Consider the following 576,716-nt stretch of genomic DNA (forward strand, 5'->3'; position numbering starts at 1 on the left):
GTGGTATCACAGGAAGCTAAGCCTTCCTAATGTTTGCTTGACACACATTTTCTATTACAGGTAGACAAAACTGAACATGGATCTCTAATACAGAAAAGAGATATAATGAGCAGAGACCTAGTTGAAAAGGGAAGCATATGAAATCATTGTCTTCCCCTTCTCCTGGGGTGAGGGGTAACTAAAAACTTACTAAAGCCTCCAAATTTAGTGGGTGGGAGGAAGTGTGAGGTCAACACACAATCCTCGTTTTAAAGGGAAATTAAATTACTGAATATTTTCAGGTTATTTGCATGACCCGATAACTTATAGTATTTCAGGATTAATCTATTACAATTAAAATTAATTAACTTTATAGCTAAGTATTTATACTTCATTTATGGCTTAATAAGAGTCATTGAGACCTCAGTTCTGTGGGATTTTGTTTTTGTTTTGTTGTTTATCTTGAGCAAATACCTTTAGGGTTTGAAAACATAAAATATATATATATATATATATATATATATATATATATATATATATATATATAACTCAAGGCTCTTGAAATCCTTGCGATCTGATGGCCCTAAAAATAAATCAAGTAAAATATGATGTGACTCAATTTAATGCCATTTGATACAAAGAGATCCATGTACTACAAGATCTGAAAGAAAACTTTGTGAAATCTGAACATTTTGGGGAAACAGGTATTTAAGCTGGATTTTTCTGTGGTAAAAGTACCCAGAATTTTTGTTTCACTTAAAGAGTGAATTGGGATTAGAACCTGCTAGTTCTGAGAGAGTGTTAGAGGACAGTTTTGTTGAAAGGGAAGGGCATGCTAAGGCAAGGAGACCTGGGCAGAGGGACATTTGGAAGCAGCAGGTCAGCCACCAGACTCTGAAGGAAGACAGTGTTACTTGGACATGATGCAAGGGTAAGTCAGAGCCTGAATAGAAACCCAAGAATTTCTTCTAAGATTTAGGACTTTGCCTGGTGGGAATTGAGTAACTGCAAGTTTCTGTGAATAAATATTTGTGAACACTGATTATTTCTATTCTGAATTCAGCATCTCTGTCCAGCTCCCTTTGGAAATTTTGGATCTTTACATATACTTTTTATTTTTAATGAAAAACTACTGATGTTTGCTCTTTGGTGACTCCAAGTAAGTGTCCTTGAAGGCAATTCTAAAGAACCAAGATATTGTGTAGGTTGAACTATTCACTTTTCCAGGTTTACTTCTGAAATCCTCCTTTTCTGTATATAAATTAGATTTTTCTTTTCATATATTAACATGTCAGGAACATAATCGTGGGAATTTTTCATTTGGACAGAAACCACATTGTTCACAATGTACTGTAATTTTGTAGGAGGAATAACAAAACCTGAACTTGGCCATAACACATTCTACCCTAAATTTTGGGAGGATGAGAACATTCAAAGTACACAAGATGGCCTGTGTAGAATTTTGTTGACTTTCTTGAATTTTTTTTTTATTTTTTTGGGGGGGGATTTTGATATTTCCTTTTGTACTTTATTTATCTTTAGCCATGATTTATATTTTTATGCTTTTAGTAAGTATATTTGCCCCAAATGTTTGTTTTTATGCTTACTTTGCCTACTGTAAAAATTATATAATAGCTACATTATTTGATAACCAAGCAAAGCTTTTCCCACTAGCTAGTTAAAATGTATGAAAACAATAAATTCATTAGTTACACGTAGAAATGGGAATCTATGGAATCTATGTCCTTTTATCATAGTGGAAAATGAAATCTGTATAAGCCTCATCACAGAAAGCCTTTTTTGTCCCTCCTGCTGGTTTCCATGCTCACGATCTCCCTGTCTTCTGGGACTCACGCTTCTCCATCCTAGGAACAACTGCTTTCTCAGAGCTGATCTCTAGCAGATGGCATATTCCTTTTCTCTGGAGGAAAGAAAGGAGTAAATGAGGGCTGGAGAGATTGTTCAGTGGTTAACGTGCCTGCCTGGAAAGCCTAGCCACTTGGGTTTGATTTCCCAGTACCCAAGTAATGCCTGGTGTACAAAGTGGTGCATGCATATGGAGTCTGTTTACAGTGGCGGGAGGCCTTGGCATGCCTATATTCTCTCTCTCTCTTATTTATCTATCATCTATCTATTATCTATATACCTATCATCAAACATCTAATCTGTCTATCATCTATTTCTCTCAAATTAATAAATAAATAACAATATTACAAAAGAAAGTGAATTAAAATTCTGTTCTTTTCATGGCACTAGCCATTTCCAAGTAAGAACATTACCTGATGTGTAAGTGCATATGAATTTCAGAATTTGGTTTGTGTATAAATTAGAGTCTCACTCTCATGTACTAAAGTTGTTCGTTGTACATGGTCTTGGCACCTGCCTCTTAGAGTTACTTTGGAGATGACAGAGGAAGCAAGGTGATAGCATATAACACAATTATAGCTAGAAGGAAAGTAGATGCACTGTGGGCCCACCCACAGCCACATTATGCCTACCTGATTTCTGAACTCTGTCCATGACTGAGGTCATAACCCTAAAACCTGCCTAGAAATGATTATAAACAAAAATCCACTGGATGCTTTGTGATAGTTAATGAGTTAATGTTAGTGTCACCGAGGAGCCTTTTAAGAGAAAAAGCACTCCTGTAGTTTTTGAAGTTGAGATAACGCTACCCACTCCACTTGAGCATGAAAGGATGCTCATAAATCCCATGTCCAGCCATAGCCAATCAGGTCTGGTTAACCAGTCAAAAGATTGTTTAAGACATAGTGTCATGTCTACGCAGTTAGAAAACTATTCCTTAGCGAAGCTATTTCTTCCCATGGGTTCATAATTCAGCAGGATATGGAGCTGTCATGCCTACTACATAACAAAGAACTGTATAAATAAGGGAGGAAGGAGAGATGCCTTGGTTAAAGTCCTAGACACAGATATTCCAACAGCCACCTTTATCCCATAGATTTCTATACTTCATTCTTCATTTATTTTGACACGGGTTTCTTCTGTTACTTATTGTCAAAGAAGGCATTCTGGAGATAGACATACTTGCTTCCTGAAAAAGTAACTCTGGCTAAAAAAGTAATCTTTTAATAAGGCAAATCTTAAAAGACTTAAAAAACTATGAATTGACCCTTTATATATTTGTGTCTAAATACAACAGTATGTTGGAAAGGATATATTACAAATATTTAATATTTTAGGTCTTTAGTATTAATAGCTACACCGAGGTTTACAAAGTGGGATCAGAATTGCTTGAGTTAGGGGAAAAATTAATATTTGAATGACTGGCTAATTTGTATGCTCACAAGCACCTCAGGAAGCAGGAGAGGTCACTTGGCTTAAAAGTTCCCACCAAAAGTGAACGAGACCAAAACCAAAACATAGACATATTGAGAATATTCTAAGGTGTTAATCAGGGCAAGTGCTTGACTAAGCCACTGGATTTCAGCCCTGACAGCCCCTTACAGCTCCTGAAGTATCTGTAATGTGGCACTCCACACCTCACCACCTCCTGGTGACAAGGGATTTAGTACACTTCAGGTAAAGATATCAAAAGGGGAAAAATTCTTTTTTTTTTAAAACACAAGGCAAGGAAAATAAGAGTCCAATGACATACAAGACTAAGTCTAAACATTTATTTCCCAAAACGCATTAGATGCAGGAGCACAGCCTTCTTGTTCACTGTCACTTAAATGCATACTAGGAAGCATCCAGATATTTACTGAGCTCTCATTCAGTGTTACTATTCTGAATGTAGGGGGATAGCATTGTGCAAATGCAGACACCTCTGCCCTTAGACGTTTTATACTAGAGAGGCAACTGAAAATAGAAACAAATAGTGTATTTGATGGCTTACATATTACGGGACAGTCTCACTAAGGATGGGAGAAGGAATGCTTTGGGTGGAAGCAGAGCTTGGGGGAGAGACTTGCAAAGAATAAGTAGTGAGGAAAACATTGAGCTTCCTGGGGACAAGTTTTTCCAAGAGATGGAAGAAACAAATATGAATGTCCTCAGACAGGTTTATCGCTTGAGTGATTAAAAACAGCAGGGTGGGGTTAGGATGAGCACTGGAATCAACAAAAAATCCCATATCGTATATGAAATTTTCATAAACAAATAAAAATGTTGAAACATCCCAGGATGTCCACAGGGCTGGCACAGAATGAACATACGAAAGGTAACTGAAAGTGAGGTCAGAAAAGGATCAGGATCCACAAATTACAGAACCTTGAGCCATTTGAGGCCATTTAAGAAGGGTCTGCCAGTGTCCTTACCTACAGGGAAGTAAAAATAATATGCTTGCCTTATATTTTGAATCTTATTAACTTCAACACATGGTCCATCCAAGGGATTTCTGTGATCACCTCAGGATGCTAAAATCACTGCCTGCAAATGGGGCAGTGACACTGGCAGGTGTTCATGTTCCATATATATTCAATTTGTTTCAAATAATTATGAATTCCAGATATTGGACTGGAGAGATAGAGAGATAGCATAATACCCACAGGAAGCCAGTTGCACAATGTGGCACATACATCTGGAGTCATTTGCAGCTGGAGGAGATCCTGGTGAGTCCATACTCACTTTCTCTCTCTCTTCACTTTGCCTCAGCCTAAATTCTTTTTTATAAAGATTTTTGATTGTAACAGTTAAGCATTAAGTGAAGTAACGAAGTGTCTGAGTGACCATACAGGAGGCTTGAGCAAATCCTCATCCCCATTAAATTCCTGCATATTTTATGTTGAAAGTTTCTTTCACTCCAATTTACTACAATCCATTTGACATTAAAGATTGTACAACTTTAAGGAGTTATAACATACAGCAATGTGAGTATAGTGAACAATACCATGTGCATTTAGGTTGGTAAGAAGGATCTTATGTCCACATTACATACCCAAACACAGTGAAGTTATGTGAGGTTATGGGTACGCTGATAAGCTTGAATTCACAAAATTTGTATTTCCTGAGCAGTCTACTTTAATTTTTCTATGCACTTTTAATTTTTGCTCTCCAAACTTAAGAATTTGTCCTGTGAATCCTAAATCTTATAATATCTTTCTAAATTATATAAAGCTAACCTCATTCTGATTTCTTGCCTCAGATGCCAAGCCAGAACCCAAGCACTAGAGGATAGCATACCTTCTCAACAATGTGAGTTGTTAATGTGTTATGACCAGTATCACAACATTTCCACATTATTAAAGGTTTTTCCTAGGTAGAAATGGATTGCCATTGGTAAGTTAAGTTTTGTCACCTTATTTTCTCTAAAATTCTATACAAATATGTATATTTTCCCCATTTAAATATTTGAGAAAATGTGATTTGACTTCAAGATCACTGTACACATTTAACTTAATAGTGGTTTAAAGATAAATATTGGAGGAAAAATTTGTAATCTAACATAGTAAGTAGTTGAGAATATTCTCTAGCCTTTTAAAGAAATAATTAAAGGGAAACATTCGGCATCTATTCCATGTTCCCAATTAATATATGCTACATATCTTTATGATGGCATGCATCACTCAAAATTCCAAGCATTAACACTTTATCTGTCTGTTATGACACTGTGAACAGCTGAGGGCTTAGACTATATTCTAGTCAAATGTAGAGCACCAATAACACCTTAAGAGCTAATTTTAGGTTCCAAATAGAAGGCATTGAGTACTTGTATCCTGAAAGAATGAAGCACTGTTTCTTGTTTCTGGGGCTATAATTTTAGTTGAGCGTTCAAAAATATACTTTAATATTTACAAGTCATTCTTTACATGTTGCTCCAATGTTTTTGGTTGATTTATGTGGAAAACCACATCTAGGAGTACATAGGGCTTAAGAATACACATATACATCTTCTAAAGAATTTTGTGTTTTGTTTTTACAGTCACTTTTAGTCCTTCAAATCTCTGAAGACACTTGTTTTCCAACACTAACATTAAGGTAAGGGCTTGGGAGTTGCATAGCAAAATTGTTTTTAACACATAACCCTATTCTTTCTTTCTGGACTGTATCCCCATTAGAATTTCTCATCATACCAAGGACACTGCCAAAGAACCAAGACAAAACAGTAAATGGAGGTAGAAGAAAAGAACTACATAATTTTACCATCACCCACCACCCATTTTATGTTATTAAATGTTGAGATCCTTGCATTGAAGATCATCTAGTCTGACATTTTTCTTACTACAAGCACCTCCTTGAATATCAGCTCTGACAAGTTTATTAAATTCAACCTTGGGTTCCAGGCTCTGAACCAAGATTCAAAAGTGTGTGCCATGGAGTGAGAAAAAAATGTGTTCCTGTATTATACTCAGAAAATCTCTCTCAGGGTGGCAGCTCTCAGTCATCACTATAAGCTACATGACTTTTGATTTCATAAGACCTCAGCTTTCAGAATATATTACTTTTTAAGCCATACTTTTCTTTCAGGAATTTGGAGAGCTTTCTCTTTTGCAATTTTTCTATCTCCAAATGTTACATCTCGACATCTACTTGTGAATTATTTTGCTTATAAATATACACATTTACCTAAGTAATATGTATATGAGATGTAAATCCCAATTTCCTTGTTACTTAAAAGGAATATAAGGACACTCTACAAATCAGGCACATTGTCTAGGCCCTAGGTGGTCTCTAAAAAAGAGACTCTCCCTTTGTAAAGTTATAACAGCTTAAGGTATCAAAGGATAACCAAACCAACAACTCTATTAAGGTTTTTTCTCATTGTGAGAAAGTCCATAGCCATGTGTATTAGAAACACACACAATGTCCAGGGCTAACCTGGGGCTGAGTGACTTAGGTGAGATGTGAAGTAGAATTTATCATGAGGAAGAGAACAGGAAGCAGCATATACTATTCTGATGTGCCTATAACTAGCGATACCATGGTAAGTTAAAGGAGATAGAAAACAAACAACACAAAACCAGTAGGGTTGGAGTGTGATTAAAGTGTAGTGTAGCAGATGATTGGAGAGCTGAGTGTGGGTCAGATGTACAGAGATGCACAAACTCAGTGAGGGATTTCTGCAATGCTAAGAAAAATGGAAGCTATATTAAAGTTATTTTTTTAAGTAAGGAAGTGACAAATACGGGTATTGAACTCTGCTCACAATGATCATCACCAGTTGTTACATATTTGAGAATTTGAAGAAATGATCATGAAACTATTGATGGCTGAAAATTGGCCATAGTAAGAATATTTTTAAATTTATTTATTTATTTATTTATTTATTTATTTATTTATTTATTTGAGAGCAACAGACACAGAGAGAAAGACAGAGAGAGGGAGAGAGAGAGAATGGGCGCTCCAGGGCTTCCAGCCTCTGCAAATGAACTCCAGACGCGTGCGCCCTGTTGTGCATCTGGCTAACGTGAGACCTGGGGAACCGAGCCTCGAACTGGGGTCTTTAGGCTTCACAGGCAAGTGCTTAACCGCTAAGCCATCTCTCCAGCCCAAGAATATTTTTATATGGGAAACTGGAAAATACCACAGATACACGTTTTGCTATTTGGGTTTTATTAGTTTTGGAATGCTGTTTTATCAACCTACCACTGTATAGTTGTCACAAATGGAAAATAAGCAGAAAAATATTCGCCCACCCTGCAATGATCACAGTAGAGTTTAAGTATGATGTATCGTTGTGGAGGTCAACATGGAGCTGGACAAAAGGCACAGTGCACACCAAATTCATTTCAAACCCACTAGTGCCCTTCTCCCTTGACACCCTCCATGACATGACGGCTGGTAAGCAAAGGTCAATCTCTTCTGACATTCCGCTGCTCATGTACCCAGACCACTTGTTTCTTTAGGAAAGTGTGCATGATAAATCTCGCCATAGGTTCTGTTGAGTAAGTTAAGAACATTATACTTCAATTTTGGTAATGCTATCAGTAACATAAAACAAACGCCTTTTTATGTCTCGAGGCTCCATGTTCCTCATCTGGTATTTATTGCTGATGCTCTCCAACCCTCTCAAAGGCAACATGAGTACCAAATGTGAAAGGCAAGTTGGACATTAAACTATATGTCCTCATGTGATTTCTTTCAAAGATGACTTTCCTCCAGGGTAATGCTGAAGCAGATGTTACGATTCTGTGAAAGTTTTATATGTAATTTTATGTGATTAGAAAAAAATCCATATGGTATGTTCTGTTTGGTTTTCAGCAAGAATTATACGTAGTATTGAGAGGTAAGAAGCAGAAGGGGAAATATTATTTATTTTGGCTAATTCAGTGGCTAAGCAGACATACTATTGTGACTTGGCTCCAAAATAGCACATTCTGAAAATTCATTGGGTTTTTTTCTTTGTTGTGTTAGATGAGGGTCGAGAAACTTCACCAATCGTTAGACTTTCTGTGACTGAAAAGCTATATTCTGTCATTTTTACACCCCAAAGATGATTCTGTTGATAGAGCAAAGTGTCAGGAATGGAACCCCGTGACAGGAGGGAAAAACACTCTCACATTTAAGGAATTCGCACCAGAGGTGTTTGTAATCTCCCTCCTGATTTTCCCTTCTTCAGAAACCCTGTTTGAAGATAAAGAAGACTGTAACCTGTGCCCTGTCAGCATCCTACAGAGTGTTAACTCAAAAGCTTCCATCAGTCACAGGAGACATCATTTAACAGGTTCCTGGTGAACAGGAATGAGTTCCAGATCACTCTCCACATGGCCTGGGTGTCTTCTGCCCTAATTTTCCATGGCTGTTCATTATGTCTGAGGAAGGCAATATCTAATAACTTCAAGATTAAAGACCCTTCCCTCCCCAATAAGGCCCAGTGTGATTTCTGGCACATAGTTTATCTCAGCTCCCCTAACTAGAATGATGACAAATGGCTTAGGAGAATTTGATATATTCAGTAAAACAAGGAATGTATCAAATCACCTTCATATCTAGTGTTTGTGGCTGCTGTGATTGTTGTCATTGTTTTCTCCTCTTAAGATAGGATCTGTCAAAGTTATAAAGTGGTGTGTTGTTTTCATTTTTAATTCAAAACTTTAAAAACTCTTCTCATTGTCCATGATGCCTGGGTCATTGGTGTCAGGATGATGAACAGAACATGGAGGCTCCTTCCTCTTAGGGAGTTTGCATTCTCCAAACTAGTGATGAAGTGAATAATTTACATCCTGCTAAAAGGCAGGGTGTTTCCTTTAAGATTCCTTCCAGAATTTTTAAGGACTTTTTATTTTGAAATAATTTTAGTTTTTCAAAAAGGTACAAAGATAGTACAGATAGTTCTCTTCTTCCCCTAAGTAAAGTAGTAAAATAGTCATCACTAAGACATCAACTTGGTTCACAGTATTTATCAAGCTATTGATTTTAGTCATTGTTCCCTAATGCCTTTTTGCTGTTCTAGAGTCCAAGCCTAGATATTGCCTTGCACTTGGTTGTCATGTCTGCCTCATCTTTTTCTTGTCTTTCTTAACTTTGACACTTTGGAAGATTATTGGTCATATCCTTGAGAATAGCTTTCACTTATGATGTTGTGTGGTGTTTTCTTATGATCGAATTGAGGCTATAGATTTGAGCAGAAAACACAGTGTTATTATGTGCCCTTCAGATCACCATGCTAAAGGAAGCTTGTCAATATTTTATCACAAGTCATATTAATCTTTCACTTAGGTACAATGGCACTTACCAAGTTATTCCTGTATGAAGTCACTATTTTTTTTCCAATTTTGACATGATATTCTTCGAAAATGAATCACAAAACCTAGCCCAGGCCACACTCAAGGGAAGAGGATTGACCTTCACCTCCAAGAAGCAAGAAAGAAATAATTATAAGATATGTTAAGATGCCAGAACTGCCACAGTAAGTAATGAAGTCCTCCTTGGGGCATTTCTTTTGACATTCTTCATTTGACATTCTTCTGTAAATGTTTCTTACAACACATCACTGTGGAATATCTAATAATGGTTTTTCTATTACTCTTACTCATGTAATGTATATTAATTAGAATTCTTCTATAAAGATGAGCTATCCTTCCCCAGTTTGGTGTTTATTTGTTGAATCAGACATTTTTTTAACCAGTATAACTTCATGCACATTATTTTATTCTTTGGTTTCACATAACATATTAGCATTATGTGTTTTATTGCTAGAATCACCCAAGCTTTGGCTAATTCATCTTTTGCCAAATGCTGTGCTGCTGACAGCTGAATCATTGGTGGCTGCTATATAGTGTTTACTTTGTTTGACATTTGGATTTCCTTTTATGAGAGGCAATCCTGTGTGTAGGTCTATGTGAATTGTGAGCTTTATGAAGAAAATTGGAGGATAGAAACTGTCTTCATAAGAACAACCAATTCCACCAACAAGAGAAAAATAGCTGACTCCCTGGCAGGAGAACAACTCCTTACACCTCATCTAGGGGCCCTGAGACCACAGAGGAACTTGCAAGATGAGCAAGAGCGCTGCTTCCGTGGCGAGCCTGACAACCCGTGCCCCAGTGATGGAGGCCGACACTCAGGATACTCAAAACTCACCAAAGCAGAAATTCAGAACCTGCTGAGAGCTCAACACGAGAGTGCACTTGAAACACACACTATGGCTCAGGGAATTTTGCAAAAGAGGAGGGTGGAAAGACTGTAAGAGCTACAAGGTGTGAAAGAGTATCCAGAGGCATTGACCCCCCACCCCCCACCCCCCCACCCTCCCCCCAACCCTCCCCACCCCCCCACCCTCCCCCCACCCTCCCCACCCCCCCACCCTCCCCCCCCCACCCATGACTGCTGCTTTCACAACTCATAGCACACAATGCCGTGGTGAATACCCACAATCCCATTGAGGAGGGCCTTCAGTGGAGTGGGGACAGGGAGGAGGGAAATGGTATTACCAGCACATGATGTGTCCATACAAAGTTTCTACTTAATAAAGAAACAACAGTCAGAGCACAAAATAAATGAATAATAAGTTAAAGAAATTTTCTCGTAAATTTTTAAATTATTGACATATATTTGTGACACTTAACAGCATTTTGGTGAGCAGAAATGATGACTGAGACAGCGAATGATGACAGTACTCAGGTTTGGGGTTTGGTATGCATTAAGAATCATTGTGCATTGTCTTAGGTGAGAAGCTACATTTACTTAGCAATGTCCTTCGTTGAAAGTTCCGTATTTATTTATTTATTTACTTACAAGGAGAGAGAGACAGGAAGAGAGAGAGGGGAAAAAAATTAAAGAATAGGCACACCAAGGCCCTTAGCCACCACAAACGAACTCCAGATGCATGTGGCACTTTGTGCATCCAGCTTTACATGGGTACTGGGAAATTGAGCCTAGTTCATTAGGCTTTGCAGGCAAGTGCCTTCAATTTTGAACCATCTCTCTGGCCCAAATGTTAATTTTAAGGCTAGGAAAACAGCCTGCATGTGATCCTGATTGACACTTCTATGTTTAGCTGCACCATTCATTTTAGCATAGGCAAAGATAAAAAAAAAATGTATCTTTTCCTTGCATGAATGAAGACATAATTTCTACAAGAAAAGAATTATAAGTTTTGGCAGATGCCATGTATGAAAATTTCAAGATGTAAATAAGAATCAACAAGGAAACATTAGAGTTAAATGACACTATAAATAAAATGGAATAAACAGACAAATGCAGAATAATCTCTGAAATGCTCAATAACCATGGAATTTTCTGTAAAACTGAATATATTTTAGGACATAAAACAAATTTTATTTTGTGGGTATTTTGATGGTTGTCGTCTGTCTGTGGTACATGTACATATGTGTGCAGATGTGTATGCTCAAAGCACACACGTGCAGAGACAAGCAGAGGTCAGTGGGTGTCTTCTATTGCTCTGCTACCTTCTTTCTTTGAGAGAGGTTCTCTCATACAACCTGGAGCTTAGACTCTCACTCTCTCTCTCCCTTTTTCATTAGAGTTGCCCCAGGGATCCTCTCAGTGTTAGGGAGGCAGGCATGTATGGCTGTACCTGCCTTTTATATGAGGGCTTGGGATTAAGCTCAGTTCCTTATGGGTATATAACAGGCACTCTTATTATCGGTCCACCTTACCAGTCCCATGAAGGAAACTTTAACAAATATAAGTAAACTGAGGGCTGGGGTTATAGGTAAATTGCTTGATTCAAATGCATAATTGCCTAAGCTAAATCTCTACTACCCAAATAAAAATGTCAGATGTGGAGTTGTGCACCTGTAACAAAAAGTATGGAACTGGCACAAATAGGCAAGTAGATAATAGAAAAGAGGATTCAGAAGTGAACCTACACCTGATTTTTGAGAAAAATGTGCAAAAAAAAATTGAAAAAAGAGACATATCTTTCAACAAAAGATTCTGGAGAAACTGGTGATGTCCACATGTACAAGAAGAAAATTGGATTTCTATCTTTGACTTTGTAAAAATCAATTCAAGATGAATATATTGAACTTTGAACTTGTTAGGACAAAAATCACAATATACAATCTAGACAAAAACTTTCTGAAAAGTATTCTATGAGCTCTAGAAATAACAGCAAGGACTTAAAAATTGGACTTTTTGAAATTAAATGCTTCTGCAAAACAATGGAAACAAATATGGAAAGAGACAAAGTACCCCATGGGAGAAAATCTTTTTGCTAGCTATATATTCTATCCAATAGAGGACTCATATCTAAAATTTGTAAAGAACGTAGAAAACATCGCCAAAACCCAAACAGCTCATTCAGTCAATAAGGTAATGAATGAAAAGGTAGAGAAAAAGATTCCATGAGCAGAGGATGGACATAATTCTGCCATAGTAGGTGGAAAACAGCAGCAGGGGTGTGAGCTAAACTCTAGCAAGGGGGAGCTGGCAATAACACCCCTAATACCCATCCATCCCCAATAACACAGCCCCTCCAGCAAGACTCCACCTCCTCAAATTGCCACCAGCTAGGAACCAATCACTCAAAACACATGATCTTATGTGGAACACCTAACACAAACTACTATACCTCTATATGTCTCTCATGTAAATGTACATATAATATAAATGTATGACATTAAACAAAGAAGACTGAGAGAAGGAGATGAGAAAAAGATGAAAGGGTCTAAGGACAGGAAGAAGGAATATGGTTAATCTGGTTGAAGTATGGGATTTATTGGAAATTAATTGTGCTTTATGAAACGCAACACAATACAATGAACATATGCCAGTTAAAACTGTATGTTTGCTTATAGGATAAGGTTAGAAAATGTGAAATAATTCCAAGACAATATAGATGTGGCTAAAATGTCACCTTATAGAACACAGATGGTAGGAGGGAATCCTAATTAGAGACTTTACTATTTGATTTTGATTGTCGTAACTAGCCTTTTGTGGATTAAACTGTGATACATATTGAAAATTGTGTAGGCTGATTCATCACCTATTATAGAAAGGACCTTAATAATTTACATCATAATGAGTTCCTCTATCATATGTCATACTAATTTAAAACTATAGTGAGTGGGATTTCTAGAGCCAGTGTAGCTAAATATAACATATATATGTTATCTAGTATAATATACATATATTTAAATAAAATAAATATGTTAGTTTTTTATATTTTTTTGAGATAGGATCTCTCTCTAGCTCAATATAACCTGGAACTCACTCTGTAGTCCTAGGCTAACCTCAAACTAACAGTGATTCTCCTACCTCTGCCTCCTACGTGTGGGAATTACTGGTGTGGGCCACAACATCCAGGGTTATTTGTGTATTTTAAGCCAGAATGTTATGAATCCCAGACTTGCATAGAATTTTTTTGTATAGCCTAAAATGACCTTAAACTTCTGATCCTTCTGCCTTTACCTTCTTATTGCTAAGATTTCATTGATGTGCCAACACACTTGTGTTTATGTAGTACCAGAGGATCAAATCCAAGTCTTTCCACATGGTAAGAAAGCATTCTACCAATGGATCTATATCTCTATTCTAGATTTTAAATAGTTTTGATCAAGGAGACTAAATCATATCTCTCATTTCTCAATATTTTAAATTCATTTTATCTCTACTTCAATACTAAAAAATATCTCCTGGCCTTGCTAGTTATACAGTAGTTTCTCCAAACAGGAAACAAGTGAACAAAAATAGAATATTCTACCAACAACAGTGAGCGAAATACTATTATCACCCCTCCCAACACACATACATTATAACAATTGCTTATTTGGATGTTTGGCTTGTAAGAAGTCTGCTTATCTAATGAAGTAGCTCTACATAAATTGTGAAAACATTACCCAGAAATCTGGCTGAGTTTCACAACTGACATACATCTTATTACTCTGACATGGAATTTCAAGGAAACAGACATTTGCCTGTTTTGGATCACATAGGCTCAATTTCACATAGTCACATTTAGATTAGGGAGGTTCAAATTACAACTCTTACTTAATATATGAATGCCATAATGATAAGAAGCTCATAACTATAAACATGAGCTATATTAGAATAAGATCACAAGCTCACACTATAGAGCCAGGACCAGCTTCTCTTTACAGCCAGTTATTTATGGGGGGGGGGGTGGTTTCTGATAATGAGAATTATCACTTTTAACATTTAACATGAAAATTTTCCAACAGAGCAACACAGATGAAGTATTTGAGAAATAAAAGCAATGGAAAGCTAGGTGTGGTTGAGCAGGCCTACAAAGGGAAAGGCAGGAAGATCATGAGTTGGAGGGATCCTAGGCTATACAGCAAGACCATGTGTCAAACAAGAAAACACAAGATCAGTGTTTGTGGAATCATTTGTCTTTGTTCATTTGACCCTTTCTAGTTTATGGAGTGGTGACAGAGAGCCTAAATTTCATGAACTGATTGCTTACAACAAAGCCTACTTGGATATAATTATATATTTATACATTCAAAAGGGTAAAGCTTTCATTGATATTTAGTCTCATATTCATATATGTGTAAATACTGTAATATATATACATGGTCATGTGTATATAAAGGTATGTAATTAAAGATATTGAAATTGATGCTGGAGAAGATGGCTTAGTTTTTAAGGCCTTTGCCTACAAAGCCAAAGCACTCCAGTTCAATTCCCCAGGACCCACATATACCAGATGCACAAGGAGGCTCATGCATCTGGAGTTCGTTTGCAGTGGCTCGAGGCCCTGACACACCTATTCTCTTCCTCTACTTCTCTCTTTCTCTCAAATAAATAAATAAAAAGATACTAAATTTATTAACCAATAACATTTTCATATACGTAATTTCCTTTTCAGTTCTTAAATCATCAAGTGATAGAAGGAATGCAAGAATACAGTATGGCTAGATATATGATTGTATTAAAATTTCTATTTTGAACAAGGGTGTTTCATTCTAGAGAATATAACCCAGTACTTAAAAAAAAAAAAATAAGGCAAGCCAGACATGATAGCACATGCCCTTAATCCCAGCACTTGGGTGACAGAGGATTGAAATGAGTTCAAGGCCACCCCAAGACTACATAATGAATTCCAAGTCAGCCTGGGCTAGAGTAAAACCCTACCTCAGAAAAACAACAACAAAAAAGTATATGGATATGAATTTCTGGAGTGTTTATGTCAATTTGTCTTTTATTGCTTTTCTTTCTTTAAGAAAATCTAGCTGAGTGTGGTGGTTCATTCCTTAATCCCAGCACTGAGGAAGCAGAGGTAGGAGGATCAACATTACTTTGAAGCCAGCTTGGGTTACACAGTGAATTCCAGGTCAGTCTGAGCTAGAATAAACCTGCCTCACAAAAGAAAAACATTAAAAAAATAAAACATTGGATTGTTTCTAATATATTTTTAAAATATTTATATATCAAGAATAGCTAGCAGCTGGGAGATAAATCCGTGGACAAAGCACTAACCACTTACCAAGAGTTTCCAAATTTAATCCCCAGAACTGGGAACTGTGTCAGGCTTCTGTAAATCCAGAATGCATAAGATGAGATGTGAGACAGACACAGAAAAACTTCTTCCCCAATAACAATAGCAGACACAGAATCCAGAGAGACAAAAGAGAAGGGGGGAGAGAGAGAGAGAGAGAGAGAGAGAGAGACAGGAGAGAGGAACCCTCCCTCAAATGAGGTGGAATGTCAAGCACAACACTGAATGTTGACCTCTGACCTCCACAAATACACAGTGGCCCATGCTCCCTAACTCACACACATGAATGTGCACACACACGAACACCTACACACACACATAATAAAGTTTTATAAAGAATGTTTGCTTTTGCAGTAACAGGCTTCCTGAAGTTCAACACCTTGAGTAAATTTTGGGATTTTCTTTTTCAGCTCACTTTGCTTTTCTTGGACCTCCTAAGAACACACCTCCAAGAGCGTGTGATGGGCCAGCTATTGCTTCTGCTCAAACAAGGGTGATTCCATGAATGCTGGTTTCTGTTTTCTCCCTAAAACACAGAGGTTTTCAGATGTTGCTTTGGGTCCAGAAGTCAATAATAGAGCAGCTAAATGGCTTGGCCAATTCACTATGTAGGAATCAATGAAATCTGTTTTATGTGGTCCTGAAATCATAGCCGGCTCATGTCTGTGTGAGTCACCTTTCAATTGATGGCCCAGACCTCACTGAAGCTGTATGAGCAAAGCTGCTATAAACATCTGTGTGTAATTTTTACTTTTACTCTTTTATGGAGGTAGGTTTTCAACTCCTTTAAGGTCCATAAATACTAAAGAAGACAATTAGAAGATGAGACATAAAGCAATACACTTAGTCTTGTAAGAAGCCACCAGAATGTTTCCAAAGTGACTGAACCTCCTCTTTTCTCTTCTGCTGGACATGAATGACATTTCCACAGTTCTGCCAGTATTTGTTGTTGTTGTTAACTTTCTAAATTTTGGCTGTCAAAGCAGGTGTGTCATGATACCTCAGTGCGACTTTATCCAGGCCATTCACATTGCTACTGCAGCCAGTTGGTCAGAGTGGCTGTTTCTCAGAGCATGAGACAGTCGTGGGTATTTTGTACATCCTTTACTTTTGTCTTGTTCATTCTTATCACTGGATTTATGTGCATGAGGATTCTGAGATCTTTTCACAAATAATTCTTTTTAATAGGTGACTTTGTGGCTTTTGTGTTTGCTGCATTATCTTATAGATTCATGATATAATTCATGATATAAAGCCAACCGTCATAAATGGTCACAGTGAATATCAAATACACAGGGGCAAGAAAGATTTTTGCTCTATTTAGTCAAGTCTGTCTGAAAGAGATTTTGTGCCCAAGAAATTCTGTTTACATTGACAGCTAGTTAACTGGGGGATCACTGTGAAATGAGGTCTGTTGTTAACAGTATGCTGCTTTTACTTGCAGTCTATTGTTTTCATCTTTAAAAAGTACTTGTGTTTGTATCAACTAACAAAGTGCAAATTAAAGGCATGTCTTAAAGACATTTTATAAACTAGGATACCCATGAGAGCAATAACAGTCTTCTCATTGATTAAGGCCATGCCTAGGGAAATAAAGTTGGGGCTTTCTGAGGATGGGGATACTTATACTCTCCTTTTTATGTTAGGATTGATTTTCAAGATCTAAATATGCCACATGACTCTAGATCCTTGGAAGAAGAAAGAGGAAGGAAGAAATGAAGGAAGAGAGGCAAGGAGAGGAGAAACAATAAAGAAAGCAATAAAAATTTATTCTCCTATATTAGGTTGTTTATTTAAATCTTATAATGATAACATAATTTTGTTTTTATTTCCCCTGCTCCTCTCAAGTATTCGCAGAACCCTATCTGGTGCCTGGATCTTCACTCTGTAGGGAACTTCCTATTTCCATTCAATTTGGAGGAAGCTGAGTCAGTGAGGTCCCTGTTACCTTTCTGTACTTCTGAGGGTATTGCTTTACCCTGCTTCAAAAGAAAAAACATGAGCAGTGGCTATAAAGTTTGATAGATCTAAGGGGATTAGGCTTGGGGACAGACCCCTGGAAATGTGGCCTTACAGCACAATTGGACCCTGGGGCTCACTGGTCAGCCAGTCTGACCAGAGAAATGAAAGTTTCAGGTTCAATGGGAGACTCTGTCTCAAGGAAACATGGGATGAACAGTAGAGGAGGACAGCTGAAATTCTTCTCTGGTCTCTGCATGTATGCACACATCTGTACACACACATGAATATACAATACGTACATCATATATGTATTCATTGGTTCTCTGGATGCCTCTGTTGTGGATGTGGCACCATGAAGGCATACTTGACTGTTGCTGAGGATCATGCACTACTTATTTGAGACCACCTCTCTGCACAAAGTAGACCTTGCATCTTTTTACAAGAATTGACTTCTTTCTGGTTTTAAAGGACATCTCTTTCAAAGAAATTCTTTAGCAGAGCATAAAGGTAGAGAAAAGAAACATGAATTATCTAGAGGTTTTCAAAACCTCAGGCCACATTAGTGCTTTTAGTCTCAGCACTCCGGAAGAGTAGATACAGATGTTGATAAATGAACAGGGACAATTACCATAAAGAGCTTCATTGTGAGTATGGGAACAACATATTCCTCTGTGTTACCTTAAATATGGTCATGACTATACTTTGTTGGGTTGCAGACTTTTGTATGAAAGTCTCAACAGTATTTTAATACTTAAGTATATATTACATTGACTAAATATCTTTATTAAATACCACTACTTACATTTCTCCAAGGACAAGAATTCATGAAGTAATAATCATTCATTAGTTAATAGAACACAGTGTTATAGTCTCTAGCAATGTGAAGTCTGACTTGGCTGGACAAAACTCCAAGATCCTTTGGTAGACACAGAATTACCTAATGCAGGCTAACCAATGATAAACACATAATTGTGATGTGAATCCCATTGCTATAGTTTAGATCTCGAATATAGCCAAATGACCCATGCATTGGGAATTTGGTCCCCAATCTGTGGTGCTGTTGGGAGACAGTGGAATCTCTAAGAAATATTGCCTACTAGGAGACTTTAGGTTTGGGAAGCATGCCTACAAAGAGAATTGTGGGACTCTGATATCTTTTACTTTTGTTCATGAGCTGAATATCTTTAGTCTTATACTCCTCCCAACTGTCATATTGCATATTATGCAGGCCCAATTGCTCATGTATTAAAGCCAACAAATCCACAAGTCAAAACAGACCTTTTATTTTTGTAAGTAGGTTATCTTAGGTACTTGTTACAGTATCAAAAAGTTCAGTATTTATTTTCCAGATTGGAAAACACTGCTTGATAAATTGGGACACCATCTAAGACTAGGGATAGAAGGGATCTGCAATTCCAATTGACCAGACATAATTGTTACAAATGAAGTCTGTGAGAAAGTATAGAAAATGAAGACAATGGAGACAGGCTTCACTTCATACAGACTGTGGTGTGTGTGTGTGTGTGTGTGTGTGTGTATCCTGGACAAAGCAACCCTTTCTGGCATGCATAGGCCTCCATTAGCAATGCCATGCAAAGTGAGGACTGTTTGTGTTTACTTCAGAGATTACGGGTAGGTGACAATTCAATTGTCCAAACTGAGCACATGTTTGAGAGGAAAAGTGGCTTCATTTGTTGGCAATTTGAGACCAGCACATAAAAATCAGATTTCCCGAGGTAAACATGGAGTGACTTTGATGTCCACTTTCTAGACTAGGTGAGACATAAGGCAAATGAAAGACTGAGGCGATAGGCAAGGTGACAAGACCAGTGGTAACACATGCTCTGCCCCATCCCATAGCATGGTCTTGATTGGCAGCCCCTCAAATTGCCAATTCCTGACATCCATCATATTGTGGCTTTAAAGAGAGCCTTAATCTGCCCCGTGTTATATTGGCAGCCCAACACTTATAGGATTAGATTGAATTTTTGGGGGTACTGGTGGTAAAATTAAGCTCAGGCTTGACCACTTTTTGCAGTACTGACAGACTATGGCACTTATCAGAGACAGACATGATGCAAAATAGACTTTTTTTTTTTCTAGTAGCACTTGGTTGTAATAATTCAGAATGCTTGGTCTATAACAGACACTCAAATGTGAAAAAATGATATACAAGATGCTATCATACAGTTTCCTTAAAAATTAGTCATCCAGGCTTTTCTAAAACTCTTTGGAATATCTGTAACAAGGAATATACAACTCCATAAATTGTCAATTTCACTATTTTCCAAATGCAGTTGTTATATTAGTCATCAGATTATGATGGTCTGAAGTATGTCTTTCCATATTTTCTACCTGTTGTTTTTTTGTCTTCTGAGTTAACAACAGGTTTTATTTTTCCTTTCTTGTTACTTTTATGCTATTTTGACACACTTATTTTGGTCCAGGCAAAACATCTCTATTAATTCAGATTTGTTCTTAGCTAGTTGGAAGAAAAGTGCATTACAAATGTCTCAGGACAATGCATGAGATTCTCTTGCACTGTGTCAGACAGAATTAATAGATAGGTTACACTATTTGTGTTCTGTTTAAGACAGAGCACTAATGCTTTGATTCATGAGCTGTACTTATTACTGATAATAAATTGTCATGCCCTGTTCTGTTCACTGTTATCTTTGCCTTTTCTCATTTATCACTTCTTAATCTTCTTGGCGAACAGTAATATCTGACACTAAAATTTCAAGAAACTATTAAATAAACTGTTTTCTAAGAAAATATACTCACTCTTTCAAAGCAGAGCCATATAGGTTTATGAAAATGGCTTATAAAATCCCTGGACCATTCTCCTGTCCCTAGACCATAATTCCTTAGATTATTAATCTAAAATGCAGTGGATATGGTCTTTTAGTTAGTCATTATTTCCATGGGCATTTCAAGAGTGGTTTGCATATATTCATGCTAGGCATGTATAGTATTATAATTTCAGCATCCAAATGCAGTTGTGAATTTTAAGTCTGAATAACACTAAAACCATTTTTTCCCATAAGCGCTCACAAAGTAAGTAGAAAGTAAGAAATAATCTAGATCTTCTAGGTAATATATACCTTATACATGTATAAAGTGTCTCAGAGATTAAAGAGGGATTTCTATTCACTATATTTCATTTTACCTTATGGAGTCCTTACAAAATTGCAGAGGATAAGGATTGGAAACATTCAAGGTGCTTTGCGCTATGAAGATACAAACTGAAATGGAAAGGAGTGTGACAAAATGAAGGTGAAAATGTTAGCTTAGGATGCACTGATGGCCCAACAGTTAAGGTACTTGTCTGTAAAGACAAATGACCTGGGTTTGATTCCTTAGCTCCCATGTAAAGTCAGATGCACAAGGTGATATAAGCATCTGGAATTCATGGGCAGTGGCTAGAGGCCCTGGTTTCCCATTCTCTCTCTATCTCTATCTGCCTCTTTCTCTCTCAAAAATAAATAAATAAGTGCAACTATAGTATGCACGTAGCCTATGCCAATCCATGATATTAGCTGTGTTTCATGACTACTGTTTTTTTTCATTAGCATATTTCTTTCTTCCAGTTTTGGAAAACTTTTTTGAATACCTTGTCCCTTTTAACCATTTCAATATGCATTTGATATCTGTTCATACTTGATTTTAGTAGGTATTTCAACACAGGTCAAAATGAAGTGAATACTGACAGAATTCAGATTATTTACATGTTGGGATAACATCAAACTAGGGATCTGAAAAAATAAAATTGGAGGAAAACATTACAGAGGCTGAACTTCTTGAGTATTTTTCCTTGAACTCTTCAAATGCAAAGCTATCAATTTTTAAATTACTCTGTTTTTTTTTTAAGATACACATATTTATCTCTAAAACAATAAAGAACTTACTGACCTATAGGCAGCATTTGGGCTATAATTAGTGACATTGGGTGAATACCAACCAGCTAAATCACAGTTGCTCTAGAATGTCTTAAGGAGCCATGTCTGCAAGTCTTCTGTGAAAAGTTGAAGGTCTCTTATACAAATAGAAGTGGGCATGGGCAAATTCCTTTAGGTATTGTGAACTGCATATTTTGTGTAATCACTAGAAGGTATTCCCAGCAAATATATTTCACTGTCTTAAAATGAAATGTAAGCTTGATTATGAAAATTGATTCTTTGAAGAGATGCAAGTCTCTGAAGAATTCTTTTACCTAAGTACACTTTTATGGATTTGGGCTACAAGTCAAGCTGTGCAAGTTGGCTAGCCTGGTAGATTCTATAGCTTTTGGTCTGGTGACTTTTAACAGTACCATTTTCTGTTAAAATGTTCTATCTATAGGAAGGACCCATAGGCAGGATCTGAGTTGATGGTGACATTTTAGCTCTCCCATAGGTCGGATCTTTGTTTTGGGTCATTTTCCTGGATTTGGATATTCATTTGGTAATAACAGGAGCGGTTAGGAAATTAGAAAGCATAGTTTGGTCTGTCATTATGAGATTTGTCATGAGATAGTTCTAACTGTCCCAATCACACTGTCTACCATTAATGAGTCATTCCATTCGTCACCTGTATGAGATTCCCAGTGTACTGGGAAGGAATGGCTTAATAAAGTCTGAGGCTTCTACTTCCTTTATATGTCCCTTTAGAGGGAGAAAATGGATGACAAAATATATATTATGTAAAACTCAAAGGTGCTGAACTTGTAGATGCAGAGAATATTTACAGGGACAGGAAAATTTGCAAAGTTGACTTCTGGCATATTAGCTTGGAGCATTGCCAGGTGTGCTGATACATCTTTTAATCCTAGCACTCAGAAGGCTGAAGGAGAAGGATCATGAACTGTGGGCCAGCCTGGGGCTATTGTGTGACCTTATCTAAACAAACAAAACAATCAGTTCAGTGTTAATTTGGCGGGTGATAACACACACACACACATTCCCTCTTTCTCTCTCTCTCTCCTGTCTGTTCTCCTCATGTTTAAATCAGCTGTGTTTTACTTCAGGAATAGAGTCCTTGAACCCCAAACTCTAAGTTCATGTCTACTTCTAACCAAAGAATTTATAAAATAAGACTGAGAGGATAATTACTAAATTATGATACTTATTGAGGGAAGTGCAGAACAAAGGGAAGGAAAATGAATACACCCACATGGTCTGACAGCCCGTGTTGGGGGGCTGGAAGAAGCATATAAAGAGGGTCAGAGAGGAAAGAAAAGAAAATACAAAGAGCTCCTTCCATGTGGAGGGCAGGAGAGGGTAAAGATCCCTCGTGGGAGTAAGGGTGTAGGGGTTTTCCTCCTTGTCCCATTCCAGCCGGACTGCGACGAGGGGAAGACTCACCAGAACATGAAGGTTCACCAGTGGCGAGTGTGCTGTCAAGAGAACTTGCCCTCCTCTTGTAAATGTCTTTATAACTTCACTGTAGTGACTTTATTTTCTGGCTCAGGTGAGCCAGAGTGAGGTGATTGGTCTGGGCTAGGGGCTGGCTCAGGAAGAAGCTATCCATAATGTCAAGTCCTTGGGGGCTAAATTTGACCAACCACAGTGTTAGGATTACATTTAAATACTAAGAAAGAGGACCTCCTTCCCAGGGTGGGTTTCAGATCTAGGGATCTCTTTTAGGCAAGAGATAAAAAGTCAGACCATCCTTTGATCTCTAGTATGCAGACATTCCTACCTTTACTTCCAAGGGCCCAATGTCTCTAACTGAGTAACAAAGTTACCAGGCTTCAGTTCAATGCGGTTTTAGTTCAAACACAATTCCTGAAAGTGATAGTACTAACCTGGTTAAAAAGGGGGAGTAGATGTCCATATGACCACAATGCAAGATAGACATGAATATCAGTTTATGGTTTGACCCCAATGTCAAGGCTGTTTCTATTAGCTACCTTGTAACAGTGCCTCAAACCCTCAAACATTTCCTTGAAGAGAACTTTCCTTATTGCCACACAGCAAGCCTTTCTGTCTGCTGTGGTATGGTCTGGAAGCCAGGGTCTGTGCCATGTGGGTGAAGGTGGGTCACACTGTGGTTTTAAAATATTAGCTTTAATATACTTTGTGTATGAACTGGTGCAACCCATCTAGAGAGAAATTCAGCAGTATACATAAAAGACTTAAAATCCTCTTGACCAATGACTCAGCAACTTGACGTCCTGGAATGTTTTAGAAAAACAAACCGGTAATTTTAAGTGTCCCAGAGGTCTTTACTACAGGTCCCCTCTTCTCCTCCCACTTGGTCAGACTGAAGCTGGGTCTGGGATTGTGGACTACCTCCTGAAATGGTAGTGGAAGCTACCTCTGGGCTGAGAAGGAGAATACCACCTCCTCCTAGGTCCTTACTTCAACACCTCACCCAAGATCCCTCTGTCACTAAAGCAGTTTTGTTCCTTTTCTCATAAAACCCTCTCTGGCTTTTCTAGTGCTCATTTAATTTTCCAGCTCCCTGGTGTGTATGCCTTCTTTTCTTCTCTCTCGTCTTTCTTCTCTCTCTTTCTCTTTTCTGCTCCCTTTTCCTCTTCCCCCTTATTTCTCTCACTAGTTAAAATGAAGTCTGAAACTCAAGAAACCATTTGTCTTTGTGCCTCTATCCCAACCCCCAAATTTACCAGTAATATATACTAAGATTTATGCATTTCATTGATCTTCAAAGTGTTTTGTATAATTAAAATTTGAAAAGCATTACTCTTCATTACAAAAGTAGCTCACACAATTTCCATCCAACAAAAGATAATAAGCTATTAAGAATTATGTGACAGAAGGGAATGGATCATCAGTGAATGTTTATAATTGTTTAAGGATGGGAACAAGGGAGATTGATTTCAAAACTACTTTTTGTAAAAAATAAAGGTAAATAGCAATATTATTGTAGGAGTTGAGAGGAAAAAAAAAAAAGTTGTGCTCTGAATGGGCTTAAAACTTATCAAACAAAGGGCTTTTGATTTCTTGCCTTACAACTAGGAAAGAATTGTCAAGCGTAGAGACAAGAAGGATAGGTTATGAAAGATTTACCTCAAAAGAGCGTAGAAATGGGGCTGGAGAGATGGCTTAATGGTTAAGGTTTTTGTGCGAAGCCAAAAGACCCAGGTTCAATTCCCTAGCACCCATGTAAGCCAGATGCATGAGGGAAAAATGTGTCTGGAGTTTGTTTGCAGGGGCTGGAGGCCCTGACATACCCATTCTCTGTCTGTCCATCTCCCCCCCCCCCGCTTGCAAATAAAGAAATTAAAATTATATTTTAAAAAGAGTAGAAGTAAAGCAGAAAAGCTTCAAAGCTTCAAAGCTATGTGAGGTTCTAAATGGGTAGCCATATGATGGCTTGTATTGAGTTTCCTGTAAATTAGACATCTAGTTAGAATAATGATCCTCAATGCCAAGTTCAAATGTGTAGAGGACCTTGATGGGTTGGTGTGCCAGCAAGGACTCGGAGAAGCCCATAAAAACATCCTAGCATAAAGAACCGGGAAGCAGTTTTTGATGGCCATATTGAGTCAGACTAAGTTCCTTTCTAGTCTTGCCAGGATAGATTGTCATCTATATTCTTTTGGCCCTGTGTCCTTCACTACCTGTAAAAGGAGACTCCCTTCCTAGTAATCTCTATTAATACCAGTTGCTTATATAATTTGTGTGTACAATGTTACATGGGAGAAAGTCATAGAAAGAGTTACACAATGAGCAAATCTTAAATCTTAAATAATTATTTCTGGAGAAATCTAGTGACAGTACTTATTCCCCTTCATTCTCTCTTTCTATGTGCAACAAAATGGCTACAATGTGATATCTGTACATTCCTTTCCAAACATTACTGAATTATGATGCTTTGCTACAATCCACTGCAGAGCTTGAGTAAATAATGCCTTTACTCTCACGGAAAACTTAACGAGTCAAACTGTATGGGACTATGTTTTACGAAGGTATTTCTATCCTACTAGAGGTTGTAATCCAAGTGGGCTTCCCTCGCTTTGCATCCTCCCTTTCCTGTTACTCTTACTGCTTCTCACACCTTTAGGCGCCCTCCCTCTTTGCTCCAGAGTGAAATAAGAGTTACCATCTCAGACATGCTGACCTAGCTGATGTGTAAATTTACAAATATTTTAAAGCATAAAGTTCAAAAAGTTTAACAAAACACAGTTGGGAAATTAAGGTTGGAAACATTTAAATGAGTTTACCAACCAATAATATATAAGGTAATGCTTCAGTTAAATATGTTAAAAACACTTCTAAAATTACTATAAAATAGCATGGGCAATTCTTAAAAATCATATTTAATTATTCTTAAACAGTGATTAAAACAAACTGTCATTTGTCAAGATATACTTTCCTTTAATGTTGAGGACTGAGATAAATCTTTGTGAGCAAAATAACTCTTGTAGTTACTTAGGATCTGAATCAACTCTCAGTTTCTTAAGTTGCACAAATTTAAAATGTAGGTTAGTTTTAGCCTTTTCATTAACATAGGTTTCTTTCTATTTTTATTGTATTGTATTTATATATTTGCAAAGAGACAGAGAAAAAGAGAAAGAGAGAGAGAAAGAATGCACACACCAGGGCCTGTAGCCACTATACATGAACTCCAGATACATGCACCACTTTGTGCATCTGGCTTGACATGGGTACTGGGGAACTGAACTCAGGTCATAAACTTTGCAGGCAGGGCCATCTCTCCAGTCCTCTTTCTCTTTTTTAATGTTTATTTATTCAGAGAGAGAGAGTGAGGAGAGAGAGAGAGAGAGAGAGAGAGAGAGAGAGAGAGAGAGAGAGAGAGAGAAAGGTTTCAGGACCTCATGCCACTGTAAAAAATACTCCAGGTGGATATGTTATTGTGCATCTGGCTTTATAGGGATACTGGGGAATAAAAGCTGCACCATCAGGCTTTGCAAGTATGCACGTTTAACCACTGAGCCATTTCTACAGCCCATAACATGCAGTTCTTGATATGTATTCTGACACTGAATCTAGTACACACACCATAAAAATAATATAGTGTTTACTTGCATTAACATAGCAAGTAACTGAAAGAAACAATTGATTAATATTTCCTTTGGTTTCTTTGCACTTACAAATTTAATAACTGGCTTCTTAAATGATTCAAATGTTTGAGAGTTGGGGCTCAACATCACTTCCCAATCTTTTGGCTAAGATCCAAGTGGAGAATTAAGATTTAGAATAGCAAGTTGAAGAACTTTTCTAAAACCTCAGAATTATCAGTTATAAGTTTACTTAGTGCTTACTGTCTCTATATATTGTTTAAAGATTTTATCTACATGAATTTTCTTTGTCCCCAAGCAATCCCAGGAGGCAGTTAATTATTCTGATTTCTATGTTGTTTGTAAGGAAATTGAGACATTGAGGTATTGAGTGATTTCTTCAAGGTCGCATAGCTAGAAAGTGGGATAACTTATATTTTAACAAATTATACTTACTTAAATTCTTTTATTTTTTTATTTTTATTTTTATTTTCTTTTGGTTTTTAGAGGTAGGGTCTTGCTATAGCTCAGGCTGCCCTGGAATTCACTATGTAATCTCAGGGTGGCCTCGAACTCATGGAGATCCTCCTCTCTCTGCCTCTCAAGTGCTGGGATTAAAGGTGTGTGCCACCATGCCCGGCTTACTTAAATTCTTAATGAAATTTCTTATGAGTTATAAACTAGTAAGTCAGATCTCTAAAACACTAAAAATCTCTAAACTAAATAGTGACAACAGCAAACACAGAGATATTCTGAATTCATTACAACCTAATAATATTAAAATTTAACTTGAGAGCTGGGCATGGTGGCACACGCCTTTAATCCCAGCACTTGGTAGACAGAAGTAGGAGGATCATCATGAATTCGAGGCCACCATGAGACTACATAGTAAATTCCAGGTCAGTCTGGACTAGAGTGAGACCCTACCTTGAAAAACAAAACAAAAAAAAGAAAAGAATTAACTTGAATTTGTGTTTCTATATTTCTAAAGTTTACCCTTTTAAGGAGAGTTGCCTGCTCTTAGATCCCTAACTTAGGAGCATATTACAACCTGAACCTTGGATGAGAAGAAAAAGCTTCTAAATGAATAAATTTAGTTACTTATCTTACTTTACATTTAAATTCTGAATTGATTTTGTAAGTTTTTCCCCGCCCACAAAAATAATGGTCTAGCTATGCATATATAGTATGGCTGTGAGGTAAGCCCAGGTCTCCTCAGGCCTCAGTCCTCATAGAGTATCTGTTTAGTCCTTAACTATTGATTTTTAGTCCATTCATGGTTGTTCAGAAGGATGAACTTCCCAACTGCCAGTCAAGAGTTTGGTGTCCCATGTTGAAAATTTATTCCCACATTTCTTTCGTCAGTGTGTCTGTGTCACAGTTCCTATTATTTTACCCACTTATTTTTAGCCACACACCTAGTCTTGGGTGTTTCTCACTTCTTGGATGTTGTTCTTGAACTTGAGGTATTGAACAAGATATTAATTTACATTCAGAAAAGGTTTTGATGCGTGTTTAAAGAGACTGCTGTTCTTGCATGTATTTGTGGAGGAACCAACTTGAACTACAAATTTAAAGCAAGTAGAGGTTGACTTATGAAAACCCACTAGACAAGGAGCCTAACCCTCAGTTGTGACTGCACCAGACACCCTAAGGATAGCGTGAAGTCCACCTCTGCTGCTCTTACAAATGGTTTCCACCTGCCTCCATCTCCATTTCTCAGTTTGAGTTTGGGTCCGAGTCTTCTCTGGTGATGATGATTTCTTCCATGTGGCAAATTAAAATGACTGCAAATATTTTCATCTGAATTTTTTTTCTCATCTGTGATTCCACAGGAAACAGGAACATCTCTCACTTATTTTGGAGAAGAAATCTGGCAAAGAACCAGAACTGGCCAAGTTAGAGCTGCTTCCTCATCTCTGAATAAATCATGGGGACCAGGTATGAACATGAGGGTACACTTCTGTCACATGCCTTTGGTTGGAATCACCCTAGTTAAGCTATTTGGAGTATTTACAAGAAAAATAGTTGGCAGACAGCACCTCCCCTTTCTCTCTGTCTGTCTGACACACACCTCTCTCTCATGTACTCTCTTTTCTCTTTATCCATTGTCCTTCATTATCCTTCCCTTGTAGAATCGGGAATAGCAATAATTTAGCCTTTGTTCTGAAATGCTTAGGATTCATTCTAATGAGGAAGGAAGACATCAAGTGAATCATTATACAGTTTATTATTTTAATTGTGATGAATGTTCAGAAGCAGAAGGGTGGAGGGGTAGGATGTTAGTATTATTTAGAATGAGAACATACCTCACCTAGAGAGTCATGGTGGAATTTACTATGGAAAACAATGATGGTGTAATTTATTAATATCTTCATTAAAAGTAGAAACTAGCTATTAAAAGAAGGGAATGAATATGAACACACAAGATAGAAGGAAAAGTATCTGTGAAAAATTTGAGGTGGGCAGGAACATGGGACAACAGATGAATATGGTATCTGGATCAAGTATGTAGGCTACAATGAAGATGGAAGAGAGAAATAGATGGAACTAGGGGATTAGGCATAGTCAAGTGCCAGACCACTTGAGGTCTTTAACAGTTATGACCAGATGCTTTTGGGATTGTATAATCAAGCAAATGAAACTGATGAAGAATTTCTGGCTGTCAACATTCTGTTGTAGGTGGTAGAGTGACGACACATGAGGTTCCAACCCCTTCCTGAAGAGTTATTGGAAGCTAGTAGTTGCTTCGTGGATGAAACATTTTCTTTAATGATATAGCCATTGATAAGTTGCCCATGCTCTGTTAAGTCCCCACTTTCAGGATCATGCAAGTAGTCCCAAGTAAACAGTGAATCACAACTAACAAACAACAAAAGAGACATCATAGTGGGTGTTGGACTAGTTTGAAATAAGGAGATCAGTGGGAGGGAGTGAGGGCAAAAAGAAGGTATGGGAGTGAATATGATCAAAATAACATCACATCCATATATTGAAAATTTGTCAAAATATAATATTCCACTAAAACTGTGGAAGGATAAAATATAAGTGTGTCGCCATTTTGAAGGCATTTGGATCTTAGAAAGTTTCACACATCCCTCCATGTTGCTGGTACCTGACTTTGCCTAGGGGTCTGATTAAACCAGATTCTGAGCCAGTGCTTAGAGATTCTGCAATCAGCTTTCTCACTCAAGAGTGTGTTCAATTCATTTTAAGTGGATGGGTGGCTCTAGTAAATGCATTTTAAAACTCCTCTGAAATACAGTGTTTTCTTCTTTTGAATTTTGAAAGCATTAAAATTCTCAGAACAGTCTTCTTATGACCCTTTAGTTTTAATCCCTGCCAAGTTAATTTCTCTGCTACTCTGATATCTACTTCAAGTTCTTATTGGATACTCTTTACTGTACTTCTCTGTTTTAAGCACTTATGATTATTGAATATTCATTTGTGTGATGACATAATAATGTCATTCTACAAGGTTGTAAGTTCTCTGTGGGCCATGATTCTATCTTCCCAGTGTTTGGTATAGCACTGAGCATATGGGAGATATGAGTATATATCTCTTTTCTGATCCATATCTAATTTTTCAGACATTTAAACTTGTATTTGTATCCTACTGAACAGTTGCACATGATGGGCCATCTCTGGTGTTTGTTGAAATGAACTAAGAAAAATAAATCAAGGTTGCTTTTACAATGCCCCAAACCATGTTACTTTTTACATATAATTCGATTAAGAGATCAAAAGAACAGAAGAACTATTGGAGTAATCTTCTTTTAAATTCCTCTCTTTGTAGACTCACACATCCATGACCTTTGTCCCTTCCTTGGAATCTCCACTGGTGCAGACCTAGAGGAGGACAAGGCATGAGGAAATGAGGGAAAAAGACTCTGGGCCAAATAATAGCCTCATCTCTTCTGGTAAGGACAAAAATACCCTTCTACTCGGCTCTTGTCAGTAAAAATCTTTTTATGCATTTTTATGTGCTAACTATTCAACAGTGAAATGCTTCTTGGTGGTGAAGTGTTAAATCCATGGACACATGTATTTCTCATTTGCTAAATCTGTCTCTTGTGTTTCGTTCCTGGGACTAACACTGATTCCTAAAATTTTATGCTATCCTTTAACTTTCAGTTTTCTCCTGAATAAGCATGTCCAGGCCTACAGCAGTAGCTATTTGGAATTGCTCTGTTGCTCTAAAGAGAAGAGATCTCAGTGATAGAAAACTATTCCTGGCATTTGCACTTTTAGCTGTTGTGCTGTTCTCCAAGAGAAATCTTAGAGAACAGTTGACTTAGCACCATCAGCAAACATCCCACCGGATGTTTTCCCAAGCCTTCTGAACAAAGTTCAACTGCCTTTTGGGAGACAAGACATATTTCTTCCTCATTTATAATTTTCGGAATGATACCAGTCAAAACATTTGAAGGGTTCGTTAGTAGGAAAATAAATGACCAAATGTAACAAGACCTTACTTCTTTTTTCTTCCACAGAAGCATCTAGTTTGTTAGGTATTTTAGCAATCACTTAATTCCATCTATTGAGAAAGGCAGGAAGGACTAGTCTCATCTTATAGCTATTGTAGAAGAGACAGAAAGGCCTTACCACCCTGAGGTTAAAGGCCTTCCTGGAAGAAGGATGGCTTCTGGGAGAATGTGTTAGTAATTTCAAAACACATTCACTGCTAAGTTTAGCAGTATACAAGGACATCAGAATTGCAAGTGACCTACATAGACTTGCATTGTTTCTCAAATCAAGTTGCTTCATGGACTTTGCTTCTAAACAGTGAAGGATTCAGTATATCAGGAAATGTGGGCTAGTTAATATGGCTCAATGTATTTTTTGTACATTTTTTCATGTTTTTTTTTTTTTTAGGTCATTGTAGCCAGCAATATACTGAATCACAGATAGGTAATAAGAGCTCTTGGCTGTAGTACATTTCCACCAATATCACTGAAACCTGAAAGATCTGAAACTTTCCTGCAGTGTAAGCTGTGTTTGCATACTACTGTATTCAGGAGTAGGGAGGGATTCATCTTTGTCGGTCTCATGCCATTAATCCTACCTTTGCTAGTTCCTGGTCCCTGAACCAATATCATCGTTTTAAAAATTTGAAGGGATTGGACACTGAGGACACTCAACACCTACCAAACCAGAGATCTAGAGGCTCCTAAAATCCCATCACCGAAGTAGACTTAAAACACACACCCAACAAGGATCAGAAAATTTTGCAGAAGAGGCGGTGGGAAGATCATTAGATTCACAAGGTGGGACATTCTGCACAAAGACTGCTGCCCCCACAATGCACAACCCACAATCTCCACAGGGATGAGCTGCATCCCCAAAGAGGAGGGCCACTTCGGGAAAGGGCAGGGATAAGGGAAAGGATTGTACCAACATGTGTTGTTTACATACTTAAATACGTCCATAGCTAATAAAAGTAAATTTTAAAAATGTGAGCTGCTCCCCTTGTCACTGTGGGACTGCTTGTCCTAGAACAGAGCTTGACGACTAGTGATTACCCTCTCAGCCCACTTCTTACAAACTTCAAAACGATGTTTCATCCATGGACTACAATTACTTACTGTACTCATGAGCTCACGACAGTGATTGAAGCTGCCAATACTTCCCATAGGTGAGGGAGGGGTACCTCAAGCCCACATCTGTCAGGATGACTAGTGGCAGCTGATGGTTGCTAGGAGACGAGTCAGGTCCATCAGTGGTGTGTCAGGTAGACAGTACCTCATTCAACACCAAATAATCTACAAACAGCAAACAGCCACGATCATGCAAGAAACCCTAATTTAATTCCGCTCATTAAAACAGACAGTAAGGAACTATAATGGGGATTCCTGGGAAAGAAGAGTTACTGGGGGAGGAAAGGGCAATAAGAGAGGGTAAGTGGAAGAAATAAGATAAACACGCATTATGCACATGTATGAAAATGTAACAAGTAAACAATAGAAAATGAAAATATACAGTCTATCTGTATATATTCAAATATATATACATAAAATGAATAAATAAGAAAATGAATATTTATGAAGCCACTAACCATTTTAAAAAATAAATTCTTCTTGGGGCTGGAGAGATGGCTTAGCGGTTAACCGCTTGCCTGTGAAGCCTAAGGACCCCGGTTCAAGGCTCGGTTCCCCAGGTCCCACGTTAGCCAGACGCACAAGGGGGCGCACGCGTCTGGAGTTCGTTTGCAGAGGCTGGAAGCCCTGGCACGCCCATTCTCTCTCTCTCTCCCTCTGTCTTTCTCTCTGTGTCTGTCGCTCTCAAATAAGTAAATAAATAAAATTAAAAAAAAATAAATATATAAATTCTTCTTTTTTTTTTTTTGACTTACGGTCTCATGGTAGCCTCCCAAACTCAGAAATTCCTCCTACCTCAACATCCCTAGTGCTGGACTGAAGGTGTGCACCACCATGCCTAGCGGGAAATAGATTCTTATTAACATTGATGAATCCCTCTGTGCTTCAATTCCCATTAGAAGTAATAGCCACTATCCTAAATCACATTCATTATTCCCTTGCCTGCTTTATCCTATTCCTTTCCTTTGACAGTATGTAAAATGCAACACATTTCATTGTCTGGATTGCCTCTCTAAGTCACTACTCTACTTGATGGACATTTGGGATGGCATTGGTCTTAAATGACAAGAATAATAGTATTGTGAGCAGAACATTCATGTTTTGTGTACTCTGTAGATACATGTTAGGAGTGAGAATAGTTGTTGGTGTAGTCAGAACAATTTCAACACCTACTAAGTGTAGCTCATTGTTTTCCAAAGAAACTGACTTTATTTATACACCCACCAAAGTGAATAAGATTTCCTTTTGGATTATTATATTATTAGCATTTGGACTAACATCTAAAAATTTTGCAAGCAAGCTTAGTGAGAAATGTTATTTCATTATAGCAAAGTTTAGGATTTTTTTCTCACATTTATATCAGTCACTTAAATTTCCTTTCCAGGAAATATCTGTCATTGTTTTGCTTATTTTTCCTCTGAATTGACTTTTAAATTTGTGGAAATATTTTTTGTTTGCACATTTAGTCTTAAGAAAGTCTTCCTAACTGCAATCTTATAAAATTACATATTTTTCTAAAACGTTCAAGTTATTAATCCACTTGGCATTGCTTTTGTATTGTGGGAGAGAAATCATCTCCATTTTCCACACACAGAGCCTCTGTTTTATGAACCATTTGCTTAGTTGCTGAGGTTAATTCTTCATTTCTCTGCATTGATTTTTTTTTCTTGTGGCTTTTGTGTTCTGTGACTTCCCCGTTGGGTTTAATTATTAAAGTTGTCCCAGCATCACACTGAGATTTTCAAAAGTTTTTGTATCTAATGCAACATTTACCCTAGACAGTCATGTAGGAATGCGTTATCTGTGCTTGGCCTGTCATCAGTGATGCTGCTGCGGTTACGGTGCCTGGGGGACTGAACCGGGGTCTCATCCATGCTCGGCAAGCACTTTATCACTAAGATATGCCACAATCCTCTTTTTAGTGAATGATTTTGAGACAATGCTTCCCAGGCTAGACCTCAAGTCACTCTTAAGTCCAGATAGGCCTTGAGCTTGTAAACTTCTATCTTAATCTTTTTATAAGCTGGAATTACAGGCCTAGGATACCAGAAAAAGATTGCATTTAATTATTTTTTATATTTATTTGTTTGCAAGCAGAGAGAGAGAAGAGAGACACACAGAGAGAATGGATAAGTTTGGGCCTCCAAACACTATGAATGGGCTCCAGATGCATGCACCACTTTGTCCATCTAGTACCATGTGGGCACTGGGGGACTCAAACTCAAGTTCTTAGTCTCTGCACGGAAGTGCCTTAACCACTGTGCTATCTCCCCAGCTCAAGTTTGAATTTTGAAGTAAACTTCATATTCATAAAAAATACCCAGTTGGTATATTAATGAATTCATAGATTATTTTAAATAGAGGATTATGATTGAAGCCTTCAGTTGTAAGCTTTCTCTAAAACTCATTAAAACTTAATAGATTTCTCCAAAGTACTCTTAACACTTCATTTGATAGTAATATTTCTAGTACTTTTCATTTTTAATTGCTTTTGAAATAGTTTTAAGAACATTTCTTTGGCTAGGGAAGATGGCTTAGGGGGCAAAGTGTAGACTTGAGTTGAATCCCCAGGACACACATAAAGCGGGAAGCAGTAGTATAACAAGCAAATTAATTAATACAGAAACTTGGTCCTGGGAAGTAGGGCTGTTACTGTAATAAGCCTGACTTGTAGTTCATAGGCTCATGGAACAACTTTCTTAGAACATGGGAGAGTTGGGAACTTTGGGTCAGAGAAGACCTAGAATATCATAAGCAGATTTTTAAAAATATTTTATTTGTTTAGAAAGAGCGCGAGAAAGAAAGAGAGAGAGAGAGGAAATAGCAGATAGACAGAATGGGAGTGCTAGGGCCTCCAGTCACTGCAAATAAGACCTAGACCCATGTGCCACCTTGTGCATCTGGCTTATGTGGCTTCTGGGGAATTGAACCTGGATCTTTAAGCTTTGCAGACCAACACCTTAACCACTAAGCCATTCATCCAGCCCACATAAACAGATCTTAAAGGTCCATTCTGGTGGGATCTGTGAGAAGTGCAGTCAGTGGAGGTTCAGCTCATTAACTTTTAGGGTGTATGTGCTGTAGGTGACAAATTTTGAGGTGTGTGGATAACCAAGTCCTTTGGAGCTCAGATGACTCATTTATGAGCTCAAGATGCCAACAATGGAACTACGAGATTTAAAATGTTTGTCCTGTTGGGTTGAGATCTTGCTTTTGTCCAAGCTTTCTTTGTCATACCCACATTTATGTCATTTGGGAATGAGATTATTTCCTCCATGTCATTACATAGGGGTTTATATATAAAAGATTACATGCATGAGTCTCAGAACAGACTTTACTAATATTTCTGAATACTGTTGGGACTGACAAAAGCTGTGGGAGCTTTGAATTTGGACTAAATTCATTTTGCCTTATGATATGATCATGTGCCATTATGGATAAGCAGTGGAAGGTTCTGCTTAAAAGTGATATGTTTATTTGACAAGGGATGAACTTATAATGGTTAATATTGATTGTTAACTTTATAGGATCTAAAATTATTTAGAGCACAAACTCCTGGGCATGTGGCTGAAGAAGTTTCTAGAGGTAGGAAAATCCATTCTTAACTGTGGACTATATCATTCCATGGGCTGGTATCCAGGTCTGAAGAAAAAGGAGAAAAAAGAGAGCTGAGCACCAGCACTCATCACTTTCTGTTTCTGACCCATGGGTACAATGTGACCAGCTGCCTCTTGTGCCCGCTGCCTTGCTTTCCCTGTTATGACGGACTACCCTCTCAAACTGTGAGCCAAAATAAACCCATCCTTAAATGGGCTTTGTTAGGTATTTTGACATAGCTAAGAAAAGAAATGCATATGCTCTCACCAATGCCTTTTGGCATCATTGCCAGAGACCAATACCTTGGAGGATCCCCAGTCTTAGTACTCCAGAACCACAATTTCAGTGAAACAACCTTTTCCATTTGCATTAGTCAAGGTTCTCGAGAGTAACAGAACTTCTAGAATGAATTATTTTAAAAAGGGAATTTATTGGATTAGCTTCCAGTAGTTCAATAGCAGTTGCAAGCTCGAGAATCAAGGAACATGGTAGCTGCTCAGTCCATGTGGCCAGATGCCTCAGTAGTCTCAATCCAGCACTGAAGGCCTGGAGGCTTCCTGAGGAGCCCCTTGGTTTTGATCCACACAGGTCTTCAGTTGATGCTGGTTTTCAGTCCTTGCTGGTCTTCAATCCATGCTGGAAGGCAGCAAACAGCTCTAGCAGCCAAGTGGGAAGAAGGAAATGGCTCTTTTCACCCAGAACTTCCTTATGGTCAGAGTTGAAAGACCTGAACGCAGTAAGAACTATGGATTGTGAGATTTGGCTTGTGAGAGTGAGAACGAGCTTTGCCTGGACTGGGCTGGCATTTTGTGTGGGAAGCTTGCTGTTATGCCTGTTTCCTGAGATGTTGTGCAGGGTTGCTTTGTGTAGAAATGAACTGTTGTGAGCAGAGGGATATGGCACAGGGAAAAAAAAAAATCTTTGGTTGAATTGCTGTCCATTTAGCTGCAATTGAGAAATTATAACCTTTGAGATTGGGCCAGCTGATCTGCACTGGGGCAACATGAAGAATGTATATTCTTTTGAAGGGGTCTGGGTGCTCAAGGAGAGTCCTGTTCTTCAAAGTCTGCCTTATTCTCCCCTGGATTAACAAATTACAAACTAGCACCCTACCTGGTATTGTGGAGTATAAGAAATTTAGGAGGGAGTCATTGAGTTTGCAACACAGTCTTGTGTTTTGGAAATGGTCTTGGGCAGTGTATAGCAGGTTTGCTGGATGCCTGCATGGAGTCCTGATGGAGCCATGAGGATGAACCATGGATTGCAGTAGTGATCCAGTGGAGATGCAGGACCATGAGATGGCTGCTAAGGAAAACTGCCGGCCCTGGATGAAGTTTTCCAGGACTGTGAGTAGCTTAGCTGGAGGGGTGGAATTGGAATGCCAGAGACTTGTTGCTGGTTGGAATTATGAGACTTGGAGATTTGTCACTAACTAGAGTTTTTGGACTTGAAACTACAGAGTTTGATGTTTTCCCTGGCTGTTTTAAATCTTGTTTTGGTTGAATATTTCATTGCTATGCTCAATGTAATAATTCGCCGTGTGAATGTTTATTCTGTTCCATTATAGGTTTTTTGAGGCTATTTTTTTTTTTTTTTCGTATTATGGCTCAGTTAAAGTTGGGGGCTGGAGGGCTTAGCACTTAAGGTGTTTGCCTGCAAAGCCAATGGACCCAGGTTCAATTCCCCAGAACCCAAGTTAGCCAGATGCCCAAGGGGGCTCACACATCTGGAGTTTGTTTGCAGTGGTTGGAGGCCCTGACACACCCATTCTCTCTCTCTCTCTCTCTGCCTCTTTCTTTGTCAAATAAATAAATAAATAAATAAATAAAAGTATTTAAAAACAAATAAACAAACAAAAAGACCTTAGATTATGGAGCTGTATGAACATCACTGGGATTGATAAAAAAAAATTCTGGGACTTTTAAAGGTGGACTGAATGCATTGCATTTTGCATCATGGATGTCTGCCAGAGGTGTAATGTGGTGGTTTGACTCATGTATCCCCCATAAACTTAGGTATTCTGAATGCTAGGTTCTCAGCTGATGGATATTTGAGAACTGATGCCTCCTTGAAGGAGTATATTGTTGGGGGTGGGTTTATGGGTGTAATAGCCAGTTTCCCCTTGCCAGTGTTTGGCACACTCACCTTATGTTCACCAGGGGGTGATGTCCATCCTCTGCTCATGCCATAGTTTTCCCCCTCCCATTGTGGAGCTTCCTCTCAAGCCTGTAAACCAAAATAATCCTGTTTTTCCCACAAGCTGCTCTTGGTTGGGTGATTTCTACCAGCAATGCGAACCTGACTGCAACACCATATATAAGTTAATTTCCTTAGGGGTTTTGTGAGTGAAGTACAGCTCTCTGATCCTTTCCTCTTCCTAAATCTGGGAGTTAGCCTCTTATGTTTACCCTGTGAAACATTTAGCCAAACATAGTTTCAAGTGTTGAATATTCTCCACTTTCTCTGTTTTCTCCCTTTATAGCTCACTTAATCTATACATTCTATCTTCTGTGTCACTTGACTCTGATTTTTTAAAAAAAATTTTTCAACAAAATTTTCATCTTTCTGTCTCCTTGCATAGAACACTAACTAATTTCTTTAAGTCTATCTTGCAACGGACTTTCTGCACTCTTGAAGGTCATGCTAACAATCAATGCTTATGGCTTTTTCACACATTTGATGATTTCATCCTAAACTCATATCTTCTATGTATTATATATGTGAATGTCTGTGAAGTTTGCCTTTAAATGCATTCCTAGAGATATCATTTATATTTTGTTTTTTTTAAGACATGTTTGTTTTTCCTTGCATATGGTTCATATGAATTCCCACACCAGATCCATCTGAGAAAGGCATGGGAGACAGAGTTTCTCCAGGCTTACTTTATCTGCTTGCTGAGTTTTCTATCGGTCGACCTAAAACTGAAGTAAGAGCTGATGTGATGATATGATTTTCTACTGCTTTTTTTTGGCATGTGTTTGTTAGTTTTCAAATGTACTCATTTGTTGAAGATGTCACCCCTTTGGAAGGATTCCATAGTTCCAGCCTTCTCAAGTTTGCTCTCCCAGTAATAGTTTATCATTTTATATACCGTTCAATATTACTGTAAATGCATATCTCAACTGAATTATTCTTAACTTCCTATACTAAGTCTAAAAATGAAGAGAAAGAACTTTGTCCTTTCAAATTTATTCTGGCAAGCTAGCTCACTAGTTCTCATTTTAAGTTTTGTCTCTCTCCTGAGAGCTGAATGACAAGGAGCTTAAGTCAGAAGACATAAGAGTGACTCAGCCCCTTCTCAGGCTCAGACTCTCTCACACCTCCAGCGGGTGACTGCACCATTTTGTTACTCTGCTGCTGAAGTGCAATGCCATAGACTTCTCTTATTATGTAACAATTTCCTATTCCTCAGATATTCCCACATTTTCTTTTCATTTATTTTTTAAAGATATATTTTATTTATTCATTAGAAACAGAGAGAGAGAGAGAGAGAGAAAGATAGAGAGAGGAGAGAGGGAGGGAGAGAATGGGATGGACATGCCAGGGCCTCTAGCCACTGCAAGCAAACTCCAGATGCATGAGCCATCATGTGCATCTGGCTCATGTGGGACCTGGAGAATCAAATCTGGGTCCTTGGGCTTCACAGGAATGCACCTTAACTGCTAAGCCATCTCTCCATCCCCATTTCCTCATTTTCACTGAGACAATAATTTTCTAATTCCATACTTTCAATTTAGCTCTTATTGCATGAAACAACAACAAAAATCAAACAATCAAAAAAGTCTGTTAGGTGTTTTTGTAATACTTACCAGGAGCTGATTGGCTTTTGTCCACATCTCTAATCTCATCTTTTGCTATTCTTTCTAGTCAGCCATGTTGAGCTTCTTGCTCATTTTGAAATAAGTTCAACTTGTTCTTGGCTCAGCACATTTTCCCTTATGTTGCCTCTGCCTGGCGTAGTCTTTCTTATTACCTCAGCTTTTCCCTTCTTACTGTGCCTTCATTTTATCACTTCCTCAAGTACTCTTTTCTGACTCTCACACTTATTTAACAACATCTCGTCTCTTCCTACCTTTTCCCACCTTTTTTTTTGTTCATTATTTATTTATTTATTTATTTGAGAGCGACAGACATAGAGAGAAAGACAGATAGAGGAGAGAGAGAGAATGGGCGTGCCAGGGCTTCCAGCCTCTTCACACGAACTCCAGACTCTTCACACGAACTCCAGACGCGTGCGCCCCCTTGTGCATCTGGCTAACGTGGGACCTGGGGAACCGAGCCTTGAACTGGGGTCCTTAGGCTTCACAGGCAAGCGCTTAACCACTAAGCCATCTCTCCAGCCCCTTTTCCCACCTTTTAAAACATAATATTATGTCTTTATACCTTTGTTGATGGGCTGAATCCCATGTTATAAGGGCAAATTTTTGTTCTATTTCATCACCAACTTCAAAGTTTAAAAATAAAGGCTGGCAAAAATTAGGTTCTCTCTCTCTCCGTGTGTGTGTGTGTATACATATACATATACATATACATATACATATACATATACATATACATATACATGTATATGTATATGTGTGTATATTTATAGAATTAATGGTGATATAATAACCTTAGACTTAGTTAAACCTCTCAATTTCCATCATAGTTTCATAGTACTATGTATTTGGACAAGCTATATTACTTTTCACATGGGTAGCTAGTTTATTTGGGTCTGCAATTTTCATAATGATATCTAATCTAGATTATTTTACCTAAGTCAAACTTTATATCATTATAGAAAATAAGTTTTATAATGAGTTCAGACCTTGCATTCAATATAAATGAATACATGGTATTTGGAGCACTTAAAGTAGTTAAGTATGATGTGTTCACAGAAGTACCTTTTAGTCACCAATGAGAGCAGCTCTTCTTCTAATGGGCTAAGCTACTTGTATGTCACTGGCTTCTAGAAGGTTTTCAAGGACAGATGGCAGAATGACAAAGGACATAGGAAACAGATTAGAGTGATTCTTATTGAATTAGTAACATTTTCTTTGGTTATAGGCCCTAATTGTAGAACTAAGTAGGAAATCTAGTCCTAGGTAGTAGCTTAATTAAGCAGTTAAGTGTATCCAAGTAATTTTACAACCATATCAGCTCCGATTTGCAGACTGTTCCAAGGTCAAACTGAGGCTGGGCAATGATTTAATGAAAAACATCGTTTCTCTGGCTCTCCTTTCTACCAGAAAGCCGGGCTTTCCCTTTAGCTTTTATGCTATTCTTGGCCACCCCCTAGGGACTTCTCCAATGTGCTCACAAATGGGTCACTTTTGATATCATGTGGAAACTGTCATGTTCTTTCCCAGGTGTTTGTTTTTCTGGCCTTGCATGCCTACAGAGCCTCATGAGAGCAGCCCATGGCACTGCTCTTGGCTGAGCCCATGGCTCTGGTGCAGATGGTGTTGGCTCACTGGGCGACTGTGTTTCCAAGCCCCTGAACATTTCTGTTTTGGCCAAGGACAGGAAGTGCCCTCCAGAGCCTGTCAATGGGGAGACATCTATGTTCTTCGTCTTTTATATATCACTGGTAGCAAAGCTAATGTATCTTACAAGGATGTGGACATTCAACCTTTTCATTTTATTTAATTTTTTTAAAATTAGTTTTGTACTCAGTGAATACAGTTAAGTTGGTACAATTGTTAGCCTCCTCCCTGTCCTTCCCTCTCCCCCTGGTCCCTCCTTGTTGGGGTATATGGGTCATGAATTGTGGGGTTACCCCTCAGTTATGGGTAGGAGGAAATCTTCCTGCCTGTGTATCATGACCCAACATGTGGCTTTGAAATTCTTTCCACCCCCTCTTCCACAAATGTCCCTGATCCATGTTGGGTTCATTTTTGGTCTGCTTCAGTTATGAGGTCTTGGGAGCCTCTGTGTCTCTGGATATATGGTTTGGTAAGAACTGATGGTTCTCTGTGTTGATCTCCTTCACACTGGTGCTGGTACCAGGTTCACCAAGAAAATGCACACTTGCTTGTTCCACCAATTATTCTTAGTTTCAGCTGGGGCCCTTTTGAGGTATGATGGGATATTTCTCTCCTTTGGATCTGTATCAGTCTGAAAAAAGAGAAGCAGATTCTATAATGGAGGGTAAAGTTAACACCAGATAAATGGGATAACCATTATTTTTTTTTAGAGAGAGAGAATTTAATAGGTGTAGGTCTTCTTGAATCCCAGGATTGGTAGTAGCTTGATAATGGAGAGAAGGCTCATTTCTGGATCTGGTCCTGATTAAGGTCAGTCTTCATCATACCCACTCAAGGGCCTTGTGACTCAGGTGTTCCCTCCAAGGGCCTGGTGAAGGTTCAACCTATGCTATGTCTTTTAGAATATAGAATTTTATGGTAACCATTGCCATTTGGGTCCAGATTTGTGTCCCCTGTCCCCTCCTTTGCCCTCCCCTCCCTCTCCACCCACCCTATTTTCCAGTCCTCAAGATGCTTGCTGGTTATGTCAGCATCTTGGGTAGATTCAGGTTAGGTGCTGTAGATGAGCAAGACTATGCAGTGATTATCTTTCTGTGATTGGGTGAGTTCACTGAGAATGATCTGTTCCAGGTTCTACCATTTTTCTTCAAATTCCATTGTGTTATTTTTTTTCTTATTGCTGTGTAGAATTATATCATGTAGATATACCACATCTTAGTTATCCATTCTTCTAGTGATGGACATCTGGGTTGATTCCAGCCCTTGGCTATTATGAATTGAGCAGCTGTAAACATGGTTGAACAAATCTCTCTGGACTGAGGCTTTGAGGTTTTAGGGTACATGCCCAGTAAAAGAATAACTGGGTCTGCTGGTAACTCTATAGTCAGCTTTTTTAGGAGTCTCCATATTGCTTTCCAAAGTGATTGTACCATTTTACATTTCCACCAACAGTGGATGAAGCTTCCTTTTTGTCCACATCATTGCCAGCATTTATTTTCATTTGACTTTTTAAATTTTTTTGTTTATTTTATTTATGTATTTGAGAGTGACAGACAGAGAGTGAGAGAGGCAGAGAGAGAGAGAGAGAGAGAGAGAGAGAATGGGCATGCCAGGGCTTCCAGCCACTGCAAAGAACTCCAGACATGTGTACACCCTTGTGCATCTGGCTAAAGTGGGTCCTGGGGAATCAAGCCTTGAACCAGGGTCCTTAGGCTTCATAGGCAAGTGCTTAACCACTAAGCCATCTTTCCAGCCCTCATTTGATTTTTTAATGTTTTCTATCCTTAGAACCTTTTCTGATAGCTTCCTTTGGTGAATATTTTTAATAGGACCAAGTTCCATTCTCGAGGTCTGGGATGTATGTGTGGAGAGGGTAGGAAGGGGTACAGGCAGGAGAGTGACTAGAGTGGCAGCTTCAAGGGTATTTGTGGAATACTTACTATAAGGCAGATGTTAAATGAGTGATACCATGCTATTGTCAAAGAGGTCTGTTCTCCAGGAGACAGATGTGTTGTCACTGATTAGTCTCAAGTGCCTGTCTTCTTTAAAATGAGATTCCTGCCTGGTAGTTGTCTTGTTACTGTTGGGTGAACAAGTTCCCAGTGGGAAGATCATTCAAGTCCAGCCACCTTACCCAGGAATCTAGAATCTCAAGCTAGTGGTATGGCTATTAATTTCAGCTGGTTTGCATGGACAGCCTAAACTGAATACTTTACATTTAAAACTTAATAAACACATCGAAGGTATCTGATTCACTGATGCATCTCTTTTATTAATCTGCTTTACATTAAACACAAAGACTTCTGAGATTTCTCTACTTAAGCACATGCCTTTTATTAAGCTAGCCTAAACCTCCACTTTTAAAATTTAAATATAATTAGGTTCCTCTTTATTTTACTTATTATTGGTTTCTTCTCACATAAAAATATTTTTCATTCTTTCATTTTCTTAATTTCCTGCTTTATATTTGTATATTTTCTAACTGACTGTGGTTTCATGTTTTGAAAGTTGAATTTGAAAGTTGAATTTCTCAATGTCTATTTTTTCTTCTTTGTTTCCTCTACTTTAAAAAATGTGTGTGCTTACTTGCATTTCTTGTCTTTTTTAATGCTGTTAAGACTGTCTTTGATGATTTTGCTTCTTCATACTTTTAGCATATTTAAAAATTAATTGAATAAAGATTTTGCCTAAAAAAGTAATCTGCTTGGGATCGGACATATTTTTATTTCTACATTTTGTTAAGCCTATTGTGATGCATTGTAAGTCCTAATTAATCCACTCTACATCCTCAAATGAAAGAAAAGACCCATGGTGACTGTATCACAGTTAAAGCATGGTAAAATGATACTCAACTTGTGGCTTAAGCAATGTTGGCTGACACTGGTGAGACTGTCATGACCCCAGAGAAGAGAAGTGAGGTCGTTCATAACCCCCAAAACCCGGCTTGAACGTGTAGAAATAAAGCTTGTTACTCTTTGTTCTTTCTTTAGTATTGCAGTTAAATAATAAATCCTGCTTCAGACTGTCTTCTTGGTTATAAGGGTCAAAAATCATGAGACATTGGTAAGCCTTACTTATCAATGGAGTCAACATTATTAGAATGCACTAACAGCCTCTTTCTTTCTCTCTCTCTGTCTCTCTCTCTCTCTCTCTCTCTCTCTCTCTCTCTCTCTCTGTGTGTGTCGAGATTATATATGCCTGGAATTGTACTTATATCTTGGTATCTTTGTATTTGATGTTCTGTAGTGATTTTAGAATTTTGGCCCCAAATAGACACTTTACCAGTGACAGAATATATTTATTCCTGGATCTTCTGGGATTTATGAAGTATTTTCCTATTATAATTGCTATCTCAATGTATTGTATATATGGAAGAATTTCACTGTTGCATATCCATCCATGCATGTATCATGCTTTGTTTAAATCTGCTCTCTTTAACACCCTCTCCTACCCTTCCCTTTCCTCTGTCTTGCCCGAACTCTTTTTTCTTTCCACATTATCTCCTATTTTCCAATAGTGGTATTTCTTTGTTCCATTCCTCTTTCTTTCTTTGCTCCTTTTTTCTTTCTACATTTGAGAGGAAGCATGCTACCTTGTTTTTTTTTTTTATGTCTATCTTATATTGCTTAGCATAATATTCTTTAGTTCTATCCATTTCCCTCAAATAATATTTCATTCTTCATTATGTCTATATAACCCCCCATTATATGTATATACTGTGTTTTCTTCACTCATGCGTGTGTTGATATGTTAGTGCAAAGTTAACTCTGAGCCAGTGAGGTGGTATAGTCAGTCCTCCTGCTAATATTGGCTGATCCACAGGCATGTGCAGTACAAGCCCTCAAGGCATCTTCCTTTGGCACCCCCGTTTCCTACAACCATGTTCTCCTCCTCTCCTGCTCCCTTCAGAGCCTGCAGACAACCCCCGTTTACCTACCTCCGCTTTGGTTTTCCACGTTCTTTGCATTACACACCATCTTAGTCCTCCTTGCACTGTCCTATCCCCTTTCTCTTTTAGTTGGGATTTCATCTTTTCTCCTTTCTTTTTCTTGCACATGAGATGAGAGAGTCTTCAAATCCAAACATGAAACATGGTTAGAAAATGTTTAAGATATGTAACCAGTATTAGTATGATCTCCGTGGCAACTTTCTACTGGCAGAGTAGATTATGGCAAAATGAGGAAAGTGTGCCTTATTTTATACCTAAGAATCATTTCATTCAGAGACCCTATACCCCTTTCTTGCTCTCAGATGTAGTTCAAGGTCTTCCTTTTGTTGTCCCACTTTAGTGTGTTTTTATGTCCCAAGGTGGGGATAAGAAGAAAAACCCTAATTTTCCATAGCTATTGAAAAAGAATTTGGACATATTGAAGAAACCATCACAGATGGTGTTGGGCAAATAACAAAATAGAAAACTGTATCATTTCTTGCTCAGTTTTTAGTTTGAAATCCACTGGCTCCAAGTGAAGTTGAGAAAGTGAATCTAAACTGGTAGAAAAGGAAAGAGTATCAAGTTTAGCCTACGATATTTACCCAACCCTTCCTTAAGCAAGCCATTCCTCTGTGTGGTTACTGAAGGACTTGTGGCTTTTGAAAGAATTCAGCATCTGGGGAAGTCGTCCAGTCAGTGGAGTAAATAATGGCTCTCTGTACACCTGCTCAGCATAATAGCCACTTCCATTGCTTTCTGTACACTGTTTTACTCTGGAGAGAGAAGCCAGGGCTTTAGGTTCTGATCCTTGGTGTATGTGGGCATTTGAAATGTTCCTGGACTCACTGTTTATTTGGCAGAACTCATTAAGAAAGTTAAGCTCAAAAGTATGAAGGGAAAGTATTGTATTGGCCAAGTTTAAGTTCTTTGGAGACTCTTTTAAAAAGATATTTATATGGAATTTTGTGTATTGATAAAACATGGTTTCAGATGTAAATGGAGATATGACTTAAATTATCACTAGTTAGTGAACTTTAGACTTTTTCTTCTGTGAACTTAAGAACTTGCCCAAGGGTGATATCTCATTCTCATAACAATGCATTTGACATTCATTATTTATTTTGAGGAGCACTATAAATTAAAATCTGGACTATTACTTAATGAATAATGAGTAATTCCTTTATTGAAAGGAATTTGTTCTAGCTTTTTTATGTTTCATTATTATTATTACTATTAACAACATATTTAATATGGATATACCATGTGTTACTCTCTTTTCCCTCCTCCCTACCCCCATTCCTTTGGGGATGCTTCTAGGTGGGGTTACAAGTATTATTTTGGGGGGTGGAGGGAATGCCTCTTACAATTTTTCTGTCCCCTTCTTTCATAAAATTTCCTGGGCCTTGATGGGTGAGATTTAAGTCTACTTCAGTGATGAGCTCTTAGGAGCAGAGCAGAACACTCCTTAAGCATTCAGGCCCCTTCAAAGGAGTCTACATACTTCCTGTTGCCCCAATGCTGGTCAGCTGGCCCAATCTCAAAGATTATAATCTCTCAATTGCAGCTGAATGGGCAGCACTTGACCCAAAGATTTTTCTTTCTGCACCATATCCCTCTGCTCACACCAGTTAATTTTGACACAAAGCAACCCTGCATCATTTCTCAGGACATGAGCACAATAGCAAGCTTCTCACAAACTGCTAACCCAGTCCAAGCGAAGTTCTTTCTCACCCTCATAAGGCAACCCTCACAGTCCATAGTTCTTACTGCATTCAGGTCTTTCAACTCTGACCAGAATCGTCAATCAAGCTGTGCTTACAGCACTTCAAGGCATATTTTAGGCCAAGGTTTCAAATGCTTCCACATTCCTCTGAAAATCAGCTCCAAAAGGCCAAAGCCACACTTAGGTGTCTAGCAGCAATCCCACTCCTCAGTACCACTTTAATGTTGCAGTCAGGGTCACATTGCTGTTAAAATCAACCAACCACACTGGGCGTGGTGGCGCACACCTTTAATCCCAGCACGCGGGAGGCAGAGGTACAACCACTGTGGAAAACAACATGGAGGCTCCTAAAAAGGATGAATATAGAGTTACCAACAGACCCTGTTATTCCCTTACTGGGCATTTACCCTAAAAGCTCCACATCTCAGTTCAGAGATATTTGCTCAACCATGTTTATAGCTGATCAATTCATAACAGCTAAGAACTGGAATCAACCCAGGTACCCATTACTAGATGAATGGATAACCAAGATGCGGCATATCTTAACTATGGAATTCTCAGCAGTAAGACAAAATGACACATTGAAATTTGTAGAAAAAAATGGTCAAACTTGGAACAGATCATTCTATGTGAACTCACACAATCACAGAAAGACAACCATCACATGATCTCACTCATCTATATTTCCTAACCTGGATCAGCCCAAGTTGCTGACATAACTGAATAGCAGCTTAGGCTTGGACAATAGGGAGGGTAGGGCTTGAGGGAAGGTTAAGGGAGGGGTGGACACAAGACTAGAAAAAAAAGAATGAACTGGTACCATAGAATCCTATATCCCAGAAGTCTGACTAAAAGGTGGAAACCTGAAGAGGACCTTAGGAGGAGCACCTGAATAGAAGGGTCTGGAAAGGGTGAGACTAAACCTAACATCATATATCTCCTGTTTCACTTTCTCCTTTGTCTTTTTTCTCTTTTCTTTTCCCTTAGCACTGACCTGTAATTCCCTGTACCAGGATGTGGTCTACCTCCACACTAAGCTCTTGATTAGAGAGGCCTACTAAATCTCCCCAAATGAACAAGACAGATTTCTGTCAGAGCACTTAATTACCCACCAGAAGTTAATGGTAAGACCCTACTGCTGAAAACACCATATGATGTTGGAATAGACCATGGAGAAACCTGGTTGGAATCCAGAGGACAGCCAGTCCCCAGACAATTAGCCCATCTAGTGCTGGATGGTACTACATGAGCAACTGGGGGGAAAGTGGCCAACATCTGTCCAAGCAATTCAAAGTCTAAGCAAGTCACTTAGAAGCAAACAACCTGATGTGATGCTCATACAAGTGCAATAATGGCACACAGCCATGGTGGGTAAGCAGTTGTTCTTGGATTGGCTAACAGATCCACTCAGTGGAAAATCTATATACATACATATATATATCTGACATATATATATATATATATATATATATGGAACTGGGAAATAAGTCACAATAATATCCAGATAATGATTCTGCTTTCCATTGTCAATCGCCCACTCATCTTAGCCTATAAGATGGTCTCCATCCTTTTAATTCTCTCTAATAATGGTTATCCCATTTAACCAGTACTGACTTCATTATCTGTTGGAGAGTCTGCTTCTCTTTATCAGATGGGAGCTGGCCCTGAGGAGGTAAATGACCCAGTACAATTCACCCCGGCCTGGCCCCAGCTGAAACCACAGAGAAACTAGGGAAATGAGCAAGAATTCTGCTTTCTAGTTGAATCTGATATCAACACAAGGGTGATGGAGATAGACACTGAGGACACTTAACACCTACCATCAGAGATCCAGAGGGTCCTAATTGTACATCACTGAAGTAGACTTAAAATGGTCCCAGCTCAGCTCAGGGAATTTTGTGGAAGAGGGGGGAGAAAGATTATTAGAGCCACAAGTTGGGACATTTTGCACAGAAACATTGCCTTTCCCCCTACCCTCCATAATGCATGACCCACAATCCCCATGAAATTGATCTGCATCTCCAAGGAGGGAGGTCTCTTCAGAAAAGGGCAGGGGGAGGGAAAAGATGGTACCAACATATGTCATTAACATACAAAATATGTCCATATCAAATAAAAAATTATTGCCTAAAATATTTTATTTATTTACTAGAGAGAGAGAAGGAGGGAGAATATGGTGTGCCAGGGCCTCTAGCCACTGCAAATGAACTCCAGACACAGGTATCTTCTTGTGCATCTGGCTTACATTGGTTCTAGGGAACCAAACTTGGGTTCTATGGTTTTGCAGGGAAGTGCCTTAACCACTAAGCCATCTTTACAGTCCAAAAGTTTCTCTTTGAAGTGGGGAATCTTAGTTTCAATAAAATTTATTTGAGAAAAAGAGGCACAGAGCAGAGAGATAAAGAGAGAGAGTGAATATGAATGGCTACACCAGGGCCTCTAGCCAATGCAAACAAACTCCAGACACATGCACCACCTTGTTCATCTGGCTTTCCATGGGTACTGAGGAATCGAACCCAGGTCCATAGACTTTTCAAGAAAGTGCCTTAAACAGTGAGCCCTCTCTCCAGCTTGGTTTTAACAAATTTAACAGGATTCTTTACTCACATACTAAGAAGTTTCATAGCTCCAGATAGCTTCCAGACAATAAATATTTATGTAGCACCTACTGTGTGCCAGGAAGAACACTGTGCTTTGTTTAAAAAAATATATCAAGAGAGTAAACATGGTTTCTGATCTCATAGGGTTTGCAAAGTAATGGGAAGACAGAGATTAGACAAATAGAAATGTAAATACTTAGATAACGAACTGTAGTCCACTATGAATGAAAAGAACCAGATGCCTTGAGAATGAGCAACAGAAGGTATCAATTTCATTGGAAGACGAATTTAGGGACTCCTCCCATAAGCACTGAGATCTAAACTGAAACAAGGCATGAGAGTTAGCCAAACAGGGTCCTCCAAAGTGGTTGTAGTAGATTTGGCAGGCAGAGGCAAGAGGACGAGTGGGCTTGAGGATGACATGGACTATTTGAGAACCTGTGTCAAAAATATTAATAAAAATAAAATTTAAATTTGTAAAGAGGAACTTTCAAGCAGAATGCAAAGCAAATACAAAACCTCAGGACAGTAAACTTTTTAATGTTGGAGGGCAGAGTAAGCCAACATGACCAGGTGACACTAAACAAAAGGTATGGTATGAAGTAAGAAAAGCAGTCAAAGGTTAAATTAATGCTATCTTCTAACTTCTCATGGCATATAAATGATGCTTTTTTTTCTCTCTAAGTGAAAATAGCTTTAAAGACGAGAGTGCTGCTTATGATCACATTTTCCTAAACAAAATAAATCTCTACATTTAGAATTCTCCAGGTATATTTGATCATGAAAACTGACATCATTTCTCCACCACTGAGATACACTTCCAGACACTAAACTGATTTTGATGAGAGTATTCAGGAAATGACATATTTGGAACATTTTTCAGCCGATATTTTCATAAATTATTCTCTGAGTATTGTATTATAGTTAACTCCTAAGACTGTGACAGAAAATATGTAAAGAGACTTTATTAGTTTGAATAACCTTATCATTAATAACTGAGTCAGAAGTAGAACTAATGGCTACCAACATATATGAACTTTCAATTCAAACATTTTAAGTCTCCTTCCCTTTGTCTGTTATTGCTTTTGTCTTTGGTATTGGTTTTATCCTAAGGCTCAACAACATGACCACTGGGGGCTCTAGGATTTCCCACTGTGATGGCAAGGTGGTTGAGTCATCTCCTCACACTGTCTATGGATACTTGTGGGAAAAGGAAGCTTCTCCTGTAACATTGTCAGAAAAATTCCATTGCCTCTTGGTAACTTTCATTGATGTACTTGTGTAGGACCTAGTCATCTAGACTAAAGAAATGAAATATGTCGGACAGTTTAGACCCAAGTAACTATAGCCTGGCCTCTTTGGATTCCTGAATAGAAACTGAAGATCAGTGCAATAAGAAGAAGCAAAGGTGGAGGAACAGCAAACCTGCATTTCAAATTATGCAGATCATGTTGTAGATGCCAATGAATGCGAAAGGGATCTGTAACAAAACTTCTAAAATAGCACAACTTGAAGGACCAAGCACACAAAAATAGAATGTGTTTTTGTTGCTTCTGAGTGGCCACATACTAAAAATAGAAAATTTGTAGAACAATGAAGTTGGAAACTTATGCTATTACAACTAAAACTCATTCACTTCCCTCTGATTGCTATATGAAAACTATACTAGTTTCATTTTTTCTTAGAGAGAGAGAGAGAGAGAGAGAGATCAGGCATGCCAGGGCCTTTCAGCCACTGCGAACGAACTCCAGATGTGTGCACCCCCTTCTGTGAATGTGTGCATTGCACACTTATGTCACTGTGCAGCTGGCTATATGGGATGTGGAGTGTCAAGCATGTGTTCTTAGGCTTCTCAGGCAAGCGGCTTGGACACTAAGCCATCTCTCCAGCCCTACTTAGATTTTTTTCTGTTTTTGTTTTCTGAGGTAGGGTCCGTCTCTCTGGTCCAGGCTGACCTGAAATGAACTATGTAGTCTCAGGGTAGCCTCCAACTCATGGTGATCCTCTTACCTCTGCCTCCTTGAGAGCTGGGATTAAAGGCATGCACCACCATGCCAGGCCTTACTTAGGCTTTTGAATCACAAAATAAATTGCATTGTTCATTTAAATTATTGGCTTCAATCCTTCTGTTGTGTGTTTTCAAATAACATGCCTGGTGGTATATCCAACATGTGGCTAAATTTGCTTATTTGCTTAGACTTTAAGTATTCCTAAAGAAAATGGAAATATGTATATTTAATATATGTATATATAAATATATTTCTTAATAAAAAGAAATGCATTTGCCTCATATATATGCCTTTATAAACATCATGACTATTATACAATATAATTCCATAGTTATATTTTTTTCAATCAAAATGTTTTCTAGTAGATTTAGGATAGTAATAAATATTGGAATTTACAAGAGACAGTGAGTCAAACTTCACAGCATCTGAAATAAATTTTCAAAGTATAAAATGGAAATACGCTCTTCTATGAGATGATAATGTGGTCTCAATGATCAAAACAGATTTAAACTGTGGAGCCTGGATAAAGCTACAGCTCAAGGAAAAGCTGTGACCCTTACAACATCAACTAGCAAGATACTTTTAGTCTTAAGATGGTGGTTAGCACTTCTGGTCATTTATTCTTTGAAGGTTCCTCATTTTATGACTCTCGTTTAAAAATAGTTGGGGCTGCAGCAGGCCAGGAATTGTTCGGGAGTGCTTTGTGGATGAAATGAGGCTTTGGGGAATGCTTTTAAAGGGTGTGCAAGGCAGAAAATTATAACAGGAAGTCAAATGCAAGGAAGAAACTTTGGAATTGTAATTCAGTTGTTTCTGTCTCAAAATGGGTTGAATTTTTCTCAAAACTCAAAAAAGGTCATATGAATATCTCTTATCCATGACCAAACTAGTAGATAACCAAATACAGCCTATGTTCACTAAATCTAACTGTAATATTTGTGTCCTTTCTAATTCCACTGTTCAGCAAAGCAAGAACAGCAGGAGAATTCCCTTTAGAAGTGGAGAGAAAACCTCTCCAACTCTTCCCTTCCCTCCCCTTCTCCTTTCCCTTCATCACTTCACCTGTTCCATCCCTTTCACATTCCCCTTTTCCTTCTTCTTTGTTTTCCCCTTTTCCCTTCCTGTTTCCTCCCCTTCTTTCCTTTCTTTTCTCCCTCTTCCCTCCCTCCCTCCCTCCTTCCTTCCCTTCTTTCCTTCCTTCCATCCATCCATCCATCCATCCATCCATCCATCCATCCATCCATTCATCCTTTTTGCTTTAATGTTGTTTTTGTCCTTTAAGCACATAACTACAAAAGATTACATGAAGGTGAATTTAAATATAGATGTTGAACAAATGTGCTTTTTATCTTAGTTAAAATATTAAAATCTGGTTGGAAAGGTGGCTTAGGTGTTAAGGTACTTGCTTGCAAAGCCTAAAGAGCCAGGTTCGATTCCCCAGTGCCTATGTAAGCCAGATGCACAATTTTGCATCTGAGTTTGCAGCTCATTTGCAGTGGCTAGAAGCCCTGGCACACCCATTCTCTGTCTCCCTCTATGTCTCTTTCTCTCACTCTCAAATAAATAAATAATACTGAAACATGTTAGTAGTCCAATACCATTTTAGGGAGATTGATATGCTCTTGCGAAAATCCATATTTGTATACTCCGAAGCACCTGTCTCTTTAGTTTTATTACAGAGATTACTAAACTATTGATCACATAGCTATATGAAGTAAAGGAAGCAACTATGAAAAGTAATACAAACTTTGTAACTATTTGCTGAAGAATAAATCATCCCGGTGCAACATTCTGATAATTAAATGGGGTAGTATAAGTTACCACTATTAACTCATATCATACATAAGTGAAGAATAATCTTTTGAATAAATACTGGAAAAATGAATCATTATACCATTTATTTTTATTGTTCCAAGTGAGAGACAAATTTCTACATAAAACAATATTAACATATATACAGTGTGATGGTGTTGCAGTCCGGTTCATATTGCTGTTAGAAATCACCCAACCAAGAGTAGCTTCTGGGAAAAAGAGATTTATTTTGGCTTACAGGCTTGAGGGGAAGCTCCACGATGGCAGGGAAAAACGATGGCATGAGCAGAGGGTGGACATCACCCCCTGGCCAACATAAGGTGGAACACAGCAACAGGAGGGTGTGCCAAACACTGGCATGGGGAAACTGGCTATAAAGCCCATAAGCCCGCCCCCAACAATACACTCCCTCCAGGAGGCATTAATTCCCAAATCTCCATCAGCTGGGGAGCTAGCATTCAGAACACCTAAGTTTATGGGGGACACCTGAATCAAACCACCACATTCCGCCCCTGGCCCCCATAAACTGATATCCATACATGATGTAAAATACAATGCTTTCAGTTTGACTTTAAAAGTCCCCATAGTTTTTATCAATCTCAATGATGTTCATATATCCCCATAGTTCAAGATCTTTTAACTGAGCCATAATACCAAAATATAACCTCAAAAAACCCATAATGGCACAGAATAAATATTCACACTGCAAAAGATGGCATTGGGCATAGCAAAGAAACATTCAACCAATACAAGATTTAAAACAACCAGGGCAGACACCAAACTCTCTAGCTTCAAGTCCAGCAACTCAAACCAGTGACAAATCTTCAAGTCTGATAATTCTAACCAGCAACAAGTCTCTGGCATTCCAATTCCGCCCCTCCAGCTAGGCTACTCACAGTCCTGGAAAACTTCATCGGGGCCGGCAGCTCCTCGGCAGCCATCTCATGGTCCCGGCATCTCCACTGGGTCTCCACTGCAAGCCACGGTTCATCTTCATGGCCCCATGGGGTCTCTATGCAGGCAACCAGCAAACCTGCTTCACACTGCCCATGGCCATTTCCAAAACACAAGACCGTGTTGCAAACTCAATGACCCTCTTTCCAGCATTTCTTATACTCCACAATACCAGGTAGGATGCCAATTTGTTAATCCAGGGGGGATTAAAGCAGACTTTGAAGAACAGGACACTCCTTGAGCACTCAGACCCCTTCAAAAGAGTTGACATTCTTCTTGTTGCCCTAGCGCAGGTCAGCTAGCCCAGTCTCAAAAGTTGTAATCTCTCAGTTGCAGCTAAACGGGCAGCAGTTCACCCAAAGATTTTCCTTTCTGTGCCATATCCCTCTGCACACACCAGTTCATTTCTACGCAAAGCAACCCTGCACAACTTCTCAGAACATGGGCACAAGAGCAAGCTTCTCACACAAACTGCTAGCCCAGTCCAGGCACAGCTCTTTCTCACCCTCATAAACCAAACCTCACAGTCCATAGTTCTTACTGCCTTCAGGTCTTTCAGCTCAGACCAGGATAGACCATCAAGCTGTACTTACAGCACTGCAAGGCATCTCTTAGGCCAAGGTTTCAACTCCTTCCACAGTCCTCTTGAAAATCAGCTTCAAAAGGCCGAAGCCACACAGTCAGGTGTCTATCAGCAACCCCACTCCTCGGTACCACTTTACTGTTGCAGCCCGGTTCGCATTGCTGTTAGAAATCACCCAACCAAGAGTAGCTTCTGGGAAAAAGAGATTTATTTTGGCTTACAGGCTTGAGGGGAAGCTCCACGATGGCAGGGAAAAACGATGGCATGAGCAGAGGGTGGACATCACCCCCTGGCCAACATAAGGTGGAACACAGTAACAGGAGGGTGTGCCAAACACTGGCATGGGGAAACTGGCTATAAAGCCCATAAGCCCGCCCCCAACAATACACTCCCTCCAGGAGGCATTAATTCCCAAATCTCCATCAGCTGGGGAGCTAGCATTCAGAACACCTAAGTTTATGGGGACACCTGAATCAAACCACCACAGATGGTTTGAATGTAAATGTCCTCCATAGCCTCATTTTTTTTTTTTTTTTTTTTTTTTGAGATAGGTTCTCACTCTAGCTCAGGCTGACCTGGAATTCTTGAATTCACTATGTAGCCTCAGGGTGGCCTCGAACTCACAGCAGCAATCCTCCTATCTCTGCTTCCTGAGTGCTGGGATTAAAGACATGCTCCACCACACCTGGCAGCCTCAGGTGTTTTTGACTAAGCTTTCTACTTAGTCTCTAGCAGGTGGAACCCCCCCCTGCAGGAGTTTGTTTCACTGAGAGAAGAACTTGAGTCTAGCTTACTATACGTTCAGAGCCACCTCAAACTCTTGCTGTTTTCTCTCTCTGCTACTGATGTGTGATAAAGTAAGCCAGCTATCTCTGTCATGGTTAAGCTTCCTCTCAAAATTGTAAGCCTGAAATAAACCTTTTCCTCCCCTAAGCTGCTTCTGGTTGGGTCTTTTGCCCAGTAATGAGAAGTTAACTAGTATGTGACATTGTGTGACATTTTTTATTGAACTCACATCAGGCAATTCTCTGTTATCTTTTTTGTTTTTAATAAGACAAAATTGGAATGTACTTTGCAAAAAACTTAACTTATATTCTAGCTGAAGTCATATTGAAATAGAATCCAAGAAGTCTATTTTTTCTTTCTCTTTATTTATGTCATAATATGGGTGGTCTCTATGTAGGCTATTAGCTAGAATAATACTTTCAGATGATTTTCCCTGCTATCTTCCAGAAAACAGGCAGATCCTTCTTTAGTTTACCTCCATCTTCTTAGGAGTCTATAAGGCAGGGTGTGTAGTCCTCTTCTCCTGTCTAATAACTCCCTGCATTCTAGCTGAAGTCTGGACTGTTGCCCCTATAAGCCACCATGTAACAATTCCCCTTCAGCATGAGTCTCCCATCCAGGCACCTTCATTACATGCAGCCCATGCAAGTGGACTTTGAGGCCTGTGAGCCAGGCCTCAGAGCTCTTAAGCTAGCTTTCTGATGGAAAATTCAAAGGAATCTGAGTGAGGAAAGGAAAGGATTTTTCCTTAGGAGTCCTAATGCCTCCACATTCTCCTAAAGCATGGTGCCTGTGACCCAAAGAATTAAACATTGAGGATAGATATCACTACTATGAAACGTGATATTTTCCTCCATAATATTAATACAGGTATTCCTCTTTCTTTCCATGATTTAAGATGTCACTATCTTCCATCTCTATTACATCTACTTAAAGAATTGAACTCTAGAATCTATGTATTGTTATTGTCAATCTTTTTGCTTTATTTTTGGAAGCATAGTTTCCTCCATTTGAGTATCTTACATTGCTTCCAAATTCACTTTTCAATGAGTTCAATGAGTTCTAACCATAAGTTGCCAAGGAGTCCCTCTATGAACAGATTTATAAGAGAATTATTTATAGAAAATTGGTCAAGATCCCTAAACAACAAGCAATAGATAAGAATGGTTAAAGCTTTCTTAATATTCAGGAAAACGCATGCATAGATTGACCTAGGTATACAAAATAATGTCATTTAAATGTGTCACTCAATTGGTCTTTTAGTTTGGGTTCCTTCTTTGATGGCTTAATTGACTCAATTATTGGAGGTTTTATAACTGGGGTTCTTTTGGAACAGCCCTCTACCCCCTTCCTTAATTCTTTTTTTCTAAAGACAAACTCTTCTTTAGGTCTAGTTCACCAGCTGTAGATGAGCCAAGGTCTTTGGTGAACTTCCCTTGTGATGAGGAAAGAAACCACACCTGAAAGACAGGCTCTACCCAGTGATGGATTAAAATCCCTGCCCATTGTCTATCTGCACTCACCTTTCCTTCGCTCATACAGCTTTTGGTACCCAAAGCTCCTGAGATAAAGATTTGAACTAGATCTCTTCTGTTATCTTCAATCAACTTTAAATAATCCTCTTCCCTTCTACCCAATTCTGTCTCCTTAATTTGGGTTGAGTGGTGACTTGTTCAGACTGCAGATTCCTGTCACAGTTGTCAAATCAACTTTGAATCATTATTTAATTTTTCACATTCAAGTTGATTTCAACAGATGTCTGAAAACTAAACAATGGTCTACTGTAACATGTCCTTATTCTTGAGTATGGCTGGGGGTTGGTGGTGCTCTAATTGTCCTTACCTTAGTGACATATCACCCAGAGAGAGAGTCAATTATCTAGTACCACATGGGTTATGGTAGATAAAGGTGGCTTTTACAAATTAGAGTACTGAGACTTCAAAGCTAACTAATGTGGATTGCATAACATATGAGGAAAAACACGCAGATATTATATCAATAAGGACACTATATTAATATTAAAACGGACCACAGAGTTCAGTGCCATAATATTCGTGAAAACATTTTAAATTAGATAGTAGTTATTGAATATTCATTATTTACTATTTTTCCAATGTATAATATTTAAAGTTATTTGGAAACTCCCCAAAAAGAGGATGAAAGAAATTTCCATCTATTCTGTTATTTGATTTATTTTTCAAAAACAGAGTGATGAAGCCAGGTGTGGCACATGCCTTTAATCCTAGTACTTGGTAGGCAGAGGTAGGAAGATCACTGTGAGCTCGAGACCACCTTGAGATTACATAGTGGATTCTAGGCCATCTTGGGCTACAGAGAGACCGTACCTCAAAACAATAACAACAAAAATAGTGATTATTTTCCTTCTATAAATGAAGGAGTAATTCAAGTCACCTAAGAGGCAGAGACACATTTATTTTTCAGGATATAGTCTAGACTCCTTATTATTTTACATTTTTTTGCTGCCTGGCCTATAAATATCTTTGAAAAGTATTATTATTGAGAAACATTGCTATTTAATATACAAGACCAATTTCAATAGACTTACAAAGGAAAATAATTATGATAATGATTATAGCCCACAATATAATCCCTTTTAGGTGTATTTTGCATCTCCTCAAATGAGAAAGCAAATAAAGTTCACAACATGTGCTTAGCACTGCTCTTGCTGAGGTTGGATATGATAGATAGTATTATAATTAGGGGGAGTTGAAGAAGACAGATACTCTCGTAGACCCAGAAGCCACCTACATGTTGGGCAATAACTGGTTCATGGGTGGTAGCTGCCGATGGAGAGACATTCAAAGAAAAGTAGTCTACAAGTCCAGACATTCGTGTTCTGATTCTGATTTATTAATCTGTTATGTCATTTTCTAAGGACCACACCTCTCTGGAATTTATTTTTCTCTTTTTCTAAGTGTGTGGTGTGTGTGTGTGTGTGTGTGTGTGTGTGTGTGTGTGTATGTGTGTGTTCACATGTGCACATATGCATGTACATGCAGTTGGCAAGGAGGTATGGGTGGGATTCCTCTCTTGTAAATTCACTTGAGAGACTGAGATCCTAAAGTACATCAGAAGAGAAGACAAAAGGACATTGGTTCAAGTATGAACGAGGAGAAGCCATGCCAGTTTCACCAGTCACCGGAACTATACTCACAAAACTAACCCTGCAGAGGGCCTCAACCATGGGAGCCAACAGGCATGGTCAGCAGCAGCCAGAATGTCCCAGAAATGACTCATGCAGAAGGTGCTTATGTGTCACCGTGAGAGGAGAACTGACAGCAGAATTGAAGAAGGCTGCTTATTTTCATCATCACCCCTAAAATCTCTTCCCAAGAAACTGACGGTCCTCATTATTACTAATCCCTTCCATTGGCTCAGTTGTAGTAAGGGTATTCCTGGCCTCTGTGACTTGCCCAGAGTGGATTTTGGAGCTAGAGGGCTAGTCAAACTCTTTTTTAAAATCAGGGATTGGAATTTGCCTCATAAATAGGCAATTTTCTTTTTTGAGGGGATGGTCTTGAAACGTCTGGGCCAGATTAATGATCACATTTTCTACCATGTAGTTGAGAAGGGGAAGAAAGCAGAGGGAAGAAGTGAGGGACCACTGGTTATTCAGCACAGATATGAACAGAGAAGACACACAATCCTGCTGGCTTTGAAATTCCTCTTCCAGTGCTTTCTGAGACCAGTACCACCCCTGACTTGAGTTCTGTAAGACATCTTAGTATGATTTTGAATCATTATTAATGCTGAATTTTTTTGTCTTGATGTAAACTGAACTTGTCGTAAGTGATACAAACTAGTGGGCGTTAGAGCCAACTATTTATTTAATGATAAATCAAGCCTTGGATATTTCCTCTATTTTTCAGTATTCTGATGAAATATTAGATATTCCATTTTAAGGCCCCCAACATTCTGTGAAATAGACAGTTTTATCCTCTTTATTTAGAAGAATAAATTGAGGCTTAGAAATACTTTCCAAGTCTCCTTGAGTTCATTGGTCAGGCTCCTTTGTAATAGGCTTATGTTACTTACTCTAATCTAATCACTTAAACCTCAGGACTAGGCCTCAACCACTATTTCGTATGATTAAGTCCAATGTAAGTTGCTAATGGGAAATATGAAGTAGAGAAAGTACATACAATGCTGACTTTTCTAATTCTTTCCAACTTTCAGAAAAGAAACTCAATGTGGCTCTGGGTCAGGAATGCTGAGGAGAGAGTGATTGTTTTTTAGGAACATCTCATATCAAAGCGCCTTTTCTTATGTAAGGCTCTGTGACTCTAACTACTGCAGTCTGGGTATGGTTGTAAAGGAAAGGAAATTATGTAACGGTTAGTTCACTCAGAAGTGCAATCTGTTCATCATTTGGCTGGTATTTACCAGTACCAGAGGTCAAAAGCTACCAATTCGAGAGATAGTGGAATCTCCCTCAATGAATTTCTCCCAGCCTGCAGGGCCTTGTAACTCCTTTCAAGTCTATCTGTGTTGCCTTCACAAGTATTTTTAATCACAAACATTCAGTTGGCCACAAACACATTCCTGTACTATTCCTTCATTGGTGTCTTAAGGGTGAACTAAACTTTTAACTTGCTTTTAAACAAAACTGAATAGTTGAAATGTCTGGCTTCTTCCTATCAGTTCAAAAATATGAATTTATAAAACAGCTGCAAACTGTTCCAATAAGGGTTAAGTTGTACCCAAAGAAGGGGGGTGGGGAAATGCTGTCTATATCAAGAAAAGAACAATGTTCTCAATGGAAAGTAATGGATGTACACACAGCATTTCAATGCTGGTTAACATAAAAATGGCTTTGAACATCCAATGAACATACTTTTATACTATAAATCACCATATTCCAGATGATGAGTAGTGTATGATCATAAATATTGTAAAATTAATAAAGAAACCAAGAAGCAGGATTCGCAGCATGTTGCAAACATTTAAAGGCAGCAACTATAAAACGGTTGGTCAAACATTAAAAATGTCAAAGCTGCTTTGTGAAAAATGGGGAAAATATGCCTTTAAGGTCTTTTCTTGTTGAGAGCCCTTGCAGTCTTTCCCCATGAATGAATTAATTGGTATCTTTTCAACTGACCATGGTTATGTAACATTATGAAACAGTTGTAAAATATTTTACAAGTATTCCTAAACCACCCCTGCAACCTAACAATCCCTCAACTGTGCATAGTGCTATAGTCACTGGTGAGAGCAATGCTCCCCAGCCACTGGCAGGCCCTTGACATCCAGGCAAAGTTGTGAATTCTAGGGTCTGTCTTTTCTCTCTGCATTCAGAACGGAGCGTACCCAGCCGACTAGAGAGAATCAACTTCTTGATAGCCTACTTGTTTATTACATCACTCAATTAGTCATTCTGTAAGCAAGGCCTGGAAGATGAGAGAAGTGATTTTGGAGCCAACTGCCAGATGTGACTCTTAGCTCTCACACTAGGGCAAATAGTTTAATCCAACTAATGCCTCAGCTCAAGAAGTGGTAGTGAGTGTTGATCCCAACTTCACAGGTCATTAAGAGAATTAGAATTTCTTTAACACTGTAGAATTTTATAATTGCCAAATATAAAACATGATGTTTATTCATTTGTTAGAGCAGAATAAGTAGTTATATTCATTAGGTGCCTTTAGGGTCAGTCACTACAGGTTACTTTTGACAGACAAGATGTAAGGTACCCGTCCTCAAGGAGCTTCCATTTGGGTTGGAAAAAATGGGTAGTTATAAAATAAATTATTAAATTGACAATATTAATCCAGATGTTACTGATTTTTACAAAGAAAATAAACTGGAATTTAGAGAGGGAAGGTAGGAGTAGCTCCTAATTAATATTTATACCAGGGCCAGAGCAATGAGGACGATCTAACCATTAGCATCACAGAGAGGAGAACTAGAAGAATACAGGGGAAGATATGACCAAGTTTAGCTGGCACAATGTGAGGGAGAAAGGGTGCCGCAAGAAGTGTGTGAATCAGTCAAGGGGCAGATAGTACACTGCCTGATAAGTCATGCTAATAAGTTTAGGTTTCATTTTTAATTTCAACATAGATTTATTTCAGTTATGGATTTTTTAGGTTGCAAGCAAACAAATTTTACTTAAGTAGGCATAAAAAGTATGTTGGTTGCCTAACAGTGACAATAAAATTAACTAAGGGAAATTTCTAATGCATAGATTACTGGCTTGAGACCCTTGATAATAATTGCATGTCATGTTTTAAAATAATTTCAGTTATTATTTATCCGCAAGCAGAGGGAAGGGTGTAGAGTGAAAGGATGAGAATGAGAGAGAGGGACTGGGCATTCTAGGGCATCTTGCCACTGTAAACAAACTCCAGATACGTACATCACTTTGTGCATCTGGCTTTACATCGGTGCTGGGGAATTGAACCTCATACCATTAGGCTCTGTAAATAAATGCCTTTAACTGGCAATCCTTCATTTCAGGATTTTTTTTTCACATTGTTTTATTAACAACATATTTTGTATGGATACTCATGTCAGGATTTTTTGTTCTCCTATCTATTTACTCTTTTTTTTTTTTTCCTATTCTAAGGCAAACTTTTGCCTTAGCATGGTCAAAATAAGTACTAAGACTAATGTGTCTCCACACCAACACTTGTTTTGTGTGTACTGAAACATTCCTGATACACTCTTTTTATCTGAGCAGTCAGAGACTTACTTTGTAACTCATGCTACTCCATTATGCCTGGATGACTTGCTCACCCTGGATTAAGAGGGTAGAGTACCATCATATGGGTGGAGATGGATGATTCCCCAAAGGGACGTTAAAGTGCAGAACAAGAAATAATGGATTCTTGGCAGGCAATTGTGGAAGGTTTCTACAAGATATTTAGATATTTGAACTGTTTGTACAAAATAAGTGATATAGTTTTGGTTATATTAGACACAATGTTTTTAATCTACAAATATATATATATATACATATTTTTTCTATAATTTAAAGTAGGTTCCCTTTTATGCCTATACTGTCCCTGGTAGTAGAAAACATAATCATGTCAATACCAAGTAAACACATATTAGGAATTTTCCCCTTCATTTCAGTCCTCTATTTTCAGCAAAAGTTATCTGCATTCCAGTGGGCTTATGCAGTATAATGGCTCTAGATGATTGGGTTTGGGGCATGAAGATAAGGTCCAAGTTCCTTATGTGTGCACCCAGATCATCTGAGTCAATATCACTCTCAATTTTACGTTTTTAAGTCTGTGGAGAAAATAGGTTCCCAATCTACATGACCCGCACAACCTGTATCTTCTTGGCTCTTCCAATAAGTCAATCATTCCTGAAATGCTGTTGCTCTCTCCTGAGATCCAGAAGAATTTTCTGATTGTCTCTAATGTCACCAAAACATGAGGGACTACATCTAGCTTTTCTGCGTAGGCACTGTGGAACTAGTGATTACACCGCTGTTCCAAGCATCCTTGCAGGGCTCCAAGCATGGCGCATTGTTGGCTCACTCTGAGGTTTTGCACATACTGTATCTTCTCCCTACATATCTTTCAGATATGAACAATGTGGAGACATTGTAACCAAGTCTTCCTTCAGAGACCTATGGTAACCTTATCCCCCCTCGTCTCTTCTCAAGCTCTCCTTCTTCCTCCTCAGTCCTGCATTGTTTTAATTAACTTTAGAAAGGAACAAATCCTTGCTTTTTGTTTTAAAGTACATTCTTTGAAGTTCTACTACTTATGATTTGTTTGCACAATTAAGAGCCAGGCTTCATCACCTCACACAATTCTTTATTGTATCCTTCATCTTTGTGTTTATCATTTTAAGTCTATCCTTTCTGTTTATTTTTTTTTATTTTTTGTTTTTGATTGAGGTAGGGTCTCACTGTAGCCCAGGCTGATCTGGAATTCATTATGGAGTTTTTATTATTTTTTAAATATATTTATGTGAGAGAGAAGAAGAGAGGGAGAGAGAATGAGTGTGCCCAGGCCTGTAGCCACTGTAAATGAACTCCAGATGTATGTGCCACCTTGTACATATGGCTTTATATGGGTCCTGGGGAATTGAACCTGGGTCCTTAGGCTTCACAGGCAAGCACCTTAATGAGATAATGCATCTCTCCAGCCCTGATTATTTTTTTCCTAATATTTTTTTAAAAAACATTTTTTTTGTTTTTTTAATTAATTAATTTATTTGAGAGCAACAGACAGAGAGAGAAAGAGGCAGACAGAGAGAGAGAGAATGGGCATGCCAGGGCCTCCAGCCACTACAAATGAACTCCAGATGCTTGCATCCCCTTGTGAATCTGGCTAACTTGGGTCCTGGGAAATTGAGCCTCAAACCGGGGTCCTTAGGCTTCACAGGCAAGCGCTTAACCACTAAGCCATCTCTCCAGCCCTTTTTTCCTAATATTAACTCTTCTTTTCTTTGTGTGGCTTCTTGTCTCTAAAAATGGCTCCATTATCATGGACTATGGTCCACAGACCTCACTGATGAAGCTGCAATGTGCTCCAGTCCAGGTCTTGATGGATTCACTTACACAGGGTCGGTTTTTATGAACATTTTTTCTAGGTGAAAATGCTCATCTTTTCTTAAGGAAGAACATCCAAGATCTTTCCAACCCACAATACAAAATTCAGTTAGGGATGGCAAAATTATATACATGTATGTGTGTGTGTGTGTGTGTGTGTGTGTGTGTATGTGAATGTGTATGTATATGTATATGCCATAGATTTCTGTGATCAACAGCTCAATGTGGGTAGCCACCAATCTCTGAGGTCCCCTAATCAAGACAGCTTTCTGTCAAAGCACTTAATTATCTGCCTGAAGCAAAAGCTAAGACCCTATTGCTGAAGACACCATATGCTGCTGACACAGAGCATGGAGAGACCTGGCCCCAGGCAGCTTGTCTAGTGCTGAAAAGTGCTACATGAGCTACTGGAGGGAAAGTGGCCAACAACAGCCTGAACAACCAGAGATCTAAGTTACTGAGAAGCAAACACCCTGACCCAATATACATGCCTGTGGCACACAGACTCAATGGGTAACCAATAGCTTTCTGACTGGCTAAGAGATCCACTCAGTATAAAGGACCCCATATCTGGAATTGGGAACCAGATCAGGATACTATGGAGACAAATATGTTCTCCAGTGTCAAGCTCTCACTAGTCTTTGGCTAGTTCTTCCCAAATTAATAATGCTATGCTTTCACTCTCTGTTGGAGAATCTGTTTTTCTTTTTTACAAAGTAGTGAGACCAGAGGAGATATTCTTTTTTTTTTTCAGAACATTTTTTTTTGTTGTTGTTAATTAGTTTTGTATTCAGCAAATACAGTCAGTTTGGTACCATTATTAGGCTCATCCGTGACCTACCCCCTTCCCATAGCCCCTCATTGTTGAGGTATATGGGTCATGCATTGTGGAGTTAGCCCACAGTTATGGGTAAGATAAATGTCTCTGCTTATCATGACCCAACATGTGGCTCTGACATTCTTTCCATCCCCTCTTCCATACAATTTCCCTGAGCCATGTTGGGTTCATTTTTGTTCTGCTTCAGTGATGAGGTGTTGGGGGACTCTGGGGCTCTGGTTCTCTAATATGGTAGGAGTTGATTTTTCTCTGTGTTGGTCTCCTTCCCCCTTGTGCTGGTATCTGGTTCATCAGGAAAACAGCACCCTTGCTTTTTTTTGCCAATTTTTCTTAGTTTCAGCCGGGGCCCTTTTGAGGTATGATAGAGTGGCTCTCTCCTTAGGATCTACATCTATCTGAAAAAGAGAAGCAGATTCTCCAAAGGAGAGTAAGTTAGCACCAGGACAAATGAGATAACTCTTACTTTTTTATAGAGAATTTAATAGATGTAGGCCCTCTTGTAGCCCATGATTAATGGTAGCTTGATAATGGAGACTGGGCTTATGTTTGGATATGGTTCTGACTTGTTTCCTAGCTCCAGCTATGGGTCCCATACCACTGAGGAGATCAGTTAGCCAAATCAAGAGCAGTTGGTTCCCCTCCATGGCTGTGTGCCACTATTGCACTTGTGTGGGCATCACAATAGGTTATTTGCTACTAAGTAGTTTAGACCATGAGTTGCTTGGACAGATATTGGTCATTTTCCCCCAGTCGCCCATGTAGCACCTTCTGGCATTAGATATACTGACTATCTGGGGACTGACTCTGAGAGGAGATATTCTATCCCTCACACTTCAGCCAAGCCACAACTGAATCCATAGAGAAATTGGGGAGATGAACAAGACTGCTGTTTCCATACTGTTCCTGGTAATTAGTGCCAGGGTGTAGGAAACAAACCCTGAGGATATTCAACAACTACCAAAGCAGACATCTGAAGGCTCGTAAGAGCTCATCACTGAGGTAGACTTAAAACTCACCCCACCACAGCTCAGGGAATTTTGCAGAAGATGGGGGGGTGGAAAAATTATAAGGGCCACAGGTTGAGACATCATGGCCAAAGGCATTACCTTCCCCCCAAAATCAAGATGGGGCTATAGATATGGTTTAGTGGTAAAGGCATTTGCCTATTAAGCCTAAGGACCCACCTAAGCCAGATGTGCAAGGGGCCGCATGCATCTGGAGTTTGTTTTCAGTGGCAAGAGGCCCTGGCCTGCCCATTCTCTCTTTCTATCTGCTTCTTCCTTCCCCCTCTCAAATAAATAAATAAATAAAATAAATAAATAAATAAATAAATAAATAAATAAATAAATAAATAACAAAAAAAATTTAAAAATCAAGATGGGATCAAGTTCTCCTACACAGGTGAAAAATGACTTATTGCCAGTTGTGGTGGCACACACCGTTATTCCCAGTACTTTGGAGGCAGAGTTAGGAGGATCACTGTGAGTTCAAGGCCACACTGAGACTACATAGTGAGTTCCAGGTCAGCCTGGGCTAGAGTGAGACTCTACCTCAAAAAACAAAAACAAAACAAAACAAAAAGCCTTATTCCTGTGTTGATATTATGGCTGTATAGTTTGTATGTAATGTGCCCTAAGGCTTGAAAAATCACTAAGATGTTATTGGGTAATATTCCCATGTCCTCTGTAAATACTAAAAACAGAAAACTTATCCTATCCTATGCATCCTGTTTCTCCCAGCAGGAATAACATTTTTGATAACCTATTTGATTAATTTCTCTATGTACCTCATTAGTTGGGTTGCATATATAAGGTTATCATCCAGTTCCTCCATGTTTTTCACTGATCTTTTTTTTTTTTTTTTTTTTTTTTATCTTTCTCACACACTAACAAATAGAAAGTGAGTAAAGTGTCGGGGCCAACATCAGAAATCTAGACTGGAGAATGGTCAAGGGACCTAGGCAAAGTAGGGAAAGAGAACAGGAATGAGAGAAAAGAAATGTATTAACAATATCATGTCAACAACAGCGTTAGACCAAAGACACTGGCTGAGTCTTTATTGTGAGCTGAAAAGAACTTGCTTTCTTTGATCTTTCCTTTTTTCTTTCTAATCTGGTTTGGACACCTGAATCCCTGAAGCTGGTACTGGCAAACCAAAAATAATAATAACAATAACCTTATGAGTTCACATCATCAATCTTCACCTAATCAGTACAAAAGACCAATTCTTATAATTCAGCAAAACATAAAAATACCACACAGAGGATTCTAAGGGAAGTTTTTCTTTTAAAACTTCTATAACAGCTACTAGTTTTTTCTTTTATTTTAGTCTGCAAGCATTTCATAAACTAAGCTAACTTCCAGCTTTGGATTGTTGTCACAGTAATGTGGGAAACAATCAAAACATGTCTTGAAAATGTGTGTTTGTCTAAATCTAAATGATAGGAACATGTAGGCATGCCCACAAACGTGTTTCCACTAAATGTGGACTGCCTATACCTAATGGTGAGAAACATACTGAGCCCTGTTTCCCTGGCCTTAATAACTTCTTTCACATCAATGCCTTTTAGATTTTAGTTGGATGTATACCCGGTAACTATCAGAAGTGTACTATTATGGTGGATGTATGTTTTTGAAAGGATATTTTCATATCAACCAAGATGGTTTTAAATAAAAATGAAGATGTTTATTTTTATAAAAATAAAATTATCATCGTAAATATTTATTGACTACTATCTGCTAAGTAACTATTGTAAGTACTTTAATGTTAGTATCCAATTCAATCCTGATAATCACCATAAGATTTTTTTTAATTATTTTTATTTTCCCCAAATTTTAGAATAGATTACTGGAAATTTCCTAAGGTGAAATTTCAGTCAAATTTCTGACCTGACATCACAATCACTCCTCTACTCTTCTAAGAGGGCTGACTTTCAGCAAGAGAGACCATGGGAAGGTCCTCCAGAAACATAATACAAGCTCAAGGTTCAACATTATAAGTTCAGATGCTTTTCATAGGTGTATATTCCTTAGTATTTTTCTTATATCTCACCAGTCAGTCTCTCTCTCTAATGCTGTAGCTTAAAGAACACTTCAAATTTTCTATATTTAAAGTACTGCATGGTTTCCTTTTCAGGCTACATCTGGAATGATATACCAGGTTAGATAAGTTTTCTTCTTTTGCTAATTTTTAATATAAATATTATTAAAAATGAACACTGAATTAAAATTTATTCTATCTTCTTGATGCAATGATGTGTTTTATGAAATTTGTTAATGTGGCAATGCAGATTAAGTTTTTTAAAAAAATATTTAATTAATTTATTTATTTTAGAGAGAGAAAGAGGGAGAGAGAGAGAGAGAAAGAAAGAGAGTAGGCATGCCAGGGCCTCCACTCACTGCAAATTAACTCCAGCCCTGGCTTACGTGGGTCCTAGAAAATTTCACCAGGATCCTTTAGCTTGGCAGGCAAATGCCTTAACTGCTAAGTCATTTCTCAAGCCCCACAGAAAAACTTTTTAAAAATATACATATATTTTTAATTTTTGTTGTTTATTTATTTGAGAATGACAGACACAGAGAGAAAGAGGCAGAGAGAGAGAGAGAGAGAATGGGCCCTCCAGGGCCTCTAGCCACTGCAAATGAACTCCAGACACGTTCGTCCCCTTGTACATCTGGCTAACGTGGGTCCTGGGGAATCAAGCCTTGAACCAGGGTCCTTAGGCTTCACAGGCAAGTGCTTAGCTGCTAAGACATCTCTCCAGCCCCACAGATTAACTTTTTGATGTGATAATTTCATTCAGTGTGGCCATGATATTTTCTGTACTGCTTTTTGGTTTTTCAATATTTTTCTTAAGACTTTATGTCTATGTACAAACAACTTGAGCTGTAATTTTACTGTTTTGTTTCACTTTATCTGATCTGGGCTTTCTGCTCTTATAAACATAATAAAGAAAATACAATCTACCATCCCAAAATTCTTTTCCTTTCTGTTCTTCCTTCACTTTCTTGCGCAGCTCCAATGAAACATCTTTTCATATGGTCTGCTTTTGCCTTAGGGCTTTGGTATCATTATTTGGGATTATAACAAAGGTTTTATCTCTTCCCTACATCCAACCTAACTTTCTAAAGTATCAGCTTCAGAGAGCTGCCTGTTTTCCTATATAACAACATTCCAGAAAACCTATCTAATGAGAAATTATACATTATCAGGAAAACTCTATTGCTGAAAGATTTAAAATTAATTCAACATTCACCTATTTTAAAAAAAGTTTACCTTTTAAACAGTCTTAAACATTTGTTTTACTTCTTAATTTTGTTCTTTCCCTTCCTAATCAGTCATGCAGTCAAAATTCTTAGGTTCAGTGAGTGTCCAGTTGAGACTTAATAATCTCTGTTTATCCTAATGATTTCCATCTTCATCTCATTCATTTAGCACATGAGATCTTTGTGTATTACTAAAGTCAGTACTTTAAGAAATGATTTCTGTGCAAGAAATAAGAATAAAATGCAAACACATTTCAAAAGTTTTTGCACATACCTATAAAATTACACAGCAAGCACCTCCACCAAAGTGATTAACTGATTGTGTGAATTAAAACAGGAACATTTAGAACCATCAGGCAATGGTGAGGTTCTCACGCATAAGGTATGAAAGTTTTCAATTGCTTTAAAACCTCAAAATTGTTGCGGGTTCCATTTACAAGGACCTTTGTCATTTCCTTATTGCTGAGAAACAAAAATTAAGCACGCTAAGTACCACATTCAATGCCGTAAGGAATTCCAGTTTGTCTTTCCAAGCTTGGCTTCCACTGTTCCACTCCATCGCCCACACCCAAGCCACCGTCTTCAAGCGGGCCTGTCCTTACAGTCTCTCAACTCTTCACTCTGCCCTTCACTCAAAATCCCTCCCATTTTTTCTTGGTTTCTAGGAACACTATCTCCAACATAAACCCTTTCTCATCTCTCTTATGCATAACTCAGAACAATTAACCTTTCCTCTATATTTCCAGAATAACTTACTTTTGAAAATATGTCTCATGATTAAAATTTATTGTATTACTTGTGATATATTTAATATTTCAATGTAATAGTTTGAACCATCATGTGACCTTTTCCAGTAATTTTCTTGTATCTAGCATTCAATATCTAACAACTCTGAGGTTGCATGTTCTACTAATCGCAATATAGTGCTTAAAATGTGCATTTTACATATCTTTCATTCTGGCACTAATCCTGTATATTACACATCATTATCATATCTATATTACATAGCAGTGTGCTTTGGTACAGAAAGGTTAGGGAACTTGTTCAAGGTAATCCAACTGTTCACTGTGGACTGAGTGCATTATTCTCAGTTTTCTGGCAGAAACCATTTTGGAGAAGAAGAGAAGGAACTGGTTTGGGCTTAGGTGACTTCATGCAACTGAATATGAGACAAAGAGGTTCTCTTCTGACATCTGAGTAAGTCTCATACTGAGAGGATTCAGGGGAAGGCAGTGTCCAGATGCCCTGGGGGTGTTGCACTTGGCAGCACTGAAAGCCCATGTGGACATATGTCCCATGTTTTCAGCTGCATTATCCCAGAAACACTTTGTGCTGAGAGAATGCCTCTGGGAAGGCAACAGGGTAGTAAATGCTGGATCTCTTGCCACTGTTCACAGAATGCTAGATGCTTTCACCACTTCATTTACTATTTATTTATTTGAAAGCAGAAAGAGAGACAGAAAAGATGAGAGAGAGAAGAGGGAATGGATGCTCCAGGGCCTCGAGCTGCTGCAAACAAACTCCACATGCATGTGCCATGTTGTGTGCATCTGGCTTTATATGGATACTGGGGAATCAAAACTGGATTGGTAGGCCTTGCAAGAAAGTGCCATAACCACTGAGAAATCTCTCCAGTCTGTTTTCACCACTTTTTGCAACAGGCTTTATGTGAATGGCTGGGAACTGAATCTGGATTGACAGACTTTTCAGTCAAGCATTCCCATAGAGACACTCACAACCATATATATATATATATATATATATATATATATATATATATATATATATATATGTATGTATGTATATGAAACCATGAAGGCATTCTTTAGGGATGTTTGTAAATACTTGGGTGGGAGGGACCTGGAAAAGCCTTAAGTCATCTATTATGACACACTGGAATCTACATTACTATCATCAATGAGATTTCAACAGTGCCATGTGATATGTAGAATCAATTTGATTATGCAGATTATCTTACTGATTATTCCACAATAACTTTCAAGATATTCATTGTGCTTTATAAAAAATTGTAACTCAGCAAGGTAATGAATTTATTGAAGACCAAATTTTTTATAAGGAGCTGAGCTGGATTCCAAATTCAGCTATTTTTAACTCTAATGTTCTTTTCACTCTGCAGCACTGCCTTCCTGTGGACACACACACACACACACACACACACACACACACACTCACACTCACACTCAAAACAAACAAACAAAAAAAAACCTGTGTCTTCTGTTTGACCCAGGCAGTTTGCAAAGCATTTCTTTCTCAATATTTTATATTTCTCATGACCTAGAAATTAGAATTTGTTGAACTTTTCATAAAATTAATTCCCTAGTGAAAAGATTTTTCCTCATACACCTTTGATAAGCCTCAGTATGCTCTATAATCTGATGACTCTCAGTGTGTCTTTTCAGAAAATGTAGGGCCCGAAGTAGTTATCAGTTTTAATGTGTGGATGAGTGCATGTGCATGCCACAGCTGCTCAACCATCATATGGCGCACAGATGACAGGGCCTCTCTTTCCCACAGTGTGCAGTCTACCTCACGGAAGTGTTGCTTTCAAATGTTCACAACAAAAAAGAGTTTCCCAAGACATTATGTCCTCCATAAATTTGGGCATTTTCTTACTTACAGAATTCTCCAAGCTTCTTCTTTATGTAACGGTTAAAAAGGGAAATGTAAACTGTATCTCAAAAGAGAAATGAGAGTGGAGTTCTGAAACATCTCTAGTAAAAGTGCATTGCCATTAGGGTTTTCCACACTGAACTGGGTTCAGCTCTTATCAGTTTTGTTAACATCACCAATTTGACTTTCAGAAACTTGAATTTTCAAAGGAACTTCATGTCATTTTATTCCAAAGGAAAGAGAATTCTTTTGGACAAAGTCAGCAATCTTACCACGAGCCTGTGGGGTGTGTTTTGCTGCCATTTACAGGCAAGGAAGCATATTTGATTCCTCTGGACACCTCAGCTGAGGAGAATGGTACCAGGGTGGGGTAGTTTAGTCTATACCTCCGTCTGTTCTCCTCTCAACTGGACTGAATGGATGGGTTCAAGTCAGTGTGGTGGCAGTATCCTTGCTTGTTTGCACCAAATTCAGCAAATTTTAAGCAGATAAGGCTTCTATGGCAGAGGTGAGGTTTTATACCCCCATGTCATCATACCATTAGAGATTTTTACTGAAATGTACCAAGATAACAGGTTTATATTTATGTATATTGTATGTTTACAACTGTATTTATAAACCAGAAGAGGTTCATGGGGATAAAGTTGCTTAGGGAGGAAGGATGAGAAAGTTGTTTTTTTGGTTTTTTTTTTTCCCCCCAAAGTAATTGCCTATGGTCATGCAAAATTTTCCAAACTCCCCTAGGAAACATTCAGAATATATTTTGAAAAGAATGCTTTGCCCTAGTGTTTTAATCTCAATAAACACCATTTGCCTCAGAAAATAAATCCATTCATTTCTAACATCTTTAACTTATTGATGTTCATGGTTTTCTATATTTTAATTTGAAACAAAGTGCAAAATGGACCATTTGTGTTTTGTGCTCAGAGTCTAAATAGGTTGTTTTAAATAGATTTTCATCTTATTTTGACAACAATACATAAATTACTACTCTTGTCTAATGTGTATAATTAAGTGGTAAGATATGAAAGCTTAGAATGGGACCACTATGAAAACCTGTAAGGTCTATTACAATGCTAGGCTGTGGCATTTCATCAAGATGGTTGTTGCTTCTGAAAGAATGTGTCATGACTTTGAGGCTGATTGTGGGAGGTCAACTGACTATTGAAAGTGTAGCCAAATGTTAGAACATGTTATGAGGGAAAAATTGAGGAAGCATGCTTCATGTCAGCACCAGAATCTAAAAACATTACAATGGAATGCTTGTCCCATTCTCTTACCTAGCAATGCATTGACCTTAGTTTTCACCCTAGGCTACCCCTTTGTCCAGATAGCCAAATTTGTTTCATGTCTAAACCCAGTTCAAACACTACCTTCATCAGTTACTTTTCTCATTACTGTGATCAAATGCCTAACAGGAAGCAGCTTAAAGAAGATTTATTCTGGTTTATAGTCCTAGGAGACAAAGTCGATCCTGGTGGAAAGGGGTCTGCAGGGGCAGGAGGTAGCTAATCATATTGCATTCACAGTCAGGAAGCAGAAAGAGAGAAGAGGAATTAGGGGTGGGCTAGAAAACCTCAAAGCCTATTCATACTGACTCATATCCTCCAGAAGTGCTCTGGCTCCTAGAGGCTCTACAGCCTTCCCTATTAGGACCACCAGCTGGAATCAAAAAGCTCAAACATAAGAGCCTATGGGGGGCATTGAACATTCAAATCACATTACCTCTTCTCCATATTTCTCACATGACTGTCTTGGAATGTCAGTTCTTATTCTCATCCTCTTCTTTAAAATACCCGTATTATTTTACCTTTTCTTCTCTTGAATCAGGTTTACTATTCTTTTTTTTTTTTAATTTTTATTTATTTATTTATTTGAGAGCGACAGACACAGAGAGAAAGACAGATAGAGGGAGAGAGAGAGAATGGGCGCGCCAGGGCTTCCAGCCTCTGCAAACGAACTCCAGACGCGTGCGCCCCCTTGTGCATCTGGCTAACGTGGGACCTGGGGAACCGAGCCTCGAACCGGGGTCCTTAGGCTTCACAGGCAAGCGCTTAACCGCTAAGCCATCTCTCCAGCCCAGGTTTACTATTCTTTACTATGGACATTGGAAGCCATGTATTTTGTCTCATACATGACTAAAATCCCTTATACTTATCTTGTTTGTTACATTGTGCATTATCTAGTCTGTGTTTGTTTTTCATGTGTGTGTGTGTGTGTGTGTGTGTGTGTGTGGCTACTGATGGGTCATGCTAAGCCAGAGCTCTACTATTCAGACACATCTTTAAAGTTTTCACAGACACTATTTCTTATCCACAATGGAAGAATAACATAGAGCTGGCACTTACTTAGTGTTTATTATGCCCCCATCAATCTAGTAGGAATGATTTCAATCTCTGAAAACTGGACAGTGTAAGTACTATTGTTTTTATATTACAAGTGCAAGTCACAAGACTTTAAGAAAGGTACTGATTAGTTAATATTAAAATCCAGACATTGCTGCTTCAGAGCTGACCTCTTAAAGGAAAGGTTCTAATTCGGGGGGTGGTGGTGGGGAATGGGTTTGCCAAGAAGTTGACGGTATCACAAAGCTGAGAATGAAGTGTTTCTGTTTCATAATATAAAAGTGTTCAATAAGCCCCATATTTGTGTCCATCCCTCTTTAAACCATTAATCAAAAACAATCCGGGCTGAAGAGATGGCTTAGCAGTTAAGCACTTGCCTGTGAAGCCTAAGGACACCAGTTCAAGGCTCGATTCCCCAGGAGACATGTTAGCCAGATGCACAAGGGGGCACATGCATCTGGAGTTCATTTGCAGTAGCTGGAGGCCCTAGCACGCCCATTCTCTCTCTCTCTCTCTCTCTCTCTCTCTCTCTCTCTCTCTCTCTCTCTCTCTCTCAATCTCTCTCTATGCCTTTCTCTGTCTGTTGCTCTCAAACAAATAAAAAATCAACAAAAAATGTTTTAAAACATCCATAGTTTCTCCTGATAGTTTTCTGGTCCTAATCTAGCAGAATCAGGATTAAAATTCAGGAATATTGACTCAAAGGCAGGGGCTATCAGTTGCTAGAGTAAGGCTCTTTAGTACTTTTAAGTTTTATCCTGAACATCCCCTATTGTGCTCAGATCTTATTTTCGTCATGTTCCTTTCTTGCCTTGTTGGCCAGTTGCTGCTATTTACTCCTTTAAAGCCCACCTTGCAGATTTCAGACTTCTAATTTCCTCTGGACTCCTGTTTCCAAGTTGAGCAAACTACCCTTAGCATCCTTTCTCTTTTCCTTAGGTCAGATTTTTGTAAATTAAAACATTCTCGTTCCTCCTTTTTATGCCCTGTTTACATGATAAACATGTGACATTAATTAACTAGTGTTCTATTGACCTAATTCTTCCACTTTAATAATTTAACAATTGCAGCTCACACAGGAAGAAGCCGTAACTTCATTGTCATGTGTACAAATATAAACTCAACTCAAGGGAGCAGATGAGACTGGAGGGCAGCTCCTGGCAGCTGGACTTTAGAAATGAAGGATTTCTGTAACCCTCTGGAGCCACTGAACACAGTAGAACTTGCCTGACTTTTGCAATGTGTTAAGTACACATGCATTGTGGTGGCTTCCTGTGCTTTGGAGTGTATGGAATTGACATAGGATGTAGGGAGTGGTAACCTTTTGAGAGGCTGCATGGTATGTTAGGTTAGAGTGCAGCTCAGAGCTACTTTGCCATTGCCCTCTTATCAAGTAGTATCTTGACGTAACAATACTAACATTTTCTATATTCCAATATTCCTTTGCTTGTTCTGTAGAAAGAATAAACACATTTTTTCTTGTATATGGAGCATACAGAATTTATGATCTTCTATAGGCCTTTGGCACTAATCTCAGGTTTTCTTTTACAATAAGCTTTAGTTGAAATGCTTGGAAGTAATTTTAAAAATTCATCACTTCCTTACATGTGCTATAAAATATACAACTTTCTTCCCTTTCTAAAGGGTTTTTGGTAGATGACACTTTTTTTTTAATTTTTATTAACATTTTCCATGATTATAAAAAAATATCCAATGGTAATTCCCTTCTCTCCCCCCCCCGCCCAACATTTTCCCCTTTGAAATTCCATTCTCCATCATATTACCTCCCCATCTCAATCATTGTACTTACATATATACAATATCAACATATTAAGTACCCTCCTCCCTTCCTTTCTCTTCCCTTTATAACTACTTTTTAACTTACTGGCCTCTGCTACTAAGTATTTTCCTTCTCACGCAGAAGCCCAATCAACTCTAGCTAGGGTCCACATATGAGAGAAAACATGTGGCGCTTGGCTTTCTGGGCCTGGGTTACCTCACTTAGTATAATTTGTTCCAGGTCCATTCATTTTTCTGCAAATTTCATAACTTCATTTTTCTTTACTGCTGAGTAGAACTCCATTGTATAAATGTGCCACATCTTCATTATCCACTCATCAGTTGAGGGACAGCTAGGCTGGTTCCATTTCCCAGCTATTATAAATTGAGCAGCAATAAACATGGTTGAGCACGTACTTCTAAGGAAATGAGATGAGTCCTTCAGATATATGCCTAGGAATGCTATAGCTGGGTCATATGGTAGATCAATCTTTAGCTATTTTAGGAACCTCAACACTGATTTCCACAATGGATGGACCAGATTGCATTCCCACCAGCAGTGTAGAAGGGTTCCTCTTTTGCCACATCCCCGCCAACATTTATGATCATTTGTTTTCATGATGGTGGCCAATCTGACAGGAGTGAGATGGAATCTCAATGTAGTTTTAATCTGCATTTCCCTGATGACTAATGATGTAGAACATTTTTTTAGATGCTTATATGCCATTCGTATTTCTTCCTTTGAGAATGCTCTATGTAGCTCCATAGCCCATTTTTTGATTGGATTGTTTGATTCCTTATTATTTAACTTTTTGAGTTCTTTGTATATCCTAGATATTAATCCTCTATCAGATATATAGCTGGAAAAGATTTTTTCCCATTCTGTAGGTTACCTCTTTGCTTTATTCACTGTGTCCTTTGCAGTGCAAAATCTTTGTAATTTCATGAGGTCCCAGTGATTAATCTGTGGTTTTATTGCCTGAGCAATTGGGGTTGTATTCAGAGTCTTTTCTAAGACCAATATGTTGAAGGGTTTACCCTACTTTTTCCTCTAGCAGTTTTAGAGTTTCAGGTCTGATGTTAAGGTCTTTAATCCATTCGGACTTAATTCTTGTGCATGGCGAGAGAGAAGAATCTATTTTCATCCTTCTGAAGATATATATCCAGTTTTCCAAACACCATTTGCTGAAGAGGCTGTCTTTTCTCCAATGAGTATTTTTGGCATTTTTATTGAATATCAGGTGGCTATAGCTACCTGGACTTACATCTTTGTCCTCTATTCTGTTCCACACTGATCTACATGTCTGGTTTGTGCCAATACCACGCTGTTTTTGTTACTATGGCTCTGTAGTATAGGTTACAATCAGGTATGGTGATACCACCAGCCTCATTTTTGTTGCTCAGTATTATTTTAGATATTCGAGGTTTTTTGTGATTCCAAATGAATTTTTGGATTGTTTTTTTCTATTTCCATGAAGAATGCCTTTGGAATTTTGATAGGGATTGCATTAAATGTGTAGATTGCTTTAGGTAAGATTGCCATTTTCACAATATTGATTCTTCCAATCCAGGAACAAGGGATGTTTCTCCACTTTCTAGTGTCTTCTGCAATTTCTTGCTTGAGTGTTTTAAAGTTCTCATTGTAGAGATTCTTTACTTTCTTCGTTAGGTTTATTCCAAGGTACTTTTTTTTTTTTGATGCAATTGTGAATGGGAGTAATTCTCTGATTTCATCCTCTGTGTGTTTGTTGCTAGCATATATGAAGGCTACTGATTTCTGTGTATTTATTTTGTATCCTGCTACAAGCCTGTAGATTTTGATCAGCTCTAACAGTTTGCTAGTAGAGTCTTTAGGGTCCTTTATGTATAGAATTATGTCATCTGCAAATAATGATAATTTGATCTCTTCCTTTCCAATTTGTATCCCTTTTATGTGTGTCTCTTGCCTTATTGCTGTAGCTAAGACTTCCAAAACTATATTAAATAAATGTGGGGACAGTGGACACCTTTATCTTGTTCCTGATATAAGTGGAAAAGCTTCTAGTTTTTCCCCATTTAGTAATATGTTGGCTGTAGGCTTGTCATAAATAGCTTTTATTATATTGAGATATGTTCTTTTTGTTCCAGTCTTTGTAGGACTTTTATCATGAAGGGATGTTGGATTTTGTCAAATGCTTTCTCTGCGTCTAATGAGATGATCATGTGATTTTTGTCCTTCAACCCGTTTATATAATGTATTATATTTATAGATTTTTAATCCGGGTGTAGTGGCATACACCTTTAATCCCAGCACTCAGGAGGCAGAGGTAGGAGGATTGCAGTGAGCTCGAGGCCAGCCACCCTGAGACTCCATAGTGAATTCCAGGTCAGCCTGGGCTAGAGTGAGACCCTTCCTCGAAAAAAAAAAAAAAGAAAATAAAAGGGAAAAAATCAAAAAAATATTTATAGATTTGCGTATGTTGATCCATCCCTGCATCTCTGGGATAAAGTCTATTTGGTCAGGGTGAATGATCTTTTTGATATACTCTTGTATTCTGTTTGCCAATATTTTGTTGAGAATTTTTGTATCTATGTTCATGAGGGAGATTGGTCTGTAATTTTCTTTTTTGGTTCTATCTTTGCCTGGTTTTGGTATCAGGGGGATGCTGGCCTCATAGAAGGAGTTTGGTAGAATTCCTTCTTTTTTTATTTCCTGGAAAAGCTTAAGAAGCAATGGTGTTAGCTCTTCCTTAAAGGTCTGGTAAAATTCAGCAGTGAATCCATCTGGGCCTGGGCTTTTTTTAGTTGGGAGATTATTAATAACTGTTAGGATCTCCATGTTTGTTATAGGTCTATTTAAGTGATTAATCTCATTTTGATTTAATTTAAGTAGGTCATATAAATCAAGGAAATCATCCATTTCTTTCAGATTTTCATACTTTGTGGAGTATATGCTTTTATAGTATGTCCCTATGACTTTTTGAATTTCTCTGGAATCTGTTGTGATGCTACCTTTTTTCATCTCTGATTTTATTAATTTGTTTCTCTTCTCTCTTTCTTTTGGTCAAATTTGCTAAGGGTTTATCAATCTTGTTTATCCTTTCAAAGAACCAACTCTTTGTTTCATTAATTCTTTGGATTTTTTTTTTGTTTCTATTTCATTAATTTATGCCCTAATCATTATTATTTCTTCCCATCTACTGATTTTTGGTTTGCCTTGTTCTTCTTTTTCCACGGCTTTAAAATGAAGCATTAGTTTGTTTACTTGCGACCTTTCTAATTTCTTAATATAGGCACTTAAGGCTATAAATTTACCTCTTAGAACTGCCTTCATTGTGTCCCAGAGATTTTGATATGTTGTGTTCTCATTATTGTTTGACTCTATAAATTTTTTGATTTCTTTCTTGATTTCTTCATTGACCCATTCATCATTTAGTAGTGTATTGTTTAGTTTCCATGATTTTGTGTATGCTCTATAGCCTTTCTTGCTACTGATTAGTAGTTTAATCCCATTGTGCTCAGATAGAATGCAAGGGATTATTTCAATTTTCCTGAATTTGTTAAGATTTTCTTTGTATCCTAATATATGGTCTATTTTAGAGAATGTTCCATGTGCTGCTGAAAAGAATATATTCTGCAGCCTTTGGATGAAATGTCCTGTATATATCTGTTTAGGTCCATTCCTTCTATGACCTCATTTAGTCCAGATGCCTCTCTGTTTATTTTTTCCTGGGATGACCTGTCAATTGATGAGAGTGGGGTGTTAAGGTCACCCACCACCACTGTGTTTGGTGTTATCTGTGACCTTAGTTCTAATAGTGTTTGTTTGATGAATTTGGGAGCCCCCATGTTAGGTGCATATATGTTTAGGATTGTAATGTCCTCCTGTTGGAGTGTGCCCTTAATCAATATAAAGTGACCTTCCTTATCTTTCTTGATTAACATTGGACTAAAGTCTACCTTGTCAAATGTTAGGATCACAACCCCTGCTTGTTTTCTAGGCCCATTTGCTTGAAACATCGTTTTCCAACCTTTCACCCTAAGATAATGTCTATCCTTTGTAGAAAGGTGTTTGTTGGAGACAATAAAGTGTAGGATCCTGCTTTTTAACCTAGTCTGCAAACCTATGTCTTTTCATTGGGGCATTGAGGCCGTTGATATTAAGAGATATTATTGAAAGGTGTGCATTTATGTTTGCCACTTTTTGTGTGTGTGGTTCTGGTTCTACCTGTGCTCTCTTGTGTTAACTAGTATTTGAGTATTGCTTGTTTTTTCTAGGTTCCTTATATGTGTGCTTTTCCTTTTCTTCAGCATGAAGGATTCTATCAAATATTTTCTGTAGAGCTGGTTTTGAGATGTGACATTTTCTAGCAGAACAAATATATACAACTGAGTAACTCTAAAATGCTAAATAACTTGTTACCTACAATTATTATTAATAGTACAAGTATTATTATCACTAAGCATGGAAACAGTTTTATCTCAGCATTGCTTTATCACTTTCATAATTTTGGAATTTTACTTTAGTTATTCTTATAAAGCATTCACATAGGAAGTATCTCCTAATTATGTATTCAAGACCATCTTCAATAATCTTATCAATTATCTGCATTACTTCATTTTTTTGTTTGTTTTGTCTTTAGTCTAGCATGCTGTCTTAACATCATATGTTTCTGGGTCTCAATTATGCACTATTCTAGACATTTTTCTTCAAAGTCAGTGTGCCTAGAAATTACGGAAGTTACCTGAGATCTGAGATTAATGTCACTTCTTCAGATGGCACGCATTTGGATTTCTACATTATCAGGAGATCCAGTGACAAGAGTTTTAGTGCTTCTACGAGGAGTACATGTCTAAATCATCACCAGTAAAAATCCAGCCCTATCTGGAATCTCCACATTGAACTGGACTCAATTCATACCTGTTGTGTAACATCACAAATTTGATTTTTAGAAGCTTAAATTTCCAAAGAAACTCCTTTTCATTGTATTCTGAAGGAGAGGGGATGCTTAGGGACATAATCATATGAAATTGCAAATTATTCTGCTTCTGCTGATGATCAGCTGTGTGAGTATATGCATCATATCTCTTTATCTATGCAAACATAGTGCCAGCACAGTGCCTGGCAGAGAGCAGGTGGCAACAAATAATAAGTTAATGGTTTTCAAAACTAGAAAGGAAATGGAATATTATAATTCACTATATACTTCTGTTAAAATAAGTACTTTACCAATTTTTATTTTTTTTGAGGTAGGTTCTCACTCTGGTTCAGCTGACCTGGAATTCACTATGGAGTCTCAGGGTGGCTTTGAACTCATGACAACCCTCCTACCTCTGCCTCCTGAGTTCTGGGCTTAAAGGCGTGAGCCACCACGCCTGGCTAGTTTACCAATTTTTAGCTATCTAAAGCTAACTAAGGTCATAAACAGTACCCCTTAAAGTATTATCTACTTTCTTAGACTTACTTAAAGGTGTGCCTATATCTCCAGTGTTTCCATGCTATTTCTGTTATCCCTTTTCTTTTGAAGTTCACGGGATTGCTAATAGAAAACTTAAATTATTTATATACATACACTCCAGCTCCCAGTATATTTGAGAACTGTTTAATGTACTGCTGCATATAATCTCCTACTGCTTCATAAATTGTTTCTGATGACACATCGTCTTTGTACAGGGTGAATTATTGTATTTATGTAAGAATACTGTGTCAAAAAGAAAGATGGGTCTTTGGGAGCAGACCAGAAAACCTTTGTCATTATTTGACTTGGGTATCCTAAGAAGCCACACTTCTTTCTTCAGTTGATATGTTTCATGTCTATGCACTTGTGAAAATATCTGTTGAAACTGTTTGCTGTAGCTTTGCCATACCCTTTGGGTACAAGGGCAACAAAGTTCAGTGGGCCTGGTGACCATCCTCTGGCTGTTGCTCCCTAGACCGTTTGGACCACATGCTCTTTACTCTGGGAGGGCTCTATAATCTCTTTTTAGAAAGCCTAATTTTAGAAATATTTCTTTTAAACACAATCAGTGTGTGTGTGTGTGTGTGTGTGTTTGTATGTGGTGTGTCTGGCTCTATATGGATGCTGGGGAGTTGAGCCTAGGCCAGCAGCCTTTGTAAGCAAGCACTGAGCCATTTCCCCAGACCAGCAGCCTTTGTAAGCAAGCACTGAGCCATCTCCCCAGACCCCTAGAAGTATTTCTTAAGGCCTAGAAAGTCATCCTCAAATTTCTGAAATAAGTGTAGAAGAAAACAGATTGAAAATTGTTTATGCATCTGTCATTGGTGTAGTCAAAAGGGAAATTATTCAAATTGTGCACTGAAATGATTCTGGTTGTGGCATTGTGAACATACATACCTACTCTAAGACTGATTTCCTTGTGATATAAAAAGATGAGAGACCATGACCTAGGTCTTCCCAGGCTGACACATTCTGTGTCTCCAAAGTGGTGACTCGTCTTTATCTTAAGGTCTGGATGCGTGTGGAGCCGTGTTCTCCTCGGGTCCTCAGTGGGCTGGGGGCCAGTGGCAGCTGTCAGCTCAGCAGGGTTTCAGCCTGCTGCTTACTGCAGACAGACTCAATCGTCCTTGCCAGCGATGAATGTGAGCCCTGTGCTTATGGGAAAACACTTGGTTTTCTAGTGCCTTTTGTTGTCTGTTGTTACACAGTCCAAATACTTGGTAGACATCAGGGAAAAGCTGCTCCATCCTCAGCAGTAGTGGAAACATTCACTGCAATAGTATAGCTTAACTGAAGGTCACTGAACTGCTGAATTCTGTCACTAAGAGGACCTGAGTGCACATTACTGTAGGGTGGCCCCCAGCCACATTTTGCTCTGACTCTCACGTTTACTCACCTTCCCACATGTGAGGGTCTCATGCTGTTTTGAAGGTTTCATGCTATGGCTATACGAGCAATTCTTCTGTTTTCCTTTTTCTTTCTAACAAATCTTGGTCTAACTTTTGCCTTTCATGTTTACTTATCATTTAAGGCAACACTATCCAGATGTTTAAACAAGTCTTCTAGCAGTGTTGAAGTTTTCAGTTCACAGATAGGGTAACTGACTAAGGTAATTAGTCTATGAGTACCATGGCTTGGATGTAAAATGGTACTGAAGGCTCATATATTGAAAGCTTGGTCCTCGGCTAGTGAAAATACTGGCAGGTGACTGGATCATGAGAATGATAACCAGATTGATGGGTTAATCCATTGATAAGAAAGTAGATGGAGGGCTACTAGGAGGTGAGCCTTAATTGGAGTCAGGAGGTCACTCAGTGAAAGTTCTTGTGGTTCTTTTGCCCTGGTCCCTGGTTGTCTGTCTTTCTGCTTCCCACCTACCATGAAGACAGCAGTCTTCTCTGCCACATGCTTTCATCACCAGGTCCAAGTGAAGCATCTGAAACCATGAGCCAAAAGAAATATTTCCTCATCCAAGTTAGTTTTGTGAAACATTTTGTCACAATAATGAAAAGTGATGAACACAGTGAGAGGTCAAGAGTCTAAGTCCCTGTAGAGACAGGAGATGTTAACTTTTGTGATATTTTTAGCCAGCGTTCTCTAGAGGAACAGAATTGTACAATGACTTGGTGTTAAGAAGAGAATTTACTGGATTATTTTACTGAAGACCAATAATAACTGTCTGCAGGCTTCAGAGTCAAGGAACCCAGGAGCCTCTCAGTCCACACAGATACCTCAGCAGTCCCAAACCAGCACTGAAGGCCTGCAGGATTCCTGGAGAGCTGCTGGTCTTCAGTCCATGTTGGAAGGCTGAGGAAACTTGGTTCCAGTACTGACAAAGGATAGCTCAATAGGATAGGTGCATTTGCAAAGCAGGTAAAAGCACAGAGGAACAAAAGCAAAGGCAGCCAGGGGAAATAAAGGGACTGTTTCCCCTCAGAGCTTCCTTACATATAGTCCACCATGGGGAGGGCCCCTACTCTGGAGGAAGAACCAACTCTGGAAGAAAAACTGCCTTCTTCAGTTAATCCTTTCTAGAAGCATCTCATAGACTTGCCCAGGAGCTATATCTGTAGATTCCTAACCTGATCAATTTGACAACAAAATTTAACCATCACAACATCCATGAAGGATATAGTTTGCTTAAGTTTTTGGAGAACAAAAAAGGTTAGGCATAATTCACAGAAAGAAAAAATTTCACTGCTTAATTTTCACTTTTTCCTTGCATGCATGGTCTCTTCTTTAATTCTGTCTCTATATAAGATATTTCATGTTTGTCTTCATTAACTTACTGGACTATTCTTAGCCCTATTACATGACTTAAATGGGACACTGTTTGTGTTTATAATGAAAAACTAGACAACCTACAATCCTTCTGGGTTGAACTCCAGTGAGAAGAACCAGAACAAGTCCACAGAATTAATAAGCAGGAAAGTAAGGGTTGGTTCTCATAGATACTACTACAATACTATTTTTCCATCTAAAATGGCAACATTATACTATTCAGGAGAATCATCTTCAAAGACATGTGTAAGCTGAAATCTGAATAACAAATCCAATTGACCGAAGGAGAACCTTTGAAAAGTCATTTCAGGATGAGGAAAAAAGGGGGGGGGGGTGAGCTTGTTATACTTTGGAAAGTGACAGGAGTCCAAGTTTATCTGAAGGATATCATAGCATGTCCCCAGATTAAGCTTACTGAGGTGAAGCTTTTCTCAAACCACATGAGAGCCTCATAGACCAGAGAAAACTGAAGAGCCATCCTAGATTTCTTGTGAAAAATAACTTGGGTCATCTCTGGTGATTGACTAATTATCTTATGCAAAAGTTTGAGGAACTAACCTGTTAGCTCATCCAAGCTAGGTAAAGTTGGCAGAGGAACTCAGGAAGCCTATTATCATGATTTTTTTTTTTTCCCCACAGAGATACGTCAAAGAATGTATCTTATAAGAAGTTTTATACAGTGTTATATAAATTATTTTTTAGATTTCCATTGTTCTTTTCTTCCGTTCATGGATGCCTATTGGGTTGGGCTTTGTGTAGTGTTATACATCTGTTAGTATTTTACTTTCTTTTTTCATTCTTAATAAGCTTTCATCACCTTCCCTCATTACATGCTAAATTGTGATCATTCGAATACTAAATCTACCCTCTACTTGGTTCATATATGAAGCTCGCCATTAAGCTGTAAACTTCTAATGCTTTGGTAATCATTTTAGGAATTGAAAATACCAATGCACTTTCTGAAATATTCTAACAAAGTATTTTCAAACCCATTTTAAAGGAACAGTTTAATTTGTTTCCTTAGGCACTTTGCATAGCAGGTTGAGCCAAAGGTGAAATATCATTGTATTATGATTTGCATGTTGAATTTCAGAGCTCATGACTAATTGGGGCAGAAGTGGGAAGAGTTACATAGGGGTGGAACACCACATGTTCTCTGTGTGTTGGCATGAACAACAGGTCAACTATTCCCAGACATGTATTACCTAGTCTAGGCCTGGAAAAATTATTGTGCTTTTGGCAGGGTACAAAGGCAAAAAAGGCATTTAATAGTTAACATTAAAGGAATTATTGCATTATTTTGGGAACATAATCACTCATAATAAAAAAACTAATGGATCACATTCTATATTCTTTTTTGATTTCTGCTAAATATTTGTGGGTTTTTTTTTTTTTTTTCTGTTCTGCTGTAGGTGTGGGAGGTTGCTAAGGAGGATATCCTTGAGAAATTGCTAAAATCATACTTGGTTTGCAAGATCTCTATTGAATAGAGTAGCATGTTTTGAATATACAAAACCTGATATCACAGAAACATGTAACATAAATAAATAATAAAAATGTCAAATTTATTAATACTTAAAAAGATTTTATATGTTATTTGTCTCCCTGAATGTACCTAGATTACTCATGTATATTTTGTGTTCCAGAAATGATGATTAAGATGACAGTGTTTTGATTAATAATGGCGTTAGCTTTTTAGAAAATTCAAAAATTAATTAATGGACAAAACCTTGTTTCATCAAATACATTATTTCAACTGGAGACAACAACTAAGTGCATTCTATTTCCCTTAGCATGAAAAATAGTTATCTGATAGAGGCAGATATTCAGAAATTGAAACATAAAATCATACACGAATAACCCAGTGCATAAGTTACAACTCTCAGCATTGATAAGACAATGAATCTAATGAAACAAAAACATTTTTTCTTTTATTTCAGAATTTCACCTTAAAGTATCAAAATGGCTTGTTAGAAAAGTTTTCATTAGTTGAATAATTCAAGCATATAAATTCAAGAAATATAGTTGAAAACTACTACAAAATATTCTTGAAGAAATATGTAAAGATAGTAACTTAGGCCAAAGTATTCAATGTTATATATGCACAGTTAATAATAACCCCAAAATCCCATATAACAGAATTTCAAGCACTCTTTCCAGGTCTTCTACAATTGTATATAAAAATTCTAGCCAGAGAAATAAAGGGTCAATATCAAGCAAGTTTGTTATAACCCATGTGAAATTTACAAGTTAAGTCTCCTTAATCCTGATTGCTTTGCTTGTTTAATTCTGAGATAGTAAACTAGTTTTTTTGTGCTCTTTCTATGCCCCTAGAGCTAAAAGTTCTCTTCAGAGTCTACCAGGGAGCAAGAGAAGAGAGTAATAAAATGGCTACGGCCTTTATTTTAGTTTTGCTGAGGAAAAAGCTTTGAGGATGAATTAAAGTGAGGATCGACTCTGAGCCCTTTCCCCAGACTCTTCAGAGAAATGTTACAGAAATCTGTTTTTACTCTGACCAATGGTCGGACTGAGAACTGTCCAGTCAGGGGAAGCAGAACTTTGGGTTTCCACTCTGAGTGGTTCCACAGGAGGATGGAGTCTCTGATAGAGTCTTCCCAGGCTTTGCCTTCCTCTCCGTGGCTCAATCTCAGAGAAGAGGAAAACAAACAGCAGAGGCCTTCTTTGTGCATTGGCTCTCACACTGCCAAGGCAGCTGGCTGGATGCAGAGGCAGTTTCCTCAGTATTTGCAGTCTTACTCCGACTTCTGCACAGGGAAGTTGGGAAATATTTATTGTTGAATGAGGCCCTGGGAGATTATTCTTGGAAGGAACAACTTCTGTGAACTTTTGTGTGCTAACTGAAAAACCCTCTTATAGCCAGGATTTCACAAACTAGATGTCATGGGCTTTTCCAAACACAAAATTTACAGAAAAAAAAAAAAAAAAAAAAAAAAAACAGAAAGAAAATCTTAATGTTTTGAAATGCAGTCATATGGATGTGGTTTCTTGCTCAAAAGTAATTTATATCTCTGAATATAACTGCACTGAATTAGACAAGTGTGGAAATAAGTGGAAAGACTTTAAGATGCTATATTCTGCTCTCTAGGATGGTGTGAACTATTGAAAATATAAGGTAGTTTGCTCATTGAACAGGGTATTTTTGAGCCATGGACATGGAACTAATAAAGATGCAAAACAACAAAAGAAAATCACTCAATATAAGGGCTCATAAATTTCACTGTCATAAAAAAAAACTTTTTTTTTTTTTATTTTTCAAGGTAGGGTTTCACTCTGGCCCAAGATGACTTGGAATTCACTATGTAGTCTCAGGGTGTCCTCAAAATCATGGCAATCCTCCTACCTCTGCTTCACAAGTGCTGGGATTAAAGGCATGTGCCACCACACCCAGTTAAGAGTAAACTTTTGATATAAATAGTTATTAGATTCAAATGTAATTCATTTTTTTCTATGCTTTTAATCTATATATTATATATTTCAAAATATATTATTTTATGAAGCAACATAATTGGCCATTTAAGCATCCTTTGTGAATTGTTCTCTCCATTAGTGTCCTGAGGTAGTGTTTGCACATATTGCTAAAGATGTGGGGCATACATGACCTTCTACTAATGACAAGGCTAATGACTTTAGGCACAATACTATCAGTCATGCTAGGTCCCAGGACAATGTCCCTCTTCTAGCTGGTGCTGCTATTCATCTTGCCTTTGAAGTCTAGAGCTGACAGAATACCTGACTATGTGTTTCTCAGCATAGTAGGATCTGAAAAATCTCCCGGGCAAATGAGCTCCACACTGGCTATGGTTCTATAGAGACCTGCAGGTTTCTAAGTCAGTCACCTTCTGCCTTGCAGTCTGTTCAGTAACCTTGGTCCAAAGCTATCTTATCAAAGCAGTGTGACACACTTCCCTGCCAGAGACTCAGTTACTTTTATAAACCAGGGTACCTCTAAAAAGTTCACCTTGGAGGCTCACTTCTGCCTGACCACAGAGTGATGCATCCTCCCCCCACCCACCCCCACATACACCATGACTATGTTCCAGCTTTGCGCCTCATGAGCTTTTCTAAAGTGATTCCTTCCTACAGCCCCTTAATGTGCTAGAATGGACATTTCTTTTCTGCCTTCAGTTTTGTTTTTTCCACCTTCTGAAAGGTTCTCTCATTTTTACTCAGAGAGGACATCAGAATGTACCTATTTGCCACACATTTTTATCCTTCTCACCAATTTTCTAGAATGACAGTTTTTAAGGATTTATTTTATTTTCCTCAGATCCCATCTCATTATTTACATTTGTTACTCCAGATGGACTATGTCCTCCACACCACAGTGAATCCCAGAGTTTACTTTTTATTACCTGAGAGAGGAGCAAGTTCTTTATGGAATCTGTACATTCTTGTTGTCGTAAAGTTAGTTGATTTTCATCTTGGAGGCCATATCTTACTATGATCTTCTCTTCTTAATATTTAAAAGTCTTTCAATGCTAATGTATACTTTGGATAAATGTTGAGGGGGAACTTAAATTTATAAAGTCAGAAGAAAAGTGTGTTCTAATGTTGAAGGCATCATCTTATTTTTATTGTTGATGCATATCAACTGGACTGGGTTTTTTTTTCCCCTTAGACTCAAAGAATTCATGATTAATTCTTCATGCCAGGAGTGCTAAAGAAGTGTTTGGAAAAAAAAATTCTGGCTTATTTTTCAGTAAAACTTCTATGAAGTAGTGAGACCATGAACACCTCTGGACATGCATAAGACAGTTGCTCCTTGTGGTTGACCACATGGACCCACAGTCCTTTTGTGCCTTGCCCAGAGCCCATATTCCTAATACTTACGTTCACATTTCATTCTTCTTCAGTACTCTTTGCTTTTATTCCAGTGTGTTTGCTTGGGTTGATTCATGGCCATAGAGGATTAGGGTGAAGAAGCTCTTCCATTTTAAACCTGATTGAGTCAAGAGCAATGAGGAAGGTGTTACATGCCAGTAAAAAGATAAGAGAAAATGTGTTGTGGATTTTTCTTTAAATTCATGGTCACCAGGTTAATAAACTAGTAGAAAAAAATAACACTAATAGAAACACTGATAGAAAAACAACAGCCAGTGAGCTTGAAAGCATGTTCAATGTTTATGGAGGATTTGAAATTGAACCCAGCCACTCTGACTCCAAGGTTATGAGCTTCCTATTGCACCCAGGTGCCTGGGGTTCACAGCTTAGCATCTGGATTAACCTAAACATAGTTCCATTTCTGACACTAAGCTCAGGAACCATACATACTGCACTTCGTAGTTCTTTTATCACTGAGACCTTGATTCATGATTTTCAATACTCCACCTCTTTTACTTGCTTAAACACATCTGTGCAACAAGGTGTTTCTCAGGGGTTACTGAAGTGGTGTGCCGGATGCATGAGAATACAGTAGTGACATCATTTGAGAATATCAAGTTGCTACATGTATTGCTAAGGGAGAAGTGTCCCCTTCTCATTAATGACAATCTTTCAAGGAGTTCTGCTTGTACAAGTAGAGTTCCCTGTGCTTGAATTCATGTTTGTGAGCCTTGTCTTACTTCCACTTAACAGAACCTCAGGCCTTTGAATAGTTCCCTTGCTACACTCTGGAGTTTGAGTCTCTGGCTTTCTTATCATCCATATGTTGCTCAATGCTTATCTCTGGGTCCTGCCCAAACCCCAGTACTGCCCATGTCACTTTCCTCACTAACTGAAATGCATGCCAGTTGTTTACCATGAATCTTTGCCACATCTGCATAGATCTCCATCTCTTTATTTCCACCCAAATAAGTCTCCAGAGGACATCTTCATGGTCTGTCTCATCTCTCGCTCTCTATCATTTTAACCCTGTCCATTTGTCTGAGTCTTCTCACCACGTATAATTACACAATTATCCCTTGGGGATTTTTATTGTTAACTTTAATCTGCTTTTTATAGCTTCATCATGAATGAATGAGCTTATAAAAAGGGAACTGTGTCTTCCTTACATACATTTTATATGAATTCTTTATAGTCCTTGAATAGGTTGATTCGTCTAGAAAAATACAATAGACCACAGATGTGTGGACTCTTGCTCAATAGTAGTCTGTGTAAAATGCTTTCAGCTGTGAGTATCCATAACAAAATGTGGACATAGTTCCTTTTTGATGACTTCACTATTTTTTCTAAGACTTATCAAATGTTGGAATTATAAATTAAATGTGTGGCATATTTACCTCAAAATGCCACTAGTAAAATGTGTGAGTGTATTTTAAAGCTTATGAAAACATGTTAATAAATTATTAAATCTCTAAAGCTTGTTAACTTTCTCTACTAGTAAGTGAAGAACTCTTAGTTGATAATCTTGCTCAGAAAATTTTCTATCACACTTTTACTGAGCCATTGGGAAACACACTGTTGTTAGAATGAGCCTGCATATCAATGTAATAGTATTCCTGGGCAGAATGGTTATCAAATATATACTTTAGTAGGATTCACTGAAGGACAGAATATTATTTAGCTGTGTTACAAGTTTGTTAGTGAATAATTTTTTGGGGTGCCACCCCTTATAACTGTGGCCATAGTGATTACCTGAAGCAAAATTGGAAATTATATTTTTCTCTATATACCAAAAGTGTATATGGATGATAAAAATTACACTTAGTAAAACATTAGTTACTATGGGAAAGCCTACATAGGAAGAGAATATAGCAAGAACTATGACAATACATTTTTAACATTTTATTATTTTTTTAATTATAATAATAATAATAATAATTATTATTATTATTATTAACAACTTCCATGATTGTAAACAATATCCCATGGTAATGCCCTCTCTCCCCCCACTTTCCCCTTTGAAACTTCATTCTCCATCATATCCCTTCCCACTCTCAATCAGTCTGTTGTATTTCGATTTCCTGATCTTTTCCTCCTATTATGAGGGTCTTGTGTAGGTAGTTTCAGGCGCTGTGAGGTTATGGATATCCGGGCCATTTTGTTTCTGGAGGAGCACATTTTCAGGAGTCCTACCCTTCCTTTGGCTCTTACATTTTTTCTGCCACCTCTTCCACAATGGACTCAACCTTGGAAGTTGTGATGGAGACATTGCAGTGCTGAGGACTCCTGTCACATCTTCCCAGCACAATGATGTCTTCTGAGTCATCCCAATGTCACTGCCATCTAAAAAGAAAAGGATCTCTACCAAAACTGAGAGTAGCACTAATATATGGGTATGGACATTAAAAGAAGTGCTTACTGGGCAGTTTGATGAGCAAAACATATACATTTAGCCAGATAGCAGCAGACATTACATTCCTAGGGCTCATGACTACCCCTGTTTTAGGTTTTCAGTATCAGGAATGTATTCCCTCCCATGGAGCTGGCTTGCAGTCCAATTAGAGGGCAGATGATTTCTACCATGACAGATGTGCCACTATTGTATCAGTTGGCTCATTTGGCCTGGCTGGCAAAATATAAGGCTTGCAGAGTCCAGTGTTGAGTATCCTCATTGGTGATTTCTCACTCTTCCATTGAGCTGCATGCAGAATAGCTTCTTCCAGCTTTCTGTTAGCTGGTCTACACAGAGGAGGTTATCAGCTCAGTTCCAGCAGGATTTCTCAGCAGCGTTGAAGCCCAAGTATGTGGAATCTTCAGTAATATGGTCTTACCATCTATTCCTGGCCAACAACTCACTGGAAGGTATCCCATCCCTGGCACTGACAATTTTCTAGTAACAATCTGTGGCTCAAGAGTGTCCCATTGTCCAAAAAGTTAGGTATCCATATGATTTATTTATATCCTTTTAGATTTTTTTTTTTCCTTTTAGATTTTGATAGGCCGTCCCTCCAACTTTCTTTACTTAATCTCTTAACATGACCTCGCTTAGGCCTTTTTACCCTCATTAATCTATTCTTCTACTTACATATATACAATACCATCCTATTAATTAATTAATTAATACACATCCTATTGGGGATAGTGTTGGTGCATACCTTTAATCCCAGCATTTAGGAGACAGAGGTAGGAGGATTGCCAGGAGTTTGAGGCCACCCTGAGACTACATATTGAATTCCAGGTCAGCCTGGGCCAGAATAAGACCCTACCTCAAAAAAAAAAAAAAAAAATGCGTGTGGTGGTGGATGACAATATTTTAGCTAGTTAACAATTATTTATGCATTCATCATTCATGCTTTTGTGCACCATTCCAGTAGTGTACTTGTCCATGTTCATATATGTGAATAGATATTAGCAGTATAAATATATTTTTATATATTGTGGATATCATACTGTTACAATTATTACAACATATAAAATGTGAATATTATACTATACACAATATACAACACATATATATGTGTATAATATGCACATTACACACAATAACATACGCAATAAATAACATACACAATATATACAATATATAAAGTATACATAAGGATTGTGTATAATACATAAAATATATAAACTATATTTTTGTTTCAAATCCCAGTTAACTGATAGCATACACAAACATATTCAGTAGCTTATGCTATTTCAGATATTTCAGAGAAGTTCATGAAAAGTTCACATCTGAGAAAAGTGAGTCCTCTTTGCATTTTGGAGAAAATGCCAGTTTGGAATTTTTATTTTTAAGACACCCCCCCAATAAAATATAGGTTATATGATTCCAGAGCTCTCAGTTAGAAAGGTTTTCTTTCAATCAGAAGAAAATTGAAAATCATTACAATCCATGATGTATATTTAACATAATGGTGAGTAACTCATAATTTTAACTTATTTCTGGACTTAATTAATATGATTATATATTATTCCACAGCATAACAGTAAAATTATTCTCTTGTAGTTGATTTTTTTACTCATATGAACTGGACTATTGGTCTAACAGATGCATATTTTCTACTAAAACCACTATAATCTATCAAGCCATTTTTAGGGAAAAATTAAAATTACATTTGTAACTTTCCTTTCTCAAACTAATAATGTGAGTTTGGTAACTTGCAGGGCATTTACTTGTATTTTCTTCTGTCCACAGATGGATTGGGTGTATGTGTTAAAGCAGAGGGATCATTAGTACTTGGGTGTTCACAGTGAAGGGTATTATTGATGACACTATTTAAAGTGGTATACAATATGCAGATTGTGGTTTTAGTTCTCAGCCAACTTGACATGGGGCATGATTTGTATTTTTATTTGCCTTTCAAATTATGCCATCTATAATTACTTATAGCCCAGAGGCTAGGAACTTCAGCAAGTTTAGATATATATGTTGTTTTGAAAAGCAGACAAGTAGTCATCTTGAGGAGGCATTGAGGAATGATGTCTGAGAAAGACAAGGATTAAGATTTTGAATTTATGGGGAAATTTATATTTAAAAGACATGTGTATGTGTTCTTCTACTAAAAATCTCCTTGAGATTAGGCAACACACATGTAAATAAGATGAGTGAATGTGTTCTCACTCCACTAGATAAAGAAAGAATTAGAATGGAAAAATGTGCTTTTGTTTATATTTCCTGGTTGTGTTATTCCACTTACCATCATTAAATGATTATAAATCTAAAATATTGAGTATCACAAATCTTATTTTTTATATTTCAGAAAGTGTCAGTGAGACAGAGGCAGAGAGAGAATTGATGCACCAGGGTCTCAACCACTGAAATCAAACTCCAGAAGCTTGTGCAAGTGGGCACGTGTGTCCTTATGCTTGCCTCACCTTTGTGAGGGACCTGAAGAGTTGAACATGAGTCCATCGGCTTTGCAGGCAAGCGCCTTAACTTCTAAGCCATCTCTCCAGCCCTTAAGTATTATTTTTTAAACAGGGAGATACGATTTACTGCCAAGAGTAATGGAACTGTAATTTTAAGAGTAACACCTTGGGATTCAGTTTATTAAACAAAGAATGAATTGAAGAAGTATCCACGATTGGATTTTACCAACCCTGTAAGAAGAGCTAGACCTCTTAGGAAGACAATACTGTTGTGACCACTGTGAAGAAGGCCAGTTTGGAGAAGGACCCTGGGGACCAATAGGGAATGGTAGTATCCAGAATTGAAGCCTGGATAAACAACAAGAGTCTTATTTTATTTAAAAGTTTTCATTAGTCTCCTAATTAATTACTTAACTGTTACTTAGATAATACAAAAGTGTCAGTCAATATAGAACAGTCAAAAATTAGCTAAATGAATGTGTTTATAGCAGATAATGATCACTTTTATCTTTTGTTAATGGTGTAAATATCTTATGAAGAGTGTACACCTCAAGAGCCCCAGGAGACATGTGCAAAAGGAATAATAAAACCGATCTTTATTGTGGAGATGGAAACTTTGCAAAATAAGTAATAAAATCATACAAATTAAAATCAATGCAAATCTTTTGCAAAAGAATATAAAACATTATAACCTTGTTGTAAATCTTTACAGTGCATTATTAATTAAATGAAACGCCAAGATGCATGATATGAGAAAATATTACATTGAAAAGTTATTTGCATTTTGAAATAAAATAAATAAAAAGAACTCTTACAAAACATAGCAAAAGGCCACATGGAACACTCTTTATTATAGATTATAAGGTAAAATGCAAAACAAGCCGGGCGTGGTGGCGCATGCCTTTAATCCCAGCACTTGGGAGTCAGAGGAGGAGGATCTCCGAGAGTTCGAGGCCACCCTGAGACTACATAGTGAATTCCAGGTCAGCCTGAGCCAGAGTGAGACCCTACCTCGAAAAAACAAAAAAAAACAAAAAAAAAAAAATGCAAAACAAGTCTCAACAGACTTTTAAAACTTGAAATTATAGCAAGTTTCACTTCTGATTACAAGGCAATAAACTATCACCAAAAAAAAAAAGCTGTAGGAATTATGAAAAGGCATGTGAATTAAACAACAAACTTTAGAACGATCATTTTTTCATGAAGAACCACAAACTAATGTTAAAGTGGAAGCTTGTATACGGGAAGTGTGACATAGAAACCCAAAGGAGCACAATAGGAGTACTAAGAGAAAAGCTCATAGTAACTAACATGAACAGGAAGAAAAAGAAAGATTATGAGTAGAAAGCCAAGCAATAGCACTCAAAGAACTATAAAAGAACAGACCAACCATCAGATTAGTAGAAGAATAAATATCAGAGTAAAAATAATTTGAAGCCTAAGTTAAAAAAATGTGAAAGCACAATAAGTACATTTTCAAAAATATAAGAGTGGCAAATTCTTATTATAGATTTCATAAGAAATAGTAAATTCAAGCAGATTAAATCAGAGAAAAGAGATTAGAACTGACATCAGAGAATACAAAGAATCAGAAGTGATTATTATGAACAAGTATGCACTAATAAATTTGATGACTTGGAAAAAATTCATAGTCACATATAGCTTACTGAGAATGAAGTATAATAAAAAAGAAAACTTGAAAATACAAATGATAAGTAACAGCAATGAATCAACCCAAGAAATTTTCCAACAACAACAAAAAAATTTGGGACCTGATAGCTTGATTGCCAAATTGTACCAAATATTAAAAAAAAACAAAAAACTAAACCTGATTATTTCCAAATTATTCCAAAAAAGATGGATTTCTTACAAACTCATCCATTGAGACTAGCAATACCCTGCTTCCATAACCAGTCAAGAAATAAGAACACAAATGTATAAGCCAATATCTCTCATATAAACAAGATGGAAAAGTCCTCAAAAAAATACTACTAAACTGAAATCCATCAACACATTTCAAGGGTGTTCAATGATGAAGTAAGACTCATTCTAAGGATGCAGCAATAGTTCAACATATGCCAAACACTAAATGTGACATAGTGTATCAATCTAATGGAAAGCAAAATCCATATAATCTTCTCAGTAAACAAAAAAAGGCGCTTGTTAAAATTCAGCATCCCTTCCTCATGGAATCTCTGAACAAATTAGGCATAGAATGAAAGTATGTCAACATAATTAAGGCCATATGGCATATTGAATGAGAAAATGATGAAGGTTTTCTTTCTAATATCTGGGCAGTTATTCAGAATAGAAGTAGAAGTTCTAGACAGTGGAAACAAGAGGAAAATATGACTTTCAAACTGGAAGGGAAGAAGTCAAAGTTTCACCTTTATGGAAAACTTTTGGTATGTAGAGAACCTGCAAAACTCAACCCAAAACAATTCAGGCTAATAAATATAGCAAAAAAATGTATGATACAAATCAATATACAGAAACCAATTACATTCTGTATTCCAACAGTGAGTTATTCATAAAAGACATCACAGAAACAACTCCACTATGTTAGCTACAGAATAAAATTAGATGTAATACTTTGTACTAAATGTGACCAAGAAATGTAAGTTCCTTATGGAAGAGAAGGCTTTGAAAGTCATATGTGTTCATAGATTGAACATATTAATTTTTCATGTCTAAACACCAAAGGCAATCTGTGGATTCAATATAATCCCAATCAAAATACCAATGGCATTTTTCATAGTACTAGAAAATTTCTAAAAAATTTCTGAAGTTTCCTTGGAACCACCAAAACAAACAAAGAACAAAACAAAGTAATTTCAAGACCGAAAGAAATCCTTCACCAAAAAGAACAAAACATGAGATATTACAATGGTAGATTTTACAATTGCCTATAATGCTTTAGCAATCAAAACCTTTTTGTTTTTAATAAGAAATGGACATAAGGTCTGGTATAGAAAAGAGAGACTGGAAAATAAGCTATAGTTTAGGAGTCCATGACAAAATATTAAGAACATATACTGTTCAAGGGACATTTTCTCTATGTATGTTACTAGAAAGATTAGATGTCCACATAGGAAATGTAAACTACACCACTTTCACTGTATACAAAAATTCCACTCAAAATGGGTTAGTGATTTAGATAGGTAAGCTGGAGGACTTCTGGTCAAGATGGCACCTGCCTAAGCATGCTGCACCTCTTCGGGAAGAGAAGGCGAGAACTTTAGGCTTCATTGGGTATTCTAGAGGTGAGCAGACTCTAATACACCTCCAGTGGGAGGGTGCAGAGGAGTAAAGTAGGAATATGCTGATTCCCACACTCTTGGGTAGTCCACCAGTCCCCCAACCCCCTCAAGCACCCACCTACCCGTAGTCACCAGCCTCAGGCTTCTCCTGCACTAAACACGGGTTAACGGGCCACAGTCCAGCAGCCAGCATACCTCCACATGAGCCTCCACGCTCCCAAATGCCATCCCACTCAATGCCACCCCCCACTCCCATGCGTAAACACAGGCCAGCAGGCTAACATTCCCCCAGGGGACCTCCACATGTCAACACAGTCCCACTTGCCACCGCCCCCCACCACCATCTGTGAAGCCAGGCCAGCAGGCTAGCTTTCCCCCAGGAGAAATGTGAATGCCCTGCCACACACTTTTGCCCCCACCTCAGTGCACCAACTCAGCTCAGCAGGCTAGCACTCCTTGCCACCACCAGGGATCTCCGCATGGCATGGCCCCTCTGTGCACTGACCCAGGCAAGCAGGATAGGGTTCCCCTTTCCTAAGCTCTCCCACCACAAGGGACTTCCATGTACCTCCCCTGGGCCCTGCCTGTCACCTGACACTCAGCAGTCCCACGTCCCTGCCCTGCCCTGTCACAGTTCCTGTTGGTCCCACACACCCCCAGCTACAGTATTCTAAGGTGCCTGCTGCCACATCCACTCACCCTTCACCATCCCAGAACCACCATGCATTCCCACCCCCATCCACAGCCCAGCCAGTCTTCATTGTCTCATTCCCCTCTTCCAACTGTCCCCTTGGGCCATCTGACTGTGCAGTCCCATACCCTGACTCATGGAACAAGAAACCCTTCATCAGGTCCCCAGGCCCCCACAAGAGCCTCATGGGTTCCTTCCCTATGAGCAGGCAGGCCCTAATGTCATCAAAAGCCTAGTCAAAGTAAACATAAAAGGGAATAATCACTGAAGATACTTCAAGGGTAGACTACAGCTTCCTCCTAAATTAAATAAGATTCTTATACTGTGATGGGCAGACCACAGCACAAAATGAGTAACATGAAAAATTCAAATCAAGTAAATACAATAAGATTGCCCAGTCCCACAATGTATGTCTTTAATCAAAACATAGAAGAGACATTAGGATCAGAACCCCAAAATGAAGATATGGGCTATGGAACCCTGACCAAGTGAATAGCAGAAATTGAAAAAAAAGCAACTAAGGGCGAATAATTGTACGAATGCCATCCTTGCTAGATTAGACCTAATAGAAAAGAACTAGGAAGGGTTCCTAAGACAGTTTAAATGATCTGGAGGAAAGGAAAAAAAAAAAAAAAGAGGACCTTAATAACCAGCTGGCTAAGCTCAATGCAGACATAAAGAAATGCAAGGATGAATTCCAAAAAGCATTAAGGAAATCAGTAAATGATGTAAAAAGGGAACTCAGAACTCAGTAGAGGGATGAAAATTATACATTAAAAAGCAGTAGAGCTGTGGGCATAGTGGCACACACCTTTAATCCCAGCACTCTGGAAGCAGAGGTAAGTGAATCACCATGAGTTCAAGGCCTCTGAGACTACATAATGAATTCCAGGTCAGCCTGGGCCAGAGAGAGACTCTACCTTGAAAAATAAAAATAAAATAAAATAAAATAAAATAAAATAAAATAAAATAAAATAAAATAAAATAAAATAAAATATCAGTAGAAAATACAAACCAAATGAAACAAGTCCAAAACTCTATAGAAGCTCGTAAGGATAGAGTCAGCCATGTGGAGGATGGAAACCCAGTACTGGAAGAGAAAACAGAAAAACAGTTTGTGAGTCCAAAAGTTTCTATAAGTTCAAAAATTTTTTGTAAATAGAACATAAGGGAACTGTGGGATACCCTTAAACATCCCAACATTTGGATCATGGTAATACCAGAAGGGGAAGAAATTCAGGCCAAAGGCATGGAGAACTTATTCAACAAATTGTTTAAGAAAACCTTCCCACTCTCTCAACAGAAAGGCCCATCAAGTTACAAGAACCTAACAGGACTCAAACAGACTGGACCAAAGGAGAAATTCCCCAAGACTTATTATAATTAAGACTCTAAATATTGATACCAAAGAGGAAGTTCTAAAAGCAGCTAAGGAGAAACAACACATTACATATAAAGGTAACTCCAACAGAATTACTTCAGATTTCTCAATGGAAACACTGAAAGCCAGAAGGGCCTGGAACGGAACACTACAAAGTCCAATAATATATGGCTTCCAACCCAAAATACACTACCCAGCAAAAATATCCCTCACAATAGATGGTAAAGAAAAACTTTCCATAATAAAACTCAGCTTTTAGACTATATTAACACAAAGCCAAACCTGCAGAGTACTTCAGGGAATTCCCTACACAGAAGGATCAAATAACCAACAAGTACCTACAAGAAGCAGATCACAATAACCAAACTCAGAGACAAAAAATCCTACAAAGTCCAAGCAAATGTTAAATCACATAAGCCACCACAATATGGCAGGGATTAAATCAAACCATACACTTGTTACCCTAAATATTAATACCTTAATTCATCCATCAAGAGACATAAGCTAACAGGGTGGATCAGAAAATTAGAGCCCTGAATCTGCTGTCTTCAAGAAACCCACCACAACACTAAAGACAGACACTTCCTTGAGGTAAAAGGGTGGACAATGATATTCCAAGCAAATGGAAATAAGAAACAAGCTGGCATAGCTATACAAATATTGGATAAAATAGATTTCAAACCAAAAGGAATCAAAAAAGACAAAGAAGGCCATTTGTTACTTATAAAGGGAATGATCCTACAAGAGGATATCACAATCATCAATCTTTATGCACCAAACACAGGGAAACCACAATTAATAAAACAAAACCCACTTGACAACATAACCTCCAAAACCATCATACTTGGGGACTTCAATACTCCAATCTCAGTGATAGATAGATCATCCACACAGAAAATTAACAGGGAAGTGAGAGAGCTCAATAAAATCAAAGATCAATTAGACCTAATGAACATCTATAGAACATTCTACACAAAATCCATAGACTACACATTCTTCTCAGCAGGAACCTTCTTTAAAATAGATCATATACTGGGTCCTAAAATCCTTCCTCCATATATTTGCAAAGATCAACATAATTCCCTGCATGATATCAGACTACAATGCTTTATTGCTAGAAATTAACAACAAAAGATATGCCAGGAATCCTATCAGCTCCTAGAAACTGAACAGCACACTTTTAAACAATAAATGGATTGTGGATGAAATAAAAAATGAAATCAAAAATTTTCTAGAAATGAATGACAAGGAGAACATATCCTACCAAACTTACAGGATACAATGAAGGTAGTCCTCAGAGGAAAATAAATATCACCAAATGCCTTCATAACAAAGACAGAGAGATCCCAGGTCAATAAACTAACCATACACCTAAAGGCACTGGAAAAGCAAAAAAAATACAACCCAAAAAGGTCCACACAGAAGGAAATAATTAAGATCAGCACAGAAATTAATGAATGAGAAAGTAAGAAAACAATTTTTAAAAATCAATGAAACAAAGATCAGGTTCTTTGAAAAATAAACAAGATGGATAACTCCCTGGCCAATTTGATCAACCAAAAAAAGAGATTTGAAATGAAACAAAATTAGAAATGAAAAAGGAGAGATCATAACAGACATAAGTAAAATTGGGAAATCATCAGGACTTATTGCAAAAACCTCTACTCCACAAAACTGGATAATATGGAGGAAATGGATGAATTCCTGGATACATACCATCTACCAAAGCTAAACTCAGAACCAATTAATCTCCTAAACAAACACATCATACCCATCAAGATTGAAAAGATAATTACAAACCTCCCTCAAAAAGAAGACTCCAGGACCAGATGGCTTCTCACCTGAATTCTATCAAACCTTCATGGAAGAACTGAAACCAGCTTTCTCAAACTGTGCCATACTATCAGAGAACATGGAAAGTTCCCCAATACCTTCTATGAAGCTAGAATTACCCTAATATGAAAACCAGATAGAGATGCCACAAGAAAAGAAAAGTATAGGCCTATTTCCCTGATGAACTTATACACAAAGATCCTGAACAAAATCCTCACAAACTGAATTCAACAATGCATCAAAAGCTTTATACACCTTGATAAAGTAGGCTTCATCCCAGGAACACAGGGGTGGTTCAACATATGGAAATCTGTCAATGTAATACACCAAATAAATAAGCTTAAACACAAAAACCTCATGATCATTTTGATAGATGCAGAAAAGGCCTTTGACAAAATACAAAATTTCATGATCAAAACATTGGAGAGAATAGGCATGGCCAGTTTATTTCTCAACATAAAAAAGGCTATATGTAAAGCTCCTAAAGCCCAAATAATACTTAATGGAGAGAGACTGAAGGAATGCCCATTAAGATCAGGAATAAGGCAGGGGTGTCCACTCTCACCTCCACGCTTCAATATAGCACTGGAAAGTCCTAGCTCAAGCAATAAGACAGGAGGAAGAAATAAAAAAGATATAAATTGGAAAGGAAGAAGTTAAGTTAGCCCCATTAGCAGATGACATGTTTCTATACATAAGAGACCCAATTACCTCCATCTTAAATCTCTTAAAGGTGATAAACTCCTTCAGCAAAATAGCACAATACAAAATCAATGCACAAAAATCAGTATCCTTTCTATATGCAAAAGAAAAAGATATAGCGAAAGAACTTAGCAACATTGTCACATTTTCAATAGCAACAACAACAACAAAATACCCTGGAATAACATTAACCAAGGATGTTATAGGCTTATACAATGGAAACAGAAAAACACTCAAAAAAAAAAAAAAAAAAGCTGAGGAAGACTTGAGTAAATGGAAATATCTCCCATGCTCCAGAATAGGTAGAATTAACATTGTGAAAATGGAAATTTTACCAAAGGCAATATACAGATTTAATGTAATACCAATGAAAGTCCCAACATTTTACTCACAGAGACAGGAAAAAATGATCTCAAGATTTACATGGAATGGGAGGAGGCCTCAGATACCCAAGCATATCCTCAGCAAAAGAAACACCTCTGGAGATATCACCATACCTGATCTAAAGCTATACTGAAAAACTATAGTAATAAAAATAACATGGTACTGGCATAAAAACAGGATTACAAACCTATGGAACAGAATAAGGACCTGGACTTTGAGTCCATTAATTTTAGCTACTTGATACTTGAAAAAAGCTCTAACAATGTGACCTGGAAAGAAGACAGCATCTTTAACACATGGTGCTGTACAAACTGGATGACCATATGTGGGAAAATGAAACTTAATCCACACATCTCACCATGTCCAAAAATCAGTAAGATCAGAAACTTGGCTACTACTGGAAGAAAAAAAAATAGAAGGAACTTTCCACAATATAGGATTTGGAAAAGACTTCCTGAACAAAACCCCAGTAGCTCAGGAAATTAAATAATCACTCAACTATTGGGATCTCATGAAGCTAAAATTTTCTTCACATACAAACATACAATAAGCAGATCCAATAGATTACCCACAGAATGGAGAAATTTTTTTGCTGGTTATACAACTGACAGAGGCTTAATTTCTAAAATCTACAAAGAAATCAAAAACCTAAGCAATAAAAAGTCAAACAAACAACTCATAAAATAGGGCAAAGAAGTGGTCAGGCAGTTCACAGAGGAAGAAGTACAAATGGCAAGGACACACTTAAGAAAATGTTCATCATCCCTAATCATCAGGGAAGTGCAAATTAAAACAACTATGCTGGTGAGGATGTGGAGAGATAGGAACCCTCATTCACTGTTGGTGGGAATGTAAGATGGTACAACCACTATGGAAAGCAATATGGAAACTCCGAAAAAGGTTGACTGTAGAGTTACCAACAGACCCGGTTATTCTGTTATTGGGTATTTACCCTAAAAGCCCTGCTTAATTCATAATTGCTAAGAGATGGAATCAACCCAGATATCTATCATTAGACAATGGGTAGCGAAGATGTGATATATCTACGTGATGGAATTCTACACAGCAATAAGGAAAAACGATACAATGCCATTCGAAGAAAAATGATCAAAACTTGAACAGATCATTCTCAGTGAACTCACTCAATCACTGAAAGATCATCATTGCATAGTCTCACTCATCTGTGGCTCCTAACCTGAATCTGCCCAAGATGCTGACATACCTAATAAAACACCACATGCTGTTGGTACAGAACAAGGAGTGACCTCTCTGGAATCTGGAAGAAAGTCAGTTCCCAGAGAGTTAGATCATCTAGTGCCAGAAGGTGTTACATGAGCACCTTGGGGAACATCTGTCCAAACAACTCATGGTCTAAACTACTCAGCAGCAAACATCCTGACATGATGCTCATACAAGTGCAATAGTGGCACAGAGCCATGGTGGGTAACCAATTGCTCTTGATTTTGCTAACTGATCCACTCAGTGGAGCAGAACCCATAGTTGGACCTGTGAAACAAGTCAGAACCATATCCAGAAAATGACCCCACTCTCCATTATCAATCTCCCACCAATTGTGAGCTACGAGAGGGCCTACACCTATTAAATTCTCTCTAAAATGACAATGGTTATCCCATTTATTTGGTACTGACTTCATTCTCTGTTGGGGAATTTGCTTCTCTTTTTAAAGATGGATAAAGATGGAGAGAATCAGCCCATCATAATGCTAAAGGGCCTCAGCTGAAATCAAGAGTAACTGGGGAAATAAGCAACAGTGCTACTTTCCTGGTGAACCTCATGCCAGCACAAGGGTGAAGGAGATAGACACTCAGCTCCTACCTAACTAGATATCCAGAGACACAGAGGATGTCAAGACCTCATCACTGAAGTAGACCTAAAATGAACCCAACAAGGCTCAGGGAAATTTGCAGGAGAGAGGGTGGAAAGATTGTCAGAGCCACATGTTGGAATATTATGCACAGAGGCATTGCCTCTTACCCATAACTGATGGCTAGCCCCACAATGCATGACCCACATTCCCCAATGAGATGGAGAGGATAGGGAGGAGGGTGACAATGTATCAACATGGCTATATACACACTGTGTAAATAACTAATAAAAAAGATATGTAAGCTGAAATTATAAAACTATGAGAAAAATGTGAAATATCACAAGACTTCAAAATGCACACATTTCATTTCCTTTTTTGAGTGTGTATTTGTAATAAGTATAGTGTTGCATGTGTATGTAGTATGATATGTATGTATAATGAATGTATGTGTGTGTATACCATGTGAAGGCCAGAGTAAAATTCTGTGTTACCTTGAGATGGAGTCTCTCACCAAATACGGAGCTGCTATTTGTTTGTTCAGATTGGCTGACAGCAAGCTTCAGAAACTCTTCTGTCCCCACAGTACTTGGTTCAGGCATGTGCAGCTACATTGCCTCCTTCTGTAGTTGCTGGAGATCAAGTGCAGGCCATCTCAGGTTCTCATACTTGCATGGCAAGTTCTCTTACCTGTTGAGTCATCTACTCAATGGTCTCTAATTTTATTTTGCATAAAACTCCAAAAGCATTGTTTATAAAAGCAAAAGTAGACAAATAGAATTACATTGAATTCCAAAATTTCCACATAACAAATGAGATCACCTACATAGCAAAGAGACAGTCTGCAAGACAGAGAAAATATTCAAAACTATAACTGACAAGGGGCTAATATCTAGAATTTATAAGGCACTAAATCCAATAACTAAAATAATGTCCAGGTAGAAGGGTAACTCAACTTTATGAGATTATGTAGAAGCAACCAACAACGGATATATGGTGAAACTGATAAAATCACTATTCTTCAAGATAGTCAGATATCACGTCATTCCATTTAAAATATCCATTATAAGAAAAACAACTGACATCAAGTGAGAATAAGGATGACATGGACAAAGAGCACCCCATGTAAACTGCTGGTAAGAAGGAAAATTAGTATAGCTATTATAGAAAATATTGTGAATGTTGCTTAGAAAATGATAAATAGAGCTACTATGAGGCCCAGCAATTCCATAAGTAGACATATGTTTGTATTAGTCATTTTTCTCATTGTTATAATATGAGAGAAAAGCAACATAGGGAAAGAAGGATTTATTTTTGATTCATTTTTTGAAGACACATAAGTCCATAATAGCACAAGGGGTGGATTTCTGTTTTGTTGGCAAGAGCATAAGGTGAAGGCTCACATCTCTGTTGGCCAGGTTATAGGAACTGGAAACTAAAGTAGAGCCAGGTTCAAACCTCAAGACTTTCTCCTGGTGACTCACTTCCTCAAACTGTGTCCCACCTCCTACAGGTACCTCCACTTGTCAAAACATCACAACTGGGTAAGGGCTGAGTGCTTCAACAGAGCCCATGGAAGGAAGATATTTCATATTCAATCCATAACCATATCCACTGAAAATGGAACCAGTATACTTTAGAAACATCTGCATAACCAGGCTAACCACAATCCTGCTTACAATAGTCCAAAAAGGAAAACATGTTCACCAACTGATGAAATAGACATGGTGCAGAAAGACAATTATCACATAGTATTACTCATGACACATAAGAATGTCAATCTCATGGAAACTTATAGTACAATAGTGGTAGTTAAAAGTGGGAATGGAGAGATTGGGAATGTTAAATCAAGTACTAAGCCATTGTTAAAAGATATAATTGAGGTTCTATTTTACAGTCAGATGGCCATAAAGATAATATGCTTTCTATTTTTTTTCTTTTCACAATTTTTATTAACATTTTCCATGATTATAAAAAATATCCCATGGTAATTCCTTCCCTCCTCCCTCCACCGCTGCACTTTCCCCTTTGAGCATTCTATTTTTAAGAGATTAAGAAAGGACTTTGATATTGTTTAACTGCAAACCATACTGATTATATAAATATGCTTACTTTAATTTGAACATTACAAGCTGTACACAAAATGTCACATGGTAATCTGTAAATATGTACAACTATAGATCACTTTTAAAATTAAAAAAAAACATAACAATTAAAGAAAAACAGGAATAGGGAGATTGGTTAGCAGTTCAAGGTGCTTGTATGAAAAGCCTCTTGGCTTGGGTTCAATTCTCTAGCATGTACATTAAGGCAGATGTAAAAAGTGGCACAAATACCTGGTGTTGGTTTGCAGTAGCAAGAGGCCCTGGAAAGCTCACACATGCATACACACAACTATGTATGTAAATATAAATATATATGTAAATAACATTTTTAAAATAATTGCAGAAAATTTTATGCAAACCCAACCAAAAATGTTGACAAATAAATTGAGTAGAGAATTTTCCAAAAAATACAATAATAAACAGGCATGTAACCATCAAAAAATATAGCATGCACTAAAAATCACAAGTAAACAGTATTTTATACCCAGTATGATGGATTTAGTTTTAAGTCAGATAATAATAAGTGATGATAAACTTCAGAAAAATTAGAATAGATTATAGATTTCTAGTAGAATACCAAAATAACATAAAGAGAAATGGCCATTCACCAATTCTATTCCTTGCAATATACCTAAGAGGAAAGAAAATCCTTACAAAATTTTCTTCAGGAATATTCATAGAAGCCTTACTCACAATAGTCCAAAAATGGAAACACTCCAAATGGCCACTAGTGTCAACTAATAAATTGATAAAACAGAATGTTAGACCTGCACATATGTATGATTCCACTTATATGTATGCATGTCTAACAAGAAATATCAAGAATAGGCAAATTCTTTCTCATTAAAATAGAATGTAGATTAATGGTTTCTTAGCAATAGACATGTTGCAAAATAAAAAAGTGTTTGTTAATGACTGGTAGTAAAAATTTTCTAAATTTTACAACTCTAAATATATTAATAGCCATTGGATTTCAAATGGGTTAACTACATAATATATAGTTTATACAACAGTAAATGTTGTATGTTTAAATTAACAAACTAATTAAACATATCTTATATGTAAATGTGAAAAAATGTACAAATATAAAATATACATGTATCTTTATACATAGTCTATTTCATAAGTTTCTTCTAATGATGCTATGAGACTATTCCTTAAAAGGGGAGAAAGGAAGCTAGTGGTAAATGTAATGCGATTAAGTAGTAAACTTTGAGAGATATTAAGCATGCATAGGAAGGACTGTGGAGATTGCTCAGTGGTTAAAGGTACTTGCTTGCAAAGCCTGACAGCTTGGGTTCATGTAAAGCTAGATACACAAAGTTTCACATGTATCTGGAATTTGTTTGCAGTGGTAAGAGGCCCTCATATGCCTTTCCCCTCTTTCTCCCTTATTCTCTCTGTTTCTCACTCACCCTTGCTCTCTGCTTACAAATAAGTGGAAAAAAATATTGAAAAAAGAAGTTATAAGACATGGCCAGATAAGAATATTAAAAGTTTCAGAGAATGTTGTTTAGTGGTTAATCTTGGTTGTCATCTAAATAGTTTTAAAGGTTACTCAGAAGAGATACCTCTGGGTGTATCTATGAGAGTGCTTCCAGAAAAATTTAACTTAGGCAGTAAGATTCACATGAATATGGGCAGTGCCCTCCCAAAGGCTGTGGTCCCAGACTTAATAAGCAGGAGTAAGCAAGTGGAGTGCCGGCATTCACCTCTTTTTCCCTCCTGACTATATATTCAATCAACCAGCTCCTCATACTCTTGCTGCCACCACTAGAGCGGCTCTGGCCTTTCCCCCAGGATGATAGGCTGTACCTCAAACTGTGAGACAAAACAAACCCTTCCTTAAGATGATTTTGTCAGGTATCTTATCAAAGAACCAAGAAAAGAAACACATGCAGTTGTTTTGGAGAAAATAAAATTTATAGAATCCTTAATGGACAGTGATCAGTGGAAAGTAACAACTTCCCAATGGGTAAACACATCTTATTTTAAAAGGGCTCTCTCCTTTTAAATAGCTTCTATTTTTTCAGGCACTTTTTCTTATGAATTTTGTAAATTAGAATACTTAAGCTTTATGTAACTTTGGCAGTTTCCACACCACTACTATGTGGTGGAGTGAATAGAATCCACAAATACTTATTCCACTGTAAAGACTATTATTTCAAACCTTGAATGGGTCACTAAGGAATTGTAACAAAACATTTTGTTTTATACCACTTGAGTCACAATGAGGAAGAGACAATTAGTGGTCAAAATCATTAATTACTTGATAAATATTGAGATCCCTAAGGTACTTTTTGAGTGGCAGAAATCTATTATTTTATTCTTCCTGCATAAGTGAACAAACCTGGATGATAATAACATAAAGAATGTTGATTCCTAATCCTAATTCAGTTCTTCACAAGTGACCACATTAACTTTGTTAGTAGAGAAGTTTAGGTTACATAACGAAAAATAATGATTGCTTCTCTCTCATATTAGAATATGTAATATATTGTTGTGGTTTCAATGTAAAATGTTCCCCATAGATTCATGTGCTTGAATATGCAACCTTCCGGTGACCTGAGTCTTGCTGGAGGAGGTGTCACTGGGTTGGGCCTTGAGATTTAATAGTCCCTCTTTGCTCGGTGTTCTCTTGTTCCTGTTGCTTTCTTCCCTCTGATGTGATGATAGCTTTCTGTTGCTGCCGTGCTGTCTCCACAGTTAAGAACACTCCTTCGCAAACCTGTAACCAGAAATAAAGCTTTTGCTCCTTTCTTTCCTTAAGCTTCTTCTGATTATGCATTTTGTCCCAGAAGCAAGAAAGTAGTTGATACATGTATCCATTGAAATACTTTTCAGCTTTAAATATGTGATGATTTAAATGCATGCTTCCCCAACCCAAAGGCTTATGTATTTGCACACGTGGCCTCCAGAAAACTGACACTATTTAGGAAAGCTGTTGAACCTTTAGAAGGTGCCTTGGTGGAGGTAGTATGTGACTGGGGTGGGGGAAGGGGACTTGAAGTGTCACAGCCTGAACCTGCTTGCTCTTCTCATCTCTCTACTGCTTCCCTGCCAATGTGATGCTGACTTTCTGCTCCGGACACACCTTCCCCATCATGACGGAGTCTACTGTCTAGCACTGTAAGCCATAACAAACTCTTCCCTTCCTTAAGTTCCTCTGAGCAGGTATTTGTTCACAACTAGAAAGCAACTGATATGACATGTTAAAGCAATGTCTCTTTTTTAACTAAAATGTCTTAAAAAGAAAAAAAAAACCTACAATTTACTCAAATATTGCCTTCATTTTTGTGTCTTAAATTAGGTTTTAAAGGAAGAGAAACATTGAGTTATTGCTAACCATCCTGCTTGTATGAGCCTCTCAAAAGCCCTTCTTATTGAGTTAAATCTTTGAGGAGGTCTTGCCTTTTCAGGCTCATTTCTCCAGCATGGAACATCGAGATACCTTGTGTTTCATTCAGAATGGCTGACCCAGAGAGGTTATTCTGATTAGAAGAGAATAAAAGAATGGCCTCCAATTAGCATAGCCAAAGCTTAGATTGAAGCATTACTGCTAAGGGTTGATTAACTTGATATAGTACAAACTTATAGAATTGATTTCATTCACCCAAAAAGAACCCCAAGGGATTGTCAGACAAGCAAACCATCTTTCAGAACAGTCATGTATATTACATGACAGCTGCTTATGCCTTTTGATATAAAAGAGAGATCTATTTTGCCATTGCATTTGGCAATGACATATTCTCTTTGGCTCCCAGAGCAGAGATATCATGCTTGAATCAAGGATGAAAGGTAGAAAGTGAAAGGTAGATCACAGGAAGCAATCACAGGATGATAAAGCAGAGCAGGAAATGCTGATTTAGATAAATGAGGCATAAGAAAGGCTAAAGGGCCATTCATAGAGATCACTATCTGAAAAAGAATTTTAAACTCTAGAATAAAAAATGAGATAAAAATGGCTTTAAGATATGTCTCAACACATATGTATAATCACAAACCTCTTCTTTTTTAAAAAGCTTGTATAAGAAACATGGCATCCATTGAAATTCCTCCCACATAAGAACCAAAAAAAAAAAAAAAAAAAAAAAAAGCTTAGAGAAAGCCCATCATGGGAGAAAGACATCCTGAGATTTTTCCCTTATCTATAAAAATCACAATAAAAATACTTGCCAGTTTGAACTTGTGACCTCTGAGATTCTTTCCAAATTAGCCCTTTTTTTTTTTCTGATTGTAGGTTAGATATCATCATTGTAAGTTCAAGGTGTCACATATACTAGGGGTATAAGAATTTTAATAAGTAATGAAGAACCTTGAAAACATTGTGGCATGAATCTCTAAGGATGAACTGTCATAGGGCTTGATGGGTTTGTGGTGGACATGCATGTGGGGGAGGAAGTCTTCCCACAACTCTTAAATCATGCTGTCGCTTTCCAAAGCAAACCCTAATAAAGCCTTCTCAAGCTCAGCTGCACAGGAGAATCTGGGGAGCTCTAAATAATCCTAATGCCTAGGCCTACCACAGACCAATTAAATCAGGTTCTCTGGAGATGGGACCTGCACATCAATATTTTTTAAAGCTCCCTGGAGGATTCAGATGGACAGCCAGTGATAAGCAGGATTGCCTCAATTCCTCCAGTTCTTAGAGGCCAGAACTGTGGCTCTCACAGTACACGATGAACTCAGGTCAAGGAGTCAGTGCTGGAGCCAGACAAGACTCCAGGTGTCTGACTGTCTTGTCTTATATTGTTGCCTCAAAATTGGCCTGCTGTGAGCTTCATTTCAGATCTCTTACATGCTATACACACCACAGAGCAGTGATGTGGGCATGCTCACTTAGTGTGAGGGAGGGGAAGGGAGAGGGTGAGATAAAGAAAATGGTGGAACCAGGGCCTCCAAACATTTGAAACAAACACTAGATGCAAGCTGAACTTTGTGCATGTTGTTTACACAGGTACTGGGGCATTGAACCTGGGCCCTTAGGCTTTGCAGGTAAACTCCTTAACTAATAAGTCATCTATCCAGCCTGAATGCTATTTTTTAATGCAAACACTTGCTGATCTAGAGTTAGTCCTAATTCTTTCATCCTGCAAATAAGAGACTTAGAAAAATAATTAAACAAGTAGCCTAGAAATATTTAGTAAAGCAAAGTGTAAGGTCCAGAACTAAACTGTGCAATACCTCTCGTCCAAGTTCCTTCCACTCTCCAAAGTCTCCAACACTGATGACTAGAGTACTCTACAGGATACTTTGGTGCCCTTCATGGAGTGCCAAACACAGTTCTGTACCTATCACAGTGAAAGTGCCAGGGACAGAAAAATGCAAAAGAATGAGGCAAGAGTTGCATCTGCAGCAGCCATCTTACTTCTCATGTCTGGAAGTCAGAAGAGAGCCCTGCACACTGCTGCTTATTCACGTTCATGCCAATACGATGGCTGGACTCATGACAGGGACGGAAGCCTTGCTCACAGATGCTGTTGTTTACAAGATGCCAAGTCAAACATTATACATTGAAGACTGATACAAGAGGTCAGAGTAGAAACATCCCCGAGGTTTTCACAATGTTGTTTAGTTCAAAGTGATGCTTGGAGGGCAATGGATATCATAACCCTGTTATGATAAAGAGGAAGACAGATTTACAGACTACTCAATGTATTCCGCTGTTGTGTGAGAATAACTTTACAAGCGTTGCGGTCAATCTGGCTGAGCAATATTAGTTTTGATATAGTACAAACTTACAGAATTGATTTCATTCACACTATGGAGCTCAGCTCCTATTCACAGCCCCGTGCTCATCAGAATTCTTCAAGGGAATCATCACAGAAGGTGCTAGATGATTATTAGAGGAGAAAATATGCAGTTTGGACTGATAATGCTCTGGATGGAACTTGGTTTGATCATGTGCAGGTTTGAAGGTGGTGGTAGCTGCAGAGAGGGGCTGACTGTACACACACCGTGACTGACTCTGGACCTTCTCAAATGCTTCTAGTGGGGAACTGATTTTCTTAGCTTATTTTTTTGCAGGTGCATGTGGTGTGTCTGTGTGTATGCATGTGGGCATATGTGTAGTGTGGGCACACACATGAGGAGTCCAAAGGTTAATGTCAGGTGTCTTTCTTAGTTACTTTCTCTATTTGACTGAGGCACAATCTCTTGTTGAAGTTAGAGCTCACTCATTCAGCTATACCACTTAGCCTGGTTTGCCCTGGGAATCTCCATCTGTCTCGTGCATGTGGGGTTCCAGACAGCAATCTGGGTCACCTGGTATGTACAACACATGCTGGGGATCCAAACTGCAGCCCTCAATTTGTGGCCAGCTACTGACTGAGATATCTCTTCAGCCCTTGGGATTTAGTTTTGACACTCCAAACTTCAGGTAAAAAAAAAGAAAAATACTTCCTCCAACCAGTGGTGAAGATTTGAAGACCAGGAGGTTCTGAGATAGGGGGTTAAGTCTGCAAAAATGAAGAAATGTGGAGTAAGTGAGCTTCATTCCTCTCTTGCATCTCTTTGGACTTTAAAGGGTCACATTAGCTAGAGGACTCAATTATAGCCCAATATTTAAATAAAGGGGAGAAAACACAACACATGGATGGTCTGAAGCATGGAAGAGAAATGGCATATAACCAGTAGCTAACAGGGACAGGGGTCTTCTAATGACAGTTCTCTCACACCCATTCTTTACTCTTAGCTTCTGCCTCTCATATTAAAGGGGAACTGGCCCACAAAGCTGAGGAGAAATTGCCCAAGCTAATGAATTTCTTGTTATTCATCTTTTGAACTACAAGGAATTAGCCAGAGAAAACAGCCTATAGTTTTCTTCCCACTTTAGACCTAACCTGGGGAAGAAAGGATGATATCACATGCAATTAACTCACACAGTTAAGTGTACAGGTGAAGATTTACTGTGCAAATACAAGGAAATGCTGGACATCTGCCTGAAGTTGTGGGTATACATTCTTATTTCATGCAGCTAGACTTAGCCACCTAGACGTTACCATGCAAAAAGCTAAATCAAATGAGAAGTGCAGGGGCATAGAGGGGGAAATCTTTAAGATTTGAGTCACTGTCCTTGTCCAAAAATCTTTCTTATTTGTTTCAATCATGGATTTTTTTTTTTTATCTAGTAGTTTAAATATTACTTCTATAATTCAGACCACTGGTTTTGAAATTAAACAACCACAGAACAAGTTCCTTGAGCAACATCTGTCAGGGTAAGTGTTTCCCTGCCTTTGGCTGCCTTTATGCAGTGTTTATAATGGCATCCTTGGACAGAGCACAATACTCTGATTGATGAGTACAGAGCATATACGAACTTGGTGGCCTCTGCATGACCAAATGGCTCACAACATGTATTTACTTTCAGAACTCAGCGACACTATGATTGCTTTTGTTGACATGCAATGCTAGTCTTGGAGGTCATTGAGCTCTTGACAGAGTATGTCTTTTCCATCCTAGTTTAGAGGGTTTCCAAGACATATACTTAGTACAAATAACATTATTTGGTCATGACTTCCCATTACCTTTTTTTTTTTTTTATATGCCATGTACTGTTGAATGCCTGAGGGAGGTTCAATATTCAATAATGGATAAAAAGAATTATGGCCACTATAATAACCTGATTTTTTGGGCCACTTCAGTAACATGATTCTTTTGATACCAACCTCTTTTGGTGGGAGGGCCATGGTGGTCAAGAGGTAAGAAAAACAGGATTTCTTGGAATTGCTTATGTTTTCCATTTGACATCAATAATTTAAAAAATCACAGTAGGGTCATTATAAAAGCAGAGTACAGTGAGTGAGAATTCTTCTATAATTAGACTAAGCAAGTAACTGCAAATGTTTAATTATGATAAATTTTCTTAACCACCTTGGCATGAAGAAATGGTTTTCCAAACTTCATGCTTTCTTTTTTATTTATTTATTTATTTATTTATTTATTTATTTATTTATTTATTTATTTATTTGAGAGAGACAGACACACAGAGAGAAAGACAGATAGAGGGAGAGAGAGAGAATGGGCGCGCCAGGGCTTCCAGCCTCTGCAAACGAACTCCAGATGCGTGCGCCCCCTTGTGCATCTGGCTAACGTGGGACCTGGGGAACCGAGCCTCAAACCAGGGTCCTTAGGCTTCACAGGCAAGCGCTTAATCGCTAAGCCATCTCTCCAGCCCCATGATTTCTCATAACATTTCTGCTATACTGTCTTAAACCAACCACTTTTTCATCAAATTATTATATTTCTACACCACTACTGAACTATAAGTTCTGTGAGGACAAATGCATATTCTCACAGAACCCACCACTTACCATTTGAATACACATATACAAACCATATATATATACACACACACATATATATATATCATCACAGGCATTTTATCAACATAAAGATTTCATCATGTTCCAGCACAAATTCAAATGTTTTCCATCCTAAACACTGGTTATACATTTTGATTTTCTTACAAGAGGCTTTATTTCTTTTTCTTTTTCATTTATTTATTTGCAAGAAGAGAGAGGAGAGAAGGGGGAGGGTATGTGCAGGCAAAGGCCTCTTGCCACTGTAAAGGAGCCCCAGATGATGTGAAATTTTGTGCATCTGGTTTTACATGAACACTAGGGAACCAAACCCAGGCTAACAGGCCTTGCCAGCAAGTGTCTTTAACCACTGAGCCATCTTGCCAGCCCATGCTGTATTTCTTTAAGTTTTAAAATTTCTTGGCCTTTGCTATGTCTATTGAAAAAAAAATCCTGGGAAGTATAAGTCTTTGGCTTCATTTTATGGCAATGTGGACCTTCTCATGCAAAAGTTGGTTGTATTTTGGAGGTCCTTGCTTGCTAATATCTTCTTTTTATTCTAGAGAAGAGATGCAGATATTATTTTATTTATTTTGATCTCCCTTGCAAGGAGCCCAAAGGAATTGCTACTTTCTGTTAGTGCACAAATGAAAGAAGCTATTCTTACTCTGTGAATATTTTGACTTGCTTCTTTGATGCAGGCAAACTTTTGTGGCTTAAAAACAAAATTAGACTTGTCCTTTTGAAAGTCCAGAGCAATTCCACCTAGGCCTAGCACTTTTCATTGCATAGTTAGCTTAAACAGTGAGTAACTGAGATTTTTTCCTAAAGTCCAAACACTTGAACTGCCATGGAGTTCTTTGTTAGTATTTAGGAAGGAAGAATACATAAATTTTCATTAAATATAAAACACAAGATTAGTCAGAACAGTTATGGCTACATTCCTCTATTATACGTAGGCACTCAGTGTTGGAAAGAAAATGGAAAATTTCACAATTTTAAAAAATTTACAGCCCCCTCCCCCACTGCCTTAATGCACAAGGGAGATGTCAGGACCTCAATAGAGGAGAGGGCTGTTTTTAATTGAGAAAGCCCTGTTCTGCTCACCAGTCCTGCTGTCTGTAAGTTTCTAAACCTTTTCAAGTTTGCAGGGCAAATGCATTCCCCTCCTCTTTGTGCATTATGAAGTCTTTGAATGCTGTCCACTCCTCTTTGGCTCTTTCAAGAATAATTAGCACCCTCATCAATTTCCCTGCCTTGCTCATTTGACAAACAAGTGTCACAGGAGTGAAATGTTTGCATTCTCTGCCCAACAGAATTTGGGAGCAGTTTCTCTGTCTATAGGTTTCACAACAGTGATACTCCCAGGAGAGTCATAAGTGAATTTGTGGTAATGAAAGCAGTGTTGGGCTGCCAACAGTGTTATGTTACATCTTCGAACCGGTCTTTCATTGTAGTGATTAACAGGTGGGATGCAGGAGGCCTTTGGTTTTAACTTCATTAAATCAGTGCTTGTTTCTGCTTTGTTCTTCAGTCTAAGGATCAATATCAAGTTCCTAGAAAATTAAGCAGATACCTATACATTTAGAAACTACATATCTAGAAAATCCCACTGGAAGTCTTACTATCAGGCACAAGTTCCTATCCTTGCCATTTTGCATATAGAAATATTTATTTCAAGCTCTGCGACAAAGATAAAATAATTGTATGGTTTAATACATTAAAAATTATGATTATTAATCAGACCAGTTCTGTATAATTAATTGGCTGAGGATGAGACGTTTACATATGTTTCTTCCTTTTCTCTACAGTGCCTGTACTCGGGTAATATACTTCTATATTGTTCCTTCTGCAAAAGATCAGAGGGGAGGATGGGGGGATGTCGTAATAATAACGGATTCCCAGTACTGTTTTGGAGGAACAAGACAACTCTATTGAGAAATCTTCCCAGACTCTCCCGCTGTCCCTTTATTCAGCAGGGACATGTGAAACACCTACTACATGCCGAGCATTACATTTAGTTGTGAGTACTAAGAAAAATACATTGTTTCTACCTTTCTGAGAATGAGAGACAGGCCAATGACACATGAAATTAAGAGTAATACAAATAGCCAAGAGGGTCAAGGGATTCAGAGCAAAGGCAATAGCCCCCTGGAGTTGAATCTGACAAAAGAAAAGTTTTCATGACTTTTAAGAAAGGAAAAGACATCTGAAGGTAGAAAAGAAAAAAAGAAAAAAAAAAACAATCAAGAATATGAACCAAAAGTGGAAGGCTGAGTCAGCTCTACAGGCTAGGAGAAAAAGGGTGTCATATAAATGGGCTATAAAAAAACAGTAATTGAAAGGTTATGGTGAGTGAAATTAATGGTAACATAGAAATTCTAGTTTCTTGATCAGTGAAGTGGTATAGTGAAATCTGTGTGTATTTCCATAGAGAAATCTAAAATAGACTTGAGGTTCAGTGTGTTAAAGCTCACATATTAAATAACAATTTTGGGGAGAACAATCATTATAAAATAATTTTGGTTGCTTACCTACGGTTTATAAAGATAGATAAAATTTAGTTCAAAATTAGTAAATTTGCTGAAAGGTGTTAAGTCATATTAAATATTAAGAATCACTGTCCCCCAAATTACAAAGTATTAATTAAGACATCAAAATTTAAATTTACAAAGTAATAACTTTTCATGTATTTAAATTATCTGTCTTAAATAATCAAGAGGTAAAATTATTACCTGAGAAGTGATCAAATCCAGACATCTAAGGCAGGAAACCTACAGAGCAAGTTATTGACATATTCCATTCCTTTTCATGACACTTAGAACTCTGGAAGAGGAAGGGTTTCTTATTTACAAGTTTATGGGAGTCATTGGAACCAAGGATGACCTTGTAATCCTGCAGTAAGCCATCCAAGAGCTTTTGCCAACAAAATAACTATTTGAAAGCAAGGCTGTCATTATAAAATCTGGATTTAAAGTTTGGATTTATGATTGGTACAATGTTCATGACATGCACCACTATGAGAATTAGGCTTTTATATAGTTTGACATTCACTGGAGATATTGTAAAGTCAAAACTTGGCTTAAGTTTTAGTCAATGGTTTCTTCTTTATCTAAAACAGAAGACATCATTTATCAATTCATCAATCAAGGCTTTAGAGATTTCAGAACATAAAATTATTAAAAGGACTCAGGGGAGCCATTGCCAATTGTCTACCTAAAATGACTGCAATGTTATTTTTTTGCTGTGAATGCTAACGATACTTGGTTTTGTCAGCTTTACCTTACACTTAAGAACAAACTCATGACCCTTCTTTTACATTGAATTTAAAAATGCAAGATTCCAAAGTATAAGTAAAACATTGTAATCAATCCCACCCCTTAAGCAAAGATTCTGAGAAATAAATTAGAAATTCCATTCTACAATGCAACACAAATTAACAAGATGTTCACAATGTCACTTTCATAATGTATTTTGACCACATCCTTGGCAATGTTTTCACAACATAGAAATGAAATTATGTATATTGACTCAAGAACATGGAAACATGGAAATCAATAGGAACACTTTCATATGGTACAGCCTTTTGTGTATTATTTTGATGAAAATGTGTTCATTTTATAAATATTCAGTTAGTCTTTGCTACACATAACAAGACACAAAAGATAAATAGGAAACAAATTCATGTTTGCCTTTATCCATTAATTCTCCCATTACCTCCAGGTCTTACTTCTAAGCTCATATATTGTTCAGCCTGTCTGCCTGTTCTCCCTCCATCCCCAGATTCTAAAAGAACAGAATTCTAAAAAAGGTTAAGGTTAATGAATGAATGGATTCATTTACACAGATGATTAATAGAAAGTTGGAAATGGATAAAATGCTCCATTTCATTTTAAGGTTGAGTCACAAGTGGGCTGTTTTGGCCAATTCTTGATCTTCATTGAGGACAAGGGGTCCTAAAATAGTTTCCACATCAAGAAACAGACTGTACCAGATGTCAGAAAACCATAAAGGTAAAGAAAAGTAAGTGGAATGAAATGGTTGAAGGCAAGCCAGCCTGCAGCTTGATTCCAGGGAGAAGCTGGGATAGAGGAAGGAAGAAGATAAAGTATAAATTAGGACACACATGTGGTCAGCTTTAGAGACACCATCTTTTAAGAGTTTCCAGTTCTTCAGAGGAAATGGGTGTGTGGGTGTAGGTGGGTGTGTATGAATCCAGTTACGTTAGATTCTTTGACAACCACATTAGGTGTAGACAGAAAGACCAGATTAAATGACGTGAACAAAAGGAAAGGAATAGCAGTGTTACTACAATTCTTCCATAGGCTGAGCCAGGCATTGATTTCTCCATTTGTGATAAACAAGGACAGAAATTATGCACCGAGAATGGGCACAGAGATGAACGAAGAGAGATAGTGAAAAAGATTCCCACACTGGCTGCTTGTGAGAGCTGCAGTGATTTGATGCTCATACTTACCCATGATACCACACTAGGAGTATGGGCCAGAGGAGGAGAGGCAGTTTTCCATTTGTCTATATGATGATAAGTTTCTAGACTACGAAGCAGTTGAGCCAAAATATCTTCAAGCTTAATGTCTCATTGTAGACAGAGGGAGTGGTAGCGCTGGCTTAGTCAGGAAATGATCTATAAAATAAAGCTGTTGGAGATGGGAGCTTGTCCAGCTGTGAGGAAAGGGAGCCGTGGACATCATGGAGTCAAGCAGTCAAGCCACACTGAAGTCAGTCCTAGGTCAGGAAGGCTGAGGTGGGTGTGCTCAGGGTGCTTCCCTGGAGTCTGAAGCATCAAGATTCCATTACTAAACTATTCTTGCCACTCCCTGTTGGTCACCATTCACCAGCTTAAAACTAGCAAAAGAAGATAAAAGCATTTAAAACAGAAGAGAGCCAGGTGTGGTGGCACACACCCTTAATCCCACCAGAAACAGAGGTAGGAGGATCACCGTGAGTTCAAGGCTATCCTGAGACTACATAGTGAATTCCCGGTCATTCTGGGCTAGAGTGACACCCTACCTCAAAAAACAAAATCAATCATACAAACAAAAAACAGAAGAGAAATGTATCCAACAGTGGTAACAAGGAATCAGTAAATTGGAATCTTACCTTAGTCCACATTCAGGGAAGATGGAAAATGGAATGTTCATCTCACACACACACACACACACACACACACACACACACACACACATGGCATTTTACACTGTTTCTTTTTTCCTTTCTATGTGTTCAACTTATATGGGTGTTGTGTACACATGTGTATTGCTGACTTGACTTGGGACTTCCATGTGCACTCCTCGCCTGTGGTGCCCATGGGATCACCTCTGGTGGCCAGAGGCCAGAGGAAAGAGCAGATGTTTTCCTCTATCATTCACCCACCTGTTTGTTTTCACAACACAGTCTCTTACTGATTCTATTCATCCCTGGGATTCTGCAGTCCCTGCTTTCCTTAGAACTGGGGTTACAAACGTTGTTAGCCACACCATTTCCTTATGTGGATGGATTCTGGAGATCTGAGCTCTGGTGGCCTAAGGCCCCTTCAGACCCTCATCCATGTTCAGGAATTGAACTTAACCACTGAGAAATCCCTCCAGTCATTCATTTCTTTTCTCTTTAGGTAACTTGTCACTTGTTACTGAGCTGCTGGACATCTATAGCTGACTCTGACTTTTCCACTTCCTTTCACTGGCATTAAAGATTGACATGAACGGTGGGTATTTGCGAATCTAGTGTTCTGGTCTGCACAGAGCACCTTTATATGTTTCTGCCTCGGAAGAAGCTTCAAGGAGTCAGCCTATCTGAGAGATTTAAGACCATTGGAGAAAAGAACTGAGGACAGAAGCATGCCTATTTGAATGTTAAATTATGAGTTATAAGTCAATTGTGGTGGTAGAATTTGAAAGCTTACAGGATCCTTACAGGCTAGAAAAAATAAAGGATGAGTTTAAAAAGAGGACTGAGAGCTAGGCTTTGAAAGATGATGAGGAAGTGATTGGACCTGGAAAGAGAATGGCATTCGTGGTATGAGAAATGGCAGGAAGGTGTGGCTGCAATAGCATATTTGAGGTCTGGTGAAACAACCAAGTTCTCAAGAGTAAACACATACTTGAAGTGGTGGGACTTAACATGCTCTAGGTGGACAGAACCTGGAAAGCTAGCAGGAGAGGTCAATGTGACTGTCCTAATGTTCCATATGTTAGGACAGGATCAGCTGCCACTGCCTTCATATCCACGTTAGAGGACAGATGTGGCATCCATGAGGCAGTGGTGGCTGGGTCATTCTTCCCACCCAGCTGGTGACGAGCTGGCTGTGTTGCAGAGTCATTCACCCCTGTAGGAATATCCCCTTGCCTTCATAGTATGGAGTCCCCAACTGTTCTGCCAGGGCCAGGAAGAACCCCATTTGGCACCCCATCTCCTCAGGAGATGGCTACCTATGATTGGAACACTTAATTCAATCGATGCCTGCCAGTCAATTATGTAGTTTATGTGAAATGAGAAATTAAAAGCAAACAGATCTTAACACAGAAGGCTGCTTGTCATAACTGGCCACAAAGGATTCTTCCTCTCTTGTAATTTCTCCATGTCACCTTCTATAGTTTAAAGTCTAGCATCTTCTTCATGTTTAAAAGAATGTTTCTGCCTGCAACAGCAGTGTGTTTTATAAGGTGTGATCTTCTATCCAGCAGCATTAACATCACCTGTAATCTTGTTAAAAATGCATTGCTTTCTTGCTTTCCTTTTTCTTTTTTTCTTTTTTGATGTGTGGTGTGTATTTTAAAGGGTGTGATGTGCTGTGTGTGGTGACGGTGTTTACGGTGTATGCACGTGCATGTGCTGATGCAACACTCTGTGAGCTCACCTGAAGAAGCTGGAGAACATCAGGTGTCCTTCCCCATCACTGACTCATCCGGTTTATCTTACTAATCTTGGAGCTTTTGCCACTTGAAGCCCCAGTGATTCGCTTTCTGTTCCTCACAGTACCCGGGGTTTCCTATGACCACACCAAGCTGTTTACATGAATTCTCAAGGTTCAAACTTGAGTGGTCTCAGGCCCCCTCAGTCCATCATGCTTATGCAGGAAGCACTCTTAACCACTGAGCTGTCTCTCTAGCCCCTGCAAATGCTTTCTCAAACCCTATACCAGATGTGCTTAATCAGAAACTGCAGGTGTCACTCAGCAATCTGTTTTGCAAAGACTCAACCAGGTGGCTCTTGGAAGTGCTAAAGGAGACATCTACTGACCTAAGGGATGAGGTTATGACTCCCTAGAACATCTTACAAGACTCTTGGTGGTTTTCCAAACCTTTTAAAATTTACTCAGTTTCTTCTCCAGCCTGACACACAACCCAATGAGGGCTCAGACGATATAGATACATTCACGATATTCTGTGACTCCCGACTGCACAGGATGCTAGTTAACACATTGTATAAATTACCTTTTCTGATTATTGCTGCAACAAGATATCTGACTAAAGCAATTTAAGGAAGGGTTTATTTTAGCTCACAGTTCCAGGATACAGTCCATCATGATGGGGAAGTCATGGCAAGAGGAACTTCAGGTGGTGAGTCACAGAACACCCTCAGTCAGGGAACACGGAGAGAAGAATGTTGATTTCCTAACTGGTAATAATTATGCCTAATGGCGGGATCTCAGATTCGACTTTGAATAGTTTGGGCCATTTAGTGCTGGGTAAGTGTCCAAGATGCAACAAGGCTTGTTTAACTAAAGGAATTGAAGAGATCACTTAAAAAAGTCCATAACTATCAATGATAGCAAGTGATCTAGTTTCTAGTTGAAGATAAAAACGGCATAGCCTCTTCATCCTGAATTTCTCCTGAGCTAGATGAATTTGAGAAGTGGCTAGCATTGCAGATGCAAGGTGTGTACCAACTGTGCTTTCCTCTCCTTATCAGTGATGGCTGACTCCGGGCCATAGACAGGCCACCCACGGGTACATTGAAACAGCAGTTTGCTACCAGCAATGATTTGGTTAACCTTTGATTAAACATAGGAATTTAAAGCATGAGAAGGTCTAGAACTTGACACAACCCTTTGACACCACGCTGTCTGTCATTAATGATAATCCCCTATTAGATGTTCAACTTTGAAAATGGAATTAGATGACTTGGGTTTTCAACCCTAACCCTGCTATACTGTAAACTGAACCCTGCTGTGTTTGGAGACTTCCTGATTTACTGCTTTGCCTTTTAACTGTTTTCAGGAAAGTGGGGGTTGGGGAGGAGGGAATAGGAGTCCAGGGATCAAGTGAGTACAAACAAGGCCTCTTGAGCACCGCCAAGGGAAGTGACTTTTGCTTAGGTAAGTCAGGAGGTCAGAAGAGCTTTATTCCCATAGTAGATTTCATCTACCCCCTCCCCAAGTAGGTGTAAGAATTTCCTTGCTGAATGCAAGAAATATTTTGTATCCCTTTTCACTTCCTTTTGAAAACAATGGCAATAATGCGAAATTCCCCTGGGCGCCTCCCCAGTCACTGTGGTTTCTTGGTTTCTTTTCCTTGTCAGCCATGGTGTGTTGGTAAGTTTAAGAGGTCCTCTTCTTATTTCAGGTACAGAACAGTGTTCAGCTACGTTTAGACTCTGGGCAAATGCTTGTTAAATGACTGAGTTTGTCTCCTGATTCTAAAGGTGAATTTTACACATAACATAAAATTTGAGACAACAATAAAATTCTAGTTAATTGACCCAGATCTCTTCCTTTTAACAGTTGACTTGTTATTCATAGACTGAACGTGGAGGGATGAGTCGCTCTTAAGGATACCTTTTAAGTCCAGCATTCTAGGCCTTTTGGCTAATTGACCTGAAGAATTCCCCCCTCAGGTCTGGGCTGAGCTGATTCCTGGGATTTCAGTGCCAGTGCCATGCAAAGAAATTTCTAATGGTGGTGACCTCCGGGAAAGATTTTGTGCCAAGCAAAGCAATAGACATTGCTACTCTAGAAAGTGTGGCACCACACTTCCAAAGTCTGGCAGCTATTCCCGAATTAAATTAAAGGACCAACAGGAGCATGACAGCTTTTTGTACAAGGCCCAGGGAGAACCAAGAGATGCCGCCTCACCTGCTCCGCAAAACTAGAACTTGTGTCTAATCTACTTTCACCCAAGATGACTACAAGCACCAGCGCCCCGTACCTGGGCTGCGGAGTCAGCCCCTTAAGTGCACCAACCAATCAGGTCTCTCCCTCAAGCGCCTGAGTCTGACGGCAAGGTCCATCCTAATTGGATGCCTGAATCGTGACAGGGTTTGCGGCGTGTGTATGATCCTCCATCTCCCAACTTTGCCTGCTCTGTCCTGCGGTTTTTGCCTGTACACCATTGTGCCCTCGCATAAGTTTCTCTCCTTGGCAAAGGGGATGGGTGCTTCTTATTTACCTGTGTATTTTCCTGCTTGTTCTCTATGTGTATTTTGTTTCCAGCCGCGTTCTCACTTTGCTGCATGTGTGATTTCCCTCTAAGCTCTGGGTCCTTTATTCTCCATTCTTCTTAGCTTTTTCCTGTGTGAAGGTGAAGGGCTTGCGCTTGTGCCCACGTATGAAAATTTTGAATTGAGAAATAATATTTCCTCAATCTCCTGGCCTGGGCTCTCACATGCACCATTTCCATGGGCTTCTCTCCTGGACAGTTCTCTGTCTCTCCATTCTCCTATGTCCTGTTCCGACTAGGGAAGGACAGGAATTCCCTTCTGGCCTGAGTCTTAAACCAGACACTGCTTATGTAATTTATATGTATCCACTTAATTTTCAAACCAAGTAAGAGACAGGTACTATTGTTTACCCCATTTTAGAAAGAAATCAGATAGGGTTAAGCAAATTCCTGAAGGTCACACAGATAATAAATGGAAGAGCTGATATTCAAATATGAGTACCACTGATATAATCTGTGCTGGTCACCACTTTATGTTGATTATCTACCAGAACTCATGTATTATTAATTAAAGTTATCCAATGAAACAGAACGCATACAGATCACACACACACACACACACACACACACACACACACACACACACACACGGTTAAAAAATGTCAATGTTGACACCCACCATTGCAGTCAACTTCACATTGTTGGGATGGATTTATTAAAGCTTACGGATTGAAGCAAAGTTTTGTAATGGCAGAAGAAGCTGCCTACTTCCACAATTCAACACAAAGAATGAAGTACAATATTCCTTGAAGGGGTGGTGGGTGGAGTGGTAAAGATTAAGACAGTTCTTGCTTCCCATTTTCCATTTCTTATTCCCCAGCCATAATCCTTGAGCTTGTGGCAGTATGGATCAACAGAAGTAAACAAAAGGAAATCATAGAGATTTCAATCATAGCAAACATGAAATATGCACATTTAATATTCAGTGGATCATGAGAGTATTCCATCCTCTTTAGCTTTATGGCACTAAATGGTCTCATACAACAGCTCCTCCTAAATCTTTCTACTACATTGATCTGAACCATATTCTAGTTGCTTCTGAACTAAAAATGATTGTGCTATTATTTTTCAGAGTTCATTAATATGTAGTTCATACCCTAGACAAATTTCATTCAAAATTCAGCTTTTTTGTTGAGTTTTATGAAAGTCGTTGAATTATCACCATAATCTATGTTTAAAATGTTAAATAAAGCTTGGTAACTTTCCAATAATACATAACTTTGTATTCACAAAGATTACACTGAATCTGTAGATCAGTTTTCAATTATCATTGTCCTGAAGTATAAATTGTCATTTCATGGACATGGCTCTCTTTCCATTTACCTGTTTTATTTATCCTTTTAATATCATTTTTATTTATTTGAGAGAGAAAAAAATAGGCATGGAGAGATGGGAGAAAGAGAGAAAGAGAGAGAGAGAGAGAGAGCGGGAATGGGGATGTCATGGCTTCAACTGCTGCAAACAAACTCCAGATGCATGTGCCCCCTTGTGCATCTGACTTATGTGGGTCATGCAGAATTGAACCTACATCCTTTTGACAGCAGGGAAGCACCTTAACCACTAAGCCATCTCTCTAGTCCACCTGTTTTCTTTGATTTTTGAACAATGTGTAATAGTTTTTAGTTTATATGTCTATCATATTATTTATGAAATTATTCTTAGGTATTCTGTGCTATTATAAGTGGAGTTAGTTTAATTTCATTTTTAGATACACCATTTCATTGTACAGAAATACAATTGATATACTGAGTCTATCTTCCAATGTTGCTATACTTGCTTTTAAGGTATTTTTGAGTATGTATATTGTCTATGATGGTTTTAGATGAGATCATGCTTTTCAAAAAGAAGATAGTTTTATTTCTTCCTGTTCAGTGTAGGCATTTTTCTTTCCTTCTGCTATGTAGTCTTCTAAAAATATATTTTAAATCAGGCCTGGTGGCACATGCCTTTAATCCCAGCATTCAGGAGGCAGAGATAGGAGGATCAGTTCAAGGCCACCCTAAGACTACATAGTGTATTCCAGATCAGCCTGGCCTAGAGTGAGACCCTACCTCAAAATATATATATATATATATATATATATATATATATATATATATATATATGTATATATATAATTTTTTTTTGAGAGAGAGAGAAAGAGAGAGAGGCAGATAGACAGAGAGAATGAGCAAACCAGGGCCCCCAGCCTCTGCAAACAAACTCCAGATGCATGTACCACCTTGTGAGTCTGGCTGCATGGGTCCTAGGGAATGGAGCCTGGGTCCTTTGGCTTTGCAGGAAATCACTTTAACCACTATGCACTCTCTCCAGCCCTGTAGTCTTTTATTTATTACAAATAATATCTGTAGGACTACAGTATGTGTGTTCAGAGACTTCTTAGTATATTGTGGAATGGGGTTGGTGAGATGGCTCAAAAACCAATATATGGTACAACCATCAACTTCCACTGATCATGTGTTTTTAACTATGTCCCACCTTCCTGGAGAAGTGCTTTTGTTATACTGAACAAGAAAGGATTTAGAAAGAGTTGGAAGATACATAGGCTCTTTCTTTTCTGCTTCATTATTATCAGTATTAATATTATTTGCATTCATGTATTGTGTATTATGGTATGGTGTGGTGGGAAATCTCACATGCTCACTTGGGGTGGGGGGCAATCACCTGCCATGGCCCAAATGGGAAAGTCAGGTGTCCAAGCTCCATTGCTTCCCCGTGTTAAGCTAGAGTCTCTTTCTACAGCTTCCAGAGCTTGCAGAGCTCATGTCTCTATTCTGCTAAAGGACTGAGGTTACAGGATCAAGTATCTGCATTGTTTACATGGGATGTGGAGATTTGAATTATGGGAGTCTCAGGAACCCTCAGACCATCATGCTTCTGCAGACTTAATCACTGAGCCAGCTGTACTACAACCCTAGTTAATTTTCCTGAACAGTTATTTCTCAATTCAAAATTTTCAATGACTTCAAATGCTTCTAGCTACATGTGACTTATGCAGTCATTGTTTTTTTTGTTAAGTTCTTACTTCATTGTGACATGTCCCTTGAGTTCATATCTGTACTCTGGATGTCTTGCTTTTGGTCATATCATTTTTTTATATACTTTATTTATTGATTGGTAAAGAGAGAGAGAGAGAATGGGTATGCCAAGGCCTCTAGCCATTGCAAAATGGACTCCAGATGCATGCACATTTTGTGTATCTGGCTTTATGTGGGTTCTGGGGAATCTAACCCAGATTGTTTGGCTTTGCAGATAAATGCCTTAACCACTGAGCAATCTCTCCAACCATGGTCATATTTTATACTCAAAATCATTGAAGGCACTTCATTTCTTTAGCATAAAACATGTAATTCTCACTTTGATTTTCAAAGCTCAGTATAATTTGGCTTTATATAGTATTACCATGGTCATGACAAACTGCTCCTTTTCTCAATCTGCCTGTCTCATTTTGCATCATAACAGAGCCAGGTCCTTTCTTTCTTCAGTATATAAAACTCCCCATTGTCTTCTGTGCTCATTTATCAGTTCACCACTCTCTCTCTCCATCTCATAAAATATTCTAAAATTTAATGATAACAATTCCTTTCTCTTATTCTAAGCTTGTGAGAATGTGTAGATGTAACCCTTCACAGCAGTGAACAAAATTCCTGATGGAGGAGACAGTGTAGAAATGATTCTTAAACTGTGAACAAATGGTTGCATGAGAGTAAGTTATTTTGGGAAAGAGTGTTGAAAGTAATGGCTTTGCTGGTTAATGAACACTTTCTCGCCTATGTGTTCTGTTAAGTTGTTCCAGCAATAACATTCGTCAAGGTTCTCATTATCAAACTATAAGAAAACTTGGAGCTTTCCAGCTGAAACTTCCTAACCAAGAGTTTCTGCAGATACAGAATAGCTGTTGCAGATATTATGAGTTCAAAGTCCATGCTCAACTTAGAACCATACTCTCTATACTGAAAGCAGACCATAAATGCAAGGACTTTTTTCTATTTGAAGACTTTTCATTTTTCAGTTAGAAATGGCTAAGTACAATTGAAAGAAAAAAATAAAGGACAAAATAGATAAAGGAAGCCCTTACTGAATTTTTTTTGCTTAGATGTCTAAAGCTTAAACGTCAGGGTTTGGCCATGGATGTTGACTACACAATAGAGAAAAACAAAGTAGGCCTATTCTTCATTAAAAAAATCCTCGGTGACAACCTAACCCCGTGGCCATCGTATTACAGTAACTATGTTGTCTTGAAAAATAACTCATTCTACTGGAGATGAAAGATAAAGAACTGCTGGGGTGTTGAGTAAAAAGTGGTGCTTTTGTTGTATGTAGGAGCGCTAAAAAAAAAAATGCTGGGTGAATGGCTGATAAAAAGGATTTTGAAAAAAAATTAAGTTGTGGGTGGTGGGGTGTGTAGAAAATATTACTGAACCTCTTTCTTTTAGCCACTTCATTACCTGTTGGGGTATTTTATGGTCCCCTTCTCGCAAAATAGTTGTTTGACTTTCCTAGTCTGGGCTCATTGCCTCCCTTGGCATTGAGTCTGACTCTTCCATGTTGACAGAAGTTATCAGCAAAGAGAGCTTTCTGGTAGGTTTGGTTTAAGATATTAAAAACTTCTATCTAGTGTGTTGGAAAGATAGAGTAAATTATCCAGTGCTGCATGCCCCACCCTACTCTCTGTGTCTTGATCATCAATTTCCCAATCGGGAAAGTAGGCAAAGTTTATGTTGCCTTAATGATTTTCTTTAAATGTAAATATTTCAAACAAAATTATTAACGTGTTATGTGCTCTGGAAGATTCTATTTTCATGCTCTCTCTTTCCATCCTTCTGTGCTCTGCACATGAGCTTAGTTCCACCGGTGCTTTTCACTAAGTTGCATAAAAACACATGAGAACAAGTGTTGAGAGTTCGAGATGATGAATTACATTTAAGGGGATAGGATTTCCCCATTATTCACTTTAATCACACCATTTAGTGGTGATCAGATGATGAAGTGTGGTGCAAAATTATTCATTCACAAAGCCTCATAATATAACAGATGATTTGTCCATTGTACTTCACATATTAAAAATGTTTCCGTGTACATAGTTTCATTTTGAATCTTCCTGTATCATCATGAGGTAGACTTTTTTGTTTGTTTGTTTGCAAATGAAGACAGGAAAACTCAGAGAGAATGTGTAACATACCAAAAGTAATAGCAGGAAACAGTTGTGTGGATAACCAAGTTTTCTATGATGAAATAGATCTACCATGATATAATACTGTGAAGAAAGAAATATTTTAAGAGTCAGTGATTATACGAATGAGTTGTCATGAGCACAATTATTCTTGAAGGCAAAGAAGAGAATTTAGTCTGGAACTGTATTTATAAATACATGACCTCATAACTCTGATATCACATATGGTTTTCAAAGTAATATTCATTGACCTCTTCTGATTGTTCCCGATTTTCATGTGTGTGGTGCATATGCATGCTTGCATATACATGTGTGTGTGGGCATGTATTCATGTGAAGTGTTCACATGTGAGTGGCCACATGTTTACATGTGTGTTCATCTGGAGGCTAAAGTTGAGTTTGAGCATCTTCTTTGATTGCTTTCTACTTTATCCATTGAGACAGGGTCCCTCACTTGAACCCCAAACTCTTTGATTAGGCTAGTCTATCTAGTTATCTCTGGGGTTCTCTATCTCTACCTGTAGAGAGTTGTGATTACAGATGGGTCACCATCCCTATCCAGTATTTACACAGGTACTGTGGGGTCTGAAGTCAGCTCTCCCTGCTTTCTTGGCAAGCAATTTACCTATTGAGCTATCGCCTCAACAATCCTGTAATATTTTGATCAATACACACCACCTTTTATAGTGAAACTATATAGTTTATCATAGATTCTTTCACATCAAAAACATATATTGGATAAAAACAAGAGACCACATGGCATAAAGGACCTATGTTTACTCAGTAATTTCTTCACCTTAAGTTTGTTTTTAATGGATAATCAAAAATTCTGTATAATGAATTCCAGGTCAGCCTAGTCTAGAGTGAGACTCAACCTCAAAAAAAAAAACATACAAACAAATATACAGACAAACAAATAAACAAAAGTCCAGTGAATGAGTTGAAAAGCTCTATTTTATCAACATATGATTAATCACTCTTTTGAGCTTTCTGAACTTGTGATATTTTTGTGTTTGCTTGTTTTGAAACAGAATTTCACCAGCCATGGCTGGCCTTGGACTCACTGTGTAGCTGATGATGGCCTTGAACTCCTGATTCCTCTGTTTCCACCTCCCAGGTACTAAGATTACAGGTGTGAACTACTAAGTCAGACCCTGGTATATTATTTTTTAAATATTTTGTTTATTTTTATCTACTTATTTGAGAGCAACAGACAGAGAGCAACAGGCAGATAGAGAGCAAGAATGGATGCTCCAAGGCCTACAGCCACTGCAAATGAACTCCAGACGCATATGCCCCCTTGTGCATCTGGCTAATGTGGGTCCTGGGGAATCAAGTCTTGAACTGGGGTCCTTAGGCTTCACAGGCAAGTGCTTAACCACTAAGCTATTTCTCCAGCCCCTTGTTATATTATTTTCAAATCATTTTCTTGAAATATCAAATGCCTTTCATCCTTTGCTCTTATATAATATCTGGTCATAACTGATATTTAGGTACAATATTTCCATGACAAAAGAGATGTATAATAATGAATGTGTTATCACATTCACAGATATGACAAAGCTTCATTAAGAAAATACTAAGAGTCTCAGAGGCATAAATTCAAAACTAAAATGTCTGAAAATAACTCAAAAAACCTTAAGTTTTGGGGGCTAGAGAGATGGTTAAGGCACTTGCCTATGAAACCTAAGGATACAAGTTTAATTCCCCAGTATCCATGTAAGCCAGATGTTCAAGGTGGCACATGCATCTGGAGTTCATTTATAGTGGCTAGGAGTCCTGAAATTCCCATTTTCTCTCTGTGTCTACCTCCTTCTCTCTCTCCAGTAAATCAGTAAATATTTTTTAAAAGAACTTAAGTTTAGAAATGGACTTATATCAATATATTTACTTGCAGTCTTCTATACTAATAAATCCATTATTTAGAAATTTATTCTTTTCATTATATATATTAATGAGTTAAAGTTTAAAATATGCATATGGAATGCATAACTATAGATAGAGGAAAATTTAAAATTAACCCAAACTTAGTAGATCATCATTTTTCTTTTTAAAAGTAAAGGTGAAACACCCTCTAACCCTCCAAACCTTGGGAACCTTGTGGAAGAGAAACCATAATGAATAAAAGAGCCAGGACTGGAGAGATGGTTCAGCACAACACTTGCCTGCAAAGACTAACAATCTGGGATTGATTTCCCAGTACTTATGTAAAGCCAGATGCAAAAAGTAGCTTCTAACAGTGGCTAGAGGACCTTGGTGTAAGCATTCTCGTTGTCTGTCTGTCTGTCTCTCTCATTCTCCTTGTAAATAAATAAATAAATAGATAGATAAATAAATAATGTTTTAATAAAAGAATACCAGAACAACAGAGTGGGATGGGTACTCTGAGACACTATCTTCCTCACAGAAACCAGCTGGTGTATTCATGACCCACAGTGATTACCAATAACTCCCCTGGGCAGAGCCCTCAGTGTAATGGAGGCAGAGTAGAGAGGACAAATGAGGATAACATGATAAGAATAAGAACAGTTTGCCAGATTTAAGTATATTAAAATTCCTAGTAAAAATTGTTTTAAAAAAACACAGTGCCAATGTGCATGCTATTCCTGATCTTTATACTTAAATAAATAGATAACAAATCTTATTTTAGCTCATATTAGGGAATGTTTAAGTCTTTGTTTCTTAGTCTGATTTTTGCTAAAGGATTGAAATCCCTATTATTTAAATTATCATCTTTGACAACACTGCCCAGAACACTCATTGAAGATAAACATAATGGAATCAACACAGCAATATGATACTTCCTGATGGAATACCATGCTTACCCCTCATGAGAGACAATCCCATAGCTGACTGGCAGGGTTATGAAGGTCTTTCTTACATGCTAGATTGATGTGATAATCCATACTATGTTTTGACATATTTTGTGTATTACAACTTAGATGCTTTTGCTTCTATGGCAACTGACTGATAACTTTGTAAACTGGTTTGGGAGCAGGGGTGGGGATAGGGGAATCCATTGGCACAATGCTTATATTTTCATTCTTTCCATAAGATAGAAAAAGCAAGATACTTAAGCACTGGCTCTGATGATGTGACAAGAGATTATTTAATTATTCTTGACATGCTTCAACACAGCCAAGAAAAAAACTTGACTTTTCAAAAAGTCTACATTGATTTGAACAAGAAATTCAACTGTAAAATATTCTTTACTATTTTAATAAAGTAGATTTTTAAAAACACTTGAAATATTTGAATACCAATGCAAGAAAGAAGCATTACATTTTTCAGTTTCTGAAGGATTTTTAGTTTTAATGCTATAAAATTAATTAGATTTAAAGGAAGTATTTTTAATTTCTGTGAGAGAAAAGCAAATAGTTATATTCATTTATAGTAAATAGTTTCATATTTTGGCTAAAGCCTCTTGGCTTTCTTAATTGGCTAAGGATTTTCATTAAAATAGGTAAAGTGTTAGTAAACTATGACCTGTGATTTAAATTCGGCTGTGATGCTTTTGTACATATGAGGTGAGAATTTTATTTATTTTTAAACAATTAGAAGAAATTTAAGTGTCTTTCACCATGCATGAAAATTACCTGGTATTCAAACTCAGTCGCTATAAGCAGCTTTACTGAAAGAATGTCCATGCATGTACTTATTATTGATAGCTGTTGGATTGGTTAGTTAGGATATAGACCACATTGCCTTGAAGCTGAACATATTTACTCTCATTTTATTTTCTCCATTACACAAAAAGCTTATCAATCCTTTTTTTTTCTATAAATTTCAGCTAACTGATAAAATCAGGACATACATTCATAGATAACGCAAACTTGATCTGTGTTCTAGAAAATGTTTACCTTCTAAACACTTAGATTTTTAAGAAAAATTCACTTCATATTGTGATTATTCTTGTGAAACATAAATTATTGGAAAACAATTTCCTACCTTTAGAATTAAGAGATTAAATTAAAATTCTGAAGACAGTAGTTTGTGCATATAAAAATATAATGTATAAAATATGCTCAGTTGATTGTAAGAACATGTTTTTATAGTGTGCTTGTTCTCCTTCCATATTACTCACAACTGGATGCATACATTAATGTAGTCATTATTAAGATATTTGCCATGGTTGATACTAATGTCCAGTATGATATGCTAGATCATTGCTGAGAAGTATGGAGTCTGGAGTTAACTTAGTAGCAATGATTTGCATTATCTTGGTTGCAAATCTAATTATGTGTTATTTCACAGTCAGATACTTAATTGACACATCTGTGTGATATGATCAGACACATATTTACATTTACATATTTGATTAGCATTTTTCAGAGAAAGGCTCAACTAGAAATAATTTCCAAATTATGCAGAATTCTAGGGTGGGAGTTACTTGAGAGAGATTGAGAAAAACATAAAGAAAATCTCAAAGGAAATAGGCTTCTTAACTTCTCCTTTTCCCAACACAATAGTTTTTGTTCGTTATCTAATATGACAGGTCTTCCACGAGGAGTTTTGATAGCTGTACAGTTGCAAAATTCAATGCTATTGGACTGTACCAGCTTAGCCACACTGGAATAACATTTTATACATTTCCCTTCCCTGCAATGTTTTACATTAAGGTTAGCCACAAAGGGTATTTGCTCTAGATTTGGTAGACAAGTGGAATAGTATTTCTGAAGCTCTGAAATTCAGGTAGGTTCTTCATGTCACAGATGGGCTAGATGTCCCAGTTGGCCTGACATGGGAACTGTTCTTGCACGTCTGTAAGCTTCTCTTTGTCCTAAGCAAGACAGCAGAACTCTACTAAGGTGAAGAGCACTCGCTTCTTCTGAGGGTCATCTTAGTCCTCGCAGTTGGAGCAGAGGCAAGTTCTCATTTGACCTCTTGCATTTCTGCTGTTGAGATTTCCCGTTCCTCCACATGTCCTACTTGCCGTTTGTTTTTCATTTCTTCTCGGGTGATATGTGGATCTTCAGGCCTAGGGTAAGTTCAGGCCCCACCCTCCATGATGGCTTCACATATCCCTGTTTTCATCGTGTAAGACATGACATTCCAAAGGGGCTATAGTTGAAACCATCACAACACAAGAAACACTAAGCTCAGTAGAAGCCACACATTACCTGGACATTTAGTTATTATTTATTTTGTAAATGAGGACATTGCAGTTCAGAGAAAATAGTATTAGTATTAGTTGCAAATATTTAATGTTTGCTCTGTGAGTGCTTTAAGCATAGGAAGCCGCCTAATCCTCATTGTAACCCATGAATGAGTGTTAGTGGTTTATTTTCTCCCATTTTAAAGGAAAAGAAGACTGGAGCAGAGAGAGTTCAAGTTTAAAGTTCTCAGGGCACAGTTATCTAAATAATGGAATAGGAATTTGAATCAAAGTCTTTTGATTCCACTCCCATGTTATTAATCATAGCTTATTTTTGGTAGTTTTTAATAGAGTTGTAATGAAAAAGCTCTGTTTTTTTCAGTTCTCTACTTTCCCAGGAACTTGTTTAGACAACTTGCAAATATTTATCCAGTACCTACTGTATGGTTTGTTCTAAGCAAGTATGACAAATCAAAGTGGAGTTAGTATGCATTTCCCAATACTCACATATGTGAAATGACAATTGTGTTCATCTGTAAGACCTTTACTTGTCTCTGGGACTCTACCTAGGTATATTTCATTGCATCAAGAATATAGTATGTTAGAGGTGAATGAAGAAAAATATATTTAGAACAAATGTATAGAAAGGTGAAAAACAATAAAAATTTTATAGTTTGCAAAATATTTAAAATAAAATTAGTATTTTGAAAGTCTGCTCACAGGACATGAAGATTATGGCCCACATAATAAAATGAACAACATTTCACACATGTTCCAATGCTCACCACAAATCCTTATGTAGGAAGGGCAGTCTTAGAATTCCCTTAGGGACATGTACCATTTGAGGAACCCTAGCAGCATGCATTCTGAAGATTCTTGACACCAAGAAATATAAGTAGCGCCAATAGTAACCTATTTATCAGGGAATTTCTCTAATCCATAAAGTGTCTTTACAGAACCTTTATGTTTCAACAGTAAAGTTCCAAACTTTTAGTCAATTAAAAAAATATGCCTTTCTTTTATTGTGAAGAAAATCCTTTAAATATCAATGAAAACTTGAGGTACCTGAGAAATGACATTTATTTTCCCAAATATTACTATTAAATACAATTGTTCAGCACATTAGCTAGAAGGCTTATAAAAGTGGTAAAAGTCCATGAGGAGAAAGACATCTGGACAAGGCAGTAATCCACTTAGGTATCATAGACATTGTTGCAGTTATACCTGACATCAAGAGAAGCACAACTGATTCTGAGCAAGAATCGGGACAGGTGGACCATGGGCAGAAGATACTTGAATAGTCATTAAAGCTATACATAAAGGTTAACTGTGTATACTGTTGCATGACAAAATCTCTTTTCTCCCTGGTTTTATTTCTACCAGGGTAACATAATCTGTACTTGCCAATGGGTTCCTTGACTCATTGTTCCACTTTTGAAGTATTAATGACTTTTCTGTAGAACAGGTAAGAATTGGTTCTTTGTAGAGTTGCCCTTTCTGCTTTCTGTTCACAGTAAGAACATCCTGGCTACAGAAAGTGTTTTCTTTCATTGCTGACAACGGGATAGATTCATAGGAGAAGACCCCGCCCATGTCACATAAAGTTCTGTTGATACAAGGTAGCAAGGTGTGCTAAAAGTAGCATTAAGATTGACATACAAAACAAGCTAGTTGCCAAAAAAGACTGAAAAATCCCCCTTCGTCAGGGCTACACGTAACCGTCAGAGCATATGTGAGAAAAGCACCCAAGATGCAAATGTAAGAGAAGGTAGGCATTATGCAAAATATCTATAAAATATCATAGAACATGGATAGTGCAGAAGGAGGTGGGGCTTTTAGCCTCAAACCTGCCTTGGCTCTCTAGCCCACTTCTAGTCTCAGGAGTAGCCTTGTCTCAATAAACAATCTCTCATAATCCATGCGGCCATGGTCCAGTTCTTTGCTCTGTGATGCAAGAACCTGGAAATCTTGATGGATGACCTCTGAACTCACACCTATACCTATGACATTCAAACTTGTTTCAACCTTTATTTATTTACATACCTGGAAAACATCATCATGTTGGTTAATCTCAATTGTCAATTTGACAGGTTCTAGAATCACCAAGGAGCAAAATCTGTGGGTGTGGCTGTGATAGACTTTCTAAAATTGGTTAATTGATGTGGAAAGAGCTACCTAAACACAAAAAAGCTAGTAGAACATTAGCATTTACTGTTCTCTGCTTCCTGACTACATATGCAATGTGACCAGCTGCTTCAGGTTCCTGCCATCATGCCTTCCCCACAGTGATGTATTGTACCCTGAAACTGTAAAACAAAATAAATGCTTCCTTCCTTAAGTTGCTTTTGCCTGATATTTTGTCACAACAAATGAGAACAGTACCTAATGCATACAACTTTTATTGATGTGGTTATTTAGTCTGATACCTTCAAAAGCTTCTGGAGACTGTTGCCATGTGCTGATGAAGCCTCTGCATCATGGTTCTCTACTTGTGTGACCCTTGCCCCTTCTTTTTTGTTAACAAAAAAGAAAACTTAAATTCTGTTTTTTTTTTTTTTTTTTAAATTTTAGTTGTCTGAGAGAGAGTGTGTGTGTGAGACAGAAAGTGAGGCAGATAGAAAGACAATGGGCTCACCAGGGCCTCCAGCCATTGCAAATGAACTCCAGACACATGTGCCCCCTGTGCATCTGGCTTACGTGGGGTCCTGGGTCCTTTGGCTTCACAGTCAAGTGCCTTAACTGCTAAGCCATCTCTCCAGCCCACCCTTTCCCTTTCTGTTACCTGACTTCATTGGTCTATTGGCCATCCCTCTGCTGGATATGTTCTGTGGCACGAGTGATGGTAACAGTCACCATCTCAAGATGTCAGAGGTAGTACTAAATGCTAGAACATGCTGCTTCATAGCACCACAAATAGATTTCTGTGTAGATGAGCTGTAGGAAATCTAGGAGCACTGCTGCTAACAACCTTTATACCATCGTATGGGAATTAGGATTTGAAAACTTGGGTATTTTATTTCACTTCTGTGACTGTTGAAGACATTAAGAACAATAGAACAAGCCAAAAATCATTCTAAGTCCATCTCTTAGAGTCATAGTGTTGATTTTGTAATAGACTCCATATTCTAAGATCATGTAGTTTTTCCACAATTATATTTTAGGGAGTTTTGAGAGTTTGGGGGGTGTTTAATTAGATTTTCGATATTGAGAGTGCTTAATATTGTAACTACCATATGAAAATTATCATTATACTGACACAGTAAAAGTTAATGTTTTTGATACCAATATAAGTACCAAGTTTGTTTTACCTTTGGCTCTTTGGAATCTATTTAAATGTAATTTTTCTCACACAATTCCTATTTAATTTGGAAAACTATATATACAATGCAAAGTGAAATACATAACCCATTACCAGCTGTGTAGATGTAACCAGAGACAAGTGGAATTCCATGTCTACCCTAATACGTAATTACAGCAATAGTCCATGACATAATATCATTTTGTTTCATTGCTGAAAGCATTTGTAGGCCTCAAAATATTCCACCAAATATTTGAAGGGAAGGGACTTGACCAAATCTGTTTTAATAGTGCATTAAAAATATGTTTGAGGGACTGAAGAGATTACTCAGTGGTTAAAGGCACTTGTTTGCAAAGCCTGCTTGCCTGGGTTCAATTCCCTAGTACCCACATAAAACCAGAGGCACAGAGTGGCATGAGCTTCTGGAGTTTATTTGCAATGACAAAAGGCCATGTCATATCCCTTCTCTCTCTCTCTCCTTTAAAATAATAAATAAGAAGATTTTAAAAACTGTTTGAGGCATCTATTCAGGCCCCATTGCTGAATATGGTGGACACTGCACATTTTCAACAAAAGCTACTATGGCAGGCATGTGCAATGACTTTTCTCCATCCTCATAGTTCTTTGAGCCATATTAGTTTTATCCAGTGAAATGGAGCAGCAGTAACATAGTACTTTATTTGTGAGCTGAGCATGGTGGAGCATGCCAGTAAATCCAGAATTTGAAGACTTGGGGTCATCTCAAATTCAAAGTTAGCCTATAGTACTTAATAAACTTTAAGCCAGTAAGGGCTACATAATTAGACGCTGTCTCAAAAACACAAAAAGAATAGCAGACAGATTTTATGCAATTATATAATCACTTTGTCCCCGTGTCCTTATAGTCAATAAGTTCATTATTTTTTGAGAGAAGCAATAAGATGAAAGAGTGAGCTTTAATTTGATTCTTGAGGTGACAACAGAGAGCTGAATCCACCAGCTCTGTTTTTCCAAGTCTCATCATTCCCACTCTTAGACGTGAGGAAGGTGCAAGAAATCCTACTTGATTGATTGAAGAAACTCGGAATCTGTGAATGTTCATCGCTGCATGTGTTTCCTCTCTCTGGGTTGTGGAAGCATGGAGACCCAGGTCATTCTACTCTGAGTCCCTTCTTGTAACCTCATTCTGCCCCTGCTCTGTAATCAGAGAGACAGCACATTTGTTTGCTTATGAAATTAAACTTCTAACAGTTTTTTTTCTGTATGATATATGTATACACAAGGGAATATAATTTACACACAGAAGAGAATAAAATATTGTCTTTTGCAGCAAAATGGTTGGAACTAGAAAACAACATGTTAAGCGAAATATGTCAGACATAAAAACGAATATTTATTGCTTGTTTTCTTTCATGTGGAAAGGTAACAAAAAGGCCTTTAATCCTAGCACTTGGGAAGCAGAGGTAGGAAGATTGCCACGAGTTCAAGGCTACCCTGAGACTACCGAGTGAACTCCAGTTTGGCCTGGGATAGAGCAAGACTCTACATTGAAAAACTGAAAAAAAAAAAAAAAGAAGAAGGTAACCTCAAAATCATAAAGGATTGACTTGAGGAAGGAGGTTAGGAAAGTAGTATGGGTAGGTATGATTTACAATATATGCATGTATAGAAACACCACATATTAATTTGTCCAAAGAATTCTATTGCAAAAACACTGAAAGTATTGTTCAACATCATTACTCCTTTATATTTAAGATTGTTAACAAAATTTAGTCAAGTAAGAAACTTAGCAAAGTTCCTTCTGACAGTGGTAGAAACTGAAAGAGATTTCAAATTCCTGTGTTTTATCTTTAGTGAACCTAACTGACTATAAATTTGAAAGTTTAATAAGACTAATGTTTGTAACTTAACGTAGAATTACAAAAATATGCATAGGCCCACAATGCAAAGACACACAGCCTTTCTTTTTTCTCCCACAAGTTTCCTTTTTTATCCTTTAGTGATAAGTAAACAAATCATCTGTACATAACAGGTCTCTCTAGATGCCACACACTCAGAATTGAAAAGCAGATCTCTCTGAAGTTGAGTAGAACTATCAGCTTTGTTACATCAATCAACCCTCTTAACATCAGACTCGGTATTCTTAAAATAAGGACTTTACAGTGCTTTGGGAAGATTACATGCATTTATAATCTGTTCCCCTTTGCCCTGGGCAGGTATTTAATAACGCTTGTTGCCATTCTGAACCACAGCACCCCATTTGCATGCTTCTAGGGTCCTGGGTGCTATAGATAACAGCAGCAGAAGAAGCACCTTAGTTCTCTGTATCTCTACAGTCTAGCATAGCATCTGGTACATAGTCATAACATGGTAGATAGCATGTGGTAGATAGTCAGTGGGTGTTTACACAATGAAGGTTTTTGATAATAAACCTGCTTCTGCAAGTTGACTACTTGAAGCTCTACCGATCCCTCAAGGATTGAGGCAGGTGAGGTAGCAAGCCATAGGAAATAACTCTGACCCTCCCAAGTTCACTGAAGGGTCGGGTTACATTTCTATGATCAATCTTTATGTTCAGATCTTTGCAGTTTATGTAGAAAAAAAAAATCCCTTCCATGTGTGAGAGTCAATATGAAATGGTTTCAACCTTTACAACACTGCTTTGTGCTCCTAGAGCATGAAGTACTTGCCTGCTCCATTCCTCAGCGGTTTCAGAGTTGGGGGTACATAATAGGTTCATGATGTGCATCTCTCTAGTTTCTTTGCCTCTAAATAAATCAAATTAATGAAAAGCCATTATTTACCATGTTTTAATAAAGCTTATAGCCTTTAAACTGGGATAGACAGAAGAGCCCAATTTATTTCTGCTTTTCTTAAGGGAAAATGTGCTCCTTAATCTTTATTAGCTAGTAGGAGTATGTTTCTTTATTCTACAATTCCAACATAACTGAAAATGTCTGAGTTGGTTAGTTGGTAACCTCTACCCTTGACCTCATGCACTGTGATAAGGCTCTATTAAACAACTGTCCTCCCCTTGGCTTAAGAGTTAATGGGAATAATTATAATAGCAATAATAATGGTGATGATAATAAAATATACTGATTGCCTTCTTTGCTATTCTGGGCCAGACAAGGGTCTGGATGCATTTACTTCATTTACTCTAAAAGTTCACAGAAGACTCTATTTCTCTGTTGTTGGTATTATGTGACATGGGCACCAAGCTGGGATCTGTGCAAGGCTATTCAAGACATAACTGATGTGTGGAAATGTCACAGCTCAGCACCGAAGCCTTGAAAGGAAGTTGCTGAATACACCCAGGATGTGGTTCCCATGATTCTCTGGGTGACTGTGAGTCATCTAATGCAAAAAGATATTTGAGGCACTGGAGAGACAGCTTAGCACTAAAGATGCATGCCTGCAAAGCCTAAGGACCCAGGTTCAATTCCCCAGTAACCACATAAGTCAGATGCATATAGGTGGCACATGCGTCTGGAGTTCATTTGCAGTGGCCAGAGGCCCCGAAACACCCATTCTCTTTATCTGCCTTCCTCTCTCTCTTTTAAATAAATAAATACAAAATAATATAAACAACATTAAAAAGATGTCTGAGTATTCATGAAAAGAGAAATTGTTAACCCAAACATGTTCTTGTGTTTTTGGGCAGTTTACAGCACATGTAAAAACTGGATAAATATATGTTAAGACACAATCTTGGACTTTGTCATTCGTATTGAGAGAACAGTTATCTTTTAGTTGCAAAACACTGATAAAGGCTTATGATTACCCCCGAAGGGATTTGTCTATTGAAAGCTCTCAGTGAAAGGCAGGGCACAAACTTTCAAGCAAAATTAGAAAGGAAACTTTAGGTTCAGAGCAGGTTGTGCAATAATGAGTTATATTGTAAATCTTTGCCTTGTATTTTTATATTTATATTTATATTTATTTATATTTATATTTGTCAGGTAATTAGTAACTATACTGTGGATATTTTCACTGTTTCTATTGTGACTTCTCATAGATTACTGTCCTGTCCTGACCATGGCAATTTCTGTTTTAGGATGTTCCTGAAAAACCCGAAGTCCAGTCACCTCCTCAGCTGCCATGTGATATCTCATGTCTTTGTCATGCATGAAGTAACCATATTGTGTTAACACCATTCACCCAATGCCAGCACTTTGATTTCTCTTCCTTTCTGTGACATTTTCATTGTAAGTTAAATCATTTGTTGACTAACTTTTTTTTTTTACGAAAACATTAGTTTTTGAGTATAATACAATAAAAATATGGAATCTTTCTTTGGTGACCCATATTTACTGTGCTTACTCCCTTTTGCAGATAACATTTCATACATTCTGTTAACACCTGAAATTTGGTATATAATTAGTGATTTTCTCATCACTGGAGGGAAATAAATTCTGTGTATGGACTTGTTTCATGGGTTTTGTTTAATTTAATAGTGGGCTCATTCTCCCAATGGAAATGATTTTTCTAGCACCCTGTATACAAGAAGATAAAATTGTGTTTCATTTGTCAAAAATTTCCCAAAGGACAGCTTTGTTTCCATAACTAGTATAAAAATTATAACTCTGTTTAAATTTCCCACTATCAAAGAAAATGAACTATATTTCCCAAACATGACTAATTGGTTAATAAAGATGCCAGCACAAGTCTCTCTCTCTTTCACACACCTTTTCCTTACTCCCTCTGTCCTCCCTGCCTTCATTATTTTTCTTTATTTTGTTTTTCGGAAATTTTCATGGAATGCATACACTATTTATTTATTGATATATGTGAGCTCAATGTGTTGCTAAAATTAAGTTTACTTTCTTCCATCCCTAGCCTACAGATTGAAAGACAACTTTAATTCAGTCCATACCAACAACAATGAAGGGGACAATATGAAGTAATGGTATTCTAGCAGTACAATATCGGCTTATCCTTTATCTGAATTATTAAATGACTTCAAGTCATTCCAAGCCTGTGTTTCTCCCAGCCTCTGAAATGAGATACACATGAAAGACACCTGGTTTTGAATTCTGAAAAGAAATGTAAAACAGATGGACTCTGTTAAAATGTAGTTCTTGACTCTTATGCTGAAATGGGAAGTTGATTTTTATAATGACATCTGCAGACATACACTGAAAAAGCATCTTTTGTTGGTTACTGTCAGATGTGAGAGCTCTTGGTTTGTCCCTGTCTGAGAAATTGTCCTGCAGAATATCTGGCCTCTTCTACTTGAGGACAAGGAATTAGAGCTTTTGCTATGGCATGGTACCTCAGTGACAAAACAAGGTCTTTATTTTCATTGGATTTTACAGTATCATTATTGCTTTAGCTTAGGGACTTAAGTCACAATATGCAGGGGGGATTAATCTTACTTTTAAAAGTTCAATTATATGATTAAAATGTCACAACTTGAAGTGGCAACCTAATTAGCTATGAGTGCTTAATTTGTGCCAAGTCCTGAGTTTGTAATAATAAGCAAACAAATGTATCTCTTAATACTCACATACTTTATTTTAGAAACTATTTTGTCATGGCTAGAAAAAAAATAAGCAGATAATCATAGAACTTGAATCAACATTTCAAAGAAAAATAACCTAAAAAAAAAACAAAAAACCCTCGTGTTTACTGAGTACTCACTCTGAATCTGACTGAGCCAGCTTTTTTGTCTCCTACCTTGACATCCCCCAACACCCTAAGATAACTAGCAGTGTCCTTACATTAACGGAGATCAGAGGAGTTAAAGTGCCTGACACATTTAATAATGAATGATCATTTGAATGCAACCCTGATTCTGAAGCAGTACATTCTTTTGAGTCTAGTGACATCTGTGCTTTATAGAATTTTTATTCAATAGTCCAAGATGCACTTTTCTCTGCCTGATGTAATAATTTAATTTTATTAAAAGACATGACAGTGCAGAGCACAAAGAGCCCATCTGGAACTTTAGACAGTGTCCTTTCATTGCTGGCCTTAGTCATGAGAGTGTTAGTCTTATATCCCTGACTGAGGTGAAGAGATTGAGTTGATGTACCAAAAAGTTATTAAAATGAAAAATCCAGAACAGGAGAAATGGCTCAGTAAGAAAACCTGAAGAAGAATTATGAGGATCCACATAAGGAGTTGGCATGGTTACACATGCCTGGAGCACTGGAACTGAGGGGGTGGGGGATGGTAAGGAGGCTCACTGACACTTGCTGCCCAGCCAGTGTAACCACAAAATGGCAAAGCTCAGGTTCAGTGACAGACTTTGTCTAGGGCAAATGAGGTGGAAGAATGACAGAAGAAGACACCCAGTATCCTCCTCATACCACTATCCACACGGGACATGCACATCTGCACACCAATATGTACACCACACACACACGCATGCACACACACAATATACTATACACCCATCAATAAAAATACTAAAATCCATATAAAGAGATGATTTTTAAAAATAACATAGTCCAACATTTACCTATTAGACTTTTACTGTTTTGGTCATTTGATGGCATAAGCTAAGCTCCTTGCTCAGGTAGAACTCTAGGCACTGGTTTGCCAGCATTGCTATTCCTTCCTGCAGAGATGCACTTCAATGGAGCCTGAAATCCATTTATATACCAACAAGTTCAAAACTCAATGCCACCTTTGGGTGTGTATTTCCTGAATTTTCTCTATAGTTTACCATGCAAGTTCTTAAGTAAATAGCATACTAATTCTAAATAATCCTCTTACTTGAATATAAGTAACTATACTTCTATAAGTAACCTCCACATTCACATGAATTTATCCTGGTAGCCATTAATTTTGGTTGAAGCTCAGATTATTCCTGGTGAAAACACTATCTTTTTTTCCGCATTGTATTTCAGGTCATAGCAGAGCTTTCAATGTTGTTCCTTCAGTTTTTTAAAATATTATTTATTTATTTATTTATTTTGAGGTACAGTCTTGCTCTAGTCCAAGTTGACCTGGAATTCACTATGTAGACTCAGAGTGCCGTGAAACTCACAGTGATCCTCCTACCTCTGCCCCCAGAGTGCTAGGACTAAGGCATGCACCACCATCACCCAGTTCAATGTTTTGTTTTGTTTTGTTTTCTGCCTAATTTTCCTTCTTTAAAGTTATGTTTCTTTTCTCTTTACTTATTTTAAAGCTTTATTTTCAGCATTCTGTAGTTTTAGAATTATAAACATAGTTGTATAGTTATAATATCTTCTTGATGTCAACTAATCTCTAATTTTTTTATTTTTATTTTTATTTTTTTTGAGATAGGGTCTTGCTCTAGCCCAAACTATCCTGGAATTCACTATGTAATATCAGACTTGCCTCAAGCTCATGAAGATCTTCCTACCTTTGCTTCCTAACTGCTGGGATTAAAGGTGTGAGCCACCATGCCCAGCCCCTAATCTCTATTTTATACTTGTTTTATCTTTGAGAATTTTATTCTAATCTATGCTTGTCCATTAAGATTTTTATTTTGGAGGCCTTGTGTTTGATCCTAACTCTATTATTTATTAATGATTCCTTCTAAGGAAAGAAGAATTTATCCTGGCTGACATTTTGAGAGTACAGTTCATCATGGAGGGAAAGATGTGACAACAAGAGTTTGAAGCAGCAGCCACATCGTGCATGTGTAGTCAGAAGGGAGAAAGAGAAGAATTCTGGGGCTCCAATTTATTTTGTGATCTCCATGTATGGGATAGTGCTATCTGCATTCAGGGTGTGTCTTCCTACCTCAGGTAAATCCCTCTGGGGATATCCTCAGATACTCTCAATGGTATATTCACTCAGTGATTCTAAATCCAAATAAGTTGACAGTTAAGATTATCCATCATAGTTAAAACATAAAATTACACACACTTTGTGCTTTGAACTGTTTGAATTTGGACTTTTGTAGGATTATTTTGTAATAGTTAACAAGTTTTCACAAATTTTATATTTTCAGTCAGTAATGGAATTTTGAAAAACACCCAAAAGTACATATGGATGTGTACAGAAAGTGTACAAAGGTATCTATTTTACAATTACATGTAAATAGGGATTCCATTTCAAGTGAAGACAGAGGAAGAGGGTGAGAGAGAAATATTGTCAAGTGGAAACAAGTTGTTAAATAGCACCGACAACTTGAATAATTTGACACATTCATATTATTTTGACAACTGTTTATAAAATAGCCAGTTTTGTATCCATCTATACATGTGTACTAATAATCACATAAAGATGTCTGAAAGGTAGGCAAACACATGAGACTGGCTATATTTAAAGAGTGTATATGAGTTTAGGAAAGATTGAAAAGAATCCTCTAAGTTTCAACTTATAGCCTTCTGATCAGGGTGCTCTTTTTCCAATTTTGTAAATCAGCTTATCCTGTATTTAAGATATAATTAAAAGTATCCCATTAGCCTTATCTTCCTGCTTTATGTTTATTTGTGGTTCAGGAGGAAGGGAGAATCTGTGATAGTTATTAGGCTAGATAGCTTCCTTGCCAGATAGTTTTCATATCATCTGAAAAATTGGTTCAATGCATTGTTTTCTAGTTTTTATTCATTTATTTCCATGCATATAAGTGTGTGTGTTTATGAGAATGACAGAAACTTATTTGACTTTTGGGTCTAGCTTTGTGTTAACAGATTTTGCCATTGTCTGTAACTGCTGAGCCATGTCCCCAACCCCTAAATGTGAATTCATCAGCACCATCTGCCATTGGCATAAGTTGAGACAACTTTTCAGAAAACTTTTCCAGGGAAATTTCATTATCTGGAAACCCTGGCACCGAAGAAGATGATTCAATCCTACAAAATACTCCCCCCCCACTCATTTTCTTATCTCCCTTCTACAGTCTGACTCTTCTTCCTTTCATTCTTCCCTCCTTCCTTCTCTCCCTCCCTGACTTCCTTCCTTCATTATATTTCTTTTTAGATATAAAGTATGAAAATATTGGCATGTTCATTTCCTGTATATTATGAAATCCATATTCATCTTTGCTTTCCTATCAAAAATACTTACAATATTGCAGTATAAAATCCACATGGTGATTTCTTCCCAAATAAATTCAGCACCTCCTTTATTATGTGAAGATATGAGGTGTTTTGGAACTTCTTTCTTTTTCTTTCTTGATATTCAACACCTCTAGAAGAGAAAAACCCTTGAGTTGAGAAGAATCACTGGTATGAGACATATAGAGCATTTGAGACTGTCTTCCTATGTTACACTCCTTCAAAATGCTGCTATGCTAAGAATTCACATTAAAAAGAAAATTTAATTTTCTTTTGCCCAATCCAAGGAGAGAAACAGAGCTCTTCATGGACTATTAGCCCTTTCTCTCTCTTTTATGTAGTGATTAAATTCGATTTTCCCTTCAGTGTGGCTGTTTCTAAACATATTTCCATGAGATGCGAAAATGTTGAGAGTTAAAAGTGCTTTTACGGTGGCTGCACATTTCCAGCCATGTAGCATCTCTTCCACATCATGTAACTTTGAAGGACTCTGCTGAAGGCAGACCTTCCAGGCACTCTGTGCTTCTGAGGCTTTTCTTTTAGACCCCTGGAACAAAATGATACATATTTTTGCAGTCTTTATTGTGTTTCTGTCTATTCCTAGGAACTATGAAAGATGTCATTTTGCAACCACATATTCCTGTGCTATTGTAACTTGTTACCTTTGGGATTAGTTCTGCTCCTTCTCTGCATTCTGAGAAGACTGGTCATTGTACTCTCCCCACTGGTTCCTATTGTGAAAAGGATGGAGTGGGAGGATTGTGGTTTGTGTCCCTAGGTTCACTTTTGGAGGATATGCAACACACCATCATAGGCCACTTAGCCCTTGGAACCCCCGAGTCCACACTGTAGAAGTGTGACTTGCTTTGTATCTTTTGTGTACCAATCAATCAATCATCCATCTCTCATCTGTCTGTCTACCTGTCACTTATCAATCAATAAATCTATCATAAATTTCTTTAGACATGTTCACTCTATAAATCATTTCATGAAATTTATAGGATAGATTCACCTAAAAAAGAAATTAAGTTTTTCAACATTTTTATTTACTTATTTGAGAGAGTAAAGCATGCAGGAAGAGAAAAACAGAGAGAAAGAGGAAGAGAGTGAGAGAGAGAACGGGAATGCCAGGTCCTCCAGCCACTGCAAATTCCAGATGCATGCACCCCCTTTTGCATCTAACTTAGAAAGGTCTTGGGCCTTTGGACCTGGGTACTTTGGCTTTCAGGCAAGTGTCTTAAGTGCTGAACCATCTCTACATCCCAAGAAATCAATTACTTTAAGACAGAGTATCATGTTTTAGGACAGGCTTGCCTCAAACATGTAATCCCTCTCCTTCTGACCTAAATAAAACTAATGTTGCAATTTAATGCATTGTCTTTCTACAGTTGAAAGGTTCTGTTTTTAATGAATTAAACCTTGCTAACAAAAGACAAAATAATATGGTTTCAAAATCAGGTCAACTTGTGGAAATGTTAACATAATTGGTTCACCAATTTTGAGCTTAATCCATAGACATTTTACAAATTAAAATTAACCATTATTTGCTATAAAGTATCTTTTTTTAGCTAAATAAAACTGAAGGAATGAAAAGTGTTAAGCTGATTTTATATGTGATGGAATGTGTACAAATATAATAGAATTTGCATGTAAAAAAAATCACAGGCCTATTATTGTTTTCAAAATTTATTGACAACTTCTTGAATACGTTCTTTGCTTTACTTAATTTTTTCCTTGATATCACCATAAGTTATAGGAATGGCGACTGTCAGCTCCATTTTGCATATGAAGAAACTGATCCTTTAAAAAGTTAATTAAGATGGGCTGAAAGATGGCTTAGTGGTTAAGACATATGCCTGCGAAGCTAAAGGATCCACCTTTGATTCCCTAGTACTCATGTAAGCCAGATGCACAAAGTGGCACATGCATCTGGAGTCCATTTGAAATGGCTGTAGGCCCTGGTGTGCCCATTCTCCCTCCCTCTCTTTCTTTCTCTTTTTCTTTCTCTCTGCATCTTTCTCTTTCTCAAATAAATCAATAAAAATTTTTAAAAAAGTAATTTAATTAAGAAATCCTAAGGTTACCCCTATAACACATGAAGGATTAAATGTTCAGATGGAAGCCAGATTAGCACAAATCCAAGATCTGATGTGTAATACTAAATGGCTTCTTGGTATTGCTACCCCTCACAGGAAAGGAGGATGTAGTATCCATTTCCAGTGAGTCCATTCTAAGAAAAAAAAAAAAAAAGCCATTTTCAATTCTATCCTAATGTATGCGATACAGAAAGGTTTTGAAATTTTTAAGGCAAGCTCTTTCATAACAGCAGTCCAGGAGAAATCTTGAATGTGTTACAGGTCAATGGTTAACTGAGGAGAATTTCAGAGATGCTTGATTTTGGTCTGGTTCTAATTAGTACCTCATTGTGAAGAGTAGTGAACACAGACAGGCACTCAAGAGTAAATAAAAAATAAGAGGCCATTTAGCCAATGGAAACCTTTAAAAATTTGTCCTGAATAAATTGTTGCATACCTAACAATTTTCTCCTGTGTTTATTACAGGACATTGCCAAAGTTTGCCTATTTGGTGCATGGCCAGAAGTTTTGCAATTTCCCTCTGATTTGAAAACATTCTTGTCAGATTTTCTTGTGACTCATCAACTTTTCCAGACATCACACAGTTGAGTAAATTAAAAGAAAGTTATTTTTTTTTCCTTTGCTAAATTAAATCATTCCATATGGAGGACTTTGCAGATTTCTGTGGATGACTTTTGGGAAGGTGGGTGTTCAGACATGAAAGCCAAAAATATGTAAAACTTTTTTGGGGGGAGAAAGAGATTCCATTTCAAATATGCCACTTCAAAATCATGTAGATGCCATCCACTGGAGAAAGAATCACTGATATTTCCTGGAGCTTTACCAATGTGTGCCCACAGTGGTATGTAAGACTAATGGTCATAGAGAAAACATCCAGAGAGGTTGGACTCTTACATAAATGTTTGATCACATTTTCTACTGTTTAATATTTTACCTCTTAATATATACATTGAGCTGTTCTGTGGAGAGTTTATGTAAATTTTAATTTAAAATATTCCCATGTTCAAATAACTTTTAACTTCCTTCTAAACCCTTCTCCTATAGTTGCTTGTATTTCATTATATAGAATGTGACTCAGAAATGACTACTTGTATACTATCAACTTTATTTTTATCAACATATAATACCAAATGCCTGCCATTTTACCAATTGAAATAATGAAATCTGTTATTTATTACAATAATGTAAATGATACTTGAGAATGAAATAAATTCATACAGAATTTTAACCATTACAAAAGTTTTAAGAGTTACAGATTATTTCCTTGATAACACAGAGGTCCAGACAGATGTGTTAATTTTCTCCAGATCACATATCTTTAAAAGGAAGGGATTTAATTATGAAATTGAAAAATGTATATTTTTCTGATATTCTGATCATATATACAACATGTTGTTTCATATATTATATGTGAAGTCAATACAAAATGGCTTAGTAAGCCAGCTAACATACATTGTATATCTCATATGACTTTTTCTTGTGACTAGGACACTTTATGTCTACTATCAACAATTTTCAAATACACCAGGTAGTATTATTAATTGTAGTTACCAGGGTATGGATTAGACCATTTGAACTTATCCCTCTTGGGACTTCTTTCAACAACCAAAAAGTGTTCCTGTCCTGGTGGTATGAAAAGTGATAATGGCAATAGCAGGAAATGTGTTTGGGTAGCACAGTCAATCCTGAGACATCCATCCTTCCACTCCTGTGGATTTACTGAATTCTTCAGGAATTTCTAGCACTAATTTGGACAATAAATAAAAATGTGCTTGACTGTTACTGCACTCTTCCTCAAAAGAAGGACTTTAGTATCTTAGGGAACATTGTATGACTTAAAAAGTGACTTCATGGAATTCAATTAAAGATTGTTTTTATTCTTGATTTATCTAGCATTTTCTTCTGCATAGGTATCCTCTGGAAATGTAAACGCTTGCCTGGTAGACATTTTTGGAATATTTGGGAGGATGTTTGGCATATGCTCTATGCCACTGTGCTCTCAGCGATAAGAGAAGGATGATGACCTCAAGACCCAGCCACAGCCTCTCTGCTAAACAGAAGCTTTGAGATCAAGTTGTTAAAACATTAAGTCAAATCACCCCCCTTCTTGCTCAAAATCCTCCAGTTTCCCTCCCAACTTCTCAAAATCCTAAAAGAATGTATGCAGTATGGTGGCTGCCAACTCATCATCTTCTTGGCCGCACCCAGCCTTGACATTTCATGCTACCCTCTCTCTTCTCTTGAGTCACTGGCACTTCAGACTTGCTATTTCCTCAACTAGAATTCTCTCTTCCCAGTGCTTTGCCAGCCTCATGTCTCCACAAAAGCCCAGGGCTACTCAAGTCCTGTTTTCATGATCATCTGACAAGTTTCTGTGAAATGGTAACCCCATCCCCATTCCTTTGTTCTCATGACCTAGCCTGCTGCATTTTATTCAGAGTTTCAGTACGAACGTGAAACTACATATTCATAATTTATTTATGTCCTAGCTAATTAAGTCTGCTCTCTCTCTCTCTCTCTCTCTCTCTCTCTCTCTCTCCTTCTTTCTCTCTCTCATACACACACAAAAAGCCACATGAATCTTATTCTAGCTTAACATTTATTCCTTTAATTTCTCATTGTACAAAAGGCAAAACAAGAAGTATTATCCAGGTGGCTTCTGACTCCATTCCACTCTCTTCCACATTCTTAGTAGTGTCCTGGTGCCTTTAGGTTATATAATCAAGGAATAAGAAAAAGGAAAGTCTGGCGTGTTTGTTCAGGATTGGTCTTCTAAATGACTACCTTTTCCTTAGGGATTCTATACGAGAAAGTGCTCTGCCTTCAGTGTTCATCTGGGACCACACACTGGTAATTCTCCATGACTTCTTCCTAAGGCTGTTTTTTTTTTTTTTTTTAAATTTTATTTATTTATTTATTTGAGAGCGACAGACACAGAGAGAAAGACAGATAGAAGGAGAGAGAGAGAATGGGTGCGCCAGGGCTTCCAGCCTCTGCAAACAAACTCCAGATGCGTGCGCCCCCTTGTGCATCTGGCTAACGTGGGACCTGGGGAACCGAGCCTCGAACTGGGGTCCTTAGGCTTCACAGGCAAGTGCTTAACCGCTAAGCCATCTCTCCAGCCCCCCTAAGGCTGTTTTATTATCCTAGTCCTGCCTTATTTTTTCCACCCCTCCTCACACTCTTTTGAATTGTGCTTTTCCATTCTGCCTATTCTATAACAAAACTTATTTCCTAAACTCAACTTGGATGCTCTGGTATTTATCTCAATTTCAGCATAATGTTAATATGTTGACTGATTACTCCTAGGACAAAGTCCAAGTTTCCTCAGGGAGACTGTACAACACCCTGAGATGTATACTCATGTTCAAGGCCTTGTAATAGCAGTAGGGTTAGTTGTTGGTGACTTTTTTGGTACACATTTCATCAACGCCACTTCTAGTCAGGTCCTCCATTAGTCCTACCATGTTGTTACTAATTTTCCCTGCTCAGAGGCATACATGGAGCCCCTCTTGAGAGATGACACAACTAATCAAAAAATTTCTTGTGTCTTTTATATTTAAAGCACCATCCCTAAAATGTTAGCATAGATTTCCTTTCCCTTTGCTTGTGTGAGTCTTTGAGTCTTCTCTGAGAAACAGACTTCCTTATTCTTCAGGGGAGAGATTAATTGGCTTTAGAGACTGGAAATAATGTCCTACCTAGCATCCCACTGACATGGTGGAAAAGGTGAAAAATGTTCAATCTGAAAGCTCAGAGCAATACATTGCACCTTCCCCAGCACTTGCCATGAGACAGCATTATGAGAAGACATTAGGTTGAAGAAACAAAGAATTCTCAAGTGAGTTCTCATATTAACATGTCATTCAATTTTATATCTAAGTGACTAGAATGATACTGAGAGTTTGACAAAGTGCCCTGACTGAATTGTTTATTTCTCATAATAAAATGTGTACTTTGTTTTCATGCACAGTGCCAGTGAAACATTTTCTACTTGTTAGATGCTCTGCAAATATTGACTAGTTGAAATTTGGAAAATCATAATGCTTGCAATTATTGGCTTCCTGTAATTGCCTTTGTGGACTACAAATGTAGCTAAAATTGGAGATCTACTCTGAAATGGTTTCATGGAGCATTTGACCAAAGTTTCATAGCAATCCCTTAAGGTAGAAATTATCCCCTTTTTTATAGCTTCAAGTCAATTATTTAAGGCCAATAAATAGTGCTTAATAATAGAGAAGTCTTAAATTTCAAGCATGTTTTTAGAGACTCAACCTAATAATATAATTAAATAGAGGTCAAGAAATATTATTTGTTTTGGTCACAGACATTAAATATCCAAGAGAAGCACACATATCATGCCAAAGTAATGGCTTTGTGGTTCGACTCCTGCCTTCTTCAATGTGGGAAATGACATCGGGGAGAGAATATTTTTTTTTATGGTTAGTGCTGCTTTTTAAGCATAGCAGATATATGTTATGTTCTGAAACAGATTTTAAAAATAGGGTAAAGATTATTTTTAAAGAACCATGATGAAATATCTCTTGCCTTAAGGAAATTTATCATGAAGTTTTATAGTTTAAGGGGTAAATTACATTTGAAATAACTAGAGTGTTAAATCTAAGCAGGAGAAAGTAGCGAGGTAAATAGGGGTGAAATTATGGAGGCCTTGTTTGCCATGCTGAGGGTGTGGACATAATATCCAAGGTGATGCAGAGATATCAGCCAGGATGGCTTAAGGAGGTAAGTATCATATTCTCACTCTAATTACACACTTTTTCAGCGATGGGAAAGTAAAGTTGAGAAAAGTGATGCTGGGGCACTGAGAAAGGGGGGGGGCGGGTACTACAATAGTTTAAGTGACAGATAATGGGGGTGTGGACATGAGAAAGATGAGTTTGTGAATAGTTCATATGGTCAACCCAGGAAGATCTACAGGCAAACTTTTGGGTAGATGGAGGAGGAGAATAAATAGCTCTGAGACTGTGGTTTGGGCAGTTGAAGGTGATGGTGGTACCTTTATCAATGATGGGGTGGGGACTATCAGAAGAGAAGCTGCATCTGGGGAAGAGGTTTCCAAGGCTTTACTGTGCTGACTGTCCATATAGGGTTGTCCTACATCAAAAGCTGCCAGTTCTGGTTATTTGAAATTGAGCTCTTCAGTAAAGCATTTCTAAAGGCATTGTGCTTTGATCCTACAGTTTCTTATTAAAAAGAACCTTTGGCTGGAGGAATGACTTAGCAGTTATGGCATTTTCCTGCAAAGCCAAAGGACCCAGCTTCAATTCCCCAGGTCCCACATGCACAGATGCACAGTGAGGCGCATACATCTGGAGTTCATTTGCAGTGGCTGGAGGCCCTGGAGTACTCATCCTCTCTCTCTCTCTTCCTCATGTACCCTCTTTCTCTGTCAAATAAATAAATAAAAATAAAGTTTTTTGACAAAAAGAGCCTTAATGGAACATATCTATCTATCACTTTTTCTCTTCTCCTTCCCACCCTCTCTCTGTTAAGAATTGGAGCTAGGGCCTTGCATATGCTAGACAATTCATCTACTAATAAACAATGCCCCTAGTCCATACATTTCTTCCCTTACATAAAATCAAGTGACTTGTAGTGACCTGTAGGGTTTTTGAGGTCCTAAATGAACACCATACTCCTGAATGTAACACTGGCACCAACACTGTGCTAGTGTATAAATCTAGATGACAACAATGTAGAATCTTCTAGATCTAGTGTGCAGAACACCTCAATTTATTTATTTATTTATTTATTAGAGAGACAGAGAGAGAGAGATAATATGAGTGTGGACGTGAATGCCAGGGTCTCCTGCCTCTGAAATGAACTCAAGTTGCATGTACCACTTTGTGTACCTGGTTTTACATGGGTACTGGGGAATCGAACCTAGGCTGTCATACTTTGCAAGCAAGCACCTTTCACCACTGATCTAACCTTACAGCCCTCAAATTAGGCAAGCCACCTTTGAAGTTTTCTATGGTATTTGTGGCAAAAGAAATGACATGTGTAAATTGTGGGACATCTGTTGGGTCTAATCAGAGTACCACTATTTAGAGACTGACCACCTCACATGTTCTTTTACTCTCTCTGTCAGTATCTGATGCCTGTGGTTTGCATCCATGGTAGGCAGACTCTTGATAGTCCCTCTCCCAGTTGCATGTGCCCTGTTCAAAGACAGTTAATGTGATGGATTTCACTCCTGCATCTGACCACTAGACCTAGATTTAAAGAACCTTTGAAAATTCATCAAACATATTCAAATAATCTGATCTGCAAACAACCAGGGGCTAACATTAAGCATAAAAACTTAAGTTCTATAGCCTCAATAACCTAATTCAGCCATCAATGACCTTGGAAGAGTACCATGAGTTCCAGAAGAGGATGCAGCCCATTGCCACTGATTTCAGCCATGTGAGACCTTGAGAAGAAAGCTCAGGGGATTAATACACAATGATATGACAGTGTTAAATAAATATTTTAATAAAATGTTTCTTGGGACAAATGAAGTTTTAGGTTGGGGAAAAGTAACCTAGCATGAAATACTTTAAGCCAAATAAATGTTTTACATTTAAATGTTAATAATGGAAACCAGCTTGGGCTTGCATTTAAGACCACTTTTTAAAACATATTGTTTTTATTAGAAAGAGAGGGATAGAGAAAGAGAGAGAGAGAGAGAGAGAGAGACAGAGAGAGAGACAGAGAGGCAGACATATGTATATTAAGAGAATAGGTGTTCCAGGACCTCTAGTCACTGCAAATGAACTTCAGGTGCATGCACCACCTTGTGCATCATGCTTTACATGGGTGCTGAGAAATAGAACCTGGGTCCTTTGGCTTTGCAAGCAAGTGACTTAATAGCTAAGCAATCTCTACAGCCACATTTAAGGGAACTTTTAAGAATGAGTTATATGCTTCAAAATCCTGAATATGGTGTAAGTCTATATATTCCCAAATGAATCAGGTGGGAGAACTTGAAGCATGACAGTGGTGGCGGAACAGTGAAAGGGTTGCCAACACTGCAGAATGGAGGGATGGTAGGAAAATGCTATGACCTTTCAGTCTGGGATGATGCATCTCTAGGAATGAGGTACCTTTAAATAAGGCACTTTATACAGGGAGGCATAACAAATGATAGTTAATACCCAACTGATCTTAACATGACCGAGTTGAGAAACCACCTGCTCTGTCTTGTCCTCACAGGGTTTCCTTTCCATGACTGGATTCAGTGAATCTTTCTGTTTTACCAGAGACATTACTGTGCTTCACAGTAGCCAGAAATGCACCTTGAAATACACACTTCTGTCTCTTTTACTTTTTATTTAATTTCTTATTGACAACTTCCATAATTATAAGCAATATCCCATGGTAATTCCCTCCCTTCCCCAGCTTTCCCCTTTGAAACTCCACTCTCCATCATGTCCCCTCCCCTTCTCAATCAGTCTCTCCTTTATTTTGATATCATGATCTTTTCCTCCTATTATGATGGTCTTGTGTAGGTAGTGGCAGGCACGGTGAGGTCATGGATATCCAGGCCATTTTGAGTCTGAAGGAGCAAGTTGTAAGTAGTCCTATCCTTCCCTTTGGCTCTTACATTCTTTCCACCACGTCTTTGGCAATGGACCCTGAGCCTTGGAAGTTGTGATAGGGATATTGTAGTGCTGAACACTCTTCTGTCACTTCTCAGCATCATAGTGCCTTCTGAGTCACCCCAAGGTCACTTCTATCTTTGTAAGTGCTGCTTCTTCCAGAAGTAGAATATGATGCATATGGAAACATGTATACATACACAAATAGTTTATTTGGGAAGAGATGCCATGAAATACTAGTTAATAAGAAAAGAATAGTGTTTTAGTTTCCAATGTGAACTGAAGTTCTGACAAATCTGGGAGACAGGTTGGAATATACACATGGTTCTTTTTGCCAAGGGGAAAGATGAATATTTATCTGTACAATATTTACCACTTGCTTAAGATTATTTATAGAAATACTAACTGGGCAATACTTCTAGCTTGCCTTTTATTTAATGTGCTTTCCAAATAAGTAAATAAGTAAGTAAATAATAATAAAATAAAACAAACAGTATTCTAGGTAGAAAATCTTACAGAGCTTCCTAGTCAATGGTCTTTGGTTAAAGAGGTACAACCCTGGAGGCACCAGTACTATTAGTTCTAGAAGTAGTCTCCTGAAGCAGATCAGTTCAGAGATAGTGAGTGGAATTTGCTGATCTTGTTTTGCATGCTGCATATAATTTCTAAGAGGCTCATTTCTACCCCCAGCCTGGCAAAGGTAACATTCGTCCAAGAGAGGCTTTGAGATTCTTGCACAAAGGAAATTCTTCTGTTTACTCTTTTCCACCTTCCTGTCTCATCTTGCCCCTGGGTTATCTCCTCTGGATTGAGGGGAACAAAAGGGCTCCTGCTCCCTGAGTCTTGCGCTCATTGTTGAGCACTGTCTTGGACATGGGAATCATGAATATCAAATGATTCTGCCATGTGAGAGACCAGTGCTTGCTTTTCCACATATAAAAAATATTTCTGAGGAAATGAATCCACATGATTCTCATTAGCACACAAATATTCTGATGTTCTTTTTACATGAACCCTTTGATGTTTGTTGGAAAACATGTGTCATTATAATCTTTTCCTTGAAAGTAGGAATGCACTTTTCTTGAAACATAAACTTCCAGGGGAAAAAAAATGACTGGATAGACCTTTTTGTGCTTGTGCTGTTTTTATTCATGCTTCATGTATCCATCCATTATTATTTAATCAACCATTATTCATCACTCAATATATACTGGGACCTTAAATAAAACCAGAATAAGAACTAAAGGAGCTTATAATATGTAACATGACAATACAAATAACTTGACACTTCATGGGTTCAAGAGTGTCCGAAGCACAATTCTAGGTTCCAGTGACATGAAAGGTAAGTAAATTTGATCCCTAAAGCGAGCAGCCATGCTTCAGGTGAGAGCAAGGATACCAATCATTGAATAGAACACAGGTCAAAATGTGAAAATTCCGAATAAAGGCAAAATGTGGGGAGAGTGTGGAAGAAAAGGGAGTATAGGCTTATCTTATTGTATTTCACTTTATTGGGGTTTTTTTTTGGGAAATATTGGGGGATTTTTGCAAGTTTATTTCTGTTTGTGTTATACACTGAAAGTTTGTGGCCATCCTGACTTCAGCAAGTCTATTATGACCATTTTCTCCATGGTCCTTTTCTGTTTCTTCTAAGTTAAATTTTTGTAAACATTATATTTCAAACATTAATTATTGGGTTTGTGATGATTGATCAGCAGTCATTGATGTTAATATTTTAATTATCCAAGGGTGCACAAAACCCCAATATAACAGAGTGAATTTCATAATAAATGTTCTGTGTGTTCTCGCTGACGCACTTGACTAATCTTGTTGGGCTTTGAAAGGTCTGGACGTGAGGCCTAGTGGAACTTCCTGAGCCTAGCTAATGTTGGGTGATCTGCCTTGGACTCAGCTAGACGCGAAATGGCTCTGGCCTGCTACTTCTGCATAGGAGTTCGAATTCCCGCATGCAATTGGGACCAATCATTTCAAAAGTTGTGGTTTACTATTGGCCCTTACCTCTCTTCCCCACACCCCCGTCCTAAAATCTCCTCCCTCGTTTTCAACATTATGTAAGTAACTGCTTAAAACAATAAAGCGAGTTCCTGCTTCTACCAGACTCCCGGATTGGTGGTGTGTTCCTAGCCGTCCTTCCTCCTCCTCAACCCCTTAGGAGGAACCAGCGGGCCTGGTCCTTACTCAGCACTACCGCCCAGGGAGCACAGCACAATATGTCCTCAGCTTTTTACTCTTTTGTATCCCTGAGACACAACCATATTGAAATTAGTTTTGCTAATAACTCAGCCATAGTCTCTAAGTGGTCTAGAAAATGGAGGAGTTGATATCCATGACCTCATGGTGCCTGGCACCACCTACCCAAGACCATCATAAGAGGAGGAAAACATCATGACATCAAAATAAAAGAGACTGATTGAGATGGGGAGGGCATATTATGGAGCATGGAATTTCAAAGGGGAAAGTGGCGGGGAGGGAGGGTATTACCATGGGATATTTTTTATAATCATGGAAGTCGTTAATAAAAGTTCAAAATAAAAAAAATTCAAAAAAAAAAAAAGAAAAAAGTAAAAGGAGGAGTTGCCCATTTCTCATTTTAAATCGAAAGCTAGAAATCATTAAGCTTGGTGGAAGTTATGTAGCTGAGATAAGGCAAAACCCGGGTCAAACATCTAGCCAAGTTGGAAGTGCAAAGAAAAAGTCTTGAAGGAAATTAGGATGAGCTAGTCCACCAAACACATGAATGATAAGAAAGCAGAGAAGTTTTGTTGCTGTGGTTTGGACAGAAGATCAAACAGGCCACACATTCCTTCAAGCTAAGAGCTCAACAGAGCAAGACTCTGGTCTTTTAGTTCTGTGAGGCTGAGAGAGTTGGGAAGCTCAAGAAGAAAAGTCTGAAGGTAATATTTGTTAATAGGGTTTAAGGAATGAAGCCATTTTTGCAACACAAATGTGCAGGTGAAGCATCAAGTCCTGATGGAGAGGCTGTACTAATAATCCAGAAGATCAGTGGAGCTGAGAGGTGAAGGGTTTGCAACTGAGCGATAAGCGTTTCAAGGTAGAGGGCTGGAGAGATGGCTTAGCGGTTAAGCGCTTGCCTGTGAAGCCTAAGGACCCCAGTTCGAGGCTCAGTTCCCCAGGTCCCACGTTAGCCAGATGCACAAGGGGGCGCACGTGTCTGGAGTTCGTTTGCAGAGGCTGGAAGCCCTGGCGCGCCTATTCTCTCTCTCTCCCTCTATGTGTCTTTCTCCCTGTGTCTGTCGCTCTCAAATAAAAATAAAAATAAAAATGAACAAAAAAAAATTAAAAAAAAAAAAAAGAGTTTCAAGGTAGAGAAAACTATTTTGCATTGGAAGAAGATGCCTAACAGACAATAATGCTGGGCTTCATGAGTCAAGCTAACTAACTTTGTAGACACTATTATAGCTGATGACTAACGCTAGAAGTTATCTAACTTTCTGATAAATGTCAGTGCTTGTAAATATCACATTCAATCTTTTCTACCCATGTGCTAAAAATGAAGCGACAAAGCTTGGATGACAGCACGTCTATTTATCACATAGATTGAAGATCTTAATGCCACAGTTAAGACCTACTGGACAGAAACAAAGATGGTTTTCAAGGTGTCATAGCATCATTCCCCTTCTCCCTGTCCCCATTCTGCTGAGGGCTCTCCTCAGTGGGATACCTAGTGTTCACCTCGGGCTTGTGGTTTATGAGACACGAGCATCAGTCAGTCATTGTAAGGGGGGACAATGCCTCTGGACATTCCCTTCCACTTTGTGACTCTTACAATCTTTCTGCCCCATCTTCTGCAAAATTTCCTGAGCCTTAGTGCATATATTTTCAGCCTACTTTCGTGTTGAGCTCTCAGAAGCTTCTTGATTTCTGCTTTGGTAGATTTTGAGTGTCCTCATGCAGTGTCTGTTGCCGCCACTTTGGTGCTGGTTGTCAGACTCACCATGGAAGCAGCACTCTGGTTCACCTCACCAATTGCCCTGTGGTTTCAGCTGGGCTCTTGCTGATGTTTGGGGGCTGGTTTACCTCCTCAGTTTTCACAGCCTGGCTGAATGCACAGACAGCCCCAAACCAGTGGCAGGAGAATGGGGTATCCTTAAACCAAGTTCTAATGTGAGTAAAATGCTATCAAACAGGACTTCATACTATAGAGAAACTTTGCATGACAAGAAGAATCAGTTAATTGAACAATATGGCAAATTTCATTGTTGTCTTACTTTAAAAACTGCCACAGTTGTTCCACCAAGCAGCCATCAAAACCAGGACCAGACTCTCCTACGAGATTTCTCTCTGAGGACTCAGATGATTGCTGGCATTCATTGTTTTAAACAGTAAAGTAGTTTAATGAGTTCATGTGCTTTGTTGATTACACCAATTTTGTTGCCTGCTGTCATTTTGTTTTGCACTTAATAAAGTACAGTAGTATAGTATAAACCAAAAACATGCACTTGAAAACAAAAATATTATGGTATGACTCATTTTATTTTGATAGTCTCTTTGTTATGATGATCTGGAACCAAACTCATAGTATTACCAGGTTATATTTCTAATAGTTCAGGAAGGATTAATGTGGATTCAAAGAGAAGGGGATCATTTTCTGTGGATTAACATTCTCAGGCACAAGTGGTATAGGTTCAACTACATCATAGGTGTTATAACATCACCTATATGTGACGGAGTGAAGCTTTTAAGCTAGGTAATGGCATTATTATTTTTCACACTGGTAACCATCACTGCGAAAATGGATTAGTCTTTTCATACTCATGATTTCTAATCTTAATTAAACTTTGATTGAATTTGGTAAAAGTCATGAAACTGAACTTTTATTTCTCATACTATCTTATTTGTAAACACTTTCTAATTCCTTTATTTTTTTTTCTTAGTTTTTTGAAGTAGGGAGGGTCTCACTCTATAGCCCAAGCAGATGTGGAATTCATTATGTAGTCTCAGGATGGCCTCAAACTCATAGTGACCCACCTACCTCTGCCTCCTGAGTGCAAAGATTAAAGGTATGCACCACCACACATGCCTTAATTCCTCTATTCTTATTAGTATTTTTCAATGACCTCAAAATATTTGTTTTATCTATGGCCATTCACTTTCTCCTTATGCCCTCATCTCTTCCCAAGGCCTTTTCTTTAGAATGAAAATATATTTAAGCACCTTTCATTCTCGTGAGCATCCTTCTGATTCTCTATTTTCTCCCATTTTCAACAATCTTCTTGGAAATAAGATTATTTAACATAAAGGTTCTCAGAGGTTTAATGCTTATAAATCATTTGAGGATTTTGCTAAAATATATTCAGCAGTCTGAGGTGGGACCCAAGGCTCTACATTTCTATCAGGTCTCCAGTCTACTCTTCCAGGCCTTACTTCTCATGTCCACATTGCCCTGTGACTTTAATCCCTACCTTTTAACACCAATCTCAAAAAAAAAAAAAAAAATTCAGTAAAAGTTTCTTGAATGACAAATGAAACGAGCATCTGCCACTCTAATGCCTCTCCCCCCTCACTCTGTGATGCATTATGTGTCCCAAATTCTTAAATCAGTGTACTCACCGACTGCGCTAGTCCAGTTCTTCCCTGGAGTATCTTTCATTTCATTTCTCACTGCCTTTAAACATCCTTTATGTTGGCTTGCCCCTTCCATGCTTATATTTTATCATGTGCTTTACTGAGCTCCATTTTATTCTATATCCACTTTTGAAAGTACATGGGATGTAATAACTTGACCAATGTCAGTTTTTCCTAGGGATCTCTTTGTTATGTTCCTTATCACAACATTGATGGTTGATAGTAATTATGGATAGTAGAGGAAGACAGTGAAAATACTGACCTTGTTAGAAGCAGCCACATTTTTAGAAAAGTTAAATCAACTCTATAGTAAGGCATCAGTAGAACTTTAAGCCCTAAAGCTGTCCAAATACATATATAAATCATTATTTTATAACAAAATAATAACAGTGAGCATATGAAAATAATAAGCAATTATCATTCAATAGCATCCTCCACATAAAGCCACGCATTGTATGGCAACATATTAATCAATGATGGATAGGTATGTGGGTAGTCTCAGAAGATTATATTATTTAGTGATGTCATAATCATCTTAGTTTGCTTCAGTTCACCTATAATTTTGACCAAATAACCAAATGCCTAATAGCATATTTTTCAGAGGTCTCTTTCATTAAGCAATACATTCATGTATTTATATAGCATTTTAACAGAAGTGGCTTTTTCTCAAATTACATAATCTGTTTTCAGCAATGTTAGTAATGGAGTAAATTTTTGACATACCTAAAATTATAAATTTGGAGAAAAAATATATGTACACACACACACACACACACACACACACACACACACACACACATATATATATATATATATATATATATATATATATATGAATGAATGAATGGGAGACAGAGAGGGCTTAGTGTAATATCTTTAAATCTTAAAATAAATGACTTAAGATTGTCATTAATTATGAGCCTTTGATTTTGTATAGATGATTTCAAAGGTCTTTGGAGCAATTCAATTCTACTCAATAAATAGCATTTCTAGGTACTGTGGGGGAAATAATAAATAAGTAAGAAACTCCCTTGTAATCATGAGTTTATGATCTCTCTGGATTACATAGTGAGTGAGTCAGCCTAGATAGCGTTTGAGACCCTATCTCAAAATACTATTACTAGTAATATTAATAGTAGGATATACTTTGGAGTAGAGCAATTGATTAGTCAGTGCAAGACCCTAGGTTCAAATACTAGTACCACAAACAAAACAACAAAATAAGACAAATAATCTCTTTAAAAAAAAAATCAGGGACTGTAATATTCAAGCAAAACATCTCAAGACTTGTAAGAATGTGTGTATTCAGATGCAGGGCGACAATCAGAGTTCCCCATAAAAGGGTTCCTGAAGCAGCTGGTATTTATAGGATTATTTTACGTATATGAACTAAAGAAACATCATTCTAGATAGTGTTTCTTCATCATGTAGGGGGAATTGAGGAAGGTGAAAACTGCAATGTACAGTAACATCATTGAGCTACTGATACATGGAGAAACACTGTCTTATATTTCCTCTCCTGATTATGAATGTTCTCAGGGGAGTCCTGCTGAAGTGAGAGGGTCTTGGCTCACCTAGGTGGAGAAAACTCATGGAGTTTTAACTGTCTGCAAGCCATTTGAGGGCTACCTGGTGGTGGTCTCAGCTGATAATCTCAGCCTTGATCCCTCTGGCCTGTAGAGTCTCATGAGTCTACCCTGGGAAGAGACAGGCAGGAGGAAGACCAGCATCGAGGTAGATGAATAATGTGGCAGCAATGGGGGAGAATCAAAAACATAAGGAAGAAACTCACTTGCCTTTGGGAACATACATTAGTGATAAACCTCAGGTAGCACTGGTGCAAGTGGTGTGTTGCATTCCCTATATACTTTGTCCTTTGCCTTTTAGGTGGATCTCAGATATCAAACATAAATACTCTTATTTCAGATGCAGATTTCCGGAAATTTACTGTTAATTGTCATGTAACACCACAACATTTAAGAGATGGCAGGATATACAATAGGTTAAGGATGTGGAACTCACATTTAATACTTTGGTTTAATCATTTTAGCAGGACTGTTCTTTTTTTTTAAATTTAATTTATTAGTTTTCATTTCAGTGAATACAGGCAGTTTGGTACCATTATTTAGGCTCATCTGTGATCTACTCCCTCCCATTAGACCCTCCTTGTTAATGAAAATGGGTCGTGCATTGTGGAGTTAGCCCCCAGTTATGAGTATGATAAATGTCTCTGCAAATCATGACCCAACATGTAACTCTGACATTCTTTCCGCCCCCTCTTCCGCAAGATTTCCCTGAGCCATGTTGGGTTCATTTTTGGTATGCTTCAGTGCTGAGGTGTTGGGGGCCTCTGAGGCTTTGGCTCTCTGATTTGGTAGGAGTTGATTTTTCTCTGCGTTGTTCTTTTTAATCCAATCCCAGATTGAATCAAAAATAGAGGCTTTACCTCATTCAATACTTGTTTCAGATATTCCATATTTTCACTGATTTTGCATTTAAATTTACAAAATGTATATGCAAAATAAATGAAGTTACACACATTATTTTCAAATATATTTAAATAAAATAATATGATTGATATAAAGAAAATTTCATAGAAACCACACAAATTTTATTGATATAAAATTTTAAAGACCAATTTCTAATAACCTCATTATCTCATCCTGAAATAATTAAATGAAAAGGTTATAAATGTTAAACTGCTACATACATATACACATACAATGCATATACTAGGCTCATAAAACATATATACCACTTTATTATAAATAACTGAAAACATCTCATTTCGTTTTTCAAACCCAGATTACAAAAAAAAAAAAAAAACAGTAAATATCATGCTTTCTTTTTTCCACGATTTCATTTTATTTTTTTGTAAAAAGGATTAGGAAATAGTATTTCTTATCTCAAGGCTGGTTTAAAAAAAAATTTGTGGGAACACAACAAACAAAACTCTCATTCTTTCTTGAAAACAAGGCTTGGTATAGGAGAGGTTTAGCAGTGCTATGGAAGAGCCACTAGTAGCAGAAACCCTGTGTGATACTGAAAGTATTGCTGGTAAGGCATAAAGGTGTTGTAGGCAAATACACAACTATACAGAAACACTAATGGTAAACATTAAAGGACACTTTCTTAAATACTTTGAATAGCTTTATTCTCCCAAATGGAAGAAAGCCATAAGGCATGATAATGGGTCAAGTTATCAAGTCTCACATTTTGTTATTAGTACCATGAAGAAAATACTTTTCCTTAATAATAAAGGAGACCTGATATCTATTTCAATTTTCTTATTTCATAGTAAGCCATGTTTTGAATATAAAAACACCTGTTCCCTTTTGTAACCTTGAACATGCAAAAAGCACTTATAAAATTCTGCAAGAACTTTAAGTTGTCACAAAAATTCTGCCCCAAACTTCACTTACATTAGGTTATGCCATAGAAATATTGTAATTAAACAATTACACTAGCAGTCAGAATATTCAGCCAATAACTATGTTTTTTTGTATTTCCCATATATAGTTTCGACAATTTTCTCCACTAATACAATTTTTAAAAAAGAAATTCCTTAAAGAAGCCGAGCCTGAAGGCAAAAAACATGAAGATATATTTAATTAACACAGATGTCTTTGAACACTCATATTTATATGCATGAATTAAGGACAACATTGAATATTCCCAATTAAGCAGCTATTAGATTTAATATGGGTGGGTATAAACATGCTATGTACAATGATATTTATAACTCATTTTATGTAGACTTCAAAGTATATCTTCTACAGAAACAGGAACAGGGTGAATTTGGTATGTTTCAGTTAATTAGCAAAAATTAAATTAGTGTGAAATAATTGGATAATGTATTGACGATTTAAAATACTTCTAAAATAATGAAGTCGACATATGTATACACATGCAGGAAGTTACTGTAGAGTGAACCACTCCAGTTACATGATTTTACTCCAACTCAGTAAACTTCAAATACTACTTTTCTGTAACAAACCAATGGGATATTGGTGTATGTATATTGTCTTAAGAGCCTGATAATATTTTAAAATTATTCATGCTTTGCTCAGGTTATAAAATGTATTTGTATACCAGTCAATCCACTTTAAAGTAAACAAATGCTATAGAATGAAACGTATTTTTCACCTGTTATATCCATTCCAAGTTTTCTTTTTTCTGAAATCTGTATAAAAATCATATTCTTGGAGCTTGTTTTCACCTTACACGATTATTCTCTATGCATTGTGATTCATCATGATGGAACTTGCTTTTGAATATGCATTAGCTGAGAACAAGTAAATGGTATGATTTTGGAAGTAGGTTTCTGAAGTCCAATTTCTTTCAACCATCTTAGAGGACAATGCTGTATGTTCTTTTTATCAGAATTGTAAAGCTACATAAGTATAACATACGTTAGGAGTTTCATGTGGAGATAGCACTATTTCACTGTTGCAAAACTTCTCTCCAAAAGATCTTGGAAAGCCTGTTCCCATTCTTTCAGTCCTTCATGTGTATTCTTCTTTGTCTTTAGGTTACTTGGTTTTACATGGAGTAAGCCATATTTATCATCTGGCTTTCATAGCTGCAAAATGCAATCCAGAAGTACTTTGAAGCAAAGGAGCAGCTGAGAAGTATCTTCTCTTTGAAAGCATGGCAGTGAGTGACGTTGTCCGTGGTGAAGCCATGTGAACACAGCAACAGTAGACAGACTCCCGCGGACTCAACAGGTTCTGAAACCACGGTCAAGAACCTAGGCACCATCCCTTAACCATCACCTGTTGCTGCAAAGGAAATGATATCACTGGTTTTACAAGTTTTCAAATAGTTTCTCATCTCATAACTTGTCCAGATTTCTGTTTTGCTTTCATAATTACCCCTGGCACGGGTACTTTCAAAAGTCCAAAGGTCGGATCATCATAGTTGTGGAACGTAAGGAGTAACTGGGTCCTTTGAAGTAGTGCCACTTTATCCCATTCAGTTTTCCATGATTTTGTCCCGCAGGATAGAACATTCCATTTAGATTGGATGGCCCACAGGCATCAAACCACCAGCCTGAAAAATTAGTTAATAATGAAAAGGAGAAGAAAAAGAAACTACTACAAGCCAAACATTTGGAAATTACTGACATAAGTTGATGGAGACTTGTTCACAGTTATTCTGTATATTTGCATATAGGAGTCATTCAGTCACTATCTTCCAAATAGTGAAACGATTCCAAATGACGTTGATTTACGATGTTATGAATAATGAGAAAGACAGAAATTCATGAAAACCAATATTTGGTGTGACTCCCTTGGGACTCACTTTCTCATTGTAACTATGGAAAGCCTACAGGCTTTAAGATAAAATCTAAGTCAGGTGGGGGTGTCAAATAGGAAGGGCATGGAAAATGAAGCCACCCATGAGGGGAATTTCACCTTGAACATCTCATAGGAAGCAGAAATAAGACTTGTATACTGTAAAAAAAGGTCAGCAATTTAGGTAAGTGACAAAGAGAGAAAGATATTCTATATCTGTTTCATAATTTTCCTAAGAACTAGCCTCTAATCTTCTTCCAAACTTACTTGTATATTACAATGGTTGTGATGTTCAAACTGAATTTTAATTTATCTACCTTCTGTGATGTGTATTAGTACAATAAGTGTTCATTAACTGTGATAATACAGATCATATTTAGAAACATTTCATCTGTGATTGCTCAGATTTTATCAAAAGTTATGGTAAGGAAATGCTGTGTGGGTACAACTCTCTAAATGCACAACTGAGTAACTTGGTTTTATTTTCTTAATGCAATAAAGTCTGAGTGTTTTGAATAAATCATAGTATTTTTCTCCTCTTGATATAACACGATTGAAATCTTCAGGGAGAGATTTATGCCAGAGACATTGTAGCATATATTGTATTTGGATACAATCGACCTCTCTTTAATTACAGAACTTCACCTCAGGGACGAATAACTAAAAAAGGGAAGGCTGTACATCTGATGTCTGAATGTAATATAAGCATCATCTTGCAGAAACTTTAGAAAAAAAGCAAAGTAAAACTAATTCTCATTTGTTTCAATTTTGGAAGATGAAGTTGCTATGCTCTACTTATAAAAAGTCATGCTAGAAGCTTAATAAGCGCCCATCACCCATTTGTACTAAAAGAGCAGTAAGCGGGACCCTGATGGATTCTAAGAGCTGGCGTATCTGACACTGTAAGCAAAGAGCATACCAGGAACAGGAAGCTCTTGGCAAAAAAAAAAAAAAAAAAAAAAAAAAAAAAAAAAAAAAGAGGAGCTGTAAAGTAAAGTGCCATGTGCCATGTTTCCTAAGACTAGTTCTTCATTCATTTGCTCATTACACCTAGTGAAAATGTGTCATATACAACATCACAAAGAAACTGATTTTAAAGAGTCTGTTTAATCAGAAATCTTTCTGTGAGGGATGAAACGGAGGCTCTAAAATGATTATCAGCTTTGTGTGTGTGCATGTGTGCGTGTGTGTGTGTTCTAAATTTTCTCCTCTTTGTGTCATTCCTGAGGCACTGTTCTTTCTCATGATTCAATCATTCAGGCTCAGTCCCTCCAACACCCTGTGATCCCTGAAGGAAAAAACATTTACCCTGCTTAAGGACAACAGTGAAATGTCACAAAACGGTTTCCTGAGTTGCATTCACTGACTAATGGTAAAATGTGTGTTTTGCTTATTTGACCTATAAAAAGTCACAACAAAATTTCTTTTTTTTTAAAGGGGGCCTTGACGGATAGCTCAGCAGATAAGGTGCTGGCTTGCAAAGCCTACCAACCCAGGTTCATTTCCCCAGTACCCATGTAAAGCCGGATGCACAGAGTGGTGCATGCATCTGGCATTAATTTGCAGTGGCTGGAGGCCCTGGTGCACCCATTCTCATAGTCTCTCCCCCACCCCCCCCGCTCGCTCTCTTTCCTTGCAAATAAATAAATAAAATATTTTTTAAAAAGAAGAAAGTCACAGCATCCCTGAAAAAAATATGGAAAGACAGACAACAGCCTAGTAGTCAAGCAGCAAGCTAAAGGTTATACCCTGTGGTGCCTTTGCATGAGTGTAGGAGAAAGGACAAACAGTGTTTACAAAAATAAGATAAAAGGATCATGTGTGTCTTTTCTAATGAGTAAAACAGATGATGTTTGTGGTGTGGAAGGCATTTTGGAAATACTGAAAAAAAGCATTGCTTCTGGGTCACTGTCAACATGAGAACCTGTCACTTCAAACCGAGGACAATATAACCCAGTCTCCTATTTGTTATCCTAAGAGCACTGGAAGGTCATGGTTCACATGCTGGCCCATCTCAAACACTTAGTACTTCACCTAACTGAGTTTTCTACGTAAATGATAGCCAAGTGGCCACAGACTTAGCTACTGATGCACTGTCTCTCCTTATGTAACAACTAGTTTACTAAAAGAGCTATATTTGTGAAAAAGCACAATATATAACCTCCAAGCTACATGCATTCACCTTGTCTTTATGTTTTCATTCAGGTGTTGCTATGCATTACTTGACAAGACAGATGTGGTCTCTGTCTTCATGGAAATTACTTCCAATGTAAAAAACAGATGAAAAACTGTAAGCTAATAAAGTTACTGTAAATCATAACCAAAGAATGCCATGAAGAAAATATGGAGCCATGAAGAACAAGAATAACTTTTTACAGTCAGTGAATAAATTGATAGTTTATGAGGAGCGAGGCAGAGAAGGATGTGGCCAGCTAGAGATGAATAAAGGCGTCTGTTACACATGCAAATGTCATGAGGAAGACAGGGGTCAGTGTGCTGAGAAACTAACAGAATCTGGGTACTGTTGTCACACAGTGAATGAACACAGGGAGATCCTCAGGGAATTTAGGTGGAGAAACAGTCATCCTTGAAAGTTGAGCACCATTTATGGGAAAATCTTATAATTCAGCCAGACTACTTTTCTACCATTAGGTGAACAAGTCAGATATTCTCTGGGAATAGGAACTAATATTTAACCAGAGGAGCCAGATCTGCCAGGTTAAATGTTTAGTCAAAGTGCAGAGCCTGCATTCTATATGGTCTGCCAAAGTCATTCTGAAGATATGTGCCAGCAAGATGTGAAGGGGGAAAACTGAGTCTAGAATCAATTCACTCATGTCAATACATGGACAGACAAAGCAGATAGAGTTGACTTAAACAACATTCCCAACATCAAGGCATTTGTATCAGTGAAAAGTTATTCAAAATCAGATGATAACTATTAAATAATAAAGATTTTAGACAAGATTGTGGAAATAAAAGGGCAGAAGGATCTAACTGCCTGTAGAGCTGCGAAATTTACTCATGTATGCTTTTCACTGTGTCCCCAAGGACTGGCATGAATTAATAGACAGAAAGCATTTCTAAATATGGTATGCACTCTGGAAGGACAGAAGGAAGTGTCTGCCAGGATTAGGGCTCACTGGAGTGCCAGCGGGTAAGAGGGTGGAGAAAATAAACAGGAGGGGAAACAGGGATGTTTTATGATACATTTAGAAATTTTCTTGTGAACAGTAGAGTAAGGGTCCTAGAGAGAGGTAGACTGGAAGTTTGAAGACCTAGATTAATATTGACTTCATTACTCCTAGGCAATAAGGAAAATGATGGACTGGAGAGATGGTTTAGCAGTCAAAGCACTTGCTTGTGAAGTCTAATAATCCAGATTTGATTCCCCAGAACACATGTAGGCCAGATGCACATGGCAATACATACATCTAGAGTTCATGTGCAGTTGAGAGGCCCTGGTTCACGCATTATCTCTCTCTCTTTCAAATAAATAATTAAATGAATGTTTACTTAAAAGCAAATATTAAAAAAAGAAAAAAAATGGGGCTGGAGAGATGGCTATGGATGGTTATGGCATTTGCCTGCAAAGCCAAAGGATCCTGGTTCGACTCCCCAGGACCCACGTATGCCAGATGCACAAGGGGGCACATACATCTGGAGTTTGTTTGCAGTTGCTGGAGGCCCTGGAATGCCTATTCTCCCTCTTTCTTTCTCTGTCTCTCTTATTCTCTGCCTCTTTCTCTCTCTCAAATAAATGAATAAATTACATACACACACACACACATATATATATATTATATTATATATAATTATATATATATATATATAATTATTATTATTATTTTAGTTTTTTGAGGTAGGGTCTCACTCTGGTCCAGGCTGACCTGGAATTAACTCTGTAGTCTCAGGGTGGCCTCGAACTCATGGCGATCCTCCTACCTCTGCCTCCCAAGTGCTGGGATTAAAGGCGTGTGCCACCACGCCTGGCTAAAATATATTTTTTTTAAAAAAGAAAATGATAATATTTGACATTACAGTACAGAACTGTTTCAGGAACTATGTGAGATTACTTATATGCATTCTCTCAGTTTATCTTCTAAGTAGCTTGACAGGACATGACAAGAACCATAATGAAGTCATTAGTACTCAGAGAAATTAAATATCTTTTCCAAGTTCACATTCATCAAACATGGATTATAATGTCTGAATAACACAGCACATTCATAGCATAGTTAGGATCAAAATAACTATGCACTAATGATGATATGCTATATACTCAGTGTAAGTCAGAAGTGCAGTGGAAAGTTCTAGGGAAGGTACAAAAATAAACCATTTTTCCCTACCCTAATGTACAATAATGAAGAAAAATTCATTGGCGCCAGCCACTTTTGGTACTTTCATGGGTGGGCCTATTAGAGAAATATTAAAATTGCTAATATGTCAGTAAGTACAATTCATGTATACATTATAAAAACATCAGTTTGTTAATGTAATAGTAATGACTTATTTATCAAGGTTTTGTCTTGATTTTATGAAAAAAATCAAAGATTGAATGTTCCATTATCCCTTTCTCTTTAGACCAATGGGCCACACAGAGTGCTATCCATCAGAGGGCAATTGATGATAACAAAGAAAATGAGTATGGCAGAAAATAAAATGGCAAATGTTCCTCATGATAATTTTAGTTCCATTTTAAATTATTATAAACTTCATGATAGCAGAGATAGCAGATAGAATTGTAGTTATGCAGTAAGGTTTTTTGTTCTGATACATTAAATAAAATAAACTAAGTAAAGGAATTTCTTTTTTCACATATTTTACATAGCACTTTCTACATTTTATTCTTATTTTAAAACATATTTTGTTTATTTATTTATTTATTTAAAAGACAAAGAGAAAGACGCAGATAGAGAGAATGGGTCCTCCAGCCACAGCAAACGAACTCCAGACACACATGCTACCTTGTGCATCTGGCTTATGTGGGTCCTTTGGAACTGAACCTGGGTTCTTAGTCTTCATAGTCAAGCGTCTTAACCACTAAGCCATCTCTCTAGCCTGTTTTTTCTACCTTTTGCCATTGTACAAAAATTAATAGCATGGATAGGTCATTTAAACATGAATCCTGCTGGTTTAAAGCATACTTATATAAGGCACACAAAAAGTTATCAGCTACTGGTAAAGTTGTCAGTATTTGATGCTACCCATGCACATTTGGAGTTTGCATGATATAAAGATGTTCTGCATGCACATATAGGCTAGGATTGCAGTTCCTCTCCAACAAGATAGGCAGTTCCTAAATTGTTTATCTTTGGCAATCTTGGTAAAATATCAATTTATACTTTGTCCTGTGTTCCTGGGAATCTCAACTAAGAAATACGCTGGAGGAGTGAACTGGGAAAGGCACTGGGGACTGAAGAGAGCTGCGACGGAGTACGGGGCAGAGGAAGGAAGTGTCCCTGTGCTGTTGGGAGAACTGGTAAAATGTCTCAAGTGTTTGAACGCTGGCAACTGCTCACATGTGCGTTGCCAAGCATTTTTGTCTATAACCTGTAACCTCATGTATATTTTAATAAGAAATCTGAGATGCATGTTTCTAATTCATTTACACTTAACTCATTAAAATTTAGTGTTGCAATAACCATCTCAAGCTTCCCAGGCCTTTAAAAATTATTTGAACCTTTTATCTTTGAAGCAGAAAATTCACATTTTATCACTAATAAATGAAATGCTGCCCAGATAATAGGAATTGGATTCTAAACTTTGTACTCAGGAAGATCAAATTTATTTGAAAGTCAGGAAACCTAACTCTCAACATCCTCTGATCATTAAACAAAATGTACCCAAATACTTCTTTTCTAAGGCAAAAAGTATAGCATGGTGAAAAGATATATCTATGGATTTCTTTCATTCATTGAAAATGAATTTTGAATGCATGCACTCTAATCAGCAATGTGCCAAAGAATGTGTGCCAAAAGTATTTTAGTTTCTCATCACCAGGAGCAAGGCTGACTGAAATCGGTGGGTGCTGTTGCCATGACAGAGATCATAAAGGAAAGGTCACCTGCTGGGTTTGTTCTACTGAGTTGACTCTGGGCAGTTAGCCCCAAGGAACACGTATGCTGGACATACATAGCAAAGAACCCCTCCAGAAGTCTGTGTTCCTTCTCTCATCTCCTGTTTTCTCTCTTTCATGTCAAGGTGTGTGTGTGTGTGTGTGTGTGTGTGTGTGTGTGAGAGAGAGAGAGAGAGAGAGAGAGAGAGAGAGAGAGAGAGGCCTTGTGTACATGTGCTTTTTCTTCCTTTATTTTTTGCTCTAAAAATGATACAGTGTTTATCCTGGCCAAGTAATACTGACTTCATTTTAAAGCTTCTTTAAAGCTAGGTATACTCTTACTGTTGTTTTTCATCTTTGACTCCATTTCACTTTTAACCACGTTGAAGTGAGGAAACGCCTGTGAAAAATATGTTGCCATCAGTAAGTACAGCTCGGTCATTCTCTCCAAATGCTGCTCCCCCGATAGAGGCAGTAGGATCTATAGAATTGTCTGGGGGTAGTGTACATGTGGTCAGATGGAACTTGTGACACACATTCTGTGAACATAGGCAAAGCATCTTGCTTTTCCATTTCTCAGTTATGTGAATAGAATGGTTATGATTCCTATATCCCTTATCTCAAAGGGCTTTTGGAAGCTTCATTTAAGTTAGGAAATATATGTCATTTAGGAGAACACAAAAATGTCTGCTATACAAAAAATCTCACTAAGCATTCATTATACTATAGAGTCTAATCTAAAAAATGTTGATTATTTGATTATTTCTCATCCACTATCGATTAATAACCTGTGGCTTTGGTTTGATGCCACAGGCAAATCAGTTCTAATTCATCTTTTCCCAACCTTGGGAAAGGTATTCTCTAATCTCTTTGTTCTTTATGTAATAAAGAAACTATGACCTTAGGGGGAAAAATATAACCCTAAACTTTGTACTTGGGAAGATTGGGTTTATTTGAAAGTTGGGAGTCTAAAATTAAAACTTTTATAATTCTGGAGTTAGGTTTTCTGGGGGTTAGTGATTTTTCAAAGCTCATCTTGATCATGATACTTACTCGTCCTTTTGTTCTATGTGTGTATACATTAGTAACCACCTAAAATTGCATATTTTAAATTGCAGTTCATACCAAAAGTGTATTCCTATGTTTATGGTTTTTTTTTTTTCTCAAAAGGATCACTTGTGGGTGTTCTATGTGCATTAAATAGTGCTGGTAACATATCCATTCAATGAGTCAGTATGTACTGAACATAACCTGTGTTTTGCAAACTGTGCCGGGAACTTGAGATACAGAGGCAGATAGCACAAAGATGTTGCATTCCAGGAACGTATGTTTTAATGGTACGGGTGTGCCTAATTGTGTAATAAATATAGAAGTTGAGCTGAAATTAAAACAATGTGAGCTGGAGAGATGGCCTAGAGGTTAAGACAATTGCCTATAAACCTTAAGGACCCAGGTTCATATCCCCAGTACCCACATAAGCCAGGTACATAAGGTGGTGCATGTATCTGCAGTTCCTTTACAGTGGCTGGAGGCCCTGAGGCACCCATTCTCTCTTTCTCTATCACAGATAAATACATTTTTATCTTTGAAAGCAATGTAATGCAGATTTTATAAAATCAATCCCAAGTTAGCCATAAGGATTTTTTCCCCAAACATTATTATTTAAAAGTTAGTGACTGTCCATCATCTCATAAGGCTTTTTATGTACTTCCTGACTTATTAAAAGTACTAAGTGGAGTATATTTTCCCAAAGATCTTGTCATTTCAACATAATTCAATAGCTGAAGAAGTGGTCATTTCTTTCATTTGTCCTTGTCAGGATTATACAGTTGGCAAGGCAAGCATTTATCAACTCTTCTGTTATGTCTGGCAAGCCTAGGGCATACTCAAAAGTTTATGTGTATGGCTTTATTCCCTCTTTTAGGATGGAACTAAAAACTAGCCTTTGTTAGCTTTAGGAAAAAGTCTTTTCTGTCAGATGACAATGGTTTATGTATGGGAAAACAGATCAAAGCGTTAACTGCTACAGATTCTTTCTGAGGAAGGTTAGATCACTTTTCACATAGATTTTATATCATACATGGGGTATGGAAATTGCATTGAAAGGAAACTAAAAGAAAGGGATGCTAAAGAAAATCATTTTGTTTGCTTATTTTTGCTAGTAACTTTTAATAGTTGTATTTTATTTCAGTCCTTTAGACATAATCATTTCTACAGTGATAAAAATATAACTTAGGAAACATGACTTAAACAGATATTTAAAAACTTATTTTGAAGAATCTTAATTTATTACCAAAGACCATGTTTTAGTTTGGCATAAGTTCACTTGAATATGAAAATCTAGGAGTTTTTCATCAACCCAATTTTAGAATGTGAGGTTTTTTTTTTTTTTACATATCTATTTTACATACAAAAAATCTATACCAAACAAAGTATAAACCGAGTGAAATAACAACTTTCTATTCTTCATGTTAAATAGTAGCTAAAAGTGTTTAACTTAATGAAAATGATGTTTTCCTTTGACAATAAGAGGGTGCAGAAGTGTTTTGAGAGGTTAAGGAAGTATCTCCTTCAATCACTTCAATATGTCTCTCCCACTACAGAAATATAGTTTGGCTATGATATCCTTTATAAAGAGAGAGAGATGTAAAGAGAACTGACACATTTTCCTAAGGTCAATGGCAATCATATAACACAGATATTTCTGGCTCATAAGTATATGCTGTTAAATCATCTCTACTGAAAGGTTGAGTAAGAAAGTATTTCTGCAGAAAATCTGTGTGGCAATTTTGACCTTAAAATATATGCCCTGGTTGTAATAAAGTATGCAATGAGACGTAAAAGCTATTCAATATTTAAGTCAGATGAAAGGACTGCTGGATGTCCGGTAAGGTAGGGAAAAGGATGTAGACCCTTGGGAAAAGGATATAAAATGGTATGGAATCTATTTCTGATGACATAAATGTATGAAGCTTCTTCATTTCACATATCACCCCCTGAATATCAGGGATTACCACCATTTGGTTAAAAAAAAATCATTTGTTTTTCCCTACTATTACCCATTATGACTACATGGAATAAGAGTCATAGAACCTGAGAAAACTATCTTGACATATGCTCTTTACTAGACCCACACTGCATGTGGGAATATGACTAAACTCAAAAGTATTCTATTCTTTCCTTGCAGACATCCATATCTATAAATGTACAACCTTCCACAGCAACTCATCCTATTTTCTGATTCCCGGGTATTCTATCTCAAATCTCCTCCTTCCTCCTTGAAAAAATTATCATGTTATATTTTTCCATAAGAAAGTTATATTTCAAAATTATGTTACTTAATATGTAACTTTTTGTTTTATTTTGGGGTAAGATCTCACTCTAGCCCAGGCTTCTCTGGAATTCACTATGTAGTCCCAAGTTGGCCTCAAACTCATGGCAATCCTCCTACCTCTGCTTCTTGCGTGCTAGGATCAAAGGCGTGCACCACCAAGCCCAGCTAGTTATGTAAGCTTTTTGTTGACAAGCTCTCTGTGTAGATATAAATTCTAATATATGAGTTTATTTGTCTAATAGTAGTTGGCCATTTTAATAGATACTCATTTAAAATTCATTAAATTAAAGTCTATCTTTTCATTCCTTAACAGATAAGAGTAACAATGCTACCACATCTTTAACTAAAACCCCTCATGTACTTGAACAAAGCTGAAATATTTATGGGCAATGATCTTAGTTTGCTCTCTATTTTTTTCAGAAAAAAAATGGTTCCAAAGCACTATGTGTTATTAATTTCAAGTGTATGAAGTATTGCTGTTTAACAGACTATTAAATAAGAATAAGCTCAAACAAGTCTTTTAAAAAGAAAGGAAAAATCATTAGACAATGAAAATGATTCTAAGGGAAAAATCATGTAAAATAAATAGTGGTGGTGGGAGTAGATGCAGAGGACACAGTTCCACGTGACGCTCCAGTTACTTGAACTGTCATTGACATTCGTGCTTATGTTTTCCAGCTCCCAGCTATCTCAATCCCACATTTTAGTTTCTCAGAGTGAATGGCTTTACAAGACCTGGATTCCTTCAAAGGGATATTTGATAGGGTAATGGTGTTTATTACAAAAACACATTTACTTAGACTATTCCAGTTTAAGCAATAAGTGGAACTTTTCTCCCCCCCACAACATATGTATTTATTAACGGGTAAGAAACAACTCCAAGAATGAACATGGATGAAAGAACATGACCAAGTTTAATCATGTGAAGCTGAAATAAAATCATAAATCTGAGCAATGGTGTTTTCTCGACCACCAAGATATGGATTCCTCTCTGCTTTGCTCCCTAGTTTCATTATTATTTTGACAGGAATGTGAACATACTGTAATTCTCTTCTAAGGACACATTTTAAAGACTTGGCTCTTGATCTTTCATACATTTATTTTGTAAGAAAAATAGACACGGAGAAGATGTAATGTATTTCAATATTAAAAAAGGAAATAAGGCTGGAGAGATTGCTTAGTGGTTCAGGTGACTGCATGTGAAGACAAAGGACCTAGATTCCATTCCTCAGTACCCATGGATGCCAGATGCACAAGGTGACACATGTGTCTGGAGTTTGTTTGCAGTGGCTAGAGGTCCTGGTATGCCCATTCGCTCTCAAAAATAAATAAATAAATGAAACAAATTGGAAAATCTAAGTTCTTTTATCATTGCATAATTTCATAACTGATAAGTTCATTTATAGGGGCAGAGAAGTAACAAAAGAGGTACCCATTGGTACCGTATTGTTAATTTTTTTTCCTAGCTTTATAACAGTTTTTTATGGGTATGGCTCATAGAATTTACTATAGAGGACTTATAAGTATTTGATGAGGCTGAATATAAAACCCAAATGATATATTCAAAACTGAAATGGAAGAATATGATAGAGGTAGGTTCATAACAGTTTGTCTTTTTCAATACTGAGGTTGGTCTCATATAGACATGATGTCCATATAGTTTGGGTTGAATGGATGTCAGTAAGCTGTGATCTGATAGTCCTAGTAAGGGAGGTGGCTAGGCATAAGGAGGAAAAATTCCTTGAAAGTTTCAATACTCTTCTATGCTCTGGTAATGGAGGAGAAAAATGTCTTCCTAAAGGTGAATTTTACTGGATTTAAGATTTGAAAGCAATTTTAAGGGTTACAAGGGATGTATTCATTCAGTATGGGCCGTATTTTCCACTGAGATCCTATGGATCACAATAACTACACTAAAATGGTGAGTATAACTGACTCGTTTTGGAATTCACTCGCCATTGTTCTCACAAAGTTTTTGAAGTTTAAGGAAGATTGTACTTCATTTGCAGTAATATATAGTGATATGCAAGAATCATGTAGTAAAATGAAACTATTATATTTCCAAAATTTTCATCCTTACTTCATGATTTTGTTCTAGATGGTGGTGTGTTGCTCTTCCACTAATAAACCAACATTAAAACTCAGAGGAGAATGGGAGGCAGATGTAGGAGGATCAACGTGAGTTCAAGGCCACCCTGAGAATACAGAGTGAGTTCCAGATCAGCCTGGGCTAGAGTGAAACCCTATCTCAAAAAAGCCAAAAAAAAAAAAAAAATCAGAGGAGAAAAGTGGAACTAGAAGCTTCTTTACACATCCTTTCAAGAGATAAATATGCATTTTAGTAATTGTCATGAAAAAGTATAGATCAAGTGAAGTAAATTCCAAAATGAAGCAAGCTGCACGTTTTTTGTTTGTTTGTTTGTGGCTAACTCCTTTTCTGATGGAACCTACTCTGCTCATGACGTACATCATTGATTTGCAATTCTATGTTTTCTAAACATCAGTCAGTCATGTGTCAATTTCCCATAATTTCCCATACGACGTATGCTGATAATTAACTAGAATTTTTTGTGCTTTAAGTCAATGACTTAGTATGTACAAAATTCATGACTACATTTTAACATGCAAAGTTTATGTCATTCCTATAGAGAAAAAAAAAAACAGTACAAACTGCTATAATAGGGGGATATATAAAACTCAATACCATATGTAAAGTTATGTAGTTTGAGTCTTGGTAGGTCCACTGCCTACCCAAGACTGAGATTGAGATTCTGGCTTTAGTTTATCAGTTTTGAAATATGAAGGAATTAAAAACAGTGATTACTAAGTGTTATAGACACATTATAAGTATTCTGGCTCAAAATTGAAGGCTGAAAAAATATTAAAAAGTCATAAAAAGGACTAATATTCTTATATGGGAATACAATATTATTGTTGTACTCTATATGAGGCAAAATAATGTTACAAAGACCTTATATAATTAGTGTTTTTGAGTAACCTTGCTTAATCACATCTCTCATTTTCTTATTCTATGTGAACAAAATGATCAATAAACTCTATTGCACAACTACACAGCACTTTGTAAGAAGTAAGGTGTTTTATAAATAGTATTCCTAAATTGTTGCTTTTTACACTACAGGCATCTTGATGTTTTTGTTAAGGAGGAATAAAAATAATAAAAATAACTTCAACTGGATTAAGAATTTATTCAAAATGAAGCTTAGTCCCTTACCACTATAGATGAAGGAGGAAGAAGGCAAACCTTTAAGTATGCTAGCAATGTCTTGCATAGGAACAAAATGATCTCTAGGGACTTGCTGTTAGGTTTCCTGACCATAAGATCATACCCTTTCCTCAGAGATAAGAAACCCCAAGCCTCAAGCCAATGAAACACAGCTTAGAGAATGGTCCCCAAGGACTTACCTCCTGTTAGCATGAGGGCACATTTGCACATACAGTTGTCATTATCAGCGTCCTTAGTGCTGAAATCAGCACCGTGTAAGATCAGGCTGCTCTGTTTTCCTGCTGTCCCAGTGTGACCCTTTAAATATAACCTGAAATCAGAGAGAAAGAAAGTTCAGCCATTTGACAGATTCACAGAACTTACAAGACCATTTGCTGAATGTTTAACTTGTTTATAACCATTTTGTCCTTTTCTGAATTCATGCCTGTCAACGAATTATTCTCAGAACCATCCAAAAGTCAAATGATGAAAGTGAGACAGAGAGAGAGGAGCTTCAAATTACAAACAGCTAAGATTCTTCATGGTTTTGTGCTTCGTGTTTATTCCGTTATGCATATAAAATAACTTTATATGGTTTTCTGATAATGCAGAATCCACAAAGTAGATTTTATTACTATAGGTATTTCCAAGCAAAATACCCTTCTAGAATGCTATTGTAACATCTTGCTCTTCATTAACATCTGATTCTACTGTTGCATAAAACATTTTTAACTTTTTTATTTTTTTTGTTTTTATTTTTATTTATTTATTTGAGAGAGAGAGAGAGAGAGAGAGAGAGCGGAGAGTGGGCACACCAGGGCCTCCAGCCACTGCAAACGAACTCCAGACACTTGCGCCCCCTTGTGCATCTGGCTAAAGTGGGTTCTGGGGAATCGAGCCTTGAACCAGGGTCCTTAGGCTTCACAGGCAAGCAATTAACCATTAAGCCATCTCTCCAGCCCCGTTTTTAATTTTTAAAACATTTTATTTATTTATTTACTTGGAGAGAGTCAGAGAAAGAAACAGAGAGAGAATGGGCATGCCAGGGCCTCTAGCCACTGCAAAGGAACTCCAGACACATGTGCCACCTTATGCATCTGGTTTACATGTGTACTAGTTTCCTATTGATCCAAGATGACATTTCATCTTCTGGACAGCTTAGCTCTTTGAACAAATGTGGACATGCCCCAGTCCTTCTATAGCTTCTCAGTGTTCAAACAGCTAAACAGTTAGCACTAGGGTTTTAATATTCAAATTCTTCTCTGAGATTCTAACCTTCTCCATCCTCCCTAGCACTGTTCCCCTCAATTAACATGTATTCTCACCAAAAATCACCCAGTAATATTCCCTTCAAATCTGTGTGTTTCTCCACTTTGGGATCTGCTTCATATCTACTCACAGTATAGTTATATAATCGTATATATAATTACCATTTCTGTGTGAGTGACAGACATACTCCTTGGATCTTGGAAAGATCTGGGTAAAGAATTACATTATTTAGCAGTACTAATAATTATCACATAAAACTTGGGGGATATAGAAATATTTTTGACTTATATTTATGCACATTTTATAAATATAACATATATGTTAATAGTATATGATATGAAATACACACACATATATATAATATTCTATTATTATTTTGTATTTTTTAATGGTATTGTTACATATTGCAGATATTCTGAGGAGTTTTTAAAAAATATTTTAGATTTAAAAATATGTATTTGATTTTTATTTATTTTTTTATTTTTTTTTTGAGAGAGAGAGAGAAAGGCAGAGAGAGAAAGAGAGAGTGTACCTGGGTCTTCAGCCTCTGAAAAATACTGATGCATGTGATATCTTGTTTGTATAGCTTACATGGGTCCTGGGGAATGGAACCTGGGTCCTTTGGCTTTGCATTCAATTGTCTCAACTGCTAAGCTATATCTCCTGCCCTCTGCAGAGATTTTTGATTCAGAGAAAATTGTACAATTAAATCCCAGTCAGGGGATGAGGACATGGCTTATCAATAACCATAAAATATTTGGCTCTGGTTTGTAACTCCAAATACAAGAAATTGGTTACAACCCACATTGGGCAGTTGGTTAGAGAGACCTATGTGGTCCCCCAAACAAGACAGGCACTTGTCAAGCACTTGATTGATTACCTGCCTGGGGTAAAAGGTAAGACCCTATTGCTGAATATACCACATGCTACAGACACAGAACATGGAGATTTCTGGCTGAATCTTGAAAGAAGCCAGTTCACAGATGGTGTGCCCTATGAGTGCTGGAAAGCAGTACATGAGCTGCTAGGGGAAAATGGTCAGGAGCTATTGTGTCCTATCATGAGAAATTGCTATATAAAAGCAACCAGCCTGATAAGTAATAGTGTAATAATATAATAGTGGCACCTAGCAAAGGTAGGAAACCAATAGCTGTCTCATTGGCTAAGAGATCTGCTCAGTGGCAAGGAAAGCTGGAACTGGAGCCACGTCAGAATCCTATGGAGACCAAGATTATGGACTCCAACGAGAAGGTCCACTAGTTTTTGGCCAAAAGAGAGGCTATACCCATCAAAATATCTCTAAATTAACAATGTGTATACTTTTTAAGCTATGCTGGGCCTCGCTCTGTGTTGGAAAATCCATTCTTTTTCATAAGGTAGAAAGAACTGAGGACAGCCAAAAATCTATCAACAAGACAGGAAAAGACAGCAGACTCCCTGTTAAGAAATGAAACAACCCCCCACCTAAGCTAGGGCCCAGGTGAAACTACAGGGGAATTAGAGGGATGAACAAGAGTGGGGCTTCAGTGCCCAACCTGACAATCTGTGCCAGGGTGATGGAGACAGACACTGGGGATACTCAAAGCACACCCAAGCAGAAATTCAGAAACTGCTGAAGGCTCAACACTAAAGTAGACTTAAAACACATTCACTAAAGGCTCGAGAATTTTGCTTACTTGGGGAAACAGTGTAAGAGCCACAGGGTGGGAGGGAATATCCACAGGCATTGCCCCCCACCACCAAGACTGACTGCTGCTTTCACAACTCAAAACCCACAACTACAGGGTGAATACCAGCAATCCCACTGAGGAGGACCCTCAGTGGAGTGGGTCAGGAACAAGGGAAATGAGAGAACCAATACATCATGTGTTCTTTCAAAGTTTCTACCTAATTAAACATAAATAAGTAAGCAATATATTTTTTAAATATATTTATAAAGCCTGCCACTTCATGTTCGATTCCCCAGTACCCATGTGTCAGATGCACAAAATAGTGCACACATGAGAAGTAACTTGCATTTGCAAAAGGCCCTGCTACACCGCATTTTTTTCTGTCTCTCTAAAATAAGTAAATACAAGTATGAATAAAATAAATCAAAAGGCCAGACATCGTGGCACATTAAAAGATAGAAAGATTACCATGAGTTCAAGGCCAGCCTGGCTACAGAGTGGTTCCAGGTCAGCCTGGGCTAGAATGAGATCCTACTTAAAAAAAATAAAAAAAATAAAAAACTTAATTAATAAATAAATCTCAGTAAGTTGTGTTAGTTTCAATGAATAGAGAATTTTTTTTGGTCAAGATCTTACAAAAAAAAAAAAAACTTTTAATGATGACCCATCAATGAAGAATTATTGCACTTGCACTTGAACTTCTATTGTAAAAGTCTGAGAAGCAGTCTAAATGGCACCACTGATACAAAAGCACACATGTTATAAAGTTCCAGTTTATGTTTGAGGCTGAGGCCAGGAACGCTGGAAGAGGATTCACTACTGTAAAATAAAGTGATCAGGTCACTAATGAGGGTCCCAAGGAATGTTAGCTAGGCTAATTCACCATCTTCCAGATCTGAAGTTTTAATCTGATCTTTTCCTCTCAGAGATAAACAAACACAAGTAAAACCAACAGAGAGTTCCATCAGGTCTCCATTATAGTCAAATTAGGAATATCATGGGTCCCACTCTCAACTTCACATAAAAGCCAAGTTACAACCAGAAAGTTGTTTGCCTGGTGAACACAGAGTCAGGGTCAGAGGGATAAGATGAATGATTCCTGTGCTGAGAAGCTGTGATTCTGCTCTTCTGAGATTCCCTGCGCTGCAGAAATTGGCAGGTGTTCTTGGACCTGTTCTGGGTTTTGGCTTGTGGTTTGTGATGTTTTCTATTTTCGTTCTTACGGAAAATCAGTACAATTGTCCCTGTAGTAGCTTTAAACTCACTCTTGGGGGCATACTTCCAAGGTCACAGTGATTTTCTGCAATGCCTTTTGAAGGTAATTCAGAAAGGTATTTCATTTGCCGCAAAGTAACTCCTGTATGCTGGGTGCAGACTGTTCAGTGCACAGACATGGTGACTTTTCGAGGCCCTGCTGCCTCAGGCCCAAGGCCAAGCAGGAGAGCAAGACCAAGTCCTCCATTGGTAGGGACTCTAAGGACACTTGAGTTGTGGGTCTGGGTCCTAATTAGGGCCTTCTTCAATTGTTCCAAGCCCAGGACAAGACAGAGCCTGGGTCATGTGTCCTGCATCGCCTGGCCTTCCCTCATGGCTCCTAGCACATAACCTAGGTCATGTGGTACTTATGAAACCATCTCTCTCCCTCAGAAATATATAAAAGCAAGAAGTGCTCTTTGTTCTTGAGAAACTGAAGTCCCACATACTGGCTTCAGTTACTCCATACTCTTCCATGCTGTTCACCCCTAATAAACTTCTTTCCTCCCCAACAAAAAAAAAAATAAAATCCTTCTCGACTTTGTCTCCACTGAACCAGACTTTAAGAATCTTCCCTTTACTAATTTTACACATAGTGTTTATTTTTTCCCCTTTCACATGAGAGTTACAGGCACAACTTCATAATTTATAATTGTTTCTCTGTGTAACCAAGGAAACACAAATGCATAATTAGAAATTTGAGAAATAAAGGAAAGCAAAAGAAAAATCACCGAAATGGAATTTCTGGATCATACAGTAATTCTATCTTTATTTTTAAAAAGAAAATCCATAGTATTTTCCAAAATGATGATATTAATTTATATTGTCACTAAAAATGTACAAAGGTCCCCTGACATCAGCAAGCCAGAAAGATAACTTTGCCATTTTGTTCATTTAATACTATTCACAATAACTAAGATACCGAAGAAAAATAAGTGCTCATCGATGTTGACTGGATATAGAAAACATGTCATGTACACGATGGAATATCACACAGCATTTAAAGTGATAGAAAGTCGGGCGTGGCGACGCACACCTTTAATCCCAGCACTTCGGAGGCAGAGGTAGGAGGATCACCATGAGTTCGTGGCCACCCTGAGACTCCATAGTGAATTCCAGGTCAGCCTAGGCTAGAATGAGACCCTACTTCATAAAATAAATAAATAAATAAATAACGTGATAGCAATTTGGCATTTGTAACAAATAGAGAAGATCTGAAAAACATTATACTAAATAGATAAGTTGATCACAGACTGACTGCATGATACCACTTATATACTGGTTCTTTAAAAATGAATGTCATAGCTGGGTGTTGTGGCACATGCCTTTAATCCCAGAACTTGGGAGACAGAGATAGGAGGATCGCCATGAGTTCGAGGCCACCCTGAGACAACATAGTGAATTCCACATCAGCCTAAGCTACAGTGAGACCCTACCTCAACACCCCCCCCAAAAAAAGTGAATATCATAGAAACAGAGTAGAAATTTGGTTACTACAGACTAGAAAAATATTCATCAAAGGATACAAAACTTCATTTAAACTATAGAAACTAGTTTTAATGATCACTAAAAATTATGAGATTTTCGGATCATGTGCTATATATCATGACCACTGTTAATAATGCATTATTTAATTGCAAGTAGCTAAAGTTATATTTTGACCATCTTATCATGAAACAGAAATGATGAAGTAACAGATGTGTTTATTAACTTAAATCCTTATTGGATTAAATCTTTGTCATAATATATCGAGCATCTCATTGTACCACATAAATATACACCACTATTAATTTTAATGAAAAAAGCAAATAAAGGAAAAATAAAAATATATAATAAAGGAAGCTGGAACATGGCCCAGTAGTAAAAGGCACTTGCTGGCAAAGCCTGCTGGCCTAGGTCTCTAGCCAAATCTTTAAAGCCAGATGGGTATTCAATTGCAGGAGTGCAAGACCTGCTATGTGTGCACATGTGCACACGCACACACACACACACACACACACACACACACACACACACACACATAATTATATACTCTCACAAATCCTTTAATATTCTAATATTTATGTGAGAAATTTTAGAAGACAAACGTATTAGGTGTATGATGTGCATAGAATAAAATAAGAAAGACTATGTCTTAATTCCTCTTAGTTTTTATGTTTTACTTAATGATTTTTTTTTTGTATGATGTACTATTGTAGTCAGTTCCACAATGCTGGAACAAATATCCAACAAAACACAGTTTTATGGGAAGAAGGGATTTATTAAAAACCTATAGAATCCAGGGGAAGTTCCATCAGTGGGGGAAGAAGCTGGCTCCCATTCACAAATCCAGGCACAGAGACACCACCAGCAGCCAGCACATGCCCAAAAGCAGTGAGCACAAACCTGGACAAGCAGGATCCCCAGAGCTCTACCCTCTCTCCATCAAGTCACACCTCCTCAAGTCAGGGTGCTATTTACACCTGACTTTATGGGGTACATACATGTAAGGTACCACATGTACATAGCCAGCTGAGATTAGAATCCTAATTCAGAATTAAAGTATGTTTAAGGTAAAGTCTTCAGCTGACATAAAAAAAAAAAAAGGAACATGTACAAAAAGATACAGAACTGTTTCATTAATGTCCTGCTCAAATTACATATCATGAAAATGAGAAGCCGAAGTGGAGTCTTAAATTTTTTGTTTATTTTTATTTATTTATTTGAGAGTGACAGACAGAGAGAGAGAGGGAGGGAGAGAGAGAGAGAGAGAGAGAGAGAGAGAGAGAGAGAGAGAGAGAGAGAGACAGCGCCAGGGCTTCTAGCCACTGCAAATGAACTCCAGACGCATGCGCCCCCTTGTGCATCTGGCTAACGTGGGTCCTGGGGAATCAAGCCTCAAACCGGGGTCCTTAGGCTTCACAGGCAAGTGCTTAACCACTAAGCCATCTCTCCAGCCCAGAAGTGGAGTCTTAAATGTGCAGTGCTGGTACAAGGACATGCTGGCTGAATGATTTAAAGTACATGAGACCAAGGTCTTAAGGAATAATAGATTTTTTTTTTCCCTGCCCAAGTCTGAGATGAGTTGGTAAATCACCTAGGTACTCATCTTCTGCACTCCTATGTCCTTAGCATGTCACTCACAGAGGAGAAACATGTGTACTGAGATGAGACATTCCCTTGAACACTCATTTCCTGTACTGGAAGATGGAAGTAGAATTTCATGAAAATTAATATTTTCTCAATACAATTTTAACAAATTTATGAATAAGCACAACTGCGACTCTGATTTGTTCCTCAAGGACTTTGGGAGAAACTGTGGTAAGTCATTCTGTTTCAGCAGTTATCTAGCCAGCACGGGGTCACAATTGCTGATAGGAAGCTGATACCCAGAGCTGATTAGTTGACACATGTAAATGGAGGGCTGGTCACTCATTAATGCCAGGGATTTCTTCTTCTTTAATACTTATTATTTATATATTTTTGTTTATTTATTTGACAGAGAAAGAAGGAGCAAGAGAAAGAGAGAATGGACATGCCCAGGCCTTCAGCCACTGCAAACGAACTACAGAAGCATGTGCCCCTTGGGCATCTGACTAATGTGGGTCCTGGGGAATTGAACCTGAGTCCTTTGGCTTTGCAGGCAAATGCCTTAACCACTAAGCCATTCCTCTAGCCCAATGCCAGGGATTTCTATAACAAGAGAAGGAATGTTAGTGTGGAGGCTTCCACAGAACAGAGACTGCTCTTTCTAACTGTGGTTCTGACTAATTTCAGAAATCCCAGTGTACCACTAATTACTCAGAGCTTTCTCTGTGCAATTAATAGTTGTTGCTAATGGCCTTTAACCAACAAATGAAAAATCAATATGTAATCAATCAGAAACTGGCTTTGCATTAGACTATAGTGAAACTTACAGTGTCAATCATGAGGAGGAACTCTTCTTCCAAAATAGCACCATGGGAATCCTGCCTTTTACTTTTGTGTCCAGACACTGCAGAAGCAGCTGGCACAAAGGATGATGTGTTAGGAGATAAAAATAAAATGTTCTTCTGGAGAAAAACATTTGGCTTAGAGACAGAAATAAGGAAGCTGGGGTGGGGGAATCCAACAACAAAACAAACAAAAAATACCCTTCAAAGGAAGCAATCACATGTGATCAAAAAGGCAGCTAGCATTGAGTGACTGTTTTTATCTTCTTCAAAGTATTTATCATTGAGAAAAAATATATATTTGAGAGTACATTGATGCCAATCACGATGAAGCATGACTTCACATTGATTTTTTTTTTCAATGAGTGTCTTATTGGAAAATGGGTCTGATGGCTGCACATTCAAATTAATTATGGGGCTGGAGGGATGGCTTAGTGGTTAAGGTGTTTGCCTGCAAAGCCAAAGGACCCAGGTTCTATTCCCTAAGACCCACGTTAGCCAGATGCACAAGGGGGGTGCACAAGTTGGGAGTTCATCTGCAGTGGCTGGAAATCTTGGTGTGCCTATTCTCTCTCTCTCTCTCTCTCTCTCTCTCTCTCTCTCTCTCTCTCTCTCTCACTCACTTTCTCTGTTAAATAAATAAATAAGTAAAAATATTTTAAAAGTTGTTTTGGTTCTCTGTTCATGCTTGATGAGACATGTAGCTACTCTTTTTCTGCATGTTCAAAGATTCCAATAAATAGAAAATGAAGTCATCATACTTCTCATGAATATAGAATAATAGTTTATTCTCTTATGGGAGAGTGGGTTTCCATATGCTCCTTTTCATCATAATTGGTTCTGTACCTTTTTTAAAATAGGCAGCCTAGTCTCATGATTATAGTTTCTCACCTGCTTTTCCTACTGAAGAAGCTTCCACTGTCTTCATGTTGATGTCTCCACTGTATTCAGGGGATCAAGAATGTCTTTAAATTACCAAACAGTATGAATTATAAATATGACAAGTTGAAGTTGAACCTTGACTCTCTTAAATACTATGCAGATTTGCATATCTGAACTTCAAGGTCTCATAGGTACTTATAAGTTAAACTTTTGTTTTGTTTTGTTTTGGCTCCATACTTTCTCCCTGAAAACATATGGAAGTAGTTTATCTTCCATAATTACATAAAGAAAATGCAAAATGACCCCCTGGTTCTCTTTCAGAGCCTCATAGCAATGACTCAATCACAGCTTCTTGATAAGACTCTTGGACATGGCTCAGCACAGTGTCCATGGCATAACCACATGCATCAATCCATCCTGGTATTTATTGTCTCCTTTTACCACCCTGCATAGCCCCATCCCAGTACTGTCTGGTTTAATCACCCAGTATAGCCCCATCCCAGTACTGTCTCTGGTTTAACCACTCTGCATAATCCATCTCAGTTCTGCTTCTGGCTTAACCACTTTGCATAGCCCATTCCATTACTGCCTCTGGTTTAACCACTCCTCATAGTCCCATCCCAATACTGTATCCAGCTTAACCACACTGCATCACCCTATCCTAGTACTGCCTCTGGCTTAAACACCTTGACAACACCATTCCAAAGAAAGGACAGTATAACATCAAAAAAGAAGACTGTCAGAGAATGTGTTTTATCACCAAGCTTAAATGATACAGACAACATCTTTTGCTGAAAATAAGGAACATTTCTCGTATTAATTTAAATAGAGAGAAAGCCACATTTATCTGACTTCTAGAAAGAAAAAGCATTAGTTTAACATATTATGAAGATGCCATAGGAAGTTGGGCAAATGGTTAGTGTTTTAGGAAAAGGCAAGGCAGAAATTTAGCAGATTCTAAATGATTCGTAACATTTGGTGGGGAAAGATTAGCTTTGGACGATGCTTGGTGTACACTTTTCAAGAAAGATGTGAAATTCATTACACAACTGTTTTAAGGTTATCTAGCAGCAAGAAAAGATAAGAAAGCAAAGAGATTCCATCAGTCATTGGAATGTGTTTGTTGCACTGAGTAAAAAGCAGACAATACATTTAGTAGCGGTATTAACAATCTTAATAGATTCTCATTTCTTTTTGTTCCATTAGTATTTGAGGCTGCAATTCTTTACACTTTAACAAAACTATCCCTTTGAATGTACATAGTGCTCAAATAATTAAATGTACTACTGTAAAACAGACATTTAGCAGCATTAAGATAAGGGAAGAATTTACATTCATTTTAGCCAACTTTGCTGATGTAACTATGTCTAACTATGATATTTTCTATTTTTTTATGCATGCACTATATATGTTGCATCCTGTGCATTTTTCTGTGGAGGGGAACATGTGTATACAGTGTGCATGTGAAAGCCAAAGGTTGGTATCAGTTGTGGTTGAGGCTCTAACTTATTTATGGAGCTAGGGTTCTCATTTGAACACAGAGTTCAGTGATTTAGCTAATCCAGTTAGCGAGCTTGCAAAGCAAGAGCTTTACCTACTGAGATAGCTCCCAGCCAATATTTTCCAATTCTTTTCACAATGACCTTTTCAATGAGACATTTTTTTCACTTACCTATAATTATTTAAGCATATTTTATGTTTATACATTAAAAAATATTGGATTAAGGGCTGGAGAGATGACTCAGTGGTTAAGTGCTTGCCTGTGAAGCCTAAGGACCCTGGTTTGAGGCTTGATTTTCTAGGACCCACGTAAGCCAGATGCACAAGGGGGTGCACACATCTGGAGTTTGTTTGCAGCAGGTGGAGGCCCTGGCGTGCCCATTCTCTCTCTCTCTCTCTCTCTTTCTGCCTCTTTGTCTGTTGTTCTCAAATAAATAAATAAAAACAAAAACAAACAAACAAACAAATACTGGAGTAATGTCTCTCAATCTTCAAAATCTACAATCAACCATCTTCAAGTCCAGCCTAAATGTTATACAGGAAAATTTCACTCTTCTTTTTCCATAAACTATCAATGCACTGATAAATTGATTCTTTTGTGGAATATTTTCCTTTACCTAGAATAGTATTATTACTTATATATGTGCCTTATCTTCCTTGCCAGACTGAAAACACTCAGCAAGTCTTGTCCACGTTTTAGTCATCCTTTCAAACTCTGTATCCCATATATTATAAACATTTAATAAATCTTTATTAAGTCATTGTGAACTAAGAGCTCAAACTGCTTAGAATCCAAATTTTATTCATCTCAAGAGGGGGATTATGTTCTATAGCATCTTAACTCTAACAATGCAATTATCTTTAGAGTTCAAGAACCAAGAACATTATTTTCCTGATTTGAAATTTATTCAATATTAATGACCTAATGACCTGATTGCATCATGTTTGGGCAGAGTTTTGATAAGTATAGAATTATTCTGTGGCTTCCAACAGAGACAGGCTTAAAGAAATCACTCATGTAACACCCCACTAAAGTAATACTGAACAACAAATGAGAAATGAAACCCACAAATTTTACAAAGAGATCTAAATCAATTCAAGTGCCCATTTTAAGGAATAACTTCCTATGAAAAACAGGCATTTAATTTTGATTATATTTAAATTGCTTTATATTTTTATTAGAGAACTGAAGACTTGTTTTCTAATGTTAAATATTAGGGAGGCCATCTCTTCTGGAGAAGGTTTACATCATTATCTGCAATGCTCCTTCTCAAGCTGGAGATGTAGTCTGTTACAAACTGACCATAAGGAACCAGAGTGTATTTTTTTCTTACTTCTTTCCAAGAGCCTATCAATTCTAATGTGAGACAATGGTAATAAAATAAAATACATGAAGAAAAGTCAATGTACTATGAAAAATTGAGTGAATTATTTATGTACAAGAGAAATATTTATATCAAAACGGCTGGCATTCACAGTTATAAATCTGTAAGTAGGAACAAAACTTCAAAAGAAAAGAGGCTGTAGGCAGGATGATTAAAATAATTGATAGCTGACAGCTTGGCTAATTAAGAATTAAGCAAGTGGATATGATGTATAGACATTTAAAATTTTTAAGAATGGTCAAGGTATACATGGTTCAGTACAAAATAAGTATAAATGAAAGAACTGTCAATAAAGTTATGACCTGAATTTCTTTTTTGTTTTCATTCTTATCCCTCAACACAAAATCAAATAAGTAAATAGACACATAAATAACCAAAGAGTAAGACTGTCTGAAATCCAGAATAACAGTATAACTGAAAACTTAAAACTTGGAAAACAGAAAGCATAAAGGAGTTTGCAGCTTTACAGTCACTGTCTGTGTTCACAAAATAGCTTCTCTCCTTTCTGAATCTCAGCTGCCTCATCTTAAAATGCACTTAATACTAGCAATATCCTTGGAGTAGCATTGTTGGATTAAATGATGTAGCCTCTAGGAATCTCTGCACGTAAAGTACTACAATGTAACTTACCAAAAATGAACACAAACTTTCCTAATGAATCCTCATAACATAAACAGTAGCTTACTTAAAATGAATCATGTGAGGGACTAAGTCTAAGTTAAAGAAATATAAACAAATATGACCTTGATGGACATATATCTGGAGTGAGAGTGATGAAAATCATGAGATGGAGACATAGCTAATTAAGACACACATGCAGACAGCAAGATGGAGAAGCCAAAGATGAAAAGGATCAATTTTCCCAAGTCTGTAAGGCAGAAATTATTTAACATTCTCGTTTTATATAGAGTAAGCAGAATCTTGAGTTCAAAGAACTAGAAACTAAAGAACAGCCTTTCTTACGGACTACCTACTTTAAGGATAACATTATTTTGAAACCAGATGGCCTGAATAACAATCCTATAATTCAAATGTTTAGCCCTTAATAAATCAAAGTTCCAATCTTTTGAAAACTCTGTTGCTCTTGTTGTTTAATAAAGGGCTTTACTGCCTGATTTCAGAACATGCTTGTGGGTTTTCATAAAAACTCTAGATACCATACCCTACAAGCAGCACCACTTCCAACCTATTCATCAGTTCTCACATCTGCTTTCTGAAAATTTTATTCACATCATCTCTTCCTTTACTGGTGTCAGTTGATTTTGTAGGAAATTGAGTCCTTGTGGAAGTAACAGAATTTGTGCATATTAACCCAACCATTATGTTAAGAAAGAGAACAGCATTCTTTTGTTTTGTTTTGTAAGCCTCTGTCCTTGAGGTAGGTATGCCATTTACCTTTGAATCTGTGTAGATTCTGTGTTATTGTGAATCGAATATTGAGGATATTAATGGTTCTAAACTGTGATTAATACACTGAGAGTTATAGAAAGCTTAGGTCCAGACAAAAATAATCATCAAAAATTCCAGATTCATTTATTTTCTGATTCCATTGCAATGACTTCAGATATTAACTTTCATTATAAATGGACAGGTTATATATAATTTTTCATTTATTTAAGTCATTGTAAATTAAAATTTTTCATCTATTTAAATTTGGATGATACATTTTCAGTGTCTCTCCCCTCACATTACTTTGGCCAAATTTGTTAATTAACCATAGAAAACTTCTCAAGCTTTTCAAACTAGAAATAATGGCTTAAATGACTCCTCTTTGAAACATCAACTAATAGGTCGTCAGGCATAGCAAGTGAGGTGTCTCCAAAAAGCTATTTCTGAATAGGGCCACTTTTGCTAACTTAGAAACACCTAGGTCCTAACCAAGTATAAGAGTCTAGAGCCTGAGGCTGTAGCTCAGTAGAAGAATGCTTGTTGAGGGTGAACTAAAGCCTGGATTCCATCTGCAGCACTGGGGAGGGAAAAAGGCATATTTTAAGTAAGTGTTCTAGTCAATTCTATGTATGCTCATATTTGGAAACCACTAATATTATGCCAGAAAAATACTAAAGCATGATAAATGGTGATAGGATAGCTGGATAACTAAATGAATAGAAACTCTGATTTTAAAAGAACTAGAACATTTTTTAAGACAGAACGTTAACTGAAATTATATAGATAAAAGCAGAATGATATCTACTTAGAGATAAAAGAATAAGGCATATTCCGCTAAATTTTTATTTCCTCAGCATTATATAATATGGGAATTCTTACCTGTCACTTGCAGGTAAAGATAAAAGAAACAAGAAAGCCTGAAATTGACTAGATCTGGGCAGTGCATCTCATCCAAGAATCAATATAAAAAAAATGATGTAGTATTTTATTAAAATCTTACAGGGACATAGTTACATGCTTTCATTCTGTACCTTAAGCCTCAAAGAGCAAAAATTTTGATTTGTAGGCATTTGGATTTTGAGCACGTAGTTTAATTGTTGCAATATAACAGTATGGCATGCTAGGTGAACACACAAAAAATTTTAGTGATATGTCTTTCATACATTTATAAATAATTGTTTTGTTGTTGTTGAAAACCATGCCAAGCATTGTGGAGAGGTCTGTGCCTTTTCAAAGGTGACAGTCTAATAACAGGAAATAGCCAATTACAACCTAAATTGATAAGAATGGTGACAAAGATATCCACAGAACACTCTGGTGACACGTGGGAAAGCCTCTTTGCCCAATTTGCAAAGAACAGCTCTACAGATCTGAATTTTAAATGTTGAAATTTAAATGATAAAAAAATGAATTCAGAAAGAAAAGGTGAAGCTCAAGAAAGACGACAATGTGTTCTGCAGGGTGATATTTCATGCACAGTGTCTTACATATTGGGGTCATTCTTACTTAATGAGCAGAGCGATCAGAATGTCAGGAGAAGAGTCAGTGGGAGAAAGGTCATTGCAGAGCTGCTGGCCCAGCAGTCACCACTAGTTGAGAGAGTCATCCACATGTGGCTGGCTGTCTGGCCACCTCTGCTCTTGACACCAGTTTCCCACTGTCCCTTTCCACTCTATGCTTAGGCAATGCCTGACTTTGGAGCACGCACACATGCTATTCCCTGCTCTACTACAAATTATGCATTATTCCACAGCTAAGTGGGATACATTGACACACAAACGGGAAAGTTAAAAATAGCTTGGAATTGTCCATGGCTCCTTAATCCTTCCATACTTGTCTTCATTGGTGTCGATGGCATTGAAGTTGCTTGTTTGACTAGCTACAATTCAGTCCCACCCCCCACTGCTTGCACCAGTGGGAATCCTCTGAAGCACAGCTCTGGTAGCTGACAGAACTCAGGAGACCCAGAGCAGAGAGTCTCAGGACCAGCATTATCTTAGGCTGTTTTTTGAGGCTGTGTTTACTTGTTTTAGCAATCTGCACCTCCCTGTGGTTTCTAGTTCTGCAGTTAATCTCAGCACCAGCATTACTGTTACTGATTCTAGAAAAGGAATCTTCTGGAATTCCTTTGTCCTGCCAGCACTAAGATATTTGTTTTCATGGGTTTAGATAGTTATTAATATTGAAGCCAAGAGATTTTCCCAGTATATAGAAGACCTGAAGAAGGTATAAAGTAATTTTGTAAAATCATGTCTATTCCATGTCTCAAAGACTTAGAGTTTTTCCTCATAAATATTTCACCTCAGGCAAGAAGTATGAAATATACATTTCTGTTAATTAATTTTTTCTATGTTTTAGAAAATGACCACAATAAAAAAAAGTCAGGCCACATAGGTTTTATAAGTAGGAGAAACTCTTTGTAGGCAGGTGTGGCGGCACAGATCTGTAATCACAACACTCAGGAGGTTGAAATAAGGAGGCTCACATGTTCATGCCAGCCTAAGATGTAGAATGAAAACCTCTTTCAAAAATAAGGCTGAGCATTCTGGTGCTCATCTTTAATCCCAGCGTTTGGGAGGCAGAGGTAGTAGGATTGCTGTGAGTTCAAGGCCAGTATGAGACTATATAGTGCACTCCAGGTCAGCCTGGGCTAGACTTAGACCCTACCTTGAAAAACACTTCAAAACAACAACAGAAAGGAATGAGGAAGGAAGAGGCAGAGTGACAGAGAATGTAAGTTCAAAGAAAACTACCTAAAATCTTGCAGTTGAAATAAGCTAGTAATTTATGAGTACCAAGTTCCAGAAGATCTCCCATACATATTTTTATACCACGTTTATTCTTGACTGAAAAAAAAAAAAAAAAACAACAACAAAAAAACCTTTCCTCTTAGTATTTCAACACATCTGCTACTGGTTCCAGCCAAGACCCTATAACCCTGGACCAGAGGATAAGAGAAATGAAAAACATTTCCCTAAAATGTGAAATAACTTGTCCAATAACTCCAAAAATTCAGGGCTCAAATTTGTATGGAAGACTCAAGAGAATTCTTTTCAGTTCACATGAATTTATTTTGAGGAACTGGAAATAACTACAGATTTACCTCCCCATTTTACTCCTGAGGCTTTGAGACTTGGAAAAGTACAGCAACTTGTCCAAGGTCATTCAGAAAAGTAACTGAAGATCCAAGTTTAGAGTTCATGTCTTTGGATTCCCAGTGTAGTATTTAACGCATTACATCAGACTACTTCCAAATGAAGATTTTGACTAAAAATAAAACACGTGCAAAAATATATTTCATACTTAAATTACTTCTTCAAGTACTTTTTCAAATTTTTGACCCAATATTTTATTCATCTATTTATGCAGAAACTTTTCCAAATCAAAACTCATGACACCTGTCAATTAGTCAATTCTATCTTACAGTAACACTCAAGCTCCCTGAATAATAAGACAATAAAATATGAATATCCACACATGTGAATTATGAATATTATAACCACATTTTAATTAGAAGATAAACATAAATCTTTATACATTATCATTCAGGTTTAACTAATTGAAAATTTGTCCTGATTAGTACAGAGACTCATTCTACTATCTGTGATACTCTAGAATTTACTAATTACATTAATGCCATAAAGAGATTAAGGAATTAAGATTAGAGAAAATTTAACTGTCCCCAAGATCTGAAAATAGGCCACTATCCAATAATTGAATAAGAAAATATTCTCATTGAAATTATGTTTACTTTATATAAAAGTTGGAAAGACTTTAAAGTAGTTGTTCTTGCTGGAAAATACTAGAATTAAATTCATTTTCAAATGGTAAATTATACATTTTAGTTACAATAGTTTTAATAGGCATATAATAGTTTAATAGGTTTATGATAGTTTTAAATGGTATATGCTGATAATGTTTGAGACATAAGAAGGGAGGCCCAAAGCCAAAAGCTGCAAAATCTATTATCATGTAAGTTTTATAATTTATGCTTTATAAAAGTTTCCTTTGAGGGAGTTCATATTCCATTTGAAAATCAAAACCAAAACCTTATCAAATAAATTAAATTCAACCCAACCAACCATAGGGAAAATTTACCATTTTTGACTATGTAAGAGAATGGAAAATGTACACTATCATTTATAAAGTATTCTTGTCAGAAAATGTAATTTATATGCAGTCAGTGTGAAATAACCAAATAAATCCAGAAAGAAAACCATAGATATAAACTGAGGTCACCTGTAAGAACAGTTTTTAATTAACACTAGAATAATTAATCATTTGAATGTTTATTGGCTAGTCAATATTAATTCTTTGTTAATTTTTTGTGCATGGTAGTGTGTTTGAGATAAAATATAGTGAGAATCATGATATAAAGTGAATTTGGCTTGGATTGTGAATCTGCATAAACAAATATGCAAATACCAAGCTACAAGAGATTCTTGGGCTGGGCAGAAGGCTTAGCAATTAAGGTGCTTGCCTTCAAATCTAAATGACCAAGGTTTAATTCCCCAGGACCTACTTAAGCCAGATGCAGAAGGTGGTGTATGTGCCCAGAGTTTGATTGCAGTGATTGGAGGTCCTGACACACCCATTCTCTTTCTCTCTATTTGCCTCTGACTCTCTGTCTAATAAATAAATAAATAAATAAAATGCTTTTTTAAAAGAGATTCTAGAAGCCATGGGGATGGGTTTCAATACAAAATATAAAATAGATTTTTTTAAAATTATTTTGTTCATTTATTTGTTTATTTATTTGGGAGCAACAGACACAGAGAGAAAGAGGCAGATATATATAGAGAGAGGATAGGCGTGCCAGGGCCTCCTGGCACTGCAAACGAATTCCAGACGCATGTGTCCCCTTGTGCATCTGGCTAACATGGGTCCTGGGGAACAATGCCTCGAATCGGGGTCCATAGGCTTCACAGACAAGCGCTTAACCACTGAACCATCTCTTCAGCCCTATGTTAGAATTTTTAATGAACCAATAATATATTTACTGGGTGTGATAAAATTCAGTTTAAAAAAAAAACTAAAACTAACTTTCATATTTGTGTAGTATTTAGCTTATCAAACACAAGGCATGGTTGGTTTCTATACTCTTTCTGATAAGATAATTTTCCAACATACAGAAAACTGAGGTATAAAAATAGTAAGTGATTTGTCCAAGACTCATGTAGATTAGGCTACTGTCATCTTTGTTATTCTGGATACCTTTTTCCCAGAGTTCCCTGTTTTGTAAGTCACAGTTGGTCCAAAATTGAGCTTCCTTTGAGATTTGGGAGGTGGAAATAAAGCAGTGTTCCAGCCCTTAGAACAACATCTGCCATGGTAATGCCCAGAGGCAGAGGCACCTGGCAGCCTCCATACTGTCCCTTGAGTCATTTAGTTCTAGCTTGGCTCCCTCAAGCTGGCAACAGCTCTTGACCCACCACAAGCAGCCTGACTACACCACCATAGGTAACATAACTCAAAGGCAAGAGCCCTACATACATCTCCCCTCTTATGATCCCAATTTGATGACTGAATGTGCTTAGTTTTTCACATTTTCCTGCAAACTCTGGCCTGTTCATCATGCCATATTTAAAGCATTTGTGTCAAACTAATTTCATAGCACTCATCATGGCTCTGTTTCCTTGAATAAATGTGACAGATACATTTATGTTCATCTTATAGATGATGAAGCCAAATTTCTGGACAGCTTGCACAACTCTGATTCTTATTCCATAGCATCCCACAGTGAACGGAACATCGTTTCAATGTTACTATTCATCTATGATTTTAAAGTCATTTTGGTGATGATTGTATATTTGTTTTGTTAACTCTAAGTTTTCATGAAATGTAAAAAGTTACTTTAATCCCTAAATTGATAGAAAACACAAATATTTATTAGAGACATTAAAATTCAGTTGTTGGTCTGAGGAGATAGCTCAGAAGTAAAAACACTTAGTTGTAAAGTTTGCAGGCCCAGGTTCAATTCCCTAAGTCCCTTGTCAAGCCAGATGCAAAAGTAAGTGATTTGTCCAAGACTGCATAGTATCTGATATTTGCTTGTGGTGGCAAGAGACCCCAGTGTGGTGTGCACACATACACACAAACACACATGCAAATAACTATATTTTAATTGTTTTTCATTGATCCAATAATTCAAAACTAACAAGGCAGAAAAGAAAAACTACATACATACATGCAGTAAAATTCTTGAAAAAAAAAAACTGAGCTGCGATGAGCATTACAAATATCTTAATTCAGAAGTATAGAAAATTGAGAAACAGAGCTGGGTGTGGTGGCTCATGCCTACAATCCCAAGCACTTAGAAAGCTGAGGCTGGAGAGTTCCAGGGCAGTCTGGGCTAAAGAGAGACCCTTTCTCATAAAACAAAAGAATCAATTAATCAAACAGAACAAAAACATTGAGAACAAAAAAGCCAAGGTAACATGTGACAGGTATGCAGGTTATTAAAGACCAAAATAGGGTTACCAGTAACACATATTGTAAATAGAATAGATGCTTTTATTTGACTTAATTTCCAAATTTGGCTAATTAATTTCACTTTATTAGAGAATTGATATGTGCATTATAATTAGTTATGAGGCCAAAATTCAAATTGTAATCTCTAGCTTTTAATGCTTGTGACCTTAATCAGTGTATTATGGCTCAGCTTTGGTATGAAATATGACAAAATGACATCTCTTGTATAGGATGTAAGCACCCAATATTAGTTATCATCTCTTAGAAAGTAGGTCAGCTGTTTTATCTTGAAATTGCTCCTATATTGAGATAATGAAAGTAAGAATGAGAGCAAGTATGAAAGACAGTGGACAGAGTTCATTCAATCCTTGATAATGACATAAGACAGTGTGAATACTAGATAGCTACCCGCAGTATTATGAACCAAAGGAAATGCAGAATTCAAGTTGGTCTGAGAACGAAGGTGATGTGTTTCTGAGGAAATCAGTGTAGGGTGCATTGGAGAGTTCTGCTCTTAGCTGCTGTGGCACACTGAAGGAAGCAGAACTGGGTAGGGAAAGAGGCAGTGCTCCACTTAGCACTTAGAGAGAAGATCTCAAATAATCAATCCACACCTAAGATTTGCCCTCAGAATTTTCTTAAACTGGGACAAGATATTCTTTATAGTTCTGGACTGACCAGTCACTGGATGCAGTCTGTCTGTAAAAAAAGAGGAATAACGTTGGCGGACATGACTCCTCAGCCGCAATCAATACCTCAGAGGAGTGTTCAGCTGCAAACTGAATGGCCATAATGTTTTGGGAGATGGGAGGAGGAGTAATTGAATTCTTAAGAGAATTAAGTCTTGGCACATAACAGCATCTACCAAAGAAGGTTTCCTGGAATAAGGGTTTAGCATAAGGCTAGGGCACAGGGAAAGGCATGAAGACTTTTGGGAAATTGCAAACAGTTATGGAGGATAATCACCATGAGGAGAGAATTTACTTGAATAAGGTTGGAAGCAACAGTTAGATGAAGTTGGTCATGGCCAAGACATGAAGAATCATAGGGGTAAACTTTAGCTTACAAATATTTGAACATTGTTCAAATCTATGAAAGAGGAGAAAGATCAAGTCTGATTGTTGGTTGGAAAAATCATCTGAGCTATAGTGTGGAAGAAATATTTGATAGCATCAAGTCTAGACACAGGAAGACTATATAATAGCCTGGGTGTTAGCTGATGAGGATGTGGATAATGCTGCATCTCTAGGGGAGGCATTTAATAATTTTCCACTGATTGCATGTTATTTCACATGATATGTTTATCATGACACTCTTTCATTTTTATTTCTACTTATTCTAGTTCTCTTGGGTTTTGTAGATTTTATTCTCTAACTGAAAAAAAATCATTTGAAGTTTTCTTAAGGGATAAGGTGGGGGGAGGCATATGTAACCTTATCTGTTCATTTACAGCACTTACTTTAAATAAATATATGTCAACAGCATGAGAAAAGGCTTTCTTTTTAAACATATCAATGATGAGAGCTAAAATAATTTTCAAAATGAAATTTCTAAGATAGACTGTTTAAAGTTAAAAATACTCTCAAGACTTTTGGAATTAATTTAAAACAGAAAAAAATATAGAAAAATTGAAACAAATAGCTCAATAGTCTTGAAATGTCACTGAAATTGAGTCAATTAGTGCTCCCAAACTTTAGTTGCCACATCTTTAAAATGTCTCTAATAATACGTCCTTCAAATTTTATTATAAAGATGAGGGCAGGAGTTCTTCTGCACTTTCTCCTCTTTCCTTCCCTTAAACACTTTAATTTCTATCTACAATCTAAGAAAATCTCACTAAACCTTAAAATCTTATTAGAAAATAAGCTTAATTATGGGCAAAAGTCATTCATTAAATATTAAATACTATGAAAACATTGGTATTAATAGTTTGGATGATTTTCACACAGAGGGATCCCAGTTCAGAGGGACATGAGCAGAGGAAGAACACACACAGGCAGTGATGGGCATGTTGAACTGTTGCATGATGCCACATGAGTGAGAAACAGTGACCATGGAGAAGCAGGGATGGTGCAAGCAGTGAGAAAAGGCTCATGGAGTTGACTTCATTTTTAAGGTTCTACTCAATTCTATTAGTTACTTTTCCCATTGCTGTGACACAATATCTGCTAAAAGGATGGGGTTACTTTTGGCCCTTGGTTTTTGAAGGAATACAATCCATCATGGTAGGAAAATAATGGCAGCAAATGCCCGAGATGGTTGGCCATGCATCTGGAGTACAGAAATAGAGTGGACAGGAAGTACAGTGGGGCAACAACAGCTCAAGATCTGCCCCAGTCATCCATTCCTCTTAAATGTTTACCAACTGAGGACCAAGGGCTTAAACACATGAATCTATGGTGGTGGGTACATATGACATTCAAACCTCTTAACCACCACATTCTTTGTTTTTGTTTCAGTTTTTTTTTTAATTAAATTTATTTATGAGAGAGAAAGATGGAGAGAAAGTGCCAGGATCTGTTGTCACTGCAAACCAACTCCAGACACATGTGCCACTTTGTGAATCTGGCTTTACTGCATGACGCAGCCCATCAGGTTTGGTAAATAAGCATCTTTAACTGCTGAGCCATCTATTCAGCCCAGATTTTGTTTTTTAAAGAGTGAATAACACATTATTCTGGTGTGTTTGCATTAATCATTCATCAGAAAAGGCATAATGTTTAAATATATCCCAATTTTACAACTGATGCTAACATGAATCTATTATTAATTGCATGGTAAGGTATAAGGTAATAATGGTGGATATATGGAGGATCTATGTAGATGTAGATCTATGGATCTGGTAGATACTGGTCAGAGAAAGGGCCAGAGCCAACCACTTTGTTATAGTATTATGGTAAACAAAAACCACACTTAGCTATATGATAATCAATAGCTTCTTTCTGTATTTGGAAAGAAGAAGTGCATATTTCTAGACCTTGAACTTCTTTCTCTTAAAAGTAGAAGTATGGAATCAAAGTACTTCTTGTAATTTCTAATTATGATTCTTAATTATCAAATATTTTTCATGGAAGGAAATGAAAATCATATAGTGAATGTCTTGCTACAGTTAAGGACACATATATTTTGACCATAGATCTGTACCAAATATGTAAAAAATATGGGTGAATGAATAATAGACATTGAAGGCATGAGGAATTCACTCTAAGGTCAGAGAGGGTCTCTAAGATGAGACAAGTACACCTTCATGCAGGTGTAAGAGTGGTGCATACCATATACCCAAAAGGCTACAGTAGAGGCCAGCTACCCTAAATCTAACTCAACTTTGTCCTCCTAACACTTCCCCAGCTATAAATGATGTGCCCATGCTCACACTCACACTAACCATCCCCTCCACACACAGCCACCTAGAGAGAACTAAGGAACACTTTGGAAAGGAACCAAGGCAAATTCTTCGGGAGCCTAGAAAAAGACTAGACTAATTACTTTTGAGTCCTATTGTCAAGCTGTCTGACATTTGCCAAGTTTCATATAGTTTCAAGTTTCAGGTCAAAATATTTACATAAGAGTAACCCTGATGTTTTACAGTGGTTTTTCTTGTTACAAAACTCTCAAAATATTGACCTCCTTGGAAACATTTCTTCTTACACTTCATTGCATTTTATAAATGTCTCTTTGGATCCTTGAGTTGCCATTAAATATACCCTAGCTTACCCCATGAGCCTCTCAACTCCATAGATCTATTTCTCTTCCTCTGTTATGGTGACATCATCACTATTTGTTAAGAAAATGATTGGTATGTCTCCAAGCGACCAATCAAATATGTAATCTATTTAAAACATGAGATGTGCCATGAAAACAAAAGATGTAGATTTTAGTTCTCAAAAAAAGGCTATGTTTTGAAAGGACAAAGAAATTGAAAACAGTTGAACTCTGTGGATACAACCACACTGGAAGGAAAGCCACAGGGATTTGCTTATTACCATTATAAATGACATGAAGCAATGTGCCATGTTTCTAATGCACATAATCATTATATTGTTGAGATCAATGGAGAATAGTCTCAATATTGAGAGCAAACAAACCATTGCCATTCCAACTTACTGATAATGAAAATTGTACAATAAAGAACCTACTGTGTGCTGATTATTGATGAATATCAACTTGTATCAGTGGATAAAATATTCTTTCCATTCTCAAGAACACTGGCTAAATGAACTAGCTGGTAACAGAGAATAGTACACTATGAGGTCTATCAGGCTTGGTAAGTTACAATGGCCATTACCTAATAGAGTTGCTAGAACATAGCCATAACACAGTAAACATATATGGAATAGATGTATTACACTATCTCCTTACTCACCCATAGGTTATACTTTTTCTAGTCTATAAGCTTGTCATGAAAAAAAAAAAAATCATACCACCCTGAATATTCCCAATTGTCATTTGAAGAAAAAAATATTGCAACATTGAAAATTAAATGTATAGTCTATTGTTATATCTTAAGGCATATATTGATTTCATGATTAAAATATATTTTTTCCTTTATGTCATTTCGAAACATCTTCTTCGTCTCCTCTTTTATGCAAACTATTCAAAAACAAAAATTTCCTATTGTCACCTTCACGACAATTTGAAAACAAAAAATCTTAAGAAGGGGGCTGGAGAGATGGCTTAGTGGTTAAATGCTTGTCTGTAAAGCCTGAGGACCCCAGTTCGATTCCCCAGACCCATGTAAGTCAGATGCACAAGTTGAGGTATGCATCTGGAGTTTGTTTGCAGTGGCTGGAGGCCCTGGCACACTCATTCTCTTTCAATCTATCTGCCTCTTCCTCTGTCTCTGTTTGTCACTGTCAAATACATAAATAAAAAAAAAATCTTAAGAAGGTTAAAGAAAATATTAAAAGCAAATCTTTTGGTATAAGGGATAAACTCTTTGTAGCCTTTGTGGTTGTCATTGTTCACGTATGAAGACATTTGTCCCTGCATAGCTGTAGCCATGAGACAGCATCTACGTCATGTAAGTCACCAGACTGTAGGACTTGAGACATCAAAAGCATTCAATCTATATTAATTGAAAAATGAAGCTTTTAAGAAATCATTATAAGATTTTCTGTATCTTTTTGCTAAGCAGCCTAATTTCCATTTTGCGAGATGATTTCCACTAAACTTTCTCAGTAGTGAGGTGAGGTAGCTGAGTACAACACTGAAATGTGGCTTACCTGTAGTTCTGCTTCTCATTTCCTATGTGGAATCTGTCATACTGTGAGTAGGCTCGGTTCCCCTCCCAGTCCATCAGCTCAATCCTTAGCATGTATTGCCTCTGGCTGGTTATAGCAAAAATAAACTCATTCCCCAGCCAATATTCACCAGAGGGATTTCCAAAGCCCTAGAAAAGATGACAGATATGTATTAGTCCACAATGAAAATTTTCATCTTCCATATTTTATATAAAACAAGAAAAAAATGTTAAACGTTCAAAGTAAAGATTTTTGGGATTTTTTTTCACCCATCACTATTACAATACTCTGCTATGTTTCTTTCCATGGAGGCTAATGTTTAATTATTTTTTTTAAAAAATGTGCATTTCTTTAATTTTTAAAAATATACACAGGAGAAGTTATGTGTTTTAACATAAGAACACACACATAAAAATATGGAACATTTCACAAGTTTGCATGTCATCCTTGCACAGGGCCATGCTAATCTTCTCTGTATCATTCCAATTTTAGTATATGTGCTACCGAAGCAAGCACTAATGTTTAATTCTTATTGTAATAAAACTTCTGTTTATCAAATAGATATGTGTAAGAAACACTTGGGATAACTGAATCTAGTTAGTATGTTTAACCAGTTAAAAATAAGGTAAATTCTTAATTCGAAGTTTGCTACTGAGAACATTTTTTTAATGGCAGTTATTATTGTGAACATAATTTGTACATTTTCCAATGAATACTATTGGGATATTATCATGGAATTTATTTATTTATCTTGTTATTATTCAGGAGTCCAATTATGCTCCCACAGCCTTATACAAAATTAGATTCCTCTAGAGTCTCATTTCCTTTTTGTTTTTCTGAGTATGGTCTCAGTCTAGACTCATTCTACAGTCTCAGGTTAGCCCCTAACTCACACATTGATCCTCCTACCTCTTCCTCCCTAGTGCTAGGATCAAAGGCATTTACCACTATACCCAGTAAGAACCTTTTTTTTATATAAATTATATTTATTTATTTATTTATTCATGATTTTTCTTTCCTAGATTCTAAAAATATATTTATTAACTTATGAGAGATGGAAAAAGAGGGAGAGAGAGAGAGAGAGAGAGAGAGAGAGAGAGAGAATGGGAACACTAGGGCCCTTAGCCACTGCAAATGAACTCCAGACATGTGCACCACCTTGTGCAGCTGGCTTACATGGGTCCTGGGGAATTAAACCTGGGTCCTTTGGCTTTGCAGACAAGCACCTCAACCTCTAAGCCTTCTCTCCTGTCCCTTTCCTAGATTTTTATATACCCATCATTCAGGCTTCATGTCAAAGAACATCTCCTCAGATAGACCTTCCTTGAAACCTCTGCTCTTGTCACATGTTCTACTGTCTCCACAGAAGAGGTGGGAGGTACATGATGATATTAAGTATTGATCTCAAAACCACCTAGCAGCAAGAACAAGGAAGAGACCTGAGGTGCTGCATTTGTCTATTAGGGATTCCGGCTCATGCTAAACTTTCACAGTCTGCTAAGACAGAAATGAGGGCCCTGGCACTTAAGCAAAGTGCACTTAGATAATGCAAGACAGCCTTAAGGAGTGATGGACTGTAGAAGCAGAGTGAAGGAGCCAGTAAGAACACTTGGATAGTCATTTTCAAAAAGTAATTTATAGAAGGAAACAACTATCACTCTTTTTTCATTTATTTATTTATGAGAGTGAGAGTTAGAAAGGAAGAGAGAATGGCGCACTAAGGCCTGTAGCCACTGCAAGAAGACTGTAGAGGCATGTGCTACCATGAGGATCTGGCTTATATTGGTTTTGGGGAAATGAAACCTGGTCCTTAGGCTTTTCAGGCAAGTTAATCACTCAATGATCTCTCCAGCCCAAGAGTCTCATTTTTCATAATAACAATCAAACATAGAAATGGATGACACCATCACTTATATTGCTTCACTGGTATGGATTTGGGTTTTAAGGCATAAGGCTAACTAGTAAAAGCCAGTGAGTCAATCTAGATGTCTACCTTATATATGAGTCTCAGTATGGCTCAGTGATTCTGTTCAGAGCAATCCCAGTTAGGGCTGTTAAGTTTTCAAATAGTTTCTCTGTGGGAAGGACAAAAAAACTACACCCCTCCCCCCCCCCCCCATCATCACCACAATGAGTCAATACTTGTGGTCAGAGAAGTTAACATCAGACAATACAGAACCTGGGAAACTGCTGGCATTCTGGATTTGGAGTATTCACAATTGCTCAGAAAGCACTTTAAAAAAAAAAAATTATGTGTAGGTCTGCACATGCCATGGCATGCATGTACAGATCTAAAAACAGCATTTGGATATTTGAACTCCTCTTCCTTCTTACAGAAAGGCTCTCTTGTTTTACTGTTTCATGTGCAAATTTAGCTGGGATTCTCCTTGATCCTGCTCTTCCTGCCACAGGTGTCTGGTGATTCTAGTGAATGTAGCATTTTGTTTCCAGCTGTATGGGTGCTGGGGACTTGAACTCTGGTGGGAAGGCTTGCAAAGAAGAGCCTCTAAACACTGATCCATCTCCCCAGACCATGAAAGTACTTCTTGATAATACTTGTGATAAAGTTAATTGTAGTTTTAAAGCATATATGTATATACTTGAGAGACACAAGAAGAGAGAATGCTTGGGCATGTCAGGGCATCTTGCCAATGCAAACATGAGTTCTGCACACATGTACCACTTTGTGTGTCTGGGTTTTATGGGCATACTGGAGAATAGAACCTGGGCCCACAGTCTTTGTAAAGCACATCCACCCACTTAGTTTAGTTCTTGAATTTCATATTTATATTACTGACTTGGATGTGGGCTACCTTACAATCTAAGGTCTGTTGTGCTTATAAGTCCTCAAACACTAACCTGTTATGCACTGAGGACTCCATAGGTTTTTTGTAAGCTAAAAGTGAACGGAAGGAGGAAAAATGGGAGGAAGGTGGGAGGAAGGGAAGGAGAGAAAAATAATAGCCTTTAGCATTGACATTCAGAGAAGTAGAATTATCCCAAATTTCTTATAGCAGACAATATGGTCAAATCTCAATTTCCCTACTGAGAGTTGGTAGAAGCCACTTAAACTGACACGGGGATAAACTCCTCAATTTGACTTCTAAATGTTAATATTTAAAAGACTCCACTAGTTATCATAGGATATACACTGCCCAGCTCATTGAGGTGTTTTTTATTTTATTTTTTATTTTATTTATTTGAGAGTGACAGACATAGAGAGAAAGACAGATAGAGGGAGAAAGAGAGAATTGGGCATGCCAGGGCTTCCAGCCTCTGCAAACAAACTCCAGACGCGTGCGCCCCCTTGTGCATCTGGCTAACGTGGGACCTGGGGAACCGAGCCTCGAGCCGTGGTCCTTAGGCTTCACAGGCAAGCGCTTAACCGCTAAACCATCTCTCCAGCCCTCATTGAGGTGTTTTTTAAAAGACAAATCTATACCTAAATGCTTCTATTTTCAACATAGATGATAAAAGTATACACATGTTTGCTACTTTTCAAAATTACCTGTCAGTTTTTTAGTTTTAATAGTTTTCTTAACAGTTTCTTCTTTATCCAATCTAAGAAATGAATCTGAATTCTGTGATTTTTCTTTGAAATTCACTAATGTGCAGCACCTATTACTCTGAAGACCATTAGTGTTTGGTACCAAACCCATTTCTCCTAGTTCTGTTGTGGTATTTCTAATATTTGTGATATGTTGTGCAAAGGCTGGGGTGTAGTAAAAACATTTGCATAATCCCCTGAGTTTGATGATAAACACCACAAAAATACACTTAAGAAATATACATATATATATTTGTATGTATATATCTCTATCACACCTTCTAAGTCTCACGGTCCATTGTGGAAGAGGTGGCAGGAAGAGCATCAGAGCCAAAGGAAGGCTGGGACTCCTTACAATGAACTCTTGCACACACAAAATGGCTTGTATATTCATTACCTTGCAGTGCATGCACGATCTATACAAGACCAGCATAACAGGAAGAAAATATGATGACATTATAATTAAAGAGACTGATTGAGAGGGGTAGAGGATATGATGGAGAGTAGAGTTGTGAAGGGGAAAGTAGGGGGAAGGAGGGAATTATCATGGTTTATTGTCTATAATTATGGAAGTTGTCAATAATAAAAAAAGAAAATAAATACATATATATTTATATAATTTAATTTATTATACCTAGGACAGTCCAAGAAGTGCAAAATTTTAAAAGCAAGATGTTGTCCAGCTTTTAAAAGCTTTGGAAAAAATAAAATATTAGATAATTTTTAATCAAATAATTTTGGACACCTCTTTAAACAAAACTCTATTTTAAAGAAATTAAAACCAGGATTTGATGCACTAAGTTTAAAGACAGAACCATAGATCCAAAATCCCAGGCTTCGACCTTGCTTTACAAAAAAATGGGTAAAAGAATATATTGTCTATTTTTAAAGCTAAAATGAAATATGTTAACTTACAGATGGAAACTTTTAAAGTTATTCTCCAATTTTTGTTTCCTGAGTAATTAAACACTGCTGGTACAGATATACATATTCCCCTGATGACCATCTAATGTAATTTCGGTAAAAGTGTAGGAGCCACTAACTTACAGTGAGTGCTTCAGACTCCGGCACTTCTCCTTGCTTCTGCATTCCTCAAATGCTCCAAACCCACTTTGCAAGGGTTCCACAGTAGCAGGAAATATCATAGCAGTTTTAGGGTGTGCTAAGAATTTTACACGTTCTCCTGGCAGCTAGTGTTGCATAGTTGGAAGAGCTCAGAGGAAAACAACATTCACCTTCTACAATGCATAAGCAACATGGAAAGTTACAAGGGGGCTGAGAGTCAGTTAAAACTTTCCACTTGCAACAGCCCCTGGGAAGAAAGGAAAGACCACTGGGAGATCCCCATGCTGTTCTCAGCCCTGACAGCTCAAAACTCTCTCTCTAGGCACTTGATAATTCCCTTTTCTGTGCAGTCATTGAGAAGAGATTCAGCAATTATAATACATGTGAGTAAGGAAGCTGGGAATGATGAAGTGTTAAGTCTTAGGTCACATATTTCCATGCTATTGAAAGTGTTGTGTGGATTAAACTCTCCAGCTTCCCAAGGGAAAAGAGTGTGGATCCCGGATGAGCCTCTCCAGTAGACAAACATGAAGGGACTCTCACAAAACCTCCATCCTTATCTCAGCATGGAGGTCTTTATGATCCCGTGCTCCAGTGTACAAAAGCATCATTCACTGGTTTTCTTTTTTATTCTCTTTCATGAAGAAGCAACTGAAAAGAAAGTACTAAAATTTCTCTCTAGAAACCAAAATTTAATTTCATGAACCTTCCCATAAAACTACAAATGAGCAAAATGTCTGATTCCAATGAATCAAAATGGCTGCTAGGGAGATAGCAGAGGGAGGAAATCTTCTAATAGCCAAGTGCTGTGAAGCAGAACCAATTGTTTCATCATAAAGATGACAGATATACAAAAAGAAGGAAATGGAAATAGGTTCCCACATTAGTAAACTGTCCGTTGGGTAGTTTATCAGGCACAGCCCTGGGTCTGATGTATAGAAACAAAGTCTTGGCTTGTGTTAAGTAACCCCTGCCCCTTATCTCTGTTCCAAAGCCTTGATTTGCCATGACACTTTCTACTTAAAAATCTCTGTTTCCTCATCTGCAGGACATGAATTAAATATATCATTTCCATGTATAGTGTTTTAAGAATGAAAAATACCCAAAACACTTAGTTGAATACTTATTCTTGAAAGAAAAGAATTAACCAAAATTCATTTAGAAGATATATTACATTATACAACCATTTTTGCTTTATTGTATTTTCTTTATGAAGTTGTGAGCTATTTGTGAGTAAGGAAGTTTTTGTATTCTTGAAAGTTTTCTAAGTTCTTATCTTTGCCAAAAATTAACAAGGGGATGTAGAAATAATTATTTAAATTGCTTTTAGATACTATAGATGAATGTGTAATGACAGGTTGAATTATTCTTATACCAGATATTAATGATTCAATGATAAATTAAAGCCAACTGATTGCACAGATGGGGCCATACATAGTATAAATAACAACATCTCCTCATGGAGGTTTGGCTTCAGTAAGTCTGAGATGGGCTTAAAGTGCTATATATTTAAACATTTGCATGGGTAAGTCTACTATGAACCAAAGGTGAAAAACCATATAAATATGGTATGGAATAATGTATATTCTATGTACAAAGTAGGAAGAATAAGGTAAGATGATCTGACTATAGAAGGCATAAAACCAGATCATCATAATGAGCCTCTTATGAGGAGGCAAGTTTTGATTACTTATAAAGGACTACCAGAGGAGGAAAAATCAAGTTCATGACTAAAATAGAGATAGCCAATTCTAATATTAAAAAAAAGGCTCATATCTTGTTATGCATAAAAGTTTATGGTCCAAACAGCATGTAACAGTCATAGAAAAAGGGAAAATACTCACAAAATTCTGTTCTATGTTAAGAAAGTCTCTATGGATCAACAATAGTTTTAAAATTGGCTCTTTTATGAATAAAAGCCAAGGATTCTATGTATGCCACATAATTTCATGAAAACTTGTATGTTTAGTTATCTCAGTCATAATTAGACATAGGATTTTGATGCCATGGATTAGATCCATTGCTGATAAATTTTATTTCTCTACTGGTAGTTTAATAAAGGGTAAAAATACTCTGGAATTTAAATGAAAATAATAGTGACTTAAAGTTAGGCTTAAGAATCATAAGAAATGCATTCAGAAAAAGAGAACAATATTCATTAGATTTTTCAAAACCTGCAAAAATGTTCAAGTTTGACTTGCACTTTTTCCAAATTAATAAAATAATTGTTTCTGATACTTTATTTGTTTTTGTCTGATAATGCCCCAGAGGAAGTATTGACTTTTTTAGAAGAAACAAAATTAAAACCAGACACAGTGCCTGTATCCTATGGGTTTCATCTTTCTTTCTTACAAATCATTAAAGAAAACAGATAAGACTTTGTTAGACTTTCCAAATGTACTTTAACACACAATTAGAGTCAGCATTAGAAGCATCTCCTTCAACTGCTGGGACACCCAGCCCAAGAAAGATCTCAGGAAATATTCATTAAAAAATAAAATTCCTGTACTTTTTTCTTTTTGATATGAAGGCATGCCATGCAGTTTAAAAAAGTGCTTTGATTTTATTTTTATACAGAAACAGGGAGCTCTTCCTGAAAGTACAGTGGTGCTCAGACTGAAATCTGTGTGTCAATAGGAAGCTCTGTTTATGGGGCAATTGTTTTCAAAACAAACCAAGTTTGTCTCCAGGGTATTAGTCACTGCCTGTTATAAAGTTAAGCCACTCAGGGTACTGTTTTTAACTTTTGGTTTCATTGGGATTTATAAGCAAAGGGATGGCTGCTAAGTGTAGTATCATTATGGCTTGAAGGAGCAAGCATAGTCCCCTAAGTGCCCTGTTAAAAAAAAAAAAAGTCACTACTGGCTTCCCTCTCCACAGCAAACATCCTTACAAATCTGTAAACCTGATGTTTCTGGATTTCCTCCTAACAAAGGTTAAATGGGAGGAAAACTCAGGCAAAGACTTTGGTACCTTAGAACCAATGTTGTAAACCAAATACAATGCAAACTTTCCATACTGACAGAAGTTCTAAAATTCTCTATCTGCCCTTCCTTTCTCTTCTCTTTCAAATAAATAATAAATAAACAAAATTCTAAAAATAATATAGGACTACATATACTTTCATGTGCTGATAAATTTAACACACAATTTTGAAAAACTTCCAAGGCAAGACACAGCCTATGGCTATCAACCAGTATGAAGCAAAGAACAGGGAAAAGGCAGGAAGGGAGGGATGAGAGATCCTTGCTACATTCAATGGCTAAGTGAAGACTGGTGTTTTTAGCAACAGACTGGTGAAGATTGAGGAGGAAGTGTATTCTGAGAAGTGCTTCCCCAAGGATGTTCACCCTAATCTGAAGAAGCCAGTCCTTTGGTTGCCAGGAATAGAATTGGGTGTGACTGATAGGACATGGCATAAGAAGTCTACTCCTTTTGTGGGGGAATAATGTCATTTTGTCTTGAGGTGAAAGAAACAGCTCAAACACTTTTTGCCATGTGTTTTCAGAGTTCACCATATGATGAATTCATTTAATTAAATAAAAAGTCTTCAGCCTCATTTTTGCCAAAATGTTTCAGAAGTTTGGAACTAATCTTATTTTCAGATCGTAAATAATTAACAGTGAAGGAATAATTTTTTTTAAAGTTTGAATAAAGCACAATACCTCCCCTTAATAAAAATGAGGAAGGGATTAAATCCTTATAAACAAATGATTGAAGGATTGTTTCAGTCTTGTTACAATAATGTATTATGATTGACTTAAAGTGTACACTTTTGGTAAATACTAACATGACACGAATCAATTCCATACCTAACAAGTCAGAATCGTTTACTTAACCATGACGAGCTTGCCAAGGAAGCAGATGCTTACAACTAATAATAACTCACCATGTTTAAAAATCACAATGATAGTGGGGCATGGTGACACATGCCTTTAATACTAGCACTTGGGAGGCAGAGGTAGGAGGATCACCATGAGTTCAAGGCCACCCTGAGACTACATGGTGAATTCCAGGTCAGCCTGGGCTAGAGTGAAATCCTACCTCAAAAAACAAAACAAACAAACACAAAAACCACAATGAAGACAGTGTTATATTCATTTTTTCTGTTACCATTTATTTTAATAATAATGCTTTTCAGATTTATTTCAATCTATATGTACAGTTTGATTCTCAGATGACTTCCCACATCCTACTTGGTGGTGAAAATAGTTGTAAATTAAAGTGATTTAAAAAATGATTCTGGAAAGAATTAGGTGAATTTTTGTTGTCTTTTATGTTTTAATCTTGAATAATAATAAATATAGTTTATAGAAAATTTAGTGATGCCAATGTGATTTTTTATATTCTTTAATTTCACACACTATGCTCTCAAGGTAGATAAGGAAGCTAAAGTGTGAGTTAATGAATGAGCATGCTGAGGTGTGAGTCTTAGTGACTGGTCAAAATTTGATCCACTTGTAAACGGTAGAGCACAACCTCAACCTGATCATATGGAACTATATCAAGGTCCTGTTTTGGAACTCAGGGAATTTCCTTCCCATATGCTTATGCAATCACATGAATAGAAAGAGTTCTTAGAAGCTGGCATCACACTCCAATTCCCCACAATATCCAAAAAGCCAAGGTTCTACCTTCTACTGGAGAGTTTCCCGTAAAAAAAAAAAAAAAAAAAAAAAAAAAGATGAAGGCTTGCTACTTAATAGGCTGTTAATCTATTGTTACAGCATTTTGTCTTCATTTAGTAAAATTTTGCCTCTAACATTTTCCTTCATTCACTACCCGTTTCCTCCAAAGCAGAGTTAAAGTACAGATTTCAATCCAGTTTGTGTTTGTTCCTATAAATCTGCAATGGTGATGATGCTATTGGTCCTGGGTCTCCATGGAGAGCAACCTCTAGTTCCATGTAGTTGATTAAAACAGTTATCACACAGATTTAGACTTTACTCTGTGTCCATTCACATTAACCAATGTCATGTATTCACTTATTCCATACCTTAGAGATTCCTTAAATTTTGTCTATAAACTCAAGAAAGTGGATTTTGTTTGAAACCCCTCAGGATAAAAAGCCTGTTCTTGATATAATCAGACCATAAAAGACAGAAGTTGAGTTTGGCATTTTTTTGTGTGTGTGGTTTAAGCCTATGATTAATGTACCCTAAGTACATTAGTCTTTGCTTATTAGTGTCTAGCAACACAAAATGAGCTTATAGCCACGGAAATCTCTCTACTTTTTTTTTTTTTAACTTGGTTTGTAAGCCAATTTTCTACCTTTACCCTTTATTCTCACTGTTGATTTTCATACTTTTCATCAAAGTGAAAGATTTAACAGTCATTTCTGTAGAATTTTCTGTCTTGTTGACTTCACCCTATGCTTCTGCATTACATTTATAGTAGCAAATCAAAACAACTTTAACCAGAAAGGTTCAATGGAAATATCACTGTGCCATTCCTGAGTCCAATAAAATTTAAAATGACACCAAAACTTAAAATACTTTTCCTGGGGAATGCCAATTGTTTCATAAGAAGTCTAATAATCCTGGGTCACTGTACTCTGGGTTCAGCCTAATCACATGCAAAGGTCATATGAAGTCACTCCCATTCAGGGGTCAGCAATTTACAGCTATGTAAGTGAGGAGATTCCTGCTTCCCAGTGTGCAGCCCCACCTAGCTGCCTGTTCCCTTTTATACATGTAGCCTTGGTCTAAGTTCTAGCTTCTTCCACCCTCATTCAAATGGAAAGAGATCCAGATAATGCATGATGGTTGACCAAATAATTACAGTAATGCATTTTCCCCTCTGATACCCACAAATAAATCATTTCCTGAAAATAATTTATGAGTGTTTTGTGTCTTACTGAAAATAATATCCAGAACATAAGTATTGATTTATTTGTTTAAATAACTGAAAGGCATCTAAAGATGCAAAGACTTATCATATAAAATGGTAAAGGTAACCTTATGATAAAACATTGAAGAAAACATTCTAAATTCCTTCATCCTACCATTTTATATTCTTTCCAGCCTCTTTGAAAGTCCAGACTTCCATCTTCACGATGCTGTATCACCGTCCAACCTCCCCCATTCACATCCATGTTGCAGAATACCTGACAAAAAATAGGAAAATAAAGACAAGTGGAAATTACAGTTATTTTAATGAAACATATATCTGAGATGATGGATGGATCTATATTCTTGTTAGGAGAAAAAAATCATTACATTGAAAACTGTTAATTCCAACACACTATTAGTTTCTTCCTCCACAACTCATATTTAAGAATTCAAATTCATACTTGAATTCATAACTAACCAATTTCCAAAAATAGTGCATTATTAATTTGAAAAAATTTAGATCAGCTGGATGAAAAATCGTAGTGTCCATTTCAGACTTTAATTAAAAAAAACAATCTTCCTCTCAAATAACACAGGCACTTGTGTAACTGAAAAAAAAAAAAAGTTTTCCATAATAAGAGACCACTTCATGGCCAAAATACATGCTTAAGAATTCTTAAATCTTTTTTGAAATGTCAATGTAATAAAAATAAAGGTTTTGGAAATTTTTTAAGATACATAGATTTAACTATTTTATATTTTATTGAATAACCATAACTCTTATATACTGACATAGTACTGTAATTTGTTTTGATTGCTCAACATTATATGAGAGACAAAATTTGGTTTTCATCATATGGAGAACATATTATTTGCTTAAAAATTTAGTCAGGAACAATAAGAGGAGAATATGACATACTGTATTCCTTCTGACTGTGACAAGCATTTCTTTCCCATGTGGAATAGTTAGCCAAGACTTCAAAGAGCTATGGTTATTCCAATTATCCTAAGTACAATAGTATTTATTTAAAAATTGGTTCATTTCCCCTAGAGTTCATCCTTTGGAAGGCAATGTCTGTAGTTGATATAGTATGCATGTGGCAGTTTGAGGCTTCAAGGGCTGAACTACAGGAGTCACTGTTCCCCTGGCAATTGAAATTGAAGCACGTTGAGGGTTGGGTAAAGGTGCAGAAATGAGGCAGCAGCAATCAGGCAGCATGTGCACAGGTCTAAGCTGGTTAAAAAGAAACCTCAGCCTTTACTCTGAGGCTTTCCACGTTAAGCAGATAAGAATAAAGGGTAAGAAAGCAATGGCAAGATTTCTCAGACTAAAGACACATTTTGCTTTTCCTAAGTGAGAGGAACTAAGATGTGTATATCCACAGGAGCACATGAAATGGGATGACTGCTCTCCTCAGACTTCTCCCTCTAGTTGTACTAGAGCTACCTACTGTGAATATCCTTGCCATCCCTCAGAATTGGCTCATTTCCAAGATGACAACTTTTAAGTTGTCATTCAATTTACAGGGCTCCTTGTCTACTAATTCCATGACCTCCTCCATCTGCACTTTGTCCTCAGTATAACCTCTAGTAAGTGTTTTTGCCTCCCTTAATTCTAATATATTCACTCAATTATTCCTTTGTTCCACAAGCACTTTTGGGCATCGATTCTCCACTACAATTGAGGATATTGTGATAAATAAAATAAGGTTCATGTCCTCAAAACACCTCAAGCTTTCAATACTTATTGTTCCCATAGGAATAACTAGGAATTGCAGTCCATAATGTTCAACTTTATTACCTAAAGAATAATAGAGGCCATGATACAAATAAGAGACTTAAGAATAAGAACCAACATATGAGAAGAGAAAGTAATCATTGCTTTGGACACAGCATTAGATGCAGCATGAAAGAGTCTGTTAGACATATCTACTGGAGGTAAACCAAGGATAGACGGATAAGGAAATAAGAGAATAAAAAGGAATATTGACATGCTTAGCAGTCCAAGATAACTTGAACACTAGGCATATATTTTCTAGCAATCTCACAGCCTATATAGATTATTATTATATAGATTATTATTATTATTTCCATTTTAAAAATGGACCAATAAGGTTTAGAATAGTTTTTCCTACCAAGGGTTATACTTAACAATTAGTGCTGGATCCAGGATTTGAAATGGATTTGACCTAGATTTAGGATTTCAAACTTAGGTTTACCTAGTTCAAAATTATTGGTAGTAATATTCTTAAAGGCAAATGCTGATATCATGAAGACCAAAATATTTTTTAAGGAAACAAAGAAAACAATATTTGAACTGAGAAAGGAGTGACCATAAATGGGCTTTGGTGAACATCTGATGCAGATAAAAGATATTAGTAACTTGTAGAAGGAAAGGTATTTGGTTTTATTTGCTGCCTCCTGCTCCTAGTGGAGTGCCTAGTCTGTTGTTAGTAGTAAATGAATATTCATTTTAGTAATAAAGTAAGCAAAACTTTATTAAAGAAATGCCAACACTGCTATAGATGTATGTGTGGAAAAAGTAGATTAATTTAATCAAATATTTGAGAGAAATCATGATAAATAAATACTTAAAACTACATACATAAATTTGAAATGAAGGACATACTAGTTATCTTGGTCAGAGAACTTAGCAAATTTTCTTGTGAGAAAAAACTTGGATAGAATTGTTTAAATAGAGAATAGTGGTGGTGATTCAAGGGAAATGTCTGAAGTGGAACTCTGCTGGTAAAATTTAAATCAAAGTAAAGGAACATGAAAATGTCAAAGAAACATTTATCCAGACAAAGCTAATGGCACTGATTTCTTAATTAAGTTTTGCCATGTATTAACTGAAAAATCCAAAGTAAATCTCTTTCCCTTCTGCCCTCACTCCCATTCTCCTTCTCTTTCTGTTTTTCTTTTCCTCTTCTTTCTCTCTCCATTTCTCTCTCTCTGTCTCCTCCTCCCTCTCACTCCTCTCTATTTCTTAATGGAAAGTTTTCCAAATTGTTTACAAAGCTGTAAATTCTATTAAATACTCAGGAAGGCAATTGGTATTTTTGTCAGTTTACAAGGTTTAGAGAAAAGTATTCTATGAACTTTTAAAGATAGTTGACCGTATCTGTTATTAAAATTCTGTGTTCTTTGTTTAAAATTCACTCACATTTTCATGGAAAACCACAGCTTTCCTTTTAAGCAGAAGCATCCAGCAAGTTCTGAATGTTAAAATATGCTTAAAATGCATCTTGGATAAAGACCCACAGACAGGTCTTTATCTACAATAACAAGAAGGTAAACCAAAAGAAAAAAAGAAAAAGAAAAGAAAAAGAAAAAAAGAAAAGAAAAGAAAAAAGACAGGGGGAGTTCTGTGGGAAGAAGCTACTCAGGCAGATTACTAAATTAGAAATAAATTGCACAGTGAAAAGGTTGACAATGAACTCTAATTCATACTGACTCAGAAGCAGTAATGGTGAACGCTCCCAGTGGTAGGATACACACAAGCAGAACTGGAAGACACATCCTGTAGGGGCATAAAATTCAGAGCAGGGTTGCCTGGATTTGAATCTCATCTCTGTTCTAACTCAGAAATCTTTCATGAAGGTTAAAATCACATAGATTTATAGCAGCAGTTAGCATGTGCTATGACATTGTTATTCCTCCTATATCTTATATGCATTTCAGAGATTAAAAATGCATACCCATATTTTCATTTTCTACTATATGTACACATCATGATTTTACTATAAAGGAATACTATTATATTGGGCTGGAGAGATTGCTTAGTGGTTAAGGTTCTTGCCTGAAAAGTCAATGGACCCAGGTTCAACACCCCAGGTCCCATGTAAGCCAGATGCACAAGGTGGCACATGTGCTTGGAATTCATTTGCAGTGGGCTGGAGGCCCTGACATGCCCACTATCTCTCTCTCTCTCTCAGTCTCTGACTCTGTCTTTCTCTCAAATAAATAAATTTAAAAAATAAGAAAGATATACTGTTATATAATCATTTTGTATGTTTTACCATAATCATAATACACTATCAATAGAATGAGTAATAAAAACTAAAATATCTAGTTTATTCAATCCCTTATGATTTATGAGTATTGGCTTCTACTTATTAATATTGGATCCACTAACCATTTATCATGGTGCTTTGCAATATATATTTAAGAACTTGAATTCAGTCTTTCAAAACAAAATAAAAAAACATTATTTATGCTCAGAATATATATATATATATATATATATATATATATATATATATATATATATATGCCCTATTTCAAATAAACAAAGTTCCAGACAATAAATGATCAGTTTCAATATGACTTGAGACATGAAAGGATTTGAGAAGTTCATGCCAATCTTGTGTGGTCTGTTATCTGGCATGTTGGTCCTGTGGACAAGCCCCTGCACCATCTAAAGTGCTTGATGCATGCATTTATTATATGATTCAAGTTTAATTCTATCCAAGAAAAGGTTAGACTGGCATCTATCCCAGGCAAGGTTAAAACCTTCAAGCATTAAACACCTTTTAAAATAATATGGAGATTTAAACCCAAGCAAAAATGAGAAATCTGATTCACATAGTTTCTCCACTTTTATATTCCACACAAATGGGAATGATTAGTTTGTGGATATTGATTTTTTTTCTATAACCTGAAGTGAAAAAGGTTCAACACATTTGTTACAGTCCTTGTCCAAGAATTAGGGGAATTATAAGTTAAGTAACAATTTTGTAACACTTTACACTAAGACTGATGATTGAATGGTTTTCTGTTTAGATGAAACTAGATTGGCTATCATTATGTTGGTTTTAGAAACTTATGAGATGAAGAGGAAAATTCTATTTTCTACTTCTATGCATTGGAAGGAATACAGAGAGGGAAACATCACAAGCCATTCATACTGTGAAAGCAAAGAGAAAGATGTCACAGATCAAATTCTTATTTTCTATCTGCCTGAAAAATTAAATCATCCCCCAAAACCACTTTGGGATTTTATATCATATTTGAAAAGACAATAGTTTTCAAACTTCAGCAAACATTTCTTTTTCAACATGGAATAATGCCAGTCAAAACAATAACTGTGTAACAATTCTGTTTTATTTGTAATTCATATACTACATGAAAGATGATGTCAATTAACAGATAATTTTTTTCAGTAGCTGTTGTCAGTTGTCTTAAACAGCCTTATTATCAGTTGGTTCACATCCCATAGCATACATACTTAACCATTTATTTTTTAGCTTGGTTTCATTTCTATAGATTTGAGTTCTTTATTTTGTCTAGAATTTCTGGAAGCATTTCAGGTAGCAAAGTTCTTGCTAGGCATATCTTGAGTAGTTACCTACTATTTGATTGATGAGGCCTGTTTATTTGGAAAGGACAAATGATGAATTTTTGGCATATTTATGTGATTAAAATACTATCAATGATTTGTATCAAATGAAAAGAAAGTGAATCTATAGGGATATTAGTAGTCCTAGACCCAAATCTCAGCAGTTTTATCCAAAGGATATTTGTTATTTTGGGTTTAGTAGTTTAGATAGTATTTGCCTGAGGTTACATTTTATGGCAAATCCATCATTTGTGGAAGAGTGAGTTTAAGCCACATTCTCTTGATGAGCACAAGCTAGAAACCAGCCATTGAAGTACACAAATGGATTGCTCAGCCCTCTCATGAATGTAAATACAAAATGTGTTCCACTATGAACAGAAACGTTGGATAGGCACATAGCTTGGGCATAATTTCAAGTGATTTTGAAAGGTTACATAAGAATTAAATAGAGTAAAATCTTCTAAAATGCTGATATCCTCATGCTGAAAATGTAAAAAATTATGTTTTGTTTATATGTGTACAAATAACAGAATCTTTAAGATGTTATGGCATTTTTATTTAGGTAAATTTACTTTTATAGTCAAATTCCAGGCTACATATAACACAACTGTCAAGAAGCTTTAAAGTCTCTTTCAGGCCTTCTGTAATATGGATGGCAAGCATAGTATATTTTAACTCCCTTTTCTCCCCCGGAACAATTTCTCACTTACCTTTTATGCTAAAGGTGCAGAGTATATAGATATGAATTGATTTTAAGGTCAAATAGAAGTTTAGGATATCCAATGCTCACCTTCCTTTTACAGTAAGTTATCCCCCTCTCTCCTGTCCTCTCATTTGTTTCTTCATAGCTTCTGCATGGTTTTTGTTTTGTTTTATTTGCATCCATAGAGTACTTGATTATAAAATATTACTTAGAATCTCCAAATAAAAATCTGGTGAAACCAAATTTATCTGGCAGATACCCATAAGAGATCATACTGGCCACTTCTTTCTCTGCTGGGCTCCTCCACTCATACTCCTTTCCCACTTATAAGAAATACACTAAGGGCTTCATTTAGGAAGAAAATTTTTTTTCCATGGAAAGTGGTGAAGCATCATCCTAACTGAAATTAGGACAGAGAGACATTGGCAGAAAGGGAACTAGTGTTTGTCATGGAAATTATATGACTTCCAGCAAACACCTGGAGTCTAAAAAAAATCATGTTTTCTTTTTGTTGTTTGTTTGTTTGTTTGTTTTTGAGAGCATGAGAGTGAGACAGAGAGACAGAATTGGTGCTCCAGGGCCTCCAGCCACTGCAATCACACTTCAGACACTTGTGCCACCTCCTGGGCATGTGCGATCGTTCACTTGACTCACCTTTGTACAGCTGGCTTATATGGGATGTGAAGAGTTGAACATGGGTCTTTAGGCTTTGCAGGCAAGTGCCTTAACTGCTAAGCCATCTCTCCAGCCCAAGAATCATGTTTCTTGTCTTTCAAAGGAGGCTAAATCGGGAAGACTACATTAGACTGAGTGAAAACTGAGGGAGAATTAAGGAACCGGGTAGGTTTTTCATTTATTTGTTGATTTTAAGTAGCCAGTTATGGAAAGGCCTAAAGAAAGGCAACTAAGAGATGTTACCCCTTGTCAGGATGGGAGAAATTAGGTGTCTGATCCAGTCTCATCCCTCATTGACAGCATTTTCTACTTCTTCCTCAGTCTGCCATACTTAGGGTATGCTGGCTCCTTGACTCCAAACAAATCACCTCTCTCCCAGATCCACCTGAGCCTGATGATGAAAGCTATAAGATAGGCTTACCAGGCAGGAAAGGCCTGCTTTTTAGCTGTTCACTTCTCCTTGTCTGAACGTTGGTGTCACTGGTCCAATAAGGCCTTTCCTCATCCCAGCAACTAGGCTACTGGGAAGTGTGTAAGGAATTTTATGGTCTTCTAAGTTACGAGTCCTTTACTAACAGAACATTTAGCTACTGTGTGCAGAAACTATGCTTGGCCCCAGGTGATCAAATATTGATAGACATGGGCCTGCCCTTGTATAACTCCAATAATGAGAATATCTGGGAGAATATGCTCAGAGGAAATAATGAAGCATAATAAGTATAATAATACTAAAAGCATGATAAATAGTTCTATGGAGCAAGAGTGGGCCCACTGTGGAACGTTGAAAATCAGGCTAAAAATATTTAGATGCTAAGGAGCAGGGCTCATACCACTGAAGACACTCTTTTTGACTCTCCCCCCTCACAACCCTGCTTCAAACATACCATGTATATTACTGCACTTCTATGAGATTTCATAACTTTCTGTGCAAATGCTTGTCTTCTCTATTATATGGAGAACTGCTCAGTTTGTATTTATGCTATTGGGCAGTGACTAGCAAATAAGTGACATCTACTTACTTATAGGGAATGAAGACATGTATGGATGGTTTAATGGAAAATGGGGAGAGTGGTTATCAAGGAGATGTGACAACAGAGAGATAGTATCTGATTATGCCAAAATTTTCTTTGATGTTGAGTCTGTTCCTTCAACTCACACTCTGAAGTAAATAGGAAGAGCATATTCTTTCAGGAATCTAAGTTAAAATATGCCATGTTCCTCTTATATCAATGGTTGCAATAAATCTGCAAACACCTGCATGAACCCTACTCCCTGCCACAGTAGTTAGATGGTGGATGATGTGTGTCCTCTGATGTCTTGGGACTTTAGAAGATGACCTCTCATGTCTTGTCATGTGCTCAAGGCAGATGTGGCATCAACTTTCAATACATGCAAGCCAAGCATTTCTGAGCAACAGACACCCAAGGAATAGCAGAAAGGAAAAGAAAAGTGTATATGATTAAAGGATGGGAGGTTCAATAGTTACAGGATAGCTGTGCACATCAGGTTAATAGGGTTACCATTTCCTATGTGCCTGAGAAACAGTATCATAGGAGAAAAGAATAGAGCTCAGGTGTGTGTGTGAGTGTGTGTGTGTGTATGTGTGTGTGTGTGTGTGTGTGTGTGTGTGTGTGTAGACATCAGGTTTAACAAACTTGCAAATCAGTGTGGTTATTCAACAATTTTTCTAGGATCTGACTTATATTGCATAAACAAACACTTCTGGTTTTACCTTTTTGGGTTCTGGCATATTATTAAAATAAATAGTGTAGATTCCGCTTTTATTAAAACCAGCTTGATACACATCTGCACAGTCTCTAAAAGGCTTCTCCTCCTCTCTTTTTCCTCCCTTTAGCAAAACTGCAAAAAACAAAGAAAGAAATTACGATTGAAATAGATGAATAAGAATATCAACATTATTATGCTCCTAAATGGATGCTAAGCATAGTAGGTCTTTATTTTTATTGTATATACTGAACAATTAACCACACAGATGACACCAGGTTCTAAAATGAGTTGTAAAATTTTAAAAAATAAATAAATAAAAGAGAAAGTTGTAGAGCAATTTCCAACTGAATCAACTAAGTAACAAAATCCTTTGTAACATAGTACCTCCTATTTATTGCAATTTATGCCAGTGTTTCCCACAAAAGTACTAAAATATACTTATGAACATTTCATAGGTAAGTTTTGTTTTTTACTTATTTACTTAATTTATTGTTTTGATAGAGGTTGAATTCAGAGGCTTGTACATTCTATGCATAGCTGTACCACTGAGCTATGCCACAAACATCAATGCTAAGAAAAAATGGCAAGACTATTTTTAAGAACTAAAGAGATAAAGAAAAATTCAAGTATATATACATAGCATCACAGTTTAAGACACTGAAAGTAAGTAGTAGTGTTCTGTGACTGTTAAAGAGTTCTTAGAAATTTTTACCAAAACAAAGCACAGAAAGAGGGGAGAGGGGTTCAATATAATTAGATTTAGAAAACACAGGAGTTTATAACTCACTTTAAATACCTAGAAAGAAAATGTAACTTCACTTTGTTTTCTATTTAGTACCCTGAAGTAAATCATCAGGCAGATGATATACACTTGAAAGAACAAACAAATGAACAAGACTTAAAATTACATTATAAAGGGGGATTAGTCACCTTAAAGGGCAGAAGTCAAGCAAAGCCAGGAAATTCAATTAGAGCTGCCCTGTACTGAGAAGAACCTTGCTTTATTCACAGAGCTTTATCCATTATTAAACTATTAATGAAATAAAAGTACAAAACTGCCCATATGATAGCTCTTAGAGAAAGACATATATAAAATGTATAAGTCCTATGATTTTATAGTTTTAAATACATATACAATATTCTAAAAATTAGCTCCACTTAATGAAGAGTAATGTATAACCTCACCAACCAAGTTCAATAGACATGTTTTCAATCAGCTTAATTCACAATGTTCTTTCATAATAAAGATATCAAAGGCACACTGTGAATTAATGTTTTTAAATTGATTTGAAATGCTTGAAAAAAATCTAAAATCCTAGCCTGACAAAGTGTAATTGCAAAACATTTATCAGTTTGCAGAAAGAAACCTGATATTTAATGGAATGAATTATTTCCATGTAAATGTTTCAAGCTTTCAAAACACTCAATTAAATTTTAAGAAAATGAAATATCCTTGTCTGATATAATGCCATAAGAGAGAATGAATGTATTTAAAAACATAGTTTTCTGTTTAGTAATACATGCACTAATGACTTTGCCTAGTTTTATCAGAAATTATACTTAAGCACTATCAGAGCTGCATTGTCAACACAAAATAAATAAATAAACTATAATACAAGCTCAGGGAATACTGCAGAAATACTGCATCAAGTACATGCCAACAGCAATTTTGAATAGCACTGGGTATGTCAATGAGTTTTCTGAAGGTATCCTACTCTAAAGTCACCAGTTTACTAGTGTGTGCTGATGTTAACTTTATGGACTATTTTAAAAACAAAGCCTTCCTAAATATTAAACATTTGTTTCTTGTGTGAAAAAAAATAACCTATTTAAATGCCTCATGTAGGGATGTAAAGAAGTGCCAAGTAAAATTTATAATGCCTTGAGAGGACAAAAACACAGGAAAATGTGGTCGCCTACTGGTAAACTCATTTTTCTTTTTAGAGGTGAGAAAAGGAGAAAGTCATTTATCTGAGGAGAAAATACTTCTCCTGTTGAATATACCACTTCCTGCCCTCCCATGTGTGGTTATGTAGGAATACATCCTCTTTCCTCCCTCTTCTCATTGCCTCCTGGACCCCTTCTTTTCTTTTCCATTTCAGGAAAATGTGGCTGAAGAGGTTGTTATGTGGGGAGAGGGAAGCTGTTACACATACTAGAACACATCAAAAAAGAAAAAAAAATCTATTATCTTATTTTTGTGGAATTTGTATAATTCTGTTGTCCAAATCAGCAATATAAATTATGCACCTGGGAAATTGAATTATGGTTATGATTTGTTATTGTTGTTGTTATGGCAATGTACATGGTATAGATCTTCTACTTGATCTACAATTAACTCATATTTTAAAAATTTGAGGGCTGGAGAGTTGGCTTAGCTGTTAAGTTGCTTGCCTGTGAAGCCAAAGGGCCCATGTTTGATTCCCCAGGACCCACATAAGCCAGATGCACAAGGTGCTGCATGCGTCTGGGGCTGGAGGCCCTGGTGTGCCTCCATGTATGTATGTATGTATCTATCTATCTATCTATCTATGTATATATCTATGTATGTATCTATCTATCTCTCTATCATCTTTCAACATATATCTTCCTCTTTCCAGTTTTCAAATATAAGCAAAAAATTGAGATGCAGAAGGTACAACCATTCTTTCCATAAACATTAGAAAACTGGTTCAAAGTACTATTAGCAATTTTTTTCATCAAAAGTTTTATTCAGACTACATTTTAGAATTTTAAAACATTTAAGATCAACTGAAAAGCTTCCTCCACAGCTAATTTGGGCATTTAACCTTATGCTATGATTTATAGAGGACAACCTACAGAAGGGTAGAGTGACTACCAAAGTGTTTGCTTTTTTATGTATAATGGAAGGTAGTAATTAGCATGTCTCAGGTAGGTATGTGAATTCCAAACAGAAAATAGTAAATGCATGAAAAATGGTAGTCACAGTTCTGATATGGTAATGATAATCATATTGTTAAGGGCATCATTGTTCTTGTGAAAGACACCATGAAATTGTAAAAGGTCATCCAGTACTGTCTATGGAGTAGTACTACCATCATTTTTTAAAATTTTTATTTATTTGTTAGAGAGAGAAAAAAATAAGCATACCAGAGCTTTTAATCACTGCAAAAAAGCTCCAGACACATGTCCTACCTTGTGCATCTGGCTTACGTGGGATCTGGGGAATCAAACCTGGGTCCTTAGATTTTGCAGGCAAGTGCCTTAATTGCTAAGCCATCTCTCAAGCCCAGGTACTGCCATATTTCACCCTCCAGTTCCAACAATATAACAGATTGAATCCAGGGAAGCTACAAGGTGCTGGTTATCTGGAGGGTTAAATTGAACTGGCCTTTCTCTGTCAAACTTATCTAAGTTCATTCATTGACTAAAACAGGTTATATCATAGTTGATTAAGTCTAAAAGAAATAGGTAATCTTAATTTTAAGCATACTTAAATAGTAAAGATTTAAAAATTTATTAAGATGAATTGACATATGGTGATATATAGACAAATATATTGGTTATAACTTTTTGTGGGACTATTTTCATTGTTAAGTATTGGAGAGTTTGTAGTTCAATGTCATACTTTTAGATGTTGTAAAATTGGACACCTACTACATACACATCTAAAATACAAAAAACCCAGTAACAAAGAATAATTTACTGAACTTAAAAGTCTTGGCATGGGCTGGAGAGATGGCTTAGCGGTTAAGCGCTTGCCTGTGAAGCCTAAGGACCCCAGTTCGAGGCTCAGTTCCCCAGGTCCCACGTTAGCCAGATGCACAAGGGGGCGCACGCATCTGGAGTTCGTTTGCAGAGGCTGGAAGCCCTGGTGTGCCCATTCTCTCTCTCCCTCTATCTGTCTTTCTCTCTGTGTCTGTCGCTCTCAGTTAAATAAATTAAAAAAAAAAAGTCTTGGCATTAGTGACAAATGCTTTTTAGGTATTGAGACTTAAGTGAGGTGGGTAGAGCCTGGAGGAATGTGTGGTGACAGATGGATGCAGAAGACCTCATGGGAGAGGCTACAGGAGGCATCAGCAGGGTAGAGCTGGAGGAGTGACTTCAGAACCTGCTATATGTCTTCCCTATGTGGTTAACACTTCTCATAAAATTAGACTACTAAAGCAATAGATATTCCATGATAGCTATATCTGAAAGACCCAGAAAACTAAATTAACACCATGAAGGGATTCAGTATGGTGCTGCCCTGGCTAGGCCTAACTTTTCAGATTTTCCCTTTAGGCAGAAGGCAACTGCCCTGACATAGGGTTAGGGAAGATATCCACCCAAAGGCCAGAGTCACCCCTAGCCTAGACATGCCCAGGACATGCCTGAGACCTGTCCTCTCTGCTTTTCTTCCCCAGCCAATCACAATGAAGACTACCTCATCTGCCTGGGGTTCCCCTGGCTCCTGCCTCCATTCTGCCCCTAACTTTGCCCGCCAAAATCCCAAGCCAATCAGAAGAGTAAAAGTGCATTCACTGTTTAAATCAACCAATCATGTAGCTATCCCCTACTTCTTTATGCGAATTCCTATATAAACCCTACCCTCCTGCTACTCGAGGCTCTTGTTTGGACCCACTGCGTTGGTGAAGTCGAGTCCCAGCTTAAGCCCAAAATAAAAGCTCCTTCTCTTTGCATAAATGTCTGGTTCTCCTTGGTGGTCACTGGGCAGAACATATCCACATTAGTATATTTAATCACAGTGAAATTTCAATTCACAATGGCTTAAAAAAAAAAAAACCAAAAGATAATTTATTGTATCCAGTCACTGGACAATAAGGTAGAGCTTCAGGTAAGGTGCATCAGGTTTCCAACAAGGTGACCAGAAATTTGTTTCTTTTTCTTTCTTACAAGTCACTCTTGGTTGGTTCTCTACCTGTCATAAGATGGCTGGCAACAGCTTCTAAAGCTATAATGTTACCAAAGTAAATATAGCATCAAAGGGAGAAGACACAGACAATTGTTTTTTCGAAGCATATGTTAAGTGCAGTGGGAACTTTCAAGGACAATATACTCCATCTGCCAAACAGACTCAGGAAGGCTGCCTGAGATCACACTTAAAATAATAAAACCTGAGCAACAGCTTAACTGAGTTTAAAGTTTAAGAGCCTGGTGTCAGTTCAAAGACTTCATGCACACATATATCAGTAAATAAATCTAGAAAGTCTGAGGAAGGAGTCATTATTCATTCTTTTCATTTAGCCTTATCTATACAACAAAATCTTTGTCATCTAAAGGGAAAGAATAGGGACATAAGCAGGTGTGCACCTGTCTTTCACCAGCCAACATTCAGTCTTTAGCAACCTGAGATGGATGCCAGCAGCTGTTGACTGTCCCTTGATTTTCCCTGAGTTTGACCAACAAATCTCAATACAGGTGGTATACCAGCCCCTAGACTGGCTTAAAAGCCACATAAACTGAGGCAGAGGGTCACTTCAATTCATATGACCCTCAAGAGGAAACTTCCTGGCATGTAGATTTATAAATTCTGAGTCTCAATCATCCTGGTGGCGGACCCTGAGAGCAATGAGCCTTGCTACCAGCCACACGGCAAATAAACAAAGCAACTTCTTCCATGCTACTTCACAGGAAGTTGCTATAAGAAATCAATTATTCATTCACTTTCAATGTTAAGGGCAGAGGAATGATTTATCTTTTTCCAGATTCTGAAAAAAAATAGAATATATGTGGAACGTGTTATCTCTTCAAGGGTAAGCCTTGCAGAATTTTCTAAACCACCATCATTAGAGAGAACATAGCATTTGGAATTGACCTGAGTCTGTGATTTCAACAAGTCACTGAAGTTCATTGAGGATAAGGATGAGTAAAAGCAAACTTGACAAGGTACAGATAAGCCCAGGGTTGACTGATTTGATTCTGTATTGCTCAGCCAGGTGTGTGGGCATTTCAAAGGAAAGCCAATTTGAAGACATTCCCTAGAATCCTAAATAACTTGATGGGAAGAAGGTAAGCCATTGCGTTTATAGGATGGTGTGGAAAAAATAGAAAGATTTCCAGATAGTCCACAGTTCAATATTTATGGACAGGTGAGGATGAGAGAGATTTGCTAATGATTTTATATACACATATACAAATATATATAGATATATGAATTCTTAAATGTTTAACTTGCATGATATTTCTCTCTCACATAAAACATTTGCATTAAAAAGTAAATATCTATGACTTGATTTCTTGGCATGATATTTGTAGCCTACAGAAATTGAGTTTGGATATACATCACTATCATATTTTATTTTTAAATGCTCTCAATATTGTCTACTTAAGTAGCTAAATACTTCTGTTACTTTAAAGTTGCTATTTCTTTTTAACAGATTCTCTTCAATACTTACATAATAAAATACATAATAAAAACTTACTGCATTCTTTTAATTAACATGCATGAAAAATGACTATTTGGCTCTCATTCAAATCAGAAATCATATATATATATATATTGCAAAATCTGAACTATCATCCTCTTAGTGGAACTAGAATAATCTTGACTTTAATAAAACCAACTAATGTTCATTGAATATTTTCTACATAATAAATTCAGATTTTATATGTCCAGTATATTTTTACTTGCTTCATTTGATCCTCATAAATATCTTATAAGGCAAGCAGCTTAACACACCAACTATAAATGAGGAAGCTGATGCTCTGAGACACTATTTAACATCTTAAAAGCTTATAACTAGTTGAACACAGTGACAATAAAGAAGAGAATTTTTAAACTACAGCTTGATAGCCCCGGAAATAAAGCCAAACCCAAACAAAACTCCATGGGTCCTCTGTTTTGCATTGGTTATATATCAGTGCTTCTCACTCAGGTACCTGGGTGGTTCAGCACACACCCCAACTCTGAATCAATACAGGATCTTTCCATGGAAGTGGGATACATAGAAAACTGATAAGTGGTAGCAATGACAAACATAGCCATGATGATAAAAGGCAGAAGACGACTGTGAGATGGGAGCCCTTAGCAGAAATGTGCCTCCGAGACTACCTACAACTTGCACAACTGAAAGAGAATTAGGGCTTAGAGGTCCCTGGGGCTGAGGCTGTGGCCAAGAGTGACTTTCTGTAGAAGAACATGGCCGGCATGCATGAGGCTCTATGTTCAATCACCAGCACCATAAATTTCTAACTTCATGGTACTTTTTGTTAATGCAGAAATAAAATAAATGTCAAGTCATTTTACACCTTTCTAATGTAGTTTGACTATATGTTTGAATACTCAGATATGCTATATATCTGATGTGCTTTAATGTGAAATAACTGCTATTAAATTTAATGTAAATTTAATATGACTCACTATTGTAATAAGAATTGAACAAGAATGTTACTAAAAATTTAAAATGGAGTTAGAGAATGTGTACAATGATGTAATCATTGTTTATAAAGTTTGCATGTGTACTTTCTCTTTGGGTACTTTTCTGGACAGTTATAAATGCTGTGTGACCCTTGACATTTGTTGAAAAGTTAATTTCAGTAACAAAATTATTTCAGGTGTTTCATGTGTGTTAATTTTCCATGCAATGTTTTTCAGCCTGGCTGAACTACATTAATTTTACCCAGAGTACTTCCCCTGCATGTGGGAAAGCTCAGAAGGCATCTCATTATGCTCTGAGTGGACAAATAACTGATTTCAGTCAAATGTACTAAAATGGATGAAAGAATTTAGGGAATGCTAGAAGTATAGAAGCTCACTGCTAGGTGCTTTTGAAAACTGGCACATGAACAATCTTCATTTAAAGGTTTTAAACTAGTTAAGAACTGATTGTGATCACAGATTTGGCCATTTTCTTGTCATATTTGTAATGTAATCTCTTCTTGTAACATTGTATTGGTAACTTTCTTACATGTATATAAGGAGCACATTCCTCCCTGTTACTTTCTCTTGTACCCGTACCCCTTTTTTCCCACTAGTCCATCTTATACTTAGATTCCTTCTTTTTATGCCTTCTTACACCATCCACGACAGAATGCTATTGGGCTCAGTATTGTGCAGGTAACAACAGTGGCTGAGGTCATGAATACAACATTCTTTTCATACCTGAAGGCAGCATTCTTCCCCATTATTGTTGATCCCTCTTCAAAGCTATTCCCTGAGATTTCCAGGGCACCACAGAGATGTCTCATTTAGCTCTGAGTACTCAACAGTCACTTATTCTCATCCCTTTGAGGAATTTTGAGTCTCTCCAGTAGTCACTACTTACTGCAAAATGAAGCTTCTCTGATCAAATTGAGAGCAGCACTGATCTATGTGCATAAGCATGAATGTTGAGAGGGCAATTTGATGGGTACTACATATGCATTTGGTCAAACAATAGTAGTAATTTCCCTTCTAAGGTGTATGACCTTCCCACCCATGGGTTTTTGACTGAATTTTCTGTATCAGACATTGGTGTGACAATCTTCAAAAAGAGTAATTGTCAATCAGATGGGTCACACATGGGATTCTACTCTGATCATAATGCTTCCTGACGACTCAGGCATAATATGAATTCAGGGGGACACATGGAATAGTTCATCTGAATCATAAATAGTGTGGGTTTTTCTAGGGCACCAGGCCAGCACTAGGGTGTGTGGTATTATGTTAAGAAACCTGAAAGCAAAGCTAGACCTACATCATCTGCAATGTCTTGGCTCCTGTTTCTTGTATCCTATGATGTACTGCCCTGCAGATGGGAGGCATATATCATAGCTTCTTCAAAAGTTTGGAGAGGGAATCATCTCAATCAAAGTTTTAACTATAGAAACTATAGAAAGACTGGGTGGTTGATTGCAGTTGCATATTGATTATGTTATCTATTGATTATAGTTTTATGTGTGCTTTTATTTAGGTAATATCTCAGTTCCAAAATCTATTTTTCTTTCTTTAAGAAAACATCCAGCAAGTCTAAATAATGGGTCAATCCTCTCTTTATAACTAAATTGTTACTTAAAACTGAACCCAATATGAAATGAATGAAATGATGCACAGAGTGGTATATGAATGTATGAAAGCTGAATATTCACATGTAAAAATAACTATGAATTCATGTTAAGATATGATAAATCCACAAGCAATGAAGTTTTATATATAGATGTTATATTTATATTTCTGACTTCAGAAATTCATTAAAAAGATTGGCTTCATATTCATGTGAATCCATATCAGTAATGGTCTCACTCAGAATACAAACACCCCAGCCTGTACATGGATGTGATCTGAGTGTACACAAAATTAGTAGAGATGTTGGTGTTCTTTAGCTTAAAGTAAGTTATGATTTCCCACAGGCAATCAGAGATTTTTATCAGTTGTTTTAAAGGATCTTTGCAATAGACTTTTAGAAAAACTTTTTACTCTAACAATAAAAGTTTAAAAAGCATTTAAAGCTAACTGTATAGTTCTAATATTTCTCAAATTTTACTTTATTCCTTCCTCTGTACCATTCTAAGAAGTTTCAGGATGTTTTTATATATATTGACTAATGTTAAAAAAAATCATTTTTTTTTTCTTCTCTTAGTAATGGTAGATGTTGCTTGGTTTAGTGTAAAGTACTGTAGCTTATCCATAACTAATGTCCACTGTTGCACTGGATTCCTGGTTTGGAAAATAGCTACTGAATTTGACTTGTGTATGGATGAGCACAGGAAATGACTCAGTTGAGATTCTATTCGAACTTTTTGTGTTTCTTTTTCATAATTAACCAAGTTATAAAAGCACACAAGAACCCAAGTTGGAGTTTGCTCATGGTAAAGTTAGAACATCAAGGAAACACTCCTTTTAGTGGCTTTTCATCCTCATCACTTCCAGGCCCAGCTGGAACTGTGAGATATCTCTTTGCAGAAAGTTCATCTACTTTCTGCAGTAGAAACTTGAATTCCATACGAGAATTTAACCACAAAATTTCAAATTTCCCTCAAAAGATGTGGTTTAAGAATAGTTCATGGGAGAGGTCAAGTACTGTATTCTGTTTTATTTTATTATCATTTGTGAGCTATCCAATATTCATACAAATTCCTTTTTACCAAAATTATGATTTTTCTGAAGGAAGATAGCATGCTCCATCATAAAGGAGAAATATACTATTTCCAAAGGTAAACAGCCACTTCCTTCTTAAGCTACTCAGCTTTATGAAAGGAAGTGAAAGATAGTGTGGTTCGTTTTATGGAAATTGTAAATATTTGTCATGTAATTTTCTGTCAAGATAAAGCATTTCCCTTTGTTAAATGGGAAGGAGCACTCACTACAATGAGCATCAGATGACTTCCTGTATTTTGTTTTCTCTTTGATACCTAATGTTGAATTGTCCATTACAAGTAGTCAGTGAAAAACCAAGCATTTCACTCACTCGATGAAAGTGATATTTTCCATTTTCACCAGTGTGAAAAAGTTTTAATTTCCTCCTGCCACTTGTAATGTTTTTAGAGTCCTTCTGAACTCAAGGGACTTGCAGTTCAAACTATCTCATCCCTTGACTGAATGATTTACTTCTCGAACTCAATAGACACTGCACGGGAGGTAAATTCTTTTCAGATGGCAGAATTATTCAGACACCAGAGCCAAAGGACTCTGTAGCCCTGGGAAGATAGCAGATGCTTGCATTCCCCTTTAAAGAAGGCCAGAGGACTGAAAATAATGATCACATCTCCATACCACTGCAATCAACTGCTGGGAAAGATACGTTAGCTCAAATAATGCAGATCATTTAGAAATTTGTCCTATCGGGCATTATGGTTCTCAGATGTTGTGAAGGATTTTTTTTAAAGTATATCTTCTCTGAGAAGCTCCTCTAATTTGAAACTTGAATATCTTTGTAGGGAACTAAGTAAATAAAAATGTATGACTCCTGGTTTTTACTTTCGATTCCTTTATTTCTCCCTATCCTTTACATGTCTCTACCTAAAACTCTTACCTATCCTCTGACATCCAAGTGTCTTGAATGAGGGGTGATTTCATTTCCTGACACTCAATGTAATTTTATTTTTATATTTTAGGAGACAGAGAGAGAGAGAGAAAATTGGTACATCAGGGCCTCCAGCACCTGCAGTCGAACTCCAGACATGTGTGCCTCCTTGAATGCATGTGAAACCTTGCATGCTTGTATCACCTCATACATCTGGCTTACTTGGGACATTGAGAGTCATACATCAGTCCTTAGACATTGCAGGCAAACACCTTAACTGCTAAGCCATCTCTCCAGCCCTCAATGTAGTTTTTGTTTTGGGCAATTGAGCCATGAAATTAACAAAAACTTGGCCTTTCAAAGGTAATATCTCAGTTCCAAAATCCATTTTTCATTCTTTAAGAAAACATCTGGTTTTCATGTTTACTTGCTGCTGAAAAGACCTCTCCTACGAAACTTTGTTTCCTCCCTAACAGTGAACATTACTGGTTCTACCCTCTGATTCTGTTTTATTTTTATTTCCTCCTTTTTGATTTGCTCTACAAAGAACTCCAAATTTCTTGTCCTCATTTGATTTTGCACTCTTATTATTTTATAAAATGACCTCATAACCTTAGTATGTAAGTTGTCAAATTTCTACTGGTGGAATTGTGGTATATGGGGTTGAGGTGAGTCATTAGAAAAGATGGTCTGTCTCTGATTCTCCAGTGGATCTATGACTCTAAATTGGTTGGAGTCAGTAATTGATATGCACCTTCAGTGATGTTACTGGCTCTCTCTTCTGAAGGCATGATTCTATAGGGCCATTCAGATTTCTCTCCTGAACTCCACATTCCTATTTCTCTTCCTGTCACAATGTGTCCCCCACTTACCTCAATCAATAGATCGAAACTGAAGTCATTATTTTCTCCCTAAAACCTACTTTTACTCAGTAATTTGTATATATATATTTTTTTTTCAGTAGAGCCATTACTAATATTATAGCTCTTTGTGGTACTGCTCTTGTACCCTAGAGTTCTGGAAGCTCTATTTGATTCTATTTCTAGAGAGTAGCTAATTATGGTTGATTCTAAGGTGTTAAGCAAATTTCCCTGTCTTACCTTTCCTTTTGATTCTGTTGGATTTTCCTGTTACTTCTATCCTATGAGAAAGAACACCTGAGGCTGGAAAAGCTCATCAGCTATACTGTGAATTCTCAATATAATACAGTGAGTGATGAGAAGACATAAGGACCAGTTTATGGGTTCAAATCTGTTTGCTCACTGTGTGGTATTTGGAAATTATTTAACTTTCTGGACTTAGTTTATTCTTATCTTTCTTATTAAGATAGTCAAGCACCTGCCTGATGCACAGAGTGGTGTATGCATCTGAAGTTTGTTTGCAGTGGCTAGAGGACCTGGCATGCCTGTTCTCTCTCTCTCTCTCTCTCTCTGTCTGTTTTTCTTCCTTTCTCCCTCTCTCTTAAATAACTATGTAAAAATTAAAAGCAATATTTAGAAAAGACTCAAAATATTGGTAAATGCTAAGAATTTGTTAACATAATAACAAAACCTTACATGTAGGCTCCTTGCGTTCAAGATTTTCAACTTTTCAGTTCTTTCTTCTTAATTGTGACTAAGGGTAGATTTTCTAAAATTCAGATATAGTACTTACCATGTACATTAACAGTAGCATCTCATTTACTTTACCCTAGTCTCCCTAGTTACCTCCATAAGCTTATATGTAATTGTCTCTGTGCCTTGACTCTGATATTTAGCCTGTTGAGTTACATATACCACCTAACCCATGTTTACATGATGTTGAGCAAACATGCATGCTGTGGGTGTTTATTATGTTTGTGGTGGGGGAGGGTTGCTTTGCTGCTCTTCTCATTTCACAGAGTTAATTAACTGCCTTAACTAACCTGTTAAAACTAAAACTAACAAAACTCTTTTTTGAATGAATGGGTAAGTTTATAAATCATGTTTTGGCACAATAGGAGTGTGTTCCAAGCTGATTTGGACAATGAAATAATCTGTCTTTGTCATTGTATGATGGAGTCTAAAGAATGATTTTTATTTATTTTCTATTTTCCTTTTGAATGCCTTGCTATTAACTAAATTCCTTATTGCATTGTCAGATGTTTGCCTCATGTGTTTCCAAGTTATGTGATGATGTCTTAATCACTAGTGTACATAGATGACTACTGTCAGTTTGTGTTAGTCAAACACTAGATTATCTTTGTCAAAAAAAAAAAAAAATTCTAAGCCTTGTCATCCTCAGTGTGAACTATTCAATTATAGCAACAATTGTGAAATGCCAAAAACCATGAAGCAATCTTCTAAGCTTTGGCACTGTGATGACACTACAGACAATATTTCTTTGATGGGTAATGTTTCTAAGAATAAATGCAACCAAGTTTTTGTAGACAAAGCTACACAAAAATAAATGTGCTACTATGAAGCTGTGGTAAATGGATGCAATGAAGTCAGAAATGACTCTCTGCCTAAGACAACTCTCTTGCCTATTTGGAACAAAAGGAACATTCACTGAATCCTATCAGAGGATATGTTAGCTATACTTAAATGTGTCTTTTAGTATCAGATATTTTAGTAGAGAAAGTACAATTAAACTAAAGTACTGCCTGTATGCAAACAGAGATTTATAGATCTTGGACAAAGTGAATATTTCCAGAAAGTACATGTCTTATCAGTATGTCCTAGGAATTCTTTTTATTATGTAACATAAATATATTAGCATATATTTTCAATTCTTTGTTGTGAAAGCATTTAAAGTTCACTCTTTTTTAGCAAATATGAACTAGATAATAGACAAAACCCATATTATTACTATGAACTCATTAAGTAAAAATTATGACCCTATTTTAGTGATCAGTACATTTAGATTAAAAGAAGATGCTGGGCTGGAGAGATGGCTTAGTGGTTAAGCGCTTGCCTGTGAAGTCTAAGGACCCCGGTTCGAGGCTCGGTTCCCCAGGTCCCACGTTAGCCAGATGCACAAGGGGGCGCACGCGTCTGGAGTTCATTTGCAGAGGCTGGAAGCCCTGGTGCGCCCATTCTCTCTCTCTCCCTCTATCTGTCTTTGTCTCTGTGTCTGTTGCTCTCAAATAAATAAATAAAATAAAATAAAATAAAATAAAATAAAATAAAATAAAATAAAATAAAATAAAATAAAATAAAATAAAATAAAAGAAGATGCTTAGATGACTCTCAGTAGTCAGTTAAGGCATTGGCATTCATAAGGAATAGTATTCAGGAATTTTCTGCAGGGGTTTTGCTTATAGTGTGCACTTAATTAATTTGTGTTTAGCTGGACCTTGTCCCTTGGACAAGAAAGAAGAGACTAAAGTTTAGTGAGTAAATTGTGTTCTCAGGACTGTATTCTTCATTTTATTCTGAGAGCTAATTTAATTCTTTTCCTGTCATGGTGAAGTAGACATAATTATACTGACTTTTATAAAGGATGTTTTGACTTCATAAAAGGTCACCAATGACAGAAAAGTTCACTGAAAATGTATTTCCATGAATTGTGTTGCATCAAAAACATAAATCCTTTACAGTCAATCACAGGTTTTTGATTTTTAGCAGTATATCTTGAGTGCTAAATGCTAAACAATTGGACAGTCAATCAAGATGTGTCCACTGTGCAATCGTGACATGACTGTTATGGGGTAGCCAACTCCTCTCTGATGAGACACACTTCCTGGAAAAGGATTCATGTTTGGCACCAAAAACTTAGTCAAAAGCCTGTGGTTAGGGAAGTCATAGGTCCTAGGATGGAAGGTACAACTGTAGATTGGCTAAACTGATACATTGTGCCTATCAAAACCCCCAACTAAATATTTATGTTTATACCTACAGATTAGTGCTGCTCTCAGGTGGTCAAACATCTTTTTGCATTGGGTAGTGATTGCAGCAAAGATTCAGAAGGCATAAAGGGCTGAGAATAAATGACTGCTGAGTTTCCATCCCTAAGTTGAACATCTTTATCACCATATCCACATCACAGAGACCATCACAGCACGGTTATGGGGAACAGAGAGAAGCAAGAGCCAGAGGACTGGGAGGGTTGCTGTGGGAAACCATCTTCAAAATACGACATGACTGTGGCACTTTTGAACCCATAGAAGCTGTGGATAACTGCACACAACCTATACAAGCTTGTGCCTGTCCTGTCATTGTGTCATGGCTGTAGGAGGGGCACATGTGGTCCAACTCCTCCAAGTGTTGGTAATTAATGGCTGCTGAGAGAGCAGGAGACGTTAGTGGTGTGGCCACTGGTGAGCTGCTCATACTCCAGTAAACAAACCCCACCCAGGTTCTTGTAAGCACCCCTGATTAAGCTCTGTGGATAAAAAAATAATAAAAGAAAAGAAAAAGAAAATAAAGGGTTATGAAGATAGATATGGAATTAGCTACAAAAAAGGATTTTAGTGGGAGGGAACAAGTAAAGGGAAGGGGGAAATATCATAAAAGTACTTTATATCCATGTAAAAAGTTGTCAAAGAAGTAAAATAAAAATAGAAAATTTTAAATATTTTGGTTTTTTTTTTTAAATGTTTATTTATTTGAGAGTGACAAACACAGAGAAAGAGAGAGAGAGAGAATGGGTACACCATGGCCTCCGGCCACTGCAAAGGAACTCCAGATACATGTGCCAACTTGTGTTTCTAGCTTACATGGGTCTTGGGGAATCAAGCATCAAACTGGGGTCCTTAGGATTCACAGGTAAGCATTTAACCATAAAGCCATTCTTCAAGCTCCTATTTTTGGTTTTTGATTATGACATAATATGTGACTTATGGCAATATAACATTTTAAAATACATTTTAGAAAAATTGATGTATTAACTATAGTGTATAAATTTTATAAACTTGAATTTATATAAATTTAGAAGTAAAATATTTTAATCTACTGATTTTATATATGATAAATACGTATAATACATTTTTGGCTATAACGTAAAATGGAGAAGGTTGTAACTATCTGCTTTAGAATTAAAACAAAATGAAAATTCACTTCAGCAACTGATATTTAATTTAACATTGTGCTATTTGCATTTAAACTTTAAATTTACAATAACTAAACACTATAATTCAAGTGAAAATATAAATATGAAGAGAATATATATCTTGATAGAAACTTTATTGACACTTACTAGTTATGTGTCTCTTGTGAGTCATAAATTAACCAAGTATTTAGATAGGAAAGTTAACCAAAAGTAAATCAAATAAAGATTAACAAGTAGAAAATAAAATCTATAGCTAAGAGAGCACAGAACCCAATGGGATATCAGGCCATCCTCTTATAAAGCAATAAATCCCTTAGCTAAAACAATATTTATTTTAGAAACACATCATTAAAAGGAAAATATAAATTTTCTGGCTTACAGCATTAGACTATTTCAATTGTTATCATTTTAGTCTTATTTTTTATATTCTATGACATACTATAGAATCTTTATCACATTTTATGTGGATACTCAGGGTAGCATCTATTATACTTGCTATCATAATTATTCAATAAATAAATTGGGAACAGGTATGGCTGTCTGATGTTACATCCAAGCTCTAAATAATGACAGTCACACTCCCTACCTCTAAAAGTTTAAAGACATATTTATTAGACTAATACTTTGGAATGAAGTTAAAATATGATAAGTAGGCAGACATATGAGCTCTGTGAGAATCAACAGAGCTTGACATCGCTGAAATCATGAAAAAACACGACCCAACTCCATGTGCTTTAGTCTCTAGATGATAAGAAAAATGTGTTTTCAATCTTTCCCCAAATATATTCATCTCAATATGAGAATAGATATGTCTCATATTAATACTTAATTTATAAATACTCATGAGCTCTATTAAAATTCTCTGGCAAAATTCTACCATGCTTTTCTTCCAGTGCAGTCTAGCACAGGGTTTTGGCAGGCTCTGTCTGATTAGCAGGTTTTTTCCTTCCCAATCACATTACTGAGCACACCCAAATGGAGCTCTCGGGACTCACTGTTTAAAGCATGTACTTTACAAAATATTTCAAAGGCTTGTTTAGACTATCTAAAGGAGATATAATGTAAGGTAATGGAGTGTAACAGAGAAATGTGAAATGTCTTTAAAACAAGATCACTTACCATAAAGTTATCATGTATATTCCTATCTATATGAAGGACTATGAGATTGAGCTAATTTTTCATGTAGCTCAAGTCCAGTCCACTATTAATTGAAGGGATCTCCATATGTGTATGTTGCATACACACACTGAACCGTGACTTGAGTGGTCACATAAGCCACAGCTCAATGACTGCAATCACTTTCAGATGGAAGTGTATTTTCATTCACTCAGCTCCATTTACATTTACATCTTCACTCACAGGAAGGCTGATTACAGAGAAAAACTGCACAGAATGACCTGAAACTGCAATCTTTGAAGCCTTGAATTTAGGCTTGGCATGGGGGGGGGTTGTCATCTGGGCTTTAAGAAGCCATGTGCACAGAGGCATTTCTTCAGGACTGGTTGTGTGAATAGCTAGAGAGGGATATCTTCTCAAGAGATACAAGTTGGCAGATATATGGTAATATGTTATATATTCTAAAGACATTTCAAAAGAAATGTGCCTTAACATCTTTGTTAAGTATGTGCATGGGACCAAGAATGAGGGATCTTAGTAAACAGTTTTAATAATAATTATGTACCCTCAATCATCATAATTATTGGGAACTGACTATAGTCACCTTTTTGCCTATAAACAAAAACATCATATCTCTCCTGACAGGAAATGGGTAAGATTAATTTTAAAATAGGAATCCAACTGAAACTTTCCCCAGAATTCTGCACTAATTTTTATCATTGCCTAGTTTAAGTCCTATATCTTCAAGTATGCAATATCATAATATCAAATGCATATCCATCATAGTATAATTGATTTTATCATGACAGAAGACACCAAGAATGGAAGAAAATATTAGAAAGTTCTTTGAGAAAGGTAATATAGATTCACAAGTTCAACCTTATACTTCACAACATGAAAATTGGCAGCAAAACCTAATCAAAGTTTAGAGAATAAAGCCTATCTGTTGTTTGTACATCACAATCAGTGCAATGGAGGAGGAAGATGTCTTCGACCTTTACTTGCCTGAACAGCAATAAACATCTGCAAAACCCAAGTGAAGAAGAACATCTTACCACCTTCTTTGGTGCACAAGTTGACAAGGTTGTGGACTGTGTCCATGAGCTCCAATTGCTGCTTCTGAAGGACGCTATTGTTGGTGGTGGCTCTGTTTAGCTGCTTCTCCAACTCTTGGATTATAATTGTTTGACGAGTCACCAAGCCTTGAAGATTCTCTTTCTCCTCCTTTAAGGTATCCAACTCCTCCTTGTGCTTGCCCTCCATGTCTAAGAGCTTATGTTCTAATAAACTACAAAGGAGTGAAAATGAGACAAATCTTAAAACGCTTTAGAAAAAAAACAAAACAAAACAATACCATCATTCAACTATTTCCTGAGAGTAAGACTAGAAATTTTAATTAAGGGCCCAAGGAGAGATAGTTGGGTTAGTAAAGTGCTTGTCAAACAAGCATGAGGTCAGATCCTCAGCGCCTGTGTAGACATGGTGGCACATGCCTATAATCCCAGTGCTGTGAACACAAAGACAGGAGGATACACAGGGCTCACTAGCTAGGTAGTTTATCCAACCAGATGATCTTCAGGTCACTGATAGACACTCTATCAAAGCATAAGGAAGAGAGTGATTTAGGAACACAGCTGTCAATCTCTAGCATTTACACACACATGCATATACATTCTCTACCACACATATGCTCCAAACACATACAAACATATAGACACACATATGCAACACACACATAAAAGAAATTTAAATTATGCATCTCATTGTGAAGATATTTTTTAGATGCTATGCATTCTATATAGAAGCTGGAGAGATTTCTCAGTGGTTAAAGGCACTTGCTTCAAAATTCTGATGGTTCTGGTTTGAATCCCCAGTAACCATGTAAAGCCAGATGTACAATGTGGCACATGCATCTTGAGTTCATTTGCAGGGTCAGGATGTCCTCATGTACCTGTACTTACTCTGTCTTTCTCTTTGTATCTCTCTCAAATAAATAAAAATATTTAAAAGAGAATATGTATAGTTTCAAAGGATGCCATTGAAGAAGTATTAAGCTATTGTCAAAATATTTGCTTACTAAATATGCTTCTTTTCCTTGATCATATCCTATTCTAAGGGCAGCTGATTAAGACTGAGATAATTATAACCAGAAGACGCTGTAGTCAAATGTTCACTGAGGAAATGAGGCCAATAAGGAACAGGTAGCATGATTCAAAAACAATGAAGAATATATAGGAATTGCTTTTTTAAAAAAAATTTTGGACTATGAAAGCATTCACCTTGATTAGATTCCACAGTAACCCCATGGGATCAAAGAAGAGTATATCTATATACAAACTATAGGACTAGAAAGTATCCCACAGACCTCTGTATTCTGTGTCATTGCCACTAGCTTAATTTACTTCTCAATCTGAGCTTCAACATGAGGCTTAAAACAATCATAGGTTTTGAAATCACTCCCTGGATGGTTCAGGAAAGGGAATCTCTCATACGTGAGTAGCATGATCTAATGAAGAGACATGGGATGCTTTGCTGAGACTGATGCAGTCTTAAGCATCTATTTCTCTAAGACCTCTTTAAATGATACTCCCTTTGCATATTGTACATGAAAAGTGACAGAGGGTGCAGAAGCACTTCTGGATCCTAGCAACTGACTTGAAATAAAATGCATTTACACTTTATAGAGTGTCTAATATACTAGTATTCTTCAGGGAAAATGCTTACTCAGTTTTCTTAGTTCGATTTTCAGAAGATTCTAGCATTGCTCGGTTTACAAGGTGCTATTCAAATGCAACACACCAGAATGGGCACTTAATTTACCTTGGAGAAAGAAATATAGCACTGAATCATTCCTGTAAGTGTTCAAGGAGAAGACACTAGGGAGTGCTTTAAATTTAATACTTAAATTATATAATATAGTGTGTTTGAAGACTCAAACTTTCCAAGTCCAGACATAAGTGACAAGCTGTAATGTCTGATTGTCTTTCACACAGATGGAGTATTGTGGCAAGGACTGGCCCATGGACATCCCAGGTCTTTGGAAACAAATCTGTCCTCCAAAGGAGATGGGACTCAGCAGATGGCAAATCAGCTTCTAGGAAGCCAGACCTAAATGTAGGACTTGACTAATTAATAGCACTTTGGATAATGTGCCAAAATTCACATATGAAGGGTTCATGTTTATACCCACTAAGGGAAGTCATGCTTCTCTTTTGAATTGCCTTCATTCTACTGGATGCCAATGGAGAAAGGAACACTGCCCTGGGTTGTTCATCCAAAAAAGAAAAAAAAAAAAAAACTGATTTGGATACATACTGGAAATCATGATTTGGAGAAATTGTGATTGTCACTTATATTTAAAAAACACTTTTTGAAAAGTTATAAAAAATCTTATATGAGGAAATCAGAGAAGGATGAAAGAAAATATCTCTTGGGGATAAGTGTGATTCATGTTTTATTATTCTCTTCTGTGCCAGTAACATTACTATTATAGAAATTCATAGTCAATAAAAAAATATATAGAAAACCAATTTCTCTTTTCTCTATTGATTTAAAATGTTATACCACTCTGGTCAAGTAATGACTGGACTGGTTGTGAATAGTAGAGAATGTTTCCTCTCTATCTATTGATGTTTGGCTTTTGATCTGAGAATTAACTACAATTGATGCTTCAGCTCATTCTCTGTTAACTTTTTAATTATGTTTATTTATATTCCTGGAGTACTGATAAGTTACAAGATTCCCATCATTTAGAATCATTAATTTATAAGAAAGTTGTCTTTCAAACTCACAGGAGTTATAGTATACTACCAGGAAAAGTTTGCATTAACTGCTAAAATAATGTTCATGTATAGTTCAAAATTTGGAATATATACAGTCATATGATACTGAATAAAACTCCAAATACACATTTCTGTCCCAGAAGTAAAATCAGAATTGCCCTCCAGCTTTTGTAATTAGTAGGCAATATCAAGTTTTAGTTATAACATATATTTGTAAGTTTCTAAGTGCCAATAGTTATGCAAAATATAAAATGACAGGATTCCTATCCTAAGGATTTATTTTTAGACTGAAATCCTCAAATAAAACCCCACAAGCAAGAAGCAACTTCTGTTTCAGACATAATATGTTTTTCAGATTTTTGCATCAATAGTTTTTCCACTTTCTAGTTTTGACATATGAGTTGTTCAGGAAAAGCATGTATACTTAGAGGTAGCCACTACCTAGGATATCACTAAAGGAGGCAGGTTTGTTTGTTTTGTTTCTCAGTCCAATTTGGACACAGCTGAGACTGGAAAGTTGATCAAAGAAAATTTGGAGCCAAAGGAAACAGTTCTGGATACTATCCTGTGGAAGACAAGACTTACTTTCTCTGCTCAAAAGGAATATACATTAGCATGTTGGAAAGAACATTAATTTTCCTAGCTGACTAAATGACCCCTAATGCACCAAGATTTCCAGGTGTAAAAAGGTATCATACATGCATAAACTTGTGGGATATCGTGTATACTTTATTTATTTAATGAATTGGTTTATGGTCTTGTGGTGAATCACACATCTTACAAAGTAATCCTCTCCTTCCCTCCCCCATTTTTGTTTCCTATAATGCCCTGGGACAGGAAATCTTGTATCTGACAGTCAGAGACACATTGAAGTGTGGGTTTATGAAAGATTAAGCAAGGCATTTCCTAATTTTTTTCCTCAAGGAATTTAAAAAGGGATGTATAGCCTGCCTCATTAGAAGAGAGATGCTTGGAAAATGAATAAGGGGTCTGTCATCATGGATGTCAGAATCCACTCTGCTTTGGGCATCTTTCTTTCTTTTGGGCATCTTTCTTTGGGATTTGGTACCCAAAGCAGTATGGTGATAACTGCAAGGAAACTGGAGTGTTGTCACATGGAATGGTCATGGTCTCCCAAATGGCAGGTCTTACCAAGAAGTTATCTCATAGTCATTTTCCCACCTCATTTCTGTATTCAGATCTCTCTTAATAGCTCTGCTCAGTGTCTACCCGCTTTATTCATTAATCTCTCATATTAATGATAATCTCTTAGACTTCTTTGCAGAGCTCATCTCCTTCTGAACCTTCTGTGTCCTGCCAATGCACACATCCCTGTTTCATCTTTTTCTTCATGCTTGACTTCCAAAAGACTATTTCCACCTCTCTGATTCTTTGCGCCCATTGTCTGTTATCCACATTGTTAGTGAGTCTTTCCTCCTTGTTACTTCTAAAATTGTGAGTCAAACTTTACTTACCAAAAAGTGTAAACACTGCCTTAAGTTATCACATCCTTGAAATATGCCATCATAGTTGTACAAAATTTAAAGAAAATATTTATCTCCTTTAATCCATAGAGCAAAATCATTAATACAAATTGAACTGATGTTATAAGCATAAGTAGTGATTTAAATCTCTTGTCTAAAAACTTACAGATATGGTCAAAATTGGGATTTTACAAAGCATCCTTTCTAACTTTTTAGACTAGAAACCTACCCAGGACAACCATGTAAATGAGCATTATATTCAGACCTCATCTTCCCAGTGTGGTAATGTGCAGCCTCTCATCTGTTGCCACCAGCAGAAAATCCATCACCCTAAATGTCTCACTTTTTACTATTCTCTCTCTGATCATTTTGAGAACTTGAGGATTATGCTATTTGAACTTATCCATCTTTCCTATATGAAATAATTAGTTTTCTTTATTGAGCAGTCTTTGAAGTCAGAACTTAGTTTTTTTCTCAATTATAACCATGGCTTAACATATCTGCTATAAAATTTAATTTTCTTATTCAATATGTTGATTGTAGTCCATCTCACCCATGGTTATTTTTATTGAGTCCTTATCATTTCTCCTAATCAAGGAGTGGACCCTCAACTCAGCACAGAGACATTTATATTTAGAAGTTGAGTACAGCACATTGAAGCGGCAATATTGCAAAGTTAGACAAAGCTGTCAGGTTCCCCTAATGACCATATTCAGCGATGAGCTCATGTGAAGCACAAATGCAGAGCACAAAACTGGATGCTGACCCCAAATTTCAGTGTAGTTTACATACATTCAATTCCTTCAGGTTCTGTTAAGCTAAATGAGTTCTAGTGCTAAGTTTTTAGAAATCTATATTAAACAGTTTTTAAAAAATTTTTTTAATTTTTATTTAACAAGAGAGGGAGAGAAAGAGAGAGAGAGAGAGAGAGAGAGAGAGAAAGAGAGAGAGAGAGAGAGGCGCAGATGTAAAGAGAATAGGCATATAGCCATGCCAGAGCCTGTAGCTACTGCAAACAAAGTCCAGATGCATGTATTACCTTGTGCATCTGGCTTATGTGGGTACTGGGTAATTGAACCTGGGTACTTGGGATTCACAGCAAGGGCCTTAACCACTAAGTCATCACTCCAGCCCTTAAACAGTTTTTATTGGAATGCCTGTTTTTAGAGATTAGTGCCCCATGGAACAACAATTTATGAGTCTGTACATTAAATCTATACAAATTGAGCTGGAAATCCCAGTATCAGAGTTTCTCACAGGATTTGTAGTACTTCCTGTTTCCCATCTTTCTGGAAGCACTTTGAGAAGAGACATGCATAGAATTTTGGCACTTAACTTCTACTTTGAGGCCGAGGTGCACTTTAATGAAGAATAAAATAAACAAACTAATCTAGGTCCCAAACTTCAGAAATGGTTCATAATGACTGTGCAAAAGCTGTACTCGAAATTTTGGGTTGTTTCCCTCCTGTGCTTTGCACATTTTTTTTTTTTCCTATTCTGGAGCATCTGTCATTGGAAATATTTTAAATCATTGAACACATCTTGAAACTTTCACACAAAAAGCTCTTCCTTTCAAATTGGTTCCCACAATAGAATTCTTAACATAGCAGCCAGTGGATGGATAGTGGTGAGAGTTGCCTACAATCTGTGTGTATAAATATAGCTCTTTAATCAAGGAGGATGCTATTGAAAATGTAGAAATCTTTTCATTTGTATCTGTCTGTGATTATTTGAAAATGTTTTAATTTTTTCATTATTTTTATATGGCAGTGTCAACATATGCTGCAAATATGGTGTGCAAAAGTTGATTCCCCAGCCTCAGGTTAAATTTACACGTCAGGATTCTACTTTAACTATTCAATTCCCTTTTAAAATCTGAAGTCAAATTTATTTGATAATTCAAATTTAGGGCAATATAGATGCTATTGTTATTAATCAATAAACTTAAAAACTTGTAGTAAATAACAATAAAGTTTACATATTGTAGAAGCTAGAAATAAGGCATAAAAATAGATTGATGCATCTAGTGACATAGAATGGCAATACATCTATTTAAAGACACGTTAAGGGCTGTAGATATGGCTTAGCAGTTATGGTGCTGGCCTGCAAAAGCTAGGGACCCAGGTTCAATTCCCCACTATGCACATAAGCCAGGTATACGAGGTGGCTCATGCTTCTGTAGTTCATTTGCAGTGGCTGGAGTCCCTGGAAAAACATTCTCTCTCTTGCTCTTTCTCCTGTAAATAAATAAATAAAATAACATTTCCAAAAGGTAGACTATGAACAAATGATTAGAGAAAATATACCCTATGTATGACAAAATTTGAATACCAGAAAGGGCTGTGAACTTGTAAATAAAGGTAAATATTACAATAAAAATGAAAAGCAAAAGAAGAGGCCATGCACAGGTGAGCGTATCAGAGAACGTGTGCACCCTAAGCAGATAGGTGTCATGGTTTGAGGCAATTGGAAAACCCGTGAATGCTTGAACTTTTAACAAACATGCAAAAATATTGTAATTTCAAATTATACAATCATTTATACAACAGTGATTATAAAACTGGTAGAGTTGTACACACATGAAATTCCAACACTCAGGAAACTGAGGAAGGAGGGTAGCTGCAAGTTCAAGGCCAGTTTGGACTACATGGTAAGAGTTCATCTTGATAAAATGAAATTAGAGCAGTTATGCCAATCTCAAATTATAGTGTATCATAAAATTTGTTGTTATTCATTCTTGTTCTTTTTAAATATAAACGGCATGCTTCTATAAAAATGCAGTCCTTTAATGTCAATTGTCAACAAAATCTAGAATCACCTATGAGTAATTATCTAGATTAGATTAGCCTCTGGGCAAGTTTATGAGGGATTATCCTCATTAGGTTAATTGATGTGGAAAGACTCACCCTAACTTTGGGCAATACTATTCAATGAATTATCTTAGACTCTATCAAAAGAAGAGATCTGTCTGAGAATCACTCTCTGTGGACTAAATGGGACCAGATCTGCTTCAAGCTCCTAATGTAATGCTTTCCTTTCATGATGTTCTGCGATCTGGAACTGTAAACTGAGGTAATAATTGAATTGCTTCCTGTGAGGCATTTGGTCAAAGCAATCAGAAAAGTAACTGTTATAGAAAATTGGTACCAAGGCTGGATGTGTTGGCACACACTTTTAATCCCATCATTTAGGAGTCAGAGGTAGGAAGACTGCTGGATTATTTTATTTATTTTTATTTTAGCAAGAGAGGGAGAGAGAAAGAAAGAACGAGAGAGAGAGGCAGATGTAAAGAGAATGGGCATGCCAGGGCCTCTAGCCACTGTTCTAGCCCACCAAATTCCGGGTCAGCCTGGGCCAGAGCAAGACCCTACCTCAAAATATATATAAATAAACAAAAAATGGGTACTAAAAAGTGGAAGCTGTGCTGTATTAAACCTGACTATATGGTTTGGATGCCTTTGGAATTGGTTTCCAGGAGGAATGTGGAAGAGTTTGGACATTTGGGTAGAAAAGCCCTTGAATGCTGCAAGCAGAGCTTAATGGGACATTATAGTGGGAGTTTCAAAGACAAGAATGCTGAGAGAAACAGAAACAATGGAGGCCTGGCTCCCTGTTTCAGAGAAAAATAAGGACTCTACAAGGAACTGGGCCAGAGGCAATTCATGTTACATGTTGTCAAAGAAACTGGCTTCATTGTGCCTGTGTCCTGAGAACTTAAAGGAAATGGACTGATTTGTTTGGCAGAGGAAATCTAAAATTATGACAATATTCAGGCTAATGCTAGAAAGCAGATGCAGTTTTTAATCAGCACATTGAAGAAATCCACCCTTATCTCCTCTTGGGCAACAGAAAAGGTGTTCTGAGGACAAAACTGCACCCATTGGAGGCTTCATCTTGTGAAATCCCAAGTTTAACTGAAGAAAGAAAACCTAAGCTGAGGACATTCTCTGACGAGATATAACTGCCTAAGAACGTGTCTCTGAAAGGTCAGCCTTGAAGGCAGACAGAAGCCTCTCAAGCTGCGGCTCGGTGGGCCAGACTTCATCCCAGGCTGACAACGGAGCATGGCAGCATTGGCTGCGTGGCAACAGCTTTGAGGCAGTGAAGATGCACAATGAGAGGACCAGGGAGCATCTCTCCATGAATCCAGGGCTCTGGGACCAGGTGATGCGTGGCAGGGTTAGAATGACTGCAGAGACCCTGGCATGATGCCATGAAGCGGAAGTGTAAGTTGCTTCGGAGAGCCTAGGATGTTGGTGATGCAGGAACCTTAAACTGTCTGCTGATGAAAACTGATGAGGCACAGCTGGATATGTGGAGCTCGTCAAGCCATTTGGAGCCCAGATGATACCATGATGAGGCCAGATATGCAGCTGCAAGATTTGGAGTTTGCCCTGCTGGGTTTCAGTTTTGCTTTGCTCTGATCATTCTTTGCTAAACCCCACTCTTCCCTTTTGTATTGGGAATGTTTACTTTGTACCGATGATACATATTGGAAACATGTAACTTTTTGTTTTTTTTTCCTATCCTAGACTGACCTGAAAATTACTGTATAATCTCAGGCTGGCTTCAAACTCACCGCAATCTTCTTACCTCTGCCTCTGCAGTACTAGGGTTAAAGACGTGTGCCACCATGCCTGGTGTAACTCACTATCTGATGTTCGTGGTTAAGAGTTTGCCTGAGTCTCAAAAGAGTCTCTGCATACAATATAAACACTGTTGGGACTGTTAAAGACTATCAGGGTTTTTGAAGATGGACTGAATGAATGAATTTTGCATAATGAGATTTCCATAACCTATGGACACAAAAGGTAGAAGGTTATGATTTAGCATGTGGTATGTTTGGGTGTTAAGATGACAGGGCATGGCCTTGTCATGATTAGAACAGTTCTCAACTTGAGAGGATTTAGAGACTTACCTGTGAGAAATTGCCCAGATATGGCTAGCCTCCGGGCATACCTATGTGAGATTATCTTGATTAGGTTAATTGAGGAAGGAAGACTCAACATTGTGGAAAACAACCCATAAGCTAGAGTCACTGGATATACAAAAAGGAGAAAGTGGACCAAACACTAACATCCACCACTCTGCTCTGATTGCTTGCTCACTGCTGACTGAGTGTGGCCAGCTGCCTCAAACTCCTGGCACCATGCCTTTACTACCATGATGGGCTATAGCCATGAACTACAAGGCAAATAAACCTTTTCTCCCTTAAACTGATTTTTGGCAGGATTGTTTTTCTCAGAAATGAGAAAGATAATTAATACAGAAATAAATAGAAGAAATAAACCTAGCATTTAAAACAATATTTATCCAAGGCATAGTAATGCATGCTTGTAATCCCCAGCACTTGGGAAGCTAATGTAAAAAGATCACTGTAAGTTTAAGATCAGCCTGAGACTACATAGTACATTCTAGATCAGACTAGGTTAGTGTAAGACCCTACCTTGAAAAATGAAAACCAAAAATGAATAAACAAAGAAAATAATATATTTCAAACCAATATGCACACAGCATGCAAATATGGATATGTGTGAAAGTATGAATGGAGATGTATTTAAACACAAATTTATGTATGTTCTGTAGACTTCTTTAGATGTTAATGTCTTTTTTAGAAGAGTCTGAAGCAGTTGGCACAAATATTCAGTTGTGAAATTAGGGTGAGTATGACCTACAATTGTATATACATGTGTGTAATAACTAATCTGTCTTACTTTTAAAACGTTGTAAGAGGAGTACATATCCATGAGTCTATAGTGGACTGCGTAGATGCTGTTCAGAAACTTAAAATCTAGATTAATAACCCTGGGTTTCACATAGCAAACCTCTGTATACTCTACAATGTTGGAATGCTATGAATATGATCTTCTTTATTTATTATAAGAACAATTAATATATTTATAATATTTAATGCAAACACAAAATTAGTCTTTTCCTTTAAAATATTGTTAGTCTTGTGTAAGTCCATGCATATTAAAATGTCATATGTTGGGATAGACTCACTGGGAAGTTGGCCATTTCCTTATTCATTCAACATTCAAAGAAACATTTAAGCTGTCTGTACTATGTGAGGAGATTTGTTCTTGGAAGTGGGAAGACAATGGCAAACAAAACTCACACTATTCAGAAAGTCACTGCCTAATACTAAAAATACAGATGAATAAACACTCATGCCCACTCCCATAAACATAGATGTTAATAGGATAAATGAAATATTGAGGGGAGCAGACACAGTGCTAGCATATAAATTATAATGAAAAAAAAAAACTATCCAGACAAGTGAGTGATGGGTTATTGGAGAAAGTAGTATGTATACTCATATTTCAAGGGTGAACAAGAATTTGCCAGCCAAATAAGAAATGCCAGCCATGTTAAATCATGCAAGCATCAAATTTGTCTGGAATAAGATCATGTGTTTAATGTGATACCAGCAACCAACATGATTACACACAGCTTTGCCCGTCAGACGCTGTTCAGTGCCTTGTCCACAGGCCCTCAGTCTTCTCCTCAGCATCACACAGTACTGGTGTCATGATCCCCACATTACATGTTAGAAGATAAACCTCAGAGAATCTAAGTAACTTGCCCAAAGTCCCACAAATCATGTACTGTGGTTAGTGAGAGCGGGGATAGAGCAAGGTTAAACCCAGGCAGCCTACCTCACAGGACCTGCTCAGAGATATGAGGCTACACTTTCTGAAAGTAAAGACTAATGGAGGCACAGCTACAAAATCATCAGGCCATGTACTGTGTCCCCTGCTCAGGAACGTGCACTTCCTGCAATTAGTGACAGGGAATCCTCTGAGAGTGGGTCAGTTTTAAAAGGGAAATCATATCTCTTAATTATAGGTAAATGAGTTTACTAGAGTTCTGAGAGTTAATGGGAGCTTGATTTTAGGCATAGTCAATGTTAATAGAAAGGAGGGGAAGGGGTTTTCCTTCAACAGTCTATGGCTTTTATTTGCCCTTATAGGAAGCTTTTGTCCTAACTAGGTTCTCTCTCTCTCTCTCTCTCTCTCTCTCTCTCTTTCTCTCTCTCTCTCTTTTTCGTAAGTACAATTAAAACTATTTTTTGTATGTATTTGAGAGAGAAAAAGAGGTAGACAGAGAGTGAATGAGCACCAGGGCTTCTAGCCACTGCAAACGAACTCCAGACACATGTGTAAACTTGTACATCTTGTTTGCATGGGCACTAGGGAATCAATCCTGTGTCCTTAGGCTTCACAGGCAGGCACCATAGCTGCTAAGCCATCTCTCCAGTCCTTAATTACACTTTTTAACTAGTTATAAAAGAAGTGAGTTTCCTTTTACACATCATCTTAACTTTTGATTTGTTTATCCCACCATATTAGTTCTGATCCCATTTAGTCAGAGAAGCTTATTTTGCAGTTGCATGTGACTATTGAGTAGAGACAAAACTCACCCAAATGGTGAGAATCAGTGATGCTGAGACATCAGTAGCATCCCTTCCAAGATTCAAAAAACATTGCAAAAGAGGAGGCATCAAGATTATAAGAACCACAGGATGGGAAGGAACACTGCGAGACATTATCTTCTGGACACAAAATGACCAGTACATTATGACCTCATAGTGGCTGTTTAATTTCACAAAAATAAATTCATTGATATCGTGACATGGATGATGAAAGAAGGGTGTAAAGTCATTATAACAGAGGAAGGTTTTGTGGAAAGGAGTCCAGTGAAGAGTGACGGGCAAGGTGGGGAACAAAAGGAGGTATATGGAAGTGGTTATGATCAAATTATATTAATTTCATGTAGGAAAACTATCACTTAAAAAAGGATAATATGGGTTGGAAAAGTATTTCAGAGCCAGAAATCAGCAATCTCAGCAAAGTTTGGTAAGTTGTAGAGGATCAGAAGAGAAGAATTTAGTTGGCCAATGGGTTCTCAGTTTGATAAGAAATCAATTTTACTCTAATATCCTGGCTCTATTGAAAATGAAAATAAGGTACATGCTATATGCCATTGAATTGATAATGTAAGAAATGAAAAGGAAAATAAAGATAATTCTCTCTTCAATTATAGTTATAAGAAATATAGTCAATCATGGGGGTGCATGTCTTTAATTCCAACACTAGAGAGGCTGGAGTCAGGAGGACTGCCATTATTTTGAGGCTACCCTGAGACTACAAAGTGAATTCTAGGTCAGCCTGGGCTAGGGTGAGAATCTACCTCAAAATACCAAAAAGAAGGAGGAGGAGGAGGAGAAGAGAAGGAGGAAGAGGAGGAGGAGCAAGAGAAAGAAGAGGAGGAGGGCTGGAGAGATGGCTTAGCAGTTAAGGCATTTGTCTGCAAAGCCAAAGGTTACCAATTTGACTCTCCAGAACCCACATAAGCCAGATGCACAAGGGGCACATGCATCTGGAGTTTGTTTGCAGTGGCTGGAGGCTCTGGTGTGCCCATTCTCTCTCTCCCAGTCTCTCTCTCTCTGTCTCTCTTTCATAAATAAATAAATAAATATTTTTTTAAACAGAAGAGGAAAAGGAAGAAGGTGAAGGAGAGGAGGAGGGAGAAGGGGAAGAAGAAGAAGAAGAGGAGGAGGAGGAGGAAGAAGAAGGAGAAGAAGAGAGTAGCAATTTTCTTTTTCTTTTGCAGTGCTGAGTATAAACCCAGGGACTTGTTCATGCCAGGCAGGCACACACTCTACCACTCAGCACATCCCCAGCCCTTCCCAAGTACTATGTATCTTAAGGCACTTTTCTTTGTTTCCCTACACAGTTAATATAATTAAACCTAGGCAAATTTCTATTGTTAGAAGTTAGCAAGGTTTTTCTCCAATATTTTCTAAAGATATTATCAAATGAAAGAGCTTTAATTTAGAAGGCTTTTCATTTTTTCAGGTATATTAAATATAAGAGCATCAATACTTTACTAATTATTAGGAAAATGTGTAAAACTTAATTTTGTATCTTGGTATTGCACAAGCTTCAATCACTCAAAGTTAATTAATTTAATAATTACCCACAATTCCAATTTCAAGATAGATGAGGCTTGTCAAATAAGTTCAGTGAATTCCCAATGTAAAATGAATGATTTATATCTCCTACTTCAATATTAGGACCAAATAATGATCTGTACAGTGGTAGGCCAAAAACAACCAGTCTACCTCTTTCTTCTCATTTTTATTTGTTTGTGTTAAGAAACTAACTTGACAACTACATCAATTATGCCTCAGGCTTCATGATGCTAGAGAAAATTTTTATGATAATGCAGAAAATTATCTTGGAGTTCAGTGCTGATTTTGACACATATTAGCTCTTTGGTCATAGGCTAGTTATTTGCCCCTGTGAGCTTGAGCTATTTTAATGAGTAAAATGCAAATAAGCCATACTTCGTAGGACTATATGGAGAATTATCAATAATGAATGAATTGCATCTGACATATGCATTCACATTATTAATAGATAGTGAGGGAGCAGTGGATACTGTTGGCACTATGTTGAAATTCCTGTCAAATTCTCAGTTCCATTTCATTTTGGTCTTACTGGACATTTTCCCTAAACTTTCCTCTGAGTACTTAACACAATTATCAAGAAAGCCTGTGAATTCCATTCTTGTATACATGCATGTGCATTTCCCTTCTAGAATACACTGTAGTAGTGGAAAGATTTCTCCTAGGATGTCCTTTTGCCTGGCTATGTTCCCACTTCAGAAAATGTTAAGCTTAAGTCAGAAATCGTTGCCTTAAAACCTGGACACGTGACTCATCCTTACAGTAAGTAGTTCAACTGTAGGGAAATTCCTTGTGGCATCTTTCCTTGCATGCCTCTGTTCCCCATTGCCTTTGAACAGAAAGAAGCACTGGGAGAATGAAGTAAAAGATGGCAACCATGTGTCCCAGTGTGAACTCATAGCAACTCCCTCATAAGCAAGGTCAAATGTTTTGCCATTTATTTGCATTCATAGATGTGCAATTTCAAATATGTATTTGAGTTATAAGTCTTTTCTTTCTTTCTTTCTTTATTTGACAGAAAAAGGGAGAAAGAGAGAGAAAATGGGTGTGTCATGGCCTCTGCCACTGCAAAAGAACTGTGACCCCTTGTACATCTGGCTAACATGGGTTCTGGAAAATCAAACCTGGGTCCTTTGGCTTTGTAGGCAAACACCTTAACTGCTAAGCCATCCCTCCAGCCCTCTTATTTATTTTTTAAATACTTTATTCATGAGAGAGAGAATGGGAATGCCAGGGATTCTAGCCATCGCAAACTCTAGACACTTGCACCACCGTGTGCATCTGGTTACGTGGGTTCTGTGAAATAGAATTGGGGTCCTTAGGCTTCCCTGCAAATGCCTTAACTGCTAAGTTATCTCTCCAGCCCTTAAGTCTCTTATTTCTAACTATTTTTTTTCCTTGAGGCAAGAGCAGGTTTTGACATAAGGGAGCATCCATCAAAGGAAAATTAAGACTTCCTAAAGAAAACCAATGGGAAGAGTCTTTAAGTCACCACCATTAGAGTGTTTGAAAAGGAAATAGTAAAGTGGATGTTGCTAACCCTATTCTTGCTTTGTGCCTTGGGGTATTTAGAGGATAAATGAGTTAATCTAATGAGGCTAAAACTTCGAATTCAATCCTGCAAGTGATGTGTTTAATTTGTGCGGATGTGAGTCAGCAGGACCTCTCAGCATGACTGCAATATAATCCTCTCCATAAAATATTTTTGCTTGTTCTTGCAAGGAGTTGGAGACAGGACTAAGGACCAGCTCACCAACTTGACAGCAAAGACCCCTATTATATGCACAGTGGGTAAGTCACACACTCAGACACAGCCCTTAACATTTCTTGGGGAGGAAGCAAGTTTTAACTTAGATAATCTCCTCCTCAAAGCTCAGGCAAACCTGATCTAAAGCAGTCCTTACCGGCTATAGCCAGTAGCCATATATATATATATATATATATATATATATATACATATATATATATGTATATATATATATGTATATATATATATATATATGGTGTGTGTGTGTGTGTGTGTATATATATATATATATATATACACACATACATATATATATATATACACATTGAGTGGAAACTTTGTATGGACACATTATATGTCAGTACCACTATTTCCCTCCTCCATGCCCCCATTCCACTGAGGGCCCTCCTCAGTGAGATTGATGGTCCCTACCATGTGGTTGTGGCTTTTTTGACTTTGAGCTTTCCAATTACATGGAAGAAACACTTTCTTTGCTGTTTAGACAGTGCTTGGCAGAATTCCTCCCATTCCATTGCTCGTATGAAAATAAACAGTAATAATAAACAGAAGAGGGAAAATATGTTATGTATAACAAATGGGTATTTTTAGTTTGTTTAGAGAAAAACACTTTTTAAAGAGTAGCTCCACAAAGAATATGCCTGGCAAGAATAGATATTCTGGGCTTGGGAGATGGCTCTGTGGGTTAAGAGTACCATCACCTGCCCAATTATGAGGGTCTGATGTTGATTCCCTATCACCCATGTAAATATCTGGACATGGATACACATGCCTGTAAACCCAGCCTTGTGTGGATCACAGAATCAATGGGTCTAACTAGTTATCCAGTCTAAGTGAAAAATAGTAGCTCCCACTTTAGCAAAAGACTCCATCTCAAGGAAAAAAAAAAAAAAAAAAAAAAAAAAAAACAGGAAGAATTATATGGGAATGGACATCTGACTTTTTCTTCTGGCCTCTGTATGCTTTCAGTCTGGGGAACATCTGTACACACTTGTGGTTATTCACTCCCACCCACCCAATACATCACTAAAAGATATCCCACCAACACTACAATACATGCATTTGATACTTAACAGGAAGACAGAGAACTACAGATACACAACAATGCCAAGAGCTTCAGTAGATAGAAAAATATATATATTATCGTGAAGCATGTGTGGAATACTGCCATATTTGCAGGGTTCAGACTCAAAAAATCAAATAGGTACTGAGTAGGAATAAAAGTTCCAATTTTATTACCATGAGCACAGAAATGAAAGCCAAATGAGAATTTAAGTGACTGACTTCCCTGTGCTTTGCCTACATGACTAGAAAAAAAAAATGCTATAAGGTAGAAGTTATCCTTAGCAATAAATGATGTAATTTACATATGGAAGGAAACTTGAGTTTTCAGTAGAAATTAGAATTTAATTAGGAGATAAACATTTTCAGCTAAAGGAATATATATCAGGAATCAGATTTCCCTAAGCAACTACTACATGAGAAGTCCTTTAACCTTGGTCCAAAGTAGCATTCTTTTGAGAAGGCACCCTGACTCAGTTTTACTGACAGAATAGGGAAAACAGTTGTCATCAGTCTGCCTATATAGTGTGATCCTATTCATAAAATACTCCATTTCGTTTTGCCAAGGAGGTGGGTGAGGCTCCTAGTTGCTGGCTCTCCCACTAAGTGGTGAAGGCATTTAGTGCATTCAAAAGCAGTCAGTCTGGCTTGAGAGATGGCTTAGCAGTTAAGGGGCTTGTCGGCAAAGCCAAAGGGCTCAGTTTCAATTCCTCAGGATCCACCTAAGCCAGGTACACAAAGTGACACATGCCTCTGGAGTTCATATGCAGTGGCTGGAGGCCCTGATGCACCCATTCTCTTTCTCTCTTTTTCTCCCTCCCTCACCCTCTCTCTCTCTTTTTCTCATAAAAAAAAAGGCAGTAAATCACCCACCCAGACACACCCCATGACATTCCTTAGGGTAAAAGCAAAGTGTAACTTAAATAATGTTGTCATTTTTAGGGACATGTAGAAACATGTAATAAAGTGAAAGCATATCCTAGGGATAATTCTTCAATAAGAAATGATGCTGTATTACAAAACAAAACAAAACAAACACCTGTCATCTGCAGGAAAATATGTACAATTGGAGAGAATTATATTAAGCAAATTAGTTCAGTCTCAGAAAGATAAATATCATATGGACTTTTTTTCATTTGTGGTTCCTAGTTCTATGTAGATAAAATTAGATATATATGTATGCTATGAAAGTAGAAGTAAAATTGTCTGAGGAAACAATGGAGGGTAACAGTAATAGGAGGAGGGAGGTAGGATAGAGGGAGATTTATAAAAAAAAGGGGGAAAATGGATTGAGCAGGAAGATGATGAACTGACAATATATACTTGTATGACAATTTAAAAATAAAACAGGGGCTGTGAAGATGGCCCAGTGAGTAAGTGTGCTTGCTTGCTGTGCCACACTGAAGGACTCAGAAAGCCTGATTCCCACTGAGTTCTATTCCCCACACCCAGTAAACAGCTAGGAATTGCTGTGCAAACCTGAAACCCCAATCCTGCAGGAAGCAGAGAGTGGTGAATCACTGTATCTCACTGGTCAGCCAGTCTAACTGAAAATGGCAGTGCTAGGTTTGGAGACAGAGTTTGTTTCAAGGAAACAAACAGATGAGGGTTAGAAGAGGTCCTCTGACCTCCTCTGGCCTCTGCATACATGTACATGAAGCAAACATATCTGCACATACACGTGTGTGTGCAAGTATACAACACATACACACACACCACCACCTCCAAAAAGACCACCACAAGATCAACATAGTATAAAAAGGAGATAAATTTCCAAAAGAATTAAAAAGCAGACTGGGAAGAACAAATCAAATATTTTTTTAAAAAAAGAAGAACAAAATATTAAGAATTAAGAGAAAGAGAGAAGAGGGAGAATGACACCTTAGCATAACTGACAGCTAAGGATGGCACTTGTTTTGCTATTGTTTTAATTAGGAATCAGGCCTTCTATGCTTCTTGCTTGACGTTACGCTATCCTGACAGCCAAAGTGTAAAATGCAAACCAGTAGACCGTGCGCACATCAGAGAGGGAACACTATGGATGTAAGTCACTGCTAGTCACTTTTTAAAAATATAAATCACAGGTAAGAACAAACCTCCTGAGAAAGCCTCCCTGGATTGTACCTACAAAACAAAATATCATGCAACTGCAAGGAATTGTTTATGGCAGGATATGTCTTGTGAAAATTCACTTAGATATAATATTTAGAAACTATCCAGCACTTTTTCTGGGATGGGACTGTAGGTCTAAATTTTCCTTTGTATATTTTCCCCGTTTTCTGCAAGAATGTGAGCTATTTTTATAATCCTATAAACAAATAATGACTCAGAAAAATAAGGTAACACTGTTGGTCTACAGAATCAAAATTCTTGGATAAAACTTTCTCAGTAGATCTTAAAATGCATGCCTGCAAGTGGGGCTCACTTTAGCCACAGAATGGAAGTGTATGCTGGTCACCCTAAATTTAGGGTCAGTGAAGGAAATTATACCTTCAACATCCGTGTGCATTTCCAGTTTCTGTGATACTACGGTAGGTTAAGTGGAGATTTTCAACAGGATTTTCAATTCCTGCTATGTTGTCAGAACAGGGTCAAGTGCCTGTCAAGTTTATTTTTAGTTACACAGCTTACCCCATATCATTTGACAAGGATAAATAAACGAAAACTTAGACATACAAGTCATAGTGCATGAGTGACCCCACTCCGATACTATGACAACAACTAGATTTATTTTATTCAGGCAGAAGTTTAATTTGTAACTGCTGGCTTTGAGGTCCACTTTTAGCATGAGATTGGGAAAATCCTTTTGGGATGTAGATTATTTGAGAGAATCTAATGTTAAGGTTGAAAGGGGTACATTAGTACCCAAGAAACCTGGATTATATTTTTAGTTCTGTCATTAGCTAGCTTTATGATGTTAGACAAGTCAATAACATTTCTGAGTATCTAGTCCCCCTATAGGAAGATAACCAACAATTCTCTGAAGTGCTTCCCTTGATTAAAAGATAGCAGATGGGCTGGAGAGATGGCTTAGCAATTAAGCACTTGCCTGTGAAGCCTAAGGACCCCGGTTCGAGGCTCGGTTCCCCAGGTCCCACGTTAGCCAGATGCACAAGGGGGTACACGCATCTGGAGTTCGTTTGCAGTGGCCAGAAGCCCTGGCGTGCCCATTCTCTCTCTCTCTCACTCTATCTGTCTTTGGCTCTGTGTCTGTCACTCTCAAATAAATAAATAAATAATGGACAAAAAATATTTAAAAAAAAAAAAAAAGCAGAAACTCCACTACCAGCAGCACAGGGCATTTAACTATTTTAGTGCAATGCTCTTTAACTTAGTAAAAGGAATATAAGCTGAAATTCCTTCAAGTCATTCAAATAGTCAGGGGGAAATAGAGTAAAATATGAGAAACGTGTCCTTCAGAATCAAGTGCTCTGATTAAGTTGTCCATTGCTAGAGTTGATGACTTCAAAATAAGACAGTGTTACACTCTCCCTTCCTTCAGCATCTCCATGTCCCATTGCATTTACCTGAGATGACTTCTACTTTACAAAGTGCAATGGTGTGGTCACATCAATGAATCTAATGAAAAAGAAGCTACTTCTGGAATAAGTAACTCCTCATGGAAAAATAAGATTTCCTTCCTAATTAACTTTATAAGCAAATCATTTTCTGAAAAATATAATAAATTTAGTTTCTACTACAATATCTCTGATGTTATTCATCTTGTTATTTGCAGATTGAACAATGATTCAAGAGGTTCTACCCTTTTATTAGGCTTACAAATTTGATTCTGTTGAAGACTGTCTGTGAATTTGGTCAGAAATACAATCATTTTTGTAGCCATGTTAGAATCATTACAGAAGTCAAGGCAAAAGAACTTAGAACTCAAGCATGTGAGCAACAAAACACTGATCTTATGTTGATGCACTTGTTATATCTTCCTTTCTGTTCATATTAATGTCAATTTGACTTTATATTTATTTTTAAATCATCTTCACCTTAACTTTAAAGAGTTTATAGTAAGGGCTGGAGAGATGGCTTAGTGGTTAAGCGCTTGCCTGTGAAGCCTAAGGACCCCGGTTCCAGGCTCGGTTCCCCAGGACCCACGTTAGCCAGATGCACAAGGGGGCGCAGGTGTCTGGAGTTCATTTGCAGAGACTGGAAGCCCTGGTGCGCCCATTCTCTCTCTCTCCCTCTGTCTTTCTCTCTGTGTCTGTCGCTCTCAAATAAATAAATAAAAAATTAAAAAAAATCAAAAAAAAGAGTTTATAGTAAAGTGAAAGACATATATACATATATATATACATATATACATATATATATACATATATATGTATATATATATATATATATATATGTATATATATTTGGAATAGAACATTCCTTACCTGTTTTTCTCATGAATCTTTAGAATTTCATTTGTCTGTTGAAGAAGTTGTTTCTCTAGCTTATATGTTGATAATGAATTCTCTAGAAGTTGTATTTCAAGTCGAGAAGTTTGATTTAGTACCTTAACATAAAAAATTAAACATTTAATTTTTATTCACAAAACAACTGAGTTTTTGTTATCATTTTCTTATTCTTAAATGATATTTTTCTAAAGCAAGAAGCAACATGGTATACATTTAGACTTTGAGATTGAAGTTGCAGGTGAATTATTAAATTGATTTATCTATCTCAAATTTGGTGTCCTGAAACCCTATGATACCCTACTGCAGTAGTTGTATTATAAATCCCTAACATTGGGCTGGAGAGATGGCTTAGCAGTTAAGCGCTTGACTGTGACACCTAAGGACCCCGGTTCGAGGCTCGGTTCCCCAGGTCCCACGTTAGCCAGATGCACAAGGGGGCACATGCATCTGGAGTTCATTTGCAGAGGCTGGAAGCCCTGGCGCGCCCATTCTCTCTCTCCCTCTATCTGTCTTTCTCTCTGTGTCTTTCGCTCTCAAATAAATAAATAAATAAAATTTTAAAAAAATAAAAATAAATAAATCCCTAACATTTATATGTACGATGTGATTATTAGCACAAGGTTTTACATATTGTGGATCACTGAGAATAGGTAGGAGGCATATAAGATATACTTGCTCAAACACATCACCTTACAAACACTAATTGGAACTGTATATAATCAGGCTGTGGAGATCACTCAGTGGATGAAGTACTTGCTATGAAAATGTGAGACCCTGAGTTAGGATCCCAGAAACCAAGTAAAGTTAGCTAAGTACTTACACCTATAATGCTAACATCCTTAAAGTGATATGGGAGGTGGAGATAGGAGAATACTTGGTATACCCAAAACCGAACAATAAAGAGAGCTGGGAAGATGGCTCAGCAGTGAAATGTCCTTGCTTGCAGAGCCTACTGGCCTGGAGTTTAGTTCTAAAAGCCATTCATGTAAGCCAGAAGAGAACAACAAATAGACCCAGTTTCCAACAAGGTAGACAGTGAGGGTCAATATTCAAGGTTGTCCTCAGCCCTCAACACAGGCCCTGTGACACACACACTCACACACTTGTGTACAGGCACATTATACACACCACACACACACAACCACACGATGATTTACAATATAAATATGTAAAGTCAAGAAAATTTAGAAATATTTAGGATCATACATATATTATAGGCCTCTCATAATAGTGTATGCCTGCCTTTCCTGATGTCATCTCACCTATTTGCTGGCCATGCCACTTTATGAATAAGGAAAATGAGCTTTAGAGAGTTCCAAATTCACAGAGGAACTAAGATTAAAGACACCCTTTTTTTTTGGTGGGGGGGGGGAGTGCTTACAGGAAACTAAAAAGAGGTTGTGTTAATTAATAGAAGCCTCAATTGCAGACTGCCATAGAAACAGATCCAAAATCTTACCAACTCCACTGCTCTGGGTTCTCAAGAGACTGTCAATGTTCAACTCCTTTCTGACTCCAAGAGAGACCTCTGCTACTTGTCAGGTGTTAATATGACATGTCTATGAGCTTTGTACCCAAGCTTATCATTCTCCAAGCAAAGGTCACTCACTGTAATCCTAGCTGATTATCTTCATCTGTGTCAGTGTTCTTTCGCTCTCTGTGATGATCATCTCTCGGTTTCTTCATTATGGAGGTTTACAAAGTAAGGAAGGGGGTAGATTGGTTTTTAGAAGCTCCTTATATTATTTTAAATGTTTAGAACCATGACATTTTTCTTAAAACTATTTATTAAAAGTGACCAGAGAAGACTTTTTCAGGATCTGTATCAATGTACAGGGTCTTACCCCTAAGAATGGCAATGTGAGAGCTTTCTTCTGTTCTTGTGACAGGGCTAAGTCTGGTTATATAGGATGTACAGAGAGTCTGAAAATATACTGAAATGTTTATGGTCCAGCTAGGGCTACATGAGATTATATTTAAGAAGAGTTGTGTTTGCAGGAGGATGGAGAAGGAACTAGGGGGTAAGGATAGGATCTAAAGTGAGGATAAAGATAAGTCCTAAAGATAAGATCTGTCCATGTACAAGCATGGATGGTTCTTAGGAGGGCTTCACTCTCCTTACCCTCATCTTAGCCCAGTAGCAAATTGTATAATAGGGGCCTGAGGAAAGGGGTTGGGTGGAGGAGAGAATGGTGAAATGAGCTAGCTATACTTTTAAAAAGGTTAAAAATTGCCACATAGTCTCACTCATCTACAGCACCTAACCTGAATCTATCCAAGGTACCTTACATACTCAGCAACCATCTTATGGACTAGACACTAGGATGGATAGGGAGGGAGGGGAGGGCATCAAAGGGGTGGGAAACACTAATCTAGACCCAAACAGCAATGGTACCATAAAATTCTACTGCCTAAAAGGCAGACCAAATGGCTGACCCTTCACCAGGCCCTTACAGGAAACACCTGAACCACAAGACACTGGAGAGGGTAGGATCAAGACTAACCTAAATCTTCTACATCTTCCCTCTCCTTCTTCTCTCTCTCTCATGTCTCTAACTCTTGTATATTAGTTATCTTTTTCCTCCTTCTCTTAGTGGGCCCTAACCTATAACTCCCAGTACCAGCATGGGGCTATCATCCACAATGAGCTTTTGATCAGACAGACATACAAGGTTTCCTAAAAGAATGACAGATTTCTGTCAGAGTACTTGATGACCCACCAAAGGTTAGTGGTAAGACCTTTCTGCTGAAGACACCATATGCAGCTGACAAGTAAAATGGAACAACATGGCTGGAAGATAGGAGAGAGTCAGTCCCCAGACAGTCAGCCTGTCTAGTGCCAGAAGGTGCTACATGGGCAACTGGGGGAAATGACCAATATCTGTCCAAGCAACTCATAGTCTAACCTACTTAGCAGCAAATAACCTGTTGTGATGCCCACACAAGTGAAATAGTGGCACTCAGCCATGGTGGGGAACCAACTGCTCTTGATTTGGCTAACTGATCCCCTCAGTGGTATGGGACCCACGGGACCCATAGCTGGTGCTAGGAAACAAGTCAGACCCATATCCAAACATAAGCCCACTCTCAAATATTAAGCTACCATCAATCATGGGCTACAAGAGGGCCTACACCTATTAAACTCTCTATTAAAAAAGTAAGGGTTATCTCATTTGTCCTGGTGCTAACTTACTCTCCTTTGGATAATCTGCTTCTCTTTTTCAGATAGATATAGATCCTAAGGAAAAAGCCACCCCATCATACCTCAAAAGGGCCCTGGCTGAAACTAAGGACAATTGGGGAAACAATCAAGGGTGCTTCTTTCCTAATGAACGGGATACCAGCACAAGGGGGAAGAAGACCAACACAGAGAAAAATCAACTCCTACCAAATCAGAGAGCCAGAGCCTCAGAGGCACACAACACCTCACCACTGAAGAAGAGCAAAAATGAACCCAACATGGCTCAGGGAAATTTTGTGGAAGAGAGGACAGAAATATGTCATATTGGAAAGAATGACATATTGGATCATGATATGCAGAGGCATTTATCATACCAATAACTGTGGGCTAACTCCACAATACACGACCCATGTACCTCAACAAGGAGGGGCCAATGGGGAGGAGGCTGGTCACGGATGAGCCTAATAATGGTACCAAACTGCCTGTATTTGCTGAATACAAAACTAATCAAAATTTTAAAAAGAAAATAATAAAAAAAGGTTAATTTCTGCGATTCATTCATACATTAAGTTGTCATGGAGATAGATCTGAGAACTACTCCAAAATCTATTGCTAATGATCACTATCAGTGTGAAATGTTTTTAAAGTTTTAAAAATTCTGTTCTATATTTATTTGCTTAAGGAATAATAGCTTTTGAAAGAAGAGTGAGGGACAGCTCACAGAAAAACAAGGTAGAGAATCTTAGTGTTGAGGCTATAGGAGATATATCTTACATCTGATAAACATACTTTTATACAGGTTAGATTTTATTTCTTTACGTATGGAATGACCATTTATAAAATCATGAAAGGGTGTGTAACACACTGTTTTCCTTAATGAAAGAACAATGCTTGACAAGTACAGAGTTAAACCCAACCTATGCACCAATTAAACACATAAATCACATCATGGTATTTCTTCTACTCTTGTTTTTAATTATTTATTTAACAAGAGAGAGAGAATGAAAGAGAGAGAATGGGTTTTCCTGGGGTCTTCAGCCACTACAGACTTCAGACAAATGCACCACCTTGTGCATCTGATTTACATGGGTCCTGGGGATTTGGACGTGGGTCCTTTGGCTTCACAGGCAAGCAGTGCTCCTTAACTGCTAAGCCATCTCTCTAGCCCACATAATGGTATTTCTATGCTAAATATGTAAATGGATTCCTTTTGTATTCATTTAAATTCCAAATCTTTAGGTCCTTAATCTGGCCTATAAGGTCTCATGTGACCAGGGTCCTGCTTACTTCTTGGATCTCAGTTCCTGTTGCTCTCTTGTGTGTTCTGCTCCAACCCCATAATCTTCTTGTTACTTCAATATTTTCATCTCAGAATCTTTGCACTCACACCTTTGTCTGCCTTGAATTCCCACCCAGCCTCAGATAGACACATGATGGGCTGCCTCTCATCAGTCACAACTTGCTCCAGGATGTTGCTTTCTGGTCATGCTCTATAAAATCACTACCCCATATTCCATCTGGTCACATGGCTAGTTTTCCTTAGAGAATCTCTACTATTGAAAGTCCTCCTGCATATTGATTCATGTACTGATTTTTTTCTTGCCCTAGTAGGATGTCAGTGACACAGGGGAAGAACTGCTCAGTTCAAGGCTGCAAAGACATCTTGACCCTAGCATAAGGTCGAACATACTGTGATATCCAACTATTGTGGTGGATGGCATGCTGTGTGCTCAGTGGGTTGTTCTTCAAGTTGGACTGTGATCAGAGAGAGGGTAAACAGGCCCACGTGGATATCCAGCTAGATTTCAACTGTAACAGCCCAAATCTAAAGTAGCATCAGAATGTGGGAAAAGAAGGCAGAGTCATCCTAAAAATCCAAAATAAGCATTGGTCATCTTGGGTCAGCTCTGTGTGTAATTGCCAATCCTTTCTCTTCTTTTCCCATTGCTGTTTTATTTCAACTGTCCCCACCGATGTATTCAAATAGGCTTGAAGTTCAAAAATGGGCAACTGAGGGGACCGTAGAGCAAACTATGATAAATTGCTCACTGCCATGCATATGTCTATAGATCCGGCTGCTTAGCAATAACCAAACTGTTCCATTAAAATGACAAAAGACATTTCCTTCCTAGTCCCAACATATCCCAAAAGCACATCGCTGGGGGAAAATTTTTAAGAGGATAGGAAAAAAGAAAAAAAAAAAAAGTAGAGTTAAGAGTATAGGGAATAAGTCCCCAAAGAATAATGTCAAATCTTAAATTTTCCAGAGTATGGCAGTAAGGAAATGTAAGATATGAAACAGAGGATTTATGTACTAAAACTTAGTTCTTCTTTAAAAAATAAAAATGAATAATAACAAACACCAGATCCTCAGAGCATGTTAGCTATGAAATTATAGACAGCTAGCTCCCTTTAATATTTTTTGAGAATATCCTTAAATTAAATTTCACATAAAATGAAAGGAAGAGATTGAGAGAAAACCCCAGAAAACTACAAAAGAAAATCTGTGTTATGTGTGTGCACATGGTATGCACATGTATGTGTAGATGTGTACATCCCATAAATGTTCATTCAGAAGCCAGTAGAGGACTTCGGTGTCCTCTAACATGCTTCTGCCGTATACCCTTGTGACCGAGTACCTCAGGAACGAGGGAGAGTGGCCAACCAATGAGACCCAGCAATCCCTCAGTCTCACTCTCCATCTATGCTGAAGTTACAGGTGTGCAGCTATGCCAGATTTTTCATGTGGGTCTTGGTGATTCAGCATAGGTCTTCATGCTTACACAACAATCGTTCTTACCCACTGAGCCATTTCCCCAGCTCCCCTTAAAAGGAAGTCACTATAACAACAAATTTACCTAAAAATCAACACTTTTGTTAGCCTATTTATTCTGAAATTATTTTTTTCAAACAGAAATTCTAACAAAATACAGTACCTTACAAATTAGATACTTATGGAAGTAGGTTGATACATGTAAAAGGAATGACAGTTACATATTCACTACTAAAAGTAGTAAGTTTTTTTTTTTTTGATCAATAAATTGCCACGTGATGAAGAATTATCTTATAGGTTGTTTACCTTCAAGAAGAAAGCAGACCATCCTGATAGAGTGATGTGCTTGCCAATACCCTTAACTCTCACACACTTTACATTACTGAGGATGTGGCAAATTAGTACTCTTGTCACTTGATGTTCTATATGGTAGGGCCAATAATTCTATAAAATAACCCTACTGCTACATACAGCCCAATCAATCATTTAGCTGTAGTAACTTCCAGTTTAAAGAAACTTGAAAAGTAAATCAAAAATCACAATAAATAAAGACTCAGACAAATTAAGAATAGGAAACAGATTATAAATGATTCTTAAAAATGTCACTCTCAAAAGAAAAGACATAGATGATAGCCCCAAGTTAAGTGAGGTCATTCAACCTTGAAAACCAAAATATTTGTAAAGTTAGCATTGCAATTAAGTTTAGAAAAATAGTAGTAATCTCAGTCATGCTAAAAATAATAGTTACTATTATATGATACTGATATATAAAATTTTCTACTTATATCATGTACTATATATTTATATAATAATAAATTATCAGATTTGAATTATTTTTAATTTAAAGCCTAAAAATATGAACTCTATGTTATATTGATTACATAATAGCCTCATTTGGTTATAGAATTTTGTACAAATGGTACTTATAGAACAGATGGAAATGCTGCAGGTGGACTTGAAAACTCAACTCAGCTAACATAGGAGACTGCCCTACAGCATACAGCTAGTCTGATTCCATAGTCTGAGCTCTTTAGGGCAGACTTATAACTAAGAGCAAACAGATTCTCCCAGCCAATGGAAGATGCCTCTGTTAGCAAATATCAACCACTACCAAATGACTTCTTTTGACATTGCCATGAAGTGTTCTGATTGTCAGCTGGTGGCAACTGATTTTCTCCTTCTAAACATGACCTTAGCGAAGCAGAATGATGTTCAAATTTCTCATGTTCTCTGAGGTAGACAAAAAACATATTGACACAGTTTCTTTGTGAGTCAGAACCTGTTTTCAGCAGACTACTTTCTTTGAGAGTCATATTCTAATCTATCTACTGCTTTTGCATATATGTTGCCATCACACACTGCCTGTAGAATATTGCCCTTGTTCTTAGAAAAACTGGGTTTATGTCCAAAGATATTAAGGTATTAAGATTAATTTAGTTATTTAACTAGTACTATTGAGATACTGCTCTGTATGGTTCCCTATACCACATCTTAATTACTAAGTGGTAGGAAGACTAGGAAAGAAAACCCTTGCTTTCTAGGAGTTTCTGTTGCACAGAGGTTGGTCATAGTTTTTTTTTCCTGAAGAGTCAGGTAGTAAACAGCTAACTGTGGTGGGCTGTTATAGTTTGGATGTGAAATGTCCCACATATGCTCATGTATTTGAACATTTGGTCTCCAGCTGGTGACACTGTTTTGGGAGATTGTATCATCTTTATGAGGTTGGGTCTCAATGGAGAAAATGGGTCCCTGAGGAGTGGGCATTATGGTTTATAGCCCGTCTAGCCACCCCATCTGCTTTCTGGTCCATTGAAATGTGAAAAATCCCAATGACACACTCTTCCTTTCCTGACTTCCTCACCAAAACGAGTTGTACCTGCTCACACAGTAAGCACAACTAAACTTTTCCTCCATTAAGTTGCTTTTGTTAGGTATTTTGTCATAGTGATGAGCAAAGTAACTAACACATGGGCCATATGGTCTATGGCATAAAAATGCTGGTGTGGAACTGAGAAAGAAGCCATAGACAACATATAAATTAATTGGCTTATCTGTGTGCAATGGAACTTTATTTGTGAAAAGAAATAGCCACAACAAATTTGACCTGTGGTTCATACTTTTCTAAGCCTTTTCCCAGTGGTTTATGGAAGAGAATTCTAATTTTCTTACATGACCTAATAGTTAGTTTACTTCACCACCATTTCTGCTAAGCCAAGGTTAGAAGTTTATTCCACTGTTCCATCAAGTTAAAGAGATACACTAGCTCAACTTTGAGGGCTGATCTTTCAGAATATTAAGCATAAACTTGTGTCAGCCTAGAGACTTATATTAACTAAAAAAATTATTACAAACTGTCTTAAATTTACAATTGTTCTTCTATGGTCCAAAAACAAGTGTGAGAGCTTGTGGCTTCTGATAATCAGAGATAAAATGGGATTTGATATGTAGGAAAGGTATTAAAACACATGCCTAGTAGGGGAACTTGGGAAGAAATGAGAGAAGGCTGGAAGAGCCTTTCAGGTGCAGATCTCAACATAGTGAAGAAGTGGGGGAAAGTAAGAGGGGATGGGGCAAAGTCTTAGATGTCAGGAAAGATGCAATTGTGTCCAGCAAAAGCAATGAAGAGCCCTTAGCCAATGTCCTGTGGGAGTATAGAAATAAGTAAGTATTCTACCATAGTGACCTATGGACTAGAAGTGGCTTCTGAGTACTGTGGTATCTGTGCCCCCATCAGATGGGTTTCAAAAAAACAGCAGGTGTGGCCACTGATCCATTGTACTACCCACAGCAAAAACATAGAAAGGTCTGCTTTTATGGCTCTTATAAAAAGCTCCACAGCTAAATAATTTGACATAAAGCTGAAAGAGAAATGGACTAGAGACATTTTATATATATATACATGCATATATTTGACAACTTATATACTTACAGCCTATGGAAGGGGAGGTAATTAGCCTTAGAGGTAGAAAGCCTGCTCTTGTCTGCAAAAATGCATATATTACTCTCACCAAATTGCCCTGAAAACACTACACTTAATGTTCATATTCATATATTAATGCTAATCTCACTTAGGGTTAGAGAAGCTTCTCTTTTCAGATGGCGATGACCACTGGGATGACCCAAAAGACAACATAGTGCTGAGAAGAAGGGACAGAGGAGCGTCCAGCACTGAAACATCTCACACCCTCCAAGGCTCATGGTCCATTGCAGAAGAGGTGGTGGAAAGAATATAAGCGCCAAAGGAAGGGGACTAGAGACATTTTACACATTAACTCAAATTCACTGGACACAAGATTTACTTCATATATTGTTGTATGCATATATGGTACCAATGAAAATACTTTGCATAATGGAAATATTCAAAATATATCTATTTAAATTTTGTTAAATTCCATTTCTAAACCTGTAGTATAGAGTTAAAGGTTATTGGAGGCTAGGGGAAACTTAGGATCTGTGCAGAAAAAACTTCCCTATAGTTGACTCAGCTGGTGCCTGACAGGGACAGGAAGAAGACTACATGTGATGACATCACTGGCCCATGGGAGCAGGGTACGAGTAGATGGGCCCTCTGTTCTCATCAGCAGCATGTTCCTCAGGTACAAGAAACATTCAGGAGTGCTCTAACAGGTCCACAGTACTCTTTGTTTGCTCTGACTTCCATCTTGTCCTCTACCTAGATTCATTGGTGCTTAAGGAAAGAGTGATGCCATTGGAGCAGGACAGCATTGGTAGAGATGATAAGCATGTATATTTTGATGTCAGACTGACTTTAAATTCTTTTATTTATTTATTTTTTTTGTTCATTTTTATTTATTTACTTGAGAGTGACAGAGAGAGAAAGTGGAAGATAGAGAAAGAATGGGCATGCCAGGGCTTCCAGCCACTGCAAATGAACTCCAGACGTGTGCGCCCTCTTGTGCATCTGGCTAACATGGGTCCTGGAGAATCGAGCCTTGAACTGGGGTCCTTTGGCTTCACAGGCAAGTGCTTAACTGCTAAGCCATCTCTCCAGCCCTGACTTTAAATCCTTATTCTGACCTTTATCTAATTCTTTTGTCTGGGATAAATTGTTGCCTCACTCTATATTCCTCATCTTTAACCAAGAAATGAAAAAATACTGTCAACCCTCCAGGAGTTATTAAATAGCTAGTCTGTGCAAAATGGCTTAGAACAGAGCCAAGCACAGATTACTAGAAGTGGATATTTTATTCCAGTTTATTTCTCTGATAGTTCCTCCTATACCAAATATGCCTGAGAATGAAGTGAGAATGGATTTACACAAGATAAAGGGGCATAACTAATTCAGAAAATAACTATTTCTTATTGGACATGCAGAAATGAGGGGCTTGAAGGAAAAGAGACAGTAACTCAAGCCAGTAATAGTGAAAAAGGTGCTAAGCTAAGGAGCGGTGGAAGGAAGGGGCTTGCCGCTGGTTTCTCACTCTCGCCCCTCAGCAGGAAGTGTTATCTAGGTGTGCTCTTGAAGAGTCAGGACCTGATCGTCATGCTTGCTGAGCATAGGAAGCCTTCAATGCATGGCACCAAAGCCACATCCTACAGTCCTTTGTGAAAATGCATATCTAGAGGCCCACCATAGGGCTAGAGGTAATAAGTTACTCATCTTCATAACAGAATCTTGTGAGAGCTAGGGCACACAAATGTTTCCAAAAACCCCTGTTATGCGTTCCTGAAATAATTGGGAGCCTGGAGTCAGTTGTAGGAAAAGTAACCCTAACTAGTATGAAGTCAACTTCAGTGACGTCCATAACAAAATCACAACCCACCTGTAAAGCATAGATGAATCTGTCAGTCCTTAATTGCTTATTATATAAGTGTATTGCATAAACACACATAGTATATGTATAAATATTCATATATGTGTATGCATGCATGTATTGAGATTGCAGAATAATTTAGGTGTTTTTTTTTTAACTTGGCCCTAATTTAGGACTTAAGTATTCAAGTAGAACATGTCCCTTACAATAGTTTGTGTGTGTGTGTGTGTGTGTGTGTGTGTGTGTGTGTGTGTGTGAGAGAGAGAGAGAGAGAGAGAGAGAGAGAGAGAGAGACATACGTATACACTTATATGAAAATGGTATACAAACATTAATGAAAACACGAATGAAATGAGCAAATTAGGCTTTCTTCTTGTTTGCTAGTATAATAGATGTGTGTATATATATATAGAGGGGGGGGGGAAGAGAGAGGGAATGTATACATATATACAGAGAAAGAGGGAGAGAAAGTGAGAGAATGGACATGCCAGGGCCTCTAGCCACTGCAAACGAACTCCAGATGCGTGCAGCCCCTTGTGCATCTGGCTAATGTGGATCCTGGGGAATTGAACCTGGGTCCTTCGGCCTTGCAGGCAAATGCCTTAACTGCTAAGCCATCCCTCTAGCCCCGATATGTGATTTTTTTTTAGTTTCCCAAGTTTTGCTCTGTCTTTGAATTCTTCTTACTGTAATACCTAATAAACTTTTATTTGCCTTTAGCAGTGAATTGTCACTGTTCCATATAGAGAATTTGTTTCTTCTTTTTACTTTGCATCCTCTTTATTATTTTCCATTAAAATACATATCTCCCAATAATAGAAATGTAGAATAGGTCATTACTTTTAAAAACTTACATAGAGGGGCTGAGGAGGTAGTTCAGTCAGTTAAGCACTTGCCTTGCCTGCATGAGTACCTGAGTTCAATTTTCAGAATCCACACAAATATGCCAGGCTTGGAAGCCTACAATCCCAGTGCTGGGGAGATGGAGACAGGTGGCTTCATAAGGATGGCTGGCCAGTCAGCCTATTCTATCTAACTGGTGAGCTCTAGGCCACTGAGAGTCCCTGTCTCAAAAAAAGGAGAGCAGAATACCTGAGGAATGTCAAAGAAAGCTGTCCCCTTGACCCACCTCATACATGCATACATACCTGTATACACAGGTGAGCCTGAACACATATGAACACACATATTCACAAGCAAAATAAAATAAAATAAATAAAATAAAATAAAAAATGCCTTACAGAGTGTGGTAGTTTGAATAGGATAGATGGCCCCCAATACATTCAGTTGTTTATTTGTTTGTAGTTTGCATCTTTAGCCACCTGGCTGGAGGCAATTCACTGGGTGGATCTTTAGGTGTGGTGGTGGGTTTCAGATTTCAATCTAAAGATATGCAAAGTGTACCTAGCTGGAGTTCCTGAAGTGTGCTGTGTGGCTTTTGGCTTTTTGGCTTGTACTTCTTTCTCTCTGCTTGGATCTGTGATGGCAGGCCAGTTTCTTTTGCCATTATGGAACTTCCCCTGGATCTGTAGGCTTCAATAAATATCTCTTCCTCTATAACTGTGCCTGGTCTGGAAGCTCATCTCAGCGAACTTGAATCTGACTGCTACACAGAGCATGTATCATTATAAGTTGGACATGAAAAATACTAACAATTGCACATTTTCCTTCCACAATTGAAATTCATCCCAAGATGAAAATTTTGGAGGTGGGGTGGAAAAAAAATGAACAAAACTGTGTCATGTAGTAAAAATTATAATAGAAATGTATAAAATGTTGAAATATATAGGATATGCTTCTGTTTTTGAACATATGAGGCTGTCCTTATGATGAGCGTTGTGCTCTAACACAAGAGAAAAATGATCACATTATTTTACCACAAGAAAACAATATTGGGTAGATCACCACACTTGCTTAGAGTGATAATATGTGGCTCAATAAATCTTTTAGGATCCCATCACAGGATGCAGTCTCTGCCTCCTCATACAGCATGTGTGTCTGACAGTCATGCACAGCAAAAGCATTTTCCAAAGCCCAGGTAAACTTTGTCAGTTAGTTAATTATTATTAATCTCTAATCAATGGAGAGGAAAGAATTTGAGATCTGCATTCCACTCATCAGTTGTGTTAGTGTGAGAAATTATTATAACTACCTGATCTATAAGGTTTCAAGTAGTTTCATTTCATGCATATGCATATGTGTTTGAGTACATGTGGGTGAGTGTGTGAGCCGGAGGGCATCCTCTTTGGGAAACAGTATCTCATATGGCCTGAGGCTCATCACTTAGTTAACACTGGCTGTGGAGAGCCACAGGGATCCTCCTGATGCTACCTTCCCAGGGCTGGGATTACAGGCACAGCCTTCCACACCTGACATGTTACATGAGTACCTTGGGATACAATTGAGGTCCTTAAGCTTGTGAGGTAAGATCTTTACTGACATAGCTAGTGACCTCCCAGCCCTTTAAATGTTTGTCATAAACACCCTTTGTACATGGATAAGTTTTCATATAAAGTGTTCTATCTATATAAATTAGCCTTTCTCTTTCTCTTTAAATACCTACATGTGACCTATGGTGCTGCTGACCCAGACTAAATAAAGTACAGATAAAGTTTCACCTTTCTTTCATTTGTATATTTGCATATGCAAAATGTTTTAGCCTAGATGGAAATCAGCTACAGTGAGATCCATTCCCCAGCTTTCTGAATGGTAACTGAATACCATCTCCACAGCTTAACAGGCACCAAAACATGATATTTGCATTTTTGGCATTCAAGTCTGAGTTTATGGGTTTATGACACTGACAATTAAAATGCAACCTTACTTACTGATTTGTATTCAGGTATGTAGAACTATGTACACACCTGATTATGCCTGCTCCAAGACTTGAAGTTTTCTGTTCAATCCACTAAATGTACAAACCACTATGGGTGCTGTTATGGCTGGAGCACTACCAGAGATAACAGAAAACCCATCAAACCTGACCATTAAAGGCACCAGTTGGACCCACATAACTATTTTATTTGACATAAATCATATCACAATTGGTAGCTTCAATGCTTATTTGAATGCAATACTGATTAGAACCTTTACCAGCCCCTGTTCTTGCAAATACAGACAAAGCTAAATACAACCTCCTTCATTAAATCTAAAGCAACATGTATAGCCTACCAGGCAGCCATTGTTGTAATTACCAATACACAAGATTGTACATTTCTGCAGACCATGTGCTGACATGGGCTCGGTATTTACAGAGTAAGCTAAATAACTTTATTTTTTAATTCTTTTGTTTGAGTGTGTGGCTTCTGGTTCTAGGAACATACCTGGGTTTCAACATCTGTCAGCTTTCGGGTCTGCTCTGCAGTCTGAGACAAGAGGCTGGTTCCTATCTCAAGCATGGTGGCTGTGTGGTTCTGAACTGCATTCTGTTGTATCTGGGCCATCTCCGACTTCATATTTTCCACAATGTAATTCTCAAGCTGTGAGAGAGGAAGGACAAGGCATGTTACATTATAAGCAAAGCCTGCAAGTTGGGGCATGTGATATTTACAATGACAAAACAAGACACAGCTGGCAAACCCAGGCCATCTGGCAGGGATCACATGCCTCTCTGGGAGTTGTGGAAATGGGAGCAGATCACATAGCAATCCAGTTACTAACAAATTCTTAATATACAGAAACTTATATATCATAATCACAATTACCACGAAAATTTGCAGTTAGATCCTGCTATCAATTATCATCTCATTCCGCCCTCACCACAGAGATATGAATCAGGCAGTCCACTTTCTTTTTCTGTTTATTGTGTAACTGAGGGAACCGAATCAGAGAATCGGTGATGAGCTGAGCCCAAGGTTAGCCAGCAAGAATGCAGAAGACTTAGCAAATAATTTCAGTGTGAACCTTAGTGATCTGTTCTTTTGATTACATCATGCTGGGAGAAAAATTCAGCTTCCTGCTTCTACGTTTCTATTGATAAATAAGAGCATGTTACATTGGTGAAAGGGACAAGGGATTAAAGGAGGTCGGGGTCCAAGACAAAAGGCTTCCAAAAATTGAAATATCAGAATATGGTGGATACATTGAGTTAATCTCAACCCTTCTTCATGCTCCTTTGCAAGATCGGACACGGGCTTGGAAGCGCAGCTCATAAAGCAGCATTTTCTCTGAAAGAGTTGCGTACAAATTTATTTTTATTTTTATTTTTTAAATTATTTTTTTATTTATTTGAGAGCGACAGACACAGAGAGAAAGACAGATAGGGAGAGAGAGAGAATGGGTGTGCCAGGGCTTCCAGCCTCTGCAAACAAACTCCAGATGCGTGCGCCCCCTTGTGCATCTGGCTAACGTGGGACCTGGGGAACTGAGCCTCGAACTGGGGTCCTTAGGCTTCACAGGCAAGTGCTTAACCGCTAAGCCATCTCTCCAGGCCTATTTTTTTATGATGACATTCATTTAAAAAAGAACAGTATAGTTATAAAATGAGTAGGACCACAGGGGCCAACATGAATTATTAAGTGACTTACTACGTGGGAACTTGTTATGGACTGGGAGACTGAAGCTGAGCTTATGCACAGCTTGAAAAACTTAGAGGAAGCAAGCACCTCCCAGGCAGAGCACACACTTCTCCCCCTCTGCTGTGTGGTGACTACATTTTTTATTATCCAATTTTACATATGGGGAAACTGCATCCCAGAGACATTGAGTCCAAGGCCACACACCACACAAACAGCCTGATTTGGACTTGAGGACTGAAGTCCTTAACTCTCATACTAACACTTTTAACCACTTGGTTGCTCTGCCAAGTTGTGCTTAGCGAGCTGAGCTTCAAATCATTAACAGCTACGTGATTTTTACTGATTTAGTAAACCAAACGATTCTATAATCCATAGAGCCATTATTTTCATGTAATAAATATAGTTTAAATATAGAATCCTCTCTGTAAAACCTGGCAGCTCAATTCCTAATGTCATCCCTTGTTTATTTCTACTTATGAAACAAGGACTGTGTCTCAAACTGACAAGAAGGAATAAAATGGAATGCTTAGCATCAAGCCATATTGATAACAAATTCTGAATTCATTCTTGGTCAATGTAAGGTAACACTCCACATCATTAAAATTGGGAGGGTGCAAATACAGGAATTCTACCTGCAAAGAGTTTTTCTTTGTTGTTGTTGTTGTTTTGGTTACAAAGCAAGGACAGAATCAATCAGAAAACATAATGTTACCTAGCAAATTATACAGTCTTTAGGCTAAATCCTGGCTTTATTCCAATTGTATTACCTTATTTCAACAACATGAGAAGGGTAAGGATAAGGGGCTAGGTCAGAGCAGAAACATCTGTCAGTTTGGATTCCATACCTTAAGCTCCATTTTCCTAATGGCATTCCTTAACTTTCATTAAAAAAAATATATTTATTTATTTATTTATTTATTTATTTATTTATGCTGGTGTGTGTGTGTGTGTGTGTGTGTGTGTGTGTGTGTGTGTGTGTTTATGTGTACATGTTCAGGCACATGTTGACGTACAGGAGCGAAAGCACATCTGTGGAGGTCAGGGCATAACTTCACAGTCAGTCCTCGCCTTCCGCCTCACTTGCGGTAGGGGCTTCCGTTGCTGTTCAATGTTCCCTTCTGGGGGATTTCCCCTTCTCTGTCTCCCTTCTTGCCGTAAGTGCACTGGTATTATAGAAGACTGCCATGGCCTCCAGCTTTTTATGTGGGGTCTGGGGATCTGAACTCAGGAACTCAAAATTACATGGCAAGCACCTTACCCACTGAGCCATCACCCTGGCAACTCTTTTTTTTTTTTTTTTTTTTTTATTTTTTTATTTGAGAGCGACAGACACAGAGAGAAAGACAGATAGAGGGAAAGAGAGAGAATGGGCCTGCCAGGGCTTCCAGCCTCTGAAAAAGAACTCCAGACGCGTGCGCCCCCTTGTGCATCTGGCTAAAGTGGGACCTGGGGAACCGAGCCTCGAACCGGGGTCCTTAGGCTTCACAGGCCAGCGCTTAACCGCTAAGCCATCTCTCCAGCCCAACCCTGGCAACTCTTTTGGGGAAATTGTATTTCTTCCTTTCACCATAAATGTTTTGGGTTAGTCACCCTAGTTTTTGGAGTGGGCACATGCTTGAGTTACAAGCTAGAATACCATGCTTTTACTTAGTAATGCGAGTTTTTTTTTTTTTTCCAAAATGGAAAGAATATTGTAAAGAAGACCATAATGTCCCCCTTCTGGAACTTTTTCAAATGACTTTAAGAAGAACTTCTTTTACCTCTGTGGTTTATCAGTGGGTCACATTGGTGGGCAACTGCTATTGGTCAGTTAGTTTTGCCAACACAAAGCAAAGTGAGCCAAAGAATAAAACCAATCTAGAGGCGAAAGACAGATGTGCAGGTGGATGATAGATGGTGGAGCTAGATGATACAGTTGTATGTATGTGTTTCAAGCATCTGAATCCAGGCTTGTTTTTGCTCCTATTGACCCTTGAGCATTTTTATTCAATCACATTGATTTATGTTCTAAACAGTCAAAGGAAGACTGACAGGCCCTACTACACTTGGCAGCTGTTTAGGAAGAGAAACCATAGGTAGACAAACCACAGTATGTTCCATGGCTGTCCAGGAAACTTGAGACTATTAATGAATATGCATATCCTAATAAATGGTAAGTAATTTTCCATCGTGAAGACAGCGAGAATTTACAGTTAACATGTATCAATTCCTCTTATGCAGCAGGATAAGCCAAACTCATTCAGTTTACAGGTTAAAACACTCACAATTCTAAATTCACACTGACTTCATGTTTTAGGTTGCTTTAGAGATGAGACTATATAGGCATATGATCCCCTAAACAACTTATTCAAGATGAAGCAAGAATTCAGACTCCAATTTCAACCCTCACAGTCTTAACCACTAACCTGTCCAGCCCAGCACTACCAGATAACCTTATATGATATGTTATATACCTGCTAAACCCTGAGTGTTCATCAAGGCTGCATGAGGAGAATTTCAAACTGCAGATAGACGCACAACATTCAATTTCAAATGTGAATATTTTCAAAAACCTTTCAGTCTTATTCTGATTCAGGAAATGAATGCTTCCCAAAATGTGGTCCATAGAACAACTGCCTATGAGCACCATCTGAGAATCTGAGTAATAAAACCAGGAGCTGCTGCTGCCAGCATATAAATTATTTGTGGCACTAGTATACTGTTAAGCTCATCATACATACATACATACATACATACATACATACATACATACATATGTATATGTATAATCTGTGTGTACATACATACAAACACAACTTTCTGAATGAAGCAAGTGATGCTATTATTTACATTCTGATACAACATTATTACTGTATTCACAGATTGCAAATAATATTCTTTGAGTAACACGCTTTGGTCATGAAACCCTCACTGGTGTCAGGCTCCTTGCTTACCAAGAAATTTCCCATAATTTAATGTACTATTTTGACATCTCCCCAAGGGAATTCACTGATGAGTGAGTTCCATTGCACAATGTTCTTGATAATTACACAGTTATCAGCTTCCTGTATAGTTGGTTAATGCAAATTCATTGCCAGAACTCATTGCTTTGGGTGTGAAAGCAAGGATGTATCAAAGGTTTCATACAAGAGGGCACCTTGTGACCACATGAAGGTTCCGTTGTTTGTGGTCTCACTTGCAAGTCTGATATTGTCCATTCAGCAGTACTGTGTTGTTCTTTTTAGTGCCAGCAAAGCAAAGTAATCATTACATCCCAGTGTCCATCACAACCACAAGGCGTCTCCAGACCACCTGGCCCTGTCCTAGAAATAAAGTAAGTTTCCCTAGAGTGAAGTTATTATTTAATCTGCCATAATGGACAGTATGAATGTAATTATAGTTAATCAGCTGGGGCTTCTTTTTCTAACACTAACTTCTGTTTAATGCTCAAGGTAATGGAGCATTCATTTAAGTAGCAAGAACCAGATGTAGTTGATTTAAAGGCTGAGTGGGAGGCAGAAAGCAAATATACAATGTGTGATGGATATGAAGTGTGGCTTTCATCTTATCTCGAACTATTCTGTTCTAGATATACAACTGTGAAACCCATCTTGATGTAACCAATCAGCAACCTTCAAGAAAGATTTGTAACAAATTTGATTATCTTCATGTATACCATACTGATTCCAAAAAATATGTTTACTGCAAATGATGATTACATTTATGCTTAATACTTTATAAACATCTGATAGGTAACTTACAAGCTGAGAAGCTGCTGACCACGTAAGATGAGAAGTTACATGGTGGGAGAAACTTGAATGATTAAGTTATTTGACTTAAAACCATACTTCATGTCTGACTTCAGAGTTTTACAGAGCAGTGGCCAACAGACTAGGAAGAGGATAATAATAAATGAGTAATAATATTTTTAAGCAAAGAAATAGTATGAGCTTTGTAAAATGTCTACAAAGGGCTTACATATGTATTCTCTACCTTGATTCTTCAACCAACCATACAAGGGCAGAATCAATTCCAAAGTGAAATAATATGATAATAATATGGCAATATGAACCAATTCCCCCTGTATTTCCTTATTTATAAAGCTATGACATCCTGAACACTAGTTAACAAAACTATTATTTATGATTCTATCTAAATTACACATCTATATATGTGTGCTTAGTTAAATATTCCCAAGCACAGCCTGCTTTGAAATATTTAGTTTGTGTTTTAAAATATTTAATTTTGTACTTTTTCCTTTTGTAGATATCAAATCTTTACTATTTAATGATAAACTTGTTTCAACTTAAAAATAAATTAAAAGGGGGCATTACTCCTCTTACCTTCTCATGAGTAAGCAGCTCTTTATACTTTATCCTCTTTCCTTCTTTTAATCTAACAAAGCCTCTCTAAGTTTTAAATAAATAACTAAAATGTCACTAAATAGAAAGAGAGAAAGGAAAAAAGAAAGAAACAGAGAGAGAGAGAGAAAGAAAGAGAGAAGAAACAGAGGCCTTAGTTGAGTAGACATCAGATAAAGGAATCAACACTATTTACTGATGTTACTCTTCCCTTAGAATTGTGATCACTGATACTCTGCTGGATTGGGTGAGTGTGTAATTGGTTGATTTCATTTGTACCCTACCTATAAGTATTAATTTACTTAGATCTTTAAAAACTTCATGCATCAATAGAAGGTAATGCTTTCACTCAGCTTCATTGTATTGTGTCAAGTTAATCTGAAGTGGATGTGATGCACTGGGGTCAGATATGAAGACTTAAAAATGCTGCTAATTTTATACAATACTAATAGCATAACTTTGTACTGCCTGTTCTATTTTCACAAACCATGGTAAAACATAGCAAAGTGATATAATTGTACACTGTTCCTATAAAAGTAATGTTTATATCAGGTGTTATAAATGTGTCATTCGTCGAATTTTCAAATTCCAGACACTGTAAGTATTGTTTTTATCATTTCACTATTATGGAGACAGAAGCTAAGGAAAGCATGGTAATTATCTAAGATAACACATTTTGTTAGTGGCTGAGCCGATAATTTGATTTGAAAGAGCCTACACTGTGCTACATTTTGAAAGACAATCACCCCTCAAATGCTGTCACACTGCCACCACTATCACAGACAAAGAACACAACAACTAGGATTGATGCGGAGAATATGTAAAATGAAAGCTACAGAAACAAGGAAGTGAAACTTGTTCAAAGGTAGATAAATTTCACAATTTGAACTTTAAATATTTATACATTGGTCAATGGCTAACATTCTACAAAATACTGTGGTTGGTGAAAAGACAAGTATCCTACTAAGTGGTATGAAAAGTACAAGCACTGTGTTAACACTGACAAACATGGGGCTGGAGAGATGTCTCCATGGGAAAGCACTTCTGATGCAAACATGAGGCTCTCACTTCAGATATGCAGCACTACACAAAGGCTTCCAGTGGAAGCAGACCCAGGGGAACAGTGGGACACGCTGGTTAACTAAGCAAGCTGAATTGGTGACCTCTAGGTACAAAGGAGAGACCCTACCTCAGTTAATAAGCTCAGGAGCAATTGAGGAAGACACTCAGTGCTAAATTCTGGCCCTCACATGCATGTGCACATGCTCGGGCACTCAGCATCTATACATTAATGACATGTATACACACATACATATGTAAATAATAAACAATGATACATTTAATATTAATATATCAGCCATTTGTATGTAGTTAATTCATGAATTCTTTTCCTCTGTCTTGTACCCAAAGACTAGCCATTCTGAGAGAGTTTGAGGAGAACTCTTATTATACTCTCAAAATTCTCTGGTGCTTCATGCTTATGAGAAGTGGAATCTGGGTAATATGGCATGTCTTGCATGTGAAATGCATTCTCTATCATTTCACTTCAAGAGCCACTTCAAGGACTTGCTTAAACCAGATATTTTAAAGCACAAAGAATATAATTCTGCCATGTAATTCTTAAGCAAACAACATTTTAAACCCTATAAAATTTGACAAGGGCACATAGGCTTAAAATATGTTGTAGATTAAGTGGACACTCATTGAATGTTCATGCATATGGCATCACTCAGTTATGGCAAAATAACTATGAAACAAAGTAAAAGGGTAAATATGGAAACTCAGTAAGGAGGAAAAACAATGCAAAACTGTATCTTAAATTTGATGTCGTTATCTCATATCAGTTTCATTAATCATTATTGAAAATGCCACTATATCCAGGTTTATGACCTTATAAAAAGAAATGGCTAAGGCTAACTTATTTGCAGAAATGTCTAGTATTATATCTCTGCCTATATACTTTCTTTCTGCCAAATAGAAAAAATATAATTGCCTGTTTGTGTAATTAATCCATTTTGCTAGAATGTGAAGCAGTTTCTTTACTAACATATTTCCATGATATCAATTATGATGGTATCTGAAGCCTTTAGGATAAGGGAACTTACAGACATCAAGTATTATGAACCCCAAGAAACTTGCTTTGCTGATGGAGGTTCAGAGAAGTTATAGTAGTCAAGGTGAAGAGGTAATAAGTGCCAGATGCAAGGTTGTGACTACTCAGTGTGCTGGAAACTCAGGCTTACATTAGCAAACTGAATCAACAAAGGTGGCCAGCATGATGTTGCCCACCTCGCACGTGTTATTCAATTTTCTGGTATAGCTGCTTGCTTTATTTCCGATGGTTTCGAATTTGGAACCCATTTTTCAAAATGCCAACTGATACTCCATCATTTTTAAGGTTCTTTAAAGATTTTCCTTGATTCTCTTTGCCTGCTAGCATTAATGCCTATCAGCTACACTTCAGGTGTCGAGCCACAAGAGCACCCTGAGTTTATTCTTTACAAGCAAAATCTGGATCAAATTCTCAACTTTTTAAAAGCATTTTGAATCTGTGTAAATTCAGTGGAGTCTAATAATATAAGTGCTACATGTGTATTGTGAACTAAGTCTGTGTCAGATGCCACAAGGACAGAATCAAGTCAAGTAGAAAGGAGACAAATGCAGAAGGATCATTCCAGTAGAGTAGACAAACGCTCTGATGGAGCTTGCCTTTTCTTCTTATAAATATTCTAGTCTCTGTTTAATATGGAGAGAGCTGACATTCAAAATGTGATTGACACCCCAACTGAAGCCTAGGAAAAAGCTATCAAGGGCACTCCAGAAAATCCAAAACTGATTTTCTAACAATAATTTTTGTCATAGTTCTTTTAAAACCATAGTTTTGTGATTTATAACAGGCATCAAAGTCATATGCAGTACTCTAGAAATAGACCATGGAATGCAGTACCCTAGAACTGGACCATGATTGTGGAAACCATTCCTTTTTTTGTATGATTGAATGAGATATGTCCTGTTCATTTTACTAGCCTAGCACCTCTTTGCTATACTTACTTTCCATACCATACATGCGACTTCCATGAAATCATAAAAACATTGGAGTGAGCTTAACTTTTGCTTTATATATTTTAAGTATCAACTGGTATATAAAAAGCACATTCAGCCAGGAAGGAGTCAGGAATCTGGAATTTAATTTAGATATAGTCCTTGATTTGTTCTATGAATTTAAGTCATTGAATAAAGAAATCTGTATTTAAGATCTTTATGTAGGAAATTTAAAAGAGGGATTGGATAATTTTTAGTGTATTCTGAACTTATATTCCTTGATCTAAAACTTTCTTTAAAAAATATCGGTCCTTTATAAAATATTAGTTTGAATTATAACAAATAGAAATATGAGTGTATGTATTTACAACTATAAACTACATGGTACCTATCTTTAATAGCATTAAGGAAGGAAAGATACCAGGAGCCTGATAGAAAACCCTGGATCAGCTCTCTAGAGCAAGCACATCTGTTTTAAGATAAAGAGCTACAATTTCCAAATCTCTTAATCCCTAGGCACCATTCTGTCCAAAACACATTCCTTGTCTTTCTAACACAACATAGTGTTCTTTCTGTTTTGTGTGTGTGTGTGTTTTCTCAATGAATAGCACAATTGCACCTACCCATCCATTCAAGCCACAGGGAATACCCTTGTCAATTTTTCATTTTCTACATTCAGTCTCTTGAAAGTTGCATGGGTCTGCCCTGCTCTCACTTTTCTCTCTCCCTACATTACCGTCTATTCTAATGGCATCTGGCTAAGGTCAGAGTCATCATTTTTCTTTTGGATTTGTTAATGGGGTGAATACTAGTCTCCTGACTTCAGTTTTGCTTTCTCCTATCCATCATTCACAACCTAAACTAGAGGGCTCTATCTTAAAACACAAACGTGGCCTTTTTATCTCACTGCTTAAACTCTTCAATGGTTTCACCTCTCTGCCATTCAAATCACAACTCTTTAATCAACATAGAAGATTCTAGACAATCTGGACCCCACTTCTCTCATCCTACCTGGAATCAGTGATATGAGCACACCAAATGGCACTTGGCTCTACAAAGTAGTTTTGTGTATGACTGACTGAAATGCTTCTCGTCTATCCCATTCAGTTCTCTTATGCCAGATTCAATATTCCAAAGCTTCCTTCAAGCTTTCTCTTCCTGTGTACCTTTTGTTGGACTTCTACAACAGCATGGACCTCTTTTTCCTCCCACAATACCACTGGCCACTGTTCCATCACACCATTAGTTCTTTAAGAGCAAGCACTGTCTGATCAACTTGGTACCACTTCATATCACTCACTGCTTGCCACATACTGGATCATCAGAAGTGGGTCCTGGATAAGACAAACAATAAATAAGTGAATTTGTTCATGAGAATACTGATGGTCTAAAATTGAGACATTCTATTTGGTTCTGAAAGCAGAAAGTAGCGATTACTGACAATCCCTTTTTGAGTAGCAATGATGTCAGTATAAATAGTGCAAAAGTACCTTCAGATCTTGATATAAAGAAAAATGTCTTAAATTATTGACGCATAAAACTTCATCTTGTCTGACCATGTCTTTTCTACTTGGCTTTCCCCAATCATTGTGACTATGAATAGTGATTTAAATTAAGTGAAATAAATAAACAAAAACACACAGTGTGATAACCACTACATCATACACAAAAGCAAAACAGTAAAAAGCACAATCCTGCTCATCAAAGACAGTGACAATGCAAGCAGATTGCAAAAGCTAGAAAGAAGATACAGCTATTCCACCTGCTGCCTGATGGGACAAAATATAGAATGGACTCAAGAAAGTACCCACAGTGGAAGTTCCCAAGGAACATGGAAGGGACAGCAAGTATTCATGTCTCTCTAACATGAAACCAAAGAGCCTATCCAGGCATGATGGTGCACGCTTTCAATCCCAGCACCACCTGAGGCCACCCTGAGACTACACAGTGAATTCCAGGTCAGTCTGGGCTAGAGTGAGACCCTACCTTGAAAAATCAAACCCAACAGCAATAACAAAAAAAGAAAAAAATAGGCCTTGGGCTGGGGAGATGGGTCAGCAGTTAAGGTGTTTATCTACAAAGCCTATGGACCCAGATTCCATACTAGATGCATAAAGGGGTACATGTATCTGGAATCTGTTTGCAGTGGCTAGAGGTCCTGGCATCTCCATTCCCCCCCTCTCTCTCTGTCTCCTTCCCGCTCTCTCTCTCTCTCTCCATTTGCAAACAAATAAATCAATAAATAAAATATTTTTAAAAAAAACCTGAACCTAAAACAGGCAGGGAGTACGAAATACGAGAAGTCACCAAAGGTTTTCGTTGCATGCAGGAGCTGTGCTTGCAGGCCAAGATGACTTTTCTGACTATCTCCAGGGAGGTGCTTCTTAGGAAATCAAGAGATAAATCAATTAGGAACAAAAACAATGGTGCTGGCCAATAGGCAGGGCAAGGGGATGATGCTGGATTTTTAATAACATTCATTTAGAAAGTTCAAGAAAATGCTTTCTAGGAATTTTTACTATATTTATGAACATACTCAGCATAAAGTTCACTCACATAGCATATATGAATACAAGGGTATAGATGCACACACACACACACACACACACATATATAGAAGCATGAGTTTTCTTTTAATATTTTTTGTTCATTTTTATTTATTTATTTGAGAGTGACAGAGAGAGAGGGAAAGACAGATAGAGTGAGAATGGGTGCGCCAGGGCCTCCAGCCACTGCAGACGAATTCCAGGTGCGTGTGCCCCCTTGTGCATCTGGCTAACGTGGGTTCTGGGGAATCGAACCTCAAACCAGGGTCCTTAGGCTTCACAGGCAAACGCTTAACTGCTAAGCCATGTCTCCAGCCCCATAAGTATTTTTTTAATAACACAAATTCTTGTGCCCCCAATCTCGGAGTGTCATCTACTTCCACATAAATGTTTTGTTGCTATATTCATACATAGTAGTTTATTTTGTTAAAGATCCAATCAGAATAATGAATGTATGGCTTTTCTTTGGAAAATTAATGTATTTAATGTAAAATTTAATTTCTAAAGATGATGGCTACTAAACTGTTAGGGACTTAGAAGTTTTACTCCTACATTATGAATTCTATTTAGATGACAGGAAAATGTAAGACCCACAAAGCAGCTTGGTATACATTTTTAAGCTAAATAATGTTCCCAATAAGAAGTTATAAACATGCCTTCTCTTTTTAAAGCACTTTGTCATTTCTTACTCACCTAGTTTATGCAATTTAGCTTTCTCTGTGTGACAGAATTCACTCTGGTTTACTGCAAAAAAGAAGACTTTCAAATTTCATCTACAGTAAAGCCCAGCAGATAAGAATGAGTGGAGACTGTAGATAGATTCTTCACATCTAAGAAACAGATTCTACAAGCAATTTTTATTCTTTTATGCTGAATGACAGAGATGCACACCAATAGTTTATGATAACAAATACTTACAGGAAAACTTCTTCACTAAATGAAACACTTTAGGACAGATTTTTAAATCTAAACATAGGTTATCAGCAGATAATAAGATACTTAATACCAGAAGTTCATAAGTCTTAATTAAGGGATTTATAAGATTTCCAAAAATATCAGTAGTAAACAGAAAATAGCCATCATTTTAATCGGGTATATTATAGGAAGGCATTAGAAATCAACTTGATTCCAATAAAATATTTTTGTTCAACATGCTGACTTTGAGTTTATTTCTTTTTCATTCACATTGCCTCTTTTCTTGTAAAAAAAAAAAAAAAGCTCCAGTTTTTGCCTACAACTCCCATAATATCTTAAATTTATGAGGTTTTAAAGTGTCCTTTCTTCAGCCTACACACACAATATAAATGGGAAAAGTTTATGTGTGTGTGTTTGTGCTTGTGTGTGCTTTCTATTACAATATGGGATTACTCAACTGAGCATACAATAAGTTTTCACAGGCATAAAACTGTCAATGTCATTGTATAGAGACATTCCAAAGCATTATGTGTGAGGTCCCACAGTTTTGTTTTGTTTTTTTTTAATTTTTGCTCAATAACATTTTTGGGTAGTTTTTTAATTAAATTGCCCTTGGAAGGGTAACTAGAATGGAAATAATCATTCAAAATACTAAAACTGGATAATGATTTTTGACATCTTATAAATGAAATAAAATGCCCCCATTTTCCTCAGTGTGATCAAAGGACTGTAGACACTGAGCATTGTTTCTCCATTCACCCAGGCCATCAAGGACTCTCTTGATGTTGCAGCCCATGTACTATTGGATAGGAGCTCTCATTGCCAGTATGATGTGTTAGACTGTGAATTAAACATGTACCATGTTAGAACAAAATGAAGCATGAGCAACAGGGAGAATCTGCTCCCATTATGGCGTGTATTACTAGAGCTTTGCCAATGTTTCCTCTTTTCCTAAAAGTCAGTTTTAAAGTCTCATTAATCTAATTTGGGGGAGCTGTAAATAACTTACAGATGTCTTCCCAGTTTAACCGCCATCCTCAACAAGCTGTGAGCACTTAAAATGTTACATGTTTTTCCCTAAAGAAGGAAGATTGTCCTAATTTATTGTCATGTCTGAATCCTAAATTCTTAGATATTTTTTAAATCATATAATGTTGACAATTCATACTCTGCAATCTTAACCCATATTTAGCAGATGGAACACTTTGGCACATCTGTTTTAATATGAAATAATACATTGCATAGTTGATTACACAGAGTGTCCCATCCCCTCATCTAGAATTGATCTTTAGTTGAAGTTGATGTGGATGTTTACTATACCATTATACATCCACATAAATACACCATGAAGCCTGGTGTATTTTAAGATTTACAACAGTACTACATTATTACATAGCTTCTTCAAATGTCTTATTTTGTGATCAACATTGTGTTTTTGATATTTAAACATATTAGCTATGTACCTTTTTAATAAATTCAATGACTGATATATATATTTAGTAATTTTAACTGCTAGTGAAATATACTTATGCCTAAAGGCCTGAGCACTCTGGAGAAGAATACAAGGCCCTTCAGACTTCTGGTATCCCAAGTCTAACTCAGCTGCAAGTAGGAACAAATTATTTCTCAGACTCTCACAAAGCCCCCAGGATTTCTTCTCTCAGGAGTTGAAAGAAAGCTGTGTGATGAATCTTCCTCCATTTAGAGACCATATCTCAAGAATCTGAATGAATATTTTTATTTTTGGCAAATAGTGATTTCCCAGAGAGAGCAATTAGGGGGTTGAAAAAGAAAGAGAAACAAGTTACCAGAACTAAAAATTGATTCTATAGTTCTTCTCAAACATAAATTACTACATTAAGGGTTTAAAATAACCATGACCACAATTATAAAGGCAGCCTTTCCAACTTTTTAGGCAGCCTTCTATTGAAAAGACTATGGCATCTAGATTTTAAGGTACAAAATAACTAAAAAATACTAGCTTTCTATGGCTTAAAGAAAAAAACAAACCCATTCTGCTCAATATAATAAGCAGTATACAATACGATATATTTAGTATATTGTCAATTACAGTAAGCCTATTCAGGAGCACTATATCCATTGAGAAATGAAAAGAAACACTGAGTTCTAAAAGGTGCCTATCTCTGGTTGATGATTACATGCAATTACATTTTCCCCCTTAAAATGGTATAGTATTTTCCACTGCATTTAAGCAGTTAATTTTACATGCAAAACAATGAAGGAAAGAACCAAATGAGCTTAGAATGTGTATTTAATGGGCTGGCAGATTTAAGTGATGCCTGGATGGAGCAATCCTGGAAAACTTTGCCACTATCCGTTAATGATAATACTCTCCAGCTCAGAAATTTCTCCTCCAGTATTGCCCTCTGCCTTCACTCCACCTCACTTCTACAGCTTCACAAGTAGAGAACAAATAAACTAAAGAAAACCAAATAAAAGAAACAACTACAGATGGTCTCCACTGAGGAAACACGGTGCCGAGCTATAGCAGTGACCGCTGGTGTCTGTGGCAGAATGAATGTAAAACGTCCTGCAGAGTCTCATTTGTCACTGATTAATGCTCATTCTGCCCCTCCAGCTGGTGGAGCTTTTAGGAAGCAGAACCATCCTAGAGGTGCTGTGTTTCTGGGATGGGCCTTGGGTTTTATGAGCCCAGCACCACTGGCTGTTCCAGTGAGTTCACTCTTGCTCCTTCCTCCTTGCTGATATAAAGTGTGAGCTGGATGTCTGCTCTGTCATGCTTTCCTGTGAATTGCCCTCTCAAAACTCTAAGCTGAAATAAAATAAACTCTTCCTGCTTCTGGTTTGGTGTTTTGTCCCAGCAACAAGAAGGTAACTGCATTAGTGAATGAGCTAAGGTCTTTAGAGATGCCATTTAATTCTCCTTCATTGAGGTCTTTTAGATAGATATGTCTTTCATCTTCTGATGACAGAAGTTCTGAGACTTTATATGGAATCAACGAGTCCAAGTGCTGGAGTCAGTGTTCCTGATGCTTGTGCCATTCTCCTCCCACTTCTGTCGTCCCCAGATCCTTGATAGGTGTAAGAATTGCAGTAGGTCTTTCATTGCCCGAATCTGTCCACTGAAGTGCTTTGTTAGGCCTGCTTATTTTTTTTCTTTCTGAGGAACACTGTTTGGCCATGTTATGAATTATTACCAGATGGAACAAGTAGTAAAAAGAAAAAAAAAACTTTCATAGTTGATTATCACATCCTAACCAAAATAAATCTGTATTACACTTACATTTGCTTTTTATAGACAATTAAAAGGTTCATTCACTACTATCATGATGAAAGAATGATTAAGTCAAGATATAGTGAGACCTTTGGGGACTTCCTAAAGCCAGTTATAAAATTCATGTCATTATTTCAAATAACAGCCTGACTTGTTCTTTCCTCACCACAATAGTTGTACAGCATTTGTAGCAACATTAATTATTCTTGCTGAAAAGTATTAGGGTTTTCTTTCAGTTACTCACCCAGATCAGAGAATAGAGATATCATCTGTAGTAGTCATGTGGATTAGTATCAGACTTGTTTCCCTGTTTATTACAGCATCACCCCTTTAGAAACATAATTTTTTCAAATAAATGCTAATTCTAACCCATAGAATTTTGTAACATTATTAGGCAATTGGATCTAGTAATTTGATTCTATTATGCTTGCCAACAAAATCCAGTCAGTGATCCTTAAAATATCCTTGATTCTTTGAGAAATAATTGCTTATTTACTAAATTAAACATGCTAAGCTATACTTAAACTGAAAAAAATATTTTTTTTCCAAAACTATTTTGTGTTACCAAAAGAAAAATTGTATTTCAAGATATATTTATAGAAATTTTGCAGGCATATACACATAAAATAGTGAATGAGAACATATGTGGGTTATAGATATATGATCTATGTAAACCTATGTAGATTATATACATATTATATACATGTATATATTTTATACATATAAGCATGCATGAATTAGTATACATAGGTGCAATTTGTATGTATTTACTTATTCTATACATGTCAACTTTATATAAAATGAAGTAAAAATTATTTCCCCCTAAAATCCTATGTCTTATTAAGTAGATATAGAAATATAGAATGGTGAACTAACATCAGCAATAACAAACACATACAGAGGTATGGGGATGAATTAAGTGCAGTTTGACAAATATCCATTGAGTAACTATTTTTTTTTTGAGACAATCTCATGTATTCTAGGCTGACCTTAATCTATGTAGGTGTGGGTAACTTTGAACTTCTGGTTTGCTAGATTCAAGCTCCCTAGTGATAAGAGTCAGGTATATGACATCATACCCAGCTTTATGTGGCACTGGGAATTAAATGCAAGGTTTTATCAATAGTAGGCAAGCACTCTTCCAACAGAGATACAGCCCTACTTCCCATTAACTAAAGTTTATATCTTTGCATTATCAGGCCTTACACCTTGAGTTCTATCTATAATACATACAATATAATAGTTCTGGGCTAGAGAGATGGTTTGGTGAGTAAAGTGTTTGGCATGCAAACAAAAGAACCTGAGGTCATATCCTCAGTGCCCCTATAAAATGCCAAGGTTGGTGGAGCATAACTGTAATCTCAATGTGGGGAAATCAGAGACAAGTGCATACTTAGGACTTGTTGGTTACCTATATGAGCCAATCAGTGAGCTCTGGGTTCAGTAAAAAATTCTGTTTCAAAAAATAAGGAGGAGAGTGGCTGAAGAGGACATGCATTATTGACCTCTGGCCTGCACATGCACACATGTGAATGTACACATATGAATAAGCACAGCACCCACATCACACACACACACACACACACACACACACACACACACACACACACAAAAGACATATTTTCTACCTAACCCTTTACTAGCTGAACTGCAGTATATACATGGACAGCACACAATAATTTGGTTATTGTTAGAATTGAAATCTTCTGCACAATTTGGTGAAACATATAACCCAACTGATGACATCCAAAGTCTATGTAATACTGTATACCTCAGAGAAGAGAAGGAGCTTGTTACGTATTCCCAGTTTCACCATGTTAACTCAGTTGAAGCATCTAGACACAAACAAGTCTTGGAGAAAGCCTTTGAGTTTCACCAGCCACTTTTCTGTCCCAATATCCATCCCCGCCAGGACCAGCAGCTCTCAGTGGTTACAGCTTCCTGATGGCATTGGCTATACTGAAAATATATCATTATATTTAAGAGTCCATGAAATGCCACTGAGGCTTTTATGTTTTTGACTTCTTGAAGCCAAAGTTTCTCATGCCACAGCACCAGATGTATTATATTAAAGTTTGGCAGTTTGTTAGAAAAGCATTATGGCATCAAGAAATTGCACAGTTATCTCTTCACATATATATAGTAAGTACATCTTTTCATCTACAAAAAGTGAGGACTCAGAAAAGATAAGTAATTTCCCCAAAGCCTCAAAGTCAAATGTTCTCCCAGCAGAACCAGCTTGTCCACAATGGGGCTAATACACACCAAGCCTGTCAGTCCAGTTGTAAAACTTTCTTACATCAAAGGCAACAATCTTTATGGCCTCCCTGATTTCTGCCAAAGTAGGGTAAAGGCCTTGTGAAGTCCTCCAGGCAGGTGGAATCTTGCAGCAAGCAGGGCTATCTTTAGCCTGGTGTTGTGGAGAGCTCCCAGAATGTGTCACCAAGGAACCTAAGTGATTTGTTTTTCATCACTTATCTGCCATGTAAACTTTAAGGACTTTTAGTTCTGTGAGACATCAGGAAAATCATCATGCTCCTTATACCTATCCGGATCATCTCAGAAGTTTGGACCAAAGGAAGTAACATATGCCACAATATTTACCCAGCTGCAAGGTGTTCTGCATATGTCATATACATGTACTTTGGTGTGATTATGAAGGGGGAATCATTACAGAGTCTATTAGAAGGGAGGATTGAATGCTTTGCTATAACTGCTGATAGGCTTTGATGAGGAGGCAAAGAAACCTAATATTAAACATCAGGTGATTTATCTTGCCAGGTCCAGATTTATAGCTGGATGAAAGCCAATCTGTGAGTGGCAATATTTGAGAAAGAGAAAGCTCTGGATTCAGATCAAACCTGGAAACTGATTCACGGTAGGATTTGTGAATAAATTTTGTTCCTTCTGTGTACTTCAACTTGCCCATCTAGAGAAAGGTGGATGTGAAGCACCTGTGTCATGGTTTAAAACAAAATAAGTTTATAATGGAATTAAGTACATTTAAGCTTAGTAGGCATGGGGGTGCAGCATGGGTAAAGAAAATAACATTAATGAGGGATTCCTTATGAAGAGTCTAGCTTTCTACACTTATTAAGATTATTAGAAGTCACTTAACTATTCGGAGCCTAAATTTCCTCATTTATAAACAAAGACACCATCATCTATGTCAAGGTAGATTTGTCAAGTTGAAATGAAGAAAAGTTACAAATCCAGGCCATACATTGACAAGAGAGTCAGGCACCATACTTCAACTCTGGACCTTACGTGCCCAACACTAAAGAGTCAGCCAATGCCCATTCTTAAAGATATAGACACATGTTTCCTCTGTGCTCTAGACTGTCCAGAAAGACTGGAAATGTAATATTCCATTAAATTTTATTTTAAAATCACAAAACACTTATATGAACTCACTAATTTCTTCACACATTCTAGCCAGTGGCAAAAAACTCTTGCACAGTATGCACTAGTTTTTCCATTCCCTTCAAAGGAGACTTTACTATTGATTAATTTGAATGAGATATAGCTGCAGTTATGATCTTTATGTTGCTTAGACTCTGAAACATTTGACCAGCAATAAATAAAGTGAAAGAATGCAGTAAGTACCATTCCCAGATGTTCTTCCTTCCCAAAAACCCAGGGTCTGTAGGGTGGGGGGATGGGGAGAACTTGAATGAAGACTGTTGGATTTAAGTGTGTTTAGTTCTTTCAAACATTATGGTTGAACCAACTAAGTGACAAATGACTTAAAAGTAAGCAAACTAAAATGTCAATGTATTCACACTATAAAAATATTGATCACGGGCTGGAGAGATGGCATACTGGTTAAGCACTTGCCTGTGAAGCCTAAGGACCCTGGTTCAAGGCTCAATTCCCCAAGACCCACGTTAGCCAGATGCACAAGGGGACACACATGTCTGGAGTTCATTTGCAGTGGCTGGAAGCCCTGGTGCTCATTCTCTATCTATCTATCTATCTATCTATCTATCTATCTATCTATCTATCTATCTATCTATCTGCCTCTTTCTCTCTCTATCTGTTGCTGTCAAATAAATAAATGATAAAAAAATATTGATCACCTCGTTTAGAGTCATGAGAATCTAGTAATAATACTGTTAATGTTTAAGAGTTTTTTGTTTTGTTTTGTTTTCTGGTAAGTTTTGAAGTAGATGGCTAAATTGAAGTATTTGCAAACATTGGTAATACCTATTAACATAAAGATAAGACAAGGCAACCATGATACTAAAATAATAAAAAGAATACCTACTTTTGTGGTTTCCACTATCATAAACTCTGCAAATTGCAATGACAGGCCTAAAATGGTGTTGTACTCCATGAGAATCAAGGCTTCTGTTAACATAGATTGATATTTAGAATTTCTTAAACCTCAGGGGCTTAGTAATTCTTTATTTAATCACACAACCAAAAAAGTCCTTCTCATATAAAATACACCAAATGAGGAAGTCCATTGAGAATTCTGAGCTTCTTATATCTCTTACTAGTAAAGTTTCTCCAGCCCTGAGGCTTTTGGTCAGGAAGCAATAAGCCCTGAAAAGGGCATGTGGCTCTAATGGGATCACATACAAGGTCAGAACTCTGTGAGCACTGTGATTCCATCTTCAAGTGGGATTCTAGACAGGAGAGTCCCATAAAGACACATTAAAACACGCCACCACTTCCAAAACACTCAGAGAACAGAACCACTAAGGCAGCGTAGGTTGGTTTTCCTCAGGAGAAAACATATAATAATGAGGGATAACAGCCCACCTTCTTAAGCTATGGGTGGAAAGAATTACGTTAACAATGTGAGGGTCATAAAATAGCACTTGGTAACATGAAAATTTCATGAAAGTGAAACAACACACACAAAAAAAATTAAAATTCAAATACAATGAATCCAATGTGTTTCTGGCATCACTTGCCTGTGTTGCATGGCTGGACTTCACTGCCACCTTGGCTGTCAACTCCCAGCTTGTGTTCTTTGCCAGGCACAAGCCTTTACTCGACTGCAACACTAACGAATGCACTTGAAACACCTCACTCAGATTTCAGATTTGTATGTTTTATATTTCAGTGTTTTTCCTGTACATGTTAAGTTTTCTGCTCTTACAGAAACATAATGGTTTGACATTTTCCTACCATCATTCCTCAGCACTTCGGCACTAAATTAGTCTGTCTTTAAATTGGTTTGTGTTAGAAGGTTTGCTTTGAAAAACTACTGTTTGACCTGTTGACTTGGGTTTCTTAAGTTTATTAAGTTAATTATGTTTTAGGATGAAGACAGAATTGCCAACACCCTGAAATGACCCTAAACACATTTCTGACAGTGTTCACTCTGTATCTATACAATGCAACATTCTCAGTATTGAGACCATGCAAATCAAAATATCAACCAACCCCAGGAACATTAAAGATGCTTTATATCCTACAGTTTTCAGCCAAGACTTAATTCTGGCCTCTTTTTTTTTTTTTTTTTTTTTTTTTTTAGCAAGGTCTCTCCTTAGCCCATGCTTACTTGGAACTTTGTATGTGGTTCAAGCTAGACCCAAACTCATAGACTCCTCCTATCTCAACCTTTTGAGTGCTGGGATTAGGTGTGAGCCATCAGCCCAAATTATGTGATTTAATTCTTTATGTAAAACTTAACAAACCCATTGTGGTGGTTTGATTCAGGTGTCCCCCATAAACTGAGGATTCTGAATGCTACGTTACCAGCTGATAGAGATTTGGGGATTAAGACACCTAGAGGCACTGTATTGTTGGGGCTGGGCTTATAGGTATTATAGCCAGTTCCCCATGTCAGTGTTTGGCACACTCTCCCGTTGCTGTGGTCTACCTGATGTTGGCCAGGGGCTGATGTCCACCTTCTGCTCATGCCATCATTTTTCCCTGCCATGATGGAGCTTCCCTCAGAGCCTGTAAGCCAAAATAACCATTTTTCCCACAAGCTGCTCTTGGTCAGGTGTTTTCTACCAGCAATGCGAACCTGACTGCAACACCCATTCATCTCATAAGTTTATAAATTGACTTCCAACATTAATGTTAAAACTTGTTAAAATTATCTTATAAATTATTAAATGCCCAATTTATGTTTATAACAAACATTGGCTTAAATTTCTTTAGGGAGTACTATTAGAAATTTATGATTTGTACATTTATTTGTATACTTAGATACCCAAAGTTACATAGAAATTTCTCCAGCAAAGAAAATGGTAGCAAGTGAAAAATTAAAAAGCATTGGGTTACAGTAGGAACCCTCTCTTGTTTATGACTGTGAGCCACAGTAAGGCATAGTTTGTTTTATCTATTTGTATAGATACGTGAGTATGTCATGTGTTTGTGTGTAGGCATATGTGAGGGCATGTACGGTGGTGGGATTTGGGAGAGAAGGGCAGATATTTATATCTAATATTTTTCTCAGTTGCTTTCTGCCGTATTCTCTGAGAAACAGTCTCTTTCTCATTCTAGAATGCACCAATTCATCTAGACTCAGTGGCTAATGAGCCTTAGGAAGTCCTTATCTCTATAGAAGTGGGAGTATAGGCTCATGCTACCAAGGACAGCAAGTAGACAGTTTTAATTGAGACAAGGAACTAATATAGAAGACATATACATATGCACATGTGTACACACACACACACACACACACACACACACACACACACATACAAAATTATACAACTAAGAAATAAAGGTTTCATTAAAACATACTGTGGTAGTTTGAATAGATGGCCCCCAATATATTGAGTGTTTTATTACTTTGTAGTTTGCATCTGTAGCCACCTGGCTGGAAGTGGTTTCACTGGGTGGATCTTATGGTGTGGTGGTGGGTTTCAGATTTCAATCTAATGATATGCAAAGTGTGCCTACCTGGAGTTCCTGAAGTGTGCTGTAGCTTTTGGTTTTTAGGCTTGTACTTCTCTCTCTCTCTCTCTCTCTCTCTCTCTGTGATTGGTCCTGTGAAGAAAGCAGGTCAGCTTCTTCTGCCATTATGAACTCCCCTTGGATCTGTAGGCTTCAATAAATATCCCTTCCTTCATAACTGTGCCTGGTCTGGAAGTTCATCTCAGCAAATCTGAAGCTGTCTGGTACACATACTAACATCCTGGGCTGGAGTGATGGCTCAGCAGTTAAAGATGCTTATTAGAAAGCCTTGATGGCCCAGATTCCATTCCTCATTACCCATGTAAAACCAGATGTACAAAGTGGAACATGCATCTGGAATTTGTTTGCAGTGACAAGGGATCCTGGTTCTCTCTCTCTCCTCTCTCTCTCTGTCTCCATCTCTCCTCCTGCAAATAAATAAAGTACTAATTTCAACAATACAAAGCTTAGAACTCAGTCTGACCCTGATACCTACTACATCAGTCCCTTTTATTTCATTTACTTAATTAAATACATTTTAAAATATCTCCCAACTTAATAATTATCATCTGCTTGTGCTAAAACCACTAGATTGGAAGCTGATGTTTACAATTATTATTAATTATGTCCTCACTATGAGCTCAGCAATGTGCTAAATACTGGCTCATTGTGTCACTTAGTCCTCAGGGAACTGCAAGGGATGACTGCTGTGAGAGCCAGGTGTGGTGGTGCACACCTTTAATTTCAGCACTCAGGAGGCAGAGGTAACAGAATCACTGTGAGTTCAAGGCCACCTTGGGACTACATAGAGAATTCAATTCCAGGTCAGCCTGGGTTGCAGCAAGACTCTACCTCAAAAAACTGAGAGAGAGAGAGGAGTGCTATTATATCTATTTTATAATCCAGACTAGAGTTTAGCTCTGTTGATAGCCAAGGAATGGAAGAAATGGACTATAAGGCAGTCCTTTCTGTTACTCAGTATTACACATTCTCCTCCACTGAGGCACTGTCCTCCAGACATGAACTGACTAGTGCGTTCATGACCTCACATTAGATGTCCTTTTCCTCCATAAGACCTGCACAGTATTGAACCTTTCAAGGAATTATTACCTAGATGATAAAGGAGGACAAAAAGAATGTGACACCAAAATAGAAGGAGAAGGAGGAAGAGGAGGAAAACAGGAAGCGGAATGGGGAAGTGCAGAACTAGCAAGAAAGAGGTGAAGAGAGGAAATTCAGTGGAATAGAAGTTGGGAGGGGAACTAAAGAAGGTAATGAGAGGATTATGATGAAATTGCAGTCTGTTCATTTATTGAAGTCTCATTAAAAGGAAATAGAGTATAGAAAAAAATGATATATCCCTTCAGATATTAAGCTTATACAAGGTACCATAGCTGCCATTTTGCATTATTAATTTGCCTATTTATTTAACTTCTATTTATTATATATCTATTTGTCTTTCTCAGAAACTACAGTGTAGGAAGTCCTATTGAGAAGCTCACATGGAGAAGTACTGAAGTCTTCTGCCCACTCTCAGTAAATGAGCTTGAAATCTCTTCCAAGTCCACTCAGGTATTCCAAAACTGTGAATCCTGCAACAGATCCACCCAGATAGGTATGCCCCAGATTACTAATTCTCACAATATATGTGAGATGATAGAAGTTTGTTATTTAAGCTAATAAATTTGGCATAATTTTGGTCAGCAACAGATCATTAGGGTTGGAGCTTTGCAAGATGTGATCTCAGCAAAGTTTATCTGAATGTGTTATATATGTGGCATCTTTGATAGTAAAAATAGAGTCTGGAGTAACAGAATACTGAGGTCAGCAAAACAAAAGAAAAAAAGCTAAATCATGAATTACATGCCATATCTGATAGTCTATTTTTAGTTTATGTGAGTCAACTGCACAGTGAGGACTACTGACTAGTGAGACTCATTGTGAGTCAGTGCAGCTTCTAGTCCCAAGAAGCCAAAACATCATTTGTTAACCAATGTATTAGTCTGTCATCATTTTGTTAGTCTAACTCTCTCTACTCATTATTTTTTTTATTTATGTTTTTGGTTTATTTTTATTTATTTATTTGAGAGTGACAGACAGAGAAAGAGGCAGAGAGAGAGAATGGGCGCAACAGGGCTTCCAGCCACTGCAGACGAATTCCAGATGTGTGCGCCCCCTTGTGCATCTGGGTAATGTGGATCCTGGGGAATCGAGCCTTGAACTGGAGTCCTTAGGCATCACAGGCAAGCGCTTAACCGCTAAGCCATCTTTCCAGACCTCATTGGTTATTTTTTTTTTAAATTACATCCACTTGAATCTGAATCAAAAAAACAAACTTAAAGTCACCTACATGAATTACATTCTGTATGGCATGTGGTGGAGACTGGCGGCACTGAATTTGAAACAAGACCAAAGTGAGTTGCATCTTCCTTCTTGATTTCCCCCACTCCCAGTGCCTCCCATTCTCCTACAGCTTCCAGGCTCTGAATCCCTTCATTCACGGCCCTCACCCACACCTGCTCTTCTAACTATGGTTACACTAAAGCATGAATAGATTAGTTGCCAATGCATGTTCTTTGCATGTAATTTAATGCATGTATCCTATGTAAGATACAATTTGTTCAATTAAAATCTGAGTTATAAAACATCTCAAGGATCATCACATTTCTGTATCTGTCTATCATCTATCTATGTATCTTAATCAGGTCATATGAAACTATTTGCTAGAAAAATTGGGAATTAAAGTTGTTCATGATTTGTGTTTCTTTATTTACATTAAAAGGGATTTCTCAACTTCAAAATTACTGACCTTCAAAGCAGAATACTATTTTATTGAGTGTGCACTCGAGTGTGCAGACATGTGATGTGTAATGAGATGTTTAACAGAGTCTTTACCCATGAGATGGCTGGACATTTCCCAGCTGTGCCAACCAAAACTTTCTCCAGATACTGCTACATGCCCATGGAGAACCACAGCTATAAAAAAATTAGCTGCAATTTTTGAGCAAGTATATGTATGCATTAGTAAGCGATAAAAGAAAATAATTTCAGGGAATATGAGGTCATTAGGAGGCAGGCAACTACTCTCTACTGCCTCCACAGCTGCCATCATACTATTGAACCAAATGCCCTTGTTTGCTTTTTATGTCAACTTCTAGAAAAGTTAGAGATTGGAACTGCTCGTTCAACTTTTAGCTTGTATTTGCCAAATTAGATAACTAGAATCATCATAATTACAAATCAGAATCAGAAATATACACACCACCAGAGCTAAAGATGATGACAACTTCCATTTCTTAAAATTTCCTCTCCTGTAAGGCCCAGAGGAGGTCACGCAAAACCTCAACGATATAATCAGGACTAGAATCCTGGTCTTTGATCTTCTTCAGCTCCCTAGTAAGGGAAAGACAACAAAATATACTTTCCTCTTTGTTAGTAGCTTGCCAACATTAAAAGTGATATGATTTCTTCTGGGTTTGTGTATTATATATGTGCCTCTGGGCACCAATGGGAACAATTGGTCTTGGCTGTAGATTATGCTATGTATTTGCCTGACATATGGATAAGTCTAATTTTTTCTGCCTCAGTTTCCTTACCTTTGTCTGATCATAACGCAACAACATTACTATGAATTATTTCATAAACTCTCATGTTAAATTTAGTTTACCATCATGCTAAAACTTCTGAGACAACTGTACAAATGGGTAATATACCTTATGGTTATCTCAGATAGAAAGAGGGATAATCCCAGTGCTGTCAAAACTAAGCTTACAAAAAGTATATATTGTTGCTGTGATAAGCTGCTAAAAATGGCCTCTATGACAAAGTGTAAATCCTTTTCCATTTCCTAACTAGTCTTTTCAGTATCTCAATTCCCACTCTCTTGAGTGGGAGTTAACTTCAACACTATTTTTAGTCAAGTTCAAAATAGATTTATCTTTGTTAATCAGAGAATATATTTGGATATATCTAAAGAAAATAGATAATTTTGAAAGGATCACTGTCTTTTGCCAATACATTTATAAGTCACAACATAATTTGTAAGATACAAAAATTGGATGTGAAAATGTGTTGTAACTTGAAACCATACAATTGAGCACTATGGGAATTGGCTAACAAGTACAGTCATGTGTCTGAATATGATTATGTCTGTCACATTGGAAGGTGAAATGAGAGTTTTAAATTTAAGAATGAAATGATGGGATCCATGAGATGCCATTCACAGAAGCATTTTCAGTGCAAATATTACTACTTACCATTTGAGCATAGAAAACAAAAACAAAGTTTATTTGATATCTTCTACCTTGATGGTAGTTTTTCTCCTAGAGACATTCTTGAATATGTTCTTATATCTATAATTTTTTGATGAACTCAAAGACATGTTGCTGCATTTTTAAATGCCTGACTTTCCCATACAGAATAATCTAGACTTCTAGGGGAAAGATCTGATTTACAATGCCTTCTAATTCAATAGAAAAATTTAATTAAGAATAACAAATTGAAGTTATTAACATGATAGATTTTTTAAAATACTTATTATTCTCTTAAAGTAAATGACCTATTTAAAAAGAAGCTGCCTGGAAAAACACAGCTAGTCCTAACACCCAACTCTTGAATGTCTTGTTCTCTGGTCAATGCCAACTGTTTGGTTCCCCTACCAAAGAATTCCTGAACTTAACACTACTTTAGCTGGCAACCTTAAGAACGATGACCTTAACTTCTATTGAAGAGACTGAGGGTTAGGATTAATGTTTGTTTTTATATGTACTGCCTTTCAAAACCCTTTTTGGTTACTCATAAAAGAAGCTTGCCAATCGTTTTTATTAAAAATTATTATTGAATAGATTAAGACCAGGTTATTTCCATCCTAAAAGTGTGATTCAATATATTTGTGGTAAGCAAATAAGAGCCCAGGAGAGCCAACTGCAACAGATTGTAATATAATGCTCTAGCCTATCGGGTATATTTATCAGGAAGTTATTATAAGATTAGAAAGTACAGTATTTACATTTAATTGTATTTTACACAATGAAAGGTTTCATGAGGAAATACACCTTTTCCAAAAATGACAAACAAATTAAACCAACATGTTCACATGCACTGTATACCGTAGCCCGAGGTCAGCATGGAGTCCTGCAGGAAGTGTCCTGCCTGACTCTGTAGACACAGGCATGAGTACAGGCAGAAATCCAACCTCTGTTTAGCTTGCTAAACTTTAATGCTTACCGGAGGGCTGGGTGGGTTCTAATTCCCTTAGAATCAGCATATGGGTTAGTAGTGGACACTTCTGGGCTATTTGTGCTTCCAAGCTACCTTTCATCTTATAGCCAAGAGGCAAGCTATCTGTTTTAAGAACACTCTGTATGACAAACCTGGCCTCATGGACCTCTAGACCAAAGAATTGGCTTGGACTCACATTTCTCAGCATGATCACTAAAATGGGATAGAGCAAACTATTTTGCACTGTTAGAAATTCTGGAGGAAATTGAGGAAGTATCAGATGGTAGTCAAGTAAGAAAAGAAAATAGAAACTTCAGTTCTTCTTTTATCTAGCCATAATCCTGTCCCCTTGAAGTAATTTAAGGAAATATAAAGCCAATAACATTTCTTTATATTATGATGTAAAAAAAATCTAAGTTTTGCATTGTTATTAGTTGGAAAGCTGTGCCAAATTCCACAGCAGAGCTCTTAGAGAATGTCTAGCCCCAAAGTGTAAGACCATCTAGCACTAACGCCAGAACACAAACTTAATATCCTACCAGCCTCTTGTCAATCCATCAGAGATGACAGAATCAAAATGTGTGCTGAGACACTCAGAAAAAATGAGCAGCGAGCAGCTTCAGCCAAGTGCCATCTGGGAACCTACACAGAGTAGTATCCAACATCTCACATCACGATGGAAAGAAGGAAAGGCTACAGAGAGAACATCATATGTAACAAGGCTTGGCCGGTCCCCCTCCAGTTACAGGGAAAGAGCAAGTAGGCAGTGGGCAGCTGCTCTGAAAGGAGTAAGACCATGGCTGGGAAGTAACCATGTTCAAATAGTAAAGGTTATTTTGTTGTTGTTATTTTTGTTTTATGAGAGAGAGAGAGAGAGAAAGAGAGAGAATGGACATGTCAGGGCCTTCACCATTGCAAATGAACTCCTGGGAATTGAACCTGGGTCCTTAGGCTTCGCAGGCAAATACCTTTAGTACTAAGACATCTCTCCAGCCCTTGATTGCTTTTTGGTATGGATTCTCACTGGGAACTCCAGACTAGCCTCTAAACTTGAGATCTTCCTGCCTCTGCCCAGTGATGTTATAATTGTAGGCACATGCCACCATCCCCATTGCAAATGCATAGAGTTTTCAAGTAGATTGCACCTGAATTCTGGAATATATATGGCTATCCTTTACTCCAGAATATGACCTGATTGAATTAGGATGTATAACCATTCTTAAGATTGAGCCAGGAGAGACAGGGGTCTCCAGGTAAAGCACTAATCTTCTTTATTTAAATATTGTCTCATCCTGTAACAATCCCTCTGAGGCTCAGGGAACATTGTAGAAAATGGGCCAGAAAGAATGTTAGAGCCTCAGGGGAGAAAGGTGGATTCTGAGGCATCATATGGCCTCCCCACAGAAGCTGGTGTGCTCATGATCCCACAGTGAATATTGAGTGGTAACAACTCTGAAGAGGGCCCTCATTGGAATGTGGGTGGTGTAGAGAGAACATACAAGTATAACTTGATAGGACTATGACCAACATGCAATATGTCCACACAATAAAGTTCTCCATCAAAAAACTATTTTCTTGGAGCTGGAAAGATGGCTTAGTGGTTAAGGTGCTTGCCTGTGAAGTGTAAGGACCTGGGTTTAATTCCTCAGTACCCACATAAGCCATATGCAAAAGGTGGCGCATGTGCCTGGAGTTCATTTGCAGTGGCTGAATGCCCTGACACACCCATTCTCTTTTTCTGCCTCTTTCTCTCTTTCTCTCAAAATTAAATAAGTAAATAAAATACATTCTCTAACCCTTTGATCTTAACCCATTTTATGAACATTGCCTTCGTCTACAAGCACTTTATAAATGTTAAACTTCTTGAAACTAACATGTCTCTGACTATTCTATTAAGTAATGGATGACAGTTAGTGTAGTTCAGTGGCAAAATGCTTGCTTTGCAAATTTATGGCTCTCGGGTTTTAGATCCCAGCCCCCTCCCAAAAAAATGGAAAGGGAGTTGGGGGTTAACACAGCATTCTTAAGCGCTTTTTGTATGCCTAATGTTCTGTGCCTATGTTTCTACATACAGCTCATGTTGAACACATTTTTTTAAAGTCTAAACTCGTACTTCTCACCACAAGTGTTATACCATGTGGCTGCTTTGACATGATCCAAGAACATGGAAAACTTTAGCAAAATTCCAAGAAATAAATTCAGTATGGAAATATGTAAATCCTAGTGATTTGCATACAGGAGGAATTGCTGTATTTTGGAAGTGAGGAAAATGTTTATGGGAAAGCTAAAAGCTAAACTCAAACCTGATGTATTGTCTAGGGAGAGATAAGGAGGGAATTATTAGTAGAAGAAAGAGGGATTAAAAGCACACAGAAAGCCGGGCATGGTGGCGCACACCTTTCATCCCAGCATTTGGAAGGCAGAGGTAGGAGGATCACTGTGAGTTCAAGTACACCCTGAGACTACACAGTGAATTCCAAGTTAGCCTGGGCTAAAGTGAAACCCTACCCCAAAACACAAAAACAAAAACAAACAAACAAACAAAAACAAAACGCAGAAGGGCAGGAGCTATGGTCAGCAGTTAAAGGCATTTTCTTACTTGCTTACAAACACTCATGGCCTGGGTTCAATTCCCCAGTACCCACATAAAGCCATGTAAAAGTGGCACATGTATCTGGAGTTTATGGTGGCAGGAGGCCTGAGAATGCCCTTACTCACCTCTCTCTTTCTCTGTGTGTGTGTGTGCTTGTGTATTTGTGTATGTGTTTGTGGTGCGGTGTGTCTGCCTCTTTGTTTCTCTCTGTCAAACAAATTAATAATTTAATTAAAGAAAACACCACAGAAGCCAGAAAAGGCACTTCATTTTTGGGCGGGACTGAAGGGCTATGTATGTTCTGTTCTATCCAAAGCCTTCAGAAACTTGTGAGAAATATGGTGAGGCCCAGTCAGATTATGCCAGGTGTTCCATGTTACCTAAAGAATTTCATCCCATGCAAAGCATAGGAAATCCACAGATATAGGCCTTCAGTTTTGACTCTGGATGCTAACTAAATTTCCTAAATAGTAAAGACGTTAAAGATCCTGGAAATATTGCCTTTTTCAACATGTGATTTTGTAGTTTCTTGTGTCTTGGAACTATAATATAGTAGTTTTTAGGTTCTGAATGTAGAGTTAAGGAAATTTCCAATTGCAAAGCAAAATTCTTCCCGGGTTCCAAAAGATCAGTACAATTTTCTTTGCTTCTAATGTTTCATCTGTACCACTCTATTTCAAAGCACAGCTCATCACTGATTATACAAATACTTACAAGCAGAACCCATTTTTAGTAGGTAATGAAGTGTAAGGATGAAGCTTAAATGATGTAATAGGCCTGATGTCTAAGCTTACATAAATAAATAAGGACCATTTGTTTCATGTCATTTCAATACACACTTATTCAGGGAATGTTCTATTGCTTTTGGCAGCCACAAAATATTCTAAGTATATATCAACATCTTTTTAAATGTTGAAATATAGTTTTTGCTTTTCCCTTATTCCAAAATAACGCATACTAAAGATACTGGACATTTTGGAGTGCTTAGAACAGGCTGAATCCCCCTACACATGCCTAAGATGTGTGGTGACACTGGCAGACACGAAGCAGGAAACACAATCTCTAGCTGTTACACTGTGCTAGGCACACGTCCCCTGTTACACTGTGCTAGGCACACATCCCCTGTTACACTGTGCTAGGCACACATCCCCTGTTACACTGTGCTAGGCACACGTCCTCTGGAGATATAGGAATTTCATTCACCTTCAGACCTTACCTGGAGACATCCTAAAGACAACACATCAGAGGGGACATTTAAAGGTAGCTACTCAGTGAAATATGTAAAGCATTTTGGATTTTGGAGAAATAGAAAATGGGAAGAAGTAGGGGGCAAAAGCAACTGATATGAAATGAGAATTTACATTCAATCCATTGGATCTTCAGATCTTATGCCTAGTTTCTGAGTAGGAAGGGGAACTCACATGGGTGAAACAAACATTGTGTTGCAAGTAAGTTATGGCAGTGAAATGTGAATGTGAAAGACCCTGAGACAAAGTTCAAAGCTTTCACTTGCACAGCCTTCATAAGAATCATGCATAAATATGGGGCTCAGGAAATGAACAAACACTTGATTATAAACCCCTCTGGCCCAGATTTGATTCCCAAATTCTGACATAAACCCAGATGCACAAAATGGCACATGCATCTGGAGTTTGTTTGTAGCAGCCAAAGGTCCTAGGATGTGTTTTCTCTCCTTTCCCTTTTTCTTTCTCTCTCTCCTTACAAATAACATGTTTTTCTTTAATGCAGAAACTTTTTTTTATAAATTATTATTTTTTATATGAGAGTGACAGACAGAGAGAGAAAGAGGGGGAGAGAGAGAGAGAGAGAATGGGCGCGCCAGGGCTTCCAGCCACTGCAAAGGAACTCCAGACGCATGCGCCCCCTTGTGCATCTGGCTAACGTGGGTCTTGGAGAATCAAGCCTCGAACTGGGGTCCTTAGGCTTCACAGGCAAGCACTTAACCACTAAGCCATCTCTCCAGCCCGGAAACTTTTTTTTTAAAGAACAGTATATAAGTAGGCAAGTGAATGGGATAGAAGAAAGCATGGCCCCAGAATTAACACTTGCAAATCTTAACAGTATTCTGGTTAGATTTATTTCATTCTTTGACGACTCATTTTCTTGAAATATTTTTTGTTTTTATTTTTATTTATTTATTTGAAAGTAACAGAGAAAGAATGAGGCAGATAGAGAGAGAGAGAGAGAGAGAGAGAGAGAGAGAATAGGCACGCCAGGGTCCCCAGATACTGCAAACAAACTCCAGATGCGTATGCCCCCTTGTGCATCTAGCTAACATGGATCCTGGGGAAGCTAGCCTCGAACCAGAGTCCTTAGGCTTCACAAGCAAGCACTTAACTGCTAAGCCATCTCTCTAGCCCTTGAGTGCTCATTTATCCAAAGTCAGCTTTGATATTGTCTTCTAAAGAAAATATGCCAGGGCTGGAGAGATGGCTTAACAGTTAAGATGCTTGCCTGCCAAGCTTAAAGACCCAGGTTTGATATTCCTGGTCCCACGTAAGCCAGATGCACAAGGGGGCAATGTGTCTGGAGTTCATTTGCATTGGCTAGAGGCCCCAGAGCACCCATTCTCTCTCTCTCTCTCTCTCTCTCCCTTTCTCAAATAAATATATATAAATAAATTTAAAATATATAAAACACACCAGTTTCCAAGGTGAAGTCCATCACATTTCTGTGCTCTAATGCTTATGATGGCCTAAAAGAACTGGCAGCCTAGCCATGGTGACAGATGGAAAATCACCCAATGGAGTTCAAATGCTAACTACAACTACTTCTTAGTCTTAATCACTTGTGCCATAAAGTAGGACTTTTTCTTCTGAAGTCTGAAATGAAATTTAGATATATTCTCTACTCAAAGTTGCCTTTATTGGGCTTAGATACACTTTTATTAGTTTAAAAGATGATGTGGATGCTCTTTAATCTTGTGTTTGTTGTTATTATTATTATTTTAGGAAATACGTTTCAACTTGAAACATTCTCTGAAAAGTGTCTATTAAAATATTTTCAAACAACTGCTTATAATGAGAAAAAAACAAGTAAATTCTTTACCAATCTCGAATTTCTAGTGAACATCTTGTGTATAGTATATAGGTAAAATACAAAATCCACCATTTCAATTATTCTAAATGGAAAATGGTATGCATGTTTATAGACCCATGCATGAATTTGTAATATGTATACATGCATACCTGTATATAGTATGTAATTATGTTACTTACTCTGTTACATGTATGTATATACAATGTTGGATGTGTGATAATGTATTCAAGAGTATCTATAGTCCCATAATCTACTCATACTTTTGCTAAATTTTTAATATGCTTAGAAATTCTTTAATTTTTTTTTTACTTTGTTATAAACATGATGATAAAAATGCTGGAGGCAATGTGTATTTAGACATGAGAGCTAAGAATTATGTAGTCTTTAAGGGGAGGAAAATGTTATCATTAGAATTCTTTGCAATTATTAATGCCTAATGAGGATAAAATAAAGACCAACTTTTGGTATTTGTAAGTCATTTCCTATGAAGATAGCCATTTGCCATCTTTAACTGGATCAGACCACCCATATTCTTATCACCTTTGTTAAGCTCTTTTATGTGAATGTCACAGGTTTATATGTCTTGTTTCCTTATCTGTAAAGGAAAACTAGAGGTATTTATTTCATAGGCTGCCCTGGGAACTAAGTCAATCACAATGTTTAAAGTGGTTGGAACACTCAGTGTATGTTGTAGAATAAGCCTTATAGCGAGGGCCTACACCTATTAAACTCTCTCTAAAAAAAAGTAAGGCTGTCTCATTTGCCCTGGTGCTAACTTACTCTCCGTTGGAGAATCTGCTTCTCTTTTGCAGGTAGGTGCAGATCCTAAGGAGATAGCCACCCCATCATACCTCAAAAGGGCCCCGGCTGAAACTAAGGAAAATTGGCGAAACAAGCAAGGGTGCTGCTTTCCTGATGAACCAGATACCAGCAGTAGGGGGAAGGAGACCAACACAGAGAAAAATCAACTCCTACCAAATCAGAGAGCCAGAGCCCCAGAGGCCCCCAACACCTCATCACTGAAGCAGACCAAAAATGAACCCAACATGGCTCAGGGAAATTTCGTGGAAGAGGGGGCAGAAAGAATGTCAGAGCCACATGTTGGGTCATGATATGCAGGGACATTTATTGTACCAATAACTGTGGGCTAACTCCACAATGCACGACCCATATACCTCAGCAAGGAAAGGCAAATGGGGAGGGGGTAGGTCATGGATGAGCCTAATAATGGTACCTAACTGCCTGTACTTGCAGAATAGAAAACTAATTAAAAAATAAAATAAATGATTTTTATAAAAGAAAGGCCTAAAGTAAGCTGCCAACCTTCTATATATGGAAACTGAGTTTTATACAGGATTAAAAAAAAAAAATCTGCCAGGTGTGGTGGTATATGTCTTTTATCCCAGCACTCAGAAGTACAAGGATTGCCATGAGTTACATGCCAACCTACTACAACCACAGAGTGAGTTCCAGGTCAGCCTGGGCTAGAGTGAGACCCTACCTCACCAAAATAAATGAATAAATAAATCGTTGAGGGCTTCAGGTGATGGTTCAGCAGCTAAAGGCACTTGCTTCCAAATCCTGCTATCCCGGGTTCAGTTCTTCAGCACTCACCACCACATGAAGTCAGATGCAAAGTGGCATTTTCATCTGTGATCCTAACACGACTACAACAAGGGGAGGCAAAGCCAAGAGACTCCAAGCTTATAGACTGTGGTGATTGGATTCAGGTGTCCCCCATAAACTTAGCTGTTCTGAACGCTAGGTTCCCCGCTGATGGAGATTTGGGAATTAACGCCTCCTGGAGGGAGTGTATTGTTGGGGGCGGGCTTATGGGCTTTATAACCAGTTTCCCCATGCCAGTGTTTGCCACACCCTTCTGTTGCTCTGTCCCACCTTATGTTGGCCAGGGGGTGATGTCCACCCTCTGCTCCTGTCATCGTTTTCTCCTGCCATCGTGGAGCTTCCCCTTAAGCCTGTAAGCCAAACTAAGTATCTTTTTCCCAGAAGCTGCTCTTCGTTGGGTGATTTCTACAGCAATGCGAACCAGACAGCAAGATAGACTAAGTAATGTGTAGTTCCTGTGCAGCCGGGTAGTTCGTTTGCAGCAGCATGTGACCCTGTCTCAAAGAAGGTAGAGCATGGACATCTGGAAGTTGTCCTCTGACCTCCACCTGCACACACACACACACACACACACACACACACTGAATGAACGAATGAATGAAAAAAATATATAAAAATCAACGAATGCCAAAGTGATGCAACTGGAGTTTAATTTTAAGGCATTACGCCTAAAGTTAACGTCTCACACACTTAACAGGTGTTCTATATTACCTATGTTCTCAACACAGGCCCATTCCTTTAGCTTTCATTGAGTAATCCAACTGTCAACATATTTGGAATATTGTCTCCACAAGTTACTTACATGCATACACAGTTTTACCCTAAAACTTCTTGTTACTTCAGAACAGCTGCATTCAGATATGAAAAGGTAATATGGATATTAAGCAAAAGTAAGTTTCATCCAACCTTTTCAAATCATTTTTAATATTTTATTTATTTATTTACAGAGACAGAGGGAGAGAATGAGAGGAGAGAAAAGAGTAAAAAGGAGAGTATGGGTCGTAGACCTTTAGCCTCTACAGTTGACCTCCAGATGCCACTTTGTGCATTTCTACTTTATGTGAGTACTGGGAAATCAAAACTGGTTGTTAGGCTCTGCAGGCTAGCACCTTAACCACTGTGTTATGAGCATGTAAGGACCAGCATATGGTCCAGGGCCAGTTTAGGATAAACAAGTTTGTTGTGAGAGTAAAAATGCAAAGTCAAACCTTGTAAGCAAAATTAAGACTAAGCTGTGTGCGGTGACATAGTAGAGATTAGCAGGTGTGTGTGTGGAACTCTAGATAAGTAGTGGAAGGTATAAAAACCCCAGCTGCTCAGCAACTGTTGCCTCAGTCTTCCCGACACTATGATTGACTGAAAGGTTGCTCAGCAGTCCGGACCGAGACCTCCGCAAGACGCATCACCGATCCGAATTCATCTGCCCGACACGCTGTCCGAACGATCAAGACTTGGCTTGAAACACCGCGAACCGAGAAGAGAAAAAGTCGCAGCACGGACCCCGCGTTGCCAGGTCGTAAAGGGTCAGAGACGTCGCAACCCAAGTCTCGTGTTACCAGGTCGTATACATGTTAGACTCGTTAGAAATATTCTTGTGTTAGTAGTGATGAATATGATCTGGTTATATATTATATTAGCTATAATATTAGTTGTGATAGTTTGGACTTGCTTGTGTATGACTTTCATCCCAGTAAACTCCTTTGCAAGTATACCAATGTCTGAGTATCATTGACCTTCGCCGGCGGAATCCTCTCAACCAGTCATCTTTGAGCGTGCTCGCGACACCACTGAACCACCTTTCCAGACCCTCACCCAACATTTTAAGCAGCTAAAAGCATGAAAATTAGGCTGCTGTTATTTTAAGTAAAAGAACATTTTGTATTGAAAAAGTGTGCCTTTCTAAGAAACCACTGACCAGATGTTGGGGTCTTGAGATATCCCAAAGGGACACTGGTGAAAAATGACGAAAGAGCTTACACACAAAAATCTAAGTAACTGTGTACCCATGCCATTACTATGAATATTGTTTGCAAAAACATAGCAAGTGTGCTTTATCAGCAGTTGCCAGAGCCCTGGGACACCCTCATTTTGAAATTGTGGTTTAAGGGAGAGAAAAAATCACAAATAGCTAAGAAAATTACTAAGAAAATATAGCTGCAATAATGAAGTAGAATAGAGAGGCAATACCTAGAGTATATTACAGACATGTGTTAGGAAATTCAAATCTCTTTGTCATAGTAGAATATTCAGTTTCCTGTTATACTACAAAGGTAGCATTTAAAGACCACATCACACATCTGTCATTTATTTTGTCACCAAATATTTGATGGATATTTATTATGTGTATGTATGTGTATAATTGCACACACACATACACATACATGTATATATATATATATACATATATATATATATATAGAGAGAGAGAGAGAAATATATACATTTATATACACATTAGAAACTAGACAGTATTTTAACTATTTTTTCATTTAAATGTATGTCTTTACTGTTTTGTTTAATTCTCAAGAAAATTCGTTTAATTTTATAGAATACTGACTTAGTCACCATGAGCTTACTCCCTATGAACTAGAGTCCCCTTAATCAATATTACCTTTTGAACAAACCCTCTGGTGGCAGGCAAGTCCTCTCTCATTCTGTCAAATCGAAATGTGTTTCTGGAAATAGATGCATCACTAGTTTGAGAAAATCGCTCTCCTCTTAATGCTCTCTCTCCTATGTATCACTCTACCGAGTTAGGTGGGGGCACATCACAACATCACACAGAACAGTCTTAGTATGGGGAGCCTGTGTGGACCAAGCACCTTGTATACCAAGCACTTACCAGTGTGTTTGTTTTTAGAAAAGCTTTGTGTGTGTTTAGTAGGAAATCAAGTGCAAGGCTTCTGAGCAGTGAATTGGCTACCTTTGCAGATCTAGGTGGAGCTGTATGATTCATGGGAAGGCCTGAATTTATGAAGAAAATCTGTATTCTTCTGAACCCTGGTTTCCTTGGTGTTTTAATTCCATCTCTTAGCAGGCAGCTTTTTGTTTTATGTCACTGGGCACCTAGCCATTGGCTCTTTTTCTGGGTTGTTTTTGGAAGTTTCTTCAAATGACTATAGTATATTTCAATGAACTTTTAAAACATTTTTTTATCATGCTCCCTTCTCTTAATTTGGTAGTTGGGGAGTTCCAAGTCAAACAGAAAATTCAGGAAAATGCTAAAAGGGGAAAAACTTGAATCCAAGTCAGCAGGACTTAAAGGAAGCACTCTAAGTGCTGGGAACTTTCCCAGATCAACCCTGTTGGGTCATGATAGGCAGCTGTGACATTACCAGTCAATGTTTGCTTCTCCAGAAGTCCCCAAGAACCACTTCATGCTTACTGAACCCCTGCTTCATAGCTTGGCGTTTGAGTAATTGGATACCTCTGAGAGAGAAGAGTAGGTGCCCTCATTAAAGCCCCTTGCTGGGTCTTGGCAGAAGGGAGAAGGCAGCCCTGAGAAGGAATTACACTCAGACAGACTCCTGAATTCTCTCTTTGTGAAACCCCATCCCCTTTGTTGCTTGCTTCTGGCAAACTGAGAGCATCCCGAGAATGGGTCAAGGGTCTTGCAAAGGAATCTCTGCCAGCAAGATTGAATCACATTTCCAAAAGCAACTAGGACATTTTTGCATGTCAGACTAGGACGTTATGACAACTGGGTACCAAGGTGGTGGGCATGACAAGAATGGGAGATGGGGAAGTACTGTTCCCAAAGCCAAATATGTCCTATAAAGTAATAATTTTTAGAGTTAGATATGGTTTGTGCCATTTTTCTGCATGTTCCATCATTGTCTCCTGCTCTTTTCACATTCATCCTCTATTCTTGAGAGAATACACATTTACTGGTGTTAAGACTAGAAGGCTTGATTTATGACAGGAATGTTTAATGTGTATCACTGACTCCATTGTTTATTTCCTTCAGTAATCTGAACTAGACAGCTCTTTTCTTATTTCATACAGAACAAAACAACTTAATACTTCAAACAACATAAAATGGAAAAATGTATTATTAGGTGATAAATATGTAGAAAAAAAGTGAGAAAAAGGAATTTCATCACAAAATGAATAAAACTCATTATTATCATTATTATTAGTAGTAGTTGCAGTAGGATCTTGCTCAAGTCCAAGCAACCTGGATTTTACTATCTAGTCTCAGGGTGGCCTTGTGCTCACAGTGATCCTCCTGCTTCTTCAGAGTGTTCAGGGTGCTGGGATTAAAGTTGTGTGCTGCCACGTCTGGCTTGAGAAAGTTTTTTTTTTTTTTTTTTTGATATTTAGTAGAATTTTTCTGGTCATATTTTATTAATTTTATTACTTTCTTTCAACAAAAATGGGTACAAGAGGATGGGCAAGTTTACATGAGTCACATATAATACTTAGGGTCATCCAAGTTAAGCTGATACATGTGCAACTCTAATTTGTGTCTCAAAATAGAACTGCTGTAATTTCTGAGTGGGGACTGCACCATAGTCCCAGTTATTATCTATGTGCTGCACATCACAAAGTTATTACAGATCTGTGACAATCTTGCACAGAGACAATGGCTATTTGAAAACAAAATGCCACTATTTATAGAATGGCTCATCTCTGTGGTGAAAACACTCCCAACATGACAGATTTCTAGCTACCAACTGGTGTACTGCTAAACACAGAGTTAGGAAAATATGTGCATAATCGGCTATTGTGAGCCTGTGCCAGCCAACCATCCATCTATATATGGAGCTGGGAGGCAGCTGAAATATACTCTATCCTAAACCCCTAGTTTGTGGGTGGTTATGGGAGTCTTGGAGGTAGACGGATTTGTATGAAGCCAGGTACGAGAGGCCAAGTGGAGAAATGGTAACATAGATTATCCCTAATTCAGGGCTCTTCTACATCCAAACACATAAAAGTCTGCTGGTGCCCATTCAAATCACACACTGATTAAAGACCCTTTCAAAGCACAAGATAGACCTATAGATTTTAACATAGCTGCATACATTTCAATCTGAACTACAGTAAAAGAAAAATAGTTATTGGTTACATTCTTAAAATGGATACACGAAAATTAATATATTGAGACAGAAATGGGTAGCTTCTGAAAAAGCTTTCCTTATTTCCCCCTATGGCACTCACCTCTCCAAACCTTTTATGCCATTTGGAATTTTCTTGGTTCAAACTGACAATATCCAGGAACCAGGTATTATCTCGGAAACCCAAATCCAATAGTCCCCCTTGTCTGATCAAGGTGTAGTACCAAGAGAATATTTTACAAAGTATATGCAAGGTATATATTCATGCTTGTGTTTATGTCTACATGTTTATGAGCATACCTATGTGAGTGTGCCTTTGAAGGCTAGGTATTAATATTGGGTATCTGCCTTAATCACTCTTATTTACTGAGGTAGAGTCACTCACTTGAACCTAGGGCTCACCAGTTTGTCTACAGTAGCTATCCAGTTAGCCTTGGCGATTCCCTGACTGCCTCTGGGGTTCAGGGATTATAAACTGGCCACTACACTTCATTTCCATATGCACCACACTTCATATCCAACACTCATTTAGATGCTGAGGATCTGAACTCTGTTCACCGTACTTGCATTGCAAGTGCTATTATCTACCCAGTCATCTCTCCAGTCCTTGAAGATTTTTAATATGTCTGCTTGTCCACATGAGACAGCTCATATTATTAAAACCCTAGAGCAATAGGATTCACACTCCCGGGAATTCTTGGAGCCCCTTTCCGGTGTTCCACAAGGTCATTTCTTCTTTGTAACAAAATTAAGATGCTATTTTCCCTTTCCTTTGTGTTAAGAAAGCACAAGCGTATAAAACGATTGTCGCTTTGCAGTGAATCCAGGTGCTGTTGCCCTTAACATCAGTCATCATAGCATTCTTGGCCACAATAAACTTGGCATTTGTGGGTTAACATCCCAACTGTGGTCTAAGGGAGATCTAGTTAGGGCATGAATATGCCACCAGGAGGGGAATTCACCCAGTCTGGGAAGCATGGGTATCTCTGTCAGGAGGCATGGTTCTAATCAGAGCTTCAAGAACTAGATTGGTATAGAGTTGAGATTACAGAAGGAGAGAAGGGCAGCAAGCAAACAGAGGCTACAGCAAAGGGCGAGCCTTGCAAACTAAGCAGCCACAGCTGGGTCACAAGCTTTTGGATATCCAGGACTCAGCACTACTGGACACAGTTCCAGGTTTTTGTAGCGGTAAGGTAACCTTATCAGCAGCAAGCAGTACTTCAGGCCCCATGCTGTGAGACTATGGAGGCTACCACACTACCTGCTTCCATCTGAATTATGTGGAGTCACTTCAGAAGGAAGCACTTGCTAACTCAGAACAGTTTTTCTACAACACAGAGATGTCCTGAAATCTGTTCAACCAGGAGACATCTAAGAGAGGCATTTTTATCATCAAATCTTACACAAAAGGTGTTAGACTTACCAGAGCAAGCCAAAGTTTCACATACAAGAGGCTGGAAGACAAAACTTATTTGGAAAAGGCTAGAATATTCTCTTTAATGTGCCTTTGCTAGCAAGGATATTGTTTTATGTTAGACTGCTTACTGAGGATGCCTGCAGGAGCTGATGGAGATTGTGGTTGTGGGTGTGTGTAGTTCCCACAGACCTCCCATGGCACCTCATCTTTCTGTAATCTAAATGAGATTTTCAGAAGGAGGTAATTTAGACCATCAGTAATTGATATTGTTCATCCAAACTTACTCTTAAGAATGAACAAAGAATCTTCCCATCGCACATGTGGTAACATAATTAAGGGTGTCAGTAATCTCAAGAAAAGTATACCCAAAGTGGTTTGTGTTTGAGGAGGTAGACATGGCCTACCACAGCCAGTAGAATCAGAAGTCTGGAATTTAGAGTTCAGCTCTAAGTCTTGAGTAATTCATGTGACCCAGTGTTTCTCAGTCTTGCCTTAGATGCACCTGGAGACTGGCTACAAAATGCTAATGTCCTGGTCCAGCCCAGGGTTTCTGAATCAATTTATAATGGGTGGACTTCCAGATACCTGTATGGACTTTGCTTTTTATTTTAATATTTTCAAATGAAGCAAAGTATACATTCAGGATTAAGATATGTTAGTTGACCCTGGATTACCAGTAATCTGTGGGAAATTATGAAAAGTAAAATCAACTTAAAAATCAAATTAACATGTTGTATACAAAAAAAGAAGGCAGAAGGGAGAGAAGCATGCAGGGATCTCAAAATCTTTAAATGTTAATGTGTCAATTATAGTTTTGAATGCAAAATGTATTTGTTTCTCTGAAGAACTGGGGAAGCCAGCAAATGGTTACTCTTTTTGGAAGGACCCAAAGGAAGACAAAGAATGAGAATCCATTGCCCAGACTGGACAGGAGACTTGAAGGCTTGCTATTGGAACCAGTAATAGCAGGCTGGGCCTTAGAAACATAACGTCAGAAAACAAAACAAAACAAACAGAACAAATTTCTATTAACATTTTGTCATGTTGTATCTGTCAGATTTATCTATAGCATTGCTGCATATATCATAAGAAAACTTTCTACTACAAACACAAATATTGTGTCTAATGAATTCAATGAATATACTCTAAAAAAATTCATGTTATTATACAATTATTTTGGAAGTTAACTGAGAAATAAAGTAAAATTAGCTACTTCCCCCCCCAAAAAAAAAAAAATCAACTTAAAAATCAAATTAATATGTTATATACAAATTTTTTTCACAGTTAGTAAAGATGTTATATAGATTTTGTTTTGTCTCTGTGAATCAGGAAAAAAAGATCTTTGCTGTATATTAATTACATAATGTGTTCAATTATAATGATTTCATGATAAATGACTACAAAGGTCCCTTCTGTAGATAATTCCCTATGCCCTCCTTAGCTAGTAGAAGACAATTTTTTCTTTAGTAGTGGTGTCTCAATAATTTATGTTGTGTTCTTGGAAACATAATAAGACAAGTGTTAACTGGAAGAGATAGTGCTGCTATCTACTAAGTAATCCATAGGTAGCATTTCAGTAGTGTGCATATTTTAAAGCTATCTTATTAAATGTTTTTTTTTTTATTTTTTTGAGAGAGCAAGAAAGGGGCAGATAGAAAAAGAAAAAAATGGAGGCTCCAGGGCTTCTAGCCACTGCAAACAAACTCCAGAAACATGTGCCACCTTGTGCATCTGGATTATGTGGGAACTGAGGAATCAAACATGGACCCTTGGCTACACAAACAAGAGCATTAACCACTAAGCCATCTCTCCAGCCCCTTTTAAGTTATTTTTAAACTATTTCAATATATTTTTTAAAAAATATTTTTTTATTTATTTGAGAGAGAGAGAGAGAGAATGGGAATAGGATACAGATTTGTTAGAAATCAAGATAGTTGAGTAATTAAGAAAAACAACCTTGCAAAAAAACCTTGCAGTTGGGCGCACACGTCTGGAGTTCGTTTGCAGAGGCTGGAAGCCCTGGCGCGCCCATTCTCTCTCTCTCCCTCTATCTGTCTTTCTTTCTGTGTCTGTCGCTCTCAAATAAATAAATAAAAATTTAAAAAAAAAAAAAACCTTGCAGTCAATTTGCCTGGAGTTGAATCTCACTCAAACAATCAACTCCAAAGTTGATACTAGAAGATTTAACAATGATCATGTTGCAGAATTTAGGGCAGATCAATATAAGTAAAATATTAATAGGAGTTCATATAGTATAATAAGGTCCCTGCCAGTGTCAGTTATTCTCAACCTTAGCACAATCATGGGAGTCATTAGTGTTCATATGCATATGTGGAATGTTGCTATATGACAAACTACAGAACAACCTCTTAGAATTTTAATATGTACTAGAAACTGAGTGATCAAGAGATGTATTACATCACTATCAGTTCTGAGTGGAAATTTGTTGATACAGAAAACCAACTATCAAGCATGGTTATGATTTGGATCTGAAGTATGTACACAGTGGCTTATGTGTGGAGGCTTGATCCCCTGGTGGTAAATCTAATAATTGATAGTTGATTGGATCAGAACTCTGACATAAACAATGGATTAGTCTGCTGGTGGATTCATAATTTGATGCCATTACTGTGAAGTCAGGGAAACTTGAAATTGGGGGCTAGTTATAGGAAGTAAGTCACTAAGTTTGTGTTTTGTGCTGTGGCTATTTCTCATCCCTAGTCCCTTTCTTTGATTACCACAGCCTTTGGTTGTTGGAATGAAATGTTCCCCCATAGGCTCATGTGTTTTTAATACTTTGTCCCCAGCTGGTGGCAAATTGGGAAAGATGTTAGGCCTTTGTGAGATGGAGCCTTGTTGAAGGAGATATGTCTCTGGAGTCTTGATTTGGGGTCATTTTAAAAAGCTTCAATCCCAGTACTACTTCCTTGCTCCTGCTGTGGAGATATGAGGCCCAGCTGGCTGTCAGGTTATGCCATGCTTTCCCCATCATGAAACTTGCCCTCAAAATTGTAAGCCAAAATAAGCCCTGTCCTTTAATAAGCGACTTTTGGTTTGGTGTTTGTCCTAGCAATGAGAAGATAATAGCTACACCCTTCTGCAATGATGTACTGGTTCACCACAGGTCCAGAAATAATGGGATTCTTCATGCACTGAAAAATAAACCTCATGAATCATGATAAATTTTTAATTCTTTCTTTGTCTCAGACATTTGACACATTAACTAAAAAAAAAAATAACTAAAACAGATACCAACACCATGTGTTAAGTATTGTGCCTCTAGGTTATATTGCTAGGTTTATAAAAGAAATGAGAGTCTTTTAAAGAATTTCTAGGGTAAAGAACTGAATAAACCAAAAAAAAAAAAATTACTTGAAATGCATGCAAAATACTAAGGACAATATGATGGAGAACGAAATATCAAAGGGAAAAGTGCAGGGAGGGGGAGGGTATTACCATGGGATATTTTTTATAATCATGGAAAATGTTAATAAAAATTGTGAAAAGATAAAAAATTAAATTAAATTAAAAAAAATACTAAGGACATTTAAAAAAAGCCATCCTGTGGTCTAAGGAAAGGGTCCACTTAAAGTGTTAGTATTAAAGTAAAACTCAAACAAGGGAATAGAAGATAGGAAAGGAGCATGTTATTGTTGGAAGGTGTTTTGTGTCACTAACACTGGCAACTGATTTAATACCCTAAAGATATTCTCATGTCCAGAAAGGGTTGCCCAGATCCTTGCTGTATTGAGATGGCATAGGAGTCCCTAACTTCTCAACATGAACTCCTTTTCTGTTGAGCCACAGAAATTTCAAACACGTTATTCACAAAGTAAAATGTTAGCTTATTGTTGGTTATCATTTGAAAGAATTGCAATATTACAAAAAAATTAGATATTTTAAATCTTTAGCAAGGGTAAATTTGGGGGAACAATTTGCAATAAAAGTGGCAGAAAAAGTTGATAAGAGTTCCGAAGCTGGCTGTGGGTGATAATCAAAGACTTAGCTATAAGTACCATATTTTATTTAAGATTAAATTGCTACTATTGGCCAGGCATGATGGTGCACACCTTAAATCCTAGCATGCATGAGGAATACATGGGAGGATCACTGTGAGTTCAAGGCCAGCCTAGAGCTATAGATTAAGTCCAGATCAGCCTGTGCTAGAGACCATACCTCAAAAAAAAGTACTGTATAAGGAAATATTGAAATTCTGCTTTATATTTTCTCTTTGTTCAGTAACTAAATTTCTGTCTTCCACATAAACTAATAAAATACCTACATCTCCACCACCTGTTTAAGTTCTGATGTCTTAAACAATACCCTAGGAATGTTATATACTTACTTATTTTTGGTCCACTTTTAGTAGCATGAACTTAGATAATCACTAATGATATATTAAAAAGTTTACACTTGTTATGAAAATGGGAGGTTCTCTCTTTTTTTTCTTTTGAAAGATCATAATTATGAAGAGAAGAAGAGCAAGCCTCCCCAGCTGTGGTAAGAATTTCTGAAAGAAGATTTTAAACAAATATCTTGGTCAATGACCAACATACCCAAAAGATTTCCAATTCTGTTTTATAAATAGAAATGCATTCAAAATGCCTATTCCCAAAGTATTCTAGTCCATTGTCATTTGAACAAACTTTCTGACTCTGCATTTCCTGTGCACCAGCCCCGTGGACTCAGTATAGCATTAGAATCTTGAAGGGACCCACTGCAATGCAGATATTTTAATGCACATGCTGAAAGAAATAGGAATCAATCTTCAGCTTTCTGGCAGGCATTGCTGGTGCATCTGAATTGCTGGGCTGACCATTTCCTGTGTCCCTGTTGCCAAAATCTGTTTCTGCATTATATGGATAGAATTAATTCTAAGAAGGGGGTTCTTTAATTTCTTTGATGGGTATATTAGTTACTTTGCTCATGGTTGTAACAAAACATCTGACAAAAATAGCTTAAGAAAAAAAAAGGGTTTATTTTAGGCCATGGTTTGAAGGTACAGTCCGTCATGGTGGCAAGGACATTTGCATCAGGGATGTAAAGCTGCTGGTTGTATTGCATCCACAGTCGGTTAGCAGAGAGGTGCATACTGGTGCACCTCGGTCAGTTTCTCCTTTTTATTCAGTCTGGGACTGCTGCTCATGGGATGGTGCTGCCCACACTGAGGGTGAATTGTCCCCTCTCAGTGACACCTCTCTGGAGAATCCCTCATAGACATGCTCTAAGGTCTGTTTTTAGACAAGCCAAATACAGTCATTCACACTGAAGATTGACCATTGCGACATGTAATATTGAAATACTTGCAGATAATCCATTTTCAAATGTTAGGCAATGTGGTTAAGAAAAAAAAAATGTCAGATTTGTTTTTTGTTTGGCTTGCTGAACTATGTTTAAGTGACTTGCATAGCAGAAATTCATCCATTCACAACTATAATAGATTTTAGGGATTCAGATGGGACAAATAGACCCACTTGTTATAAACTCATGACAACTGTGGTAGTCTGAATATAAAATGGCCCTTACAGCCACATGCATTTATGAATAAGCCTCATGCTTGCTACCCAGCTTGTTGAGTCTGGGAGGTGGGGCCTTGCAGGGGGAGGTATGTCACTGGGAATGAACTTTGAGGTTTCTTCATCTAACCCACTGGATGTTCAGAACTAGCTTACTCTTCCTCCCAGCTCGTGTGAAACAATGTAATGCTAGTTTGGCTGTTCTGCTATCATTTCCCTACCATGATAAAACTTCCCCTTGAAATTGTGTAACCTGAAATCAACCCTTTCTTTCAAAAAATTGCTTTTGGTTTGGGAATGGGAATGGGGGAACATTTCCTGCAATAAGAAGGTAACTGCTACAGCAAGCCCACATATATGAATGTAGAATTGAGAAAATGGAAAGCTTCTCTCTTGGAAAGCTGAATTCTATCATGATTCTACTAGCTCCTTGAACTGTAGTTTGGATGCTAGCCTTTCCTCATGAATAAAATGGAGAAAACTTGTTGTGTATCTACTGCTTGAGTTTCTGTGAACGTGGCAAGGGTCACATGATGTGTTTGAAGGCCCAGCTCCAGCCCATGCATTGATGGTGGATGATCGATCACTGTGCCTTCCGTGCATAATGGGCTGGAGCTCAGTTATCCAAATTCAGGCTAGCTTTAGCAACGGAGAGAAAGGTCATTATATGAGGGTCTGAGAGTAAATAATGTGATATGTAAAGTAATTACACTCATAATAATGCATGTGACAGAGCTCTGGCAGGATTGCAAGTTAAAGAAGATTCTTAGAGTCTGCTAGTTCCATTGCAAATCCTCCTCTGGTGACTCTTCACATCTCCAGACTTAAGAGTTGGCTTAATTTTCCGGAACATCTTTTGTCTATTTTAGCTTGCAGCAAAGCCAAACAGAGGATAACATATAAAATATAAACAATTACATACTGCCAAAGTAAATGTCTGTGAAAAACTGTGTGTTTTTAGGTCTAATAAAAATATTTAATATGATATATATTATATATATGCATGCATATATCTATATATATATCTATATCTATCTATCTATCTATCTATCATCTATCTATCTATCTATCTATCTATATATATATAAAATCACAGTGCAAATTCAAACAACAGGGTTATAGGAAATGGTTGTGGCTACTCACTCCATCTAAAAATAATTCAACCAAGACAATGCAGCAAGGGTACTGCCCTAACCTTGAATATCCCTACAGTGCCAGACACAATAAGCACAAGGCTATTTTTTATTTTTCATTTTTTTTCAAATAGTCTTGCAGTCAGCACTTTAAGAGTATAAAATTAGCATCTCATGGCTCCTACTCCCTTTCCAAAATAGGTGGCAAATTCAGACTTCACTCAAAAGCCTTAAACCTTAACTCATTACCTATGATCCTTTAAAATATAAAGGGCTATGTAAGCTGTAAAGTACGCTTCCAACAATAATTTTAAACACATCACAATCTTCACTTTAAAAAATTTTTTTCCCTCTTATTCTCAGCAAATGTATTTCCATTTTAACCCACTTTAAAAATGAATATCAGAAATATTCATATTTATGTGAGCATTCTGGAACTCAATACTGACTGAGTACATGGCTTAATAATATGCACCTATTAGTGACTAGTAAGTACAATGTCATTTATTGTTTCAAGGAGTTTAGGCTGACTGCTCTGAAAGTCTCTTGTGGTCAGTATGGCTACTGACATGAGTGACACTATTGCTAATTCTGCTGAAGCTCTAAAGAAGTTTTTTATAGTGTTGTTGCTATCCAAAGGAAGAAACCAAAATCAAATGTGGGATTAAATCATCAGGAATCCATTGTGTCAAAGAAGATTTGGCATAAATCCTCAAATAATTGCTCAGAAATAGCTTACATTATGATCAGAAAAAAAGAATTCTTATTGTTCATTTATTTGATACATACATAAAACAATTTTTGTTTGTCTAGCTTTATTTCAAATGGTGTGCATATACATATGTGTTTTGTATATGTGTGACTGAATGAGTGTGGGGAGATACGTGTGTGTGTGTGTGTGTGTGTGTGTGTGTGTGTGTGTGTATGTGTGTGTGTGCTTGTGGAGGCTAAATGTTGCTCTACACTTTAGCTAACTGAGGCAAGGGCTCTTGCTTGAACCTAGGGCTGGCTGATTTGGTTAGTTTAGCCAAACATTTTTTTTTTTTTTCCTCCAGGGAAATCCTATTTCTCTACTTCCTCAGCACTATGATTATAGGTAGGCTGCAATGCCCACTGGCATTTATTGGGTGCTGTATATTAGAGCTCTGATTTTTATGCATGTGATTATCCATTGAGCAGTCTTTCTAGCCTTTTTGCTAAATGCTTTACAAGTAGTAGCTCATATCATTCTCAGAACAACCTACAAAGGCAGGTATTGTTATTATACCCATTTGGCACATAAAGAAATACATATGGTGTCACAGAGAGATCATGAACTTTGCATATCCTCATAGATCCAGTGCAAGACCCAGCGAAAGTCTGCAAGCAAGCACCGTTAACTATCAAGCCATCATCTCAGTCCCCAGGGATGGTTCTAAACCCCCAAATCTGACTCTACTCTGAGGCATCTGCTGCTTATTTCCTCTATTAGCAGAGCAAATGAGAAACACAAAAGATTCTTTTCACTCAGAATACCAATGTCTGATATTTTCTATATCTAAGAATTTAAAGTCATTTTAAAATTGACATATTTAAATTAAATTAAAGAAATTTAAATTAAAAATTAACTAGTAATTAAGAATATTCTGTGGAGTATCTTCCTTTGTGATTTCTCTCTACCATTGAGCTGCATGCAGCATGGCTTTTTCCAGCTTTCTGTCAGCTGGTCTACATGGAGGAGGTTTTCAGCTCAGTTCCAGCAGGATTTCTCAGTGACCTTGCAGACCTTGTGTGTGGAGTCTTCAGCAACAGGGTCTTACCATCTATTCCTGCTGGGAAACCAAGGGCCTCGGCAATGGACTGTAATGTTTTAGGTGCATCAGGGACTTCCCTGGCCAGCAACTCACTGGAATGTATCCAATTCCTGGCACTGAAATTTTACTAGTAACAATCTATGGCTCCTGAGTGTTCCATTGTCCAAAAAGTAGGTTTCCATATGATTGATTTAGATCCTCTTAGTTTTTGATTAGCCCTCCCTCCATCTTTCCTTTACTCCATCTCTTCCCCTGACCTCACTTAGGCCTTTTCACCCCCATTAATCTCTTCTACTTACCTATATACAGTACCATCCTATTAAGTGTCCCCCACTCCTTTCCATTCCCGCCATATCTCCTTTCTAGCTTACTGGCCTCTACTACTGAGTTTTCTTCCTGCTCAGACAGAAGTCCAATCATTTGTACTTAGGATCCACATATGAGAGAGAACATGCAACGTTTGGCTTTCAGGGCCAAGGTTACCTCACTTGGTATAATCCTTTCCAGATTCATCCATTTTCCTGTAAATTTCATAACTTCATTTTTCTTTACTGGAGAGTAGAACTCAATTGTGTAAAAATGTGCCATATCTTCATTATCTACACATCAGTTGAGGCCAAATGAGCCAACGGGTGTAATAGTGGCATGTCTGTTAATGGGTGAAACCAACTGACCTCTAATTGGACTGGAGGCACGCTCCATGGGAGGGAATACATCACTGATACTGAAAACCTACAATGGGGTAGTCATGAGCCCTAGGGGTGTAACATCTGCTGCTACCTGGCTAAATGTATGTACTATGCTCACCAAACTGCACAGTAAGCACTACTCTTAATGTTCATACCCTTATAATAATGCCACTCTCACTTTTTCATTAGAGAACTTTCTCTTCAGATGACAGTGACATTGAGATGACTCAGAAGACATCACGGTGTTAAGAAGTGAGAGGAGTTCTCAGCATTGCAATATCTCTATCACACCTTCCAAGGCTCAGGGTCCATTGTGCAAGAGGTGGTGGAAAGACTGTAAGAGCCAAAGGAAGGGTAGGACTCCTTACAACATGCTTCCCCCAGACACAAAATGGCCTGGATATCCATGACCTCACAGTGTTTTACACTACCTTCACAAGACCATCATTATTGAAGGAAGAGATGATGACATCAAAATAAAAGAAAGACTGATTGAGAGGGGGCGATAGGATGGAAAGTGGGGTTTCAAAGGGGAAAGTGGAAAGAGGGAGGGAATTACCATCTGATATATTTTACAATCATGGAAGTTTTTAATTATAAAAAATAAAGTAAAAACATTAAAATAAAAAGAGGCTGTGACTATAGCACTAAATGTTTTGCATCATGACACTTTTGGTTCCCATTATACTTTAGACTGCTTTCCATGGGCAAGATGGAGCTGCTTCTTGGTATATGTGAATGTAATTTATTGCTCTAGTCCTATATCACCTGGCTGCCTAACCTATGCTTTTTATTTTCACATTAATAGTTTAAGTATACATTGTATCACTATAATAGGTAAAATAATCCAAAGTTCTATTTTTAAAAATAATAATGTGCTCCAATCAAACATCACTCAGTTAACCACTTGACATCCTGGGGTTCACACTCCACAATTTAACTATTTGTATAGAAAGATATAAATCTGTGCATATTAATTTTTAAGATATGTCTTCTATTTTACACACATAAAATTGCAATTCTCACTTTACTGTGCAATGCTCTTCCTTAAAATAACATAATTGATGTCATCTGGTAAAGTAAATATAGTTCATTCCTTTTAATTGCCTCAGATGCTTTAAAATGTGGATGTATCAAAATTTGTTCTATTATTGTACTCTTGAAAAATCTTTGCTTATCCCTTGCTCCTTAAGCAAGGATATAAAAATTCTCAAAAGTAGATTTTTTTTATATAATTACGTAAGTACTGATACTATGATTTCATTAGGCTACCATATCAGAATGGGTGCACAAAATTTTAGTCTTTCCAATTTTCTCTTAAAAATAATAGAAGTCATACACATCCATCCCAATGTGCTAAAATGCATTTTTCCACATATTATAAGTGCTACAAGTTACTCTTTAAAACAGTGCCAATTTGATGAAATGAAAACATGTTTGTTATTTTGATTTTTATTTTGATTAATAATGAGGATTAACTTGTGTTTATTTGTCAATTATTTTGGTTAGAAATTTACTGAAGTAATACTATACTTGCCATTTTTCTCATAAGTTTCCAGGTATTTTTATCCAAGAAAGAAACAGTCATTGGTCATTAATCTGTTGTTTTTAATATTTATTTTAATTTTTTGTTTATTTGAGAGTGACAGGCAGAGAAAGGAGAGAGGAATTGAGAGAAAATGGGTGTGCCAGGGCCTCCAGCCACTGCAAACGAACTCCAGATACATGTGTCCCCTTGTGCATCTGGCTAACATGGGTCCTGGGGAATTGAGCCTCAATCCGGGGTCCTTAGGTTTCACAGGCAAGCCATCTCTCCAGCCCTGTTTTGTTTTTTTTTTTTTACTTTGTATGAACTTTGCCATGCAAATATATTTATGAATAAAATATGTGGCTTTTGTGTTTTCTACTGCTTTTAGGGGTATGTTCTCTATGCTTATTCTTCTAGATCTTTTTATATTTTAATTTTTAACATTTCAATCTATCTAAAATTAATGTCATGTGTAGCATGTAGTAATTCAATTTATTCTTAGAAACAAAGTTGGTTTTGCTCAACTGTCCACTAAGTGTTCAATTCAAAGAGTGCCTTGGCCAAATATTTAGTTCCCATGTATGCATGGACATTTGTCTAGCTTCTTTATTTCATTCCACTGGTTTCTCTGTCCAGTCCAGACTGTATTGCTTTGGTCGCTGTAGTTGTATTGGGGGACAGATCCAGTCCTGGTGATCACAAAGAGCCCAATACTGGGGGGACAATGACAGTTGTATATATGGTAAAGATGAAAAAGCTAATATTCAAATAAGAAACTAAAATTACATTTTCATACCAAGCATGTTACCTTATTATTTTTTCTACCAAGTCTTGATCTCTTAACAGTTTAACCTACAATGTTCATGGCCAATTATTCTTTTTTAAAACTCAGTATAAAGATTCTGCAAAAGATAAAACTATGAGACTAAACATATATGAGGATTCCTCAGGCTTCAGATGAAATTAGACAACAAAGGGGCAGAAGTGTACTTTTTCAGATCCTGGAGGCACTCTGTACCTTGATTGTGGTGTTGCTTAAATGATAGCATTTGTTCTAGCTCACCCAACAGTACATGCAAGAAATGTGTGGCTTATTGTATAGTAATTATATTTCAATAAATTTGACTTTTTAAAATCTTTGAAGTATCATTGTTAAATATGATCTTTTGTGCGAGATGTACTATCCAGCCTACTTCCTACAATTGGTAGAAACAAAGAACAGAATCTTAAGTGAAAGTGTAGGGTCCTGCCCCTGGTGCCTTTGATCTGCATTTGACCTGTTTTGACTCCACATTTGTTCGTGGAGACCCATTCATTAAATGGCCCACTCTTATACAGGTCTGTAGATTTTGTTACAACACCTAAAAAACACTCTGAGCTGTGAAAGATCCTGCTATTGGCCTAAACCTAGTGATTAAAGCAGAAAGCTGGTCATCAGTCACAGCTAGTACCAATTTCCCATTTGGGGAAATTGAGGTTGGAAAAGTTCAGTTCGGTCATGTTTTCTCTACTTTTGAATAGTGAGTTTTAGAGAAATCTCATCCAGTTGACTCTCACTAGAATGTATAAGCAAGAAATGAAGCTTTCTGACCAGAACCAGAAGTAAGGGAAGATTAATGAGCATTTCTGCAAAAGTGGCACAGGCTCAGTGTCTGACAGCGGGCCGGCAGCTATAGCAGGGTGATCTATTTAAACAGTGCTGATGGGAGCTACAGATCTAGTGTTATCAGGGTTTATCCAAGAGGAGTTAGCTTACCAAAGGAGAAGGGGGAAGGGAAGGAGGCTAGTTTAAGTGATATCATGACAAAGTGCCTGCTTTTTCTCACTTGTGAAAATGTGGACTATCTGGAGGTAAGATGATAGGAGCCATCTTGAACTAACAGATTATCACTAATGCCTTTAGCCACTTACCCTAAAGTGCTGAATAAATTTGTATGATTTTTTTTTTATTTCCCAAACTATGCTTGACTTCAGAGTGTTTTTTTCCAAACTTTCTTTGCTCTGTTTATACTGATATCACCAGAAATTTTACATTCATTTTTTGATAAATAACAGCATTTTAAAGTAATATGAAACATCAACAACCCATGAATAACAAATTGTGTCTCTTTCTAAAGCTAGCTCATGAAACTTTTCCCCTTCTAGAAGCCAAAGAATTACTAGTAATACACAATACTGTATGGCTATGCCTCACAAACTGAATTTTCTATTGATAAAAGAGTATCTATATGATATTAATATTAATGACTACAGAAGAAATAAATGTTATGAGGACACAGAGAAAAGACATGCCTAAAAGTTGTAATTGTTCAAAATGGAGTGTGATACCATTTTAGTGAAATCCTAGAAATGTAAAATAGGAAGCTATATGCTTCCATTTATAATTTTAATTCAAGAAAGATGCTTACTCAGTATCTGAGGACCATTACCTGGTATGTAGTTGAAAAATTTCATGCTGTGGGATCTAACTGGACAGAATGGCCTCTAGGATTTCTTCTATGTGTATGTTTTATTTATTCCATTTTCTGCATTTTTATTCAGTATCTCTGTACAGAACACTAGGTTATGCAAAATTCACTAATTCATAATTGTATCACTAACTGAATAATTTCTTTTTATTTATTCTTATATATGGGGACACATATGTATCATTAATACATCACTTTGTATCCAATTTCATTTGGCTGCCAGAAAATCAAATCCAGGCCAACGGACTTTGAAACCAAGTGTCTTTAACCAACAAACAATCTCCTTATTTCCCTGTATAAGTTCTCATAGTGCCTTCCTAACTGAAATTATACAAAGCTCTTTTCCAGGTATAAGTTGACATGAAAGTCATAACAAAAGCAGAAAAAGCAAATACCTTGTTTTTTTGTAACATTTTACTTTGGCTTGAATTAACACTTGGTAATGTCTACAACAGAAATGGGTCACCGTTTCTATGTGGTAAGAAATAATGTAGAAACATGGATTAATTATGTCTGCATGTCTTTTAAACAGGACAAATAGTTTTAATCTTATCTTTGACAGTATATAGCAGTGCAAGACAGAATTAGTAGTTCTCGGTGGGAGGAAATGGTCAAAATTATTGAGAAAAAGTCATGGTGTTCTTTTTAATCCAGATGTGCTCAGAATTAGAAAGTGAAGATAAAAGAATTGATGTCAAGGAGGTTATCAAAGGTATTTTCTTTATTATTTAATAAGCGTTTTTATTCTACAATACCAGGACAGGAAATGTGTGTTGTTATGAATGTAGGTAAAATGTTTGTTTACTTGGATGCAATGCATCCCTGAGACTAAAAAGACCAGAACAAAGCTTCCCTAAGTTATTGTCTGAGAGACTGTCATCTATTTGTGACTGAGGTAACTATTGGTTAGACACACGGAGATAGCTTGATGACAATACCAGCTAGTCAACTAGTTATTGTGAACTTCTAGACATAACAAAAGAATCAGAGATTGACTAGGACTCAAGCTGGGAAATTTAGGATAGGCATTTGTCTGTCTGTGGTATGGTTAAAATATTCATGTGGTCCAGTATTTTTCATTGCTTGTCTGCATTTGTCTCCTGTAGGTATTAACTTAAGTACACAAAGGCATTTATATGCATGTTCTCAACCAAAAAATAATAATAATAATAATAATAAAACATCATTTTATAGGGAGAGATAATAGAGATGTGAAAGAAAAATGAAATTCAATTATAACTGAAAACAACCCTTTTAGTAAACATTTTAGAATACTAATTATTTTTAAAAGCATGCAATGAGTGCTTACAGTTTTCTTGTGCTAAACATTTTCTAAAGTCAGAGTGGGAAGAATTAATTAATTGGCAGTTTACTAGGTTTCCTTTCAGTCTGCAGTACGAACCATCAATAAGAGAACTAGACAAATGCGGGTCATAGAAAGAAGCCTGGGACACTGAGTAAGGACTTACACTCCTATACTGGCTAACCAGAGTTGCTGGGAACTGAAACGACCATATAATGATCAGCTGCTTTCAACTTCTTCAGTGATGACAATAGCGACCCAGGGAATATGGGATTAGATTGTTTCTAAATTTAGTATGAGAATACCCAAAACATTCTTTCCTAGAGGAAATGCTCACAGTTACTTATTTCTCATCTACTTCTTCCTCTGGAAATGCCTCTAAGCCCATCAGACAAGAGACACCTGAAAGGCCTGAAAAATAAGGAAATGATGTCAACTGGATGGTAGCTCAAGTAAAACAATGCCCATGCTTGTAATCCATGGAGACATGTCTCTTTTCTTTTGGTGAAACGAAGGTCTTTTTTTTCTTTTCTTAAAAAGGGGCTGATATTCATGGAAATCAACCTTAATTTGCTAAATAAAAGCCAGGCCTGGAGGCTCTTGTCTCTAAGTCCATAATTTAGGAGACTGAGACAGGAGGGTTCCAACAAGTTTGAAGCCAGCCTGGGCTATGTTGTGAGTTCCAGACCATCCAGAGCTACAAAGTGAGCCCTGTCTCACAACAAAACAAAAAGAAAAAAGAAAGAAAGAAAGAAAGAAAGAAAGAAAGAAGGGAGGGAGGGAGGGAGGGAGGGAGGGAGGGAGGGAGGGAGGGAGGGAGGGAGGGAGGGAGGGAGGGAAGGAGGGAAGGAAGGAAGGAAGGAAGGAAGGAAGACAAAACAAAACAATAAAAAAATGTTGCTTCTTGGGGATGGTGGAATGTTCTTTCTTGGGGAAAGAACAGGTCTTAGAAGCAGCTAATCAGCCAATCAGGCTCCATTTTCCCTAGCCCGTAGTGGTTCTATAATCTTGAATCAAAGTATGTTAAGGTCATATTATTAGTCATTAAATGGTCATAGGAAAGCTACCTAGTAAACATGTTTTCCTACTCAAAGCATTTTATTCTGTTCAACCAATACCTAGAAGATAAACCTGTCTAAACCCAAAGGACTTTGGTGTTTGGCAATTCAAATTTGATGGTTGAAATGAAACTAAATCATATGATTATTAAATTATCAGGGGTTGTCTGAAGCATTGCCTTCTTCTTGCAGTTTGCCCCCAGGCACTGACCTTCCTCTGAGAGTTTTGGTGAGGATGGACATGATAAGGAACTTGAGATGATATATATGCATTTAATCATGGAGGCAATTGAATAAACACAGTCAATATGCTCAAGAGGTATAAATAATTTTCACAGACATAATTTTCTTTTATAGGTCAGGACTTTGAGTTCATCAAAGGTGATGTTTTACAATTGCTAATTGAACAAAAGCCATGTAGAACAGGAAAAACACCACCAAGCATACTAATGGGCTGTGAAAATTTTAACAGTCCATTTTATTTTCTTATAAACTGCCTGCATTTGAAATGGTAATGTGAAAGTATTAATCAAGAAGATAATGTCAGATTGCTTAGTAGCACTGTGGGCCATTGCTTACCTCATATTAACAGTTTTGAAGACAGGTACATTATGCCATAGGTACTACATTTATAAGTATTTTCAAATCTAAACCAGGCAAATTAGAAAGCCTTAATTTAATTTAAAAAAAAGACCTCACAGCACCTAGCAATACCTACACAAGACCCTCATAATAGGAGGAAAAGATGATGACATTAAATTAAAAGAGAAACTAATGGAGAGAGGGAGGGGATATGATGGAGAGCAGAGTTAAGAAGGGGGAAGCAGAGGAAGGGATTGAAATACCATGGTTTGTTGTCTGTAAGTATAGAAGTTGTCAACCATAAATATATATATGCCTGTAAGCTCTACTAGTGCAAGGGAATCAAGAGATCTTTATTCAGGATGTCCTTGACTGCACAAGGAAAACATCTGTAAGCTTTAAAACTCTTCATAAATTGTAAATTGTCTGCCAAGTGTGAAGACGCCTTTTGAGTAAAGACTCCGAGATCTTGGTTTCTTGTTTTGTTATTGGTTGCAGTACTCACAAACATGAAGGGTGCCTGGATGAGTCATAGAATCCATCCTCTGGCTTCAAAGGGCACTTAAAGTTGTCATGGGCAAAGTAGTAAGTACCATTGCTTCTCAGGTAAGTATGCATTCATGTGCATTTACTAAAAACTTGGTGTTTGTGATTTTGCTTTTCGGGTTTTTGTTTTTTCTTTCCTTTTTCTTTTTTAACAGGGTGGAATAAGTAAAAAAGGAAAGGAGAGATGAGCTACAGGAGGAAGAGAAGTGGTTGGGCCTTTAGGAAATGGGACCTCAAATGACATAGGCATTTCCAGTATGTCATAGTTTGAGCTGTTCTGGAAAAATTGCAAGAATGTATCTTTCAGAGTTATTGCAGTACTTGTTGCAATCAAATTTGGAAGTTACAACATCAGTTAAAATGAAGTAGATTTTTGAATATGTATGTAAAACAAGCAACCAAATTTGAGAAACTCCACTGTTTTTCAAAATTTTCCAGGTTCATTCTATTTGGATAAAACTTATTTTAAATATTTTGAAAATAGGGCTGGAGAGATGGATTAGCGGTTAAGCGCTTGCCTGTGAAGCCTAAGAACTCCGGTTCGAGGCTCGTTTCCCCAGGTCCCACGTTAGCCAGATGCACAAGGGGGCGCACGTGTCTGGAGTTCGTTTGCATGGGCTGGAAGCCCTGGCGCGCCCATTCTCTCCCTCTTCCTCTGTCTTTCTCTCTGTCTGTCGCTCTCAAATAAATAAATAAAAAATGACCAAGAAAATATTAAAAAAAAACAAAACCAAAAAACCTTTAAAAAAAAATATTTTGAAAATAGAAAAGACATAGGCCAACATTTGTGCAGAAACAGAAGGTGACAATTTCACAAGGAAAGTTCTCATTCCATTTCCTGTTCTAGAAGCTTTACATGTTGCTGGTCTTCTTGCTAAGCTTTACCTCCTAAATCATAGAGAAGAAATCAAGGACTCTGAAAAAGTAGGGAAAAGAATTTTTTATATTTTTTTAAATATTTTATTTATTTATTTATTTATGAGAGAGAGAGAGAGTAGGGTATGCCAGGACCTCTAGCCATTGTAAATGAACTACAGACTCATGTGCCACCATGTGCATCTGTCTTACATGGGATCTGGAGAATTGAACCTGTATTGTTAGGCTTCGCAGGCAAACACCTTAACCACTAAGCCATCTCTCCAGCCCAGGAAAAGAATTTAAAAGGACATTGTTGATATTTGAAAAAATCCCTATAAAATTAATAAATGTAACATTTTTAGCAAAGAAGCAATCAAAATAAATGTTTGTAACTTTTCTTGGTCTATAAAAAATATGCTACTTTGTATATTAATTCAGATAAAAAAGTATGCTCATTTATTCCAAGAATATTTGTGTCAGGCTATCAATTTTGTCCAATATCAAAGTATAACATGTTATATATACATGACCCTGAAATGAAGGCAGCAGAGAGAAGAAGATGGCCTAAGAACCAGCCACAGTCAGTGGCTACACTATCTCCAAGAACACCCAGGTGTTTCACATATAAACTCTCTCTCCTCCACACCATGAAAATATGGGTCTTTCCAACCCACATGATAAAGTGATGTGACATGGCCTGAAAGTGGTCCACATCACTATCACACTCTCAAACACTCCCATTACCCACAGAGTCTTGAGATGTCAATCTCACTGATAACTTAAGGAGTCATGGACCACACTTGGGCAGGAAGGGCTGTGGAAACCTTAGGGTAAATGGGTCTGTTTCCATAACAAGATGGGACCCTTCATGACTGTGTTTATCATTAAAGCACGAGTGATTCTTTTCTCTCCTTCCAGACTTACCTTTACTAAAAACATAGCAGTACCACCTGCTTATCTATGGAGAATGAAACTTTTCTTGAAATATTTGTGCTTGTTGACTACATGTCATCCTGTTCCAAAGCTTTTTCTGAGGTAAGACATTGATCTTTCAACTACCATTTATGAGAAACCACATTACGGAACAGGGTATCAGTTCCTTTCAGATTATTGAAACACAAGTGCATTTCACAATATATTTTATTAAGTCTCCATCCCCAACAGCATGCTGCATGTGTTTACCAAACATGTAAATCCTAAGCCAACTCAGCATGGGAGTAATGCTCAGAAAAGCAGGGAACTTGGTCAGGGTAGTTCCCTGCTGTCTTAAATACTCAGAACAGTGGCTAGCACACAGCAGTATAGTGTGACCTCAATGAAGAGCTAGTAAATAAATGAATGAATGTTTTTATTGTTATAAACACAAAACCTCACAGCCCATGGGAAAACAGTAATTATCAACTAGAAAATACCAGTGGATATTTGCAGAAAACAATCAAGGCTTACTTTAGGTTTTCTAAAAATAACTGGACAGCACACAGATTTACATAAGGCTTGCCCATAAATGGCTGATCTTTGAAAACACTGCCCCCTACCACATGATTGATTTTACCATAACACCCCAATTTCTAACTTTCAAGTCTGCTATGAAACTTATTTTTAAAGCGTGTTTCTTGTGCTCTTGGATTTAGTATTGTAGCTTACTGACTAGGCAGTCTTTTGAGTACATAGACTTTGCGATTTGGTGACCAAAATCTAGTTACAATATACAAAGCCATCATTTTTAGCCCCTCTGGTTCATGCACAACTTTGTTATTGTTCATCAGTACATTCTGAATAACTTGTTAGGATTAACTTATCATCTGACACTAAATCAAATATAGAATATGCATGTCCCTTCATTTTTTGTTCATTGTTTAAAAATATTTAATATTCAGATACAACTTTTCTCACTCAAGTGAGTCAGTCAAAAAGCCACTGTGAACATCTGGGATATTTATATGGTTTGGAACAATCATTTCATTGTGGTAGCCTTAACTGCTACTGAGTAGGTTAGAGAGATATAATGTACAGAAAACCTGAAGTGACTAGCTTTCAAGTCCTCCATGCATAACACATACCTGAGGACAGTGATTAACTGAGAGTAACCAGCTGAAGGATACAATAGTTGAACTTCACACACAATAAAAAGAAAAACCAGAACTTTCATGAAGTGCAAAAGTCCTTTGATGCAAGATTCTGCCATTTAAACCTAATTATATGGAAAAACACAATACAGAGTTCAGATGTATGTGAACATTGTGATAAATATAAAAATGGGCATGGTGGCACACGCCTTTAATCCCAGCATTTGGGAGGCAGAGGTAGGAGGATTGCTGTGAGTTTGAGGACACTCTGAGACTACATAGTTAATTCCAGGTCAGCCTGAGCCACAGTGAGACCCTACCTCGAAAAACATATATATATACACTTGTAACTAGGGTATATTTTTGTATATCATGTACTCTTCAGTGTATGGATTTTTATATTTCTAATATGAATCAATGTGGAAAAATTGAAAACAATAAATAATAATCCACATTAATGCAAAGAACATCAGTAATGTAGAAAAGATCCCATTATGCAGAGCTTTGAATCATGTGTCCCCCATGCACACATGTGTTCTGAAAATTTGCTCCCATTTGGTGGCAATCTGGGAGGAGCACCCTTGCTAGAGGAAGTGTTGCTGGAGGTGGTCCTTGAGGTTTATTAGCTCCTTGTTTGCCAGTGTCAGCTTACTTTCCTGCTGCTGTTGTCCATTGATGTTGTCAAGGAGGTGATGTCCAGCTTCTGATCAGGCCATTCTTTCCCCTGCCACCATGGAGTGTCCCCTCGAGACTGTAATCCAAAATAATTACTTTCTTTCCATCAGCTGCTTTTGGTTGGGTGCTTTATCCCAGCAACAAGAAGGTGACCGTAACACATTACTTTTCTTTAATGGTTAGGTTGAATAAAAGAATAATCAATTCTCTTTCTCTCATAAATAAATTAATTAATTTTCTAAATTTGGGGGCTAGGGAGATTGCTTAGGAGTTAAGACACTTGCCTGTGAAGCCTAAGGACCCAGGCTCAATTTGCAGGAGCCATGTAAGATAAATGTACAAGATGGCAAATGTGTCTAGGTTTTGTTTGTAGTGGTTAGAGGCCCTGGCACACCCATCCTTTCTCTCCCTTTCTCTCTCTCTCTCTCTCACTCTCATAAAGAAATAAATGAAATAATACTCAAAAACCATCATTCTAATTTTTGTTCTCTTCCATCTTTTCCTCTTTAAGGATTTTGGAAACATAATGGAAAAAAACTTAGATGATTGTCTGGGGTGATGAACAAATCCTCCCACTGGGTAAAGGACAAGACAACACCAACCATAAAAATCCACGTCTCTGAAGATCTATCTCCATGTTATTATTTTCAAAGACCAACTTGGTAACTGGGTGGAGCAAATTCCTTTTTGTAGCCTAGTTGGCCAATAGTAAGTGTGTTTCAGCATTAAGCATGTTCTATGTCAAGAGGATGCTGACTCATAACTGTAATATTATCTTCCAGCACAATTCAGCCAAGAGCAAGCATAGTGGTCCTCAGAGAATCTTACACAAGAGAAAACACTAAAACCTCAGACTTACTCATATCAGTTACTGGGATAGGATGTGAGGGTACACAGAGCAACAACAACAAAATCATCTTGTTCTCATACTAGAGTTAGATGGTTCTAATAGTTTTGCTGGCATAAACTTTTAATAATCCTCACAGAAACCCAAGAAAGGAGGTACTTTTATCCCTGAGATACAGGAATACAAAAATAAAAAGTGCAGCTATAAATTGGTTTAGTCCTATGCATAAGGCCATGCAAACAGTAAGTCATGTGGTCAGGAACCAGATTGGTAATACATATAACCTCAGTCCATGATCCTAATGCCTAATTTAAACCATGGCCACAGTTAAGAAATGTAAGGATAAGATTTAGAGTAACAAATTCTGATTAAAATGCCTTTAGAATGTTTAAAAATTTATATCTAAGGGTATATTAACTTTTGTGCCAAGAATTCTACTTCCAAGAAGTTTGGATAAACTTATATATTTGATATTGAATCTTTTAGTTTTGTTTGAGAAGTCAGTTGGATTATTTTTGCATATAAGTAACAGAATAAACTAAGTTGGTTGAAATAATAGTAGTTTAGTTACACAGGACAATTCCTAAAAAGGGGGTTTTAGTACAGTTTAGCAGTTCAAGAATGTTATCAAAGATTCAAATTCTCTGCATCCTCAAACTCTATTATCCTAGGCATAGTTTTGGTTTTAGACATTATTCTTAATGGGAACAAATAAACAAGAAGCTTCTGCGGTTCCACACATAACTATTTCATCACATAATATAACTACAGATAGGAAGAAGAGGAATTTCTCTAGCCATGTTTGTTTATTTCTTTATAGCAAGATGAAACTTTATGCTTCATTTTATTTCTCACTGCTGGGGAAAAAAGAAATCCAACCAGAAGCAACTTAAGGAAGGAAAGGTTTTGGTTCTGATATACAGTCCCAAGGGAAAGAACACATGATGGTGGAGAAAGCATGGCAGGATCAGGAAGCAGGTGTCACATCACCATGTCAGTATGAAGGAAGTAGAAAATGATGACTGTTGAATGCTCAGCTGGATTTCTCCTTTTCATACAGAGCAGGAATTTAGCTTATGGGATGGTGTTATCAATAGTCATGGTGGGTCCTCCCACTATAACAATATAATCTAGAAAATCCCATGTAGACAGGACCACTTGTTTTCATGGTGATTTTAATTTTTGCTAACTAAAAAAAAAACAGATTAACTATCACAACCTAATGCAAAAAAGAAACATTATTTTGTCTTAAAGGTGAAATTTGAACTTCATACTTGTAACAGAGATGCACAGAAAACAGAAAATGATAGGTTTCTGAACATGTATGACATCTGTTATGGTAATCGTTGGCTTTGTCCACAGTGAGGAGGACATGTGGGCTGGAGAGATGGCTTAGCGGTTAAGCGCTTGCCTGTCAAGCCCAAGGACCCCGGTTTGAGGCATGATTCTCCAGGACCCACATTAGCCAGATGCACAAGGTACGCACGCCTCTGGAGTTCCTTTGTAGTAGCTAAAGGACCTAGCATAACCATTCTCTATCTATCTATCTGCCTCTTTCTCTCTCTGTTTGTTGCTCTCAAATTAAAAAAAAAAAAAAAAAAAAAGGAAGGAGGACATGTGCAGCAGTTCGACCTATTGAGCACCTTAATACCTCAAAAGGAAATATCCATATACATACACATATGTGGTTTTTTGAGGTAGGGTTTCAGGCTGACTTACAATTCAATATGTAGTCTCAGGCTGGCCTTGAACTCTTGGCAATCCTCCTACCTCTGCCTCCTGAGTGCTGGAATTAAAGGCGAGTCCCACCATGCCCAGCTCAATATGTTATATTCTTATGCAGCTGTTACAAATGATAATAAGGACAAGGGATATATCACATGGGATACAATCAAAATCTAAGAAATTTGGGCTGGAGAGATGGATTAGTGGTTAAGCACTTGCCTGTGAAGCCTAAGGATCCCAGTTCAAGGCTTAATTCCCCAGGACCCATGTAAACCAGATGCACAAGGTGGCACATGCATCTGGAGTGCGTTTGCAGTGGCTGGAGGCCCTGGTGCACCCACTTTCTCTTTCACCCTGCCTCTTTTTCTCTCTGTCTATTGCTCTCAAATAAGTAAATAAAATGAGTAAAATCTAAGAAGTTTGATGCATATAAATTGTATACACTAAAATTCTAAATTATCTATTTCTGTGTGACAGGATTAAAGTACTATTTGATTTATTTTTTCCATTTTACAAATCTGCTATTTTATATTAACTTAAATTTTATCTATAAAATAGTTTTAAAAAGCAATCTAATTCAAAGGGAGAAATTATTTTGTATTAAAATATTAACATTCTTTGCTTCTGCTTGGAAACAGAGTTGAGCAGTCAAAAAGTGAACAAGACATTTTCATCAAAATGTATTTTGCATTACTGTCATGAAGAAATATAAGAAAGACAAAGGAGAAATCTTAAAAAAAATAGTCACCAGAGGGTTTTAAATTTGGAAAACTAAAAATGTTTTGCTAAGAGATGATGATACAACCAAAAGCCATAAAGAAAGGGCCATTGCAACTTAATATATTAGATGCCTTGCTCCATAGATTTCTCCCCTTGTGAGAACACCTTCCACTCTTGCCAAGATCAGCTTTGTGCTGGCCACAAAAATTAAAACATTTTAAGGGGAGAAGGAAAATGCTCATATTTTGTGGAATGTAATTCACAGTTCTAACAACATGGTAATAACTGCCAATATTTTATGTGTTTGATTTAAACAAATGGATAACACTTTTCTCGGGTCATTGATTGTTTTAAATCATTATAATTATATGTTATACAGTAAATACTTCTTCTTAAATAAACTTCAAACTCTAGTGGAGAATAAAAGTTAAAAATAAAATCCCTGCTTAGAATGGTAGCCCATATCTACAATCTTCGCACTTGGAATGTAGAGGCAGAAGGATCAGGGGTTCAAGGGCAGCCTTGGATCTATATTGAGTAGGAGGCCAGTCTTGGCTACGTGAGACTCTGCCCCACCAAAAAAAAATTATGTTCCATTCCCTACAATGAAATTTGAAGATATAACCTTTGTCAAATTTAGAATTTATTTCTTCAGGTGTTTTCTATGTGTTCAGATTTTTAAAGCCTAACTTGAATCATAACACATTGCTGTGTTTGTCATGCACTTTGTATATTTGATCATAATATATATCTTAGATATCTCTATTTCATTACATATATTTTTTAATATATACTCTATATCTGTTATTTGTATTAATATGCTAAATATATTCCATATATATATTCTAAATATATGTTCTATGTATATTTCATAAGGAAGTGATAATTCTACTAGTTTTATAAAAAAATGCAAAGAATGCAAAGGATGTTTATACAACCAATTATTCTACTCAGTGTGTATGTTGTAGAATCTATTCTTGGAAGTAAAAGCATTAAAAATAAAGTAGGTACATTTAAGTTTTCCATCCAGATACACTTCTAATTCAAAACTATGTTAATTATATACTCCAGGCAGTAGATTCTAACAATACCCATTGTTTCCATCATCACTAATGTTTGGAGGTGAGCATCCTATTGCTTGACTACTCATATTTCTGGGAATAACAGAAAGGTTAAACATTTTTTAAAAACTACTTATAATAGTGCTTTAGATGTATTTTGGAATATTGAGCTATTATTTCCTAAGAATATCATAGCTAATTTCTTATTAAATAATCCATATTCATCTTTAAAGGAAATATGCCCTATTAGATACTTAAATAATGCATTAAAGTTCTGAAAGAAACAAATATCTACTGTAGTAAGTATTTAAATGCAAAGCCTATAAAGAGTAATGTAAAAATAGTCAATCATAACAACTTAAGGTAACTGATGTTTTTCATGTTCTACTATATAGAATGATATATTTATGTATAGTGTACATATATAATAAAATATACACTGTAGCTGCATTATACACATAGCTACCTAGAAAACATGACTATCCAAATTAAGAATATATATATATATCTTATATATATATATATATTCTTAATTTGGATAGTGTGTATATATATATATATATATATATATATATATATATATATATATATACATACATACATACATACATACATACATATGTGTATATGTATGTATGTATATGTATATGTGTGTGTGTATATATATATATATATATATATATATATATATATGTTTTTCTCCTTAGTGGCATATATTTTTATAGTGATTAATCATCACATTATAGCTATATGGTTATAAATGCTTAGGCTTTTAGTTTGTGTTTAATTTAAAAATTATTTAAGGGCTGGAGAGATGGCTTAGCAGTTAAGGCGTTTGCCTGCAAAGCCAAAGGACCCAAATTTGATTCCCAGGACCCACATTAGCCAGATACACAGGGGTACAAACAATGGCTCGAGGCTCTGGTGCACCCCTTCTCTTTCTGTTTTCCTCCTCTTTCTCTGTCAAATAAATAAAAATAAAATATTTACAAAAATATTTAGGGCTGGAGAGGTGGCTTAGTGGTTAAGCGCTTGCCTGTGAAGCCTAAGGACCCTTGTTTGAGGCTTGATTCCCCAGGACCCACATTAGCCAGATGCACAAGGGGGCGCACGTGTCTGGAGTTCATTTGCAGTAGCTGGAAGTCCTGGCGCACCCATTCTCTCTCTCTCTCTCTCTCTCTCTCTCTCTCTCTCTCTCTCTCTTTCTCTCTCTCTTTCTCTCTCTCTTACCTTTCTCTCTCTGTCTGTTGCTCTCAAATAAATAAATAATAATAAACAAAAACTTTTAAAAAATAATTAAGGTTGTAGTTTAACATATACCTGTTAAGTATTCTTAGTAGGGAATGGTTAACTTAAACCTTTAATCTGAAAACTCAGGAGGCTGAGGTTGGTAGGAAGATAGCTGTGATTCAAGGCCAGCTACCAAGTTAGTTCTAAGACAGCTTGGACTAGAGTAAGACCCTGACCCCCCCCCCCAAAAAAAAGTATTACTTTAAGTAAAACTTGAAGTTCCTCTTTATTTTCTTAATATAAATTAGTGTAAATGAGATTATGAGCTCAATGATAATAAAATTTTAAGTCTTGGGATTTCTACCTTTGAAACTATGTGTACATGTGATCATTTTAATAATTTATACTATTTTCTTATTTTTAAATCTAGGAAGCAATAGGTTCCTAAACCACAGCTTTTCTTTATAGCAACAGATAAAGACACTATATTGTTTAATCAGCACTCCTAAAGTTACAAGTGATAGTGAATATTTTGTCTTATTCAAATGTAACCATCAATATTTATTCTCCATTGAATCCTTTATCATATTTTCTGTCCATTATCCTATTCATTTTTCTTTATTCATGTTGATTCAAAAACCTTGTAATATGTAGTCTATATGTTTTCTTATTAACCACTTTAATAAATGATATTTGTAGAAGGTGTCAATTTAACTTAAGCAAAATCATGTGAATGTTATAAATTTAGAAATCTTCCATATACACTGCTAAAATGCTCTTTACAGTGGTGCTTTCAAGCTACTAACAACAACCATTAGTAGTCAAAGTATAAGAAATGACTTTTTGTGGACCCCAACAATGGAATTATATCAGCATGAATGGAGAAGTTCTTGGGGAATGTTTCAAGTATTCTTAATAAAATATTCAAGGATGTACTCTTTCAAGTTAATTCTGTTGTGTAGTAACAGAAAGGAAATCTCAATTCCAGTAGCTGTAAGGTTCAACAAATAGTCTATGCTTCCCTTTTGTCACTTACACAAACACAGATGAGAAATGATGATAGTAGCTCTCTTACAAGGTTTTTAAAATAATGAAATCATGTAATTTATATAAAGCACTTGGCATAATGCTTGGAACAAAATTATTACTCCATAAATCATCATAAGAATGACTGTTTTAGGAGTATTTTTTAAACTTGACAAAGAAATTCTCTCTACCATTAAATCCTTCAGCAAACAAAAAGCAGTTTTACATAAAATCTAATCTTGTAGGAAACTCTTCTTTAAGTTACATTATGTCTGCTGAAAGCCAGCCATGCATTGGTCTTTTAAGAAAGAGGGCAGTATCTTTGATGTGGTGGTGACTCAGATTGATGGGTTCCTTCCTCTGTGGAGCTCATTCTTAGCTCTTGTACAATTGAAACAGAAAAGACATGGCCAGGGGGCGTTCTGTTCCACAATGGTGCTTCCACAGATTTACCCCAGCCCATACATATGGCCCCCAGTAGGCGGATTTTATTTAAATGAATGAGATTGTCCTATGTTTAATTCATGGTGTAAGAACTTAAAAGCACTCTGATAGAGAGGGTAGATCAAAACACAACTCAATGAGGGTCATATTTTTATAAACTGCAGGCTTCCCTGTGTGAAGTGGAAATACCAAACACCAAAAGCCATACTGTGAAAAATAGCTGTACATGGAGAGCTGTATGTGTGTAGCAAACCTTGATGGGATGCCTTTGAATATTCACCCACTACTTTGTGATTTCGTTTTTTTTTTTTTTTCTACTTTTGTGCCCCACTGGTTTAGCTATGGAAATACTGTGTTTCCCTATCATGAGATCTAGCATCACACTCAAATCTTAATCAAGGTTTCTGCATTCCATGCCCTTTGCATAGAAAATAATGCTGGTTAGCTCTAAAAGTGAAAAGACAACATAAGCATCTCCACAAAACACATCTGAGACAGCTTGAATTAATGATAATGGGAAATAGCCAACAAACAGTCATTTGGGGGTTGCTCACTTGGTTTGTTTTCTTTCTTGTCCCTCCTACTCCTTGCCTTTTGGTCATTCCACTGTGCTTGCCACCTCTATGAGAGGTGTGTGCATGTAGGGTCAATCAGGGAAAGAGAGAAGACCATCAGTCAATTCTACATCTTGCTTGTTGTTCCAGAGAAAGGTTGGGTTGAAACAGATAGTCACAATGAGGATGAAGGATTATAACTTTCAAAGACCATTGTTCCTCCTCAGCAGTGGGCTGCAAGCTTTCTCTCTCTTACTGAGTAAGCACTGCCATGTAGTCCAGATCTCAGCTCTTAAAATAAGAGGCATGCACAGAAATGTTATTTCTCTTTAAGAAAATCAATTTGGGTTAGACACTTTTAGAGGAACCAACTCTCAGCTGTTTTCAGAGTAGTAACTTTGTGGTTTTGCAATACAATATAAAATGCACTTTCAGAGGAGAAGGTTTTTTTCCATTTAATTCTATAACTTCTAAATGTTTGTTATTTTACCCATATGTTTCTAGTTTGTGTACATTGAATATGAAAATAAAATGTCTTTTTGTAAGAGCTATTTGATGTTCCAGAAGGCTGTTTTGTTATTGTTAGAAAGCAGGAATTGTGATTTGTTAGACAGAAATTTTACAAGTTTGAAAAGATTGCTTTTGAGGTTTTGTTTCCCTTCACTTGCCTTGATGTTTTTAACAGAGAAAAAAAAAAGTGTGTCCCCCATTCTGATACTAAAAAGAGTCTTCATGCTGAAAATAGAAAAACAAAGGAGATAGGATTGGAAGGTGAGGACTCTGCTGTCTTTAAACACTGCTACTGTTCAGAGTCAAACTATCCCCCTCTTAGAAGCCACAACTGTACCAGTGAGAGATGTTTAAATAGTGATAATGGATTGCAAATACAGGGAGTCTTATCTTTGGAATTTTAAAGTAGACACCAGGAAGCAGGGCAAATTTAGTTTAAAGCTTAGCCCCAATGATGAACTTTTATCTTTTATAGGTTAATGCGTGCTTATGTGCTTCAAGAATGCACAATGCAGTTTCAGAGGTCTGCCTAATCACAAAGAAAAACAAAAATATATCACTTTGTGTAAAAACAGTGATTTGAGGGAAGATTTTTATTTTTAATTTTCCCACAAGCACAGTGTCAGACAGATAAGAAATTGTGCAAAAATATCATATGAATACATGTCAGACAACAGAATAATGCATCTCTCTTCCCTTTACTTCCTTTGTACTAAGCTTCCTTCCTTCCTTCTATTCTTCCCTCTTTCTTCATTCATTCTTCCTCCATTCCCTCCTCCCACTTTCTCATTTCTCTCTTTCCCTCTCTCCCTCCTTTTATCCCTTATTCCCTAACTCCCTTTCTTTTGATATTACTCTACAATAAGTAGTGGCTCTTCCAACATGGAAAGACAAGATGAGCTGGATCAGATATAAAGCTTATTTTTATTATTATTTATGTAAGTCCCATCTAAGGTCAGCTGATAAATACAAATGAACGGTTTCAAACATGGCAATGAAGAGTTTAATCTGAAACAGAAGGAGAGTTTACTTAAATTTGCTCCAGGCTTTCATCTTAACTGTCACTAAACCAGTGTCTCCAAAGACAACTCTGTCATCTTTGATTGATATGTTCTCCCCTCTCCATATTTGAAAAGAAAGATGAGAAAACTATTCCACTCTGATTCGATCATTTTTCACTGGCAGACTGTTAGCACAGCCTGTCTGCTGAGCTGGGATCCAAAGTACAGCTTCCTCATGTTCCTTAGTAGGTCTTCATCTTTTTGGTTCTAGAAAGACCCCAGATCCCTCAGCCTCTGGCCTTGAGCTGCATTACTATGCCCTGGTTTTATCAGGTCTCTCTTTCCCTTTCTCTCCCTCCCTCCTTCCCAATGTAAGTCTGTATGGACAGTAGTCTGGGCAGTCTCCTTCCATGAAATGTTTCCTTCCATCAAAGGTTGTTGATTCTCAGCATCTACATTTCTTCTTCCCAAATACCTAGCCAGGCCAATGAGATCACACCATTTTTCATAGCTCATAACTTTGCACTTCAACAAGGATAATTTTTTTTTAAATATTGGAATGCTTAAAAAAAATACCTTTCTAACCTTTACATAGTCTTTTTATTTCCTACTAAATTCTAGAAGCTCCATTTATATTTCTTTACCTTCTTCTCTACCTTGCTAGACAGTGGGCCTCATGAAAAATTAGGAACATATTGATTATATTAACATTTTGTTTCTCTGAATTTTCCATATTACCTGAAATGTAATCCCTCTAAGTGCTAAATATGAATGTGCTGAAAAAAACCATTCATCCATCAATCCATCCACCCATCCATCCGTCTTTCCATCCAACCAAGATTTGTTGAACCAGGTTTTGTATTAGATAATGGTGGGATTATATCAGCCTCAGGGGAAAGTCACTAGGGCCAAGTAGGCCTTTTTTTCCCCTTCAAATCACATTGCACTGGCACCTGCTTGCTCCTGTGTGACCAGTCTGGGACGAAGGTTAGAGGTTGAAGAAAGAGCAAAGGTCTGAGTCACAAATCACTGGCTCTAGACACATGCAGCAACTCTGAAAGCATTTCATAATGTTACCTTCAACATCAAGGCTCTACCGCTCATACTGCTAACAAGGCTTTTGACAACCTGTAGCCTCTTCCTCTATGAACTGTCCATTGAGATTTGCAGCTGGTAGGAGTGATCTTTGAGGAATGAGGAGAAAGTCCCTAGGTCAGGATCCTCAGGTTCTGGAATTCCATTACCCAAGTGCTATTTTCTTCAATTGAGGGCAGCATATCAAAAGCCCCCTCCACTCCTGTGGCTTACCAGTGACACTGGACTTCATGGCCTTCACTATTCTCTTTTCCACAATCCATAACTAAACACTAATTGATTTAATGGCTAATGCTGTCATGTCTAAAAACAAGATAGTTATTTGGGGCCTCAAAAAAGGAGGTCCAAATTTTAAGGAAAAGGCATTAACTAAAACTCTTTTGCTATGATTTTATACAATTGTAATTCTTATATTATGCCTAAAATCAGAATATGGAAATTGAAAAGGAATTAATAGAAAATGTGATACTTTCTCCTGTTAGCACAATTCAGCATAAAATAGTCAACTACTGAATATTAATGAAAGTGAAAACTTAGCTTAAAAAAAAAAAAAAACACCAGGAATAGATGGTAAGTCCCTATTGTTGAAGACTTCACAAACTTGGGCTGCAAGATCACTGAGAAATCCTGCTGGAGCTAAGCTGAAAACCTTCTCCATGTAGACCAGCTGACAGAGAGCTAGAAAAAGCTATGCTGCATGCAGTTCAATGAGAGAGACAGAAAACATCAGTGAAGATATTCAGCAGTGGATGCTGTAAGCCTTAAATTTGGCTAGCCAGGCCAGATGAGCCAAAGGGTGCAATAGTGGCATGTTTGTTATGGGGGAAGTCATCTACTCTCTAATTGAACTGGAGGCCCACTTCATGGAAGAGAACATATCCCTGATACTGAAAACCTACAACAGGGGTAGTCATGAGCCCTAAGGTATAATATCTGCTGGTGTCTGGCTAAATGCATATACTATGTTCACCAAACTTCTCAGTGAGCTCTTCTCTAAATGTTCATACCCATATATTAATGCTATTCTCACTTTTGGTTAGAGAACCTTCTCTTGTCAGATGGCAGTGACCTTGGGATGACTGAGAAGGCATCATGGTGCTGAAAAGTGACAGAAGAGTGCCAGGTACTGCAATATCTCTATCATACCTTCCAAGGCTCAGGGTCCATTGTGAAAGAGCTAATGGAAAGAATGTAAGAGCCAAGGGAAGGGTAGAATTCCTTACAACATGCTACTCCAGACACAGTGCCTGATGCTACCTACACAAGACCATCATAATAGGAAGAAAAGATGCTAACATCAAAATAAAAGAGAGACTGATTGAGAGGGGGAGGGGATATGATGGAGATTGGCATTTCAAAGGGAAACATGGGGGAATGGAGGGAAATATCATGGGTTACTGTCTATAATTATGCAAGTTATCAACAAAAAATAAATTAAATAACTAAATAGAACACAAAAACAAGACTCTGTCAGGTTAGCACACATAACATTTCTTTATTAAGTTGTTCAGCTTCACAATATTAGTGTGATATTTTTAGTTGACATTTTTTCAATAGTACATTTGAAAATTGTACAACATTCCCTGAAATAATATGGAGCCAGTGTAGCAGTCAAATGTCCTTTGTAAGCCATTATTTTAAAAGAGTAAATCTTTTAAAAAGTGTCCTTTCTTTTTCACTACTTGTATATGTAGACATTGTGCAAACTTTCTTGTATTCTTCATTTTGTGTGCTAGATTTTCAAGTGTTTCTTAAAGAAATTATTAAAAATGTCAAGGTTTATGTTCTGAAAAATTATTTACCAATTTAAATGGTCTGTGGTTTTGTTTAAGTTTGTGAAGACAGTTTTTGGGGGGTAATATGTCTGTAGTAAGAATAGTTATAATGGTCTTCAAATATTGATGAGATTAATTGGCACAAATAACAGGATTTTGTGAAGCTTTCTCTCTTCTTTCCATCTTTCTTTTCTCAAGATGAGCCCAGGGTCTCATGTAAGATAGGCAAGCACTGTACTGTTGAGACCTGTAGATTGTTCACTATTTAAAATTATATTCTCTCTCTCTCTCTACTTGACTGTTTCTCTCCTCCTCTCTCTAAAATAAAATAAAATAAGCAGGGTGTAGTGGCACACATCTTTAATCCCAGCACACGGGAGGCAGGGAGGCAGAGGTAGGAGGATTACCTTGAGTTCAAGGCCACCCTGAGACTATGCAGTGAATTCCAGGTCATCCTGGGCTAAAGTGAAACTCTACCTTGCAAAACAATAATAATAATAATAATAATAATAATAATAATAATAACAATAATAAACAACTACTGTTGAGGGCTGGAGAAATGGCTTAATGGTTAAGGTACTTGCCTGCAAAGCTAAAAGACCCAAATTCAATTCCCCAGGAACCATGTAAGCCATAGCACAAGGAGGCACACATATCTGGAGTTCATTTGCAGTGGTTGGAGGTCCTTTTGTGCCCATTCTCTCTCTCTCTCTCTCTCTCTCTCTCTCTCTCTCTCTCTCTCTTTCTCTCTCTCTATATATAAAATAAATAAATTAAATAAATTAAATTAAAGTTTTCCACATAAGCACAATAAACAGTAATTGATAAATCAGTCTGAATTTATTCTTGATGATTCAAAATCAATTTTCTATAAGAAATGCATAAAATATATATTGGTGGGGGGTCTTTATAAATGGAAAATATCTAGCCAACAAAAGGATATGCTTAAGGTGAAGAGCTGATTATCACAAGATATTGGCAAGTCTTTAAGTTGACAATCTAACACAAGTATATAAATATTAGGAAGATATTAGCATTTAGATAACATTTTTGTCTGTGAATTGATGCTCTTCTCAAAGGAAATATGCATGAAAAAACACATTCAATAAACAAGAAAGAAAAACTCTCAATCCACACTCTCTGAGACATTCAAGGCTACAATGAAAAGCAAAATAGTTAACAATAAGAACATTTAGACAAGAGGACATGAATCAAGCCTACTAGTTAATTCAATGCCATTGTAAGGCTTGGTTCAGGCACTGTTCTGCTGGTCATGCCATGAAAAACCAAGCACATAGTGTCTAAGGTCATGCATATCTCAAGTTGTTCTATTCAATGGTATATTGTTTGGTCTTTTCTATGTATAATACTCTTTTGTAGAGCACAGATATGTTCAAAGACAACACAGGCCAAATATAACAAGGACATATACAACCTAGAAGATTGTTTTGTGGCTATTGCTTTCTGTGTGGTCACCACTGAAAATCACCCTCTTTTTTTCATGGTATAAGCTCGAACTCTAGCTATCAAATTTACATTCTATGGAGTAAAAGAGAGGAAGATGTGAGGAGGAAGCAAAGTCCACATCCGTCTGTATCTCTACAGGGAAGATCTCAGAAGTTGGTATAGCATGCTTCTGCTTGAAGGCTACTCATCAGAACTGAGCCCCTCAGTCAGATTCAAATGAAAAAGAGGCTAGAGAGCACAGTTGTTTTGTTGGTTTTGTTTTTGATGCAACATTAGGCCTAGAAAAAAAAGTAGTGTTGTCATTTGGAAAGCAGAAATGAAAGGAGTAGGGATAGGATACTAGCAGCCTCAACCCAACTAGATAATTCAATTAAATCTGAATTAGCATCAGCCTCTGGGATCTATCTAGCACAGAACTTGCCCCTTCCAAGGGTCCATTAAGTACTAATTCCCAAATAAAGCACAATTGACTGACACCTTTAGTGTTTCAATATCCCATTTGTGTCCTCAAAGGAAGGAACATCTGCAAGAAACCAGAGGAGCTAACGGGAGCCTTCAAGACAGGGAAGGGGGTGATGGTTAATCTTCCTCTATGGAGCTGCTACTTTTTGAATTTTTGTCCAAGTGGTTACAATATTAGCATGGAAAGTCACTTTGAATATAAATACACAGCTCATCAGAGAATGCAAGTTTAAAATAGATTTTGTGTTCGAACTTAATGCTGAGTGGTTGCTGAACTCCGTGGCTATCAGATCCAGTTTTCACTGCCCTGATTAAGAAATGTGGGTTGCATCACTCAAAACCAGAATGATTTAAAGATATCTTGTATAAAAGGAATACTGCTAAAATTAGCTGCTTGTCAGGGAATCTGTTTACCATGATTATATGGTAAAGTATGCATGAGCATGTCACACAGAGAGGCTATGTCTGAGCAGAGGGGTAATCTTCGCAGAGAAAAATGCTTGGGCTAGAGTAATTTTGAATGGAATGAAAGAACTCAGTAACTTCTAACATGATCTAGGCTTGTATTTAAAGTCAACTACAATTTCTTTCAGTGACATCTTACCCCAGGAAGAAACCATTGATAATTTTATAAAATGAATTTGAGACCTTTCAAAGACCATATCGAGTTTCTCATCATACAGCTTTGTATGTCAGAATGAGTATGAGATTTTATTGAGGTATTCTGTGTTTCACAAAAAAAAAAGGTTTACTTTATCCATTAAAACCTCACCAAAATGGATATCAAGTATCCCTTATGTCCTGTTAGATGATGTAATTTAACTCTGAAATTGTTCATGCTTTTCTTTAACCAGAAAGTTAAAATCTTTCTAATGAAAGCAATAGAGTATATCCCTGATAAGGTGACGGTGATCCAGGAAAGGGTCACCAGTTGGCCCTTTCTGGACAAAAAAAAAGTGAAAAGAAACTCAACTGCTCTCACGTTGTGTGGCGTCAATTATGCAGTTCACTTTAACCCCTCAAAGCCCTTCCATGCTTGGAAGCCAGCCCTTTCCTATACCTACCACTTGCTGGCCATAATGCAGTTCCTCTTGTGATGAAATGACAATAGGGCTATGGAGCCATTAGTTGCAGCTACACCAGCAGCCGTGGGAGACAAACACGTGATATAGAGTCCCTGCTTCTGTACAGCTGAAACTTAGATGGGGAAGAACTGTGATGGGAAAATGCAAGAATTCTGACACAAGATGCTGAAAGTCATAAAAGACAAAAAGACCTTAAATTGACAAAAAGCATATTGATCTGAACTAGTAAGACAACTCTTAAGATAAAATAAAAAGCTTTGAGAGGAGCATTGAAGTATGGAAATGAACATGGTGCTTAAACTACCGGAAGTTGTCCATGTGCTTGGCACACAAGGTGAGGGTGGGAACAGCGAAGGGCAAGCTGCCTGTGGGGTGCAGCCATATTATAAAAGACAGTAAGTGATATGAGAATAAGAAACTTTCCTGAATTTATCAACATGACATGTCCATTCTGGATTCTAGCAAAAGTGAAAGAAAGTCATCATGAAGCTATACCTCTGTGAGAAAAGTCTGACATAAGCATGACAGTTGGACAGGAAAACAATTACATGTGACTGTCGTTATTACAAACTACAACTCCAGGATCATCCTAACTATTAGGTAGAACTTTGAGATAGGTGAGAAAAGGGCAGTATGGTTCCTGCCTTATGATGGCTCACGGCATAATTTTTCAATTCACTGTGGTGTCAAACTGATACAATTTCTCAGGGAGATAACACAAATTTTGATCCTTTCCAGTGTTATCAATTCATTGAATAATGTTCTGTCATAATACTGGGCAATGAGTTTCATCTCCTGGTAGCCATTAGGGTAAATGACTGTTGGTCTACAACCTTCTGTATTTTCAGAACACTTCTTTATACAAGCATTAAATAAATTGCATTTTGACCAAACTGTGTAAGTGCTCTAAACAAGAATTAAGGCAGGCTAGCCTAAGCTGTGACACTCAGTTAAGGTTTCTTCCTTATGATATTCTAAATGATTTTATCAGGACATAACATCATTATAAGCCAAGGAGCATCTGTATTGACACTTACCAAATACCTTCTCTTTTTAAAAGGATGACTGCCAAGCTTCCACACTGTAATTCATCTTCACTCAAAAATCTCTCCAGATCAGCCGTTCCCATCTCCTATTATTTTCATTTTACAGAAGAACATTTTTACATCTGTCCACACTTAAATATTATGCTTTCCTCAAATATATTGTGACTATCCTAAGAGCAGCTAACGGGGCTATTAGTAGAAAGACTGAATCTTATTAAAGAAAGCTATAAGCTCATATTGGAGAATCAAATCTCAATAGGAAATAACTGAAAGGCTCATAACTTCTTTAGCATATAATAAGAAGTTAGGAAATGGGATAGAAGTGTTCTGTGACTGAATTTGATCAGTTGGTTTCAATCTCAAACTTCCTTAAAAAAAAGGCAATTTAAATACCATCAGCTTTTAAAAAAATACTTTTGTTTTATTTATTTATTTGAGATATATTGAGATATTGAGAGATATAGAAATAGGCAGGTGGAGAGAGTGAGAGAGATAATGGGCATGTAAGGGCCTCCAGCCACAACAAGCAAATTCCCAATGCGTGTGCCTCCTTGTGCATCTGGCTTACATGGGTTCTGGGGAGTCAAAATTGGGTACTTTGGCTTTGCAAGCAAGTGCCTTAACTGCTAAGCTATCTCTCTAGCCCAACCATCAGCTTTTTAAAATCATGTAATTCTATGGTATCAAATGAATGCTCCTGAATTTTCCTTAGTCTGGAAAAAAAATGACAAGTAGAGGAAAGGCAGAAAGAATTGATCTGTCTTTGTAAACTGACATTTCTATTTGTGTCTTCTGGCCCTTATAATCCCAGATAATTCACTAGGAATTAAAAGTGTACAGTTTCTTCATAGGCAGAAGCACCATGTCACACTTTCCTTTTATGTAAGATATGTATGAACCCAGTATTTTTTTATATATTAGAAGGAAGACTTAGACTCCTTTTGTTAAAGTTATAGATCATCAGACCCAGCAGGTGGTAAAGATGTTGAATCAAATCAAATGGAAACTAGTGATTTACTTTATCTTTTTAAAATAATTCCCTTCTATAATTTTGTTATTTTGTTATAATTTTATTTAGCTGAAACTAACATGTTTCCTATTATAACTACTAGTCTTGCATACAACAAAATTTGATGAGAGAATTTTAGGGAAGAAAATGGACATGTGTGTATCTGTGTCCCCTTGTTTTGAATGATATCAAATTAATTACTAATTAAATGATTAAATTCAATCAATTTATTAACGATCTGTGATAACTCAAAAGATTTAGAATGATATTAAGTTATATTGATATCCTAAGTTAGGCTAGTTTATGTATTTATATTTTGAGGCAGGGTCTCATTCTAGTTTGGGCTGACCTGAAACTCACTGTAACCCAGGCTGGCACCAAACTCATGATCTTGACATTCTCCTAACTCAGCCTTCAGAGCGCTGGAATAAAAGGTGTGAGCGACCACATCCAGTATGGCTATTTTTTAAATTATATTTATTTATTTATGAGGCAGAACTGGTATGCCAAGGTCTCTAGCCACTGCTAATGAACTCCAGATGCATGCACCCCCTTGTACATCTGGCTTACATGGGTTCTGGGGAGTTGAAACTAGGTCCTTAGTTTTCATAGACAAGCACCTTAACCACTGAACCATCTCTTCAGCCCTATTTTATTTTAGGAAATCATAATGGTGAAGTGTATTATTTACTGATATAGGTCAAAAATATTTGGAAAATAATATTAAATTATGATCCTTACAGGAAAATGGATTAAATTGAAGATCATCATATTAAGAAAAATAAGCCAGATTCAAAAAGACAAATAACCCTCTCCATTTTTACTGGAATCCAGACTTTAAAATGCACACATATGGGCTGGAGGGACAGCTTAACAGTTAAGGGGTTTGCCTGCAAAGCTAAAGGATTCAGGTCAATTACCCAGGACCCATGTTAGCCAGATACACAAGAGGGTGCATGCATCTGGAGTTCGTTTGCAGTGGCTGGAGGCCCTGGCGTGTCTATTCTCTCTCTCTCTGTGTCAAATAAATAAATAAATGAATAAAAATAAAATAAATAAATAAAATGCACAGATATTACATGAAAGCAGAAATGGACATTTGGACAGAAGACAGGAACCAGTAAAACTCATGAGTGATGGGGTAAGGCAGTAGGGGAAGCCAAATCTAAGTAAGGTACAATGATACATATATATAGAATTTTCACTAAGGACATTATTTTATTTTGTACACAATAAAAAATTACCAAAGTTTCATATTATACACATAATATATGTGTGTGTATATATATATGTATGTATGTGTGTGTATATATCACACATATATATACCAAACAATCAGGAGTAAAATTTAAGAAATAATGACATTTACAGTAGCATCAAAATATAAAATAAAGGAAATAAACAAAAGACAAAAAAAAATCCAGTAAGAAAAGTAGTGAAAACTTTAAAGTAATGACTTTAGAGTACACAAGTAAAGTAATAGTCCCTATGTAAATGATAAGGGGAAAAGTGATAAAACATTTCATAAAAAAGAGGAACTCTGGATTCAATCCAGAAGCTTGCATTTCATTCACATAATGAAAGTCAGCTGGGACCAGGAAAAGACCAAACAATGGACTGTATCACCAGCCATGAAACAAACTAGCCTTTCCTTTGGCTTCCTGAACTGATAGGGAATGCTTCCATTCAAAGTTGTAAAACTGCCTGAAGATAATTCTTTCACAGTACAGGGAAAGTAAACCTGCCTCTACAATCAATGCATTCAGTTCTTTTTTAAAGAAAGAAAGAAAAAAAAAAAAAAGATGAGCTGATATCCTTTAATTTTTTAATATAAAAAAACTAATCAAGTAACCAAAAATCAAAAAACAACTCACAAATTCATCAATAGTATATTTTTAAAATGTAAATTGGACACAATGCTCTTTATCATACCATATAGAGGAAGAGATGGTGAAATGGAGAAAGGGAAGGAAGGAGAAAAAGAGGGGGCAGGGCTGGAGAGATGACTTAGTGGTTAAGGGGCTTGCATGCGAAGCCTAAGGATACATGTTCAACTGTCCGTGTCCCACACAAAATGATGTAAGCATTCAAGGTTGCACTTTTGCACAAGATGGTGCACACATCTGGAGTTTGATTGCAGTGGTTATATGCCCTGATATTCCAATTCTCTCTCTGATATTCCAATTCTCTCTCTCTCTCTCTCTCTCTCTCTCTCTCTCTCTCTCTATCTTTAGCTTTCTTCTCTCTCTTGCTTTCACTTTCTTGCATAAAAAGGCTAGTCTGTTGCAGTTGCCTCAAAAAACAAAAAGTAGCAGAGGAATGGGTCAGGATATGTTGAATAATATATTTTGTTTAGGTTCAAAATATAGCACCTTAGTTTATGATCTGATCAGAGAGCCAGCAGCAATAATAAGAAGAAATAAGATCCCCTGCACTCCTTGGGCTTCCTCTGAACCTGGCCACAAAAGAATTATCAGACTTTCCTCTGAGGTAGATAATAAAACCTTCATTCCTAAATTCAGAGGAAATTTGGAACATTCTTATCTTTGAAGAGTCAAAGATGCCAAGAATTTGAACCAACAGCCCCTGCTAGAGTCCCTCTAACTTATCATTACACCTCCTTTGTCATCCAACCCCGTTTCCATAGGACTTTCCACTCTTCAGCAAACTAAGTATAAAAACATACACATTTACTAGTTTCCTTGGATATTCATATCTGCTTCTATGTCATATATAAGTTATTAACATTGTATCTTTTCCTTCTGATAATCTGTATTGAATGATTGTGAAAATTTCCCATGCTTTCAGAGATAGGGAGAGAACATACAAAATTGCCCAGGAGGGAGACATTCAATGCTGCAAAGTGTTAAGTTATTTCCTAGATTTTTCTCATGAGTGAGGACCAGGTACCTAAGTTTGACTCACTTTATAAGGGTTCAAAGGATAAGGCCATTGCAGATGAAGTATTTATTTGAGATGCTTGGTACCTCAAATTTCTCATATTAAATATTTTCTGGATTTCAGAATATTACATGTATACACAATGAAATATGTTAGGTATAAATACAAAACCTGAAGGTATAATTTTATCCAAGTATTTGGTACACCCCCATTTTGACTTCATTTTGTCACATGTGGGTAGATGTGGAACTTCCTGCTAGTGGGAATAGACCTGACATACTTGAAATCCTTGGGATTTCAAACTTTCCATTTAGCGATGCTTTATCTATATGAAATTATATCCTATACTGTGCTACCATTATGAACCAACCACTATGATCAACACTTTGCAATCATGATTCATTTTATGTCCACAATAACCTCACTAGTTAATTTGTGCCTGTTCATAGATGAAGAGTGATGTTATGCTTTGATAGGATTAGAGCAGGAGCCAAGATTTCAGCTTGGGTTTGTTTGAATTAGGCTCCAATCACCACTGACCATGAAATATCCACAGAATAAATATGATAATTGTTTTTTCTTTGCCTTGATGCTTGTCCATGGTTCCTTCAAGTGTCATTAATAAAGAAGTGAACTAGACATTTAGTTTGCCATCAGAAATCATTGATGTTGATAATTATTTAAAGAGTTTACATAGGAAGAAAGTCAGTTTTAATGTAAAGAAAAGGGACTTAGTAGTATTGCTTCTAACATTGGTATAGGAGCAGCTAGAGAGAAATTTATGGCTTTGCTAGTCCAAAAGTGAAAAAAATGTTTTTATTCTCTAGCTAAAAACACCCAGTGACCATGTATGTGCACAGCTCAGGAGTTCTTAGACTGAAAACAAAACAGAACAAACTGGCAACAACAAACTCACATCACCTGAAGTGTATTTCATTAGAGATGTAATCAGTAGAATTTAGAACTAGGATCATATGCATCCATGACAAATATTGGGGGCTCATTGTTAGTCATGGTTTTATTTGTTTACTTGACACTGCTATGTACAATTTTTATAGGGTAAGTTGTTAAAGTTATGTGCAATCCCTAACTGTAGAAATGAACAGTCTTGGATTTCAAACCTTCTCCTTCATTCAGCAATCTGTGCTTCAACACTGAAGGAATCAGGAGATTGCCAAAATTTGTGTTTCCAATCTGTCACTTAAATCATGACTCACATATATGCTATGAGAAATGAGTTACAATTTATTTGAAGTATTGTTTCATTAAACAAGAACATACACATTGTTCAAAAGATTAAAATTAAATTCTGATTTTCCTAATACTTTTTAGCTCTACAAAACATGCTCATCCACTCAAAAACATAAGCATATTTACCAATCCTTCACACTAGCAATCACTGATGTGATCTTACATGAAATTAAATTTACTCATTGATATTGCTGACATTAAATCTATTAGTATACAGATTATTAATAGGCCAAATATGTTTTTGCATGTTGACCTTATTAAAACCTATCACAGTAGTTCTTCTGCTTATAATTTTTCTAAAGACTCAAAACTTGTGGCAATTTAACCACAACAGCTCTTACTGAAAAAGATAATATTCCACTTTATTTTGACAGGGAAAATACACCTGTACATATTATTGGATAGTATTTTAATATTTTTCTCTCATCAAAAATATTGGGAATGTATCAAAGGTAAAATGTATATCTGTTATTTGTCTAGCAGCTGTCAGTGTTTCTTCTCTTGGGTGAAAAATTATCTTTTCTCATCAATTAACAATGGAAGTGGTGTTAGTCACAGTGTGCATGGAAATCTGCCAATAAAAGAAAGATAGATAACAATTCTCTTCAAACCTAATAAACATGTCCAGTCTCCTTATGTAAAGTTATGAAGTATGGCTCAAGCTACCAGTCAAAACAGAGTAAAACTGAAAAAAGAAAAAAAAAGGATAGTAAAGTCTCACATTTTTCTGTACAATTTATAAGTATCCTAACTTCATGGTGAGGAATAAGACGCAATCAACTGTGGTGTCTCTGTCAAGTCTCTCCCAAGCTAGGAAAGGGAAAGAAACCCTCCTTCCCCATCACAGGGATACAAAAGAGGAGTCTTGCTGGTAAGGTTAACATCTGTCAGTATCAGGCCCAGGACTAAAGCTAAGCTGCTCTTTGAATTGTTTGCTTAATACAATCTCCCAGTGAATAGACTGTATTTGCAGCTTGGGGTTTGACCAGGAACACAGTTATGCATTATTTTACAAAGGAAGGAGACTAGTGTCAGTGAAGCAAGAAAGAACCTGTAAGCTTGTCATTTTAATACAATTTGAGTGTTTTCATTGAAAGCAAAATAAATTTGCTAAACATGGCCCTTCAGCATGGTCATTCATACATTCTGGTCCCAGCATCAGATTCTTCTCTGCAATGTCCTTGTTTGTACCAGCTGCCATTCTTTGCCCTGCTCCATTTGTGGTCCCTTGCTTTAGAATTTTCATGAGCTCCATGTTAAATATCTATTATAATTAAACCTTTCAGCCGTTCTTTAGGGAACATGCCCATACACTCAAACACCCTTCCAGAGACCACTAATACCTGTCTGCTACAAATGAAAACACTTTATTCCATTTTTAAGGGTAATTCCAAGAAACATGTTAAATTAAATGAAATTTGGCCCGAGCATGCCTCAATAGTGAATCCTTACCTAACAAACTGCCCCTCTTGGTGTGTATGCTCACTAAAAGCTTAACTTAGGAGCATGCTTTTGAATAAAGGTAGTTGAATCCCAGACAATTACAGCAGCTGAACATCAGTCAATCATGACGATATAAACAATTAATTCTCTCTGGTTCTCACTTCTCTTTCCTACCATATGTCTTGTTTGACTACCTTCCAGGCAGAATTTTTAGAACACGCTCTGGTTCTGAGGGCTACCCAACTAGCCAATGGTTCTTTGCTCCATTAAACTTTCTTAAGTTTGTCTAAAATATTTCCTTTCCATAAATTTGAGACAATTACTTTGTTCGACTGAATGTTCTATGTTCAGCCTCTCACATTAGCACTCAGCCATATGCTCAGCTTCCTGCATTAATGACAACTGCTATCGTTTATTCTGCACTTGTATGGCAAGCAATCTGTTGCCACAGTACAACCTGCCAATGACCTGCAAAAGAGGTGCTGCTTTCTTACACAAAAAGTAGTGATCAGAGAGTTGGAGCATTTGCCTAGGGACATGTGTTTATAATTTCAAACTGAACCTATCCATAAACTTAAGACTTTCTCATTATACCACAACCTGGCTACCCTATAATTGTCACAAAATCACTTTTAAAAATAAATTTCCTATGGGAGTATACAGGTGTTCCAGGAACACATGAACCTTGTTATGGTTAAATTCACAGAGCAGCAAGTATAAATTTTGTTTCCTTGGTCAGTTATCAGATTTTATTTCCAGCTCTATAGTAAACAGCTTCTTACAGATGATTTTCACATGATCACCCATATTTGTGAAACTGCTTTTAGATTCAAACAGTCAGAAAGCTTTAAATATTCCATTTGGAATATAAAAAGTCCCAAACTTTATCTGTAGATTATTCTTATCATTCACTCTAATTTAAACATTTTAGTTAGTCTAAACCACTATATCAACTGCTCAAATCTGTACTTGGAAAAATATTTATAAGCATAGTTTTATTCAAATATATTTATATTAGTACATATTCATTGGTATATTGAGTATATAATTACATATAATTTATATTTAACACTATAATTTGTACTTACCTGGTGACTTCAGGTGATACAGGTGGAAGCATTGAGCAATGTATTTCTGTTATGCTATCCCATTTCACAGAAGGCATTAACATTAGTTTTACAAAAATTAAACTGTCAGTGTGACTGAGCATGCTCACACTTCTGGACAGAGCTGTGTTTATGAATCTCACCTGAATTCCAAGTTCACTAACCTCAAGTTGGATCCTAAAATTGCTTGCTGAGGTTAGTCACATGATGCAAATGGACAGACCACAGAGGAAGCTTATACCAACTTGGCCCCCCATTCATTTTATTTGATAGCAAGGAGACAGAGAATGATAGAGAAAGAACATGTATGCCAGGGTCTCTAGTCTCTGTAAATAACTCCAAATGAATGTGTTACTTTGTGTATCTGGTTTACTTGGGTACTGCAGAATCAAACCCAGGCCATTAGGCTTTGCAGGCAAGTATATGAAACATTGAGCTATCTCTTCAGTCCCTCAGTTCCCATTCTTAAACCTTTATCACACAACAATGCTGAAATGACATGACACATTATAATAGTTCTCCATGCATGGAGTATCTAGTGCTGACAACCCACATGTACACCAGCTCGGAACTGCCTTTAGCCAGAAACCAGGGCTTTTGCACCTTTCTCACTGAAAAGTTTGGTAGATGAGGAGTTTCAAAGATCTAGGTCTCCAGAAGGGCCCTGCAACACCAGAGCTCCTTATGAAATAAACAATGGTTTCTGTTACAGCTGTATCACAGTTAACTTCTCCCCTCTCCCAGTCCTGCATTCTCTCTCCTTTGTGATCCTACAGGTGCTGTTGCTAAACATAGACAATGCCTTGTCCTCTCCAAAAATAAAAAACAAAATACTGTCTCTTAGAGTTACGGTCGTGTAGAATCTGACATGTAATTTTACTTGGCATCTAATTGGTGTTCAATAAGTGTGTGTGTGTGTGTGTGTGTGTGTGTGTGTGCGTATGGAGAGAGAGAGTGAGAGAGTTCATATAGTGTTCAATAAATGATCACATATATACAGCATATATATATATATATATATATATATACATCCATCCATATATATATATATGTGTGTTTATTTACATATATATATATATATATATATATCCTGTTTGAGATAAATGTAAATGGCTTCAGCTACCTTTTCCACTTTTTAAAAAATCTTTTCAATTTTCCCCCTGTATTCATGCATGTGTGATTTTGGACACACAGGATAGATATGCTAAGGTCAGAACAACTCTCAGAGTAGCTCTTTCCATTCTATCTCTTTTGGGGCAAGTTTTCTTTAGATTGCACTCACGTCAAGCAGTCAGGAAATTCTCTTGTCATGAAGAATACTGGGATTATAGATTACAATAGTGACCAACGTTTTTACATGAGGTCTAAGGATCACACTTCAGTGCTCAAACTTTAGCTGTGAGAATTTTATCCAATGAGCTAGCTCCTAAACCCCCTTTTACTCCTTTGAAGTTGAAAAGGGATCCTGCTGTGTACAACAAGAATAAATAATAGCTGTCTAGCCTAATTATGCTTTACAATACTGAATTTGATCTGAATACTATTTTAAGTCAAACAAACAGTCACAGACATTAAAATCCCTTCAAATATCTTTAAAAAATAGCTGAGCTTGATTCAAGCAATAAAATGATATTCAGGATGTCTAACTGAGAAGACACTGTGCTGAGAGACTGATTGTAATATGAATGCAGAATTGATAAAACCACAGTTCCAAGAAGCATGACTCCAAGGATGAGGCTTTACTGATGTGATTAGCTCATAAAAAGCCACTTTGGTCAATTGCAGACCAACATCTTGAGTATGATGGCCATATTAATTCCTTCTTGAGACTTTATAGAACCTACGCAGAATGTATCCCTAGAGAGGATTCAATACAAACCACAGCTGAAAAATACTGGGCAGTCATTCACAGCAATCCAGTAGAGCAATATCCTGAGTGCATTCCTGGTTATGCATGAATGTCATGATGACTATTGAGGGATTAATTATTTTATTTGGAATCATAATATTTCTTAGAACACTATGAAGAACTTTTCAAAATTAAGCCATAACAATTCAAATTGTAGCCCTGTATTAAAATTTTAAAAAATCTCAAACACCTTATAATGGTCACTTTAATGTCTTCTTTTTGTACATTGAAAAATTCCATTTAAGGCATTTTGTCTTGTTGCTAATCTCTAGTATCGAATTCAGGCTCTTAGCAATGTAGGGATTACTTGCTACTACACAGAATCTATCTTGACTTCTTCCTGTTTCTTTGTTACTTGTTAAGTTACTTGTACAATTCTAAGGATAATGAGACAAATAAGAAAAACAGAAAATGTTCCCTTTTATTAGTTACTTTACTCATTGCTGTGACCAAATACTTGACCAGAAGCAGATTAAGGAAGGAGAGGCTTACTTCTGCTTACAGTGGGAGGACACAGTCCATCATGAGGGGCAAGGTATGGCAGCAGGAGTGAGAAGATGGCCCATCAGGCTGCATCCACAGTCAGGAAGCTAAGAGGGAACAGGAAGTGGGGATGAAATTTTAAGTGCTCAAGGGCTGCCCCCAGTGAGCCACTTCCTCCAACAAGGCTCCACCTACTAACAGTTGTACAACAGTCCCAAACAGCAATCCCCAGCTGGGAACCAAGTGTGCAAATCCCTGAGCTGGTGAAGGATAGTTCACATTGAAACCTCAGCATCCGCTCAGGCAGCCCTCAAATTTGTGGAAGAGACGCACATGTGAAATATAAATCCGTTTTAAATTAGAAATAATTTGGTGGATTTCTTCAGAGCATACTGAATATGCTTTTGTAGATAACATCACCCTGCTCCACATTCTTTGTCCTCATTATCCTTTCATGTGGCCCTGCGGGAGACGAGTCATGGAAACAAAATCCCTGGAATATCACTTTCAAATTGAGCCTGTTGGGAGCCTATGCTGGGATTATCCTAACCCAGTTTCTTGGATTTTTGGTCCGGAAATACGTGAAAGCAAGGATGCTGATAAGATCTTCCCACTTCTGCAGTGACAACACCAATGGAAAAGGATGGGGTATGTTTCCAATCTCTCCCCTATGAGTCTGGTTCCTCTGGCGGGTCTTGGATACATTCTTGCCACCTTCCCAACAAGGCAGAGTTCCTCTAGCAGTCAATTGAAAGTGCTCAGTAGTGTAAGCCCCAACATTAGCACTAGCTCTTGCAGAGCCCAAATCCAGTTTTATGCCATTTATAAAAACAAAATCCATGTGAGTAATCAGGCTATAATTCATTTGGGAAGACAATGAAATGCGCAAGTTGCTAGAACCTCGGAAAGCCTCGTCTTTGATAATTTACCACTCATGATGACACAGAGCTCCTGTGCAGGTGTGAACCAGCTTTCCTTCCTCCTAGGTCTCTCCACTACAGCCTGCAGTTACTAGGACAGAGTTCTGTGACAGGGAGCAACCTGGAAGCTGAAGCTGTACGGTTGGATAAAGGAATGGAAATTGAGAAAAGGCAAACTTATAACCAAGCCAGTTTTCTGAGAGAGGTGAGAACTCACCGGACAACTGAAGTCCTTAAGCAGAGGCAGTGGGCAGGGATCCAGGGCAGATCTTGTGAAATCTTTATACTCAGTTATGGTGTTTAGGGAGAATAGCATGCTTAGGAATGTGCAGCTGATCTTATTTGATTCAATTTTTAACACAGTGTCTCCTCAAACCTACTATATAAGCACGACTGTCAGGGCTCAGAATTCACAATATTCCTGTCTCAGCCTCCCAAACAGTGGAATTATAAGCATATACCACCATGTCTGGCCCAGTTTATCAGATTTACATGAGTAAACGGTGGAGAAGCAAAGGCGATATGTTGTGCATCATCGAACAGGTCTGCGGACACTGTATTTCTACTCTCCTTTCACAGTCCTTGCTTCTGTTTGCTTCTCTGTCGTCTGGGCCTTGGGGAGGAAGGAGAATTCACAGCCCTGGTTAAGCTCTGTGTACGCTTTCTATTCTCAGAATACACCACCAAATTCCAATGTTTTGACCTTGTCCTTGAAATAAACACAACATTCAAAGAAAAAAAAAAAAGAGAGGGATAAAGGAGCACACCAATAACAAATGACAGGGCTTCTGATGCCAAAATCCTTAAGACATGGGTAAGCTCAACAGGAATAAGAGACCCTGTTCTTTGCAATGCAGGATCTATGTCCACAAGAGTTCAGCCATGTGCTATGTGGAGTAAAATGAAAAACGTCCATTGGAAGGAAATGACATTCCATATATGTTAAAAATTTGTGCTACAAATTTAAACTAGGGGTTTGGGAAATGACTCAGTGGTTAAAGTCATTTTCTTTTTTTAAAATATATATATATATATTTTATTTTTTTAATATTTTTTTATTTTTTATTTTATTTGGGAGTGACAGACACAGACAGAAAGACAGAGAGAAGGAGAGAGAGAGAATAGGCACGCCAGGGCTTCCAACCTCTGCAAACAAACTCCAGATGCGTGCGCCCCCTTGTGCATCTGGCTAACGTGGGACCTGGGGAACCGAGCCTCGAACCGGGGTCCTTAGGCTTCACAAGCAAGCGCTTAACCGCTAAGCCATCTCTCCAGCCCTAAAGTCATTTTCTTACAAGACCTACCAGCCCAAGTTCAATTCCCCGGTTACCCACATAAAGTTAAACAGGCATTCATACACAGTGGCAAAAGACCCTGTGCTCTCATACACACACACACCACACACACACACACACCAAGTTTAAACCACATAATCAAACAATCATTCACAGAATCCATGCAGGGACTCTAAGACAGAAAAAGAATGTGGGCCCAAACTCTGTTTCACATACCTTTATTCAGACTAAAAGCCATCCTCATACCAATGACAAAATGAACTAGATGAATCCTGCTCATCAGTCAGGACTGACCTGCTTCAAGCATGAATACAATTAATTAATTAATGCAATTAATAGGCACTAATTCAATCTGGCTAATACAAGTCAAAGGATGCAGATGGCTTCTTGATTTTTAGAACTCTAAAGGGCACTTTGGCATATTTGCAGATGAGTGGAAGTCTAGAGACTGTCTAGGGTTGAAATTTATTTGAACTTCCTTCAGCAAGAGGGCAGAGGATCCTTTGAAGCCTTCAACGTGCTATGTTAGGCTGTAGGTAGCTACCAGTGACCTTCACAGTTGGGCTTTGGTACCAGCTCTAGACAGACATCAAAGAACTAGCTCTCGGTCATTTTTTGAGATAGTGTGGATAGTGGCTGAGCTTCCGCTATTCTGCCATGGGCTTTCTGGCTATCTGTTGTAGCTCTTCCTTCTTCCTTCATTTGCAGACATTGTCTTAGAGATGTCCTTCTCTACTCAGAATGGACTATGACACATCTACACCTGTCCTCAGACCACTGCCTTCTATTTTGATCTCTTTCATTTATAATATTCCTATTTGATTTTTCCATTAGTTCAGGGATAATCTTCCAAAATAATCCTAATCACAATGGGAGGATATTTCTGCTACTACAGGTTTGAAATTCTATGAACGTTGACATTTTAAATTTCATCTGATATTATTCCTAGATGTTGCCCTGTAGTAAGACCAAATTTTTGCAGTTAGAGGTCAGTACTTTTTCCTAACAAGAGTAGGGGAGACAGCAGGAATTATTTCTTCCAGTATCATTTCTAGAGAAGACACAACTTCCAGAACTGGACAAAGAAATGGGGAGGTTTTAGACTCAGAAGCTGTTACAGGGCTTTGAGTAGGCTAGGCTTTCTAAAGGATCTACCTAGGGTGTAGATAAAGATAAAAGGATCCCCACAAGGCAGAGTGGAGATGCCATAATTTGCAAACCAGTTTGTCCAGTGCGTGAATATTCAGAAATCAGGTAGGATTATAATTCCCATATGCATTTTCCGTGGCATTTTCCCACATATTACCACCAGGAAGCACTTGGACTTGATGTTGAGGGAGCAAGAATGTTTTCTTACAAATTTCAGATAATGTAACGTGGATATGATTTTCCTTCATAAATGACATTTGCCTTCCATGCCATTTATTGTTTGATGACCTTTTCTTCAGAATAGATTAATTCAGTTTATATGTGTGGAATATCTCTTGTGTGTCTAACATATGCTAAGTACTTTAAGAGGTTTACAATTTTATATGTGTATATATATATATATATATATATATATATATATATATATATATATAGTCCATGGCATGACATGTGGGAAACTGGATGACTCTGTTTTTAATGCAACAACAGACTTTGCAAAGTGTCATATCCTACATGAAAAGGCAGACAAAGATGGAAACAAGCAGAATCACTCCATGTGTGCATAAATGGGTGAAATACTTCTGAGACACCCATGCTATTACTCTGCATATGTGAGAAAATCCAAGAATCCTACATTCTATCTCAACCCCTCTTCTCTGGTTATGTCACATGTGCTTTTGCATGATATCAGGATTTTCCATGGCTTTTCTGTTGTAGTACTTGATAGTTATGCTTTATGTCTTTAGGAGCTGAGTTGAACAAGAACAATTCAGAGATCTGTCAAATACTCTTGAAAGCAAGAGCACAAATTTTGAAAGTGATTAGTGATGGAGCTGTAGCCGCAGCACCTGACTTATCTGGATAGGAGTTCCACTTGTTATTCTGACCATTGGTGCATTCTCCACACAAGAGGGCAAATTTACATCCTCCAAAGCACATTTTCAAAAGCACACACTATACAATGGAGTGTCTTCCCCCGAGCCCTCAATAGAAGAGAAGGGAAAGTGTGCCATTCCATATTGCTTTTCATGCATCTTGAAAATTTATATTTATAAATATTACTTGAATGTTGTTCTGATATAAGCCAGGTGTGCTATTTTGAATCACATGTAACATGCAATACTATAGGACCTGTGTGATATTAAAAACAAACTCAAATAAAATAAACACAGGAAAATGGATGACCAGGTTAGTTAAGGGTAATTCTAATTAATAGGTGAGCCTTCACTTTATAAGCTGTGAGGTGCCACTGTGGCCTTGCACTGTTAATGCCTGAAGGAACACATCTCCACAGGAGGAAAATAGCTTCTTGCTGTGGGATAGCAAAACCAAGACTTCCTAGGAAGGCCTTCTAAATGGGCATCTCAGTTAACAAATTTGGACAAAAAGCAACTGAAAATTTCATCACTAATTATCAAACACCCTTGAAGTGTAGTTTCCCAGGGTTTTCCTAAGAGAGTAGATGTCACCAATCAATAATGAAGCTAAGTGAGACGGTGCCAAAGAGCTCTCTTTCTTGAGATGTTTGTTAACCCAGCAGGAAGAGTGTGAGGAGAAATGCTTCTTCCTTGAGGGTTAATTATTTCTCCTTTTCCCTGAGAGCCAATGAGAGCTTGAAGGAAGTATAAAAGGCCATTGCTGAACTCCTGGAGAGCAAGAAGAATCAACTCTGCTGGATTCATGGATTGCTTTTGTCTTGGTGAGAGAGACATTCCTAGGTCAGTCAGACAATGGCTATTATTTTCATACAGTAAAAGACTTCTTCATAGACTAATATTTGTTTTAAAATACAGCTTCCACAAATCTTTTGTTTTAGAACACTGACAGCATAGTGATTTTTTATGATTAACATAAAAGTAAAAGCAATAAAGATCCACTAAAGCATGTGCATGGACACACAGACACACACACACACACACACACACACACACACACACACACTGCTGGGCCAATAACTGGATTACACTTCATGTCTGAAGAAGCTAATGTCCACTTACCATATGAGTCATTTTTCATTTAAAGTAACTGGCTGGGTAAAAAAGAAACACATGTTCAAAAACTTATTGGATAGGCTCTTCTGGAGAATACTAAAGGATCTATGGTAGGGTTTTGGATTTTCCAGGTTATTTGTTTTCTTTTGCTTTTATTTTTAAAATTTAATAAATTTTTTTTAAAAAATCTGCAGAGCATTTTGATTCCTATTTTAATGCTTGATCATTCTGGGGATTTGACAGAAGCCATGAAATTGATTCTAGATTATATTTAAGATTATTATTTTCTCTGTGGGAAGCTGATTTGGAGAAAAGTGAGTCCTGTTAATGTTTAACTGTGGACACATGCCTCTGAGGCCTCTTCTGTGATGTCCTCAGGCTGGGTTCAGATATCCCTGTTATACTGAAGCAATTTGTTGAAGTTGTTTATCATTTCTGTCATTTGGTGTTTTAAAATGATTTTCTAAGTACAGAATTGATATAGAGAGTATTCAGGTAAAGAAGGAGGCCTCAGGCAAAAGTTAATTCCAGAACTTTTACTTGGCAACTTGTTCATTAAAATTGACGTCTAATATCAAAAGGAAAAAAACATACAGGAACATTTCATTGCATTCTATTCCAAGGGCCATATTTTCCTCAGAAACTCTATCTACTTATGCAATGGTCTCTTTGACTATCCAATCCTGTGCAGAGACATTTCCAGAAATAATATTTAGTTATATTATTAATAAATAGATGCTAATGTGGCTTGAGGGATGGCTTAGTAGTTAAGGCATTTGCCTGTAAAGCCAAAGGACCTGGGTTCAATTCCCTAGGACCCACATTAGCCAAATGCACAAGGGGGTGCAAGTGTCTGGAGTTTGTTTGCAGTGGCTGGAGGCTCTGAAGTGCCCATTCTCTCTCTCTACTGCCTTAATTAAATAAATTAATTAAAATAATATATTTTAAAAATAAATAGATGCTAAGCAAATGAGTTATAAATAAACTTTCCTCAATACTTTGCCATAAAAAAGGAAAATAATATTTACAAAAAAAGAAGTTGAATGATATTTGCCTCATCTGGAAAACAATGGATTTGGGAAAAAAAAAAAAAACTTATCTTTCAATTCTTTGCAGTAATAGTCTATGATTTTGAAAGGAGAAAATAGGATATTAACTTCTATCAGAAAGCAGGCTTCTTGGGCTGGAGAGATGGCTTAGCAGTTAAGCGCTTGCCTGTGAAGCCTAAGGACGCCGGTTCGAGGCTCGGTTCCCCAGGTCCCATGTTAGCCAGATGCACAAGGGGGCACATGCGTCTGGAGTTCATTTGCAGAGGCTGGAAGCCCTGGCACGCCCATTCTCTCTCTCTCCCTCTACCTGTCTTTCTCTCTGCGTCTGTCGCTCTCAAATAAATAAATAAAAATTAAAAAAAAAAAAGAAAAGAAAGCAGGCTTCTAATACCATTTCTACAAACATCTTATCTTGTTCACATTTTTAATTCCCCTAATAGAAGGTTTGAAAGTCTCAGTATAGCTGGGCATGGTGACAAAGATTTATAATCCTAGCACTTGGGAGGTAGAGGCAGATTAGCCTTGACTACATAAAAAGTTTGAGGCCAGCCTGGACTACTTGAGACTCTGTCTAAAACATAAGTAGTTTCACAATACCTTTTCTAAAAAGGGGCACACACACACACACACACACACACACACACACACACACACAAAATCGACTTGACATTTGACATCTGCTGGCATTGAAGTTTGGTCGTATATGTATCATTCAGATGTCTGAGTCATTCCAGAGCAGTAATCATAAAAGTTATAGTTTTATAGTTTCCCCATCCATTCACAAATTTGTGTGTCCTTTGTTAAGCCTAATCATTTTCCAGGTACTGGGAAAGATAGTAGGAATATACAATTAATTACAGCATAGTCTTCATCCTTCCAAGTATTATGTTTGAGTTTATAAATACCATATAGAATAAAAACTGAATGAGACAATTCTCATGAAGGAGAGGGGACCATAGCAGTGTTTGAGTTGTTATCCAAATAACATTTGAATATATAATGAGGAAGGAAGAGGGATACCATTCTATTGATGTTGTGATGAGCTTAACAAGCTTTGAAGCTAGGGGAAAGTATAGCATGCCAAATAGGCTAGTGGGAATGTTGTGGTGCAGGGGGAAGAGACAGGAAATCTAGTTGGACTGAAGGCATTTTAGAGATGGTAGATTCCATGACATGGCTAACTTAAACTCCTAGAAGATTTTGAACTAGAAGATGTGAAATACCCTCTTATGATTGGGAGATGGGAATGCTAGTGTAGGCCCTGGTGATTGGGATCAAATGAAATCCTTTACTTATTAGCTTGCTCAGGAAGTTCAAAGAAAAGACCTTAAGGAACTAAATTAAGTTGAGAAGATAAGCAATTAAGGAGACTTTTCCAAAGCAAAGTTAATCTCTGCTCTAAGACAAACTTTTAAAGTCAGGCTTTTAAAACATCAGTTAGTCTGTTAACCAACTTAAAGAATGTAGGTTTGTTGGGACCTAGCCCTGAATAGATAGAAATAATTTGTAATTAAAGAATTAAAGGAAAAAAAAATCCTTAAACTCTTAGTGCTTCCATTGTTAGACAGATACATTTTGCTTGTAAATAAATGCCCAGTAAGCTTAAAAAATAAGCTAAATGAAAGTGTGGCATCTCCTGAAAGTGGGGATCATCCCTTTTTGAATCATATTTTAATTCTGAGCTATATACCAAGTCCTTCAGAATGATTAATGACTATTTTCACAACAGTGAATCTCATTCAAGAATCAGTTTCATTTAGAGATGGGCAAATGAAAGATATTAGTTTTCTATTTAATGATTTTGAATTGGAAATGTTGAAGAGCAGGGGTTGATATTTCAACAATATTTTTGTGCTCATGGAATTGGAGCTGATAATGGGAAACAATTACAAATGGGCACAAAAGACTCTTTCTGAAGTGATGTATGTTTGTAAAGATTCGGTTATGGTGCTATTGTATAGCTGAATAAATTTAATTTAAAAGTCTTTGACTTATACACCTAGACTTCATGAATTTTAGTCTATTAATTATACTCTAATACAGATGCTAAAGATATTACTATTTATACCAGTTATTTTCTTGTTCTTGAAACAAAATACTAAAATACCAGATGCAGCTTATAGAAGAAAAGGGGTTTAATTTGGCTTCCGGTTCAAGAGGGTACAGGCCATCACAATTGGGAAGATATGGCATACCTGAGCAGGAAGCCTATATCACATGGTCACATCAGCAGGGAAGGAGCACAGAGAGAGAATAGCAAACTCAGTAGGCTGTAACAACTCCAATCCACCCCCGCACTGCTAGTGATCCAATTCCTCTTGCAAGGTTCCACTTCCTAAAGTTTCCAGAATCTTCCCAAATAGCACCAATTTGCTTGTGACCCAGCATTCAACCACATGAGATAAAGGAGGGCAGGGGGCATTTTATATTCAAATCCTCAAGCTGATTTACATGTATTAAGGGTGTAAAATCTCAACAAGATGATAAAACTTACAGTCATGTTTCTAATAACATTTTATAAATTATGAGGACCAACTATGTTCTATGCAAATAATGATATTTTAGAATAATGCAGGGTCTTCCATAGACTTGTGTCTAGTCCACTGTATCACTTTCAAATGCCTTCAAGCATTTGCTGAGAAACCACACCTAAAAAGGAAGGTTTAAGTTTGATATTATAGCAAGGGAACAAGATAATTTTCTTACTCCACTAAAGTAAAAAATTTAACAAGGGAAACAGGTAATAGGCAAATCAGTAAAAACTCAAAATAATTTCTCATGTGTATTAAAAAACCTGAAAAGCAACCTATATCTTAGCATTTCTTAAACAAATAAAAGAAAAGAACATTTGCATTCGCCACCAGGTATGCCAGATAACAAGATATCACACCACATGCATATGCCAGATATCACGATAGGTGCTAGAGCTATAACTATGAACAAGCCACTACTTCTGATACACATAATTTATAATCTAGACCCATTTCATTCTTAAAGTAATCCTATGTAATATACTTCTTTACTGAAGTAGTGTGGTTTGGTTTAAATTAGGTATTCCTCATAAACTCATATGTTCTCAATGCTAGGTCCCAGTTGATGGCATTGGGGAATTGTAGCCTTTGTGAAGGATACATTTTGTTAGGAGCAGGCTTTGGGCTTTAATAGACAGCTAGCTTCCCTTGCCAGTGTTTAACACTTTCTCCTTTTAATATTTTCTGCCTGATGTTAGCCAGAAGATGCTGTCCAGCCTCTGTTCATGCCACAATTCCCCCACCATCATTGAGTTTCCCCTTAAGCCTGCAAGGCCAAATTATTTCCAGCAAGGAAGTAACTTCAACAGAAAATTTGTACCAGGAGTGGAGTCTAGTACTGCTAGAAACCTAGTTGTGTGGCCTTTGGACTCTTTTTTTTTTGGTGGGATTGTTCGAGGTAGGGTCTCACTCTGGTCCAGGCTGACCTGGAATTAACTATGTAGTCTCAGGGTGGCCTCAAACTCATGGTGATCCTCCTACTTCTGCCTCCTGAGTGCTGGGATTAAAGTCATGCACTACATGCTCAGCTTGCCTTTGGACTTTTGAAACTGATTTGTGGGAGGAATGTGGAAGGATGTGAAACCTTTGTCTAAGAAATGCTTTACAGTGCTGAAAGCAGAGTTTTGGGGACCATTCTGGTCAGAGTTAAGATCTATGAGAAGGTGAGGTTTGACTTATGAGGAGAACTTTGTTGGGGCTGGTCTAGAAATAGTTTGTGTGAGAGGCTTGTTGCTACTGCCTGCCCATATCCTGAGAACCTATGCATGGTTACATAGAAATGGACTGGTGTGAGCAGATAGATATGACCCACAAAGAAATAAAAGTTTTAGGATGGAAACAGTACCCATTCAGCTGCAATTGTTTGAGGGACTACACAATGGAGATTAGCTCAGATGTTCTGCATTGGAGCAACAGAAAAAATGCTGACTCTTAAAAGTAAGGGCCTGAATGCTGAAGGAGTATCCTGCTCATAACAACTTGCTTTATTCTCCCTTGGATTAACAAATTTAGTAGCCTACCTGGTGCTATGGGGTATGATGAATGCAGAAAAGAGATGGTAATTGGATTTGCAATGGCCATGGGCAATGTGAAGCAGGGTTGCTGGAAATCCCTGTGTGGATGTCTGATGGAGCCATGAAGATGAACCATGAGTTGCACTGGAGATGCTAGGACTATGGGATGGTTGCCAAGAAAGCTGTAAGTATGAGATGGAGTTTCCCAGGGCTATGAATAGCCCAGCTGGAGGGGCAGAGTTTGAATTCCAAAGATGTTGTCACTGGTTACTTGGAGCTATAAGATTTGATGTTTGACCTATTTATCTTAGATTTTGTATTAGCTCAATCTTTCCTTACTATGTCAAATGCCATATTTTGAAATGTGAATGTTTATTCTGTAGTATTATGTATTTTGGTTTTATAGCTAACAGTTAACAGGCCTTGAACTATGGATATGTTTGAACAGTACTGGGATTGGTACAAAAAAGATACTATAGGAACTTTTAAAGTTGGATTGAATGCATGGCATTTTTTTTTTATCATGGAGGTTTATCAGTTTATAGGGGTTCAGTGGTGAAATGTGGTGGTTTGAATTAGGTGTCTCCTATAGACTCATGTGTTTTGGCTGATAGGGAAAGGGAGCCTTGCTGGACTAGGTGTGTTGTTGGGGGTGGGATTATGGGTGTTATAGCCAACTTCCCCATGACAGAGTTTAGCACATTCTCATGCTGCTTCTGTGTACCTGATGTTGGCCAGGAAGTGATGCCCAGCTTCTGTTCATGCTACATTTTCCCCTGCCATCATAGAGCTTCTTTTTGAGTCTATAAGCCAAAAACAAACAAAACAAACAACAACAAACAAAAACCCTCTTTTCTTCAAAAAGCTGCTTCTGATCTGGTGTTTGTTCAAGCAACAAGCAGGTTCCTTCAACATAGTTCATGAGAATCAGAATAATTTTCCAAGGCCACAAAATTCCAGATTGGTCTAAAACTCAAGGATTCATCGCAACATTGTTACACTATGCTGTATTTAAGTTCATTGTTAGATATAGGCAAAAAGAATTTATAATGCATTCATCATGACAGAATCCTATGTTCTCTGGGCCTGTGATGTGCTTGGCAAGTTGGACTATGGTTTTGCTAGCTTAGTGCTCTGCTCTTTCTGAGTCTCACATTATTAAGGCATTCTTATGTTTATATGAGAAGTTATTATTTAGAACCATATTTCTTTTTCCGTACTATAAATTTCAGCAAACTTATGAGGACCTATTTTTTTACTTTCCTCTCTGGGGAATGTAAAGTTCATCTTCATTTATCGTCTGACAATGTATTTCTCATGCTACTTATTTCCTTCTTCAGTTCACTAATGATCTTAAAATAAAACCCAACACTGACCCAAGAGGCTGGCTCTTCAATCTCTGTGCTCATTTTATGTCAGACATCCATGAATATCTTAGTTTAAGATGCTTGTACTGAGTCAAGAACAAACCATGAAATTTACTCATGAATATAAATTCCAAGATACATGTGGGAGAAATGTTCAAAGTCAATAAGATATTTATATGACCATAAGCAATGATAGGACTCATGATATAGAAATTATATGATAGCATATTTAAACAGATAAAGAAAACTGAACATAGATATGTCAGTCTCTTGATGTTATCATTAGTAGCTCTAATTAAAAAAAAAAAAAAAAAGTATTCTTCCAATGTAGTCACATTTCTCCCCACCTCTATCAGGCACTATTAGGACAAGAATGGAGTACCAATAATATAATGTAACACTACAAAAACTGTCTCTTGAAAGCTCATACATTTTTTTCTAATACTATATATTGCTTTAATAGATGAATGTTTTGTTTTCCATTTTAACTGTCCTTTTAAGAAAATACACATTTGTTGTAATTTTGAATATAAACATTCTCTAACTCTCCAAAAGAATACTTGATTTGGAAAATGTGGCCCAGTGTATGAGTTTATAAAGCAAAATATTTTTGACACAAATTCATAGATCTAAATTGTCATAGGGAAAATTATCACTGGCTAGGTAAGCTTTGAGGAACAAAATCCAGTTATCACAAAGCTGGAAAAGCAAAGGAAGAATTGGCTCAAGTATGTAAAGGTCCTATAATGTTTGAATAGCTATGGTTTTAGGACAATTGTATTAAGCATACAAATCTGGTTTTAATGGCCATGCTTAGAAGAGGGGTCGAGTGCTAAATGTGTGAGTGATTATGAATTTGGCACAGTAGCTCTGTTTATTTTAGGCTCTTGCACTGCTTTGTTGAGGATGTTTACTTATCCAGACTCTATTAAACATGCTAGAAACATTACTGCAGATTTTGTCTCTGTGAGTGCTTTTCATTGACAAGCTACATAAGGGATCAATCATCAGGAATCATAGATGATGGTGGATAGGCTAGAGCAGGCACCAACAAGACAGACAGGCAAGTATCTTTTTATCTTGAACCAAAAACATTTTCAGTTGAATTAAGTGTTTCTGAAATGCAAAGGCCTGATAGCCTTGAAGACTGGATTGTATTTTCCAGAGACACCAGACATAGTGCAGGGAACTGCTGCTGGGCATTCCCCTCCACTACCTCTGACCTGCTGGACCCTAATGATTAGCATTCCCTGGTGTCATGACAGTCTCATGTCGGGAACTGGTATACAGAATGCAGCGTCCAGGTCGACATTTACCTAGTCACTCTGAGTTTCATAGGTGCAAACATTCTGCACTTTCCCAGTGCTGTGTAAGCTTAAGAAGGAAACTCTCAGAATGGTTTTTATAACATAAGGTTAAAGCTGAGAAATACAGAGCTTTCTGTCAATAATAGTACATGTGAAATCCAGGTTTACATTTGGCATAGTCCTGCCCTTCTTCCTACCTCCTTCATCCCCTTCCTTTCTTTCTCCTTTTTCCTTTATTTCCTTCCTTCTTTCTTCTCATTCTGTCTTCTTCATCCCCTCCTTCTCTTCTCCTTCCTTTCTTCTTTTCTTCCTCATTCTTCCTATCTCCCTTCTCTTGTCCTTGCTCTTCTGTTGTCCTTATCATCATCTTTCTCTTCATAGTCATATCTTCATCCTAACAGGATCAATTTTCTTTTTATCTTAAAAAAATTGCATTAATATTTCCTGACAAAATTACATACATAATAGCCTCATACAAATATGTTAAATACATATTCAAATATTTTGAACATGTCTATTTTGAATTCCAAAAATGTCACATTTCACAAAATATGGGCCTCCTAGGGAAGTAGTCATTTTATTTTAAAAGAGGAACCTGAACATTTTACACTATAATTATTTATTAGTATCGTTCTATAAAATAGTTAATTATCAAGCTGGAAAAACAAAAAATTAATACATATGTTTACCATTGCAAGTGACATAACTCTAAACCCAATATAGATTTGAGACTGTGATTACCACAGAAATTATCTAGTATGTCCTTCTGAAGTTGTTATAAAAACTATTCCAGACACAAATCCATCCTATGTGGTGTGTGGTCTAGAAGAGAAACTATTAGTTTTACTTAGTGAAAAAGAAACATGCTAAAATATTTCTACCATGGTTCCATAGAAGGATAGGATTACTAAATAAAATAATTAAAATAAGAAAATGGCAACAAGCCACACATGACTTTTTCTAAAAAAAAAAAAATGCATATCATTTGGGCTGGAGAGATGGTTTAGCTGTTAAGAAATTTGCTTGATAAGCCAAAGGACCTCGGTTTGAATCCCTAGGACCCATGTAAGCTAGACACACAAGGTGGTGCATGCATCTGGAGTTCTTTTACAGTGGCTGGAGGCCCTGGCTCACCCAATTCTCTTTCTCTCCCTCTCTCTCTCTCTCTCCCTTTCTCTCTTAAATAAATAAATCAGTTAAATTACAAAAAGAATTGCACATCATTTCATTAATAAACAAAAATATACCCTTTTAAGCAATGGGCTTTTGAAGATTGAAGATACAAATATAACATATTATTTTACCAAGGTGCTCTTCCTGTATCTGGAGTCTCTATTGTTCTGGGGAATAGAATGTTTATGACATAAATAAAAACATTTTATGTTAGCATCTATAACATTTATTTATGAGGACAAAAAGGAAAATTGGCTGTTGATTTATCATTTGGAAAATTTAGATATTTACTAGCTTCTGTTCATGACAGTTTTAGCCTGGAAATGTCATTAATTATAGACTCATTAATACAGATTCTAGTATAAGTGAGTGGAAATGGGCTTCACAACCAGACATGGGAGTTAGATGCTTGATATCATCCACCCCTAATTGTCCTCATCTATAAGATGTAGATAATTACATTACAAATTTTTCATGAAGGTTTAGACGAGGTGCCTAAAAGTACTCAACAAGTTTTATGTTGGGAAGTAGGAATGCTTATCCAAAGGAGCAGAGTCATCTTCAACCTGCATTTGCATCTTAGAGAGCTTGGGAGAGTGTTTTATACAAGTAGCCACAGTTTATTGAAAGAGAAATAAAAACACATGAACCTGTAATAATAAAGACCAAAATTAAAAAGAGTCTGCTTCCAATGTTAAACTGACTATTAATCTAATTTCAGAGACAAAACTTATAAGTAAATATTTATGCTTAAAATTTGCATGTAAAAATAAATGCAGTAAAGGCACATACCAATTTTAAACTAGACTCCAGAAGCAAATTTGTGTTGCTCTAGAAGGAATTTGAATAAAAATATTCTCTGGCTCTTTACAGTGTCCATGAAATGAGAAAGAATACAGGCATGGTCAGGGGATTGCTGGGGTCCAGCTGAGGATGTGGAAATGCAAAAGCAGAGGACGGAAGCACTGTGTAGAAGGCGCAGAAGTGGTACCAGCTTGGAGAAGGTGGGTGACAGGGAATGAAGATGAGGACCCAGGTCTCTACCAAGGAAATCAGGATGCAGGGATTGCAAGATGGATGGGCTAAGGAGAAATAATGGAGTCCTTCAACCCCACTCATGTTTAGATTTAGGTGATGGCAGAGCAGCTAAGTAAAGATGTTCCATAAACAGAAAGAAATCTGTAACTAGAGAGAATATGAAGGTCAGGGCAAGAGAGGAAGGTCTGGAAAGTATCTGCACAGAGGTGAGTGGTAAAATGAGTTGCTTGCTTAGGGGACATGACTTATAAGCAACAGAAGAGAATTTTAAAACACTTCCTAATTCAATACCACTCATTTGAAAAATACATCTGAATTCTCTTTGGGGAGTAATATAGTACCATATTTTGCACATCTATTTAAAGCTAAAAGAAACTTGAGAGACTTTTGATCTAATTCCTTCAGTTTATAGACACACTAAAAAACCAGGAGAGGTGGTGAATTGATAGTTCAAGGTTATAAAGCAAGTTAGTTTCCATTTGTTCATGCTTTCAATAAATACAAATACCAAGATATACATGAATGCAAATATGGGAAGATTCTAAATTCTATATAGGCATGCATATTTCTTTAAAATATTTTATTTTGATTTATTACAGAGAGAGAGAGAGAGAAAATGGGTACGCCAAGGCCTCTAGACAACTGCAAACAAACTCCAGATGCATGTGCCACCTTGTGCATCTGGTTTACGTGGGATCTGGGGAATCAAGCCTGGGGCCAAAGGCTTCAAAGGTAAGTGCCTTAACTGCTAAGCCATCTCTCCAGCCCTGCATGTATTTTTCATAGCATGTCATAGATCCATTTACAATTGTTACTTAGAATCAGCCTCAGGCTGAGTTAAGATATGCATACACCTAAACCCATACATACCACCACCATTCATAAACTGAAGGTTTCCTACAAACAATATGCTCTTCAAAAAATAAGCGACTGATGATTTCCAAGCATTCACATTTGGAAATACTTCCTCCCACTTCTGTAGGTGTTAGAGTTTGAATGTGAAATGTGTCCTAGAGACACATGTGATTGAACACTTGGTCCCCAAAAGTAGCAGAGTATGAAGAGGTTGTGGAATTTGTGGGACCCAGGACCTAGCCAGAAGCTACAGGCTGTAGAGGCCACCCTCAAAGGATAACCTAGTTCTGCTTTTACCAGAGCTCCCTGCTTCCTGGATGGTGCATGTGAGATGTGATTGCTATAGACATTTCTGCCATGGATTGGCCCTCTCTGTTGCCATGCTTTGCCCAGCTGTTCCCTCTCAGCTACCAACCTCTAAGTTCCTTCTGTCAGGTGTTTTGTCAGAGCAAGGAGAAAATAATTAACACAGTATGAGTAATTTGGGATAATTTATAGACAATATATGATTATTACTAAAACTTAACTTGAAGACATATGACATTCATACTTTACATTAAAAAATATATCTTTGTCTTTTCGGGAGATATACCAAAGTCTTTTGCTGCTGTAAATGAACTCCAGACACATACAATGTTCTGTATATCTGGATTTACATGGGTGTTAGGGAATCCAACAGGGGCCAGCAGGCTTTGCAAGCAAATTTCTTTTAATTGAGCATTTTTCCCCATCCCAGAGATTTATACTTTTTTAAAGTTTATCCCAGCCAGGTTAAGCATTTAAGTGGAATGAATGATGTATCTATTATAAACTAGAACAAATCAAATATGCATTTCAAGTTAATCCTTTATGCTCTTGGATAAAAGCAAATGACATCACTGTAGTGGAAACATATGGCAATATACTGTCAGCCTTCAGTTTCTAACTTAGAAAAATGATTCCACCACTCTCCTGGTAGTCTAATTGCAGTTTGTTCCTCTGCCAGTTGCCAGAATAAAGAAAGTGCAAATTTATTAAGCTATGAGATTTATATGTGAGTGATCTTTGGCAATAGATGATCAAATGCTTATATAGCCTAAAACAGAGTAAGTCCAGTGACATAAAACTGACTACCATTGGAGTAAATTCTGTTTATCTTTAATCACGTCTCTTGAAAAGTTCTTTTATGTAGCAGTGCCTCCCTGAAAGCTCCGTACAGGTACTGTTGTATACTCTACCCCTAGAGGACCATGCAGAGCAAGCATAACAATAGTTCTTTTGGCTTGGTAATCCTTTCAGGATTTGAAGGAAGCTAACAGGCTCCCTCTGAGTTTCCTTGTACCCTGGACATTCCTCCTGTGAATTGTCGTATAAGCTTCTTGCTCTATTGATTTTTTTTAAGAACTTCTTTCATAACACACTATAAAAAAAAATTCAGCAAAGGAATTGGACAATCTTTATTTGAATCTCTGCTTTGTCACAAACAGTCTGTTTGATCTTTCACAATTTATTTAACCTCTCTGAGCCTCAGTTTTCTTTTCTGTCAAGTTGGGAAAAAAGAATAAGCTCAGAGGTCTGTTGTATAGACTAAATGAGATCATGCAGGGTCCTATCCCTGGCCCAGCTTCCATCCAAATCGCACCCCCTAATAGGAGTCAGATCCATGCAGAGTCCTGCCACCTCTCCAGGCCAAGAACTGTGTATTAGCTGGAAGCCAAGGAGAACTGAAAGTTTATTTAAACATTTGCATGTTTCACATGAGTTCACACAACCCCCCCCCTGTAATAAGGTCATGAGTGGGACATCACCAAATGCCTTCCCTTTGAACATCTAGCAATAATGAGAAGAAATGCAGAAGGAAAAGAATGCTTTGTGGCAAAGAATAGTTTACTCAATAAATAAAAATGACTATAGGTCATACACTATTGTTTTGTTACATTATCATCTAACCTGGTTTCAGATTATATTTGCTCCTTGTCTTAATTTATTTGTATATTAAATGTTCTACAAATGTCATATCTGCATTGTATATTGCATTGCTTTGTAACAAATTTAACAAAAGAAAGAATAACTAAACCACACTTCTTATAATGTTCTGTAAGCATATGAGACACTTCTGTAAGAATTTGTTTCTTCTGTAAAGTAATGGAAGTTCTTGGGTTAACTTTGTGTCATGTGATGACCTATACAATATATTTTCTATCTTTATTACTCATCTCCCAAGTACAGTAGCATCAGCCTGTTATACATGTACCTCAAAAGTGCATGCATACTTGAGGCCAACCTGAGACTACATAGTGAATTCCTGATAAGCCTGGGCCGGAGTGAGACACCACCTCCAAAAGCAAAAGAAAAAAAAAACAAAAACAAAAACAAAAGCATATGCAAAGTACTGTAATTCCAAAGTACAGCCTGAGCTATCCCTAAATGTCCTGTGAGACTTAATAACTCAAATTGGTAATTATCTGTCTACAAGAAGATATGTAAGTTTAGTCTGCATGAGGTAACAAAATGTGTCTCCAGTTCTATACATATTCTTTCTAACATCTCCATAGCAAGCATGAGAATTAAATATACTTCTAACATAGAATGCCCATGTTGTAGTCAGCTCCACATTGCTAGCATAAACATCCAACCAGACACAGTTTATAGATGGAAGGCATTTATTTTAAGCCTATAGATCCAGGGGAAGTTCCATTAATGACTAAAGAAGCTGGCCTCCTTTCACAGATCCAAGCAGAGAGAAAGTGCCAACAGCCAGCATCATGAATGCAAACTACTAGAGCTCACACTGTTCTCTACACACCTTAGGGCTGGACCCTAGGATCTGTCCACAGTGTCACTTTCTACAATAGGCTACTGGAGACTTAAGCAAAATGTTTAACCTTAATCAAAAGTATCTGAGGCTATGGAAGCCATCCATTCACATTCAAACCACCACAGCCCAGCTCTATTTATCTTTTAAAAACCCTTAACATTCATGTTCTCATAAGCACATTTCAATTACCTACCAGTATTTTGGATCATTTCATTTTTGTGTTCCCATTTAGTACTAAATATAACTTTATTTTATTTTATCATGTTTGAAATCAAATCCAGGACCTTGTACATGCTAGGCAAACTGGAGTTATAGCTACCACTAAGCTCTAACGTGGTTTTATGATAATTATTCTTTTATCGAAGCATCTGTCTAATTTAAGGATTCTGCTTTCTGAGCTACCTCCCTTTTCAGGCCATAGGCATTCCTAGGGCAGGGAAAATGTCCTCATCATACCAAAGTTCTGGAACCATACCTACTTCAACAGATTTTTTTCCCCCTTTCCAGTGAATTTCTTTGCTTTAATTATATATTGTAAAGACTATGTCTAGAATTTAGGAACTCTGAGCTTCAGCTCTGGTTGTAGCTCTCTGTTATTAAGCAATGTCCTTGGGGAAATAAGATAATGTCTAGGAACGTTGAGATAAATTGATTAGAGCTATGTGATCTTTAACCTTTTCTTTCAAAATTATGACTCGCCCAAGTCAAGCACAAATGATGTCACAATACAGCACTGGGAGAAAGGAAGGGTTTTTGAAAGTAGACTGTTCTAATTAAAAAGATAACTGTTCTGGGTCATCAGTAACACTGAATATGAACTTAGTTTGCATATAAACACAAAAGGAGTTCTTGTTATAGTCTTCTCTTCGGCTTTTAATAGAGTCAGACTATTTGGTTAATGTTGACTATGCTTCATGGCAATGACATTAAGAGTATCCAAGATGAGTCAATGTTCCTCCAAAATTGTCTAAATTGCTCTCAGAATATATCCTGTGCGGGAAGAATCTGGTTCAAGTATCCATGGGTTATATGTAGATGTCCCATGTCTGAATCATTGGCACCAGTGCCTAATACCAAACAAAATCCCTAAACCTCAAGCTATGAAGAGTTGAGTAAGATATTTAGTAACACTGGGATTTCGGAAAGTGCATTTCATTTTGGCTCAGCAATCTAGGGGAAATGACAGGTTTTTAGGATTAAGCTGAACCTTAAGTATCATTATTTTTTAATATAGAGAGAGACCAGCAGCTTTTAATGAGGAAAAGAAACATTTCTTTTTCAAGGTCACCTTTATTTATCAACAAAATAAACCAAACTACTTATGATCATGTTAGTAGGTCAAAATGCTTGCTAAATAATGTTATGCTCATATAAATGAACTCAATATTTTAGCTATGTAAGGTCATATCCTCATTTTCATTGAAACAAAATATCTTGGTAAATGTACAGATTTTGCATAAAGAAAGAAAAGTTTATGAGGCTATCATTAATGATGTCTACAAAGATATTATTTTTACAAAGCTGATATGGAGTAGAGAGAAGGATACAAACCAGCAGGTTGTGCATATTAGGGGTTTTCCAGCATTCGTGAGCTTTGCAGCACCCCTTTAGTCTCAGGTTCAGGCATCAGGTAGTATGGGAGTGAAAAATAATTTAGTCTGACTTTACATATAAACAGTGAATAGTAGACCAGGGGATGGCTATTCATTTATCATAGGAGATGAGCTGTGCCTCTCCACTACTTCTCTGAAGGGAAGAATTCTCAAGAGATCAAATAACAAGCCACTGTTGAGTGAACCATAAAGACTGGATTCTGCAGGTCAAGAGGAGATTTACATGAAATTAACATATCTTGAGGTATCATTCTTCTTCCCTGCAGGGGCATTTGTGTCCAGACTGGTCATTAGAACAGCATACTCAGCTGGCAATACCCATTAATTTGCACCCTCTCACTTTGCTTTTCCTACAAAGATCCCCCCCTCATGTTCCATGAAGAATTAAACTATATCTACTGCATTCTTAGAGGGAGAGAAATTCAAGGACCATTTCACTGGCTTCTCCATTAGAATCTGATGCATTGAATTCTTATGGGTCATGGTGTCCTCTCATTGTTAAGTGGCTGTTTTTCATTTAAATTTCATTTCTAACTTCACATGGGGGGTATTTAGATGCAATGGGAATGTGAAAAACAGAAAAGTGAAGAGAAGAAACTAGTAGTTTTACCTGTGTTTTTATTCTGTGGAAATGTTCCTGGACTTCCATGAAAAAACTTAGTTCAACACCTATGTATTCAGCTAATAACATATCAGACGTAGGGGATGTACATGGAGACTTAAATGTGTCCTCTAGATCTCTGGTCAGTTCTTTTACAGAATTCTATTTGTGTACATTATAGGCAACACTGAGCAGTTCAGATGCTTTAATGTCGCCTGAGGAATATCAATCACAAGTCAATAAACTTCCAGTTAACTTTCATTGAGTGTCTAGTCAACGCCCAGATGAATCCCCAAAAAAGCAAACAGAATTTCCATTTTCCAAACTACAGAATATATGAGAAAACAAATAAGATATGCCTAACGCACATTTAATAACACTATGGTCACTCTAAAACCAGTAAATAAAAAAATAAATTACAAATCACAGAGGAGAAGCCACATATACATTTTTAAAGTTTCTAGTGTATTTTATTTAAGAAATTAATAAATAGAATTAATATATTTTGTTAATCCAACATATGAAATATTATTATATCACAAGTATGTTAGAGTATTTGTTTGGTTGTACTTTTTGTATTGTTTTTGGATAAGATGTGGATTTTTAAATTTTTATTTTAAGACATGAATTTGAGATTTACAGTACTTGTCAACTTTGACTAGCTACATTTCAAATACATAATAGCCAAATGTAGGCAATGACTGCCACATTGTCAGTTGACAGAGTTCCCAAATCATCAGGCCCTTCATGCCGGTTACCATGTGAGTTTTTAGCATTTCTCACAGGAAAGGATAATTTATGTTGCTTCTATACTAACTTTATACTCAGGCAAATTTCTTCCTTTGGCCACTTGAATGAGTCAAACAGCACTTTTTCCATAGCTATCTTCCTGGCTCACTCCTTTGATTTCACCAACTTAAATGTTTCTTTCTCAATGAGAAGCCCTATGACACCACCTTACTCCAGTGATTAGAAGTCTCAAACATTGGAACAAAACAACATATTTTGACAACTAATGTAAAGCTAAAAAAGACTGAATAACATTTCAGTGCTTTAGCTGCTTTAAAAAAATAAAATCACAACCTGACTTGGTCTAGAAAGAATAAGGTAAACTAATATCTAATGTCATTGGTTTCAGTCCTTCAAAATGTCACAATCAAAAACACACAGAATAGCTTAGACATGTTCTGGATTTTATACTGTCAAAACTTGGCAACAGTATGCAGTTTATGATCTGAATTTAATGCTAGAAAAGGAACAAAATTTGGGGGGTTGAAGAGATGGCTTAGCAGTTAAGGTGCTTGCCTGAAAAGCCTAATGACCCTGGTTTAATTCCCTAGCACCCATGTAAAACCAGATGCACAAGGCAGTGCATGCCTCTGGAGTTTGTTTGCAGTGGCTAGGGGCCCTGGCAGCAGACTTATTCTTCTTTCTGTTTCTCTTTGCTTGCAAATAAGTAATTTTTTTAAAGTTATCAAGAACATTATCAGGAGAAATGATTAATAGGGCTTTGAAAGGGGCTGTAGACTAGGTAGTTTCATATCTCTTCATCATAATAATTTTAATGTAATTATGCTTTAAATGTCTTCTTCCTAAGAAATTTATACAGAATTACATAGAATTTAAACATCATGATGCCTCTGTCATACTTTAAGAAGTTAAGAAACAATGTGTTTGTGTGTATTCACACCTTAGTGGTAGGCTGGGGCTTGACATTAGTGTGAGTGCACTTCCAACACCTGCAGTTAATACTTTGATGAAAGATGACAGGCCAGAGTTCTGAATAATTGAAATGTGTTATGTTTCCCCTAACTGTCATCAATGTCAAACTACGATAAGAAGACAATTGCTTTTGGAATGAATGTTATTTTAATAATTCTTTATTAAATTGTTCAAAGTATTTTGTAGATAAATATATTTCTCAACATTACTTAAAAACAGGGATATACTTTGCTTTATGTTAGTGAATTCTGTTTTGTGTTTACTGTTAGTAAAGTTAAGGAATAATTTTAACTGAACAGACCCCTTAAGTTTTCCTCTCTCATCTCATCCTTTCTTTTCTTTCTTTCCTACTCTATTTGAGTGCACAAATCTAACTATATGGTCATACTTAAGCATCCAGTAAAAAAGCATGAGTTTAGACAACTTGAGCAGAAGAGTTTGCTCTCCCTAAATTCTATCTTGCTGTGTGTGTGTGTGTGCTTGCTTACCTGAAAGAGGGAGAGAGAAATTGTTTGTATATTCACCTGGGGAAGACAGAGGAGAACCATGGAGGTTGGCAGGCAGATAACAGGAGCCACAGGAGCAAAAGATGGAATTGATTTACTTTAGCTATAATACAAAATTATTTCGCCATAGTAAGTACTTTTTCTCCATTGCAAGGTATCTTCCATTACTAATACCTACTCATTTTCTCCTTTCTACACCAGCTACTAAAACTCCATATTGTTCCTGACTCTCTAAAGGTAATCAGTGAGACAAAATAAATAAAGCATATATCCCTTCTTCAGTGACACCTTTGGTCTGTTATTTGCATAAGATGTAAATTAGTTAACTGTGTAGTATATTGCATGTTTCAGTGTGGATCACTTCCAGTTCCTTGAATCTTTATGAATTACTTATTAGTAAAGTGAAAGAAAATAAAATTTCTGATGTATTTAATAAAAAATGCACTGTGAGAGTATGACTCCCATTGAAACATCTCACCTAAGAATTTTTGAGGTTCATAGATGATGGAGACTGGCATCCAAACCAAATTTATTCAAATAGAATATATTTTTCCACCTACTTTACATAGATGTGACCTGCTTGTAGCCCCTGTATTAAACCAAAGAAACATATACATTAGCTTGGAATCCATGTTTTCAACTGATATGATTTCCTTCTAGTAGCATTTTAAAATTAGGTCATGTAATATTTATTGGTTTCTTGGCTTGTGAAAACTCTGTTCTTAAATGTCTGCATAACACAATTTCACATAAGTGTAATATCACACATACAATTTACCCTACATGATGAGTAGGCAAGAAAATACATTAAAGACATATATCAAGTAATTTTCATTGGATTGCATAAATCTTCACAATTTGTTTCAAAGTTTACAAGCATAAGAAGATCTGCTATTAAATTTCAGGCATAAATGGTGAAAACCAGGACCAACAATTGCTGCAATCTAAATCATGAAAATAATTTAATTAGTGTTTTGACTAAAGGCACAAAATTCAACACCACATTATGGCAAAAGTGTTCCATTGAACCCAAGTTAGGTTGAAAAAGAACCAAGACCTGCTGGAGTTCCTCGTGGAGTCATGTAGGTCACCTGATCATGTTGGAAAATGTTTCTTAAAAATGTCATTTTAAAGCCATCACACTGATAAACATTGTGTATTTCTTGTCAAATCTACATTTCATGATCTCCACAACTAGTTCCACATCCTGAGCATCTGCTAAAGCTCAAAGTCGGCTCCAGCTTCCTGTAGTGCAGTTGAAGATTATTTGCTTTTATATGGTTCATTTCTATCCATGGTATGTGATAAAGGTGGTGATTTCTTGACACAGCAATATGGATGGATTTCCCCCATTAAAAGCTCTATTGAGGGGGAGAATATCCTTATAAATCACTGTGTGGTCTTGTAAATTATGCAGTGTTATGGAATATTTTTCCTCCCAGGTTTAGAACAGAATAACAACTGCATATGAAATTGCCAAGAGCATTCACAAAGAAAGCAAAACAAACAAAATAAGGCCTAATATTATTTTAAGAAAAAAATTCTGAAAAACTGCTTGACTCAAATGAAGTGTTTCCAAGAGAGTTTCCAAGAGCATGAAAATGGAAATATACATTTATATGTGTTCATGGCTTAGCACAGGAAGTGACTGAAAGATATTAAACTATAGCAATACCAGTGATAGGAGAATAAATCATATTCATTGAACACTTATTCTGTACTTGGCACTCTGCTAATTGCTCTGTCTTGATTTACCATGTTTAATCCCTACCATCACTTTACATAGTTGCTATCACATTACAGACGAGGAAATTTATGACTGCCTTCTACATTTACTAGAACATTGTGTAAATGCACTGTGATATTTTTATTTCAAGTCACATTTAAGTAAAAATTGTTTGACAATATATAATCCCCTTCTCAATTTTAATGGCTATACTTCTAACCAGAGCCAGAGAAACTGGCTTCACATGTGAATCACACTTGTAGAATGTATATTAACTCTTTTCTATCTGCTTTCACAGTGGTGACTATGAACAGTAGACACCAACTGAGTACTTTTTAACTATGAATTCATTCAGTCAATTAATTTTTACTTTTTAAATTTTTTTGGCATGTGTGAAGAGTACGTTTAGTGTGTTAAGTGATGTGTGTTTGGTATATGCATGTGTTTGCAAATGCACATGTCCTGTGAGCATGTGTGAGGAGGCCAAAGGCTACCCTCTCACCCACCTGCTTCATTGAGATAGATTCTCAATGCAGAGCTGCTGCTGTGTTGTTTGTTTTGTTGCTTGGTTTTATTGGTCAGCAAGCCCTAGGGATTCTCTAGTCTCCATCATTTGCAGGCCTGGGATTTCAATTATGAAATTCATGGCCATGCCCAGGTATTTATGTGAGTGCTGGGGAACCCAACTCAGGTGGTCTGAAGCTCTCATGATTCTGCACCAAGCGCTTTTAACTGCTGAGCCATCTCCCCAGTTCTTAATTAATTTTTGAGATGGTCTTTTTATATCCCAAGACAGTTTTGAGCTCAAGATCCTTGTACCTCAAGCACAATAATGAGAAAGTAACATGAGAACTTATAAAACTATGTGAACAATGACTATGATTGTCACTGCAACATAGTGATTTTTTTTCTCTTTTGAGCTCTGAATATTCTCTGATTGTTCAATGAGTACATGACATGAGAAAAGGCTCATTAACGGACACAATACAGCTATCTAATATGCAGTGGCTCTCCAGCTGCCTTTACTAATGGTCCTTCCCAAGAATAAAGGCTGAGAATTGCACTGAGCATGGCATGAAGTGTTCCACAATCCTGTCTTAAATAATAATAATAATAATAATAATAATGAAAAACAAAACAAACATATTTAGGGGTCCTTAAAAGCACAAATGCTTAATACTTAAGACACCCTTTTGTAGAAAGGTAACTAGGCTTGTGATGATATCAATACTGTTCAGATTTTATGTCATTTTATTTTTTCAAGACAAGCTAATATTGGACAAGACTTTTTGTTCTGTATATTTGTTCTAGTAGAGATGGCTCCCAAGAAAGCTGCCTGCATGAAGTCTTGAGTCAGTTTCCCTTCACTTTTGATTATATGGTAATGTTATAGACAACTTAATACAAACCTTGACATGTTTATTTTTTTTTAATCATTATAGTAAATTGATATCTACATGTCTTCCTACATGTACAGAAGTATACTCTAGATAGGAGATCATATATTTTCTTAATGGTAGCATCACTTATTGGGCTAGCCAACCTAACCAATGTGCCAGTGGCCTGGAGATGTTAACACAAATGCTCAGCATTATTTTGAGACTGCACTGAACTTAGCATAGCAATGTCAGGTTTCACCACCAAATTTCACCTGTCTGGCTTTGTTCCTGGTTATTTAATGGAATCTTACATTGACAGAGTCTTTATTTGAATATATCCACTCCATTGTTCAACTCACTGTTCTGACTGAGAAGGTGAGGAACATGCAGTAGGGTAATTGGCTAAGAGCTACATCTTCTGGGGTGTTCTTCCCCCACATCCTTGCCCATACTTTTAAAATGAAATGGTTTGGAACCAAGTCCCACCTTCTTCATCTGACCTTTGCTTCCTCTAAGTCTTCTTCCCTGGACACCTTCTCAAAATATTCCCTCAGAAGCCTTTTAGTCAACCTAAATATAGCTCCCAGATGTCTTGGTAGCTCACTGTTCAAGCCTCTCTCCCCCTCACTGAGATTGTATCATTAGCAAAAATACAGGGGAGGCTTCAAAGACAAAAACTTTTTTGGTTCAAAATGAGTTCATTGCCTAGGCAGTCATGTCTTTGTCTCCATGTAAGTAGTTATGAAATCTAGCTAACTCTTTTCTATAACTTTATTCATAAATATCATTTGAACACTGAAACAATCTCTTTGGTTTAAAGTTTCGAGATAGCTGCCAATGTTGGTCAACTTTAAAATGGTAGTTTTCTTATAGATTGAACTTCATATATCAAGTCATTTGTTAAATGTCTCAACTGAGTTTTCTGATCCATTTCCAACAAATACCTCATTTTCTCTGACATCCCATGACTAAGAACTGTCACTGAATTTTCTGGCATTGTGGTAGGTAAGTGGTTTAACCTTGGCCTTCCATTCTAGGATGGGAGGTCAAATAAATACAAGAGCCTGCATCCTATGTCTTGGTGAAGTAATATGTTTGGAATTGGATCCAAGGTTTCAAAAATACAGTTCATGTATCAGGAAACAGATAGCTTTAATAATCTTAGCCTTATCCTCATGACTCATTGCAGGTATCCACTGTGGCATGTTGGCATTGTTGCATATTCTTTACCTGTGGCAAATCTGGCAACAAGGATATCCTCAATCACAGAAGCAATGAGGGCTGACTTAGCTCCAAATCATAGCTTCGTCTTCTAGAAGGAATCTTCCTTAGTTACTTTTTAGTGTCTTAGAGCATGGAGACTCACTTAGAAAGACTAAAAATCCATGACTTTGGAATTGAAATGAAGCCACGAAAAACATGTTGTTGTAAGGACAACAAATCAGAAAGCTGATCTTCACCGGGGTTCTGCCTACCACGTGGAATGTACTTGGGAACCTGGCTCAGGCACATCAGCTGATGGTGGTGACACCTCTGTCAGTGTCAGCACCCCTCTGTGCCTTGCTTTCAAATAAACCGAGATTTAAAAAAAAAAAATTGCACTGCAGGTTCAAAAATCTTTTCTGTGCTATTAGGATTCAATCAAGCAAATATGAGTAGAGCAACAGTAAAAACCAGAAAGCTGGGTAGCAGTTGAAGTCCTAAATAGTTTTCTGTGAACTTGCATGTCTTGAGCAGAGCTGAGATGTTTGCATAATCTTTTCTGTAGCAACAACATTCCACAGGCATATTTCTCTTTAAAAAGAAACTTCATGCTCAGTGGTATTCTGGGTTCAAGGCCGGGATAAAAAGCTCTTCAAATTATAAGCCTTGTTCTAAAACTTGAGTTGTAGAGAAAGTTAGAATTTTTTCGACTCCTCTTTTAATGACTTAAAGTCATGACGCAAAATATAAATTTACTTCAATTTCCGAATTTGAATGCTTTGTTCTCAAGCCCAATTTTTTTCTCCAAAATCTCAAAAAATTGATGTTTCTACAAATAAGATAAATGATTGTTCATTATACCAAGCAGTAGAGAAAGTGAAATGCGTCTGGGTATAAAAATAATGCTACTTGTGTGGGATTATTCCAAAACATAACTCTCAAGCCCCAAAGTGTATATAACATATTTTTAAATAGGACAGATGAAAATCTAAAAAATAAAAACATGAGGTATCCATACAAAACATGTCTATAATAATAACAAAATAACAAATCTCTGAATTATACAAATTCTTACATCTTTCCCAAAAGTTTACAACAAAATTTAATAAAGCAATATTCATAAAATATCATGAAAACCAAATTTCTTTCTGCTTTGAGTCAATAGGATATGTACCACAAGTCATAATTTTCCTCAACATAATAGAATTGTTTATATGAGCTTGAAATTTCATGAATTCATGTGTAATTAGTGACCTAACTCTACCTAGATGTGGAATAATAAAAACTTGACACAATAAAGCATATCAAACATACTTTTTATGAATGACTATACAATCACTTCATTGGAGAGTCATATATTTATAGATTCAGTACATAGAGTTGGCATTCATTATACATTAATGCATATTTGTCACTGTATAGAGGCATGTGTGCAAATATAAGATGCTCCCAATAACCTTACATAAAGATGTTTGAAAGAAATAATCAATGAATGCTTATGTCTTACTCTCATTTGCAAACAGTGATAGCCATATCAATCATGATGTTTTGTGATAGTCACAACAAAGTTATACTGTGGAATAGAGAGTCAACAAAGTAGCTTAGATACCATTTTAAAAAGGAACTAAACATCATTGTAGCAAATTGTAATCTGTATTGAACATATTGATCATGATCCAGTATCGATTGAGCCCGTGGCTTGTACTACCAAAGCATGTTAATTTATTTGTATTATCTCATTTACTCTGGTTCTAAAAACTATGAAATAAATTCTATTTTCTTTCTTTTACATATAAAAGGTCCAAACGAGTAAGTACTTAAGCAAAAAGAAAGAAAGATCACATATTTGTAAGTAACTGAACCCAAGTTTAAACCTAGAATTGACAACCTTCAAAGCCAGTACTTACAGATCCATTTTAACACAATTTGACTTTGTTCAACTCAGACAAGTACATCTCTACATCTCTCTCTCCTTATCTCTCTCTCTCTCTCTCTGAAATTTCAATTTTATTTTATATTTAAGGAGCACACATGTCCAAGTGCTAAGCAGGTACATAGAGATACAGTATGAAAGCCATTCTGAATCAAGGAATAAATGTTCAATCAATTGAGAAGTAGAATAGAATTCAACCCTCTTCACAAATACTACCTATGTCTACAAAATTGAAGTTGCTCATCTCTCAAAGATGACCATTTTCACTTTATATTAACCAGCACAAGTTTGAGAGAATTTCAAGTAGTTTTTTTTTCTACATAATGTTAAACCTTTTAAAACATGCCTGACTGACTTTCTAGAATGTCATTTTACTGTGGAAAAATGTGGCAGACTCCAAAGACACATGCAAGGAACAGCACAGGAAATTCAATGAAAATGTAAATTTACTCAAGCACTCCCACTTTGTGCCATTTGATTTTGAAATAAGTGAAAAGAGAACAAAGGGCAATTTAGTGACTAAGTGCTAAAACCTTCTGTCATAAATTTTATGGACTCCAAATGATTTTCAACAGAATTGACCTACCCTGTGAAAACACACTAGTAACCTTACTGTAATCTCAGGACTTGTTTTAGACATCCATGTCTCCATGTTATGCTTCTATTCCAAGGCGAAGACACATCTAAGCTTTTCACAGAGACAATCTAGTAAAATTCTCCTGGGATCTCCAGAGTCAAACTGTTCAACAGTTCCCAGATGCGGGGGAGTGTGAAGTGCTTACTCCTCACTGGGTTTCCACAAGCATACTCAGTGGCATAAAGGCATTTCTGACTGGGGGGAGGGGACAATAAATGAGTGCAGATCAGATAAATGTGGGAACATGTGTGGGGAAAGTTCAAGCAGTAGCTGTATGTTTTGGATGCGTTCAGAAGCATCACTGGCTACCTTTGTGCCCCTGGTAACTATAACTAAATATGAAATGGGAATAATCTCTCATGAAACAGAGTGAGCTAGCACATTTAATATCTGGTCAGTTTGACTCCTTACTAGAAAAATGTGACTTTCCAAAGAAATATTTCTGCAATACACACCCACAGTTATGAAGAGAACACTCCGTACTGGTTAGTTTGCTGCCTGATTAATGCAAAAGGGGTAGGAAGCAAAACCACCATTAAATTCGATTATAGGTCATTGTTATCAGACAAGGCAATTCCAGTTACCTCTCTTCTAGATGTGGTTTTCAGTTAAATCTTAACAGATACACTGCTAACAAAACGGTATTTCCTGGATGGAGTCCAAGACAGAAAATCTGTGTTAATGTTCTTTAATAAGATTAGTCTATTTTTTGGCCTTTTTTCAGATGTTTTAGTGAGGGGGTGGTTATCAAAACTCATGAAGATCCTTTAGTACATCTACATATTGTCTTTGGTTGTCTGAGTTGTCCAATGGGACTTGGACCACAGAGAAAAATTGCAATGTGCCTAGGATACACAAAGCGAGTGGGGAGGTGGGGATCTATGGAAGCTAATTTATTTTTAAATGTCTAAATAATGAAAATGTTATTTTATATTTAAAGATGATTCAATATTTTTCTCATGGTTCCTATATGTATCATTTTAAGATGGATTATATAATGTCAAACTCCAATTCTTGCATGTCACTGGGACTTCATTCTCTGTCTCTGTTCAGTATATTTCAATGGGAATGTTTAAGAAAGTCTGGTGATTATACTAGTGAGGACAGAAGTAAAATTTCTGTGAAAGGCACTCATTCTATTCTACTCTCATACAGCAGATCACTAGCATATAATATATTACATCAATCCTTAAAGTAACTCAAAGAAGAGGTGGTCAGATGGCTAAGCAGTTAAAGGTACTTGCTTATTAAGCCTGATGTCTCAAGTTTGATTTCCAAGTATCCACAAAGTGGCACATGTATCTGGATTCCCAATGGAAAGAGGCCCTGGCATACCCCACCCATCAACACTGATCCTCCTCTCTCTCTCTCTCTCTCTCTCTCTCCACACACACACACACACACACACACACACACATTAAAGATTTTTTTTGAAAAGTGTCTCAAAGATTCATTATCTCCAATTTATTTCTGTAAATTGGTTTGAGAGTCAGTCTTACAACATTTTAACTTAACAAAGTTAGAATGCATCAAATAATCACAAGATAATGATGGTATGATAGTTATTTGACATTATTTTTATTTCTTCACTTAAACTAATGAGGCTGTTTAACCATAATTGCTATTTTTGGGGTTATAAAATTTTATCTTAAGAGAAGAAACAAGTAAAGCATAAAAGCTTCCAAGCTGGAAGTATAATTGTTATTTTAGAATTAATAAAATACACTTAATGTACCATTGCACAATTCTATTTTATTATGGACTCAGTGTCCTCAAGCCTATCCTTTAAAAAACAGTCATTCTTAACCAGTAGTCAAGTGGGATATCTGTCATGACCAAAGCACACCACACACGATATGTAGATTTTGCATGCTCATTACACTTAACTTGATGCTTCCATTGGCATGTGCACGTGCATACGTGTGTGCACACACACACACCCACCCACCCACACACACACAAATGAATGCATAAGTAACTCTAGTCTGAGAGTATAGAGTACTTACTCTCTCCACACCAAAATGTACAAAACATGTTAGATTGCATTATGTTTTACAAAGAAGCCAGTAAAGTGTATTATTCTTATTGGAGAGTAGGGCAACCAAGTGCAGGATGTATCCATTTAATAAACAAACCACAAGTTGAGAACACTGATATGCTCAGTGTTTTTCATTAACCATCTAATGACCATGAAAGAGCCTTGCCATGAGCTATTAACCATCAGGAGGCCAGATGGTACAGGGTGTCTACTTTCGCTTTCTTGAAGGTTAAGTAAACTATTAGAACTTTGTTTAATGGAGAAACAAGTGCATGGTTTTAGATGGCAATGATAATAAAAATGACATTGCAATGTGAAGAGAGATAGAAAACAAACAAATGCTGAAGGTCATGACTGATGTTGCTTCTGTTCAGGACTTAAGATTTCTTACTACCATCACTAAAACAACAGAGCCCTACTCACTTACTTGCTTTCTCTCTATCTAGCTATCTTTCTCCCCTTCTCTCTTCTTGTTGTAGCACCAGAGATTGAACTCAGGGCCTTATGCATATTAGCCAAACACTCTGCCCCTGTGCTATCTCATTCCCATCTCAAATTAATCATCCTATGTAGGAAACCACACAAATGTGATGACTCAGCACAGCCATGTGCAAACTACTAGAGTCCTGGATACTTCCGCATGGAGTCTGTAGGGTACATGAACAGATGGGCCATTATTGAGGAATGGACTGTGGTAGACGGTTACAGGTGAAGTTGCTGCACATGTGCAGATGACTATCAAGCTTCTATTTTGAGGACATATGTACATACCCAAACACACACACACACACACACACACACCAGAATAAAATGTAACTATTAGGTTTAGATACACAGTCATTTTAAAAAATACTTATAATCACAAACCAGAACACACACACACAAAAATTCTCACTGATGTTCAGCTATGCATTCAATGTGACTTTCAAAATGAGGTAAAAACCTTTGAAGAGGCTGGAGAGATGGCTCAGGAGTTAAGAGCCCTTCTATACAAACATGAGGGTCTAAGGAAGTCTGAGAGACTAATTGAATTTGATCCCCAGAACCAACATAAGTAGCTGACAAGTCCACTTGTCTGTAACCCCAGTCTTGTGAGGAGCAGAGATTAATGAATTTCTGGAGCCCACAAAAAATATAGTGAGCTCTGGGATCATTAGGAGACTTTAGCTCAAGTAACAACTGTTGTAAGAGTGATAAATATTCCCTCCAGCCATCATAGATAAGCACATGGGACAATGCATGGGCACATACATATGCATCATCACACACACACACACATACACGCACACCTTTGAAATAATTTGTATTTTGCAGCCTATAAACTAATAGTAAGCATACATTCTTCAACCAACAAACATTCTCTGTCCTTCTCCTCTCTTTCTCTCATACATAGAGAGAAAGCCATAAATCGAATGTTAGGAAGTTAAGCACTATTTCCCTCTCTACCCTTCATATGCACAAAAGAAAACTTCCATTCTGTCCCTGTGGTATCAAGCTTCTATTACTGCTCGAGTATTTTCTGCACTCTAAATTGTACATACTTGAGTATCTCTACTCTGAAATACTGGCAGAATTGAGTGACTTTTCCCAGTTAATAAACTATGGCAACATTGTCATTCCTGTGGCAAGTCTGCATATAATAGGGACATCCATCTAAGAGATTCTACAAACTTTTCCGTACCCATGCTTTAATGAAGGTGAATTTTGGAGAGGTTCATATGGCAAGAAAATGTGGTCTAAAGCTCAACTGCCCAGTGGCAGCATAATCCATGTGAGCTTAGATGCAAACCTTTTCTCACCTAAATATTTAGAGGAGCTCTGGACGCAGACCCACATCTTGATCATGGCCTTGTAAATAATTGTATACAAAAGACCCATATAAGCAGTGCTGAAATTTCTGAACCATAAAATCATTCAGATAATAAATGAGGGTTATCATACATACTAAGTTATGGATAATTTATTATGTCACATGCAAAATTATTGCAGTCCCCAAATTCTCAGCTGAGAGTTGGAATATATTTCAGTTCATCTAGGACCAATAAGAATTCCATAAGAAACATCTTTTCATAATAATACACTTTTGGAAAACTGACTTTAATAAAAATATATGACCAAGAAAGAAACTTTTCTAAATTAATTTTGGATAATCCCATATTGAAAGATTATAACTAATATGTAAAATATAGACTATATGTCTATCTCAAATTTTGACAATGTTAAGATATCATAAATTATTTTTTATAAGTGACATAACTCTAGTATATATGGTATGATTGAGTTACAAGCTGCAAAAAGATTTTTCTCAGTAACTTTTATAGACCTGTAGATTATAAGGAACAAGAAATTCTAGATATCTAGCTAAATAAATCACATAATAAATACACTATAAAACTTCGAATATGTAAACATAAAATTAAAATAAGTATATATTGTGTATTTCAGTGAGAAAGCTGAAGCTAGCCAGCTTTAGTCCTGGCTCTGTCTCCCACCAGTTCTGAACGTGGAAAATCTTCCTGCCTCAAGTTTCTCATCTTCCAAAGTAAGACTATAATAGGATCCACCTCAGATGAGGACTAAATAAGATAACACTTGCATAGTATTTAGGACTATTTCTGGCATGTGTGTGGTAAAGCACACACACAAAACCCACAACACACAACAAACACACAACACATACATACACTACACCACACACACACGCTTCAACAGCGAGCATTATGACTAAGACCTCTACATGTCATGGTTTTCTTAGTCACAAAATACGAAAGATTATAAAAGCCCTACCCAGTCTTAAAATCATGAGCATTTTTATTTTCTGTCCCTGAAAACATATCATTTAGGTAGCAAACACATATCCATTCATTTGGTACATTGATCTAAAGTGCCAGCCTTCTATGGTCTCGGCTGCTCAGTGGACCAATAACACCAAGGCAAAAGCCCTTTCTAATGTACAGGAGCTTAGCAAGAGGAGCAGGGTAGCACTTCTCCACATCTTCATGCTCTTACATTCTTCCCATAATGTCTTCCATGATGTTCCCAGATTCTTGGAAGGAATGGTGTAGATGTTCCACTTAGTGCTAAACACACAACAATTATTCTCAGTACTTGGATCAGGAAAACAAAACAAAACCAAAAAAAAAAAATTTATTTTTTTCTGATCATGGCTGAGAACAGCACTTGGATATAGATAGATAGATAGATAGATAGATAGATAGATAGATAGATAGATAGATAGATAGATAGATAGATAGAGTAGATAGTTAAAAGTCAGTTTGACAGCCTATTCATTTAGCATAACAGCAAGTAAGAGGCTCCCCTCTAGAGTCTATGACTTTCCCAGCCATGGGATTTTACCAAGCTTTCTGTACTAGGCATAAGTTCTCACCTCTGGAATCTGCCTTAAATCCATTTAGAAAATGGTCGATTACCCTCATAACAGTAGTGCCAACACTGTGCCAGCAGACACGTTTTGCCTGGCAGCTCAGTTGTGGATCACATAGGGTTCACAGCTAAGTAACACTGTCAATTTCTTTTCTCTTCATGTAGTCTGAATGGCATATTCCAACACTCGGAAAGCTAACAAATAGGAAGGAAGCTTCTAGCTCATTTTCAGCTTGGTGTGTCTTTGACCTGCAACTGAAACGTGTGGTATCTTCCAAACCAGAGACTGGCCATCTTGTTTTTGTGGGCAACAAAGAGCAATGGTAAGAACCTGTATTAGGGGCCTTTGTGGCCTTACTGACTAATGACTTATGAGCACGTATCTCATCTGTGCTATTGAGATTTTCTTTTAGTAGCCTATGGCTTCTAGGAGAGAGAACCCTTGTCCAAGCTTTTTAAAAACTATACTTTTAATTAGCTTACAAAATACTAGGTTTTCATATGACTTTTTCATACAGCCTTAATTTTGGTTCTCCCTGCATCCTACTGCTTTCATCTCAATTTAAACGTTCCTCTCCCCAGTAGGGATAATAACCCTCTCTATTTTCATATCTCATGTATTCTACTACCTTCACCTTCCCCCGCTTTAAGGTAGCATTGTACTGCTACAAACACAGATAAACAAATTGATAAAATAGACTACAGGGCACAGATATTATTCTATGCAACTAAAGCCACCTGATTTTTGACAAGGATGCCGACAATATGTACTGGAAAAGACAGCATCTTTACCAAATGGTGCTGGAAACCTTTGTTATTCAAATAAACAAGAATCAGACTGTATCCATATCTCGTACTCCAAACAAAATCAACTCCAAATGGATCTAGAACCTCAACATAAGATCTGAAACTCTGACATTGTTAATGACAAAAGTAGAGAGTATACTTCAAGATATTGATATAGGTAGGTAAGCACTTTCTGAATAGAATGCCAATAACACAAGAAATAGGCTCAAAATGGGTAGGTGGGAGCTGGAGAGATGGTTTACTGGTTAAGGTGCTTGCCTGCAAAGCTAAAGGACCCAGGTTCGATTCTCCAGGTTACACTTAAGCCAGATGTACAAGAGGGCCCACACATCTGGAGTTCATTTTCAGTGGCTGGAGGCCCTGGCATACCTATCCCCCCCCCCCCCCGCGCCTTCTTATTTCGTTCTCTCTTTCTCTCATATAAATAATCATTAAGAAAATTAAAAATAAATAAATAAATTTTAAAACATGGATAAGTAGAACCTCATGAAATTCAAAAGCTTCTATACAGCAAACAAAATTGACAGTTGAATGAAGAAGAAACCTATAGAATGGGAGATTTGGGCTTTTATTTATTTATTTTTTTGCCTGCTATTCATCTGACAGAGGACTAAAATCTAGAATTTATAAATAATTCAAAAAAGCAAACATCAAGAAAAAGAAAAGTCCAATCAAAAAGTGGGCTATGGAACTGAACAGAGAATTCCTCAAAAGACGAACTATATATAAGTGGCTAGTAGATAATTTAAAGTATTCAACTTCTTTTGCTATCAGGGAAATTAAGGTTCAGACTACATCAAGATTCATTCAATCTCGCCACAGTCATAAAGGCTATTATCAAGAAAACAAATACTGGTAAGGCTGCTCAGAAAGCGGAACCCTTACTTATTGTCAATGAAATGTAAACTGGTTCAGCCATGAAGGAAAACAGTGTGGAGGTTTCTCAAAAACCTAGAAATATAAATAACATACAGCCCAGCTGTACAACTCCTGGGCATATTCCCAAAGAGCTCCATATTTTGCTCTATACGTTACAGAGATAACTTGCACATCCATGTTCATTACTGGTCTATTCACAACAGCTAGGAAATTAAATCAGCCTAAATGTCTACAAACTGAGGAATGGATAATGAAAATATATTACATATGCATAAATTGAATTTTTCAGCTATAAAGAAAAAATGAAATTATTAAATTTACAGGAAAATGGATAAGGCTGGGAAATATCATAATAATTGAGGTAACTTGGGCCTATCAAGCAAGCATTCCTTGTTGGCTCTCAATTTCAGATCCTAGCTTTTAATTTCTATGTTTCTGTGTGTATAAGTTGGAATGAATGAGTATAGAGGCCAGGCAGCTTGGTAAGGGAAATGGAGCAGGGGAGAGGGAGGAAAGACTCATTCAGAGGAGTGGGGTTGGAGTGCACATAACCAGCCCTTAGCATGCATACTTTTTGAGTTGGAAAGGCCTCATGTATAATAAGAGGCCTCTTACAATTGAAGTGAATCCTAGTGAAGATCAAATTAAAAGTATTCACAAGAGAATCTTCCTTATCCAATTGGCAAATTTAGGCCATGTGTACACAAGCAGTTTTCCTCTCTAGTTCTTGTCAGTTATTTGAGGGTAAAATTCAAGTGGCCAAAGGAGACTAGTAACTATGGTTTATATGCATGACACAACAGTAATGACATTACTAGAACTCTGAGTAAATACTTGTTACTCACTGGGGTAGAACTGCAGAACTCTAGACTTGCCTTTATATAAACACAAAGACAGGCATAGGGTATAGTAATACAAGTTGAGCTCATCCTTTTCTTTCTTTGGTCAATAAATTTTGTGTAGTTTCAGTCATTAACATCTTTGAGGTACAATCCCTAATATTTAGAGTGCATCTTTAAGAAAAATGTGAATTGATTTTGTTCTATGTGCATTTTTAGTACATGGTGATTTTTTTTCATTCTTTACTAAGTCAAATCCTTTATTTTATATTCCCATTGCCCTTGCCCTATATTTCTTTTCTTTGTTGTGTTAACTTATAATTACCCATGTGACCACTTGTTTAACCTAGACTAACCTCTACTGGACTGCAACCTACATGAGGGTGATAAAGATGCATGTTTGAGATCATTTTTGTCTCCTTTGTTCTAACAAATGCTTGAGGGCATAGTAGGTTACTAGTCAATAAATATTTAGTTATTGAAAAGAATTAATGAATGCAACCTTGCAAAGCAATAATTTTTAATTAGTCAAGGCTTTATATCTATTCATATAAGATCTAAAGAGATTGTGTAAGATGTAAAATAAAGTCTCCAAAAAACTTTAAGCAAAACCACTCTCACACTGTTGGAGAACAATAATTACGTCATCTCTGAAAACTAGCACAGGCAATAAACAAGGCCCACAAATCAGCCTTAAATTGGCCAAAGCCTAGGATTTTTTTTTCCATCTCTAATTTATGCAATTTTAGCATTACAATCTACTTTTTGTTTTCAAAAGTTAAGCCAGATTTCTGGCATTTCAAATTTTACTTCATAAGTTCCTTGCTAACACACAACAGGTTTGTCACAAGTTACCAAGCAATGTGATTTGACATCAGGCAATGTGAATAACACAACCACACCACATCTTAAAAATACCTTTCATAAGGCATACAAAAGGATAACAGGATGCAGATTTTGCTGGCTTGCTTGAATTCTGCCTCTAACCTAAATCTATAGGCAGACATGGGTAGAGAATATTCCACCCAGATCTGTGCACAATCTGCACTATGTTCATTATGGCTGTGGCATAAGAAAGGTGTTGAAACCATATCCGTATTACAGAACAAAATACTTAACAAAGATCTGATGTAATGTAATAAAAGATGCTTAGGGATGTTTTCTTTTACAGTTAATATTTCCACAAAATGATGTTATAGTTATGATTTCTTGTTCTGGTATAATGTGCAGTCAATCTTTAATGATACAAAGGAAATTTTTTTTTTTCAAAGAAACTGAATCTTTAAGCTTTCTTATTCAAGTTAGGTATCTGAATCCTCAAGTAAGTCAAAGAAAGAGATGTATTAAAGATACTTCTGTTAAGTGATAACATGAGTAGTTTTAAGTTAACACAACAAAGATGAGATAAATAGGACAATGGAAACAAAATTTACTCACTTTTTTCATTTTTATTATTGCAGGAGGGTAATAAAATCTATCAAGTTATACCTAATGTTTCCTCAGTGCCCTGCAAATTTATGTTTATATGCCCACAAAGGTCCTTGGTTTTCAACAGTATAAACTTTCTTGTATATAAACATCATGCCCCTATAAACATTAGAAAGTATCTGGGATTTTTTATTGCAGGCAGGAAAATCTTTAGTTTTAGTTAAAATTTCAAAGGTGCTTCAGGTCTTAGAAGTTAGAATCCATCCTTTTTGCGAATATTTTCCTGTTCTAGTTCACTCACTAGAAGGAGCAAACCATGCCCAGAGGAGCTAGTCTTAAATTCTCAGAAAGAGAAGAATTATTTGCATTACACAGAATTAGCAGATTGGTATATCTTCTTAAGAAAGCCATTCTAGGGCTGGAGAGATAGATGGCTTAGTGGTTAAGGCACTTGCCTGCAAAGCCAAAGGACCTCAGTTCAATTCCCTAGGACCCAGATGCACAAGGTGGCGCATGCATCAGGAGTTTGCAGTAGCTAGAGGCCCTGGTGCACCCATTCTCTCTCTCTCCCCACCTCCCTCTTTTCCTCTCTCAAATAAATAAATAAATAAATAAAAATTAAAGAAAAAGACAGCTATTCTTAAAAAAATGCCATTCTATAATAAGAACATGCTCCTCTGTCAAATTCAGACAAGGAAATATTCACTGGGATTAATACATTTATTTAGTCATTCACTCATGTTACTGACTGAAGAATATATATATATATATATATATATATATATATATATATATATATATATATATATGTCTGATTTTTCAAAGTAGAGTTTCATTCCAGGCTGACCTGATCTCACTACGTAGTCTCAGAATGGCCTTGAACTCATGGTGATCCTCCTACCTCTGCCTCCAGGGTGCTGGGATTAAAGGTGTGTGCCACCATGCCTGGCTGTGAAGACTATATTTTTTCAGATTTACTTATTTTTATACAATGCCTTCTTTTGTTCCAGATTCTCACCAAAGATTCCACAGTACTAATCATGTATACATAGGTTCTGCTATTTCTTCCTATACCCTAAACACTTTTGAAGTATGCCTTGTTAGGATGTCCCTAACTTGATGTTTTTCTGATGGTAATGTCAAAGTGGCCTTTTGGTTATAAGTTTTAAGAATATATTCACAAGAGAAAAGTGACACTCTATCTTGTTCTCTGAACACTGATAAATGGACCAGCAGTCAACACTATTGTTATTGATTTTAATGAATTGGCTTGAGGTATTGTTTGTCAAGTTCCTCTAGTGTTAAGTTAATTTTGGTATCCTTTGTGACAGTGTTCCCTAGAAAAATTCCACTATATGCAGTCTACACTTACTAATAGAGAGTTATACTCTACCTCTTTCAAAAAGAGCAGATATAAAAGCTCTTAAATTTCATATAGGAAGAAATTAAAAATCTAAGTTAGGGCTGGAGAGATGGCTTAGCAGTTAGGATGCTTGCCTATGAAGCCTAAGGACCCGTATTCAACTCTCCAGGTCCCACATGAGCCAGAACTCACAATGATCCTCCCACCTCTGCCTCCCAACTGCTGGGATTAGAGGCGTGTGCCACCATACCCTGCTTAGACCTATTTTTAAATTAAACTTACCATACTTTGATTATTAAAATAACAATATTAACATTGTCTAATATATATATGTGCATACATCTATATACATGTATATATGTGTGTGTACATATATATGCATATATATGTATAAAAGAAAAAATAAAAAAATAAATTCTATCATTAAACATTACTGAACAGTGGCTGCTCTTCCCTGTCATTGATTGCAGTGAGATATGTGATATGCCAGTGTCTTTATTAATTAGCATACTTAGAAAGTTGCATTTATGTTCTGCACCCCTCCACAAACACATACCAATCAGGGCAATAAAACAAACAACCTTTTTAAAAAGAGAATTATGAAGATTATATTTTCATGTACAGATTTATGGAAACCAGGTAAAACAATATATTTGAATCATCTGTAACAAAGCTTATAACATACTAAATGCTTAAAATATTGACTATTATTTTATTACTATAATTAATTCATGTAAGTTTATTCAATATCTCATGAGCTTTTTATCACTTATAGTTTTGGGAATCACTAAAGTCATGGCCCTTTGTTAGAGGTTATTTGGGTTGATGTATCCACTGGTCTTGCCATTTGCTGCTTATGCAAGTTTCATTCAAAGCTTATAGATAATGCTGTTGATCTTCCAAAGCATATTTAAAAGGTAGAATCCCACATAAAAGGTATCATATTAAGTGCCAAGTGAATAATGGATATAGTTTGACATATTTGTGCTCTGATCCTGGAAATGAACACACTGATGCATACTGCCTTTTCCCTGTTAAATTATTTTCCTTGGAAATGATTCCTGGAAGTTGGATTACTGAATCAAAGAAGATGAAAACACTTGTTTTTGTTTTTGCCTTTAGGCTGTTTTCCAGTATGTATCAAACAATATATAATAGAACTAATAGGCACCTCATACATTTACAGAAGTTTCTTGTTTTATTTGAGGCCACATCCCATGCTCAACATCTGAGAAGGGGAGGATCTGGTATGGATTTGGTACAGGACTTCAAGGACTTGGAGCTGAACAGCTGCCGCTAAAGGTTTGAGAGGCCACCAGTCAGTGATGCAGGCACCAAGGCCTGTCCTGGCATCCGAGTGGTCAGGCCTCTGAGACCGAAAGAGAGCAGGGAGAGATCTGTCAAAAATGCCTGCAAGGAGCAATGTTCTTGGCCTTGGACCAAAATACCAGAAATGTTTTAATTAATAGCAACAGTGATAAATAAAATAGGAAGTGAGATAAGAGGTCACTGCTTGAGAGAACAAGGCTTTTCTGCCCATCTTTTAGAACGCTCTGTGTGACCCACAAAAGAAAGTGCATGCAAATGATATTTTAAGTTCCAGAATGTAGTTTTGTTTTTCCAAGCAGGACTGTCTACTGATAAGACCAAGAGGGGAGGTCATTAAAATGAGTGGAAGTTATATAGAATAGGCAGTTTCACTCCATGTAAAGCAATTGTAAGCCTTTCTTTGGGTTGTCAGGGTTTGGAGATAAGCTGTCAGATTCAATTCAGTGCTGTAACTTCAGAAAGATAGTGCATTTTTGGACTGAGGTGGGGAGGACCCCAGATTGGGGGAGGGTGTATAGTCTGCCACCAGACCTGTGGGAGGGACAGAGAATAGCTTTTGTGTTCCACTCAGCAGCAAAACCTGTTGCCACAACCAATTTAACCATGAAGCTTCGGAGCCAGCTGGGAACAAATGGCTTGTCTAAAGCAGATATAAAAAAAAGGGGAAACTCATTTAGTATTAAAGAATTAAGGGTTTATACACAAAGACCACCTTGGAAACTTTTTAAAGACTGGCTTGTGATTTAGCATGGACAAGAGGAGACATGGCTAAAGTCATGCAGTTAATCCCATGGTTACTTTAAGACGATGGTTCACAGAGTCAGATTGTCTGGGATTGGCTGCTCGCCCTACTTAGCTACTGTGTAACCCTGGTGAGTGACTTTCTCTTTATATCTAAGTTTCCTCATCTACTAAGCCAATCAATTAAAACCTTTCTTCCTCATATTGCCTTCCAAAAGTGTGCAATAAGTTGGCACATGTTAAAATTCTTCCAAAGGCTCGGAAGGTTTGTAAATGTGCTTAACAGTTCTGTGCACAGAACTGTCCCTACTAGTATTACTATCAAGCTAATAATTTCTGTGTAAAGGAAATTATGCAAAGTGATTTATGGAAATTATGCTCACATTGAACAATATACATATGATACAGATACTTTTATTACTTCCCATAATGAAACCAATGCACAGCGAAGTGAGGGAACTTGCCAACATCACACAACAAGTAAATGTCCTGTCAGGTATTCAAATCCAGGCATTCTGATTCTAGGCCCAGCACAAGTCATGATGGGGTTGTATGGACCATCTTTCAACTTGACACAGGAATAGTCAACAATGTATTTGGTTTCATATCTATGTCAATGGACTCATGCTTCCCAAGGACCGAAGTTGTAATAGATTGGTCCCTCTCTCTCTATACCCTGAGGGTCACCTTTAGGTAAAGCATATTGGTTAGGTAAGTGGCTGTTTTCCCTTTATTAAGACTAAGCTCAAATTTTCCTGCTGTATCCCAGAATCCCATGACCTAACTCACTGCCATCCCCCTTGGAGCATCCTGATATTATTGCAGTCCTGGGGACCCTCCCCATCCTCTAGCCCCAGAACAAGATAGCCACTGTCTCCCCCTCTTCCCATCTTCCTTCCAGAACTCCCACTCCAGGCCCAACAGGCCAAGGTTCTCATGACACTTCATTAAAGATAGCAATGAAGGAGACAAGAGAAGCAAAAAGATGAGACCAGCAGGTAAGGTTCTCATGGAGACCTTGTGTCTTTACAGGTCTGAGGATCCTTTCTGTGCCTTCACTCCACTGGGTCTAGAGTCTCAGATGTCTCCAAAAGATAGAATTAGCAAACTAGTGATTGGAAAAACAAGTCATTAGAGATAAAATAATAAGTGAAATTGTTTGAGAATGAGAAAGTTGACCAGGCATGGTGGTGTGTGCCTTTAATCCCAGCACTTGGGAGACAGAGGTAGGAGGATAACTGTGAGTTTGAGGCCACCCTGGTACTATATAGTGAATTCCAGGATAGCATGAGCTACAGTGAGATCCTACCTCAAAAAAAAAAAAAAAAAAAAAAAAAAAAGAGAAAAAGAGGAAGTTAATATCAATCAATTGCCACTGGGCCTTCTTCCCTTCAGCGTGTCATAAATCTTTGCCATCTATGGCTGTGCCATCCTGAACACACCTGATGGAAGTAATATCACTGCCCTATTCATTTACTGATGCAAGTGGGGAGCTCCAGAGCCAATGCAATCACAGATGTTGCATTCTCTTGATCTCTTTTGTCACACTGTGAAATATCACAGCTCATGTGGGCATAGGAAAGTGCATTCATTGTGCATGCATCTGGAATTCGTTCATAGTGCTGTGAGTTCAGGCTACCCTGGGCCTACATAGTGAATGTCAGGCCAGCCTTCAGGTAAAACAAGAGGTCCTGTAGCACCTGTACCACAGAGATCCTGGCACACCCATATTTAGAGAGAGAGAAAAAAAATGGATGTACCTGGGCCTTCAGCTGCTGCAAATGATCTCCAGATGCAAGCACCACTTTGTGCATCTGGCTGACAGGCAAGTGCCTTAACCACTAAGCAATCTCTCCAGCCCAAATCAAATTATTTAAAATATTTTATTTATTTTTTGAGAGAGAGAAAGAGAGAGAGATAGAAAAATGGGCATGTTAGGGCCTCCAGACACTGCAAAAGAACTTGAGATATATGTGCCACCTTGTGTATTTGGCTTATGTGGGTACAGGGGAATAGAATCTGGATCCTTAAGGTTCATAGGCCGGAAAGTGATTAAGGTGCTTGCCTGAGAAGCCTAAGGACCCAGGTTCAGGTTTGACTCCCCAGAACTCAATTCACAAGGGGGCACATGTTTCTACAGTTCATTTGCAGTGGCTAGAGGCCCAGGAACACCCCTTCTCTCTATATATCTGCTTCTGTCTTTCTTTAAAATAAATAACTCAATTTTTTTAAGTAAAAAGAATTAAATAGGTTTCTTGTTGCTGATTAACCATGAGGTGGTTATTTATTATGTATTATTTTGAAAAAAATTGGGTCAGACTAAATAGTGGTGGACTTCAGTGTTTTAAGTCCAGTCTTCAGAAAAATTAACCTTTTTTTGTTTTTTGTAAATTCAATGCTGATACTTTTAAACTATATTGCATATGGCAGATTTAGGCATTCCCATGCTAGCTTGCCAACAAGCTAGTGTAATTCAAACTAGCAGGTGTTATATTTCTTTCTGCCTACCAATCAATTGGTTTGGACAGCTTTACCTTCCTGATATATGGCCATTTGGGAGTGTTACTGAAATCATTTTTAAACTATATTGTTTGGATACTATTGGGGATCCCAAGAATGCTACTGGAAAAGGGGTAGGAGAGTGGGTCCTGAGCAGACCTGACTCCATATTCCATTCACTTCTAGATTGCGAGGGGAAATTTTGTCTAATCCCTTGCTTGAAGATCAAGTTCTTCTGCCATGAATAATTTAGAATACATCAGCACAGCTGTTCAAAAATAGTAAACCTTAGGTTCTGGAGAGATGGCTCAGCAGTTAAGGCACTTGTCTGCAAAGACTAAGGACCTGGGTTCAATTCCCCAACACCCATGTAAAGCCAGATGTAAAGGTGGTACATGTGTCTGTAGTTCATTTTCAGTGGCTACAGGCCCTGGTGTGCACATTCTCTCTCTCTCTCTTTCTGCCTCAAATAAAGAAATTAAAAAAATATATAGTAAATCTTTATGTTTGACATTTTGTTTGTGATTCATGTATTAAGTTTGTGTATTTGGTGTATTAAATTTATTATCTTTTTAAAAAGTACTAAAATGAGCATCATCCGATAGTTCAATTTTATTACTTAAAAATCAAATCAAACAGGAGAAGAAAAAGACGAGTAACATTAGTGATAAGATAGAACTCCCTCATTGTATATCTGTACAGGTACATGAGGTGGGTGCTGAGGCCTGCCTAACCCCAGCAATTCTTAAACTGGATTAAATGCCCACTGAACTTTAATCTAGTCACCTGCATATAAAAAGTGAGTTAAATAATAGTGTTGAGGTGTTTTATGAGATCCCATGCCTATGTTTCATAGTTTACAGCAGAAATGTAATCAGAGATTCAAAAATAGAGTTTGGGGGAACAGAAACTCAGCAGTGATTTCTTTTTTTTGGGGGGGGGGGTTCTAGGATTACAATTTCACTCATTCAGCTTTTACAAACAAAACTGACAAAGTACACTCTTTCCTCCTTATTTAAGCAATGCACTACTTTCTTGTAAAACCTTACAAAACTTAAACGAGTATCTTCAGCTAGCACATAGTAATTTCCAAGTTGACCAATTTGATGGTAGTAAACTTGGTGGCATATATTTCTAGGTTATTTTTAAAAAGTATTTTATTAATTTATTTATGAGAGAGAAGGGGGTGGCACACCAGGGGCTTGGCCTCGGCAAACGAACTCCAGGTGCTTGTGCCACCTTGGGTGCTGGGTTTTACCTGTACACCGAGGAATCAAACCTGAGTCCGTCCTTTGGCTTTGCCAGCAAGCGCCTTAACCACTAAGCAATCTCTCCAACCCCATGTAGAGGTAATTAATAATCAAGATATTCACTTTCAACCAGATGCAGTGGTGCGTGCTTTTAATCCCAGCACTCAGGAGCAGAGGTAGGAGGACAACCAAGAGTTCAAGGACGCACTGAGACTACACAGTGAGTTCCATGTTAGCTTGAGCCACAGCGAGATCCCACCTTGAAAAACCACAACAAACATACAGAAAATTTACTTGCATAAACATCTCATTAATGTTTTAGCTGCTGATTTACTTTACACACATACCAACGGCTCTGTAAATTCACACGTTCTTTCAATCATTTGGAACAAACTGAAGAAATACATTCTAATGTAGCCTTGTAATAAGTGACCTTTATAATCATGTAGTATAGTTTTCGAATAGTGACGCTACTTGCTATAGCAGGGCTGTATTTGGCTTTATGAATCACTTTCACTTTTAAAAATTGACCCTTTATGGGAGCTGGGGAATGGCTTAGAAGTTAAAGACACCTGCTTGCAAGCCTGTTGGCCAGAGTTAAATTCCCCAGCACCCACATTAAGCCAGACACAAAGTGATGCATGCATGTACTGTCCCCTGAAAGGGAAGTAGCAAAAACAAAATAGCAAGGGTGACCTTGTGTCCAGCAATGTGGAGGGAGAGGGCAGACATCTGAAGGCTGTCCTCTGCTTGTACTCTGGGGACCCTGCATGCCCATGCACACATGCACACCAATACATCCACTCACAAAGATAAACACATGCAATTATTTTTTTTAATTGCCCCTTTGTTTAAAGGAAGAAAGTCAGCTCAATTGGGTTGACCTTTAGGACCAGTCAAGCCCAAATCTGTCTCCTGTCTTCCACTTCCATATGAGAGGTGGAGCAGCACATTTGAGTTCAAACCCTGCATGGAAAGAGCCTCCAAGTGGAGAGGAGGAAATCCAGGGAGCCCTCCATTCTTCAAAATTGCTTTGATAACACGGGGGGGGGGGGCACATCTTTTGTATACATTGTAGAAAGATTTAAACACTTAGAAGCCCTTCTTCCCTCAGACGATGGGGCCTAAACCAAAGGGGGTCTGGAATTTCCCAACTTCACTGCAAAAGATAGTCTTGTATTGGAACAAAAGTCGGGGATGACTCAGAGTGTAATTCATGTTGTGCTTCAGTGCAAATGGCACCACACCGACCGTGGTGTAAAAAAGAAGAAAAGGTTCGACCTGGCCCAGGAAAAGGCCATGATGTGTCTCTATCGAGAGCACGGCAGAGTGAGAAGCACATTTCCTATGTGAGCAAACAGCAGCACAGCAGCTGATAATGTCCTGCCCTTGGTAGCCGGGCTGCCTCACCAGTGGCTCGTCCATCTCTCTCACCATCCACACAAGGAAGATCACTTAAAGTTTCCAAATGTACTGATCGCAGGAGGCTGAGCCAAAGGCCCATTTCTAAGAACATAGAATGCCTCTAGTGTTTTGTCAACACCCTTGCCAACAGGATAGAAGAGACACGGAAAGCAGGGGACCCCATGCCCTAGGCTCAATCTACTCAGGGGCTGCCTGTCCGGGTCTGCATTGTTAGTCAGGGGCTTTGTTTTCTCCTCTGATATATATCTGCTTGGGGAGTATTTCTCTGTTCACATGATGATAGGCAAAGAAAAGAAAAGACTTGAAATTCCCTTGCGTGTACTCTAAAATGTCACCTCACAGCATGCTGGACAGCAAGCCAAGAAATGGCTTAGTAAGGCTTCATGCCAACTGGCAGAGACCTGCAGCTTACTGGGCCTCCTGGAGGTCAGTGTTTGTTCCCACACAACCAGCCTCACAGTTCACCTTGCAGTGGTCTCAGCGTTAATACCATCTCTTCTTTACGCAGAGCAGGAGTCAACCAACTTTCTTTTGAAAAAGGGCAGATATTAAATATTTTAAGCTTCATAAGCCATTTGATCTCTACTGCAGTTCCTCAACTCTATCTTTGTAGTATAAAAACAATCATAGAAGAGACATACATAAATTGACGTTGTTGTGATACAATAAAACTTTATTCACAAACACAAGTGGCAGGTAAGAGTTGGAGCAGGGAAATAGCTTGCTGGCTCTTGATAAAGAAAAAAACCTAGACTACTAATAAAAATGTATTGTATGCCAAAGGGTGGTATATGTAGTATAAATGAGCTTTAATTTATCCATCAAATGTGTTAACTTAATTACTGATTTAAAAATATATATATTATATGGGCTGGAGAGTTTGCTTAATGGTAAAGGCACCTGCCTGCAAAGTCTAAGGACCCAGTTTTGATTCCTCAGCACCCAGGCCAGTCAGATGTTCAAGATGTCACATGCTTTTGGAGTTTATTTGCAGTGGTTGGAGGCCCTGGCATGCCCATTCTTTCTCTATCTGCCTCTGCCTCTACAAAAAATAAATAAAATAATGAAAAAAAAACAGCTTTATAAAAGATACTTCATACCTTTATATCCATGGGAGGATGGATTTAGGACCCCTCATTGGACACCAAAATATGTAGAGCTCAATTCTCTTATACAAAATGGCATAGTTGTTGCTACTGAGCACAGCCATGTACTTTAAATCATCTCTAAATTGCTCATCATACATGATATTATGCAGATGCTATGTAAATAGTTGTATAGCATATGGTTAAGGAATATTAACAAAATGGCTTTGCTTCTATGCAGATGTATTTCACAAGACATTGGTGATCTGAGGTTGATTGAATCACTGCATAGGAAACCCACAAAGAAAGAGGACTACCGTATCTATTTTCTGAAGTCCATGTTTTGGGAATTGCTTCCAGTCCGTCTGCTACTAAAAGAATAAATAAACTAGGCTGCTTTTCTCTCCTATCTATTCACTACCCTTTAGCCCTCAACTGGAGCTAGCTACCCACTAGCCCGTCTTCTCTTTCACCATGGCACTCCGTGACACTAATGCACGAAAGCACATTAAATGCACGATGACTTTCACAGAACCAGAAGCCTATGGAAAAGCAGAAGAAATAGATGTAAAGCACTGCATAGGAAAATGGATTAATTGCCATGTGATCCCAGCACTCGGAATCTGAAGTAAGAGAATCTTGAGTTCAAGGGCATCCTTGGCTGCAGTCAGAAGAGTTTAACTTGACAAAAGTTGTCTTGTGAAGATTGTGGGATACTATAAAAAGAAATAAAAGTAGATTGAGCAGCAGAAGAAAATCCAAATGTCCAATTTAAAAATTTTTTTGCAAGACATAAAGTCCCCAGAGAGAGAGGGTCTTATCACCAACCTACTCAATGAGGCAAAACAGAGACTCAATAAGGTAGTAAAAGATACCACCAGCTAGCAAGTCTTGCTGGATAGAATAGTCCTCTAGGGCTTGTACTGGTTGTTGGATCCCCATAGGATTATACATTACATGAACAAGATTTTCTTCTGGTGAAGGTTGTAGTACAAAAAGGAATTCCTGGGCTGTAGAGATAGCTTAGCGGTTAAGCGCTTGCCTGTGAAGCCTAAGGACCCCGGTTCGAGGCTCGGTTCCCCAGGTCCCACGTTAGCCAGATGCACAAGGGGGCGCACGCGTCTGGAGTTCATTTGCAGAGGCTGGAAGCCCTGGCGCGCACATTCTCTCTCTCTCCCTCTATCTGTCTTTCTCTCTGTGTCTGTTGCTCTCAAATAAATAAATAAATATTTTTTTTTTTAAAAAAAGGAATTCCTCCATATAACATCACCACCAAAGACGTTGACATCCAAAATGATCAAGAGGCTTACTTGCCTGAGGAAATAACCAATGGAGTTGAGACCTGTAAAGAGGATATTAAGATAATGGCTTCCAGCACCTGGAAAACCAGCTGACTTTGGAGCCCAGCAGGTGATACCAGAGTACATGGAGCCTTCTTTGGTGCAAATGCCAATATGAAGCTTCTGAGCTCAGCCTTTGAAATGTATAGTTTATTGCTGAGGAAAAGGATCGACATAGCTTCCTTCTGCTCTAATATTGTTCTGTGGTAATGGACAGATAGCCTCTGTAAGCAATGCCCTTGATCTAATACAAACAATGTAAGGACCATTTCATGTGATCAGTAACCCAGCCCTTAAGATATACTTCAGTTCTATGCTGGTTCTGGCAGCTGGAAGGTGAGGGGCCCAGTGGTGTTGCTATACAACCTTCTTCAAGTAAGTACCCACTCTTTCCCTGCTCCAGGTGTCTAGAGGGTAAAGTGCATGCAGTGCCCTTGTCTTTGGGCATAAAAGGCATGTGGGTCTTGAATTCTTCCTAGTAGCACCAATTCTGTGGTTAATATTTGGCCTAAAGTTTTCCTTATCTGAAATGTGATTGAAAAATCTAAGCCATGCATGTTCTTTATTAAGCAAAAGGGCTATGTGGAAAAAAAAGAACAAATAAAATAATTAACACCAGCGAATAAATAAGACCTGGTAGTGCATACAGCCTATGAGAATATCAAGACTCTTATTTTGTAAATATTTATTGAGGCCCTACTGTGTGTCGCTTACTCTGCTCTCACAGAGCTTACATACCCAAGAGTAGTGGTGACAGAATAAAGACTGGCAAACAATAAGTACTATCATGTCCCCCAGCAATAAATGCCGTGAAGAAATTAGGTAGTGTAGGATGAGCAAGTCACTCAGCAGAGCAGGGAGGCGAAGGTGGTTCCCAGAGAACTTCTGAGCAGAGTTCAGAATGAGTGAAGACATGAAGCAGAGAAGGAGCCACTCATCCTAATAGCTGGGGTAAGACTTTTCTGAGCTCAGTAAATAGCTTGTAAAATGCCTGAGGCAGAAATAAATGAGTTTGTCTCCTGGAGAAGTCACAAGAAAAAGGCAATGTGTTTCCAGTGTCTGGAATGTCCTTTGAAGGTAGAACATGATAAGGCCCAAAATGAGGTATAGAAGAAGAATGGTTATTATATAGGGGAATTTGAGTTTTGTTCCCATATAATGGGAAATAGTAGGGGAATTTTTTAGGAAGAAAGTGATATCTTTTAACTCATTCTAAATGACAAAAGCCAATCACTGCCTGTGGGATGAGCACTGAGGGAAGAAGGCTCAGGGCTGCTGTCACCCAGGGGAGAGATCCACCCACTGAGATGGTCTTGAAGATATGGAAGCTTCCCCACCCTGATCCTGAGATTCCAACAGTTCTTATTACTTTTTAGCTCTTTTGATTGCAAAGTGTTACAAGCAAACAAGCCAACACCACTATTGGTTGAAAAGTTAACACACAGTTGAAGGGCTCCCTTGCTAGAAAACCAGGTGTCCATTATTCAAAGTTGGCAAGAATTTTTTAAATCTGATTTAAATGAAATAGTTGTTTATTAGTATTTCTTGGCCACTGACTTTTTTTTTTTCATAAATCACATATGTATGCTGTCTTTAAGATTAAAAACAAATAATCCAAAACATTCAGACCAACTCTCTTCATATAGTCAGGAAGTTCCTTCATGCCTCAGGAAACATGGAGTATCCTGGATCTCCGGTTGAGCATCACAGTCTCCACAACAAAATTTTTGGCAAAAGCAGGACGAACTTTCTAATGATTTTCCCCAAATTCTACAACATTATAAGTTTCAAGTATAAATCTTTATAGGTATTGTTTGTGTGGTACTAGGGATAGAAACTAGGGCCTTTGTGCATGCTAAGCAAGCTCTCTACTATGGAGCCACATCTCTATTATTCTTGGTGGTCTGTTGAAAAATGAGAAAAAGAATAGTTCCAGGGAGCTGGAGAGAGATGCCTTAGCAGTTAAGGCACTTGCCTGTGAAGCCTAAGGATGCAGGTTCATTTCTCCAGTACCCATATAAGCCAGATGCACAAAGTGGTGCATGCATCTGGAGTTTGTTTGCAGTAGGTGGAGGCCCTGGTGCCCCCATTCTCTCTCTCTCTCTCTCATAAATAAATAACTTAAATACTTTTGAAAATTAGAAAGAAATAATAGTTCCAGAAGCACAGTATGTAGACATTAGTCAGCACATTTCTCTGTCATGGGAATCATAGGACAGGAATAAGTGAATGAATCAGGAAAGTGGCAAAAACAAGCTGGGCATGGTGGCTCACTCCTATAATAGAGCATTTGTGAAATTTAGCAAGATGATGGGCCATAGGTTTGAGTGCAGCCTTAATTATGTAGTATGCTCCAGGCCAAGCTAGGTGGGAGAGTAGCACCCTTTCTGTATATATATATTAATTGTTATGTATCCAAGAAGTAGCCACTCTTATGTATTTACTATAGTTACCAATAATTCCAAAAACAGCCATGTGGTAGAAGAGCATCAAACCCAAACATATAGCCAGATGTTTTCACTCAACAACACTGCATTACTGGACAAACTAATTGATAGCCTTCGTTTTCATTTTTTTTTTTTTTTTAACCTGGCATGCCAGGATAATGCTGTCAATCTATATCATGTCAACAAGCAAGTGATCATGGAAAATTGACCTTCTTGAATTAAATGCACCAGCTCAACAGACCAGTGATATAACAGTTCCAGTACTTATAGGTCAATACAACATGTGCTCCCTTGGGTACCTTGCTTTTCAGTTGCAAGAATACAAAAGTTGAGGAATGCAATTTGAGAGTCTCATAAAATAACTTCTGGTGATGGCCAACATCTTGCAAAGAACGAGTTTAAAACTCCATTTTCCCAGTGTTAAAGGATGAGAACAGATGAGCAGAAATGCAGATGCAGCTTCATCTGTATCGGAATTTCTCCTGACAGCATAGAATCAGGATGTTTTGATTATTTTCTGGAATAAATGGATGAATTGATTTCCCTTATATCAACAAATATCACCTATTTCTCTAGTGCATTCCTTCTTACCTAGAACAGCTACTTGGAATCAAAATATAAGTAGCACAAACTGGCAGTAGCAAATATACCAAATAATTGCTTTAAAAAATGTTTGAATGATCAAAATAAATACATTTACATGAAATTTGGACCTTGCAGCAAGGAAAACATTTAATTAAGGGACTGTTAGAAGAGTTTTTAGCAAGTTCTTTGATGAATGGATTTGTTTGGTTACTTGATCCTCCAACCGATCACATGAACAATGACAAAAGATATGCAAATTTAAGAAGACAATAGTCAAGCCAACTCCTCTGACTCAAACCTACTGGGACATTTTCAGCGTCTATTCAGCCTAATTCATTCTTGTGAGGATTGCTATAACCAAGGAACATTTTAGAGTTACCCTTGGCTATAATCTGAAAACTATGCCATAATCACTGACCAAGAACAATGCAAACAAGAATCAAATTTATTTACAAAATAAATTAACATATGAAATGTATACAAAATTTAACCAACCCCACAGAATTACATATTTACCCTGTCATTGCTAAATAATTACATAGCAACAAAAAATATGCATTACTGTCTTTGAATCACCATTTGATTGTATATTTAAGTCAAACAAAACATTGCATTTTTGGTAGAATAGCTCATTGAAAATTTAACACTGGATTTCCCACTAGTGTTCCTCCTTAAAGAATCTAGACCAATTTATCATGCTTGAATTTTTATTTACAAAAGCATGTGGATGGTATATTAACAATAATAACAAGCTATTCAGCTACATTTATTTATTTACTATAGGCATATTTTGCCAAATTACATACATATCCAGATGCGCTATTATAAACTACTGCTGTGGACAGTGGCTGAAAAATAAGCTCCAGTTCTTAAAGACTGCCGAATTAAAATTTATTTCTATTTTTTTGGCCCATCTGTGGGTATTTCACCTGGTAGTCTGTGAGAAGTCTAGTTTCAATTCTGAGTTTAGGAACACTAGAACTTCCAGATTCCAGTTCACATACCAAATAAAACAACCATGATCTTAGTTCGGTCCCTAGTGGACAAAAGTAGAATGGCCATTGCTTGGCATGATTCAGCAGACAGAGGAGACAGGAAAAACAACAGCAACAACAGAAATACACACACACACAAAATTGTCATTTCCCTATCTTTGATCATTTTAAAGAGTTTTCTATGCTAGCATTACAGATAACCTATTCCTTCTATGAGCACTTAGTCAGTCTGTTTAGCACTGGGGGAGAAGCCTTTCACAGCTGGTAGCACCGCCACCCTTCTAGAAAATATGGTTTGCTGCTTACCTCTTACACCACAAATCAACACAACTTACCTCTTACACAAGAAATCAACACAGAGGGGATTAGCGGCAGAAAGTTCATTCATCATTTACTTAATAGGCAGAAGTTCAAGTAAACTTTTCAGCGACTTACAGCAAAGGACCAGTTCAATCTGTTTTCTATAAATTGGGATTAAGTACATATTCAACAGTAACATTCATCACGTACTGAGGCTCACAGATGGCACCACGTCCATAGCTAGCGCCCAGGAATACACACAGCGTTCTTGTGCTCAGCCCAAACTGCAGGTGCACTTCCTGAACGGCACCACAGGCTCAGTTTCCACCCTCATGGCGGGCACACAACCCCTTCCTGATGAGCTCTCATTCAAAGTTAACTCCTTTTATTTCATTTCATTTCATTTTTCTGCAACACCGGAGAAACTATGACAGCTCTCAGCTACCACTGGCTGAAATGAACAGTTCGCTTTATTTACTTATACAGCCTTTCCCACCAAAGTCAAGTACTTAATGTGTGTTCTCACTTCATAATAATTGTATTGAATGATTGAAAAATAAACATATTGTGAAGATTCCCCATCTTAGTTGAACAAACTTTATTTTTTAAAATACCAATTAATATTGTCATTAGGATTTCTTCTCCCAACGACTTACTCAAGTAGCGCATACTTTCTCTTTTCAAATTGGGTTTTGACAAGCAGACTACTCTAGATAGAAAACCAGAGCTGTCATAAAATGTGTCAGTTAGACACACACGCGGGGGGCGGGGGGGTGGACTGGGCAGGGAGGCAGCATGCTTGGAGAGCCTTGCATGAACCCGGGACCTATGGCTAATCCAGGATGTCAAACCCCAGAGCCTTCGTGCATTTGTAAACACTACCCCCTACAGCCAAAGGTAAACACGCAAATGCCCCCCCGCCCTCCCCCCCATCCCCCGCCTAGGAACTCCAGAGCTCTTGCAGAACTGTTAGGGAAAGGGCTCGGTGCAAGGAGAAACTGAAAGCAAATCACTTACTTTTTGCAGCCACTGAGTATAATTTTCCATCACATGCTCCAGATGTTGCAGCTTCTGGGAAGAGAAGTCGGGTTCCACGTGCGGCGCATCCCTCTGCAGAGCGTTGGTGCTGTACTGCTCGGGGGTGCTCTCCCGACAGTTGCCGTCGTGTTCTGGAAGAATGAAAGTGTAGGCACACTGCCCATGCTGAATCCGGTTATATCTTCTCCCTCCGGCCTCGGGACTCCGGCGCTGGTTGCTGCACCCTATGTGAGTCAGAATGGCAGCGAGGAAAGCAAAGGAGAGGAGAACTGTCATTGTACTGCCAGCACGGTCCTCGCGTGCCTCTCTCTCCAAAGCTCGCTCCTCTTCTGTCCTTTTAAACTCTTTATTCCAGGTAAAGACTGCTGCTAGCTTGTTTGACTGTTTCCCCCTCAAAGAAAACTTAGTTTAAAGAAGAATCAGAGAAAAACTAGCCATTTGTTAGCTTTGTCCTAAAAATGTAACTTTTTTTTTTATTTCACTGTAATGATCGTTTCCTTCGTTAAAATTTGAGATATTTATTGCATTAGTAGCTGAGATTTATTGTTTCCTCTGGGTGTGAGCGTTCAGCGTGGAGCCTGCAGGAGTCAGCTGGAGTACATATTCTAGCCCCTTTCCTCCGCACTATCTGCAGCAGATCTGCTCTTTTCTCCCAGACCTCAGTGAGTTTTATTAAGGTTGTACATCCAAGCCAAGCTGGAAGCAGGCAGCCTTTCACAAGATGACTTGACAGGAATGCATGAGTGTGCCCCTATGCTAAGGATGGCTGATGGCTTTGGGCGGCGGGATCGGCTTACAAATTGGCTAGATGCGCATGACCTCGATCATGTATGGGCCTCCCGCCCCTTCCGCAGACAATTGGCTGGGGCCTGGAGCAGATTCACGGAAAATCCATAAACGGAGTAGTCCACCTTAACACAGTTTCCGTGTGCATGCTGACCTACTAAAAGCCAGCAAGCCTAAACTATGTTTGCAAATTACTATTTCACTGAAGACCCTAAGGAAAAAGTTGATACAATCTCAAATGAATTACTTTTGATAACGAATAATTCTTTTTTTTTTAAAAAAAAAGACATTTCTTTTTTATAATAAAAATATTTATTTTTAACTCTGGGGAAAATATATCTATTTTTTAAGAGCTGTTATTCTCATTGAACTTACATAGGCTTTTGGGAATTGGAGAATGGGATCAGAGAAGATCAAATAATCAAGGAAATTACCATAATTTGTCACTCACAGAAATATTACCTGTGCATATTAAGTAGGATTATCTAGATACATTTTGGTATATGGATTTTAAATGAAACTGCTTCCCTGATTAGAATGCAACCACGCAGGGTTTCTGTATATAAGTTGAGCAACTTCCCTACAAAAACAATGTGGTTACAGTTTAAGGCAGTGGCTTGAGAATTATTAATTCCTGTGGTTCGTGCTAATCATATATTTCACAAGAGCCTCGGGTGTTGCCAGAGCTGCCTTTAACACTGGTGTGGAAAGTCCTCATGATCCCTCTGTGCTGCAGAGACAGGCCATGCGAGAGCAAGCATCTTTCAGGTGAGTGAGTTGATGGCTCGTGCAAGGCAAGAAATGATCAGAAGGCTCTTTTCCAAATGTGGACTATAAACATTTGAACAAAGAGAACAAGTCAAATACACAGACCTGGAGATAATTATGGAATTTAGTATGACACTGAGATGTTAATTGGATGTTTTGACTTCTGAACAGGGTTTTCATCCAGGGTTTTTAGGCAAAGGAACTTCAACCCACAGCCATGGTGTACGAGCAGAAGCCACAGCGTGACTCCTGCCTCGTGGAATGGGAGCAGGGCAGTGGGTGAAGGTCAGGGGTGGTGAGTGATGGCCCTTTAGGGAGAAGTTAGAGGAGAGAGCGGTCACAAGAGATCCCAGAAAAAATATGATTTATTTGGGGGGAGGGTAAAAAAAACCTGAGATTCATCAGTCCTTTCCATACCAAGTAACAGATTTCTGATTGGTTGGATCTGAAAGTAAGCGATGCCAAACACAGCAATGAGACTTCTTTGAACCACTTTTTATGTGGGTGCATGTCTGCCTTTTGTGTGAGATGTCACTCCTAGGCAGCAATAATGACACTTTATATGAGTTTACTGTTTGTCAGCTCATGTGAAACACTCCTACACACTCTTAGAATCATACAACCAAACCCAAGACGTGGTTGTTGTGTTTAACCCTGTTTTAGCAACAGGAAAACTGAGTCACAGACAGAAATGTTAAATGGAGCCGGGCAGTGGCACATGCCTTTAACTGTCAGAGGTAGGAGGATCACAGTGCGTTGGAGGCCACCCTGAGACTACAGACTGAATTTCTGGTGAGACCCTGCCTCGAAAAACCAAAAAAAAAAAAAAAAAAGAAAAAAGAAAGAAATGCTAAGTGGTCATAAGTGGTCACAACCCATATAGCTAACAAATGAGGGTGCCTTGTATGAACTTGAACAAATGGACAGTAAATCGTGCTTTCAAACCATCAGGCATTCCTTTCTAAACATCAAGTCTACCATTGAAAACTTCTGTGAGGGATGAAAGAAATCTCAAAAGGGTCACAGCTGAATTAATTCATAGACCCAAAGCAGCATGCGATAGTACCTTAAAAACTAAGAACCACAGAAGCCCGTTTATCCCTCCGGTGTGGTTTGATGCTTTACCTGTCCCGCCCCCAGAATGTGAGGGGTACCCTCTGAGCAACCATGAGGGTGAAACCGACTAGAAAATCACCGGTTGTTTAAGGAGACTTTCCAGCCTTGCTTGCTTTGAAAATTAACCATGGATAGAAGGCGGTCCAAAACCAACACCTGTAAGTGCTTTGTTAAGAAGGAAATACAACCGAAACTGGAAGAAAGCTGATGCAGGAGTGATGTGGTCTCCACTAAAGCACCCCTGTGTTTCTAAACAGCTCTGATGGTTGAAAGGCTGCTCTTCTTCATGTGCCATTGTGAACTTTCTGATTGGCACCAAGGAAGGAAGGAATGGAATTTCCCTCAGGGAAACATAACCAGCTAAGAACAGGAAGCCTGAAACATATATTAAGAAGGGAGTGGGGGAACCAAGAGTGAATGTGAGACCATACAAAAAACATGACACCAAAAACCGCTACTATTAATCTGGAAAAAAAAAATCTCTGAAGATCAGGTTTAAGCAATGTGGAAACACGGGAGTGTACCAGTAGACTCCAGTGTTCTGGCACTCGAGTTGAGGAACACTTGGTGCACTGAAGGTCCTTATGAGCAATAACATGCTTTGAGGGCTGTGAATCTAACCAACACCACTACCTGTTGCTTATTATGCTGAAATAATACATACTTTAGGAGATGAAATTCAGTCGGTAATACAAAAGAGCCATCTTTAAAAATTCTCCTGCCATACTAATATATAATTTGAAGAATGTATGTGCATAAAGATTATATATATATATATATATATATATATATATATATATATATATGGAACTAAACAGTTCAATTAAACAAAATTCAGAGGTAGCCTGATTTTGGAAGTTTTGTGTTTTATTTAGGTTATTACAGCTCTGGAATTAAGACATGCAAGCTATAATGTTCAGGTCTCCTATCTACAAATAATCCTAATAAATGCTGGAATTTCCAGTGGGACTAGGAACAGCATTTATACAGGAACTTAGTGGCCCTAAATCTGTTCTAAGAACTGGTCTTTGTTACTTTTCTGTGAGGCATTCCTGATTTCAATGAAACCCAATAAATGGCTGTCTCTCTGTTGAATTTCAATAACCTTCTCTTCATATCTCCACACTAGCACGTCTCACATTTCTTTCTAATTGTTTCTTTTCCTTTGGTCTCTCTCCCCTTGTAGCTGTGAGCTTCTAATGTGATCTCCTTTCTTTCACCATTGATTCTTCAGCACTTACTATGCACTTTGTTTGAAGGAATGAAAGATTAAGTGAATGAATAAGTGGATTAATTAATTACTTAATTGGTGCAGTTTTCTGATTAGCTACCACAGGACTGTCCTCATCCATCGCATTTGTTGGGTGAACTTGCCTAGAATTTCTAAGTGTAAGGGACTGAGGTAAAGCTAGACTTACTCTAAAAAGTAAGATAGAAATGAAAACAGTACAATAACATATAATATTTCAAGTCTTATTTTTTCTTTATTGCTTACTGAACTCCCACAATGATGTGTTATGCCCATTTTTCAGGAGAGAAAGGTGGCTTACATCATGGTTAGTTACTCAAGACCTATGGCCTTTTCTATGTGTAAGAACAAAAATTTGATCTGTAACCTGTCCCTGGAACACTTAACACACTATAATGTATTTCTTAGAACCTAAAACATATGAACAGCATTGCATCTGTAGCTAAAATTGGTCCCTGTTCTCACCTATAGCTTCATAGATTGACATTATGATCTTCTCAAACAGGGTTTGTATGGCTGTCCCCTTCTGCTTAGCAATAAGGAGCTAATTGATCCATTCTGTCTGCTCTGGAGGGTTAGTCCTGTGGCATACTACATACTAGATGTCTTACTATCCTCCAAGCCATAAAAGAAAATTACATTAGATCAAGTGAAAAGAGAGTAGACTTCTCAAAACACCACCAGGCATTGAGATACATATTGCCTTCCTATGAACCTCTATGATGGCAAAGTAAAAGGCAAGCCCTATGTCCCCTGGGTCCTAAGCAGGGTGTGACCAGCCACACTGAGGGCCTGACAACATAGCCTATGGTCTGCTTTGGTACTTTCTGAAGTCACCAGAAGCATGGTTCACTGTAGTACCTGAGAGTAGACCTCACACCCCTTCAGTCAATAATAGAATTGGCAAAAGTATCCACAACAAAGGGAAATTCTACAAGGGGCTAAACCAGAAGAAGATTCAGGCTCTCACTTGGCAACCAAATGGATGCATTTGCAATGCCTCCAGTTTTAGTTAATAGAGAGGACATTGCAAAGAGCTCTGGGCACATTTTATCAGAAAGCAGACACATAGGCAGGCAGGGAAAATAATATCATTTAAACATAGCCTCATATTCTAATGGGAGAAATTCCTTCATTGGTTAGTCCCTTGCTTGTGAACTGTGATTTTTAACCATAGCAAAGCAAGTTAGAAAGAACTGAGGCAAAATTAGTTTGTTATTCTTAAGAAGAATGAAGGAGCTAAGAGTGTGGAAAGATCTGGAAATGTAGGTCTGGAGGCACTGTAAGGGTAGTGTCAAAAGGGAGAGCAAGGTCACAAATGACTGGGGAAGATTTATCAATAAGGAGGTTTGGGGTGAAATTGTATGTGTTCTTTAAGATAAAGTCCCTCTTTTTGGTTGCTTTGAAAGAAAATACATGCTTTGGGACAAGTGACTTTCTTTTTCCATGGATGAAAAGATTCATTGAACCTTGTTCCATACATGAGACAACCACCTTGTGGATTACATAGACTATAATTATGTACACAGTTAAAGTCATCTTGTTCAATGTTGCTTTTCCATACTGTCTTCTTGAAGACTAGGATTGTTTCTGTCTTAATGATGACTATACTCCCATTTGCCTGGCAGAAATGAGGCCTTGCTTTGAAAAGGTATCACACAGCAGGCTGTCTGAACTTCCACATTCTCTTCAATATATATATATTTTAAGTACCCTTTGCCAAACTTATTCAAACTTTTTTTTTCAAGGTAAGGTCCACCTCTTGCAAAGCCTGACCTGAAATTCACTATGTAGTGTCAGGGTGGCCTCAAACTCATGGTGATCCTCCTACCTCTGCCACCAGAGTGCTGGGATTAAAGGTGTGTGCCACCATGCCTAGCTTCACTTCAGGTTTGGGTGATGACGTGGAACACACAGAAATCCAATATACTCTTAAAGGCTCTCAGATGCTGGTGCTAACTAGGGTCAGAGATCCCACTTCCTGGCAACTCAACCAAGGGCATAGATTCCAAAGTGAGTCCGAAGAGGGCAGAAGAGTAACAGCTCCAGCCACCAAGGGACATGGACATGGGTGATAAACAAACAAGAACATCTTGTTTTTACTTTTAATAGTGACATTACTTGTCAGTTCTTTACTAAAGATAATGGCTACAAGTACACAGATCAGAAAACAAAGAGATGGATCTCTTGAGGCAGAAAATGAGTTGCTAACATCCTCCATGCCACAAAATGAATAAAAACTGCCAATGGAAATCCACTAAGAAAAGAGTTGAGATGAGAAGGAAAAGTATCACTGCCTCTTTTGTTCTGCCCCCCCCCCACACCCTCTCCCCGCCGCCTGCCTGTAGAGGTCTCAGTTCCTAGAAATGCAAAAGATGCTCTGTCTCATGTTCTCCAGCTTCAGAAAGACCACAAATTTTTCATGTTCTAAAATACTCAAAGATAAACAACTATTATCTAAGAAAGTCAGCAATTTTTACCTCTTGGAACATTATCCCTAATAGTTGCTGCTGGTTCTTATAAACCAAACTGATAATTTCCCCTACTATGCAGGGACTCAATGACATTGGTCTTTCAGTTTAGAAGAAAAGCTCTGGCTCTTGAAAAAAACAAAAGTGATGACCTCTACTATTCAGTGAAAAAGGGCATCATTTAAAAGTATTATACACTTTATTTAATTTTTTTATGAAATATGATTCTCCAAAACTCATATTCAAAAAAATATTATGGGGTTGCAGACATTGCTCAACAGTTAAGGCCCTTGACTACAAAGTCTAATGACCAGGGTTCATTTCCCTAGTATCCACCTAAAGCCAGATGCACATAGTGGTATGTGTATTTGAAGTTTGTTTGCAGTGGCTAGAGACCCTGGCATGGCTTTTTCTTTCTTCCTTTCTTTTTTCCTTCTTTTTTTCTTTCTTCTCTCTCCATCCCTCCCTCTCTCTCTATCCCTCTCTCATTCTCTCCTTGCAAATAAATAAATAATATCTATATACATATATATGTATATATTTAATATCATAAAAATAAGATCCCTAGATTTTTCTAAAATCCCTTCTTTTGCTTGCTGTGCTGAGGCTTATTCTTCTGTAGCATTGTCTTAACTGCTTCCCTCCTTTGTTTCAAAGGTGGGACACAAGCTAATTTGCTTTCATTTTGTTTTTAATATTTCCTGTCTGTCCTATTGCATTGGACAAAGTGGTTTTCCAAGTTCAACTTCCTCAGCTGTAAAAAGAAGGTAGCATTAATAAAACCAACTTTGTAAAGGCGTTGAGAAGAAGCCATAAGCTAATGGTATAAAATACTGAGCCCAGTGCCCAAGCATATCCAAAGCTGTAAATTTAATTCTATTTCTTTCTACATGTGTGTTCTTTCTTCTTTTCATAAACCATCCTACTTTTGGCGTGGTTTAATTGAATTTTATGACTATGTTTTTGTAATTCCATTCCCTATCATTTCACCCTCTTAAATGTTTAAAGATCATTTCTGAACCTCTTTTAAATCACAAATTTATAAAGCACATTTTAAAATGAGAGGGTGGCCACATTCACAGTGACAGCTCGTGTAAACATGAACTGCCCCTAATTTCTTTGAGGGTAGGGACTTTGAGGCTCTTTCTCACTGCCACACCCCTGCACCTGGAACAGGAAGTGCCTGGCACATAGTAGGTGCTGAATAAATATTTGTTGAATGAATGAAACAAGTCGGGAATTATTTGTAAAGAACCATCGGCTCTAAGTCACAAGGCCAGCAAGGCCAGAGAAACATCTGGTAAGACAGACAAGTAAACAAATTACATTTGATAGTGAGAATTGGATGCTCTGTGAGCCCTGAGAACAATACAGATGTCATTTATAGCTCCACAACCATGACTTGCTATCCAACAAATTTCCAGCCAATTCAACTAAATGACCTTATTTTCAGGAACTTCTTTTATGTCTGAACTTGTGGCATACATTATTCCATTCTGTTTCCTGGGAGATACTGTTTGCCTCTGACACAAGGAAGTGGGAAAAAAACACACTCTGATTAAGTATTAATCTTAGAACAAATATGCAGTATTGTAAGACTTGTACATAAGCATAGGAAACCTTAAAATATATTTTTTTCAAAGCCAATTTTGATCCCTCTTAGGCTCTAATCAGATTAGACATTTGACAACTAAATTAAGAGATAAATTCCAGTGATACATAAAACATTCAAAAATGATTGCTTTAATAGAGTTTTTGTTCAGCTGCTGTCTGTCAAACACTATCCCTTTTCATGGTAACCTCAGTCCTAGTACCGTTTAAGACTGGAAGGTTAATTTTGTTTCTTTTTCTTTTGTTTGGGTGCATGATTTTGTTCATTCCTCTTCACCTTTCTTTCTAGTTTGAAAAAAAAAAAAACTTAAAGGGAGAATTGAACAATTAAGAAAGGCTATGCTAACTGACAACCATAAATGACCAAAAAATTAGAAAAGATTGTCATAGGTATTTGCTCTCCACAGATTGATGTTCCATGCTCAAGTAGATTTATTTTAGCTTTGAAACAGCAAACCTGAATATTTTGCAGTTTCCCAAGTTTACTATAATCATACCAACTTTATATTTGCTCTTTTTCTTGTCCTATTCCATTCCTAAGTAACTCAAATATTAACCTTTATATACCTTAGACTGATGCCAAATAATAAACACATTTTCAGAGTGAGTATTAAAATAAGTATATAATAGTAAAATGACTATCTGTCCAGGCATAACCCACCAAACATTTCATGTCCTAGTAGAATGTGGCCACACTTTGGGAAACACCATTAAGGGCTATCAAAACTGGAGTTATCCTCTCACAAAATGAATGGCATAACATCTCCTGTCAATATACCTACGGAAAAGAATACAGTAGTGCAGTTCCTCAAGATTAATTTGCATTAGATTTAGAATGGTTTGGGATCATTTCCCTTTTGAAGCAAGATCAGAAATATAAACACTGTTTTTGAAAAGGGTTCCTCCGTTTATCCTGGCAAGCAGCACATGAGAAGCCCTCAATCCTGACACTGGGAAGTCACAACAAGTACTAGAAGCAACTTTATTTTCAGTCTTGTCCACAAACAGGGATGCCAACAGCAAGTCTGAAATTACAACCAATGACTGGCCAGGGATTTCAATAGCTCTTAATTCTGGCAGCGGGAAGAACAGTGGAGTTACGTGTCTAGTGATATCTCAACTGCTTTTGGTCTTACGCATTTGGAAGAGGGTCGGAGAAATAGTAAACAAATTTCTTCTCAAGAGTTGCATTCCCATAAGGGAATTCACATTCCTTCCTCACATCCTTCAAAACGCCATAAAAACTCATCAGTTCAAAAGAAGGGAAGGCAAGTTAATATTTAAAGAAGAAGTTAGGAATTCATTACTCAGTTTGATTAGAGCTAACATTTATTCATTATCCAATGTACACTGATGACTGCTAATCACTATACTAGTATAATGTCATCTATCACAACAACTCAATATATTGGGAATTGAATTACTATCTTACTTACTTATGAAGAAAATAAATTGATAGGGTATCAGGCAAATCCCAGGGTTTTCTGTTTTCAGACCCAAAGTTTTTGATCCTTATTTATACACAAACTCTCAGTCTTCTCAAAACATCTGCTTTCTTTCTTTCTTTTTAAGATTCTCAAAGTAATTATACTCCCTTATTTGTTAATCTAATAAGCAGAGAACTTGGCAGCCAGTTAGACAAAAGGAAAGTAGCAAGAGTTGAAAATGAAAGCAGAGTAGCTATCCCACAAAGGTTAATAATTATGTTATGTTGGGTGTATGTCAATCAATTTGCATAAATAGTCAAATTTAATTTTTGAACAGACCTATTTATCCAGTTCCCAGATGCAGAAACTGAAGTTTAAGAAATAAGGGCTTGCCTAAGAAGTGGTATTTCAAATAGGTCATTGGATTCACGACTCACAGCCCCGTCATCTTAACTAAGAGGCTAAGAAAATTTTTCTCCAACCCATCAAGTAATCATCTTCAAGGTATTTATTATAAGGACATCTATAATCAGTTGTATCCTATCTTCACTGAGGTCAAAGGGCAAGGGTAATTCATTATTCACAAAGTGTGTACCTGGGTGGCCTACATCACCACCTGGGAACCTTTTTAATGCAAAATCCTGGCCCAGTTCTCCTGACTCTGAAATTTGAGCCTGGAGCCCAGCTTCCTTTAACAAGCTTTGCAGGTAATTCTGATGTGTGCTCAAGGCTGAGACCCACTGGTTTATTCTTCACCTGAGCAGCACATTAGGAGCTCTTGAGGTTTTTACATGTTGAAGTTTGGTTCACTTGTTCTGGGTATAGCCTAATTCCATCAATTACTAGTGGATAGACATGACTGAGAACTAATGGCTTTTATGGGAAGTGCTAACTAAGAAGAAAATGCTATGGAAACAGCTGAACTGGTTCAGCACATAGAACTAAAGAAGAGGGCTGGGGCTATAACTCAGGTGGACTAGTACTTGCCTAGCATGGACAAACCTGTGCGTTTGATCTACAGCACGCATAAAGCCAGGTGCACTTGTACATACTAGCAGTCCCCGCACCTCAGGAAGTGGGGACAGTAGGGTCAGAATTTGAAGTTCATCCTTGGCTGCATGTGAACTCAAGAGCAGTCTGGGCCACAGAAGATCCTATCTCAAAACAACAGCAGAAATAAAAAAGTAAATAAGGAATAAAGAGTAACATTGCTCTGGATTTTTTTTTTTAATTCTTGGTTTATAAAACAATTACCTTAGTGATTTTAGTTGTATATTTAATTTCTGGAGAATTTAAGAAACAAAGATTACCACATATTAACCAAAGCTGACCCAGGAGCTTAGCACTTTCAAGAGTTCATATTGCTTCATTGTTTTTGAAATAATTTATGTCTTAATTTGTACTTTAAAGCTTTGGTAGAATAAAATATTTGTGTCTTGATCAACCATGAACACAATATTGACTCTCATGTAATAATTAACAACTTCTGTTGTGATCAGAGTTTGCCTTTGTTCTCATAAAACAGTTTTGTTTCTCCCCAAATAAGCAATCGGTATCTGTATTTCACCATCAACTGTTCTAATATTTGGTTTTACATATGGAATGAATGAAGTGATTGGGAAACAGCTAACAAGTTGCTTTTCTCAAGTAAATCACAGAGGGCTTGGCATTATTAATCATGCTACTTTTGGTTATACACTTATATGGATCCTATATTTTCCTCCAGGAAAGAATGTGATTTATTAAAAGTTTATTTATTTGTGCATGCTTGTATGTGCATCTGCATGGGTATGCCTGTGTGTCTTGCAACTATAAATAAATGCCTATCCAGTTTTACATGGATGATTGGGAAATTGAACCCAGATAAAGAGATTTTTTTCAAGCAAGCACCTTTAACCACTGACCCATTTCAACAATGAGATTGGAGCATGAATTTCCTTATGTTAAAGAAGTAACACTTATTCATAGCAGTACCATTCACAAAATCCCCAGAGTGGACATAAGCCAAGTATGCACAAACACATGAATGGGTCAAGAAAATGTGATAAATGCATACAAATAAGTACAATTTAGCTACAAAAGGGAATGGAGTATTGATATGTTAGGCAACATGGATGGCCTTCGGGAACATGCTGAGGGAAAGGGGGCAAGCATGAAGTATGGATATATACAGTAAAAAATACCCAGAAAAGATAACATTGTAGATACAAAAGAATAAGTGGTTAACAGGGTCTTTGGATAGGAAGATTTAGAGAGAGTGGCTGACTAATGGTTTCCTTTTGCTATAATGAGAATGTCTTAGAACTTGAGAGGAGTGTTAATTATACATCATGAAGGTGCTAAATGCTAATGAATTTTATGTGTTTAAGATGATTGATTTCACATCATAGTTTATTCCCAGAAAATAATTTGAAATAATTGATAGTATTTCAAAAGAAACCTATTTGGCATCTGTGCTTATCTTTGAGTTATTATGGTATGATTCAAAATGAAACATCCATTTAAAGAAAAGCACACTTATTTGGGGCCAGAGAGATAGCATAATGGTTAAGGTACTTGCCTGCAAAGCCTATGAACTTAGGTTCAATTCCCTAGTACCTACATAAGCCAGATACACATGGTAGCACATGTCTGAAGTTCATTTGTAGTGGTTAGGGGCCATAACATAACCATTTCTCTCTCTCTTTGTAAAAATAAAAATACTTTAAAAATTATAGCTGGGCATGGTGGCACATGCCTTTAAAACCAGCACCGATGGAAGGCCTAGGGAGGAGGATTGCCATGAGGTAGAAGCTACCTTGAGACTACGAAGTTAATTCCAGGTCATCTTGGGCAAGGGCAATACCTTACCTTGAAAAACCAAAAACCAAAACAAACAACAACAGCAAAAATCCAACATTTTTTTGAGGGTTGCAGAGGTAACTCAGTGATCACTTGCCTGGCATACACAAGGCTATATGTTCAATCCCTAGCACTGAGAAAATAATTTTAAAAATTACCTTAACAGGAAGCCACAAAGATGATACAAGGAAAGCCCATATCCCCTGCATAGCATTTCCACACTGTTTAGATCTTATGTAATTAAAATATGACATCATAAACATTAGAGTGACTCGGGAATGGTTCTATGTATTTGTATCACAGGTAGATTTATGGAAGCATCAGTCCTGTGGGTCTGCCATCCATCTCAGAGGGTCAAGATTTTTGGACATTGGTTTCTTCATGGTAAATTGTCTTTCTGTTCCCTTCATATTCACAGGTTGTTATATAAATAAATGTGATATACTAAGGTAGAGAATTTTGAAAGTATGAAAAATAATTCAAATTATAGCAGATGAGCCAGGCACTAAAAGTGCTGAGAATGCATAATGTCACTTAACACATGTTCATATACAGTAAATTCTATTTCCTAATGTATACTGAATGAAGAAAAACAGTGGATCCACAGATTCTACGATGAGTGCATGAGGATACATGATCAAAACGCATTGATCTGAAAACCCTACCTTAGAAACAAGGATGATTACTTGTGGCTTTGTTCCTCATTCCCTCAACTAATCTCCTGGGCTGTACTCTATGCCAGCCATAACACTTCACACTGGGGACTCAGCAGCAAATTACTCACACTTTTTACCACACAGCTCATATTCCAAACAGGAAGGATAGAAAACTGAAGCAAAATATAAATAAATATCACACTGTAAACCGTACGGTCATTGGTGATTTAAACTAAGCAGAAAAACAAAACAAAGAATATTGTAGTGGTGGTGATGGATTAAAACAGCATTGAAAGGAATGGCCTTAGTAGGTGATATTTGAGCACGTATTTAAGGAGGTGAATCCTTAAGGAATAATGTCTCCCTTCCAACCCTCTAAGTAAAAGTCCACATACCAATCTCTAAAGCTTGGGGAATATGATACCTTATATGACAAAAGGGACTGTGTAGATATGATTAAGATTACTGATCTGAACACAGGGCATTATCCAGATGAGAACAATGCACCCTCATGGGTCAAATTCCCCAAGTTGGGACAAAGGGATATGTATGGAAAAAGAGTCAGAAACATGAAATTTTGTTCACTTTGAAGGTAGAAGAAAGTTCTCACAAGATAGTGGCCTTTAAAAGTTGGAAAAACAAGTAAATAGATGATTCTCTTGATCCTCCAGTTAAAAAAAAAAAAAAAAAGACAGTACAGCCCTCCCCGCACCTTAACTTTAGCCCTGTGAGATCCAAGGTTGACTTCTGACCCACTAAATTGTAAGGTAATAAATCTATGTTTCCCTAACCATTTAGTTCATGGTAATTAGTTACAATAGCACTTGAACACTAACACAGCAAGGGAGCTTCTTACTTGTTCAAAGAGGAATCAGGAGGCCATTACATCTAGCAGAGAGTAGCAGCAGACAGTGGGTCACAGTGGAAGGGTATGGATGAAAGATGCTGCAGGGAACTTCAGAATTTCATTCTGAGACAGGATGTACTATGGATATCTGCGAGAGGAATGGCATGAACTGTGTGATATCCTAAAGGGACACTTATCTGTCTGGCATCAAACAGTGACACCATTATCGGTCTGGTTTCCTAAATGTACCCAAAGGTACATCCTAAAGGGATGCTCTGTAGAGAAAAGGACAAAAGCCTTGAGGTGAGTGGAGGGGATTTCTCAATGACCTGGATGAAGAGGATGGTGGATTCATCTAAGTCTGGCTACAGAGATCAGTCACCAGGAAAATATTCTGATGGAAGACTAAGAGGATTGCCTAATGGATTGTGTGTCATGAGTGAGAAGTGTCTCCAGGATTTGGCCTATGCAAATAGGAAGTAGAATTTTGTTAACTAAGAAGACAGTGGGAGAAACAAACATGGACTTCAAAGACCAGAAACTTAGTTTCAGATATATGAAGCTGGAGATTCTCACCAAATAGTTAGCTTATAAGAAACGGAGATTAAATCTGGGAGTGACAGAGAGTATAGAGACGGTGCTGAAAATAGGATACTGGAGATAATTACTAAGGCAGCAAAGAGAGACATGGAATAGAAAATATCAATGACCGGACTCTGAAAAACCATAATGTTAAAAGACAAAGAAAAGGAAGAGAAAACACCCAGTCAATTTGAAGAGGATTAGGCATTGAGGCAGGAAAAAAAAAGGTGTGTGTTGTGGGAAGCAATGTATTTCAAGGGTAATCAAGTCAATAAAAGTAGCTTTTAGATAAAAAAAAAAAAAAATGATAAAGCTGAAAAGTAAGCAATATTTTTGGGAACAAGAGATGGTCCATAGCCTAGAAAAGAACAGTTTTAGGATAATGTGTGTGGGGACTGCTCATCCTAACTGGTCTTGATTTAACAAATCCTGGATTGTAGTTCACCGGTAAAGGACCTGCCTGCCATGTGTGACGTCCTAGGTTATTCATCGCCAGAATCTCAAAAGAAAGAGAGGGAGAAAAGGAAGAAAGATAGAGGAAGGAATGAAGGAAGGGAAAGAGAAGAAGAAAAGGAAAAGAAAAGAAAAGAAAAAAGAAAGAGGGGAGGGAGGAAGGAAAAGACCAAGAGGAACTGATATCAGTAAATATTGATTAGTCTCTCAAGAAGGTTTGCTGTAAGCAGCAACATAAACCACTCAAAAGGAGATACTGGGAAAAAACATGTGAAAAGGTTTCATACTGAATTCTCTGCTAGTGTTCCAAGGAAATGAGAAAACAGGACCTGAGTGGTCGTCCTGGTGTGAAACGCACTAACCTGGACACATTGACCTCATGGATGTTGGCTTCAGTCTTGTTTTTATACCTTGTTATGCCAGCAGTGTTACTAAGACAATATCTTCAAACTTGCCAATATACTATCCTAAGTTCTCTTGCTCAAATAAGCAAGCTTTATTCTAAGAAGTAAAGCTGCCAGAGAATCAGAGTAACTGTAGCTATATGAAATGCAATATTACCCTTTCATTTGGTATGATAACATTTTTTTGAAAAACGAATTATTTTTCTTCTTAAGGGTGAAAGCTCTGTAGTTTCCTATTAAATAGAACGGTGACTACCAGTAGGAGGTTAGCTCTACAACTGGCATATACGTATTTGGTTTCATTCTTCCCCCTTAATTAGTGTGGATCCTCTATCCTTTGACAACTGTAGGAAAAGACCTCCTGAGTGGACTGAAATGACTTGGCACCATCGTTAGACCTAAAAGAAAAATGCCATTGTTTAGGGATTTTCTAGCAATAATAACTGGAAAACTGTGTTTCTGCTCAGCTGGTATATGGCTTTCGTTAATATCATTTCCTGTACATGGGAAATAACCACATTTTCCTTCCTAATTCTGTCATTCAAATATAGTGTCAATAGCTATTGTTAAATACAACAAATGTCATTTTACCCAGAGCAGTATAGTGAAGAAGAAACAGGATTGCATATCATTTTAGAAAATCTGATATCCAAAACAATATTCCCCAACTCTTAAATAAGTGTGTGAGTAAGGTGAGATCTCAGTTTGGTAGTCAGAAGATCTTGAAACATAAATGGTGTTAGGGTTACTGAGTTGTCCTGGAACATCTGAGAAAAGAGGGAGTTGACTTTATGCCATACACTGCACAGCAAAATAAACACCACATCAATTGAAATTTTACACCTTAAAACACAAATGATTACAAGAATAGTAACTTAGCCAATTCTGAGCCTGATTTTTTGGCCTATATAAAACAAATTTTATTTATCCCTTTTTTTTTTTAAACAAATGAACTGTCAGGAAAGGATGCCTTGTACTTTTGTCTGCAATTGTATATACACGATGGGTAACAATCTAATTGAATAGGACTATGAACACGGTAAATTCTCATGTTCAGAATAAGTTCATTCACTTATTCAACATCAGTCTTAATTCACTCCTTCCTCTCACATTCCATTTGCTCATGACATGCTTGGGAGCAGAGAGTCGAGGCTCAGTGACAGCAGAGCTGAATCATGAGAATAAGTGTTCCGTCAGTCACGTCTAGTGTGTCCTTTGTTTTCTTCCTTCTGGCTGTCTGGGGCTCTGACGACACCTCTGGCCTCTTCCTGCTGTCAGCCAGAGGAACTACTGCTATTTCCTATAGCAGCACATTCTTACCTACATCCATTTTTTTTTTTTTTTCATCTCTGTGGTTCAGTTCCCTAAATCTCCAAAATTGCTACTTCCTGGCTTCACATCTGAAGAAGGCAGCATGAGGCAATGGCCAGAAATAAAGACGGGGTACAACTTCTGGGCTCTATCCACATGCCTCTCCTTATTCAACAAAGAGCTATTTGTGTCCCCTGTGGACATGGAAATTCCATGACGAAACTTGTGATAGCAGGTCCAAATTTTCCATTAGTATTTCTTCCTATGACTTGAACAGTTTAACTTTTTTGTCAGACCTCTGTACCTGTTCCTGTCAGTAAGCAATGCCTTCCATTCTTCTAGGCCTATCTTAGATGAGCACAGAAAGGGGTTGTCCTCTAGGGGTCATCTATCCAACCCTACTAGTTCTTCCTTCTCACTCTAGTCTTCTTGATGAGGGTCTTATAGCTCCCCAAGTGTCACCAGTCAATGGTGTTTTCTTTATAAATGTATTCCTCTCAATTTTACTCACATCTTTATTTTAAAATATGACTCTGCCAGGTACAATGACACCTGCCAGCATTCATTAAGCAGAACGAGATGGATTTCCATGAGTACCAGCACAGACAAGGTGATAAAGCAAAATATGCTGTCAAAAAATAACAAACTAACAGGAAGGAAGGAAGGAAGACTATGGAAGTAGCTAGGTAGTAGAATGTCTGCCCAACATGGATGAGACCTTAGTTTCAGCCCATGGTGATTTGAATGTAAAATGTCCCCCATAGCCTCAAGTATTTGAATGATTAATTCTCAGCTGGTAGTGATGTTCAACACACTTGAGCTTTGCTAGAGGAAGTGTATCACTCGAGGTGGGCCTTGGGGTTTTAGATTCCAGCCCCACTTGCTGTCCTCAGGTCACTCTCTCTATTCACTCTCATTCCCTGCTCATGTGAAGAAGGAACACCTGGATATCCACTCCTGCCATCCTTTCCTCACCATAATGAAATTTCCCCTCACCAGAAACAAACTCTTTCCTACTATAAGCCACTTCTGGTTGGGTGTTTTGTTCCAGCAACAAGAAGGCAACTGCTACCAAAAATAAAATGGGTAAAGTCCAGCAGCTGTATACAGTGAGGATCTTCCCTGAGACTACTGACAAGAAAAATTGTAATTATACAACAGTGGTTCCTAGATTTGGGTGCTGCATGTCAGATTTTCCTAAAGTTCCTCTGAAAATATTTTAAGTGAATTCAGCTTAAGTAGTCTATCATATGACCTCTGAATTGGACAAATTGGGAGATTGACAATTTTGTAGTATGCCTCAAATCCCAGGATCTATTAAAAGACAGCAAGAATGTTAACTGAAGAATTAAACCTACACTGTACCCTTTTTTGTTGTTGTTTCTTAAAAGGTAAGGTCTCATTATAGCCAAGGTTGATCTGGATTCCACTGTGTAGTCTCAGGGTGGCCTTGAACTCACAGCAATCCTCCTACCTCAGCCTCCCGAGTGCTGAGATTAAAGGTGTGTGCCACCACACCCAAATCTACACACTTTTAATAAAAAATTATTCAATTCAATCTTCAAAGGGTAAAACCGTAAAACCCTAAAATAAATATTTACAGACAGAAGAATTAAAATAAAATTGTGCATTACTTTAGTGAGTTCTCTATTAAAAATGTAGGCATATTGCATACTGCCATAGACGAAGGAAATATTATTTTTAATACCACTGTAGTATGCATCAGTCAATATGAGGAGTCCATGATCAGTACTACCTGAAAATTCATAAACATAATGTGATTTGCTGAATTACTTTTTGCTCATTTCGGTGTAACTGTTATAGATCTTTCAGGTAGCTCCCACAAAGAACTAAGCCATAGCATGACTGGATTCTCTACAAAATCCTAGTGGTTATGTTTCTAGATCATACTGGAAATAATTCAATAAAAATCACTTCCTGCTCACCTGCCTTTTACATACCTGAAAAGATCTATTTTCTTTCTGATCTTTAGCAATGGGTAAAGTGTTAACCTAGCCATTCTTGCTCTGCTTCCTGGATGCCATGTCCTGTAACCTTGTGTTCTGACCTCCATATAACAGCTGCTCCCATGGTTTTGGCTGTGGCTCTTCTATTTATCCACCAAAAGGAGCAGAGTTTTGGCTCCTCTCACTTACTGTAAGACTACTGCTTCTGGCTGCTGGCCCCCTGACAGGTTGTTCTTTTGAGTTTATTAGGTAAAAGGTCCTGAGGGAAGCTTTTGCATAGACAGGACAATGTTTTGAAAATCTCCACCATGGAACCAAATATCACTTCTCTGACCTCAATAACTAATGCTCACCATACCCAAGGTCTATTTCCCACAAATATCCATGAATAAGTTAAATTCACACTAGTGTAGGTAGACTAGGATCTCAAAATATGGGTTAGATGTAGTTGACGTGACATGTATTGGAATAATTTTGGAGGCTCAAGCACACATACATTTCACATTGCATATAATTGATCATATACATACATATATACATAGACATGATCATATGTATGAACTGTTACATAAAAGGTGAAATTTTGAAAAGATCTCACAATTTTGGGGTTATAAGACTTAAGCAACCCTTCATTTTGTAGATAAGAAAATTGCCTCAAGGATTTGTCTCAGGTTACAATGACATTCAACTGGTAGCTGAATGACTCATTCCTAAAATTTGTATCCTGATAAACAGGATCCAAATTAGGAATTCGGTAACTAGCTACTGAAAACAAATATGACTTCTCACTCCAAATCTTCACCACTAAAACCTATTCGATAGAAAATTACCCCCTCCCCTTTCTTTATATTCCTACTTGTGTTTCTTTAAACAAACAAACACAGTTCAACCCAACACAAGTCAACTCCTCTGATTCCATGATAATCTGTCACATGAAGAGAGCTAAACATCTTCAAGATAATTTCTTACATGGCAAAAGAAATATTCCAGGACTATAAATAAGTATGGCCATACAGGCCAGATGACTTGCTTTGGATCTCAGAGGAATTAAACCAATAAAAAAGAATTAGGAGATATGAATAGTGTTAGGAAACAGCTCAAAACAGTATAATCTGTTGTTCTATTCACCACCCCTCTATATCTGGCAAGTATAATGCAATGCAGGAAGGTGCTGTCACTGCATTTCTGCTAACTTTATGGGAAAGTGAGGACATGATTTAACTCCTCAGTCCTGCTGTGAAATATACTAGCCTGGACACTGACTTCATGGATAGTGAGTCTATTTTCAGACATCAGTGTGATACTTGGAATTTTTCACCTGAGTACTTTGATGCTTATTAAATGACATAAAGGATTGATGTACTCTGCCTGTGGTTATGAGGAGCTGAATTTGAAACCTTCCCTGATGATTAGATCCTGTATACAATAGATAGCTTTCCTAATTGCTCCAAATTTAGGGAATTAAAAAAATATATTTTTAAGTCGGGTGTGGTGGTTCACACCTTTAATCCCAGCATTTGGGAGACAGTGGTAGGAGGATTTCCGTGAGTTCAAGGCCACCCTGGGACTACCAAATGAATTTCAGGTCAGCCTGGGCTAGAGTGAGACCCTACCCAGAAAAACAAAACAAACAAACAAAAATATTATTTTCCCCGTTACAGAGAAGTAGCCATATTTTCTTCCTAGGTCTTTTCTGAAGGTGAAGTAGACGTGATGTAAGAAGAATGTCTGGAAGTCACAGAGACCCAATTAGTGCTGCTTTCATAAATTAAGATTGTGCTAATGAACAGGAGGGGATATGCAAAAAGTATAAAGCAAAACAGGTTGTTGCTTCTGTTTCTTTTCAGACTTGCAACATTTAAAAATCCTTTCCAAGAATACTGCAAATTCTCCTCTCTCCAAGCACAGTGTAATTTCTTGTGATGCTGCTTGAAAGTTCACTGGGTTTGAGGAGCTGCATGTGAGGGACACTGTGCCAGACAAGACAGCCTGGCAAAACAATCTGTGGTTGGTTCACTTTTGGCCCTCTGAGATTTATGATTTTTCCTTGTCCCTCTTCTCTCTTCTCTCTCCTCTTTCTCTCTTCTCCCACATTATTTTTTTCTTTTCCTGGCACTGCCTTGATTAACTTACTGGGCAAAAATCCAGTTTTTTTTTTTTTTTTTTTTTCTTTTTATAGGCAATGTGTGTCCTCCTGAAACAGGAATACTGAGAACCAGGCAGGGCTAGCACCAAATGTAGGAGCAACCTCAATCCACTCACACACTCATGCCCTGTTACACCCACCAATACCCTCCACTAACCCTTGGTCTTGATCTTTCTTTCCTTTCTGGCTCCAACTGTCCATCTTTTCAGAGGGAGGGTGAAAGGTCACTGGGTGGAACCATACTAATTGTGCTAAGAAATCTCTCAATACTGCAAGGACATTGGGGAAAACCAAGAAAGAAAGAAAAAAAAAATAGATGCACCAATGGGAAAGGACTGCTGAGAAAATGTTATTGAATCCCTTCAGGTTTATCTAGAGCATCTTGCTTTTCATAAAAATATGAAACTAAGTGAACCTCTAAGCTATCCTCTTGTTTCCGGTTGGACATTTCAATGGAAATGAAACCTAGAAACCTATCTATCTTTCTTTTTTTTTTGTTGTTTTTGTTTTTGCTTTTTTGAGGTAGGGCTTTTCTTTAATATGGCTAGAGAGATGGATAGTAACATCCTGGCTAGCACATCAGCCTAACTCCCCATACCAGCTAACTGTTCTCCTATTACTATTCTATATAGTCCTTATGGACTCTCTATCACTAGCTTTGAATCCTTCCATTCATCCACCCACCCATCTATCTACTAATCTGTTATCTCATCTCTATCCTTACTGCTATCTCTATCTAGTTAAGAAAAAGAGATGGCTTATTTTCTTAATCATTTCTCTCCCTCGCTTTTATAGCATGATCTCCACATGCAAGAGGATGTGGCATTTTTCACTACTATATCCATAGTTCAAGGATCAAGTTTGACATTCAGTGTTCTTTTTTTAATCCAATGGAATAATAATACAAAATGACAATGTATTCACAAGAAAAACTGGGATAATCCCCAAAAAGCTAAAAACAAACAAACAAAAAAAAGCCTTAATTTCAGCTAACCCATAAAGGATAGACAGAAGTGTGAAAGGGCAAGAGAAAGAGAGCAATCCAGGTCTATTCATAGGGTTGCCCCAACGTGGAATAGCATACCATAGAAAATGTGGGAAGAATATTCTCCATCTCTCCAAATGAATATGTAAGACATGTTCTTTAGTTTCATTGATTTAGGTTAAAAATATTTAACTTATTTCCCCAATGACAAATGTTAGCAATATTCAAACATGACCTTCAATTATGCTCCAATCTTTTTGATAAGCTGGTACCCTAGGGTCTTTATTTGAGGAATGGATCTTCATTATTTATCAAAGTAGCTAAAGCCCAGACTTTTGCATCAAGACAAAGAGTCACTACTGCAGATATCTACCCTGTCTTCTGACTTCAATTTACTCTCTGATTCCTTTTGTCCTGTCTGTTTTTGCAGCTCATTTGCAAAGATGCTCAATTCCTTTCTTTCACGAAGGCCAGGGTCATGTCTAAATAGTTAAACATAAAGAGGGGTTGAGGAGCTGGTTTCCTTGGCAAAATGTTTACTGCACAAACACAAGGATCGAAGTTTGGATTCTTAGCAACTACATAAACTGCCAGACATGGTAGAACATGACTGTAATCTCAGCATTGGGTAGTCAGACCTAGGAAGATCTCTGTGGTTTCTTGGCTAGCTTGCCTAGCTCAATCAGAGAGCTCTAAATTCAGTGAAAGATCTTGTCTCATAAAAGTAAGGTAGATGGGGCTATGGAGATGGCTCAGTGGTTAAAGGTACTTGCTTGTAAAGCCTGCCAGCCTGGGTTCAATTCCCACCACCCATGTAAAGTCATATGCAAAAGTGGTTCAAGTGTCTTGTGTTTGCAATTGGTGTATCCACATACATGTGTAAATAAAAATAACAAGATATAAGATACCTAACATTAACCACTGGCCTTCAAATGCATGTACACACACACACAAACGCACACACGCATCTGCACACATATAGACTCATTACAAAATATGAGACAAATACAAAATGCCCATAATGCACGACCCACAATCCCCATGGGGATAATTGGCAGCCCCAATGAGGAAGGTCCCTTCGGAGTTGGGGGAGGGGACAGGGATGAGGGAAAATTTGGTACCAATATGTGTTGTTTACACACTGAGTATGTACCTAACTAATAAAAAACCCTAAAATTGGACATTCATCTACTTGTTTTAATGTCCACAACACCTCCCATACATATGATATTGAAAACTCATTTTGTTTTTTTGTTGTTGAAGACGGGATACATAATGCACAGGTTTTGGTCCAACAGGAGCCATTGGAGAGTTAATTCTCAAGGTAGTTGAGCATCCCTGAAAAAATTCCTGAGATTATTAAAGAGCCAGAATTAGAATTCAAGAATCATTTTCTTATTTAAGCAAATGATCTCCCAAATAAAGTACTCATATTAGTTCAATCTTAAAACAGGCTGTCTACTATTAGTTGTACATGTGTAGTATGTCTAGCTATGTGCACGTATCACTCTTATAGACAGAAATTGTCTAGGTTTAGTTTGACCTCTGTTAAAAGTCAGTAATAGCTAAGGGTAACAGGGATCTATTGTTAGAAATAACAAAGTTCAGTTAATCCTGAACTTGGACCATGTAAGTGCATTAGAGAACAAGTACACCGGGCTGTAGAGATGGCTTAGCGGTTAAGCGCTTGCCCATGAAGCCTAAGGACCCTGGTTCAAGGCTTGGTTCCCCAGGACCCACGTTAGCCAGATGCACTAGGGAGCGCACGTGTCTGGAGTTTGTTTGCAGTGGCTGGAGGCCCTAGCACTCCCATTCTCTCTCTTTCTCTGCCTCTTCCTCTCTCTGTCTGTCGCGGTCAAATAAAAATAATAAAAAGAACAAGTACACCTACTCAACTCATATAGCTCAAATATTTTTTTTTTGTTGAGCATCCCAAACTCATAATTTTTCTGTTTTAGAGTTTGTCTTTTTTTTCCTATTTTTTTGAATGAATTAAAAGTTTAATTATGAACTTTTAAAACTGTATCTCTTGAAACTTGTATCACAGCAGGGTATACAATTTGGGATAAAAAGCAACTGGTGAATTGTTCAAAACAAGGTTACAAATAGCACCACTTACTGATTTGTCCATGCATGTCTCAAATAAAGTTTTTGTTCAAAACCGTGAAACAGATCCTCTTGCTTATTTTCAGCATATTAAAAATAAAACTAACTGGATCATTACTATTTATGTATTGCATACAAAAGGCTGCACAATGTTACACTTTCTTCAGGTTATAATTGGAGTGGATTATGAATTAGTGCTCTATACCACTACTCAATTCTTAAAAATTAGAAATTGCTATAGCAGTATTCACTATAAGATAACATCATGAGAGACTTAAACTAATAGTTGCTACCAAAAATATTAATCAGCTACTTCAAAGAAAGCAAAGTCAATACCATTATAAATACTTTGTTTTTTTAAAAATTATCATACAAGATTTCTATCATCTTTTAATCCAAAGATTCATCTTTGCTCTGCATTATTCTCACATTGTTCAGTTTTTCCGCTAACTCTAAGTCTGGCAGACAACAATCACTTCCAATGAACAATTAGCCAAAAGGCAATGATAATTCTCTGAAAGCAATTTCCTTGAAAGAATTTTTTTTTTTCCAAATTGACTTTTGCCAAATTGTCCACGCTGTCCTCAAGATGAATGACCTTACCCAATCAGAGAGATTGCACTGCGACTATGTGCTTAGACTTCCCACACCTGTGTCACTTTAAACACCCCACTTTCATATTCCTTACCATTTAAGGTCTTTAAACACTTTCTTTATGAAATTTCTTTGTTGTAGATGTTTCTCCAGTGTTGTGGATCTCAACAGAAATACTACTTCTCACTTTTTCAAGTCAGAAACCTGAGCTATCATAGGCTTGGTGATGTGAAGCTCTCACTAAAGTGGGAGAATGAAATGCAACATATTTTTTTCTTTTTCTTTTCCTTTCCTTTCCTTTTCTTTTCTCTTCTTTTCTTTTCTTTTTGTGGCAGGGTCTCAATCTAGCTCTGGCTGACCTGGAATTCACTATGAGTCACACAGTAGCCTCGACCTCATAGTGATCCTCATGCCTCTGTCTCCCCAGTGCTGGGATTAAAGGTGTGACGTACCACACTTGGCCCATATTTTTCTTTCCTGTGATTCCTTAGTGCTTCCCAGTCTCAGGCCTCCTCTTCCTCACTGTCATGTGAAAATGATGATCAGATCCACCCCATCTATCTCTAAGCCATCCCAGGAATGTTACAATAAGCTCATAAATAATCTGCTTCCATCTAATTTTTCCTATTTCCCTTTCTTCTTCTGTCAACTGAGATGAACTACTCTTCCAGCATTAAACATATTTAAAGATTGTTGTCTATGGCTGTGGCTCCTGAAGTAAGCACAGTAGTTAGTTCTTTTTATACCACGGGGCATACATGAGAAACTCCAGCCTATCACCCCCCACCAACAAAAACACCAGAATTCAACTACCAAGAAATAGATTTCTGTTTTAATGATCCATTCAGTCTAGCTCACTTGGTATTGCAGCTCAAACCAAATAATGCTAGTTCTACTTTATTCTATACTATGTGCTTAACTAGTAATTCTTTCCCCTAGTTACTACTATGAACAAAATTTGAACATATGGGCATTGGGTAATCTAACCATGCTAGGGAAGTGAAGTACAGGCTGACCTGGTACACTGGCCCCAGAGCAAGTCCCTTCCTCTTCACCCACAGGTTGCATTCTGGGAATCCTATAGGACTTGCCATTCCTTACAAGCAGCATGTCCTTCCTCACCTATGGTTGGCATGTGGCTCCTTTTACCTGAAATGCCCTATTCTAAACTCACCCACTTCTGCTCCACAGAACTCCTACTCAATTTTCAAAACACATCTCGAGTTTCATCTTTTTTAGGAATCTCTGACCTGTCTAATCTGGTTTGGATTTTTCTCATAATGTCCTTAGAGTCAACTTAGCTGCTTCACCTTTTAATGGAAGCTAATTTATCTCTTGTTTATGAAGCCTCCTCAGATGCTAAATCTTGAACTCACAGTAAATGCTCAAAATATAGCTATTGAAGTGAAATAAACTAGACCAGGCTGAAAGCAAGATAAAAAGATAGTCTTAGGGCTGGAGAGATGGCTTAGTGGTTAAGCGCTTGCCTGTGAAGCCTAAGGACCCCGGTTTGAAGCTCGGTTCCCCAGGTCCCACGTTAGCCAGATGCACAAGGGGGAATCACGCGTCTGGAGTTCGTTTGCAGAGGCTGGAAGCCCTGGCGCGCCCATTCTCTCTCTCTCCCTCTATCTGTCTTTCTCTCTGTCTCTGTTGCTCTCAAATAAATAAATAAAATTAAAAAAAAAAGATAGTCTTAAAGTCTTTTAAAAATGTGTAAAACATTATAATTCCTCAATCTTTCAAAAATACATTTGGAAATATTTTCTTTATGAAGATCAATATATTCTATGAATTCTGTGGAATTAAAGACAATTTCATTATTAATGCTCTTATGATTACTATGTTGTTTCTCATTTACATTTGCATATTTCAGTCATTCATATCAGATATTCAAATATTTATCCTTTAACTAAGAATGAGGAAGCAAAGGAAACTGCTGGAACTGTTCACTATGGCAACTTTGTGCCATAGAAATGAGCAGAACCACAATGGTCTGGAAACCTGAACACTACCTACAATCGGTAGAAGGACATTGAACCCAACTCTGCCAGACATTACTTAAATCACGGCTGCTCTTCATTTCATTTGGTTCCAACCTATCAAACTAGTTTGAGCCATGAAGCAGGCCTGAGCCAAGCCTACTATTTAGCTGTTTATAAAGGATGACAGCTTTATTCTGGGTAAAATTTACTTTACATCACATGTTTCCCCATATGTCAACTCACTTATATTCAAGATCTAGGGTGCCAATACCAAACCAAGATCCTTACCTGAATGTAAACTCCTTACCAGATTATTTAAGGCTACAGGTCATGCCTATAGGTATGGTGTGTAGTTGAAGTTTGAACCGAATATTTTCCCCTCCTAAATGATTTAGGTTATCTTACAAAATTGATTCTAATTTATTCATCACTCATTCAACAAAAGCAAGCTGAGCATGCACTCTGTGCCAGCACTACACTGCCTCAAAGGGCACAATGCGACAATAATAATAATTACCATTATAATGCTCCAAACAATGGCTACTTACATGCACACACCCTGTGAAGAGTCATGTAACGCCAAGTGTATGAATTGTCACACTTGATTTCTACAAGTTTGTGATACATGTTTGTTGCTGTGTCCTTTGATATACACCAAGACGCCAAGACTTAAAGGCATTGCTTCATCAGGCAAGGTCAGAGCTAGCACATAGCACAGACATAGATTGAATCCAGACAGTTCTGAGAATCCCTGTGCTCAGTCGGCAGGCAAAATAGTCTGTCAGTGCCACATAGTACCACTGTAACATCACACTTCTTCAGACATATTCTTTGCCTGGCCACTTGCTGCACCATGAACAGTAATGATGACATATGTAATCAAATTAAAATAATAATTTCTTAATCAGACAACAATGGAGCATGTGATGATAGTGAGTATTGATGAATATTAACTAACTGTAGTTAATGATAAACTGTAGTTAATGTGGTTGTACCTTGTGACCTGGGAGGTACCTTTCAGCCAGGAGATTCTGTGATTAAAGAAGTGGCTGAATCTAGTTGTTTCTAGATTCCATCTCCAGACAATCTCTTGAAAATCACATTTCATTCAGGATGTTTTCACAGGAAAGAACTAGGCCAAGCACGGCATTTATTTATATGTGTACCAACTCAGAGGCACATGTTTTGTCTCAACTTGAACCCTGTGACAATAAGGAACTCAACATAAAAAAAAAATTCAACTGATCTATTGTCCGGCATGATGGAAGGACTGTGACAGAGAAGTATTAATTTGTCTACTTATGTGACACATGACTTTCCTAGATAAGCAAGTGATACTAAAATGGTGAAACATTGTTTTTGTAGACACAACATATTAAAAGTTTTCTTAAGACTTTGATCAGTGGAATGAATTTGTAGGAATTTTATCAGTGTAATAAATTATGGTTCATTCTAAGTATACTAAAAAATGCAACTCTTGGATTTTATTCATGTAAATTTCCTGCCCTACTTTAACCTCCATGCCTCTGCTGGCCCACTTAGACATACAGTCTCCCCATAGGCCCAAAACCAAGACTGCTTGAGCAGAATACTTCCTGGCTAATTTATTAAGATGGTTTCCTGGGTTATACAATATTCCCAACCCAAAGCCCTCTCTCACTGGCAAGGGAAAATGATCTCCTTTTTAATTAACAAGGAAAAATATATCAGACTAAATTCCAAGCTCTTTGACCACACTGACCTGGTCTTAGCCTTCATTCACATTTACATGAGCTCTGAACTGAACTCCAAATCCCATTTTGGGTTTAAGTTTTGTTTAAAATACTGTTGAGTGGAAAAGAGTCATTCTTTTCAGCTGTCCTGGAATCTCGAGGTCAGTAAGGCGATAACCAGGTGTTAAAGTGGTAGGCTACTGTAACAACGCGAGCCAAAGTCCATTTATGCACAGAGAAGGCTAGGCCTGGGCTTCATGGCAAACACTGACATGTGTACCAATTCCTATGCCCTCTTGTATCCTTTCCCCTTGTGGGAAACACTATTTTCACAGGAGTTTTGGAGCTGGGTCAACCAGTGACCTAAAATTATGTTTAAATCCAGAGTCCCTATGTTTTTTAAAGAGGTATTTGCAGTAAACCAAATAGAGTGCTTACATAAGCCAGGAAAAACTTGTAGCAACAATATGATCATGCTGTAATTATTGCCATTTAAGAAAAATAGAGTTTGTGTGAACAGAACCAGAGTGCACCAACTGTTTAGACTTTGGATGGACGCGTGCCAGCTGAAAGTCTGGTGATTAAAGTACCGACCTTGAGAAACATGCATCTCACTTCAAGTCCTGCTGCTGTCACTAGCTGGGCGACCTTGGCTATGTTACAGACATCTTGTTTTCCACAATTCTACCTCATAGGATTATAATGTGGTTTCGATGTGATAATGGATTTAGAAGTTCTCATTATACTGCTTGACATACAGGAAACACCATCTTGACTGCTGGATTTTACTCATCCAACCGATTACTGAAAGTCTACAATTGTCAGAGACCATGCCATGTGAGTCAACAATAAAAATGGATGACAATGTGGTGAATAAAAAAAAAAAATCTCTCTTTTTGAAGCTGTTTAAAAATTTAGTGTGCTTAGATATTTTCCCATAGGTTCTGTTTCCTCCAGTGACTTATGCAGCTCCCTCAAAATGAGTGTTCTGTCTACCTTTTGTTTAGAATGGCATCTAGAGAGCATGATTACTTTGTGGATGGCCAATATCCTCTGCCACGGGACACTTCTGAAAAGTGATAAGGTAGATACTGATTATCTGAATCAAACTTTCTTATGCTTCAGTCCTGTTACTGTAGAAATCATTTGAAAAATACCAACAAGATCAGAGACCATCTGGGAGCAGGGTCTCTAAAAACTGACTGGGGTATGCATGTGCACTGAAGCCCTTCACTCCAGTACACTCCTGACGTCTCCAGAGTAGTCTTAGAGGTTGGGAGCCAGAATGTCCTCTGGTCTCTGTATGGAGCCTGTTTACAATTAGGAACTTTATTTGTGCAGCACCATAGGCAAATGTGGTATAGATTGCATCAAAAACTGTGCATGCATGGGACAATTGGCCTAATTTGAGGATGTGTACGTATTTTAAAACTCACACCCGGAAACAGCCCCTCTGCATATGATAACAAGGGGGCCCGAAAGTAGGGATGGACTTTAGCAAGCCAGTGTGTTATCACACTACCTCTGAACCTCATCTTTGAACAACCACTGGGATACTCAACTTGGTGTTTTACTCAGATAAAACCTCGGAAAACTTCATTGATTGTTAGCTCATTAATTTGATCTCAGAAGCATCCTAGAACACATTTCAGGAGACGTTGTGAATCCATTTTCTTTTTCATCTTTGGATAAACTTATCTTTAATTTTCATGCCATGGACAAAAAAAAAAAATCCAGCATTGGCCCTGTGAAAAAGCTTTCATCTTGTTAAACTAAATATCAGGTTAACAGTCCCCAAAGACTAGAGGTTCACAAGGCTCCTCACACAATTCATTTAGATGCTTTTGGAAAGAGAGCAGCTGGTGCAAGGGAATTTTGGCATTCTAGGTTGAGTTGTGATTCAGTGCTGCCACTAGCCAATGACAAGATGTCAGCAAGTTACAGCTTGTTTGGTCTGTTTTCTCATCATAAAAGAAGATAATCAAATAAAATCAATACCAAGCCAATTTCACTTTCTAGACTTTATAATTCTTTTAGAAATCTTATTTTAAAAACATTATATTCAGAATTTTCATCAATTGTTTCCCCCTCCCATTACCTTCTTCCATCGCCCCTCTACTGCCCCTTTCCACTGATCCCTTTCTTCTTTCCAACCTATCTTTTTCTCTATTTTGATGTGTTTTTTCCTTCTAAACTCTGTGATTTTCCTCAACTAATATTTAATGTTTAGACTTTTGGAAGAATTCAAAACACTATTTTTAGTTCAACATCAATATTAGCATATTACATTTCAAAAGTCATAACTGTGAATGAATATTTGAGTTGAATATTTTGCAAATGGTTTTATGATTTAAGTGCAAACCACCTTTTCCACCTTATTTCCCTGAGATTGTCTTTCAGTAAACCTGGAACTCCCTGTTTTCAGTGAGACTAGCTGACAATGGACTCCAGAGATCCTCTTGTCAGTCCATCCCTGTTAGCACTGGGGTTCCAAGCATGTGCGATCATCCTAGATTTACATTTGAGAATTAGGTTTACAAGTCAGATCCTCATGCTTATGCCACACTCAGTGGGCTATCACCCCAACATTGTATTGTTAAGGAACTAATTTGAAAAAAACTATATACTGTAACAAGAAGCAGAATAACAATGAATATGTTAAAGTCAGAAATATCTAGATTCAGGACTGGAGAGATGGCTTAGAGGTTAAGCACTTGCCTGTGAAGCCTAAGGACCCTGGTTTGAGGCTCGATTCCCCAGGACCCACGTTAGCCAGATGCACAAGGTGGCACACACGTCTGGAGTTCGTTTGCAGTGGCTGGAAGCCCTGGCAAGCCCACTCTCTGTCTATCTGCCTCTTTCTTTCTCTCACTCTGTCACTCTCAAATAAATAAATAAAAGATGAGCAAAAGTATTAATAAAAAGAAATATCTAGATTCAAATCTTGGGTCCATGCAATCATCTTAGGTAAACTGTAATTTTCTGGGCCTTCGTTACTTTATTGGTCAAGGGATGATGCACATCTCCTGTGGCTTCTGTCAAGATCAGACATACAAAGAGCATCTAGCATAGTGATTGGTTCATGGTAAACCCTCAAATATTATCTATGCACTTGTCAATGTTCTCTACATGGGTCTATGCTGAGGGCAAGAATAAGAATACTGGCTTCAGTAGTAGCAATAACAAAATTAATTTTCTGGGATGCATCTCATGAAATGATATTTCACAGTGACTATTTGCATGCATGTTAGGGTCTCAAATAATTTGCATGTAAATTCAAGATCTATCATTTATTACTTTGCAGACCAAAGGTGATTTATTTAAGTTCTCTTGGAAGCAGTCTTTCATCCATTCACTGGTTGTCATAAAAAAAATGTAGCACAGTATGTATAATGTAGGAGCTCAGTAAGTGGTAGTCATTTTTTTCTATGCTTGTAGTCTTCAAACTTGAAACAGTCAGTGGAGTGAAAAAGAATATTAATCAATGGACAAGTACTTATTCCTTAGTTGACAAACAGCCCTCAGAATCTCAATGTGTCTTTTGGGAGCAAGGCAGGGCTTGGAGTCCCACAGCTTTCTATGGAAGGCCTGCCATTTTCAAAGACATCTTTCTTGACATGAAAACAATGCCCTATAAACCTCTTGTGCTCTTTTTACACAATCAGCTAGTGATTCCACGTGTGTGTGTGTGTGTGTGTGTGTGTGTGTGTGAGCGCGTATGCTCAGTTATAAACTTTCATGACATGTTTCGTGAATGTTCTCTGGAGTTATACGTTTAAATATTTTCTTTTTAATGGGGGGTAGGAATGAGAAGAGTAAGGTATGTCTAAAATTTTTGTAAATATGAAATACATTTTATAGCAGGCCCACTGAGCAATCTTGAACTACTTTCACAAAATAAACCTAAAAAAATTTTACTTCATATGAAGCATATGTTTAAAATTGCATGCATTTGGATTATGAGAATAAAAAGAAGAAATTGACACTAGGCATTTATAATTTGCTAGAAAATCCCTAGACTCCAACTTATCAAGCAATTTAAAGTAAAATTATTTAGACTGATACTTAGACATCAACAACGTGTGGGCTCCCTCTGCTGGAGCTTCAGGCAGTGAGTGCTGGAGAGAAGTTTACTACCATATAGCTAGTTACCAATTCACTCATTGTTCACTGTGATGCAATTAACACAAAAAAAGGATGAGCAATCAATATCAAACCCAATTTAAATAGTTTGCCAAACAAAAAAGCTGAAATAAGTGGGAGTCAATTTTTTTCTGTCAGTGTTAAAAAACAGGACTTTAATTTTATTTTAGGCATAAGAGCAAATTTTTTGTTTGTTTAAATTTATCTTATAAAACAGAGGCATAAACCCTCTTTGAGAAAGGTCACATGTGGACCATGGTGCCTGTTGCCAGGGTAACTATGTCCTCTGTCTGTACATGTCAAAGCCAGTTGCTTCTTTTGGAGACATAAGCTGATCAGAATGAAGGAAACAGAAAAATATGCAAATGATGATGTTCAGGTTGCTTTAGAAACACTAGAGTGTGCTTGTCCTATAATGCAATTTAGAGGTGATTTCATCTTCATACTGAACTTCCTTAATTTTTTTTTACCATTAGTAGCCCCCTAAAATAGTCTGATCTGGTGAGTACTCATTCATGTCATACCTTTCCACCAGAGACTGCTTTATTACTGAACTTGAAAGATGTAGAAAGAAACTATTCTTTATTAAACTTAGAAATTTTCTCTTCATAGAGGCATAAAATATTAATCACAAACTTTATTAAATATTGCCCTTTTAGCTTATATGGCATATTAATTGAAGTTTCGTGTTTTAAAGTTTTGCTCAGAGATCCTGAGTGAGAGTCTGGATTTAAAAATTGTTGAAGGAAAGCTGAATTAAGTGTAAGTTCCTCAATGAGAATAGGCCGGTTGGCTTTATTTATCTGAAGAAAAGAAACTGAATTTGTAATAGACTGGAATGGATTCTTTCTTCCTTCAGTGTGCTTGTTCGCAGTGAGATAGAATTAAATATGGGATTGCTTGTTCATCAATACACGCACACACACACACACACACACACACACACGCAAACTGACCTGTCAGCTTTCATAGACATTGTAGTTTATTATTACTTTTGTTCCCTTGACCCATGGCCTGGCTTTGGAGCTCAGGCTGGACTTGAGCTAGTTACCCTCCTGTCTCTTTCCGATGTGCTGGGATTGCATGTATGTGATTCTATGTTTGCTTTATTATTTAATTTTTATTGCAAAATTACAAAACTCATTTTAAAAGTTATAAGATGAATATAAGTGGTTATATCTTTATCAAATAGGAGCACAAATACATTGATGTATCTAAAATCAATCTCTTGCACAATATCTTTACAATGATATCTTAAATAATTGCTTAAGATAAAAATGTCAGTAAGTTATTAATTTCAGAGATGATAACTGGTTTTTTTTTTCAAAAGGCTAAGCAGTCATTCCTCAAAGTGTTCATGCTTTAATTTTCTCTTTTACAATGTTATTGGAAATGTCAAGAGACTTTCATCCAAAATGAGTGACCAGCCACCACTTCTCATGAGGCATTCCCTTTGGTATCCACCTCCTAAGGGAGCTAAAAAGTGAGGAAGAAAATGCCTGTGGGGAAATGGATATAGAATGAAGTCAAGAAAGAATGCCTTATAGGCAGAGTAAATGCAAGGTCCATGTTCCTGGGGACAAACTCAGTCATGATTATTTTCCTGTCATAATTACTCACAGTGCCCACTTCATCCTAGCACATTTCAACTTTGAGTAATAAGTTCAAACTCATCTGATTTACAGTCCAAGCACTTCTGTTTGCATTACCATTCATTTTCTAGAACATCATTTCCAAATGTGCACTTACCTTAACTCTAACTTCTCCAGATATGTTTAAAGGGAGCTCTGTGGTTAATTAAACTTGAGAAATACTGTGCATTATATATAGAAAATTTCCTGGGAAGTCTAACATGCATTTACATATTAAAGGCTGCTAGGCTTTGTTTACTCCAAATAATTTCAAAGCTTTTCCAACCATCTATTTTATTTTTACATAATTTACATTAATATAATGAAACATGAAAAAATATATATCTATAGTGATATAAACCACTTCATCACAATGAATACAGAATCCACACTTTATTCTTGTACTTATTTCATGATATCCTACCTAAAGATCTAATATTATAGGAAGATAAAGGCATCCAGAGGAAAGTTAACTCCAAGAACTCTCTTAGAGAATGCCAAGGGAAATCTAATCAAAAAGAAAAAGAAAATATTCATAAAGTTTACATCTGAAATGCTGTGTTAGAATTTAGGTCTCATTTCCCCACTTATTCCCAGTGCATTAAATTGTTCTTTATTGAGTGACTAGAATGGCAAGGCACAATGGAAGTTCCTCTATCCAGGGACTCACACTGAGTAAGATGCTCCTTTCCTTCACCTTGATATCATGCACTCTTCTCCATTTCTTTTTCCATAGCATCTATCAGCTTTTATCTACCTATGAAACTGTCTTGTTGATTATATCACAGTTTCATTTTCCATCTTCCATATTAAAATGTACATTCCTCCAGCAAATATGTTTTCCATTTTTGTTTAGTAATATAAATTTATGTCAAGCACCAAAAATACATTTGCATCACAGTGTAAACTTAAGTCTATTTTTCCTGATGAAATGAATAAACAAACTCATTTAAATCAATGTTAGGCCTGAAGAAATGGCTCAGAAGTTAAAGCCACTTGCTTTAAAAGCCTATGCCTCGGGTTCACTTTCCCAGGACCTATCTAAAGCCAGATGCATGAAGTGGTGCATGCATTTGGAGTTCATTCACAGCGGCATTTACTGCTGTACCTATTCTCTCTCTCTCTCTCTTCTCTCTTTCTATTTCTCTTTCCCTTTGCAAGAAAATGAAGAAAAAAAATATTTTTGTAAAAAGCAGTTTTATGCATAGAGCTAATTTCCCAGTAAATGTTTATTTTGAAGAATGAAAGGATGATGGCATGGGTGCATGAGAGCTCTGGCATGAAGCTGTATCACGCAGCAGGCCATCGGACTGGAAGTTATGTTGGAACAAGTCTAGGAGAACATGGACTCTTATAATAGTAGAAAATTAATGGTTAATTGTGCTGTACTGTTAAATAGTCATGGGCTACATGAGGAGAAATAACATCCTTCTTACAACATATCTCAAAAGTAAGTCTTTATTTTTCTCCATGGTTTTGATAAAAACACAAAATTAAATGAAAGTTAAGAAAATGCTTAGTTCAGGTCCTGTAATAATGTGTCACCGACTGAATGGCTTCTGAACAACTGATGTACAATTCCCATAGCTTGTGAAATTTATTCTAGATATCTGAGAACAAAGGTGCCAGAATAGGCACATTCTGGAAAGAGGTGTCTTATAGACCTGAGACTACTGACTTCCCATTTTATTTACACTTGGCAGAAAGTGGGGAACAACAGGTTCTGGGTTCTCTTTTGAAAGGACACCACTGCCATTCATAAATTTATTACCCTTATAACTAACCACATCTCCAAGTTTCCATACTCTATATTATCATATTGGTTATTGGGATTCCCATGTACAAATTTAAGACTAGGAGGAAAGGACACAAACAATCAGTCCTGATTAGATAGGTTTAAACCTCAATTTCTGTGACTCAAATTTCTATGATTACCACACTGCCTTATACAGGGAGTATAGAGCCATTAATGGATGAGATCAATCAAATAAGATTACTGATATGCATACATGATATACATACATATATACATTATGTGTATGTGTTAACCAATAACTGCCACTGCTGTTACTAATTATGCAAGAAATTGAGTTAGAGATGCTGGCAGGAGTAAGAATTCTAACTTTGGGATTCAGGACTAAAGTCAGAACAGTATCCTTTTAACTGGTAATTAGGAGCCTTGTGAAACTTTTGAGCACTTAGAAAGGAATTAGTCCAGATGAAAATGTGATATGGTCTACATATAAATCACATGTTGAAGTTTGAAGACAAAGTGAAAAATGCAAAATTATTTATTTTTAATGTTTGTATTAATTATACACTACAATGATAATGTTGTGGATCTAATAAATTAAGTAACTTAAAATTATGTCATCTATTTCATATTTTGTGAAATGGTTACTAGAAATGCTAAGATTGCAAGTGGGGTGGCATTATGTTGCACAGTGTGATTCAAATTATTCTCATAGAAGAACTACTTTAAATGGATCATAGTAGGGACAGCTTAGAGTAACAAGGCACAGATCATTAAGAAACATCTAGGTAGTGGGTAGGTAAAGAAGGAGGAAGCAGAAAGGAGATGAGAAATGAGCTACAATGACAGCATAAAGGCATGAATTTAGTTGTGTACTGCAGAGAACCAGGGAAGATTAGGTGATGAGGTTTGCTAAATAAGAGACTATTTGCCATTGGAAATTGAGACAGAGTGATTTTGGTAGGACCTAATTTAAAAAAGGGTGTAGAAATGTGACTCAAGACAAGTAAAATCATGAGAAAACAAATAATGTCACCAAGTTAGTTTATGGGTAGAAATGGATACAGATTTAGATAAAACAGGAAGATGAAATTACTGAGGTCCCATCACCAGTTCTTGAAAAGTAATTTACCTAGAAAAAAAAATTGAGAAAAATTGCTGCAACTCCCAAGATGGGACACATTCTGTATGTTAACTTCTGAGATTGTGATAAACTGAGAGCAGAGGTGACCATGCTGCTTCCCCAGCGGAGGTGATGACGCCGCTTTCCCAGCAGAGGTGATGATGATGCTTCCCCAGCAGAGGTGATGGTGCTGCTTCCCCAGCAGAGGTGATGACGCCGCTTTCCCAGCAGAGGTGATGGTGCTGCTTCCCCAGCAGAAGTGATGCTGCTCTTTCCCCAGCAGAGGTGATGCTTCTCCTTCCCCAGCAGAGGTGATGATGCTGCTTCCCTGGAAGTTATTTGCTCTGTAAGAATTATCCAAGATTAGAAACTGATAAAGTAGAGCTGGGGAGATGTCTTAATAGTTAAAGGCATTTGTCTGCAAAGCCCCCTGGCCTGGATTTAATTCCCTCTTTTTCCATGTAAAACCCGATGCACAACATGCTCCATATGCCTGGAGTTTGTTCAGAGCAAGAAGAGATCCAGGCATACCCATAGCATACCACCCTCACTTAAATGAATAAAAAAATAGTTTTAAAATGACGTGAACAAAATTATGATTTGAGAAAAAGGATATTTGTGACATTTGTTTCAAAAAAAATTGCAGACATTGCTGTGGACTGACAATATTTTATCTCCCCAAAATGCATATGTTGAAGCCTTAAGTGACACTGGAGTTATGTTTGGAAATAGGATGTCAAAGGAAGTAATTAAGGCCCCATTATAAAAGAACACTGATCAATACAAAAGGAAGCATCAAGACTGACTTACTCTCCTTGTATCCTTCTCTCGTCTCGCCTCTCTCTCTCTCTCTCTGTGCATACACTGAGTGAAGGCCACATGACTTGATTTTGGACTCCTGGTGTCCAAAACTGTGGGAAAAAATGTTTGTGTTTCAAGTTACAGAATGGATGGTATTTTGTTATGGAAGGTTACACAAACTAAAATAAACAGCATGATGTACAGATTATTATTATTATTTTTTTTGAGACTGAGTCTCACAGTAGTTCAACATGTCCTTCTAACTTGTGATCATTCTTCCCAAGCCATCTGAGTGGTGGGATTGTCAGCTGTTGTAGTACAGTTCATGTCGCTGGCACAAAGCACCCCATCAAAAGACCTGATGGGAAGGAAGCAATTTGTTTTGGCTTTTAGTCTCAAGGGGAAGCTTCATGATGGCAGGAACAATCATGGTATGAGCAGAGGCTGGCCGTCACACAGAAGGCACGACACTACAGCATGGGAGTGAGCCAAACACTGGCAAGAAGAAGAAGAAGAAGGAGAAGGAGAAGAAGAAGGAGGGGGAGGGGGAGGGAGAGGGGGAGGGGGGAGGGGGAGGGGGGAGGGGGAGGGGGGAGGGGGAAGGGGAGGAGGAGGAGGAGGAGGAGAAGGAGAAGAAGAAGGAGCCGGAGCAGGAGCAGGAGGAGGAGGAGGAGGAGAAGGAAAAGAAGAAGAAGAAGAAGGAGGAGGAGGAGGAGAAGAAGAGGAGGAAGAAGAAGAGAGATTTGGAAGAGAGGATGGACTGAACTAATAGCCACTTCCTGCCCTGTGCCCACTTCTGTCCTGCTACCTCGACTCTCTGCCCTGAGCAGCCAAGTCACGTGAGTGTGTTTGGCTCCATGAGGAAGGGCTTAGGCTCTACAAAATGCCTCCAGCCAGGTCAGAGACTTCTGGAATGTGTCTGCCTGTAGGGTGTCATACTGCTGATGATCTTCCCTTCCTGAGTGACAGCCATGGTTTCCAAGCCAGAATCAATCACAAAACAGCTTCACCAGCACTTTTTTTTGTTTTTGTTTTTGTTTTTGTTTTTACCAGCACCTATCATTGTGTAAATCATTTTTCTGTTCTTAACTCCTCCACATATCTGAAGGTTATATCACACATCTCTCATGTTTTCTGTTTCTCTGGTTAAACCCAAACCAATACAGAATTAAAAGCCTAGAGAAAGTAGGTCAACCGTGGAGGTCAGGAAACAGATTCCATTATTCATCTATTTATATAGTTATGCTAGGAGCCAAACACATATGTCACACAAGACATGGGTCCTGACTCGTTTTCATTAAAAACCATAAGTGCTATAAAACTGTCTGCATGTTGCAAAGAGAGTGTTTGAGGGAGGAATTGCCATTCTGCTTCGTTCAGATTTCAAAAGGATGCTGACTTCAGGTTGTGGTGGTCGATTGTCCACAAGGCCCATTTGAGAGCAACAAGAAATCCAGCTCTCCTTTGGGACCCAAAACAGCGAAGAAGTGAAAGGGTCCACTGATGCTTGAGGAGAGTTTTAGGAAAATGTATGCTTTTGAGTTTAGTAACTGATTCCACCTCAAACATCACTCATTCATTACAGATTGCCAGAATTCACCTTGCTATCTCATATTCCATGAGTGATAATCTCTCAAATGCTTCAAAAGCAAGTCTTAGTATCATCTCCCATCCTTCCTCCGCATCCACATTGTCCTTTCCCAGTTCTTCCCCCATTGGCCACTAGAACGAGTAACTCCTCTAGTCTCTGGAAAGAGCTCCCTCCTTTATCACAGTCATGAGTAAGACAGCCATAGTTTCTTACTTGGGTATTTTTATGGTTTTTCTTCCCTCACCCGTAAAGTCCCAGGATTTCTACAAAAAATTATATTTGGTTCCCTCACTCTCCTGCTTAAACATCACTAAATTACTTCTAGAAACATTCCTATCTCCCTAACCAATTTAATAATAATCATCTTTACATTGAAGCTTTCCTTTTAGCACTCCATCCCCTAAAAGACTCTAAAGAGTGGTATGCTGGTAGTATACTGGGTGCATACGAGAATGGCTTAGGGAAGCTTATTAAATGAATAAATGAACCGTGAACATCTTAGAGAATCAGCCTGCAGATGGAAGTTCACAATATTTTGACCATTCATCAACTTTTCACACCAGACAAAAGAAATTTTTTATCTATAATGTAGCTAATGTAGAATTGTGTAAATACATTTGCCAAATACTATTACTAGAACTTTGATTACAGAGAGTATTTCTAGAATTTTACAGAGAGTATTTCAGTCATTAAGAGAGAGACATATGCCATGGGTTAGCTCAGAAAGTTAATCAAAATGTTATAGAAATCATTTTAATGTTCCTAGTAGATATTTTATATCACATCCTAAACTTTACTTCTCTATTTAATCTGTTCCAGTTGATTTGGACTTCACTAGATTTGTGAAGAATTTAGATCAAAATCTTTTTATTAATTTTCTTTTTCTTTCTCACCTTTCTATTATACCATGACCTTGGCCAAATGACTTTTTAAACATTGTTGAATAAGGTAATGCCAACTTTTTACGGAGGGCACTGGGCCTGAGGTTAGTCCCAAAGTTTGCTCCAACAGCTATCCATGGAGGCATAGGTCCTCCTAATGACAAGCTGTCCCTGTATGCCTTCGGGGAAATTGATTTGGCAACTGGAAGTCACAGAAATACTGGGGCAGAGAATAGGTTTTTCAATATTAAATTTTCAAAGAGAATGTATTTATAGCAAGAAAGACTGGCAGAGTAGAGAGAGAATGCAACATAAAATTAGGGTATTTATTATTAAAATTACAAGAGTATTAAAGGGCTTTGATTGGGAGTAAGTTAATGAGGAAAGGAAGAAAATATAAACAATTTATATGAAAGGAGGCAGAATGTTGTAACACCTTCTTTACTGTTTCCTCTCTTCTTCTCTCTTTCTCCTTTCTCTATTTTTCTTTTCTAGCTTTTGAAGACCTTGCTCAAAAAGTTGAAGAATAGTATTCACAAGTAGTTAAACAGCAAGAAGTTTAATTAAGAGCAAAATAATAGCAAAAGTTTGAGGTACACTACCAAAGGAACTGTGAGCCATTCAAATGGAGGGAACTCCATACACTGGGAAAAAAATCTAGGGTTTCTCTTTAAAGGATTTTTAGGGGAGGATGTCTTGGTTGCTAGGAGATAGATAGTTAGGTTTGATTGATTGTCAGATTGGAGTTATAATATTTTCTTTACTGCACATGCTCCTTTTCATGAGACATCTGACTTTAAAAAAAAAGTTTTTTTGTTTATTTATTTAAGAGTGACAGAGAGAGAAAGTGAGAGAGAGAGGGGAGGCGGGGAGAGAATGGGCACACCAGAGACTCCAGCCACTGCAACTGAACTCCAGATGCATGCACCCCATTGTGCATCTGGCTAATGCGGCTCCTGGGGAATCAAGCCTTGAACTGGGGACCTTAGGCTTCACAGGCAAGCGCTTAACCACTAAGCCATCTCTCCAGCCCTGCTTTTTTATGTATGTCCAGGCATAAAATCATAAATAAGGGTTCCTTCCTAAAAGTTTACTTAGAGGTCCCAGTGTGTGCTAATTATACGCATGTACCCCAAACCTGGCTAGGCTGGATGGACCTCTGTAGTTCTGATCCTGAATCTATCAAAAAATATATAAGGATATATTTGAATGGGTACTGATCACTAACAGGGGAAGAAAACCAGCCATTGTGTGGATCAGGGTTTATAAGCAGCTCAGTATAGGTTGTGGAGGTCCAAGTTTCCCAACAGGTTGTCAGTTGTATTATATAGGAGAAAATGTATTTACTGCTAAAGCCAAGCAGTGTCAGAGGATCTAAACCTTCCCCTGTGCTTGTCTGCCTCACTAGTGGGAGATGAGGAAGAGAAAGAATAAAGAGAGTCACCTGAGCATTCAAGAAAATATGTGTTTTCATAATGCAGATATCTTTACTGATGAGCTGTGAGAGCAGAAGAAAAAGTCAATTCTTTGAAATGTAAGATAGTTTATAATGGTGAAAGTTATGGTGGGGACATATCAAAGGGCAAGCAGATTGATGAGAAGGGGGATATAGTAACTGAGGTCCAAGATGCACCTGGATGGAGCCTGGTTGGTGCCCCTTAGAGACAAAATACCTTCTGAGTGAGCAAAGTAAAAGTTAATTTGGGAATTAGACTAAGCACATATAAGCAAAGAAAGCTTCGCCTATAAAGGTAGATGGGAACTTGGATAGTATAGCTTGGATAAAGTGGTCTATTTATCTTTTTGTGTCCCTGTATCTGTTTTCTTACAAAATAAACATGTTGAAGAGGAGAGGCTTGGGTGCTTACTTCACATGGAACGCTGAGGCTGTTTCAGTTCACCAGAGGACACAGAACACAAACGGAGCACCAATAAGAGAAGTGATGATAGATTTGAACATGAAATTCCACATGTTAAGAGTAAATTTCCTTTTGAGTCCAAATCATGGTGTCTGGTTACTGGAAAAGATTTACTGGCGACAGTGTAAACCCCTGGAAGGTTACTGTGTTATCCCACGAATAGCAAGGCAAGGACTGTGTTCCTACTTAGACATGCTGGATTTTCAAACCACATAAACTAGTTCCCAAAGTTCTGCAAAGAAGCATAGAAATTTATTGTTTGACTCACATCAAAATAGAATAACTTATAGCTAATTAAGCTCAAATTATTTCACTTGTAAAATTCATTCTCATTGTAATTGTTTAATTTTTTTATTGCAGAGGGGACACCTTCCAGCATGACACTTCAACTAGGTCAGAGGAAAATAGAAAATCTATATGTTTTGCTATGACATGTTCATAAAAGATAATCATAGACTGACATCACCAGATTGTATAAGTGAAATAAATTTTAAGTCTAGGGCTCCAAGAATCTCTAAACCTGTGGCTATTTGCTGTGTTCCTACATCCTTCTAGACTAAGGTATCTTGGAAAAAAACACTTTTCCTCACAAAAAAAAGTGCCATCTCACCAAGATTGTTTCTATAAATAGTGGTGGATAAAAGCTTCCTACTTTAAAACACTCATCACAAAAGTACTAAAGAGAAAGAAGAAAGAAGGAAGGAAGGAAGGAATAGAGGGAGAGAGGGACAAAAGAAAGAAGGGAGGGAGAAAAGAAGAAGGATGGAAGAAAGGGATGGATTTGTAATTTGGCCCATAAGAGATCAAATATTATTGTTTACAAAACCTAATATTAAAATAGAATTGGAAAATTGGTTTGGTCCAAGCATTACCTTTGCTAAGTCAAAATACACTTTCTTAGCCATTGAGATGAAAATCTATTTTGGCTCAGGTTAATAACTGAAATGGTAGTGATCCAAAAATTTCTATGAGATCATGATTAACCTGACCATTGTAATTCTAGTGATCAGACAAGACTGACCATTACAAGAAACTGGTACAACTTCATCTGGCAATAGGGTCAGACGTGATATCCTTTTATCACTGCTTTGTCACACTGTGAAATTCTAATACTTTTAACTAAGTTCTTCTAAAAAAAATTGTGTATTACTGTTGTCATGATGTCCCATGCATCTTTATGAAGGTTTCTCACAGATTCTAGTAGATATTAATGAAATATTTGTTGAAAGTGCCACCTAACTTGTGAGGTCGTATTCATTTAGATATGCACCAGGTATCAAGCACTGTCACTAGGACTCTTAGACTCTATGAAAAGTCCACATAGGAATATGAATCCCTATTCATTGATACTCTGAATTAATTTAACTAATGTAGTCTACACTAATCAAATCTTATCTTCCCTATGACCATATAATTTTAGATGTAACAGATTTGAAACTCATTTCTTCTGCTATTGATTTCATGAATTATTTTTAGCTATGCTGAACAATGAAATGCATATAAGAGCCAGTGACTCTTGACTTGTGTCTAAAAATATATTTCTCTATAAATCTAAGCATTTGAAAAAGAGAATGCATAGTTTCATCAGTGTGAAATTTAAACTTTTAAGTGTTTAGAAATGAGTGACAAACCACAGGATTTTGAGAAGCTGCTCTATATTAGGAAAAGTCAAGAACATAAAAACAGCTGTTTTGTAAAGAATATAATGATGTGAAATTTTTTTAACAGATTTTCAATCCAAGTAAACCATGTATAGTCACCCTCCAAAAGAGCACTCTTTAAAGACAATTGAATTGAGGGCAACTTATGAAAACCTCTCAGTGCAATTTCACTAGGCCAATATTAAGATATAAGTACACAAATGTGTATATTCAAGTTTACATATATGCATGGAATTTGTAAATAAATAAATTCACTGTATTTTGCTTCAAAAAAATCAACATAAGTATCATTAGTATTTTTAGTATTCAAGCTTCCTTGACTTGTCCATTTCACAATGAATCGTCAATATGACATCCATTTGTATAATGAAATATTACAAAGGCATTTTAATTATATTTGTTCACATAACAAAGTTATCAATTATAAAATAATTCATTTATGTTTAATTCAAGATAAGGTGTGACTCAATTTAATGTGCATGATAAAGAATGAGTTCTAGTTTTCACATCTTTATAGTAGACATGTAATATACCAGTTATAATGCTATAATGTGACACACATAAAAACTATCATAAATCTCTAATGGCTACCTTTTATTAAAGCACATTAAAGATATGTGTGTTTTGAAGGTAGCAATTCTGAATGTCCAAGTAAAACTACTTGATTCTAAGTTCTCAGTTATAAAATGCTTTAGAGAAAGATCTGGACAATTCAAACTGCTGCAAAAAATTGGCATTCCATCTTCACATTTTTATAACTCAGTAAATTCAAGAAAACATTAAAAACAGATTTCTAGTATTTTGGTGTGATGCAAGAACCATCAAAAATAAATTTAATTTAAAATCTTTCAAGTCTAAGGGAGGATCAAAGATTCATGTTTAGCTCTTTTTGTTTAAGGTGTTCACATGCAGACCATTTGAAATTTGATGATTTGGGGGTGATATTTTTTGTTTTTATGACAAAAAAACTGGAATGCTAAACATAAAAATACAAGTCCTCCTTGTACTATCCCTGATTCTGTCCCTGATTTTTACAATCATTCTGAAATAGAATCTATCACAAAACTAAACTCACTCTTGCTTCCTTATGTGCAATCAGGTTACCATCATGTATTCATGTAGACATGCCTCGTTTCATGCCCAAGATGCCCATTAAAAACTCACAAAATGCAAAAGCCAGCTAAGTAATACCTCATACTTTCCAAGCATGACCTAGTAGAAAAGGCCAAAGTTGGAAAAGGAGGAAGAAAGTCAGGGACTGATGGACATAGTGAAAACTTGAGGACTTCTAACAAAGCCTGAATGTGAATTAAAAGGGACAATCAAAGAAAAAAAAATCCTTCCTTTTTGTAAACTACACAAAAAGGATATCAATATACAGACCCTGCTTATGCACTTTAGTGGATGCATCTTTGCATTCCTCTAACCCTTTGCTCTGGGCTCATCCAAACCAAGCAGAGTGTGGCCCCTCATTGCCAGAGTGCCCTATTGATAAGCTTCTCATTCCCCATTGCTAAGCATTATAAGATGCTTCCCTCCAAAATAAATAAATAAATATTGGTATATTCATTATAAGAATATAGTTGAAAGTGGGGCTAGTGACACTGCTTTTTTATTTTCTTTCAGGGCGATCTACAGGTGGAATTTTTGCTGACTGGGTTATAAGAAATAGCTGAATTTCTCTAGAACAACTTATTTTTCTTTGAGACCCTGGATCATGCATCTGCTTATGGTTTCCTCTTCGCCATGCCTGCCAAAGTCACATTTGTTGCTTAACTTTGGCAGCTGAGGGAAGACGAACTTGAATGCCAACCTCATGCTCATTTTTCATGTTCTTTCTTCTTTAATAACTGTTCCTTTACTTTATGTGCTCACATTATGTTTTGGCTTAACTTTAAATATTTTCTGGAAAAAGGTAAGGAGTAAATGATTACATAAAACCATATTTAAATGCCATTGGGTGTTTGCTACTTGCTATAAATAAGTAGAGTGATAGCTGACTAGGTTTTGGTGCATGTATTAAAGCGGTGGAAAAAAAAAGCATATTTTATGGTCTCAGTTGAGCATAACTAGATATTGGCTGTGTTGAGACTTGATTTACCCTTTCTTGGACAATTTGAATTGTATTGCTAAGAAAATAGTTCTGGATGTCAACAGTTAGAATTCAGAGATTTCCAGATATGCACGGTAACCTAGATGGGAAGGAAGACAGCGGGACTGCAAGGAGAAAAGTTCATCCTGGAGAAAGGCTGAAGCCTCTATACTTGGCTCCAATGTTTACTAATGTCTTGAGTGTTCACTCTAGCATAACTTTAAACAACAAAGTGTATGCTTGAGCTCCATAGACACGGTTATTATAGTTCTCATTTTATGGCCCAGTATCTGTAATTTATAAAATATGATGTGTGGCTCAAATTATCTTGAGAATTTTTGTTATCATTTGTGTTGTTTTGTTATAGGATAAACCCATTAATAATTGCTCTAAAATGTTTGCTGTTTGGGGCAGTAGTGCTCAACTGGAGGGGCAGTATACAGGCATTTTGGTTGCCGCAGATGGGGTAGTGTGCTGCCATGAAGACTGAATGTTGCTGATTTCTATACTGACATGAGGCAACCTTTTTTTTTTTTTCTTCCCCTGGATTCTAGGTAATAGTCTGCCTTTTCAACTTTCCTTAGAGAAATCTCATTTCCTTCCCTCCTACTTCCCATGGTAGTCAGAAATACACAACTGTAAGTAAGGTATTTATGAGAGTATTTGCTTACAGATTGAATGAAATCTTACACCTGTGCAATCTTCAGATGTCTGATATTTAAGGCAGACAGTCTAATGGATAGAGTCACAATCCCAGTCCTGGACTATTATGAAGGTACAAGAAGTGGTTGCATGGATAGGATGGCCTCTAGTTGCTTAATGTGCTCACATTAAGAATTTGGCACTGGAAAGATGGCTAAGCAGTTAAGGCATTTTGCTTGTAAAGCCCAAGGACCCAAGTTCAATTCTGCAGTATCCCAGTACCCACATAAAGTCAGATGCACAAGGTGGTGGCCCATACATCTGGAATTTGTTTGCAATGGCTAGAGGCTCTGGCATGCCCATTCTCTCTCTCTCTCTCTCTCTCTCTCTCTCTCTCTCTGTCTTCCCCTATCTCCTCTCTCTCTTCCTGCTTTTTTCTCACACTCTTCATCACAAACAATTATTTGGTTGAATAGCATGTCTGTATCTACTGTATTAAAAAAGCCATTTGTCTAACTAAATCCAGAGTCCACTGTGTCCTAGAATATGCAAATCTCACGCTATTAATTCAGATTTGAGATTAGTTCCAGGAAAAAAAAAAAAAAACTCCCAGCATATTATTACTCTTGTTCAAAGCACAAAACTGTTTTTCTTTTTCCTTAGATACAAGAAAAATAAGCTGCCTGAAATCATTTACCATTTCTGAGGCTGCCTCCTGAAGTGGTTACAGGGACATGCTCTGGAGCTGGAATGGCTGCATGGATTCAAGGCCCACAGCCATCACTTATCAGCTACAACACAGCTCTGGGGTTTGTAACTTCTCTGAACCCCAGTTTCTTCATAAGCAAAATGAAGTTAATAATTACACTGACTAAAGGTCATGGCCAGAATTAAAATGGTTAATTGTTAAATACCTGAAATAGTGCCTAGTGCATAGTAAACCCTTGATAAGTAGCATTTATTGCTCCTGCTCTTTTCAAGACAATCCCAAGTCTATTATATTTTCTAGTACCCTGTGACTTAGAAGTTGTATAAGGCCAGAGGTCATATGTAGGTCACCAATGACTTGTGGTTTCCAGCAGACTCTCTAACATATACCACATCTTTGAAAATAAATGGCTTGGGAGAACTAAGCAGATTGTGTGAATAGCTCCGTGCATGCCTGTGGTCAGCTGGACCTGAACTTGTGCATATGAACCACTTCACTTTCAGACCTTTTTCCTGGGGAATGGGAGCCTGTGGTGTGATGTTGGTTCCTCCCGTTCTTCCTGGTGGCTTCCTGTGATCCTTCACCCTCTTGAGTTAGAAGTGGTTCTGTTTGCTTGCCTGTTTGTAATGTATGGCTTTGTTTTGAGAGAAGGTCTCACTTGAGAGTTCTGGTTGGGCCGAACTCAGAACAATCTTCTTGCCTCAACCTCCCAAGGGCTGGAAATGCAGGTGTCAGCCATCACACCCACCTGGAAGAGGTTTTGTACATAAGAGTGGTTGAGCTGGGTCTTTATTCATGCAATTGAGCAGTGAAATGCTAACAGAGGCACATTTCATAATGATATTGTAATATGTTGTCAGAACTCCAGCATCCCCAAAGCTATGTTATTAGACTGTGTGGGGTTTAACACCTACGGTTGCTTAAAACATGATTAGCCTCATTGTCAGATCTTTGTGGTGACCCTACGTCACTACAAAGATTCACATAATAGGTCTTATAGGTAAACACAAAAATCATTCTTACATGATAAATTTCAATCCCTAGAAGCAACATTAGGTCTCACTTCTCCAATGCTTCTTAATTATATCTAAATTTAGCCTGTGACATGTATTTCTCTCTCTCTCTCTCTCCCTCTCTCTCTCTCTCTCCCTCTCTCTCCCTCTCTCTCCCTCTCTCTCCCTCTCTCCCTCTCCCCCCCCCCTCTCTCTCTCTCTCTCTCTCTCTCTCTCTCTCTCTCTTTGAGGAGGGTAGGCAAATCTGGGGCATAGAATCTCACTGTATTGCCCAGGAAAATCCTGAATTCCCGAACTCGGCTGATTCTCTGGGCACTTACTGAGAGTTCTCCAGCTACAGGTGGATCAACGTGCCTGTCCTGAGTAATGATTTTCTTCTTGGCCTTTAAAAGAATTTTAGGAGATTCTGCCACCAACAAACTTTCTCCTTCTTCCCCAGTACTTTATACTTCACAGTAATAAAGATACCCAGTATGTCTTTAGGTTTTCTTTTCTTTACTTTTTTTTAATGTCCTTAGTAATGGAATGGAAGCATTCCCATTGCCAATAGATGGAGAAAAGCTATACAAGATGACTTTCAAATGTGGACCATGTGAAGAGAAAAAAGTTAAACCCCAAACTAAATCAAATAAGCCTAGACTGTAAACATCAATTAAGGAAATTTATAACTACCACATTTAAATATTATACTCAGTTTGAAGTTAAATCAGGGAAGAGTAAATTAGAAGAGATCATACAACATTCAAATAAAAATATGACTTAAGTGTACCTTCATAAAGTCAGGAAAATTGGAGTAACTTACTGCAGCAAGTCAGATCACAATACTTTAAGGCTAGAAATTAACAAGAGACACATCAAGAACTTCACCAGCTGCTGGAGACTAAACAACACACTTAAAAAGAAATGAATGGATCATGGAAAAAAATCAAAAAGAAATTGTAAAAGTCCTGGAATTGAGTAATAATGAAAATACAACTTAAGAAAACTTATAGGACATAATGAAGGCAGCCCTAAGGGGGAAATTCATAGCACTAAATGACTTTATTAAAAAGTCAGAGAGGTCTGGAGAGATGGCTTAGCAGTTAATTGCTTGCCTGTGAAGCTTAAGAGCCCTGGTTTGAGGCTTCATTCCCCAGGACCTACATTAGCCAAATGCACAAGGGGGCACATGCATCTGGAGATCCTTTGCAGTGGCTGGAGGTCCTGGCCCACTCATTCTCTCTCTCTCTCTGGCTCTTTCTCGCTCTGTCACTCTCAAGTAAATAAATAAAAACAAACAATATTTTTAAAAGTTAGAGAAACCCCATATTAATAACATAACCTAAAGACACTGGAAAAAAAAATAAACAAGAAGAATCCAACCCAAAGAGCTCCAGAGGGAAAGAAACAATCAAGATTAGAGCATAAATTAATCAATTGGAAACTAAGTGAACAATAAAAAAAATTGAAGAAATGAAAAAAAAATTGGAGATATGAAGACCTGGTTCTTTGAAAAAATAAACAAGATTGACAAACCCCTGACCAAATTGATCAAGAAAAAGAAATAATGGGTGGGGGGAGAGGAGTCTCAAATTAACAAAATCAGAAATGAAAGGAGTGATCCCAAGAGACATCAATGAAATTGGAAAAATCATCAGGGCATACTTCCAAAATCTCTACTCCACAAAATTGAACAATCTGGAAGAAATGAATGAATTCCTAGACACATACTACCTACCAAAACTAAATTCATAACAGATTAATCTCCTAAACAAACCTATCACTTCCATGAAGATTGAAAAGGTAATCAAAAGCCTCCCCCAAAAGAAAAGTCCAGGACCAGATGGCGTCTCAGCTGAATTCTATCAAACTTTCATTGAAAAACTGAAACCAGCTTTTCTCAAACTGTTCCACAAAATAGGAGATTAGAGAACCCTCTCCAATACCTTTTATGAAGCTAGCATCATTCTAACACCAAGACCAGACAATGCAACAAGGAAAGAAAACTATAGGCCTATATCACTAATGAACTTAGATGCAAAGATTCTGTAAAAAATTCTGACAAATTGAATTCAACAGCACATAAAAAGCATTATCCACCTTGATCAAGTAGGCTTCATCCAAGGAACACAGGGATGGTTTGACATATGGAAATCAGTGAATGTAATACAACAGATACATAAACTGAACCATGAGAATCACATGATCATCTCAATCAATGCAAAGAAGGCCTTTGACAAAATACATCACCACTTCATGATCAAAATACTGGAAAGAATAGGCATGGAGCATTTATATCTCAACTTAATAAGGGCATATATAAAGCTCCTAAAGCCCAAATAATACTTAATGGGGAAAAATTCAAGGAGTTCTCACTGAGATAGGGAACAAGACAAGGGTATCCACTCTCACCACTGATCTTCAACATAGTACTAGCCCAAGTAATAAGACAGGAGAAAGTAATAAAGGAATTCAACTTGGAAAGGAAGAAGTAAAGCTAGCTCTATTTGCAGATTACATGATCCCATATATAAGTGACCTGAAAGTTTCCATCTTAAAACTTCTAAAGGTGATAAATTACTTCAGCAAGGTAGCAGGATACAAAATCAATGCACAAACATCAATACTGTTTCTATATGCAAAGGACAAATATACAGAGAAATAAATCAGTGAGGCTCTCCCATTTTTCAATAGCAACAAAAAATTTAAATAACTTGGAATAACACTATCCAAGGATGTGAAAGACCTATGTTGCAGTTCAGTTCACATTGCTGTTAGAAATCACCCAACCAAGAGCAACTTCTGGGAAAAAGAGATTTATTTTGGCTTACAGGCTCGAGGGGAAGCTCCACGATGACAGGGGGAAACGATGGCATGAGCAGAGGGTGGACATCACTCCCTGGCCAACAGAAGGTGGACCACATCTGGAACTGGGAAACAAGTCAGAATAATATCCAGACAATGATTGTACTTTCCATTGTCAAGTTCCCACTAACCTTAGACTATAAGAGGATCTACATCTTTTTACTTCTCTCTAAATTAATACTGGCTATCCCATTTAACTGGTATTGACTTAATTCCCTGTGGGAGAATCTGCTTCACTTTCTCAGATGGGAGCTGGCCCAGAGGACATAAACAACCCAGTGAATTCCACCCTGGACCCAGCTGAAATCACAGAAGAATTTTTGGGGAAATGAGAAAGAATGCTGCTTTCTTAGTGAATCTGATATGAGCACAAGGGTGAACGAGATAGACACTGAGGACACTCAAAACCTACTGAAGTCAACTTATAATGCTCCCAGTATGGCTCAGAGAATTTTGTGGAAGAGGAAGAAAGATTATAGAGCCAGAAGTTGTGATGTTTTGCACAGAGACATTGCCTCCCCCACCCCAAATTAATGTATAACCTACAATCACCATGAGAATGACCTGCATCCCAAATAAGGAAAGTATTATCAGAAAAGGGGCAAGGAGGAGGGAAATAATGGTACCAATACATGTTGTTTACATACTAAATATGTCTATATAATAAAAAAAAAGACTTAAAAGCAATTTATGCCACACATGGTGATACATGGCTTGTAATTCTCAACCACACAGAAGAATGAAGCAGAGAATCACAAGATTGATAAGAGAAAGAACATGTCTCAAAAAAGAAAACTAAACTAAACTAAGTCTAAGTTTGTACTACAGGTACTCCAGAATCTGATAGCAAAGAAAATAATTTTTATTCCATATAATGTATACAAAGAATGGACCAAAAATCTTTCTTCAAGGATCTGGTAACCTATTAATCTATGAGATATGCAAAACCTAGGTACATTTTGTAGTTTTTGTAGTTATAACAAATACAAACAATGCAAGAAGTTCCTTTTCCTAAGACTTTCCTAGTTTTGGACTAGAAACACCTTTATTTAAATATAAAATACACATATAGTATACCCTGTTTCACTTTCACCTTTATTTATTCATTTATTTTTATTGACAACTTCCATAATTTTAAACAATATTCCATAGTAATTCCCTCCCTCTGCCCATTTTTCCCTTTGAAACTCCATCCTCCATCATATCCCCTCCCCCTCTCAATCAGTTACTGTTTTATTTTGATGTCATCATCTTTTCCTCCTATTAAGATGGCTTTGTGTAGGTAGTGTCAGGCACTGTGAGGTCATGGATATCCAGGACATTTTGTGTCTGAGGGAGCACCATTCCTTTGGCTCTTACATTCTTTCCGCCACCTCGTCCACAATGGACCCTGAGTGATGTCCTCTGTCACTTCTTCTCAGCACTATGGTGCCTTCTCAGTTATCCCAAGGTCACTGCCATCTGAAAAGAAAAGGTTCTCTAACCGAAAGTGAGAGTAGCATTAATATATGGGTAGTTTGGTGAGCATGGTATACACATTTAGCCAGACAGCAGTGTACATTACACCCCTAGGGCTCATGACTACCCCTGTTGTAGGTTTTCAGTATCAGGGATGTATTCCCTCCCATGGAGTGGGCCTCCAGTCAAATTAGAGAGCAGTTGGTTTCCCCCATAATAGAAGTGCCACTATTGCACCTGTTGGTTCATTTAGCCTCCCTGGTCAAATTCAAGGCTTACAGTGTCCATTGTTGAGTATCTTCACTGGTGATTTTTCTCTATCACCCATCGAGCTGAATGCAGAGTGGCCTATTCCAGCTTTTTGTCAGCTGTTCTATATGGACAAGGTTTTCAGCTCAGCTCCAGCAGGATTTCTCAGTGACATTGTAGCCCAAGTATGTGGAATCTTCAGCAATAAGGTCTTAGCATCTATTCCTGGTGGGAAACCAAGGGCCTCGGCAATGGCCTGTAATATTTTGGGGGCATCAGGGACCTCCTTGGCCAACAATGCACTGGAAGATATCCCATCCCTGGCACTGAAAATTTTCTAGTGACTATCTATGGTTCGCATGTGTTCCATTGTTCAAAAAAGTAGGTTTCTATATGATTTATTTAGAACCTCTTAGATTTTGATTAGCCCTCCCTCTACCTGTCCCTTATGCAATCCCTTCCCCTGACCTCACTTTTCACTCCCATTAATCTGTTCTTCTACTTATATATATACAATATCATCCTATTAAGTCCCCCTCCCTTCCTTTCTATTGTCACTTTTATTAACATAATCATATTATTGAACACCAGAGTAAGTTAATGACATTTTCAGAGTGTGAAGGAAGAATTCATTACCTCAAACAATATATTTTCTTGAAATTCAAATGAGAATTGATTGACCCAAATGTATTTGTCCAGCACTGAGAACTGAGCCCAGGGACTCATGAATGCTAGGCAAGCTCTCTACCAACAACCCATATTTTCTTCTCTTTCTGTGTTTATTTTATTTTATTTATTTATTTTAGAGATGGCACTTCAATCAGTCACCCAGGGTCACCTTGAATTCGGTTAATAGTCCAGGCTGATCTTGACCCTATAATCCTCCTCCTTCTTCCTCTTGAGTAGCAGGGAGTATAAGTGTGTACCACCTGGTCTGCTAAGGGATTATAGGCATGTACCACCAGTCTGCATTCCTTTGCCATTAAATTTAAGAGTTGAGATGTATTGGATTATTGGAGCAATCTTCAGGTTCTTTAAAGAAAAGAAAACAACATAAAGCCACCCCCCAATAAATATATATATAATTTTGATTAAATAACAGGACCTATGTAGCTACTTTGTAATATGCAGTAGTGTCTTCTTATTTCTGTAACAATGTATAATGTTTGTACTGGTATAGCTGTTTTGTAGATGAAGAACAGGACCCTCAGCAATCTTAGGAATTTGTTCAGCTGGTGCAGCTAGCATCAGAAGCAAACATTCAATTCAGATTACATCTTCCAACTCCACATTGCATATTTTTCCATTGTGTATAGACAGGTAATCAAAATAGGTTCATCATGACCTGTATTCTGCTGATCTAGCACCAAGCCCCATAGAAATGGTGCATTTGTCCCCTCTGAAAGTATCATCAGGCATGAGTGACTCATGCTTGACAGAATTCCAGGTATGCTTACTCAAAATGGTCCTAATAGAACAATTACTCCCAGAAAAGAAAAGGCAAGTAGAGAATGATCATGTATGGAAAACTGTGATTGACATATTTCATTCTAAATGTACTATAGTAATATCATTTGACTAAGGATAGAACCAAGAAGGATCCAGTATCTCACCAAACATGTCATTTACAGGTTCAAAGAGACTGACCACATTCAGGGAGGTCATGGTCATGGGTTCATTTCCAAGTTCATCTTGATCTCTGTGCAGAGCCAGATCTGTCCATATAAAGGACAACTGAGTTACTTGCTATGATTACACACATTGTAAAAATTATCTCATGAAACCAAAGTTGAAAACAAATACCTTATCTGAGTCAAACATTTAAATCATAACATCACAATCACATTTCTGTTCAAGTTTATTCATTCACTTGGATCTCCTAAAAGTTTTCTTTTTAATATGACTGGCTCATTTTCACAGTTGGTCCTATACCCCACACCCACCACCAGTTCATTTTACTTCATGGCTGTCAACCTTCTTACCAACTCCATTTATATCTTTCCAACTTGTTCTTGTGTTCTGCTCAGTGATTCCAGAGGTTTCCTCTAGAAGGTCAGTCTAACTGGACAAGTACTTAAATCCTTCTACCCCATAAAGTTTCCATGCACATGAAATGAAGAAGTGCTAAACCAGGTATAATGCCTTTAGTCCTAGCAATCAAAGGTTCACATGAGTTAAGGCCAACCTGGGCTACAGAATGAGTGCTGGGTTAGCCTGGACTAGAGTGATAACTGTGCCTCAAAAATATAAAAGGCAGACCAAATGGCTGACCCTTCACCAGGCCCTTACAGGAAACACCTGAACCACAAGACACTGGAGAGGGTAGGATCAAGTCTAACCTAAATCTTCTACATCTTCCCTCCCTCCCTCTCCCTCTCCTCCCCCCTCTCCTCTCTAACTCTTGTATATTAGTTACCTTTTTCCCCATTTTCTTAGGGGGCACTGACCTGTAACTCCCAGTACCAGCATGGGGCTATCATCCACAATGAGCTTTTGATCAGAGAAACATACAAGGTTTCCTAGAAGAATGACAGATTTCTGTCAGAGTACTTGATGACCCACCAAAGGTTAGTGGTAAGACCCTATTGCTGAAAACACCATATGCAGCTGACACATAAAATGAAACGGCATAGCTGGAAGCCAGGAGAGAGTCAGTCCCCAGACAGACAGCATGTCTAGTGCCAGAAGGTGCTACATGGGCGACTGGGGGAAATGAGCAATACCTTCAGGCAGCACAAGGTCCAACCTACTTAGCAGCAAATAACCTGTTGTGATGCCCACACAGTGCAATAGTGGCACTCAGCCATAGTGGGGAACCGACTGCTCTTGATTTGGCTAACTGATCCCCTCAGTGGTACAGGACCCATAGCTGGAGCTGGGAAACAAGTCAGACCCATATTCAAACATAAGCCCACTCTCCAATATCAAGCTACCATCAATCATGGGCTACAAGTGGGCCTACCCCTATTAAACTATCTATAAAAAAAAAAAGTAAGGGCTATCTCATTTTTCCTGGTGCTAACTAACTCTCTGTTGGAGAATCTGCTTCTCTTTTTCAGATTGATGCAGATCCTAAGGAGAGAGCTACCCCATCATACCTCAAAAGGGCCCCAGCTGAAACTAAGGAAAATTGGCGAAACAAGCAAGGGTGCTGTTTTTCTGATGAACCGGATACCAGCACAAGGGGGAAGGAGACCAACACAGAGAAAAATCAACTCCTACCAAATCAGAGAACTAGAGCCCCAGAGTCCCCCAACACCTCATCACTGAAGCAGCCCAAAAATGAACCCAACATGGCTCAGGGAAATTTTGCAGAAGAGGGTGCAGAAAGAATGTCAGAGCCACATATTGGGTCATGATATGCAGAGACATTTATTGTACCAATAACTGTGGGCTAACTCCACAATGCACGACCCATATACCACAGCAAGGAAGGGCAAATGGGGAGGGAGTAGGTCACAGATGAGCCTAATAATGGTACCAAACTGTCTGTACTTGCAGAATAGAAAACTAATAAAAAAATAAAAATAAATGAACATCAACAACGAAACACCAAAACAAAAGAGGTATTTTACTTATTTAATGTAACACACATATTTTACTCACATTCTCATACAAAAAGCCATACAAGATGACAGTTGTGGCTTTATATGTTAATCTAATAAGTCTCTTTAGTATTTGATCTTTTTTTTTCTTTTGGTTTTTAGAGGTGGAGTCTAGCTCTAGCCCAGGCTAACCTAGAATTCACTCTGTATTCTCAGGATAGTATTTGATGTTTTTTTTTTTTTTTGTTATTTTTGTATGAAATGATTCTTCAGGCCAATAGTTGTGCCTGATAAGATAATTTGGGACAAAGCCCATCAAGTCACAAGACCATTTGCCAGTGATTACTAAATATGACAAATGGTAAGCTAGACACATTTATTTCATAGGTAGAGAACCAATTACACTGATTTAACAAGTAAACAAATATTATCTCATGCTTCTTATGTTTAACATCCTGTCTTAAATGTTCAGGTGCTCAAAACGAAGCATTAAACACCATATAAGTTAATTGTATAGATTCCTCACTTAATTGCATATGATTGTAGACATAACAATTTATCTCTCTATTCATCAGTTCTTCTATAACGTGGAGATAAAATGAGTCCCATATTCCCTTCTAGCTTGCTAGGTTCACAATTTACAATGGTTTGTCACTTTCTAAATTGATAAGTCATATCAGATAAGTTTCTAAATTAGATATGGTTTAATCTACATAATTACATAACTTAAGGAAAACTTCTTTAAAACTAACTCATGAATGACAAGAACTATCTTGGATGTACTGTGGGTTTTCTTGGTGGTATTTGGATTCAAGTGTAAATGAATCATAAACACAAGTATTAAATTTCTTCTAAAATAAACAAGGCTAAAATCACAGATGATATTTTCTTGGCAAATTGTGTTTCATGTTTTATTCAGTTGAAGGCATTTCAAAATCAGTTGATATGCTGAGAGCAGGATTTATGTTAAAGAATGATACCTATGGAATGAAATAAATTAAGGCAATTTGTTGACTAATTAAGGCTAAGGAGTTCTGCTATCTTTATTCTCCTGATAATTAAGTAAAAGTAAGCTTGAGGCTTAGTCTTATTTGAAGGCCAAGCCACCAAGATCTTCCACATGCATCACATAGACTTCTTTGACAGTGGTCAAAATATTCCTCTTTATCACATGCCCCCTACTGACACATTCACAGTGACTTACTTGGATACTGGCTCTATCAATAAATTCCCACTGTCCTTTTTAAGTATAGGTTATGGGTGTACTTTATTCTATCAACCAAATATTTCAAGGTTTTCAAATCATATTCAGCTCATGACTCCCCCCCATTTAGATCATCAAATAAATGGCATATTTCTTTAAAGCTCTTGACAGTTGGCTATGAAAAACAATCTAACCATATTTGTCCCCCATCCCCTTGATCACATCCCCATATCAATATGTTTGTTATCTGCTCAAATCATCCCTCTGCTGCTGCTCTGAGTAAAGGGTTTGAATGAAATGCCCTCCATATCAGATGTGCTTTGGGAGGCAGATCCTAGCTGGAGAAGTGTATCATGGGGGTGGAATTTTTGGTTTCAGTCCAGCTCACTGTGTGCTCAGGGCTAGCTCACTCATACTGTTTCCACCCAGATATGTGACAAGATGTGTTGCCCAGACTACTCTTCCATTCCATTATGAAATGTACACTCAACACAGTAAACAAAATTAAAACCTTTGTAACTTAAGTTTTTGGTTGAGTGTTTTGTCTCAGCAATCTGCTTCAGCAAATAGGTAATGCGAGGTGAGTCTTGACTGAGATGAACCTGAATGTGTGGCTTTCAGATTTTTGGAACTGATTTGTGGGAAGAATGTGGAAGGATTGGAAACTTCTGACTGGAGATGCTTTGCAGTGCTGTGAACAGGCCATAATGGATGACTGTAGTGAGTTTTCAAAAATTTGAATGCAGAAAGAAGTGCTCACTGCGAAGGCTTGGGTTATGAGGGTTCAGAGGGGGAAGGAGGGCTTTATTGGGACTGGGGTAGAAGCACTTTGTGTAAAGTTCTGGCAGAGAGGCGGGCTGTTTGTGTTCTGCCAGTGTCCTGAGGAGTTGAACAAAATTGAATTTAAAAATAGGGCTAGAGTGATGGCTTCGCATTTAAGACACTTGTATGTGAAGCCTAAACACTCAGGTTCAATTTCTTAGAACCCACATAAGTGCTCCATGCATCTGGAGTTCGTTTGCAGAGGAGATGGGTTTTTATGGAAACCGTGGCATGCCCATTCTTTCTCCCTCTCAAATAAATAAGTAAATAAATAGCAATGTTCTGGGATGGAGAAATGGCCCTATGACTGAAGGTGCTTTCTTGTAAATCCTGATGACTCAAGTCTAATTCCACAGCAACCCACAGTGGTGGAGGAAAGTTAGAGAAGGATTTGAAAAATAAAAAGATTGTCACAGAAGGAAACGTGAACTGAGTTTTGGGTCTCAGGCCCAGAGATTGCTGCTTTAGCTGAGATAGACATCATTGAGACTAAGCCAGCTATTCTGCATTAGGACAAGAGGAGGAGTGCTAATTCTTCTGAAAGGTGAGGCTCTCAAGGAAGAATGAGGAAGTTGACTCCTGAGTCAGCTTTATTCCCCTTGGATTAATAAATTTGGTAGCTCACCTGGTACTCATTTTGGGAGTATGACAAGTTCAAGAAATAGGGTCATGGAGCACAACCATAGACAGTGGGTGAATAGGATGGGTCATTAGAGGTCCTGTGAGTTTGTGGCATGGAGCTGTGAAGATGAACCCTAATATGGAGTGGAGACCCAACTCAGGATTCTGGAAATGCCAAAACTGTGGAATGGGCCACCAAGGAAAGCTGCTCATTGTGATCCAGGTGGATCTACCTGGAAAGCAAGCAGACCATGTGGCTGGGGCGAGGGAGGGGAGAATTTGGAGCCTAGACATTTCATTATGGAGCCCAGATGTTGGACATAGAGGTGCGGAAATTGGTGTTTGACCTTCTGCTTTTCTGTCTTGCATCAGTCCAGACTTTTCTTGCCGTGCCTAATCTGTCCTATTATATTTTGGAAGCACATAACTTGTATATTGATTTTATAGGACTCACACTTAAAAGACTATCTTGAGTCTCTGATGAGACTTTGGGCTTTTGATCATGCTGGGGTTGATTAAAAACTATGGGGACTTTTAATAATTGGACTGAATTTATGTTTCATCATGAGATCATCAAGAGTCTATGAGGACAAGCAGTGGAAGGTTTGGTTTGAATAAAATGTCTCCCATAGGATCATGTGTTTTGGATAGTTGGCCCCCAGCTGGTGGCAGTATGGGAGGTGGAGGCTTACTGGCAGAAGTGTGCCACTGAGGGTGGACCTTGAGGTTTATCCGTCCACACACTGGGTGTTCAGGATTAGCTCACATAGGCTTCCACCCAGATATGTGACAAGGTGTGAAGCCCAGCCTCTGCTCTGCCATGCCATGACGAAAACTTCCTCTCAAAACTGTAAACTGAAATAAATCCTTTCCTTCTTTGTGTTGTCTTATTAAAATATTTTACTTTACTTATTTATTTAAGAGAGAGAGAAAGAGAGAGAGAGAGAGAGAGAGAGAGAGAGAGAGCGCAGATGGGTATGCCAGGGCCTTCAGCCACTGCTAACTAACTCCAGATGCATGAGTTGCCTTGTGTACCTGGCTTATGTGGGGTCCTGGGGAACCAAACCTGTATCCTTTGGCTTTGCAGACAAGCATCTTAAATGCTAAGCTATCTTTCCAGTCCCATATGTTCTTTTTGATTAAGTGTTAATTTTTTTTTTTGCTTTGTTTTGTTTTTATCCCAGTAATGATAAGGTAACTACAACACTGAGTAACGTGATCTATTGGGTGGTTTATCTCACCCTGAACACAATAATCTTGAACATGTCATGTCCTTTACTGCTACTAATGCATCTCATGGTCTGCTATGTGTTTAAAGTAGAGCACAGGGATGGAGGGATGGCTTAGTGGTTAAGGCATTTGCCAGCACAGCCAAAGGACACAGGTTGGATTCCCTAGGACCCACACTAGCCAGATGCACAAGGGGTCACATGTGTCTGGAGTTCATTTGCAGTTGCTGGAGGCCCTGGTGAACCCATTCTCTCTCTCTCTCCCTCTTCCTCTGTCAAATGAATGAATTAAAATAAAATATTTTAAAGTAGAACAGAATTCCCCTCTTCTTTTTGGAAAAAGATGTATAGGTACTTATCAATTTTTTTTTTCAGTTTCCCCATGAGTCTATAGGCCTAACCAAAGAAGGGGGATTGGAATCTGCCTTGTTCTCTTTTGGAAACTAAGAATTTCAAGACCCAACACAAAAGAAAAGTGGGAGGTAAATGAAAGCATGAATAGGGGATGGAGAAGTGGCTTAGCAAATTAAGGTTTTTGCCTGCAAAGCCAAAGGATCCTGGTTCGATTCTCCAGGACCCATGTAATCCAGATACACAAGGGGGTACATGTGTCTGGAGTTTGTTTGCAGTGGCTGGAGGCCCTGGTGTGCCCATTCTCTCTCTTTCTCTCTCTCTCTCTCTCTCTCTTTGCCTCTCTCTCTCTCTCTCTCAAATAAATTAATAAATAAATTTTTTAAAATGAAAGTATGAATAAGTGTTTAATCAGGGACCAGGGGATTTGTGATAAATATACCCATGACTTAAATCATCTAGTTAATTGTTTCAGCTTCAAGCTCCTTCTATGTGGAGGCATGGGTTTTGTTTAAGCAAACTATCTCAATCCATTTTCATAAGCCATTGGTCCTAGTAGATCTCAAAATATACTTGGCCAAAGATATTTCTCCATAGATTTTAAACATAAGATTCTTTCAGGGGAAATTTAATCCTAATATTTATGATTCATCTATGCTTAAGTCATCAAAATTCCACAGTATGAATCCCACATACATATTTAATGTTGAGATTCCCTAATTAGATAATTATCTGTATATTTATGGCAAAATTATTATTTTCCCTGAATTAAGATAATTATCTTAATTATACATTTGGGACTGATGTGTAGACAAGTCAAAATCAAGCTCAAGCATACCTCCAATTATAAGACACTTCACTCTTTACATTCGGGAATAAATTTTTGCCTATGAGAATTGACACAAGAAAATGAAAAATTCCTAAGTGACCTTTTTTGTTTGTTTGTTTTTTAAAGGTCTCCCTCTATCCCAGGATGAACTAGACTTCACTCTGTCATCCCAGGCTGACCTAGAACTCAGCAGTTTTCCGACTTCTGCCTACCGAGTGCTGGGACTAAAGATGTGTGCCACTGTGGCAGCCTCCCATTTGGCATTCTTAATACAGAAACGTCACCAGCAAGTTCAGACTACTCTTTGAAGTCACTCGAAAAACACAAAAGCACATATTCTGGAGCACATGATTTCAGCAGATATGAGGGGAAAAAAATGCCATTTAAATCCAAACCAAGGAGACCTTGAAAGAGACACAATTCTGGGAAGGATAGCAAAACAGACGTTCTCCCAGACAGACTAAATAGCAAAGAGCTACCAGAAGGCAAAATTAAAGAAAAAAATACCCTCAAAACTTATTCAACATATTTAATCAGATAGCCAAATTTGAGAAAGAAAAAGTAATTAAACTAAAAAAAAAACCAAAAAACCCTGATCTGTTAAGAAAAATTGCACATTACACTAAACATCTAATAACAGTTTGGGGTGTTTAGTCATAATTTGCCTTGTTCCTACAATTATTTATATATTACAAGAAGCTTGCATCCAATTTTATTTCAGATATGCATCCCCTTTAGCATATCCAACATTTTAGGCTTTGTATGATTATATTTATGAATACCATATTTCTTTAACAATTTCAACTTCTTTACCTAAAAATACTTCTCTGAGGGCATTGTTCCTTCATTTTACTGTGGTTTGTGAGAATATCAGGCCTTATATAGCTATTGGAGAGAAAATTTAAATTTGAGTATCGAACAGTTGGATCTTATTAATTAAGCATTGTTTTCCTCTTGTTAAAAGCATTTAGCTTTTGAAAATGTGGCTTGAATGTTTCTTGTGTGTTGTTTCACATATTGTTTTAAGTATTACATGTTTTTCACCATTTTTAAATGATAAATTATGGTTTAATTTACCTCTTAAAAAAAAAAGAAAACTATTTAGATTGTTTAGCAGGTTTTACAATCCCTAGTCACTTTAAGATAAATCTTCACTCTGAAGATAGAAGGAGCCTAGTACTGTGAACAGAAAATCAGACTGGGGCACGAAAGTGGCTAAGATATCCAAAAGATGGGAAAGAAAAGGAAGAAATTAAAATTTCTTAGAATTTAATTTTTCTTATTTTAAAAACACAACCCTCCTGTGTTTCCTTCCTTCTTCACCCTTCTTCTGCTGTAATGACTCATGCTCATTTCCCTTGAGAAGTGCATACCAATACTGTGTCCTGGAGAGTATAATCTGTATAATTACATGGCTTATTTCAATTACTTTTCTGTTCCAAATTATCTGCTAAGAGAAACATCTCTAGTTATCATAGACAAGGTAACTGTTTCCTCTACTTGATCATCCTGCTGTGTTTTCTTTTATCAGAGTATTTATTACTAACTTCACTACCTGGACCTGTAAAACGTACTTGTGAAGGTATCGCTATACTGTCAGGTTGCTCCAAAGAATAGGGATTGTGACTTCACTGTGCATCATAAAATATCTGCTAAAAGAATGTATGCACCCTCATTGTTGGTATTTAAGTAGTTCTTTTGAAATTTCACTGTATAGAATTCTATAACAGATCAGAGTGAAAGCAAAAAATATAAAATACTAATGAGAAAGAAAGAAGGATAATGTTATAGACTTTGTTCTGGTTTTAATATAGAGATATTTCTCAATCTTGCTTCATCCTTAGGTATAGACAGAACAAAGACAATAATTACTGCTTTGATGAAAATATAGGGAAGTGAAAAATTTGAACTCTTGACTGTGTAGAAAATAGAATATTTTAGTCTGGAAGAAAATCGGTTTCTTACTAATTAATTATAGCAATATAAAATATGGTATCATCAATAAGCATTTTCCCATTTTAGAGTATAAAGAAAATATTACTCACTTCTTTAAAAACATTTATTTTTCCAAACTACTATAATATCATACAAGACTGAGGAAATGGGAGGCTATTTCAACTGTTTTTTTCTTAATTTTTCCTAATTTTTGCTATCCACTTTTAAAAAAAAATATTTATTTATTTAGTTGAACAGAGAGGGACAAAGGGAAAGAAGGAAACAAGAAAAGAAAAAGAGAGAGAGAGAAAGAGAAAGAGAGAGAATGAAAGAGAACTTGGGCACACCAGGGCCTCCTGTCACTGCAAATGAACTCCAGGCCTATAAACTACTCTGCATCTAGCTTTACATGGGTTCTGAGGAATCTACCATAGGAATCTAACCTGGTACATCAGAGTTTGCAGGAAAGTACCTTTAATGGCTGAGTCATCTCTCCAGTCCCTTCACTTTTTATTTTATATCTGAATTTAGAGATAGGATGACAATGTCCATCTTGAATATTAGGTATGTTTCATGAGCTTTACATTTTACACACACACACACACACACACACACACACACGTGTGTGTGTATATATAAGTATGTACATATATGTCTATATATATATGCATATATATATACATATATATATATCTTGTTTATATATATATATGTATATATATATATATATATATATATATATCTTGTTTAATCTTAATGTCAAAAGGAAAAGCACAGTTTATGTGTTTAAGTAAGATGTTTAAGCTAATTCCAAAGGAAACTTGTTTTGTGAGCTTTCTGAACAACAGTGCTACTTTAGGCATCAGCTTTCTATCTGGACATTTGCAGCAAGATAATAATGGCTCAGAGATAATGATTTAATCACTGAATCTCTTCAAAAACGATTTTTAAATGAATGATGCACCTTACTAGTGAAAGCTAGATGGCTTTAAAATTATATTTCTAACCAAAGACTTGAATATCTGTGTGATGTTCAAGAAAATAGACTTGAAGGAGAATAATCTCCACTCTTCAGAAGCTGAGGTCAGCAAGGACATGGAGTAGATAGGGTATTGCTAAAGTCCTACTGCATGCAGCCAGGTTTTCAACCTCATGATCAGACCATAATCAACTCCTGACTATGTCTGTGATGTTTGCTACATGGCGCTATAAACCAGTTACCATTATTTCTGCACCTATATCAAAGATTCACCAATGTTTGGCACTTGCAATTCTGAACATATGCATGGGCCTCTCTAACCTGAGGGCTGGCTCAGGTCATGCCTGGTTTCCAGGGTTATAACCATGATTTCCATCATAAAAGAATGTTCCTCTGATTTGAACCTCATAGATCAAATTGCAAACTCTCCCACACCAACTTCCTATGACAAGTAAATTTGCAATGGAAGCAACCTATGCCATGCCTTGCCTAATCATTGACATTAAACCCCTCTTTGGCAAGAAGGGAAGTGATTATGTCATATGATCGTATTAGCCAACAGATGAGGGACCAAGAGTCACTGTGAACATTTGCAAGCTCAATCCTGCCAAAACTATAAAGAAGACCACACAAAGAAGTCACTGATGTCAAGATGATAAAACTCTGAGTACCATTGGGTTCTGATATGGTTTTGGATAAGCTTCAGAGAATCTAACAATTCCAAAGAAGAAATTCAAGAACTTACCTTCTATTAGGCTTCTTGTCATAATTATACTTTTGTTTAGAAGTCCTCTGTAGTACTTCTTGTTTAATTAGGAGGCATTGACAATATTGTTATTGATGTTGGATTATTTATGGGGAGAATATTATATGTCACACAGCATAGAAGAATGATGAAATCAAACACCAAGAACAAAAAAGGGAAAAAAAAAAAGTACAACTTTTCCTACTCAGAAGGTAATTACAATTGTAGTCCACCAATTTTCCCTTCAGTGGTAGAGAGAGTCCTGTCAAAGAGAAGAACCTAACTCATAGAGTGGTCTAAACTCTTATTTTGAGAGGGTTAGTTTTTATGACATATTTTTCTGCAGGAGAATTATTATAGGTGTGGTTCAGAATAAAATCAAGCTTCACTTCTCTGAAAAGCTCAGCCAAGTTAATTTAGTACTGTGCCACCCACACCCTGACCAGAGGATCTGTTCCCAAGCATCACTTATCCACTGCATTATTAGTAAAGGGTGATTGAAACTGGAGCCCCAGCAGCAGACCTCCCCTGTTATGATTTCACAACCCGTCCCTTCCTGTGGCTCATTTAATTGAAACATCATCGCCTTCCCATGTAATCAAATTACTATCAAGGAAATTATCAGTCTATGACAACTATAACATTACACAAGTATTCCTATTTTAGTAACCCAAGAATTTCAGTGCCAAAATGCTTCTTTTAAGGAGAAAAAGCTAAATAATGTTTTTTGTTTAGTTGTTTAAAGACCTAAGTAGTACTTCATAGGTATTTGTTTCAGACTCATGGAGGTTATCTAGATGATATTCTTCTGCAAATTTTAATGATGCATGCACCAAATGACAGTTGACTATGTAATTCTATTTCTGTGTAATTAATCTATTTGTCAAACATTGTGTTGACTAAATTACTGTAATTTTATTAGTAGTGAAATCGAATGGTATGATTACTCAAACTTTTTTTTTCTTACTTTTTTTGTTTTTTGTTACTGTAGCTTCTCCAAATACTTCCCATTCCACAGAAATTAAGAATAATTGTTATACCAAATAATCAGTCTGGCTTTTCATAGTGATTTCATCAACTTTATATGCTAATTTATATGAGTCATCTTCTGAAAAGTAGTAAGCAAAATGCTAATGGAAGTCATCACTGTTGATTCATTTCAAGATGTGAAAGAGAAACATTTGAATTTGTAGTGTGAGCCTTCTTAGGACAAATGTGTTTGAAAGCACTGAAGAGCTATGACCTAAGTGCTATCAGCTGTTCTAAAATAAAGGCAGAGGAGATTCATTGATGTATTTGAACTTCTTACTGAGTACCTATGCCACCACTGGTTAGGATCTCTGAACAGTGTCTGAACCTTGGGCCAAATTTGATGTTTGTTGAACGAGGAAGTGAGAGAAACACTCCACAAGGTATTTGTAATCAAATAAGAGAACCGTAAACATAAATGAGTGATTAAGAATAAATGTGGAAAAAACAATGGGAGGATGTGGGATGAAACTATTAAATATACTAGGTTTCTGATTGCAGTAAAATGTACCACGAAACTGGTTCTGTAGAAAAGGAATTTACTATCCTAAACGGTCATTTGTACTTTTTCCTTTGAGAATTCTCTGTTCAGTTCCCTGCCCCATTTCTTTGAATGGGGTGCTTGATTTGATTTTTACTGTTTAGGTTTTTGAGTTCTTTGTTGGTTCCAGATATTAAACTTTGTTGGAGGTATAACTGATGAAGATTTTCTCCCATTCAGTAGGTTGTCTGTCGACTCAGTTCATTGATTTCTTATCTGTCATGACCACACTGGAACTGAGGGAATCTGGTTCCCTCCCTCCTAGTATTGGAATGTGCAATGAGAGCTGCTGAAGAATAATGGCTGCCAACAGATTGAAATAGCAGGAGTTCCTGCCAGATACAAGAGCAACCCAGCTGAGAAAGAAGTATACATTTGGGCAATAGTGACAGACTGCTGATACAGGTAACCAGCTGTTCATGGACTGAACATGAGACCTGCTCAGTGGGGAAGAAGAGAACTCATATCTGGCTCTGGTAACCAAGCTAGATTCTCCAGGCCAAGAAACCAATAGGCTCCAGAGAGAACATCCACCACTCTTTAGATACAAAGAGTGGACATACACATCAATAGATCTCTCTAATAAATAGACTCAAACTCTTTAATTCAAGTTGCTCTCACTTTTTGTTGGAGAAGCTCTTCCACCTTTCACATATTGGAGAATCTGGGGAGAATCAGAATATATTAAGAAGAAGGTGCCATGAGATGGGCCACCTGTACCTCACCTGCCTGGGTCCAGGAGTCATGACAAAGGAAGAGGTGACACAAATGCTACTCTGGAAGCTACCTTGAAAGACAGTTCCACAGAGATGGCAAAAATCCCTGTGGTCATTCAACAAGAAAAAAAAAAAAAAGAAGTTACATACTAATAGAAGAAATAATAGACTAGGAAGACACAACAAGCATAATTTAAAATGTATCTTATAGTATATCAAATAAGAATGGAATTAATCTCCAAATGATTGGACTTTATTAACTTTTATAGATTGTGAAACCATCCTATTTAAAACTAATGTGTCAAGTAGATTAAAAAGAAGAGTACTTAAGTCATCTGACCTACATGTTCATAGAGAAAGAGGACATTTTTTGAGGCAAGCCCAACAGACTAGTTACTTTTTTTTTAATGAAAGAGAGAGAGAGAGAGAGAACTGATGTGTCAGGGACTTACTTCAGCCATGACAATCAAACTCCAGACTCATGTTCTACTTTGTACATATGTGTTACCTTGTGTGCTTGCATTACCTTGCACATCTGACATGTGTAACATGGAGTATCAAACAAGGGTCTTTCTCTTCACAGGTAATTGCCTTAACCCCAAAGCCATCTCTCCAACCCAAAGAACACATTTCAAAACCCAATTTATAGCAGATACAAAAACATACAAGTCATTTGCAGAACCTATAAAGAGAAACTGATGAAGAATTCTATGTTAGATTCTAAATAGCACCACAGACATTTTTTGATCCATGCTATACATGAAAAGGAATTAAAGTGATAGGAAAATAAAACTGTGAATGTTGAGAAACTCACAAAAAAGTACATGGATTGTAAAATTATAATCAAATATTTATAGCTTGAGATAATACACACAAAAATAAAGAATACCAGCTGGGTATGGTGGCACACACATTTAATCCCAGCCCTCAGATAGAAGTAGGAGGATCACCATGAGTTTGAGGCTACACTGAGACTCTATAGTGAATTCCAGGTCAGCCTGGACTAGAGTGAGACCCTACCTCAAAAAAAAGAAAAAAATAATAAGTAAATAAAGAATATTGTATAGTAGATATTATATAAGATGATAGCTGTATACATATTTTTGAAAAATAAGGAATATTAAAAATAAGTGGGAAAATATTCAAATAAATAAGTTAGGACAAGAATCAAAGTAACCCTAACCAAATAAAAAGGAAAAATAAAATAAAGAATAAAATATAAAATATAATAGATATTGTGCAAAACATGATAATTCACACACATATACATGCATGAACATGTGCCCACACACACACATACACATGCATATATGCACACACAGAAATACACTCACATGTAAAAATGATACTCTGATACTACTGTGAGCATTGTATGACTATTTGAAAACATTAATTAGATGAACATAGTTTTAGAAATATTGGCATTTCATTCCAAGAAGAAATGGAAAACGTGATTATGTCAATAATCACCTAGGCATTAAAAATAGCAAATAAAACTCAGCCCTTTCAATCACTTTTAAACACAAAAGCCATAGAGATTATTTCACTACAGAGTCCTACAAAATTCCAAAGGAATAGATCATTTTTATCTTACATACTTAAGAAAATATAAAGATGAAGGGAGAATTTCTAGTCTTAGGTTATTAGAATACTATAGATTTATCTTGTACTTAAATTACGTGAAGGCAATAAAAGAGAAAATTAAAATCATGTCCAATTTTGCTTACTGACACTCAGGCCAAATTTCTAATTAAAGTATCAAGCTAGTGACACTTTTTACCTTGTGGTAACAGAATATAAACCAGAAAAACCTTAGTTCTTCAATAGCAGAGCATTTACTAATGGGATCATTCATTTCATCAATGAACTAAAATAAACAGTGACAGAGAACAACCAATGATGTTAAAGTTCCTTCACAGAGAAGTTATTTAAAATGTATTTTTTCCTAAATCAATGAAAGATACTTCCCAAATACAGCAAACACTGTATTTATTAGAGAAATGGTAGAAATCTTATTTTTTTTACTATTCAACACAAGTTAAGGGTTGTCACTGTTACTATTGCTGAACTATATAAGGCACACACGTAAGAAAGAAAAAAAAATCAGCAAAGACAATATTGATATTTAAAGATCTTATTAATTACATAAAAAATCATAGAGCATCAATATGTTAACTTCTGGCACTACTGTAGGTTAGCTAACTGAGTGGTCATGTTGAATGTGCAGGGCTGGCAAGATGGGTCAAGGGTTAAATATGCTTGCCTATAAACCCTTTTGGCCTGGGTTCAATTCTGCAGTTCCCACATAAAGCCAAATGTAAAGTGGTAATGCTTGGCATGTGTTTGCCCATTCATACATGCATAAATACATGCACACATACACCAATGATAAATACCTACAAAAGACCAGCACACTAATGTATATGGTATTTCTATACCTCCATGATGAGTTGAAAATAAAATAAAAGATACAGCTGCCATTTGCATTAGAAAACAGGTAAGGGAAATAAATGAAGATAATGCCTGGGAGACAGCATGTCCACAGAATATAATATACATGTATTAAAATTTTCATAAGGTAAACCACTATCTTGTACAATTAATCAAAACTAATAAAATGAAAGAAAAGAAAACTTAAAAATTAAAAGTAAATTTTACTAAAACTTAAAGAAGGCTTGGTTAAAGGAATAGACCGCCAAGTGTATGTATACTGCATTTCTCACTAGAAAGCTATGCGTTCTCTCCAGAAATACATACTTAAGTGAAATTTAATTTAAAATATAAAAAGCCATTGAAAGAAACAGTTCTAAAATGTTATGGATGGATCTATGAACAGAAATATGCATGACTACGGAAGATTCAGACCCTGCCCTACTTAAACTTTTCCATTAATTTCATTTATTAAATGGTGGTTTGCTTCTATGGACATAGATTCTATTTCAATTTTAATATTGTCCATAACTCCACAAGTTCCTCAATTCTTCTTGCACACAGCCAAATTAGGCTTCATTTACTATTTGCTTTAAGAGGTTGAGAGCTGGAGAGATAGCTTAGCCTTTAAGGCATTTGTCTGCAAAGCCAAATGATCCCTACATGATTCTCTGGGACCCACAAGGGGGCACATGCATCTGGAGTTTGTTTGCAATGGCTGAAGGCCCTGGCATGCCCATTCTCTCTCTTCCCCCCCTCTTTCCCTCCCTCCCTCTTTCTCCATATCAAATAAATAAATAAAATATATACTTTTTAAAAAAGAACTTAACAGTAAGAGTTCATTCTTACATATCAATATATTTCTCAGTTATAGAATGATTTGTTACTCTCAAGACTTTCTTTATCAAGTATGAAAATTTTTAAAAAGTCAGATTTTAAAATATTTTATTTTTATTTATTTATTTATTTGATAGAGAAACAGAGAGAGAGAGAGAGAGAGAGAGAGAGAGAGAGAGAGAGAGAGGAAAAGAATGGGCACACCAAGGTCTCCAGGCTACTGCCAACAAATTCCACATGTGTGAGCCCCCTTATGTATCTGGCTAATATGGGTCCTGGGGAATCTAACCTGTGTCCTTTGGTTTTACAGGCAAACACTTTAACCACTAAACCATCCCTCTAGCCCAGTACCAGACTTTTTTTAAGCAACTTATATTCTTAGTGGATCCAATGAACAGGATCTTTGCTTCCACCCACAATGAGTTCTTCTCTGAACAACAAGCTAACAGTTGAGAAAAGAGCAAAGGGCCCTTTCTCTGGTCCTGTATCTTGAGTTGTCTCTGTGACTTTTCAATGGTCAAAGGCCAACACATCAAACAGACAAAAAGAATCAGGCTTAGAAAATCCTCTATGTTAAAAATCCCCACTTATATCTTTCCTCATCATTTTACTCCTTGACTTTTACACTATTTCACAGATCACATTGCTGGTAGTGAATCTCATCTGTTAAGAGAAATGGTTTTATTATGTTATTTCAGTTTTAAACCTCTGTAATACTATATTTTAAGTATATATGGGAAGCACATGGAAGTCATGAGACAGATTTATATTTGATTTTCACATGACAATTTTTAGCTGTATGTTGGAAATGGCTAAATTATAAATAAAAATAATTTGATTGTGGTTATAAATCTCTGAGTAATTCTTCCTGTCGTCATGTTTTAACTGATATCCTAACTAATTCTGAATGCTTTCTGCAATGCTTTTGTTAAAGTAATAAATCTAAACAACAAGCCATAATAGCAAAGTATTTTTGTACAGTATTGGCTATAAATATGCATGTCATGCATCATCAGCTGTGAGCACCCATCCAATCCAATCTTTCATTCTCTGATCATAGACTATCTCTCATGCTTCTTGAATTCAGAATGTTATTCATTCTTTTGTTTCTTCAATACTTTCACTTATTTATTTGTAGGCAGAGAGTGATAGAAAGAAGAGAGATAGACAGAAAGAATGGGTCCAGGGCTTCCAGTCACTCTGCAAATGAACTCTGGATGCATGTGCCACTTTGTGCATCTGGCTTTATGAGGGTCCTGGGGAATTGAACTTGGGTCATTAGGCATTGCAGGCAAGTACCTTAACAGCTAAGCCATCTTTCCAGCCCGTTCTCTTGTTTTGAGATGGTCTTATTATTGGCTATATAACTTAGGCTGTCCTGGAACTCATGAAACTCAGAATCCTCCTACTTCAGTCTCCCAAGAGCTAGAACTACAGATATTCCACAATACCTTACTTTTCACTATACTTCAATCTGCTTTCTAATTCTCTGAAAACATCCAATGTGATGATAGCCTTAAAAATTGTAACAGTTGAGGCTGGAGAGATGGCTTAGTGGTTAAGTGCTTGCCTGTGAAACCTAAGTACCCTGGTTCAAGGCTCAATTCCCCAGGACCCATGTTAGCCAGATACCCAAGGGACACACACATCTGGAGTTCATTTATAGTGGCTGGAGGCCCTGGCACACCCATTCTCTCTCTCTGTCTGTCGCTCCTAAATAAATAAATAAATGAATAAACAAAAAAAATTGTAACAGTTGAACTGTGAATATAATCCTGTTAAGCCTTATAAAACATTTGGCTATTTAAATTTTAAAAGAAATAGCTTTTAAAAATTCACTATGTATAGTGACTAGATTAGAAAAACAGTGTGGAGAAATAATCAGAGCCTATCTTGCAGTTATAATATAGTTCCCTTGTGTGTATTTCTATTTAAAGTTTAAGTTAGTCAGATATTGTGGTGTATATCCTTAATCCCAGCACTAGGAAGGAAGAGATAGGAGGATCACTGTGAATTAGAGGCCAACCTGAGACTAGAGAGTTCCAGGTCAGCCTGGGCTGCCATCAGACCCTATCTCAAAACACCAAAAAAAAAAAAAAAAAAATTAAAGTTGTTAGAGTTCAGATAATTCACTATAGTCTAAGAGATGACCTCAGAACACCAAAGAAAGGTCACTCTGCTTTTTTGGAGTTTTATTTTCTGCAGTACAGGGGATGGAGCCCAGATCCTTGCACATGCTAGGCAAGCACTTTACCACCACTGAGCTACATTTCCAGCCTCTCAGCTTCTTTAAATAAATAACAGTTCAGTTTAAATAATAATCATAATAGTTTTATAAAGAAATAAATTTTAAAGAAAAAATTAACTTTAGAGAAAAATATACAGCAATATAGATTAATGTTTACATTGTTATTTAACTATTAAATATGTAGATTTTGGATTGACATACTCTACAATTGTTAATTACTATTAATTTATGAAACTTTTGTTTTGTGCTCATCTATTTGCACATGAGTCTCAAAGCTTAAGATGAATTAATGACTTTTCTATTATCACCTGATTTAAAGTAGAGGTTTTTTTTTTTAAATTATAGTTGCTTTAATATTACCATCAACTTCTCATCTGTTTGAATAATGTATTATTGGCAGGTTTTCTACTTTATTCTATAGCTACATAGCTGCAAGACATTATTCCTTTCTTATTCTTTCTAATGATCATACTGTCATGGGGGAAAAGGGACATTAAATATTGAAATATCAATTTCTTTGAAAAGTCAGTGTAACTATTAAAATTGAGAGAAATACAATGGAAGAGAATGTAAGTGTGCAAATATAACAAGAAAATAAATAAATTTTGTAGTGTTATATTTGAATAACTTTAGTTTTAATGTAAAGAGATATTTTCTTTCCACTGATCCCAAAAACATTTTCAAAAGGCAGGATAAAATGTTTTTTTTTAATTTTCAATCAACATCACCATAATATTTGGCTTGTACCCTCAGGCATAAGAAAATGTCTACTTAAAATGTTTTATTCCTCTTTCTTTTCCTTCTTAAGCTTTGACCTGAGAAGTTCACAACCAATTTTAAGCTATTTTTTACTTTAAAATGTTTAGACTCCCTTGTATTTTAATTTTGCTATACATTTATAAACAAGAATGAATTATAACAAGAGGATATTGAAACTAATGATGCATATTTAGAAGAAAATTGCAAACTTATGTTTCAGTAATGTAAATGTGAATGTACTTAAAAGCAATTAAATTTTGGTTCCACTACTAATCCTATCTGAGGGTGTTGAGGCCATTTTCTTTGCTGATTAAACAATTAAAACACAGGAAAATGTTCAAAAGAATAAAGTTTATTTCAGTGTATTTCAGAGTAAGAGGAAAGGCAATAGAAATTATAATAACAGACTTATTCTATGAGGATCAGGGGAATTCTAGAGCTGAAAGAATCCACCATTCTGGGTTCTGGTGGGAACTAATTACTTCTTTCTTTCTTTATTTATTTTAGTAAAAGTTTGCACACATAAATCCTCCTCCCCTGCCCCATTTCTGCTGAGAATCTAGGGTGGGGTTATTGGTATTCATTGTGGGCTTCAGTCAGTCTCTACAGGAATGGGGGAAACATGGTGTCTCAGGTTCCCATCCACCCTGAGAGTCTTAAAATATTGGACCCTCTCCCTGCCCTTCCATAATGCTCCCAGAACCTTGGTGGGCAAGACAGAGATCTGATTTAGTGTTGTTTTCTCTGTTGAAATAGTGTGTTAGGAGTTCAGGAAAATTCTTGAACCCCAAACCCTAGGTTCACATTTGGGCAAGCCTAGCTGAGAAGGATACTTATTAATTTATATTTATTCAGGGAAGTACAGAACCAAAGGAAGGAGAATGAATATTCCTACTGTGGCCTGAGAGCCCTGAGTCCAGCTGGGCCGAGACAAGGGGAAACTCACCAGAAATTGAAGGTTTCAAGAGTGGTCTGGCAGCCCAGAGAGAGTGCCCATCTGGGGTTAATTTAATTTATAACCTTATGATGATGGGTTCTACCTTCTGATTGAGGTGAGCCAGAGAGACAGCTGATTGGCCTGAGCTAGAGGCTGGCTCAGGAAGAGGTCAGCCATGATGCCAAGTTCTGGGGTCTAAGCTTGACCAAGCATACTACCCCTTGTGCATCTGGCTAACGTGGGTCCTGGGGAGTTGAACTAAGGTCCTTAGGCTTTACAGGAAAGTCCCTTAACCTCTAAGCCATTCCTTCAACCCTCAGGATTAGCTTTGAATTCTAGAAAAATACCGCCCACCCATGGAAGGGCTTGGGTATAGGAAAACAGATCTAGGGAACTAGGCAAGAGATAAGCAGCCAAATTATCCTTTTACCTCTAGTAAAGTGTAGACTTCAAGGATAGAACCAGAGACATTCCTGCTTCCTACTCTCAGAGGCCCAGTCACCCTTACTACCTAACAAAGCTACCTGACTCCCTCCCATTGTAGCCTCTGGATCTCTGTTTTGATGAAGATTAAGTGACCACAGTGTTTGTCACCATTTCCCTGGAATTGATTTTCAGGCAAGAGCATTATTTGTGTCACACCCTCCCCTTCAATAACTTCTGGGCCTGGGCAGAAGTAGAGATGACCCATCTCCCAATAGACAGTCGACTTTCTCTTCTTTATGCATTGATGCCTCCTTACTCACCCCCATATTGTCCTCCATCTGTAAGATAGAACAACTTCTCCACACTGAGAAAAGTTTGCATACGAGGGGTAATCCTAGTCATTAGAAAGATATGTTACTCTCTTTAGAGCCTATTTAGGCACTGGAATATATGCTGTGAGCGCTTTGGGATGCACCAGTTCACCTATGGTGTTGGGATGGTTCATCTTCATTGATCAGTTGACCACATTTAGAATCACCTAGAGATAGAGGCTGACCCCTGGTCGTATCTCTAATTCAAAGATTAGTTGAGAGAGAAAGACTCATTGAAATTGGGTGGTTTCAACCCATGGGCTATTCAGACAGAATAAAAGAAAAAGAAAAAAAAAAAAGGCAGCTGAGTGCACGCTTTCTCGACCACCATGATGTGAACTACTCTGGTGTACCACACTCTGTCCACTAAGAATGGACTGGACCCTCTGAACTGTCTATGAACTTGTCTGTCAGGTATTTTTGTCACAGTGATAAAAAGTAATCAATAGAGTTGATCTGCAAATTTAGAATTTCCTGTCCCCTACTGTTTTATGAGATGGCCAGAAAGGTTCTTCTGGGATATTCTAAGGCAGATGTGCAACAATAATTTTGTTCTTTTATTTTCTGGCTATTCAAGGACAGGAAGTAACAGCCAGGCTGTAACTTCATCATCTTCTTCATGTTGTCATCTAGCATTTCCAACTCCTGAATGGAGTGTGATTTAGCTCCGTGGCAAAGGGCTCTGAGTTTTACAGGGCACCATACAATTTACATCAGAGGCAATGAAAACTGACAAGGATTTCCTTCCAATCTAGTGGGCATCTTCTTGGTCCACTACATGCAATTATTGGGTTTTCAGTATATTTCTTAGCTCTTGATCTTTATACTCCTTTTTTCCATCCCAGATACCTGCCCTTGGGATTTCAGGCTGAAACATAACAGCTTTGCAAAGCTTGTTGGCAAGCTCTCTCTCACATTTTATTAAAACCAATCCCTGCAGCAAAATGAACAGACACATACACACAAATTTCTTACGCTTTTCTTCACTGATAGAATCTTAACTAGTACCCATGACTAAGAAATTAAGGCTCACTGGTAGAATATGGGCATCAGAAAGCCTCCCAAAGGCTCTCCTGCCAATTTCATAGCTTTCCACACCGCTGATGTTCAAGTTTCATTCTGAAAATGTTTTTATAACATGTATTCCTTATATGCAGATACTTGTTAAGTGCCTTACATTTCTCTTCTTCCTTTTTGGTGGCACTTAACACAAACACTTTTAAGCAAGCATAGGACAAAAGATAATCCAATGAGTCATCTGATCAAATAGCAGAAAAAAAAAATCCTACAGGAAACAGGACTTGAGATGTAAACTAAATTTTCCCATCTTTCAAGAGCTTCACTCTGTGTTTTGACTTCTCAAATGAAACTTTTGATAATAATGTCCCTAAAAGATATTATTACTGGGCTGGTTTGGGGGGCACCCAGTGGATAAATCTCTTCCCCTCAAGCGAGGGCACCCAATTTTGCATACCCTAAAGCCAGAAGCCATGGTAAACTTTTGTAACCCTATTACGTTGACAGCAAGATGGGAAGCAAGGACAGGGCACAGACCTGCTGCACTGGCAAATGTAACAAGAGGGACTGGAGAGATGGCTTAGCGGTTAAGCGCTTGCCTGTGAAGCCTAAGGACCCCGGTTCGAGGCTCGATTCTCCAGGACCCACGTTAGCCAGATGCACAAGGGGGCACACGTGTCTGGAGTTCATTTGCAGTGGCTGGAAGCCCTGGCATGCCCATTCTCACTCACTCTCTCTCTCTCTCTCTCTCTCTCTCTCTCTCTATCTGCCTCTCTCTCTCTGGCACTCTCAAATAAATAAATAAAAATGAACAAAAAAATTTTAAAAAAATGTAACAAGAGAGCTTACCACAGAACAAGGTGGAAGTCAAGGGTGAATACAGAAAAGCAGCTCCCTGACCTTCATACATGTGTCATGAAATGTGTGTGCCCACACTCACACACACGGACACAAATATGAACATACATACAAATACATCAAAGATATTTTAATCAGACTAGATTTAAAACAAAAAATAAAAAGAAGATACTGTTACTTTTCAACTCGCTATTCTCTTAGGTGTAGCTCTGGAAGAAAAGAGCTATTTCCTTTATATCCTAGTCCAAAATATCATGGCAGAGCCACTACTGAGCTCCTGTGAGTGAGATTAAGGTAAGGAAGCCAAGGGGAGTTTAGCCCAAACTAGAAAATCCCATAATCAAGAAAGAGGTACATTTCTTTAAAAAACACACTGGAGGCTAACCCCATGATAACTCAAAAGGGCCCAGGCTGAAACTAAGAAAAATTGGCAAAACAAGCAAGGGTGCTGTTTTTCTGGTGAACGGGATACCAGCACAAGGGTGAAGGAGAACAACAAAGAGATAAATCAACTCTGACCAAATAAGAGAGCCAGAGCCCCAGAGGCCCCCAACATCTCATCACTGAAGCAGACCAAAAGTGAACCCAACATGGCTCAGGGAAATTTTGCGGAAGAGGGGGCAGAAAGTATGTCAGAGCCACATGTTGGGTCATTGTGATGGTTTGATTCAGGTGTCCCCCATAAACTTAGGTGTTCTGAATGCTAGGTTCCCAGCTGATGGAGATTTGGGAATTAATGCCTCCTGAGGGAGTGTATTGTTGGTGGCGGGCTTGTGGGCTTTATAGCCAGTTTCCCCATGCCAGTGTTTAGCACACCCTCTTGTTGCTGTGGTCCATCTTATGTTGGCCAGGGGGTGATGTCCACCCTTTGCTTATGCCATCGTTTTCCCCTGCCATCATGGAGCTTCCCCTCGAGCCTGTAAGCCAAAAAAAAACTCTTTTTCCCAGAAGCTGCTCTTGGTTGGGTGACTTCTGTCAGCAATGCGAACTGGACTGCAACAGTCATGATATGCAGAGACATTTATCCTACCCATAACTGAGGGCTAATTCCACAATGCATGACCCATATACCTCAAAAAGGAGAGGCCAAGGGGAGGGGGTACCTCACGGATGAGCCTAATAATGGTACCAAACTGACTGTATTTGCTGAATACAAAACTAATTAATTAAAAACACACACACACACAAATACACTGGAAGCTGGAGAGACAGCTGAGCAGTTAAAGGCATTTGCTTGGAGAGTGTGATGGCTCTATACCCCAGTACTCATGTAAAGCCATGTACATAAAATAGTACATGTGTCTGGAGTTTGTTTGCAGTGGCAGGAGGCCCTGGTGTGACCATATAATTTTTCCCTTTGTCTGTCCTCACCTCTATCTCTCATAAATTAATAAATACCAAAACATAATAATACACTGAGTTGGTTTATAGACTATAAATTTCCATTAAGTATGTTTCTTTTATATTCTCTCTTTTTTTTTTTTTTTTTTTTTGGTTTGGTTTGTTGAGGTAGGGTCTCATTCAACCCAGGCTGATCTGGAATTCACTATGTAATCTCAAGGTAGCCGTGAACTCTGCCATATATATATGATTTATATAATATATATGATTTATATGTAGATTATACCTGTCAGTGCAAACACATACAAGGAAAGTCAATGTTATGGGGGACTAGTGGAAGGAAATCTGATTGTCTATTGGAATCTCTTGATAAGATTATCTTTATCCTTTCAATCAGTCAAAGGACATGTGTTTATGAAATTAAGGGTCAACAAGAATCTGTGGGGAGGGGCTTATGACAGAATCTAGATCTAAAAATATATCAGACATCTAAATAATGATCCACAGTTAAACAAGTGACCCTGAGAAGTGATAGGAGGATTTAGTATCCAAAGTAACTAACCAGCAAAAAATAACTATTGACCTTGGAAAGTAAAAATGACCCCAATAGGCTCATGTAGGTAAACACTTGGCTCCCAGCTGGGAGAGCTCTTTGGAATGGTTATGGAGCCCTTAGGGGGAGGATCCCTGCTACAGGAAGTGGGTCACTGAGTGCAGGCCTTAAGGTTTTGTGGCCTGGCTCCACTTCCTGTTCTCCCTTTGCTTCCTATCTGTGCTACCATGTGACCAGCTCTTCTCCACCTCCTGCTCCAGTTTGCCATGCCTTTCCTGCCAGGATAGACTCTGCCATCTGGAACTGTCCACAAGCCAAAGCAAATGGCTCTGGTCAAGTGTCAGTTCAAGTCAACATGAAAGTAACTGATACACAAACTTGTTATACAATCTTAACCTGTGGCAGCGCTCAGAGAAATGTTTAGGTAATGTACTTTTATATGGTTTTCCAATAGTCTACTTTCACACTGTTCAAAGGATGAGGTTTGGGTTGAATTTAAGATTAAAAATAAGTCATAAAGAAACCTTTTTTGTCAACAAAGGAATAGTGTAAAGCTTCTTCTAAGCCTTGTTATTCTACAATTTTGAAAATTTCTAAATTAAGAAATAATGAATTTAATTCTTTCAATTTAATTACATCTTAATAAATAAGTTCATGAGAGTCAATAGAGTCAATTTTTAAATGTTTCTAAAAATCTATATTGGTTTCATATGACTTTAATATACTGAATGCAATACATCTTCCATATGTAAAACATAGAAATGATTCACATTGATGTTTGCAGAATTGCATTATCAGACTTAATTTTAGCCCTATGCTGGACACCACTACCCCAGTGATCACACTGATTATAATCTGATGAGTGTATTTCAGTTAATGCTCATCTGAGCTTCCTTAAATGATTCTTTAAAATAAAGAGCAAGAGCAGCTGCACAATATGGAACACATGTTCACACACACACACACACACACACACACACACACACATACACACACATAAATGTTCATGAAGTCCTCCAAATATACTGGAAAATGTGATTGAAAACACTTGAATTCTGAAACATAAAGTGGAGAAGCAACTCCTGGAAAGAGAAAATGCTCGTGCTCTGGCACATGCTCTAGTTCAGAGCAATTCTTACACCCTCAAGCATTACCTCATTATCAACTTCCCACAACTTTCAACTCTCACCTCTGACATTGCTCATCGAGGAAATGGGAACAGGCCTGGATTGCACAGATGTTGAGAAACTGTTATAGAATGGAATCTTGCCTGCAGACATGTATGTCAGAGCTCAAGTATCATTGGGGAAAAAAAAAAATTCAGAATAGATCTTTGGCAGACATTAAAGAAAAATCTGGGTGAATAAAAGGCCAAGGATAACTACATATGTTAAGTAATGAGATTGAAAATGAATATGAAATTAAATATCACAATGAAACATGAGGAACATAGCTGAGAAATGATAATAAATGGACTTAATTGAAAAGGCAAAATGTTGATAGAGTAATGACGAATAAATGTTAACAAGGCAATGAGAGACCAGAGCACTAGTGTTATTAATTGATAAACTTGATAAGAAAGATAACATTAGACTGTAGAATGATATTATCTGCTTCTGAAATTTCCTGCTATGCTCTTTGTTAAATTTAGCTGTGATTTGCACTTGGTCCATCCATTTCTGCATCAGTATTAAGTGTGTATGTACTGAACATATGGAGCTATGCCAGAAAAGCAATAGTAAGTGAAAGAAATAAAAGACATTATCAGCATATTCTACACTGTGACATATAAAATAAATGATAAGATAGTATTTTCATATATGTCAAAAAGAAGAGACAAGATGCTTTGGGAGTTGAAAGAAAGGTCACAAGTGTCATCTTGAGTAGTAGAGGAAGGCATCTTGAATAATTGAATGTGGACTTGCTATCAAACAGTGATCAGGACTTCCATTTGTCATGGTAGAATAAGGAGTCAAGCCTCCCATCACAAGGTTCCCAAAAGGTAGTAAGTACTATTTGATTGCTGATGGACGCATACTCATCAATTCCTTTCTTTATGGCATTCTCAACCTGAGTAGCTCACAAAGTTCTGTGGAGCATCTGTCAAAATCAGATCTGTTCCTGCTCGTCCTCATTCTCACTGTTCCCCTGATCTGAGATGTTCTCCTCGTTGTATGAATTCTTTAAAAAAAAAAAATGTTTTTTGAGGTAGGGTCTCACTCTAGTCCATACTGACTTGTAATTCACTTTGTAGTCTCAGGGTGGCCTTGAACTCATGGCAATCCTCCTACCTCTGCCTCCCGAGTGCTGGGATTAAAGGCTGTTCCACCACACCCAGCTCGTTGTATGAATTCTTAAACCATCCCCTAATGGCTCCTGTGCTTAATCTCTCCATCTGTCCCTGTGGCTAAGTGATCATTCAAAAGTAAGTATCAGAAGAGAGCATATCAATTTTAAATGCCAACACTGGGCAAATGGCTTAGTAGTTTTAAAAGGTTCACTGGCCTGGGTTTTATTCCTGTGCACCCACATAAAACCATATGCAAAAATTGGTGTAAGTGCCTGGCACTTGTTTTCAGCAACAAGAGACCTTGGCATTCCCATGGAAACATATAAATAAATAAGAAACAAACAAATAAATAAAAACATTAAAAACTCAGTGCCAGGGATTTTCCCTCATAGTACATAAGACCTTCAATTGTCTAAGTTCTGTCCAGACCCCAGCCTCTTCTGTGCCCAGACTTCTACTGCAAACATAATCACATGCTCCTGTGCCTTCCATTACATTTTCTTCTTTATCCTGGGGATTTCAGACAAAATTTTCCCATGCATTCATATTCATAGTCATTCCAAACTTAAATACCTACTCACCCTTTGCATTTTAACACTACTTTCAAGAGAATATTGATCTCAACCCTAAGCCATGTAAAGTCCTTATCTGTACTTCTAATCATGACATTCCTCATAAAATTATTTTATTGAGCAGGAGAGATGACTTAGCAGTTAAGGCACTTGTCTATGGAGCATAAGGACCCAGGTTTGATTTCCCAGTACCCACATAAACCAGATGCACAAGGTGGTGCATGAGTCTAGATTTCATCTGCAGTGGTAAGAGGCCCTGGCATACTCTTTCTCTCCATGTCTTTCCTTCTCTTTCTCAAAAAATAAATAAAATAAATAAAATTATTTTATTAATTAATGATCTGTCCTTCCTAAGATATATTGACCTCCATGTGGTCCAAGTTTGCATTTCTCATCATTGTCTCCAGCAACTTCTGTATACAGTGGGGGCTCAATAAGGGCTTACATAATGAATGAGTGGAATCTATCTATAGCACAGCAGATTAAGTTCATGGAATTCAAGAGACAGATGAAGATAAATGTGGTAAGAGTCAGATAATGGAAGTGAGTATGCACTGGACAGAGAGTGTGGCTATAACATTGTTTTCTATCAGTAGCAAGTTAGAATATTTGAAAAATAGATAATAATATATTGTTGATGAAGACACAACTGATAATTTTCTGCTAAGTGGATCTAAAGAGACTGAATTACGGAAAACAATTATGAAAATTGTGTATCCATCTATCTGTGAGAGTGCAGAGATCTACAATGAGACAATGAAGAACACGAAATCCAAGAAGGTAAGTCAGTCAACAGCCTCCTTCACCAGCTGCTGCCACACCATGATGGTCTTCCTCATCAGAGGCATTTCTGCTTTAGATACTTGCTCATCACCATGACAGAACTACTGATATAAGGCACTTGTTTTTGCTCTTGGTTTCAGAAGGTACAGTCCATGGCAGCTTGGTACCATGTACTTGGGCAGAGTATCATTGTAGTAGCAGCACACGTTGGAAAGCTTTTCATGTCATGATGTACAGGAAGCCAAAGGAGACACAAAAATGACTAAGAAAATTTATTCTGAAAGACCTACTGAGGTATCTACTTCCTCCAGCTAGTTCCTACCTCCTAACGTTTCTAGACTGTGACAAATAAATACCACCAGCTGGACCCTAACTCATGAACCTTTTGAGGGCATGCTTCAATTCAGAGCCATATTATAACATGCATAAATGAAGTAGCATTTTGAAAAACTGGGGCTGGCATAGGGGCAGAGTCTCACTGTGGAATTCAGGATAGCATTAAACTTACAATCCTTCTACCTCAGCTTTCTGTGAGCCTGTGATTAGAGGAATGCATTTCCAAGCCCACATTAAAGGCACAGAAAGTTTCAATAAGGGAAAGGAAAATTTTAAATAGGACTGACTTTGAAAAATATATACATTATGTATTGACCAAATAGAAACTAAGTTAATGATAGAATATCTGGGTGTGTTCATTGGTCAAAAGGAATATGGAATCAGCAGTATTACATTAAATTAAATTCAGAATGAATATGTCACAACAAAGGTGACAACATACAGTAGGGATCTGCAAATTAAGGTTCACAGATCAAATATGGCCAACTGTTTCTTGTTTTTACTCCCGGCAATGATTTTAGGTTTTCTTTTCTTTTTTTTTTTTTTTTTTTTGGTTTTTCAAGGTAGGGTCTTACTCTGACTCCGGCTGACCTGGAATTAAGTATGTAGTCTCAGAGTGGCCTTGAACTCACGGCGATCCTCCTACCTCTGCCTCCCAAGTGCTGGGATTAAAGGCGTGCACCACCATGATTGGCTTAGGTTTTCTTTTTGAAAAAAGATCCTGCTGGGTGAGACAGGCTGGCCTTGAACTCACAATCTTTCTGTCTCAGCTTCAGTCTCTTGATTGCTGGAAAAACAGATATTTGCTAGCACATCAGATTTCTGCATTGTTTTAGTAAATGAAGTTTCCTTGGAGCACTCCAAGACTGCTCTTCGGTTACGAGGGTAGCAGTGAGCAAGGGAAGAACTGAGCCATGCTACAGGGATGTTTAGTTTTTGGAGAAGTGTGTAAAGGTTCCAGAAATCATCCAGGCTGGAAGCCTAAACTCTTTACTGTCTGGTCCTTGGCAGAAATAATGTGCTTATCCCTGATTTGTAGGAGCAAATGCATAAATGATGATAATAATCTCAAAGTAAATCCATAAATCATATTTAGATATTTTGGCATGTGTGCATAAGCCTAGATGTATACATATATTAAACTAAATTTATCTATCCAAATGTTATAGGCATTGATAAGCACTTAAAGAATAGTAGGAGACCAAGAAAAAGCAAGAAAATTAATGGTGACTTTTCCTGAAATGAAGAAGGGCATTTTCAGTGGCATGCTCCTTAAAGGGAAAAAAATTGCATTTTATTTTGCTTAATGAGCGATTGCCAAAACATTAACAGCCTGAGAACTGAGTGACATCTAACTATAATTGTGTTTACAATTTTTGTCTACTTCATAGTTTATGCCTGCAAAACTATTAAGTTTACCTCAGCATCTGAGCTTTGCATGCTGCATAGTCACACGCCAGGCAAAGCTTGGCTGAGACTTTGATGGAACCCCCACTACCATTAATTTCAATGTAACAGAGAATAAAGGCTGGCACTCTGCCTTTGAAAAGCCCCAGTTGTGCTCCTATGGCCAAGACAAGGAAAAATGGAAGGAGAAACTGTAGTGCACCTTGGGCACACTGAAAATGTTCATTAATTTTAAAGGGTGGGTTATCCATGTGGGTATGACTGCTAAACACATGTTCAGATAAGAAGACATTCAGTCACATTTAATACTCATTACAATCCAGGCACTCAGGTTACAAGAAACAGATATGCATGTTAAGCTAGAATGTGCTTAGAAGGGGATTTCATTAACAGACATATATACATACATACATATATATATACATACATATATATATACATACATATATATATATATATATATATATATATATATATACACATATATATATGTAGTTTACAAACATGTGTAGAACCAATGTGTTATCCAATGGCCAAGAAATTCAAGAGGGATGGGGAAATGGTTCTGAGGGTAATGGTGCTTGCTATGTAAGCATGAAGACCTGAGAAGACCTTAGACCATCTGAGCTCAATCCCTAACATACACTTAAAAAATGCTGGGTATGGCCACATATGCCTGCAGGCCAGCTCCCCACAGAGACAGGAAATTCACTGGGACTTACCTGGTCAACCAACTTGACTAAAAATGAAGGTTCCAGGCTCAGTGAAGCAGAACAGCAATAAAAGTGGATAACCAATGTCTCCGTTGTCCTCTGTACACATGCATTCAGGATGTGTGCCATGCACACTCATATGTATATACCATACATACATAGATGTGGTGATTTGATTTAGGTGCCCACATAAACTTAGCTGTACTAAATGCTAGGTTCCCAACTGATAGATACTTAGGAGTTGATGCCTCCTGGAGGCAGTGTATTGTTGGGGGTGGTCTTATCGATATTATAACCAGTTTCCCCTTGCCAGTGGTTGGCACACTCACCTGTGGCTATTGTCCATCTAATGTTGGCCAGGAGGTGATGTCCACTCTCTTCTCATGCCTGTGTTTTTCCCTTGTCATCATGGAGCTTCCCCTTGAACATGTAAGCCAAAATAACCCTTTTTCCCACAAGCTGCTCTTGGTTGGGTGATTTCTGCCAGCAATGCAAACCTGACTGCAACAGTAATGTTGGTACCAAGAGTGGGATTGCTGCTAGACACCTAAGTGCCTCAGCCTTTTGGAGCTGATTTTCAAGAGGAATATGGAAGGATTTGAAATGTTGGCCTAAGAGACACCTTGCAGTTCTGTAAGTACAGCTTGATGGACTATTCTGGTTGGAGTTGATAGACCTAAATGCAATAAGAACTATGGACTGTGAGGTTTGGCTTATGAGGGTGAGAGAGAGCTTTGCCTGGACTAGGTTAGAAGCAGTTTGTGTGAGAGGCTTGCTGTTATGCCCATGTACTGAGAATTTGTGCAGGGTTGCATTGCATAGAAATGGACTGGTGTGAGCAAAGGGATATGGCACAGAAAAAATGAAGTCTTTGGGCTGAAACTTCTACCTGTTCAGCTGCAATTATATGAGAGATTACAGCCACTAGCATTGGGTCAGATGACCTGCACTGGAGCAACAGGAAGAACGTAGACTCTTTTTGAAGGGTCCTGAATGCTGAAGAAGTGCCCTGTTCTTCAAAGTCTGCTTCATTTTCCTCCTGGGTTAACAAGTTGGAAACCTACAAGGTATTATGGAGTAGAAGAAATTCAGTAAATAGAGGGTCATTGAATTTGCAACAGGGTCTTGTGTTTTGGAAATGGTCGTAGGCAGTGTGAAGCAGGTCTGTTAATGATTGCCTGCATTGAGAACAGATGGAGCTGTGAGGATCGACCATGGGTTGTACTGGAGACCCAGTGGAGATGCCAAGACCACGAGATGGCTGCCAAGGAGAGCTGCTGGCCCCAGACGAAGTTTTCTAGGACTGTAAGTAGCCTAGCTGGAGGGGTGGAATTGGAACTCCAGAGACTTGTCAGTGGTTAGAATTATTGGACTTGGAGATTTGTTACTGACTACAGTTGTTGGACTTGGAGCTACAAAATTTAATGTTTACCCTGTTTAAATCTTGTATTGGTTCAATATTTCTTTGCAGTCTTTTGCAGTGTGGATATTCTGTGCTATTATGGTTTTCTGTTTGTTTGTTTGTTTGATGTTTTGGTATTATGGCTCAGTTAAAAGATCTTGGACTATGGGAATGTCTGTAAATCATTGAGATTGAGTAAAACCTATGGAACCTTTTAAAGTTGAGCTGAATGCATTGCATTTTACATCACAGATGTTTATCAGTTTTGGGCACTAAGGGTGGAATGTGGTGGTTTGATTCAGGTGTCTGCCATAAACTTAAATGTTATGAATGCTCGTTTCCCAGCTGATGGAGATTTGGGAATTAACACCTGCTGGATACAGTGTATTGTTGGGGGCAGGCTTATGGGTGTTATAGCCAGTGTCCCCTTGCTAGTGTTTGGCACACTCTCTTGCTGCTGTTGTCTACCTGATGCTGGCCAGGAGGTGATATCCACTCTCTGTTCATGTCATCATTTTCCCCTGCCATCATGAAGCTTCCCCTTAAGCCCGTAAGCCAAAATAAACCTTTTATTTTTTTTCCCACAAGCTGTTCTTGGTTGGGTGACTTCTGCCAATAATGCCAACCTCACTGCAACAATAAACCAAGCAAACACATGTACGAGCTCAAGGAGTCAGTCTGAGCTTACAGGGTAAGACCATTTCTCAAAGCCATCAATCATAAAAAAAAGGAGATCTTTCTTTGTGCTTAGTTGAATCCCTTTCCAATTCAAACAAAAGTCTTTGGAAATACAGGCTGCAAAGAGAAAAAAATTGAAAGGAAAAGAAATTTTGAGGAAAAAGAGCTCAGACGTTCATTTCATTTTGTTTCTTTATGTTTTGGGGTGGCATGGGTGTTGATGTAACATCTCACACTATCCCTGGCTGACCTGGAATTTACCATGTAGTTTCAGAGTGGCCTCATGCTTATGGTGATCCTCCTGCCTCTGTCTCAAGTGCTGACAGTAAAGGCATGTGCCACCATGCCCAGCCTTTCATTTCATTTTCTAGAACATATGACATTTTTACTTTGAAATGAGTCAGGATATATTACTCCAGATATGGCACCTCAGCATTTGAGAAAGATACAGAAGCAACAAAGTCTCTCTGACTTCCTGTCAGTATGCTACAGTTGGCCATATAAGAGGCCTCTAGACTCCTTCTAAAGCAGGTCATCAGATAATAATTTCACAGTGGTCCTTCCAGATCCAAGAGCCAGGGAGGGAATGAAGACAGACAGATGCAAGGCAGAATATAAAAACATGTATTGTTAAATCTGCTCAGCTTATTACAGATTCATTGCCTTTTGTCATCCAATCACATTTCCCTATAGCACTTCATAAATACATGTTTTGGGTTGGAGGGATAGCTTAGTGGTTAAGGCATTTGCCTGCAAAGCCGAAGAACCCAAATTCAATTCCCCAGGACCCACGTTAGCCAGATGCACAAGGGGGTGCAAGTGTCTGGAGTTTGTTTACAGTGGCTGGAAGCCCTGGCACACCTATTCTCTATCTCTTCTTCTTTCTCTGATAAATAAATATAAAAAAATGTTAATACACGATTTGTCCTATGTCTAGATTTTCATAACTTAAGGCTCTAGTGCCAAGTAAAATTTAAAGAAATTTCTCAGTTTTATCTAATTATTTTATTGTAGGAACCTCAGCCATACAAGCATCAATGAGTAAGAACATGTCTCTTTAGCAACTCTATACTTACAACCTCCTTATAAAGAGCCATTGGAATAACATAAAGCTTCTGGAAGCAAAGTTATTGATGATATGGGGTAGTTAATAATTTTATCTCTTATGCAGGGACATTTATATATTTTAAATTTTTTTTCTTGTATATAGTGATGGTAGGCTAATATTGACCATAGCTTTATCATATTTTTCAAGGACCCTTATACATGATGGGCAAACATCCTACCGCTGAGCTACACTTTCAGCTGGCCATACCTTAGTAGGGCTTATGACTGTGGAGATGGCTCAGTGGATAAATAGCTTGCTATACATTCGTGAGTACCTAAGTTTGGAACCCCATTTAGAAAGCTGGGCATGGTGACAGGCATTTGTAATCCTAAGCATGCCTGCAGGGGAGAAAGGGAAAAAGAGAAAGAGAATCCCTTAGAAGTCAGGGTCCTGCTAGTCTGACTGCAGCAGTGCTAAACAACAAAAATAGGAGAAAACTGAAGATTGACACCTAAAGGGTGACATTTAACCTACATCTATATACACACACACACCAAAAAAAAAAAAAAAAAATCATACATATACACCAAAATGATTCATAAGTATGCCTGAAAAATTGTCCCTTAATGTTGGCATCAATTATTCATTCTTCCATTAAACTTTCATTGTCATAATCAGAATAGCATGGTTTCTCATGCTTCCAGGGGTCTTGTTAGAGCCCAGTGACTCATGCATTGAAACAGCCTAATTTTGTCTTCCTGTGACAGAAATCTAATTTAATCATTGTCACAGATCATGATTTATTCAAGGAGCTCCACTTAGCTGTAACTCTGTAAGTACGTTTTCTATACTCAGTGCTGATATTGAGGAATTAACTTTTCATGTCTCTTTCCATTTGATCCTACCTGTTGACATTTGTATGCCAAAAAAAGAATATGCCGGTAGCATGCAAAACAACAGATATGAAGTTTCAAAGTGCTTGTCTGCCAACTAGACAGGTTGAGCTGAGGAAGGTGACTGGGAAAAGTGTGAAGATCATGCCAGACATTGAGATATATGTTTAGAAACAGGAGGGAAACTTCTGTCAGGAAAAGTTAGTGGAAGCAAAATTTGGAGTAAGCAGATGGTGGCAGATGACAAAGTGGACCACCAAGAGGAGCAGAGGACAGTTGCAGAGAGAGACGGAGAATACAACAAGCAAATCGGGCAACTGCTCAAAGACATCAGTCTTCCCTAGTGAAAAGCATGCATTAGTTTGACTTTTCTCATGTTTTCATTTAATGACAATTCCCTGACCATGTGGGAAAACATAAATGGTGGATCCCCAAGTACTCATGGAAGGTTTTGAAGAAAATGAACTTGCCAAAAAATGAGTAGGTTATCATCATAATACTGCTGAACTAGACAGAAAAAAGATTCCTCTTAGGTAATAAATTTCTGACTTGTCTTCTAGAATGAATAGGAGAATAAAAGCTTCTAAATCTACTGATATATGATACCGGGTGTTCATATCTACCTTACTACCTTGATTTTTAAGCCTTTGTAATTTCTTTCGCCCTTTCTCTCTTGATATGCATTTTGTTTAGTTCCTGAAGGACTCATTTCTGTCTTCCTCACTGTTCAGTACCTAGCATCAAGTACAATACTTGTCACAGAGCAGGTATCAACTATGTATTTATACAATGAATTGATGAACAAGTAAGTTAGTAGAGAAATGGCAAAATTCAAATGGATTATTATTAGTGTGTGATGAAGTTATAAAATTATGATCTCCCAACATTAGACTTGTGTTTTGTGTGGGTATATTTGAAGCATTCTAATGAGCATTTCTGGGCTTAGCTAAATACTTAGACACTAGGAATTATCTGAAAGAAATAGGATTTAGTGACACTTTACATCCTTTTGGCATCTAGATGAGTTAGAAAAACTATGACTAGAACTAGAGGGTTGTTTTAGTTACAGTTTTTTTGGTTTTTAATTTCTCCCATATATGAAACCTACTAAGACACTAAATATTTAAAAGTTAGAGGATTTAGATTTATTTTAGAGTTAGAGAACAGTGAATAGGTTTAGAGTTTCTTCCATTTGGTTATTGAGTCCTTATACTCATAATTAAAAGATCCTTGCATCTATTTATCATGCCTATTTGTTTGCAATGAGATAATTAACTTGAAAATACTTGGATAATGCCATGACACAATTTATATAATGCCATAATTTAAGGACACATTGATGTGTAGATACAGATTAATTGTAGACATTTGTTTTAACCCATGCAGCTTGAACAACCTCAGTATGCCTAATCTCTGATTCCTTTTAATAGAAAATAAACTAAGTAAAACTGCTCTCATGCTGTTTCAGAAAGCAGAGTACTTCCTACAATATCTCAGGAAAAACGCAAAGGTCTCTGAGTCTGCAGGATCTGCTAAATCCTTTCCATCTTGATCCCAATCTATACACTTCCTGTTGCAAAAGGGAACTTTCATGGGAAAAATTCCAGTATCAAAAATAGGAGTAGGGCTGAAGAGATGGCTCAGCAGTTAAGCGCTTGCCTGTGAAGTCTAAAGACCCCAGTTCGAGGCTCGATTCCCCAGGATCCATGTTAGCCAGATGCACAAGGGGTCGCATGCATCTGGAGTTCGTTTGCAGTGGCTGGAAGCCCTGGCATGCCCATTCTCTCTCTCTCCCCCTCTTTCTCTGACTTTCACTCTCAAATAAATAAATAATAAACAAATTTTTTTTTTAAAAAGGAGTGATTAGGGCTGGAGGGAAGGCTGAGCAGTTAAGGCGTTTGCCTGCAAAGCCAAAGGAACCAGGTTCTATTCCCAGGACCCACCTTAGCCAGATGCACAAGGGGGCGCACATGTCTGGAATTTGTTTGCAGTGGTGGAGGCCCTGGTGGGCCCATTCTCTCTCTCTTCCTTTTTCTCTGTCAAATAATAATAATAATAAAATCTGAAATTCTCAAGTTCAAGAGACTCTACTTTCAAGACCATAAAATTAGAGTTCCCCTCATTAAGGATACATGCAGATCTTGTTTTCAGAAGTCTTCAACTCACTGCAGTTGATCCATGTTAAAAGGTGCTCTTGGGGCTGGAGAGATGGCTTAGTAGTTAAGGTGTTTGCCTGCAAAGCCATAGGATCCCGGACCCACATAAGCCGGATGCACAAGGGGCACACGCATCTGCACTTTGTTTGCAGTGGCTGGAGGCCCTGGTGTGCCCATTCTCTCCCTCTCTCTTTCTCTCTCTATCAAATTAATAAATAAAATGAGGGCTGGAGAGATGGCTTAGTGGTTAAGCGCTTGCCTGTGAAGCCTAAGGACCCCGGTTCGAGGCTCAGTTCCCCAGGTCCCACGTTAGCCAGATGCACAAGGGGGCGCACGCGTCTGGAGTTCCTTTGCAGAGGCTGGAAGCCCTGGCGCGCCCATTCTCTCTCTATCTATCTGCCTCTTTCTCTCTCTCTCTCTGTCACTCTCAAATAAATAAATAAATAAAAATGAAAAAAAAATAAATAAATAAATAAATAAAATGAATTTAGAAAGAAAGAAAAAAAAAAGCTTTTGGTGGATGCCAAGGTTGCTGTGCATAAATTAGAACAAAGGGTGAGGCTCTTCAGGAAAACATGCTCCAGTCCTGAGTTTCAGGCCCTGTAGGACAATAACGGAGGCAGGAGTGAGAGCTCTAAGCCAGAAGGCATCATTTCATTAGAGAAGTGTGCCTACTCCATGTCAGCACTAGAAACAGACTTCTAATTCACTTATTCTTGGTTTTGTCATTTTTCGCAAAAAGATCATATGCATAAGCAGTAAGAGACATAAATGGACCTAATAAATAAAAGTCCTAAATATTAATTGGAGAAGCAAGAATACAGAAAAAAGAAAATGGCTGTTAAAATTGATATAATGCTACCACATTACTTTGTAAATAACTTGGAACAATATAACCATATGAAATTAATCTTAGCCAGTGATAATGTGCCTTTGCTCTATTGCTAGGAATATGTGAAAAGACACTTCAAACAAAAGGAAAACATATATTTTACCACATTATCATCCTTATCATCATTATCATCTCCTTGCCTTGATGATAGAAGAAAGTTTTTTTTTTTAGTAGAGGTCATAGAGGAGGCACAGGATGCCAGGTGTATTCTTCCAAGGCTAGCTGGTAGATAGTGCTGAGGATCAAAGCAGACCACCGAAGTTTAGGTCCCTGTGCACTAACTAAAAGCTACTGACCTAAGTAAGTTATTAATTGTTCCAAGATTTATCCTCAATTGAGGACATTCTTGTCATCTAACTGGTTAGGATGATGGCTGGCATGTACTTAAGCATCAGCTCTGCTAGCTATAGCAAAGGTGGTGATTAAGATTTCTGAGAGAGAGAGAGAAAGAGAGAGAGAGAGAGAGAGAGAGAGAGAGAGAGAGAGAGAGAGAAAGAGAAAGAGAGAGAAAGAGAGAGAGAGAGAGAAAGAGAAAGAGAAAGAGAGAGAGAGAGAGAGAGAGAGAGAGAGGATTATTTGGGAGAAAGCATAAGGAAAGGGGTCTATGAACGCTTGAATGCTGTTTTTGTTTTAAATACACTCTTTCCTTACTGACCTGGGTCAAGACCAGGTTGACGGGACTTTCAGTGACCCTCTTCCTGCTGCCTCCCAAGTGCTAAGGGAGGCGACATATGCCACCATGCTCAGCTTTCCTTTCATTTGCTATAAAAGTAGTCTCAGGTTCACAACAAAACTGGGGACAAGATACAGAGATTTCCCATATCCCTGGTCTTGCACTTGACACTTGTGTATCCTTCCCCACTGTCAGATTTCTTCACCAAAGTGGTACCTTACTAACAAGCAGTGAATTTACACTGACACGTCACTACAGATAGGGTTGTCATATATATATACACATATATCATATATATATATACACACACACACATATATATATATATATACACACACACACACACACACACACACACACACACATATATATACATACATACATAACAGGAAGTGAGCCTACACTGACACATCTTTACAGATACAGGCTGTCTTTTATATTAGGGATCATTCTTGGGGTTGTACATTCTATGAGCTTGTTTGTAAATAAATTCTTTCCAAAAAATAATAATGATTGTCTATTGCCAAAATATTTTAATAATTTAATAATAATCAGTAAGTATTAATGAAGTGACTCATCTATGTGTAAATTGGCTGGGATAAAAGAACACTTCAAGGCTGGGGAGACAGCTCAGTAATTAAAGATACATACAAAGCCGTCCACCTAGGTTCCATCCTCCCTAGGACCCATGTGAAGCTGGACACTAGATGTGAACCCCAGTATGTCTACAACAATGGGTGGCAAAGCCAAGGAACCTAAAACTCATGTGACAATAGACTGGTGGTCATTTGCTGCAACAAAGAGACCCTGTCTCCAGGAAGGAGGAAGACAAAGACAGCTGGAGGTTGACCTCTGACCTCAACATGCTCATGCCCCTCCCCACACATACAAATACACTTAAAAAAGTTAAAACGTGTAGGGATTCAGCCTTCCAGTGTTTCAGCCCTCCTGTACGCACTGTGCAGTGTGAGGGCAGCTGATCCGTTTCCCGTCCTTTGCTACATGAGAGTCGCTAGCTGATCTTTGATGGCATTACTGCCCTTGTTAACTTTCCATGTTTGGAGTGTGTGCATATGTGCTTTACAGAATGAAACATCTGGAAAAAAATTTTTAATTAAAAAGTAAAACGTATTTTAAAGATTTAACTTTTTAAAATGGAATAATGACAGTGTAATATAAAATCCTTAACAAAATGCTTCCTCGAATCTTTGATATTTGAAGCATTCTGTTAGACTTATCTGTAGGAAGGGGGAGGGAGAAAAGAAAAAAATAATAATATAAACATGAATTTTACTTAACCTAAGGGCTTCAAGTTCCATCAAGTAAATATTGTTCAACAGTTTTAATTAGCAGGTAAAAATGAGCAGAAGAGGTACCTGGCAGCATGTAAAGGGAGAGTTGGTTTGTTCAGACAATGATTACAAAAAGAACCTCTGTTCATGGAGAAGAGAAGCAATAAGCCAAGGGAGAGCGTCAGCAAAAGGAAGGGGCCGCGGATTCATTCATTCAATCAATTCATCATACAGTTCCCCTCCTCCCAGGAGCTAGCCACTATTATTAGCATTTTTAGAAACAGAACAGTGATCAAAAGAGAGAAATACCGTGTCCTTGAGCAAGTTGCACTCTATTTCAGGGAAGTAAAGTTGGAGTTTGGTGTTGGCAAGGAGGACTAAAAAGGAAAAAGGCAGAGAAAACACAACGGTGACAAGTAGGAAATGTTTGGGACCAGGTCATACAACACTTTAAAGTGAAGTATGCTATTGACTCAGTGTAGGGGTGGCAGGGCCTCAAAGTGAATAGCTTTCTCTTGGCTAAACATAGGAATTGTCTTTGAGCCTGTAGGGAAAATGTAGGTCATTACATTTTATTACAGGTCAGAAACATCAGCAGGGTCTGGCCTTTCCTTATCTCTGCCCCCTTAGGGATTTCTTCCGCTCTCTTCTAAGAAGGGCCTTCCTAGAGAATTAAGATATCTGGGAACATTGCCCTTTCCCAGAAATCCTGACTTCAGACACCTTATGTCAAGATGAACTGGCTTGATGAGCTACTCTCTCAGGGAGCTCACATAAAAAAAAAAATTAAATTAAAAAAAAAATCCTCAACCTAAGTCTTAGGGTGGGCTTCCCAAGCTCCCTCTTGCATCCTTGGGCAAGCGTTATGTTTCATTTCCTTAAGCTCCTCTTCTCTTCTAGCTCTCCCTCCTACAGCCTTATGCTATAATAAAATCTTTCTGAACCTTATCCTCTGGTCTGCAGATTTCATTTGTTGAATTCTTCAGATGAGAATCTAGATATACCACAGAATGATTGGTGTGCTAGCATATCATATGGACATGACAAGGAACCCCAATTCCTATATCATTATGAATGTTCATTCCCCTTTTTAAACATGTGTAGTATATGTGATTGTGTGTGTTTGTTATGTGTGGTGTGTATCTGGGGTGGGGGGAAGGTTGTATGCACATGAATGGGCAGATATTCTTGGAGGCGTGTTGAAGGCCAGGGCAGAATATCAGGTGTCCTTCTTCTCTTCCACACATTTCCTTGAGATGGGGTTGTTCTCTGCACACAGAGCTTCAGCGAGGCCCAGCAATTGTCCAGTCTCTGATCACCACGAGAATGTAGTCTCAGATGTGCCTGGCCAGGCCCAGCTATTTACATTGACCCTGGGGTATTGAACTCAGGTAGTCTGAGCTCCACCCTGGTCCTCATATGGGCCAGGAGAACCCTTGCTTGCTGAGTCATCTCCAGAGCCCTACTAATAATACCTTTTGAACAGCAAAATACCTTAATCATACCTGTACTTCAGAAAGATAAACCAAATAGTGACTTTGCAAGCTGAAGCCAAGGGTCAGAACACAGCATAGTAATTCTAGGAAGAATAAAAAAAAAAGGACTTGCACTGGCAGGTTAGGGGAAAGATAGATATCTGGGTCTCCAGGTATGAAGTTAAGCTTGGAAGACACAACCAGCAGCCCTGCCATGGAAAGATGACAGAGTTTGCAGCATCTACCTTTTTCTCCCCCTAGTAGGTTAATTCTCTTCAAAGAGCCAGCTAACTGTGTTCTTGCCCCTTCCCAAGCATTTCCTTCTCTGCCTGGAAGCAATAACTACTGAGGTAGAAACATCTTAGCTTCAGATAATCAAAATAGGCCTCCCATTGCTAAAGGTCCTTAATCTGAGAGGAACACTGCGGATTTGGGACCAAGGGACTTCTTTGTTCAGGTTTAAATCTATTGTCTTCCTTGCTGCTTATCTGTTTAGTAAGTGAAGAGAGGAATTAACCAGGAGGATGGGTGAATGCAGACTGAACTGCTGGCCATTGTCAAGTGGGGCTAGTCCACTGTTGTCTCCAAAATGAATCCGATGCTTGCTTGCCCAGTTTTCAGACCACTGCTTTTTCTTTATTTTTTCCACTATTCCCAAAGGCACAGATGTGCAAAGTGAGTCTGTGCTTGTCACTTAATGAGAGGGGAAAACAAGAATATTTCCCAGCTCAGATCTGTAGGAACTGAAATTTTCAAATATGCCCAACAGGATGCCCCCCCCCAAAAAAAAAAGCCATAAAAATGGAGGACTCTGGAGGTCTCAGGGTAAAGCAGCGAAGATTATCAGACTTATGACACCCTGTCCAGCACACACAAGAAAACTGGAAAATGGGAAAACACACATATGCTCATATAAATGTACATGCTCAATTTCTCTCTCTTTCTCTCCCTTTCTGCCTGTACCCTAGGAATCCTGATAAAGAAAGGATTTAATTGGCACCTAAATACTTTTTCTACGCTCTCTCTGTCCTCTCCTCCCACCTGCCCCCACACATAATTATCACTCCTTTGACAGCTTTGGTGTTCTAAGAATACTGAAAACAAATTACCAGGCTCTGAAGACACACAATTCCCAGAGCAAATTCAGTTTCACCACTTGTGTTCCATGTTCTGATGCCTTTTACTTAACTTTTGAGCCTCAGTGTTATCATACATAAACAGAACAAGTAATAGTGCCTACTTACGTATTCATGAATCCTGTAGCTAGATAACTAAAACATTACGAAATTAATAATCAGTAAATAAATTGATGGATTTTGGTGTTGTTCAGCGTTTTCTATTTGCATTGTCATTATAATGAGACCTCACAAATGAAGGGAGCCACATAAGACGGCACGATTCTCTGTACATGAAATAGACTTGAGACCCTGGTTGGAGAGTGCAAGCTCACTTCAGACCCAGGCGTCCTGGGTCAGCTACTATCACTGCGCAGTGCAATACTTACAGCTCCAAGCCTTAAAATAGCTCTGAAGTGTTGGCAAAGATATCCTTGTTGTGAAGATACATAAAGTGCCCTTTGTGAATTTCGCTCCCCGAGTGTTAACTGACAAACAGCATACAACACTTGACAGTCGCCTTCAAAAGCAGTTTGGAAGAAAGTGGCTGAAATACAGAGAATTTGGCTGCTCATGATAGAGCCCACTTTGGCCAACATCATGTTGAGGCATCAAAGCTTTTCAAACATTGGAGGACCTAACAGAGGCCCAGATAAGGAAAGCTGATAGATAAATTGTTCCTGATTCCACAGTACATAGGTTTAATCCAATTGTTCTTCAAGCTGAGGCTTCAAGAGAAAGGAAATATAATTGAAGTCATTCACACAGTAAGTTATTTTAAAATTTTCTTTTTTTTCCTGGCTTGTTGAGAGCAGTGATCATGAGACTGACAAGTCTTCCCTATCACCCTTCTCTTACATGAGATCTGTTTTCATTGAATTTAGCTTTTCAGACTGTAGGGCAAGGCCTCTCTCTCTCCTCAGAAAGTCCCATGCTTTATCTCTACTGTTAAAATGAAAATAAATCGGGGCTAGAGAGATGGCTTAATGGTTAAGATGCTTACCTGGAAAGCCAAAGGACCTCAGTTTGATTTTCCAGGACCCACATAAGCCAGATGCACAAGGTGGCACATGCATCTGGAGTTCATTTGCAGTGGCTAGAAGCCCTGGCATACCCATTTCCTATCTCTCTCTCTCTCTCTCTCTCTCATATTCTTTCTCTCTGTCCCTCTTTCCCCTTAATTAATATATTTTTATTTATTATTTATTTATATATTTGAGAGTGATAGACACAGTGAGACAGATAGAGGGAGAGAGAGAGAATGGGCGTGCCAGGGCTTCCAGCCACTGCAAACGAACTCCAGACACGTGCGCGCCCTTGTGCATCTGGCTAACGTGGGACCTGGAGAACCGAGCCTCAAACCAGGGTCCTTAGGCTTCACAGGCAAGTGCTTAATGGCTAAGCCATCTCTCCAGCCCCAATAAATAAAATATTTTCAAAAATGAAAATAAATCAAGAAAACTATATCAAACCCAGTATGAGAAGTGCCCTGTAGGTTTTGTGAATATTGTAAACATTTGGATGAATCAGTTCTGACATAAAGAATCCTAGAAAGCAGATCATTTTGTAAGTCATTAGTCTATACCTTCTTTATAAAATATCCTACCAAGAACATAAAAGTTGTGCAATGAAAGATGTGTCTACATAGGTTTTCAGTCAAATCATCTACTGTGGGCATTTTTTTTTCTTGCAAAACTATTTTAAAAAAGCCTGTTCTCAGCTGGGTGTAGTGACACACACCTTTAATCCCAGCACTGGGGGGCGGGGGGGGGGGGGCAGAGGTAGGAGGATCCCAGTGAGTTTGAGGCTTCCCTGAGAATACAGCGTGAATTCCAGGTCAGACTAAGGTAGAGTGAGACCCTACCTCAAAAATTCAAAAAACAAAATGAAACAAAAAAAATCCTGTTCTCAAGCTGAGTGTGGTGGTGCACACCTTTAATCCCAGCACTCGGGAAGGCAGAGGTAGGAGGATCGCTGTGAGTTTGAGGCCACCCTGAGACTACATAGTGAATTTCAGGTCAGCCTGAGCTAGATTGAGACCCTACCTCAGAAAAAAAAAAAAAAAAAAAAAAAAAAAAAAAAAAAAGCCTGTTCTCATTTATGTAGTTTATGTGAGCACTGACTCTCTACAGACAGTACCTGGTGCCTTGCAAAACCTTGGGACAGAACCATGAGCCCACAGTCCTATTTGTGTGAGGTTCACACTCCAGCCAGGATGATGAGTTATAAATAGTCCCATTTAAAAAGGAAACACTACCACAGAGATCAAGACAAATGAAGTGAGCATGGAAGATAGATGATGGTTCTGGCACAAAAGAAGACACATGGACTGATGGAATACCATGGAGGACTAAGAAATAAACACACATCTGTAGCTCCTCGTTGTTGGCAAAGGTGACCATCAAAAGGGGAGCAGGAGAGAGATGCAGGAGGCTGGGGAGGGGGACACATCACAAAGTGCATATGGAAATGCCATAATGAAACCTATTTCTTAGATGCTGTGAAATTTAAAAAAGAAGGGGTTCTAAAGAAAAAAGATGCTAAGTTTCACAGTAGGGTGACTTTGGGAAGGCTTCTGCAGGAATGAAACCTGAGGAACTGGTTGTTACTAGTCTGTGGTAGGAAAAAAATGAGAAAGCATATGGAGACATACAAAAGAAGACGTAAGGCAGGCTGAGATAGAGAAAGGCAAGGCCAGAAGCCCCCATAGAAAAACTTAGGCAAGTGAGTTCTGTTTTCCTGAGATATTTTATCTAAAATTCAGCTCAAAACTTTATATTTGAAGCAAGTGAATCTGGCTCTGTCTTGAAGGGCCTTAAGCAAAGCTGAGGACATTGAATTTATTACAATTTCAATGGAAATATGTATTAATCTTCCATTGTTACTATAACAAATTAATGCAAACCTTCTTGCATTATTTTAGAGCTTTCACATTCCAAGTTCCAAAGTAAGTCATGAGGGTGTGTTCATTCAGGAGGCTGAGAAAGATGGTTCTTCCCTTGTCTATGCCAGCTTCTGAATGTTGCCCACATTTCTTAACACATGGCCACTTGAGCAATTTCACCACTCCACCATCATACCTTCCCCTTACTCTGACTCTCCTACTACCTTTGACATGGAAGGACCCAGGTGAATACACTGGGTTTGTAAAATAATCTAGGAAACTTTTATTTTAATATCCTCCATGCAGTTATACCAGTAACCCCCTTATTCTATGTAACGAAACTGATTCACCAGTCCTGATAGTAGACTTGTGGATTTGAGGGGAAATCATTTTTGCCTATAACAGTGGCTATTGAAGGTTTTCAGTAGGTGATATAACAGAAAGATTGGAGCATAAAGTGAAATGAGAACTGAGATTTTTTCGTAATTCATGAGTATCTGAAAATTTAATAACATCATGTAATTATGTTTAACTTACCTCCTTTCTAGAGATTGCATGATCTAAAAGTCTACTATTTCAGTATGTCTCCTTTGCTTTTATTTCTCAATTTAGGAATAAGACTGAATCTGAACAAAAGAAATATACACAGATATGTGCTTTAATATGTCTAAAAGAATTATAGATGCTTAACAAATACATCTTAGATCTTAGCATAAATCCATAACCACCTGGAACACTTTCTGGCTGCAAAATGTTAAGAACAGAACCAAATTTGAAACATGATCACCAAATACTTACTCATTTCTTAGACAAGATGCTTCTGGTGGTTTGAATTAAGTATCCCCCATAAAGTCATGTTCTGAATGCTTGGTCCCCAGCTGGTAGTGATTTGGGAACTGGAGCCTTTCTGGAGGAGGTGTGCTATTGGGGGACAGCTTATGGATGTTATAGCCAGCTTCCCCTTCCCATATGGTAGAGATGATGTCCAGCCTTTGATCCATACTTTTCACTGCTATTCTGGAACTTCCTCTCAAGTCTATAAGCCAAAATAAACAACTTTCCTCCCTTGAGCTGCTTTTGGTTGGGTTCTATATGCCAGGAAAGTGAAGGTAACAGCAACCCTGCTTGAACCTTTGTGGCCTTGTTTCCTATCTATTAAAGAGGCATACTATGCTCTTCTGATAGTGTTATTGTGAGAATTAAATAATATAATATTGATGACATTTTGATATATCATTCAACATCTATAAAGGGGAAGATCCCATATACGTATCTGATCACATTTTATATGCCAAAGACATGAATGATTTAAAAAATCACATATTATAATGTGTAAATTAAAATAATAAAGTTAGGCATAGTGGTACATCGCTGTGAAGCTAGTATTTCAGAGGCTGACATAGAAGGTTCTCTAACCCAAGGTCAGCCTGGGCTACATGGGAAGACCTGGTATCAAAAAGCAAAATGAAATTTTCCACATTTAGCCTAGGGTAATACTAAATAATACTAGCTTAGTAATCATTCACCTACTTAAACATAGAAAAGAATGATGGCATGGTTTCATCATGATTATTTTATCATGCTGTGGCTAACTTATCATCTCATAGGAGACATTACATTACAATGCAGCTTCCTGGTTCATTTCCTCAGGTCCAAGCTGGCAGCCTCGGTCTCCTTCTGTATTATCATGACTTGCACAGCTAAAGAGCAGAAGCCAGCAGCATTCATGTTCCCAAAGTTTCAAACTAATTTCTAATCTTTTTTATTTCTTGCTCCAAACTGTAGTCATCCCAAGGGTATGAGGACACAAGATACTCAGAATTCTGAGAAGACATTTTCTTTGAAGTATTAAGATGGTCCTCAAACCAGTTCAGCATTTAATCCATTAGAAACTGAGCATGAATATTAGCCAAGCAAAGGAAGACTCATATTCATGGTATGTTTTCAAATGATCACCCCAGCCAACATCAGGGCATGGATATAAATGAAGTAGCCCTCAGATGACAGGCATGAGATAGTGGAAAACCTATTGGGCATGAAGTCAGAAGGGTTTAGATTTAATCTGTACTTGGAAGGCTGTGCACAAATCATTTATTCCATTTCCTGCATACCACTGATTCATTAGCTCAGAGCACACTTATACAGACCTTACCAAGAGCCTGACACAGTGCTAAGTAGAATGTAGGATGAATTGGTCAAGAGAGTCAGTGGTCATAAAGCAGGTGCAGAAAGTGCCAACTCCATGGAGACATTTGTGACATGAGTAAATTCTTTTCTCTCTTTTTATGAAATTCCTTCATTCGAAAGTTTGGAAAATTATTTTAACAGAAATAAGTAACATGTACCAACATAAGAAACTGCTTAAAAAGTAGTGATTCTCCTTGACTTTCAGGTTTAAAAGTCCTTGATATTGGCCAATTAAGTATTAATGTCTAAACTTTTAAAGTATTTTCTTTTGTATTACTATTTCATTTAAATAAATTCTACCTTATATAAAAAGAAGCCAAAAACTTGTGTTAACCAAGAAATGATCTATAATTCAACAAGTGATTATTGACCATTTTTAAAACATCTCCATTGGTTCAGTGATGCTGTTACCTTCTCATTTCTGGGACGAACACTGGACCAGAAGCTGCTGCCTGTATTCATGTGCTTCCACAACCAGGACCAAGTGGGCAGCACAGGCAAATCTGCTAGTTGATAGAGCAGGATTCTCATTTACCTTCAAGCCACCTCCTTTCAAAAGAATCTGCATGTTTACCAGCTGGAGCCTTCCACAGCTCACCCTCAGGGCAGCATTTCCATTGTCCCAATACAAAGCAGCTGGCCTATCTTTAATGGTGGCTACCTTCTTAACAATGACAACTTAAGTAACCTAAAACCAGTCTCTGTTCCTATAACTTCAAACTTGCTTATTTTTTTTCAGTGACAAACTGCATCCTTCATATCTCTCTTTTCTATACCTTCCACGAAGCATACCAGTCCACTACTTTTAAACTTCCTTTTGTTCAGATTTTTCAGACATGCACGGAGGAACACACACAGCTTTTCTGCCAGTAGCTGAGTTCCAACAAAGTTATCTCCTTCTATGAAAATTCATAAAATAAGCCCTCATAGCTCTCAATTCTCTTTGCATTTAGAATTTTTAAACTCTTACCAGACCAGCCCACGAAGATCTGCTTAAAGCACTGCAATGCTTTTCCAGTCCAAAGTACCAAGTCTCTCCACAAGCCTCCTGCCAACACATTCAAAAGACAAAAACCCACGTGGTCAGATTCATCCCAGCAATGAGGCACCATCCCTCTGTCAATTTTCCTGTTGCATTTATCTTCTTGTTGTTGGGACAAACACTTGAGTCTTACATATTCCAGGGGAATCCATTCATCATGGCATAAGAAGCTAGCTGACTTCACCATATATCCACATCAGTGTCAGAATCAACAGCAAGAGCTCAGCTGGCTCTCTGCACACCCAGTCAGGCTGGATTCAAGGTCCACCTCCAGTGGCATACCTCTTCGAGCAGAGCTCCAACTGCTAAAGAATAAATAGGAAGCTTAATCAAAAAATATCGAAGTCTACGGAGAACATATATTTATACTCAAGCCATCACATTTATCTTTTCTTCTGTACTATGTTTATTGAGTCCACCAATACTTTAAATATTTCAATTTTTTTTACTAAATGTTCACATGTTAAGATAAAGGCCTTTTCCCCTTATCTCATGTATATTGTTAGCATTAAAAAGATATGTTATATTGGTCTTCCCAGAGATTTTCAAAGATAATTTTTATTACAAGTAATTTTTATTTTAACTGCCAGTGTTTCCTAGGGTTGGTCATTAAAAGTCTTCTTAAAGCTACTGTTCAGGGTTTCTTAACAAATTGCTGGCTTAAGGATTCTGCAGGTAATTGCACAACAGGCAAAAGTGGAGGGGTACATTCTTTATTTTTGTTGTTTGTTTTGTTTTGTTTTTGGTAGGGTTTTGCTCTAACCCAGGCTGACCTGAAATTCACTATGTAATCTCAGGATGGCTTCAAACTCACGGTGACAATCCTCCTACCTCTGCCTCTCACGTGCCAAGATGAAACGTGTGCCCCACCACACCAAGCAAGGGGGGCATTCTTTACTTTGCAACTATCACAGCAAAAATTGAACCAAGAGAAAAGTGCCGATGACAGCTGTATCGAAAGATACAGAAGGATATCTGCAGACTCTGAGTCTTCCTATGGACTGCTCAGGGTGACTAGGGAGATTCACTGGTTACAGAGTAGAACAAAATGCACATCACCAGAGAGGGCAAGGCATGGAGGATACCATTGTATCCTGCCAGAAGTGAGAGTCCATAAAGGATACAACACAAACAAAGTATCATCTAATAAGACCTGAACAGTATCTTATATGACCTGGCAGAGAATTCACAACCTGAATCTGATTATCAGACAAACCCAAAGCAAGGTATATTCTATAAAAGAAAAAAAAAAAAAAGATGGACTTTATTTCTGTGGAAATATCTCAGTTTAAAGTAAAGAGTCAAGTAAAGAGGCATGACAAATGGATGCAATACCTGAGTGTAGGCTGAATCTTGAAATCCAAAATACTGAAAAATAAGGGGAGGATCCTGCAGGAGATTATTAGCTAAATTGACCAAATAAAGGACTATGAACAGAAGTTTGTATAATACTGTTTCATCAGTATTAATTTTATTCAAGTAGATAACAGTTCTACGATTATGTTTGTAAAGACCTACTTAGGAGCTGGGGAAATGACTCAGTGGTTAAGGCACTTGCCTACACAGCCCAATAACCCAGGTTTGATCCCCCAGTACCCATGTAAAGTCAGATGCACAAAGCGTCACATGCATTTGCAGTAGCTAAAGGCTCTGGCTCACCCATTTTCTTCCCTTTCTCCTTGCAAATAAATAAATAAAATATATATTTTAAAATAAAAGAACCTAGAGCTGTTGAGACAGCTTAGAGGCTAAGGCATTGGCCTGTGAATCCTAGGGACTGATGTTTTATTCCCCAGTACCCATGTGAACCAGATGTACCTGGTGGCTCATGGTCTATAGTTTATTTGCAGTTGCTAGAGGCCCTGGTGTGCTCATTCTCTCTCTGTCTCTTTCTCCCCGCCTCCCTTAAATAAATAATAAAATATAAAAAATAAAAATTACCTAATTTTCACTTGGAAAACATACACTAAACTATTTAAGTTTAAAGTCTCATAGTAAGTGCACACTTAAGCAACTCAAGAATTATGTGCACGAAAATAAAAGAATTATGTGCAAGACATAGATGTTAAAATACTCAGGTGATAGGTAATAGAGGATAGATACACTGAGAGACACATAGATGATATAGATAAATAAATTTAGAAAACAACTAAGGAAGACAATTGAGTATTAGCCTTATGCAAATATGAGAAATTATATGGAGGTACTTTTTGTATTAATATTTGTTATTGTTCAAGCAAGTGCTCAAAGAGTTGAGGGATGGCTAAGCAGGTGAATGCACTTGCCATGAAAACATGAGGACTTGAGTTTGATCTCCAGGACCCCAGTGAAAATGCAGGCACAGCCACACATGCCTGCAACCCCAGCACTGAGGGAACTGGACACAAGAGGATCTCAAGAGCTCTCCAAAAGCAAAACCTGCAAGTTCAATGAGAGGCTCCTTCTCAAAGGAATAAGGTACATGTCTTATTCCTTTAACTGCTTCTTGCCTTTTTACATTGGGAATGTACATCTGCAATATATGTGCATATGCCCATTCACACGCCCCTAGTATACATACTACATAAACACACACACACACACACACACACACACACACACACACAGAAAGAGAGAGAGAGAGAGAGAGAGAGAGAGAGAGAGAGAGAGAGGAATGATGTGTTAATGGATATTTTTATAATTGTGGTGGTTTGAATAGATGGCCCCCAATATATTCAGTTGTTTATTGTAGTTTGCATTCTGCAGCCACCTGGCTGAAGGCAATGTCACTGGGTGGATCTTTAAGTGTGGCGGTGGGTTTCAGATTTCAATCTAAAAATATGCAAAGTGTACCTAACTGGAGTTCCTGAAGTGTGCTGTGGCTTTTGACCTTTAGGCTTGTACTTCTCTCTCTCTGCTTGGTCCTGTGAAGGCAAGCCAGCTTCTTCTGCCATTTATGGAACTTCCCCTGGATCTGTAGGCTTCAATAAATATCCCTTCCTCCATAACTGTGCCTGGTCTGGAAGTTCATCTCAGCGAACCTGAAGCTGTCTGCTATAAATGTTTTGTGTATTTTTGTAAGTTAGAAAATACTCATAATAAAAATTTAAATAATAGCAAGCAGATATAAAATAATTCAACAGTCATGAAAAGCAAAATGCTTCTCTTGGCCATCCTTGCAAAGTAAGTGTTGTTCTTAGTTGTTTCACCCTGAAGTTCCTTTAGTGTTTTACCAGTGGGTTGGGACCATTTATTTATTCTTTGATGATTGCCTGGGAAGCAATCCGTAAGCACAGACATAATGATTATTATGATCATCATAGTCCTGGCATTCAGCATAGTACCTAGCACAATATAGACACCATCTATTGGATGGTAGGTGAGAGGAAATCATTTATTATTATATACTTATGTTAATATTGAGACACTTTCAACTACATCTTTTGTCTCCTGTTGTGCATAATGTAACACGTAAGATTTTCCATTGTGAGCTTCACTGAAGCAATGAGTATGTACATTTAATTAACTCTGTATAGTACACTGTGTATGATAGTGTAAGAAATGTAGGATTAAGAGCTGGGGAGGTGGCTCAGTGGCTGAAGATACTTGCTTGTAAAGCCTGGGTTTATTTCCAAGTACCCACACGAAGCCATATGCACAGCATGGTGCATGCTTCTGGATATTTTTATAATTTTTAAATTATAATTTAAAATTGAGTTGATTTGTAGTGGTAGAGGTCCTGGTATGCTCTCTCTCTCTTAAATAAACAAATAAATATTCAAAAATATAACATTTTATTAAAAGGCAAAGTTTGCATTCAAATGACTTACAAATTATTAAATTAATTAAACAGGTTATTTGTACATTTGGATCCTGATAATTAAAATTTTGAACTAATGATTAGATAATATTAATTCATCTCAATGAATAAAACTAAAGATACTAACGTGAAATAAAACTTAGATAAACAGTTCTGCCTTAGGTAGCTCTATCCATTTATGTGGATTTTGGAGCACAATCATATATAATCAGTCTATTATAGAGCTATGAGTCTGGAGATCTTCATTTTCAGAATAAATATTGAAATTATGACAGCTTTCAAACATTTAAGTACAAAAACAAGTCTGAAACTTTAGAAGGTGATATAAACCATTTTAAAATGCCAGCATTACTAAAGTTATTTAATCATGATCTCACTTACTTTTCAGTGAATGATTTTAGCATGTGGCTCATTTCATTATTTCCAACATCTAGCCTGAAAGAAACCAATGATAATGTTGACCAAAGCTGTCAGAAAGAAGTTTTGATGATGCCAATTAAATAAGGTTTGTTGATATGAAGTGTGAACAGTTAAAACTAAATAATAAGAATGAATGCCAGCACCTCCATTAGACTAAGGCAAACAAAAGGTTGGAGGGTTGGAAAGAAAGCCAGAGATATAGTAAGAGTTCTAGAAAGTTATACAGTCATAAAAGACTCAAATAACCAAGATTAATATCATTAATGAACCACATAAAAATAAAACTAATAAAATATTCCTATATATAAAATAGAGTTGAAATAATATAATACCTGAAAAAGTTTCACCAAAAATCAGATATCATGAACTAAACACTATGAGGCATCATTAAGAGTAACTAAGAACCAAAATAAAATAAAATAAAATAAAAATAAAAATAAAAAATAAAAGGAACTAAGGACAGTTGGAGTGGGGTTGGGAATATAGCTCAGTTCTACAGTAGTACATGTGCCTAGCTTGTGTGAGGTCCTATGCTTGATCCCCAGCACAAAATGGTAATCATGCAAAGAAACAAATAAATGAATGATAAAGGTAGATATAAATTCAATGTAGCTGTGTTGTAGAACTCAACAGACTCATTATTGATAAGATTTATGCTCTCCTCAAATTGCCACATCAAAGTTCTGGCAGGTTTTCTCTGTAGAACTAGACCTGCTGATAGAATGAATATGGAAGCACAGAGAATATACAGTAACCAAGATAACTGTGAAAAATTAATAAAGTTGGAACACTTGGATTTTGTGATGTCAAACCTCATGAAGTTATAATGTAGGCAAAAAAAAAAAAAAAGTGACGTGAGATACAGGTGTAATTAAATGTAGGTAGTGCCATGGAATTATCTCTTATATTTATGGCCAATTGCCATACTATCAAGGTTCCAGGTCACTTAAATAGGCCAAAGATAAGTGTTTGCAAAAACTAAATTTTAAAGCATGGTGGCACACATCTATAATCCCAGCATTGCAAAGGGTAAGGGAAGAGGTTCACCATGAGTTCAAGGCCAGTCAGACTACAGAGTGAGTTCCAGGTCAGCTGGGGCTACAGTGAGAGCCTGCCTCAAAAAAAAAAAAAAAAACTGGATCTTATATTTATACAAAAATTAAATCAAGGGTTGGAGAGATGGCTTTTTGATTAAGACATTTACTTGTAAAGCCTGATGGCCCAGCTTGAAATCCCTAACACCCATGTAAAGCCAGACACAAAAGTGGTGCATGCATCTGAAGTTCCTTTGCAGGGACAAGAGACCCAGGCACACCCATTTTCTTCCCCACCTCTCTCTATGTCTGCTTGCAAATAATAATAAATCAATTTTGAAAATTAAATCAAAATGGAGCAGTGAGGGGAGTTTTCAGATTAGGTGGAGTGAGATTAGGGTTAGGAGCTGCAGCTTTAAAACCTCAGCAAGACCCAGCCAGACTGTTGTACACTACTCATTAGCTGGTGTTGATGGCGAGGAGCCCAGGGTACTGCTTTGTCACCACTGGGAGGCTACTGACCTGGGATGTAATAGATGGGAATAAGGGGGCCAGGTGCTGAGATGGATGCTACAAGATGCTGCCGGTGAATTTGATGTCACTTTCACCTCCTTGCACAATGAAGTTATCAATAACCAACTGTGACCAGTTATGGGAGCTGGTCATGAAGATTTAGCACCTCAGTGAGTGACACTGACCTCAATAAGACAGAAACTGGTGAGCACAGTGAGTCTCAGGTGAAAATTTGAAGGTACTCCAATTATTGTCATTCCTGGGAAGGAGTCTGAACACCCTACCTATAGCAACTTCAGTAAGGTTCACAGGTATGCAGACTGTGCAGAAAGTAAAATACCTTCCCAATGAGAGCCTGAAGGACACTATGCTCAGAGCTCTGACCTTCTGGAATAGAAATATAGTTCCCCAGATCAAGGCAGCCTGCTTGCATCCCATGGCAACAATACTGTGGTAATTTGAATGTAGAGTGTCCTCCATAGCCTCATGTGTTTTTGATTAAGCCTCATATTCATCTCCAGGTGGTGACAATTTGGAAGGTGGAGGCTTGCTGGAGGAGGTGTGTCACTGGAGGCCAACATTGGTGTCTATTAGCCAGCTGCAAGCCCAGCCCTAGACTATTTCCACCTGGATATGTGACAGCTTCCTGATCTGCCATGATTTTCCCTGCAGGAATGAAATTTCCCTCCTAAACTGTAAGCCTGAAAAGAAACCATTTCCCCCCATAAGGTACTTCTGGTGGCGTGTTTTGTCCCCGAAATGAGAAAGTAAATGCAAACAGCTCTCATAAGCATCAAATACCTAGAAGGTCTCTTGAATTACACTATCATGGAACTGAACCAGTAACAGACCATTGCCTGAGCACTGGACATGAAACTGAAGAACTTGAAGCCTATCATGTCCATGCCATTTCTGGGGATGCAAAGACTGTGTATAAATCCATGAGTCTGTGGCTACACAGGGCAAGACATGGTGCAAACCCACAAATCTACTCGGGACACCCTTCCCAGCCCGGCATTCAGTTATACCTCTCCCTTGCACATGTTCTACTAGCTATAGTCGAGGGCAGGGACAGTAGTGTCCATGTTCATACGAGCCATTTTCTTTCCTGAGTCCACACTTTTATACCATGAAATCAGGGCATTTATTATGGACATGAGTCCTCCATCCCAGCGCAAAGCAGATCCCTTTTGTCAGGGAGCACAGAGAGCACTGCTGCCATGGTCTTTCTAATGCTTTGCTTACTAAGGGCCAGCCTGAGTAGGTGAGGTCAGAGAGCACATTTGTGTGCTAGGAGCCAATCTCTACTCTTCAAAGTCACTTCTCTGTCTGGGGACTGGAATTGGTCTAGTGGAAGATGAAAAGTAGCAGGAGTGCGGACTTGTAAACAACTGTTCCTTCCTTGACCCAAAAAGAGCTTATCCGAGAAGGTTGGGATGGGTCCTGAGTCAAGCTGATGTGTCATATTTTCATATAGATATATGCCCCACACACTGTCATGCACAAATTTTACTGGGATTTCACCTGGCACATGAAATAGTCCTGCATGTTTCCTCAGACAACAAATTATTCCCTCCACCTACACGAGATAGGCTCCTTGACCTCTTGGGGCTGCAGTTCCCCCTGGTAAGCATAATGCCACAAATGCCTCCACTGCTCTCGTCCAAGAACACGACTAAGAAATTGAAAAGATAAGCTGCCCACTGAGGGTATCTAGACAAGATGTATCCTGAAACAACTTCACCCCAAATATATTATAAAATCTAACAACTCAAGAACCAAAAGACAATGCAGTCAAAACCTGAAAAAATAAATCAAAGTACATTTTTCACCAACGTCATATGTGTTGTTCATCATAATTTGACAAGGGCTCAGCAACATTGGTTATCAGAAAAATGCAAATCAAAACCAGAATGACGTGAAAGCCTAGACACTGTGGTGACTGTAATTAAATAACATACAATACCAAGTTATGACACACACAAGAAGAAACTGGACCCCTGATGCATGCTGGTAGGAAAGGTAAGTTGAACATTTCATTGAAAAATATTGTGGCACCTTTTAAAGTGTTAACGAGTTTACCACAAGAAAGAACAAATCCCTTCCTAAGAATCTGCCCCAAAGAAAGGAAAACATACACCCAGAAGATCAAAATATAATGTCCATAGCATCTTATTCATCATGGCCCCAAACTGGAATTAATTTAAAGATACATTAATTAGTCCAAGGAAAAAACAAAATTGGTGTATCTACAAAACTGAATGCTATGCAATAAAAAGTTAAAGTACTGACATATGCAGCAGCATGAATGAACCTCAAAAACAGTCACAGGAAAGAAGAAAGACTCAAAAGACTATGTAGTCTATGATTTCATTCACATGAAACATCTGAAAAGGGCAAGTTTATGGCGATAGAAAGCAGATCAGCAGTTTCTTTAAGCTGAAGTGTGAGCCAGGATGGATGACACACAGGCTTTGAGAATTTCTGAGGGGTGATGTTAATGCTCTCAAACTGGATTGTGACTATAACTATGCATTTTCTAAAAGTTATTCAATGATATACTTTTAATGAGCAAATCTCACGTGTAGAAGTTTTATCTCAACACAGCTGTCAGTAGAGAAAGTAAAAGCTGTTATGTGACGAACTAACACAGTGAGAAAAAGATCCAGAAACAAGTTCTCAGTGAACTCTCACATGTCCATCTGCATAGACCCATCACCCACACAGTAGTTGATTTCAGCTTTCTCGCTGGCTCTTCTCTTTTAAAGTACTATCACAAGCCAGCAAGTGGTGATGCAAAGAAATATTTTCCTGTCCTTTAAGCTTCAAGATACACTTCTTTTTGTCTGTTTATGTTAGTTGTTGTTGTCTTCAGGTGGAGTTTCACTGTAGCCCAGGCTGGCCTGGACCACACTACACTCAACCTACCTCAGACTCCCAAGTACTGGGATTATAGTCGTGAGCCACCATGCCTAGTTTCAAATGCACTTCTAGGACACGTGGCAGTGTTAGTAGTTTTGAAGATGTTTCTCCCAATTACATTTATGTTCTGCATAGCTCACCTCATCTTCTACCCATAGACTGAGCCACAAGCTGGAGTAATAAGAAGTATCATGAAAAACAACAACAACAACAAAACAAAAAAACAGTAATAACTGTTTGTGAATTTATATGTGTAAAAATACTTAGCACCCAGATTTGAGATAAAGGCTCAAAGTTGAGTGAAATCCTTAATCATTTGAACAAAACAGAACTATGTAAAGTCAAATCTAGCCAGAAGGCCTCAATCAGTTCTACCAAGACTCCTTTAGCTTCAGGGAAGTTTTCAGTTCAAACTGTGCACCAGACAGAGGTGAGGAAGCTTATGACAGGGAGGGTCACCACCACAGACTGCAGAATTCAAAGGGAAGGCAGTATCCTCAGGTGTTATGGCATCACCTATCCAGCTCAGGAATGTAACTTGGGGGATGGTAGCAAGCAGAGTAGTGAGACCTTGAATTTATCAATGCATATATTTCTTCAGGTAGAATGGGAACATGAAAAATATGGTAACTGCTTACAGGAAAAGTAAATTATATTTCATCTACACTGTATTTTTAGGCTGACATATAATACCTGCTACATAATCCAGTAAGTTAGTACATGAGCCATCTTTCCATCACTGTTTAAAAATGCAGAAGATAATCAAATTATCTAAAGGAAAGATTTATTTTGGCTTACTGTCTTAGAGCCTCCAGTCTCTGGTCACTTGGTTCTGTGGCATTTGAGTCTCTGATGAGGCAATACATAGTGGCAAGTAAGGTATGGTAGAAGGAGGCTGCTTTGACCACAGGAGAGGGGAAGAGAAAGGGACAGCATCCCATTTCTCCTGCACGTACATACTCCATTAAGCTAACTTTGTCCAACTCGGCCACACCTTTTAAAGGTGCTATCACGTCCTCATAGCATAACAGGATGGGGCCAAGCATTTCACACAAAGGACTTTGTAGAAAAATTTAGATTCAAATATAGTAGGAACTGTGTCTCAGCCTTCCTTTGTTATGTTTTTCCTTCTTTCTCCCTCCCTCCCTCCCTCCCTCCCTCCCTCCCTCCCTTCCTTCTTTCTTTCCTTCCTTCCTTCTTTCTCTGTTCCTTCCTTAACATGGGGTCATGAATGTATGAGGAAGTTTATATTGAGGGAAAAGTGCCACAGAGTCCTCCTTCCCATCCTGGGGCTCTTACATTCTTTCTGCCTCCTCTTCCACAATGTTTCCCAAGCCTTGGGGGGTGGGGTAGATATCTCATTTAGTGTTGAATTCTGGAAAGCCTCTTACTTTCTGCTTTGATGAGTTTTGAGTCTCTTCAGTGTCTACTGCTCTCTGTATAGAGAAGGTTCTCTGTCTAGCAGTAAGAGTGGCATTCATATGATTTCTGCCTCCTCTTCTTCCATGTTTCCTGAGCACTGGCAGGTACGATAGAGCTGGCTCATCCAGTGCTAAGTGCTGGACTTTGTCATCTTCTCATCATCTTGATGAGTCTTGGATCTCCCCATTATACACTTCCAGCTATAAAAAAAAAAAAAAAAAAAAAAAGCTTCTCTAACTAAAATGGAGGAGAGCATTAATAAAAGAGCATAAACATGTAGATTTAAAGGCTTTGGGGGCTGAAGAGATGGCTTAATAGTTGAGGTACTTCCTGCAAAGCCTAAGGACCCTTGTTTGATTCCCCAGGACCCATGTAAGTCACATGCACAAGGTGGTGCATGGGTGTGGCTGAAGGCACTGATATGTCTGTTATCTCTCTCTCTCTCTTTCCCTTTCTTATTTTTTCATAAAATATTATAAGGCTTTTTGTCAGACATAATGTCTCCATTTAAACAAAGAACAGTTAATAGCTTCACTCTGGGATTAATGACCTTCTAAGCCACAGTAGCAGTCCTCAGCTTCAAACCAGGAGACTACATTAAAATTCAGCGATAGAAGCCTGGTGTGGTGGTGCACACCTTTAATCCCAGAACTCAGTAGGCAGAGATGGGAGGATTGCCATGAGTTTGAGGCCACCCTGAGACTACACAGTGAATTCCAGGTCAGCCTGAGATAGAGTAAAATACTACTTCAAAAAGCAAACAACAACAAAAAAAAATCAGTAATAGCAAATACTCTATAGAGAATTCCACTCTATGGTAGAGAAAATCACAAAATGAATATTGGATTGTTAATAAGTAGTTACTTTCGGAGGTAGATATGCAAAGTTAAATAAAGTAGAATGTGAATATTACTAAGAATTTGTGATGGTTTATTTTCCTATTGCTGACATCTTGCAATTCTAGCTAACTGTGTTGGCATTTTAAACAGGGAAAGCTTTGCACTTGGCATAATAATACAAAGAACGAATTCAAATACTACTGCTTAAAGGATTTTAAGTGTATGTATCCAAACACATGATGATAAATAGAGATTAACATATATCCAGTGCCATATAAAAAGATGATCTTTTGTTGTAAATGGGCAATTTTCAGACCCAAAGGACTCATTCCAAGACTAAATTCATAGTTTATTTATGAGCTATTAGGTTACACAGTAAAATTTGAAAGCACTATTAATTGTACTATATTTATAACTCATTGCGATTCTAGGTATATATAACAAATGTTTGTCATAGATATGGCTTAAACGTTCCCTGCCAAATTCTTATGTCGATATTTATAAAGGAATAACTGTTTGAGGCATTTTCCCCGGATGGGCCATGTGCAAGAACAGCTGTCAGTCTTTTATATTCCCACTGAACAAAGAGCCTTGTCATCTGCAACCGTATTTTATATATTGCTTATTTTAAAATGTAATAGAGGGCTATAGAGACAGCTCAGTGGCTAAAGGCACTTATACACAAAACCTGACAACACAGGTTCAATTTCCTAGTAAGCATGTAAAGCCAGAGGTACTAAGCAGCATGTATATCTGGAGTTCATTCACACAGACAAGAGGCCCTTGCACTCTCTTTCATTCATTAACTCTTCTGTCCCCCCTTAATAATAAACAAATAAATGAATAAAACTGTTGAAAATAAAAATTAAGATAGGAATACAATTGTAGGTAACATGAAACCAAACCTCTCCATAGAGTTGATCTAGATGTTTACACTACAAAGTAATGAGGGCCATAGCAATGTCTCCTACTCTAGCATTATGAATCCTCTAGGTATAGATTTGGGGTGAACCTATTTCTAGTTATCATTAACCCTTTGGATTGTTCCTATACTTAAATGAAAACCAAGAGAATTGATTTTGCAAAGACTTGGTTAAATGCCATCCCAGGAGAAAGACAACAAAGGCTATCATGAAGGGAAGAGAGCAGCATGTTTGCAAAGTAGAGAGAATTCTAATATGGAATTAATCCACTATAAGGTTGGCAGGTCTTCAAAGAAATCATTTGACATGTATTAACCTGATTAATTGTGATGCTGGTCCTGTGACAATTTGGCACAATAAATGTCATCAGAGAATAGTGTATTAATAGATAAATACCATGGAGTAGAATAATTCAAGTAGTAACAAGTAGTAAAGAAAAACATAATGGGTTGTGCTAGATCAGCCGTGGTAGTGTTTGGATTGTTTTAAACACAAGATGGACTTGCCAGAACTCATCACACACACATACACACACACACACACACACACACAAAGGCGTAATTTATCATGACCTTGCAAACAATGCAAATTCTGATATAAAAACTCACTTTATTTTTGCATATGGTGGTGAATGATGCAAAGTCTTAAAACTCATCAAAGTGCAGTGGATAAGTGACTGTTGAATGCTCATCACTAAATGAAACATTGTAGAAAATAGAGAGAATTCAAGTGTCAGAAAATGGGGAGGAGTGCTTTGGAATACTCTCATCCCTATACGAAGTGACCCCTGCATTCATGACTTTACAGTGACTCATGTTGCCTGCATAAGGTCTGTACAATATTGGGCCCATCAACATTCCATCACGGTTGGTGGAGCAGGAGAGAGAGAGAGAGAGAGAGAGAAAGAGGAGAGGAGAGAGAAAGGAGACCCTAAAGTTGTAAAGGGACTAGCTGAGAAAAGAAGGGGCTTGGTGGAAGAAGGATAGGGAAGAAGTACAACAGAAAGTAAAGGGTATGAATTGTGGCTAAAATACATTAGATATGTATTGTTAATAAAAAAATTAAAAAGACAAAAATTGGTTGACATTAAAATAAAGTAAGGTAAATGTCATAACAATCTATTCAAATTTAAAACTTTTGATGTAGTCTTAAGATTTTAAAATTTAGCTAAACTGCTATGTAAATTATGAAGACCAGCCCAGATTTATATATCAGGGAAGAAAGGTCAAAAGTTAGTAAATACATTATGAGAATCATATAGAAGTAATTGATAATTGGATAAAATAGTAAAGACCAAAACAATAATAAAAATAAAAGCAGGGCTGGAAAGATGGCGTAGCAGTTAAGTGCTTGCCTGTGAAGCCAAAGGACCATGGTTTGAAGCTAGATTCCCCAGGGCTCATGTTAGCCAGATGCACAAGGGGGCACATGCATCTGGAGTTCATTTGCAGTGGCTGGAAGCCCTGGCATGCCCATTCTCTCTCGTGTTCTCTATCTGCCTCTTTCTCTCTCTGTCACTCTCAAATAAATAAATAAAATCTATAAAAAGAAATAAAAACAATAAACAATAGGGCTGACAATATGGCTCAGAGGTTAAGGACATTTGCTTGCACTGCCTGATGGCCCAGGTTCTATTCTCCAGTACCCATGTAAAATTCGATGCACTGAGTGTTGCATGCATGCATCTACAGTTTGGTTGCAGTGTCATGAGGTGCTGTTATACCTCTCTCTCTCTCTCTCTCTTTCAATCTTTCTCTCTCTACCTCTCTCTGCTTACAAATAATAAAAATATAAAAATGAAAACATTGATAAAGTAATAAAGACATAAAATAATAAACAAGTATGAAGATATCATATTCAGGTAGCAGACCATTGGTGAGTTAATAGTGAGCTCTGTTAAGGCAGGAGTAACTGTTCATTAATTAAACTGATAGTAAATACTTTGTGTATTAAAGAATTTGTGGATATATACAATCTCTGTCTCTATCTCTCTCCTACTTAAAAAAAAGTATAGGCATATTCTTATTCTGGCTCAAGGCAAGAAACAGATCTTATTTTTATAGCTCCAACTAGTTAGTGGCTTACTAAATATAGACAGATGGACTGAGAGATGGGCTTAATTTTCTACTTAGCTAAGTTATGAAACTGTCGAATTGAAAAGTAGCTTTTGAAAAGATACAAATGAGCACAGTTTCCAGGATTGTCTTCCAAGTGTGCACAGTTGTGTGAATTGATTCTTCAATTCCACATTTCATTCCTCTATTCCACATTTTTGTTAGAGAATTTATTTCATCAAATACAGATCTTCATTTACTCATCAGACTACTATGCCCAGTTTCAATATAAGAAAGGATGAATAAAAATCTCAAAACTGAGGCTGTTCCTGGTGACTCTGTGTAACTGTGGAGTGGCAATGGCTCCAGATTGACTGTGTGTTTGCACTTTCCTTCATACCAATCAAGAGATGAAGATTCAACTCCCTGGCTTGAAAGTCAGCTCATCTAGTGCAAGGAGTCAATTTTAAAAGAGTAAGTATTCAAACCTGAAAGCTAGTATCTTGCCCCATCTGTAAAGGGAGATGAACAGAAAGTAGAAGAAAATTGAAAGAACATGTTATTGTCCTTGGATGAAAATAGAGGACAGAGATGATACTGAAAACACACACACACACACACACACACACACACACACACACACATGTGCATGCACACACACACACATATCATCAAGAAATTGAGGAGCAGTGTGAGAATTGAGAGGACTTGCAAACACTCCTTGAATGGAACTGCTTAAATGATAGACTTATCAGAACAGAAAAAGTTATCATAGACTACTTTTTTCCTTTAAAATTAAATTTGGGTTCTGTATCCAAACTTTTCTGTGGGCTACAAAGAGCTATAAATGGCCACCAAGGCACATTAGTCAACCTTCCATCCCTCAAGAGGTATTTGGCATGAATTACATATAATGCTCTCGAGGGTGAAGGTCAGGGACCACTCATGCTATGAAATTTCATCAAGGTCCAGCTGGGCACCCAACCATTCAGTATGACTATCTCTAGTTGGAGATTATAATCACCACTGCCATAAGGCATTAACAGTTGGTCACAAACCCGGCAAAACCACAAACAGATGACACTACCGTAAAAATCTCTTCTGGACTATGTGGGTGACCTTCCAGAACTAACAAGTGGACAGTCACATATTGATAACATCTCCCATTCTCTCTGCCACCTGCACCTCCCAGAGACTAACATTTTAAGAAATAAAAGCAGCAAGGAAACATTGGAAACTTTCAGAGGAAAAAGAGCTTGGTATGTGTAATGTTTTCTACTATCTTTAATAGCTAAGCTTGTTTAAAGAAACTTCAGTGTTAATTTAAACTGATTTGCAATAACTTGTCTGTGCTAGATAGCAATGGACGTTGCTCTTTTAGAACAGTTTATATAGTTAGAAATGAGAATTTTGCTTATTTATTTATGCTCTGTTGACGCGTGTATGACATGTATTCATGAATTTGTGCATTTTCATGTATGTGTGGGCACATATGTATGTGGGCATGCATGCACATGTGTGCATGTTTGAGGTCAGAGGTTAACATCAGGGTCTTACTTAATTGATCTCCATCTTTTTGTTTGAACTGGAGACTCTCACTTAACCCAAAACTCAGGCAGCAAGTCCCAGGGATCCAGTGTTTACCCCCAGTGCTGGGATTACAAGAACACACTGCATGCCTGGCATTTTACATGATGCTGGAGTTACAAACTCAAGTCCTCATTCTTGTTCAAGTAAGCATGTTACTGACTGCGCTATCTCCCCAGATCTTCACTTACTTTTGTAAATTTTCACAGCAATGAAGGATTTTTATCAAGTATCAAAACTTACTTTTTTTCTTAAGATACACAAAATTAGACTAGAAAAGGCATATGACACCATAAGAAAGTATACGCACTTAAACAGGCAGAAATCTAAAGATAATTAAGATATGTGAAAAACAAATAAGAAAATAATTATCTGTTTAAAAGAGGCAGTAAAAACAGTCTAATATATTTGGAATTGTCCCTAATTCTCTTACAGAATAAATTCTAGCACATTCAATAATAATAAACACTTTGGTTTCCACAGAAACCAAAGGAATAAAAAAAGAAGTCAATTTTACCCTCCAGCTAAAGCTTTATAAACAGTAAATTGTCAAGTACTGAGATGCAAGAAAGCTGCAGACAAATTTCAGACTGATAGATGAAGGATTAACATATTAAGTTGAAACAATAGATAACAAATTTGAGGTTGTTCTTGCCAGAATGATCTAAGATATGTGGTGGATAACAAGTTTAATTATCTTTCAACAGTCTAATGAAGAAGGCTCAAAGTAAATACAAAATAGGATATAACTAGGCATTTATCTGGAAACTCATGGAGTGCTCAAAGGAGTCAAGCAGGATTAGGATGGAACAAAATTATGCATAACCGTTGAAAGAACTGAAGGTCACTAGTCTGGAAATGTTAAGATTTAATAGGGCAATGACATCTGATATCTATGTTCCAGTACTGAAAGGATTGTTGCATGGATATGTGGATGAGAAATGAGGATTGTCCTATATGACTTCATAGACAGTTGAGAATGGAATTCATTGTAGCTGGTGGTATTAGTGTATTAGTGACTAATTTTTTTCTGAAATGATAAAGAAAGTTCTAACCAAATGGAATGTTCAATAAAGCTTTCCTCTGTAGTAATGACCCTTTGCACTGAAAGCACTTACAAAGAAGAGGGGCCTACTGAGGTACCTAACATTTTGCATATAGAGAGTAAGACTAGATGGCATTAGATCTTCTTGAGTTCTTAGAATCCTTGATTTTCTTATACTTCATAGCTCTGCATAGAAAAGGCTAAGAGTAAGAATGTTTACAAATTATTTCTCAATTCCCTTTGCTAAAAATTTAACACCTCTAATACCTCTTTCTATTTTCTGAATTGTATGATTAAGTTTATTTCAGGAATAGAAAAAGTGGGCCAAAGAAGAAATTACCAAAACCTAAAGATATGAATAATTTTTTAAAAGAAAGGATTTTAAATTCAGTCCTGCAGGAATTAGGTGGGGATTAAAAATCATTAGTGTAGATTCTTTCTGTTTTGAAACAATTAGATCATTTTTCTTTGCAGAGAAAAGGACTGAAACCAAAGCCTTTTACATGCGAATAAATTGCTCTATCACTGAACCCAAGCTCTAGCCCCATTTCACCCACTTGAACGCTCATTTATTTTTCCCAATTTTGGCAAAAGACATGACATCTTTGTAAGTTAAAGATAAGTCACGCCCTCACCATAACAGATCTCTGCACGTGTGTTTCTGCTGAGGTATGCCTTTCTTTCATATGGAACTCAGAGACCAGAGATCCTATAGATATGAATGGATCAATAATTTGAATTGAGACTTCAAGAGAACTAAGAGACTAAAGAGATTCATTTCTTTAAATAAAAATGAAACAAAACAAAACATTAGGAATAAAATACTGTTTCTACTCACATCTCACAACTGAGAACTTGTCCCATCACTGACATACAAAAAACATTTTTAAATGTAGTAGCTTGTTAAAGAATCCACTTTCCCATGATGATTGCACTAGACAGAAGTAAGAACACAAATAACAGTTGGTCTGTTAGCTATCTATGCTGCATGTTTGCCCAGAGACTTTAGCTTCTCTATGGTGAGCAAATCAACTGGCAGCAAAATAACTGGTTGCTTGGACTAAGCTACGGTGAAGTGGCTTGGGCCATGGCAACCTGGAGAACTTACAGGCCTACTCCATTGCCCCCATTGTGGCTCTTTGTATAGTTCCAAGATACTTCTTATAACGTCTAGCACATGGAAGGCCATGAAGAACCCTCATTTGAAAAAAAACACCTTCAGACTGTTTTCTCGGAAAGTTCAGAAATGTAAATCTGTATTCAGCATCTACTGAATTTTAAGTTCAGAGCCAAAATATTTTTTAAAAAAATCCTTTTATAAATAAGATCATTTTGTACCAGTTTTGTATCATGGACAAATCATTTTCAACCTTTTATAACAGTTACCAGAGAGTTTTTCCAAAATCCTCCAAAAACTTTCAAAACTATTTGCTTTATTTAAGGGATAATATCTTATATTTTTTTAAGAAAAGAGTAGTTACAACATTTGGCTTGTTTTAAATGTTTTTCCTAAAAATACAACCCTATCCACACTTAGAAAAGTACAGAACATATAAGCACTTGACTAGTGTTACATAATTTTAGATATTGTACAATTCTAGATTCTAGTGAAGATGAAAACTTGAGTAGGAACCAGAAGATAGTGCTTCTCAGCCTAACTTTAAGCTTGATTGCAGATGATAGAGGTATTGGAAAAGCAAGGAAAAACCAAATGAAATAGGCCAAGAGGCTACAAGTGTCCAGGGGGCAATTTGACTCTGGCATGGTGCCCTGGGTCTAGTTCACCAGCTTTTGCTTGTTTGTTTTACCACTGGGGAAGAGGGCTGGTTTATCTCAACATTTTGCACAAGTTAAATGTGACATTTTCCTCCTTTGCTAATGCTGTCTCATCTTTTTTGTTTCTGAACCACTGATATCCCTAATGCTTTTTTTCCCAAAAATGGAAGCTATGGAACTGAGTATTTAAAAAATCAGCTATGAGGGTAACTTGTTTTGACTTTTCCAGTGAGATGGCTGGTTCTATGTAGTGCATTCAGCTTCATATGACTTCTAACTTTACTGTGTATTCAAGTATAGTCTGAATTGCAGTAAACAACAATTTTTCACTGTATATATTAAAAAAAAAAAAGAAAAACTTAACCAGGTTCTTGTGTGCTACAAAATGGTAAAAGTTCTAGCTTCAACTTTTAACCATAAGTAAATAACCAACTCCAAAAAAAAAAAAAATACACTTTATCAAAACAGAAAAGCATGCATCATGCCATCTAGTTTCAAAGTACAAAAGATAGTTTTGTTACAATACTCACCAGCTATTATGGCTCAGATGTACAATGTCCCCAATAGGTTCATATGCTTGAATACTTAGTCTTGCTAGCTACTGATGCTATTTTGGGAAGTTGAAGAATGTTTTGGACATAGGACCTAGCTACAAATGAAGGGCCATGGGTTATGGATTGAAGATTAAAGCTGTTTTCACCTGTAGGCTAAATTCTCTGCTTCCTGAACCAGCAAGCTATAAACAGCCATTGCCACAGCTCGTGCTGTCTCAGACAGAGTCTCAGCTACCATGCCTCCCCGGCATAAAGGAATATATCCCTTTAAACCATCAGCCAAAAGAAATCTCTCCTCCTTTAATTTGATTATTCTGTGACAGAAACAAAAAAGTAACTAATATACTAATTATTTGATCATAAGGCTTAAATGTATCTGAGCATCCCAGCAAAGTATTAGTCGGTTCAAATAAAGGGTTTATTGCCTAAATATTAATTTAATGCTACTAATGCATTAATTAATCACAGATCTTGCATTTATTATGAGGCACAAAGGAAGGACTGAACCAAGTACCCCTGTGGTTACTAGTCAGCTGCTCTATCAGGAGATGTATCTATGGTCTGACACTACTTGTCTTACAGATGATGTTGACGATGTCATGGGGATGGTTCAGATTAGGAAAGGACAGATTATTTTTGTAGGTTGTGAGTCAGGAACACAGGACCAAAGGGATGCCACCCTGCCTTTAGCTGTAGGACTAGAACTCCAGTCTGATTGTCTTATTCAAGAGGAAGAATCAACAATAACCCCCTGGTTCCTTCAAATTCTTCTTGAACTTTCTCCTGGTTTAGCACTTGTGGGCAGGCCCTTCCCAAATCAACAGTCCTCCTGAGCCAAACAAACCATAGGGTCTTTTCTAACTCGGCAATGAGGCTTACTCTAATTAAAATGCTAATTCATATAAATGACCTGAGCCAAGCCTTCTCAAGTAAGAGAGATTTTTCTAGGTCTTTCTCCTAGCTCTGCTGGGAGGGGAATGTTTCCCCTTGACTTGGGAGCTTTCTTTTACTTGCCTCTCTAACTCTTAACAAATCCTTTGCAAGACTCATTGTCATGTCTGTGTTTTCAAGTCTTTGCTAAAATGGACAAGGACTCAAGACTTGAGAGCCACTGATTGGGGGATTCTAAGTTCACCAACAGCCCCTCTCTCTTTCTCCATTATGGAGACCCAATCCCTCTCAGAGCTCCAGACCCTTAACAAGGACAGGCAGTAAAAGAAGTCTGAGGTAGCCTAGAATATACAATGGGAGTTTATCCGGCCTAGGAGTACCTAGGTATACTGTGAGACAACAAAAGCTAAATGATTCTCCTATTGGCAGACCAAGTGAAGTTCTGCATGATTAGCTAACAGAGTTGGACCATAGGAACTGTGGCAGGCTACTAGGTCTAGCAAAGAAGATGTCAAATCACAAACAAGGAGTTTGAACGCTAGCCTAGTTCAGTCATTGCAGAGAAAAGAAAAACAACAGATGCTTTCTAATATATGCTAATTAATATCTGGCTATTTCTGTCACTTTTGAAAAATTTTCTTATTCTCTTGAGGTTAACAGATGTAGTTAATCAACCTGTCCTTTCAATTGTCATAGAACTATGCAGATCCCCTGTGGTGATATCTTACATATTTCATCCAGTCCGAGATGTCATCATCATCATCATGTCAGACATCAAAATCAGGGGTCAAAGGAAATGTGGAGTGGGGATATACATCTCACAGTGCAAAAAATGTGGCATTACTTTCTAATGTGTGTTTAAATTATATGTGTACTTGTCTTACTTCTCCCAGTAGATTTTAGTTCTTCAAGGAAAGATTATTTATAGACATTTTATATTATCACTTAAAACTCATTTGATAAAAATGAAAGAACAGTGGCTAGGGATAGGACTTAATCAGTAAAGTGCTTGTCGTGCAAGCATATGCGAATCTAATCCCAGTGATGGGGAAGAGGAGACACAAGGATCCTTAGGGCTTACTGATTAGCTAGTTTAACTGAATTAATTCCTGTTTCAGCAAGGTACTCTGTCTCCAGAAATAAGTAGAAGAGTGATTGGGGATGACATCAGACAATACCAACCTACCAGGTCCACATGCTTGTGCACATATTAACACACACATAGTAGTAATCAGAAAACATAATAAAAATGAAATAGCAGTTTATCAGGTGGGACTAGCAGGGACAACTTTCCTGAAACCAAGCCTGTTGTTTCTATCAAAAATGTCATCAACAGTTATTGACAAGGCCTGTAACAATGGGAATATAAACCAATAATTATATGGTATACCATTAAAGATACTCATAAGACAGTCAGTACAATATTTGTAGAGCATTTTCAATGTTCCAGGTACTGTTCAGTGCTACACTTATCAATTAATGCTCATGATTGGATATCCTAGGTATCCTTTTTGCCCTTGCTTCTCACCTTGCCTTCCTTCTTTCCCTGATATCACATGCTGATGGAACTCTTTATATCTCCCTTTAGCCATATTCTCATTATACTTGTTTTGTCTATGTCTGTATGCTTTTGATAGGTGGGACACTATGGATCCCAACCAGTCTCACTTATATACCTCAAGTACAAAGAGATGACATCCCTTGAGGCAACACTTGAAGCTAATGAATAAATATATCTCTTTTCTCCACAGGTAGATGGATTGAAATGCCTTTTACAGTTTCTCACAGTGGGATATATATATATACACATACACACATACACACATACATGATCTATACCCACATTCCACATTAGGTCATTAGGTTCTGTCCAATTGTGTCTGATTTCCTTCCTCTCCAAAATTAACCACCCATACATAAGTCCTCTTTTTATATTTAGAATTTTTGAAAAGCCAAGGTTAAGATCTCTTTGAGAAAACCTTCTCAGGATTCAGATGAAACTGAAGCACAGTGGGGACTGCTGTATGTCCCCAACAGCTCATAACTATAAATGGTAGAGTTCGGATTTGAACTTAGAAATTCTGATATCAGGGCTGAAGAGATGGCTTAGCAGTTAAGTGCTTGCCTGTGAAGCCTAAGGACCCTGGTTCAAGGCTTGATTCACCAGGACCCACACACATCTGGAGTTCGTTTGCAGTGGCTGGAGGCCCTGGCACGCCCATCCTCTTTCTACCTCTTTGTCTCTCTGTCTGTTGCCCTCAAAGAAATAAATAAAAATTTTTAAAAAGGAAAATTGTGATATCATAGTCTATAGCCACTTTTTGTTGTCTATAGGAAATAAAAGTTGTTTTATGGTGTGTGCATATGTGCAGAGGATGTATGTTGTGGTGTGTGATGTGTGCGTGGCATATACACTCATGTGTGGGTAAATGCACACACTCCACGCATGCATATATGGAGGCCAATAACACTGTAGCATGTCTTCTGTCAATCATCCACATAGCTCCTTGAGATAGAATGTTTATCTCAACCTGGCTCTTCTGTTATTGGTAAGCATGCCCCAGTCACTCTCCATAGTCAAGCCCCAACTTTTTACATGAGTGCTGGAGAATCATACTCAGATGGTCTTAGGCCCTCATGCTTAAGCAGCAAGTATTCTTACCCACTGAGACATCTTTCTTGTCCAAAAGTTGCTTTACAATAAACAGATCATATAATATCATGCATAACTAACCATGATTTGGTATATCATTGTGGGGACATATAATTGGTGTGCTGTTAATACCACACAGACTTACTGTCAAGTTCATGCTCTATCTTTTTTATCTTTTTTGTTTCATCTTCTTAATTTATTACTCTGGATACTTAATATTTTTCATTAGTTTTATTAAATCAAGGTCTTTTTCTGTAGCTGACTGGTATAGAATTCACTGTATACCTTGGGCACAGTAATATACCTGCCTCAGTTTTCTGAATGCTGAGTTTAAAGTATGAGGTGCCATGATGGCTTGGTAGTTCATATTTTTTTATTCATTTTTATTTATTTATTTGAGAGTGACAGACAGAGAGAGAAAGAGGCAGATGAGAGAGAGAGAGAGGGAGAGACAGAGAGAGAGAGAGAGAGAATGTGTGTACCAGGGCCTCTAGCCACTGCAAACAAACTCCAAACACGTTTACCCTCTTATGCATCTGGCTAACTAACATGGGTCCTGGGGAATCGAGCCTTGAACTGGGGTCCTTAGGCTTCACAAGCAAGCTCTTAACCACTAAGCCATCTCTTCAGACTGGTAGTTAATATTTTTAAAAACTCATTTTGCATATGAGAAAACAAAAGTAACTTGTCACTGGGCATGGTGGCACATGCTTTTAGTACTAGCACTTGGGAGACAGAGGTAGGGGGATTGCTGTGAGTTCGAGACCATCCTGAGACTACATAGTGAATTCCAGGACAGCCTGGCCTAGAGTAAAACCTTTTCTCAAAAAACCAAAATAAATAAATAAGTGAGTAACATGTCAAAATCACAGAGCTATTAATGGCTGGAATGAAGATTTTCAGTCACTTATTCATTGAGCACTCAATGGAATTCTTGTGGAATAAACCCTGCTGTCGGGCCAAGGGATGAGGTTTGGGGCCTTGACCTCAGAGAACATATACCTTGATGGAGAATCTGAGCAATAATTAAATTACAAAAATTACTGGTAAGTGATCATTTATGGTGACAAAACTAGAGGTGATAGAGTGACTAGATCAGTGAAAAGTAAAAGAGGAATGGGATATTTAGATATTTCTCAACCTTGACACCATTCACACCTTAGGATGGATAATTCTTTGTTGTGGAAGTTTGTCCTACCTTTGTAGGATTAGTAGCACTGCTGTCCCTTACTTCTCAGGTGCTAGAAATTCTACCCACTCATGATGACTACAATGTGCCCAGACATCCCTATATGTCCTAAATAGGAATGATATAAGATAATCCCTGAATCCAAGTTCTTCAGGTGTCATCAGATGAAAAGCAAATGATATTTATGCTGACTAAAGAGGAAAGAGGGGCAGGGGACCAGGTCACAAAGGTGAGTGAAGGCACGAATTTGCAAGGACATATTTGTCAGAGGAAAGGTTTCTTATTTTATTCTAGAACTTCTGGAATGCCAGCATCAATGTGGCATGATGTGACCAAAATCTTTAGGTGATCACACTACTGTGTCATTTATTCCTAGAGAGATATGGGGAAAAAATCCTCTATTAACCCAAGGTGACAGAACAAAGAAATGAATTCACCCAAGACTACCTTGGAAAGCAAATGAACTTAACTGAGGTTACTTATGGAAGGAACATGGATGAGGAGTCACCTACAGGAGCATGGACAACCTAGGTTTGGCTATACCATGTAATAGCCTCCCTGCCTCTGCAATAGTTGGCCACTTACATATCATTGGGGTAGGGCTCCTGTATCTCATGAACCACCACTGCCCAGCCCCTTGTGAGCCTGTCATGTTAGCCTCACACAGTGTTTCATGAGCTCCTCCTTTGCCTGCATCCCTGGTTCATGGGATACTACTGGGCTCAATCTTCTGAGGGTTTCTTGAGGATCATCACAGTGGTTCTAATTTCAAGACAGCAACAGTCACACCATAACGGGAGGACAATTTCCTAACACACCCTGACTTCTATAGAAAGTGATTTGGGGAAGAAGACATGGTGTAGCAAAGGCAATCAGGAAGGGAGCCAGAAGAGTCAGTGACTTAGGTGAAAATGATAACAGTGGAGGCAGAGGGCAATAGCAGGTTCAGAGTAGATATTGGTATGAAGCTGGGAAGCTTTTCTGACCTCTTACATGTGGGAGATAAGGGGAGGAGAAACATCAGATGAATCTTAGATTATGGCTGGAGCACATGGAGGAGTGGTAGTGAGGTTTACTGGACTAGAGAAGCTGGCAGGAAAGCAGGTATTGAAGACTGGGAGAAATATCTGTACTTCCAAGCTATTCCAGTCCTGTTCCTTTCTAGAGCATCACCTTCCTAGACAGACAACTGCTTCTCCTCTCAGCACTTTGGTACTTTAGTCACTAAAGATTTCCTCATTCAGAGTTATCTTACACTCAGCCTCCTTAAGTCTGTTTCATCACTTGCAAATGGAGCTAATAAAAACAATTTACTGAGTCCTCTCTCTGCAGGCCACAGTGAGAGACATATTCAATACATTTCAGACATTACTAGCATGATTTCTTCATGATGTGGTTGGAAACATTTGTTCTGCCTTCCAGTGTTCACACTGAGTATGTTATGAAAGCTGAGAATCTGGATCCTACCTCCATGTGGCCCTAGTCAGATTAACTGTGTAGACTTATTGTTTCAGCTCCCCTAAACTGAAGCCATGGCCCCAGGTTTCCCTACCCCTGCCAGGCAGTTGTAGGCTTGGATTAACCCCAAGGGGGATTTCAGCCCACTCAGAAGCCAGGAGAGGGTTAGTAGACATTTTTTTTGCACTCTGAAGTTTAGTGCCAAACAGTTATGATGGTTTGCCTACACCGTCACTGTGCTGTTGGCTGTCCTTTCTGCAGGGGTGACACCCTATACTCCACATTAACTGGTTCCATCTCCCTTACCTCCTGTATATTCTGGCCTGAGAGCAAGCACAGTTTCATACAGAAAAGTTGCAGATTATCCTGCAGGTCACCTGTCTCATGGAGAAGGTATCTTGAAGGGATGAGAGATTCATATAACATCATGGCTTACTATTCTTTGGTATAGCTCAGATCTGAAATGTTTGACAATAGCTTATGGTTTGAATCCCTGCTCTCCAACTATTGGCAGTATTCAGGAAGGCAGTGGAGCCTATAGATGTTACAGCTTAGATGGTGGAAGTAGGCCTTTAAAGAACATATCTAGGCCTCTGGTTCTGGCCCTACTTTCTCTTTCCTAGATTTCCCTGATTTGAACTATGTGTTTCCACCTCCATAAGCTACCCTAACCATGCCTTCTTCATCATGATGGACTGAATCCCTCTAAACCCATGAGCCAAATATGGCATTCCTCCTGGGAGTTGTTTTTGCCAGTTATCATTATCACAGAAATGGAAAAGAACCTAATACAACCTTGGCCCCGCATATGGAAATAAGGTGACTATATTAGCCCGGGTTCTCTAGAGGAAAAGAACTGATAGAATGAATTGTATTAAAAGGGAATTCATTGGATTAGTTTACCACAGTCCAACAACAGCACATTACAGTCCTGAGAGCCAAGGAACCTGATAGCTGCTCAGTCCAAGAGGCTGGATGCCTCAGCTGTCCCAATCCTGCACTGAAGTCCTGGAGGTATCCTGGACAGATGCTGCTCTTCAGTCCATACTGGTCTTAGGTCCACACTGGAATGCAGCAAAACCGCAAATAGCAAACAGCAAGCAGCACTGGCAGCCAGGTCGTGGGGGCGGGGGGAGAACACCTTTCTTCCCAGAGCTTCTTTTGATAAAGCTCACCTTGGGGGAAGGAGTCCTCCTTTAGTTAATCCTTCCTGGAAGCAACCTCAGAGACCCACTTATGAGAAATAGCTGTGGATTCCTAAACAGATCAAGTTGACACAAACTTAACGATCACAGTGACCAGCACCCATGTAATACTCAAGATCACTGCTGTAATAAATTTCTTAATCTATCTGGCCTATAGCAGTTCTGCTACCGTAATAATATACAGCCTTGCAGACATAGCTTTTATGACATCCATCCAGGCACTTCACTGTGCACAGTAAGATTTAGATAGCACATACCATATATCAGCATTGTTTCATGTGCTGATTAACTCATATAATCCATAGAGTAGCACCCTCACACTTCTGCAATTCCTATCACCTGCAGATATGCAAAGTAAGCCCATGTTAAATTGACTTGAATTGGACTAAATCTCAATACATACTTTTAATTCCTATGTAACAAATTATACCTTAACTTTTTTCTTGAAAAGTAAACTGCCAGGTAATTTCAATGTGTTCTTATAACAAGAGGCCAAATCTCAACAAGTCACAGGCTATCATACTAACCAGATCATGTCCACAGAGAGCAAAACACCAACATTTGACCAATAAAGCTGTTTTTTTTACAGACTTATTTCTTGTTCTGTCTGTAAGAACTGCTTTCTTTTGTTATTCTCTGAACTTCTTTTGGTTCAGAATGATGCCTGATTCATGAACTGAACTTTCCTCAGTTAAGCTTTGATAACTTTAATTTGTCTAAACTTTTTAACAATCTGGGGAGTTAGGTAGTTAATCCAAGGCCCTGTGGTAAGTAATATATTCATGGTGCCAACCTGGCCATCTGGCTCCATCCACAGACTCGTTACAATTGCCCTCCTTGCCTGCCACGGGTTCAATTCACCAGGAAATGACCTCAGCATTTCCCGATGACTCCATCCTTTCCCTCTCCTCTTCCTTCGTTAGTTTTCAAAGGTTGTTAACCATCAAATTGGCTCAGTTTTTACCCAATGCCTCACACAATTCAAGTTCTCTAGACTGCCATCTATCCTAGGCTCTTTTATGTTCAGACAGCTGGGGTTTGGCTTCTTGGTTATAAAGTGTCTTGTCTTAGAGGTCCTTTGCCTGGAAAACAATGTTTTGTAGATCCTGTCTGGAAAACCATAGTCATGGGGCATGCCAACTATCTGTCTCTATAGGGCATCTTCCTCTACACTTTGCTGCAGGTAACCCCCTACATGTTTGCTAGTGCAGTATTTTTCTTTATAACTCAGTCAAGGGCTTTGCTGAATACACTCCCACTCCTACAGATTTCCACAGAGTGTGCTTCAAATATTTGATTCTCTAATGGCCACCAAGCATTTGCCATGGATTTGATCCTTGTCCAAATTATCATACAATGTTGAGACTTTTCCAAGAGTAAGTTTACTACCTAAGAATCGTCTTTCCACATTCTCTTGTTTTTGTGATGTGCTCCTCAACTCTTCCCTTATTAAATATTACTTGATAAATTTTTCTAAATAAAATGTACAGATTTTGACTTACACATACACACACACACACACACACACACACACACACACATACTTCAAGTTCAGCTACATTGGAAATATACCTTTCAAGTTGTAGGTGTTAACAGTTCTTCCCCCAAGAGTACTTTCTAGAACACAGAGACACTGAATTTTTCTTGGGTGGACCCAGCTCAAAGACGAAAGTAATAAATGTGAGGCTCATAGTCCTTGCAAGGGAGCTGGGCATCCCGGCTGCCGTCAATAAGTTTACAACTTCTCTCATTCCACCCTGTAATCACTAGGGCCTGCCTTCCCTGTAGGGATTAAGTTGTAATCATCTGGAGTAAATAGATCAAGGGCGTTATAAGCCCCAGATCTCACAAACTTTCTTCTCACAAAGGCATTGTTTCAATAAATGTCTTCAAAGCTAGCATGATGGTTTTATGATGTGCATCCGGACAGTCAATGAAAAGGCCACGGGAAGGGCGAGCGAGGAAGGCTGCCACGCGATGAGTCAGACCCAAGAAGTGCACAGCTTTAGACGTGCAGATGGGCAAGCTGCGTACTAAACCAACTCTCGCATCAGCATATCCAGGCAAGCTTCGCATTCCAATTGGTCCTGTTTTGCCAGTCACAGGTATTTAATCAATAGCCGTTACATACATGGATGTGTCCATTTTTGGTTTTAATCCATTAAAATAAAAGTAGTGAGTTGGAAGTAGTAGATTCATATTCCCACTCATGGCCATCATTTTTGAATACTAAAATATCTAATACATTGAATTGCATCTTTTCATATGATACTCATGGTTTGAACTGTGACAAAAGCAACAAATCCAGGCAGCCATGCGAGTGACTCATACTGGAGGGAAAACTATGCAACTGGAATGTGCGGTAAGCCTAGCATAGCGATGAAATCATGAAAAAGACGTCTTCTACTTCTCTCTTCCATTCTTTTGCCTTATGGAACTTTAAGAGGAAAGAGCTTGCAGCGCTGGGTGTGAGCCCCCTCCTTTGGAGTGTCTTCTGAAGGGTTTAAGCGAGCCGAAAGGAACCCAGAACACTGCTCTGTCCACACTCTGCAACAGCACTCATCTGTCACCAACATCATGTAACACACACTGCCCCTGGGCCCAGCACAGTCACAGGAGGGTCGCTTTACAAATGACCCAAGCTGCCATTTCTTCTTAACATTTAATAAATGTACTTAAAACAAAGAAATTTGCCCACTGGGCCCACTTTGTACTCCCAAACATGGAAGCATGTAAGAGAAAATGGATTAGAATTAAGTCAGGAGATTCTCCATTTTAATCCTTTGAAATAATAATAGTGAGCTAGAAGGAAGAGCTTCCTATTTTCTTTCAAAGTAAAATTGTGGTCTTTTCCTTAAAAAAAAAAAAAAAGATATTTAAGTTTCAGTAACTGGGTTTTAACATTTTGTTTTGTTTTATTTCTTTATTAATCTTAATAAATTTTTGAGTGGATATCTATTGAGCCAAATCATTTAATTGGAAGAATGTGTAAGAAACATTTTAATGTCAAAAGTCTCCAAAAGTATCTTGGAAACTGTCATAACCTTTCCAGAGCAAATCCACTGTGGATGTCTAGTCTCAGCAATGAATAGCTTCTCCCTGGGGTGTAAGCAACATAAAATACAAACAGTATACTCTCACTGCCCTGACTAATAATATTATTTGTTGTTTTGGTTAATAATCTTAATAAGCATAGAACTTGAGATGATTTTTCACTTAAATTATCTTTTCCTTTTCTGATTCTCATCGTCTCCTTCTAACCCACCCTCAACATTGTGGAAGATTGCAGCTTCTTAAGATGTCCATTGTTATCTCCCATTCCATGTTCTTCTGAAACAATATTAATCTCCCTAATAAAATATAGTTTTGACCCTCCCTTTTAATATTAATTTGCTTATGTCCTGCCTCTATTAATTTTAATGAGACTTCTGCCAGTAGGTTATGAAAATGTAATTTACTTAATTCCTATATTTTGTTCCAGCATGTTTTCTTAAAATTATTTATTTATTTGTAAGCAGGAAGAGATAGAGAGAGAGGCAGAGAGAATGGGCATTCCAGGGTCTCCAGCCACTGCAAACTAACTCCAAATGCATACACCTCTTTGTGCATCTGGCTTTACATGGGTACTGAGCAATCAAGCCCAGGTCATAAGGTTTTGCAGGAAAGTGCCTTAACAGCTGAGCCGTCTCTCTAGCCCTGCAAGCATGTCTTCTTTGCACTATGCTACTGTGCCACACAGAAGCCCATCAGCCTACAGAGAGGCCCACTAGAGACTCTCAAGTGCACAAGCCTAGCTCAACTTCACAGAGATAACTAGCTTGAAATTCACAACCATATGAGAAGATGCTCTTAAAAATGAATCCCTGTGACTGGGGAGGTGGCTCAACAGGTAAAATACTTACTGTAAAAATATGAAGATCTGAGAGTTGAGCCAGTCCGTGTGATTCTACATTGCACAGAGACATGTCTTTTCCATTCAGACATAACCAGACTGCAAGTTTATAAGCAAAACAAATAATCCATGCTTTTGTCAGCCACTGAGCTTAAAATAGATTGCTATGCAGCACAGATAATTGGTGCATCATTCTAGTGTTGGTACAATCCAATGCCTTTACTCTCCCAACACCAGTGTTCTGGCCTCAAGTTTCCATCATCTGCTTAGAATACTGCAAAAGCTAACTCTTTACTTTCCCTCAAATCCTTCTGATTGATTTTAATTTCCATAAACAACTCTCTATCATATCAATTTACATTTCATATTTCTGTGTTGAAAATGTAGAAAAATATCAAACTGTGGTCTGAGAAGATTTTAGCATCTATCAATATTTCTTTATTCTGAGTGCCCATTAACTAGAAGAGTATGAGCTTCAATCGAGAGATTTTTATTCAATTTGTCTTAGATAGAAAATGGTCATTGGTATTTTTTGACAGCTCTTCAGATATTAATTTTCCTTCTATACAAATAACAGTCTTTAGATTAGAGCTCAACTTAATCATTTCATCTTAACTTGGCCAAATTTACAAAAGCCTTATTTACAAACAAGGGCATATACTAAACGTGCTAGCGATTTGAGGTACATAATGCATTTGAGGAATATAATATTTGGGGAGACACAACTCAACCCACAACAAACTTGTTTTCATAAAATATTAAAAATGAATAATAGAACCAGTAACATGTACCATCAACATTATGGAAACAAAATGTATAGTATGAGAAAAAATTGTTCTTAAAATGACTACCCTGAGAAAGAAAATCTATGGTGTTTTTACAAAAATCAATGCTTCCAGTTTGCTTGTTTGTTTCTTTATCCTATTCGATATTTCCCAGTAAATGGGGAAAAAAAAAAAAACTACTCTACAAAAAACTTATTTTGTGATTTTGATTCATGAAACATGAATTTACATTATGTTGGTGGTTTAACATTTAGGGTTGATCTTTTTGTCTTTATGGTCACATAACCTCAAATATACTTTATGAAAATTAGAAGGACACCTCCATCTTTCAGGTTGATTTTCAATCTCTGGAGAGAGGAGGTTAGAATCATAATTGTGAGGGCAGAGTGGAAATAAAATCAGTCCATAAACAACTTTCAACTGTGCCTAACTTGCCAAACAACTAATAAAGACTTTGTTTTTCAGGAACAGAATGAAAATCATAAGGAGAGCAGATGAACTTTATTGGGTGGTTGGTTTTAGTGGAATGGTGGTTTTGAGAGCTATTATCAAGCTTCATAATGATACATCCAAGCAGTATATCACACTGAACCTCGAGGTATACTACAGATAATGCAAATTATCAAGACCCACTGGTGACCAAATAACTCAGTCAAGCTAAAAACTAATGCACTGACACTGGTTCTGTGCAAGCAAAATAAGCATTCTGCCAGGGACAGAGAGTGAATGGAAAAAAGAGAACAAATGCCTGTTTCTCTGTGTAGTATTGAACATTGTGTTTGGAGTGACTCTAAAAGTACACACAGTGAAGTATAAACTGCATTTGACCCATCTATTATCTAGACACTGAATATCTCCAAATCCATTTATTTCCCTAATCAAGGGCTACACATTTTCTCCCCAGCTTCTACCATCTGTTTTTAATTATCAAACAACCCACAGTGCAAATTGAAATGATAAATAGCTAATCACCATGGGCTCTGGGTTTACAGGTGCAGCCAGGACAACCAAAATCAGCAGATTCATGTTGTTTTAAAGACAGATGAACTTACACGAATCCAGAACATTATCCATGACCTTCTTTCCTTGACATTTTGAGTGTTCATAAACAAACACCACTCTGGGCAAACAACTATAAAATAAGTTTGGATTAACAAGATTAACATATAGTGTTATTTTGGGCAAGATATTTGCAAGAAACTTTGAAAGACCAAGGCTAACAGATTTCATGGAAAAAAAAAAAGTAAAACTATGAAGAAAAACAGTAGTCTCTCCAACAACAACAAAGCGCCTGGACATCTACAATTCAATAGCATAAGTATTTCAACAACCAATAAATTGTGTTTACTTTCAAAGATCACTTTTATATAGATTTTGGAGAAAAGACAATCAAATTCTTACACTCCCCTTTTAGACAATGGGAGCCAAAGGAAGAGAAAGAAATGAAATGAACATTGCTGAGTGCCCACTCTGCATGTTGTAGATCACAGATCCAATCCTGTAAACAATTCTATTGAGATTATTTCTTCCACTTGAAAGATAAGAAAATTGGGACAGAAAGATAAAATGAAGTCAAGTTGAGAGTCAAGCCCAGGGTAGTCTATAATTGATGAAAACCTTCCAAGCCCAACATATGATGAATAACAAAATGTTGATAAGAGAAAAAATCATTGTATTTGTTAAGAGATAATAGTCGGGGGCTGTAAAGATGGTTCTGTGGTTAAGGAACTTGCCTGCAAAACCTAACAACTTCAGTTCGATTCTCCAGTACCCACATAAACCAGATGTGCAAAGTGGTACATAAATCTGGAGTTAGCTTGCAGTGGATAGAGGCCCTGGGGTGCCCATTCTCTCTTTTTTTTCACCCTGTCTTTCTCTGCATACAAATGAATAAAAAATATTTTGAAAAGACAATAATGGATTGACAAATATTGATACTACAAAAAAGTACATTTCCATTATTACAAGTTACATGAAGAATAAAGTTCAAAACATTTTCTCTTCTATATATATATAATATATATGTCATATATATTATATATAATATAATATACATTATATATATACTATATATAATACTATATATACTACACATAATACTATATATAATATATTCATATATATATTATATATATATATATACATATATACATATACACACACACACACACACACACACACACACACACACACATGCCTAAGTATTTAAGACAATAATTCAGTGCTTTGTTTTAAATGTATACTAGTTTTTAGCCCTAAAAGTATGCTGAGCTCTGAGTGATTAAACATAGCATTTTAAGGTAAGAGTGTTGCAGTCCGGTTCACATTGCTGGTAGAAATCACCAACCAAGAGCAGCTTCTGGGAAAAAGAGATTTATTTTGGCTTACAAGCTCAAGGGGAAGCTCTACTATGGCAGGGGAAAACGGTGGCATGAGCAAAGGGTGAACATCACCCCCTGGCCAACATAAGGTGGACCACAGCAACAGGAGGGTGTGCCAAACACTGGCATGGGGAAACTGGCTATAAAGCCCATAAGCCCGCCCCCAACAATACACTCCCTCCAGGAGGCATTAATTCCCAAATACCCATCAGCTGGGTACCTAGCATTCACAAACCTAAGTTTATGGGAGACACCTGAATCAAACCACCACATTCTGCCCCTGGCCCCCATAAGCTGATATCCATACATGATGTAAAATATAATTCATTCAGTCTGACTTTAAAAGTCCCCATAGTTTTTATCAATTCCAATGATGTTCATACATCCCCATAGTTCAAGAACTTTTAACTGAGCCGTAATACCAAAAAATAACCTCGAAAAACCCATAATGACACAGAATAAATATTCACACTGCAAAAGATGGCATTGGGCATAGCAAAGAAACATTCAACCAATACAAGATTTAAAACAACCAGGGCAAACATCAAACTCTGTAGCTTCAAGTCCAGCAAATCTAGCCAGTGACAAATCTTCAAGTCCGATAATTCTAACCAGCAACAAGTCTCTGGCATTCCAATTCCGCCCCTCCAGCTAGGCTACTCACAGTCCTGGAAAACTTCATCGGGGCCGGCAGCTCCTCGGCAGCCATCTCATGGTCCCGGCATCTCCACTGGGTCTCCACTGCAAGCCACGGTTCATCCTCATGGCCCCATGGGGTCTCTGTGCAGGCAACCAGCAAACCCACTTCACACTGCTCATGGCCATTTCCAAAACACAAGACCGTGTTGCAAACTCAATGACCCTCTTTCCAGCATTTCTTATACTCCACAATACGAGGTAGGGTGCCAATTTGCTAATCCAGGGGGGAATAAAGCAGACTTTGAAGAACAGGACATTCCTTGAGCAGTCAGGCCCCTTCAAAAGGGTTTACATTCTTCTTGTTGCCCCAGTGCAGGTCAGCTAGCCCAGTCTCAAAGGTTGTAATCTCTCAGTTGCAGCTGAACAGGCAATAGTTCACCCCAAGATTTTTCTTTCTGTGCCATATCCCTCTGCTCATACCAATTCATTTCTACGCAAGGCAACCCTGCACAACTTCTCAGGACACGGGCATAGGAGCAAGCTTCTCACACAAATTGCTAGCCCAGTCCAGGCAAAGCTCTTTCTCACCCTCATAAGCCAAACCTCACAGTCCATAGTTCTTACTGTCTTTGGGTCTTTCAGCTCTGACCAGATTAATCCATCAAGCTGTACTTACAGCACTGCAAGGCATCTCTTAGGCCAAGGTTTCAACTCCTTCCACTTTCCTCTTGAAAATCAGCTCCAAAAGGCCAAAGCCACATAGTCAGATGTCTTGCAGCAATCCACTCCTCGGTACCACTTTACTGTTGCAGTCCAGTTCACATTGCTGGTAGAAATCACCCAACCAAGAGCAGCTTCTGGAAAAAAGAGATTTATTTTGGCTTACAGGCTCGAGGGGAAGCTCCACGATGGCAGGGGGAAAACAATGGCATGAGCAGAGGGTGGACATCACTCCCTGGCTAACATAAGGTGGACCACAGCAACAGGAGGGTGTGCCAAACACTGGCATGGGGAAACTGGCTATAAAGCCCATAAGCCCGCCCCCAACAATACACTCCCTCCAGGAGGCATTAATTCCCAAATCTCCATCAGCTGGGAACCTAGCATTCAGAACACCTAAGTTTATGGGGGACACCTGAATCAAACCACCACAAAGAAAGAAGTAAACTGTTTTACAAATTAGGCTGGAGAAATGGCGTAGCAGTTAAGGTGCTTTCCTGTAAAGCCAAAGGACCCAGGTTTGATTTTCCATGACCCATGTAAAGCAGATGCACATTCTCTCTATATACTGCTCACCTCCTTAAATAAATAAATAAATGTAAATTAAAAATATAAAAAATGGTATATAAATGTTTAAGACTCAATGTTATATAGCACAGAAAGACAGCTTTTGAATTTTATTATATGTGTGTTTGTGATAAACAGTTGATGATTATATTCCTATATTTATATATTTATTGTTGTTGTTTTAAGATATATAGAGTCTCATTATATATCCCTGATTGGTGTGGATCTCACTACATAGACCAGACTGGCATAGAAATCACTATGTAGACCAGAAGATCTTTGTACTCTCATTTGTCTTGCTTCAGCCTTCCTAATGCTGAAATTAGATCCTGTGTCCCATGCCTGCTTAGACCCCATGCTTCCCAAGTATAATATATTTACTATGCACTGCATGGAGCAGTCATTCTGGAATAATCCTGAGTATTAATGAATTTAATGCAGGAACATTACTCTCAATATGACATGGTAGCTTCACTACTATTTGAGAACCTTGACTTTGCATAAGTCAAATATAGACTCCCCTTAAAATCACACAATCAATCTCCTGATGAGTTTCTCACTTAGTGTGGTGTAGGTACAGCCTTTCCCACAGAGTCCTAGTACTCATCAGAGCAGAACTGGCATGTTAATTGAGATTAGAATGTTAGATCAAAATGTCATTTTTTTTGACAGAAAGTCTTGGTAAGGATCAGTTCAGATACAATATCTTAGGATCAGAAGATAGTCAGGTGAGGGCATTGATGCTAGAGGATCAACAGGTCTCATTGCTTGTCAATCCATGTTTTCTGTTGAAAATTTCATCAATCATTCAGAAAATAACTGCAGTTAAAGTAAAGATAAAGTAAAGATATTTATATCTTCCTCATAGATGATTTCTAGGAAAGAGACTGAAATTTCAGAAGCTAAAGCTGCAATAATAAAGACTTATAGTTAGCTCAAAGAACTAGATTTTTTTTTCTTTTCTTTCTTTTTTTTTTTTTTTTTAGCCATAAGTAGAGCACTCTTGGTCTTCAGGAAGACTGCATTTATGGAATGCCAGAACAACACTTCCTAGGAATCTCCCTCCCAGACAAAGCTGATGAGAGTCCTCCACGATTTTAGTGGGTACATAAAGTTTTACAAAGGCCAGCTAAGAAAGATCCAAAAAGAGCTGGTTTTAAACAGACAGGAAAAGCTGCACATTAAATGATATATTCACACAACTTCTTTATAAGTATCAAAGAAAGGTAAGTGCTTCTTTTTTTCTGGCTTTTCTGACTATTGAGGATATGTTTTGGGAGAACATAAAAGAAGAGAGAGTGAAATCAAAAGGAAATGGAAAGAAAAAGAAAAAAAAAGCAGATGGGGGTTACCCAAAGTGAGAAGAAGAAAAGAAGATGAAAGAGATGGAAGGAAAGGCAAGAGGACGATTTAACACATCCCATATGGCAAAGGACTGTGGAGAAAGAAAAGAATATTTAAAGAGGTACTCTAGGATATTTTGTAGGTAATATACAATAAAAAATCATTTCTTGTCTCCCTATGACATCATCAGTAAAAAGTCCTTCCTTATACATATGCATTTAGAACTCTGCCAAAACTCAGGAGCCAGACTTTTCCATCAGAAGAAGCAATCAGAGGCGGCCAGGCCATGCCTAGTATCTCATAGTGGCAGCAGCCAGGGCTGTTTAGTATCTTTGGGATGCAGACAAGCTTGCAAGCCTCAAGACAGCCAGAAGCCCCTGAAGATTCAAAGCAGGAGAGGCATCAGATGGAATACCAAGAGACCAATGTACTGGAGGTGGCAGAACATTAACCCTGCATTATGAAACTGAACTGTGACAAGGCTTGCTGGCCCAAGGAAGAGTATGGATGTTTTTGAATAGGGTGCACTCCTTTTCATGTTTTATCTAACATACCTTTTAAAAGTCCATGTAAAATGGAACAGATGCACACCAAAGCAAGCTTTTCACAGTTACACCCTACTTTCTCCTCCCTGGCATTTGTCCATTATGAAAATTTTAAAAAGAAACAGTGTAAAAAAATTGGAAGAATTCATTAGGCTAAGGGCACTCCCATGCCATTGGCTTCTCCATAAGTAAACTAGAACATAAATTTCATGTAAAATGAAAATAAACTACATCAACTAGAAGCCACCCACTGTCATCTGAGTGGGGACTTTCCACAAGATCAAACTCAGATGAGGCAATGCTTAACTATAGCCTAGTTGGTAAATTCTCAGCTACTTCTGTTCAGCATATAGAACCTCAATGTCTGTGCTGCTAGAGCCAAACTATCTGAATTTTTATAGCTTGGAGTGCCCAATCTGTGACTCCTTTAATACTCAAATAAACTCTATTATAATTCTTGTGTAGTCTTTCTTTTAGCAAAACTAAGACTCTAAGAGACAGAGGAAGGAGAAAGAGGGAAAACAACCCTGCATGGCCTGGTCCTGTCCTGTTCACAGTGAGCTAAGTGATGCCTCTAGGCTGGAAGCATTTGTTCACATTCCTGGAGGTAGCTGATTTGGATGTGTGATGGGAGTCACATGTACCGAGTTAGACAAAAACTCCAGTGGGGACTTGGTTGAAGTTATCAGAAACGTGAAGTTCATATGTCATTTATGCTCAGTTTGGTATGTATTATCAAAGTTAACCATCTCAGATCCTGATTTCAGGTAAAAATGGACTGTATAAACCAGGAGAGCTGTAACAGAAAACTTGGTGACACAAAAGTGATATGATAATATTCTCCCTGTTCAAAAAGTGCAGGGTGGTGGTTTCTCTTCAATCTCCATCTGCTGTCTTGTCTGCTTTGAATCTGGCTGTCTTGAAGCTTGCAAATTTATCTGCATTGCAAAGATACTAAACAGCCATGGCTGCTGCCACTCAATCTCAGGGGATGATCGTCTACCTTGAAAACACAGTGAATCTAAGTGACCTTTTGACTTTGCAGTACAATTTCACACTTCTTGAACTGTAAACACAAATATCCAAAAGTAAACTCAAGAGTCTTTTAGGAAGAAAACAGGAACCAATCGCAAGGTACATCCATGCTTTTTCAAGGAACAAGGTAAATTGTCTTTTTCTTCTACTTTACTAGGTAATTTGTGCAAAATTCTGTCCACCATGCAATTAAATTTCCCCTTAAGAATTCATGGCTACCATAGACTAGTGCAGTTCTCTGCCTCAGTTGCATTTGTGACCCCCTGCACATCACTTGCTCTCACAAAAAGAAAATGAATGTCCTGAAAATAGGTAGACTTAATGGGCAAGGAAGGGGATGAGGAGTGGGAGGAGCATAAAAGAAGGTAATAAGGTGTGGATATAATTACAATGTATTAGATACAAGTATGAAAATTGTCCTAGTTTAATCCCTTCTTACATTTTCTGTGTTTTTTTTCCTTTTCCCCTCGTCCATTCAATACGAAGACCTGATTATTCCTCTAACCCAGATCTCTTCCAAGTTCTTCACTTCCCTGCATGCAGCCACCATCTCTACTTGAGTCACGTCTCTAAAATACAAGACCCCTGTTTAAAAGTAGTATGTCTAAGGATCCACTTAATCTGCGTCCTGAGTACTCCATCAGCTTGAATTCTCATGACTCCACAATACTTTCCCCACTTCTTTTTTTCTTTATTTTTTTGTTTTTATTTCTTTTTTTTACTTTCCCCACTTCTTAAATTTAGGGTCCTACCTTGTGGAATTCCTTGATCTCACATCTTTATTCCGGTCCCTGGGATTTAGTACCAGCTATTCTCTCAGTCAGGACCAATCACATACCTCCCTCCTCTGTTCACTACCCTCCACCTCCTAAACATTTGCTACTATATTTACTTTCTTTCATACTCAATGAAGACTCATCACTCCTGAATTTTCTACATGACCCTTCCCAAGCATTTCTCATTTCACCTAGACACTTTGAGTAAATGAATCTCATAGTCATCACACAGGATTGTATCTGCCAATTTGCACTCTGTTATACCATAATCTTTGGAAGAATTCTTAGTAAGATTTTACCAATTAAGCCCAAGGATACATGCCCAAAGCAACTTGACTCAGAAATTCTGATAAGGACATGAGGGCTTCAGCTTCTTGTATATTACTAGCTAAGCTTTCTTGCACGTTGGCCTCTCTTCCAGATTGCATTGATTGACAACCGTCTACCAATAGTGCAAGGGCTACATTCCCTTAAGCCCAGTAGATAACGAGTTCCTTTCTCTTAATAAGTCTCATCAAAATCCTCTTTCATCAAGCAACCTATCTATTCTTAAAGCAGTCACTCTGGCTAAAGAAAACAAACTCTGGCAGGCTTCTCTTGAATACATATTCCTCCCTGGACTAGAGGTACAGTGTATACTAACAGCTGAACATGGAGCATAAACTGTGATTCTTCAGAAGGTAATAGAGTTACTGGTACACAAAGAAGTTTGAATGCAAGGTGAGAGACAAGAATAAAGCACTTCTCTACTCCAGGAGGTAAATGGCATGTGCATGGAAATGGATCCATTCTATTAGGTTAAGAAAGACTAGAATTTTCCTGGACATGGTGGTCCAGGAAATAGCCTTTAATCTCAGCACTTGAGAGGCAAAGGGTGGGAGGGTTACCATTTTTTGAGTGTGAGGCCAGCCTGAGACTACATAGGGAATTCCAGGCCTGCTTGGACTAGAGCAAGACCCTACCTCAAATTAAAAAAAAAAAAAAAAGAAATATTAGAATTTTGTAGTTCAATCTAGCTTCAGATACTTTAAATTTCATTTATATGTTGGGTTAAATAACATTTTACCTAGAAATTAAGCTTGTTTGAGGGATAAATTGACGTTCATTCAGATTTTTAGAAATCCACAGAATAAGTACAACCATTTCTAATCATATGCTATATAGTCCCTTCCAAAGAGGATTCATGATTATATAGTCTTGTCTTAAACTTTTGGTTTTAAAATTGTGTTTTAAGTTTCAATATTATATGTCTTCCATAAATTATAAGCATGCAAACCATTTTCTTGAGAAATGATAAGAAATAGTACTTTTCATGACTATACAATAGTAAATTATTAGTGATGATTTAAATATATAAGTAATTTATTATATGTTATTATACTGAAAGAATTATTTTATAGTAAAAAGTTAGGTTAACATGATAAACTAGGGAAAAAATGATGGAAACAAATTTATGTTCAGCAAGAAGGTTCCAGTTACTCCTTAAACAATACATTTTTAAATACCTTTAAACCCACTTTCAGTACAACTTGGCTTTTCAGAGGAAAATCTCCCTCTTACAACACCTTTCTGTGATGAGAGCAAGCTGCCACACAAGCTTCCCCAGGGTAGAAAGATGTATGAAGAATATCTCTCTTGAATCAGATGTTATAATTATTTTGACAACATTTTTGAAGTAAGCCTCCTTAATCCTACTAAATTTTATAGAGGAGTAAATCAGGCACCTGAGACATTATAGATTATTTTAGTGGTATCTTTAATCTTTCCTAGTTATACTTTAGAACACAAAGATATTTCAGTTATGGATATCTGCACTGCCCTAGAAGTGTCAAGATGATTCTTTTTTATACTTAAAATAAACATGCTCCTAAATTTAAAAGATGACATTCACAGCTTACAAAGTTATTTGATGCTAGGCATTCATGGTATAAAATCTACTGCCAAAGACAACAAAAAAAAGCATTAAATTTGGAAGTCTGATGCTCTTAGCTGAGGCCCCAAAAGACTTAGACTTACAGCTTTTGTGACCCTTAAGATTGTTCTCCCTTTCCATAGCAAATATCTTCTATCATAGAGTTGATGTGTTGCTCCAAAGTAAAACCAGGGATGGATATGAGATTTGTAACCAGGCAATCATATAGGTTCTGCCTTGATACTTTTCAAGAATTAAGTTCTTCAAATGAGGCCCTTCATTCTTAGAACCAAATACATTATGAGAGATTGTTGATGCATTATCCAGGCATCTGTCATCTGCCAAATTGTAGTGTCACAATAATAATCACTAACAATGGCAAAACACTAATTAGATGCAAAGTATTTTACACAACTTACCTTCCTAAAATTCACAAAAAACCTAGTAGATAACTAACTAACTAACTAACTAACCATATCTATCTATCTATCTATCTATCTATCTATCTATCTATCTATCTATCTATCTATCTAGATATAGCTATATATATATATATATATATATATATATATATATATATATATATACAAGACTAAGAAGCTGGGGAGATGTCCAAGCTGGGAGATGGCCAAACATGTGATCTTCAGGTTCAGTGAGAAATTCTGCCTCAGAAAATCTGGAAGAAATGGAAGAGATGAGGAGGATATTCCATGCTTTGCTTCTATGTACATGGGATGCATGCATTTACACACACACACACACAGAGAGAGTTAGAGAGAGAGAGAGAGAGAGAGAGAGAGAGAGAGAGAGAGAGAGAGAGAGAGTGTTACACACAGACTCTATCTATATGAATACACCAGAATAAAATGCAAGGCTAATAAACATTTGCTAAGTTTTACAAGTCTATACAAATAGACAATGTGAATCTGGGATTCAATACAAATCTTTCTTATCTTCTCCATCCATACAGGTTCAGTGGCAGAAAACAACCAGAAATCAACCCTCTTATAAATATAAAGTCAAATCACAAAAAAAGAACACCTCTAAAGCTAATTTGAGGAGTGATGGGGAATTTTATAAACAATTTCAAGGAAGCTTATGTTTTTGTTTTATCATAGCATCATACTTCACTGCTCTTACAAATGACATGATAGCCACATTATAATATCTATTTCTTTTTAATTTCTTTTTATTTATTTATTTGAGAGAGAGAGAGAGAGAGAGAGAGAGAGAGAGAGAGAGAGAGAGAATGGGTGCAGGGCTTCTAACCATTGCAAATGTACTCCAGATGCATGTATCACCATGTGCATCTGGTTTACATGCATACTGGGAAATTGAACCTGGGTCCATAGGCTTCACAATCAAGCAACTTAAAATGCTATGCTATCTCTCCAGCCCTATAAGATCTATTTCTTAAATAAATCTTTTAACAATTCTTTAAGACTTAAGCTTTTTTTGTTTGTTTATTTTTTGTTTTTTGTTTTTTGAGGTAGGGTCTCACTCTAGTCCAGGCTGACCTGGAACTCACTATGTAGTCTCAAGGTAGCCTTGAACTCATGGTGATCCACATACTTCTGCCTCCCAAGTGCTGGGATTAAAGTTGTAGGCCACCACATCCAGCTAAGATTTAATCTTTTTTTTTTTTTAATTATTTATTTATTTATTTGAGAGCGACAGACACAGAGAGAAAGACAGATAGAGGGAGAGAGAGAGAATGGGTGCGCCAGGGCTTCCAGCCTCTGCAAACGAACTCCAGACGCGTGCGCCCCCTTGTGCATCTGACTAACGTGGGACCTGGGGAACCGAGCCTTGAACCGGGGTCCTTAGGCTTCTCAGGCAAGCGCTTAACCGCTAAGCCATCTCTCCAGCCTTAGATTTAATCTTTTTAAAAGCTGAATAACATTCCATTCCATTGCCTTTGCCTAATCCACATATTCAGCTGAGCCTCTCAAACACTGGGTATGCCAAAAAGTACTTATCCAAAGCTCATAAACAAAACATGCATGTCAGTCTAAGGCACTGATTTCTTGAATGATAAATCATTCACATTTATAAGTATAGTTATATAATATAATTGAAAACAAATCTATATAATTTCAAACAAAATCATTATTTTCAAAACTTTTTGCCATGTGAGGAACTTTAGGCTCTATGAGTATAGTATCACAACCACAAGCTTTATTTCTTTCTGTCAAAAATGTTCATTGAAGGAGAACCTTGAAAAACATGATTTATGTGGGAAAATATCCAGTCCTTCACATCCCTTCTGAGGAGCCATGAGAACTGGCTCTTGTGTGTCTGTAGAGTGACTTTCCGCCTCTTGCTCCATATAAATTTGCACCACAAAACTTCCACACCAGTGTGTCTTCCGGAACATCACCCTTGTATCACCATTCTCTGCCTACATCACAAGCTATTTTTCTCATGGAAGGAGTTTTCCCTTTCTGTCCTACTCAAGCTGCACTTTGTGTTGAATTCCATTTCAGCCTTTTGGTCTTGAGTGAAATCACTCCCGTGAGACTTTGCTGGCTCTAACTTCATACATCCACAAAGCTTTAATTGTTGCTCCCATCACATTATATTGTGGTAGCACATCTATCTTATATATTACCATACCAATATTTTGATGGAATATATGATGACTAAAAATTTAGCTAGTAAGCTGGGTATGGCAGTATACACCTTTAATCCTAGCACTCAGGCAGCAGAGGTAGGAGGACTGCTCTGATTTTGAGGCCAGTCTGAGACTACATAGCAAAGCCCATGTCAGAGTGGGCTAGAACAAGACTTTACCTCCAAAAAGCCAAAACAAACAAACAAATATAGTAATGATAGATGTCATGGATTTGAATCCTAGGGCCACCATTTTCTATTTGCAGAGCTTTAAACCAGTTAAGTTCTTTGTACCAAGCCTGTTCATCAAACATCCATTGGATAATTAATGTGCATAAGGGGCTTAGGTGATCTTCAGGAAAACAGTAAGCATTCACAAGCAGCCGCTAGTTTGGTCTAACTCATTTTAGAATCCTTAGAACCTGCTACCAAGTTGTACTTTAGAAACGTTTTCCAGAAAAAATTGAATTTCCTTCCTGCAATGATTTTTTTTTTCTTTCAATTGCTTCTCTTTGGTCAAAATAATAACATATATTTGAAAAAAAAAAAAAAGGAAACATACATTAGTAAGGTAGAAACCCCAAATGAATTGCCATTCCCCAAGACTGTAGAAACTCAAATTATTGTGCTTGTCCTATCCTAGTGCTGGTGATGATGGTGTCAGGTCACAGCAATTAAGATGAAAAAGGAAGATACTTAAAATGCTGATAGTTGGAAAGAGAGTATATTTTCTACTCTGCTATGAGAAAGTGGTCCAACCCTCCACCCAGAACATGAAAGAGAACCTATACTTGAGGGCCCATGTTTCAGAGTTATGAAAACCTATTACATATTTGTTGAAAGGAAAATGTTTGTGCATTTGGACAATATGGAGGGACACCACTGCCAGAAGGCATGCACAATTTCTTGGATTGCTAGGGGTTTTGTTCAGGGTCTCCAGACTTGTGATAGAGGAGCCTAAAAGGATTGCTTTAAATAAGCCAAACCTCTTGGATTAGTGTTGTTAGACTCTGAGCCCCCTGGGAAAGGCCTGTCTCCTGTGATTTCCAGTATACTCTACTTCCAACGAGCTGGAAATACCACAAGAAAACCGCTGTTCTCACGGTATTTTTGCCTTTTCCATTTCTGGTTTTAGCTAAGTGGGGAAAAATGGTATGTGCAAATCAAAAATGGCATGTGTATACGGCAGAAAAAGGAAGAAAAGAAATCAGATGATCCAAATGTTTTATCGTTATACTAAACAGAATTCACCCATCAGGGCATATATAAGTTTCAGTGAAGCATTGTGCATATATGCGATCCCAATTTATTATACATTGCTCTAACATCACATTGCATATACACTGGTTGAAGGCAAAGTAGCAAAATAAAATTACTAAAATTGGTTACTACCTCTAAAGTTTTGTTCTGGGCTATTTACTTAAAACTATTTCCAAGATCGTGTTGTGAATAAATAAGCATATTTAAACAATGTTTAGGTGGTTTTCTAACGGCAATTGGATTTTTTTCTATTTACATTTCTAGGTTTTAATTTCAAGTTTAGATTATACTGCAAAAATGTGCAACAAAGGTTTGTAGATGCCAAGCGTCAAGCAGAGTGCTCAACACTAAGACTAGTAAGGATGTACTTAGGGGACTGCTGACACATGCCAATTCTTTTTAAATATGTGCAATTAAGAATATTTACATAAGATAACCAATGTGAAAGGAGAAGAGAAAGGAAAAAGACAATGGATATCTTCAAAGAACAATTTATGGGTGTAGATTTCTTCAACAATGTGCTTGATGTTGTATCAGTATTAGTAGCAGAAAAAAATGCTAAAATTAAATGAAACTTAATGAGTTTTAAGTTAGTTTTTTTTTAATATGTAATTAGTGTTTAAACTTATAAGGGAAAAAAGGCAAAGACTGTGTTAATATCCTAAGCAGTGAACATGACAACCATCTGCAAACCAATTTAGCAGATCCTGGAGCTAAGATAAAAAGAAAGCTCATGATTTTATATATATACATATATATTTAATGTGTGTGTAAAATTAACACATATATTTAATGGCATCTATTCACATTTAAAAACTAATAATATATGCCAAAATGGAAGTGTCATCTATTAGTTTAACTGCCAAGAACACAGTCTGATAGTCTTGGGTCTGTTTAGTCTTGTTCCCCTTCTTTTGGGGGGCTGACTATAATTATTTAACTTCTCTGAGATTCAAAAATCATTCATATGAAATATTAATTGTAGCATTCCTAAGGAGTTACCTGAATGCTTATATTTGATGTACATGAAATGTTCAGCTGAATACATAAGGAGAATGTAATATATGTTTGATGAGTTAGTAGTTGTAGTACTTAGAAAGCTTGATGGATACTTTTGAAAATAGCAGTGACACTTATCCACAAACTTCATGAAGAATAGGATTAACATTCTTCAATAATGTTAGGAAGATGTGAGTCTTCTTCAGAAAGTCAATGACATTTGTGTAAGCAACTGTATTTTCTCTTAGCAGGAAAAAATACTTAGCCTCAAAGACAGATAGCAGTTTTATATCAGAAGAGTTGCCCTGCTGGTTCTGGTGACATAAGCCTGTAATCTCAGCTATTCCAGGGGCTAAATTCAAAGCTTGCCTGATCTACAATGTGAGTTCAAGTTTAGCCTGAGAAAGTTTGTTAGACCCCAAAGTAAAAGGAAAAAGAGGTGTGAGGATATATCTCAGTGGTAATAGGTGTAAGACCTTAGATTTAATCCTCAGTAGGAAACATGCACACACACATATGCACACACACGCACACACAAACACACACACATGCATACACATACACATACTCTCTCTCACACACACACTCACCCCAAACAAAAACAACAGCAACAACAAACATCTGTCTGAAAAATATACAGACATGTGAGTGAAGAAAAGAAAAAATGTTCAGGGTCTCTGGCTCCAACCACTAGTGTCATTAGGTAATGAGTTTGAAAATTACATATTAGCAGATGGGTTCAGGGAAGACAAAGCCCTTTCTCACACAAGCTTGTAAAACCAGCCAATGAAACTGCAGGGCTTTGAATGCTGCTCAAAATAATGGGATCTGAGGGTGTACCTCTGGCCAAAAGATGGTTACTACCTAGTCAGAGGCATTCTTATAAAAATTAAAAAAAAAAAAAAAAGACACACCACTGCCTCCTTCCTAGATATAGCTCAGTAATCAAAACAGGCTTGTCAATTACCTGGATAGGAAAATATCTCCCCAGGAAACTGTTTCAAAAACTTTAATAGTATAAAGCCTACCTAAAAATGTAGGTTGGTGCAATGGTCACTCTAGCCATTGCCCACTCTCACCACTTGAGAGGTTTCTTCCACCATGGTCCTTTTGGTCACTGCCCACTGTTATGCCTTGAGGATGTGCCACTTGATTCTTTGTATAATTGGCGTGCGCATGCGTGAGTGTGTGTGGGGGGGGCGTCTGAATTTTTTAAACAGAGATCACTCATATGAGGACTGGGGACCCTAAGAAAGCCAACGTGACATGTCCTCTTGGTAACAACATGAAGAGAGACAGGACAGATTGCCCAGATGCTGCTGCTTGATTTCATCAGAACCAAGAAAATTAACTGTTCCACAGATTTCCTCCATCTTGGCGGGCCACACAGATTTCCTACATGTTTCTTGTGCTTGCCCTGGAGAAATAAAGACCAGGAGGCCATATTGACCCCACCCATGATCCTGCTACTGTTCTGTAGGCAGAGGAGCCCCACCAGAAGTATCAGCAGTAGACATGAAGAAGAGGACGTTTACACCGGGCAGAAGAGCTCTCTTCAAGGGCCCCATGGTTTAAGAAGCTGTTCCTACTGCGGCATGTGGTCTCTTTGGAAGCAAGTTAGGAACTCAGATTCCTTAGGATTATCTGGTTGCTCAAAGAAAATGAGACCCTAGAGAAGTTGGGGCTATACCGCAGCAAAACAGACTTTCTTACTATTTCCAGGTTTAATTGGCTTTGGAAAGTACTTGTCATGAAAGTGACTGAATTTTCAAATAATGTTTTCTTATAATTAAAACAATTAGTGAGCAAACAAAACATTAAAATAGATCATATTTCTCTTTCTGGGAGAAAACCTGAGATGTGTTTGCTTTTAGATCATGAAAAAGATCAGATTTTTTTTTGACATCTAGCAAGCCATTAATGCCTGTCATCTACAATGTCACTTTTGCCAGACTGTTTATAAATGAGCAATTAGAACTTGCTGAAGCATTTTAGATGAAGCTTATTTAATTGATGAATGAACTAACTCCATATATCAAGTTGTGATTTTTCTTCCTTAGTAAAAACATAATGTGACATTAGGAGACATAGTGCAGAACTTCTTCGAATGTCTGAGTGTCAAAAGCCAGGAATTAGACCATGTACCATGGAAACAAAATGGAGAGTACTTTTGTGAATACAAATAAAATGAAAGCTATTTCATTCTCACAGTAATAACTTACATATTTGTTGTGTTGTATAACAGAGAAGGTGGAGTAAGGAAAGGAATCAAGAGGGATAATGGGTAATTTATTTTGGGAAAAGAGTGGGTTGGCATTACTTTAACACTTGAATGTAGTTACCATCAACATGAAAATCACTTTTTTAATTAAATTCAGAAAATTAGAAGAAAAGTTTTATCTCTGTGTTAGTTCAATTATATAAAAGAATTAGAAGAGACAAAAGAAAGAAAAAAGAATGAATTGCAGGTAAAACTGATGGTATTTCTCCCTCTCTCTCTCCACCTATATTATACTTAGTATGGCTTATAATTACACTTTAAAATTTAGAATTCATCTTCTTCACAATGCTATACAAATTAATATATCATAGTAATATTTCTGCCTTTAATTTGTTCCTCAGAGAATAGAAATTATCGCTTACTTATGCTTGTGTGATGTAACTATGAAAATTTTCACTTTTTTTTTTAATGAAAAGTTTTACCAAAATCTCAAAAGCAAAATGGAGTTTCACAGGGACTATTCCAAGCAACCCTAAATCAAAACCACATATTCTTTTCCCATTTCTTATGAAAGCACCACATTCTTATGCGATATCAGCGCTGGAACATGACTGAGATAACGTTGAAGTCAGATGGCTTAGCCACCCAGGAACAACACAGGCACAGACAAGCATCTTTTCTGCAGAACGGAGCCTGCTCCAACTTGCAGCCCTTCGGTACCAATGGCTTCAGCACTGCAGCTACATGCGAACTTCAAACACTGAAACTGGCACAACTTACAGCTTTTTATCTGTCTCCTTTACAAAGGAGTTGTGTGAAACTGAAATGCTGTCTTCACGTGCAGAGGGAAAAGAAACATGTTCCTTCTTGGAAGTTCTCAATGAATATGAAAGGAAGTGAGAGGTCTCCTGAGATGCCAAGGGAAAGCCTTGAAAGAAGAGAAATGTTTTGTTAAGATTAGTTCTTTCCCTCCTGGCCAGGGAGCCAAGGACACATTCCTCTATCTCTGTTCTTTGCCATGGCCTCTTTATTCTGGAATAAATTTACTTTAAAGTCACTCTTCACTTTGTGGTGTTAACCATTCTGCCCAGTGCTGGGGGGGGGGGGCGGGAAGGAGAACATGACCTTGACTCAGAGGGAGGTGGAAAACAGAGATTCAGAGGCACAAGACCACCTACCATGAGCGACACACATGATCCTTCGACTCAGAAAGAAGAGGTGCTCCCTAAGTTCCAAGAAATCCATGTTGGGAGGTGGAAAGGGAAGACCTGTTCCAGGGGGAAGAATCCCACCCAAATTACCATGCCCTTTCTCCCCAGCTCTTAGTCACTGCTGCCCTTAACGGCAAGAGTAATTGCGTATCTTACTGGGGAGCTTCAGAAAGGAACCACAGACCTCCGTATGCTTCGTTCCTCCTGGGATATGCCAGAAGCATGTTCTATACCACTTGTCCATCTTGCTGGTACTGAAATTGCAGTAATTTTAGTTATAGGAGAAATGATTACCAAAGTTGTTGCCTTGCAGACTTCGGACATAGTCTGCAATCAATATTTTATCAAATTAACACTGTGATACATAGAGTTGCATCCTTCTGATTGCTGCACTTAGCTCTGAACTCCTACTATGTTTAGGAGAGAGAGGGTTTATCTAGTGACCACACCCCCAAATAAACCTAACAACTTTCAACGAAGTATCCTAATATTAGCTTAATGGCTGGATTTCTATGACTTTTTCTCCCAGTTCTGTCAAAGTTCTTTCTTAACAAAGCAACTGAAAACAAAAAGCAATAATTAGAAGAAATAGGATACAAATAAAAGTGGAATGTGGGTGTTCCTATGGTCTCAGAAGCTCTCGGTGCGTTCTGAGGGTTCCTCAAGTATAAGAAAGGCTTCCTTTGCATCCTGAAAAGGGGTGGAGTTGGCCTGTAAAGACTGAGAAAACTGCCATCAAACCCCACTAAAGGCCCATAATAATTTGCATTGCTTCATTGATGTGACTATAAACCTTTCCACTTTGGGGAGGGAAAGAAGTTTGTAGAAAAGAAGGAGAGTTCATGAGCATCCCACTTGTATAATTTCATTGAGCCTCAATACTGGGTAAAAGATGTACTATAATCACTGATGCTTCCCAGTGAAAATAATCTTAGACCTAAGAAGCTGCTCACCCAAGATCTTAAAGCTTAGAAAAGATTGAGCTCTTTAAATGCAGCCTTGCTTCAACCACTCTGCCAATCTTCCTCTATTAATTTGCTGTTCCCAGTGTCATCTCATACATAAGTAACCACTCAAAGCTTGTTGAATAGAGAAAAACTGAGAGTGGTTCTAAAAATAGTAAGTCCATATGATGGAGAATTAGAAATGCTATCTTTGCTCAGTCCCCACTAATCTGAACTTTGCAATTCATTAGTCACCTACAAGTAAAATAAATTGCACAGTAGTCACTGAGAATAACCATGTGATTAAAGAGGCTGAGTTATTAATATTTAAAAGTAAATGCACCACCACCAACAAAGCAGTGACTAAGGGGATAATGACAGCCAACAGATATTTGTCAAGTGTAAAAACGTGTGGTGAGAGTGTGAATTCACTTAAAGAACTCAATTTAAAGAAAAAGAAATTCAGATCTAATTGAACACAAAGAATTTTCACCACATTACTGGATAAATAGGAAATCTTTGGTTGTGGAAAGTTGAAAGTAGGTTTTATCTGTTGGAGAAAAGATACAGTATGTCTGTACAAAGACTTGTACATAAGTGGTTACAGCAACTTCATTTGTAGGAAACTCGCACTATCCATCACCAGCTAAAGGGGTCAAGAAATTAAATTACATGTACAGTCTGGAATACTACTAATCAATGAAAAGAAATGAGTTTATTAATATAAAGTAAAATATGGGTCAACTTCAAAATCATTTTGCCAAGTTTTAAGACAAGGCAATATTAAAGAAGAAGATACTCTTTGATTCTATTTATATCAAAGTCTATAAAGTGAACAGTGGTGAGGAGATGGGAGAGATTTTCAAATGGACAAAAGGAAATTTTGTGAGGCATCTATATATTCATTATGTGATTTGTGGTAATGATTTAATATGGGTATTCATATGTCAAATGCACCAAATTTTGCACTCTGAGGATGCACAATTTATTTTTTCATTAATTATACCTCTACAAATGTGTTTGAGAAACAGCAAGTGAACAAACATAATAATAAAAAATCAGACTATAGAAGATATTAGAGAGGAAGGATTTATATCATTGTCTCTACAGTCAAAAGGACAAAATGGTGATGTTTGCACACTCATCCTCCTTATTACTACACTATCTTTCCACTTTTCTTTTTAATGGTCACTTTTCCTACATTCTCAATCAACAGAGCAAAGAATAAAATAAAACCTGCTCGAAATCCCACAACACATAGAAAATAACAAATTACATTTAAGGATTTGCCTCTGCCCTTGAACTTAGTTTTCAAACTAGGTTCATGTAGTTTGTATAGTTTTATTGATAATCTACAGTTTAAAACTTTCCAAGTGTAGAGATATTTCACTATCTTAAGATTTTTACAGGGCTAGAGAGATTGCCCAGTGTTTAAAAGCACAGCTTGCAATGCCTGATGGCCCAGGTTTGATTACCCAGTACCCATGTAAAGCTAGATTCATAAAGTGGTACATATAGCTGGAGTTTGTTTGCAGTGGCAAGAGGCCCTGGTGTGCCCATTCTCCATCTTTGTCTCCCTCTCTCTCTCTCTCCAAAGCAATAAATAAAAAAAAAATTCAAAAATTTTACCAAGGTAGCCTACAAAAATGTGGACTTTGTGAAACAAGATCTCACTCCAGCTCAGGTTAACTTGGCACTCCTTATGCAGTTAATTAGTTGGTATGTGTGGGTAATGAACTGTAGGGAGTACAAATGATTGTAAGATGACAAATAGTTAACAATTTGTTAACATTAAATATAATTTATTTATTTATTTATTTATTTATTTGACAGAGAGATAGAATGGGCACACCAGGGCCTCTGGCTACTGCAAACGAACTCCAGACACATGCACCCCCTTGTGAATCTGGTTTACGTGGGTCCTAGGGAATAAAACCGTGGTCCTTTGGCTTTGCAGGCAAATGCTTTAACTGCTAAGCCATCTCTCCAGCCCCCAATTTGTTAACTTTAAATAGTTAACAATTTGAGGCTGGCTTCAAATTCATGATCATCTTCTCACTTCAGCTTATAAAATACTGAGATTGGAGGTGTATGCCAAAACGTCTTGCAGAAATATGACTGGAAAGCTTTCACAGGGCTTGAAGACACAAGACTACCCATTCCTATTTCTGTCATGTGTAGCATTGCAAGGACACTGCCAGGCAGGTACTTCTTTCCTCCAAGAATCCTGAGAGGCAGATATTATTTTCCTAAGGATCCTATAAAGTAGATATTATTTCCCCCATTTTACATGTAAGAAAGTGAAGTTTGGGAAAGTAACCCAGCCAAGTAAGTGGTAGACCTAAGATAAAGTTCTAAAGTTATATAATCTAAGCTACTTCCCAACATTGGAAAGGAAGCACAGCATGAACAAGAAAATAAGTCTTCACCTTTCATCCCATAAACCAAACATCATAATTATTAATAATCTAAATTCTCTCTTCCCCCTCCGCCTCTTCTTGAGGTAGGGTCTCACTCTAGCCCAGGCTGACCTGGAACTCACTCTGTCACTCTATAGCCCCAAACTGGCCTCAAACTCAGCAATCCTCCTATCTCAGCCTCCCAAATGCTGGGATTAAAGGCATGTGCCAAAACACCTGGCTCTAAATTACCTTTCTCTAATACAATTTAGGATTATATTCTGTTTGTTTCTCACCCAATCTTATATCAATAGTTCCCACGTCATTAAATATTTTTTCTGTAGCATGATTTTGATTGAAAATTCAAATTGTATTGTTTATATTGTTAACTATTGCCATCTTGTAATCGTTTGTACTTCCCACAGTTCATTACCCCACACATGCTCACAAATTAACTCCAGTGCACATTTTCAATCATTCCATCTTTTAAACCATACATTTTAATTAAGGGATATAATATTTAGCAGTCCCAAGGGGACCTGAATAGTATTAATTAGGTAGTAGGAAGATGATCATATCAATGCAAATTAAACCTATTCTTAAATATTAAGATAAAATTCTATTTACATATCTTTCACCATGAGTGCAATAGTTGACAATCTTAAGGATCCTCTACAAGAAAATTCCTTGATGCAGAAGTATGGTAGAATTGGGTTTTGCTGATGTTTTCTATATGACCAAACAACCATTTATAGCATATCAAGCAATGAAATGCATGCTGAAATACAAGTTGACATCGTGTACTGCAAAAGGTCATTGCCCTGATGAATTGGACTGTCTCCATGTAGTAAGATTATATGTACCAGGCTCCAAAACACTGTAATTCGATACAAGCTAATGATTCTCCAAGCCTAGATTTACAAAGCCATTCAGTAACAAAGATAAAGAATTAGAAACCTGATCATTACAGAAGGACACTGATAAAATTATTCCAAAACATTTTACTGATATTTTAAATGTAGTAATTTTAGAAAGGTTTTATTCTTTAGATATCACCAATCTTAAAACATATTATTTGTGTTTGGGGTTATTCTAAAATGATAAATCTCATTTTGCAGATATAATATTCTGCTTGAGTGAGATAAATAATAATACCCCTAAAATTACCCAGAATATAATAAAAAGCCACCTGTTTTCTTCAATTAAAGGATTTCAAAATACTACAATATATGAGATGAAAATTTAATTATTTATGAATAAAGTTATCAGTGTACCTTACTCAAGCTACAAATGAGTTTAAACATTTTTTAAAATATCAAAGAACTAACTTAGGTAGTATGCCTTCTGAGGAAGTGGTATAGATTTCCTTGTGAGACTATCCTGGGTGGTAAGGACAATGGAAAAAAATAGTATGGAAATGTTTATATGCTACTTTTAAACTATTTATACGCAAGACAAATACTCATGATTACTATGACTAATTTGATTTGATTTTTTTATTTTGCAAAACAAACTCTTTAAAGATTACTAAATATGTAGATCAGTCAACTTATATCATCTTCATTAAAATAATTTTATAATTCTTTAACATATAAAATGATTATTGTACACTTTTTGTGCTGTTACAAAAGGAGTTTAATATATAAATGCCACAATTTCTACAAATAAGCATATGTATCTGATATTATCTTTTTCCTATACTTATTTTTGAAATTG

The 576,716-nt window shown here is 37.5% G+C and overlaps 1 protein-coding gene, 1 non-coding gene and 1 pseudogene across 3 annotated transcripts; 1 reads left to right on the forward strand and 2 right to left on the reverse strand.

Moving 5' to 3' along the window:
• Positions 1 to 164,739: 164,739 nt before the first annotated feature.
• Positions 164,740 to 420,587, reverse strand: Angpt1 (angiopoietin 1). 2 transcript variants are annotated; one of them, XM_045144118.1, is made up of 9 exons: positions 419,768 to 420,587; positions 276,216 to 276,371; positions 262,140 to 262,261; positions 241,740 to 241,972; positions 223,659 to 223,786; positions 215,381 to 215,482; positions 204,747 to 204,913; positions 179,994 to 180,124; positions 164,740 to 166,933 (listed from the first exon to the last, which is right to left on the reverse strand). In XM_045144118.1, the coding sequence occupies exons 1-9, from the start codon at positions 420,062 to 420,064 to the stop codon at positions 166,773 to 166,775; spliced, it is 1,497 nt and encodes a 498-aa protein (XP_045000053.1). In that variant the 5' UTR covers positions 420,065 to 420,587; the 3' UTR covers positions 164,740 to 166,772. The 2 variants fall into 2 exon arrangements, with proteins under 2 accessions (XP_045000053.1, XP_045000054.1); XM_045144119.1 differs by having other exon boundaries at positions 241,743 to 241,972; positions 419,768 to 420,586.
• On the reverse strand, positions 205,175 to 205,280 carry LOC123458968. Its single transcript, XR_006635901.1, has one exon. It is a non-coding gene; the product is annotated as a U6 spliceosomal RNA (small nuclear RNA).
• Positions 406,687 to 414,477, forward strand: LOC105944224 (annotated as a pseudogene).
• Positions 420,588 to 576,716: the final 156,129 nt, after the last annotated feature.

Source organism: Jaculus jaculus, chromosome 2, assembly GCF_020740685.1.
Source record: "Jaculus jaculus isolate mJacJac1 chromosome 2, mJacJac1.mat.Y.cur, whole genome shotgun sequence".
NCBI classification, from domain to species: domain Eukaryota; kingdom Metazoa; phylum Chordata; class Mammalia; order Rodentia; family Dipodidae; genus Jaculus; species Jaculus jaculus.

Coding starts and splice junctions, on each gene's coding strand:
- Angpt1 (XM_045144118.1), bottom strand. CDS start 420,064: ATGACAGTTCTCCTCTCCTTTGCTTTCCTCGCTGCCATTCTGACTCAC. Junction 276,372..419,767: donor ATACTCAGTGGCTGCAAAAA/GTAAGTGATTTG, acceptor CCTCTCTCACAG/CTTGAGAATTACATTGTGGA. Junction 204,914..215,380: donor GCTGGAAAGAATATAAAATG/GTAGGATGAAGG, acceptor CATCTTTTCTAG/GGCTTTGGAAATCCCTCTGG.